The sequence below is a fragment of the Heloderma suspectum genome, chromosome 1, assembly GCF_057233095.1.
Source record: "Heloderma suspectum isolate Gila_16-S chromosome 1, 16-S_ref, whole genome shotgun sequence".
NCBI classification, from domain to species: domain Eukaryota; kingdom Metazoa; phylum Chordata; class Lepidosauria; order Squamata; family Helodermatidae; genus Heloderma; species Heloderma suspectum.
Genome location: NC_139458.1, coordinates 331,341,531 through 331,799,198, shown reverse-complemented (window position 1 = coordinate 331,799,198; position 457,668 = coordinate 331,341,531). Strand labels below are relative to the sequence as shown.

General features: G+C 44.2%; 1 protein-coding gene across 1 annotated transcript; it reads right to left on the bottom strand.

Moving 5' to 3' along the window:
- Positions 1 to 30,779: 30,779 nt before the first annotated feature.
- Positions 30,780 to 452,877, bottom strand: NKAIN2 (sodium/potassium transporting ATPase interacting 2). Its single transcript, XM_084816016.1, has 8 exons — positions 452,705 to 452,877; positions 451,330 to 451,354; positions 448,016 to 448,153; positions 391,046 to 391,126; positions 168,626 to 168,826; positions 68,706 to 68,766; positions 37,931 to 38,012; positions 30,780 to 30,818 (listed from the first exon to the last, which is right to left on the bottom strand). The coding sequence occupies exons 1-8, from the start codon at positions 452,875 to 452,877 to the stop codon at positions 30,809 to 30,811; spliced, it is 771 nt and encodes a 256-aa protein (XP_084672142.1). The 3' UTR covers positions 30,780 to 30,808.
- Between the last annotated feature and the right edge of the window lie 4,791 nt (positions 452,878 to 457,668).

The following is a 457,668-nucleotide window of genomic DNA, read 5'->3' as shown; positions in this document are numbered from 1 at the left end:
GGTATTCACCCAGCATAAATGAACATGCAGATTGAGGCTGTGATGAAATTTACGGTCCTGGACCATAAGTCCATAAAAAATGAATGAGGACATCCAGATTTAGCCTGTCATATTTCTTGGCCCAAGAGCTACACTCAAATGCAGCTGATGGTTCGGAGAGGGCAGAGAGTTCTTGAAAAGTCCCAGGAAGCTGCTGCTGCTGCTGGGAAACACTTCATCTACAGACATTTCCTAAAGTGACAAGGGAGTGGCCATGTTTCCATCTGCATAGGAGATATGGGAAGGGTCCATATCTCAGTGGTAGACCACATGCTTTGCGTACTGAATTCTCCAGGTTCAATCCCTGACCTCTCCACATAAAAAGAGAGATGCTGCCAGTCAGTGCTGACAATACTGGCTTGCATGGACACACAATCTGACCTGGTATAAGACAGCTTCCTATGCTCCACATCCGGAAATATGCCCACCCCATACCAGCATTCATCAGATACTAATAAATCTGCCTCAGCTCCTGACATCTTATCTTCACTAGCGCATCATTCCCAGAGGAAGCAGCAGGTACAACAGATAACTTGCCAGCATCGCTGCAGCGCATGCCTCAGATCCAAAGTGTGACCATTTTAATTGGGATCTGTTATTTCTCCAGGGAGGCAGAGCCAAGACCACATACATTCTTGCAGCAACATTCCAGACCCCAGTAGACTTCTGATCAGTACTGGAGCAACATTCAAGACTACCTTAGTTTAACCTGGGATGGGCGGGGGACGGGGGCAACTTGTGGCCTTCCAGTTGTTGGACTGCAACTTTAATCATATCTCGCCATTGACTATGCTGGCTAGGGGTGGTGGGAGTTGTGGTTCAGCAATATCTGGAGAGCCACAGGTTGTCCTCCCCCACCCCTGCGGTCTGGACCCAAACTTCCTTGTGATCAATCCTTGGATCTGAAGCTTTGTCTCCCCTTCCTGGGTTGTGATCCCTACTCTCCAGATTATTACCGTCTTGTTCTTGATCCTGACTCATGGAATACTTCACTCCTCAGGGTGATAATTTCCACCATCCTTCCTCAACACTGGGTGTCAACTTCCCTTGTGGGTCAGCCTTAAACAGGAAGAGGAAATAGAAATTGAAGGAAGAAATCAAAGACATGTGGTTCTAGAGTGCAGCAGCCAGCAGGGGTGTTTTTTAGTTCCAGAAGGGGGGTATTATTTTTTGAAACAACTACAACATCAGTCTGAGCACCAAAAACTTGTAATTTCAGAAGGATTATATTAAATGTCCACAGCCATTCATAACTGGCCCCAGTGCTGGTTCCCAGATGGGGGAGGCGCATGGGAAGGGAGGAAGTTATAGAATTAGGAGCCTGCTATGGGTATAGAAATGGATAACTATAGCACTACACAAAAGCTAGAATACAACTGCTCACTTCATCTCAGCTTTTCTCTTTTGTGGAATATGCTTGTTTCTTTGACTGCTCTTCCCATTAATCTTAGTTACCTTTGCTTCTATAGTAAGGCTGCTGTTTCTCCAAGTGGTGGGAAGATTTAGGAGCCTCCTGAGGACTTGGTTCTCTTTTCTGGGACAAAAAAAAATGGGGGGGGGAGAGGACTTTTCTGTTTTTCCGTAAGCCTGTTTATGTATCAATTTACAGGTTAAATAGAAAAACTTGCCAACCAAAATTCCTCTGATACATTGTCATTACAGTTAAGGATCCCATGAACATCTGCAAAGACAGAATTTCAGCTGAAGCTGATTAACATTTTGCAGTTTGGTCAATTAGATTTGCTTTGCTAACACCAGGGGCTTTGCTAGGTACTTAAAAGATCCAGGGCACAGACCTATGATATACGTTTGTGTGTGTGTGAGTGAGAGAATGAGAATGCATGCATATGCATGCAAATTTAGAATTAGAAGTTATTTACATTTCACTGTAAAGAGTGCCTCTGAGCTTATGCAGAATGCTGTTCACCACTGAGCTTATGCACAGTGCTGTTCACCACTGAATAATAACAGCCTCCCCACACACTTAATAGTGATGTTATATATCCCAACAGATTAAAGCCTCAGCATTGCCCATTTTAGAGATGACGCACTGATGACACTGTTGCAAAAAAACCACCCAGATTGCATAATTCTGTGCCTCTCCACACAACAATCTCTCTGCATTTTTCCATCCTTCAGCAACTCCAGATGCTTTGTTTTTTGCAACTCTCGTCTACCTCCTCCTCGTTATGTGTAAGCTCCCCTTATCTCCTCCATAACTTAATTTGTGCCAAGACTTCACCACGAGTCAGCCAAGGACTCTGTTTTAAATACTAGGGCTATGTTATGGAGAAAATACCACTAAGCATGCATGAAGTTCCTTTCCCTCACCACTAAAGCTAGAGTCCATGCAAAAAAGAAAAACACAGATGGTAAAACATGCATAGGATTAGGCTAAAAGGGTAGCCAAGTCAGTGGAATGGAATGGGGTTAGCAGTTTATTAAACCTGCAATACCATGCTCACAACTCAGGATTTATTTCTGAACAAACATGCAGAGGATCAGACTGCAAAACTCCCTGCAAAAATAACTAGGGCTGCAGTCCTGTCTACAATTTCCTGGCAGTAAGCCCCATTGAACACAATGGGTCTTACTTCTGAGTAGACACAGTAGGATTCTACAAGGGAGCAGCATTTATCTCCCCCCACCCCAATTAACTCCTCTTTGCATTCAAGCTTGTCATTCTATTGCTATATCATGGCAACTGACAAACAAAATAGCCCCAGATTCCTTCCTCTGCCACCATGTGAACCCACTTTTCCCAAAGAGTCGGATGAAGAGATGGTGGGGTGGTGGTGGAAATCCTCTTGTCTGCTTGTATAAAGTCAAATACAGTTCAAAATGTCTCTTACCCACCAGCCTCCCCTCTTGAGAATTCCAAAACCTTCTCTGGATGGAATAAAGAAAAGAACGAAAGACCAGGATAAGATAGGGGATGGAAGAGGAAAAGAAGAATGCAGATTGGGAATGGGGTGGGTGGGGGTGAGAGAATTCCCCAAGCCAAATAGCTCCTTTCAGAGGGGTAGCACTTCAGACGAATTAGGGGTGGTGGAGAGTGTGTGAGGGTTGTACATAGGGCACAATCCTATTGAGATAGTTGGCCGCCTCTGAACTCAGAGGCAGCCGACTATCCAATGCAGGGTGGGCAGAGCACGGAGGAGATAGTCATGTTGCTTACCTGTAACTGTGGTTCTTCGAGTGGTCATCTGTGCATTCACACATATGGGCTCTGCACCTGTGTGGAGACTCATTCAGGAAACTTCCAAGCTGAAGAGTTTTTGGTGGGGCAGCGGGAACCCCTCCCTCACGATCTCTGGTATATATAGCATGGATTCCTGCCTTCCCCTCAGTTCCTTGAGACCGCAAAGCAGTCCGGGACCAAGGAGAAAGAACACCTTAGTACCAAAAAATCATGTTGACACTGAAGTGGGGATGGTGGGAGGGTTGTGTGAATGCACAGATAACCATTAGAAGAACTACAGTTACAGGTAAGCAACCTGACTGTCTTCTTTGTGGTCTCTGTGCATCACACATATGGACGAATAACAAGCTGACTTACCAGAGGTGGGCCAGTGTCTCACTGTAGTACTGAAGAAAGCACAGCCCTGCCAAAGGCACAGTCTGCTCAGGCCTGAACATCTGTTCTGTAGCACTTTGTAAAAGTAGAAGGCTTAGACCAGGTAGCTGCCTTACACAAGTCCACTAGAGGCACACCTTTTGTAAAAGCCGTGGAAGTCGACATTCTCCTTGTCGAATGTGCTCGGATTCGAGGTGGTAAGTCTTTCCCCAAGAGGTGGTACGCCAAGCGAATAGCCTTTACTATCCAGGAGGCTAGTCTCTGAAAGGAGACTGGAGAGCCTTTATTATGTCCCCCGTAGCACAGGAACAATTGTTGCGACTTACGGAAAGACTCAGTCCATGATTTATAAAAGGCCAGGGCTAGGGATGGTGGAGAATTCCGCCACGGATTTCAGTGAGGCCTAATGCACTGGCATTTGGCCCCCCGAAACCCATGGCAGAACGGCCTCCGACCCCCCCCACCCCACGGAATCCCCCCGGAACGAAACTTACCTGGGGCAGCAGCAGCTGGTCTTTCGGCTGGCTGCTGCGGCCACCATTTGTGTCCTGCCAGGTTGCTGTGATAGGCTACATAAGTATTTATGTAGCCTATCACGGCAAAGAGCAGGGACGCAAACGGCGGCTGCTACGCTGTTTGTGCCGCTGCTCTTTCCGTGATAGGCTATGTAAGTATTTATGTAGCCTATCTCGGTAAAGGCAGCCACGCAAATGGCGGCCACTACGCCATTTGCATGGCTGCCTTTACCACGATAGGCTACGTAAATACTTACATAGCGTATCATGAAAAGAGCAGCAGCGCAAATGGCATAGCGGCCACCGTTTGCGTTCCTGCTCTTTGCCATGATAGGCTACGTAAATACTTACGTAGCCTATCACGGCAGCCTGGCAGGACGCAAATGGCGGCTGCAGCAGCCCAGCCACAGCCGGAACTCCGGCTGCGGAGAGCCCTGGCTGGCGGCTCCACGGAGCCGGCCAGGGAGGATTCTGGGGGGAGGGATGGAGTGCCTCCTGCCCACCACGAATCACACCTGTGAAAAGGTAAGTGACTTTTGTATATCCCTAGCCAGGGCTCTCCGGAAATCTAAAGTGTGCAGTCTCTTCTACAAATCGGAAGTCAGAGATGGAAAGAAAGCCAGGATTCACATGGAAGTCCGTCACCACTTTAGGGAGGAAAACTAGGTCCGGCCTGAGTACCACCTTTTCCTTGTGAAAAATGGTGTAAGGTGAGTCTATTCGTAAAGTGGAGAGCTCACTTGCTCTTCTCGAGGTCATAATCACTACCAAGAAGGTGACCTTCCAAGAAAGCAGCCTCAAGTCCACTGTAGCAAGAGGTTCAAATGGAACAGATGCCAGGCTGTTGAGCACTAGCAACAAGTCCCATTGAGGGACAAGGTCTCTCATGGGGGGAGTCAAATTTCTAAGTCCTCGCAAGAATTGTTTGCATAAGGGGTGGCTGAAGATGGAGCACCCATCTATGTTACCCCTCATCACAGAAATCGCCGAGGCATATACTCTGATGGAGGAATATTTCAGTCCTTTACTATATAAGTGTTGGAGAAAGCATAAAATATCCGTAAGAGGACAGTCATTAGGGTTACAGTTTCCGTCAGTCACAAACTTCACAAATGAAGCCCATTTAGCTGAGTATGAGCGGCACGTAGATGGCTTTCTCGCTGCATCGAGTATAGCCTGTACTGTCAGCTGGATCGGTGGGGAGCAATGTCCAGGGGCTGGATCCTTCATGCCGTGAGCTTCAGGGTGTGGAGATCAGGGCAGAGAATTTGACCTTGGTCCTGAGAAATTAAGTTGTCTATTCGTGGGAGCAGTAGGCAATGTCCCTGTGACAGGTCTCTCAGCATTTTGAACCAAAGTTGCCTGGGCCACCAAAGGGTGATTAGGATGCAGTTTGTAGGGATGTATGAAACACCTACCTGGCTCCGCGCTGGGCAATCCACGGTGGGAGGGAGGTGGTCCGTCCCTCCCCCCGGAATCCTGCCCGGCTGGCTCCGCTCCGCGGCCAAGCCGCAGAGCCACCGGCTGGCTCCGGCTGCCCGCAGCTGGACATCCGGACTCTGGGCAGCCCTGCAGGGATGCAAATGGCAGCTGTCGTAGCCGCCACCATTTGCATCCCTGTATTGAGATGTGATAGGCTACGTAAATATTTACGTAGCCTATCATGGCAGGGGGAAAAACCCCAGCGTACGCAAATGGCGGTAGCCGCCGCCATTTGTGTACGCTGGGGTTCCCCCCCCGCCGTAATAGGCTACGTAAATACTTACATAGCCTATCACGGCCTCTGCAGGGACGCAAATGGCATCCCTGTGTTAGCCATGATAGGCTACGTAAGTATTTACATAGCCTATCATGGCTATGAAGGGGAGGAAGCGAATGGCGGCCGCAGGACGGCCGCCATTCACAAAGCAGCGCGGAAGGGAGCAGGTAAGTGCTCCATTTCACGTGCCTTTCGTGGGGCGGGGGCGGTGGCAGCTTTGTTCCACGACGGATTTCGGGGGGCCGAATGCACTGGCATTCGGCCTCACCGAGATCCGTCGTGGAATTCTCTGACATCCCTAGCTGTGGCTTCCTATCTGATTTTTGAGATCACCCTTGTGAAGAGTGGGAGCAGAGGAAAGAGTTAGAATAGGCGATCCATCCATTCCAGGCAAAAGGCATCGCCTAGTGATCCTCAACCGACTCCGGCCCTGGAGCAAAATTGTCTGCAGGCTGTGTTCACTGGAGTTGCGAAGGGATCGATCTCAGGTTGACCCCATTGCCTGAAAATCAGCTGTTGTCCTGGCCAGCTGCCATTTGTGACAGCACTGGAGCAGGCAACTGAGAGAATTTGCCAAGAGATTATGTTCTCCCGCAATATGGAGAGCGGTCAGATGAATGCCGCTTGTAACTACCCAGTGGTAAATGTCCAGAGTGAGAGAAAGGAGGCGGGGGGAGTGTGTTCCCCCTTGCTTGTTTAGGTACCAAAGAACTGTGGTGTTGTCTGTGAGGATCTGGATGTGTCAATGTCGGAGGCATGGTTCGAAGGTGCAGAGGGCTTTCCAAACTGCCATCAACTCCAGGAAATTTATGTGTTAGAGTGTTTCTGTGGATGACCAAAGACCCTGTGCTTGTAGAGGTCCGCAGTGTGCTCCCCAACCCAGTAGGAAAGTGTCTGTGGTCAGGACCCTGGATGGAGGAGCAGGGAGAAATGGCATCCCTTGGGTCAGATGTTTGGGGCCATCCACCACTTCAGGCTGAGAGCAACCTCCTCCGGTACCAAAGTGTGACGAGGAGGGGGTTGCCGGTCAACTTGAAGGTTCGGATGAACAAGTTTTGCAGGGGCCTCATCCGCAGGTGGGCCCATTCCACAACCAATACTGTCGCTGCCATATGACCGAGTAGGCATTGAATGTCATGCACCTTGGCACAGTGATCGAGGAATATCGAAGTGGCATGTGCAACGAGGTTTTTGACGTGATTTGTAGGAAAGTATGCCCGGCCAGTTCTGGAGTCAAGGATGGCCCCTGTTCATTGAACTGTTTGTGTGGGGGTCAGATGGGATTTCTCCCTGTTGATCCTTAATCCCAGTGCCTGAAGGAGGTTCAGAACGACCATAATAGTGTGCAATAGGGCTTCCCAAGAGGAGTCCACTAGCAGCCAATAGCCGAGATACAGGTAGTTCTCTACTCTCTTGAGGCAGAGGTAAGCGCAAACCACAGCCATACACTTCGTGAATACGCATGGGGCTGTTGAAAGACTGAACAGCAGAACGTTGAACTGGAAGAGTTCCGCTCTGATAGCAAAGCGGAGAAATTTTATGTGTGAGTGTTCTATTGGTATGTGGAAATATGCATCGTTGAGATCGACCGTGGCGAACCATGAACCCTTTTGGAGGAGTGGGAGAATTGTGGCTAGGGTTGTCATTCTGAATCTCTTGGGAGCGACAAATTTGTTCAGGTCCCAAAGGTCTAGAATGGGTCGGAGGCTTCTGTCCCATTTTGGTATGGTGAAGTCCCTGGAGAAAAACCCCTCCGTAGCGTACTGAGGTTTGGTTGAATGCGCTGGGTGGCACCCTTCCTTAGGAGAGATTGTGTTTCTTCCTGAAGGACCTTCGAGGGTGGGGTGATCTGGACTGAACCCAGCGAGGGGTGTGTGTGTTGAATTCTATTTTGTATCCTCAATGGACAATAGTTAGCACCTAGTTGTCTGACTTCACTCTCATCCAGGTCGAGTAAAATTTGCTCAGGAGGTCTCCAAAGGGTGGTTTGTAATGGTTGGTATGGAGGGGAGAGAGGCTGGAGTCAAAGACAATGCTTAGAAAATCCCTAGCCCTTCGCCTTCTGCTGGAACTTGGGAAATGAATAACTTTTCCTTTGTTGCTGTTGTTGCTGTGGGTATCTCGGTGCCCGATCTCCAGGTTGCTGAGGTAGGTAGGTCTGGTGTTGTCAGTACCAGTGACATTGACGATAAGGGATGTAGTGTTGCTGGTGCTGGACTTGGCCGATGCCCATCTTACGAGCAGTCATTCTTGCTTTCCGCACAGAGTCCATTTGCTCTTCTGTTTTTGCATTGAATAAACCGTCGAAGGGTAGATCCTCTATCCTAGAGTGAGCTTTGGAAGTTAGGCCTGCAGAACTAGGGATGTCAGAGAATTCCGCCACAGATCTCAGTGAGGCTGAATGCCAGTGCATTCAGCCCCCCGAATTCTGTGGCGGAATGGCCTGCCCCCCCACGGATCCCTCCCAGGATGAGACTTACCTGGGGTGGATGTTCTGGGTGGTGGCGGCTGCAGCAGCAGCTTCGGCTGTGGCGGTTGGTCTTCCGACAAGCTGCCGCCGCCGTCATTTGCAGTCTGGACGGTTGGGTTGTTGTTGTTTTTTTTTTACAGAGACATGATGGGCTACGTAAAGATTTACGTAGCCTATCACGGCTGGTTTTAAAAAAAAAAAAGTGTACGCAAATGGCGGCGGCTATGGCCGCCGCCATTTGTGTTCCTTATTTTTCGCCGTCTTAGTCTACGTAAATATTTACATAGACTATTATGGCGAAAATAAAGGGGAACGCAAATAGCATACCAGGCGCTATTTGCGTCCCTTTTTGATTAGCCGTTTTAGCCTATGTAAATATTTACGTAGGCTAAAACAGCGAATCAAAAAGGGACGCAAATAGTGCCCGCTACGCTATTTGCGTTCCCCTTTATTTTCGCCATAATAGTCTATGTAAATATTTACGTAGACTAAGATGGCGAAAAATAAGGAATGTAAATGATGGCGGCCATAGCCACTGCCATTTGCGTATGCGTTTTTTTTTTACCCAGAGTACTCTGCGGCTGGAAATCCGGCTGCGGACGGCTCTGGCCTGGGCCTGGCTGGCTGCTCCATGGAGCCGCCATGGAGCACAGCCAGCCGTCGAAGATTCCGGGGGGAGGAACGGATCGCCTCCCCGCTGTCGAGGATTCTGGGAGGAGGGATGGAACGCCTCCCCCCCACCATGAACATAATCCACGGAAAGGTAAGTGACTTTCGTACATCCCTATGCAGAACAGAGCCAGGCATGTCGCCTTAGGGCAATGGAGCCCATCATCCCCCTGGCATTGCAGTCCACCTGATGACGGACGGTATTGATCTGCTGATGGGATAGTTTGGATGCCTCCGTGTGGAACATTCTGGCTAAGTCGTGTTGATCCTCAGGAAGGTACGCGATGAGAGAAACCATTTTTTCCCAAAGGAACAATTGGTACCTGGCCATCATTGCCTGGTAGTTTGAAATCCTAAGCCCCAATGCTGCTGAAGAATAGAGGTGGCGTCCGACGAGATCAAGTTTATGGCCCTCCTTACAGGTGAGGCATGCATTTTTTGAGAGCAGCCTTGAGCAGAGTCTACTATTATTGAGTTTGGTTTTGGATGTGCAAAGAGGAAAGAAGCGTCCGTCTCTTGAACCCTGTATATCGATTCTAGCCTCTTGGACGTCAGGGTCAAGAATGAAGGCATTTTCCATGTCTGTTGCATTGCACTCAGCAGAGCTGGAAGAAAGGGAATGGCCACCAGGGTGGACATGTCTGCTGTGACGGCATCGAATACCAGATCATGGAGTTGTTGTGGGGGTTGTTGTGCCTCGATGCCCCACAACTGTGCCATTCTAAGCACTTGCTCAGAAAAGTGCCACATATCCTCGGAAGGCAAGGCTCTATCTCGTGTCCCAACATCATCTGGGGATGAGATTGAGGGGGGGACCAAAGAATAGGAGGAGGATTCGGATTGATAGTCCTCACCGGATTCCTGTGAGGGGGCTAGGGATGTTGGAGAATTCCACCACGGACTCCAGTGAGGCTGGATTCTTTAGAATCCAGCCCCCTGGAGTCTGTGGCAGAACGGACTATCCCCCCGCCATCCCCCGAAATCCCCCCTGGAATGGACTTACCTGGTGGTGGCGGCGGGTCCTGGTCGTCTTCCAGCTGCTGCTGGGTTGCTGCGGCCACAAATGGTGGCCGTCATAGCGGCCGCCATTTGCATCCCTGCCAAGCCGTGATAGGCTATGTAAGTATCTATGTAGCCTATCACGGCAAAAGGCAGGGTCGCAAATGGCGGCCGCTACACCATTTGTGTCCCTGTCTTTTGCTGTGATAGGCTACATAAGTATCTATAGTGGCTTATAGTGGCTGCCATTTGCGGCCACAGCCCAGCTGCGGCCGGAAGTCCAGCTGCAGCTGGCCCCGGCCGGTGGCTCTGTGGCCTTGCCACGGAGCAGAGCCGGCTGGAGAGGATTCCGGGGGGGAGGGAGGGATTGCCTCCCCCCTCCCGCGGACTCCAGCAGACGGAGGTAAGTGGGGTTTCATACACCCCTAGAGGGGGCAGGTTGCTGTGCCACATCAGTCATACCGTGAGGTGGAATTGGAGGCATCGGGGCTTTATGGTCCCGGCTGGATTGGTGTAGCGTTAGAGATGTAGAACATTTTGGTACTGGGGGATAGGGATGGCAGAGGATACTGCCACGGATCCCAGTGAAGCCAAATGCCAGCACATTCGGCCCACTGGAATCCGTGGAGGAGCAAAGCTCCCCCCCCCGCGAAACATGCACGAAACGGAGCCTACCTGGCTGCAGCTCCAGCTCCAGTACCACGGCCTCTGTGGCCGCAAATGGCTGTCTTAGCAGCTGCCATTTGTGTCCCTACGCCGGCCCATGGTAGCCTACATATATATTTACGTAGCCTATCATGGCTAAAGCAGGGACGCAAATGGCGTAGGGGATCTGCTTTAGCTGTGATAGGCTATGTAAATATTTACGTAGCCTATCATGGGCTTGCGTAGGGATGCAGATGGAGGCCTCGCTGCAGGTTGGCCTGGCCGTGGAGCGGAGCCAGCCGGTCAGGATTCCCCCCGTCGAGGATTCTGGGGGAGGAACGGATCGCCTCCCTCCACCTGCGGAACCAGGTAAGCAGGGTTTCGTACACCCCTACTGGGGGAGGAGGACAGAAAGTATCGTGTATTTCAAACCGCGGTCGTTGTCTGGGTTGAAATGGAGTATGTGACGGAGGAGTAGCTCCCAAATAACGAGAGCGATGCAGGAAAATGTTGCAATCCCTCCTGAGTCTCCAATCTGCATCACGTTGCTGTCCATGGGGAGAAGTTGACGAGGCCTAAAAGCAATCCCAATCATGGGATGGAGAGCGAGAGCGATCATGGTTGTATTGTCCCTGCCAATGATCCGTACAGTATCAATCTGGAGATCGGTATCGAGGAGGCTGCTGAGAAGAGAGTGTCGGCTAATACTGAGGTGATAATGTGATTGGATATCATAACAGTGTGGTGTTGGAGACCTGGATCTCTGTTCTGGAGCAGTTTGAGCTGGACTGGGTGGTGGGGTTGGCATATCTCTCAACTCACCCTCTGAGACTGTGGAGGCCAGATCCAAAGTCACAACCTGTGTGGGGGGAACCACAACACGGATGGGAGAATCAAGTAGAGGAGGGGGAGGTGGGACGTCCCGCTGCTTCTCCTGCTGAAAAGAGGTTTTCTTTCTCCTCTTTTTCTCTGGTGTGTCCACCACCAGTTTAGGGTGTTTTGCCTTTTTTGAAAGTTTTTAGCTACCAAGATAGTCAGGTTTCTTCCCAGAGTAGGTGGGTCTACTCGAACTGGCTCTGCAGTTAACAGAGGGGAAGATTGAGCCACTCCCCTTGCACTTGTGGAAGGAGCAACAGTGGGCTGTTCTCGAGATGTTTGAGCCTTAGGCATATCGACTGCTTGAAGGGCCCGTTGCCAAAGGATCGCCTTTAGTTCATGTGCTCTATTCTTGCGAGTCTGCTTCGATAGCGATTGGCAGTGGTGGCAAGATTCAACTTTATGGGATTCTCCCAAGCAGATTAGGCATAAAGAGTGATTGTCCGAAGAAGGCACCTTACTGCCACAAGCCGTGCACTTTCTGAACGGAGGCTTTTGGGTCATAAGCTGGAGGAGAAAAGATGCATCACCACTGAGTCAAATGACGCTCTCCAAATGGTCTCCTTCTGTCCCTCCCTCCCTCTCTCTCTCTCTCTCTCTGTTTCTCAGTGTTTAGGTAAAGAAGAAAAAGATAAAGGAAGAAAAAGAGGCAAGGAAGATAAGATAAAGATAGAAAACACAGCTTGACAGAATGTTGAAGAAGTTCCCCATGAAGTAACGCTAAGGTGGTTGAAAAGGAACCGAGGGGAAGGCAAGAACCCTCACTATATATACCAGAGAAAGTGTGTGTGTGGGGGAGGGGTTCCTGCCAAAAACTCTTCAGCTTGGAAGTTTCCCAAACGAGTCCCCGTGCAGGCGTAGAGCCCATATGTGTGACACACAGACACCATGAAGAAGAACCTCTCTTCCAAGCTCCAGCCACCCTGCATTTGTGGCTAGATAGCCAATTTTGGCAGTCTAGCTGGGGACTTCAGAGGGGGGGAGGGGGAGAGGCCGCATGGCACATAGGAAGGGGGCAAGGAGGTGCTTTCTGGAAACCGAGCTTGGAGCCCTGGCTCCAAGCTCAGTTCTCAGAAACTGAAAAATCCTATGACCATCTAGACACTGTCTAGCTGTCATAGGATTGCTCTCCCCATTAACTTTGTGAGTTGAAGTGACTGAGGGCTTTTTCTTGCTTTCTTTTTTTAAATACTTTTTATTCTATTTTTTATCTTTATAAATGAAATAAACAGTACCAACAACCTAATCATTATCTACAGTTTCCCAACAATACAGTATTCTTAGGAGGACACAGCAATAACGAGAGAGAGAGAGAGAGAGAGAGAGAGAGGAAGAAGAAAACAGAAGGAGGAGAAGAAGAAAGCAAGAAAGAAAATGAAAAAATATTAAAAAGTTACTTAAAAGGATTAAATTTAAACTTCAAATACCATTCTACTGCATTAATAGAAGTATAGCTTCCAAATCACATGAACTACTAGTTCCCCTCTATTCCGCACTGGTTAGGCCTCATCTTGAATACTGTGTCCAGTTCTAGGTGCCATACTTTAAGAAGGATGCAGACAAGCTGGAGAGGGTTCAGAGGAGGGCAACAAAGATGATCAGGGGACTGGAAACAAAACCCTATGAGGAGAGACTGAAGGAACTGGGCATGTTCAGCCTTGAGAAGGGAAGACTGAGGAAAGGTATGATAGCACTCTTCAAGTACTTGAAGGTTGTCACAGAGAGGAAGGCCAGGATCTCTTCTCGATCATCCCAGAGTACAGGACACAGAATAATGGGCTCAAGTTACAGGAAGCCAAATTCCAGCTGAACATCAGGAAAAACTTCCTGACTGCTAGAGCAACACAACAGTGGAACCAATTACCTAGGGAGGTAGTGGGCTCTCCCACTCTGGAGGCATTCAAGATAAAGCTGGACAGTCATCTGTCAGGGATGCTTTGACTTAGATTCCTGTAGGCCCCTTCCAACCCTACTATTCTATGATTATATGATTCTAAGAATGGAAAAGTAGGGAGAGAAAAAATGAGGAAACTGTAAGGAAAGGTGGTAGTGCCTCCTATAATTCTAAAGGTCCTCATACTACATTCCCTATTGGTCCTATAGTTTAAAAGGCTCCTATAGTTCAAAAGGCCTTCATACTACACCACCTATTGGTCTGCCGAAGGGAGTGAGTCCTAAAGTCACCTGGTCACTGCAAGGCTACTGAGCTTAGTGGGAAGAGGCAGGCTTGTATGAAGGCAAACAATGTAATTGGGGATCTCAAAAGATCCAGGGCACAGCTCAGAAGATCCAGGGCACATGCAGTGGTATGCATTATAAACAACACCCATGGCTGACATCAGTTAGGGCCAGTAGGGATATGCAAGGTTTTTTGTTCATTTCATAAGTACATTTTTTATTTAAAGCCTCATTTGTTTCATTACTCACTCACTCTGTCTGTCTGTCTCTGTCTCTCTATGTAGTATATCCAGTTCTTTACACATTCATTAAAATTATGTTCATTTCATTACTTACATTTATTTTTGTTCCATCTGTTTCTTTTCCCAACTCTTTTACTAATTTTATTTTTGCCATTTTTTGTGGCAGCTGTCATTCCCCACCCCATCCCAGAATGTATGAGAACAAAGCATCATGTGGAGTGTTTAGAAAATAACATGGCAGTCACTAGGAGGTGGCTGTTAAAATCAGCACCAATGCCACCAGAGAAGGTATGGCCCCCCCAGCCCCAAGAGAGTGATGAATGGGTACAAATGGAGTAATGAAAATGAACCCTATTTGTATCAATTTGTTATAGAGAGCATTAACTAAATTACAAATGAAAACTGAACTGAATGGGGCCCATCTGTTTCAATTTTTCATTCATTATGAAACAAATACACAATGCTAGAAGCAAGCAAATTGTCCCCATGTCCCTTGCTCCTTTCCTACCTGAGCAAGACCATAACAATGGCTTTCTGGTCACAGACTAAAAAAAAAACACTTTTCAGAATTCAAGATCTTCTGTATACAATGATGCATTTTTTATACAATGTGTTGAAGTGCCATTAAACTGGACATGGGACTGCCACTGCAAATGGTAGTCCTGCACCAAGGCCCTCATTCTCTGTGTTGCATTTTGGCATATTTTAATAATGTTGCAATGTCATCACATCACGATTTCCTGCCCCTGCTCTGCATCATTAGCTACCTGGCAGAAATGGAGAAATGCTACATATCAGAATATCCAGATGCTACAGAGAGAGGGTAGAAGAACTTGAGATGGGAATGTTATTTTTGGCAGCAGCCTTGCATCCAGTGTAATGTCTAGTTTTGCTGCAAGTTGGAAAGAAACCTCACTGAACTCAATGGAACTTACTTCCAAATAAATATGCATAGAATAAATTTGTAAGCTGATTGTATAACTCTTTGCTAACAAAAATTTGGAAGGACTCATTCATCCTTCTTCTTGTCCTCTTACTCTATGCCTTCAACTTCTATACCAGCATAAGAATCAAATAATATTAGGGCGCAATCCTATCGGGGTAGGTGACCACCTCCGAACTCAGAGGCAACTGCCTATCCAAAGCAGGGCAGGAGAAGTGCGGAGGGAATCATGCATTTACATCTGTTGTTGTTTATTCGGTCAGTCGCTTCCGACTCTTCGTGACTTCATGGACCAGCCCATGCCAGAGCTTCCTGTCGGCCGTCGCCACCCCCAGCTCCCCCAAGGTCAAGTCCGTCACCTCCAGAATATCATCCATCCATCTTGCCCTTGGTCGGCCCCTCTTCCTTTTGCCTTCCACTTTCCCTAGCATCAGCATCTTCTCCAGGGTATCCTGTCTTCTCATGATGTGGCCAAAGTACTTCAGTTTTGCCTTTACTATCATTCCCTCAAGTGAGCAGTCTGGCTTTATTTCCTGGAGTATAGACTGGTTAGATCTTCTTGCAGTCCAAGGCACTCTCAGAATTTTCCTCCAGCACCACAGTTCAGAAGCATCTATCTTCCTTCGCTCAGCCTTCCTTATGGTCCAGTTCTCGCTGCCATAGGTTACTACGGGAAATACCATTGCTTGAACTATGCAGACCTTTGTTGTCAGGGTGATGTCTCTGCTTTTAACTATTTTATCAAGATTTGTAATTGCTCTCCTCCCAATAAGTAAACGTCTTCTGATTTCCTGGCTGCAGTCAGCATCTGCAGTAATCCTTGCGCCTAGAAAGACAAAGTCTGTCACTGCCTCCACGTTTTCTCCCTCTATTTGCCAGTTATCAATCAAGCTGGTTGCCATAATCTTGGTTTTTTTGAGGTTTAACTGCAACCCAGCTTTTGCACTTTCCTCTTTCACCTTCATCATGAGGCATTTACGTCTAGACAGCAGATTTCTAGCCATGGGACCTCGGAGTGCGGGAAGCAGCAGCCGGACGACACGTAGGATGTGTCGTACCAGCATTTCTGACTTCCCCAACATGCTCCCAGGAACACCCTTTTTGCTGGTCCATGCTTCTCTTCTGAGCATGGAGCACGGGGCTGTTCTGCACTGTCTATGAGGAAGCACAGGAGGGGGTAGAGGTCAGTTCTCAGGGAACTAACCTATTCTATGGCCGTCTAGCCACTGAATAGCAGCCATAGGATTGCTCCCTCCATCAGTTATTGTAAAATCCAAAAGGTCATAACAATATTACTATAAAAATATAACGTATCATATAATTTCATAGTATACCAGTAGTTTACATTTGGATATGCTGCTATGCCCCCTTTTTTTTGCGTGTGCCATTTTCCCTGCTGGATTTATTTTCTTGTCAGATGGTTTTAGTCTTCTCAAACAAGGCTTATGTAGTATGTTTATTGTTTCTATGCTATTTTGTAATATTGTTTTGAACAGCGGGAGAGACAGGGAATACATTTTAAAAATAAATAATCAAATGAATGAATAAATAACACCAAGGCTGCAATCTTATGCACACTTACTCAAAGCAAGACCTATATTGAGCACAGTGGGAATTACTTCTGCGTAAACATGTATAGCATTGTGCTATAATTTTATATTGCCTTCATGCTGCTTAAATGGTACAGTCTCAGTACATCTGCAGTCCTCTTGCAAATAACAGAGTACATGAAATGAAAGTCCTGGCTTCCTTGAGTAGTCTGCATAACCATCATATAGCAATAACCATACAAAGTTTTCATTCTCTCGTTTTTGAAAGAACTGGGAATTGTTCTGGATTTCCTTGGGGTCTAAGTGGACATTATAATATTTTCTCCATTGTATATGATGAGGGATTAGTTTTACACTCAGTCCCCAAGTAAAAAACTTGAATGAACTGGGAATAGTTTCTTCTTCCATTGTCTAAACCTTTCACTTGCTCTAAATATGTCAAAAACCCTGTCAGCAGCAGCATTATTATCCCAAGGTGAATGTGCCTGCAACTAGACAGCTGCTAGTCCATGTCATGTTTCCTATGTGCCCCCCTCTGTATTTCAGAAATACATTTATGTGTTTTGATACAAAGCTACAGATTCTGTAAGCTTGAAATTGATTATGGCCTGCTGTAAAAGTCCGTCCTTCCTTCCTTCCTTCCTTCCTTCCTTCCTTGCTGATGACAGCTGTCTTGTCAGTGTACCTACCCTGTGTTCTTTAAGATTCATGAATTAATGTTATTAATTCAGTTTTTTTTTAGTGTTCCAGATTTACCTCCAGACTTGGAGCCTCACAAGGAGAAGAATGGCTGGAGAGAAGGGGCTGTGAGATGGAAGCACAGGCAAAGCTCAACAGCCTCTCCTGCCTGCCCATGTTATTCTTTATATTACCTTATCGCTCCACTTTATCAGGAAGTCAGCAGCTGTCTAACACATGGGTCAGCCAAACTAGATGACAGATCTGTGACTGGGCTATCCTGATATCTTTTTTGTTTAATTCAAAGTAGCTGCAGGGCTGCTAATATGACTGGGCAAATAGTTTACCTCAAATGGGCAGAGGGTTTATCTCTTTCCTGTGGCACCCTTTCCCCAGTCAAAATTCTCCACCGAAGCTGCTTGTATGTGTGTAGAAGGGAGAAGTACCTGTGTTGTACTGTCTACCCAAGCCCAAAGTGGGGCTCACAGCAGCTTCCATTGAGATTTTGATTGGCCAAACAGTATGTGTGCGCGTGCGCATGAGTGTGTGTGTATGTCACCCTGAGAGCTTTGGCTACAGGGTGACTCATAAATTGATTGAATGAATAAATACATTTATCCCCCCTGCTACAACACTGCCCCAATCAAATTAGCAGCTCTCCAGAGTTGCTCTGAAGTAAAGAAAAAAACACCAAGAGATCTCATCTCATCTTGAAGTCTAATGTAAAAATGTTGAGGCTACGCAACACTCATGTGGGAGAATGACACAAGGGTGATGGGGTCTCCCTCACTGGATATTGTCAAACTAAGGCTGGATAGTCAACTGTTGGGGATATTCTGGCTCTGAATTCCCTGCACTGAATAGCTAGACTGGATGGCCTAAGGGCCCCTTCCAGCCCTCATGATTTAGGTAATAGGTTCACGGTGCAATCCTCTGCATGTTTAGACAGAAAAAAGTCCTACGACTCCCAGCATGCCTCAGCCAGCATGGCTGGCTGGGGCATGATGGGAGTCGTAGGACTTTTTTTTCTGTCTAAACATGCAGAGGATTGCACCCTTATTTTCACAAATGTTGATTAGAGTTCATTTTTTGAGTCACTAGATTAATGGCCTCTGACATACAAAGAGCACTGGAACATGAATTCCCTGTGGCTCTGATTCCTCATATGGTATCTTTATTCAAATAAATAAAGCTTGTTTTCTGACGTTATATTGATTATATTGCCAGATGCATTTTGTATGAGCCAAAAACTATTTCAGATACCCTGAACTCCAATCCTCCAATCTGCTAGTCACAGAACAATTTCTGCCATGTAATAAGTGTCTATTCATGTATTAGCCTACATTTTTAGTAATCTAATCATATTTTAGTACTGAAACAAGGAATAATAAAAATGCTAAGTAATTATGTATGGGGCAAGATGATATAGTCAAATACCTAGGGGAGATTTGTATAGATTCATGAATATAGGTAGTTGTTAAATTTGTACCAAGCTATAAATTACAACACTAAAATACTTTCACAGATGCATCTTTAATGTAAAAGGTTTGATGCATCATTTCTATTATTTGAAACTTCCTAGATTCGATGAAGATACATCCCCCATGAGACTAAACTTAGGTTGATGGAACTTATATTTTGTCATGCCTCTATTGGAAAGGCAGATTGTATTGCAGGTCTTGACATGTGGCAGTTTCTAGCTATCAATGAGAGTGGGCGCAAGTGTATGTTCCTATATCTGTGTGTGCGTGTGTGTGTTTAAATACAGCATTGCCTAGATTTACAGAAGCTTGTACTCTATGGGTTGAATCGCGACTTGCACACAGCGGAGTTATTCTGGCGCTGGAGGAAGGGTGTTTGATGGCAATGTTCTATGATTCCCCTCTGGAACCTCTGGAATAGCTTGGGGGGAGGCATTAGGTCAGATCTCCCCCTCCAAGGGTGGACTTCTCTCTCTACCCTCAGATGGGGATGAAATGATCTATGATCCCTGGGACATCCTGGTCATTCCCAAACGAATGGAATATTGCCATGAAGTACCCTTCTCTATAGCAGCACCCACCATCTAGAAAACCCTCCCTTGTTTAGTTCTGGAGGCAGAAAATGTAACATCTTTTAAATGCCTCCTGAAAACACACCTGTTCACCCAGGCTGTAAATTAATTATGCCACTTAATTTTACTGCTCCTCAATTTTTCTTTTAACTGTAGTTGGTAGTGTTTTTAATGCTGTGTTTGAATGCTGTGTTTGAATGCTGTGTTTTTAGTACTGAATTTTAATATTGTGAAATGCTGAGAGATTTTTATATTCAGCAGTATATAAATGCCACAAATAAATAAATAAATCCTCACAGGGACCATAGGATTGTAGCGTTAGTATATTTTTGTATGTTTTCAATTTGTTTTATTGTGCTTTGAAATATTGTAATCTGCCCTGGGAATTTTACTGAAGGGCAGAATGTAAATGCCTAAAATAAAATAAAAAAATAACTGTAACTCAATATTTTGCTATGCTTGCACCAGAAAGGGAGTTTGTGTTCCAATTATAAGGTCTTGATATTCAGTTGTTTATTGAGACTAGCAAAAGCACATCTTATGTAGCTTTACTAACCTGAATGAAGTTGTGTAACTGTAGTTCAGAATGAAGTTGTGTAACTGTAGGAAATTCTGTCTTTTTGAAAGGCATGGTAAGGACATTTAGAGCCAGGTGGTTCTAGAGAAGAGTCACCAATAATAGTAAGGAAGCAGTAATAGAGAGGCAGAACCCAAGGCAGATTTGCAAAGGTTGTGGTCTGTAATCCTCCATTACCTCTACCACTAGATCATAGGGCTGGGGTGGGGAACCTCTTTCAGCTGAGGGCCAAATTCAATTTTGGAGAAACTCTTGGGGGCTGCATTGCACTAGTGGGTGGTGCCAAAGGCAAAGAGGTGGGACCAGGAATAAAAAAAAATACCAGCGTATTGTAGCTTTAAACTCTTACTGTCACAAAGACCTAGAAAAATAGAATAAAATGCTCAGAATAAAATGCATGTGGGCACTCTAAGTAGAGCTCCTGAGACTAATATTTACAAAGTGTGGATGAAGAAATAATCAGAAGTGATTCTCAAATGCAAGAATACTTTAGTTTCCTAGCATATCAGCACTGCCTGTTTGAGGGGAATGTTCAATTAAAGTGAATCTGACTTAGATTGCACATAAACTAAATTAGACTAGACTAGACTAACTGCTTGTTTCACATAAAGCTAAATTTTGAAGTGAGTTTGGAGGTTCCTGCTCAGACAAAACATCCAAAGAATTTTGAGAGAAGTAAAAAGTTTTTTTTGATAAATGTGTAATTTTTTTTTTTTTTTTAAGAAATGGGGTCCACACAACCCTAAGGTTTGCTAAAGTGAAATTTTAGGAGAAAATTTGGTAGATTCCTTCTTGGGTGAACCATCAGAAGAGTTTCAAGAGAAGCAAAGAAAAAGTTCCAGCAGGCTAGCAAAATTTATCAAGGCAGTGCTGCACATCTGTAGGGTAACCTAAAAAAGTAGGGACTCTATCACTGGAGAAGTTGTAACCAGTTGTAATCTGGTTACCCTAGATTAACCAGATTAATCTGGTTAAATTATCCCTCTTTAAAATATCTGAGAGTAATAAAATCATTATTTCCAAACAAAATATAAAATGGAAAGGCAAAATTACAAATTAATAAATGTGAGCAGATTTACCCATGTCTATCCTCGGAGAAAAGAATGTTTTCCAAATGTTTGTGAATGAAACTGTAAGAATAATGAAGACAAATTACAGAATGCAAACACTTGAAGAGAGTCTAAGCAGTATATGGCTTTAGTGAGTAACTCCCTGAAGAACTCTTAAAATGACTTACTGGTTAATTGAATCAGTCCATCATCTTTTGGTGACAGCAATTTGCAGACTTTTTGGTGTGCGGGCTCGATCAGAGTTAGAACTATAAAAGCACATCAGTGTAAACTGAAGTATGGAATGTATTTATCTAAGAGTACACAGGTGCATAATTTCTTTTATACTGGATAGTATGTGATTCAATTACTTAACTGATATAGTACTGTTGGCTACACAACCCCTCTGCAGTTCTTACTGTCTAGGATTCTGAAGTGAGCTGACAGAAGGAAATACACTCCTGGGGTTAAGGGTCTCAAATCTGGCTGCCAACATTTTTTCCCTGTGTCCTAACAGGCTGAAATATAGCAGGACAAGCCTTTCCTTTTATGAAGATGCAGTAATGGAAGAAGTTTGATCTGTCGAGCCTATCTGACAACCCAGGCTTAGGGTTTATTTTGCTTCCTAGATTTCCCAGGGTTCTTAATCGTGTGGAGAGTCTCCATGAATACAAAAGGCTCTCCTGTTTAGACTGTTGCTCTCCACGCGTACAGGGTGACAGATGAGATAGCCTTGTGCCAAAAATTTATCCCATATTTTTTTTTTACCATTCTCATTCAATTTGATAGAAATTACTTTTGAAAAGAAATTCAATGGTGAAGAAATTTCAGAGAAATTCTCATGGGTTTCTTGGGCTTACCTTACTTAGCAGGTGGCTGAGAAGTGTGTGTGATTGTCCTGTTTTTCATTATACAATATTTGGCAGCCTGTAGCCTCCTCAGCGTCCTACACTTCAATTAAAGCCCAGTGGAAAACAGCATGAGATAATTCCTCCCACAGGGCTTTTTCAGATCAGGATGTGCAGGCAGCCTAGGAGGCTAGCTGTGATTAGGTAAGCTCAAAAACGCCACAAAAATAAAGCACCCTAAGAAAGAGGCAGAACAATGAAAGCCTCTTTCCTGGGGGGAGAAAACTTTCAGGAAATAACTTCACCTCATCCCTGAAGCAGTACACAAAACTGCCTCACATCTGCATTGCCTGGGAAGCAAAATGCGGCCAGCCTGCCAAGACAGTTGATGCTGTTGCAGCACAAAACCCCCCAAAACCCTTACCAAAAAAGAAGCAGCTTTTCTGCTACAAGCTCTGCCAATGGGGAGCTCTCCCTAGGAGAAAATGTTGAGAATGTCTCCTTCCCCTGGAGACATCTGGTGAAATTGTATCCCAAATTTCTCTGCCAACAAACAAGGTGGAGAATTTTCAGACGCATTTGCGCACAGGTCTAAGATGAGACAACGGAGAGGCTGTGGCTGGAGTGCTCAACACAGTAAGCAGAATTCATGAAGAGGGCTCTTATGGTTTCCCAGTGCAGACGTTAAGGCCTAGTTCTTACTGATGTGATAAACCTGTGGCTGGTCAGTACCACTTCAGACTGAAGGGGAGGGTTCACTTGGTTAAATGTTCCTTCATACAGAATAAAGAAATGAATAATCCTTGCACATCAAAAACTAGATATCAGGGAGGCGAGGCTAGCATCCTTCACTACCTATCACTCTTATATCTACCACACCTACGAGCAATATACAGCTTCGCTTGGCTGTGGTTCCCCTGTGAGTTTTTCTTCTATACCCACCTCTTCACTGGCCCTCCTTTCCTCGACTCCCTATCTTCTTCCCTTTCCCTGTATTTTCCTTAAGTCTCTGCTGAAGGTCACTGCCTTAGGGCCAAATTATTAAACCAGCATACTTTTATTCTAATGAAAGCAGCTGCAGGTCCCGATCCAGAACGTGATCCTATTTTGGATTGGGGCCCTGTGGCATTTTGCTGCTGAAAAGTCCCACCCACTCCATTTGTCCCTGAAGGTGCTATCTAGTGCTAACAGGGGCAAATCACAGCCGGGGTGGTGGTGGTGGTGAATAATGTCTCATGTCATTTGGTCATCATATTCCTGTTTCTCAGCAATAGGAACCTGAGGTTCACTACCTCTTCAGCCTACTTCCTGGAACACCCTGTCTCTGGATCCCCCCTTTAGTTTCCCTGTTTCAGCCTGCCCCATATAGTTCCCCTTGTCCATAAGACTTGTGTGATCTTCAATTCAAGACAAATGTATTTACCACATTCCTTGCTGAAGACTGTTTATGAACATTCTGTATTACTGAACAGTCTACCAGTCATGTGGCCTATGAGGTGCTTGACAGCTGCTCTATTTTTGCCATCCTGGGCAGTAGCACAAATTGGGTTGGAACCATGATTTGCCTTCCATTGATTGAAGGGCTCCACTCACAGAAAGTGTCATTGCCCAATTTGAGGGGATCACCTGTTCCCCTGCACCACAGTTCATCCCATTTAGCAGGGTCACCTGACCCTCTGTTTAGCATTTTCAGGAGGCTGGAAAGGCTGCCATGGGGAGGAGTGCATGGGGAGATCTGCTTCCGCCAGCACAGTTGCATGTGCCTAAATCTGGATACAACCCACTGGTTTATCAAGCTCTTAGAATGCCACCAATCATGACAGGTGAGCAGCACTCAGCTTGAAGAGTCACATGTTGACCCAGTTTGCATGATCACTGCTGTCCACCATAGCTTATTTAAGCCAAGGTGGGTTGCGGTGTGTGCTGGTGCATGCTGGGCAGCTTTTGAATATTCAAACCATGACCATGGCTTGTTGTGGCATCTGAACCCAGCAAGGGTGGGCTGCTGACGTACTTAACAAACCACCCAGAACCCATGAGCTTTTTTAGGGTTGTGGGTGGTTTGTTAACCATGCCAACAAAGCACCCTCATAGGGTTTGGACGACATGATAAGCCAAGGTCATGGCTTAAATATTTAAAATGTTTGCCTGCACACACCACAGCCAGGCCCATTGTGTAAGGACTGAGTTAGGCATGAAATTCAAGACATCAAACCATGCTAGAAGCTTCATTGCCAGTTTGATAATGTCCATAGTGCATTAAACTATAGATTTTTCATTTACATTTTGCATTCACTTCTTGACTGCTTTACTATATGTAGATCAGCACCAGGGCTGTGCACCGCTTCAGTCCAAATCCTTAATTTTGAAACAAATTGGGGCGATTCGGACCACTTTGGTTTGAATCCGAAGCAGGTCTGGCGCGGTCTGAAGCAGGTTGGAGAGATCCGAAGCGCTTTGGACAATTCTGAAGCCCAGACAGCCTGTCTGAACAAATGTAACAACTTGCTAGAGAAGGGAGGGGGAGAGGAGGAGTTGGGAGGGGGGAACTGAGCCTTGGAAAGTGGCATCTCTAGGTGCTAATAGGGCTGAACTTTTAACCCAGCAGTTGTTTCCTTGCTTTGTGCTGTTTGTTCTTTGGCTCCTAACCATTCTCAATTACTATTCCTCCCCTTTCCACTTTTGAACTCTCCATATTCTTATAAAAAACAAAGAATACAAAAAAGCCCTTTTTTGTTAGGTTTTAGTATTATTTCTCTTCCCCTCACCCCTTAGCTTGTAGGTAGTTTTTTCTTTCTCTATCTGCTTTTCTTTTGGTCTTGTGTGTGTGTGCTGTGCGAGTGCACCATCCACATTATTGTGCACAAGCAAACAGTGTGGGGCCAAATACACAGTCCAATATATACTGTGGGGCAAAGCACTACACAATACACATAATATGAAGCATAATCACTTTTGCTGATTTTCCAAAACACTTTGCTTGTTGCTTGTTTTCCCATGTGTACATCAAATGACCATAAGAAGAATACGATCAGGCTAGGCTATATGTATAATATTTACTTCATCTTGGCCTTCCTGGGGAAAAGAGCTGCCAGAATGATCAGGGGGCTGGAACAACTCCCCTATAAAAGGCATTAATGTTTGTGCTATATAATTTAGAAGAAAGGCAAATAAGGGGGGGAGATTTATAAAATTATATGGAGTAGAGAAAGCGCAGCAGTGCAATTAATAAATAAGTCCCACTCAGTGGGACTCTTTCTTCCCTTAATGAGAGCCTTAGGTCAGTGGCAGATTCAGGACAGGCAAAAGAAAAGTACTTTTGCACTTAAAAAACAAAACAAAAACCTAACCAGAGATTAGGGATAGTGACTTCCTAATTGTCACCTTAAATACCTTCTGATTAGGATCTCTAGTCCCCTGTGTGGCTGACAGTTTTTAACCTTTTGTTTTAGTTTCTGAGAAAAGGAAATTTTATGCATGGCTAGCATAAAAACTACTGGGCCATGCCATACTGTCTGAAATCTGGCAGGTTCAGTCACCTCCAGTGGGGCTGCTAGGTGCCCAAATTTCATGCACTTCTGTGGAAGCACTGAAGAATTATAGCTCTTTGCTTTGAGAGATTTCCTTGAAAAAAAGCAGACTTTGCCTGCACTGAACACAAAAACTAATAGGCCAAACTGTCTGAAGTTTGGCAGGTTCAGTCACTTCCATTGGGGCTGCCAGGTGCCCATATTTCATGAATTTATAATAAAAACTGAAAAAGTTATGGTGAATGTAAAATCCGAAAAATTTGATTCTGAATCGAGATTCGGATTCAACTCTGAAGTGAATTGGATCTAGTCTGAATTGGTCCAAAGCAAATCAGGGCTGATTCAGAAGAACCTCCAAAGAAAATGGGGTCGTCTGTGCACAAACCTAGTCAGCACTGCCTATGGGAAAACTTGGTCTGGAGTTCTGCTTCATTGTAGATGTTAATATTAGGTTGATTTTCTGTCATTTTCATTAAACTATTACAAGCCCATTGGGAGATTTAAAAACAGGATTTTCAGATTTAGTGGTTAGATCCCGTTTGTATTCACTGGATATTAACACAGTTGCATATATTCAAGCGTAGACCAGGAACTCCCAGCCAGTTCACAAACTCAAACTAACTCAAACTTAATCAGTTCATGCTGTTGATTTTCTTTTTTATCACCTGTGAAATAATTAGATTATAACTAACAGGTTAATGATAATAATAATAATAATAATAGTAATTGTAATTTCAGTTCAATTGTGTCCTTTTCTTTCTCAGCTTTATTTATTTGAGCTCAAATGACGCAAACACTATAATGGACAAAATTCCTGCAGAGTTTACATATTGAGTCAAATTTTGTGGTTTCAATAATCTCAACGCATATTTCAAGAGCTCTCCTTGCAGTCTTGAATTCCTGTAGGACAATCGTTTAGTACACTAGCTATGAGCATGTTCACTGAGGACTTCCCACATTCCTGGTTCATTGTCTTGGGGCTGATTCTGAAATGCACATATACCACTTGTTGATTAACAGATTAACATCTGTTCTCAGTGTAGTTTGAGGTCTCAGCAGGAGCTCCTCCAGCATAGGAAAAGGTTGAGACCTGACTATTATTCACAGCATCAGATGTTCAAAACTTGATTCCAGGCTTGAAAAGCCCTTGGATTGTGTAATAAACAATTCCTTTGGATGCAGTTCTAAAGCAGATGTAGCATCGCTCCAGTTTAACAGGGATTACTTAATGCTTTGTTGGCTAATGTAAACTTATCACAGACTTAAATTCACTGATGAGAGGACAAAATAAAAAAGGCACATTTTAATCGTTGAGAGTCTGTTACAGTCAGCCTTGTAAAAGAAGCCTTTTAGTGTCAGTAGATAATGAAAATACCAGTTACCTATGACTGAGTTAAAATGATGTCATGACCTGGCAATTTCTATTCAGTGCTGACACATCCGTGTGGAGCATAGCTCAAGATTGCCTTCATGTAAATATAATAGGATTGTTCTTTTTTCCTTTTTCTTTTTGTATTTTTGCTCTTCTGAGAATTGCAGTCCATGAAATTTGTGAAACGCAGCAGGGGTTCACAAAAAGCTTGGAAACCTCTATTTTTTTCCATTTATTTTTTTAATGCAAATTACACTAGTCAAAAAAAATCACCTTTTGTTAAAAATACATTCATAATTAACAAATGACTATAAGAACAAAAAAAAAGACATTTGGATTGTTAACACTTGCTTTCTGAATATTTGGATTTATAACAACAAAAAGCCCAGTCTAGAAAAATAACATTCTTCACTGGATTTTGAGGAGGATACAGCTGTACAATTCAACAACAGTTTTTCAGATATTCTCACACTACTGTGCTCTAAAATTCTTTCTATAGCAGATGTGCCCATTAATTTATTCACTGTAGTAGTCAACAGTCCTGAAATTCTTTTGTTGATAGTGATTTAGCTCCAATATAAGCAAGTACGAAGGCCTAATATTAGACATGTGTTTTTCTTTGTACATGGCATTCTTGCCAGATAATCAGTGTAGAATTATCATCTGAATGCCTCAAAATTCTCTCTCACAAGCACTCTTGTAGTGGGATGGAAGGACTCTCCCTAGCCTCCCTTTGCACCCCACTCTTCTTTTGCTCACAATACAACTATAAGCCATTTCCCCTTGAAAAACTGCTTTGGAGAAGGAGAGATGCCATGTTTTTCAGTGACCTCAGGCAGCAGCAACCCCAGGCATCTGGTGTCCCTCAGAGTTTAAAGGTCGGTAAAATTCTCCCTTCTCTGATCTCTTGCAAAAACAACAACAAAAAACAACCTCTCAGCTTTTCGACTCAACTTCCCCAGTGGCACTACTAGAGGCAAGCAGCCTGCAATTCGCACTTAGATAAACTGAGGGAAAGAAGCCCTTATCCAGCAATCTGCTACTGTGGCTATAGGTGCTGTTGAAAGAGAATGAGAAGTTGCACAGTTGGAAGTCACTTTTGCAACTGGAACCATCCCTGGTTGGAATAACAGCCACACTCAAGCAGAAAAATTTTCTTCCCTTTCCGCCATCCATTCCCTTTCCTGCCATCTGCTTATGCTTCTTCTTGAGGCTCACCAGCCATGCTAAGAATGGCTACTGTGCTACACTCTGAAAAACAGTTGGCACTCAAAGCTAGTGCTATGTAAGCAAGCCTGGGTTCTTGTATGCTTGGGTATAAGTGTGCAAAAGTTCCCATACCATTTATGGTGGTACTTGATTCTTGTATGGATATCGGATTTCTCACAGGCTTGGCAATAGTGATGCATGCACATAAAACCCACGGAAAAGATGGGCCATACTTCCCTCTTCTCACTCAGGTATGTCCCATACTGGATAGAATTGTTGTTCTAATACATGGGCATATTTGCAGGGCGTGTATGTACATTCTAGGAAAGATCCCTATGTGCCTTTTACAATTTGCAGCAACAGCAGGATGGCTGTTTCCTAGTAGATATCAGTAAAGGCATGGGATGCAAAGGTAGCAGAGTGCCTTAGTCCTAAAATGGGTAGCAAAGCATGGACTGATGAAATGCCACTGGTTAGTCAGCTCATATTTGACAATTCTGAATTGGACCACAAACCTCACAAACATTTGCTGATAGGGAGTGAGAACAAGACTCCCTTGTATATATGATTATATAAACTGAAATATGTACACATTTTAAAAAGAAATAATTAGGGTTATACAGTATTTAGCAAGAGTGAACCAGTATATAGGTCAAATGATGGATCCTTAAAAAAAACACCCTGTGTACTATCCCCCTTTAATAGTCCAGGAATCTGAGATATGTAATGGCCAACATTTCAAGGCATCTAAAGCACAGACCCAGAAATCTACAGGATCACTGATTTTGTAACGTGCTTTGCCCTTTTCCCTGATGGGGGACAGAATGTCATTGAGAGATCACTTAACCAATCCAGCTGCTTCACTGGTCAAAATGCAAACTTAAATATGGGTTGTGTGACCCTTAAGCCACCCACTGTAGAGTTATTCCATTGGTTTTCTTAGTTTAAAATTCTGGATTAAAACCCCAAACAAGTGACATTAAGTACAGCCAATGTGAAAAACAAGGTTAAGGATACAAATGTCATGCATTGTATTCCAGATTAATTCCACTGGCAGTAAGTAAATTTCAGGTTTACAGAAGCAGTGCCTTCTGGCCTTCGCCTAAAATGGTGAAGTGGCAAAGAAGTATTATAATGAAACATCTTTAAAAGCTACACTGGTGTTACATCATTAATGATGATGTCTTGCCAGTACTAGTACAAATACAGTGATGCAAATGCTCATGATTAGGGTGCTTGCTCTTACAGGTGTTACAATTTTAGAGTTTACTTGTGCTGTCCACTATGGACCCAATGTGAATTTCCTCATTATTGTAATCCACCTAACACCATTGTATCAATGCTAGAACTGGACATATACTTTTGTTCTATAATGAATGTCTGTTCTGTTGTTATCTGGATTTATTCTTTGTGACATATTACATCCATGCAAAGACACCAAAGTGTGGGGGGACAGGGGAGGTGGAATGACTGATCTCTATAGGAACAGACATTGAGAGTTATCATGGGAGATGATGGATTTTATAGGCCACACAAAATTCAAATGTTTGGCAAGCGTAGAGAAAAGTTGCTTGAAGAAGACTCAGCAGGCAATTTGCTCGTGCCAAGAAGAACCTATGCCCATCAAGTGCCTGAGGCTGGTTTATCTATGTAGGTTTTAAATAAAGAAGCAAGAGCAATTCAAGTTTCAAGAAAGCCTGAGCAAAATATCTCTTCCCAATGAAAAGCCACTGAAGTGGTTGAATATACAGCTCAAATTCAGAACAAACGGACGCTTCTAGGAGTCAAGAGTATTTCATAAAGACATTGACCTACTAGTAAAGTTTCCAAAGGCATCTTGTTGCCAACTACATAACAGCACAGGGTTTTTTTTTTCAGCCACAATAATACAGGAAGATAAGATTCACATTCTAACACACAACAGATCCCCCAAATACCACAAAAAAGGTCTTCAAAAATGTCACCAACGCAACTACTCCCACCCCAACTAAAAAACAGAACAAAACCCAGAAAGAAAGATCTTATATGCTGCAGGTTTTCCTTTAAAAAAAGCTCACTTACATAGGATTTTCAACTGGAATTAGTTATAAAAGAGTAAACATCGTTAAATACATATTCAGTTGGCCTCTGTTGATAGAAATATGCAGACATTTCTGTCATTAGTAAAAGACACAGAGTCATTTATAAAAGCACCTACAGTGCAGTAAATAAAACAGTGGGGTTAGGCAGCACTGTTTTTGCTGTTTCTTTACAGTTATTAGTTTAGTAAGAGTTCCCTTTTCTGGCATTTTCCAACTCCCCAAAGAGCCTGGTTCTTCTAGAAATATTTTAAAGTGTTTGCATCCCAGCCATTTTGGAGGCTTCATGGTAAAGCACCTTTTCTCTGACAGCGGAGGATTTTCTTACACAGCCGACTCTGGAACGTCTGGGGAGCAGAGTCTGTTACTTGACACAGCCTTCGAAATCTTTTAGAATTAATGAACAGCATGGTTGAGCCTAAAGGAAGATACTTCAGAAAGCCCACACCGAATTTCTTTGATGTGCAACTTAGGATGGGTTAAGGCAAGTATGTATTATACAGCCTTTAGGGCAAACAACTTGCTGTCTATTGACTTCTGTTTCAAGGTCATGGTGGTATCTATAGTGTTTATTGACTAAGAAGACACTCTGTCTGGCTCCAGACAGAGTACAAAAGAGCCTCAGAAAGAGCCAAAATGGATGAGATTGTTTCTTAATTCAGAGGGAGAAGCAAAGGGGGAGGAAGGAAGGCAGTGGCCAGAAGATGGCACCACAGCTTCTCCTTTTGAACCTTCTTTATGATTTGGAAAATCCAAGATGGGAGAGAAGGGATCTTGTGCATTGCTATCCATACTTGTTAGAAAGTGAGGACTCTGTTTCTGAGTATTCTTGTTCTATTTTATACTGAAATGAAAAGTTAGGACCTCTTTCATTCTTTTGCAACCCACAGGAGGCCATGTCAGAATAAGCTCTTTGACTGGTCCTTCAGCCCAACCAGAGACTTTGCTTTGTCTACTTTGACCTAAAAGAGAAAGACATAAAAAAGAAAAAAAAGATATGTTATCATCGCAAATATAGTTTGTACCCCCACACTATGAACATCTCTCCATCTAAGTATGCTTAAATATCCGTTTCCAAAATTACCTTCAATCTGTTTCTACATGTAGTGCAAAATGTATATTTAATTTAGTATGAAGATAAACAAATATGGTTAGCATCTTTTAGAGTACATTTATCGTCAAAGAATTAGAAGATACACACTTCTGGAACAATTCTAGATTAGTTATAGGTGTTAACCAATTCTTTCAGGCTGAACTTGTAGTCCAGATGCCTTTTACAAAAGAAACACTTGATATCTTGGAGCAAACACTTAAAAATGAACATAAATGTTCATTTATTTATTTATTTTTAACATTTTTATCCCGCCCTATATCATTAAGATCTCAGGGTGGCATACAGATAAAATCAATGTAAACAGTATAAAACAATAAATAATTTAAACACCTAAAAACATATTAAACTATTAAACAAGCTAAAACCAGTTAAAATCTAAAACAGTTAAAACAGTGTGCTAGGGAATGCATTTAGCCCTCAAAGGCGTTAGTAAAAAGCCATGTTTTTACTTGGCGCAGAAACGATACCACTATCTGTGCCAATTGGGCCTCCAAGGGGAGGGCATTCCACAACCGGGGTGCCACAGAAGAGAAGGCCCTCTCCCATGTCCCACCATAGTGTATGTCTCGTACTGGGGGACGCAGAGGAAGGCCCCTCCAACAGATCTCAATTCTCAGGCAGGCATATATAGGGAGAGGCGCTCCCTCAAATATCGAGGCCCCAAGCCACTTAAGGCTTGAAATGTCATCACCAAAACCTTGAATTCCGACCAGAAACATATTGGCAGCCAGTGCAATTCCTTTAAAACCGTTGTTATATATTTTTTATGGGGTGTTCTGGTCAGCAGTTTAGCTGCTGCATTTTGCACTAGCTGCATCTTCTGAGTCGTCTTCAAGGGCAGCCCCACGTAAAGTACATTGCAATAGTCTAATCGGGAAGTTACTAGCGCATGTACTACTGTGGCTAGGTTATCCCTGTCCAGGAAAGGCTGTAGCTGGTGGATCAGCCGAAGCTGCCCCCAAGTACTCCGGGCCATGGAGTCCACCTGGGGCTCCAGTGACAGGGATAGATCTACGCACCTGCTCCTTCAGGGGGAGTGCAACCTCATCCAGGACAGGTTCATGACCATCCATGCTCAAAGTACAGTTCTTAATCTTGCTCTGACAGTGGCATGAACAGTGCTAATGACAGGTGAAATGAATGCAGAGAGGTTTCCTAGTCTGAGCATGGATTCCCCTTTCCCCTTACCTACACTCTTACGTAACAAGGGATTGGCATTTGCTTTATGAAGGATTCACCTTCATAAAGCAAATTGCATGCAATCAGCCCCCTGGCACCATGCCATGCCATGGCTGAAAGATCTCAGAGAATTGTAGGGAAATTCTTCTATAAAGGTGAGCTGTTTTTGAGCAATTTTTTCAATACACTAGGCATCTGGTAGGACATAGGGTCATCCCCTCTCTTTTTGACAACCCCAAGCCCCCTCCGCACTACAGCATCTTCCAACCTTTCAGAGTGATCAGTGCAGAGGGGCAAGAGTTGCCTCAGGTTCCCCATTTCACCTAGGCACCTGTTGCCTGGATCAGGTTAAATATCAATTTCCTTTTTGCAAAATGGCTAAGACCTGCCTTGTAGGTCAGTGAGGGTTGTATGTGATAATATTGGATGATAATATTGTGAATCTTAGGGACACAGTCGGTTATAAATAAAACAGCAGCATAGCACTATAGCGTTCTTCTCTGAAGTCCTTGGAAGAAGAGTGAAATGCAAACATAATAAATAATCATGCAAACATGCAAAGTTGGTAGGGTGCCCAGCCCTGCAGCAGACCTCAAAAGTACAGCAATTTTTCTTTAGTCATATGTGAAACAAAAAAAACAAGCTGAACAATAGAGTTAATATGATTGTCCAAACCCTAGCAAATGAAGCAGGGGATGACCTTAATGAGTGAATCCTAATGAGTTCCAATCAGGTTACAGGATTTAAACCTCCCTAGTCTCAAGGATTACCCTTCATAAAGCAAATTGCATGCAATCAGCCCCCTGGCACCACATAGATGGCAGATCATGCCATGGCTGAAAGGTGTCAGAGAACTGACAGGGAAAATTCATCTATAAAGGTGAGCTGTTTTTGAGCAATTTTTCCAATACATTAGGCATCTGGAAGTACATATGGTCATCTCCTCTGTTCTCTGCTGTCTATCTGAATGTCCCTCTCTTTCAAATGATTTTCTCTACTAGAAATGAGACCTATGCAGTGTATTTGCTTATTCTAAAATTCAAATATTATTATTTGACATTCATATTTATTTATTTATTTATTTATTGCATTTATACCCCGCTTTTTTCCTCTTGCAAGGAACCCAAGGCGGCTTACATTATCCTCCTCCTCTCCATTTTCTAATAATCCTATGTTGCAAAGTTACAGCTGGGGCTCAGTTACCAACCATTTGCACTAGTAATTCCATATTTTTGTTCTCTCCGTGACATGCCAGAAACATCACAATGCAACTGGATGTAAATAGGTGATATATCACAGCAAAATATCATGGAGCAATGCATTGGGCCATCAGCACAGACAGAATTTTGCTTGACATTTCACTGATCATGACCAGCTGGTGCAGAATCCTCAGAATCCCTGAAAAGGGTGGAAAAAACAGCTTCCAGGCCCTTCAGAATAATACGCTTCAAAAATGCATGCAATATTCCAGAGATCTCCCACCTCCCTGCTGCCCAGTTCTTTCTCCTTCCACTCAGCAGATGATTGGATGAAAGCAGAAATGTGGTGGTGGTGACAGGCTTCATGAGTTCAAAAGGGGCCAAACAACTGGTGCTGCATTTGTGGATTTCTAGACTGGGAGGAAAACTATCTGCACTGGTCTCCTGCAGCCCACCCAGAAAGCTGGGGAGAATTTACAGGGCCAGCACAGGAACAAATCCATTCCCCAACCCCAGTCCTGTTTCCTCTGCTAAAATGCCAAGCAATGTGTAGTTGTTCCTCCTTCAGCTTGTTTCCCCAACAAGGTTCTGAGAAACAAGAAGTGCTGACACATCCGAAAAAATTCAAGTGATCACAAGTATAAAGGTTATATAGAACTTTGGTCAGAAAATTTATAGGATGAATGATGCCAAGTTGGGACTGATGTACACATTCTGGAAAAGGACATGGAACAACCTTCCCATACCTGAACTTCAGAATAAAGGGAATGGGGAAGGTTGAGGACAGACAGACAGACAGACAGACGGGGGGTGGGGGGGTATAGAACAGTGTTTAGTTGTGTAATTCCCCCACCTACATTCTGAAGTAGTGCAGTATCAGTTGGGTTGTACTGTGTGCTTCTTCTCAGTGTAAATTAGGTCTTAAGAGCTCACTACAATATGACAATGTGTCTTTTGTTCCTTTACGAGAATTATCAACCTACAGAGCGGCTTCATTGTCTTCGGTATATGCTGAAATCTCCCACATGTCAGTGAGAAAGCAGTGTAGAAGCAAAATAGAAGCAAAACAGCACAGAGTTTGAAATGTTAGTTGTTCTCAGCTATAAGCTCCAAAATTTATATTGACTTCTTTTGCCCTACAGCTTCTGCTTTCTTCTCTGCCAGTGTTAGTAAGCTCTGTAAATGCAATCAGCTACTCTCAAAGCAGAGAACATAAAAAGAATGGGACAATATCTCAGCTAGAAGGCTCCATATGTTGATAGCAAGGTATACTATATGAAGGAAGAAATGGGATTAGAATTGCTCTGAGTACCTAGGAGCCACAAGAGATGAGTGGAAGAAATAACATTTTGCAAGTGTACAACACACTGATAACAGTGAAAAACATTTCTTTGGGCACAGATGAGAAACTGTATTTTCAAAAAAGTCACCATGTTTCACAAACAGTCTGATACCTGAGCCATAATCATAGCATCATGTCTTCCTGTTGGTGGCTTTCACTCCAAAGTAAGTTGGGGCTGATTCAAATGTATGGTCATCAACCCAGAAGCCTCTGGGAGGGAAATATTTCAAATGTATAATCATTTGAAGGTAGCTGTGGATGGCCCATTCTGTGATGGAATCTCCATGCTAGCACTGCATATTCCTGGCAGTTGCTGGAAACGGCAGAGAGATGTTTCATGCACTTGGGCCAATCCGTATGGTAAAATAAATGAAAACCTGAGATTCCCTAACTGTACAACATGCCCCACTACAATGTAAGTGATACAGACTTAACATATGCACTTTTAATGGATGTTATTGTCCAGTCCTTATAAAATGTTAATGTTTAATTATTTTCTGTTATTAAGCTAATGATTCAAAAGAAATTCATGGCCCCTTGCAATCTTTCCTTCACTGGTTGAAAGCTATCATTAGTTCTGTGTGCAGCCTTTTATAGATAAGGATTAGAAGTACAACCTGCTATAGACAGGATTATACCAGGGGTATAGAACTGTTTAGGAGTGTGTGTGTGGGGTGAATTATCCCTCACTAAGCCCATTGCAGGCCAGATGATGTCAGGCATGGGGCCCCACCCCTGACTTCATGTCAGGATGTGTGGCCCTGCCCCCTGGTGTCACCTGCCCCCATTTTTCTTTTTTCTCCATGCTCTTGCCAACATGGAGAAAGGGACCCAGGCCTGGCTGCACCGTATCCCCATTTCAATCTTTGATCTGAGATGGGAGATAGAGCAGGGATGAGGAGCTGCAAAAGTGTGTAATGAGGGGGGGAATGGGGGGCAGTGGGAACGTTTAATCGTTATTCACTCTCTCTGAACAATAAGGTTTGTAGCATGGGTTGGTGCACTGTGAACAGATGCTGGAGGCTTTTGGAGGCTCAGGTGGCAGCAGTGACAAGGAATGCCTTTTATCAGCTTTGGCTGGTTTGCCAGCTGCAGCCTTTTCTGGATAAGTTGGACCTCACATTCACACACTGGTTATTTTACTTTTGGCTACTGTAATATGCTCAGTGTGGGGTTGCCAATGAAATGTGTCTAAAAACTTCAGTTGTGTATAGAATGCTGCTCAGGGCTGCTGGAAGGTCAGAGCACATTACTCTGACATTATTTATCAGCAATGTTTGCTTCCAGGTTTAATTGACAGCACTGGTTTTAACCTATTAATCTCTAAATGGCTTGGGAACTGGGTACCTCTGAGGCTAGATCTACACTACTGCTTTATAGCAGTATTGAAATGTTGGGGTACATTACACATTACACATTCCATATACCTTTATCGTAGTGTTATTTCCTGCTTTTTATTCCACATTATCCAAAATACTGCAACAAATGTCATTGTGTGTCCTACGTGGTATAAATGTGCAAGAGGAATATAGCGTTACCATGATGGAATCGTAATGATATGACACAAGGTGTAGATCTGGCCTGAGACAGTTTTATCTCCTATATACCACCCTTTGCACTTTGTTCAACATCAGAAGCCTTGCTGAGGGTTCCTCCAGCAAATTAGACTTGGTAGATGTCTGCTAGGGACAAGGCCTTTTCAGTCATGGTGCCAATATTATGGAATGTTCAGGGAGGCCTGCCAGGCCTAGATGATAAGCAGTTTCAGGCAGCAGCTAAAAACCTGGCAGTTTTGTAAGGCTTTGGGGCTGAAAGCTGGTTTCCTTTGGCTTCTGCTTTTGGTTGTTTCATACTGCTGGTTTATATTCCTTCTGCTTTTGCTGTTTGTGCTGCATTTCATTTGTTTTGATTTGTTCTTATATTATTTTAATATTAGGTATTGTTAGCTGCCTTGCATTGTCTTCTGACAAGAAGGGCAGGATTCACATTTTTAAATAAATAAAATAATAAACTTTAAAGAAATGCCTAAACCCAAAAATGTAGTTTCCTAGGAACATAGGAAGCTGCCTTATACTGAGTCAGAGCATCTAGCTCCAGGGTAGGGGTGTAGGAGAAATTCACAACTGAATCAAATGGGTTCGGATTTCTATGAACCTGACCCACATATTCCACAGTGAGCTGGTTTTTCACATGGATTCCACAGACTTGTGGACCAGTTTTTTTATTTTCAAATTTTATGCAAATTTAGTTGTAGAAAAATATGTAAAATAAAAACAAAAAACAAAACACCAGCTGAAAGTGAGCATTTCCTCCATAGGCTAAAGCATGAAAATGCACATTTTGGGGTTTTTTGGGCCTTTGGGGAATTCGTAAATTTGCACAAATGTGAATTTGTGCAAATTCAGGAAACTGGAAAAAAAATCAGGTTCTGTCAATGAGCGGATGAAGGAATGAAAGGCACCTGACAACTCACAAAATGCAGACGGAACAGATTTGAACAGAACAGATGAACAGAAATCTGTACATCCCTACTCCAGGGTTTCAGACTTGAGTCTTTCCCAGCTCTAGCTTTAGATGCCACTGAGATTTCATTTATTTATTTATTTATTTATTTCTATACCACCCAATAGCCGAAGCTCTCTACAGATAGATACAGAGATACAGCCCCTCCACTTCCTGCTGTCTGCAATAAAGCCAACCCAGCACTTTAACCTAGGGCCCTGTGTGCAATGTCAGATGCACATGATTTTCTCCACTTACAGGGAAATGTGCATGCATATATGCTTCATCCACTGAATGGCAGAGCTCCAGAAGGGGAGCCGAGAAGGAAGGGAGAAAGATCCACACATGCATTCAAGCCCGCACAATTCATTTCCATATCAAGACAATGACTCAAAAGTAAGCCTAGTCTATTTCAGTAGAACTCCCATATTAAGGTGTTTAAGATCACAGATATTAGCAATATTTTTACTTGGTCAAGGTTGAAGCAGATTCCCCCTGACTGCAACTAAAGTAGTAGCCTAACATGTCTGTCACATAAAGGCCTACATTTCAGTCCCATTAAGCCAAACATTACACATGACATCAATTTTGTGGAAGAGAAAGGTAACATTTAGAACACAGCTTGAATGAGGACGACCCATAAACTCTGGCTATCTCAAGTGACACCATCATTCACTTTAACAATCTTCTAATGTGCCTCTGGCAGTCCATAGAATATCTTGGAAGTTAGATACTCACATATACATGGGCTGTAGCTGTAAATGAGATGTCTTCTGTGGGCCTTGATAGCCGTAAGAATCAAATCCACCTATGAAATCAACTGAAAAGGAAGAAATTGCTTTCATTGCTGACATCATTCTCAGAAGAGATAATTATTATCATTCAAAAACAAGCTTCCACACAGATTACTTTGGTCAACCCGCCCCCTCCTTAATAGTGTATTAAAATGGAAGTGATTGATTGTGGCGAATGCAAGCAAAGTGCAGCATCTACAGGGTAATGACTAAATCGAGAGCAGGTTTTCAGCAGAGTGCCCGTCACAGATTTATAGCCATTTATCTATACACCAGAAAGAATTCTACATTGCTCTTGTTGTCTATGAGCAGCCCACCTGACTGGAGTGTATAAATTACACATTTGTTGGGGGCTGTAAATGCTACAGAACCATTAATTTGCAGCCTCCAAGTTTATGTGGTTGTGATTATTGTGTCATACATGTGCAGCCACACTGTGGTTCTGTGAGCAAGCGAAGAAAGAAAAAGGATCTCTGCTCTTTGAAAAAATGACCACAGGCTTTTCAAGGAACCCACAAGTTTTGATGAGTAGTGTCTGGGGGTGGGATGGGGAGTGGGTACCTGTGGTCCTCCAGATATTGTTGGGTGACAACTCCCACCAACTCTGACCATCAACCATGCCGGCTGGGCCTGATGGAGTCCAACAATATCTGGAGGGCTACAGGTTCCCTACTCCTAGACTCTAGACCAGGGTAGTCCAACCTGGTGCTTTCCAGATGTTTTGGATGTCAGCTCCCATCAGCCCCAGCCAGTATGCCAATGGTCAGGAATGTTGGGAGTTGTAGCTGACTCTGGAGAGCCACAGATTTCCCAGCTCTAGACTCTAGACTGATATGGCTGATCCTCATAAGAACAGAAGAGTCGCCATGCTGGTTCAATGCCACTTATAGCACAGTGCCAGTGGTGTAGTGGAGCCCAGACTGGCAGAGATGCAATGCTGGCACTTTTTATTAACAGGGACTCTGCTATCATTTGCCACCCCCGTCAGGCTTTCCTGCTCCCTCTGAGTTTAGCTGCAACCTTTACAGTAGCTGGGGAAAAACGGATTTTCCCAGCAACAATATATTCTTCCCTGTTGTAAAATAAAGTATTTTGGGGAGGCTTGGTTTTGAATGGGCAATTAAGAGCCATTAGCTTTATATAAGACCTATTCCTGGTAGAGATGAAAACTGCTAGAACTGGTTTGTTGAAATGGATCAACACAGCTGCCTGCATTTTTGGATTCTCCTTGGGGTCATGGCTATGCAGACTGTCATGATGAGTGCCTGCACTTCAAAATTTACCACTGCACAGTCCTATACTCAGAAGTAAGTCCCACTGAGTAAGTCCCACGTGGCTCACTCCTAGGTAAGTGTATATACTATTGCAGCCTTATACTACTGGTCATTTTAAGTTGTGGCAGTGAATTCCATAGGTAAAATTTGCACTGCATAAAGAAGCATTTCCTTTGGCTTGTCCTGAACTTGTTTCTGGGCGACTTCTTTGGATGACCCTAAGTACTAGTGCATCAGATTGGTTCAGGTTTGTGGGAGAGGTGCCAGGACGATTGTGTTCAATGTCTGCAAACTGTAGTATAATAAAACTGTCCTCTGCCCTTTCTTGGCAGACTCTTACTTGGCTTTGCAGAATCGGTAGTACCCAGATTGAGCTAAATATGTGTGGTTTTCTTTCCAGTACTCCCAACCTCCCTGCCAATTGCTGCCCTTTCTGCTGGGCATTTTATCCTGGCAGCACCTAAACGATCACTAAAAGCGTCATGCGGCTTCTAAGTTCTGGTGGCATTGGCATGGGATGAATAAATAAGTCTCATTGGCTGAATGACTACAGATGCTCTAAATCCTAAACAGAAGAATCAAATGCACTTAGATTCGCTTTTTATCTTGTAAGATCCTTCTTCTCCGCCACCTCCACTGTTGGGCCCCTAATTATGTTTCTTCAGGAACATATCTCACATAATTCTTCGGGAACAAATCTAAAAGTGCAGAGACATAATCCCACTGATGTGAAATTTTAAGGTGCTTACAGAACTTTATATTGAATTTTACTGTTGTATGTCATAAGCTGCCTTGGGAAGACCACAGTCTTGAATGGCAGCTAAGAAATATAATAAATAATAAATCAATAAGGACAAATTATCTTAAATCTCATGAAGCCCTATCATATGCAAGGGGGAAGGGCTGTGGAAGAGGGAAGAGCTGTGGCTCAGTGGTAGAGCCCCTGCTTTGCATGCAGAAGGTCCCAGGTTCAATCCCTGGCATCTCCAGGTAGGGCTGGAAAAACTCCTGCCTGAAACCCTGGACAGCTGCTGCCAGTCAGTGTCGACAATACTGGGCTAGATGGACCAACGCTCTGTTGAAGTACAAGGCATCTTCCTATGTTCATATATGTATGCTTATCCATGAGTAAGTCCCATTGATGATTTCAATGAAACTTCTCTTTTCACTAGATTGCACCCTTCACTTATCAGGAAAAACATTGTTTATTCAGGAATGCTAGTGCCCAGATACATAACTTGCCTATAACTATATCTATACTCATTCCTCCTGCACTAGATGGCCAGTGGTCAGAGTGCCTGCTCCGCTGCCCCACATGTCTTTCTCAAACACAAGGTTGGAGACAGAATGGGATGGCAAGTACCTTGCCTACTCTAGTCTTCTAGCAGGGGGAGAGATATTTAACATCTCTTCCTTCCAAATGAAATGAATATTATTTGATTGCAGTGGTAATTTATTTGTTGCAATAAATATTAATGCATCTGCAGTATCTTTAGAGAAACGAAAAAAAAAAGAATGCGAAGAAAGAATTCATTTCATTATAATTCTGGATATTTGGAAAGATAATAATGATAAATGGTGACGATTATGAAAATAAGAATGGAATTGAAAGGACTTGGTTGTTTTTGAGATGTACCCATAAATGTCAGAAATAACTGTGTCTTATGGCTTATTTTGGATATTTACCAAAATGTGTCTTGGTTAATGCTGTCATTTACCACTAAAGGAAGGAAATAAAGATGAAATTGTGTCATCTGTTGAAAGGGCTTTGTTGTTCTTTATATATACTTTGCAATAGGCAATACATTACTACTTTAGCAATGAGGAACTCTTTCTTGTCTTGATTGGAGACAAGGATGAATTCACACAACCAGTTTACACAATGATTATGTCACATAATAAATGTAGCATCTGCAATCTTCCCATTTAATGAATACTGCCTAGATGTGATGAAAGGCTTGGTAGCTAAACCATGATACGTGATCACTGTGATCACCACATTAAGAACATAGTTGCACAAATCTAATGTAATATTTTGTTGGGCATAAAGAAAAGGCTAAAATAGAACTGTAGATCATAATTCTGTAACTGTTTTTTTTAAGTGTCTTATAAATCCAAATAATACAAGTGATTTTTGCCCCTTAATGCAGCCACTCCTGCTCATTTTCAAAGCTCCTGCACACACTGAGCAGAAAGAAAAGCCGTATTTCCTATGCAAAAAACGGATCCACACTGATATTTTTCCTGTACTAGCTTCCTCCCAGAAAACCAAAAGCTATCCTTTAATTTTTGGGAAGTTTAAGGAATACTATGTAGTGGCAGCAGCTGCTGGACAACACGCTCCTCCCCCCAGTAAAGGTGTGGATCTGGTCTATACAGCATCAATACAACATGCCCTAAGGTGGATTTTACTATTCCATTTTACATCTATAGAAATGTTGGAAAATATTTTTCTCTCTCACACAAGGAATGGCAACTACCCTGAACAGAAGGGACTCCATTGGCATGGGTATAGTTGTGGGACTTGGGAGGCTTCACAAAGGCCAGCGGAATATTAGCTGAAAAACGCAGATGGGCAAATAGGAAGGAAATAATATGGTGTAAAGTAGCACAGTTATCCATCTCATCCTCAGTCAGGAAACAATATGGTAGCAAATGTTAACAGAACAGAACAAAATCAACAGAGTAGATTCCTACATTACCTGCATGGAGACTGCTTCCGTGAGACAGCACCCCACATGGCGGGATACGTTTATATTGGGCTTAATGTGTGAATACCCCCAAGTGGTATGGAACATCTCTATTTCAACGGCAACCATCACCACCACCATGGACATGCAGCATTTCTGTACCTTGCTGACTGATGTGGTAAGGTCAATACAAATATGATGTTTTGCATTGCAGAGGCCACCAAGTGGAACATTTTTTTCATCAGCATCCACACTGAGTTAGTAACATATGAATTGGCTTTAAATACCTGGCTCTACAAAATAACATAGTTACTTAACAAGCTTAAAATATGTTATAGAGAGAGGCAAAAATGTACAATAAAGATCATTATAGGAATAGTCACATAAATGATTTTCCAGTAAAACTTAGATATGTCTAATAGACTGTGACTGCGGGAAGTTTCACCTAATTTGCCTTCAGATCAATACAATGTAAATAAAATAACATCTATATTTAAAGGAAAGGCATCATCATCATCATCATTATTATCATTATTATTATTATTATTATTATTATTATTTTAGAGATTTCCCTGAACTCTGGCCTACTCCCAAGCTGGTGACATATACAATACTGCTAGATAAATCTATGTAAGCTACAGCCCTACAGAAAACAGCCACCCATTTGTCTCACCCATTTCCCTTCACATATCAAAGGTGAACACACACACACACACTTAGCGTGGAGGTGGAGACCAACTGCAGGCCTATTTCACAGATCCAACTCATTTTGGAGTCTTCCTTCCATATTCACACAGAGACCTGAAGTCAGTCTTCAGACACATCTTTGAAACAGATGGACTTTCTGAGAACCAAACTATTTTCCCAGCATTTTAAGATCCAAAAATTATTTCAAGAGTATCAGAGAGCTGGAAGGGGCCATTTAGGCCATCGAGTCCAGCCCCCTGCACAGTGAAGGAATCCAGTTTAAAGCATCTCTGACGGATGGCTGAATTCTTCTTCAAGTGTGGTGTCCAGAACTGGACACAGTAATAGAGGTGATGTCTGATCAGTACAGAGTAGAGTGGAAGTATTACCTCCCATGATTGTGAAACTGTGCTTCTATTGATGCAGCTTGAAATTACATTTGCCTTTTTTGCAGCCACATCACACTGCTGACTTATAGTTTGTGATTGACTACAACTCCAAGATCCTTTTTCACATATATTATTGCCAAGCCAGGTATCCCCCATCTTATACCTGTGCATGTGATTTCTCTTTCCTAAATGAAGAACTCTGCAGCTGTCTCTGTTAAATTTCATTGTTATTTTCTGCCCAGTCTTCTAACCTCCCAAGATCATTTCGAATTTTGTTTCTGTCTAACGTATTAGCTGCCACACCCAATTTTGTGTCATCCGAAGACTTGATAAGCATTCCCCTCACTTCTTCCTCCAAGTCATTCATAAAAATGTTGGAGTACAGGGCCGAGGACTGAGCCCTGTGATACCCCACTCGAGACCTCTCTCCAGTTTGATGAGGAATCATTGATGTGCATTCTTTGAGTATGGTTCTCCAGCCAGCTGTGGATCCACCAAGTAGTAGGACCATCCAGCGCACCCTTAACTAGCTTCCTATCAGAATATCATAGAATCATAAGAATAGTAGGGTTGGAAGGGGCCTATAAGACCATCAAGTCCAACCCCCTGCTCAATGCAGGAATCTAAGTCAAAGCATCAATTATCATGGGACACTTCATCAAATGCCTTGCTGAAGTCAAGATATATGATGTCTATAGCATTTCCACAATCTACTAAGGAAGTTACCTGATCAAAAATTGAAATAAGATTAATCTGGCACGACTTGTTCTTGATAAATCCATGCTGGTTTCCAGTGATCACTCCATTAATATCAAGGTGCCTACAGAAGGAGTGCTTTATAATCTGCTCTAGAATCTTCCCAGGTATTGATGTCAGACTTACTCATCTATAATTCCCCGGATCTTCCTTTTTGCCCCTTTTGAAAATAGGGATAACATTTGCCCTCTTCTGGTCCTCCAGTACTTCACCTATTCTCCAGGATTTCGCAAAGATAATAGACAGAGGTTCCGAGAGTGTGTCCACTGGTTACTTCAGCGCCCTAGGATGCAATTCATCTGAACCTGGGGACTTGAACTTATTTAAGGTGCTTAGGTATTTCCTGACCATCACTTTGTCAATCTCAAGCTGCACTCCTACTACCCCTTCAGCCTGTTTGTCACATATGCCAGATGGGACATAGATCCTCTTTTGAGAGGAGACTGGCCCCAAATGGGAGTTGAGCAGCTCTACCTTTTCTTTGTCAGCTGTCAGCATTTTGCCATCTTTGCTGAGCAGCTGGTCTACCATTACTTTTGTCCTTTTTTAACTTTGAACATACCTGAAGATGTTTTTGTTATTCTTCGCATCCCTCACCAACCTCAGCTTATTAGCCTTTAGCCTTCCTGACACCATCTCTGCAATCCCGGGCTATCTGCCTATACATTTCCTTAGTGACCTGTCCTTCTTTATCATCTCCTGTATGTGTCCTTTTTGATTTTCAGATCATTGCTAAGTTTTTTGTGTAGCCACATTAGCTTCTTCTGTAGTCTTCTATCTCCCCCCACCCCATTTGGGATTATTTCTGATTGTGTGTTTAATATCTCCTTTTTAATTATTTATTTAAAGGAACTCCCACTCCTCATAAACTCCTCTTCCTGTCAGGTTTTCCTGCCATAGAATCATACTTACCATTGCTCTTTTATTAAAATCTGTTTTCTTGAAGGCCACGGTACATGTTTGACTACACTCAGCTTTGGACACATAGGCATATATTCACACATATGGGAGTGTCCTAATGGAAATCTGTTTGCATAATCTAGGAGCAACTCCTTCCTGCCTTGTGGAATATGGCAATATAAAACAGGTGTCCCCAACCTTTTTGGACACATGGGCATATTTGGGAATTTGAGAAACCTCTGTGGGAACCACCACAAAATGCCTAATCAGTGGATTGCTGCTTTGGCATCTACCTGTCAAGGCTATGGAGCTTAGGCAGTATCTAATCCAGCCCAAACTTTTGTTTCATGTCTGTTGGACACCACAACATCTGAGAGATTGTCTAATTTGGCTAATTGCTGGTGGTGCAGTACAGCTAGTGCTTCTTTTAAACATATGTTTTGGCAATGACCAGTGGTTGCTTCTTTTTGGGAGGGGGTTATTATATGGATACATTTTGTACTGGAACAGTCTTGTTTACCTGCTTCATGGAAATTAACAAATGGTCAGCATAAATGAATCTATGTGCCCTTTTGACAGCTAAATGACAGATATTGCAACACTGGAAGGATAAATACTCACCTCGTATAATGCAATGGATTGAGAACTTCACAATACTTTCAATATTTGAATGGATGGCATATAGACATAGACACCACCCTCCAATGGAATACTTATTTGGATATTTTGTCCACTTTTGTTGAAGCCTATGTATAATTGCTAGAATGAAGTACACATTTCATGTATATACATTGCTATGGATATATACAAATCCATGTGTGTATATTAGAAAAACGGGAATTAAAATAAATAAAAGGATTTGCGGGTGCCCATGGATACTACATTGGGCACCCCTAGTATAAACCATTCTCAAAAATAAAAGAGAAGTTCACGGAAGCAAGCTCCTGCTATTAATATTATTTTTTTTCATCTTAGACATTTCTAAAGCCATACAAAAGGGATTGATTGGTTGACTGATTTAATTTCTTAGTTGCCCATCTGGCCACTCTGGCCGATGTACAGCAATGCAACAGTTTTAAAACAATAAAATTCTACTTTAAAACATCGTATTTCTAAAAATACCCTAACCTACCCCAAATGCCTGCCTGAACCACGTTTCTAATGCGGGGCGGAAGCTCATTAAAGAGGGGGCATGGCAGAGTTCCCTAGGGAGGGAGTTCCACAGAGTGGGGGCCACCACAGAGAAGGCCCTCTCCCTTGTCCTCACCAGCCTAGCTGTCCTGGCTGATGGGACAGAGAGGAGGCCATCCGAGGCTGATCTTGTTAAGCGGCCTGTCTGGTGTTCCTGGAGGCACTCCTTGAGATAGGCTGGGCCATATAGGGTTTTAAAGGTCAAAACCAACACCTTGAATTTGGCCCAGAAAACAACTGCTAGCCAGCGCAACTCCTTCAGCACCGGAGAGATGTGATCATGCCGGTGGCTGCCTTTAATCAGGCAAGCTGCTGCGTTCTGTAGCAGCTGCAGCTTCCGAACCGTCTTCAAGGGTAACCCTACATAGAGCACATTACAGTAGTCGAGAGGAGACCAGGGCATGTACTACTGATGGGAGCAGATGGTCAGGAAGGTAGGGGCACAGCCGCCGTATCAGATGGAGTTGGTATAGCGCTGTCTGGCTCACAGCTGACACCTGAGCCTCCATGGACAGCTGGGAGTCTAAAATGACCCCCAGGCTGCGGACCTGGTCTTTCAAGGGTAGCCGTACCCCATTCAATGGTATCAAATGGTATCAAAAGCCGCTGAGAGGTCAAGGAGAACAAGGAGCATTTGCTAGGGGTGTATGGACCCCACCCACCTGGGTCCGCTGGGGAGTCCGTGGGGGGGCGGCAATCTGGTTCTTCCCCCCGGAATCCTCCCTGCCCAGCTCTGCTCCGTGGCGAGTCCGTGGAGCCACCGGCCGGGGCTGGCTGCTGCCGGACTTCCAGCCGCAGCTGGTCTATGGACGCAAATGGCGTCTGTCATAGCGGACACCATTTGTGTGCCTCCCTATGGCCATGATAGGCTATGTAAAGATTTATGTAGCCTATCACAGCAAAAAAGGAAGGACGCAAATGGCGTCCACTCTGCCGGACGCCATTTTGCATCCGCACGGAGCAGTGGACGGACCCAGCTGGAGCCGGCAGTGCCAGCCTGCCAGGTAGTATCCGGCTGGGTTGGACTTCGCGGGGTGGTGGGGTGGGGTGGTCCATTCCGCCATGGACTCCAGGGGGGCCGGATTCTAAGAATCCGGCCTCGCTTGAGTCCATGGAGGAATTCTTCGTCATCCTTAGCATCTGCCCCTATCCAAAGCCCTCCTCATATCATCCACCAAGGCAACCAAGGCCGTTTCTGTTCCATGCCCAGGACTGAAGCCTGATTGAAATGGATCTAGATAATCGGCTTCTTCTAAGTGTGCCTTCAACTGCATCGCCACCACCCGCTCAATCACCTTGCCCCAAAATGGCAGATTCAAAACTGGGCAAAAGTTGTTCAAAACTTGGAGATCCAAGGAAGGCTTCTTTAAGAGCGGTCTTATCACTGCCTCCTTGAGATCTGATGGCATCACTCCCTCCTCAAGGGTGGCATTCACCACCACTCTGATCCCCTCACCCAGCCTCTCTCTGCAGCTCATAATGAGCCAAGATGGGCAAGGATCAAGTAAGCAGGTGGTCGGCCTTACAGATGAAAGCACCTTGTCCACTTCATCAGAAGGAAGAAGCTGGAACTGATCCCACAAAACCGGTTTGCCCCAGACCACCTCTTGCTCAATAACTGCATGGTGCACGGAATAAGACTCCTAATTTAAAACCACATTTGGCCATTATGTCACAAACTGTTTCCTACAATGAAAAGACATTATGTGCTGCTCTTCCTCACCCTGACTATTTTTTTAAGGAGTTCTATATGTATACCCTGCACGTGATGGTGAGAGAGATGGAGATGATGATGATGATTCATTTAGATGTTCAGCCTTAAAGGCTCCAGGTAGACAATAAGACACATCCCACTCTTGAAATGGGATGAAGCAGGTTAAGAGAGCTGATGCTGTGATAAGGTGCTGGAGGACTCCTTAGCTCCAATTCAAAGTGGGTAGTCCATGTGTGTGTCCACTGCTGGATCAGGAACTGTGTGTGGGCTAAAGGGTGCTGTGCATGTGGTTCCTGCCCGTCGGTAACCACACTCAGCACCTGCACCTAGGCAGTGAGATAATGAACTGTGTGTGTGGCACTGGTGAGATGATCAGCTTTGTTAGCCCTGATTACCTCTTCTGAGGAGATGGTGGGACTGAATGCAGCTGAATGTCAGACACAGCAGCACCAGCCACTGGACTGGAGGTTAGCTGCAGGCAAGTACTTTTTTGTTTGCTTGCTTTATTTTGATGCCACTTTCCAGACAATGATTGTCTCCCAAAGTGGAGTCAGAGGGGAGAAACAGGGTAGGGAAAGGTGGAATGTGCCATGCATCTTCTGCTTTTCTCCTCTACCCAGAGCAAAAACAAATAAAATTACACACACACACACACACACACACACACACCTCCAACATGATGGAGCAGTCATTTTGTGTCCCCGCAGTAATGCATTTTTGCAAAATGAGCAGTACGTATCAGATCAAGCTCTCGGTCTTCTTTTAAACAGAGAGAGGCTTCCTTCACGCTCCAGTTGGAGTTTGGCCATGTCATTTCATATTTGTGAAATAGCTGCTGGCATGCTGAGAACCATGCCAGATCCCCTGCCACCTTTTCAGCCAACTGTTGTGACCAGTTCTCTACTACTCCAAGCAACTCCAAGTTTTGGATGAAACTGATTATTTAGATCCATTCCAATCAGGTTTCAGGCCTGGTTATGGGACAGAAACAGCCTTGGTCACTCTGGTTGATGACTTACACCAGGGAATGGATGGAGGGAGTGCTACCCTATTGGTTCTTCTGGACCTCTCAGCAGCTTTTGATACCATCGACCATGGTATCCTTCTGGATCATTTATCTGGATCGGGCTTGGGAGACACAGTTTTAAAGTGGTTCTGGTCCTTTCTGGAGGAACGGTCTCAGAAGGTGGTGCTGGGGGACTTCTGTTCCACCCCATGGCCATTAGCCTGTGGGGTGCCACAAGGTTCTATCTTATCCCCCATGCTTTTTAACATCTACATGAAACCGCTGGGGGAAGTCATCAGGAGGTTTGGGCTGAAATGTCATCAGTATGCGGATGATACTCAGCTCTATCTCTCATTTCCATCTGCACATCCCAGGGAGGCTGTGGAACTCTTGACCCAGTGTCTGGAGGCTGTTTTGGGATGGATGAGGGTGAGCAAGCTGAAAATTAATCCAGACAAGACAGAGGTACTGTGGGTTGGGAAACCAGCTACTTTGGATGGAGGTTTACAACTGGTCTTAGATGGGGTTGTACTCCCCCTGAAAGACCAAGTGCACAGTTTGGGAGCCCTCCTGGTCTCTGAGCTAACTGGGGAAGCTCAGGTGCCTGCAGTGTCCAGGAGTGCTTTATACCACCTTAGGCTGGTATGCCCTATCTGGAGGGGATGGACCTTGCCTCAGTTATCCACATACTAGTCACATCCAGGCTGGTCTACTGTAATGCACTGTACATGGGGCTGCCTTTGAAGATGGTTCAGAAACTCCAGCTTGTACAGAATGCGGCCACCTGAGTATTGGTGGGGGCGATTCGATTCGCTCACATAATGCCTATACTGTGCCAGCTGCACTGCTTACCGAGGCATTTCGGATCCCAATTCAAAGTGCTGTTTTTGACCTTTAAAGACTTAAGCAGTTTGGGACCAAGTTACTTCAAGGACCACCTATACCCATATCAGCCTGCCCGCACTTAAAGATCAGAGAGAGAGGCCCTTCTGATTTGCCCACCCATGAGAGCAGTCAGGTGGGTGAACACACGTGAGAGGGCCTTCTCTGCAGTGGCCCCTCACCTTTGGAACAAGCTGCCATTGGAGGTCTGCCATGCTCCATCATTGCAGACTTTTAAGAAGGCCTTGAAAACATATTATTTTACCTTGGCCTTCTATTGATATGACTGCTACTGCTGCTGCTGTTAACATCATTGTTGGTTTTAATTGTTGTTTTAATTGTTTTTAACACTTTTAATATTTTAACTGTTTTTATGTATTTTATTGTTGTAAGCCACCTTGGGAGGGCTTCTGCCCTGAAAGGTGGGCAAAAAATATTTTAAATAAATAAATAAATAAGTCATGTCCTCAAACTCATGACATCTGAAAACATCTTAACTGTGGTGACTTTTCAACAGACCTTTCTGGATGACAAAAATCAATCAAACCAAAAAGAAAGCTGTTTAAAAAGCTATACTACTATTAGTGCCTATCAAGTGTCAGTGACAGGGGGTAGTCTTGCAGCAGGAGAAACACCATGCTGAATTCACCACTTTAAATCAAAACAAAACAGAGGAGAAATATGCTTGGGCACTAGAGGGGGGAGCACATAGTCCAGATCTAAAATGTTAATAAGTTGGGGATTCACAAAACGGTGGACTATTGCTGCAGGAGAAGGGGAAGCTTTGCTTCTCATTGCTAGTCTGTAATATATATATATACTAGCAAATGGACCTGGCTTCACACGGGTGGGAATAGCCCTTAGGCTGATACACCGAAGCCTTCAAACAAACTTACACAGCTGTCAGAGTTGGACTGATTGTGCCCACCCCATCTGAGTGAAGCCACACCCCTAGGCACAGCCCCTACCATGGTGTACCCCTAAAGCCCCCTGAGGTAGCGGGGGGTCTGCTGTTCCACAGCAGGAGGAATGTCAGGGGTAAAACTGTAATCATATAGGTAATCATATGGTTAAAATGTATGGTTAAAATTTGCTTGCTGCAGTGCTGAATCAACATGCCAAGTTTGGTTGAAATCGATCAAATGGTATTGAAACTGTAAATTTTTAAAAATTTTGATTGGCCACCATTTTGTTTCAAGATGGCAGGCAAAATGTTCACTATGCCTAAAACGATCCCAGTTAGAGGTGCAACAACTCCTTAAAGTTTTGCAACAATCAGGTGTATGATTTTCTAGTACATTGAGAACATACAAACAAACACTTCCATTTATATATATAATAAATAAATATAAGAAAGATAGAAAGACTAACAACAAAGTATAAAAATATATTTTAAGCTAAACGTTTTGGCTTCTGCCCTCATCATTAGCTGTACTGTTAACATAACAAATTATATATATATATATATATATATACACACATATATATATATATACACACACACACACATACATACACACACACACACACACACACACACATATATATATATACACACACACACACACACACACACACATACATATATATGGCTATAATCCTATACCCACTTACCTGGGAGTAAACACCACCGAACTTACATCTAATTAGACATGTATAGGATTGCTCTCTTAAAAGGCTCCACTGGAGTGGAAGGGAAGTTGCATTGCTTGCCATGCACCTATGACTTCTGTGCCAGGCAATTAATGTGGTAAATGCAGGGGAATCCCATTTCACCCTCAATATTGTTATTTAAGTGAAGGGAAAAATGCAGTTTCCTGGCTATAAACGTGTTACCTATTTCCAACAAATGCACACAATGTATTTGCAATAGCTGCACATTTTACTGTGTGAATAAAGCAATTGTCTGGAAAGTCATAAAATCATAATATTGGAAGGGATCTTAAAGATCATCTAGATGTGTTCTTGAACTTTTCCGGGTACTGCTATCAAGGTGACTGGTTGGTAATTGTCTAGGTCCTCTTTCCTTCCTTTTTGAAGATGGAGATATTTACCTGCCTCCAGTCTCACAGCATTTCTCCCATTCTCCAGGGATTTTCAAAAAGTATAGACAGAGGCTCTGAGATTACAACTTCAAGTTCCTTTAGTATCTTAGGATACAATTCATCTAGTCCTGAAGACTTGAACTCATTTAGAGTGACTAGGCGCTCCCATATCACCTCTTTACCTACCTTGGGCTGCAATTCCTTTCCTCCATTGTTTGATCTATTTTTGCCAGGCCAAACAGTTTCCCTTCTGGGAGAAGACTGAAGCAAAGAAGGGGTTGAGCAGTTATGCCTTCTCTCTATCACCCGCTAACAATTTTCCATCTTCCCCAGGCAGCAGACCTACCATATCTTTGGTTTTCCTCTTGCTCCAAACATAGCCAAAGAAACCTTTTCTGCTATTTTTACTATCTTGCACAAGCCTAAGTTTATTCTGAGCCTTAGCTCTTCTGTCACATCTATCTGTCTGTCTGTCTGTCTGTCTGTCTGTCTGTCTATCTATCTATCTATCTATCACATCCATCCATCCATCCATCCATCCCTCTCTCCCTCCCTCCCTATGAGGTTTAGCTCTTGTTTGTACTCATCCCTGGTGGCTCCTTTAAATCTGAGCTCATCAGAAAGCTCCTCATGCAGCCACCCCAGTTTATTTAGATGCCTCCCATTTTTCTTCCTCATTGGAATTGCTTGAGATTGCGACTTCAATATCTTAGTTTTATATGTTGTTCTCCTTGAGTATTTTTACCAATGGAATCTGATCCTGTATTTCCTTAAACATGTTGAAATCAGGTTTCTAAAGTTCAGAGTTCAGGTTTGATTATCCTATGTCACTTAAGTTTTGCCTTAGAGATACACCAGCCTAGCACTTATTTGAGGGATCAGATGCAGCACATCCAGATGCCATAGGCTGATTGTTCCTTGACCTCGGACTTCACTGGCTCCCATTTGCATGTAGCAAACAATGCCTTTTTGGATTTTAGTTTTCCAGAGCTACATCAGTGTTGCCCATGTCTTCAGAAATTTTCACCATCACACAACTGCAGAATCTACTGGCCTGTGAACATGGAATATTGATGAACCTGAAAATACTGTCAGCAGCGTCTAATGGATGCCTAAAGGCCTCAGAGAGAACGCGTTAAACATGTAAAAATTTACTCTCCTCCCTTTGTATATTAACTTTTTAGTTGAGCCAGAATATTTCTAGGATCATTTCCATGCTAATCTGCCATTTTACGCATGGGGCATTCTAAAACTGTCCCTGAAGGATTTTCAAATTGACAAAATGCTTCAACAAGCTGGAAAAAACTTCAGGTACTGCCCAATCAGGGCCAGTTAGAGAAAATGCAAGCAAGGTAGGATCATTGTGTCCCTAATGAAATAAGCTGTTAGCTGGAGATTGTTGTAGGCTAGTTTATTACGATAGGAGCATAGGGATAAAATTGGTACAAATTAAGGAAAGCTCCAGCAAGAAGAAGAGATTTCTGAAGGCTGAAAGTGAGAAAGAGCCTACAGCAATCATTTTCAAACTCACTACCTTTAGGAAACCCTTTTGCTATTGACTTCGCTGTACATGGGCCACTGAGCACAGAACTGCTGTGTGCTGCGGAGGATGCTGAGGCATACTCTAGAGTGCACACTCAATTCAGGGAAAGCATTGATAAGTCCCCTTGGACATCACTGTTGTCCACATCAACTACAAGTATTCTAGAATGCACCAAACATTCCCTTAAAGCAAGGGTGCAGAACCTCTTGCCTGCCTGGGGTCCCTCCCATTTGCCCAGATGGCAACATCCCCTTCCCTGGCCCCACCCCTTTCCACCAACTGTCTAAAAGGTTGAAGTGCCTCTCCTAAGGGTTAGTTACTGCCAGTAAGAGCTTTAAGCTAAATGATCCTGGTATGTTTGGTATTTTGAACCTGCCCCTTTGGCCTCACCCAGTTTTACTTTTGGCCCAGCCCACCACTAGAATGCATCTCCCAAGAGTTTCTCTGAAAATGAACTTGGCTCCCAGGCTGACAGGTTCAACATCCCTGCCCTAAAGTTTCAGATTACAGTAGAAGAAGATCAGTTGTGAGTAGAGCAAGTTGTCTTTCAGGGAAGCTTGTCCACCATTAATGACTTCACTGTGGAACCTGATGCACATTCAAGAAGCTCCAGGGTTCCCTGGACCACAATTTGAAAAGCATTGGTTTAAAAAATAAGGCTTCTGCTCAACAAATAGAATCATAATTAAAACCAAATATAACATAACACTTCAAGAGATTATGGTCAAAAGGGTATTTATGTTCGTAGCTGGTGATCCTGTAACAAAATTAAGCAATTGGCCATTGATTTTAGCACAAATCACTGTAGTATTATAAACACCTGAGAAGTTTTTCATTGCTCTCCTGAATTCAAAGATACATCTATTCTGGTCCAGTCCTGAGACAGACCTTGTGGTTTGTCTGCTTATGGTAGTTAAAGCTGCAATAACATCAATGGACTGTCTATGAACCTGATGCACATTCAAGAAGCTCCAGGGTTCCCTGGACCACAATTTGAAAAGCATTGGTTTAAAAAATAAGGCTTCTGCTCAACAAATAGAATCATAATTAAAACCAAATATAACATAACACTTCAAGAGATTATGGTCAAAAGGGTATTTATGTTCGTAGCTGGTGATCCTGTAACAAAATTAAGCAATTGGCCATTGATTTTAGCACAAATCACTGTAGTATTATAAACACCTGAGAAGTTTTTCATTGCTCTCCTGAATTCAAAGATACATCTATTCTGGTCCAGTCCTGAGACAGACCTTGTGGTTTGTCTGCTTATGGTAGTTAAAGCTGCAATAACATCAATGGACTGTCTATGAACCTAAGAACATAAGAATCATGCTGGATCAGACCAAGGGTCCATCTAGTCCAGCATTCTGTTGACACACTGGCCAACCAGCTGTCTACAAACCCAAAGGCAGGACATGAGTGTAACAGCACCCTCCCGCCCATGTTCCCTAGCAACTGGGGTACATAGGCATACTGCCCCTGGTACTAGAGGCAGCATATAGCCATCAGGACTAGGGATGGCGGAAAATTCTGCCATGGACTCCAATGAGGCCGGATTCTAAAGAATCCGCCCCCCTGGAGTCCGTGGCAGAACACTTACTTCCACCTCCCCGCGGAATCCTCTTCGGCCGGATCCTCTGGCTCCGGATTGCCAGAGATACTGCTGTCATGCCATATCACTGGCTGAAGGGGACTGACTGCGGACGCCATTTGAGGCCGTAAAGGATTTAGTTTAAGATAAATGCAGCCATTTATGGCTGCATTTACCTCAAACTAAGACCTTTACAGATGCAAATGGTGTCCGCAGTCAGTCCCCTTCAGCCAGCGATACGGCATGGTGGCCGTATCGCTGGCACTTCATAGCTGGCTGGAGGCTCCACGGAATTGCTGTGGAGTGGAACCGGCCAAAGAGGATTCTGGAGGGAGGAATGGATCGCCTCCCCCCACGGGCAGACTCCCCACGGACTGGCAGGTAGGGAATCTGCTAGTAGCCATTGATAGCCTTCTCCTCCATGAATTTGTCTAACTCCTCTTAAAGTCATCCAACTACTGACAAAACCCAGTGGCTAGTTAACATTTGGCAAGTCATCAGTGGGAACCCCCCCAGCATGTTATTATTTATTTTATTTGTACCCTGCCTTTCTACCAAAAATGGCACTCAAAACAGCATGTCAGAGACTGGTTCCCTTGAGAAAGAAGAAACCAGAGGACATTTGTGTAATCTAGTTCACTTTTGCAGAAGTAACAGTGGGATTCCTCTAGGGGGGATTCTTCCAGGTGATGGGGCTTAGAGGCCAAGTCTTGCTCCCTAGAGGAAACCAAGGAGGCTCCACAGGCCAGATGTGGAAGCCTGCAGGCTTGATTAGGTCGGTGGGCCAGAGGTCTCACAATCCTGGTCTAGTGAATTCACATAGGTTGTGTGGGGGTCTTTCAACCACAAGCCAACTTCCCCTACCCAATGCATTCATTGTATGCACAATGATAATCTGTAATGTGTTCATGCTGAAAGAGTTCCCACACCTCAACACTAACATGAATGAAGCTTGAGGCAAGGCAACATGCCTGTTACTGCAGATATTTGTTTGTTTTTTAAACTTTTAAAAATTCAATTATTGTGCATAGTACAATAAGCTTATAGTCAACAAATACAATAATGGTCAGCTATTCAAACAAAATAAAAAGAAACTCTGTTCCCATTCCTATTTAAGTTATATTAATAGTAGAATGTTCTTAGAGCACCCCTCATTTAATTGGATCCATCCAAAATGATGGTTGGGGTATCAGAAGCTTATAGGCCACCATCCCTTTGTTGACAAACGCAGTGAAGGGAAGCCAGATTTCCATGAAGTGGTCATGTTTGGCCACCCCTCTCAGAACTCTGCCATGGTGGGTTGGTCTCTCTAAAAGTACAATTTTCCAGATATTGGTGAACCAGCCCTGCATAGTGCACCTGGCACCTGTTTTCCAGTGCTGTACTATTTCTAGGCATGCAGCTAGCAACAAAAACAGGACTACCTCACAGTGTGGCAAATGGCATCTCTTACATTATCTGTTAGAGATGAACCCTTCCCTGTCTCCACTTTGCTGGAGGGGATGTGACAGTGTTGGCACGCTGGTCCATATGTGGTGGGACTGTCCCCAGGTTCAACACTTCTGGTCTGGACTTTTTGGGGTGACTGCAAATATTTGTTTTCTTGTATAGTGTGGAAAATAGAGAATGAGAGGTCTTGTGGGCAGGGGCATAGACTAATGCCTCTCTGTAACTTTTAAAAAACATTAGTCACTATATATATATATGCAAACTTTTCTCCAGCTCTGTCTACCAAAATGCTTAGTCACTATATATATATATATATATATATATATATATGCAAACTTTTCTCCAGCTCTGTCTACCAAAATGCTCAATAGATTATATAAAGGCAACAAAACAGCATCAAATACAATTAACACAGTCCAACATTAAAAACCAGAGAACATCATATCCCTTCAAAAGCACTCTGGACAAGAATGTCTTACAGTGCATGTGAAGTACTAGAAAAGTCAGATGGAGGCAAATCTCAGAGGTAAGCTTATTTCACCGGTTAAGAGACATCACAGAAAAGATGCTGCAAGGGTTCCCGCCAACCAAAGGAGACTCTAAGCAAAACATTCAAAAGGGATACATACTCTGGTTTGCTCCAGGGAGCCAGTAGGCCAATCTTCCTCCCGGCACCGGGTATTCAGCTGTAAATTTTAGCAGGTCAAAACTCAGATAAGAGTTTGAGAAAATAGAGAGGTGATTTTCTTCACTAGGTAATATATTTTTAAAGAAATAAATTAATAAAGAACTGGATGCTACTTTAACTGCTGCTAAACAGTATTAGCCTGTTAAGTTGTCAAAAGCTGTTTGTGGGGTGGATGAAGGGTGTGAGAAATAAGGCAGCATGCAGTGGGTAGATGCATAACTCTTGTGGCCATTGGAATGTGGGCTTATGTATCCCATTCAATGTGAGAATCCCCATGACCCATTCCACATTGCTAAACCATGGCTAGCATTTGGTTTGCATCACATTACAGCAGCTCTCAGCGGCATAACTAGGATTCCTTTCCCCACATCACTCTCCTCTTGCACGTGAGTTCTCTCTGTGTCCCTCCACCCTGATCTACCATTACATCTGACCTAGGCTAACCGTGACTAACAGAGCAATCCCATGCATGTGTCAGCTCAGAAGGACTGCAGCTTAAAGGGCTTCTAATCCTCAGTTCAGACACCTCGACTCACTTCCAGTCTTTAAACCGCAGCTAGCATTTCGTTAGGGTTATGTCTGTACCAGCTCAAGAAGCAATGAGAGGAAGAGCAGCAGAATTGAATGAGGCACATTAGCCTAACATCTCCTGGTTACTACAATCACTTTCCAAAGCCAAATATTCTGTGCTTAGCTGAATGTACATTTTTGGTTTTCATACAATTTAGTTATGAAATTTACTTCTAAAAGGGGGATTCTAACTGCTTGTGTCATTTGCAGCTATTTAATGCTGTAGTGTATTTGGGTACCCTACGATCAAAATTAATGTGGTCTTTTAATTGAACATCTTTATTTTAAACATTCTTATATGTAATAAGACTATATGAGAGGTGCAGAAGAAAACAAAATAGCAAAATTGTTTGCTATGATCAGGCACTACTTTTCTTAAACAGTATTCTACAACGATGAAACGCCAGAATGGCAACATTACTTCCATCAAAGCACTATGATTATTTAGACATATTTGAAATGCAAGCTTGACAGTTCCCTTAGGAGACTGTGATGGATGTTCAGGGAGGGATGGGCCAGGTAGTAAAGGAGAAGGTAAATTAACATATAGGAAGCCAGTGACAGCACTGCTTTCAGTCTGTGATTATATTTATTAATATTTTTTTCATAGCACAAATATGTCTCTTAGGGATTTCCTTAACATCAACTTCATTAGTTAGGAAGGCAGCAATCCATAACCAATTTTCTTTTCATGTTGTGCTTGTTTGCGTATAAACCTGGCCCTTTTGTTAAAAACATTTGCAATTAATCCCTCAAACAAAAGAAATGCAAATCTTACAGTCTCCCCTAACCAAAATCATCTAACTCAGGGCCCTGATCACCATCTATTATACACTAAAATGAATTGAAATTCCCACTTCGAGCCTAACCTAATTTTCTACTGATAATAGGCATGGATTCCCAGAAGCACTCCATGCATCTTGATAGTAACATCCTAATTTCCTTTCCTGGTAAATGTTTTAAATAAGATTTTAGCACCAAAGGAAATTAACCTTTAAATTAATTGTAATTATAAAATGCCACCACTGATTTTGTCTTCAGCCTAATTGCTTGCTATTATTTAAACCAGCTGCACCTCAGCTGAGCTTTAAGTTTAGGTTTCTCACAGTTACATAGTGCCAACTGATCAAGGTGTCTGCACCAGTCTGTCATCAGGCTGGCCTGTTTGCGGTTCCACAAATGTCATAAAAAGCTGTTCAATTCACATGACAAACAAATTTGGGATTGGAATCATTCAGGGTTGTGTTGAAAACCTGTCATTTCAATTCAATAGATATTTCTGCCTTCTTGCCCAATGGTGCTGCATGTTCAGGATGCTTATTATCTACAGATATTATTATCTTCTTTTTTGCAATGCAGATCCAAATCTTTGTTGCCAATTGTATGTGTGTCATTATCCGCAATTAGCTTAAATGTGGATCATGTTCCCCAAAGAAAAACACAAACATCTCTCAAAGCAGGCATAGCACAACTGAACCATGCAGTATCTTTCATCCACAAGTTGAGAAACTGATTTTGAGGTGGTGGTGGGGAAATAGCTGGAAGGGAAAGGGTTATGCCATAGGACCCTTCCCCATTCATCTGTTTAAATAACAGCCTTCCAGGGCTGCCATCTGTCTGTTTGTCTGTCTATATATGGAGATTATTGCACACATCTCGTGTGCAACATTAGTTCTGCCCTTGAAGTTAAAGCTGTAAAAGACAGGTGAGCACAAAAGTTTCTAGCTAAGCACTTTCGATGTTTGAATCATGACTGGGATCCACGAAGTTAACGTGTGCAGCTATGCCCAGGGGGATTGTCTTTTTTCTTTGAGCCACCCTCATGCCATAGTGCAACTTGCCCTGTATTTCAAAAGCCCTTTGCCATGTGAAGTAGCAACAAGCTTCTTGTTTGTGAAACACTTGTTCAAACCCCTTTGGTTGCCTACGAGTCATGCTGTCCTTCAGCTCCTGGACCATATAAAAAGTGTATAAATATGATGGATACACCTCAGTCCTATTCAGACAAGCTGAGGAAGTAGAACCTTGACAACTTTGTAGTTCACAACACAAAATGATAATAATAGCAATACTTAGCATTTGTATGGCACTTTCAAGAGTTCAAACTGTTCCACATGCATTATCTTGTAAACCTTACCCCAACCCTGTAAGGTGGGGAGCCTTTCTTCTGTCAAGGGCCACATTCCATCTGTCGGGGGCCACATTTCAATGATGGGTGGGACCTGAGCCAGCAGTGTGTGGGGTCAGAGTCAAATGTGGGTGGCACCACGCCTCTCTCTCTCTCTCTCTCTCTCTCTCTGACATACCCTCCTCTCACCCCACTCCCTGTTCCTCCTCACACAGCAGGCTGCTGAAAGAAGGCCAGATTGCTTTTGCTAGAGGGCTGAACTGATTGCCTGAAGGAAGTTTTTGATATTAGCCCAAGGGCTCCATAAAGTCCTAAGGCTGCAGGTTGTTCAGCCCTGCTGTAAGGTGGATATTATTATCCACCCCATTGCAGAGGGGGCTGAGGCTGAGAGGGAGTGGCTTGCCTAAGGCCATCTAGTGAAATCACAACAAGGGTGAAATTCAAAAGCCAGGGACTTCTAGTTTGTAGTTCAGTTTCTTTGTCACTATGCAAGTCTAAAAAGTACTTCCACAGATAGAGAGCTGAAATGTAGTACAAAAGCAGCTGAAGTAATTCTGATTATTGGAAAAAAATTCAGAATACCAACTTTTTATGTATCTCACTCATGGGGACATAAGCGGCTCCACACATGGATAAGGTACTTTTACAACAGATAGAAATTAGCCAAGATTTGGTACACAACATAATTCAAGGCACCTGATCTACCAGGAAAGTCCAGACAATGGGATATTTTTTACCTCTCATTCAAAACTTGAGGCATGCAGTTTTGACCTCATAATGGGGACCACCAGTCCAGATTCAATGGAAGCCCTGCACTATGCTGACAGAAAGGGCCCTACCATGATGTGGCCTGATGTGCCCACATCAAGTGGCAGAGTGGGAGGATTGTCAAATTGCGTCGCTCCCCCCCAGAAAGACACCCCGCACACACCAACAGAATGGCTAAGATGAGTCAGAGTCATGGGTGGGAGAGGACACACTTACACCGTATCCTGTATCCCTTCAAACCATGGCCACACACCCTTGTTGATGGCACAAATTTACACCAATCCCAGACCAGCATGAAGAATTTTCCTCCCATTGACTTCAATGGCGGCGGCGGCGGGATTATAATATAGCTGTCTCTGTATCGACGACCATCCCACTCACATCACCACAGCAGAGCATAGGATATGGTGTGATCAACATCCAACCACAGAATATCACCACCACCTCCCCACAAAGGGAGACCAGACCACAACTCAGATGACAGGGAGTGCAGCATGGAGCGATAGCTCTCTGTCCTCAGGTTGAGCACATTTAGAACTCAGAAGGGTGAACTTCGGTGATTGGAAACCATGGGAAAAGGGCACTTGCAAAAAATCAAAAGAAAAAATGGAGCACTTTACACGAAACAGTCTGGTCTCAAAATATAGTACCTGGGAACTCAAGGACATTGCTAACACTTCTCTGTGTAGAATTCTTACAGGTACCTCATCTTGGGATGCCAGACATAAACAAGCAACATCCCTCCACTCCAACAACTGGAGGTGCCAGGTCAGAGCACAGCACACAGCTGAACAAGGGTAGGGGAACATTTGCTGCAAAGTAGAATGGCTGCAGCTGTTTCTCATACCTCCCCCACCCCCATTGCCATATGCGAATGCCATCTCTTGTCTGAACTGTCTCACTCTAACACTCCTCCCCACAGCAGCAGGGAGCAGTGTCTCCCACACACAGTGTAGGCATTCATCCTCACATGCATGTAGGCTAGGGTTGTCTGTTGCATGGAAATCCAGCCCTTTTGGGGCCCAGTGTATCCCTGTGATGGACCTGGCTCAGCTTTGCATTTCCCCAAACTGGTAACTTTGCTGGGAGGGGGTGCACAAAACTGCGGGCCAATTTGCTCAAAATGGCGTCCATGAACAGCGCAATTTGTGTAAAATGGAGGCTGTAAATCATCTAATTTGCATAAACTAGACCATTTATGGTGGCCATTTTGCACAAATTGCGCTATTCCCAACTGCCATTTTGTGCAAATCATGATTTGCACAAAAAACCCAACCCGGAAAATTGGCGACTTGGCCCAATTCATTGCACTCCAAGTCAGGCCAATTCGTAGATGATTGGGCCGGGGTCTAGGGAGCTAAACTGGCAAAAACTCGCTGAACTCCACCCCCCGACTGGATACCTCCAACATCCCTAAGGTAAGCTCTATGGACTCAGCCAAGGGAGTTTGCTGCTGCCCGTGTGTATCTGTGACTGGCCTTGTGGTATGTCCTCCTGGCCCCTCCTCTTGGCTACTTGTCTTTCCCTCCTTTGATGGGTCTTGAACTCTTGTCCCAGGAGCAGCTGTGAGCTAAACTACACGTTACTCCAGAGATAAGGAACCTCAGGTCCGGGGGCCAAATCCTGCCCTCCTGGGGTCCCAATCCAGCCCTCCGGGGTCCCAATCCAGCCCTCCAGGGTCCCCCAGAGGGCCACAGCTGCTTTCCCCCAGCCATCAAGTTCTTGGTGGTTTCCAAGCCTTTGTGCAGTTTTTCCCCCCTATTCTAAAAGTTTGAAATGCCTTTTGAGAGGCTTAGCTACTGGCAGTAAGAGCCTTAAGCTAAAATAGGATGTTTTGGTCCCACCCCTTTTGCCTTTGGCTCCACCCCCTTTGCCTTTGGCCCCACCCACCACTGGCAGTCGGCCCCTAAAACCTTCTGAAATTGCATTTAGCCCTCAGGCTGAAAAAGGCTCAACACAACTGTGTTAGGCTAATTGCGTAGTGTGTACCTGAGGCTAGTCTAATTTTTTACTCTTGTATAAGCATGCGCAGCCCCAATTTGGATCGGGTCCACAGCACTCTGGGAGCAGAAGGTTAACCCTCCCCCACACTTCTCCCCTGAAATCTTCCCCTGCTTGTGTGTGTGTCTGTGTGTGTATTAAAAAATGGGGCACGGGGAGCCTCTATTGACTCTAATGGAGACTGTTTTTCTTTTGAGGAGTTAATGCAGGCTTCTTTTCTTTGTTTAACCCTCTCCCTGAGGGTGTGGGTGGAATTTCAGGAAAAATGGTGTGTGTGTGTGTGGGGGGGGAGTTTAACCCTGAGTGCCATGGATGCGATCCGAATTGGGACTCCCCACACTTAGACAAGAATGAAAATTAAGAAGCTCCATGCTATGTAATTAGCATAACATGTAGTTTGGCCCAGTGTGTGCTTTCTGCAGGTGTCCTCAGGAAGCTATGTGGGTGCTCTGTTGTGTGTCCTCTCTTTCCTGCCCTCTGTGGGTGTTGTGCTTATAAAAAAAGTGGTTGTGAGAAGCATATGAGGATTGCTGCTTGTAAGAATGCCTGGCAGTGGCAGAGTCTTTGCTGGCTGAGCCCTGTGGGCTGAAGGAGCGGGGCACGCTGGCATCATTTGGCATGTGTAGTGATGAAGGATGTGTGGTGGGAGTGTCTCCCTGTTGTCATAAGCTCATGTCTTGGTAGCATGTGGGCATTGTCACTGGCACAATCCCTGATTGGTGGGTTTTGGCAGCATTTCCAGGAACGCGGGGGGCATGTTTCCTTGATTTTACACCATGTTTGTATTTTCTAGTTGTATATTTTTTTCCCTCCTGGGCTGATCATACACTGAATATGGCAGCTGTACTACTAGTTTATCTCCAGTCCTGAAATAATGCGTATTTAGGATTGCTCTGTTATTTTACCTACATGGCCATTTCCTATCAAAGGCTTACTGAACTGCTGAGGAGAAGCTTCACATGTCAGAAGTTTTTGAATTTGTACTAGAACTTTAATATATACATGCATATGTTTGCTTTGGTTTTTCTATGCTTTTTACTGCCTCAAGGAACCATTTAAAATACCAAAATAATGTAAGCAATAGTCATCTGATACCATTCCAGTTGTTAGACTGCACATTTTGCATGATCTTGAATTATTCTGGCCACATCAAAAGATCCCTGATGGTATGAAAGCTGTATACAAAACAGAAACATGGATCCAAATAACAAACTACTCCCTGACAATTAAATGCTTGCTATTTTGATATCTCTTTTTTGCATCCTAGTTTTCCAGATTTTTATTTTTAACATTTAAAGAGCCCTACAGCCAAGTATTTATTTTCAACAATCTCTTATTGACTGACTGACTGTGTAGAGAACTAGCACTGCCAATGAATACCATCTATGGAATGGATCAAAGTCTCACAACTACAAGTGCCACAACTATGAGATCTGCAATAAGCAACAAATATGCGATAGATCATGATGCCACATATGCAAGGTCACAGGTTTATAATGTGCATTAATCTGAAATAATGGCCACTCCTGGATCTGCACGTGCAACCACTACTGTGATTAAAATGCTCATAAGCAGTCACAAGCTTAGATTGACAGGCTCGAAGAAATTCACATTCAAATCTCATTTTAACAGAGTATAATTGTACAACAGTATGAATATGAACAGTATGAAACTTTATAAAGTGTATTAAGTAGAAACCTAAGAAATGGTGATTATTCACATTAAGAAATCTTGGCATTTGGGGTCCTGGAATTTCTTCAGCAATAAATTAATAAAAAAATTAGTATGGTATGAACAAAACAAATTAGATAATTTATAAATGTATGCTTTTCTGATTGATCATCTGCATCTTTATTCCAAAGAACAGCCCACTGCATTTAATGGGGCATACTCTTGTGTAAGTGAATTTAGGATTGCAGCCTTCAGCCTGATCTTTTCACCCTTTCTCAGAAGAAAGATCTATTGACCTGGTTCACACATAATGCTAACCCATGGTTTATTTAATCCATGGTTTGTTGAATTCCGGGTTGCCGTGAAGTGTGAACCACAAACAACCCAGAAAAAGAACCCATGGTTTGTTGTTGAATTCTGAACTGTGGATTGTTTAAACCATGGATTGTCATTGTGTGTGAACCCAAAACTGTGGGTTGTTCATGGGTTGTTTTGCCAGGCTACAGACGTGGCAGGCAAGAGTGGTAAAAACATACAGACACTCCACAAGCCAGTACTACAGCACAGCAAATGTATTTGGGGTACAGGGAGGGAGTGGGCAAAGGAGGAGGGAAACAAACACCCAGGGATTGAGAAAACAAACCACAGTTTGTTCGATCATCTGCCAGGCAAATCCTTTGTAGGGCAACAAACCATGGGTTGACCATGTGTTAAATAAATCATGGGTTAGTGTTATGTATTAACCAGGCTTGGGTTCAATGAGATGTATTCCCAGCAAAGTTTATACAGCAGTCCCTATGCTGCAATCCTGTACTCACATATATTTGGGAGCTGGTCCCATTGAACTCAGTGGAACTTATGAGTAGGCATGCAAAGGATTGCACTGTTAGAGAAGTATTCCTCAAGACTTGATTTTTCAATACAGAAAGGGAACAGAGCATAGAACAGCTTTCCCAAACCTGCTGCCCTCCAAATGTGATGCAATACAACTCCCATTATCATCAGCCAGCATGGGCAATGGCCATGTTGGCTGGAGATGATCAGAGTTGTAGTTTAACACATCTGGAAGGCACCAGGTTGGGAATAGTGGCATAAATTATAGGTTCATGGATTGTGACATTAATTGATTAACTTTTATTTTTCCTCCAGATAAAACAAAAGGGAAGAAAATGAAGGAAGTGATATAGAATCATAGAATAGTAGGGTTGGAAGGGGCCTACAAGGCCATTGTGATATAGAACCACAGGAGGTAATACAATACACTGAGATGCAATAAAAACTGTATTGGAAGGAAGTGATATAGAACCACAGGAGGTGATACAATACACTGAGATGCAATAAAAACTGTACTGGATTTTTAAAATCTTTTGGACAAATATTGCTGCTTGGGAGAAATGGGTGGGTTCACCCAAAGATGGACTCATGACAACTGAAACAGGATACTGCTCTTGTGAACCCATATAATGTTTCCCTGGCCAATCCCACTGTCCTTCCTTAGACAGTCATGACTATGCTGTTTGGAACATGCAGGTTTACTCATCTTTCTTCCTAGGATAATGTAGTGCCAGGAGGGAAAGAATTCAGTGAAATAGCGAGCCTCTTCTTTTAATTTCATGTAATCTACAAATCCCACCAGGCTGTTGTTTTATTGATGGCACTCTAGAGCTTTTCACTGCGTAACTAAATATTTAATGATGTTTTCAACAAACATATTGAATTGTTGGATTTTCTTGACATAAAGCTTGTACTAGAGGAGTCAAATTGCTAGAGAGACTTTAAATTGATTAAATGAATATTTCAAAGTAATAAAATTAACTGTGCAGTTTTAAGAAAATGTAGCTCTAATAAGATTTCTGAAAAACAAACAAGATGCTTGGGTAAGATTATATCCCACCAAGGAAAGATAAGTGTTGACGTTTTAGTAGTTTTAAATTGCTGCTGCTAATAATCCCAGTGACGTGAGAATTACAACTGCTTTATGATATCAACATCAGCAGAGAGTGATGCAGAGTGAAAGGGAGGGCAACATAGACCTTGTGGTTCCCCTTCCCTTCATGGGTCTCTATCCCATTATACTTTCACAGAATTTCTCTTTGAAATTTATGTCCTGTTTTAGCACTTTAGCTCCCTTTTCCAATTTCCTTCCTTCTGCCCACCTGCCCACCAACAGTCCAGTTGCTGCAGCACTTTCCACTTTTGCCTTTTGTAGCCATTGTTCTGTCCAACACTCACCCAAGACTCCCAAAGACTCACCCAAGATGTATGCTTCCCAAGAGAATGCTGGGGATGGATAGGGAAGATAGTACCTTAAATGGTAATTTCAATGCCAGAATAGCATCACAATGTTTCAAATCTCATAATTATCTGGTTCAGAATATGACTTTGTCTAGTTTGCAATGTAATACAAAGAAAACATTATTCCCCCCAGAAGATCTTCTACAGCATGGAATGTAAAATGAGGTTCTGTGCAAGTGCAGACCATAGTTCATAACATGGTCTTTCCTCCACCCCCTCCTTTTTTTGTCCAAGTCTTGGTCACCAGTTTCTACATTTGCACCATCTAGTTATTATAGGGAAATGAAGATAACCAGGAGCATCCAGTCTGCTTACATCATTCTCAGGGCAGACATGCAGGATGGTGCATATGTGCCCAGGCAAGTCTCACACTTGATCAGAAGATCTACTGGAATATAATCCCCATGGATAGAGATAATTGTAAACATGTTGGTTACCTGCCCTGAGCCTTTAGGATGGGTCAAGACATAAACTGAAACAGACAAACAAATCAATTCATATTCCGCAGTCTCTGATCATTACAACATGATGTTTTATATTGGACTCTGAACTACTATTGAGTGAATTTCTTCATAATAAACCCTAGGCTGCATGTAAAAATGTGTGAGAGGAAAAGAATGGCCTTAAGGTATTAATGTATCTGGCATCCAGATATCATGCCTTTCCCTTTATGCTACTATTAATGACAACCAGGATATAATTTTGGTTAGATAATGAGGAAACCACATGGGGTCCAATCCAACCCAAGTCAACACAATGGGTAAATTTCTCCCCCAGTTGGATCTGGCAATATCCACCCACTGCTGGAAGGGCTCCTTCTGTCAGCAGGAGGCTTTTGATCCAGTGAAGCGTCTCTGCTGGCTGAACAGGGGAAGAGCTAATCTTTGTACATTCCCCCTCTACTTGCTGTTTCCTCTCCCCCAGAAAATATGCTCTGGAATGTTGGGGGACCCTCAGGAACTGTGGGGGAGGTGGTGCTGTAGCTGAAGAGGGAGAATTGGTGAAAACAGTCCCCCCCCCTTTGCCAGCAGGATTCTGGTTGGGAATGCTCCTGCTGGTAAAATAAAAACCTCTGGATCCAGTCCAGGGTAATATCCTATTGTGCCTGTGTGCTCACGGAAGCGACCACTTGTATAATGGGGCTTTCCTGCTTCTAAAACAACCCAAAATGAGTGGAACCACTCATTTCTGGAATGGGGTAGGTCAGCAGAACTCACAAATTCCACAGTTATTTTTAGAAGTGCGGAAGCCCTGGTGTGCAAGTGCTCACTCCCATTAATGCAACAGAACCAGCAGCGGTAGAGTGGCCACAGTGTTTAACTGTGCACTTTATTGCTGAAATATTCTATCACAGATTTTATATATGCAGGGCAGAACTAGATGTTGTGCTCAACATGGGACTACTGCTGAAAATGGCAGTCCCATGTTAACCCCCCGCTCCCCACACACACACCAATAATGTTTAGGCTTACTTATCTGTATCATGCCACCATTACATTGTGCTCCACATAAATGGCTACTGCTGGCAAGGGTTAGGGAACAATAAAGATAAGTGTACCTAAACATTACTAGGATAGGAGTGGGTGGGAGAACTCAACATGGAGTTTCCTTTTTCTTGACCCCTGTGTGAGACATAATACTTTTGTCTTCAGTAATAGGTTTGCTAGAATGGTTATAAGAAAAGAGTAGGAACGTTATTAAGAGGAAGTGTAAGTTTTATTTCTATGGTGTTTATGCTTTTGTATGGTTATAATACTTAAATTATTTATCGTATTTGTCTATGGTTTTGATGAGTGTTCTTTTTGTAATATGGGGGAAACTGGTCAATGAAAGTGTAAAGATTGATTGACTGATTGATATTGGTGACAAGCTGAGCCAAAAGAATAGAGGTGACTATGTACTAAAAAGCAAGATTTAAAGAAGGCAAATTAAAGCCAATTGCATCTATGTAGTTCATTCTACTCAACTGGGCTTATTGACACAACAAACCAGGAGAAACCCAAACATATTAACCCTCCTCCTTAAATAACATATTCTTCCTGGCTTCACCTCTCTGCAATGGAACTATTGGAATAACTGGTGCTGTATCAGTTCCAGCCCAAAGTGCTGCAACAAATCTCATAGTCAGTTTACAAGAACTTTACCTACAGGATAAAGCATTAGTAGGACAATAGTATCAGTCATAGTAAGAAGCACTAAGAGTTGTACTTGTGAAGAATTTTTGAGGGACAGAGTTGTTTTGTATTGTTTTATTTCAGAAAAAGGTAATTGTTTCTAAAGCTGTATTTTACCACTCCCTCCATTTGCTCCAAGCTTTTGTGCTCTTTTAAGGATCTAGTATGCTAGGCACCCCCACCCCAACCTATTCCCAATTTTACAGTATGACAAAGTATTCAGAATGATATCAAAGTGGGATGGATGAGCGTGATGGATGATATAAATATGGTTTCAACTGGTATGTAATAAACCTTTAGTACTTACAGCTGTCCTCTTCTTCGGTGATACATTTCACAACATAACAGGCGTAGATGAATCCTGCCAGCTTAAACAAAATGGAACAATATTAGATACACAGGAAAAAGTGGCTAGAATCCTCAGCAATGGTGTGTGCTTGGGTGAGGGCTGATAAGACAAACATAACCTTCCCTGTATTTTGCTATGAGAATTGCCATTCTTTAACATAATTATATATTTGCAGCAATAACCATCCTCCCAGGATAAATATCCATAATGGCTATATGGGTCTACTGCAATGATGTAGAATTCTATTTTAAATTCACTCATTTCTTCCTGTCACCCAGAAATGAGACCCATGTAAGCCCTATTCAGGGGTTCCTAAACTGGGGAGACTAAACATGTGAGGAGTGGGAGCACATAGCCCCACCCTCTCTGTTGTCACATTCGCCACCCCCTACTCATGGAGGGTGACGTTCTGAAGATGAGTTTCCTGTATCTGTGGAGGTTTTGAACACTATAGAAAATTAGTATACAAATATACCTCCATTTCAGTGAGGGCCTTTCCACAGAATCAAAGTGCACCCTGAATGAATATTACTGTTTCCACAATATTCCTACAAGCCCCCATCCAGAAACATTAGCACAATATATCTACTTTCATATAATGAATGGGTGAATACACCATGGATGTATTCCTGGGATGGGCAGACTTCAAGCTTCTGGGATATACTTTATTTTTTACTAGAACTCTGAAGTCCACCAACCGGAGCCAGATACAAAATAGTGGCACACGCAGGCAGACACACACTAGGAATTAAGGAACAGGGTGTCTCTGGGTATGTGCACATTCCAAAAATTTGGGATTAGTACAAGGATCCAGCTCACAAGTCCTTTCACACAAAATGCTGCTCCTGGGTGTCCCCCAGGCTTTCTTTCCAGCAACCTAATTTAGAGGGGGGAAAGCTTTTGCTGTTGTTGAAAATTTGGTGTCATAAACACCTTCTGATCTACTGCAAATCACCCAGAGCTCTACCGGTAGATCCAAATCTACTTTATGCCCACCCCTGGTGCATTCTGCTCCATCTCTTTATAAAAATCTGTCTGGGTGTGCATTCCAGAAAAGGAGAGGAGGAGAGAGAGAGAGAGAGCGAGTGCAGTCTCCAAAGAATCTTATATGAATAACTCAAATAATTAACACAATGGCAGATGAGTCTCTTTCCTCACCAACTCACCAGTTTCAGACTCTCTGCTGCCTGTAATATGAGGATAATAATAATGACACACCCACACCCACACGTTTATTGTAAGGATTGCTTCAGTAATGCATGTGAATTGCTTTGAATTGCTTTGATTGCTTTGAATTGCTTCAGTAATGCATGTGAATTGCTTTGAGAGCCAGTGTGGTGTAGTGGCAAGAGTGTTGGACTAGGAGCTGGGAGATCCGGGTTCTAGTCCCCACTCGGCCATGGAAGCTCACTGGGTGACTTTGGGCCAGTCACAGACTCTCAGCCCAACCCACCTCACAGGGTTGTTGTTGTAAGGATAAAATGGAGAGGAGGAGGATAATGTAAGTCGCCTTGGGTTCCTTACAAGAGGAAAAAAGGCAGGGTATAAATGCAACAAATAAATAAATAAATTGAACACTTGAAAATATCCAGATAAACATTACTATAACATTGGGTTCTATAGTGGAGAAGGACATGCCCACTGAAGAACTAAAAAACCAAAATTCCCCATATCATAGAATCATAGATTAGTAGGGTTGGAAGAGGCCTATAAGACCATCGAGTCCAACCCCCTGCTCAGTGTAGTGAAGGCATACAGTTGGATCTGTATTGCTCATCCCTAATAGTATCACAGTAAGAGCCTGTGACAGTCGCACCACCACATTGCCCATGGCAATCACTACCGCAATGGATACAGTGTGTGGTAGAGAGATATTCCGTATTTTCCCAGATGAAAAATTCTATCTGTGGTCTGGTTTAGACATCACCCCAGCATGTAGGTTATTTACGCAGGGGAGCTGGAGTACAACCTTCAGGTTTGCAACCCCCTCCCCAATGAATAGAAGACATAATGGCAACTGGGTATACACTAGGGATGTCTGTTGCTGCCTGGGAAATCTGGTTCTTTTTTGACTTGATGGAGTTCTGCAAGCATGTACAGCTTGATTTGCATTTGTGAGCCAAGCTGTGGGCTTTTCTTTGAACTCATAGAATCATAGAATAGTAGGGTTATTAGTAGGGTTATTAGCTCCTATTAATAGTAGGGTTATTAACTCCGAGAACTTTTTTTTTTTGCACATTTTTTTCACAGGTTCTGCAATTTGCCCAAGTTTCTGAGCAATTTGTGCAATTTATAGCCAAATGTGTGGAAACTCAACTGTAATTTCCACAAATTGCTCAGAAATGTGTGTGACCTGCTCAGAAATAGGCCCAAATTGCAGAACCTGCCCCCCCCCCCCAAATGTGCAAAATGCCAGGAAATTCCACAAACTGGCCTGACTCGTTGCACACTGTGTCAGGTACCACAGCAGGAAATGGAACAAAGTGTGGGCAGCCAAACCTAGGAAAACTCATAAATTCCACCCCCCAAACAGATTTTTCTGATATCCTTAGTGTACACAAACACACCCTGATTGTAATTTATGTAAAATCCCTCTGTTCCTATTGTAGGTTAGACACATGGTGCAGAAGGATGCACTACCATGAGGTTTACTCTTAAGTCCCCTGTATGGATGCATAATCTACTTGCTAAAGCTGTGTGTGAACTATCCCCAAGTTCTAGGAAAACACAATAAATAATTGCAAGGAAAGTTACCAAGTCATCTCTAAATTGTTGTTCCACCATAGTGAGATAATTAAATCATTGTGCTAACTCATTTAATTTTTCATCGTGCATTTGGCAAGCAAAGCCATTCCTTCACCTTTCCCCTGAGTTACATGCATAACATAACCAGAAATGGAAACAGTATTTGAAGCAGTTCTGTGTGCTTATGCCAGAAAGGCACAAGATTTTAATCCACCATGGAGAACATTGGAGCTTGGCATCTACAGAAAAAAGATTGATATCACATATATAGCAGGCAAAAACAAATTGGAAATTTTCCCAGATTTTATTTGCAGCCATTAAGAAAAGAAAAGAAAAGAAAAAGCAGTCAGCAAAACTTGGCAGAATAGTACATGGACTATAAGGTTTTGCTTCACATATTACAAGGGAGACTGGTGTTCCTTGTGGATGAAAAGTTGTGCTGACTTCTGGTATTGACTGAGATCAGAACACATAGAGTAGGAAGTTATTTGACTCTAGGTGCCCAGATTCTTTGTACTAAAAAAGGCAACCTGGGTTATGTTTCCATGAGCAGCTTATGATGTGTGCATACTGACAATGACTCAAAGCTCCATACATCTTGAATGGTCCAGTGGAAGTCTGGACAAGCAGGTGTTCTCCTGTTCTTCTGATGTTGGGAAGGCTTCACATGAACAAGAAGGTTGTGTGTGTTCTCAGCTTTCCTTCATATCAGGTTGGGGGCATACCTGGTCTTCTGGAGCTCCACGTGTATATCAGAGCTGCTGGATCAGTCTGATCATTTCAAGGGTGTATGATAGGAAAGCTGTATTTTCTTCATAGGCTGCATCACCAGCTGAGTTTTGTAGAACAGCAGTTCCCAAGCAGCATATGGAGGCTCACTGCTGTGTCTCGGCACAGCTTGTCAAGCCTGTCTCAAAACAGAGCCAATTATAATTGCTCACTGAAGCATCCCCTTCATTGGCTTTTCTCAGCTGGTGATCAGCTCTGGATGGGGGTCTGGAGGCTGGTTGTAGAGCAATGGTGGTTTCTGACCTTTTGGCCATTGTGGAGAAAATGTTCACATCTTTCTGCTCTCTCTAACATCGCCATTGGCAAGAGTGGCAAATTAGCACAGATGAGCAGTGAAAAGTGGTGGATGAAATCCCTGAGCTAACTAGGTTGAAAAAAGTGAGAAACTCTGTTGTACACTTTTAGGAATTGTTTATTTTCATTATGCTGCCTAGCGCCAGCTAACACAAAGCTGAGGCTACATGGCATGCACTTAGCTGTCCTGAAATTCACCACTATCCTTAGCCTGAACACCATGTGAATGTAAATGTGTCAAAAGTGTAGGATCACATCTGAGAGCTAAACATATCAAACAACAGTAGGAGAAAGAAAGAATTCAGAAGTGCTATAATATTTATTTATTTATTTATTTCTCTACCGCCCAATAGCTGAAGCTCTCTATAATAAAATATGATAATAATATGAGTCATTGAACAGGATTGCCAGTGAGACAAATGTGTTTTATTGAACACAAGTATATTTATTTAGTCATTTTATTTATTACATTTATATTCCACCTTTTTTCCAAGGAGCTCAAGGTAACATACATGGTCAGCTCCCCAATTTATTATCACAGTGACCCTGTGAGGTAGGTAAAGTTGAGAATTGACCCAAGGTCACCCAGTGAGCTTCATGCCTGTGTAGGGACTTGAACCACGTTCTTCCCAGTCCTAGTCCAACAGTCTAACCCAACCTTCTCCAATCTGGAGCCCTCCAGATGTTTTGACCTACAACGTCCAGCATTCCTATTGGCTATACTATCTGGGTCTGATGGGAGTTGAAGTCCAAAACATTTGGAGGGCACCAGGTTGAGGAAGGATGCTGTAACCACTACACCACAAATTGCATATCTCTGTTAATTAATATCCAAAGAGTATACAACTTTAATACAATGTGCATATAAATATGGAGAGGGAATGCACCAGGTATCCACCTGCCTCTTATGCTACTATCCAAAGTGGCGGGCATGAATAATTTATTCCAGCTGTGGGATGATGTCATTGTTGATTCCATCACTTTCGAGGCATGAAATGCAATGGCCCATTTGTGGCACAGGAGGCTGTCTTGCTAAGATGAAACCTCCCTTCAGGGATCCTTTCCTGCCAACCTGATTACAGACTCAATGTTGCTGTTTAGTAATTATTGCTCACTATCAAGATGCCTACCAGATGGTGGCAAGAGGAATGGAAATGTGGCTTTTGAGATGGGCTGAAACTGAAGGCAAAACAATGTGGAATGGCAGCAGACCCATTTGTCTGTCCAAACCAGGCCTGTCCCATCTTGTATAAATCAGGGAATGTGGGCTCAGATTTTGAGGGCAAAGGGGGCACATGTGGGTGAGTGCTAAGCTCCTTGTAGTCTGTCCCCTCCAATGCTGTTTCCTTAGCTGAGCTTTGATACAAGTCGTAAGCTCAGCTGGAGAAAAAAGTACTTTGGGGACAGCCTACAGGAGTTACGTGACAAGTGTTGAGAAGGTTCTGCTCTACATACTCATATGCCCTAAGAATTAGACACCCTTCTCCCTCTGCTGACACTGTTTTCTATGTCATCAGGGCAGACCGGGGCTTGTATCCAATGTCAGTCTAACTTAAGTCCCATTCACTTCAATGGGTCTAGTCTAAGAAAGACTTACACTGGATACAACTTCTGCATTTAAACAAACACGACTGCTGCTATCATGACGACTTTGGCCCTGGGAGGGTGGACAGGTACCAGCCCCAACTTCTCAGCTGTCTTTTCTTGCTCTTCATTCCCTTCACTCCTGCTTTCTCTCTCATCCCCTAGGGACTACTGTCTCACCTGCCTCCTTCTCCTCTTCCCTTTATAGAGCTGTAGCCTATCTCTGTGTCCATGTAAGAGAAATGCCCTCCAGCTCCTCAAAACCTGGACGTATGCATTCCTGCTTCACAAAGCCTTGCACTGTTACTTAGGCCTGGTCTACACATGTAGCAGAATGAGGAGGTAAGCTTCTGAGGCAGGTTGGTCAGTTATGAACAGCAAAAAATAAAAGACAACGAAAAAGGCTGTTTGCATAAAATTTGCATGCACAAATGTATATGTATAGATACAAATTTAGAAATATGTATTATAATGTAAATAGAAATACAGTACTTCTCGCCATAGTATAGAGAACTGGATGACCTGTGTGCCCTCCTTTTCAGTCTGCTGTCCTGGTGCTAATTGGTGGCAGGCAACAGTTCTTATGCTTCTAGCTTTAAGCTTGAATTGTACAAGACAGCCTTTCAAACATATCACATAGAGGATGGTCCTCTGATAGCCCTTCAAACAGAGGACTGTCTTCTGTAAAAGAGGACATGTGGCCACCCTATTCTGAGGTGGGAGAATGGACTGTACCACTTGGGTTGATCATATTTTTGAATGCTCCCTTGCAATAAATAAATTAGAAAAAAACACCATGCAGGTAGAAAATTAATACAGCATGGAATGAGTAAGATTCTTTATCTCCCTGATGTGCTCGTTTGTACTTTCAGACAGTATATTACATGGGGAAACATTCACAAAGGACATGTCCCATGTATAAGCTATAGTCCACTTTACCACCTCAGAATTCTACCACTTCGTTCTTCTGGTTGTTGCTTACCATTTGTCAGGGTTCCTTTTATAATCTGGACCCCCTGAGCAACTCCTTAAGGATCTCTTGCCTCCTTACGAGTCCCACCTTCCTTCTTCTAAACTTCCCCTTTTCAGTAATGTGGGGATTAGGCCGTAGATGTGGGGTGATGGACACTTCAGACACTTGGGTGTTAACCACAACAGTTTACTGATAAAGCAACCAAATTACAACTACAGGTATTTACAGAGTAGAGCTGAGTGATACAAAAGGCATTAAGAGAAAACAAAGTTTGCAAAAAATGCAAGTTCCTCTACCCTAGCTGCACTTAGACTTCTCCAGGCTGCTTCCTGCTCTCTTTGCAGGCTCTGGTCTTCTTCTTTCTGGTCTCCCTTCTCTGGTCTCCCTCCCACTGGCTCTCTCTCCCTGTACATCCCCTCCTTCCCCCAAACCAAAAGTACTGTTTCAAACCTGGATAAATGCAACCTAACTCGGGATAATGAAACTTAACTGGGTAAATGAAACTACTCCTCTCAGATATACCCCTTCCCCACCCAAACCCCAGACCTCTAGGCCTGATCTTTTTACATTGCCTCTGTAAGCCATTCTATGACCACATTCATTCTCAACTCTTTGGTTCCAGGCCTGTAAAGCACAGCAATATTTGCCCCTTTCCTCAGGGCCAAATGACCTGTTAGAATGGAGATGTGTGAATTCATCTTCATCTCCTTAAATTTTCCCCCAAATAGCAGCTGTAGGGCCTCCAAATGGGATCAAGATGACAGTGCAGCTTCTTAAAAACCCTTTCCCTCCATGCTGTTTTCCCAGTGAAAACCATCCTTCCCTCCATGCATAAGCCATGGAGAGGATATCATAGAGGCACAGCTTTGAATCTCCCTGGCCCCAATCCAACCCCCTTCCCTACCTGCAGATGCTTTTTGAAAAGGAAATAGCTACAGGGAGTTTCAATCATGGAACCCATGGAATCTAGTTTGGCCTTTGTTAGTTGCTAGGCATGTAAATAGGCCTGAGATGAGATTGAAGGTTTATTGAATGGTTGCTGATGACACAAAGGCCCCAATGAGTCCCTTAAGCAAAGAAACAGCGTTGCATCCCATGCAGAAATGAGCATTTTGGGGACTAGCTCTCAGGTGAAAAGTTGCATGTTTCCCAAATACAGACTTTCCTTGCTTTCAGATAGTACTTCTCTCACATATAGGTACAGTTGTTAAACAAGACAGAGTGACAGACTTCCTGAGGTGTGGGACATAGACAATAATATATTTTTGTTTATATCTTGATCAGCAGGGCATAAGCATCTTTTTAAAATCAGAGCTAAATCACACTGTTTTTCAGAGCTGCTATGTGGCTCTGCTGAAAGACTTTCACACTTAGCAGGCATGAGAATTCTCTGCAGGAGCTAACGTACATGGTAGCAAAGGACAATTGTATCTTGTGTTATTGTCAGCAGGTCATCTCTGCCTTATCAAAGTATTATTTTGTTCACTTACATGGCTAAAAAATGGAGAGCTGTTTGATCTATGTATGTGCAAGCATTGGCTCTTTGGTTTGGGTGTTTTGTTTTGTTTTTGGAAATCACACTTCATATTCAATCATCCCAAAAAAGGTCTAAAATTACAGTAATGAGGATATTCTTATTAATAGAGCTTGTGACACTCCTACTTATTTTCTAAAATGTCAGAAGTTAATATCTTATTAACTAACCTTTTCTCACACAGCACAGCAAACATTATACATACCGCTGATATTTTAATTGTGTTTAGTTTCATCCTCTTAACTGTCATGGGAACTCATTTGATATATTTTACAGCATTTCAGTAGGTAATCTCATTGATTAAAGGCATGCCTTTAAAACAGAAAATGGTCTTCTCTAAACATTAGGGCTGAGATAAAATGGGAGGGATATTTCGCAAAAAATGTTATTCCCTCAGAAATACACAGTTGTTTGGGGGGGCCTGCAAAATGGAGTGAAAATGTTTGCCCATTCATAATGTCTTCATATATTCAAATCTGGCTGAAGAGGCTTCCTGATGACAGCACAGAATGAGGACAATGCTTCTAGTTCTCATTGTGATTTGGCTCGGTCACATTGTGGCTGTTAGCATGTAATAACAACCTGCAGCACACCTGCCTCTTCCACTTTACTCTACAACCCATGATCAGCTCAGCAACCCAAGATTGGCTCCTACTGAGTGTGATGTCTGAACCCAGACTGCTAGGTTTTTTAGGGGCCAAACAACCCAGCAGTTAGCCCAAGAACAAACTCATGGGTTAACAGCTGGGTTGTTTAGCCTTAAACAACCCAGCCATCTGGGTTCAGACATCACTCTTAGCAGAAGCTGATTACAGGGTGCTAAGTAAAAGTGGAAGTGGTGCTCCCATGCTCTCCCACTTGTGTATGACAACCCATCTGTTTTTAAACTGATGGATTATTGTTACTTGCAAATCAGGTCTCAGTCACATAGCCAAATACAATTGGTATTATCATGGTGCTGATGTTTTTTTCCTGATGAGCTGGGATTGCTTTAAAAAGAGTCTCCTGTTTAAACAGAAATGGTGCTAATGCTGCAGATCAGGGCAGAAAGCTCCAGGCAGGTTCTGAACAGCAATGGTAAGATCGAGGGAGGAGGGAGTCAAGAGAAAAGTAATACACATGGACACTAATTTCTGTTGGGATAATCAGGAATCACAAAACAAACCTCCCCTGTCCAGTATTTATTTTATCTGATGCTTGGATCAACTTTTGGTTAATATTCACCTTTACAACTATTTTCTCTAATAATAAGTTATTAGTTCAGGCATAGTGATGGACACTCAGATGCTTTTTCCAGGGGGTTCTTGGAAAGCAGGAACACTGATGGGTCAGTACAGAGTGTATATTTGAAATATCTACATCTACAATATTTACACCGAGAAAGTATATTTCAGCAAAGCAGACCTCTCTCTCTCTCTCTCTCTCTCTCTGTCTCTGGGTATATTATGTTACAAGCCTTGAGTTACCTTTCAGACGTTCAGTCTGATAGAAAAAATGGCACCATTAGAAAGGAGATAATGAGTCTTTCGGGGACAGTGGAGAGAAGGACCCTTTCTCTGCCTTAGAGAATTACCCTAAAGGTAGAAATGCTGCCATGGAAACACTTCTTATTTTGAGAGCTTTCCTGAAACCTCTGCTCCTCTTGTAGAGAAAGTAATGATTAGAAGAATGGAGTAAGGCATACTGCCTAGATTCAATCCATATCTCCACAGCTTTGAGGGTATCCAGACTTTACTGAGATAAAATAAAAACAAGACTTGTTTAGTTATATCTGGCCCAGAGAAGGGGGACCTACTAATTCCATTCAGATGCACCAAACAACTTCACCTCTCTGTCTCCCCCCCACTTACATGTGTATGACATATCCTTGCAAACTCATTGTTGCCTCACTCATACATTACATTTATACCTAGAATTTAGATGCACACCTAAAATGCAATGCGTGTTAAGCTTTTGTAGGGGGTTCAAAATCCGGATGCATGAGACATGTCTTTGGGCATACATTTCCATAAAAACAATTGAGGCTAAGAGGTGAGGTGCATGCCATGGGGATGCCACTGACAATGGCCTCCCAATGGTAAGTCATCCTTGTTTGTACTGCTACATCTCAAAATACTCAACAGACATTCAAAGGATAGATGATTTAGTCTAGCCTTCCCAAACCTGGGGCCCTTCATATATTTTGGACTTCAGCTCCCATCATCCCCAGCCTACATGGTCATGCTGAGAGTTGTAGTCCAAAACATCTGAAGGCACCAGGTTGGGGAAGACTGATTTAGTCTGGCAGTAAAAACAACAAAGAGATTTGTGGCACCTTAAAGATGAACAGTTTTAGTATGGTATATGCTCACATGGACTACACTTTGTACACTACGCATGGATCAGAGCCACCATGTTGTGAATCTCCATGCTTCCCCCTTGGCTGCCACTGATGACAGCCATCTAAATGGACAGTATTCCTATGAGAAGGAGTTGCTATGTGTATGTCACTGTCTGTATCATCCCTATAATGATGGTAATGCCTGCTTCAACGTTTTGGCCCAGCTAAATGTGTCTGGAAATTAAGGTGTAGCTGAAGTGTTGCAGACTGCCTCGTCTGTGACAAATGGTGTCCAACAAGAAGCTGCTTCATACTGTAGAAAGTAGGAAACCTGTCCTTACTACGTATGCATGCAATAAGCGAGTGTTGCCAATCTTGGTTCCCTGGGATATATACTGCAGGGTTGCAGAAACTCAGGACTGGGGGCCACATATGGCCCCCCAGGCTTCCCCAGAAGCCTTTCACACCCTTCTCCCCCAACTTCCAATCATTTGGTGGTTTCCAGCTTTTGCACGTTCTAAAAGCCTGAACTGCCTCTCCCAAGGCTTAGTTACTGGCAGTAACAGCTTTACGCTACAATAGGCTGGTATTTTGGCCCTCCACTTTTGCCCTTGGCCCTGCCCACCACTGGAATGCGGCCCCTGAGAGCTTCTCCAAAATGGAATTCAGCCCTCGTAGACTTCTTATCCACATTTTAACAGATTGGTTACGCATTTATGCAGTATAGTGTGACAGTCAGTTGCCTATATACAGTACAATTGTTTCAATGTATTAGCTTTCCAGGATAACGTCCAAGTCATATCTAGTAGATGGAGGCAAAACATCAATAGGTGTAGTTATTTCAGCATACAGATGCCAGAAGGAAAATATGTCACCTGTTTGATTTCTATCTACCATACAGTTGTTTAAGGCACTGGGAGAAAATAAGATGACAGCTGCAAGCAGATAAATCAAATCAAGTGAATAAGCAAATGACAGAAACAGCAGGTGACCTCCTGTTCCTAGCTTTGCCAAATCCAAACCCTGACAGGACTCCAACAGGTGCGGCTTATCCTTATTTCCACTATGATAGGAAAATCTTGCCCTGGTGAACTTCTGCCTTCTAGCAAACTTATAAAGTCCCAGAAGCCCTCTCAGACATTGAAAGTGGCAATTCTAGTTTCTCTAGATCACAAAAGACCTATTCAGTTGTTCATTCCATACAATTGTAGGGTTCCCAGGGGAAGGCTATGTATGTACAGCAGCACACTTCCCCCTTACAGATGTTTCCTAGATCCATTTCAATCCAGCTTTAGGCCCCATTTTGGGACAGAAACTGCCTTGGTAACCCTGTGGATGACCTTTTCTGAGAGAGACAGACAGAGGGACTATGACCATGTTGGTTCTCTTCTATCTCTCAGCAGCTTTTTATACCATCAACCAAGTTATCCTTCTGGAGTGGCTGTACGGGTTGGGAATTGAGGTCACTGTTTAACAGTGGTTCCATTTCTACTTGGATGGTCATTTCCAGAAGGTGGTGCTTGGGTATTACAGCTGTGTTCCATGGTAATTATGTCACAGGGTTCTGCAGAGCTCAGTTTTATCCCCCATGCTATTCAAAATCTGCATGAAAGTGCTGGGGAAGGTTGTGGGCTGAGGTGCAATCAATATGCCAGTGACACCCAGCTCTACCTTTTCTTTTCATCTAACCAAGCTGAGGCAGTGGAAATCCTGAATCAGTGCCACAACAGTGTAATGGACTGGATAACAGCCAGAAAACTGAAACTCTATCCAGACAAGGTGGAGATATGGTTAGCAGGTGGCCCATCTGCCCGGCTGAGCAGTGTTAAACCTGTTCTGGAGGGGGCTGCACTCCCCCTGAAAGATCAGGTACACAGCTTGGGTATGCTCCTGGTTCCATCATCATCACTTGAAGCACAGGTGACCTTGGTGGCTAGGACAGCCTTTTATCAATTTAGTCTAATATACCACCTGCAACCCTATCTGGCAACAGTTATCCATGTTCTCCTAACCTGCTGGTTGGATTATAACCATGTGTTGTACATGAGACTACCCTTGAAGATGGTTCAGAAACTTCAGTTTGATCAAAATAGAACTGCTAGGCTATTAACTGGGACTGGTCAATACAATCATGTGACACCAATGCTTCATCAGCTGCACTGGCTTCCAGTCTGTTTTCAAGCCCAATTCAATGTGTTGGTGTTGACTTTTAAAGCCCTAAATGGCATGGGACCAGACTATCTAAAGGAATGTCTCCTCTTTTAGGTTATCCCTACTCTTAGGTTATCTTCGGAGGCCCTCCTCCGGGTGCTCCTACCAAAGGAAGTTAGGTGGGTGGCAAGAAGATACTGGGCCTTCTCAGCTGAGGCGCCCCATTGATGGATTGCCCTCCCCAAGGAGGGTTTCCTGGCAACTACACTGTTATCTTTCTGGCACCAGGTGAAGACCTTTCTTTTCTCTCAAGTATTTTAGAGCCTTGTTTTTAGATTCTATGGCTGTTATCACATATGCTGTGCTGGTTGTTATTTTGTATTGTATTGCATTGCATTGCATTGCATTGCATTCTTTTAATAATTTGTATTGCATTTTATTCTTTTTACCTTTTGTAACCCCAGAGAACATTTGTTACTGAGCAGTTTAAAAATACAATAATAAACAAATAAATAAATGTATGGACAGTTCCCTCCAATGTATGGACAGTCCTTTTCCCCCTTCCATGTGATTACAATTGTGCAGAAGGAATGCTAAAACTGGGCTGAAGAAAGAAGCAAATAAAACTACTGGAAATTGAGGCTTTGTTTAGCTACAACTCAGCCACATAAACCTTACACAGAATGTAAAAAATTATAGGGATGTCAGAGAATCCCACAACGGATCTCGGTGAGGCTGAATGCCAGTGCATTCGGCCACCGAAATCCGTCGCGGAATGAAGCCCCCACCCCCCAACCCACAAAAGGCGTGCGGGATGAAGTCCCCACCACCCCCACCCCATGAAATGCGCGTGAAATGGAGCACTTACCTGCTCCCGTCCGTGCTGCTTTGCGAATGGCGGCCGTCCTGGCCGCCATTCACTTCCTCCTCTTCCTAGCCATGATAGGCTATGTAAATACTTATGTAGCCTATCACGGCTAATGCAGGGACACAATTTGTGTCCCTGTGGAGGCCGTGATAGGCTACGTAAGTATTTACGTAGCCTATCATGGCAGCGGGGGGAATACAGGGATGCAAATGGCAGCCGCTATTTTACCGCAGAGCCGGTAAGGATTCGTACATCCCTAAAAAATTACTATGAAAATCTGAAATAATATTTCCTATACATACAATCTTACAGTGTTTTAGAAGCCAAAAGTTTTCTTGAATCTAGTGTTGAGTATACTTCTGGAGTTACCAAGGTCATCAAGTGGTGTGATCACACAAAAACAAAATCAGTATTTATCAAAATAGTGTCCTGCTACTTCCCTTAACCCTCTTTATGGAGACAAATTGTTTTCATACACTGAAAACCGTCAGATATAAGAAAAGGCTCTATATGAAAGCACATAATTCTTATATATGCTTTTATTTCCTTTTAATTCTCAAACTCTAGATTGATCATCAAAAGGAAGTAACTTTATTAAGCGAGACAGTCAAGCCAAAGTATTGAGACAAAGAAGAAAAGAGAAGCTGAACAAATCGAGGTTAGATGAAGGAGGTGAGGAAGAGGAAGCTGTGAAAATGAAGATGAATGGCTTAGATAATCTGGAAGCAGAAATGGGCCTTACTTTCTGTGAAGATGAATAATGTTTATCTCCTTTAATAACTGTTCTTTGATGCCATTTCAAAAAAGAAAAAGAAAACTGGACCAGCCAAAAAGTAAAATAAAAATAAAACACCAAATTGCAACTCCATAAAACTGTTCTATGGCTTTGTATTAAGGCATTCAGTAATATAGAGGGCATAGTGGTGGATTATTTTCTGTTCCTCATCATGTAGTCAAGCAAAAGAAAAACAACATTAATTTGTTACAATTGTGAGTGTGCGGCAATCCCAGCAAATAAGAAATCCAAAATTGTGGGAACAAAATCATACTTTAACTTTACCTTCTAATCAGATTTAACTAACCTCTTCTAGTGCAGCTAGAGGAATTCTATTACCCTTTAACACTCCCTTCCCCATCTGGCAAATCAGTTTTGTGAGCAACCTGTAAATCCACGCCTATTATGAATGTGTTTCCACGCTGGGGGCAGTATCCAATACTGCCACTCCACTTATGCCATTGACATAGCAACCTCTATCACAGTGCCAATGGTGCATGCTGGTGTGATGGGTTTCCCTGGAAAACACATCACGTCAGCATATACTATTGGTGTTATGCTACAGGTAATTTATGCTACCGCTACATCAATTGCATATGCAGAGCAGCAGTGTTGGATACTGCCCTGGATATTTACTCTGGAGTTGCCAGCCATTCACTCACTTTTTATGGGGTAGCTATACGATGTCATCATCAAACAAATGCTCTCCTGCTTTTTCCCAGTTCTTCTTCTGTTTCTTTTGAAAGCTCACAAGATTGGACTTATTTAGGAAAAGCGGAAGAGCATCACAATATCCATAAGTATTGATTGTCTTAGTGCTATTCTTCCATCTGTTTTAAGAGGTGTGGTTTTGACATGTACAGTAATGTTTCTAGCAGGTGAACCCTATCACCATGCCTTTTCATTTCGACACACCTTCATTATTAGCATTCAGGTGGGGTGCCATTTGAGGAGCACATGTTTAAAAATTGATTTTAATTAGTGCTTAAACACTTTCACACCTACACACACACACACACACGCATGCACATTTGTGCAATGATATTTTTTTAGCAAAAAAGAATTTTAGCACACATTTAAAATTGATTTAAAAAAAACACACTGCTTAAAAGGTATACTTAGGTACATTGCCCCTCTCTCACCTGCAACACTACGTTCCATCCACTAGTATGGATGGAACATAAAGGGATGTACAGACAGAGCAAGCACTATACCTGTTGAAATATGGAAAGTCAATTGCAATGTTAGCAGAAAAAAAACCCTGGGTACTACTATGTTCAGCATGTAACTCCTTTGCTGAGGGGATTGCACTGGCTGTCTATTTGCTACTGGGCTGGGTTTAAGGTATTAGTACTAGTGTACAAAGCCCTAAACAACTTGGGACAAGGATACCTGAGACAGCACATTCTTCCTTACCAACCTGCCCAGTCACTGAGGTCATCAGAGGGCATGTCCCTGGTGGTTCCACATGGACCCATGGTCCAGCTGGAGTCCATCAGGAAAACAGTCTTCAGTGTGGTGGCCCCCTTCCTCTGGAACTCCCTACCTTTGGAGATCAGGCAGGCACCAATGCAGTGTTGCTTCTGGCGCCTGACTGAAGACATTGTTATTTCGAGAGGCCTTCCTTGAGTGAGCAGCCATGGTTTATTAAATTCAGAATTTATTTCTTTTAAAATGTTTTAATTGTTTTAACATGGTGTTTTATTCTTTTATCTCTGCTGTTCACTGTTCACATCTTTTGATGTGGAGCAGTATATAAATCAAATAAATAAGTAAGTAAGTAAGTAAGTCTGTAGTGTGGAGGCACCCTAAGTCTGAGAGTGCAGAATATTATTGGGGCTATCAGCAGTCTATCTTTTAATTTGTTGAGAAAGATAGGAAACCAGGGAAACTGGATCAGGTGCTGATACTGAACTTATGACTAGTGGTTAGGAGCCTGTGGAACACCACAAAGGACTCTTCCTCCAAGCCCAGTGCAGGTGAGAGAGGAACAATGTACCTAAGTATGCCTTTTTAGCAGGGTGGTTTTTTAATATCAGTTTTAAATGTTTGCTAAAATGCTTTTTTGTTAAAATGTGGACACCTTCTTCCAAGCCCAGTTTGCCTGAATAGTCAAGTACCTCCTGCTCAGCAGAATGGAGGACAAACGATCACCTTCAAGTGATGGGATTGGGCCCCTTAAGCATACTCTTCTGGCAGGGGTGGGGTGTGAAGGTAGGGATAGGTAGGCTGGATGAAAGGATGCATAAGGCCTCAGTTCACTTCCCAACTTGGTTGCAACAAGTTGCTCACTTGGAGCTTTCTATGGTGCTTCAACTACTAGCCAGGGTGGTGCAGCACTCATGTCCTGCTTGTGGGTTTCCTGTGGGCAGCTGGTTGACCACTGTGTGAACAGAATGATGGACTTGGTCTGATCCAGCATGGCTCTTATGTTCTTATGTTCAGGTTAGCTTTGTGAGTACTTGGCTACTGATGAATCAGAACAGCAGGGCTGGGGTGTGTGTGTTTCACACAATGTCAAGGGTGGGACCAGCTCCCTCTTGACATGTTCAATGCTACATATGGATGGCAACATCTGAAGAGGGCTCCTCTTTCCTCCACATCCTCACAAACTGCTGCTGGGCCTGGCACTGGCTAAGTGCTGGGATTAATGCTGCTGCTGTGATTAGAGTGAAGAGGGAGCTTAGCTACTGCCATTCCTTCCCTTTCCTTCCCACATTTCTCTCTTGTACTCTCCGCCCCAGCCCTGGCCACTTTCCTATGACCAGGGCTGAGTGTGGGAGCTACCGATGCCCTATTACACATTCCCACCCGGCCATATTCACTGGGCTGATTAGAGCAGGCAGGTGCTGTCCACCAGTTTGGATGGCTTTAAAAGGGGATTAGACAAATTCCTGGAGGAAAAGGCTATAAATGGCTACTAGTCTTGATAGCTATGTGCTACAGCCAGTACCAGAGGCAGTATGCTTATGTACACCAGTTGCTGGGCAACATGGGTGAGAAGGTGCTGTTGCGCTCATGCCCTGCTTGTGGGTTGGTCACTGTGTGAACAGAATGCTGGACTAGATGGACCCTTGGTCCGATCCAGCAGGGCTCTTCTTATGTTCTTATTGCTATGTAGCTCTGCTGCCACTATACCGACCCCATACTTCTCCAAACAAGACAGAAATACTGCAGAAGAAAGCTTGAAAATATAGATTGTGCTTCTCCCTCCTTCCCTCCCTTCTTTAGACACAGGGCAGAATATCAAGGCAGGGAGAATAGCGTTGGTCTTTGTCAGTTCTTCTCTGGTGGTTTTAGAGAAGTAACCATTCATAACTCCCTTCCCCCAGCTGGGGTCTTTGGGAATGTTACAGGATGGTTTAATCATCCGACTTTGGTATCTGACTGCCTTGGGCAGCTTGAGCTTTTCTTATCGTTGTGTCTCACTGTGTGTCACCTTTTCCAGTCAGCTATAGGATTAGGATAAGAAAAATCGGTTCTTTATGCTGTTGCAGACCTGACAAAACCACCTACTGCTCACAGCCCTCCAAATAAATACCTAGCATTAGAAAAAAACAAAAAACACCCAACCACCTGGATTAGATGAAACTGATGATTATAAATGCTAGGCACTTACTTGAGGGCCTGTGGATATAGAACATCTGCCTATTCTGAGGACAGTGAAGACTGTTTGCAGAGATATAGTTTTGATGGCAGCAAAGAAAACCCAAAGCTTTCTGGTAAACAAAGACAAGCTTTGACAGGCTCATCACTGCTGAGCACAAACTCCTTCACAAGCAGGAAACTCATATGGTGGGAGATTTGCATATGAATGATGGGTGCTTGGATGTAAGCATTCTTTCTAAAGATCACAGCAGCCTGGCATTGTGACCATAGGAGGAGGTGGAAGGAAGGACAGTTTACACAACGGACCGGTTTGCACTGCTGCGCCCCACCACGGCTTATTTAAGCCATGGTGGGTTGCGGTGTCTTGAATATTCAAACTCCAGTGGGTGGGTGCTGTGGCTTCTCGTGTTGTGTGAACTCTTTTAGCATCTCTGAAAGTATCCTCAGTAAGCATTACAGAAAATGGTAGTACTGCAATGTTCTTCATCATTACTCTCCACTATATTCTTGCAACAATTTTTAAAAATATTGAACGTATGACTTTTGATTCAGTGGATTTACATAGGCTAAAGTGAATTATTCAGTAGCGTTCTGATGGTGACTTCATGTGTCTCAAAAGAGTTTCAGGAGAAGGGCTTGAGGCATATACTTGTGGTTTGGCATGGTCTGAAATATTTAAAAACAAATTCAATAGATAAAAGCAAATTAAGGATACAACACATGTCTATTTTCACTGAGAAAAATAATCACATGAATCTGTTACATGTTTGTCTTTAATGTGGTGTTACGTTCAGTGTATGCCTGTAGTACTTGCATTTTTCAAAACATTTGTTCATCTGGATTAAAATTCCTGGTGTGTGAAGTGCCTCTTCCTTGCTTTCTCCAAGGAGGCAATTCACATGTAATCCCTGTGAACAATGACATAATCTATTTTTGATTGCCCAGTAGATATCTGCGGGGGCTGCTTACATGGAGGCAACTTGTGGACATATTCAGTAGGTGCCAGTGCCGCCACTCCAACTGGCACAGGAATTCCCTGGTCCACTGTCACCCCCCGCACCTTCAAACAATGAATGTAAGCTGGAAAGTCCCATCCCAAAGTTCAATAAACTTTCCTGAGATGGACTCTGGAGAATTGTCTGAGGAGGAACGTTTTCAGGGCAAAAAGTGCTCTTTGGGGAGTGAGAAAAATCCTTTCTCTCTGCTCTAAAAACAACAACCCTACTTTTGTGACCTTTCCCATTTGTAGTTTTTGTTTCCTTTCCTTGACTCCAATCTGCTGCTGTTCAGGGTTATTTATTTATTTATTTATTTCACTTCTATACCGCCCAATAGCTGAAGCTCTCTGTTAATTTGTTAGGGCTCCCTTTGTTTTCAATATGTGATCCTGGCCAATCACAGATCATGTAGTGAATGTAATGATGTCACAGCACGACATAGCTAATCAGATTTGCCTATGTATTAATGTCACTGAGGGAAAAAAAACCCCAGCTGCATTGACCTCACTCTGAATGCCTATAAACTGAGTCATTAGGTGTGTTTGCTCAGCACATATAAAGACTCATTTAAGATCTGCCTCCCACCCCACCCTCCAAATAAAAGAGAATAAGGCTGTCATGAGGATGCAGCCTGAAGATAATGTAGAAATCAACCAAGGCCTAGATCAGCTGACCCAGTGACTACAGTCCAGGATGAAACTCTGTCCACTGCAGGATTTGGAAATGTATTCCCCCCCCCCTTTTTTTTAAGAAAGAGAAAAAAATCAATCTTTTTGATGCCAATTTACTGCAGTGCATCACTCAGAGCTGTCCAGATCTTTCAGTTCTTACTGCTGTCCATGGTACCTACCACCCTGGATACTAGTTAACTTGCTAGCTATATTGCCTTGCTGCCAATCTAAACAGCATCCTTTACCTATTATCTGTAGCCTCTGCTCCAGGTGACCACTGCTGACACCTATGGACCTCTGCCCACTTGGTACATAATAGCTGGGTGAGCTCACAGCTGTGGTAAAGAGCTGCATGCTTGGACAAGAGGAGGGAATGGGCAGCATGTTGACTGTCCCTCTCAACATAGGAGCTTGGCAAAGGCTAGCAGTATGTTTGACTTTGGTTGGGAAATGAGTGGACAGCAGGCCTCTTCTTCCTTGGCTGCTTCTAGCTGTTGTACACGCCCACTTTCTTGACTGCTGAGAGAGTCCTAGTATTTTGAGATTAGTGTGCATTTGCTAGTTACAGAATGTTTCAAAGGGGGAGGGAGGATTGTTCCCCTACCAACCATATTTTTAATTTTATTTTAGCAAAACAAAGCTACAGTCTATACCAATGGTAGAGACCCTAGCCTGCCCTGCAGACCACTTAAAAAGTAGGGATCAAGCAGATGTGTTAAGCTTGCTCCTGTCTAGCTTCCCATTTTTCCATTGCCAAGTTCATTCTGGTGTGGTTCCATATGGTGTTTTTTTTTCCTTGCACAGAAACCCATAATTATTTGTGCATGCATTTATAAAATACACTTTTGTATACATGCACCCATTGACTAGAGTATGTTTGTGTGCATTTTGGAAATGTATGCAGTTTTCTTTGCACATTTTTCCAATGTGTGCATGTTAACAGACACTTTTCTTTGTTTTGCAGAATGCATTGTAAGCTCAGAAATGTATGGATTTTGTACCGCAAATTGCAGTTGGGTCCATATTCAGTTCTGGGAGGTGCAAATCAGTTAAATCCATTTAAAAAACCTCAAAAGAACTAATTTCTCAACCATCTCTATTAAAAAGCCTTCTTGGATATCCATGTGTTGAACCTCATGGTTGGCTGAATAAATGTGATCAAATAAACACTATTATCCTAAGATACGAGATGAGGTGAAAAAGACTTTTTTTGCAATGACCAATTCCTTTACTGATTCCTTTTTAGTCTGATGAAAAGCATTGCACTTCAAGGCTCTGATGACAGTTAATGGCATTCAGAAACTTGGAGCTGCATGACAGCCTTAGCATTAAACTAGCTTCATGGTGGGTGGCCATGGTATAAGAACCTAATGTGATTCTAATAAGAGTGATGCTGTGATTGGCTTGTGATGGCTGTTATGACAAGGCCAAGTGATATACTGTATATGAAGGGCTCCGCTGAGATCAAGTGCTCTTCAGCAAGCTCATTATACTTTCTCCCTTACACCCATATACCTCCCCCCGCCCACATGCATACAATAAAACTCCCATTCAGATTTAACAATACTGAGCATATGTTAAAGGTGTACACATTTCAGAAATGCTGGATTTCATCTACATTACATATCCATAAATGGTTATTTATACATTCTAGTTATGGATGGGTGAGCAATTTGTTTCAGTTCATTTTTAATTCTCACCTCCCACAGCCAAATGTGGACTCAATTCCAAGTTGTGGTCTACCATCTAGGTATTTCTGAGCTTGCAATTCATGCAACAACAAAAATGTGTTTTGAAAATGCACACAAACACATTTTAGTCAATGGAAGAAACATGCATTAAAAATGTGCAAAACTGATGTGGAAAAATCCATACAAAAATATGCACAAATTTTCATGCAACCCCCTCCACAAATCTTGCAATCTGATACAGAGTCAGAACAAACTTTGAGCTGGACATTGAGGAGCTTTGATAGGCTCAAGTCTGATGAGTTGCATATCCTTAGTTCAAGAATATCAGGGCCAGTTCCAAGTTTGAGCATGCCTTCATTGAAGTGCCCTTGGGCAAAGTGCCTTCCAACATCAATGGGTCTAACAGACTTACCAGGTGGAGGCAAGTGCAATCAGTCCCAGATTGGAGCTGTCACTTTAATTTCCCACAATGACCCCAATGTAGCAACACTCTAGAGCACTGTGGGAAGTAAAATGGCAGTTCTCAGGCCCAGCCACCCAGAACAGGGATTCCAGGGCAGGCATCAGTGCAGTAGTAGGCCTTTGGGCTCAGCAGCTGCCCAAGGATGCCACATGCTGATGTCAAGCTTAAAATATATGCTACAACACAAAATGCCATAAAGCCATCAGCTTATAATACTCCACCAAGCCTCCCATTGGCAGATACTGATCTGTGACAACTGTTGCAAGATCTTAGATAAAGCAGGCTATCACAATTATGTATATACAAACATACATTGTAATCATGCACAATTGAGTGAATGTTAGTGGCGGGTACCACTTAGTGGTTGAAAGAGTGGAGAATGAGCTTTTTATTATTATTTTATGTTTAAAAGGTGAAAAACAGGATTACTGATTCTTATTTCCCCCCCCTACACTTGTTCCATTAGCAGCTGCAATTCCAGCTGTGGCCACCACTGCTGCTTTCAGTGGTGCTCTGCCTATGGGGAGAGAGAGAGAACTAAGGGAACTTGTGATTTGTTTTCAGGTAGGGGAAACACTTGTCCTTTAGGAGGGTAATGGTATATGTAAGCAGAACTAACTTACATCTTTGCATGGAAAACAAGAAGCAGATGAATTCAAACTTATAAAAAAGTCAGAATCCACAGAAACAGTATATAGTATTTATCTTAGTCAAGGAGAGTCAGGAATATATCATTTTAAATTGTAAGAGTTAAGTGGACAGTGTCCACAAAATCTTACACCAGAATAAATTCGTTAGTCTTAAGATGCCAGTAGACCCCTTGTGGTTTTTGCTGTAACAGATTAACATGGCTACCTTTCTGGGAATTTATTCCTCAGTTATTCTGTACCTGGCCAATATTCCTCTATTTCTAAAGGGCAAAGTTGTATGAGCTGTCATTTGCTCATCTTTGTTTCACTCCAGACACTGAATATGCAATGGTAGGACGAACTCAGACTCATCCCGACAAGCAAGATGCTTGTCTTGCTATGTGTCCTATACAAAGAGCCATTCCTAAACCAAGTTATGCACTTGCTTCAATTTCACATCCAATTCTCCTATGAAGATATGACAAAGTCTTTTGTTAAGGGTCTTCTATCTGGAATTAGCAGAAGTTAATTGATTCCATGCTACATCCTCTGCTCAGAGGGTAGAGAGGGAAACTTTTGATTTCTGACTCAAAAGTAATGCCTTCTGCTATGGATCTTCTGTAGCAGTATAAAATATAATCTATCTGCCAATTATATAAGATAGGGTAAGTATATGAAACTAGAACCATTGCACTCTTTATATTTTCTTGACTGGATTTCATGCTTCTCTGTGTTGATGAACCTAGCTTTTTGGTTAGGTAGGCCTATGTGCTTCCATCTGGCAAGAGGGAGGTTTCTAAGCTTATTCTGCTTCACATTGGTGTCTTTCTCCTTTTGACAGGGCCAAAAGAGATATTACTTTAAGCCTGTGTCTAGCAGCTATGTCTTTTTTTCTAGGTTTATGCTAGAGTAGGTTCAGGGTCCCCAATCTGGATCTTAAAAGCCCACCTACCCCCATGCTAGTTCCACCTCAGATTGGGTGCCCAATGCTTACTCTGGAGTAAAACTGAAAGAAAAAAATGCTGCTACTAGACACATATTTAAAATAATGTCTGTTTTGGTTCCTAGCAACTTCATAAAAAGAACATAAGAAGTGCTTTCCTGGAGGCCTATATAACCCAGCATTCTCAAAGTAGCCAAACCAGATGCCCAAATGGAAAGTCCACTGTTATCTATCAGGGGGTGGGAGTACGGTAACTTAGTTGTTGTTGTTTTTTAAACACAGGAGTTGCTCAAGTTCTTAAGTGGGTCTAGCTGACTGCTCTCCAGTTAGCTGGGTAAATGGAGTCACAGTCCTTGTTGCCTGCATAGCTCTCGGAATTCCATCTTTATTGCCGCAAAATGTTGTATAGGTATAGGGAATGACTGTAAGAATCAGCAGGCCTCAAACACAACTGTTCTTTATTTATCACACACAGATGTGAAGAACTTAGCAGAAGCTCCACCCACCCACTGTTGCTACTCCCAACTCTACAGGAGCTGCCAAGGTTCAAAACAATAACTAAGCCACAGTACCCCCCCCAAAAAAAAAACGTAAGATCCACAAAGTCCACAAACAGCACATGAATGCAACAGCACCCTTCCAAAGTGTGAATTGACCCTTCAAGGGAGTTGAGTAGTTAAACATTAGAGGCTGGCAGAGTTCCACTTAAGACCTATGTTAGATGTACTCTAAAAACAGGCCTCTAAGTGTGCCTTACCATATTGCTATTTTTACTACTTCATTGCTTCCTGCATTCTTCCATACATGGACAATAAAGGTGTGAGATGTCCTTTCTGTGGAAGGCTATTTCACAATCTGGGCACCAAAACCAAAAAGGCCCTACAGCTTATGAATATGCACCAAACTCCTCATGATTGGGAGGATGGGGGGCAGAAAGAAGGGCTTCAAAAGTAAAGTGAAGTTCTTTGGCAGGTTTATACATAAGAAGGTGATTCCTGAGATACTCTGGGGTGAGACCATTTCACACCTTGAAAGTTCAAACTAGTGCATTGAGCCTGAAAAGAAATTGGCAGCCAGTTAACTTGATCGAGGATCAGTATAATACAATCTGATCTACTGGCCCTGGACAAAACCTTAGCCCATTATTAAAAATAATGGATTAAGAAATTTAGTTATACTTTAATGCTAATGCTAATACTAATGCTAATTTAATGCTAATATTGTGACTAAGAAGGAAAATTCTACTCTGGGACAATATTCATACCATCTGTGCTATGCTTTGCATTGGTCTCAAAGTGTTTTCCTCAGATTTTCTCTGCAATATCAGATTCTGGAGTCTGCATCTTGGTCTGCATGTTGTTTAATGGGCACCCCTAACACATGTATAGACACAAGCTACTGCTTCAGTGGCTTGTGTTACTGGAGATGGGCCTTCGAACTGGAAAGAAGCATTTAAGTGTAAGCACTGGCACTGGAAACAGGCTGGAAGCAGGCCTGTCACAACTGTACACAAAAACGCAGGACTTGACTCCCTATTTAGATGATGCGGAGTGGCTAAATACATAGTTTGAGCTCACAGGTGGGGAGGAGAGAGATGTTGGGGGCAGGAGTGATTTTTAAGAGAAAGAGTAGGCAGGGGAAGGGTTAAGCACCTCTCCCCCTCCATTCTCTGCTCACAATATGCCTCTGCCAAAGCTGTTTTTCTTGTAGGAAAAAAGGGTGTGTGTGTTTGTGTGTAATATGTAGTTAGACCCTCTGGGAAAGGGCTGTTTTAGAAATCTGCACCTTCTGACACTTATAAAGACATACTGAAGAATCATAATTGTACCTACTATACCTGACAGGAGAGTAATTTGTTTGTCATGAAATATAATGTGGAATTGTTCTGTTGGAGGGCATCGTCCTCACAGTCTGGTGTGAGAGGACACCCTAAGGGCAAATGGTTGAAAGAGGCTATAGTCTCCTGAGAAATTAATGTGGCAAAGACTTTTACCTCAGGAATCCAGCAACACTATATTACTGTCTGTGGGGATGACAAATTAGAAAGACAGACAATTCTCGGAAAGGCCATGTCCTTAAAATCTGCATCATTCCAGCCAGTTAAGTGGACAAGTTATTTCTGACAGTTTATGAGCCTTGTTAATATAATGTGATATCTGGGAAGGTGCCAGCTAGGAGGATCCAGGGCAGTCAAAATTAGATCCCTACCTGTCAGGCATCACAGAACCATTTAACACCAAGTGCTTCAGCTGAGACAGTCTCTGCTGCTGCTGTCCAAATCAGCAATATTGAACTTGAAGCTCTCGGGCTTCCTATATCTCTCAATAGCCCTGTATGCACAATTATCTGTGGGCCTAAACTGCCTGGAGGGGAAATCATAGGAACATAGGAAGCTGCCTTAAACTGTTTCATATCATTGGTCTATCTAGCTCAGTTTTGTTTACACTGACTGACTGGCCTGAAGCCCTCCAGGGTTTCAGATAGTCACTTTCAGCCCTATCTAAAGACACCAAGGATTAAACCTGGGATTTTCTACTAGGGATGAGGGAGAAATTCATTCATTTTCATGCACGTTTTGAAAAAAACCCTCAAATTCTGGGATGAGCCAAACTTAAGACTGGAGAAATTCTCAGTGTTCAAGCCAAACCAAACCTAAGACTGGAAAATAAGAAACTGAGAGAAACCAAAATTGACAGATTCAACAGATTCATCCATCCCTACTTTCTACATGCAAAGCATGTGCTCTGGAATACCTTGCAACATACATCATGTATCCATCTTTCCCGGTTGCAAATAGCTCACTTTCCATAGTTCGCTTCAGTGATCTTGAAGAGAGCAGTGAATAAATGGGAGGATGAGAACCCAGGTGAAGTGATGTCCCCTCTCTGAATTTTGTACAGATTGTGAGGCAGACCACAGCAGATCTCTCCGTGTCTGGGGAAAGAAAATAACGCTATGGGCCTAACAATAGTGCCCGATGCTTCTTTTGGAGTAAATTCATCTGTTCAGCTTCTAGCAGATGAGCTGAGGATAGAGTAGGGGGGGAAATCCTGGAGAATAGCCATGATACTCTGTTATAGCAAAAGCAACAAAGACTTTTGTGGCACCTTAAAAGCCAACATATTTATTATGACATGAACTTTTATAGGCTGGGATCTCATTCATCAGACACATGAACAGGTCTGCCAAAGCTGCTTCATCAATCTTTAAGAAGCCACAGAAAATTTTTTTGTTTTAATGGAAAGACACACTTGCTCCAAGAAGAGCTGTAATCAGAAGTAAAGGGAGTAGACATTTTATAAGCCCTACTAAAAGACTCTCTTGCTCTTCACTATCCTTTATGTCCTGCTTGTGAGCTTCCCATAGGCATCTAGGTGACCACTGTGGCAAACAAGACGCTGGACTAGACAGGCCTTTGGTCTGATCCAGCAGGGCTCTTCCTATGTCTTTAGGCCCATCTTGTTAAGTTCTGTTGTGTTTCATGATGGAGGTGATATTTCAAGGTTGGGATATCCTATAAGTTGGAAGGTTGAGGACAGACTTGGCAATTTTTATTACTTTTTTAATACAACAAACATTTTTTACTACTTTGAACAAATCAAAGCTTGCAAAAGGAGCCTGCAAAGGTTTACAAGTAAGGTGTCAGTCATGACCCATCTCAGTTTCACAACCAAATTGTCTTGGGATACTGCTGTCATACCTTAAGTCAGTAAGCAATAGGGACTCTGATGTCTTCTGGTCCTCAGTTTGGAATATATTCTCACCCACTATTTATCTTTGTTCATCCTTCCTGATCTTTAAAAAGACATATTCACCAAAGCTGCAGCTGGTTGTGTTACGCTGAACTGAATGGGACTCAGGCTTGCCTAACTGGTTGCAACCCCAGTGCTTTGAGTGACTCCACTCTTGAGGCAGTATCCAGTACTGCCATTGTTCCTCTGCAGATTCTGTTGCACTTCTGGGAGCCACCATGAGCACAAGAGGAACTAGCGCTTCTTAAAGGAACCCCAGAAATGAATGGAAATGCTTCTTTCTGGAATGGAACATGTCTGCAGAGCTCTCTTCTGTGAGCTCCACTGGACTGTGCCATTCTGGAAATGAGCATTTCTGCTTATTTCCAATTGCTTCAGGAACCACTAGGAACCACAGGAATACACAAAACAGATAAGGGGTTAGCTATGTATGGAGGTCTCTCCCTGAACATATTCATGGTGACACTTGGGCCTGTAGCCAGGGGTGGGTTGGGGAGGCTGCCCCTCTAAATTTTCTCTACCCCCACAATTTTTTTAAACAACAATAATTAAAAACGGTTTACAATTTTGTCTTTAAAAGGCCTGCAAACCAGATGAACTGCCCCCTTACTTTGTTGGTAGTCCCTGCAGAACATTTAGGCTGGCTACAGGCCTTGTGCCACTTCTCTCACCTTCTCTAAATATACCTCAAAACCTATTTTTCCAAGAGGGTTTTGGCTTGAGCCCTTAATATTCATTTCTAGTATATAAATGTTACAGGAGGGTGTGGAGAAATGGAGACATTGGGTGTGTTAGCCAGGTAATAAGCCTAGTCAGACTTGTTGATCTTTTCTATTTAATGCTTTGATACTATGGAATATGCTGTAGCTTCTGGAGGTGACTGAGCATGCTCAATCTTCATGGGGCTATTGTTTGCCTCCTTTGGAGTTGATTATTATTATTATTATTATTATTATTGTTGTTGTTGTTGTTGTTGTTATTTATTATTGCATACTTCCAGGGTTTACCCAAGCATGCAGATACATCCCTCTTGTTTCTCAGGCATCCCATTTTAGTTCCAAACCTGGTGGCACTCAACTAATCAAGTTTGCTATTAGAGAGGGACTGATAATAACAGAACATCTTAAGACACGGGAGCTATTGTTCTATTATCCTGAATGTTTTCTTAGGAGGAAAGTAGCTAGCACAAATGGATCTCAGATTAAAGCAACTCAAAATAACTTCTAATAATCTCAAATACCTTTACATATATTAATTACTCTGCAATTATTCTCTCAATAATTGCTAAGAGGGTTGTGTGCAAAAAATCAACAACAAATCTTAAAATGGCTGACTGTACTGAGCTGTAATGAGCTTTCCTTAGAGCTGAAGAATGCACCTGAAACACTTTGGGCTGCAATTTTCTACCTACTTACCTGGGAATAAGGCCCACTGAACTCAGTGGGGCTTTTCTGAGCAGACATGCTACGAATTGGACTGTTAGAGAGGAAGGGGTATGTGTATTTAAAAATATGTAGTCTGATCTAAACTAGAATGTAAGGTTAACTTTGAAAAGCAACTGAAAAGAGCTAAACCACTAATGTAGTGGAAATCATTGTCCTTTTTGTTTACAGATTATGGCTCAATCCTATCAGCCTCTATGCTGAGGTAGAAACTCATATGATGTTGAAAGGGTATCCTACTGCAATGTGCATCTGTGCACCACTAGTTACTCCTGCCCTTGACATCTCGGAGCTGTGCTGCACCTGGCCCATTGCACTGAGCTGAGCCACCCGGCAGAACATAAAACAGTGTAATATGACACTTCACAGTAGGGTCCAAGTCATGTAGCCATTTTTGAGGACTGATGATCTGTGCAGCTGCATGATAAGTCTAAATGCAAAGCAAAGCTAAGCTGTAAAGCTACTCATGAGACTTGGTTCTCAACTTATTTTTACATAGACAGTGGGGGAAAGACCTATGAATCGGTTTCTAAAAGGTAGCAGGAAGATAGTTTAATGCAACAATTGAATTAAATTGCATGGAAAGAGAAAAAGTCATTGTTACTAGCCTGTTGTCATCTTGCTTACAATCTTGAGAGCCTTAAATAGGAAAAAACACATTATGGATTTAGCTGAAGTTGAACTTTAGCCAGAAATTCAATTTACAGCTGTATGTACTAAAAAGCTTTAGAAGACAGTTGCTTACCCTGAATAAATTTCTGTAGCCATTTACTAGTATATCTTGGTTCATCTGAAATGGGAGAACTTGCATGGTGGCTACAGGTGTACTCTCTAACCTACAATTCTCTCACCATCCACCAGCTTTTCAGAGGCCACAAAAGAACAGGGCTGTAGTCCATTCAGAAACAAAGCTTTTTGTCACTCTGAATGTTTAATGATATCTTAATTGGCAGGAGGACTTTACCATGTGCTTTTTTCCCTGAATGTTGAATCAGCTCTGATATCCAGTTCACACATAACCAGCAACAAGAATTTTTCCATCCTAGTTTGAACTTTGCATATCCACTTTGTATATATCCAGAATCCTAGACTAAATCATGCCATCAGCTTATTTGAATACTTCCCATGGGCATAAGTCACTATTTGACATGTTGCCATGGTTTGGGGGTTTGGGGGTTTGCCATGGTTTGGGGGACATGTTGCCCCCAAACCATGCCCCCCCCCATTTTGCTATCTTATGCTAAACAACACATTAAGCTTGCAACAAACAAATGTATGCTTGCTGTATAGGGATGTACGAAAGGTACTTACCTTTCGCGGATTATGCTGATGGTGGGGGGGGAGGCGTTCCGACCCTCCCCCTGGAATCCTGGCTGGGGGGGGAGGCGCTCCGTTCCTCCCCCCCCAGAATCCTGGCCTGCTGGCTGTGCTCCACAGCGATTCTGCGGAGCCGCCGGCCGGCTCCGCCAGCAGCCGGACATCCGGCCGCTGGCTAGCAGGGACGCAAATGGCGGCGGCCATAGCTGCCGCCATTTGCGTCCCTGCAGTCAGCCGTGATAGGCTGCATAAATGTTTACATAGCCTATCATGGCTGATTAAAAAACAAAAACAAAAATGCGTGTACGCAAATGGCAGCGCCCATGGGCGCCACCATTTGCATTCCTTATTTTGGCACGTCTTAGTCTATGTAAATGTTTACGTAGACTAAGACAGCGAAAATAAGGGGAACACAAATAGCATAGATGCTACGCAATTTGTGTTCCCCTTATTTTCGCCGTCTTAGTCTATGTAAACATTTACACAAATAGCGTAGCGTCTACGCTATTTGCGTTCCCCTTATTTTTGCCATCTTAGTATATGTAAACATTTACATAGACTAAGATGTGCCAAAATAAGGAATGCAAATGGTGGCGCCCATGGGCACTGCCATTTGCGTACGCGCGATTTTTTTTTTTTTAGTCAGCTGTGATAGGCTACGTAAAGATTTACGCAGCCTATCACGGTGTTTTTTTTTAAATCTAGCCATGATAGGCTAAGTAAATCTTTACATAGCCTATCACTTTTTTTTTTTTAACCCGGGAAATGGCGGCGGTGGCAGCTGGTCGGAAGACCGGCCACCACAGCCGCCGCCGCCGCCGCACTGCCGCTGGAGCCGCCGCTGCCAGGAAGATCCGCCCCAGGTAAGTCTCATCCTGGGGGGGGGGGCAGACCATTCCACCACCGATTTCAGGGGGCCGAATGCTCTGGCATTCGGCTTCCCCGAGATCCGTGGCGGAATTCTCTGACATCCCTATTGCTGTATGGGTTTGAGGAATGGCAATAGAAATTTCCTTTGAAAATAAACATTTTGAAAGATGTCATGGAATCATAGAGTTGCACGTGTCCTCAAAGGTCATATTCATCTTTCTCCTACAGCATTAGTGGTCCATCATAACATTACTTCATATCAACTTGGAAGGATATATAAAAGTCATGCAGGATTACACCAAGGGTCCATCGCATATAGCATCCTGCTTCCAAGGGCAACTAGCCAGGTGTCTCTGAGAAGCTCAGATGTAGAGCATGAAGGCAAGAGCCTTCCCTTGTTGTTTCTAACCAGCAATTGTTACTCAGTGATGTATTTATTTATTTAAAATATTTCTTGGCTGCCTTTCAGGGCAGAAGCCTTCCCAAGGTGGCATACAGAAATAAAACACATAAATCTTGCATGATATTAGGTGTGATAAAAACACAAAACACAATAAAAACAGTAATAAAAACAACAATAATAACAGCAATAAAAACAGAAACAAAGCTCCTGTATGCCCCTGAATACGTCCATTTAGATAACATGGTTGAGGACCAAACTAAATGTTTGGCTAATCATGCACAGTAGAACTATCACAGCTGTGTGTGATTGTTTTTCTTGCTCTTCTGTAAGTGTGTGCAGCCTCAATTCAGATTGGGACCCTGGAGCTCTGGAAGGGACCACCACCACCCATTTTTTCCAGAAATCCCCCCGCCCCCCGGTGAGGTTAAAAAAGGAAAAAAAAAAAAAAGCCTCCATTGACTCTAATGGAGGCTTCCCCACACTTTTTAACACCCCTATGGTGTGGTGGTAGAATTTCTGGAAAAAGAGCTGGAGGGAATGTTTAACCCCCGCCCTGTCCAGGAGCACCATGGTCCCAATCAAGCACATACATGCTTACAGGAGTGTAAGAAAAACAATCACACACTGCTCCGCTACACATGCTTAGCTGAACATTTGGTTTGGCCCTAATAATACAATGAGAAAGGGAGAACAATATCTCTATCTGGGTTCCCCACACAAATCATTTTATAAAGCTCTATCATGTCCACCCCCTCAATAATCTTTTGTTCTAAATAAGAGCACCCTCCCCAGATTTAGCCTTTCCTCATATGGAAGGTGCTCCAACTTCTTGATCCTTTTTGTTGCCCCTTTCTGTTCCCCTTTCAGCTCTACAATATTCATTTTGAGAGGAGAGCAACAAGAATTGTTCACAGTATTCCAAATGTGGGTGCACCATAAATTTTTATAAGGGCATTATGATACTGGTCATTTTATTTTCAATCATTTTCTACATCCCTAATGTGGATTTTGCCATTTTCACTGCACCATGCATTGAGATGTTTTCATTGACTGACACCAAGATATCTGAGCATTGCCAGTTCAGATTCCAGTAGTGTATAAATGAATTTGGGATTTTGCCCCAATGTCCATGATTTTATATTTACAGTGAATCTCATTTTCTGTATCAACATTATGTTTTTGAATTTATCTAGGCAGCTTTGATATTAAAGGCACACATGAATCCAACCGAGTGAAAATTCCCCTGTATTCACAACTATAGAGCCTATACCTTTTTTTGTAAACCTACAAGAAAGATCAATGGTACATCAGCTTTACATCAGCCATGTTATGCTTCTAAACACATTTCAGGTAGTTCAGTACTAAAATGATCCCATCATCGTCCATAAATCTCCTGCATTTATTTGGTGGTATTGCAAGGTTTTAAAATTGGGCTGTTAAGCTGTCATGTGCAGTATTTTGAGGAACATAGCCTATATACGATTGAGAAATCAATAGAATTTTGACTTCCGCGGTATTGATGCCATTCTGAAAATGGGCACAAGGACTGCATCTCCAGCCAGTTGAGCTGGCATTACCATGATTGATAATGTACTGATAATGTACATTCATGTCATGCTTTGGTTATGAATCATGTCCATTATCCTATTCAGAAAATGGATGGTAATTAAATCTATTTTTATTTTGATCGTAACGCTTCCAAGTTGTTATGTGCTAGCTAATAGGCATTTCAGATGCACCACTACAGGGACATAAGCATGGCGTTAAGTTTGGCACAGCAGGCATGGTTCTTCAACACTGCAGGTAGTTGTACCAACACAATTACTGGCCTTGGATATTAGTAGCCTTAATCTGTGCCAGGGTACATCAGAGCTCAGCCCTAGCACCTATTTTTTAATGACATGGCTCAACCCTGAGTAACAGGGTGAATTTTGCTCGCCACTGAACCCTGAGTAACAGCAGAGTGAATTTTACTCACCACTGTGAAACTATAGGGACTCCACACATAAGGGTATTGATGGGAGGGATTCTAGATGTATCAGAGAATAGCTCTTTCCCCCACTGCTTTCCAGCTAATGAGCTATTCTGCAGGTAAAAGTGGGAGTTGCACCAGGAGCATCCTAGGGCTGCATGGGGCCCATGGGTGAAAGGTTGTGCATTCCTATACTAAAGAATGGCATAACCCACAAGGATTCCTTTAGTGCATCTGTCCACAGTCATACAAGTAGGGTGGCTGCCCACACATTGCCAAAAAAGAGGAACTCTGTACCCTAAAAAAGAGGGCATCAATTTGCATATGCCAAGTTATATGTATAGACATACAGTCAGGGCCAGAAATATTGAAACAAGGATAACTGTTTTGGCAGTTGGTACACCACCACATTGAAGTTGAAACACACCCAGATGGGAGCGAAATCAGGACTTTCAGCTGTAATTCAAGGGGTGTGACAAAAGTGGGGCATTAACCATTCAGGAAGTACAGCCAGTGGCATACACATACCTATCATTGGTGGCTCATAAGTAATGGAACAAACCAACATCATCTCAAACGTAAGGATCGCCTTTAATACCTGGATGAAAATCCTTTGCAGTCAATGACTGCCTGAAGTCTGGAACCCATGGACATAACCAAATGCTGAGTTTCCTCCTCAAGATGCTTTGCCAGGCCTTCACTGCAGCTGCCTTCAGCTGCTGCTTGTTTGTGGGTCTTTCTGCCTTCAGTCTTGTCTTCAGTAAGTGAGAAGCATGCTCTATTGGGTGGAGATCAGGTGACTGACTTGGCCATTGAAGAACATCCCACTTCTTTGCCTGGAGAAACTCTTGGGTAGCTTTTGCTGTATGTTTTGGGTCATTATCCATCTGCAATATGAAGCGGTGTCCTATCAGTTTGGCAACATTCGGCTGAATCTGAGCAGAAAGTATACGCCTATACACTTCAGAATTCACCCTGCTGCTTTTATCAGCAGTCAGGTCATCAATAAACACCAGTGACCCGGCTCCATTGACAGCCATACATGCCCATGCCATAACAGTGCCTCCACTATGTTTGACAGATGATGTGGTTTGCTTTGGATCATGAGCTGTTCCTTTCCTTCTCCATACTTTTCTCTTCCCATTATTCTAGCACAAGTTAATCTTGGTTTCATCAGTCCAAAGAATTTTATTCCAGAACTGGGAAGGCTTTTTTAGGTGTTTGCTGGCAAAGGCTAATCTGGCCTGTCTGTTCTTGAGAGTTACCAGTGGTTTGCACCTTGTTGCGAAGCCTCTGTATTTACATTCATACAGCTGTCTCTTGACTGTAGATGTTGACAATGACATGCCTACCTCCGCAAGAGCATTCTTGACCTGGCTAGATGTTGTGAAAGGGTTCCTCTTCACCATGAGTAGCATTCTGTGGTCATCCACTTAGTTGTCTTCCATGGTCTTCCAGGCCTTTTGCTGTTGCTGAGCTTGCCAGTTAAGTCCTTCTTTTTCAGGATGTTCCAGACTGTTTTATTGGCCTCTCCCACTGCTTTTGCTATCTCTCTGATGGGTTTATGTTGTTTCCTCAGCCTACTGATGACCTCCTTCACTCACATGGACACCTCTTTGGACCTCATGTTGGGAGTTCCAGTGAACAGCTACCAAATGCAAATGTAACACTCAGAACCACCTCCAGGCCTGTTATCTGCTTGACCTTTGTGACTGCTCAGTCTGCTGTCCAGGGGCTATCAATAGGCACGTTCAAGGTCCCTCTTTCCCTTCTTATGGTTCTCAGTCTTTAAATGGAACTTGGATGGGACAGTCATTCAAATAGAGAAGTTCAAATACAACAGGGCTGGGGAACCATTTTGGCCCAGAGCTAAAACTGGGCCCAGGACAGGATGTCAGGGGCTGCATGTATGCAGTGGGCAGGATCACTGCTCTCAAGCATCCCCCACCTCCATTTTTACACAGACACATTCATTCACACACATACGCCCTTCCCAGCCCTAGGTCCTCAGCTGATCTACATGAGGGGAAGAATTTTCCCTGCCCAGCACTGAAAGAGCCCCTCTTTCTCAGTGCTAAGCAGGGAAAAGAGCTTCTCTCCAATCTGCAGCAGATCAGACACAAGCCCTTTCCCCTCTCTCAATGCAGAGGTGGAGGGAGGGGACGGAAGAGCTTATATCCAGTTTGCTGCTGATTAGAGATGTCCTTTTCAGCAGGTGGGCAAATTTCCCCCCTGCCTAGTGTGGGAAAAGGCTCATCAGAGATGTGCCCTTTTCCTTGCCTCCACACAGAGAGATAGGCTCTCTCAGTGCTGGGCAGGGGAAAGGGATTTTCTCCTATCTGCTCCTGATTGGAGATTAGATCTTTGGCCTGGGAGAGTGGCAGAGCCTGGGAAAGAAGCTGGTGGGCCAGATGGGGAACCCCCATGGGCTGTGTCCAGCCTGTGGAATAGAGGTTCCCCACAGCTGAGAAAGAGGTCTGTCCTCTGTAAACTAGGAGAGCCACCCTCCCTTCAAGCATGTTGATTGTTAGCGATAATGTAGGAGATGCTACTGCTTTTTATGGTACCAACAACATTGTTCAGCTTATAATATTTTAATACCTGCCAGCAATCCTTTTAAAAAAAAATCACAATCCATAACATTGATCAAATTAGAGGTAGAAATTCTCCATTTTAATGTATAACATCAATAGCACCGTAATGGTTTCTTGGGCTCCTTTCCCACTTCTTGTCTTTCATTATATAGTACTCTGAGAACCAAAAACAAAACAACGACGTTAGCCTCATGTAAGTCTGTCCCAAGCCAATGTTAATATGTTGGTAAAGTAGAAACACAGACAAGGGTATGTAAAGACACAGTATGGCCTGCACAATACCTGATGAGTTGACTGTAGGAGCCAATCTCTCATCCCCTGTCGCTGTTATCTGCAACATGGAGGTAATAATACTGCCTACCTTACTATTGTAAGGCAGGGAGCACAGCTTGTAACACACCAAGTTAAACATTGCTTGCTTGCTGCCAGGCCTGTATTGTGGCCTTCCAAATGCTTTATAACCTTCTCTTTTTCCTGTGCAAAACAGGAGGTCCCACGAGCTCCCATACATGGCAGAAAGCTGTATTCAGCTGGGTGGGTCACACATTGTTACTGAGTCCTGTTTTTTTTTATTGTCATTGTTTTTAGCTGTTTTAAATTTTTGTATGTTAAAGCTGTATAATTATGTTTTATCATGCTATATTTCAGGGTTTTAATGTTTGTGAACTGCCAGTAGCTTTGGCTATTGGGCAGTATAATAATGTAAATGAATAAATGAAATGAAATCATGCAGACCTTTTGAAAGGGCTATTGATTATTGAAGGATTATTGCATGCAAAATGCTTTGAATCCTCTAATGAATTACTACTACTACCACCACCACCACCACTAATCCTCTGCTTAGTTGATTGGGTCATGTATAGCTGGGATTGCTACTAATATATGCTGGACTGTCAATATGGAACATGCTAACCCTAAAAATGACCAACCCAGCATGGACAAAATTAAGTCCTAGTATCATAAAGTCTTGCTGGTAATGATGGTGAAATTTATTCCACCATGAACACAAATCTCTGTGTGGCCAGCACATGTCCTTCTGTGCCAGGTGTTCGATGTGTCTGATCCAATTTCCCTCTATTGTAAAACAGCTTTCATTGGTTTAAGTGTTGATGTGATTAGTTGATCTGCTTCCTTGCTTGGCAGCTGTGTTCACAGGCTGTTGTCCGGCTATATTTCCTCCTAAACCATTTTTCCTAGCAATAGAAATTGCACTGTCATTAAATAACTGTAAGTATAACAGTGTTATTTTGACTTTAAGTTCCTACCATTCATGTGCATTATAGTTCTAGCAATTTGAATGACAAGACAAATTATAGTTGGGCTGTTAAAAAATAAGCTTTCAGTAGGTCATGATTTGAACTGCATTTGAACTGGGGTAGATGTTCTTGCTAAACATCCCTTTTGCCTATGAGAAGCAGACAGAAGTCCATTTATACATAGACACAGTAATAATTGACCCTATGCCCGAACAAATAGAAAAGAGAGAAAGTAACCTTGTATAATGGGGAACAGGAGACAGTGTGGGTGATAATGATATGTTTGAAGCATCAAATAATGAAACTGTGACAAAGGATTTACAGAAAGTTACAAACACTGGTTGTGTCCAATTGTTATCTTAGGATGACTCTCAACCAAACATAGGGCAGTACCCAATGGAGTTCTGTGCCCCCGACGATTCTGTTCTGCAAGCAAGATCCACCAATTGCACAATGGAGATTTAGTGTTTCTGGGAGCAACTGGAAATGAGTGAAAACGCTCATTCTGGAACACGGCAGGTCAGCGGAAGTCACATAAGAGAGGTTCGCCAACCTGTCCCAATCCAGAAATGAGTGTTTCCACTTGTTTGGGGGCTTCCTCTAGTAAGCATTAAATCTCTGCTGCCCAAGCAGTGAATTTTGCTTGTGCAGCAGAACTGATGGGAGGGGCTGCTTGCAGAACCGAATTGGCAGGGGTGCAGCACCCCATTGGATACTGCCCATACTTTTGAAATTAAAGAGGTCACTGAGTCAATTTAAGGGTAATTGTATCCAAGGGTTTCATGTATCTATGAAGGGCATTTTGAAGTTGCATAATGTCATGATTAGATCTCCACCACCGGACTTCATCCATGTTCCCCCATCCTCTGAGGAAGGGCAGGTGGTCATACCTGACAGGGCCTTAACAGTGATTGACCCATGCTATAGAATTTCCTCCCATATCTTCTTCCCCTTTGGCCTTTCAGCAGATGGCAAAGACCTTCTAATTTTGGAGAGCATTTGGAAATACAGCAGTTTCGCCTGCATATTTAATATGGCTGCTGCTGCTATGGACTTTTTTCAAATGTTCTGATTTTGAATTATTTACGTTTTGTTAATGCATTTATATACATTATATCAATTTATATAATGATTATTATTTTTTTCTGAAAATATTTTCAATAAATATTTTTAATAAATAATAAAAGGGTATTAAAGCATAAACATTTATGATAACAGCAGGTGTGGAAAATGAAGTTTCAATATAGATATGGTGATGCTTACAGCCCAACACCTTTACCACTGATTCAGTAGCTCAGGGCCAAAACAGACATTACTTCAAAATGATGCCTAACAGCTGCGTCTCCCTCCATTTTTACTCAAGACTAGGTGCAGGGCCCCAATCTGGATCAGGCCCCTAGTGTGTGTGGAGGTAGGGGGGCTTTTAACATCTGGATGCAAACAGCCTAATTGGGTACTTCCAGGAAACTCAGATTCTGCAGGTATCTCTGTGGGGGGCTGCAGATCTGACTTTGATCCTGCAAAAATCAGCTCCAACAGTTCCTTCCAACTTGTGCTGTTCTCTGCAATATCTCCAGTTTCAAAATCTGTAAGAGGCACAATCTCGAAACTGGACTGTATTTAACCAGGTAGTTTTTAGTGAATAAAGAATGCAACCCTTCAATAAACATGAAACAGCTTATTGTTCCGGAAGATTACTAGAAATATTACCCCAGTAACCTGGCTGGATTGCATGACATCTGAAAAAGTGGCCTATTGATTGTTCTTTTGTGTGTGTGCGGGAGGATGCAGGTAGTAAATATTGTCACTAATTAGCAACACTTTCTTAAAGATCTGCAGATGATATGGACATTAAATCTTGACCCGTGTGCTTTATACCCTGATTTACTTATCTTTTTCTTAGCATTCAAAACAATACATCATTTTTTTCCTGTCAGAAAATCTTAATGAGTCATTTTAAAACCAGCTACAGCACCTGCCTCTGTGCCCTTCTACCAGAGCAGAACACATACAGGAAAGGAAGTATGTTTAAACTGAAACAAAAGGAAAGCACTCTCTGTGGTTCACTCCATATCTGCTGGGTTCCATGGTTCAGTAATTTTTTACCAATGCGGTGAAAAACTTCATCACAAAAGTGGTTTATGCCATTTTCAGAGCTACAAATGAAAAGTAATTGAGTTCATATGCTGTAGTAACGCAAATCAAAAAACCATAACATTTGTATTAATTGCAGCTAGCAAGGAAAGCTTAGGCTAAAAAGAAGAGGGTGAAAATACAATAAATCTTAAAGTTGGAATTTGGAAACAAGCCCAGTTCCCTGCCTGTTAAAAGTCTGATCATATACACTTTTAAAAGTAATTTAATTTAAGCAAAATCAGCCTCAGCCATGTATCTGATATCTTAATCTGAAGTAGGGATGTTGGAGAAATCTGCAATGGATTCAGATGAGATCAGATTTCTGTGAATCTGACCTGCGGATTGCACAGTGGAATGTTTTTTTCCAAGGTGTGCAGATTCTGCAGACTGTTTTTTTAACTTGGGGGGGTACACAAAGGCGCATTTGTGCAAGTGCACATTAGCACTAATGTGTATTAGTGCAAGTGTGCACCAATGTACATGTGCACAAGTGCTAATGCGTATTAGTACAAACGTGCATTTGCAAATGAATGAAATACTTATATGAAGGATCCAATTCCATCTGTGAGTGGACAATAGAATGAAAAGTGCTTGACAATCTATGAAACACAGACAGAATGGATTTTAACAAAATCCATACATTCCTAATCTGAAGTGGTTACTTCCCAGATCTTGTTAACTGAAGCTCTGACACTAAGTACAATTTCACTTACTCATTAAAGATACTTGGTTCCCCCTCACCCCCATATCTACTGTCAAATCTTCTTCCACGTTGTTACTTAAAAGTTAGTAAAATGTAGTACTGGTTAAGTTCCACAGAGATGGTAATGTCAGAGAAAAGTTCCACTGACTTCCTTAGGAAGGCTGCTTATTTGCTTTGGAAAATCTAATTTCTCCTGAGACCTTTTTCACTGAGAATAGACGTGAAAATATGCCTTCTTCCCCCAATTTTTCTCACACTTCACCATAAATCAATAGTTTCAAAAGCACTAATTATTCTAAAAGACTCTGAAAGTGCCATTAAATAAACATAAAGGAATTAAAATGCACTCTCTTTTTAATTGCTTAACGGAGATAAAAGAGAAAAAAATATTACAGCGCTGAAGCATTTAGTGGAATTTGTAAGGCATACTATCTTTATTATGTGTGGCATATTCAGAAAGACTATGAATATCTGCTCAATTGGTCTGTGACTATTCTGTACTTTATTCAGAGCACAGTCCTACAGGATGGACTCTTGATAGATGGAGGGTTCCAATCTTGAAGCGCTCTGTCTATCCTAAGCCCTTCTGGAAAGAGCTGGGTAGGGTGAGAGAAACAACAGAGGCATTTTTGCCTCCCATTCTTACTTTATGCTATTTAGATCGTGTTGACGTCTGAGCACATCTAGCTTGCTTGCCTTCCTGGGCACAGGGACAGGAAGAGAGAGGCTTGTGAATCCAGCAGATCCATGACCTCTCCCGCTGGCCCTTCTTCCCTCCCCATCCTCTTCCGAGATCACAGTAGCAACCTCAGGTGAAGAAGCCGCTGTGGAGCTTTCCATGAGAGCTGGGAGGACTGGGTGGTGGGAGAGCAACCACTCTCAACATACTCTTAGGTATGAAATAAACAGGACATCAGTTATAAGTGGAAGAGTCCCATGAGATCGGGCCATGTGACATACATTACACTACTGTTTCTGAAGTCTGACTCGAGTGACTACATTTTTCACAACAGAGAGGAATAAAAAAAAAACAGCTGTAGAAAATGTCAGGAATAAAATAAGACATCTGGACAAATAGAATTTGTTCCAATGTTTCAAGGAAAGTATATAATTTTATTTATTTATTTTATTAAATTTCTTAATCGCCCATCTGGCTGGTCACCCAGCTACTCTGGGTGATGTACAATAATACAAACAGTTTTAAAACAATAAAATTACACATTAAAACATCATTTTCTAAAATTTCCCTGACCCACCTCAAATGCCTGCCAGAACAACCATGTTTTTAATGCATGGCAGAAGCTCATTAAAGGAGGGGGCATGGTGGAGTTCCCTAGGGAGGGAGTTCCACAAAGTGGGGCCACCACAGAGAAGGCCCTCTCCTTTGTCTTCACCAGCCTAGCTGTTCTGGCTGATGGGACAGGGAGAAGGCCATCCGAGGCTGATCTCGTTGAGCAGCCTGACTGATGTTGCTGGACGCACTCCTTGAGATAGGCTAGGCTGGAACCATACAGGGTTTTAAAGGTCAAAACCAACACCTTGAAATTGGCCCGGAAAACAACTGTTAGCCAGTGCAACTCCTTCAGCACCGGAGGGATGTGATCACACCGATGGCTGCCTTTAATCTGGCAAGCCGCTGCATTCTGCACCAGCTGCAGCTTCCGAACCGTCTTCAAGGGTAACCCCACGTACAGCGCATTACAGTAGTCAAGATGAGAGGAGACCAGGGCATGTAATACCGATGGGAGCAGATGGTCGGGAAAGTAGGGGCATAGCCGCTGTATCAGATGGAGTTGGTACAGCGCTGTCCAGCTCACAGCTGACACCTGAGCCTCCATGGACAGCTGAGAGCCTAAAATGACCCCCAGGCTGCAGATATGGTCTTTCAAGGGTAGCCATACCCCATTCAACACCAGGTCAACATCCCCCAACCTTCTCTTGTCTCCCACCAAAAGTACCTTGGTCTTGTCAGGGTTAAGCTTCAGCTTATTTCTCCCCATCCAGCCACTCACTGTCTCCAGACATTTGGACAGGGATTCTATGGCCAACCTTGGTGAAGATTTGAATGAAAGGTAGAGCTGCATGTCATCCACATATTGATGACACCGCACCCCAAACCTCCTGATGATAGCCCCCAGCGGCTTCACAATATCAGTGTAATACTTCTTAATAAAACTGCTCAGAGCAATTTTTCTCTTCCTGCTTAGGTTCCAAGATATTTTTCCTATTGAGCTCAGCAAGAGAGAAGGGAAGATACAAGTCTAGAAGGCTTCAGGATTGTAGTAGCTGGGTAGAATCCTGAAGAAATACACAGTGTTGGAACGCAGCATTCAATGCGATGAATATGCATCCCATAAAACAATTCTTTCTTCCAGAGAGGTCTACCTAGTCCAATCCCCTGTTTGGAGACATGAAATTTAGCCATAAAGCATTTCTGAAGGGTGCTTCACCAGCCTTTGCTTGAAAACCTGCAAGAAAGGAGATTCCAGAGTTTCTCTAGATGGCTTATTTCACTGGTGACCTACATCTAAAAATTATCTGGCTTTGGTGGTATGATATTTTGCATGGATGGTGCGAGGTGGTATGATAGTTTGCAAGGATAAAAGGACCTAGAAGGAATGACATGAAAACAAGGTAGGAGTTTTCTGGGTTTTCTGTTTTGGCCTCAGCACTTTCTACTGCTAAGGAGACAAGCTTGTTTTAAAAGCAGCCAACCTCTCCAGCAATAGGAATTGCTTTGACAAAAACAGCAAGGCAAGCTCCAGCTATGTGTTCACTTACCACCTGAAGCTTCAAATCCCTGTTTTGGATCCCAGCATTCATCTGTAATGAAAATGTCACTCCTCACCCCCAACCATTTAAAACAAGAACTGGACTGCATGATAAACTGAGCATATAGCTTTGCATATTATCTTTCTCAAGGAAAGTAGAACATGCTGGGAGACAACAACTGAGCTCATTCTCTGCAGTTTTTTTTTCATTATTTCTCTTCATTCCCTTTCTTCTTTTTCCAACCTTTGTCCTCTTTCTTACTTCTTTTCCCACTTGCTGAGCACACTAGGAAATTTAACCAACAGAGTAAGTCAGCCAGCCTACAGAAACTTTCAAGGGATACATTTGCAAGACAAAGAAAAACAAAAACCTGGAGCTCATAGGATGCATCTAAAGATGCTTCTAGATGTGGCTTTTATTCTGCAATTGCCATGCCTCATGCATGAAATTTTACAGCCCAGAATGATTATCTGTAGACCCCTCCACCCCTATTCCATCTTGGGACTCTGAACATGCAGAAAGTGTGACTTCACCATTGTCAGCTTTCCCCCCTCTCCTATTACCCTTCCTCCCAAACAGGCTTTTTTAACATCTTGACTCAGGAAGATATCTTGGAAGCTTGCAGATTTTTTATGATCTTTTGGCAGTACATTAATATGGATTTTGGAATTTTATTTATGTCAACACAGCTGCCTTTGATTTTTGTGGAATTTAACAGGGGGTCCAGATGATGGCATCTTCCTTTTGCAGCCCTCCTGTGTTTCCACACCACTTCTGTCTTTTTTCTTATCCAAAAAGATATGGTTACAGAGCACAGGATGGAATAGCTGCATAGGAACCCTCCATCTGGAGGCATGCAAGGTCAGCCTCTGGCATATATTTAGCATCCCATTAGTTTCTGATTGAGAAAAGACTACAAACTGAAAAAATGGGGGCTGGAAAACAGGGGCCTGCTCATATCATGGAACATTCACGAACAATCATCTGCATATACTTACACCATATCCCTTCTGGCTGTGCTTTCTCTGAGTCAAGTGGAATGACTCTTCATATAAACTGATCTTAATCGGAGCTAAATTAGTGATGAATCAATCTGGTAACAGAAATTGAACTTTAGTCACAAACTTCTAAGCTTCCAAATGGAGCTTCAGCGATCTGGTTGCCCCATAGAAAGATCCATCGTCATACATGACCTGCAAATACTTCGATTGCACACTGTTCCATTTATTTATTTTAAAAGCTTCTATTTTCTGAAAAAGCTAACATTTTCTTTGATCTTCCTTAGGAAGCAACACACACAATTGCAGCGTAGATGGACAGACTGGCAGATCGTTCCGAAGCTTTTGAAATCCTCTCTGACACACAGCTTAGAAATATGCAAGAAGAAACAATTCAAACATTCTGAGGGAGCTTTGAAGAAACCAGCCCTCCAGGATATCTAACAGAAGATGTATGTGCTTTTCAGCCTAATTCACTTTCATCACTTTGGCTGTAGCTAAATTTGAATGGCTCTCTAGGCCATATCAAAAATGGAAAGGAAGACCAACTGACTGTCACTCTCTATATAAAGAGAGATGCTAACTTGTCAAATGCTAGATCAGGTAAGATCTCCCTGATGAGCATACTGTATCAGAGTTAGAAAGACAAGCACTCATTTTCCGTGTTTTTCACAGAGATAAGGCAAAGGTTTCCTTTTGCTGTCTTGTTTTATGGCAGCATCTGACATATGGTTCTGGTGTTGCTCAATTACACATTTCTCTTCCACCTCACTTAGCTTTTTTCATTTATTTGCCATCTGCAGGCTTTTAGCTCAAATTATGTTTCATTCATCTTCTCACAACCTCTTGTATTATTAATCTTTATCTTGAGGGCTGGGGGGTGGGGAACAAGTTGGAAGGGGGTGAGGAGTGTTTATTCTATTATTTGTAAGGCAAGAATATTTAAACAGTACAAGTCCAAGATATAGTTGTGTTTTATTTCTAATGGCAGAATTGCTGCCTTCATTACTCTATCGAGCCCTGAAAAAGTTTCTTGAGATACCAGCAGTTTGATTCATTTGTCAGGGCTGGCGAACTCAATTATACATTCAAATTATGACACTGAACTGGTGTAATTTTTAAAAAGTGATAAATGAAGCACATCAAGGAAGAAACCCCAAAGAACTTGATATCAGACATCCAAAGAGTGATTGGTAAAGGTTGTATTAATTAGGCCTTGACGCACACAAGCATATCTTTCTTTTTCACATGATCAGTATTATCGCAGTAAAATGGCACATAGCCTAGCTGTCTGTGTCTGAGAAAAAGCATGAGAAAATCATTGTCCACAGGCTTTCAGTCTGGTAGCTCCTGACCTGTTGCTGGCTTAAGGCTAATTGAAACCACCATGGTCATGATGGCAGAAGGCACTAAATACCTTCTGACCATATGTAACTCACATTACGATATATAATACTTGCCCTTTTGATACTGTGCTCACTGCTTTCATATTTCTTGACAATCTAACTGCCTCCACAAGATAGGTTAGTAACCCCTACATGGTTAGTGAAGACCTGTGATATGAGCAAACCACAATGGCAGCTACAAGAGAGCAGCACCTGCCTCTAGTTGCTTCTCCTTTCATGGTGTTGCATCCCTAGAGGCAGCAGCTTTTGCTAGAAAGGATATCCAATTCAGTTTTTAAATCACCATCTTTATTTCTGGGATAAAGGAGTGTGTGAATTTCACTGCAGGTTGAAGAGGTGGTGCCAACAGGCAGGTTCAACATTAAAAAGGGTTCATGGATGGCTTACTGAAATGTGTATAAACTTGAGGATAGGGAGAATATATTATTTGATCAAGATAACATGATCAGTTAGGGAAAGATGCCATGATCCCCAAGTCCATCTTTGATTCTAGACAAAGCTTTTATACAACCATTATCATTCCTCATTCATGGCATTTTATCTGGGAGTGGGGCTGGAGGCACAGGTGTCATCAACTTCCATTTGTAGCATAAATGTTGTCATCTTCTACTTGCAGGCCTTTTTTCATACAGTGGAAAATATGTTAAGTAAGAAAGATGGAATGGTTGCGCAATGCCTTCTGTTTATTAGTGCTTAGATCCCTTTGTCTGGAAGCACTCCAAGGCCTGGTTCACATGTAACGATAACACAGAATATGGGTTGAGTATGAGTTGTTGTCGAATCATGGGTTGTTGTTACATGTGAACCGTACATTATGGTTTAATTATGGGTTGTTAAACATAAACAACCCAGGAAGCGAACCCATGGTTTGTTGTTGGGTTGTGAACTCTGGGTTGTTCATGGTTAAAAACCATAGTGCAGGGTTCGCACATAATGACAACCCACAATTCAATGACAACCCATACTCAGCCCATACTCTGGGTTGTCATTATGTGTGAATCAGGTGCATGTCTGTCTCTTTACCTCTTATGGCATTCTTCTTTCCAGATCATGGTGTTGCATCACTATAGGCAGCAGCTTGTAGAAAGGATATCCAACTCAATTTTTCAATCACCATCTTTATTACTTATTAAAATTATTTATATTTCATGTTTATATTCTGCCTTTCTGAAAGAAAAATCCAGGTTGACTAATGTAAGATAATATAACTTGATTTTAGCCATCGAATAGAATGTGTCCCACCATCTCCTGCAGGCAAAAGATGCTGGCTGATGATAAACCCTGGGAGTGAGAGACTGAGAATGGCTCCTCCTCCTTTTTTGGCCATTCTTAATTCTCTTCTGAAGGCCTAAGGGCGCAATCCTATGGCTGCTAGTCAGCGGCTACATGGCCATAGGATAAGACGGTTCCCGGGAACTGACCTCGGAGTTTGTGCTCCGACCTCCACCCCCTCCTGTGCTGCCTTGCAGGCAGTGTGGATTGGCCCTGCACTCCACACTCATAAAAGGAGAGCAGAGCAGCAAAAATGGGGTGTTCCTGGGGGAGGACCAGGGTAGGGAGGGCAGACATGCCTTTCTGATGCTTCCTATGCATCCAGCATCTGCTCCCCCACTCTGACTTCCTGTGGCTAGACAGCTGAAATTGGCTGTCTAGCCACGAATGCAGGGTGGCTGAAGCATGGAGGGGAAGATCCCCTCTGCGCTGCTCCTGCCCTGCATTGGCTAGGCAGTCGGCTCTGAGTTTGGAGGCAGCTTCTATCCGGATAGGATTGTGCCCTTAGAAGGTTATAGAAATGCAGGTTTGCTTATTGAAGACATGAGCCGTTTTCTGGAGATCCATCCATGTCTGAAGATGTGAAAAAGTAACATTACAACACGGAAGTTTATCTTTGCTTTCTGTATATGGCAAGACATTGAGCAGTGCTGTTCTTGATATATAAGCACTGAAGAGAGTGTTCAGGGATTAAGATCTGCCTGATGAAGGAAATGAAAAGCTCTTGCCCAGCAAAAAATAAAAAGTCCCACCCTGATTTAAAACCCAGTGGTAGTTTTATGTCTAGATTGGTTACCACCACCTGTTTTGGGGGTTTGCAAGCTTTGCCCCAGCGAGCGTCTCTAAATCAAGAGCAAGTTGTCCAAGCCATTCCAAGATTAATGAAGATGAAAAATAAAGATGGGCAGTTAAGGTGAGGGGGAAAAAATCCAATGAAAAATAGTAAGTTGGCTCAATTGCCCCCAGCCACTATCATCAATCAACACTACAAACAGAGGTCAAAAAGCTTGCACCTTCCCCCCCCCCCAAAAAAACAGGGTTATTTACACATTTAGCTTATTCATTATATTCCAGGGGCTTCTAAGACAAACAAAAGCACAATAGACAAGACACATTAAAAGATAAAATGCTGTATATTATCATAATGAAAAGTATCCTACACTGGATCAACCAAACAACAAGGAACTGCAGAACTAAGACACTCAGGTCTACATCTTGGCGACCCATTGGGATGATGGAATCCCATGGGCCAGCCACCAAAGAAAGCCTCGCTCTTGCTATACAGAGTTAGCACACAGACAATTTTTTCCAAGGATGGCAATGCCTGTTGAATCCAATGGACTACAAGAAATAAGGTGGTCCTGAAGGTATCTAGAGCACAAGCCATTTGAGGATTTATAGGCTAAAACTGGATATTACTTAGAAGAGAACAGGGAATTGGAGCACCCGGCCTCTCACTTTGAAACAGTAGAAGGTTTCTAAAACTTACTGGGGCAGCCCTCCTTAAAGCACACTTCAGGACTCTAGCTTTGAAGTAACAAAGGCATGAATGACAGTTACCAGGTCCACCTAGATAGTGTTGTCAAAAACATCCTGGCTACTGCCACAGCCTTTGTGGTGAGAGGAGACTGATAATCGGGGCCAGCCCTACCATTAGGCAGGGTGAGGCAGCTGACTCTGGAGGCAGATTCTAGGGAGCAGGAAGGAGCAGCAAGGCGATGGCAGACAGGGCTGTGTGTTCCATGTGGCCTGGCCTGCACCCCTACGCTATCCTGCTTCCCTCAAGTGCAGCAGAGGATGATGCCTAGGTGCCAATGTTGAAGTCAAATTCAAGTGCCAGTCTCAGTGGCTTCTGTATGAGGAAGGGCCACCTTCTCCTCTGCCTCAGGCAGCAAAAGGTCTTGGGCCAGCCCTGCTGATCATCACCATTTATTTATTTTAAATTATTGTTAGGCTGCCTTTAAGTGTGGAACCCTCTCAAGGGCAGAACACCTTCAAGCTTCCCAGTCTTTCTCCAACAGTCACACAATCAGCTGCAGTATGTCAACAGTGTCTGGATTCGGTTTCAATAAATTCACATGAATCAGGGCACTAGTGGCTCCCAGAGGTCTCACATGCAATAAGCAACCATCCATCACCACCTTCTAGAAAGCCTTCCCCAACCTTGTGCCCTCCAGACGTTTTGGACTACAACTCCCAGCATTCCTGACCACTGGCTATGCTGGCTGGGGCTCATGAAAGTCGAAGTTCAAAATAGTTAGAGGGCAACAGGGTGGGGAAGGCTGCTCTAGAACAGCCCCCCACCGCTTTGAAATGAAGAACTACTCAACAGCAGTGAAAGAAATGCTTATGGAGTCCTATAAATGCAGCATCAGCAGCATCACATAGTCAGCAGCATGACTGGCCCAGTAACATTAGTGACATGTGAGTAACTTTTTCGAGGGGTGGGACCACTTTGAAATGCCGATGACAAGGAAGGAAGAGGATATAACAATTACAGAGTGCTACCAATGGAAACATTTTCAAATTTTTGGGGTGAACGGCATGGAAATCTACTGCCGAATGTTATCAGCCATCAGAATCTGTGCTGGGATATATTGGGTTGGATTCAGAATACAGAATTCACCTCAGGGTTGGTTCTTTGTGTGTGCTTGCTTTGGGAAGGGATAGGAAAGGACTAGAAAAGAGTAATTTAGTACAGAAACAGCAGAAGTGTAGATATGCCTACATAGTGCCGTCTCTTATTCTAGAAAACTGCAAAAGCAAATAAACACAAACCGTTCCCAGAACATAGCTGAGGGTGTTACACAGGGTTAAACAATACAGCACTCACAAGACAACCTGCAAATTATATATTAGGAAGGGGAGTAGGGAAAATGTGAAAGATGGGACAGGTGGAAACCTGACAATGAATACTGCCTGCTGTCATCTCATCAGCGTCCTTGACTCTCCCAGTTTAAAAGCGAGGGCCTCCCAGTACTCATTCAGGCATCTCTGCTTCCTGCTTCAGAGACTCCATCTCCGGGAAATAGCCTGTCAGTTCCCATCTGTTTTTTCTTTTGTGAAGTTGCCAACCTCCTGAGAATGGGTCCTCCATTCCCATCTCCTCGCTGATGCTGGAAAACCAAAGGGGAATAACCCCTCCAATCTGCCAGAAATTGGTTTTCTGATATCAAGGACTTTGCCTCAGGGAGCAGAAATCTAGAGTACTTAGATGAAAATTAGATTTGTAAGTACAGTACAGTGCTTTCTTGCAAAAGCCTCCATGTTTGCCTGTTTCTTGCTGTGTGGGTTGAAAGAGATTCAAGTGAAATAAACCATTAATAAGCAAAACCCTGAACATAAACATGTATTATGACAGCTGGTGTGATACAAAGAAAACAAGGCAAAACCCTTCCCCAACTCAAATGAAAACTTTTTCTTTTCTTCAAGGACTGAGCAAGTTTTGGGTACCATAATTAGTCGCTATTATATTTGTCAGAACCCAGGAGACCATTTAGCATCTGTCCTATTAGATATGGCATAGTCATTAATCACACAAAGCTTTTCTTCTGATTGATTTATCAATCAAACAACTGAGCCTTTACCCCAAGTTTAACCCATTTCTCTAGCGTCATTTATTTATTTATTTATTTATTTATTTATTTATTTAACTAACTAACTAACTAACTAACTAACTAACTAAAATAGTGAAGAGCAGAGACATCACACTGACAACAAAGGTCCACATAGTTAAAGCAATGGTATTCCCTGTAGTACCCTATGGCTGCGAGAGCTGGACCATAAGGAAGGCTGAGCGAAGGAAGATAGATGATTTTGAACTGTGGTGCTGGAGGAAAATTCTGAGAGTGCCTTGGACTGCAAGAAGATCTAACCAGTCCATACTCCAGGAAATAAAGCCAGACTGCTTACTTGAGGGGATGATAGTAATAGGGATGTCAGAGAATTTCGCCACGAATCTCGGGGAGGCCGAATGCCAGCGCATTCGGCCCCCCGAAATTGGTGGCGGAACAGTCTGCCCCCCCGCCCCCCCTGGGATGGGGCTTACCTTCGGTGAATCTTCCTGGCAGTGGCAGCTGCGGCGGCGGTTCGGCGGCGGTTTGGTGGCTGCGGCTGCAGCGGCCGGTCTTCTGACTGGCTGCCGCCGCCGCCATTTCCAGTTAAAAAACCCAAAAAACAAAAAAACGTGATAGGCTACGTAAACATTTAAGTAGCCTATCACAGCCAGATTTTTAAAAAACACCGTGATAGGCTACCTAAATGTTTACGTAGCCTATCACGGCTGATTGAAAAGAAAAAAAACCCGCGCGTACGCAAATGGCGGCGCCCATGGGCGCCGCCATTTGCATTCCTTATTTTGGCACGTCTTAGTCTACGTAAACATTTACGTAGACTAAGACGGTGAAAATAAGGGGAACGCAAATAGTGTAGTGTCTACGCTATTTGCATTCCCCTTATTTTCGCCGTCTTAGTCTACGTAAATGTTTACGTAGACTAAGACGTACCAAAATAAGGAAAGCAAATGGCGGCGCCCATGGGCGCCGCCATTTGCGTACGTGCATGTGTTTTTTTCTTTTCAATCAGCTGTGATAGGCTACGTAAACATTTACGTAGCCTATCACGGCTGACTGCAGGGACGCAAACGGCGGCGGCTATGGCCGCCGCCATTTGCGGAGCCGGCCGGCCAGAATTCGGGGGGGAGGGACGGAGCGCCTCCCCCCGCCCAGAATTTTGGGGGGGAGGGACGGTGCACCTCCCGCCCCGGCCAGAATTTCGGGGGGAGGGACGGAGCGCCTCCCCCCCACCGTGATGTCACCCTTCGAAAAGGTAAGTGACTTTCGTACATCCCTAGATAGTAAAGGCAAAACTGAAGTACTTTGGCCACATAATGAGAAGACAGGATACCCTGGAGAAGATGCTGATGCTAGGGAAAGTGGAAGGCAAAAGGAAGAGGGGCCGACCAAGGGCAAGATGGATAGATGAATATTCTGGAGGTGACAGACTCGACCTTGGGGGAGCTGGGGGTGGTGACAGCTGACAGGAAGCTCTGCCGTGGGCTGGTCGATGAAGTCACGAAGAGTCAGAAGCGACTGACCGAATAAACAACAACAACTAGTGTCATGCCTCTACACTGTACTTTAAAAGGTTAGGGGTGGCATCCTAATTGGCTGATTCAGCTTTGGGTTGCCCAGGTTCCTCATTAGGCCCTAGACCTTCATCATCTAGGCAGGGATGAGAAACTTGTAGGCTAAAACATCTGGAGAGCAGGGATGGCAGAGAATTTCTCCATGAATCTTCGGGAGGCCGAGTGCCGACGCATTCGGCCCCCCGAAAGTGTTGGGGAAATTCTCCGCCGGCCCCCCGGCCCCCCCGGGATGGGACTTACCTTCGGCGAATGTCCCTCTCGGCGGCGGGTCCCGGCGGCGGTTCGGCGGTGTTTTGGCGGGGGCGGGGACGGCGGCCGGTCTCCCGACCGGCTGCCGCCGCCGCCATTACAAAATAAAAAAGTACAGTAAAAACAAACAAACACACACCCGTGATAGGCTATGTGACGATTTACGTAGCCTATCATGGCTAGATTTCCAAAGTCAGCCGTGATAGGCTACGTAAATCGTCACGTAGCCTATCACGGGTGACTTTGGAAAAAAAACAAACAAACGCGCGTACGCAAATGGCGTTTGTCTTCCTTATTTGGACGGGGTAGTCTACGTAAAGATTTACATAGACTACGGCAAAAATAAGGGCATGCTATAAGGGAACGCAAAATAAGGAACGCAAATGGCGGCGCCCATGGGGTGCCGCCATTTGCGTACGCGCTTTTTTTTCCCCCCAAAGTCAGCCGTGATAGGCTACGTGACGATTTACGTAGCCTATCATGGCTGACTTTGGAAATCTAGCAGTGATAGGCTACGCAAATCGTTACGTACCCTATCACGGGTGTGTGTGTGTTTTTTTACTTTTTTTTTCGCAGCCGGGGAGACGGGGCACTCCTCCCTGGCCTGAATTTCGCCGGCGAGGGATGGGGCGCCTCCCCCCCCGGCCTGAATTTCGGCCGGGCGAGGTGGGGCGCCTCCCCCCCTCACCTGAACTTTGGGGGGAGAACCGAAGCGCCTCCCCCCCACTGCGAAGCAAGCTGCGGGACAAGGTAAGTCCCTTTCGTCCATCCCTACTGGACAGCCACAACTCCCATCTGCTCTAGGCAGCATAGCCAATGCTGAGCATTCAAGGGAGTTGTAGGCCAAAACATCTGGCAGGCCACATGTTGCTCACTCCTGCTCTACAAGGCAGTGCCAGTCCTGGCCACATCCTGTTATGCTGGCTGACTGCTTGGCCTCCTCCAGCCATTTCCTACTGCCCCCTGCCTTCAGCTTTACAGTGTTGCAGATCACCACCATTCTTGGGCATTTGCAGCTAATCTCAGCCATCCTCAATAAAGTAGTAGTATTTAAAAAAAAGGTAAAGGTGTCCCCAACCAGTCGTGTCCGACTCTAGGGTGCGGTGCTCATCCCCGTTTCTAAGCCGAAGAGCCAGCACTGTCCGAAGACGCTTCCGTGGTCATGTGGCCGGCATGACTGAACACCGAGGTGCACGGAACGCTGTTACCTTTCCTGCCAAGGCGGTACCTATTTATCTACTTGCAATTTCTTGCTTTCGAACTGCTAGGTTGGGAGAAGCTGGGACTGAAGATGGGAGCTCACTCCGTCATGCAGCACTTGGGTCTTGAACTGCTGACCTGCCGACCTTCCAGTCTGCAGTTCAGCATCTTAACCACTAAGCCACGTAAAAGATATATTCTAAGAAGAGCTCTTCTGGATCAGACCAGAGGCTTATGTGGCCCAGCATTCTGTTCCCACAGTTGCCAACCAGATGCCTCTGGGAAGTCCGCAAGCAAGATATGAATGGAATAGCTTGGCAAAAGATCCCAACTTCAAGCATAACCTAATGGGATCTGAGCTGGTGGTGACCGACCAAGAAAGAGATCTTGGGGTTGTGGTGGACAGCTCAATGAAAATGTCACCTCAGTGTGTGGCCACTTGAAAAAAGGCAAACTTCATGTTAGGCATAATTTAAAAAGGAATTGAGAATAAAACTGCCAATATCATACTGCCTTTATATAATTCTGTGGTGCAGCCACACTTGGAATACTGTGGACAGTTCTGGTCACCACACCTAAAAAAAGACATTGTAGAGCTGGAAAAAGGGCAGAAAAGGGCAGCTAAAATGATCAAGGGGCTGGAGCATGTCCCCTAGGAGAGAAGGTTACAATAGCTGGGATTGTTTAGCTTGGACAAAAGGAGGGTAAGGGGAGACATGATAGAGGTGTACAAAAATATGCATGGTGTGGAGAATGTGGCCAGGGAGACATTTTTTCTCCTCTCTCAAAATCCTAGAACCTGGGGTCATCCCATGAAGCTGATTGGTGGGAGATTCAGGACAGAGAAAAGGAAGTACTTCTTCACACAACATATAGTTAAACTATGGAATTTGCTACCACAGAATGTAGTGATGGCCACGGATGGGGTTAGACAAATTCCTGGAAGAAAAGACTATCAATGGCTACTAGTCTTGATGGCTATGTGCTATCTCCAATATCAGAGGCTGTGAGCCTATGTACACCAGTTGCTGGGGAACATGGGTGGGAGGGTAGTGTTGTGCTTGTGTCCTACTTGTGGGTTCCTGGTTGACAGCTGGTTGGCCACTGTGTGAACAGAATGCTGGAATAGATGGACCATTGGGCTGATCCAGCGTGGCTCTTGTTTTGTTCTTATGTTCCCTAGCAACTGGTATTCAGAGGCATACAATCTAAAGCTACCTAAGAGCCGAACTACATGTCATGCTAATCATGTAGCTTGTAGCTGAGGTTTGTCTTTGTTTTTCTGTAGTGTAAGCCTGTGTGATTCTGATTTGGATCAGGACCACCATACTCAGGGAGGGGAGGATTAAACCTTCCCCTGCACCATTTCCTTCCTGAAATTCCCACCACCACCACCACCCTGGGAAGGGGCAGGGTTGAAGAAAAGAAATCTCCAGTGTGGTGGTCCTGATCCAAATTGGGACTGCATGTACTTACACTACAGTAAAACAAAAGCTGTGTGTCAAGCTACTAGGGATGGCCATGAATTTCTCCACGAATCTCGGGGAGGCCGAATGCCAACGCATTCGGCCCCCCAAAATTGTTGGTGAAATTCTCCGCCACCCCCCGCCCTCCCCGGGATGGGACTTACCTCATGCGAATGTCCCTCTCGGCGGCGGGTCCCAGCGGCATTTCGGTGGCGTTTTATCGGGGGCAGGGGCGGCGGCCGGTCTTCCAACTGGCTGCCACTGCCGCCATTACAAAATAAAGTAAAAAAAACACAAACACCCGTGATAGGCTACGTAACGATTAACGTAGCCTATGACGGCTAGATTTCCAAAGTCAGCCGTGATAGGCTACGTTAATCGTTACGTAGCCTATCACGGGTGTTTTATTTTTTTTCCCCATTCACTTTTTATTTCGCGGCCGGGGAGACGGGGCGCTTCTCCCCGGCCTGAATTTCGGCCGGATGAGGCGAGGCGAGGCGCCTCCCCCCCGGCCTGAACTTCGGGGGGAGAAGCGAAGCACCTCCCCCCCACCGCGAAGCAAGCTGCGGGACCAGGTAAGTGACTTTCGTACATCACTACAAGCTACATGATTAATAGGGCTGTGCGCTGCCTCGTTATGAAGCCTGACTAAAGAGGCGAAGCAGGCTGTTTTGGAGTGAAAGCCTCCTGATACGAGGCGGTTCAGAGCAGTACCTACGTAGGTGCCCCAGGGTGAAGCGTCTCCCCCACAAAGCGCCTCCTCTGCATTGTATATTCGGAGGTTTACTGAATGCCTCAGCAGTCCAGACAGGCTGTTTCCAAAATGTATCAACTTCTCAGCGCTCTCGTGGAGGGGCATGATGCAAGTCAATGGGAAAACGCCAAAACCACGCAAGCCAGATATCCGAATCTCAATTCGGATCCGAGTTGGATCGGAGGGGGTCTGAAGGGGTCTGAGGTGGATCGGGGTTGCTTCGGATGATCGAACTGGCATCCAAAGCAGATTAGGGGGTCCGTGCACAGCCCTAATGGTTAATGCAACATGTAGTTTGGCTCTAAGCTAGTGGGCATAACTAAATCTTGTGGCAATGTCTTCTATAGTTAACTATACACTGTGTTAACAAGTACTTTTTTTTGTCTGTCCTGAATCTAGGGATGTACGAATCCCTTACCTCATTCCAGGTGGGGGCGTCCACAGTGGGGGGGAGACGATCCGTCCCTCCCCCTAGAATCCTCCCTGGCCGGCTCCGCTCTGCGGCGAGTCTGAGAAGCCATTGGCCGGGGCCAGCCGCTGCCTGACTTCTGGCCGCAGCCAGTCTTCGGACACAAATGGCGTCCGGCGTAGCGGAAGGGAAATGGAGTGGCCAGCCGTAACAAGCTCCATTTTGATGAGTCAGATTTTAGATGTTATGATGATGTAAACCTCACATCCTTCCAAAAACTAAATAAATCTCAGGTCCTTCCAGTTTATTCATATTTTAGTGGCAAATTCATGTTTTGATGATTAAATGGGTTTGGGCCGTAACCTTTGTGAAATGAACCTGGACCATGCAGCAGGCTTCAAAATCCAGCATTTAAAAAAGGAACATTGAATATTATAATAGGACTAGTAATCATGCAAATTTAAAGAAGGCTACCAGGGCTGTTCTTGGAGAAATAAAATGGAGGGACAGCTCAGCTGGGCCAGTACATTTCGGGACCCAGTTCAAAATACTGGTGTAGACTTTTAAAGCCTTAAATGGCTTGGGTCCAGGTTATTTGAAGGATCGTCTACACCGGTATGAACCTGACCATGCTTTAAGAGAGGGGTGAGCAGAAAGTAGATCTTTCTACATTTGCGGCCCTGCAGTCATCCGTGATAGGCTACGTAAATGTTTACGTAGCCTATCACGGCTGAGTGAAAAAACAAAACAAAACACCGCGCGTATGCAAATGGCGGCGCCCATGGGCGCCACCATTTGCATACACACGTTTTTTTTCCCCACTCAGCCGTGATAGGCTACGTAAACATTTACATAGCCTATCACGGTATTTTTTTAAAATCTAGCCATGATAGGCTATGTAAATGTTTACGTAGCCTATCATGTTTTTTTGGTGTTTTTTTTTTACTGGAAATGGTGGTGGCGGTGGCAGCCGGTCGGAAGACCGGCTGCCGCCGCCGCACTGCCACCACACCGCTGCCGGAGCCGCCGCCTCCTCCTCCAGGGACATTCGCACAAGGTAAGTCCCGTCCCGGGGGGGTGGCAGACCGTTTCGCCACCGATCTCGTGGGGCTGAATGCGCTGGCATTTGGCCTGCCCGAGATTCATGGTGAAATTCTCTGACATCCCTAGAGGCACGGGGGTGGGGGTAGGGAATCGTTCCCTCCATGCCTCTCCTGCCCTGCTATTTTCCGCTAGATAGCCATTTTCGGCTGTCTAGCCGCAGGGGGGCTGACTGGGAGAGGAGGCTGCTGTATGACACATTGGATGTGTCATACATGCAGCTCCACAATGCCCGCCCAAGAACGCCCCACGGAATGCCCCCTTTCAGTTGCTCTGAGCTCCTCTTCCGAGCTTCTCTGTGCAGCCTCCAAGGCGGCGCGGACATGGGGGGATATCAGTTTTCTAGGAACTGACCTCGGAGCACAGCCTCCGAGGTCGGTTCCCAGGGAGCAGCATATCCTATGGCCCCCTAGACAGTGTCTAGTGGTCATAGGATTGCTCCCTAAATATATGGAGTAAAATCCAACATAAGCCCTACTTAGAGTAGACCCATTGAAATGAATGGGACCTAAGTTAGTCATGACTAATTTCAGTACCTTTATTTATTTCAGTGTGTCTTTTCTAAGTAGGACTTGCATTGGATTTTACCCATGATGTCTGTCTTGTGTAGGGCATCACAATTATTTTGGATATTTTGCAGGAAGGTGGAAGATTGCCTGAAGTAAGTACTTCATTACAAACCCTGGGAGGGAAATTAATAACATTTCTATGTTGTTGTTGTTCAGTTGTTCAGTCGTGTCCGACCCTTCATGACCCCATGGACCATAGCACGCCAGGCCTTCCTGTCCTCCGCTCTCTCCCGGAGCGTGCTCAGGTTCATTAGCCTTCATCCAGGTACCAATCTGTACTGGAAGAGTTGGCATTTTTGAAATACATGCAGGGCAACCGTCTGCAAGTTTAGTCCTTTTGTGTTTGATTCCTGACTCCTGTGCTAGATCTACCTTACTGCTTTATGGCAGTATTGAAGTTCACTGATAACTGTTGGGACACATTACACATTCTGTATACCGTTATTGCAGTGTTATTTCCTGCTTTTTCTACATTATCCAAAATACCACAACAAATGTCATTATGTGTCCTGTGAGGTATAAATGCAAAAGAAGGATATAGTGCTGGGATCGTAATGATATGACACAAGGTGTAGATCTGGCCCTGCGTGCCTTAATTATCCATTTGTCTTCTTTGGAGTAATATTGGACTTCATTCTTCTTCATGTTCTGTCATTTTTGCAATGCAGATTTTGAATGGAAGATTTTATAATAGAATATAGAACTCTACTGCCCTTAAGCCCTGACAGCCAGTGTGGTATAGTGGCTAGAGTGCTGGACTGGGGGTCATGAGATCCGGGTTCTAGTCCCCACTCGGCCATGAAAACTCACTGGGTGACTTTGGGCCAGTCACACACTCTCAGCCTGACTTACCTCACAGGGTTGTTGCTGTGAGGATAAAATGGAGAGGAGGAGGATTATGTACTCCACCTTGGGTTCCTTAAGGAGGAAAAAGGGTGGGATATACATGTAATAAATAAATAATAAATGTTCAGATAACAAGGCTTGTATTCTGCATATAGAATGAAAAGCAGGGTCCCCTGAGCATGTGGAATACTGCCAATGTAGGCACATTACAAGCATGCATTTAAACATGCGTACAGTATAGGATGGAGCCTGTTGCCTCCTGCTGCATGTACTTTCATTGAACAAAGCAAGCAGGGCTTTAAGAAATCTGAGATGATAAAACTAATCTATGTTAGCTGTGTTGGGAGTTGCTAGTGTGCAACACTGGGCAGCTAAAGCTAGAATAGGCCTGCACAGTCTTTGGCCCATTCAGTCAAATGCAGCCCACCAGTTCAGCCCACCAGCCATGTGTGGTGGATTTCCTGGGACTTGATCAGTTTCCTGGTTTTTGCTGCTGCCAAGGCTTGGAGATGCTGAGCATGTGGTCACAATCAATAGTTTGTGGGTTGCATTTGGTTTGGTAGCCTGACACATAGACCTGTGCACAAGTCATCTTCTTTTAACACCGTGGTCAACCAAACACAGCCCATGCACATTCCCCACTATAGACTAGAACTTTGGGCAATGTACACTTTGGGCTGTGTAGAACTTTGGGCAATACTTTGCTCTTGGTGTAGTCTCTTGCATCCTCTCCTCATATCATTTGGTAATAGTTTTGCATTAGATAGTTTTATATTAGAAATTAGAAACGGGGAAATGCAAAGGTAAGAATGAGGCAGAGTGGTGCAAACACTCCCTCCTTTTAAGTGTTGCTCAGATTGCATTAAATCCAAAGTGCTACTCCTGGCCCATTTAGTTAAACTGGAGGATTAATTGGGAGCATCTAAATACAGGCATCATTTCTGAGTTCTGCTAGCTGAGCTGTATCATTGCATGTCTAACACCTTGCAAATGAACACCTCACTCTACTTTCACTCCACCTGCAATAATATTTGCAATACTTGTGTTGATACAGCAGAGTCTGACACTTTTAGAGGAAGTTTCTGTTCATCCAGGCATGAAAATCACACACCCTTTCCCACCTGAGGTATAGTGTTGTTTCCCGTCTGAGACTTCCAGGTCTCCCTTGCTTCCTGGGGTATGGCATGGTGATAACCTCGTAGTTTCTTCTTGTTGGCTGTCCAAGGTTTGGTCGTATTTTGGGTAGGTCCAGAATATGTTCTAGCTCAGGGTCTTTCTCGAGCCTGTATTTGAAATCTGAATTTTGTGAGCATCTTGCACCCCTCTGTTTAATGCTTGCTTGCCCTGACTTTTAATTTCTGGTCAGAGTAACACTTAACAATGTACATTGGCTTTTTCTAAGTGCTTTGACTACCATTGGAAAGTCATCCATGTTTCCTCAAAGGGATTCTCCTCTGTAGGTTTTCCCCCCTCAGCTCAGGGCAGAATGATGTTCACACTTCCAATTCACCACCAAGCAAAGAAGAGAAGGGGTGAGAATTCTCACCATCCTCCTTGCCTTGCTCCTTGCCGAGGATACAGCTAGCAAGAACAAGCCTTTCGTCTTGTTCGCATTTATTGACTTCTGGCTTACATGAGACCCCTTTTTTGCTTTTAATGTAGCTGCATAAACTATTGTTTGGATTGTCAACAATAAATCAACAGGGACAGAAATATTACTGTTGTACAGTTCTATTGATTTTACTCATGCTAGATTTGAACTGGTGGCCTAGATACAAAATATTCCATGTGGTCATTCTTCTGTCACGGAGATATTTATGCCATAATTTTCCCTTTCACATATTAAAATGCTCTACTAGACACATGTTTTTATTTTCAAGTGCAACAATATTCTAAATGGAAAAAAAACGCCACCACACAGAACAATTCAACTGCTCTTCATTAAGCCTTCCCATCTGTTCACTATTGCCACAAAGAAATGCAAAGACATGTCACCTTGATTTGGAAGGGATTAAGGTGCATCCTCACAGACAAATATTACTGCTGTCAAGTACTACAGTGGCCTAAATCCTGTCCCAAAATTGAATTGTTTCTGAATTGTTTTTTTAAGAGGTAACAATAGAGGTGTCTGAGAAATTGGCAACAGAACCAAATGAGTTCAGATTTTTGTGACCCCAATCTGCAGATTCCTCAGCAGAGCAGCTTTCCCACTTGTTGGGCAGATTCCACAGACTTGCGGACCAATTTTTCTAACTTTTCTGAATTTTGTGCAAATTCATCATAGAAAAATAAGCAAAATAAAAAAACAGCCACAAATGCACATTTTCTCCATAAGCTAAAGCATGAAAATGTGAAGTTTGGGAGAATTTGTGCATTTGCACATGTGTGTATTTGGACAAATTTGGAAACAAAAAAATCTGATTCTGCAGATGGGCGGATGATGGAATGGAAGGTGCTTAACAATCCATGGAACAATCCATGGATTTTGCACAATTCACACATCCCTAGGTAACAATCACTTCCCACCCCAAAAGGCTTAAAAATGAACCAAGAGGTTCCTTCTTCAGACAGTGAGTATGTCAGTCATTGCTATAACTTCATCCATTGGCTAAAAACACTGAAAGGCAGAAGTGGGATATTTTTGCTTACAAAATGTATGGGCAGAATAGTGGCTGCACATTTTGCCTCATAACCTGGGTTCTACAAATGTTAGAGACTTACTTTTAAAAAGCAAAGCAAGGAATCGGGATTGTGACTCATCTGCTAGGGATGGGGGTGGGGAACTGCCCCCCCCTTGCTCCCATGTCAGGACAGCCATGCAGCTGTCCTAATATGCATCTGCTTCCCCTAGTCATACTAATATTATGAATGGATTGAATGATGGAAGGGATCCAGAGCTAGTAAAGAGAATCAACACATCACCTTGCAGAAGACATATGTTTAACTTCAGCAGATTCCTTCTGCAAGCAGGTACCTGCTCTGGATCCCTTCCACCCTTTAGTCCACCTCTATGTGAGTGCACCATCTATCTAAGAGATACTTTGCGCAGGCTGTGGCATGAGATGCATGTTTTAATTGTCTCTACATGAAGCAGGAAGGCACAGCCAATTCCGGGCTTTCTCACATATGTATCTCATTGTAGTTGAAAACAGGCATTTGGTGCATGCATACATTAGCAGTTCCACATTAAAAATGGAATGTGTGAAGTTGCCCTATAATACATGAACGCATCTCTGTCACAATTTCTAGTTTGGCCCTCAGTAACTTGTGATGTCTGAAAGGCAGGTGGAAAAATACTTTTGGACATTTGAAAAAGTCACCTGGGATTGCCAGGATTCACATCTGAATGTCTGGTGGCGTAGAAACCAGTGTGGCTGGTGACTCCAGTTCTGGAGGGGCAGTAATTCCATTCTGGGTTTTAGTTACCACCAGCCAAAACTAAATCTGTTGTCCAAGGGGCTGAACCTTAGCCAGAAATGGGTTTAGAACATTGGATAGCACCTTTAGAGCTTTGGCTGGTTGTAAGTAAAACCCAGAATGGAATCACCAGCCGCCACTGGTAGAAACACTACAGGACCAATGCACCTCACAGGCTTCTTAAATATGTTCAATCAAATGGAATAAGCTTGCTTTGCATTTTGGTCCTATTGTGTTTCCATATCAGTAACAGTGATACCATTGGGAAACCATCCATACAAAAGGGCCTGTACACTTGGAATGACACTGACATACAACTCAACCTTCATGTGCCACCCATACCACATGGAACTGTTTTTCAGTGCCTGCCACATGACTGCTGATATAAACAGAGAACAGCTGTATGCAGGTGTTCAGCCTAATAGGTGAAGATGGAATTGTGTAGGGGGGCCATGCTGCAAAGTCCCCGTTCTCTCCTGTCCTGACCTTCCTGTATTGATATGGGAGGTGTGAAGGGAGCTTCTATGCATGTTTAGTGGAATGCACTTAGATGCTCCCTATGATTAGGAACTCTGAGTTCAAGTGTCATCCCCCCCCCCCAGCCACTTCACATCAGGTCAGGGCTGGACAGGGCAGGGACATTGGAGGCAGGGCCAGCCTGTGCGCTGTTGTGCTCCCTACATAATTACACCCTCAAGCGTTAGGCTGAATGTCTGCATGGGGCTGCTATCATTCAAAGGCCACCAAGCAAGTGTGTGTGTACTATGATGATGGTGGTAGTAGAGGGAGTTTCTGAGCAACATGGAAAAAATACTGCAAACCTCTTATGCATAGCTTGACTACATGTTATATATATAACGGATGCCATTACATTACTTAATTACATCAGTTATTGAAACATTAAGTCTGCAATACCACATGCTTGGTATTCATAATAATGGGGGTAAAGCTGTAGCACCACCTCAGGCTGTATCTTTAATAAATTCTACATGTGCTGTCAGGTCCCCCCCCCCCCCCGCCTTTTCAGGCTGTATCTTTTTATATGTGCTAAGTCTTTTAGCAGAGGATCTTCGACATAAAAAATTAAAAAGGTCAATTTTATGATGAAGCACACAGACCTGGATATTCTAAATGGCACCCTAGACTAAAGGAGCTAATTGCTTTTTTCACAGCACAGCTCTCTTAAGTGCTCACAATGCAAATGAGGGGCGGGGGGAGTGAATGCATCTATCTTCTCCTTCCAAGCCCATCGGGACTTATTTGAGCTGATTGACGCTATAAAGAAATAGAAATCACCTGGAGCCTGTGAAAATTATAATCTAGGAAAGGAGGGGGGAAACCCACAATTATGACAGTTTTAATCCATCTGTCTCCATGTATCCACTCCAATTCCAATCAGCTGCAGTGGCCACAGGTGTATTATTGTGGGGCAGAAGATGAAAAATTCCTTACTGAACAAACATTCCAAATAGCAAGATACCAATATATCTCAGCTTGCTTATCTCTACAGCTTTAGAGGCATTTATTTGTCAGTAAACAAAATAAATTAAGGTCATATATTGCCATGTAGCACATCTCCAATTCTGCATTGTGTGGGGAACTTGCTGAATGATATCTCGTTTTGCTTCCAGGAGCCAATTTTGCATTATGCATCACATTTTAAATAAAGGTAATGCAACAATGCAAGCCTGCAGTTTGTTAATTAGCTTCTGGGGGAAGCATTAGTTTGCAGTAAATAGCATAACACATCAATATGCAATAATACAGACAGCATATTTTCCTGTCTGAAAAAGTGATTTTACCATTGCTAGTAAAGCAATTTGCAATTTTTACAAAAACCCTTTAATTTCTCTTTGGTTTATATTTCAATTTGTCAAACTGGGATAAATCATTTAATGACATGGTAAAATTATGCAGATAATAAATAAAAGATTTAAGCACTGAAATGGTGTGTACATATGTTTGGCGTAATGAATATTAACTACTGAAAATGGATAAAACTGCCTAGTAATGAAAGCAGGTGACTAGTCTGCATTCACAGACACAAAGGCTGAATCCCTTTAAAGATGCAACTTGCAATTTGACTGAAAATGCTTTAGGGCCAAACCAGGATGGGAAAACAGCTTTGGCACCAATTTTGATCAGAAAAACTATCAGCGTATAAATGGTTAAACACCTCTTCCTCCATCACTTCCTCAGGTAAATTTGGAGTCTCCCTTTTCAGGGAATTAAAACGCAGTCAAAAAAAGATACATGCATCTGGGTGTAATGTCCACGTTGGCCTTCTTTTTGAAGAGCTAAGGGCTTCCTTCAATCAAATGTCAACCTCATATACCCATTGTTTGCTAGTTCTGTCATAAGAGGGATATTAGACTTTCGACATTATGCACTGAGATTTCTCTAGGGTCGAACTGAAAAGCACCACTGCTCTCAGCTTTTTCAGAAGGGACCTAAAAAGCAGAGGGAGCAGGGAAAATATTCACAGGAGTGTTCCCATGCGCAAGGCCTCTGGGCCAACACACTGCCTGAGTTCACATGATCAGTGGGGGAAACAACACAGTATGAATTGTTTCCCCGGTGCGTGCTGGTCACAAACCAGCATTTCCCTAATTACCTGGGCCATGTCGCAGGGTGTCTTCTTACCCACCCTACAACCCATGGCGTGCAGGAGGAGTTGTGGGGTGGGCAAGAAGCTATCCCTGCCGTGCTGTGCACTGGGTTCGGACAACATGGCAACCTGGGACACGGCACAGGTAATTAGGGAAATGCCAGTCGTGTGACCAGCACATGTGGGGGTGAGCGAAACAACCCATACTGCATTGTTTCCTCTGTGATCGTCCAAACGAGGCCACTCTGTCTTGCCAGCATGGTGCCTCGTCACTGGAAATGGTCTTTCCAAACATCATTTCAGAGCTAGGGCAAAGCAATGCAGCCTGACTGTTTTGCTAATGGGGATGTTCTTCCCCACCCCACCCTCAGTGCCAATTTAGAGTGAAGGCAAAACATTGTCTTTGCTTGCCTGCAGTGACATTGTCATGTGGTCAAATCATGTGGTCATGATTTCATCATGTTCATTATGTAATTCCTGATTTGCTGGGATCACTCAGAGAAGAACAACGTCTAAGAAACGGTATTGAAGCACCATTAGTGGGGACAGGCAGAAGTTAACCACTGCGAACAGCAGTGGGAAAAGGTACTGTTGAGAGGATTGGGAAGGAACATTTCATGTGTCAGGGTGGACACTGAGCCCATAGAATCCCAGAGTAGTTCTGATTCGGAGGAAGAGCAGTCGCTCCTGGGAGAGGAGCGCGCCCCTTTTTCCCAGGGCCCGCAGCTGACAGAGATTCCTCCCACCAACATTCCTAAATTAGAAAGCAGTCCAGGGAGTGACCCAGCACCGATAACAGACTGGTTGGATGCGCGGCGCAGACGCAGAGAGCGGCACCAAATAGAGAGCGCGGAAAGGAGGCGTAGCGCCCGGTTGGCGCTCAAAGAACGGTTGCGCCCAGAGGATCCAAGGGAAAAGGGGAGAGATTCTCCCTAGTCCTTATATTCAGGGGTCTGCCAGTAATTGCCTTTCAAACGGGGACCAACTGTTCCAACTTAGGGCATAGGGATGCTGCTGCTCAGATCTAGTTGCTATCTATAAAGTTGTTAAGTTATAAAAGAAAAATAAAGCTTTAAAAAGAATCTCTTTGTCTTTATCTGGACTTGGCTACTAGATTAGACTGAGAGAGCCCTCCAAGGAGCCCTTGACATCATGTTCCTTGAATGTTCACCTATTCAATTGTCCTGGGAATGTGGTGGGCAAAAATTCAGCACAGTCCTAAAACACAATTGGAGGTGCCAAAGCATACAACTTTTTTTCTGCTCCCATTTTCTTCATTGGAAAAAGTTTCAAATAGCAGGTCTCATTCAGCATATGCTGTAATTTGTGGTAGGCCAGTCTATCACTACCACCACTACTTTACTCCAGTGTTCCATTCTGTTCCTCCCCTGGCATCTTTATTCTGTCTTTTGGCTCTTGTTTCATACTACATCTCTATTGGGATTCTTTTGTCATATTAACCCACTATGGTTTTCAATTTCCTCAACAGATGTATTTTTTTCTAGAGCTCCACATTTAACCTATTACTGGTTAGATTAATTTTGCTAAAAAAAAAATTCATTGACTAAAAGTGTGCCCCCAATTAATTGGGAAGCACATGAAAATAAATACATCTTTAATACAAGTAGTTATAAAAAAAAACTGCAGATGACAAGTGCCATCTTAAGAAATTCCTTTAAGCCTGCAATCCTATATATAGTTACTTCACCTGGGACCAGTGAAGGTTCCGGCTTTCAGTCAGAACTCTACAGGAGCTATCCAAGGTGTGGTTCTGACTGAAACCCAGAGTGGAGTCACCACCCCACTGACACAGGAGCCACCATCTTCCAGTGCCTGGGGCTGAGCCCTACTGAACGCATCGAGTCTTACTTGAAAATAAACATACATAGGACTGGGCTGTAAAACCCACACTTTGCTTCTCCATGGATTCTAGCTCTGATTCCTCCCCCTCTGTCAGCAGCTTGTCTGTGCCTCATGAGCCCCACCCCTTTCTGTGAGTGCAATATTTTCTGGTTAGGGCAGAGACTCTAGCATAATGTCTCAAATAAGTTGTTGCAGCATCTGCTGAGGTCTAACAGATAAAATCTAACTGATTTATTAGTTCAAATCAAGTACCACTTGCCTAATTGGTATGATTTGCATACGGTTATTCTGCTTGTGATGAACTTGTAGCATTTGCTTTCTGAGGTTTCAGAATGTTGGTTTTCTGTGATGTGCCACATCTCATCCTTCAATCTCTGGTGGCATTTTCTAAACTCAACTCTTGTCTTGCTTATGTTTGCAGAACTGTGTAATTAATCCAACGTATATACAACCGCGTTTATTCAATTCATTCAACCGCATTTAACATCATTCATCCTTGTCTTCCCCTTCATGTTGTTATATCTGTCGTCGCTCACTCTAGAAGACTGTTTTTTCTCTTCCATATTCTATTGCCATGCCATTCCGGAGATACTAGCTTCTTCATTAAGATAACGAGGATGCTCCACAGTGCATCCTTTTGGTTAAACATTGCTCTGCACACAGTAGTAGTTCAAAGAATGCCAGTAATACCTGATTTCAGTTTCAATAAGCTTTGGGCCAAGCTAGACGTGATGTTTGTCACATAGTTTGCCCTCGTGTGCAAGATTTTTCTTTCCAATGCGTGTGTGTGTGTGTGTGTGTATGTGTGTGGACTCAGCTGGATCAGGAGTGGGCCTTTAACCCCAATGACATTAGTAGAAGCTATTTTCCTATTGAGAATTGTGGTGGTGGTTGATCTGGCTTCTAGACTACATAACAATGGATACATTGTTCATACATTTGATGAAAGAGCTTATCTCAAGTAGGAATTCTGAAACTTCTGAAAGGATAACTTCCAACTAGAGATGGGTGAGAATTTCATTTCAGATCTTTTTTTTCTCTCCCCCCCCACCCCAAATTCACTAATTTTGTCATGGAGAGAGATAAAATATCAAATGTAGGAGAAACCCACATGACAGATTTGTCCATCCAGGTCCAGGACATTGTGTGCTTAGCTCTTAAAGTCTGGATTAGAATCCCTGTGTATTCAACCAGGCTTCTCATCTTTAACAGCTATATGGCAGGCAGCTGCAACACGGCCATCTCCATGCTAAGAACAGCTGTATCCATTGAATTTGGCAGGCATAGATGGGTGTTTCACTTCATTTTTTATAGGGATTTAACAGAATTTGCAAATTTCTTCATATTTGGGAAGGAAGGAACTTGAGATTTAAAAAATTCTAATGCAGAAAAAAGCAAAACTGACATTTCCAGCTACATAATCTGACTTCAAAAGTTCTGTTGAATCATAAGACTATTTCAGCTAAGAGTTGAAATTGTTTCCAACACTCCAGTCCAGTCCTGTTCTTAGTAGGTAATCACAAAGGACACTGAGATCAAATTAGACCTTTTGTTCCCAAGCATTCTGAACCTGGTGGTGGACCTGTTGATTTACCTCCAGTTGTAATTTTGCAGTCCAATGAAATTGGTGGCCATGGTTGCAATAATTCCAACAACTTCAAGTACTGTGATATCTGTACTGAACAGACTAAAGGGCTGCTTTCTATCTTACATTTTACTTAGGATGCCTCCTATATTCACTCAAGATATTTACTTGGATTTGCAGACATTGGATTTATTTCTGTGCCTTTAAAATTACATGCATTATTTTGTTCTAGGATTTAATTCTTGCACAGCAAAAAGGTAGGAATAACTGTGCTACGTAAAAGCACTTACTCTTTTGAGAAATTCTTGATATGCTATTGCAGACATCTAAGCCCAGCTTCTTGGGGCAGGATTTTTGTACAAAATCTAAGGGCGAAAACAGACATTATTTAAATGTGTGTCTAGCAGCTACATCTCCTGCCCCTCAATTTTTTTTTTACTCTAGAGTAGGAGCAGGGCCCCCAATCCAGATATGGAGGCTTTTAGGATCTCGATTACCCCCTCTGAGCCTACTTACAGCAAATATGAAAAAAGACATAGCTGATAGACACACATTTAAAGTAATGTCTGTTTCGGGTCTGAAACAAAAGGCTGGCAAAGGAGAATAGGAGTGGGAAAAGATTATATGCTCTATGCTAGCAAAATCTGCCAAATCTGGTATAAAATGGAATAAGGCTACAGATATAGAAAATTTAGCATTTATGCCACCAACCATATGTCTAGTGGATGGAAAAAAGTCTGGCAAAGGAGAATGGGAGTGAGAAAATACACTGCCTTGTTGTGGTGAAGGGGCTTGCGTAACTCAGTGAAGCCATAAGCTATGCCGTGCAGGGCCACCTAAGACGGACAGGTCATGGCAGGGAGTTCTGACAAAATGTGGTCCACTGGAGAAGGAAATGGCAACCCACTCCAGTATTCTTGCCAAGAAAACCCCATGGAACGTATCACAAGGCTAAAAGAGATGACGCCGGAAGATGAGCCCCTCAGGTCGGAAGGTGTCCAATATGCTACTGGGGAAGAGCAGAGGGTATTTCCAAGTAGCGCCAGAAAGAGTGAAGCGGCTGGGCCAAACCCGAAAGGACACTCAGCTGTGGATGTGTCTGGCGGTGAAAAGAAAATCCGATGCTGTAAAGAACAATATTGTTTAGGAACCTGGAATGTCAGATCAATGAATCAAGGTAAGCTGGAGGTGGTCAAACATGAGATGGCAAGATTGAACATCGACATCTTGGGAGTCAGCGAACTCAAATGGACAGGCATGGGCGAATTTAATTCAGGTGACCATCATATCTACTATTGTGGGCAAGAATCCCTTAGAAGAAATGGAGTAGCACTCATAGTCAACAAAAGGGTGGGAAAAGCAGTACTGGGGTACAATCTTAAAAATGATAGAATGATCTCAGTACGAATCCAAGGCAAACCATTCAGCATCACAGTAATTCAAGTCTATGCCCCAACCACTGAGGCTGAAGAAGCTGAGGTTGATCGGTTCTATGAAGACCTACAACACCTTCTAGAACTAACACCAAAAAAAGATGTCCTCTTCATCATATGGGATTGGAATGCTAAAGTAGGAAGTCAAGAAATCACCGGGATAACAGGCAGGCATGGCCTTGGTGTACAAAATGAAGCAGGACAAAAGCTAATAGAGTTTTGCCAAGAGAACATGCTGATCATAGCAAACACTCTTTTCCAACAGCACAAGAGGCGACTCTACACATGGACGTCACCAGATGGTCAATATCGAAATCAGATTGATTATGTCCTTTGCAGCCAAAGATGGAGAAGCTCCATACAGTCAGTAAAAACAAGACCTGGAGCTGACTGTGGCTCAGATCATGAGCTGCTTCTTGCAAAATTTCGGCTTAAATTGAAGAACGTAGGGAAAGCCACTAAACCTTTCAGGTATGACCTAAATCATATCCCTGATGAATATACAGTGGAGGTGAGGAATAGATTTCAGGGATTAGACCTGATAGACAGAGTGCCTGAGGAACTATGGACGGAGGTCCGTAACATTGTTCAGGAGGCAGCAACGAAATCCGTCCCAAAGAAAAAGAAATGCAAGAAAGCCAAGTGGCTGTCTGATGAGGCTTTACAAGTAGCTCACGAAAGAAGGGAAGCGAAAAGTAAGGGAGAAAGGGGAAGATATACCCAACTGAATGCAGAGTTCCAGAGAATAGCAAGGAGAGACAAGAAGGCCTTCTTAAATGAACAATGCAAAGAAATTGAGGAAAACAACAGAATGGGAAAGACTAGAGATCTCTTCAAGAAAATTGGAGATCTCAAGGGAACGTTTTGTGCAAAGACGGGCATGATAAAGGACCAAGAAGGCAGGGACCTAACAGAAGCAGATGAGATTAAGAAGAGGTGGCAAGAATACACAGAAGAACTATACAGGAAAGTTTTGAATGTCCCTGATAGCCATGATAGTGCGGTCACTGAACTTGAGCCGGACATCCTAGAGAGTGAAGTCAAGTGGGCCTTAGGAAGCATTAGTAACAACAAAGCTAGCGGAGATGACAGTATTCCAGCTGAGCTATTTAAAATCCTAAAAGATGATGCTGTTAAAGTGCTGCATTCAATATGCCAACAAATCTGGAACACTCAACAATGGCCACAAGACTGGAAAAGGTCAGTTTACATTCCAATTCCAAAGAAGGGCAATGCCAAAGAGTGTTCAAACTACCGCACCATTGCGCTCATTTCACATGCCAGCAAGGTGATGCTCAAAATCCTACAAGCTAGGCTTCAGCAGTATGCGAACCGAGAACTACCGGAAGTACAAGCTGGGTTTAGAAGAGGCAGAGGAACTAGAGATCAAATCGCCAACATTCGCTGCATCATGGAGAAAGCAAGAGAATTCCAGAAAAACGTCTATTTCTGCTTCATTGACTACGCTAAAGCCTTTGATTGTGTGGATCACAACAAACTGTGGCAAATTCTTAAAGTGATGGGAGTACCAGACCACCTTACCTGTCTCCTGAGAAACCTGTACGAGGGTCAAGAAGCAACAGTAAGAACCAGACATGGAACAACCGAGTGGTTCAAAATTGGGAAAGGAGTACGACAAGGCTGCATATTGTCACCCTGCTTATTTAACTTATATGCAGAGTACATCATGAGAAATGCCAGGTTGGATGAATCAGAGATCGGAATTAAGATTGCCGGGAGAATTATCAACAACCTCCGATATGCAGACGATACCACCCTAATGGCAGAAAGCGAAGAGGATCTCAAGAGCCTCTTGTTGAGGGTGAAAGAGGAGAGTGCAAAAGCTGGTTTGAAACTCAACATTAAAACAACTAAGATCATGGCATCTGGCCCTATCACTTCCTGGCATATAGAAGGGGAAGAAATGGAAGCAGTGACAGATTTTACTTTCTTGGGCTCCAAGATCACCGCAGACGGTGACTGTAGCCATGAAATTAAAAGACGCTTGCTCCTTGGGAGGAAAGCTATGGCAAACCTAGACAGCATAGTAAGAAGCAGAGACATCACCTTGCCGACAAAGGTCCGTCTAATCAAAGCTATGGTTTTCCCAGTAGTAATGTATGGCTGTGAGAGCTGGACTATAAGGAAGGCTGAGCGCCGAAGAATTGATGCTTTCGAACTGTGGTGCTGGAGAAGACTCTTACGAGTCCCCTGGACTGCAAGGAGGTCAAATCAGTCCATCCTAAAGGAAATCAACCCTGACTGCTCTTTGGAAGGACAGATAATGAAGCTGAAGCTCCAATATTTTGGTCACCTAATGCGAAGAGAAAACTCCCTGGAAAAGACCCTGATGCTGGGAAAGACTGAAGGCAAAAGGAGAAGGGGACGGCAGAGGATGAGATGGCTAGATAGCATCACGGATGCAATGAATATGAACTTGAGCATGCTCCGGGAGAGAGCGCAGGACAGGAAGGCCTGGCGTGCTGTGGTCCATGGGGTCACGAAGAGTCGGACGCGACTGAACGACTGAACAACAACAACAACTAGAAAAATCTGTTTAATCTGGTGTAAAGTGGAATAGGAGCATAGAAACAGAAATTTAGGATTTATACCACCCAACAACATGTCTAGTGACTTGTTTTTTTTAATATATATATATATATATATATATATATATATATGAAAAAGACACACCAATATATGTTTTTTTCATACACACAGCAAATATACATACATTTCAGATTAAAACCTAATCACTCTAGAATAAGAAGAGAATGAACTACAGCAAAATCCTCTTTTTAAGGTCTCTTGATTTAGGATAGGTCTTTATAGAATACAGAACATCCCAACTGAAGCTGAAACCCTTTGTAGTCACTGAACTTTACCTAGCTGATCTATGTTATTGTCACTATCTGGCTGTGCAGCTAAATTCATTCTAATGGACATTCAGGTGCTTATCTTCTGCAAATTACATTAGCCCACCAGCTAATATTGAAAATATTAAATGTTCTTTAAGCATTAGAATTAACACCCAGATTTAAACCAAAAAAAAAAAAAAATCATCCTGTCTACATCTAAATCTTCAGGAGACGAAGTTATTTCCTGAAGCACACATGGAGGGAGAGTGCAGCTTATTAATAAAGTTTGACAGACCACAAGGCATTATATACATAGATGAGTACTTTGTATGCAAGGGCAATAAATCCTACTAATCCATTCAAAGTCAAATAAAGAGATTTTTTAAAAAATGAAATAGCTAGTACATACATTGTTAAAAGGACACTGAACTGGCATCTGTGACTGGTATCATCCACTTGATAGGGGATCCAAATGCCCTTTCAATTAGGTACTCACAGGCTTTCTTCACATGAAGCTTTTATCCTGTGATTGAGATTGCTCCCTCATCGAAGTTTGTGGGCTGTTTACATGACGCCGTGAACCTCCAGGGCGTCTCCTGCACTAAATGCCCTTTTCCATTTTTAAATAGATCGCAGATAATGAGCTATCAAATTACCCCCATTGTGTTCCACTTGAGTTCCCTCCGTGAAAAGAGGAAAAGCAGCAAGAAGAGGAGCAAGGTCAATGAAAGATAATGGAAGACTTGAATATGGGGAGAAGGAGGGGGGAAGGGGAGAGGGGAAGCGGGTGTAAAAGTGACTAATCGTGATCCTGTATTTAAAATGGAATCAGAAAACCCTGTTTTAAATGCAGGATTTTAGGCTGGTGTAGAGATGTCCACAGAATGGCCCTAGGCAGGTCCTATGACTCTTAGAAGAACATAAGGTGGTTCTCCCTGAAAACAGGCATAAACTCCCCAACTCTTCCCAGCCCAGTTATTGTATGTGGAACAGCACCAATCTACTTCATAGCTTCCTGTCTCCACTGGTTGAATTTGCTATACCAAAGTTGCTGCATGAAAGAAACTGTGTGAAAAATGCAAATGCTCTTATCTCAGACTAATTAATGTGGAGGAAAATGGAAATCAATTATTTTTTACTTGCTGTTGCTGTTGTTCAATGAGTAAAAATAACTTTTCTGTGACAAGGTGTTTGAGACACTGTCTAATGAATAGAAGTTTGGACTTAGACCAGGGTAAACTGGGTTCAAATCCTGATAAATTATGGTTGAGTCACTCTCTCTCAGACTAACCAGCCTCACAGGGTTGATATGAAGATAGACTGGACCCCAGAAGCGTAGCATACACATAAACACACACAAAACAAGATGCTGAATATGAGAGTATCTGCACTAGTCACTATGAGCTCTCTGCCTTTAAAATAAAAACATTAATGATAAGGAATTGCTCCTATAACAGAAATGTTGTAAGAATGAATGAACAAAATATTACCAATCTTCTAGAATTTTAATTACTTATATTATGAGTGTCAAAGAAAGTTAAATGAATGACCTGCATAGGACAATATTTATATGTCCGTCAGCATATTCCTATTCTCTGTTCATGTCCTTCAGATATCTATATCTATATAAAACACCTACTAGCTTGTTCAACTGATTTGTTCCCTCTTCTGTCAATAGATGCATATATATGCTAATTTTCTGGAATTAAAAAATAATCAATTCAGTACTACCAGGAATATTGTTAGAATGCTTACTTTCCACTATAGCACTCTCTGGCACATTTCCTCGTCTGAAAACATATGGCATTATATGCATAAAGACTACTCTGGAGATTTACTGTAATTATGTCATGATGTGCTTATTGTTATGGATTCAACAACAGCCTTTACCTGCTTTGTCTGAGAGCAGCTGCTCACTTCAAGCTGCCTGCCACTGCCTCTTTCTAGCAGTAGAAGCAGAATGAAAGATTGCTTGAGAAAGAGGACACAGCAACAAAAGAAGAGAGGCACTCCAATACAATGACAGAGATTGAATAAAAATCTAATAACCAGTTGATAATTTACTGATGCTGGTAGCATTGTTTTTTAAAGACAGGTCTTGATGGCAATGGACTGATGGAAGTATGAATGCTCTCATATACATTAGCTGGTCTCACCTAGGGTAAAATCCAACACAATTCCTACTTAGAGTAGACCCATTAAAGTGAAGGTGACACCAGTTAGTCATGACTAACTGAAGTCCCATTTATTTCAGTGTGTCTACTGTAAGTAGGAATTATGTTGGACTTTACCCCTATTTCTACCTTTGTTGGCCCTCATGGAAAGTCATCATGATGCTCCTTTGGAGAATGGTTCTCCAAACCTCCAGAAAATGCTGCAGGGCAGAGGAGAGCATGGGAAAGTCCCATTGCCTGAGCTTCCTTCAGCTTGTGCTACTTATTAGCCAAATTAATGAGCTGGTACATAGGACACAGAGGATATCACATCATGCTGTACTGCAGGGTTTTGAATCTCAGGGTTGCGGGCCAAATCCGGCCCAGATTACCATGCTCCCTTCATCTAGTCCCGCTACCCGCTCCTCAACTGCCAATCATTTGGAGTTTTCCTGGCTTTTTCACATTTTTCCCCAGTCTAAAAGGTTGAAATTCGTCTCCTAAGGCTTAGCTGTGGCAAGGCAGCTTGTTTCCTCCCAGATGTTTTGGTCTACTGCTCCAATCAGCCCTTGCCAGCATAGCCAATGCTGAGGGATGATGGCCAACACATTTGGAGGGCCACAAGTTGTCCGCCCCTGTCTTCGTTGCTGGCAGTAAGGGCTTTAAACTAAAACATGTTGCTATTTTGGTCCCACCCATTTTGCTTTCAACTCCACCCCTCACTAGAATGTGTCCCCCCCCCCCAGATTTTCTACAAAATTGAATTTGGCCCTTAGGCTGAAAGAGGTTTGGCACCCTTGCCTTACTGCCATGATTTTGATTGTATTTCTTATTTATTTATTACATTTATATTCCACCTTTCTTCCATCATGGAATTCAAGGTAGCTACATATGGTTCCCAGGTGGTCTCCCCTCCAAGCACTGACCAGACCCCTGCTTAGCTTCAGCACAGTGGCTGCCTCATGTGCCTTCAGACTATGCCCTTTTTATGTATCTTGGAAGTATGAAAAACAGTAACACAGGTGGGCACCACCTTACAACGCTGATGAGTTCTGCCATAATATCTAAGAATGGTCACCACATGAAACAGCATCAGCATGTCAGGCCGTACCCCGTTCCTCATGGTTGGGAAGGGTTCACCAATCCTGCAGAAAGGCTTTGGGGGTGGGGGTGCAGAGGAAAGAGGGGACAGGAAAGTCCCCTTGTGTGAGCTTTCTTCCACTCCTGCTACTTGCAATGACCCTGTAAGCTGGATAAGGCTGAGAGATTGTGAATGACTCAAAGTCATCCCATGAACTTCCATCTTCAGAGTCCAACAACCTATCCCCACACAACCCTGGTTCCTTTTGTACCTATACATATCTATTAAGTGGCCAGAATTATTCGGTAAGATGTCAGAAGAGAAAGCAAAAGCTGTGGGATGTTTGTATTTAATACTTCCACAAGGTATTTCATTATAGCTGCAGGCTCCAGCTTTGCAATACTTATCTCCACTTACACTGCAATCCTGAAACCACATACTCAGTCAGGAGTCCATTATTTACTCTCACCATTATCAAATTGTCTTATTGTGGAATGCCACTAGGACTGGTCCCTAGTAAGTGGTTTCCTAATTGCATCTTAACTTTCCACAATTTTTAATCCATTGGCTGCTATCCACAAAATCTGCACTTGGGTTTAATAAAGGACTCTCCTGGAGAAAGTAATATGAGAAGCATAATTATTCCTGCTATCCGTCATCCATATTCCTCCCTCCTCTTGCCGAGTATATCATACATGCAGTGTTTTCATTAGCAGGAGAGATAAGAGGCAATTTGCACACTGACACTATGCAGGAAGTGTGCAAAATGGATATACTAGTGTCTTGTGCACCAGTTCAGGGGACTTTCCTAATAATGGGTACATGGGGAACTAGTGTGTGGCTTCACTACTCACATATTATCCAAGAGGCAGATACATGTCACTGGCATATCCAGTGTTTTTACGTAGCCTATCACGGCTATAATGAGGAAGCGAATGGCGGCTGCAGACACGGCCGCCATTCGCAAAGCAGGGCTAACGGCAGTAGGTAAGTGCTCTGTTTTGTGCGCCTTTCATGGTGGGGGCGGGGGGCTTTGTTCTGCCACGGATTTTGGGGGGCCGAATGCACTGGCATTTGGCCTCACCGAGATCCGTGGCGGAATTCTCTGACATCCCTAACTGACATAGAGAAGAAGTGAAAGCTTTTAACTTTGGCTGGATGCAGATTGCAAATATGTAACCCATATTTGTTGTCTTTGTTGTCTCTGCCACTTGTTCAGATTCAAATGGTAATCTCTTCTGGGTTCCAACTAGAGACTTGTTTCTTGCTTTAGCTCGGTAAACAGCAATGCATACAGATAGCAATGTTCCGTTCATTTCATTTCAAATGTACTGTTTCAGCCATTAGTTCTAACAATACAGTAATGCTATACAAAAGGTTCTGTTCATTTGCCTGCATGTACATGCACATTACATGCACCCCGTTGTTGTAATAAGGGCAAAATTGGTCCACTGCCCCCAAAATTTGGTGAACCAGCCTGAGTCCTTGCAGGTGGGTACAAGGCACCATACTGCACTCTTCCAGGAGTCCTGGGGCATTATCCAATGCTGTTGCAATGCTAGAACTAATTAATGATGTTGCAGTAGTGTAAACAAATGCTAGTGCAACATCATTAGTGATTACTAACTGAAAGGAAAGAGCAGTGACCTGCCACCAAATTTCAGTGACTGCAATTTTGCTGCTGAAATTCTATGGCAAGTTGCCAGTTTTCCTTTTGCCTAGGCATCATTTCGCTAATGATGTTGCCCTAGCACTATGACTGCATTGCATACTGTCCCTTGCAATAATATATAATCTCCTCCCTCCAAATATAGCCAACCCATCATTAGGAAAGGCATTTTGCAAGTAGATTATAATAATGATAATAATGATAAACGGCAAGATGAAATCATAATAGTCCAAGATTTGTCTTCTGAGCCCTAGGCATGGGAATTCACTGCAAAGCTGACAAAAGTGTTGAATAATTCTGCACGGTTCCCATCAAATCCAATTTCAAATAGAAACTCCTTTGTGAAAGATCAAAGACAGATTTTATATATGACATTTCCTTTAAAGAGCAGGAGTTTGTAGTGACTGAGTAAATCAGACCTGATAAACAATACATTAACATGGCTAGGTAAAATGAAGTTTCTTTTTCAGTACTTCCACCACTAATGATGTGTTCCTTGATATTACTGTTGAGCAGAGTCTCAGCAATATACTGTGCTCTGAGGCAATATCACAGCAGCCTAAAGCTGAAGTCATTTCTGTGCTAATAAGACATGATGGTGTTATTACATTATCAGTGTGTTGTGGCTTGCTCATACCCTTCTTCCATTGTACTAATTTCACTTGTTCCTAACTGAAGGACCAGTCTTTCCCCAATACTTATCTATATGAGTTAGAATCAATTGTTGTTTTTTTAAAACAACAACAACAACAACACATAGAATTGTATTGACCTAGCAAGGAGCTCCATCTTAATCAAATAAGGTTCTTTTTCTCCACTATGCCCAGTGAGCCCAAACATGATTACAAAAGATCTTGGTTCATTTAACTTGACAAATTATTACCAGTCTGTTGATTCACAGAAAACCTTGGTGGATTCTCTTCAACACCGTAAGGAAATTCTCCAGATAAACTTCCACTCATAAGCAGCAGATTTGTAATATGTACATTTCTCTTTTCAAAGTCAACATGAACACTACTCATTTCAGCAGGGTTTGCCTGGGATATATAGAGGGCACCTGTTGTTTTAAAACTGCCAGCTGTATTTGATTGACAGAGGTATAATGAAAATTCCTTCTAGCAAAACAGAATTCTACAATCACATTCTCTGCTCTCATCTTTGCTGCCTGGATGCTGCAGTTTTTACCCTGTTCTGAGCAGGGTTAACAGAAAGTGGCAGTATAATGACATTCAACAGAAACTTGATTTTAAGTGGTTCAGGTGCTGGAGCTGAAGTCCTGACAGATCTGACTTTATTCTCACCTACATACAGTGACAGTCAAGAATGACACCCTCCCCCCAACAAAAGACAGAATGCAATACAGTGAAACAGGAGCAATACCCATAGAACCAAGGGTGTAAAAGTCTACGCACCAACAGTGATTACAAACTTGGCCCTGATAACTGGTGTCTGGGTTGCTGGAGAGGGAAGGAAGCAGGTTTCTCCTCCTGCCTTATGCACAGTTGTATGTGGGCCCTGATTACCTTCACTCATTCCTTAGTCCCTAACCCCAGCTAGAGATTGGAAGAAAGGCCTCCGAGTAAAAGGTTGGGATATCTGAGCCCTGGCACCTCTCATTTAATCACTGTCTAAAAAAAAGAGGAGGTGGGGAGGGGAAGAGACACATGAACAAGAACAGAATTCCTTGTCTCACTAGGAAGCGCTGGTCACTGTTACTGTACTGATTTGAGCTGTGAGCTCTGAAGATGAGCTGTGATATAGCTGGGTTTGCAGGGTTCTGGTAGGGTTCAGATCTTGAGCAGGGATCAGGCTGGGTAAGGTTTCTCCATAACTGAGGCAGAAAGAGATCAGCACCACAGAACACTCCAAGTGGAGCTGGAAGCCAGACAGGATTGCCTGCATGTTGCTCCAACAAAGATAAGCGCAAGAGTGGGCCTTAAATAGGAAGTTACTAGCCTTGAGGCTGGTTATCTCTGCCTCTACTCTGCTGAGCGTTGACCCCTCTGTTTTAGCAGCCTCAGGCTGCAGCCAGCAATGTGAAAGTGTTTGTGGCTGGCTAGTGGTTGTGGCATGCTCAAGTCCTCAGAGTCTGAGAACAGTAATGGAGCCTCTTCTAGGGATGTCAGAGAATTTCTCCACGAATCTCGGGGAGGCCGAATGCCAGCGCATTCGGCCCCCCAAAACTGGTGGAGAAACGGTCTGCCCCCCCCGTCCCCCCGGGACGGAACTTACCTTGCTTGAATGTCCCTGGCGGCGGCGGCTCTGGTGGCGGTGCGGCGGCGGCCGCTCTTCCGACTGGCTGCCGCCACCACCACCGCCATTTCCAAGTAAAAACAAACAAACAAACAAACGTGATAGGCTATGTAAAGATTTACGTAGCCTATCACAGCTAGATTTTTAAAAAACACCGTGATAGGCTACGTAAATGTTTACGTAGCCTATCACGGCTGACTTAAAAAAAAAAAAAAAGCATGTATGCAAATGGCGGCGCCCATGGGTACCGCCATTTGCGTTCCTTATTTTGGCACGTCTAGTCTACGTAAACATTTTCGTAGACTACGGCGAAAATAAGGGCAACGCAAATAGCGTTGCCCTTATTTTCGCCGTAGTCTACGTAAATGTTTACGTAGACTACACGTGCCAAAATAAGGAACGCAAATGGCGGCGCCCATGGGCGCCACCATTTGCGTACGCACTTTTTTTTTTTAAAGTCAGCCATGATAGGCTACGTAAACGTTTACGTAGCCTATCACGGCTGACTGCAGGGACGCAAGCGGCGGCGGCTACGGCTGCTGCCATTTGCGTCCCGGCAGGAGACGAGGCTTCGCAGCTGGAGGGACGGGGCGCCTCCCCCCCGGCCAGAATTTCGGCGGGGAGGGACGGGGCGCCTCCCCCCCAGCCAGAATTTCCGGGGGAGGGACGGAGCGCCTCCCCCCCACCGCGAAGCAAGCTTCGGGATCAGGTAAGGGACTTTCATCCATCCCTAGTTCTGAATACAGGGGATCCGCCCCCTGGGGTTCCTCTGGGAACTGGGTCCTGGGGAGACATAAGTCTCAAATGCCTTTCTGTGGCTGAGTCTTCTCCTACTCACACTGGAACCTCTTCTGAGGATGAGGGGTCAGAATCCTCTGAGGATGATGGTTCAGGATGAAGGTACAGGACTCTATCTCTCCCTCTTCCTATGTTGGCTCTAGAAAACCTGGTTGTTTCCTTCAGTGCCAGCTCTAAGTTTTTGAGGATCCTTGGGCAAGACACCCTCAATGGCTCCTGTCCCTCAGTGCATCCACATTCCATTGCTCCTCCCCCTCCCCTTTCTCATCATGGCTACCACTTGCTTGCTTCATGGGCAGATAACCAGTGAGCAAGTGGCACCTACTGCACCCTACTGTCTGGGCTGGTGGCGAGAGGCAGGTGAACAAGCAGGTTGCAATGGTGAAGAGGAGGGGCAATACCAGGAGGCTCTTGTCAGTGGCCCCTGCTGGGGTGTAGGCTCTTGGCAGGTGCGCGTTCATGCCTGCCTTTGACGCAGGCCCTGCTTAGTTTGGCCAAAATCAAACCAATAAGCTACTGCTTAAAATGGTGGCAATAGTTTTTACTCTGTCACCAGTAGTATAAGTCATAGAATCATAAAGCTGGAAGGGACCTAAATCTAAATAGGAACCCACCACCACAAGGAAACACTGTCCCACCCCACTATTTAGCCCACAACTGATCAATCAATCCATGCTATGATGCCTATACATCTGTCTCCATTCGGGGTCTCCATTCGGGGTATTTCATTTGTTAGAATAATTTCTAACAGTTTGTTGCTAGATTCACATTTGACTTCAGGTCAGTTAAAACTGACTTGCTTCTGAATTCTGGACTTGTGTAAAGTGTGTGATTCCAAAAATATAAAAGTTATGTGCAAAATGCTTAGGATAACCTGTGTCTCCTTCTTTGGAGATGGGCCCACTTGATTAACCTGCTTTTTATCTTACCACTTGCCGTGTCTCTCTGTTTGTATATGTTTGTACAAGGGGAAAACCCTGAGAGGCTGGAAATGGCAGCCTGAGAACATAGGCCAAGAGAGCAAGTCAAAAACTCTTGACATGTAAGATGGAAGGCAAATATCTCCAGATGAGTTCAACAGGTGGGGTCAAATGCACCCTGAGAGTGAGAGGGAAAAATCATAAAGCTTTTGTGTCAGTCTTTCTTCAGTTCCATGCTTCAGGTATTTGTCAAACATAATGAGTTGTGAATTGCCAGGTAGTGTTTCAGCCCTGCTCTAAATCTAGAGTTGTAAAATAGATGCTGCAACTTTTGGGGTCAGTTCTAGCCCTATTGAAATGAGCAGAAAAACTTAAAAAGCCATGCACGTAAGATGGTAGGAGTCACACAAAATGTTGTTTAAATTCCTTAATCCTTCTTGTCTACAGATGCTTAGCCTATAACCAGTTCTTTCAATTTCTTATGAGAAAAAAATCATAGAAAGGAGCATGAAAAATTATATTTTCTGTATTTTCACATGATTTATTGTCCTTAATATCATTGCAAATAGTATTAGGGATCAATACCACCCCACAGGTTTACAATATTCCTCTACAAACCTGATTTTTTAAAATGCTTTTTTCCCACTTATAACCTTTAATCTGACCCAACAAAAGTGGTGTTGTTTTAATCATGTCATATTTGCAGAGTTCATTTGGAGCAAGACTTACTCTGATGTCAGGGTGGGGGAAGAAGATTGGGGGCTTGGAATGGGTGGACAAGATTCCTGTCACCAGTGCCACCCACAACAAGGGTATGGCTGGGCGGGAGCAATGGGAGGGAAATTATTTAAGAAACAACTACAGAGGAAAGGCAGGAAACGACGATCCTGTCTCCCTAGCACGTCCCAGTCAGCTGCTGCTTTGGCACCATTTTTTTGTTTGAAAGTTTTCCTAGTTGTGGTGATGTCATCACATAGCCAATCAGATTTCGCTCCATATTGATATAATTGAAGGCAAACAAAGCTAATTCAGAATGAGGGCAAACCATGGTTCCAAAAGCTGGGGCTTTGAACAGCAGGAAACTGCTGTGAAAATGTAAATTTTTGCAGGACTTAAGAGGAAGCATTTCAGGCCTCATTGTCACTCAAAATTGGTAGCTTCCAAATACTCAGGTCAGGCCTAAAATAAACTAATTATGCAGTGCTGAATAGGAGGCATTTACTGTAAAGATCTAGAATTGCTAACCAGATTACCGGAGTTGTTTTTTAAACACAAAGGAAGGTTGGTAATGTATCATGGTAATTCTTGTAACATATTAGTTAAGTTTCAATGCAAGAGAAGCAAAATTGCAGTCAATACATAGCACGGAAGGAACTCACAGGATCAATATGAAAATGGCCAACCTTTATATAAATTAATTTTGACGGTTGTATTTAAGTTATTAGTGATGGTGTATTCACAATATATGGAGAAACCGTTTCTTGTCAACTGTTTTTTCCCCCTGGAATAATGTTGTTGAATAATGCTTAGTAGTATGCATAACACATTTACATTCATAGAAGAAGGAGCATCTGAAGAGCAGGGAATACATCATAAACATGTTTCCTTGGTTCAACTCAAACAACTCAAGACTCTGCTCCTCTCAAATAACTTCACTAGTGTACAACATAAAACCTTATATCCCTAAACATCACCTTCAGCAGCTACATGATTTTTTTTCATTTTTACTCTGCTGAAGGTGCTGGGCCCCCTATCTGGATCAGAACCCTAGTGGAGGGAGTAAAGGGCCTTTTAAAATCTGGATCAGCCCCCCTGTGCCTAATCAAGAGTAAAAAGGGGGGGAATATGTAGCTGCTAGATACAGATTTAAAGTAATGTCTGTTTTGGCCCTCAGCCTTTGTGGAGGGTGTGAGCACACTGGATGCTTAGCATGGCAGAAAGCTGTAGCAGAGAAAGGGACCCTGTGCTTACATTGCACAGAGACTAGTTGCCTCTCCAACGATTGCTGGGGCTGCTCAGTTATCCACTTCTTTCCTTTAGTCTAGAAGAATGAACATTAACCTGGATGTAGTCCTACCCCACCACCAAGTTTTATTTTCCTACAAAGGCTACATACAAAATATAGCAATATATTGCAACCCTCTTTCTCTTCCCATTTGAGTCCGCGCAAGTACTCCCTTGTAATGGGAGGCTCTTTGTTACTGTAACCTTGTATATGTTATTTTAAGAGAAAATAAAACACTTAGGGCAGAGAATACAAAATTCTACATTGTGTTACCAATGCCGATCTGTAACAGACCTTTCTAATTCATCTGACCAAAGCACTAACATTTCACATTGTAGCAGGCTGCATTCCCAACCATGGATAAATGTTCCTGTTGTTTGCCCCAGAGATTCCGATAAAGATGTGGACTATGACACTAATGGCATCGTTCCTGCAACAAGCACATGAAAAGGGGACAAAGTGCATGAACTTTTTAATACTCTCCCTGCTCATCCTATGACTATAGCATTTCATTTCATTTTCATTTATTTCACTTCTATGGGCAGAATCCAATGGGGCACTTATGCCTCCACCGATTCTCTTACACCTCATCAGTTCCATTGTGCAAGCAGCCCCCACCGCTTGCTCAACAGTGCTTTAGCAGTTCTGGGGCAACCCAAAACGGGTGGAAACACTTGTTTCTGGAAGGAGGCAGGTCAGCAGAGCTGGCATAAGGGAGCTCCGCCAACTTGTTTCCTTCCAGAAAAGAGTGTTTCTGTCCATTTCAGGGCTTCCCCTAGGAAACGCTAAATCTCCCTTGTGTAAGAAGTGGGTCCCGCTTGTGCAACGGAATTGGTCACCCCACAACTTGCAAAAGGGAATGGCGTGGCATAAAGGAATCGGTGGGGGTGTAAGCACCCCATTGGATTCTGCCCTATACCTCCCAATAGCCAACCTCTGGGCAGTTCACAAAAATGCACAAAAAAGTATGCCATCATAAAGACATGGGAACTGGGTTGATGGATCGGACCAAGGGCTAACTAGCCCAGCATTCTGTTTGCATCAGCAGTCAACTGGATGCCTCTAAGAAGGTGATGGCCATCGCCTGTTTGTTCCTAGCATATGGTATACTGCCTCTGTACATGGAGGTTCTCTTTATATGTCATGTCTAATAGCCATTGATAGATCTATCCTGCATGAAGATTCTGTTTACAAAAACAATAATAAAATCTAAAGCAATATTAATTTTTTGGAATCCTTTTGCCATTATCATTATCTAATGGTGATGATCATTATACCAGCCTTCAGTTTCAGAGATAGCACTATTTCTTGCCAGTTTATTACAGACAGCGAGAAAAGGCTGAAATCAGCAGTCATCCCTGTCTGAACCTATTAATTTTGCTGTGCCATTGTCACAGGTGGCAAAACAAGAAAGGATTAATGGCGGCAGGTTTCCATTCAAAAAAGATTAAATAGTGAAAGAGATAAGGGACTCTTGGTCAGTTCTATATTTATCTATGAGTTATCCATACGATTATGCATTTGTACTGCTGCTGCTAAATCAGTATTCTGTTTTTATTGATTTGCTAGTTTTATTAAGTTTTGAAAATGTTAGCTGATTTTATCTACGGCTTTTATTGTTGTGAGCTGCAACAACCTTGAGAATCTTGAGAGGATGTATAAGGAGACAGTTGTATTTAAATGAATGAATAAATATAAAATAATAAATATAAACTTAGATTTTATTGTGGCCATTTATGAACATTAGAAATCCTAAGTTATTAAAAAAAAACCCTATAAAAATGTGAAAGGCTTGACTCCCCAGCAGATTTATAGCACAATTAATGTTTTTCATTAAAATCATATTAACAAATCTCCCATCCTTTATTTGCATGCTAGCTTTGCCCTTTATTTTGGATATGATACACAGTAGATTGTATTATATGACAAGCAGAATAAGTGCAAGTTTAATTCCATTTGTTAAATGTGTGTGAGGTGCAGCAATTTAGGGCATGTATTTGCTGAATGCTCCAAAACTGCTCTAGGTGAAATGTAGGAGATGGATTTGTAATAACTATTTCATGGAATATTTATCGGTACAAACAGGTGTTCACTGTGTTGTACACTACAGTTGAGTTGAGAGTAGTCTTATCTCGGGATTTCCAAATGTTATTTATTTATTAATTACATTTCTATACTGCCCAACAGCCAAAGCTCTCTTGGCAGTTCACAACATGGAAAGATGAGTGACAGGAAAGCTCAATCATCTCCTTCCAAGTCAAGCAGATGACAAGGAGGAGGAGAACCCAGTTATGAACCCTGATGTGGCCTATGCAAAGAAAAAAACCCATTTGCAAATGGTGGCTAGAGGTTCCTTCTTCTTTATGGTCGTGTTGTTCCCTCTGGGATACACAGAATCATAGCAACTGAAGGTACCTCAAAGGTAAGCTAGACAGCATAGAAAATATTAGAGTCATTCAGGGCTGGTGGTAATCCCTCCTCAAATATGTAACAAAAACTATGGGTGCTTCCAGATGGAGGGTTCTTAGTTATTCTGTTTTTTTCTCCTTGATGTATTTTCTGTGGTAAGAAAAAAGACAGAAGAAGTGGTTGGCAAATGCCTGTAAAATTCTATGTGAAACAGAGCAATGGTGTGATAAAAGTCTTGTCTGGCAGCACCCTAAGAGTATGGATTGCACCAGATTAAAGACATCTTTTGCTAAGAAATATTGAGAATCTGACTATTTGACTTTAATTACAAAAAGAACAGTAGTCATTAAACTGCTACAGGCAGAATCCAATGAAAGCTGGGACTATAGCTGCAGTCCTAACCACAACAAAAAGCCTTGTGCCACAACAAAGAGTCTTGCAGCACTTTAAAGACTAAGGACATCTCTACACCAGCCTAAAATCCTGCATTTAAAATGGGGCTTTCTGCTTCCATTTTAAATGCAGGATCACAATGACTCCCTTTTTCACGTGCTTCCTTTCCCCCCACCCCCTTCCCCCTCCTTCTCCCTGTATCTGAGTCTTCCATTATCTTTCATTGATCTCACTCCATTTCTTGCCACTTTGACTCTTTTGACGGAGTGAACTGAAGTGGAACACAATGGGGTAATTTGATAGCTCATTATCTGAGATTTATTTAAAAATGGAACAAAGGGTGCAGGAGATGCCCTGCCCCTGGAGCATCACGGCATCATGTAAAGAGCCCACAAACTTCCGGGAAGGAGCAATCTCAGTCGCAGGATAAAAGCTCTGTGTGAAGGAGCCCAAACAAATTTATTCTGGCATAAATTTTTGTGGACAGTGTCTATGAAAGCTTATAACAGAATAAATATGTTAGACTTCAAGGTGCCACAAGAATCCTTGTTCTTTTTGCTGAAACAAACTAGCACGGCTGCACCTCTGGAAATCCTAAACACATTTACAAGGGAGTATATCCCCACTTAATTCTATGGGACTTTCATCTGAGTAACCATGCTTAGGATCACACTGCAAGTCCCATTCAGATTTATAGGACTTAAGGAGCAATCCTAAGCATGTTTAGACAGAAAAAAGTCCTACAATTCCCAGCATTCCTCAGCCAGTTATAGGTCTTTTTCTGTCAAAACATGCATAGGATTGTGTCCTTAAGCATTTGAGGAACACTTTAGTACAGTGATTCAATGATAAACTTTTGCTGAACTATTTTGCTGTGCAGTGATTTTTAAAATTCATTTTTGTGTTGCTTACATTGTACCAGGTTATTGTTAAAAGACTTGAAGTGTGCTTCAACTAAGATTTTATTTTGATGGAATTGTATTTATGCCTGTTAACTCAGGGGGATTTGAAAATGAAATGGTGACTTTGAAACAGAGGAACAAAATCAATAGCCATTAAGTGAATGAGAACATTTTAAGGTATGGAACAACGTGAATTAAGATACTTTTATCACCAAACCAGCTGAAACCTCAGACATTTGTTTTGGTCAAACAGAGGAGCCCAAGAAAGACAGAAGAATTCATCATTTTGCACCATGTTAAGTGACCACAAAACCAAGAATGATTCCTGGTCAAAAGAAGCTAAATCAAACAAAGTAACTGGGGGACAATCTGATATGTTAAAACTGAAAAACCCATATGAAGATCCCTTCATTTATCTCCTGTTTGTAGAAGCAGAGATAGTAGAGACACTAGATACAAATGAAAGGGACCAGGAATGAGACCAGGAATGCTCTTCAATATATTATGTCTAATATAAGACCATAACGCTTCCCCCTATGGACAGATTGGGTGCAGATAAGATCCTTATTGGACTCTAGGATAGCACTCCCTTCCCTTGTCATGCTGCCACACCACTGCTGGGCATGCCACTGCTATGCATGTTGCAATATGCCAGGTCATTTGCAAGGTGGTGAAGGCATCAATGGCATTCTTCTCCCCAGGCCCCTAGGACAGAGGCCACTTGGACCAGGAATGGTGCTGTGTGTGAAAAGGCTGCCAGATGGTCTCAGCTTGCTGAAAATTGCCTGGCACATTTTACAGCTGTGTAGCACAGCTGTAGCAGACTGGTGCAAGGGCAGAAAAGCAAGGGCAAGGAGGCGTATTATATTGCAACGCTATGAAGAGCTCTCCCATACCCTGCTCTCTATGGGCAGCAGAAGCAGGTTCACTCCCCAAGTATATACACCAATCTTCCTATTGTATATTATTTGCATTCTGTTTGGAGCTTACCTTATTTTATTCAATTTATACTCAGTGGCTTAAGCAAAAACCACCTCTAGGCCAGATCTGAGAAAACATGTTCAGTGTATGAAATAAGGTTGCACAGGGAACCATCATTCCCTCCAACAGTGAACGCAGGTGGTCAGTGCTGACAGGATTAGGGTTAAAATGGGGGCATTGAGAAACAAAAGGGAGCTATTAGTATGCTGGGGGGGCGGCGGGGGGTATTCACATACATACAAAATTGGTTTGTTTTTAAAAAACAAACCTTAGGTGACACCTCCTCAAAAAAGCAGACCAAGGCATGCTCAGTTGACATGGAATATTTAAGTGTCAGTTGGAGAAGAAAAATGGAAAACCGAGGCAAGGAAGTAGAATGCCATGGTTTGTGGGAATGGCTGGCTGCAACCCTGAACAGGAACATTCTGGTTAGGAGGGAAGATACACTCCAACATTTTGTTGTGGGTCCCAACGTGTTATTTTGTAATAGTGAAATGCTGCAGAATGTAGCATTCTACAGGCATGTTGCATGTAATTATGCAGTTAACACTTGACATTTGGGTTAAGGGTTTTTCCTGACTTCTTCCAGTGCACAACAGAAGTCATGGGGCGGGGAGGGGGAAGAAGTAGAGAAATTAAGGTACCACGTTTCTAGTAAATTAAGCTTCCAGGTTTCCATGTTACTAGCTAAGTGTGTGGGATGGTTTCATTAAAATTTCTCCATTACTTCCTGCATCAGACTTCAAGGTTTCCTATTGTACAGAACAAGTAGCACCTTCCTTTCTGCTCGTGCTTAGTACAGCTGCATACTGCAGATGGTACACTACATAATATGTATTTGTTTTGTCACACTGCAAAGCTATACCTAAAAAATAATGATGGCTCTTTAACAAAAATATATGTTGAGAACTATAACAGAAAAGGGTAGGAGGGATAGAACTTAAATTAAGTAAACTTGTTTACATAATCCTGAGATGAGAAGCCTTTAATTTGCTTCAGCCTTTAACTGAGCAAAAGAGCTCCTAGAGAGCAACATTTGGTTTACCCTGTTTTGATATAAATGACTCCCCCCCCCATACAATATCAGGGTAATTGTCTTGGGTCAATGGAGCTCAGCATTGGCTGCAATCACAGTGAGCTGAGGACATCTTGAAAACTAGTCCCTATGTCTAAATTGATATTGTAGCTATGCAGAGGCCTAAGCTGGCCTTCTAAGCTGATGGCCTCATCTACCCTATTGTTATATGCTTCTAATCAGGAGCAAAATTTCAGTGGACACATTCACATGTAACAATAAGCCAGGAATCCTGGCTTAATAAACTACAAGGACCATTCATTTCCCCTTTGTTCCTCCCTTTGTACAAGTGCATAAACAAACCCGGAAGGGTAAAGCTTCACATGACATCCAAACCCAGGATTATGATTAAGTGTGCCTGAACAAGCCAGGATTCATAAGCCAACAAGAAGCCCTGGTTTACAATCCTGGCTTATTTGGGCACACTTAACCATAACACATGTTCAGACATCACACTCTACTTGTAGGTTCTCTACTTTCTGGTTTGTTTACCCACTCATGCAGAGGGAGGAACAAATGGGCCGCTTGCACCAGCATACAGCACATTCACATTGTGGTTTATTAAGCCAGGATTCTTGGCTTATTGTTATATGTGAGCACATCCTGCACTATCTGAACTGCCCCTTCCTTGGCAGCTGCTTGGCAATGATACAGTGTGTACCCCTGTACCAGTGTTACTAATCAAAGGAAAGCTGTGATATATCTTGATATCACAACACTGAAAAGATTTTAAAGCATTATTTGTGGTTGACATTTTTTCAAATGTACCAGTGCTATGTAAAGTTGTTCTTCTCTCCACCCTACTCCCATCACATTTATCATAATCATGACTTGGTCTGCAGTTTCTGTTAATGAAATTACAGAAATTACATGTATAATAAGAATTCTTAAAGCCATTCATAAGAAAACATATAAATAATGTTTTATAATTATAATATATAATTATATAATTATTTCTACTATCCAATTTGATGCTTTGAAAAACTGATGCCTATAGTTTCTTTATCCATCCCTGTACAGACTAAATGGACAAAAGAACTACAGCCTGCCAATAATAATATTTTTAAGTAATCTAGCCATGGTTGGCTAACCTTTAAGATTTTGAGATTAGAAACTCATAGCTGTGCGGGTTTTCTGGTTTGGGTTCTGCTGAACAATAATGTAGTTGCCCACAGCTGAGATAGCTGAAGCATATTCATGTGCTTACTTGGATGCAGCCGGTGCAATGAATTCATTTTCTATCATCTGTTAATTCATTATTTTCCATAGAAGAGTATTGTATCCAATTCAAAGTATCTTAAAATAAATTTTAGAGAGTACCTAGGCTGAAAAAACCTTAGCTGCAATCTACTGAGTCTCTAACAGTCAGTGACACACATACAAGACTGCACCCACACAGTCAGCGTTTTTCAGCTCAGCTTTAAAGAAAGCCTGGAACCCCCTTCCCAGGTTCACACACAGAAAGAAAAAAACACATTTTCCTCAAGGTTTGGTGCTTGGAAGGGGGCTTTGAGGGAAAACAACCCCCAAATATGCTTATCATATACTCATCATATTCCAGCATGTCTCCCCTTGGCAGATCCAACAGGATTCTTCACATGATAAGAAGCTGCTCTGTGATAACTGTCACAAAAGCTTAGAGAAGGGTAGCTATTGCAATGCTGTACATTCAACCGTCCAATGTAATCATACACAGTAAGCTGCACATTAGTGGTGGGTGCCATTTAAGATCGTATGTATGTATGTATGTATGTATGTATTTACAATATATCTAAATCTAAAGATATATCTATATCTAAAACAGATTTCAGAGCAGTGAACACAAAAGATAAAAACATTAAAAAAATAAAAAGATTAAAACACCACATTACAATTATGCTTTTTCGAAAACAGAATACCAATAGAAATCGTGACTCGCCATTTAAGGAATGCTTCCTGGAAGAGTGCTGTTTTCAGGAGGTGCTGGAAACAATACAGTATTGGTGCCTGCCTGACCTCCAGGGGCAGGGAGTTCCAAAGAAAGGGGGCCACCACACCGAAGGCTCTTCTCCTGGTTGACTCCAGTTGGGCCATAGGTCCATGTGGAACCACTAGGAGGAAGCCCTCCGATCACACACACACACACACACACACACATATATATAAAATGTATTAATCGCCCGCCTGGCTGGTCACCCAGCCACTCTGGGCAATGTACAGAATATATAATGAAACAGTTTAAAACAATAAAATTCTACAATAAAAACATTTTCTACAATACCGTAACCCACCCCAAATGCCTGCCTGAACAACCACGTTTTTAATGCACGGCGGAAGCTCATTAAAGAGGGGGCATGACGGAGTTCCCTAGGGAGGGAGTTCCACAGAATGGGGGCCACCACAGAAAAGGCCCTCTCCCTCATCCCCACCAGTCTAGCTGTCCTGGCTGATGGGACAGGGAGAAGGCCATCCGAGGCTGATATTGTTAAGTGGCCTGTCTGGTGTTGCTGGAGGCACTCCGTAAGATAGGCTGGGCCGGAACCATACAGGGTTTTAAAGGTCAAAACCAACAACTTGAATTTGGCCCGGAAAACAACTGGAAACCAGTGCAACTCCTTCAGCACTGGAGTGATGTGATCTTGCCGGCAGCTGCCTTTAATCAGGCGAGCCACCGCGTTCTGTACCAGCTGCAGCTTCCGAACTGTCTTCAAGGGTAACCCCACGTAGAGTGCATTACAGTAGTCTAAACGAGAGGAGACCAGGGCATGTACTACCGATTGGAGTGGATGATCGGGAAGGAAGGGGCGCAGCCGCCATATCAGATGGAGTTGATACAGCGCTGTCCAGTTCACGGCTGACATCTGAGCCTCCATGGACAGCTGGGAGTCCAAAATGACCCCCAGGCTGTGGACCTGGTCTTTCAAGGGTAGCTGTACCCCATTCAACACCAGGTCAACATCCCCCAGCCTCCTCTTGTCGCCAACCAAAAGTACCTTGGTCTTGTCAGGGTTCAGCTTAGGGATGTCAGAGAATTTCTCCACGAATCTCGGGGAGGCCGAATGCTAGTGCATTCGGCCCCTGAAATTGGTGGAGAAATGGTCTGCCCCCCCGCCCCCCCCGGGATGGGATTTACCTTGTGCGAATGTCCCTGGCGGCGGCGGCGGAGGCTCCGGCGGCAGTTCAGCGGCGGTTCGGCGGCGGTGGCTGCGGTGGCCGGTCTTCCGACTGGCTACCGCTGCCACCATTTCCAAGTTAAAAAAAAAAAAAAAGTGATAGGCTACGTAAATGTTTACGTAGCCTATCACGGCTGAGTGAAAAACAAAACAAAACACCGCACGTACGCAAATGGCGGCGCCCATGGGATAGGCTACGTAAACATTTACGTAGCCTATCATGGTATTTTTTGAAAATCTAGCTGTGATAGCCTACATAAATCTTTATGTAGCCTATCACTTTTTTTTTTTTTACTGGAAATGGCAGCGGCGGCAGCCGGTTGGAAGACCGGCTGCCGCAGCTGCCGCAGCTGCCGCCGAACCGCCGCCGGAGCCGCCGCCGCCAGGGAGATTCGCCAAAGGTAAGTCCTGTCCCGGGGGTGGCGGGGGGGTGGCAGACCGTTTCGCCACCGATTTCGGGGGGCCGAATGCACTGGCATTCAGCCTCCCCGAGATTCGTGGCGAAATTCTCTGACATCCCTAGTTCAGCTTCAGCTTATTCCTCCCCATCCAGCCACTCACCGTCTCCAGACATTTGGACAGGGATTCTATGGCCAACCTTGGTGAAGATTTGAACGAGAGGTAGAGCTGCATGTCATCCGCATATTGATGACACCGCACCCCAAACCTCCTGATGATTGCCCCCAGCGGCTTCACATAGATGTTAAATAGCATCGGGGAGAAGATGGAACCCTGTGGCACCCCACAAGGGAGCGGCCACGGGCCTGAAACCTCCTCTCCTAGTGCTACCCTCTGGTAACTGCCGGAGAAGAAGGACCGGAACCATCGCAATATGGTGTCTCCAATGCCCAACCCCTCCAGGCGGTCCAGGAGGATACCGTGGTCAATGGTATCAAAAGCCGCCAAGAGGTTGAGGAGAACAAGGAAGGAGCATTCACCCCTATCCAGAGCCCTCCTCATATCATCCACCAAGGTGACGAAGGCTGTTTCTGTCCCATGCCCAAGCCTGAAGCCTGAAGCCTGACTGAAATGGGTCTAGATAATTGGTTTCTTCCAAGTGTGCCTTCAACTGCATTGCCACCACCCGCTCAATCACCTTGCCCAAAAATGGCAGATTTGAAACTGGGCGAAAGTTGTTCAGAACTTGGGGATCCAAGGAGGGCTTCTTTAAGAGCGGTCTTAAAAATGCCTCCTTGAGATCTGATGGCATCACTCCCTCCTCAAGGGAGGCGTTCACCACCACCCTGAACCCCTCACCCATTCTCTCTCTGCAGCCCATAATGAGCCAAGATGGGCATGGATCAAGTAAGCAGGTGGTCGGCCGTACAGATGAAAGCACCTTGTCCACTTCATCAGGAGGAAGAAGCTGGAACCGATCCCACAAAACCGGTTTGCCACAGGCCACCTCTTGCTCACTAACTGTATCCACAGTGTGTGGAGTAACACACCTAATCTGATCAATTTTATCTGCAAAGTGCCTTGCCAAGGCCTCACAGGAGGCCTTAGAATGCTCCAGTGGTTCCTAGGGATGTATGAAAGTCACTTACCTTTCCATGGATTATGTTGATGGTGGGGGGGGGAGGCGTTCTGTCCCTCCCCCCAGAATCCTAGACGGGGGGGGAGGCAATCCGTTCCTCCCCCCCGGAATCCTCCATGGCCGGCTGTGCTCCGCGGCAGCACCGTGGAGCAGCTGGCCAGGCCCAGCCAGGCCAGAGCCGTCTGCAGCCAGATTTCTGGCCACGGAGGGCTTGGGGGGGGGGGGAAGAAAAACACCATGTACGCAAATGGTGGTGGCTATGGCCGCCGCCATTTGCGTTCCTTATTTTTGGCCGTCTTAATGTACGTAAATATTTACGTAGACTATGACGGCGAAAATCAAGGGGAACGCAAATAGCGTAGCGGGCGCTATTTGCGTCCCTTTTTGATTCCCCATTTTAGCCGACGTAAATATTTACGTCGGCTAAAACGGTGAATCAAAAAGGGACACAAATAGCGTAAATATTTACGTAGGCTAAAACGGGGAATCAAAAAGGGACGCAAATAGCGCCCGCTACGCTATTTGCGTTCCCCTTTATTTTCGCCATCATAGTCTACGTAAATATTTACATAGACTAAGACGGCCAAAAATAAGGAACGCAAATGGCGGTGGCCGTAGCCGCCGCCATTTGCGTACGCGGGTTTTGTGTTTTTTTTAACTCAGCACTCATAGGCTACGTAAATCTTTACATAGCCTATCACGTCGTTTTTTTTTTTTTAAACCCAGCCGTGATAGGCTACGTAAATCTTTATGTAGCCTATCACGTCTTTTTTTTGGTTTTTTTTTTTACAACACTGCAAATGGCGGTGGCAGCAGCCAGTCGGAAGACCAGCCGCCGCAGCCATCGCCGCCGAAGCTGCCGCCGTCACTGCCGCCACCCGGAAGATCCACCCCAGGTAAGTCTCATCCCGGGGGGGATCTGTGGGGGGGCGGGGGCAGGCCGTTTTGCCATGGAGTTTGGGGGGCCGAATGCACTGGCATTCAGCCTCACCGAGATCCGTGGTGGAATTCTCTGACATCCCTAGTGGTTCCGGAGCCACTGGACCGACCAGGCTCCAGACCATTTGGAACAACCTCCTGGGACAGCACTCTGCAGATGTGATTGAGGCAGCATAATATTACTTTTTTGCTGCCTTCACCGCCACGTGATAGGCTGAAGATACAACTCTAGCCCGTGTCTGATCATCTTTGGAGCGAGACTTCCGCCACCGGCACTCTAGCCGTCTCACCTCCTGTTTCAGAGCTCGTAACTGTGGATTGAACCGAGCCCTGTTAAGGTGGAGAGGGTATTTCAGAGCCACCCAATCTAATGCCCCAGTGATTGCAGCATTCCAGCTACCCACCAGGGTCTCGACTGAGTGGCTGTTAGCGTACTCCAGAGAGTCCCCAAGGGCATTCAGGAATCCATTCGGATCCATAAAATGCCTGGGGCAGACCATTTTAATGGGTCCTCCACCCCTGTGGAGGGGTTGTGGAACCAATAAGGGGGTGGTGGATATACCCCCAACTTCCAGATCACTCCCTGCTTCTCCAGAAACAAACACAAGGTCTAGCGCATGACCAGCTACATGGGTGGGCCCAGTTATTGCGTCCCTTATTTTGGCACGTCTTAGTCTACGTAAACATTTACGTAGACTAAGACGGCGAAAATAAGGGGAATGCAAATAGCGTAGCGTCTACGTTATTTGCGTTCCCCTTATTTTCACCGTCTTAGTCTACGTAAATGTTTATGTAGACTAAGACGTGCCGAAGTAAGGAACGTAAATGGCGGCGGCCATGGCTGCTGCCATTTGCGTATGCGCGGGTTTTTTTGTTTTTTGTTTTAGTCAGCCATGATCGGCTACGTAAAGATTTACGTAGCCTATCACGATGTTTTTTTAAAATCTAGCTGTGATAGGCTATGTAAATCTTTATGTAGCCTATCACTTTTCTTTTCTTTTTTTTAACCTGGAAATGGCGGCGGTGGCAGCTGGTCGGAAGACCAGCCGCCGCAGCCACCACCGCCAGGAAGATCCGCCCCAGGTAAGTCCCGTCCCGGGGGGTTGGCGGGGGGTGGCGGGCCGTTCCGCCACCGATTTTAGGGGGCCAAATGCGCTGGGATTCGCCTCCCCCGAGATCTGTGGCAGAACTTTTGTACATCCCTAGCAGCAGGGTGGACGGTACACGAGCAGAATCCCCAGACTGCCCTTCGGGCCCAACCTCCAGTACATGCACTCAGCAACCATGGTCTCCCGGAGAGGGGGTCTGGTGAAGACCAAGGACTCTCGGTAGATAACAGCCACTTCTCCTCCCTGATCCCCAGCCCTCAGCTGCTGTATGTATGAAAATCCAGCTGGACACATGGCCACCAGAGTTGGAGCAGCGGCCTCAGCCAGCCAGGTCTCTGTAATACATGCCAGGTCTGCACCCTCATCCAGGATCATGTCGTGAATGAGGGATGTTTTCTGGGTAACAGACCTGGCATTGCAGAGCAGCAAATGAAGGCCCGAAGATGGAGTCACGTCTCCCCCAGCCATCCTTTGGCTCTGGACAGGCCCGGAACAGTGGACAGATATTAGACATCTTCCCCTTGTTCCTCTTACCTGGCATGGCCTGCCCCTAGTGCTCCGCCAGTGCCTGCCACCCAGCCTCGGTATGTTCTGGCCCCCAACACTCCCCCCACTTCCTCCATCAGGTGGACACATGCCCCCTCACTCCCGCCTATCAGGCAGGCTACCCACCCCGAAAAACACAACAGAATCCCCCAGAAATTAATTAATTAAAAAAAAAATCCCCTTAAAAATAATGCCAGGCAGGAGTCCACGGTGGTGGTGGTGGTGGTGGTGGTGGCGGCGGCGGCGGCACGGCGGCACAGCAGCAGCAGGCCTCTTCCCCAGTGGTGGCAGCTTCTCCTACAGGCCCTTGCTCTCCCAGGCCACCTAAGCCAGCCAGCTTATGTAGCCCCTCCAGGAAGGGGCAGGTGGAAACAGCACAGCTGGCTCGGTACCTGGGGGCCTAGTCCTGCAGGGACTGGCGGTCTGCCAGGCAGAAGTCCGCAGGGAAGGCCTGGTGTTGGTGGCAGCAGCAGCTACAGCAGGCCCATCTACAGCAGGCATGCCTCTTCCCCGGTGGTGGCAGCTTCTCCCGCCTCTTCTCCTGCACCTCAGTGATCAGGCAGGTTGGTAAGGGAGAAGGTGCTCTCTCAGGTATCCTGGTTCCAAGTTGTTTAGGGCTTTGTACACTAGTTCTAAAACCTTAAACCTGGCCCGGTAGTGGACAGGCAGCCAGTGCAGTTCCCTCAGCAAAGGAGTTACATGCTGAAAAGGGGCAGCTCCCGACAACAGATGAACTGCTGCATTCCGCACTAGCTCCAGCTTCTGGAGCAGCCTTAAGAGCAGCCCCATTAGGAATGGCGGAGAATTTCTCCCCGAATCTTTGGGGGGCCGAGTGCCAACGCATTCGGCTCCCTGAAATTGGCGGTGAAATTCTCCGCCCCCCGCCCCCCCCGGGATGGGACTTACCTTTGGCGAATGTCCCTCCCGGCAGCGGGTCCCGGCGGCAGTTTGGCGGCCTTTCGTTGGGGGCGGGGGCGGCAGCCGGTCTTCTGACCAGCTGCTGCCACCGCCATTACAAAGTAAAGGCTACGTAACGATTAACGTAGCCTATCACGGCTAGATTTCCAAAGTCAGCCGTGATAGGCTATGTAAATCATTACGTAGCCTATCACGGGTGACTTTGGGGGGGGAAAAAAAAAGTGTGTATGCAAATGGCGGCGCCCATAGGGCGCCGCCATTTGCATTCCTTATTTGGTCCTGGTAGTTTACATAAAGATTTACGTAGTCTACGTCATAGTCTACGTTAATCGTTACGTAGCCTATCACAGGTTTTTTTTTTACTTTTTGTTTCGCGGCCGGGGAGACAGGGCGCTTCTCTCTGGCCTGAATTTTGGCCGGGCGAGGCGGGGCGCCTCCCCCCCCCGGCCTGAATTTCAACCGGGTGAAGCGGGACGCCTCCCCCCCCTCGCCTGAACTTCGGGGGGAGAAGCGAAGTGCCTCCCCCCCACCGCGAAGCACCCCTGCAAAAAGGTAAGTGACTTTCATACATCCCTAAGCCCCACATAGAGTGCATTGCAGTTATCCAGTCTCGGGGTTACCAGTGCCTGTACCACCGTGGTCAAGCTATCCCTGTCCAGGAAAGGCTGTAGTTGGTGAACCAGCCGAAGCTGGCAAAAGGCACTCTGAGCTGCCATAGCCACTTGGGCCTCCACCAACAGTGGTGGATCTAGGAGTAGCCCCAGGCTACAAACCAGATCTTTCAGAGGGAGTGCAACCCCATCCAGAACACGCAATGAGCCTCTCACAGGGACTTGGGAACCACTCACCCACTTTAGTGGTGAAAAGAGTAGGGAATGAGCTGCCACTTTCACCAAAGTTTATGTTTTGAAATCTTTTATGTTTAAAAATGTGAAGATCAAAAATATTTATTTTGTTTATGACCCACATGTCAGGGTTGGATAGGAGCCCACAGAGCCCCAAAGCAGTTCTGACTCTGAGGAAGAGACAGAAACCGTGGGAGAGGAACCCACGCGCTGTTCAGAGGCGTAGCCGGAGGGAGAGCCCCTCCCTGCTCACATTCCTGAGAGTGACAGTGACCTTGGCAGGGAGAGGGAGGGAAAACTGGAGCTTCTGGATGCTAGGCGCTGGTGCAGGGACAAGCGGGAGATGGCAGGCGCCGAGAGGAGGCGCTCAGCCCGCTTGGCGTGACGACAACAGCTGCGCCTTGATGCCCAACAGGAAAGGGGTGGACTCTCTCCTCCTAGCCCTTAGGTTCAGAGGCTTCCTGCCCTTTCTCTCCAAATGGAGACCAACTGATTCTCTATGGCTAGATTCCCCTGGTAGGCTGCTCTCTTAAGTTTTCCTCTTAGGCTCAGGCAATTAGCATGAGATGGCTAGATAGCATCACTGATGCAATGAACATGAATTTGAGCACACTCCGGGAGAGGGCGGAGGACAGGAAGGCCTGGCGTGCTATGGTCCATGGGGTCACGAAGAGTCGGACACGACTTAACGACTCAACAACAACAACAACAGCACCACCACCAACAACAACAAGCATCATTAGGTTGAATGGAAATAAAGCCTTGGAAAAGAGCCCTATTGTCTGCGTGTTGATTCTGGCTACTTGAGGATTTCAGAAGGCAGCAAGGGTGCTCCTGACACCACAAGCAGTTGCCATTCCAGCTGGGTCCACCACTACTGCTTTCAGTGGTGATCTGCCTACAGAGAGAGAAAGGGAAGGGCTTTAGCTCAGTGGTAGAGCACCTGCTTTGCATGCATAAGGTCTCAGGTTCAATCCATGGCATCTCTAGGTAGGGCTGGAAAGAACCCTGTCTGAAACCTGGAGAGCCACTGCCAGTATTACATCATGCATTGTTTTCCCAACAACTCCAATACTATGAAATGATGACCTCTTGGGAACAGGGACTGTCATTGTTTTGCTTGTTAATTTTGTAAAGAGAACATTCACAAGTTTGTTTACTTAGGACAGTATTCTTTAGAACACCTTAATTGTTCTGATGCCCATATTCTCAATGGGATGCTTTTTATAGTGAGTGTTTACAACACTTGAGTGGTGATTCTAATCAGCATTAGGCAGAGTCAGGTAACCACCTGAGGCAGCTGATTAGGAGTGTCATGAAAGGGCAGCAAGTTGTTATTTATTTAATTATTGTTATTATTTAATTGTTATATGTTTAATTCTAGGGAAGGGAATTCTGGGATTTTCTGCTTCAGATGCCAAGAGAATTAGATGCTACCATTGTAGCGCTCAAAGAAGAATTGTGTGTGAAAGCACAGAGTCTTTGGGCATGTGCACCAGACCTGTGGGTGTACCTTGCTATCAAAAAGTCTAGGTTCTAGTTCTAGAACGTTCTGCAGATTGTGCAGGCTTTCTCACATGTGTGGCTGCACAGAGACCGCAAAGTGATTCTAACAGAAAACTTCTCTGAAATGGAATTCAGACCTAAAACAGAATAATTAATTCACAATAAAATAGAGTGACTTTATGGATAGTTGGACCTCCCTCAGTTCCTACAATATCTACCAAACATGTAGTATTAAGCAGTGTTTATGGTCTGTTCACCTCTTAGAGACAATAATTTCCTTCTTCTCTGAGAGAAGTTTCACAATACACGGAGAAATGCCAGTTTAATAGTCAGTGATTCTTTCTGTAGTCGGTGATTGATGTATTTATATATGAATTATCCATTCATGTACTGATGCTTTTCAATTGACAGTATTCAGTGGCATAAGTAAAGTGACTCAGTAAAGTTTTGGGGAAAGAAGAACACATTGGGAAAAACATTCATGTGACTGAGGAGCACTGTAGCTTGCCTCTTAGGCTCCAGTCCTACACACCAGGGGCGCAGAACTGCAGACCCAAATCTGGCCTTCCTGGGCTCCCAACCCAGCACTTCAAAGTTCTCCAAATGGCCACACCTCCCTCCTCTGGTCCCACCTCATTTTCCCCAACCACCTCTTGTTTGGCCGTTTCCCAGCTTTTGTGCAGTTTTCCCACCATGCTAAAAAGGTGAAATGCCTGTCCTAAGGTGTAGTTACTCAAATATGCTGGCATTTTTAGCCCTGCCCCTTTTACCTTCAGCCCTACCCAACACTGGAATGCAGCCCCTGAAAACTTCTCTGAAATGGAATTTGACCCTTGGTCTGAAAGAGATTCTGCATTCCTGCTATACACAGTTACTAGGGGGTAAGTTGCACCGAATTCAAAGGGACGCCTGAGTAAATAAATACACATAGCATTGTACTATTACTACTATTAGACATGCATAGACTGCAACACTGGGGGGCTTGTCAACTCAGTAAATGGCTGGATGGATGCGTTCAGGTTCCTTAGGCACAGTCTTTGCAGTTATACATAAACGTTGCATGCAATGTATACTTAGCACCCCAATACCTACATTCCAAACTACAGCTAATTGTTATTCTGCAGAACATTGCTCTAATGTGTACTCTACCCTCTAATAGTATTGTAATTTAGTCTTTACAAAAATATTCTGTGGTCCCATAATGAAAGCAGATTCTTAAAACATGCTGAAAGAGGAGATAATTGAATACTTACTGCAAGAAAGATCTGTAGAGAACTGTGAGCCACTTCTATATATTGGTAATCGAGAACACACCCTGAGACAGTGATGTAGCGATGGTCTTCTGGTGCCCAGTCTGGGGCTGGGGTCACAGATGTCACTGTGCAGCCTGGCCCATTCTCCATCCACCAGGAACGGTGCATCGAGATATTGAACGTCAGAATAAGATCTGTTTCCTGTCAAAAGGAGAAAGAAAAAGAATCATAGACCAAGGTTCGCTTTGCTGGTATGATGAGATAACACGGGTACTTAGATCCATACATCTTATTGAATCTGAATTTGTAAGTCAGGTGTCAATATTTCAATTGTCATGATACCGTTTAGCTTCAAAACAGGATGACACATTGATAAAACATATAATATGTATACGGCATCATAGTCACTCCCAGTGTTCATTTTCCCTTCTGCTTCTCAAAAATGTTTATATGTACCCTGTTCTATGATTTCCCAATCTCTTCCCAAGGTAGTGAGCTTATTGCCGAAAGCCATTTCCCAAGGCACTGTGGCTGTCTCCTGTATTTTCACTGACAACAAAGTCTGACAACAGCGGACACATCAGTAGAAAGCAGTAGCTAGAAAAAGGGAATCAGCACATGCGCTCAGTCATGCATAGGGGGAAAAAAAAGCCCTCTTGTCAGAAATGGCCTCTCTCGACCCAATCATTCCCGCATATTGTTCAGACTATCCTACTAATATTTAGCGAACGAATGACGATTTTGAAGTGAAAGGTGCTGATCAAGGGAACTTCAAGGCACCTCTGTTGTTGCCTCTGTGACACCCCTACTTCCATTGATCACTGGTTACGCAGGGGAAGGGAGGCAAAGGAAGTAACTGAACCCAACTCTCCACAACAGATAAAGAGCAGTTGCTGCTGTCAATTCTAAAAGTACCGATCACATTGAAGGAAGTGTATCCATGGTGCAGCCACAGCATAAGCTCTGCTTATTAGTGGCAAAAGAAAAAAGCTGGCACTAAAGTACTAAAAGCAATGGATCCATTTATTATCGTTCATATCTATTACTTTGAAGCATCAATAATCTTTCAAGACAAAACACCTATATTGGTTACACACAGCTGTGCATATCACTGACTGAATGCATTTAGTGGACTAAAAAATGCCTACAGTAACAACAAGGGACTGCTCTTTCCCTCCTTTCCTTGAGTAGCTGCCGTATGTTTTCTGTTTAACATCTGTGATTCAAAGACTGCTCAGAGAAACAGCTGCCTTGAAGCTGTAGAACTTAACAGGAAGTGTTGATACATGTTGGGCATGTCAGTATTGTATTCTTCCCAGCGTCCATGTTGAGGATGAATTTATAATCCCAATTCAACAAAACAGTTGCTTCCTCTTTGGACACAGAGCTACATCTGTGCATGTTTTATTGCCTATGAACACAGGGAATATTCTGTGATTCCTGGTGATATTTGAGAGCACTGTTAATAAAAAAAAAAATAGTGTATTGAAGTAGATGTAGCATATGGCTCAAGAGTGAGAAATGGGGAGAAGAGTGGGATAAGCCAAAATGCATATTTCTTTGCATTCTTATGGTGACAAAAGTTGATTTAGGATGACTTAGGTATGGGTTTTCTCCAGAAGAAAGGTACGAAGTTGACTTCTCATAAAAATTGTTTGCTCAGGCAGCTTTACATTCATCCTCATAGAATCATAGAATAGTAGGGTTGGAAGGGGCTTATAAGACCATCCAGTCCAACCCCCTGCTCAGTGCAAGACTCCAAGTCAGAGCATCCCTGACAGATGGCTGTCCAGCCTCGTCTTGAATGCCTCCAGTGTGGGAGAGCCCACCACCTCCCTAGGTAATCGGTTCCATTGTCGTATTGCTCTAACAGTCAGGAAGTTTTTCCTGATGTTCAGCTGGAATCTGGCTCCTGCAACATGAGCCCATTATTCCATGTCCTGCATTCTGGGATGATCAAGAAGAGATCCTGGCCTTCCTCTCTGTGACAACCTTTCGAGTACTTGAAGAGCGCCATCATATCTCCCCTCAGTCTTCTCTTCTCAAGGCTAAACATGCCCAGTTCTTTCAGTCTCTCTTCATAGGGCTTTGTTTCCAGTCCCCTGATCATCATTGTTGCCCTCCTCTGAACCCTCTCCAGCTTGTCTGCATCCTTCTTAAAGTGTGGTGCCCACAACTGCACACAGTACTCCAGATGAGGCCTAACCAGTGCTGAGTAGAGGGGAACTAGTACTTCCTGGGATTTGGAAGCCATGCTTCTATTAATGCAGCCCAAAATAGCATTTGCTTTTTTTGCAGCCACATCACATTGTTGGCTCATATTCAGCTTGTGATCGACAACAATTCCAAGATCCTTCTTGCTTGTAGTGTTGCTGAGCCACGTATCCCCCATCTTGTAACTGTGCATTTGGTTTCTTTTTCCTAGGTGCAGAACTTGGCATTTATCCCTATTAAATGTCATTCTGTTGTTTTCAGCCCAGCACTCCAGTCTATCAGATCACTTTGAATGTTGTTTCTGTCTTCCAGGATATTAGCTACCCCGCCCAATTTTGTGTCATCTGCAAATTTGATCAGCGTTCCCTGCACCTCCTCCTCCTCCAAGTCATTCATAAAAATGTTGAAGATCACTGGGCCCAGGACTGAGCCCCGAAGTACCCCGCTCGTTATCTTCCCCCAGTTTGAGAAGATTCCACTGATAAGCACTCTTTGAGTCCAGTTCTGTAGCCAACTGTGGATCCACCTGATCATTGTTTCATGGAGCCCACTTTGAGCTAGTTTGCTCATCAGGATATCATGGGGCACTTTGTCGAAAGCTTTGCTGAAGTCGAGGTATATTATGTCCACAGCATTCCCACAGTCCACAAGGGAGGTGACTTGATCAAAAATGAGATCAGATTCATCTGGCAGGATTTGTTCTTGATAAATCTATGTTGGCATTCTTTTCAAGGTGCTTACAGACTGATTGGTTTATCATCTGCTCCAGAATTTTCCCAGGGATTGATGTCAGACTGACTGGTCTGTAGTTCTCAGGTTCCTCCTTTTTACCCTTTTTGCAGATAGGGACAACATAAGCCCTTCTCCAATCATCTGGCACTTCACCCATCCTCCATGATTTCTCAAAGAGAATAGACAGTGGTTCTGAGAGTTCTTCTGCCAGCTCCTTTATTACTCTAGGATGCAGTTCATCTGGCCCTGGAGATTTGAACTCATTCAAAGGAATTAGGTGTTCCTTGACCATATGCCTAGCGAACTCAAGCTGCAATCCTGCCCCTTCAGGCTGTTCTTCGCCTTTGCCAGGGGGGTCATAGACCCTCTTTTGGGAGAAGACTGAGCCAAAGTAGTAATTGAACACTTCTGCCTTTTCTTTGTCATCTGTTATTGTTTTGCTATCCTTATTTAATAGCTGAACCACCATTTCTTTTCTCTGTCTTTTAGGATGCACGTAGCTGAAGAAAGCCTTTTTGTTTCTTTTAGCATCCCTTGCTAGCCTCAGCTCGTTCTCAGCTTTAGCCTTCCTGATGCCATCCCTGCAATTCTGTGCTACCTGCCTGTTGCTTGGCCTTCCTTCTACTTCCTATATGTGTGTTTTTTTTGTTTGTTTTCAGGTCATCTCTAAGCTTTTTGTGAAGCCGCATTGGCTTCTTCTGTTGTCTTCCAGCTTTTTTTCTTGTTGGAATTGTTTGTTATTGTGCCTTGAGAATTTCCTTTTTTAAAAACTCCCACCCATCTTGGACTCCTTTTCTCGTTAGAGTCGCTTGCCATGGGCCCTTACTTATCATTGTTCTGAGTTTATTAAAATTGGCTTCACTAAAATCCAGGGTATGTGTTTGGCTACACTTGGCTTTTTCTTCCTTTAGAACCAAGAACTCAAGTATAACATGGTCACTTTCCCCCAGAGTTTCCGTAACTGCTACTTCATCCACTAAGTCATCTCTGTTGGTTAGGATCAAATCAAGGATAGATGATCCTCTAGTTCCTTCCTTTTTCTGTAGGAGGAAGTTATCCGCCACACATGTCAGGAATTTCCTGGAGGGGTCATGTTTTGCAGAATTTGTCTCCCAACAAATATCAGGGAAATTGAAGTCCCCCATTACTACTAAATCATGCTTCCTTGAAACATTGGCTATTTGCCTTTCAAAAGTTTCATCCTCATCTTCTCCTTGATTGGGTGGCCAGTAGTAGACTCCAACAATCATGTTCCTTTTATTCTTTGCTCCATTTATTTTAACCCAGATGCCCTCGATGGGGCTACCAAGCTTATCCTCCTGCATTTCTGTGCAGAGATATGTGTTTTTAACATACAGTGCAACCCCACCTCCCTTTCTGTTCCTCCTGTTCTTTTTGAACAAGTTATATCCTTCAATTGCTGTATTCCAGTCATGAGAGTCATCCCACCAAGTCTCAGTTACACCTATCAAGTCATAATTTCCCTCCTGTATTAAGAGTTCAGGTTCGTTCTGTTTGTTTCCCATACTCTGGGCATTAGTATATAGACATCGAAGACCATGTGCTTCATAGTCTGGCTTTCTTCCTACATGTTTGTGAAGACTACTATTGGGCGCTATTAGAGCTGTTCTTTCCGTTGCAGTGCATGAGCCTTCGTCCATTGTTACCCCCAACTTTACATCTCCCTTCCCCATAGGATTCAGTTCAAAGCCCTCCTGATGACATTCTTCATGCTGTGGCCAAACACATTCTTCCCAGCCTTTGTAGGTGCAACCCATCCCTTGCCAACATCTTCCAGGAAGTATAGCCCATGGTCCCAGAATCCAAATCTCTCGCAGTAGCACCACCTTTGTAGCCAGTCATTCACCCAGCATATTTTTCTTTCCCTTTCTATCCGTCTTTTAACTACTGGAAGAATGGATGAGAAAACTATCTGGGCCCCAAAGTTCTTGTCTTTCCTTCCCAAAGCTTCAAAGTCAGATGTGATTTCTTCGTAGTTCCTCTTGGAAGTATCATTTGTTCCCACATGGATGAGAAGAAAGGGGTACCTGTCAGTGGGCTTTATGAGTGCAGGCAACCCTTCAGTCATGTCTCTAATTCATCTTCCTGGGAGACAGCATGCGTGGCGAATCCATGGGTCTTCGCGACATACTTGGGTCTCAATCCCACGCAGCAAGGCGTCTCCCACTACTACTACTCTTCTCTTCTTGTTGTTGTAGGCCTTAGTTTCATCGCCTCTGCTTGACTGACCTTCAGCCTCTTGCTCACTCTCATGCAGTTTCCCCTGTAATCCTTCCTCTGCAGGCTGTCCTCCAGTCTCATCCTCAAGTACCTGAAAATAGTTCCATAGTTCCAATGTTTCCACTGGCTTCTAGTTCTTCTGCTCCTAACTGTCACCCTTTTCCAAGGAGTATCCTCTACTGCATTTTTCCTCACCTCAGCATTTCCCTCTTCTGTCTCAGCTTGCTGTTGCTCTTCAAGCTTCTGTTCTTCACTTTGCTGCTGTAGTTCCACCGTTCTGTCCAAGAACTCTTCATGTTCTCTTATTCCCTGGAGGGTCGACAGTCGCCACTCCAGTCCTCTTACTTTTTCTTCCAGCAATGTGATCAACTTGCACTTGTTGCAGGTGTAGGCCATGTTGTTCTCAGGCAAGAAAACAAACATTGCATACACCTTGCAGGTCACCACCACCGGGCAGTGTCCTTCCATAGCCTTTTTTTCCTTTTTCCAAAGAGAGCTTCCAAAGAGAGCTTCAGCTATTGGGTGGTATAGAAATGAAATGAAATGAATGAATGAGTGAATGAATGAATGAATAAATAAATAAATAAATAAAAATACTTTTGTGTCTAGCTTTCTGATTGTTCTAGAGTAGCCTGTGCCTGGTCCTCTACTCACTGGAGGTTAAAAACAGAGTCCCACTGGTATGGAAGTATGTGTTAGAAGAAAAATAAAGTAAAAAGATGTTTGTTTTTTAAATGTTAGGGGCCTCCCCTTGACCTCCCCTGCTGAACTGCCCTAGCCAACTCCTGTTTGCTGTCCCTGTCTGCTCGCTGTGATCTCTCACTCTCTGGGAGCTTGCTTGCTTCTATAGTCCCTAGACCAGCTGGAGCAGCTTCCTCCGCTCTGCTCTGCTCTGCTCAGCTGGGAGGCGGGAAACAGACATCCTGTCCTTAAGAATGCAGCTGAAAGAATTCTGATTGCCTCTATATCCTCAAGATACTCAAATGGCAGGAAGAATTGTAGTTAAAGCTGATTCTTTACAAAACCAAATGGTAGCTTATAATATCTTCAAATTTACAACAGTAAATGGGAACAGTGAAAGATAGGCAATTTAGCTATATATCCTTCTTCTGATGCATTCTAACGAAGTAACTATCATTTTAAAAGTCTGTGAACAACCTGAACATTTTTGGAAGGTGATATATATATAGCAATAGTGACTATGGCTGTCCATAACAAATACTGGGTTTGGGCAGGACAGCACAGAGCCTTTGACAATAGTCTTGTTAAAAAATACTGTGGAGGTGACACCTTATCCTGCCCTCCCTGTCCCCCCACCCCACCCCACCCCAGTCCCAAAGCAAGCGACAATACACAGAATTCACTGAACAGCTGAGATGAGGGCATGTAAGTCTAGAGCATAATCTTTTAGAGTTCTTTGAGAGTGTCAATAAGCATGTAGATTGAGGTGATCTGGTAGACATTGTACAGTTAGACCTTCAAAAAGCTTTTGACAAAGTCCCTCATCAGAAGCTCCGGAGTAAATGTAGCAGTCTTGTGGTAAATGGTCCTCTATCAATTGGTAGTTGGTTAAAGAACAGGAAACAGAGAGAGTTGGCGTAAATGGACAGTTCTCATAATGGAGGGATATCAGAAGTGAGATCCCCTAAAGATCTGCATTGGGACTGATGCTTTTTAAGTTGTTTATGAATGATCTGGAGTTTGGTGACCAGTGAGTTTGCTGATGACACCAAATTATTCAGGACTGTGAAAACCCAAGCAGAGCAGACTGTGAAGAGCTCTGAAAGGATCTGGGTGAATGGGCAATAAAATGGCAAATGCAGTTCAATGTATAGGTAAGTGCAAAGAGATGTACATTGTGAGGAAAAATTCTAACCAGTTATACACTGATGGAGTCTGAGCTGGCAGTGACTGATGAGGAAATGGATCTTGGAGTTATGGTGGATAGTTTTGGTGTTTACTCCAACGGGAGAAAATGCACTGCCCAGGAGTGTGGGAGCGCACCCATATGCCTGTATGTTTTCTCCAAACTTCCATAGAGAAAATAAAAGCATCAGGGGAAACAGGGCAGGGGGAAACAATTAAAACTTGCTTTTCCCAGCACCAATGTTCTGATCATGTTCACTTCCCTGCTGCCACAGCTGCTGGCTGTGAATGATTGGAAGTTGCAGTCCAACACATCTGAGGGCACCAGGTTGGAAGAGGCTGCTTAGAGCCTTAAAAATTGGTCTTCTGGGCTTCCAGCAAAAATAGATTACATTTCAGGGAGCAGTTGAAATCACACTGAAAAATGGATGTGCTTTTCAAGGATAATAGCAACAGTGAAACTGTTTCCGTTCAGCTCTAATTTTCAACCATGATATGCCAAACTCATTTCACTGTAGATGCCATAATTAATTTAACAACATGAACCCTGCTCTTCCATTCAAGACTAGATTAACCATTTGGCAGTACATGCTCTAGAGTACCGGCTGAGCCAGACTGGGACATGGCTTGTTATGTCATTATTGAGAACGTCTCTTAGTAGAGAGAATCTCTATTGCTGCCTTGTGCTGATTTCCCTTAAAACCCATGAACAGTAGAGAACATGGCGGCTGGTCCCTTATTATGGGATAGGAGACCAGCAGTCATGATCTCTTCATTAAAGAAGATCATGACTTTAACATAAAACATAAAATACAGGTTGACTGCTCAGCAAGGAACTGCCATATTTCCCATACTATAACAGGTCTCAGAGGTGGAGTTGTGCGCAAATGGCCTCTCAAAATTCTCCACCCTATTTGTGGGCAGAGAAATTGGAGGGACAATTTCACCAAATTTCTCCTAGGGGAGGACAAACTCTCCAACAGTTTCACACAGATAGGGCTTACTACTGGCAGGGGTTGTAGCACAGCTTCTTGCTTTTTTCCTAAGGGTTTTTGGTTTATTGCACTGCTCCTGCAAGTGGCAACAGCATCAACTACGTTGAGGCTTCCACTTTTCTGAGACAGAATTTTGAATTTCTTTGTTTTTGCACTTACCTAATCACTGCGAGGTAGCTGAGGGTGCTGTGTGTTTGCTCTCTATTACACATCTTTCTATTGCTCTGCAGCCTCCCAGGCCACTTGCTCTTTCTGAACTGAAAAAGCCCCATGGGAGGAATTGCCTCATGGTGTCTTCCTCATGATGGCTTTAATTAAAGCTGAGGAGGCTACAGGCTGCTACAGAGATTATTGTATGATGATAGACAGGACACTCATGCACACTCCTCAGCCACCTCATAGGTAATGTAAGCACAAGAACCCCAAACCCAAACCAATAGAATTTCTCCGAAATGTCTTCTCTTCTGAATTCCTTTTCAAAAGCAATTTCTTTCCTAACAAACTGAATGAGAATGGTCAAAAAATGTGGGAGAAATTTACAGCACTAATCAGGATTAGCAGGACAGGGCCCTTGCCTCTACTTGCATTTGTCAATACAGGTAAAAGAAATATGATATTTGGGCATAAGAGAGATGAGGTCACCAAAATACAGTATAAGGCCCATCCATATACAATTTAATAACACTCAGGCATTAATCTATGCTGTGGTGCATAGATTTGTAATGGTCTTACAATGCAATCCTATACATGTCTACTCAGAATTAAGTCCCATTGAACTCAATGGGGTTACTCCCAGGTAAGTTGGTACAGAATAGCAGGCTACATTTTCTTATAGGCATTATGGTTTGCCAACAAGCCAAGCAAATAAAATGAGATATAAACAAATATTCAGCTATTATGCGGCCGGGTATTATTATTTTTAACATGTGTGTATTGGTTGCATGGCTCCATTCACTTGACATTTGCTTCAGTTAATATGTGAAGCATTGTAACAACAGCCAAGATGGCAAATTGCTTTGTGGCTAGGTTCCTTTTTATAAATATTTTATGAAGAATTAATAAATAATTGATAGAGGTTACAAGTATATTAAAGATAAAAATGTGTGCTATAGAATGCTCTAGCAGTGCACGTGTTCTCAAACTCTGACTTAAAAGCTCATACCTGGGTGGGTGAGAAGCAAGTGCATAAAGGTAAAGGTCCCAGAAAACCTTAATAAAAATAGGAGGTTATTTTACTGGCCACTAGAATTTCTGCTATGACATTAGCTCAGGAAGAAAGTCACAGTAGGAGGAACTGATTGTAAGGTCAGTGGGAATTTAACACATTACCCTCACCCCAATTAGAAATCTAAATGAGGGTTGTATGCTTTATAACAAGTAACTGCATACACGGGAAAAATCTTCCCAGTTTGAGGATGGTTGTTAGGTTGTCCTACAACTCCTGGGGAATGCTGGGAATTGTACGACTTATTTCTGTCTAAATATGTATAGGTTTGTGTCCTAAGTCATTATATGCTGCCCATGTCTAAGAGCAGATAGCTGGTACATCGAATGTTGTGAGCACAAGATTCAAGTGATTTATTTATTAATAGCTAAACTGGGAGATTCTAGGCCTTAAGCTTGCCCTACAGAAGAACACTGTCTTTTGTGCAGTAGTAAAGCTGAATTGTAATTGCTCACTCCAGACACTTGGTTAGCACACATTAAACATTGTCACTGAAAACAGCCAGATCCTATTGAGTCCTGGCTTCTGAATCCTGTCTTAAAAGCTGTACATACCTTGTGGTTATTTATAGCCAGATATGTTGGCGAGGAATTAATTTCCACTGCCATACAGGAGTGCCATCTCTGCTGAAACTGAACTGTCACACACACCAGCGCATTACAGGGTAGCCAGGATTCAGTCCACAGGACTGGTAAGTAATTGGCGGGCTGCTTCCTGCTTTCACTTCCTGTGGGGTTGAAAGCAGTCTGTGGCTTCACACAGGAACCAGCTTCCGAGTAATTCTAGCCTTGAATTCTCCCCTTAGTCAGTAGGGGGTTTGACCCCAGGGAGGGTGGCCACTTATGAATCACCAAAGAAGTGAACAGCGATTTCCATAACAATTGCATATACTATTTTACAGATCTAGATGCAAATTTAGCAATAATGGTTATTATTTAAATAGAAATATAGTACTGTGGAAGACTGCAACCAGGTGACCTGCATGCCTACCTGTTCAGTCTTCTGTCCAGGGGCTAACTGTTGAAAGACAGTATTTCTTATGGTTCCTTATCTTTTAAACCAGAATTGGACAGAACAGCCCTTCAAATACAGGACACCTTCAGACAAAGGACAGTACTCTGGCAGTCCCCTTCAAACAGAAGGCTTTCCTCTGTAAAAGAGGACACATGGCCACCCTAGGGCCTGAGGCCAACAAAAGAGAAGGAACGGGTTATGTCCTAAAGGAAAACAGAAATGACCAAAGCAAACAAAGCCCCACCTTCACTTTTGTCTGATGGGAAGGCCTTAGATTTACCAAGGCAACAAGACAGCTGACCTTTGTTCAGGGTTTCAGGGACCTTCTCGATGGTGTTGCTAAAGGGGGCAGGGGCTTCACACTGCCGTTCCCACCTCAGCCTGCTTGCATGTGGGTTGTAGGGTGTTAAGAGAGGGGCAGGAGGCATTTGAATTCTGATTATCTCCTTTGGCACCAGTCTCACTGCTTGGGAGCCAGAGGCTGCTGCTGCCCAAAGGTAGCTCAGTTTTTGCCCTTCTTCTGCTCTCCAGGGTTGGGCCATCAAAGGTGTCTTTGATGACACAGAGGACAGCCTGTTCTTGGAGAGGGAAGCCCTGTCTGTTCGTCTTCTTGTTCTCACTCTGTCCAAGCCATCTGGGTCTCTGCAGCCGACTCTGGCCCCACTGAATGCAAGGGGGGGGGGCGTTGGCTGCATTAAGCCTGAAAGCCCTGCCTCTGGGAGGGGTTGATGGGGGATTCTCTAGCCCTGTAGAGGCCATGATCCCAGATGTTGAGGGGAAAGAGTGTGGTACCCTCCCACTGTGTATACTGCATGAAGTAGTACCCAACTAACTGGTGGTGGTTTTTTCTTAAACCTTAACTTTCTCTTTCTATCCATGATTTGCTAGTTATACACAGAAGCTATGTTTCAAAAATAAGGGACTGGTAATTCTTCCTGTCCTCCAGGCACTGCCCAAGCAGACTGAAGAAATATTGCAATTACTGTGGAAAATAAAAGGTCAATGAAGGCTTAAAAAATGCAGCACCAAAATGCTAACACTGTGAACATGTCATAATCAACTTCCATGCTGCTGCTGAGGAATGACAAAAACCAGCTAAATATTTATGGCCATTTAAGAAAAATAATAATATTGAGCTTCCACTGCATATGATAAATTCAAGGGCAGGGAGAAAGAATACAATGATTTAAAATTTAAATGTGTCATTAAAATTAAAAGGATGCATTCAAATGTGTCACATTTCCAAATGTAGCCCTACATGGTGTATATTTTCATTTATGCAAATGGAAAGACGGATCCTCCTAAACATTCAGAGAAACAGAAGTTTGGATAAACATGATGGTTAATGTAGGGCAGGGGTGGGCAACTTGTGGCCCTCCAGATGCTTTGGCCTACAACTGCCATTACCCCTTACCATTGGCTATGCTGGCTAGGACTGATGGGAGTTGTAGGCTAAAACATCTGAGGGCCACAAGTTGCCCACCCCTGATGTAGGGTATGTATTGACTTCAAATAACTGGCCCTGATCCACAGATCCTCATATGTGCAGTCAGTGCTGTCAGCTTTGGCAGTGGAAAATATTGGAGAGAGAAGACATGGCTTGGAATCAGTTCCCCTACTCCAGGGTGGGGTGGGGTGGGGTGGGGTGTGTGAACTGGCTTCAGTTAAGCATGGCCAACTTTAAAAAAACAACAATCTAGAATCACCGTGATATATCAATGTGTTTTGTATTTACAAAGGGAAATTGCATACTTAGGGCGGATCTACATTGTGCCTGCCATCGCAACGAAGTCGGGGTCCTGTAGGGTTAAACGCACTCACATTAAAACGTGATTATCCACACTCACACATTTTCCTGTAGCGGTGCTTCATCGAATATGTAGGGATGGCGGAAAATTTCTCCATGAATCTTCGGGAGGCCGAGCGCCGAGGCATTCGGCCCCCTGAAAGTGTTGGGGAAATTCTCCGCCAGCCCCCCGCCCCCCCCCCGGAATGGGACTTACCGTGGCCGAATGTCCCTCCCGGCGGCAGGTCCTGGCGGCGTTTCGGCGGTGTTTCGTCGGGGGCGGGGGCGGCGGCCGGTCTCCTGACCGGCTGCCGCCACCACCATTACAAAATAAAAAAGTAAAAAACAAAACAAAACACACACACCCCTGACAGGCTACATGACGATTTCCGTAGCCTAGCATGGCTAGATTTCCAAAGTCATCCGTGAGAGGCTACATTAATTGTCATGTAGCCTATCATGGGTGACTTTGGAAAAAAAAAAAAAGTGCGTACGCAAATGGCAGCAGCCCATGGGCGCCGCCATTTGTGTTCCTTATTTTGGCACGTCTAGTCTACGTAAAGATTTACGTAGACTACGGCAAAAATAAGGGCAACGCAAATAGCGTTCCCTTATTTTCGCCGTAGTCTACGTAAATGTTTACGTAGACGAGACGTGCCAAAATAAGGAACGCAAATGGCAGCGCCCATGGGCTGCCGCCATTTGCGTACACGCTTTTTTTTTCCCCCCCAAAGTCACCTGTGATAGGCTACGTGACGATTAATGTAGCCTATCACGGCTGACTTTGGAAATCTAGCCGTGATAGGCTACGTTAATCGTTACGTAGCCTATCACGTTTTTTTTTTTCACTTTTTCTTTCACGGCCGGGGAGACGGTGTGCTTCTCCCCGGCCTGAATTTCGGCCGGGCGAGGAGGGGCACCTCCCCCCCCTCGCCTGAACTTCGGGGGGAGAAGCAAAGCACCTCCCCCCCACCGCGAAGCAAGCTGCGGGACAAGGTAAGTCCCTTTCGTACATCCCTACCAATACGTGAGCTCGGTTCGCACTCTGTTTTCCGGCTCTTAAAGACGGTGGCTCTCATTGGAGGAGCAGAAACTCTCTCTGTTTCTGTTGACTCCCTGCCCACTGTCCCTCTCTTCCTCTATCCCTGTGTGTGTGTGTGTGCAGGGATGGTGCGGGCATCCTGTTAGGGCTCGAAGCCCGGTGAGAGCTTGTCCCTTGCTGCCGCCACTGTAGGAGGTGGGGGTGGAGGGAAGAAGGAGGCACCTATCCCCTTCTCTCCCCCCCCCCCCGCTGGAGGCCAGGGCAAGAGGCTGGGGGTGTCTGCCGATGCCCTTTGCAGCCAGTGGGAGGAAGAGGGGCAGCAGTGAGGGCACCCAGCACCCGCTTTTAGCGGGGGCTGCCCACTTCTTCGAAGCTTCGAAGAGGACCATGAGATTACATTGCATAGGTTCCTTAGCAGGGGAAGTTTTATTGCCAACCAGCAGAGGGCTAGAGGTGTTGGCTCTTGCCTGATCTGGGAAGCTAAGCTGGGTTAGTCCTAGTCAGAATTTTGGATAGGAAACCGCAAGGGAATCAGGCTTCCTGCCCTGAGCAGGGGATTGTTCGCTCCCTTTTTTAAAAACAAAATTAAGGATCGCACTCACAACTGAGTGCCCGACCGTACACACCTTTCCCCCCATTCCAGCTTAACTGGTGCTGTAATGTTTTCTTGTGGCCCCAATCCTGGGCACTCACTTACCCGGGAGTAAGCCACATTGAACTCAATGGAACATACTACTGAGTAGACATAAGATCACCCTGTAGGTCTGCAAGCCTCGAGTAAGCCCCATTGAGCCCCATAGGGTGCTCTGGAACAAAAGAGGACATTGCTTGTGAGCTTGGTGGGGTGGGGGATCAGAGGTGTCTCCCTTCATTGCAGGGAGGCATTTTACCCTCTGCTTCCTCCGATTAAGAAATGCAGAGGCAGGAGATGCTCAGGTGGTGGTGGTGGGGCTGCTTGCATCTTTGAAGACTGCCCAGTAAAGAAATTGATGCTTGTGTGTGGGGAAATCAGGCTGGGGAAAGGCTATTCTTCGAAGATTTGAAGATATAAAAAATCGAAGTTAATGCCTTAATTAAAAAAAAAATCACATACAGGGTGATAGTATGTCTACTCAGTAGTAAGTTCCATTGAATTCAATGTGGCTTACTCCCAAGTAAGTGAGTGCCCAGGATTGGGGCCACAAGAAAACATTACTGCACCAGTTAAGCTGGGATGGGGGGAAAAGGTGTGTACGGGCACTCAGTTGTGATCCTTAATTTTGTTTTTTAAAAAGGGAGAGAACAAGCCCCTGCTCAGTGCAAGAAGCCTGATTCCCTTGAGGTTCACCATCCAAAATTCTGACCCAGGCTGACCCAGGTTAGCTTCCCAGATCAGACAAGAGCCAGCACCTCTGGCCCTCTGCTGTTTGGTGATAAAACTTCCAGTGCTTCCAGTACCTATGCTATAAGTAGCCGGAAGACCAGATGGGGGTTTCTACAGCTGTGATCGGACAGGAGGGAAATACAAACACTGCAGTATAAGGACAGGCATGGGAGGGGACTACGACCTTATAAGGTAATGAACACAGAAGAGCAGAGCAAACGAATGGGAAATACCGGGATATCAGGGTATTGAAAGCAGGAGCACGGAAGTGGGAAATTCCGGTCCCAGTTCGAGGCAGGTCCTGCGTAGTATGAAAGACGAGTGGTGAAACCTTATTGGAAGCGGAAAAAAACATAAGTGTAGATCGGCCCTCAGAATCTCTTAACAGTTACTAATCTGTATTAAGTGATGCTGAGTATGTACAGGATCATCTTAAGAATAAGAACATAGAACAACAATCAGACCAAGACTCATCTGGTCTATCATTCTTTGCAAGAATCCCAGGAACCAGCAAGCAGTAGGGGATCCACAATCTATCTTCTGCCCACCTCTCCCTTACTTGTACACTGTCCAGGTCTAACCACCTGTTCTACATGCATGATCCCAATCATACAAGAACCATGGACAAAGCCTCAGGTGCTGGATGTAAGAGAACATGGAGCACTCCTCTTTATTTATTGATTACATCTTTTCCTGAGTCTTCCTCTGAAGGAAATTAGAGTGGTGTACAGTGTGTGTGTGTGTGTGTGTGTGTGTGAGAGAGAGAGAGAGAGAGAGAGAGAGAAAGTGCCCATTTTATTCACATAACAACTGTGTGAGGTAGGTTAGACTAAAAGAGACCCTGAGTGTCCCATGGTGATCCAGTAAACTTCATGGATGAGCAGGGGTTTGAATCCAGGTCTCCTTGGGCCAAGTCCAAAACAACATTGGGTATTGTGGCAGGGCGGGTGGAGTAAGGGGAGACATCACATCAGAAGTTCTCAATTTGTTGAAACCTGTTTCCACAGAGATATATCACCATTACTAGATTGGGATGATTGGCTCTGAAATAAGTAACTGCAAATTTTATTATTTCACTAACACCTGGAATTAAGCAGTATTTAATGCAAACTCTAGCTCTGTTGAAGTTACATTAATTGAAATGATTCTGACTGAGACTGAGATCTTCCAGCATTACCAGGCTTTGGTCAATCCAGTGATTTGTTCAATCCAGTGCTAGGGCTGATGGGAATTGTAGGCTAAAACATCTGAAGGGCCACAAGTTGCCCACCCCCGACGTAGGGTATGTATTGAATTCAAATAACTGGCCCTGATCTTACTGACAGAGGAGCTCTGGTGCTCACTCAAGCGTTACACCATCTATTTCAACAGAGGAAGCAGATACACATTCCATGTGCAGAAAAAGGCCACAGTAGGCAGTGGAAATACAGTAGAAACAAGTCTCTTAAGTAAAGACAAAACATGAACAATCTTGGTCCACAGCATGATCCCAGGCCAAGATCTTGATCGAACGCCTTGTTGTTGTTGTTCAGTCGTTCAGTCGTGTCTGACTCTTCGTGACCCCATGGACCATAGCACGCCAGGCCTTCCTGTCCTGCGCTCTCTCCCAGAGCGTGCTCAAGTCCATATTCATTGCATCAGTGATGCTATCTAGCCATCTCATCCTCTGCCATCCCCTTCTCCTTTTGCCTTCAGTCTTTCCCAGCATCAGGGTCTTTTCCAGAGAGTTTTCTCTTCGCATTAGGTGGCCAAAATATTTGAGCTTCAGCTTCAGTATCTGTCCTTCCAAAGAGCACTCAGGGTTGATTTCCTTTAGGATGGACTGATTTGACCTCCTTGCAGTCCAGGGGACTCCTAAGAGTCTTCTCCAGCACCACAGTTCAAAAGCATCAATTCTTTGGTGCTCAGCCTTCCTTATAGTCCAGCTCTCACAGCCATATGTGGTAAAACCATAGCTTTGATTAGACGGACCTTTGTCGGCAAGGTGATGTCTCTGCTTCTTACTATGCTGTCTAGGTTTGCCATAGCTTTCCTCCCAAGGAGATATATCTTCCCCTTTCTCCCTTGCTTTTCGCTTCCCTTCTTTCCTCAGCTACTTGTAAAGCCTCATCAGACAGCCATTTGGCTTTCTTGCATTTCTTTTTCTTTGGGATGGATTGAGTTGTTGCCTCCTGAACAATGTTACAGACCTCCGTCCATAGTTCCTCAGGCACTCTGTCTATCAGGTCTAATCCCTGAAATCTATTCCTCACCTCCACTGTATATTCATAAGGGATATAATTTAGGTCATACCTGAACGGTTTAGTGGTTTTCCCTACGTTCTTCAATTTAAGCCGAAATTTTGCAACAAGAAGCTCATGATCACAGTCAGCTCCGGGTCTTGTTTTTACTGGCTGTATAGAGCTTCTCCATCTTTGGCTGCAAAGGACATAATCAATCTGATTTCGATATTGACCATCTGGTGATGTCCATGTGTAGAGTTGCCTCTTGTGCTGTTGGAAAAGAGTGTTTGCTATGATCAGCGTGTTCTCTTGGCAAAACTCTATTAGCCTTTGTCCTGCTTCATTTTGTATACCAAGGCCATGCTTGCATGTTATCCTGGTGATTTCTTGACTTCCTACTTTAGCATTCCAAACCCCTATGATGAAGAGGACATCTTTTTTTGGTGCGAGTTCTAGAAGGTGTTGTAGGTCTTCATAGAACCAATGAACCTCAGCTTCTTCGGCATCAGTGGTTGGGGCATAGACTTGAATTACTGTGATGTTGAATGGTTTGCCTTGGATTCGTACTGAGATCATTCTATCGTTTTTGCGATTGTACCCTAGTACTGCTTTTCCCACCCTTTTGTTGACTATGAGTGCTACTCCATTTCTTCTAAGGGATTCTTGCCCACAGTAGTAGATATGATGGTCACCTGAATTAAATTCGCCCATGCTTGTCCATTTTAGTTTGCTGATTCCCAAGATGTCGATGTTCAATCTTGCCATCTCATGTATGACCACCTCCAGCTTACCTTGTTTCATTGATCTTACATTCCAGGTTCCTAAACAATATTGTTCTTTACAGCATTGGATTTTCTTTTCACCACCAGACATATCCACAGCTGAGTGTCCTTTCGGCTTTGGCCCAGCCGCTTCACTCTTTCTGGCGCTACTTGGAAATACCCTCTGCTCTTCCCCAGTAGTATATTGGACACCTTCCGACCTGAGGGGCTCATCTTCCGGCGTCATCTCTTTTAGCCTTGTGATATGTTCCATGGGGTTTTCTTGGCAAGAATACTGGAGTGGGCTGCCATTTCCTTCTCCAGTGGACCACATTTTGTCAGAACTCTCTGCCATGACCTGTCCATCTTGGGTGGCTCCACACGGCATAGCTTAAGGCTTCACTGAGTTACGCAAGCCCCTTCGCCACAACAAGGCAGTGATCCATGAAGGGGTCGAACGCCTTAGCACCACTATAATTGTCGTGATACGCAACTGGTGGGCACTTAGAAGCCTCTTGATGTGTCCCGATATTAAACTCTCCCTGGAAATATAGTAGGCCTTTGTCTATAGTGCTTGGACCCGCCTTCATTCTGTTTCTACTTTACAAATGTCTTGGTATGGTTCACACATGCACGTTCATCATTTGTTGTCTGCTATATCTATTGGAGTCTTGTGTGCATGGATCATCACAGATCTACTGCCACAGACAGGTTGTTGTTGTTGCATTTATATCCCAACCCTTTTTTTCTTGCAAGGAAACCAAGGTGGCTTACATGGTCCTCCTCCTCTTCATTTTATCCTCACAACAACCCTGTGAGGTAGGTTAGGCTGAGAGTCAGTAACTGGCCCAAAGTCACCCAGTGGACTTCATGGCCTGGGTGGGGACTAGAACCCAGATCTCCCGAGACCTAGTCCAACACTCTGATAACTACACTACACCATGCTGGCTATCTCCCTTCACTCCAAGCCTGGTGCTGGATCGATGGATCTAGTTCACACAACCTGCTGCCACTGAGTCACCATGTACACTAATCAGATATAGAGAAATCAAGCAATATACATGCATGTGTTAATGAACCAGACCCATGTCTCTCAGTTCCTTTGCTCAGTCCCCTGTTTGTTGTTACAAAATAGAGACAGGAGTACAAAATGCTGGTGCTGTTTTGAAGGAAACAAACAACTTCCAATTCCTTGATAATCCTGAGATCTGAAGAGAAATTTGTTCTCTGAACTGCCAGCCAATAGGTACTGATAAGGACCAGGCAACTGCTCCTGTACGCAGTGGGAATGACGTAGCTCTACAGTCACGCCACCGGCCTGGCTTGTTCTACCTCTTTATGTGTTACTACTTGGAAATTCTCCCCTGAGACGATTCAAAAAGAGAAGTGCACCCCAGTTCACAACCATGTTAGTAAAGGGTGGGGCAATGAACCTTCTCTGTCTCCTCTGTCCATGAAGCACAACAGCCAGAGACTGGTCTAGAAAGGGGTTGGCTAGGGGCGGCTGGGCTCAGCTGCCATGCAGCTTATGGCAGCCTTCCCCGGCCGGGTGGGTGCCCTCCAGATACTTTGGATGACAACTCCCAGGATTCCTGATCATTGGCCATGCTGGCTGGGGCTGATGGAAGTTGAGGCCACCGGGCTGGGGAAGGGTGGCTTATGGAAAGTGTATGGAAAAGACCTCTCCCCTTCCCTGCTCCGCTGCCTCAGCAGTCTCTCCATAGCTTCCCTCCCCAAATGGTATGCCCCGTTGCACAGAAGGGTTTCCATTATCTTTATCATGTAGTTTCTCAGGAAACACTGTTTGTATGCCAGCTTTTAATTGACTTGAGTCCATAAAGGGGGGGGGGGAAACACCTATTCAGTCACCAGCTCTGACTCCCCAAAGTCCTTCCAGATACCTTTCAACACTAAAAGCAATGAACTTTAATAAGAATGACTTGTTGGGAGATAGCTGCAAACAGAACTCTGTTTCTGAAGGCTGAATCAGTGATTGAAAACTTTATTTAAGAATGTGGCAGATGGCAGATTTACCATTCTAACTGTGGTGTCTGTGTCAGCTTCTTAAATTAAGTTTTCAATAGCTGATTTGGCCCTGGGAAACGCAGAAATGGGGTTGAATTGTCTCCTGGGGCTTCTTATACTAATTTTTTTGTTTGTGTTTACTGCTAATGCAGAATTAGAGGGACTACTGTGTCAGAGAGCTTGAAGATCGATGCTTTTATTACTTTGAATTGGAAAGCTGGTATACTCAATAGGGCTCTGGCTGGGGAAAATGCTAGCAAGATCTTTTCTCCCTCCCTTTCTTCGTGGGGTTCAGAACATTGTGAAACATTAGGAAATGTGAACTCAAAGTAGCAGAATTAATCCTATATTTCTGGTAATGTAGCAAAATGTGGTGAAATATAGATTTCATGAAAAGAATATATATTTCTCCAATGAAGGAAATATATCACCCCCAATAAGCAATGCACAAGTATCATATCTATTAAATTGCCAAGAATAAATGATAAACTCGCTTTCCGACACTGAATTGTATCCAGTAATATAGCTAATAAATTATCTCCTGCAGTGATGTGCGCTTGAGACTTTTTACATTAACACCATTTTTATTTTATTTTAAAACAAGCCAGGCATCCAGCCCAGAGCCCCACACAGGTTCTGATGTGCCTATGGAACTCTTGCCTGATTCGGCCATTCTCCTCACTTGCTTGGAGAGGGCAGTTCCACTTATGCCAACGTTCTTATAGGCTGGGGAGCTCCAAATGTTCCAATGATCAGTGTAATTGTACTGTGTATAATATACTTATTTTAAAAACATTATAAGGTAAGATATAGCATATCTCTCCCATTGCAAGAAATATATAGTACACACCACTCCTCAGCTGGAAAGACTTTCAGAGCAGCCTACAGAGTAATAAAAACAAGACATTCCATGCCCTCAGACTTGCCATCTAAAAAGACATGACACAAAAGGAGAAGGGGAGAGAAAAGGAAAACAAGGAAGCTGTGATAACTAGATGCTTGAAGTTATATGGATCGTATCATGACCATCTGTGATACAGAGACAATGCAGGGGTGGACATTACCATGGCCTGCTATGGAGCCCTAAAAGGCTCAAATTTAGCTTGCAAATGAGCTGAAGTTGATCCTTTTGGTCCTCCATAGTGATATGGACACCATTTTTTACCTTTAATGTTTGGGTCACCCAGCAGACTGCGGGGGAGGGGGAAGACCTCCCAAAGTTGTCACCTCTGATGTAATACTATAATGCAGGCATGGGCAACCTCTGACCCACGGGCCTGATATGACCTACTGAGGTTCCCCACCTAGCCCACCAGCTTCTTTCCCAGGCCTTGCCCCACTCCCAACATGGGAAAGGTCTTATCTCCAATCAGCAGCTGATCGGAAACATGAGCTTTCCCCTGCTGAGCACTGAAAAAGACACCTTTTCTCAGTGTTCAGCAATGAAAAGCTCTTCTTTCTGATCAGCTGCTGATCAGAGATACAAGCTTTTCTCGGCTGGGGAGAGGGGACAAAGTTGCTGAGTGACAGAGTCCTGCTTATTTTTGAGGCCTCTCCTGCTTATTTGAGTAAATATGGAGAGGCTTGTCCTGCTTACTTGTGACTAGACATGCTGGCCATGCTTATTGCTGAATCTCAAGCACAGGCTTGAGATTTGGGATATTATTTAAAAGTGCTGCTGAGTGATTCAGTCTTGCTTACTTCTGTAGACATGCCAAGTCTCATCATGCTTACTTCTGAGTAGGCATAAAATCAGCAAGAAACACATTTTGTCCCTGTCCACTATGCCTTTACCCCCACACACTCTGGCTTTGGCCTTGCCCACAGATACAGTATGATCCCTGAGACCTTTCCCGGAGTGGAATTTGGCTCTTGGACTGAAAAACATTCCACACCCTGCTATAATGGCTGCAATTCAGCCAGAAGTTGTTGGTCTTCATATTCTGACCACCTGGAATGGAAATAGTTCAAAGAGAGAAGAAGCCAAAAATTGCTGGTCTCTTGGCTAAGCCAACGAAGTTGCCCTGCTTTCTCTGTCTCACCATCTGCTACAGCCTAGAAATAACTCTAAAGCAGTTCTGTGACTGACAAACAAATAGCCCACATTTGTCACTCACAGAGCTGATCGGGGGTATTTATTGATTTATTTATTCATTCATTCATTCATTCATTCATTTCATTTCTATATCACCCAATAGCCGAAGCTCTCTGGGCGGTTCACAAGAATTAAAACCTAAGAGCACACAATAAAACAATACAAAATATATAAAACATTAAACCCACAGTAAACAATACAACCAGAATAAAACCAGAATAAAACCTAGCAGCACTGCAGGGATTTAAAATACAGATTTAAAACAGCAAAGCTAAAAGTCTGAAGAGCTAAAATTATAAAATGCCTGGGAAAATAAAAAGGTCTTCACCTGGCGCCGAAAGGAATACAATGTAGGTGCTAGGCGAACCTCACTAGGGAGCTCATTCCACAGCCGGGGTGCCACAGCAGAAAAAGCCCTCCTCCTAGTAGCCACCTGCCTCACGTCCTTTGGCAGGGGCTCACGGAGAAGGGCTGCTGAGGATGATCTTAAGGTCTGGGCAGGCACATATGGGAGGAGGCGATCCTTCAGATAATCTGGCCCCAAGCCGTTAAGGGCTTTGAATGTTAATACCAGCACTTTGAATCGGACCTGGAAATGGACTGGCAGCCAGTGCAGCTGGAAAAGTACTGGCGTAATATGAGCTAGTTGGCCAGTCCCAGTTAACAGTGTTGCTGCCCTAGTTTGGACCAGCTGAAGTTTCCGGACCATTTTCAAAGGCAGCCCCACGTATAACGCAGTGCAGTAAACCAGACGAGAAGTTATCAGAGCATGGATAACTGTATCTAGACTATCTCTGTCCAGATAAGGGCATAGTTGATATACCAGCCTAAGCTGATAAAAAGTGCTCCGTGCCACTGAGTTCACCTGTGCCTCAAGTGACAGTTCTGGGTCCAAGAGAACCCCCAAACTATGAACCTGATCCTTTAGGGGAAGTGCAACCCCCTCCAGAACAGGTTGAATATCACCTGGCTAGGCAGATGAACCACCCACTAACAGTACCTCCATCTTGTCTGGATTGAGTTTCAGTTTATTGGCCCTCATCCAGTCCATTACCGTGCCCAGGCCCTGATTCAGAACAGCCACTGCCTCACCTGGGTTTGATGAGAAAGAGTGGTAGAGCTGGGTGTCATCCGCATATTGATGGCATCTCAGCCCACACCTCCAGATAACCTCCCCCAGCGGTTTCATGTAGATGTTAAACAGCATGGGGGATAAAATCAACCCCTGTGGAACCCCATGGCATAATTGCCATGACACAGAGCAGTAATCCCCCAGCACCACCTTCTGGAGTCGGCCATCCAAGTAGGAGCAGAACCACTGCAGTGCAGTGCCTCCAACTCCCAACCCAGGCAACCTATCCAGAAGGATACCATGGTCGATGGTATTGAAAGCCGCTGAGAGGTCCAGGAGAATCAACAGGGTCGCACTCCCCCTGTCCCTCTCCTGGCAGAGGTCATCCCACAGGGCGACAAAGGCAGTCTATGTTCCAAAACCAGGCCTGAAGCCCGAATGAAATGAATCTAGATAATCCGTTTCATTCAAGAGCGCCTGGAGCTGTCCTGCAACCACCCGCTCAAGCACCTTGCCCAGGAAGGGGATGTTGGCCACTGGCCTATAATTGTTAACATCCTCCGGGTCCAGGTTTGGCTTTTTCAGGAGTGGTCTGATTACCACCTCTTTTAAAGCAGCCGGCACCACTACCTCTCTCAAGGAGGAATTTACAACCTCCTGGACCCAGCTGGACATTCCCTTTGATTTAATAAGCCATGAAGGGCAAGGGTCAAGCACATAAGTGGTCGATCGGACTTGGCCAAGCACCTTGTCCGCATCCTCAGGCCTCAATAACTGAAACTCATCCAATAGAACTGGATCAGCCGGTGCTCTGAATGCCTCTACCAATGGAACTGCATTAATCGTGGTGTCCAATTCATGGCGAATCTGAGCAACGTTATCTTCAAAGTGCTGTGCACGTCACAGCATGCAACCAAGGGTTCCACAGTCTCTCTCCCTGGCCCAGAATGTAACAAGCCGTGAACCACTCAGAAAAGCTCCACTGGATGACACTGAGATGCAGTGCTGGTGGAAAAGAACTGTCTCTTTGCCATGAAACCATGGCTCACTGCCACAGAGTAGGCTCGATATGAGCTCTTACCTGTGTTCAGTCAGACTCAGCACGAGTTTTCCTCCACCTGCGTTCTAGCCATCTCCCCTCTTGCTTCATTGCCCTCAGCTCAGGTGTATACCAAGGAGCTGGCCAGGCTCTGCTCAGAGGGACAGGGCGCTTGGGTGTGATCGTGTCAACTGCCCGCGTCATCTCTGCATTCCACAGAGTGACCTGGGCTTTGACAGGAGCACCAGTCATACCAGCAGGAAAATCCCCCAGAGCCCTCTGGAATCCATCGGAATCCATTAGCCTCTGGGGGCAGACCATTTTAATAGGTCCTCCACCCTTGCAGAGGGGGAAGGCTGCCAAGAGTCTAAACCTCAACAGGAAGTGATCTGACCATGACAAAGGGACAGATGTTAATTCCTCCACTTTCAGATCGCCATCCTCCTGCCCAGTCGAGAAAACCAGATCAAGCGTGTGTCCTTTTACATGTGTTGGGCCGATGACATGTTGGGACAGCCCCATGGCTTCATGGCAGCCATGAAGTCCTGAGCTGCCCTGGATACAGCAGCCTTGGCATGGAAGTTGAGATCCCCCAGGACCATCATCCTAGGGGTCCTCAGCACCAAGTCCAAGACCACCTCCATCAGCTCAGGCAGGGGCAGCGGGGTGAGTGGTACACCAACAGAATCCCTAATCTGTCCCAGGTACCCAACACAAGGTACAAGCACTCAAGAAGATATGCACTCGAATGAGCAGGAAGCCTGGAGAGAGGGACTGAATTCCTATAGACCATGGCAACCCCCCCTCCCCAACCCTCGAGTCGGTGTTGGTGCTGCACTGAGTACCCAGGAGGGTACTTTATTTGATTCGTACCCCACCATTTTATCCAGAGAAATGGTACTCAAGGCAGCTTACACACAAGTCTAGTAGTAGCTTGGCTACCATTCTCATTGGCACCTACATTAGAACTAACAGTATTCCTGTCACTGAAACTAACACAAGCCTTATTTAATGTCCTGTTTTCACCTGATAGTGCTGTGGCCAGTCTTGGACTGTGCTGCAGTTCCTTCATGAACACAAGAACAGACCAGCCAGAAGGACTGTTCCCTTTTGTGGGCATCATGCATAGTGCAGGCTGGGGTGGTGGGCTTGGCAGATGGACCTACATGAGAACTGCCCTTCTCACATCTGCTTCTTAGTGAAATAAAGGGACATAGTCAACAGCAGGACTTAATTTGTTTTTTGACACTGAAGAAGAGGTCTGAAACAGTGGAGAGATGAGTGGCAGCCTCACTGGAAGATTCAGAGTTGCCAAAAAAAGAGCTGAAGCAGCCATAGCCCTTCTAGCTGGTTAGCCACCTTTCTCCTCACTAAGTCTTAGGAAAGACTGCCTACGAAGGGGACATCACCATGCAAAAGTGAGGATCTGTGACCCTGCAGTAACAAATAAGAACAAGAAGGATCCCCGGCCAGTCCTTGTAGCAAAAATTCCGACATGTGCAAGGCTATGGAACTATAGGTACCACCCAAAGTCTTTCAAGGGGAAGGGAGGCTCTGGAAAAATGCATATGGAAGAGAGAAGCCAATGCAGTGCCATCAAGATGACTCCTGCTCCAAGTGGTCATGGGGAACATCCAAGCAGGCTAAAAAGGCAGGTGGAGGGTTCCACCTACAAGAACCTAGAATCATCAGACTCTTCAGACAGTTCAGGAGATGAGAGGTCATCTCAGGAGGGGTCTCCAGGGTGAGAGTACCAGAGGAATGAGGCACACATCTAGGCTCCCTTTCTGCACCTTGAAGTGTCAGGAAGGGACATTGTGCCCAGAGGACAACCCCAATGGGCCCTTGGTGTTTGTGTAGGATGCAAGATACAGCATACAATCAAGCTTCCATGCATATGCTGATGCTCCTCCAGGGGTATATGTTTCTGAAAGTGTGAGAGATACCATCCTTAAGGGGAAGTATGTGGGGATATTCTCCTAAGAAGAGAAGGAAAAGGCAAGGTAATGATAGTAATTTTATTATATTTTTATGGTAGATGTTTTTATTATATATGATGCATTTGTTGTTTTGGCTTGTTTTAAATTGTATTTTATTGTAACTACTTCTTTCTTAGATTTGTTTAAAATTAATTGATATTGAATTGCATATTTTATATTGTAAACTGCCCTGGGAAGACTGCAGTTTTGAAAACTAGCTAAGAATTGCATATAATAAAATACATAGTAATAATAAATAAATAGTAAGGCCCTTAAGAAGAGGAAGCCATAAATATGAACTGAAAAAACTATTTATTGGTTTTCACCATTAATCTGGGAGTAGCAGCTTTAGCATACCTGGATAAGGCATGCTACCTTGTAAAGTACCTGGAAATTTACTGAAGGTTATATAATGTATTGAATAGCCAGGTATTCCTAAATTATGATGATACATTTTGACTGAGGACAGTGCAAACTGCAAACTCTACTTTAAGAGCAGACCAGAAACATGGGGAATTGTGGTATGACACCACTGTTCAGAAGCATGGCTCCTAGGCAGGGAATTATATGCTTCTCTACAGATTCCTGCTCTTCCGCCAACCTCTTTTGTTCTATTTTCTGGGGATTTTTTTAACCAAAGGAAATGTTTATGCACCCATTGCAAATCCATGCATTCCTGGTCCTCAGCCAGGTATTTCATGCTAAAACAGCAGGGGAAGCAGTCCTCCACAAGGAGAGTGGGAAAAGTAGGTAAAGGTGGACAGCAGTAAGGCTCATTTCCCAGTCTGTGCTGGCACCTTAAAGGAGCTAGGCCCAAGGAGGGATACTCGGCGGACCTGATGGAAATGGCTACTTCTGTAATTGGTTTGGATTGCTTCACATCACAAATTTATCTTTCTGATGGTTCTGATGTTGTGCATTCCTTTCTATTGCTGGCATCTTCAAATTCCTGAATCGTCTTGGATGCTTCAAGTCCTGCCACCATTCAGTGCCTCAGTGATGAAGATTTATCTGACAGCTCCACTACACTTGCATCTCCTTTCACTATGCCCAATTGACCTGTTCATGGGCCTTATTTAGTGTCATGGCAGAAAATGGATACTTTGTATTGCATACCACAAACTGTGAAAAGCAGAACTTTTGATAATCATTTGTGTCTGTGGCAAACAATACATATCTCCCATATAAACTAAAAGCCACTGGGCATAGTGGACATGATCAAGGCTAAACAACCATGCACTTAGTTGCGCATGCAATTCCAGGTATTTTGTTAGCTTGTCCCATTGATCCCCTGCCTCCCCAAGGTCTCAGGACGCCATCTTCTCTGATCCACACTCAGGACTCTCTCCAATCTCCAACCCTTTCTGCAACTCCCTCAGCAACCAAGCACCTCCAAATTACTCAAACTAGATCCAAAGAAGCACTCACCACAATCCCATATCATCCCCCAATTTTGCCTCAGTGTGGAGAGCACAAGAGGCATGGGGGTGGGTGGGGGGGTAGGTGGGATTTGGTGCTGATGAGAACATAGGATCTTGAAAGGAATGGTGGGGAGTCCTTACCAGGCTGGAGGCTGGTAAGGACCAAGCTGGAGGCTGCAATATGAAGATAGCAGCAGCCCCTGCATGCTAGGCGGTATCACTGCAGGCTCCCTGAACCACAAAGTCTGTGATCATAATCTTATATTATTATGCAGTGTTTGGGGTTTGTATTGGACCCCAACCTCATAGCACCCTTATGTCAGTCATGCTTCTGGCAGTACCCATAGCTGCTATACTCAAGTTACAGCACTGAAGCTTGCTTCATTTAAGATATATAGATAGAACAAGCACAGCACATTAAAATGAGAGATCTGTCTATTTCACTTCATACAACTTCTGAATTTTTGAAGCACAAGTTCATTCTGTCCTCTTTGCGATTTTTTAGGTTAAAAGTCTGCACAAATATTCATATGCATTTTCTTATACATTTCTTCTAATATATGTATATTTGTATGCAATTTTACCTTCTTGTATGTAATGTTCTCTAAAGTAAATGTTTGTGTGCATGTTTTAATCTGAGAACTATATTGCAAAATTTGGAGAAGTGCAAAAAACCATAGTGTTTCATTTCAGACATTAGTTTGGGAAGTGTGAATTAGGTTAGTTCAAATTAAAGTATGAACCAAACAAATTTCTCTCCCACCTCTATTTAAAACAGAAGTATACATTTGGTACTGTCCTGCCCACCGGGGGGCATTTCTTATGGGGACCCAAATATAATTGTTTAATATGGGTCAGTGTATAAGTGTGACAAGTTTCATACTTCTAACTGCACAATTTTAGATTTATTTAACTACCCCTCCTGTCTAGGGAAAATATTTTTTTTTTAATAAAGGACATTGAAAAAGTTATTCTTACTAATACACTGCCTTAGCTGAGATCTTGAAGTCTCTCTCTCTCTCTCTCTGTATGTGTGTTTATATATACATGTCACAAAAATATAGATATCTCTACTTGATTGGAATTTGATCAGAAATTTGAAAGGCTTCCATATAGCAAATAAAAGGAAACCATGTTTTTTTTTAATATGTCATAATACGTCATAATATGTTTTTTTTTATTAGAATTCTTTGCTTGCTGCACTTGCTGAGTAAGTTTGTACATAATCATAGAGCATCCCTACATGAGGCATTTATCGTGCATTTGTGATTGTTCACTCACGGAAGTTCACGGGTCCTTTTCATGCCGTCATCATCTTGCATGGTTTTCAAGGGATAATCTACCATTTTAAAAGTCACCTTAAATGTGGTAATAAACCTAAATCATGCAATAAAACAGTGCCATGTACTGGCAGTATCAATGAAACATATGGGAGGGAACCAGCAAAAGAGGGTGGAGGGGGGCACATGCATTTTGCTGATCATTAAATCCATGAAGACTCCAGAAGACAAAGCTCTGGTAAGGCTGCATGATTTTCACTAAATGTGGAGAAGCCCATAATATCCCAAATTTTATCAAACTACTGCTTTTTAATTGGTTGGTTTGACCTCCAATTACATGCCATACTTGACTTTGCCACTATACAGTAATAAGAAGGTATTTATGCAGGATCATTAGGTTAAAAATGATGAAGCATAGCTTTAGGGCACGGGTAGTAACTTTGGAGGGTCTGCATCAATGCAGCTTTTTTTCTCTTACTGTTGCACAATGCTGAAATTCAGTGGCAATTCAGCAGTGCAGTGGTGATTTGGGGGGTAGCAGCAGCAGCTGCAAAAATGGGTGGGGGTGGGCAAATGCAGGCCACAGGTCAAATGTAGCCCATCCCTGCAGGGGTTACCAGTGGTCTAATATGGAGAAAATCCTGACAGTAGTCAGCAACCACGTTCCAAAACTCCCACACTGTTGAATATTCCCACCAAAGATGAAAGTGTAAACCCAGCCTTCCCCAACCTGCTGCCCTCCAGGTGTTTTGGACAACTCCCAGCATTCTTGACTATTGTCCATGCCAGCTGGGGCTGATGAGAGCTGAAGTCCAAAACATCTGGAGGGTACCAGGTTAGGGAAGGCTGGTGTAAACCAATTTGTCCACAACCCACTCAGTGATACAGATTATAGATCGTGTGTATTAGATAAAGCCTTCTAGGGATAATGTATCCCTACTGAGAACTTTGCATTGTGCTTCCTTTATATTCAGTTCGACTGATAAAGATACACTGCCAATCATCTTCCAAAGACTCACCTAAGTCACTCTTCCATGCTCATACATAGGATGGCCTGTCCTCCAATAACAGCATTTGGAGGACGTTACAAATAGATAACATCAGACCTACTGTATCAGTTGAAGGAACAGCAGCTTCTAGAAAGGATTCCAGAGAAGTGAGTGGGTGCTTGGCTGCCTGCTTGATATTAGTCTGGCTAAGGAAATGACATATGTAGTTGCAAGTACTGATTTTTTTAAAAAAGCAGTGTGATCGATACAGTTTCTTTTTCAAGACATCTGCATAGCAGAGAGGTTCTCCTTTATTCAATGTATCATACAATCTATGAACTTCCACTACTATCCAAGTGCAAAAGCTTTGGGGATTGTTGTGTGCTGCAAATTCTGGGTGATGTAGCATTGACATTAGCGGAGACTGACCAGGGGCCTTCTTTGACAGAATAACACCATGTAGTTCATCTCTACTGTGTTTAAACTGGCCTAATATCCTTTGATCCCTCTGCCGATCTACTTCTAGAGGATTTTCTTCTTCAGGATTTTAAACTAGAGCTTTCCAGCTTTAAGAGGTTACACTTCTATACAGTACATAAAGCTTTCTGAGCTTTTGAGCCAGTTATTTCATTAGATATGAATAAATTTGAATTGACCATACACAATGCTAAAAGGCTTAGCATGCTACAACCTCGCCCTGCTAACCTTGTCATCTAAACCATTAAGCTTTTATTTGGAAAGGCTGATAATACCCCATCAGTATTCAGCTCAGAACTTAATGGAATAGTTGTTTTTTGAGGCTCAGTTCTATAAAACATGTGAAATTAATCAGAGATAATGGATCTCACAGAGGAGAGAGGGAAAGATCTGTTCCCCTTTGTTATTGAACATTATTCAAAAAACAGGAGGTGGCCAATAAGACACCAAATGGGTTTTCCCTCTGTTCACCCTTTAATGTTTCTCAGTGTTTGCTGCTCTCAGGCATAATAATTCAGCTCAAAAAGGTGGATGCAGGATGAGGAACTGTGACTCCTTTATAACATTAATCATTTATTTTTGTGATTCATTCATAAAGCATTGTAAGTTTTGATGTCGCCATGCTGATTTCATCTCTAATGCACTTTGTTCTAATGGTTTCTAGAGACAACCAAATATTCTTTTTATCACTGGTATGATTAAACAAGTTGTCCTGAACTTCCAGAGCTATGTTCTAAAAAATAAGATAGTATTCAATTATATTTGATCATTTACCTCTTACAAATTCTAAAATTATGGATCTAGCATGTGCATGCACATAAGTGAAAGGCAAACTACAAGGAAAGGATTTATTAACCCACACAACTTGCTTGAGTCGTGCCTGTTACTTTGCCCTAGGGAGAATGCAAGTGCAACTCTAAATATCTTTGCCCTGTTTTGTATATTCCAGAAATATGAGTTTCAGCGTTCATGACATATTGCCAACAAGGTCATAATTTGGCTATATATCTGAATCATTACCTGTGTTTTAAACAACAAATATGGGAATATGGCTCAAATCTTTGTGGAAATTATTCACTGTTCCTGTTTACTGTTGTATTCATATATAATTCCTTGGTTCTTAATCTTATCATATGGCATCCTGTTTAATTGCTCATTATTCTTTTAAAATTTATTACAACAGATTAATTATTTTGCTTAGTGTTTTGATAATAACAGCACTTAGCTTTTTGAATTAATTGCTGCCTTGAGCTATGAAATGCTATTAGTAAGCACTGGAAACCCCATTTTTACAGATGGGAACATTAAGAGAAGCTGATAAGAGTTCTTGATGGCCACCACTGTATATCCATACTACAAAGACCTCAGGATTTTCAATACTCTCCTTTTCTGCTGAAATCATTAAATATTATTTTTTTTCTAGCTCATGCTGACTACTGAAGGAACCACACACTCCGCTGACTCCATCCATGCATGCTTTTGGTTAGGGAATATTTCTTTTGTCAGACAAAAATGGCAACCTTTTGCATAGGTAATGTAAATCAGAAAAGGCTAGTACCCATTCACACTATCAACCTCTGCATGCTTACTATGTGAGGAATACATTCAGTATCTGCATACATTTAACTTGTCTTATTTTACTTGAAAAATAACAGCTATAATCCAGATTGGGACTGCAGCATTAGGGTGGCCGTGTCTCCTACTTTACAGAGCACAGTCCTCAATTTGAATACCCTCTCTATTTGAAAGGGCTGACTGATCCAAGTCCAATTTAAAGATAAAGAATCATAAGAAGGGAGATCAGGAGTGCTGAAGTTGCCCATCAGTGCTTAGGACCTTGACAACACACTTCCCCACTATGGTAAGATGCATCTTACCATAAATTCCAGTGTTTCTAAATTTGCATCTCTACCTTTAAATTAATATATGTGCATATTATGCAAGTCTGTTTCCTTTCCCCTCTCCTTTTTTGGTGATGCATTTCCTCTTTTTTGGGGTAATGCATAAGCGGCCATACTTTGTAATGTATGGAGAATGAGCTGTTCTCCCTGTGCCACAGTCCTGGTGATAATTACCACATACACCCCTCAAAAAGATTAATTTCCCTGGGAAGGGAACTGCAACTGCAGCAATGCTGACAGCAGCGGTTTCAAAGGTTTAGGTTGGTTCATAAGGGCTATGTGTGCTTGGGTTTGTATTTAAGCCCCATCTTAAGCAGCATCACTACCATTTTGTAGGGTCATACTCCACCATAGCCAGGTTTTGGATTTTTCTGCAGGTTCTTTGAAATGTTTGTTCTAACTAACAACTTGCTTTTAATAATGAGGGCAGATATTTCAACCAAACCTAGGATTAAAAACTAAATAATTATTTAGTTGGAATAATGTGATAGTCTGCATTTTGCATGTGTATCCTCTGAGGGTTCATAATCAAGTACTCAGGTAAATATCACTTTAAATATGACTTTAAAAACAGGAAAATAGCAGGGTGTCACCTTCTATTGCTCTGAAACATTAATCAAGGATGAAGGTCAGAATAGGGTTCAAAGTTCGATGGCAGCTATCTTTAGCAGGGAATGAAAATGACTGCCTCATGGGTTGACAAAGTCCTGATCCACAGGATAGTCATTCTTGTTTCATAATGCATATGCTTTAAATATTCTGTTTTATTGTGTGGCAGGTAGAAAAACAGAAAAGTGTTTCAAAATAAAATGTGTATTTGTAATGCTACTGTTGTAATGCTATGGCTGCTCATAAGACCAACTGAAATCAATAGCCTTGTTTATGTATTTGGTGCCTGTAGCTACTAAACACATGAAGGGGCTTTCAAGAATATGAGGGCTACCCCTGCTCCCTAGACATGTGCATGCTGGCAATGGTTGATACCAGTCTGAAAGGTGCATATGTGTCTACTGATAAAGCATGTAGAGTTGCTGTTCCTGTGGATAGATACTTATGTTGTAGGGACCATTAAGCCTGATGTTGATCACGCATCATGCAGGGGGCATAGGGACCATTAAGACTGATGCTAATCATGCATCATGCAGGGGGCATGGCTGGCAAGTGCATTGATGTTTACGGGATGGGTCTAGTATAGGTCCTGGGGGGAGCAATCCTACCGGCATAGGTGGCCGCCTCTGAACTTGGAGGTGACTGCCTATCCAATGCAGGGCAGGAGAAGCACAGAGGGTAGGGATGTAAGAACTCTCCCTAGCTCGGTTTCTCCAGGCACTCACCGAAGCAGCGCCCCTGCTCGCACCCCCCCGGACCCGTGCTCAGCAAGTTCCCCGGGCTCACTGAGATCCTGTTTGGTGAGCACCCGCCATTTTTGTGCCTTTGATTTCTACGTAAAATGAGAAGTTAAAAAAAACTGGGAAGTTAAAACGGTGTAAGCCCTCTAATATTGCACTTATTTAGCTTTCCCAGCTCCAAACTGTGCATATTTAAATATGAGCATTTTTTAAACTTCCTGTTTTACGTAGAAATCAAAGGCACGAAAATGGTGGGTGCTCGCTGAATGGGATCGTGGTGAGTCCTGGAGAGCGCGAGTGGGCACGAGAAGGGGGCGAATAAGGAGATTCTCGGCGAGCGCAGTCTGGGGGTTGCGAGCAGGGGGAGCCTGATGAATTCCCGGATCCAGTCGGGCACTTGCAACATCCCTAGCAGAGGGGGTCGTCCCCTCTGCGGCGGGAAGTCAGAGCGTGGGAAGTGGTGGCTGGACGACAAGTTGGATGTGTCATACTGGATTTCTGACTTCCCCACCCTGGTCTGCCCCCAGGAATGCCCCATTTTCACCACTCCGCACCGCTCTTCCGAGCGTGGAGTGTGAGGCCATTCTGTGCTGCCTACAAGGCAGCGTGGGAGAGGCTGGAGGTCGGTTTTCAGAACTGACCTCGGAGCACAGGCTCCTAGGTCCGTTCCCAGGAATTGACCTATCCTATGGCCATCTAGCCGCTCACTAGAGGCCGTAGGATTGCGCCCTAAGAGCCCCTTCATGCATTCAGTACATGCATAGGGCTTAATGAGATACAATACACAGACTAGCAAATCCAGAATTGTGGTCCAATCTAGAGGCCTACATGGACTTCAGTGTGGTAGCAAAATATGTACAGATTGGTTTCCTATTCAAGTTAGTGGCGGAGCATATTCCCATGTTTACAGGAATGTGAGGAGATGGGTCTCTCTATAGTTATTACTGGATAATGTGTAAAAGGGAAATTTAAAGTATACATTTTGAGAGGGTTGCTGTATACTTCAAACATATTTTTGAACAAACAATTTCTTACTGTTTTAAATTTTTACTTTGCTAATATAAGTAAGGATTGGCAAAGAAAGTTACATGAATTTAAACATGAGTTTCATTTAAGAATATATATTATCTATGATTGGGGATGACTGAGTTAGAATCAGACACTTCCTTTTTTTCTTATATGCTTCTACATGTGTTTAGTGGTTTCACACTAAGCTATGCACCATACTGTTCTCAACATGCCCTACTCTTTGTAGACTGACAAGAGGCTCTGGTTCCTACAATATGTTAATAAACTGCTCTCTCTTGGATTGCTTCAGTCAGATTGACAATTATATCAAATTTCACGAGACTCTACCCAAAGACAAGGCATTGTTCTCAAAGAAGCCAGGACATCAAACTCAATTCATTGACAGCTATGTTTTGTTTCAAAGCAGGTTTTTGGAGTTTAAAGCGATTGCCAGAGTCCTCTGAAGCCAATCAATAAATACAACAAATTTCTTGAATTGCAGTTTAATGCTTCAAAGGAAAAAACATGCGTACCACATGACAGATGGGGATGGAGCATTTTTATTATCAGGATTGCTATTAGTAATTACCTGTCTAATTGCCCCCTGTGACTTTTTAATGCATTCACTTCCACTTAGGACACAGTCTTTCAAAGAATGTCAAACAAAAGAAGAATGTAGCAAAAGAAGACTGTGATTTGCAAGCAGAAAAGGATATAAATATGACCCTGAATACATTTAGGCTAGAAATCAGATTATTTTTACTCATCAGAACAGTGAAATTCTACAAGAAAGAATGCTAAGATCATTTGCTAGGACAAAGAATATGATTACGCTAATGAGAAAGTCACAGAGAGAGGGAATCAAATTTAATAAATTTGAGAGGTTATATATAATGAAGTTTTAATTGGATACTTGAATGATCACATGTTCAAAACTTGAAGGATGTGTTTTTCTAGGAAAGGTGTTTGGGGATTTGTTTCCTCTTTCATAAATACCAGAGATAGGTCACAACTGGTAAAAAGACTATGCACTCTGTGCACTCTGTGCACTCTGTGAACTATGTTAACTATGTTAACTCTGTTAACTATGCACTCTGTGAAGAAGTACTTCCTTTTATCTGTCCCGAATCTCCTGCCATTTAACTTCATAGGATGACCACGCATTCTAAGAACATAAGAAGAGCCATGCTGGATCAGACCAAGGGTCCATCTAGTCCAGCATTCTGTTCACACAGTGGCCAACCAGCTGCCCACAGGAAACCCACAAGCAGGACATTAGCGCAACAGCACCCTCCCACCCATGTTCCCCAGCAACTGGTATACATAGGCTCACTGCTTCTGGTACTGGAGGTAGCACATAGCCATCAAGACTAGTAGCCATTGATAGCCTTTTCCTCCAGGAAGTTGTCTAACCCCCTTTTAAAGCCATTCAAATTGGTGGCCATCACTACATCCTGTGGTAGTGAATTCCATAGCTTAACTATGCACTGTGTGAAGAAGTATTTCCTTTTTGTATTCTAATATTATGGGAGAAGGGAAAACCCTTTTCCTACCCACTTTCTCCACACTGTGCATGATTTTTGACACCTCTATCATGTCTTCCAGTACTCGCCTTTTTTCTAAGCTAAACTAACCTCCTTCACAGGCAAGTTGCTCCAGCCCCTCGATAATTTTGGTTGCCCTTTTCTGTACCTTTTCCAACTCTTTTTGTTGTTGTTGTTGTTGTTCAGTCGTTCAGCCGTGTCCAACTCTTCATGACCCCATGGACCATAGCACGCCAGGCCTTCCTGTCCTCCTTTTTTAGGTGCGGTGACTAGAACTGTACACTCCGTTGGAGAGTGTGCAAAGTATGTGATGTACTGACCTGTATGTGAAAAGCTTCTGGCAATGTATATTTGGAGTTATATCAAATATATAGCAAGAGAATTTAGTATTATTCACTATTAGCCCTCCTGTCAATTTTCAAGGATCTCCAGGATCAATTTTTACACAAAGAGATTATTTTATTACTAAAATGGCAGCTAAGATGGAAATGGCCGAACACTGGAAAATATCTATAGGATATATGATTCAGGGTTGCTTCTCAAGTAACTGGCAAAAAACCTAAGCAGAAAAATTAATTGACCGTAGTAGACAGTTTAGAGGTATAACAAACTGTTTATTGAAACATGGCACCCATTTTTTCATATATAAACACAGGTGTCTCTGGATTTTATCTTCCTGTCATGCAATCTCTTTTTGGAAAAACACACACCCTATCTTACATTATTTGCAACAATAACCATATTAACTTTGCCCTCCACCTGCATGTCTGATTTCTTAATCGGTTCTTGTTTTGACCCATATTTTCTGATTTCAAATAACCACAGCTCAGCATTACATCCGAACCTTAAACTGTGGTTAATCTCAATTAGGAGTTATGGAAACAAGCCAACTTCATAAACCATAGTTTGAAGTTAGCTTGTTTCTGTTAACCATAGTTAAGTCTAACACTAGTTTGTCCAGGTTTGGATATAATGCCTAACTGTAGTTAGTTAAAAACAGAAGTGAAAACTTCCCATCTCTTCTTCATCGCTATACTGGAAGAAAACAATAGGAAAGCACAAGCCCAAGGCTCACATAGGGTCATTATCTTAATAAAGCCCAATATAAGGCAGCTTCATATAGAATCATAGAATAGTAGGGTTGGAAGGGGCCTAAGACCATTGAGTCCAACCCCCTGCTCAATGCAGGAATCCAAGTCAGAGCATCCCTGAGAGATGGCTGTCCAGCCTGGTCTTGAATGCCTCCAGTGTGGGACAGCCCACTAGGGAGAAGACTAAACAGGTATTCCCCTTTTCCTGACAAAGTATTGTATCACAAGAAATGTTTTTTTACATGGAGACGCATCAGGAGCCCCCCCATCCCACCCCTGAAGTCTGTAGTAGTACAGCAAGCTGTTTCTGTTATGGGGGTTAGTTGGTTGTTAGAGAAACAAATGTTAAATCACAAATATATTGCCTAATTTTTTTTGACAGTTTAGGAATATTATCTAACAAGCTCTGTTTCTAACACATGCAACTTCGCAAAATCCACACCAATTAATGCAGCTAAAGCATATTCCACAAACAATTATCCTATAATCCAAAAGATTTTTAAACTCTAGAAAATGTGTGGCTAACTTGATTTCACATTAATAAAAATGAATCCTTTCTTCTCAAAGACTAGCAATTCTTGTTCTTCCTGTACTTCTGATTAATATCTAGCAATCAAATCGGTATTGTCATAACGACGTACCTTTGTGTAGTCGAATGCTTTCGTTAGAATACTGAGAAGTGACTGCCTCTATCTTTCTCCAACTTCTATAGTTGTTATAACTATAAGTGTGAAAGTATGATGGTGGAATTCTAGAAAGGCACAGAATGAGTAAGACAAAGAACCTACAAATGTCACAATATGTAAGGTGTCTTATGGTTTTGATAAGCACTCTTTTGATTTCTGATGTTCACGATTGGTGGTTCTAGGAGTTTTTCTCACTTCAGGAGGATGGATGGGGGCTTAAGATCTCTGTCTAGAAACACCTGGGCTCTGTTGATCAGTTATGTGAGTCATTAAAGTCCTTATCCATTATTTAAACACAAGATAACTGTCCAACCAAATGGATACAACTACTAAGTAAAATCACAACTGCACGCTGAAAGATGTGAGATGAAGTAATTAATATTCATGACTGCACAGGCATGCCTAAGTTCCTCTCTCTCTCTCTCTCTCATTTTTCCACCTACCTGCCTTTCAATTTACCACAGTCTAAACCATGAAATGAGTTAATCACATGCACAAGTCCATCATTAACATACTTAAGGGCATGCTTGAACTTTTAGGCATGTGCTTAAATCTTTAATGCTTATGTTCCTTTCTGAACTGAGGCAGTCCTAATTACTAAATTTGCCAAGGAAATGAACTTAGGTGGAGCAGGGTCAGAAATTCCAGTAAATTTCTTTTCCACTACGATCCTTTGTTATTGTTAAGGTTAGACTTGTTGGAAAGTCTGGTATGACTTACAGCAGAGTCGCGTTATACAGAGAAAGTGTGGCAACACAGCATTTAGTACTGAAGGCAATGAACACAGGCTAGAGCCAATTTAGAAGAAGTTCAAATCATCTTACTTTATTAGTGCTTTTATACACATTGTCAGAGAAAGTTATCTAACACTGTTTAACTACAAGCACCCCTAAGGCTGTGTGTGTGACTGTAAGTTAGCAAAGGCATGAAATAAGGTTACTTGTTTCCTCTCTGGAGAGACCACATTGCACTTGCTGGCTGCTGCACAGGCAAGAGGAAGAGAAAGGAAAAAGGAAGAGAAAGGGGAGGGAGCAGGAAATAGGAAATGATCAAGCTACAGGACATTCTCTATTGCCCCCTAGTGTCTGGAAGCATGTGGAGTTGTTCCTATTATCAAACAAGACTAACCGTTATTGCATATGCAAGAGAAAAGCAGCTTGATTCTGTCCTTAAATTCAGGTGGGAAATCCCATCAGTCTCTTCCTAAAATAAAGCATCTCTGCCATTCTGCTACAAAAGGAAAACATGCCTGGATCTGTTAAAATTGTGGTGGTGGGGAAGAAACCTAGGAATTATACTGTGCAATGGATGTCTTGTGGGTACACAGTAGTTGTGCTGTATCCATACATCCCACCCACCCAAATGGGTAATTATGTTTCCTTCCCCAGATTTATGCCACCCTGCGGGTACACAGTAGTTGTGCTGTATCCATACATCCCACCCACCCAAATGGGTAATTATGTTTCCTTCCCCAGATTTATGCCACCCTGCACAAGATTTTCCATCCCAAATAGTGCTTGTGGTTGCATGACTGGGTGCTTCCAGACAGCCATTTAATTTTTTTTTAAAATTAGTTGGTTGTTGTTGCTTATAATATATACTATACTGACACTAGCCCTGTCCTGTGGCAGTTATATGCTACATGTTAATACTTTTTCTGTTGTTGTTGTTGTTGTTAGTTTATTTATAATACTTCTATACCATGGGGAGAGCAATCCTAGGGACCCTAGACAGCATCTGGGGGGCCATAGAATAGTTCAGATTCCTGGATCCGAGGTTGGAGACAGCACTCTGACCTCAGACCCAAGAGTCTGAGCTCCCTACCCCTCCCTCTCCTTCTCATAGCCGCATGGAGAGAACTGCACCGGCTGCCTCTCCGAGGTCACAAAGGTGACTCGGAGAGTAGGGAAAGGGGGTGGTTCTGTGGGCGGGGAGGGGAGAGGACTGGGGAGGTCAGCTTATGAAGAATCCTCTGGCTTCCCCAGCTTCCCTCCCTCCTGCTCCACAGAGCTCCAGCTAGACAGGCGAAAAAGCAGAGCAGGAGGAACGTGGAGGCAAAGGTCACCTCTACACTTCTCCCACTCTGCATAGGATGCCAATCAGCCTCCGAGTTTGGAGGCTGACAGGGATCCCGATAGGATTGCACCCTAAATATATTAAGGTCCCTAAGCAGTTTATATTAAAATACAATATAAAAATATAAAAACAAGACGATAACACTAAATAATTAAAACATTAAAAACATTTTAAAACATTACAGTACCAGATCCTGGGATTATTTCATTATTGATGGTTAAAATTATTTTAGCTATATGTATGTGTGTGTGTATGTACATGTGTGTGAGTACTGTCTGTTTATATGTTGTATGTAAATGGTTTTTATAATATGTACAATACTGTATTTTTACTGTTTTAATCTTTATAAACCCCAGAGAAAGTTGGCTATTGGGTGGTATATAAATAATAATAAATGAAATCAAATGACAATAAAACAGTATGGTATCACAGACTAGTCCCTCACAGGCCAGGGAAAGCCCAGGTGAACAGGGCTGGCAGTGTTGGCATGGGAAGTAACCACATCTCTTGCCTGATCAGCATTGTTTACAGACAGTTGCAAAATGCTGTGGAATCAGGACACAGAAGCGGCTCCCATGCTACAATGATGTATACATTGGGCTTGGGGCTAAGAGCCAGCGTGGTGTAGTGGCTAGAGTGTTGGACTGGGAGCTGGGAGATCCGGGTTCTAGGCCCCACTTGGCCATGGAAGCTCACTGGGTGACTTTGGGCCAGTCACAGACTCTCAGCCCAACCTACCTCACAGGGTTGTTGTGAGGATAAAATGGAGAGGAGGAAGAGGAGAATGTAAGCTGCCTTGGGTTCCTTGCAAGAAGAAAAAAGGCGGGATATAAATGTAATAAATAAATAAGCATCAGATCCCTGTAAGCCTACACAGTCCTTTAAAGTAATTGGGGAATGAGATTCAAGGGAAGGAAAAAGACTGTTCTGTTTCTCGTTCGCCCCGGAAATCAACACGAAGTGATGTGCCATTTTAGTGTGACAGAAGAGCACAGAATGGACATTGATTGGAGGTGCAGAACAGTGGGCTGACAATATGCTTTTGGGGGCCAATTTAAAGCATCCATGTGGAAGGGCTAGGGAGGAACTGACCCTTCTCCTGGGAAAGGTTTGCACCTGGAAAGCTGTCAAACAGGATGAAAACCACTGCGGTATAGTTAATATTAACTATTTTAGGGAGCAATCCTATGGCCACTAGACAGTGGCTAGATGGCCACAGGATGTGCTGTCTTCCAGGAACTGACTTCGGAGCCTGTTCTCCAAGGTTGGTTCCTGGAGAACTGACCTCCCCCCACTTCCATGCTGCTTCGGAGGCAGCGTGGAACAGCCCCATCCTCCATGCTTGCAAAAGGAGTGTGGAGGGGCCGGAAAGGGCCATGGCTGGGGGCGTTCTGGGGTGGAGGGATCGTAGCTGCCTGTACGACACATCCAGTGTGTTGTACAGCAGCCTCCTTCCCCGCTCCGTGCTCCTGAGGCTAGACAGCCGCAATCGCCTGTCTAGCAGAAAAAGCAGGGCAGGAGAAGCGCAAAGGGAACGATCCCCTCTGTGCTTCTCCTGCCCTGCTTTGGATAGGTCACCTCCAAGTTCAGAGGCGGCTGCCTATCTAGAAAGGATTGCGCCCTAAGTAGTCCACTTTTCTAGGCCAATAGCACATCCTTTTCTGTTTCCTTGCTCAAAAATAAATCAAAACATTGAAGCTTTCAGCCTTGAAGAGCAAAGAAACAAGTTATAGAACTTATAACAAGAAGGCTTTTAGAAGCCACTTAATGTGCAATGTACTATTTAACATAACAGTAATTTTTTTTTTAATAAGGAACCCACTTATTGTAGCAGAAGATTTTTTTTCCTGAGGTTGATAAGCCCTGTCGGATGCTTCTCTCAAGAAAGGAAATGTTTTTACAGTGGTTGCACAAACAGAATAAACCAGAGAAATAACATCATTTCAGATAAATGATCAATCTCTCCATAGTCCTTGACACTCATTTCAAAGAAGATTTCTGCTGGGGTACACTAGGAAGTCTGTCATGCATGTAATAGAATCAAAGAGGTCCATTATAGTCCCAAATTGGCATGATCTCTATTTATTTCTGAACTAACTTTCTCTAGCAGCAGGTCTAGGTGCAAAGTCCCCAGTACCTTTTACAACCTGTCAAAAACTGGTTTAAGGCACTACTGAGATCCCCCCCGCCCCCGTAAACCCTTTACCCCAGGTGGGCCTTTACTCTGTAAACCTTAAAAATGCTAGAATTTCATTAGATACAACAATACTAAAGATGAAATCAATTTTGATTCTGACCTTTATGACATTTCCTCTCGCTACATTTTTGTTAAATCTACCACTTTCCCAGCCTCAAGCCAATCTAATGGCAGTAGAAACTGGACACAGTTTTATTTGAGACTATTTAAATATTTGTCTTGTTAAAACTGAAGATAGTACATAGATGTTGCAGTGTTATATGGCACAGTCAAAACAAAACATATTGGATAATGATGTACTATGACTGTAAATTTGTAAGGTCAAATCAGTCAGTCCTAAAGGAAATCAACCCTGAGTGCTCATTGGAAGGACAGATACCGAAGCTGAAGCTCAAATATTTTGGCCACCTAATGCAAAGAGAAAACTCAATGGAAAAGACCCTGATGCTGGGAAAGACTGAAGGCAAAAGGAGAAGGGGATGGCAGAGGATGAGATGGCTAGATAGCATCACCGATGCAATTAATATGAACTTGAGCACGCTCCGGGAGAGAGCGCAGGACAGGAAGGCCTGGTGTGCTATCGTCCATGGGGTCACGAAGAGTCGGACACGACTGAACGACTGAACAACAACGACAATTGACTGTAAATTGCCCAAGGGCATTTGCCCATTGAGAGGTATACAAATCTAATAAATACATACATACATACATACATACTACATGGTGAAACAAGAGACATCTTTAAAGGCATCCTTGGATTCAAACAAACAACAGTGGGAAATGTGCCTGGGGAGGGAGGGTTGGTGCATGATGACCATTCATGTGAAAGCACCACTCTGATCTATCAGAGACCAAACATTGTAACTTACTACCCAGGACATATCAGCACATTCACACTACACATAAAATAGAACCTGGCATGGCTTCATAATCTCAAATGATCATTAGAGTTCCAATGGCTTTTTCACACATTACAGTCCTCATGCAGAGGCTGCTAAAAATAATTTCTGCAGAGTTATGGTCCATGTAGCAGTGGGAATGTTTGAAAACGAGGACTTTCAGAGCTAGTTTCCGAGATAGTTGTGTGGTGGCAGGCTTCTGCTGTTCAAAGACAAAAATGCAAATCTTTCTGTGCAGAAGCAATCTCTTGGATGCACCAGAAGTCTTTCTCTAGTTTATGGCCCTTGCATTTTACGATTCTACAAAACCCTGTGTAGAGTCACAGGACAGAACAAAAACTTCTGCAAACTTCAAATAGGACCACAGACATCACAAGATATATAATTTCCTGTAAATCTTTGATTCAGAACAACCTGCCATTCATGCTTAAAAAAACAAAAACAGAACGTGATCAGGATTCCCAGCAATCATACTTGTTTGAATTAGCTCAGCATGGATTTGTATTGTGAAAGATTTTTCATAGAGAGTGCAATTTTCACATATGGGTGCATTCAAATGACTCACTTTCCCATGTGAAAATTAAGTGGCACAGTCTCCACATGAGGACTGTACTGAATCAGTCAATTAACCATTTTAAATCCACTCTCATGGAAACACAGAAAAGCAATATGCCTTGGTCTGTTCTAGGTGGCATCTGAAGATCTGAGACAATCAGTCAACTGACCATTGCCTTGGGCTTTCAAACTAGACTGTCCAAGAGCAAACTGCCAAGTTATTATACTACTGTGTATATATTGTACTGGTCACTGTTCATCCACTGGTCAGTCTTTTGCCATCTTTTTCATCGAGTGCCTTGTCTCAGGTGCCATCACTGTGTCAGACAAGAGCTACCTCCCCAATGAGGAGTCTGTTCCTCAAATTCAGCCCAGAAACCAGATATCCTTACTAAACTTTTATTTGCATCGATAGCATTTTTTGTTTTCAGTTTATCATTTGCGATAGTACACTGTTATGTGGAATACATGCATTCAGTTTTATGTCAGTTGCTGAAGAATGTGTGTTTTTAAAAGGAGATGTTTCTGAAGAAGAGAATTGCCCTTGGACACAGCAAATCCATAGTCTGACTAGGTGGCTTTCAAGAAATAACCCTTGATAATATGGAAATTGTTGTAGCCTGGCCCCCGCATGCGTAATAAGGCTAAATAAGATAATAATACTATGCTGTTCCCTTAATACTAAATATATTATATAACAAAGGAGCTCTATCTACCCACCTATCCATCCATCCATCCATCCATCCAGTCCTATACTCATTTACCTGTGAGTAAGGCCTATTGAACCCAATGACACTTACTTTTGAGTAAACATACATAGGCTTGCACTGTAAATTGATCTCTGTGTTTGTCCTTCCAAAAGCAGAAACTTCACTAAGATTGTGTGATGATGGCTTAGATGGAAGAAAGTACTTGGGAAGCTGCTGTCTCCAGGCTTTGCTCTAAACAACATGATCAAGGACTCAATTTTACAAATTGCAAGGTTCCTGAAAGTGGAGAGGGAAGCTGATATTAATTCAATTTCAGAAACAGGCTTTCATCTACAACACTGCCAATTCATACCTAACCATCAATGAAGCAGTAGATAACACAGCAGAAGCAGCAAGACAGACCTGAGAGCCGAGGAGACCATGATTCTACTGAGTGGAATTCTATACACACCTCAAAGCTATGTTTCGTTGTTGTTGTTTTTGAGAGCTTTGAAGCACTGTCATAGCAAACCATGCTATCAAAAGTGCCATTTTAGAAAGAAAAACCCTCCAATGAAGCACAAGTCAATGCCATATCCAGGCCTGTTCCTCCACTGATTCTATACTATCTTACCATGCTAGGATTACTTCCCATTTATAAACTGCAGTGCTAAAGACTACATATTAAAAAAGTGAAACAAAACAAAAACAACAACCTTTGGAAGAAACCATTTATAAACTGCAATGCTTAAGACTACATATTCAAAAAACGAAACAAAACAAAAACAACAACCTTTGGAAGAAACCTTTGGACTTCAATGGGATCTCAGTGAGAATACTCTACAGTAAACAGGTCATTCTGAACACTCATTCTCAGAGGGATCCTCAAAGGGCACTGTTTCTTCCCCACCCCACCTCTATATGTAACCTGATCAGCATGGAGAAGGGGGGCTAGATGGAGATGTGGGGCACACACAGACCTCCTGATTCTGGTAATCTCCTGGTGTACTGTTTCCACATCCACCCATGTGCACATGCCAACAGGGCCGGTGGCAAGGGCAGGCATGGTTGGGCACCTGCTGAGGGCCCAGACAAGAGGCTCCTGGAGTTACTCCTCCTTACCACTGCAACCCGCTTGTTTACCCATCTCTTGTTCTGACTAAGACAATGGAGGTGGTGAGAAGGGGAGCAAGTACACGAGTGGTAGAAATAATGAAAAAGAGGAAGAGGAACAAGAGCAGCTGGTGACAATGGTGGTGAGAAGGTAGACTCACTGCGGGAGCGAGCCCACTGAGGTAAGGATGTCAGAGAATTCCGCCACGGATTCCAGTGAGGCAGGATTCCTTAGAATCCGGCCCCCGGAATCCATGGTGGAATGGCCTCCCCCCCCCGCAGAATCCCCCCGGGATGGAACTTACATGGGGCGGATGCAGTGGTGGTGGCAGCTCCGGCGGTGGCTGGTCTCCTGGCCAGCCGCAGCTGGGCTGCTGCGTCCTTGCAAGCAGCTGTGATAGGCTACGTAAGTATTAGGCTACGTAAGGAGGCACTCCGTCCCTCGCCCCGGAATCCTCCCCGGATGGCTCCACGGAGCCGCTGGCCGGGGCCGGCTGCAGCCGGAGTTCCAGCCGCAGCCGGGCTGCTGTGGCCACAAATGGTGGCCATCGTAGCGGCCGCCATTTGTGTCCCTGCTCTTTGCCATGATAGGCTACGTAAATACTTACATAGCCTATCATGGCTGCTTGCAAAGATGCAAATGGCAGCTGCTACGATGGCCACCATTTGTGGCCGCAGCAGCCTGGCTGTGGCCGGAACTCCGGCTGCGGCCGGCCCCGGGCAGCGGCTCCGCGGAGCCATCCAGGGAGGATTCTGGGGCGAGGGACAGAGCGCCTCCCCCCCCCCGACGCGGAGCCAGGTAAAGGATTCGTACATCCCTACACTGAGGGTGCCTTAGCTAATGGCCCTCAGAAACCTGGAGCCAGCGTGCATGCCGAGGTGCAAGAAGGGAAGAAACGTTGCTCTAATGTGCTATATGTGCAAGTGGAAGAATTATGCCCACACTCACATAAAAGATAAAGCACATTCTGGCAGTTGTTTTACATGCATAATTGTTGAAAAATTAACCTCTCTCAGTTTTTGCATTGACTAGCAGTCGTTGTCTGGTATCAGCTAGTGTTACTTGATATGGAATTGCAAAGAATAAAGTACTATAACAGGATCAAGGATATACAAAGAAAGTCTTTTAGGTCATCACTGTATGAATGCTTGAATAGTCTACATTTATAATCTACCATTGCCTTCCTGCTAGAAGCAGTATTTTAGATTTCAGTAGTCAAAGAGAGGATGGCAGGGGTTGCAACAGAAGAACCCACTCTTGAGTATATTCAAGACTAAATTATGAAAAGCAACTTATTTTAATAGCATTTATTGTAGCAATTTATTTAATTTATTTATTTATTTATTAAATTTATTAATCGCCCATCTGACTGGTCACCCAGCCACTCTGGGCGATGTACAACCCACCATAAAACAATTTAAAACAATAAAATTTTACCATATTTTTTTTTTTAAAATACCCTAACCCACCCCAAATGCCTGCCTGAACAACCACGTTTTTAATGCACGACGGAAGCTCATTAAAGAGGGGGCATGACGGAGTTCCCTAGGGAGGGAGTTCCACAGAGTGAGGGCCACCACAGAGAAGGCCCTCTCCCTCGTCCCCACCAGTCTAGCTGTCCTGGCTGATGGGACAGAGAGAAGGCCATCCGAGGCTGATCTTGTTAAGCGGCCTGTCTGGTGTTGCTGGAGGCGCTCCTTAAGATAGGCTGGGCCGGAACCATATAGGGTTTTAAAGGTCAAAACCAACACCTTGAATTTGGCCCGGAAAACAACTGGTAACCAGTGCAACTTCTTCAGCACTGGAGTGATGTGATCTCGCCGGCGGCTGCCTTTAATCAGGCGAGCCGCCGCGTTCTGTACCAGCTGCAGCTTCCGAACCGTCTTCAAGGGTAACCCCACGTAGAGCGCATTACAGTAGTCTAAACGAGAGGAGACCAGGGCATGTACTACCGATGGGAGCAGATGGTCGGGAAGGAAGGGGCGCAGCCGCCGTATCATATGGAGTTGATACAGCGCTGTCCGGCTCACAGCTGACACCTGAGCTTCCATGGACAGCTGGGAGTCCAAAATGACCCCCAGGCTGCGGACCTGGTCTTTCAAGGGTAGCCGTACCCCATTCAACACCAGGTCAACATCCCCCAGCCTCCTCTTGTCTCCCACCAAAAGTACCTCGGTCTTGTCAGGGTTCAGCTTCAGCTTATTCCTCCCCATCCAGCCACTCACCGTCTCCAGACATTTGGACAGGGATTCTACGGCCAACCTTGGTGAAGATTTGAATGAGAGGTAGAGCTACGTGTCATCTGCATATTGATGACACTGCACCCCAAACCTCCTGATGATAGCCCCCAGAGGCTTCACATAGATGTTAAATAGCATCGGGGAGAGGATGGAACCCTGTGGCACCCCACAAGTAAGTGGCCACGGGTCCGAAACCTCCTCTCCCAGTGCTACCCTCTGGTACCTGCCGGAGAGGAAGGACCGGAACCACCGCAATACAGTGTCTCCAATGCCCAACCCCTCCAGGCGGTCCAGGAGGATACCATGGTCAACGGTATCAAAAGCCGCTGAGAGGTCGAGGAGAACAAGGAAGGAGCATTCACCCCTATCCAGAGCCCTCCTCATATCATCCACCAAGGCAACCAAGGCCGTTTCTGTCCCATGCCCAGGCCTGAAGCCCGACTGAAATGGGTCTAGATAATCAGTTTCTTCCAAGTGTGCCTTTAACTGCACCGCCACCACCCGCTCAATCACCTTGCCCCAAAATGGCAGATTTGAGACTGGGCGAAAGTTGTTCAGAACTTGAGGATCCAAGGGGGGCTTCTTTAAGAGCGGTCTTATCACTGCCTCCTTGAGGGCTGATGGCATCACTCCCTCCTCAAGGGAGGCATTCACCACCGCCTTGATCCCCTCACCCAGTCTCTCTCTGCAGCTCATAATGATCCACGATGAGCAAGGATCAAGTAAGCAGGTGGTCGGCCTTACAGATGAAAGCACCTTGTCCACTTCATCAGGAGGAAGAAGCTGGAACCGATCCCACAAAACCGGTTTGCCACAGGCCGCCTCTTGCTCACTAACTGTATCCACAGTGTGCAGAGTAACACACCTAATCTGATCAATTTTATCTGCAAAGTGCCTTGCCAAGTCCTCACAGGAGGCCTTAGAATGCTCCAGTGGTTCCGGAGCCACAGGACCGACCAGGCTCCGGACCACTTGGAACAGCCTCCTGGGGCAGCACTCTGCAGACGCGATGGAGGCAGCAATATTTTATACCTTGGCAAAACCATAGCAATATTATCAACACAGGTTATATAATGATTTTTTTTTTTTTTAAACTATGAATGTTGCAAGGACTACTAAGGCACATTCCTATGCATGTTTAGACAGAAAACGGTCCTACGACTCCCAGCATTCCCCAGGATTCCCATTTGCGGCCCTAGCAGCCAGGAAGCGGCCGGCCGGGAGACCAGCCAGAGCCGCTGCCACCAGAGCTGCTGCCACTGCCACATCCACTGCCAGGTAAGCTCTGTCCCGGGTGGATTCCGTGGGGTGGCGGGGGGGGGGGAGGCCGTTCTGCCATGGATTCCAGGGGACCAGATTCTAAAGAATCTGGCCTCACTGGAATCCGTGGCAGAATTCTCTGACATCCCTAGTACACGTCATTGACAAATGTGGAGTTAATGGCTGCTCCTATCAATAAGGAAAAACATATTCCTATCAATAAGGAAAAACACGCTGCCATTTGCGTCCGCTGTTGTTGTTTTTTTTGCCATGATAGGCTACGTAAATATTTACATAGCCTATCACAGCAAAATACAGGGATGCAAATGGCGGCGGCTATGGCCGCCACCATTTGCATCCCTGCATGCTGTCCAGCGGCTGGATGTCTGGCTGCAGGCGGCCCTGGACGGCAGCTCCGCAGAATCTCCATGGAGCAAAGCTGTCTGGAGAGTATTTCGGGAGGAGGGAAGGAGCGCCTTCCCCCCACCGTGAATGTCACCCTTCGAAAAGGTAAGTGACTTTCCTACATCCCTATTAAAATGGGGGCTGGTTTCTGTCTTTGTGTTTACTGCTCTCTTTCCCAGCACAAGCATATCAGTGTCTACTCAGATTGTGGTTAATGTGTCTACCCATTGTGGTCTACCCATTGTGGTCAATGACGCTTGCTCCTGAAATGCAGGTGCATCTGGACTTTCAAGGAAAAGGAGAAAGGGGGGAGGGGGAAGGCTCTCTTATTGGTTGAGCAGCCCCTGCCAGTCAAATGATGTTCACTCCAACCCCCACTCCCACCAGGATTTATGTTCTGTGAAGCGATTTTTACTGCTCCAGAGAACCTGCTTGTGGAGCCCTGCATGGACCACATTGCAGCAAAGCTGATTCCTTTGGAAAAAATCCAGTACTCCTCCATTAGCTTCTCCTTCTGTATTCATGGAAACATGGCCAGACAGCTGAGCAGGCAGGAGGAAGAGGTGGTGCAAGGATGAGAGGTATAGCTTTGAGAGTTTTGGTGGAAAAATCAAATTTCTGCTGCACCTAGCACAAAAAGTACTGGGCCAAACGGTCTGAAATTTTGCAGTTGAGATCCCCTCCATGTTGGCAGAGAGGCCGCCAAGTTTCATGTATTTATCATGAAAACTGAAAAAGTTATGGCAATTTGTGTTTTCCCATGCAAGTCCGCAGGAAAACAACCAAAAAGAGTGATCTAGTTATCCCAATCTCACTTCGGATCCAGAACCCAGTTGAAGTGGAGGGGTTCTGAATCAGTCTGAGTAGAAGCAGAGCTGATTTGGAAGGTCTGAAGTGGCATCCGAAGCAAGTGGGGGGCCATGCACAGCCCTACATTACACATATACCCACAGTTCTGGCTACAGGCTTTTCTCTGTACAACATGCTTTGTATGGCAAGATCTGAGAGCATAAACCTCGTTCTGCTAGCAAACATCTTTATGTATGTGGAGCTGAGTGCTCCCGAACCATGAAGGGTTTCAAAGGTCAAAACCAGCACTTTGAAATGAGCCTGGAAACAAACTCCGAGCCAGTGCAGTTGGGTGAAGCAGAAGAATAATGTGATTATAAAGCCCATTTTTATAAGACTGTAAAGGAATGCAATTTTTTCAAAATCATTTTGTATAGTATTACTAATGTATATGTTGCTGGCTCTAATTTATCCAAACCAAATATAAAAATCTTGGTTCTGGAAGTAGCTTATTATACTTTCTGGTGGCATTATTAATGTTTCTCTTCTGCATAGAATATATTATTCTCCCTTCTTCAAGATGGGCATAAATCTGATTTTTGCCACACATATTTGGATTTCTACAGATAACTCTGTGTGTGTGTGTGTGTGTGTGTGTGTGTGTATCAGATTCTCTGTAACAGTGGAGAAGAATTTTAGAAAATCTCTCTGAACAGAAGTTATAGAGTTACATACAGAAAATGCTGCCAAAAGAGCCAGTTTAATTATATCTGTCTGTCTGTCTGTCTCAATTTCAACTATTGCTTGAGAGCATAGGAGGAGAAAGTAAACATATGCTTTTTTCCTTCCTAGCATCTAATAATTTTTTAATGTTAACAAACTTAGAAAGCCAGTATTCTCTAGTCCAAATGTGGATGGGATTTTGGTCTCAGTCTTGGAGATATGGGTTCAAATCTCACAACTGAGAATTGAGAGGGATTAGTCAAGTCATTACTTCTCAGTCTCTGTCCCTGACAGGTAAAATAGAAATTATAGTGACCTACCTCACAGGATTGTTGGGAGATAAGGGAATACCATTACATTTAGATGGTGGGCTATAAACTAATCAGAAATGTTTTATAAATGGATGCAGTCCAGAGAAAGTAAAGCATGCAGCATGCAGCATGCCTAAGCCTGGGTAAATCAGTTCCCTAATCACATAGCAAATGTGCATCTTGATGATGATGATGAATTTAGCACCATCAGTGTACATGGCACTGTACAGAATAAAACAATAAAACAACAAAACTCTGCCACAGAAGCTTAAATTCTAATAAACCACCAGTGTTTATTATACTTTGAATTATAGATGCCCAGTTCTAGTATGTCCTATAGGGCGCAATCCTATGGCAATAATTGGCCACCTCCAAACTCGGAGGTGACTGACTAACCTGTGCGGGGCAGGCGGAGCAAGGAGGGGATTTTCTCCTCTGTGCTTCGGCCGCCCTGCATTTGCAGCTAGATGGCCGATTTCAGCTGTCTAGCTGAGGGACCTCAGAGTGGGGAGGGAGGCCAGACAGCGCATAGGAAGCTTCTGCTGTCCCCTTCCCTCCCCACCCCTAAGAACACCCTCTTTCCCCCCACTCCATGCTGCTCTCCTGCACATGGAGCTGGGATGATCTGTGCCGCCTATGATGCAGCGGGGACAGGGAGGCGGTTTTCTGGCGGTTTTTTTAAATGTGACCCTTTCTAAGTCATATTTAGCTGTGCTGTTTCACATTTGACTGTTCTGTTTCATAGCAATAATACTAGTTCGTTTGCAAGATATGGGAGAATTGACAACAACAACAAACAGTTTACAAGTTTGTTGAAACAAAAGCAGTTTTGGTCACAAACCCTAACATGATGAATCAACTAGTATCATTAAATTGCCCAAAAATTTATGACTGAGGCTGCAATCCTATACACATTTACCTGGGAGTAAGTCCCATTGAGCTCCATGGGACTTATGACCCAATAGACTACCCATAGGATTGTACTGTAAATCTCTTTCCCAACCCATACCTATGCCTGGTTAGGAATGCGCTACAGACACGCTAATATAAGATCTTAAAATAATTCACCTCTAAGTTTGTAATTTTTTAAAATCGGACACACACCTTTGTTTGCAACATAAATGAGTAAACTGCATCTGCTATAATTATATCAGATCCTTTCTTCCATTTCATCTGAAACTTTCCTACATGAGGTAGTTATTGTGTGCTTGTTATTCCCTACTCACAGTTTATGCGTTCTTGAGATTATGTCATGATCCTCCAGTTTTGCTTCTGTTTTTAAACAGCATTTTTGGCAAGTTTTTTTAGAGGAGGGAAATTGTGGCATTATTTGTGAAACCAAAGAAAACCCCTTTTCCAGCTGTGTAATTGTGCTACTCCACTTCACCACAGTGCCACCTAGAGGTTATGTAGTGGAAAAGCAGGAAAGGAAACACTCTTTGTGTAGTGCTCAGATCTCAGTTCTATGATGAAACTGAAAGTAGATACAGCTGATGAACAGCCTCATGTAGAAAAGCTCTTTCTCTCTGTTCCATCTTCTCTCTCTCTCCCACTTCTCTCTCTCCCTTCTTTCCCACACTTCTCTCCTGCCTTCCCTCCCTAGCTGTTTCTCCCCCCACTCCCCACAGCATTTAGGCTTTAAAAAATCCCATCTGCACCAATGCTACGTGCTGTGGGGCATGAGGCCAAGGAGGAGAAACAGGAGGCTTAAAAAACCTAAGTGCTGCATAAGGGGATCACAGCACACAGGGAGGGGATGGTTAGCCTTTCCCTGGCTAGCAGGGACCCCTCGAAAATGCCCCCCTACACATTGTAATTAGGGGTTTTAAAAACCTCCATTATCACCATTGGCTAAGGAGGGAGGCCACATGCCAGACAGGGAAACTCAACATGCAGCCTACAAGGCCAGTTATTCCTCACCTCTGCTCTATGTCCCCTCTCCCAGAATTAGATGGCAAGGAGATATTAAGATGATCTGTCCCAGTGGTTGCATGTAGATGTTACACAGCGATTGATTGATTGATTTGTGCCCCTCCAAAGGAAAAAAACATAGCACACATAGCGCAGGATCCAACCGTGTCATTCTGTTAGCGCAAACGGCATTAAGCTAGCAGAAAGTAGGTTCGGAACTATGCGCAAGAGAAGATTCCAGCTAAAGTCACATTTGTGCAAGCATGGTTGCACGAGTGGTCTTGCTTAACTCTTGTGGAAGGCATTATGAAATGTGCTGTGCAACCCTTTGTGCATTCCTGTTGTGCAACTGGTCACATAACTGGTTGCACCCGTTGTGCAACCGGCTGCGCAACTGCTTTGCAGCTGGTTGCGCGTTTCGCGTGTGTAACCAGTTATGCAACTACTCACACCTGTTGCGCAATATGTTGTCCAATGTGTTGTGCAGCTGGGTGCACAACTGCTCACACAACCAGTTGCGCAAACATAATGGGCAACCTCGTGCATAACGAAAAGATTCAGTGGAGCTCCACTAGCGCTAATTGAGTTTGCAGAATGTCACCTCTGGATACTGCCCAAGGAGGATAAAACCAAGATTAAAATAAACTTCGCTAAACCAATAATAAGAAACAAACATATAACAAACACAATAAAAAACACAACAACAAAAAAAGAATAAATAAAAGATATGGAATAAAATTGGACTCTCTGGGCTGCTAAAGGCCAAGAGGTCAAGCAAGAGTTACCCAGCACCTAAGTTCTGACCACTTTATTGTATCAGCTGCACTGGCTGCCAATTAATTTCTGAGTAAAATTCAAGGTCCTGGTATTACCTTTAAAGCTGTGGATGGCTTGGGAGAGATCTGACTGAAGGGCCATCTCCTCCCATGTGAATCTGCCCATGAATATCAGCTGATGTGGATCTCTTGATGCTGTTGCCACTTACACAAGCAGTGCAGTAAACCAAAAATCCTTAGAAAAAAATCAAGAAGCTGTGCTACAACCCCTGCCAATAGTGAGAAACTGCTGGAGAATTTCTCCTCCCTAGGAGAAATTCGGTGAAATTGTTCCCCCAATTTGTCTGCCCACAAATAGGCTGGAGAATTTTGAGAGGCATTTGTGCGCAGCTCTAATTTTTAATCTATTGATTTGTTTAAATGACTGGGTTATTGATTGTTGTTGCTGTTGCTGTTTTTAAAATGTTTTAGCTGCTCTAAAATATTCCCCTGGAGGGGACAAGCAGGATAGAAATTTTATTATAAATAAATAAATAAATTAAAATAATGAAAAAATGCTGCTGAAGAATTAATGTTGTTTATATGTTAGTTGATTGTTGTTGTTTTGTGTGTGTGGTGAGAACAGTGTGCAGCACTCCTAAGACAGCATCTACTAACAGAAAAGCTTAAGTCAAGCTTCCAAATCATAAGTACATCAAAAGCAAATAGAATCCCATTTGTCCTGGCAGCCCCACAGTAACCTAATGGCATGACGGATCCATCCAGAGGGAACTTGAAAGAGGTTGACACAAGTGTGATGGAGTCTCCTAGGGAACAGACGACACTGTTGGAAAATAGCTTTTATGTCTAGAATTTGGAGTTCCTGTGATTGCTGTCCAAAGCAAAGATAATGTAGGCACTGAAAAAATAATAACACAATCCTGTGCTATTATTTTGAAGGAAAATTATTTTAGGAAAATATTTACATTTGAAACATTATTTTAAAAAATACCAATATTGTTCTGAGAATTTTCTTTAAAAAATGATTACATTCTCTTGAAGGAAAACATTTAAATTTTCAGCCAATTTCTATAGAAGGGTCATTATTTAATTTTATACAAGAGGCATCTCTAAAGAATATTCTGCAACCAGAGACAATATGATTTACCGCTCGGGTGTTTTATTAATTAATTAATTACATTTCTATACTGTCTAATAGCTGAAGCTTTCTGGGCGGCTCACAAAAATTAAAAACAGAAGTACAGCATAAAAACAATATAAAATATAAAACCTTAAAACTACAGTATAAAAGTACAACAAGAATAAAAACTAGCAGCAATGCACAGATTTAAAAGTATACATTTAAAACAGCAGAGCTGAAATACTAGAATGCTAAAATTCCTGGCAAAATAAAAAGGTCTTCACCTGGTGCCTGAAAGAGTACAATGTGAGTGTCAGGTGAAGCTCTCTAGGTAGTTTGTTCCATAACTGGGGTGCCACAGCAGAAAAGGCCCTCTTCCTGGTAGCCACCTGCCTCACTTCCTTTGGCAGGAGCTCCTGGAAAAGGGCCGCTGAAGATGATCTTAGGATCCAGACAGGTATGTATGGGATGAGGCAATCCTTCGGATAACCTGGCCCCAAGCCATTTAGGGTTTTAAATGTTAATACCAGCACTTTGAATTGGGCCCGGACATGGACTGGCAGCCAGTGCAGCTGGAAAAGTACTGGCATAATATGATCATGTTGTCCAGTCCCCGTTAACAGTCTTGCGGCCCTGTTTTGGACCACCTGAAGTTTCTGGACCATTTTCAAAGGCAGCTCAATATACTGCAATAATCCAGATGAGAGGTTATCAGAGCATGGATAACTGTAGCTGGGCCATCTCTGTCCCAATAAAGGCATAGTTGGTATATCAGCCTAGGCTGATAAAATGAAGCATTGAGCTTGCAAATAAATGTTTAAGACTGGTACACTTACACAATGTCATGATCCAGAGGGTTACATCAGTATTACAGGATACCATCAGCACAAAAGCTTGGCACTGCCATGGCAGGAACAGTTGCAATTTCCAGAAGCAGCATAAGTACAATTGGGTGCAAAACTGGGCAGAAAAATGATGTGGTAAGGGTATGACTGGTGAAATTCATCTGTATCCTAAGGTATTTTGGCCATGCTATGTGTTATGCTATGTGTTATAGCAGCATATGAATTATGCTATGTGGGAAGACAAGGGCTATAGCTTCTGAAAACCACATGTGTACATACCAAAAGTATGTAAGGTGTATATAATCCAACGGATTCCTAGCTCAGCTCCCTCCAGTTTAGCTTTCATGATCCAAGCCCTTATTAATGATAAGGGCTCACCTAAAATCACATGTATTTATTTATGATTATTTTTAGGCTACTTTTAATGACAACACCTTAATTAGGTTATTTAAAGCTTTCTTGGAAAATCGTTGGGGTGAGTGTGTGTGTGTGTGTATGTGTGTGTATGTATGTGGAGGGGGAACCCTTGAATTTTAACAAAGCTAAAAGAAGAGACGAACAGCAAACCTCCTTTCCCAAGCAAAAAGCCCTTACCTTTGAGACAGGGACTGGGGTAACTGAGGTGGGGGGCGCATTGCTAGAGACAGGAGCAGTCTTACTGACCTCATTAAAGCAGGGCCTCACTTGTAAGTTGCCTTCCCCCAATACTGAATTTTCCTCCAATCCCTGGCCTTTCTAGGTTAGCTCAGGGACTGCCCAGTTGCCTTATCTTGAGAGGCTCTCAGGTCATAGTCCTTGACACACACAAAACAGACTGGAGGTGGGGGGAGATCCTCTGTACATGTTATCTACCAAATCAGCTGAAGTTCTGCTTTGTCTGAACTTCAAGACTTGCAGCAAAAATAGAAATTCAGGAACATATGGAAAACCTATCAGCAGCACCAGGCCAGGAGCCAGGCCCAGCATTACAAGATGCAGACTTTGGCATTTGCTGGTGTTCCAGGGCTTCTGGATGGGCCACCACTAAATCCAAACATGCTCCATCCCATGTATAGCACCTGTAGTTTTCTCTAGAAAGACAGCTACAAACCCCGTGATTCCAGATGGAAATGATGTACCATGGCATGATCGCACGAGTCATTTTTTTCCAGCTTTGAATCAGACAGGCAGGTGTCTGTCTCTGAGAGCTCCCCACAACTGGTTACCCTTCCACAGAGGTAAGGTGTGTGTGCTGGCAGGAGAGGGGGCTGTGCAAAACCGTTTTTGGTTTTTCAAGTTTATTTCTTCAAATATTAAGAAAATCCCTCAAGGTTTTTTGAGAATTTCAAGGGAATATATGAAAGGCCCAAACGTTTTCTGAGGCAAGCTTGGGATGGTGGTTATTTCACATAGCATAAGCTGAAGCAAGAGAGGGCAACCTTTGGCCCGCAGGGCTATTCCGGCCCACGCTGAGGTCAAATTCAGCCCACAGAAAATTGACCAATTATGTCACAGGACGGAGTGGGCCTTCAGGGACAGAGCCCCCACCCCTTGATGTCATCTAGCTGCCATACTTGGTCGGGGAGGCAATTTGGACCAAAAGAGCCCCCCCCCCGAGTGCCTTTTATGGGGATTCCATTATCTGAATGAAGAGGCTGGGTCCAGGGAAACGGGCAGGCTTAGTAGCAGAATGGCAATGACAATGTGGACAGTGAAGCACATTGCAAATATTTCTTACATTTTGGTTTTTAAAAAAACTTCTTTTCCCCCTACACTATAAAACAGATATTATACCTAATCTCCAGCAGCAATGAACAGGCTTGAATAAATTTTCCATGTTTACCAACACAGGATGCAACCAGTTACTCCATGAACTGTCACTGCTCTATTTTAGTAATCAGAAATAATACGTTTTAATTATGCGATGTGGCTTTCATTTGGCTTTTTTGGAGATGCTTTGGCAGGCCAGGAACACTTAATAAGCTTGGCAATTGATTATCGTGGCTCTAGCATTGCCTCATTTAAGCTATCAGTCTGCCTTCTGCAGATTGCTGCCCCTTGCAAACAAAACTTGTACGTGATCATAAAGCAGCTTCCAGTGCCAGCACCAGATTTTTGAGGATCCTTGTGCAAGACACAAGGGCTCCCTCCCTCAGTGATTCTACCTTTACACTGCCATGGTCAGCAGCTGCTATTCCTCCTCCTCCTCCTTTCTCAGCATCCCTTCCACTTGCTTGCTTGACAGGCAGAGAGCCAGTGAGCAAGTTGGCAGTGGCATCTGTTGTTCCTCCTCCTTCTCACCACCACCATTATCTGGGCCAGAGTGACAGGCAGGTGGACAAGGAGGCTGCAGTGGTGAAGAGGAGCAGCAACTCCAGGTTGTTCTTGTCGGCAGGGCCCTGCTGGGGGTGGGGGGCCTCAGCAGGTGCTTCACCATGCTGTGGAGTTCCATGCCTCTCTCTGCATGGAAAGCAGGTCAGCTGTCCCCTAAGTGTTTCCTTCCCACCCTGCTCACGTTCCAAACAGGATGTGAGTGGGGCGGGAAGGACTCAGCCGGGGCTTGCAAGAGCTGGCTCATGCAGGTGCTGGCTGAGTTCCTTCCTGCCCCACTTGCGCCCCACACAGGATGTGAGTGGGGCAGGAAAGAGCCATTAGACTTGGCCCCTGCTTGCAGGAGCTCAACCATGCCTACCCTTGACACTGGCTGTGGCAACATCCATTGCATATGTACTGCTATCACTATTTTTGTAGGACAAAAACCCTGGAATATACATTTATTTAGGAAAGTCAAATCCTTTTTTCAAAGCAAAACAACACAACACAATCTAGCGGTAGTAGGTGTTCAGCGGAAAGCATGACCCTGATAATTTTAGTGCTGGGTTAAAGAACACAATGATGTTCTTTAACATGATGTTCAATGATACATATTTTGAGGTATCTCATACTTTTTAGCCACATGTCACACATTGTCCTCTGCCTGCACCCAAATACTTACAAGGAATCTGTCTCTAAAAATTGGACAGGGGGGTAGCTAAATGGATACACTGCACATTTATTGAGGGAATATCTTTGTAATAATGGATTTTGCCTGCACCCAATCAAACACTTACATGGTTTCTAAAATTTGGGTAATGTAGTGGGAGTGGTAAAGTGATATACTATTCACTTATTAAAAGAATACTATTGTCCCATAATGGATTTTCTGCATTTGAAATAGGATTGTGAAAGCTCACTATAATTAGCGGACCATTAGTTGGTCCTTTCAAAACTCCTTTGTGGAACACAACCTATGCAACAACCCCTGAAGTTGTTTTTGCAACCATTTACACCTCATCTGCAATTTCTTTTTCGAAGGCTTTAAGTGGTAATCCTAGAAGAGAGCCTATAAAAATTCTGCACTCTGTAGCTTCATATAAAGAGCATTGAATGTATCCAGAGTTAAGGGACTGGGCTCACACGATAACTACAGCTCACTGCAGATTGCAGTGCGTGCCACCCATCCTTTTGAATATTCAAGCCGTGGCAGGCAGTTGCTGTGGCTTATCGTGTTGTGCAAACCTGGTGAGGGTATGTGACCAGTAAACAACCCTAAACCAGCCTATGGGTTATGCAAGTGTTGTTTAACCCTCGTATAAGACACCCTCGCCAGGTTCACAGGACACAATAAGCCACAATGACTGCCTGCTGTGGCTAGAGTATTCCAAAGGGCAGCAGGCATGCGCTGCAACCCACTGTGGCTTAAATAAACCATGGCAGGCTGCGGTGATCATGCAAACTGGCCCAGTGTGGTGTGATGGTTTGAGTTTCAGTCTAGAATCAGCAAGACCCAGGTTAAAATCCTCATAGAGATTTTGGAGAACTTCGGCTATGGGCGGTATAGAAATGTAATGAATAAATAGGCCATTGGGTGTCCTTGGGCCACCCACTCTCTCAGCTTAAACTACATCGCAAGATTGTTGCAAGGGTAAGATAGGGAGTGGCAAACCATACTATGCCAACTTTAGCTCCTTGGGATATAAATGTAACCAACTAAATAATAGTTCATAGGATTAGAACACTGTCGCTCTGATTAAATAAATCTTCCCAATTTATTTTCTGACTCTGGGCTTTTCTTGTTACCACCACTAGCTCATTGGGGCAAGCCCAATAGTGCTAAAATAGAGCCTATTTTCAGACGCAACAATTGAATGCAGTTTTTGACAGCAATGTTCAGGTGTATGTTCACCTCTTGCTCATAAATGGCTGACTTATATTGTGCTGATGATTCCCTGAAAATAGCTACCTTCAAATTGAAGGAGAAGAGGTAAAATGATATAGAGACCTCTGGAGCATTCTGTCATTCTTTTCCAGGGTGGGGTGACTTCCAGGTTCTTCACCCTAGGAAATGGGGGCCTTACTGACCAAGCTGCTTAGAGGGATGAGATGATGGGATATGCTTTGGCTCCTTAAGCAGCTTGGCTACTGTGGGAATCTGCCAGCATCCCCCCATCCCCATTACCTACCATTACCATTTAACACATTGTAAGCACTTGGTTTTATTTTTCTCTCACAGTGATTGTGTACATGGGCACTTGGCTGTGTGGAGAAACATTATTGTAAACCAGATGGTAGGATACGGTGGCTGGATTTAGGCAACATGATACCCCATACTCAAGGCTTGAGTATGGGTTGAGTGTGGGTTATCGTTGAATCATGGGCTGTTGTTGAAACATGGGTTATCACTGACTGAACCCAGCCATGATAACAAACCATGGTTTGTTAACCACAAACAACCCACAGTTCACAACCCAACAACAAACCATGGGTTCTCTTCATGGGTTGTTTGTGATTAACAAATCCTGGTTTGTTCGTGTGGCTGGGTTCACACAGTGATAACCCACATTTCAACAACAACCTACAGTTGAATGACAACCCACACTCAACCTATACTCAGTCCTCGTTGTCGGAAGCCTCTCAGTGACGGGGTTTGGATGATCGCAATGGGAAAGAAGCCATCATGGCTTCTACCTCTGGCCCCACACGTGTCACACATGCAACTGCCATTTATATAATCCCCCATGATGCAGCATAGGCTGGCATGTCATCCAAACATGCTCAGTATGTGGTGTGTTGGGGGTGGCTTGTATCCATCCTACAACCCACAACCTGCAGTAGCGGTTGTAGGTGGGTACAATGCCATCCTTGCCCTGCACTGGATTCGGATGACAAACCAACCTGCACTGCATCATGGGGGATTATGCAAATGGTGGTCGCGTGCGTGGTGGGAGAAACGACAATGGCTTCTTTCCCTGTCATGATCACCCAACCACCCCCAGTGAGACATGATAAAAATAAGCCACTGTGGCTTATTTAAACTACAGTTGCTTATCTAACCCATAGTGGTTTATTGAAATTGCAGGGCCTATGGGTCATTGGAGGGTTGTTTCCCCCTCCAACAAGTCATGCCGGCCCGGGTTCAGATGATGAGACAAGCCACCCCTGGGTGGTAATTATGGAAATCGTGCCTGGCATGCACCACAATTTAAATAAGTCACTGTGGCTTAAATAAGTGGCTTATTTTGATTGGTGGCTTATTTTGATTGTGCGAACCAGGTCACTGTGTTTGTGGTGGTTGGGGAAAGTCTCTCAGAAACTACTGTGGCTGTCCCTGTGTATTCTTACTCTCTGCACTGCAGTAGTGCAACTAGACTTATGTACACAAGGAAGAATGACCACTCATATGTGAAATGGCCCTCTGTTCCTATTGCAATCAATAGAACTAAAGTACCAAATTAAATATGCATGTCCCATTTAGTCATGATTTCTCTGGATTTTGCCCAATCTTCTATTAGCAGTCATTAGGCAAGATCGTATAAATGACTTCTTTGATATAAGTGGGATAGTATTCTTGCAGTTATTTACAATTATTACTTTGGTACCAACCAGTAAATTAGGAACTTGCTTTACTCTTCCATTACAATTGATGGAACTCAGTAGTGTAAACTTGAGCTGGATTGTGCCCTACACAAAAGTATTACCTAAATAAAAGTAAATGAAGGTTTCTTACGATCCGTATGATTGCTAATACATCTTGCCAGTATTTTGGAACTTTGTTCCATGCTTGGCTATTATAGAGTTTTTTGCTTATTATTATTTAATGGATATTTATGTAACGCCTTTCTGCCAATACTTTGGTGCAGTCTGCAATTTAAAATTCATGATACCACAGGTAAAAAAGAAACACAGAAGGATGAGGGAGAACAAGTGAATTTGGGTACCAATGCTTACATTAAAAGGTTTTCCTTTTCAGTCCTGTGTTCATCATTCTTCAAAATGTTATTTATGTGCCATGCAATCAACCTTCTCCCCTAAGCAAAATTTTTGGCAAGATCAGGATTTGCTCTTGATTTTCAATTTGCCGTCACAAAGAAAATGAAGACATCCCAGCAATCATGGAGAGATATCTATAGCTATTTTAAGGAAGTGCAGACTGTTTTTCAAGAAGTTACCTGAAATTCATTTTACAAAACTTTTAAGCATCAATGTAATTTGTTTCAGTGGATTTTTACAGACAACCTGCACTATAATGTTGTATGCTTTCTTATGCTGTTTCCTCAGAAATCAAAACTTACAATCCAATATTCCTTCTGTAATACAAACTGCTGTGCATATTTAATGAGGCAACATTTTAAAACCTCACAGTGTAAACAGCATCCTTAAGGTTGATTAGAATATGATTTAAGTGCATTTTATGGCAATTCAGCTTAATTCCTCCTCTAGAAGTGGTGTAATCATTAAATAGATTCATGTGGAATTTCATAAAACTAATTTACCAGGCTTCCAGTTCTAGCACAGGCAAGCAGGGCATTTTTTCTTTTTCCAAAACAAAGCTGGAAAATATTTTGTGCTATCTGATAGTAAAGGACGTGACTGCTATCCGATTCCAGATGTTCTGGTCTGTATACCCTGAAGCAAATGCCAAATAAGATGGCAGGGTTTGCTTGACATCTTTAGTGCAATCATCCTTCATAAGTGATTGAGCTGGGCGAGTTCTCCTCCCACCTGGCTTGCATCATATTGGCTCAGGAATAAGCAAAGCTACTTCCCAACAAATCAGGAAACAGCTCTGCTTATTTCCGAGCCAAGTTGAATTTGCCGTACCACTCCCTTCACCCTCAGCCTAAGATCCCTCCTTCCTCATCCCATAGACCTCACTCACCTGGCTGGTGCTGCTGCTGGCAGTGATCTGGCAGCCTTTGGGAGAGGGAAGAAGGGAAGTTTATCCCTCCCTTCCCACTTCAGTGCTTGGCATGCCAGGACCTAAGGCCTTGATGCCCTTGGGAAATGTAGTTTTCCCCACAGCTGCTGGGATGTTAGCAGCCTTGTGAAAAACTACATTTTCCAAGTTGAGTCTTGAATCTTCCTGGTGCATTGCTGTGCAATATGCCAGGAACCAGAGAGGGCAGAGAAGGAAATACTGCTTTCCTTCCCTCTTCTCTCCCTGTGGCTGCTTACCTCCAGAAGCCCAGCCAATCAGGTAAGGGAAGGGGGCAGTTGGGCAGATGGAGGGAGCAGAGAGGAATTTAAATCTGTGATGAAGAGTATTAGGGACCTAATAATTATTTTCATCTTTTCTTTTTAACCTCTATGCCAAAATGATCATGAGGAAGTTAGAGCTTGAAGAAACAGAAATCGGGGTAAAGGTTGGCGGAAGGATTATAAATAATCTTCGTTATGCTGATGACACAACTCTCCTCTCAGAAACCAAAGAAGGTCTGGAATATATGATCAAGAAAATCAAAGAAGAGAGTGAAAAGTTTGGCCTCTCCTTAAACACCAAAAAGACCAAGCTCATGTCCACTGTGAAGAATGGAAATATCAGCATAGTAGTTGATGGTGAAGAGTTTGAATGTGTAGAAGAATTTATTTTCTTAGGATCGCAGATCAATCATAGCAGTGAATGCAGCCCAGAAATAAAACGTCGAATTGTGATGGGTCACGCAACAACGATGAGCATGAACCGAATATGGAAAAACAAGGACATCAGCTTGACAACTAAATGCAGATTAGTTTGTACCACCGTGTTTCCCATAGTTACTTATGGATGCGAAAGTTGGACAATGAAGAAACAAGACAGAAAGAGAATTGATGTATTTGAGCTGTGGTGTTGGAGAAGGCTCCTGCACATTCCTTGGACAGCTAAGATAACAAACAAGCAAGTACTGGAATGTAAAAACCCAGACAAGTCATTGGATGGAAAAATCATGAAATTCGATTGACTTATTTGGGCCATGTTATGTGGAGGAACTCACTAGAAAAACCAATTATGCTCGGATTGGTTAGTGGAAAAAGGAAATCTGGCCGCCAAAGAACAAGATGGCTAGATACCATCAAAATTGATACCAACCAGAGCATGGAACAGCTCAAAGAAATAGTACAAGATCGGAATACGTGGAGAGAGATGATCCATTGAATCGCCAAAAGTCGGACACGACTGAATGGATAATATCATCATCATCATCATCAATACTTGCTTTGAACATGACACAAATATTGCAGACCTGACAGTTGTATTTCCAGGCCTGGAAGTAGGAGCTCACAACATCTCTACATGAGATAGATGTTAAGTATTTTCCCTGGAAATAGCCTTCCCAAGAATATTATGTATCACACACACACACAATCAGAAAACAAAGGTCTCCCCTGGGTACAGGAGATGAGCACTTTTTTGTAGTCAAACAGGGACTTAATGAGCCTTCTGATGCATTAATGGATTTCAGTAACTGTTCCCAATTTCCAGGAAACACTTATAAGCTCAATGAGTCATTAGTGCAAAATAAAATCAGGTTATTTATGAGGCATATATAAGCACAAGGCTGACGATTGCAGTCGGAAGCTGCTTTTTGGAGGGGCTTCTTTCTTACAGGCACGCATGGGGGCAGGGGGCGTTTTGATCCAGTCCCATGGCTTCAGGTAAAATGCAACTATTCACAGTTGATCAGAAAAAATGCTTTTTACTTTCTACTTGCCTTCTAAATCTGGGCCACACAATCGAGAGAACAAGCTCCGTTTGTGTAGCAGGGCTTTGGACATGTGGTTCTTGAACAGGCTCTCCCCTCTCTGGTCATGCATTGATGAATCTTGATGGAGTTTCAAGGGCAACATGATATGGGGAATGGGGAGGGTCTGCTTTTCTAAGACAACAAACTCTTACTTGGTTGGCTTCAAATAAGAGCTTAAAACTAGAGAACCTTTGGCTTGCAGTGGAGATGATGCAACCCCCCCCCCCTCACGATTTTGGGTGCATGTGTTCATCTTTGAAAGGTTCAGGAACTTACGATTGGCAGCGGCAGCAGCACATTGGAATTCACTTGTTAAAAACATGATTTGAATGCCACTCCTACAGCCTTTCGCCACGCAGACTATCCCAGATGCAAGATAATTACAGGGCATTGGGAGGAGGGTGGGGGGAGAGGAAATAGTTGGTAGCATCCAATTGTGCCCCAACACTAGCACTAGCATAAACCAACACTCGTGCAATGTAACTAGTGGTTGTTAGGGCAATGGGGAAAGCAGGGATTGCTAGCTACGTTGCGCAAGCGTTGGCTCATGCCAGCGCGATGAGCCCAGTTGAATATCACCCGCTGTCTGCCATTTTCCCCAGGAAGGCCATGGAACAACAGGAGCCACCAAAAGGACCTCTGCCACGGCTGCTGCTACAGGTGGTGGCACTAAAATAAACGTTTTGAAAAAGGATAAGATTGCTGCCACCACCAACTGTAAGTCCCCAAACGTTTCAACAAATGTTCTCTCCCCCCCCCCCCACCCACACACATGGAAAGTGAATGTGGGGAGGAGCGTTTTCATTCAGCTTTATTTAGAATGGATTGTGGTCCTAAGAGGAAAAGAATGCTGGTTTTTTGGCTCTATATGGCCATTTATTCAATTAAAGAGAATGCTTTGGGCAACGATTTACTGAAATACAAGTACTGTAATGATAATATACTGCTTATTTGACCCAAGGTTTATTTTCCAGGTAGAACACTACTTATTTTTAAAATATGCAAAGTAGATATAGGAAAAGAGCCATTTGTCTGAGCTATTTTCTTTTTAATGCAAAGAACCTATAGTGATGTTCTGGCATGCCTACTATAAATGTTTTCCCATTATCTCTGCCTGCAGTGCTAATGTAAAGTTACAACAAAGCTGATGTAACATTACGGTTTGGGATGTTTCACTGGTGTCATTCTTGGCGTGCTGCATCCTAAGCATTTATTTTGCTGGTGCAGCAAACCATGGGCGAGGTTTCTTGTCCATGCTAGTCTTGCTTTAGAAAATGAGTTTGCTTTTACAATAATCAATTTACCATGCTTTAGGAATTTGAAATATGTTTAAAGTTTCTGAAAATGTGTATGGGAAAAATGACGATATTTCCCAGCAAGGTTCTGATATTAGAATCAATGCTCTTTATTTAGGAGCCCCTGACTGTGCGGTCCAATTTATTAATTTCTGAAAGGTAGGAAGCTTAATGTGGGGGAAGTCTGTTTGGAGTTTGGTCCAGCAAGTAGCTGGGAACTGTTGTGCAATAGTTGAATGGTAAACTGGAATTTACTATATTCCAGACAGGATCAGCCCATGAGCCACATGGCTCATGGGGTGGATCAAGATGGGCAGCAGACCCCCCCCCCCAACCCACTGCCTCTAGGGCTGCCCATTGTTGCTGCCTGCCACCATCATCAGCACTGTGCCCCTAGTTGCTGCCATCACCCCTCCCCAGCCAGCTGTGGAGTGCAAGTGACACCACTTTTGCTGCTGCAGCAAATAATGTTTAACCTCAAACAGTATTTGCTCCTTTAGGAAAATGGCTGGTGGGACTTTTACAGGGCTCTCTGGAGCACCCATGTCTCACTCTGAGACACTGTCGGGGAGGCAGCCCAGAGGCTGCTCATGATGCCACCTTGGCCATAATGCCACATTCTGAGGAAGGACCTGCAATGAGAGGTGAGATGGTTCCAGAAATGCTAGGATCACCCATGCTGCCCCCGCCGCTGCTAATGCAGCAGCAAAAACCATTCAAAAGAACAAGCTTGAAGGACAGTGCAGAAGGGGGTGGAGGAGGAGATGGTGTCAGCTGGTCCAACTCAGGCGGTGCAATGTCTTGCACCAGCCCTGATTCTAGAGAAACTCTGCTATGAACAGTCCAGCTAGGCATTAAATGAACCAGCCGAAGGGGAGTAGCTAATGAGGTTTATGTAGGAGTAGGGATGTCAGAGAATTCCGCCACGGATCTTGGTGAGGCCGAATGCCAGTGCATTCAGCCCCCCAAACTCCGTGGCGGAACGGCTTGCCACCCCCTTGCCCCCCGCGGATCCCCCCGGGATGAGACTTACCTGGGGCGGATGTTCCGGACGGCGGTGGCTCCAGCGGTGGCTTCGGTGGCGGCTGGTCTTCCAACCGGCTGCTGCCGCCGCCATTTGCAGTCTTTCCCCCCCCATTCGTGATAGGCTACGTAAAGACTTATGTAGCCTATCACGTCTGGGTTAAAAAAAAAAGCGTACACAAATGGCGGCTACGGCCACCCCCATTTGCGTTCCCTATTTTTGGTTGTCTTAGTCTACGTAAATATTTACGTAGACTAAGACGGTGAAAATAAAGGGGAATGCAAATAGCGTCCGCTACGCTATTTGCGTTCCCCCTTAGTTTAGCCATCTTAGTCTACGTAAATATTTATGTAGACTAAGACAACCAAAAATAAAGAACGCAAATGGCGGCGGCCGTAGCTGCCGCCATTTGCGTACACTTTTTTTTTTTTTTAACCCAGACGTGATAGGCTACGTAAGTCTTTACGTAGCCTATCACGGCTGAATACAGGGATACAAATGGCGGCAGCTACGCCCGCCGCCATTTGCGTCCCTGCTAGCCAGCGGCCGGATGTCTGGCTGCTGGCGGAGCCGGCCGGCGGCTCTGCAGAATCCCTGCGGAGCGGAGCTGGCCGGCCAGGATTCTAGGGGGAGGGATGGAGTGCCTCCCCCCCCCAGCGGAACCCGGCGGAGCCAGGTAAGGGGGGTTTCGTACATCCCTATGTAGGAGGGCCATAGCTCAGTGGTAGAGTACCTCCCCTGCGTGCAAAAGGCTCCAGATTCAATTCCTAGTATTTCCAGGTAAGCCTGGGAAAGACTGCCGTTTGAAACCTACTGCAGACCTGGTGTCTCTAAGATGGTGTCCATGGTAGATCAACGGAAGAGTACTCACTAATTCCTGTATGATTGCTTGTACCTGTCTTACATTCTCTTGAGTATAAGAGAGGAGGGGCAGGCAGCACTACCACTCAGCCATCATTAAGCTTCCCCCACCAACTGCTGTCATCCTTGAAGAAAACCTGTTCATCATGTGCTCCAGCTGTACCAGGTCACAAGGTGGTGGCACAAATGAACAAATAGCTGTAAGTAGTGAAGACAAGTTAATTCTAATACAGATAAGGCAGTTGATGTTCTGAACAAGTGCTTGAGCAGGGTAATGGACAGGAGGAGGGGAAATGAACTGAGCATCAGTCCAGACAAGATGGAGATTTGCTGGTGGGTCATTTGTTCAGTTAAGTGGTGATCACCCTGCTATGGAGGGGGGCTGCATTCCCCTGAATGGATCAGGCTCATAGTGTGAGGGTGCTCATTGCCCCTAAAGGTACAGTTGGCCATGGTGGTTTGGAGTGATTTTTATCACCCAGTTGCCAATGTACAACTGTGACCGCATCTGGACAGAGATAGCCTTGTCACAGTGAGTCGCTCTCTGGAAACCTCCTGCTTGGATCATTGCAATACATGTGAAGTGGAGCTACTTTGGGAAATGTTCCAGAAACTTCAGTTAGTCCAAAACAGGGTGACCAGACTGTGAACAGGGACTGGTTGATACGATCATATTATGCCAGGACCTTGCCTTCCCCTCCGGCTGCCGGACCATTTTCAGGCTCAATTCACAGTGCTGGTTTTACCCATTTAAAGCCCTAAAACTACAGCTTCGAGCCAGCTTACCTGAAGAAGGAACCTGTCTACTCCCATATTTAGACACCAGGACCCTGAAGTGATTGTCCAAGAACCTCTTGAAGGCACTCCCTGCAAATGGCTAGGTGAGGCAAGTGGCTGCAAGGAAAGGGCTTTTTAGTGGTGAAACCCCGATTGTGGTGGAATGTGCTTTCCAGGGAGGCTTGCCTGGCGTGATGGTCTTTTCAACTCCAGGTGAAAACCTTCTTACTCTCCCAGCCATTTTAAGAATGGCTTCAGCTGTGATGGTTGTTGCTCTGTGTTATTTTTGCTTCCAGTTTTACTTTGGTTTTATTATGGGCTGCATTGTTTATACCTCTTGCTGATCGTTTTATCCAGGTTTTATTACAAGCTGTTTTTATTTTCATTGTTTTATAGCTTTGGATTTTATGTTTTTAATTTACCTGTGCACCGCCCAGACAACTTCGGTTATTAGGCAGTCTAAAATTGTGATAAACCAATAAATAAATAGAATACATAGCAAGGCCGTGGTGTTTCTTTTATTGTACACATGAACAGTGGTGAATAATAATTTCCTTTCAGTACAGATTGCCGATTCATGCTTTCAAGGATGCAACAAAGCCACACAACGCATATGGGATTTCACCACTGTGTTTCTGCTGCATTTCCCCTTCCTTACTCTAACCCAATTTAAACCACCTTTGAGGCAGCTATGATTGAAGCCATAGCTGCTGCGGGCATCTGTTGGCAAGAAAATTAACTTTCAGCCAAAGCTTATTTAAATGGCAATTATCTCAAACCAATGGTGTTATTACTAGTCTTTTCTCCGTAGGCAGAAAAAACCCCAAAGTGACAGTCCACTACTTCAAGGCACGCCATTATTACTGTAATCCTACATTCAGCCTGTTATTATATACAGAGTGAGAGCTTTATTTGAGTCAGGGCTCATCAGGAGTAAGCCCTACCGTATATTTTCAAGGGCTCATCTCTCTTGTATTGTTAGCAGGTGCAGGAAAGATAAGGCTGTGGCAGTTCCTGGAAAACATTGCCGAAGAAGAAGTGGATCTTAAGAAGAGATTTTGAGAAGACAGAGGAGGCTTGATGGATATGGAAGAAGAGGCTGTTTTATCATAGCAGGACAGGTAACCATAATGGATGGAGTGAAAGAGCTATTGTAATGAGCTAGAAGGTGAGGCAGTGCAGTGAAAGTAGATATTATTTTATGAAAAGCATTATTTTCCCATTTGTTTTATATACCTAAATGAAATGCCACAATATAGAAAAAGCTATATAAGACATGCTTTCCTGCTGCACACTAGACAAAAATAACAATAGCTTGAGAGCCAAAATGATGCATGATTGGCACAATAATGGAACTCCAATTGATAAGGCTGAAAAGCCCAATCCTGAAGCTGCTTTTGCATCTATAAGAGTTGCCTAAAAAGGAAAGACCTCCAGATGTGTATGTGGGGGTGTTTCTTGCTAATTCAGGAATTACTATCATGGAAAACCTGCATCGAGCAACACTTCCCCCTCTATGTAAGTCTTAAAAGTTATGTAGGTCATTGATGATAGAACAATCCCTGGACTCCAAAGTTAGGGCTGGGAAAGATGCAACACACTTGCTAGTTTCTTTTGAGGCAAACAGGGTTTTTTTTTTAATTGAGCTCACAGAGTGAGCTCACAATAAGCAACACAACTATAGCAGTTCAAGTGTCCAGCTGTTTCTCCACCTGTCAATTTTTCCTATACTCAACCCCAGACTATACCATTCCAACCACTACAGCAGGGGTGACAATGGAGCATACCATTCTACAGCTCTCCCTCTACATTACATCCTCTGTCAAACATTTAATTAATTTATATCCCACCTTTCCACTAAAAACAGTGCTCATATAAATGTTGTCCCAACATCTAGTACAACAAGTACATATACAAATGTTCATAATACAACTTAAAAGGAAAATATATGAAAATGCAAATCTAGAATGGAAAGACCACCTTTTAACAACTTTTAAGAACATAACCAAATGCAATATTTTAATTGATTTGAGCAGCCCTACTTTTACGAGACTGTGAGGGGAGGGATAACTTTTCCTCCTGGTGGGCCCTTTCTTTATGTGGGTTTCTGAGGAAAATATTTTTTAATAGGCTGCCACACACCCTAGTCTGTGCTTATGGTTTTTAAGCCCTATTGCCAAGGACTCCTCCCTTCAGCCCAACTTTTAGAGAAAAAGAAAGGTACTTTAGACATTCTTTCCCAAAGCCCAGAAACAGAGAGCTTACCAAAACCCTTAAAAAACTCTTAAAATATAAGTGGTAGCTTTGTAGCCATGCGGTTTTTCATGCGGGGAAGAGTTCAGTGAGAAATCCCTTTTAATAAAGCACAGCCACGTGTCCAATATAAAAAGGAGTTTATTGGGAGGGGGGAGATAAGGGGGAACAATCCCAGAGCAGGCAACAATCACACACATACACAGAATTCCAAATAAAAATTAAAAAGTCAGTTTAACTTATCTAGTCACATTACCTACTTGAGTACAGTCTTGGGTCCTAGAGCTTATGCTGAGTTTATTCCAGAGAGGATGGTCTGAGGGAGAGACAGCATCTGGCTTCCAGTTAAATGATATATAGGAAAGCTCTAGAAGGGCTAAGGGAATCTTTTTTATGGGGATCTCTGCTCAGTAAAATGCAGCCCCTTAGCAATGACTGATGGATGGTCTGTCCGATAACTTGATAGCCTTCATTTCTGATGTCAGTGGTCTAGCCAGAAAATCAGAAAATTACAGTTGTTAAGAAGGTGGACCCACCTTCTTAACAACTGTAACTTACATCTCAAAAGCCCAAGGCAGTTGGAGCCAGTCAGCTTATTCAGCAAAAGGAATTAAGGTTTTGTTCACATTTTTGGAGGACAGAGAGGTGAGATAAGGCTAGATAAGTGTCAACTGAACAGATGATCTAGGGGACACTGTGAATCTATATTAGAAGTAGGGGTCACACCTACAATGATATTTAGGAGTTCCACAGTGATCATCAGTTAACATTTTTGGACTATGTTTCATTCTGTTAGATTGTCAGAAGTTACCTTTGGTTTGCCTAGGTACAAGCAGAAGTTTTTGCGCGCTATGACTGCTGACATTGTCATTTGTTTCTGCTGCTGCAAGCAAAGTTTCTTCTAGACTAAGTACACATGTATTAAGTACTTACATTCCATAGGAGTAGTAACTCTCAGTATCAGGGTTAAGTGATCACAAAGATGTGTTCAAATCAACAGTGGATTGGATATCATATTGCTGCTGAAGGCAATGAAATTCATCTAAGTTCTCCTCATCAGAACTATCCTTTATATGTGTAGACTGGTGAGTTCTCAATTACCTACCTCTGGTATGTTGCATTTAACTTAGCTGAGGTAATAATATATGCTATTGGTTCATTGTTTTCTACAAATACCATAAATGATGATGCATTATATACATTGTCCTTAAATTGTTAATTCCCAGGTTGAATGACAACCACTTTGGTAGTGCTCCCCATTCCCTGACTGGAAACAATGGTTGATAATATATCTTCGATCTTCCAGTTGACATGGAGTGCATCTTCACAATTCTTTTGGGATTGTGTTGGCCTGTTCTCTAGCTCTTCATATCCACTCCCTTAAGGGTGGATTTTTTAAAAAAGTGTCTGTGTGTTTGCTTGTTTTTTAAAACCTGATACACTGATCTCACAATAAAACAACATAACTAAAACACTTAAAACTGTCTCCAGCAGTTTGCTCAACTGTCAAGGTTTTCTTTACTCAAACCCACAACTATTCCACTCCAACCACCACAGAGCCACTGCCGGTTAGTGTAGAGGAGACAGTACTGACCTGGCTGGACCAATGGTCCAAACTGGTATCAGGCAACTTCCTCTGTTTCTAACCCTCAGACACTGCAAGTCTGTCCATAAGCTAGCATTTGCCAGCATGCATTTCAGTGCCAGGGCTCAATCTCAAAATCTATGAAATGGAATGTTAATGTATCTGCTTTGATAGGACAAATGCTAGGACTCTGGCTATTATCATTCCTACTGGCACTGCTTCTGCTGTTATACAGGGATAGATTCCCAGTACCCTACAAGTAATTCTTCATGCCAGGGGAATGAAACATGTTCCTTCCAGCTAGTTTTATGTAGACATGTAACTGTCCCAACTGGAACAATACAAAACCCAGTTTCCATGCTTTTGTTTAACTAGAGTGTACCAATATCAATGATGGTGAATTTTCTCACACGTTGTATTAAACTAAGCCACCTGTGTATCTTTGGATTGTGATTATCTGAAATTCGTTTGGCAGCTGAAGAGGAGTGGCCCCATGAGCAAGTGCAGAGAGCCTGGCCTCAAGCAGGCTTGCAGTGCACAGTGCAATTTTAAAGTGGGCACAATTGCTCTTTCTTTCTTTCTTTCTTTCTTTCTTTCTTTCTTTCTTTCTTTCTTTCTTTCTTGTTTCCCTGAAGTGTTTTTATGCTGCTCCTCAACATCTAGAGTTGTTTACAAATAATCATTTAAACAAGACCATTCCTGCCCACAGGCTTACAGTCCAAAAAGACACACCATGCAAGGAAAAAGTAATGGGGAGGGAAGGGAAATTCAGACAGGAGGAAGAGGAAAGGTATGTGAATATTGTATAAAAAAACACCAAGAAAAACATTGAAATAAACTATTAATTTTTAAAAAGTAGGCACAGTTCAGAGGAAGTCATGCACTTTCAGTGCATCACTTTCACTGATTTCAATGGGAAAAAGTTAACACAACTTTAACTCTCTCGTTGAAACCAGTGGGACTTAAAATGCTTCATTCTGGCTGAATTTCTACCCTGTGTTAGAGCTACAGGCTTCCTGCTTGATTTCATACAATGCCATTTTAGATTGCATCTTAGCACAAGTAGTTTTTTTCTAGTTGTTTTAAAATGTATATCAGTACATATACGGATAACATAAGTGCATACAATACTCACGTTGAGTTGTGGTTAGGCAATAACACACTGTCAAGCCTTTAGTCAAGCCAGAAACACGAGTATAAAAACGACTCAATTACAGGTCTACAATCAAAATAAAGGATTTTACAATATTACAAATATTGCTTTTGCTGGTGTGCAGGAGGCTATGAAAAGAAAATGGTACTTCTGTTTATAATTTGAAATAACAGTTATTGTCCTTCAGGATAATTCCACATTTTTCTCCTAATAATGTAGTTGCTGAGAAGCTGCCATGATATTGATGGATTATAATCCATCCAGATCAATAGAGCATGATCTGGCATCTGTGTCATTATATTCAGTTACTCCATTAAAGAAATGACAAAACTTTAAAAAAGCGAAGTTTTCATGAAAAGAACAACAAATCTATTATCACTGTGCTAATTGCAGTGACTACAACATTCTATTATAAAAACTATCACAATGTATATTCTTGGCTAACACATGTTGCAATGTTCTTTAGCTTGATAATTATTTATGGAACTGAAGCATCTAACAAGTACATATCCCAGAATGATAACTCTGTCCCAAAATACAATTGATGCAATACAGGAGAAGGTGCAAAGTTATCCCTTCTGTCTTTATATATGTTCCTGGGTGTTAGTGAGTATATCTGCTTCCTTTGTACATATGTTCTCTGATTTTCTACTACCCCTTGGTCTCAAATATCTGTGGAAAATCCACAGATGGACTTTCCACACATGGTGGAAAGTCTTACATATCCTTGCTTCTAAGAGACACTGGCATAAATCAGATGTGCATTGGAATGAGCAATGCAAACATTGCCACTGTTTAGCTATCCCATTGCTTTCAATAGGATATTCATTTGGATACAACTTACTGCACAAGGAATGAATGAATTGGTCAATTTTGGTTTCTCTCAGTTTCTCATTTTTCCAAACATAAGTTTGGTTCGTCTCAAACTTTAATGATTCTCCAGTTGTAAGTTCGGTTCATCTCGAATGTTGAGAATTTTTTTTTAAAAAAACCCCATTTGCATGAAAATTCATAAGCATTTTTGTGCACTTTTCTCCTAATGTATGTTTTCCCCCCTAATATACACACTTTTTGCATGCAGTCTTCCTAGTACAATGCAGTTTGAAAGTTATTTTACCTAATACACAACTGTATGCATTTGTTGATTGGAGAACTCCATTGTAAAATTAGAAGTGCAAAGTTTGAGGATAACTGAGTTTTGGTTCACATAATGGTTCAACAGCACAAAATCAGGTAAATTCACATTATGCGAACTGAACGAATTTCTCCCCCATCCCTGACTAGCTTGTGCAAGTGTTTCCACATCTTGTCTGACTAACATACAAAACATGCAGCCACTGATAGTTTCTTTCCTGCTGGAAAGTAAATAGGACATAACTAGACAAAGGGAGGATTTGATATAATTATCTGCACCACTGGAATTACAATATCTAGGCTGGAAATCTAACCTGTTGGATTATCACAGGATAGTATATGTACGTGTGCACGAGCATCTGTGTGTGTGCACGCGTGCGCGTGTGTTTAAAAGGAAATCTTTATACTTAAAGACATAACTGATATGGTTATCACTCAGAGACACTGAAACATCTAATTTTTGTATGCATATCGGAACTCCTAATTAATTGTAAAACATTGTTGATCTTTTGTATGCAGTTCACCCAATGATTGATTATTATTGATTGTATGTCTATAATGGATGAATATGTAATTGTATCACACTTGTAAGAAAATCAATAAAAATATTTGAGGAAAACAAGACAGCAAGCAACTATAAGAAAATAAAGAAACTCAATGAAAAACTGAAACAAATTGGGAGATATGAGAGTTCTTCTGCTGTCTTTTTATTCAGTGTTGCAAACAAAAGGTAACTTAAATCTTCTGTGGGGAGACGAGACAAAACCATTGGAGAAGACTTGGGAGAAGGTCAGCAGTACTGACAGGGTGGAGAAATGAAGATAGTGAAGAACAGGGTGTGTCTTGTGACTCTAGGCTCAAACCTATGTCTGGGAAGAACAAGTAAGCAAGTAACTTTGAATTATGAAGCTATAATTTTATTTTGGTATTCTGGATATAGCATAAATCAAGTGTGCTGAATTTTCATGGTTTATTTTATCACCTGAACCCCTAGATAGAAATGCAGCTCCATAAATCAGTTACCTGCTGTTTATTCTGTACCATATTTATATTACTAGGGAGCGTTTGTTCATGTCCTATATGCCTTAAATTAAGTCACATTTGAACTCCTTGCCTCTGAAGATGAAAAGGCTGAATCAATAACCTACAGTTCTGCCAAGACTGCCGAAGTGTGGCTTTTTTTAAGGGAGCAGTTTATTAATGTAGGAGGCAATGCAAACCCACTTTCAATGACATGCAGACACAACCTCCATCAAAATCAGTAGGAGATGTTTGGCAACATTCCATGCAACACTCTGAAATTTGAGGGAGAAGGCCTTTAGCCATTATATGCAATGAAATTTAGTTTGAAACCTTAATGCGTGACGGAAAATAGCATTTGGGACATTGCATTTGCATAGCCCACTTCTACTGCAGGTGTCTAATCGGTAGTGATACAGGTTTCATTAGAATACACAGCAGGCTGCGAAACTAGCTAACATGCCATAGAAGATAAATGCATTTTGTTATCACCAAAGGTAATGGCATGCTTTGGGAACTTTCAGCTGAAATATACTGCAGGGAACCCCACTATAGAACATAGCAAAAGACAGATAGAAAGAAGGTGAGGAAAAGTTCCAGAAATATAAAAGGACAGAATAGGTTAAATATGCCAGCTTGCTTTCACTGCTGAGAGACAAGGGGAAATAGACATCTTGAATAGAGTCAGGCTTTAAGGTGGCCACGGTATGCATCTGCTACACTTAACTCCCACCTTGCCCCCTCCATACTTCCATCTCCAACCCTTATGTTCACCCATTTTCTATTCTTTCATGCCCTTCCCCCTTTCTGCTCTCCAATAAAACAATAACTGGTTGAAAACACTCTTAAAAAAATCTAGACATGTCTTTTGCAAGAATGACAGTGTTCTTCCTTGTTTCATGTTAAGATTTTGATACTTTATGGATCTTTGCCCCAATGCAGAAATAAATTATGTATTATTTATTTATTTAAGATATTTTTAGGCTGCAAGGTGGCATGTGCAACCAAAACAGGATACATTAAAATATATCAATCACCAAATCATATTTTTTTTTTAAATGGTAAGACAACAGCATAGAGACATAGGCAGTGCTGCATAGAGTGACCATGTATCCTCTTTTACAGAGGACAGTCCTCTATTTGAAGGGCTGCCAGAGGACTGTCCTCTATTTTGAAGACATCCTTTATTTGAAGGACTAGTTCAAGTTCAGAATAAAGGTTGGGTTAAAGACAAAGAAGCATCAGAAGGAAGAGCTGGGCCTTGAAGTTGCCCATCAACAGCACCTGGACAGCAGACTGTGCAAGGCAGACAGGTCACTTGGTCACCGTCTTCCACAGTTATGGTGAGCTGTACTGTATATCTATTTAACTATAATTATTTTTAATTTGAATCCTTACATATAAATTAGCGTATGCCAATCAGTGTCCTCTTTTTTGGTGATTCACAGTTGGTCACCCTATCCATGCAGTATTCAGTTGGGAGGGATTTTCATAAACATGCTGCCACCACTGAGAAGGTCCTATGCCTCATGTCTGCCAACCTAGCTAAGCTTACTGAAATTATTTGAATGATGAATTATAATGACAACTAAAGTTTATTGCTGAAATTAGGACATCTCAATTGCTCCTTTCTTTGGGGTTTGGATCATGGTATAAGGCAGGCAAGGGGAACCTGTTTTGTCCTTAGACCACATTCACACCAGGCTGGGCTGTTGGGGACTGCATGCCAACAGTGGGTGTGGCCATAGTCCAAAGTGGGTGGGTCACAACCACTCTCACTCTTCTTCCTATACGCACACACTCTGCTTACACTGCCCCATTCTCTCTCTCTCTCTCTCTCTCTCACACACACACACACACACACACACACCCATTTGCACACATACATCCCATAGCCCATTCATACTATTTAGATGATCAATACACACAACATCAATTCACACATACACCCATGCACTCACACACACACAGTCAAAGCTGGAAAGGTGGGGGGCATGTAGAGTCTCTGAGAACCACTGCTTTGAGATGCTGCTGGCCCCCCAAAGTGGTGGCTACCAAGAGAGCTGGCTGTGCAGACCCCTTCACCTTTCCTGATGAGGGAAGGTGAGGTGCATGCAGAGCAACCTTGTGTAGGGCTTGAGGGAGGGGCCTCTGTGGAGTCCTCTACGGGCCAGATGGGGAGAGCTCCATGGGCCTAACCTGGCTGATGGTCCAGGAGTTCCTCACCCATGTTATAAGACAGCCTTCACCAACCTAGTGCCCTCCAGATGTTTTGGACCACAATTCCCATCAGCTCCAGCCAGCATGGTCGATGGTCAGGGATGATGGTTGTTACGGTCCAAAACTTCTAGAGGGTACCAGGTTGGGAAAGTCTGCTAGAAGGAGTGTGCTAGATGGAGCCAAGAGGCCATAGGAGCAATAAAACAATGCAGCTATGGAAAAAGAAAAAAAATCCCCATTAAATAAAAACATATTTTAAAACTATGAAATAAGTAGAAAAATCTTGTGGGTTAAAAACCTCAAGTTCTCATACACATGTACCTAATACATAAAGTGATTATACATACACACAGAGACAAAACTCACAGGGAGAAAGAGTTGTTATTAACCTTAGATTTCATATCTTTTTTCCTGTCCAGAAGTTCTGGAATTTCAGGAATTCATTCAGTCTTACTAGCACAACCTTTTCCAAGGGAGAATAGTGCTGCAGCTATATTGCCTGCCACAATATGATTCTCCCCACCCTCCCCAAACAGACAAATGACATCGATGGATGGATGTCAGCTGCTCTCTCGGTATTTTATGTATCTACTGGCAGACATTTCCATTTGTCAGAAGCAACCTCTTTCCATATCGCTAGGGAATTCACTTACATTTCCAATAAACTAGTGTGCTGGATGCTTTGCAGGAACTGTCCAGCCATTTACAAAGGTGAGACATGGAGGCTCTTCAATGACTTTTTCAGAGAAGGGAATGAAGAAACTGACAATGACCCAATCTGATTCAATTCACTACCAAGCACTGTGATTGCTTTGATCCATCTTGTGTTTCAAAGTAGTCGATCCAGGGTGGGAAAATAAATAAAACTAAAACCAAGCATTTCATCAGTTCTAGTTTTTAGGATTAAAAGCCAGTTTCCTATACTGCAAGCTTTTCCTTGTGTTTTTCATAAAGATAATCTGCTTGCCCACTGAATCATGCCATACAGTCATCATTGTTCCTTTACCTGGACATATATTAATGCCTGAGCTGGTGATAATGTGAGATTAAGGATAATTTCAAGTCTTGGGGATAAGCATGGATTTACTTTAGTAACAATGCTGGACTATTGACCATAATAAAAAAGATGATAGCAGCATTTTAATATATGCTTAATACTTCTATCCTTTAAGTATTCTAAGCCACACTGTGCGAATACAATAGAACAAAAATATATTTAAACTATAGTAATAACTCACAAATAATGCATTAATAGAACAATAGTTGTCAATAATTTTATTGACAACACTGTCAGAAATGTTGTTACTATATTAAAAACATGTGAACAGACCAGGTTGTAACCAGATCTCACACTGCTGTATGGACAGAGAAGCATATAGGGCAGGATTGGCCACAACAGCCAGATGTAATTGATTAATCATGAGTTTTGGACAATTCATTCTTTAATCCATTATGTCTGCATATAGGTAAAAACAATATTTCTGAAGCAAGAAGCACACTCGATTTTTAGATGATGCACACGTCTCATAATGGGCTGAGGTTAGCGAGCGATGCTAAAAGCAACAAAAAGGCTTTCTTCAGCTACGTGTATAGTGAAATACAGAGAAAAGAAATGGTGGTTCAGCTATTAAATAAGGAAGGCAAAATGATAACAGATGACAAAGAAAAGGCAGAGGTGCTCAATTCCTGCTTTGGCTCAGTCTTCTCCCAAAAGAAGGTCTATGACCTGGGCTGAAGTACAGGCTGAAGGGGCAGGATTGCAGCTTGAGATTGCTAGGCATATGGTCAAGGAACACCTAATTACTTTGAATGAGTTAAATCTCCAGGGCCAGATGAACTGCAAAAGGAACAGGCAGAAGAACTCTCAGAACCACTGTCTATTATCTTGAGAAATCATGGAGGCTGGGTGAAGTGCCAGATGACTGGAGGAGGACTAATGTTGTCCCTATCTTCAAGAAGGGAAAAAAGGAATAACCTGGGAACTACAGATTAGTCAGTCTGACATCAATCCCTGGGAAAATTCTAGAGCACATTACAAAGCAATCAGTCTGTAAGCACCTTGAAAACAATGCAGTGATTACATGAACCTAACATGGATCTGTCAAGAACAAATCCTGCCAGACTAATCTGATCTCATTTTTGATCAGGTCACCTCCCTTGTGGACTGTGGGAATGCTGTGGACAAAAGCTTTCGACAAAGTGCCCCATGATATCCTGATGAGCAAACTAGCTCAAAGTGGGCTACATGAAATAATGATCTGGTGGATCCACAGTTGGCTACAGAATCGGACTCAAAGAGTGTTTATCAATGGGATCTTCTCAAACTGGGGAGAGGTAACGAATGGGGTACCGCAGGGCTCAGTCCTGGGCCCAGTGCTCTTCAACATTTTTATTAATGACTTGGAGGAGGAGGAGGTGCAGGGAATGCTGATCAAATTTGCAGATGACACAAAATTGGGTGGGGTATCTAATACTTTGGAAGACAGAAACAAAATTCAAAGTGATCTTGGTAGACTGGAACGCTGGGCAGAAAGCAACAGAATTACATTTAATAGGGATAAATGCCAAGTTCTGCACCTAGGAAAAAGAAACCAAATGCACAGTTACAAGATGGGGGATCCGTGGCTCAGCACACTACAAGCGAGAAGGATCTTGGAATTGTTGTCGATCACAAGCTGAATATGAGCCAACAATGTCATGTGGTTGCAAAAAAGGCAAATGCTATTTTGGGCTGCATTAATAGAAGCATAGCTTCCAGATCCCGGGAAGTACTAGTTCCCCTCTACTCAGCACTGGTTAGGCCTCATCTGGAGTACTGTGTCCAGTTCTGGGCACCACATTTTAAGAAGGATGCAGACAAACTGGAGGGGGTTGAGAGTGTTAATCTGGTACTGAAAAGGGTTAACAAAGAGTAAAGACAGCTGATTTAATCTGGGAGAGGCCTACAAGAAGAGTTCCTAGAAGACCCTAGACTCATAACCAGCTTTATATTCCAGTTCTGAGGTTAAACAGGAACGAATTTACAGAGAGGAGGCAACAAAGATGATCAGGGGACTGTAAACAAAGCCCTATGAAGAGAGACTGAAAGAACTGGGCATGTTTAGCCTTGAGAAGAGAAGACTGAGGGGAGATATGATAGCGCTCTTCAAGTACTTGAAAGGTTGTCACAGAGAGGAAGGCCAGCATCTCTTCTCGATCATCCCAGAGTGCAGGACAGGACATGGAATAATGGGTTCAAGTTACAGGAAGCCACATTCCTGCTGAATGTCAGGAAGAACTTCCTGACAGTTAGAGCAATACGACAATGGAACCAATTACCTAGGGAGGTGGTGGGCTCTCCCACATTGGAGGCATTCAAGACGAGGCTGGACAGCCATCTGTCAGGGATGCTCTCACCTGGATTCCTGCATTGAGCAGGGGCTTGGACTTGATGGCCTTGTAGGCCCCTTCCAACCCTACTATTCTATGATTCTATGATTTCATGGACTAGAGTCCACTTCGTCAGATGCGTATCTTCATCTTTATCAGATGTAACCTTGTTAGTCAATTGCAATCTTCCATGTTTGAAGACTGATTGGCAGTTTCAGCTTTTGTATGTAACAGATTCGTTCTAGGGTAGGGTTGGAGTGTCTGAAACACACTACAGTGGTGCTTCACTGTCTCATTTTCTATGGCCTCCCAACATTTGGTGCTGTTAGTTTAAATTATAGTTGTAAACAGCTTGGCCGTACATTACTTGATTGAACATTTTGTATTTAACCGACTTTGTTGATCTAGTGATCCATGACAGAAAATAGGGAAGAAGAGATCACTAAGGTTTATATAAAGTTAGAAATCTTCCTTCCTGACCTATCAGCTTTCTGTAGGGGTAGGGGTGTACAAAACCCACTTACCAGTCTGCTGAAGGGGTCCGCGGGGGGGGGGGGAGGCGATCCGTCCCTCCATCCGGAATCCTCCCCGGCTGGCTCCGCTCTGCGCTGAGTCCGTGGAGCTGCCGACTGGGCCCGTCCGCAGCCAGACTTCCGTCCGCTGCCACGCAAATGGCGTCCTGTGTAGCAGATGCCATTTGCATCCCTGCCTTGGCTGTGATAGGCTACGTAAATATTTACATAGCCTATCATGGCCAAGGACAGGGACGCAAATGGTGTCCACTACACCGGACGCCATTTGCGTCCGCAGCACGGCAGTGGATGGCTGCGGACCGAAGACAACGGACCTGGACCGGCTGGCGCCAGGTAGGGTCCGTCCCCACTGGACTTTGTGGGGTGGGGTGGGGGTGGAGCAGTCTGTTCCGCCACGGACTCCAGGGGGTCCAGATTCTAAAGAATCCGGCCTCATTGGAGTCCATGGCAGATTTCTCTGCCATCCCTATGTAGGGGGAGAATTTTGATGTGAAAGAGCATTCACACATGTAGTTACCCACTAGCATTCTGAAGAGGTACAGTTTCACAATATCTTTTTTTCTGAATTTACAGATTGGCTGTTTTTATGGACTTGCACCCATTACTTGGGTTAACAATTGATTACAATTGGCATATCCTCTATTCCTTTATGATATCCAAAGAGCAATAATATTGGTATTGAGAGCTATAAAATAAACATGCACATACCTGGAAATGTACAATTATCATGCCTGGAAATGAAAATGCTGAGGATGCAAATCTCCATGCTCTATAAAATGTCAAGTTCAATGCCTTGCTGTGAACTAGATTGCTTAAAGTAGTGGGCCTTTTAGTGCTACGAAAACCCCTTACTGCATAAAGGACAGTATAATTGCAAACTGTATAATTTTATTAAAATCAAGCTCCCAACATTTGTGATGAAATGCATATTTGAAGTTTTATGTTAGCATCCCTTTTATCAATTAAATGCAAGTGAAAATGTCACAAAGCAGAAATGTCTGCTGTGCTAAAGGTCTCAGATCAAAGATTAAGAATCAGGATTCTTTATACTCAAAGAGATCAAAACATTTTTTAAATGAAAAGATGCCTTATTAATATATTCATTTTCTCCCCCTCTTTCTGATTGTTTCTCCCTTCTCAAGCCCAGTAAGCATTTCTAGTTAACACAGGAGAAAAGCAGTTTTTTTTTACTCCACATTCAGGTCCAGCTATGCCACTGTTAACTGTTATAACCAATGAGGCATCTTGATCTCTAATAATTTTTTACAACATCTGGAGTAGGGGTATGTGGGACAGTATTTCAACTAGAGCTGGATATTTGCCATCTTTAATCATTATCACACCAAAAAATACTGGCAAATTATTTTATTTATTTATTTCATTTCTATACCGCCCAACAGCCGAAGCTCTCTGGGCTGTTTATTTTTGCCAAATATCAGAATCCCCTTGCGGAAAATTCAAATTTAGTTCAGTCAGTTTTTGAGCATTGTCAGTACAGCATTTCCCATAGGTTTTCCTTTCTGCAAAGACATCATGTGTCCTTGATTTGCAAGAGTTCATTTTCAAGAATTAACCACAGTCTATAAAATAAGACATTGGTAAATGGCATAATGTATCTCTATGGATAGAAACATTGCTTATTATACAATGGACCATTTTATCATTGCATAAGTAAGCATCAGCAGACAAATCCGAGAAACATCAGCTGAAATGAGATAGCGAATGGTATGCCATGTTGACACCAGCATGTCATGATATCATGATGTCAGTGTTATCTGTGTGCTTCTCAAACTCCACCAAACATTTCAGATTAGTAGACTGTGGATTTGGGTTTATATGTACTTGCCATTTATTAATTCCTTTATCAGTAAAGTGAGATGTCCCTAAATTGGAGAGGAACACTTGTATGTACAAAAGTAGCAGGAGGTTGGAAGGACCCACTCTCCACCTCCCTCCAAGTACCTCCGCATAGTGATCGGGGACCAATGGTTTTGCAGGTGTGCTGCTCTGATGCTGCCAAGGAATATCTCTATCAGCAGACAGCAGTGCACAGGCTTCAGACAGTCAGGCCTGGGAGAAGGATCTTCCCACCAGACAACAGTCTTTCACTGCTGAAATGATGGAGGGTAGACTAGGAGAATACACCCCTGCCAAGCCCAATTTTCCTAACCAAGAATCTTCTGGCTAATCTTCTAACCAAGAATTCAGTGAGGGGGGCTGTCCTTTTTCTGCATAAAGGATCATGGTTGGAAGAGATTAGACTCTGAGGATGTACTTCCTAGGGTGGTCATGTGTCCTCTTTTACAGAGGACAGTCTTCTATTTGAAGGGTTGTCTGCTCAAGTCCAGATTAAAGATATCAGAAGGAAGAGCTGGACCTTGAAGTTGCCCATCAACAGCACCTGGACAGCAGACTGAACAAGGCACACAGGTCACCTGGTCACAGTCTTCTACACTGTGGCGAGTTATAACAATTCTTTTAAAATTTGCATCTATATAGATACATCTTCTTTTTTGGCAATGCATTTCCTCTTTTCTGGCAATTCACAAGGGGCCAACCTAACTTCCTCTGAGTCCAGTTTCCTCCTTTCCCTTTGTAGGTTTGTATCCTTTCATAAGGAGGAAACCTGGGGGTGGGTTTGATGTCAGGCAGCTTGGGCATCCTAGGTCAGGAGAACCATCATACTTTTTGACAGGGTTAAAAATCCCCCAAACAACCATCCATTTTTGACAGTGGAAAATACTAATTGCAACCTGGGTGAGTACTTTCAGCTCAGCTCAGCTCAGCTCAGATTTCCCCAGAGCAATGTAATCTTGCATCTGAATTCTAAGCATATATGCCAGTATACCAGAGGCATCAGAACTGGAGAAAAATCCATGCATTCACATAAAGTAATATGGGTGACCTTGGGCTAGCCCCACACTTGCTCAGGGTGATGGCCTTGTCTTCACTGCCCTGAGTTTCTTGGATGAATGGTTGGATGTGAGTAATATTAAAAAAGAGACACCAAATGTAATGACACCGTGCTTTGCCTTGCTGTGCTGTGTGGATCCCAGGGGCAGCCCGAGACATTTTGCTGCTGGATGGAAAGAGTAAGATATTGCCACCGATTCCACATATATAGAAGCCATCCAGTCTGGCAACTGAATCTTATTTCGCCGGTGGCAAAGGACAGCATCCCCCTTCACACCTGAAGGCAGTAGGCTAGCTTGGGGAGCACAGAGCAGTCTGCATGGTACACACAGCTCTGTCCTCCAACACCTTGTCACTGTTTATGAGGTGGCACTCCACCCGGCAGTGCTCACTTCGCATTCAAAACCTGCTTCAATGCAGAATTGGTGAAGAACTTCAGCTATTGCATTGTATAGAAATGAAATAAATAAATTAATTAATTAACAGACAAACAAACAAACAAATAAATAAGGCATCATATGAGCAAAGCATGCATGATGCCTGCGGAAGTGAATGGCTTGGGCAGGTTGACTCTTTGCCTGCTCACTCAAATCAGGGGACTTTCCAATGGTGCTATCTATGATTTTCTGGGAGATGGTGCCTTGGTGAGATAGCTAGCCCAGGCCAGCAACAAATAAGCATTGCTACTGCTGAAGTACCAGTTCAGGAGCATGAGAACAGCAGCTGAGGACGGTGGTGGTGGTGATCCACAGTAATATCTGGAGGGATGCTGCCCCCTTCCTTCTACCATCTGCCTAATGGTAGGGCTGGCCCTTGACAGGACCATCCTATGTTCTCCTGCCCAATATAGCATTTCTTGTGTTTTATTGTGTGTGGCCACTATGGATTTATTTCTATTTTACATGTCTATTAATTCTTTCACCTGCTTCCTTTATTGTTGTGGAGTGAGAGCTTACTCTATGAGTTGCCCCATGGAAATAAAAGGCTCAAAGCCATCTTGCCTTCATATCAGTTACATCTTACATGGTTACCACAAAGGCCAAACACACTTTCCTGTGTGTGAGAGGAAACAAACACACAGGAACTTTCGTCTGTCCTCTCATTTGTGCTAAGGATAGCTTTATAAACATAATTATTGCGATAAAACAACCTTGCTTCCAAAGTCCTAGGTTACTGGAGATGATTGGGTTTACATATGTAAATGTAATTATTTCCTGTTTGAGCAGAAAGATGGCCACAAACCCAGACTCAGTGTATATGTGCTGAGCTTTTTATTCACAACTTTATTATACTGTGAGATTTCTAAAAATATCACCAATACTCAAACTAGTACTAATAGTTCAAGGGTTTACTAGCACAAGGACATCTAGACCATAAAGAGTTCACTGCCAGACAAGTGGAAAGGAAAGGTTCCTCCTGTGCAAGCACCGAGTCATTGCTGACCCCTAGAGGGACGCCACTTGTGCTGGCGTTTTCATGGCAGACTGTAGCGGGGTGGTTTGCCATTGCCTTCCCCAGTCATGACTACCTTTCTCCCAGCAAGCTGGGTACTCATTTTACCGACGTTGGAAGGATGGAAGGCTGAGTCGACCTGAGCCAGTTACCTGGGACCCAGCTTCCGCTGGGATGGAACTCAGGTCGTGGGGAGAGTTTCGGTTGCAATACTGCCACCTACCACTCTGTGCCACACAAGGCTCTTCCCAGACAAGTGGCCTTCCCTGCAAATGTTTCTGTTAGCCTAGATAGAAAAAGTCACTTGTTTAATGCGTCTGTATTTCATTCTCTCTAATAGTGTATTCAGGTGGTTGAGTGCTTATCAGTTTGGAAGTGAAATGGGGCCACCCAAAAACAAAAGGGTGATTTCTACATACTCAGGGGACTCCTTAGGAATACAGAAGTATAAAGGCCTGTGAATTAAAAGGAAAAGAACACCCCCCCCCCAATGGCTTGTCCAGGAACTGTGAACTTTCAGGGCTGAGGCAATAGAGATTCCCCACCCCCACTCAACTAGAGAAATTCTTCTCATTATCTGGAGAGGGACCTGGCAGTGGCACCCAACCTTAAATCTGAGCCCTTTAGCTCTATCTAGTACAGCACCAAAAACTATTTTATTTTATTTTATTATTTTGCTGTATTTATTTCTACACTGCCTTTTAGGGCAAGGCCGCACAAAGTGGGGAAATACTCAGAAAGATGGGAAAGAAAAAAGGTCTATTCTCTTTCCCCATTATATTTCAGTCCTGTTCCAGGCTGCCTAACACCGCAAGCAAGAGGATCCCCAGGGGCTGCTGGTCTCACTTCTTCAATAAACTTTTGAAAGTTATTTTCTGTAAATTTGCATTTTTAAATAATGACACTGGGCTAACGATATACTAAATACATTACCCTACTAATGCCAGGGCATTTATTATGAAGATTGCTATGCAAAAATGTATAGGTTTTCACATTCCTCTATCCTGTTCTGTTTCTCTCTTGTCCTTCTCAGAAAGCTCTGGGTAAGATGACACATTACATTAATTCTGTAGCATTAATTATGTAGTCCTTTCTTGTTTATCTGTACTCTAAAGTAAGCATGCATAGCCCTGTTCTGAATCAGGATGACCACATGCAGAGAAGGGTGGGTGGGTTAATTCTTCCTTCCCTCACTAGCTCCTTCCTTTCTTTAATTTGCCCCTCTCCCTGGCATGGCAGTTAAAGAAATAAAGGCCCCCAATGGTACTACCATTAGTGGCCTTCTCACTGAGGAAACCCTGGACTCGTGGGAACACATTTTGGTAACAAGAGCTTTATTAGTTATGGGCAAATGCTCCTATTTGACTTCTGATACATATTTGGAATGCCATGAGAATGTGTTGCATTTTAAACGAGGCTTAGAATTGCATGCTCTTGTATGTGTAGAGAACCATAAAAGCGAAAAGCTTTGCCCAAAGGTACGTGCCTTTTATTTTTACTGTGATCCAACAGGTGATAGAAGCCTGTTATCTTAAAAGGGTGGAATGCTACATCTCCACTGAACACAGTTGCATAAATATTTCAAGAACACTATAAACGTTTTGCCTGAATGCTTCTGCACATGATGGTTTTAGCTTCTAAGCACATACATATAATTTGTATTTGAGCTATGGGAAAGAATTTATGTGTCCGCTGGGGAACAGAGCATGGGGGAGATTCAGCAGGATAAGTAAATGATAATTATTTAACAAGTGACCAGCTCAGTGCTCCAGCTAATTTTGAACTCTCTTGTTTAAGTCCCTCAAGGGCATGCTTTGGCATTCAGTCTTGAGAAGCATTAGTAGAGACTCTTATTATTTCTGTCGGCAAGCATGTCCTGTCCAGAGTCACTGAGGTAATCAATGTCAATTTATACTAGAGAGGAGTTGCACAAGCTGGGAAAACAGTTACGGAACCTGCTTTCAGAGAACAAAATTACTCTTAATTCAGAGCAAGGTATATAAGCAATCTCTTTTTGTACCAAAATAGTTGTGTTTTCAACAGGCTCTTTTAAAAAAGGGGGGAAAGAAAAAGAAAAAGTAAAGATCTATTTATAGGTTACTTTCTAGGGGCTTTTTTGTAAGGTGGCTCCTACATATACTCTTATAAGTTCAGGAGAAAAATATGGTACAGAAGAACAATGCCTTAATTCTAGAAATGTATCAGATTTTTAGGGTCAAGATGGAAAGGCTGCCTTTGAATCACCTGATACTGTGGGCTGGTTCAGACATAATGAGAAATGCCATGGTCTGGGAGTTAGACCCTCTATTAACCGAGGAGGGGTTTGATGGTACAGAAAGTGGGGAAGACAGACTGTGGACAGGAAACAGCCCCAGAAAGAAACCCAGAAGGTCCAACCCCCCTAGCAACTCCTATGGCAGAAGAGCTTCAGGAGCTTGCAAATCCTTTGGCTGCACAGGATTCCCTGCATTCCACCTCTGACTCCAAGGGATGAGTGCAATATTTGTTTTAGCTCATTTTTGACCAGAATTTATCCCATACACGTCTCCTAGACTCAACCACAATCTGCAGTCTGAAACCCATACATTTCTGAGCTTGCAATGTGATCTGTTCAACCCCTGCCCCCCCAAAAAATGTGTTTGAAAAATGTGTACATTTGGAAAATGCACAAGAAAAATGTGTACATATAACATATGTACAGGAACATGCAATAGTCAATGGGAGAAAAATGTGTACATTTCAAAAATGCACATAATTGATGTGTACGTTTGGGAAAATGTATATGAAAATCCACAAATGTTCAACGTGTTCACAATCTGACATGAACAAAAGGTGGAATGAGTTGAAGGTATCTTTAATAATACCTTCAACCAATTTACCCAGAACAGACCTTAAGTTAACTGGTCTGTAATTTCCAAGATCCCCCCACTTATCCATTTTTGAAAATTGGTGTTACATTGGCCATCTTCCAGTCTTCTGGTATAGAGGCTGATCTTAGGGACATGTTACATATTTTGGTTAGAAGATCAACATTTTCATATTTGAGTTCTTTGACAACTCTAGGATGGATATCACCTGGGCTTGGTGATATATTTGCTTTCAATATATCAATAAGGTTGAGAACTTCATTTTTGTTGCTACTATTAGCCTCAGTTCCTCAGACTCTCTTCCTGAAAATATTGGTTCAGGGCACAGGTATCTGTCCTATATCTTCTGCAGTGAACACAGATGGAAAGAATTCATTCAGCTTCTCTGCCATCTCCTTGTCCTCCTTCCGTACTCCTTTAACTCCATTGTCATCCAATGGTCCAACTGCCTCCCTAGCGGGTTTTCTGATATATTTAAAGAATTCTTTATTGTTGGTCTTGATGTTGTTAGTAATATGCTCTTCAAAACTGGGTGGTGTTTTTTTTTGCCATGTCTTATTGTCTGCTTGCATCGCCTTTGTGCAAGCTTGCGCTGCCTTTTGTTTTCCTCACTTGGGCAAGACTTCCATTTTCTGAAGGAAGCTGTCTTTTCTCTAATAACTCCCTTAACCTTGCTTGTTAACCATGCCAGTGGCCTCTTGCACTTGGTGCTACCCTTCCTAATCTGTGGTATATATTTTAGTTGGGCTTCTATTATTGTGGTTTTGAGTAATCTCCAAGCATTCTGAAGGGAATGCTTTTAACTTTAATGCTTTTAACTTTAACACCTTTTAACTTCCTTTTCATCAGTTCCCTCATTTCAGAGAAGTTTCCTCTGCTGAAGTCAGATGTGACTGTGTTGGACAAGCCTACTGTGTGCCTTCCGTACAGTGATCCAAAAACTCAGTGCTCCCTCTCCTCCCCAGAGCCACAGATGGCACGTTCTTCCTGCCCAAGCAGTGGTTCCTGTGGGGGGATGGATCATGCCCTTAATAAAGTCTGCTATTATTTATAAAACCTATGTGTTGGCAGCCCCCCTGTTTGGCTTTGAGCATTCTCCAACCCTCCAGAGCAGGGTGCAAGTGGCTGCAGAGGGAATCATGTTGTTTGTCTGTTACATTTATATTCTGCTTTTTCCTCCAAGGAGCCTCAAGGTCCCCCTCCTCTCCATTTTATCCTCACAACAACCCTGTGAGGTAGGTTAGGCTGGGTCAGTGACTGGCTCAAAGTCACCCAGTGAGCTTCATCGCCAAGTGGAGACTAGAACCTGGATTTCCTGAGTCCCGGTCCAACACTCTAACCACTACACCACGCATACAAATGACACAGACATGGGATGTCATTGCTCCCTGCAAAGCATCACTTCACTCCATCTACCTCTCAACCTCCTTCCACCTGATCCATCAGAAACGCCTTCTGTCATTATTTTTTCTAAGAATACTTTGTATAAACATAAATAAAATTATGACTGACAAGGAATGGGATGTACACATGTGTGAGAGTCAGAATGGTGTGTGTGAGAAGGATCTACCTGCTACCCACTTTTAAGATTATATTGTCCTGCATTCAGTGTTAATGATGCCCACATAACCGATATGCATGCACTGGAAGACTTAATAATCTAACAACGAATATTGTTAGTATGGGAGGGTGATTAACAGATACAAAGTCAATACACATGGGGGAAATGTTTGTGATCTAGTTCCCGAGTTAGACAGCCCTACGTTGTTTGTATAATTATATGCTTATCTAGAAAATAAATTCTTAAGTGAGTTGTTTTAAGAAGGGTAGTGGACTAAGACACACAAGGGCTTTTTGCTTGTATCCAATGTCGGTCTAATGCAAGTCCCATTCATTTCAATATGTCTACTCTACATGAGACTAACATTGGATAAAACCCTTTGCTTCTGAAGAAGATTCTTAGAGCTTTTCTGTCATAGGCATTTGACACAACCAAGGTATTATGTGATAGTTACAATTATCATATCATAACATGATGACATGGACTAGTCATGAAACTTTGTTTTACTGAGGAGAAAAAATAGCAGCATCTCAGTGATTTTGATACTCTTCAAAACTAGTTTTTTGTGCCATCAAATATAGTCAGAATATAACATCCTTGTTCAAGGCCTTCCAGCAGCAATTCTACATCTGCTCTGCTGAGGAACAATCCTTTTTTTCCCTTTTCATTTCCAATATCACCAAATGGCCAATATCAATCTGTGATGATGACATAAAAAACAACTGAAAGGCAAAATCTCGAGGTTGTTAGGAACATTTATGTCAACAATGTTGTTAATGTACCTCCCCCCAACCCTTTGAAAGCTGGAAGTTCAACCTTCACTATACATATGTCTCTGGGGACAGGTTTAAATGTATGGGTCTGATAGTAATAGCTTCATGTAGAGAAAGAAAGGAATAGTTGAAGATGGTTAGAAAACATTATTTGATTTTTTTATTGGCCCACCATTCTCATATTAGTATAAGATAGCTGGAGCAGAATGAGATAACCTTACAGGAAAATAACATGTTCCATTTTACTGTCATTCATCTTTTTCCTGATTAGAAAATTGTACAATAGCATAACTAATGGCCCTAAAAACCACTGCACAGAGATCTCAGCCCAGTCAAACATGCCAGCACAGCAGCCATGGTCTGTTTCCTTAAGGTTCTGCTTCTTGATAGTGGATGAGAAAAGTTAACAACAATGCCTGTTAAATGACTTCAAGTCATTTTTAAAAGTGGGTGCATCTCTGTTCATAAACACATGGAGGGTGCTTCCAGGCAGATCAAAAGGCATTGTGCAGCAATTCTGTCTTTCCCTCCTTAATGGATTTTTTCTGGTAAGAACAAAGACAGAAGCTGTGGGAAAATGGGGGGGGGGTTATACATGGAAAATGGTGACATCGGGACACCCCCCCCCCATAACATTCCATGAATGTGGCAGGGTGATAACATAATAAAAGTTTTGACTTGAAGCCGCCACAGTGGATCTTCCATTTGGCTAGCCATAGTAGTGAGCCAAGTGGTTAATCATTTATGTGGTCTTTTGTCTTCCTTGTGCCTTATAATACTGCTCTGCAATCCTAAAAGTGATGTGGAAACATTAGCCTCTGATCACCTGGTAGGTTTAGAAATATTTTATCAGCTTTCCCCCCACCCCTCAAAATGGCTGGTCACTGCACTAACAATAGAATAATCAGGATGCTTCCAGATGGAACGCTCCTAGCGCTATTAATTAGAATGCATTGTGCAGCTTTTTCACACACCCCAACAATTTTTCAGCAGTAAAAGAAAAATGGGAAGAAGTGGTGTGAAATCTGGAGATATGACTATTATGCTGGTGTTTTTAATTTAGTTTAATGTGCTGAATTTCTTTTTTCTTTGCTGCTGGTTTTATCTTGGTTTTATTTTGCACTCCTTCTAGTCTTCCCTTTAATGTTTATATTTTATGTTTTTAATGTATTATACATCACCTACAGCACTTTCGTTATTGGGTGGTTTAAAAATATAGTAAATAAATGAAATGAAATGAAATACATAGGAATGCAACATTGTGTACACTCCCTATAAAATTCTATGAATGAGGCAGGGTGATTGCACGATAAAAGCCTTGTCTCTGGAAGCACCCACAGAGTGCCTAGAAGACTGCTGGAGAACAACCTTAACTTTTAAATATATGATAGGCTTTCAAGTCTATAGGCATTGAGGAGATTTTTTTTATTACCTAATTTCATATAATAGGCTATGCCTAAATCACTTACCATTCCTCTATAAAATAAACAACATGATTATGGAAAGAAAGTTGAAAGATCCATATTGTCTAGTTAAGGTTATTGTTCAACTTAACAATGGTAATGTATGAATTCATTGCATATTCTTCATTGCATATACTTGTTAAAAGAGAAAGAAGTGGAAACAAGAAGACAGTGTAGTAGTCTTTTGGCTGACAGAGTGGCGATAATGGCTTAAATAAAATAAATTTAATTTTCATCATTAAATTTTAGGAGTCTATCACTGCTTGCCTTATTATTATTCAAAATACTGCATTTACAATTTCTCTACCTCAAGCTTGGGAACTCAGGAGAGATTTTAGTTTGATGTGCAGTGCATGGCATAATTTTCTATAAACACAAGTGATAAACAACATAAGCTCTGTGCCAGCAATTTTATTTTAGGAAAATACTTTACTGCCTTTCCTTCTAATTAACTGGATAACATGAATATATGTATCATCACTACTTGGGAGGGGCTCTCACAATTCAAAAGGAGTGGGAGAGGGGTGAGATACATTTTGAAGGCAGACAAAAATATTTTTATTTTCCTTTCAAAATCTTCCAGGAGTGCTATAGTAGAGAATTAAGGAGTTACAGTGTTCTAAATCCATACAGAAAAATACGACACTAGAGTTATGAAGCATACAAACGAGAAATTATGGCATTGTTTCTCAATATATAGCAAAAACATATTGAGGGCAAGTATAATACTATCTTGGGCCAGTGAAAGTCAGTGTGGTGTAGTGGGTAGAGGAGTGTTGGACTGGGACTCAGGATACTTGGGTTAAAGTCCCCACTTGGCCATGAAGCTCGCTGGGTCACTTTGAGCCAGTCACTGACTCTCAGCCTAACCAGCTCACAGGATTGTTGAGAGGATAAAATGAAGAGAAGGGGGACCATGAACTCCTTGGACTCCTTGGAGGAGAAAGCAGGATATAAATGTAACAAACAAACAACATGATTCCCTCTGCATCCCCTTTCACCCTGCTCTGGAGGGTTGGAGAATGCTCAAGACCAAATATGGGGGGGGGGCGGCTTCAGAAGGAGGGGTTATCAGAAAAAATCCCCTCTCTCGCTAGTGGGATCCCTGCACTGGATCAAAAGTGCTATGTGGGCAGAAGGAGCACATCTGTTCTTGGATGGCTAAGTTTGGATCCAACACAGACGTTTTGTAAGCAATGACCTTTTCAAGGGCATGATCCTTATTAATGGCATGATCCTCCCACAGGGGTCACTACTTGGGGAGGAGGAAGATGCCATCTGGGACCCTGCAGCGGAGAGGGAGCACTGAGATTTGGATCACTGCACGGAAGGCACACACTAGCCTTGTACTGTGGTTGATGACTGACACTGGCACACTGTGATCCACATGCAGAGTATAAATAATACAACAAAAAGAGCAACAAATGTACACATATACAATTGTATATACTTTCTGTACAATGTAACATACTCTGTGACAAACCTCTACTTCTGATATAGATCCACAGTGCCCCCTAGAGCTTCTGGTCAGTTGGCATCCTGCTGGGCAACCTGAATAGTTTTATCTAGCCTTATCTCACTTCTCTGGCTTCCAAAAAGTGAGCAATACCTTAATCCCTAATAGGCTGACTGGCTCCAACCCCCTTGGGCTTTTGAGATGTAAGTTACAGTCATTAAGAAGGTGGGACCAGTAGGGATGTACGAAAGTCATTTACCTTTTTGCAGGGGTGATTTGCGGTGGGGGGTGGCGTGTGGACCCTGCAGATGCAAATGGCGGCTGTGGCGGCCGCCACTTGCATTCCTGTTTTTGGCCATGATAGGCTACGTAAATATTTACATAGCCTATCACGGTGAAAGACAGGGGTGCAAATGGTGGCTGCTACGGCAGCCGCCATTTGCGTTCCCTTTTTTTGCTGTGATAGGCTACGTAAGTTTACGTAGCCTATCATTAATATGTATGTAAATATTTACGTAGCCTATCATAAATATTAATATATATGTAAATATTTATGTTGCCTATTACTAAAAAGTGACGGTCTCCTTCATCTTATTCTCCTGGAGTCCATCCCTCCCCTGCCCTCTCCTCTCGGTTTTTGTGTGCTACTAGGGTGTGCATTATGGGGCCGCGGTGCCTTAGTGGTTAAGACGCTGAACTGCAGACTGGAAGGTCGGCAGGTCAGCAGTTCGAGACCCGAGTGCTGCGTGACGGAGCGAGCTCCCGTCTTCAGTCCCAGCTTCTGCCAACCTACCAGTTTGAAAGCAAGAAATTGCAAGTAGATAAATAGGTACCGCCTTGGCGGGAGGGGTAACAGCATTCCGTGCACCTCGGTGTTCAGTCATGCCCGCCACATGACCACGGAAGCGTCTTCGGACAGCGCTGGCTCTTCGGCTTAGAAACGGGGATGAGCACCGCACCCTAGAGTCGGACACGACTGGTTGGGGAAACCTTTACCTTTTTTTTTTAGGGTGTGCATTGGCTGCCTCATCCTCTGGAGACAAGCTTTTGTGTAGGTTGTTGACATGGAAATGGGTGGGTGGGTTTGGCAATGGTCTTTTTAACCACAACATTTATGCTGTGGTCTTCTGTTAATCTAACTTAATGTTCTATCCTGTAACAACTGGCTTGCTGTAGGTGGGGAGAGTGGGATCGACCCACCTGCTGAGCTTTGATTGTTTTCTCTTGGCTTCTGTTTCTGCACTGCATCTGGGCTTGCATCTATGGCCATCTGTGACTCTTCTCCCACTTTACATTTTACAGGTTCTAGTCCCCACTTGGCCGTAAAGCTCACTGGGTGACTTTGGGCCAGTCACTGACTCTCAGCCTAACCTGCCTCACAGGGCTGTTGTGGGGATAATATGGAGAGGAGGAGGACAATGTAAGCTGCCTTGGGTTCCTTGCAAGAGGAAAAAAAGGCAGGATATAAATGTAATAATAAATATATAAATACCAAATAAACAGAGTCTACAAGTGATTATTATGTTCTCATTATGATGATGGTCTCCCAAAAAGGATGTGATCCCAAACATTTCTAGTGATTTCTTAATTAGGCAAATGGTGTGTCTGGTAGAATAGTGAGCTTTTGAGTTGCACAGAGCTGTTCTTTATGCAGGAACAATAAGTTTCTCTTGTCTGAAGGAGGACTGTGCAAGTCTAGCAACACCGTTGGTGCAGTAGAATAGATAATCTAAACTATTTTGAATTCTGTCCTGTTCAACATGTTGAGCATTTTTCTGTCAGATTAAGGTTTAACATAGGCAAACCTCCCCCCCCCTTCATGACCCTGGTAATCTGCTTTGTGTCTGACATGACTGCTTTTAATGGAAGGCATCATACTGCTGTCCCCCATCTTAACTTTTTAGGAGAGTTAACTGCTTCCCCTTTGCCTACTTCTATATATGTGCTCACAGTTGTGGATGACCTCTCGATTTTAGTGAAACTTGAAGGAATGTGAACTCCCTATGGATGGCCAGGATTAGAAAGAATTAAACATATTTACACTTTTAAGTTTTGGTAAAGACACTCAACCATTCGCCTTATGGCTAAAGAGAATTTATAGCTGCTTAATTTTTAAATGCTTAATTTTTATTTTTAAAGAGCCAGTGTGGTGTAGTGGCTAGAGTGTTGGACTGGGAGTCGGGAGATCCGGGTTCTAGTCCCCACTTGGCCATGGAAGCTCACTGTGCGACTTTGGGCCAGTCACAGACTCTCAGCCCAACCTACCTCACAGGATTGTTATTGTGAGGATAAAATGGAGAGGAGGACGACGATTATGTACACTGCCTTGGGTTCCTTAAGGAGGAAAAAAGGCAGGATATAAATGTAATGAACAAACAAACAAATATCTTTTGAGCATGTAGATCCAATATAGCAACTGAATACAAAACAAATGATGAATTTAGCAACATGTTTAGAACATTTGCCCATTTGGGACACTATGTGCTTAACTGTTTAAGAATTGGGGGAACCCATTTTTCTCTGAATTCCTCATATGAACTGTATTATATCTATGGAATATTAAAACACCTACTTTGTTTAAATGCCATGATGTTTGGTGGTTTTTTTAAACTTTGCAGCAGCATTTTGTCCTACTAACCCAAAATTACAGGTGACATATAAAACAATTTTATCTGGCTGACATGTTTGCATGTCAAAATTACTTGTTTACATTCAAACTCAAAATTCAGTGCAATTGTGAAGTGACATTCTATAATGGTGGGAGATAAAAGGAAGCTGGGGGATGCTGACCTGGTGTTGAATGGGGTACAGCTACCCTTGAAAGACCAGGTCCTCAGCCTGGGGGTCATTTTAGACTCCTAGCTGTCCATGGAGGCTCAGGTGTCAGCTGTGAGCCGGACAGCATTGTACCAACTCCATCTGATATGGCGGCTGTGCCCCTACCTTCCCAACCATCTGCTCCCATTGGTAGTACATGCCCTAGTCTCCTCTCATCTAGGCTACTGTAATGCACCCTACGTGGGGTTACCCTTGAAGACAGTTCGGAAGCTGCAGCTGGTGCAGAACGTGGCGGCTTGCCTGATTAAAGGCAGCCACCGGTGTGTTCACATCACTCCGGTGCTGAAGGAGTTGCACTGGCTACCAGTTGTTTTCCAGGCCAAATTCAAGGTGTTGGTTTTGATCTTTAAAACCCTATACGGTTCCAGCCCAGCCTATCTCAAGGAGCGCCTCCAGCAACACCAGACAGGCCGCTCAGCAAGATCAGCCTTGGATGGCCTTCTCTCTGTCCCATCAGCCAGGACAGTTAGGCTGGTGAGGATGAGGGAGAGGACCTTCTCTATGGTGGCCCCCACTCTGTGGAACTCTGTCCCTAGTGAACTCCACCATGCCTCCTCTTTAATGAGCTTCCGCCATGCATTAAAAACGTGGTTGTTCAGGCACGCATTTGGGGTGGGTTAGGGTATTTTTGAAATATGGTGTTTTAATGTGTAATTTTATTGTTTTAAACTGTTGTATTATTGTACATTGCCCAGAGTGCCTGGGTGACTGGCCAGATGGGCAATTAAGAAATTTAATTAATTAATTAATAAAAAAACCCCAAGTATATTTACATGGGACACTGCATTATAGATCTACTGTTCTGGAGACTGAATACGAATAGACATTTGCTTTCAATTCTTCACTGTGTGTGTGAATTGATTCACCTTCATTCATAACTCTAAGTACATCTGTACTCTTTAATTTTTGGACTCAACATTTTGGACATTTTAAAAAATCTGCATTCAACAAATACATTTTTGGCTATCCATTTGATAATAAGTTTTAACTTGAGATAAACCATTTCTGAAGCATTAACAAATTTCTGCAATATCCTATGGTTTTATTTTATTTAAGGATTGTCCACAGGAGATGAAGACATGATTTGAAAAACAGAAAGATAGATAATTGACAGATTATTCTGACAAATAATTATTCAAAGAGCAACACAACATGTCAAAACAAAAAGTTCATCGAGTTCAGTATTGTATAAGCTGGATTCCAGAGCTTTATAATTGGCATGGAGTTACTACATGATCTTATTAGGAGTTATTGCACTTGATTTTTGGTCACCAAGAGGAGTTTCTCTTGGTACAGCTTACTGGCAGCTGCAAAGGAAGAGGTTACTCTAGCAGAGTCTTTAGTAAACCGCTTACAACTGGAACCCCCTACAACTAGTAGCAACCTCTCAGTGACCAGGAATAAAATACAGGTATACTAGCATATGGGGCATCAGGCTTACAGCTACCTACATTGAATGCCTGCAGTATTTAGTATAAGCAGTTAAGGGTGCAGTCCTATGAAGATAGTTGGCAGCCTCCGAACTCAGAGGCTGCCGAGATCCAGTGCAGGGCGGCTGGAGCACAAAGGCGATTTTCACCTCCTCTCTTCAGCCACCCTGCATTTCTGCTAGATGGGCATTTTCACCCACCTAGCAGTGGGGCCTTTGGGGAGGGTGAAGAGGCGGGGATGGCCGTAGGAAATGTCATATATCTGCCTTCGCAGTCTCCTCCCCTCCCCACCCACAGAAACACCCCTTTTCCTGTCTCTGCACTCTTTCCAAGCATGGAGATGTAGCCATAACCATGCTGGCTATGAGGGGGCAGGAAGCGGGGTTTCTGGACTCAGAGCCCAGAAACCAAACAATCCTATGTCCCCCCCAGGCACTGTCTTGTGGGGGACATAGGATTGCTTCCTAGTAGACTGATCAGTTAAAACAGGAGTAGGCAATAGTCCCATGAGCCATATATGGCTCACCAAAAATGATCTCTTGATTTCCACGGTGTGTGGCAACACAGCCACTAGCCATTTGCTCCAAGAGCGCAAAAAGTCTTAGTAGGAATGATGCAGCCAACAGACCTTAAGTAGAGAGAGAGAAAAGAAGAAGAAGCAGTTCTCGGATGAGTCACACAACCACATGTAATGGCACTGCAAAATCTAATCGCCCCCACAATAATGTAGAGTGAGATCCATGTGGAAATAGAGGGGAACTATGACATACTGGATTTGATACTGAAAACTTCAAGCCTCCAATGTGTGAATTTGATGTACTCCTGCTATTCCAATAACACTATTCTAGTGTTGCAGAATAAGCTATGCCAGCCTGTAAAACTACCTAGTACTTTCTTCTGATTAGGAAATTACTGCATTTCACAGTTTTATTTAGACAACAATCCCACAATCTCTGGGACGGTGCACCGGGGCCATACGATGGAGTGGATTTCCCTTCCTGCCCATGGAGAATGAAGACCATGGGTGGAGATGGAGATCTGCCCTTGTCTGCCTCCTGGTAGCGGGCATGGAAAACTCTACTTCTGGTGTTTCAACAGTGTTCACAGCAAAAGGGGGGCATGTCATGAGTGGATCCAGGGAGGGCTGTGGATTCAAAGCCCTCCCATTTTACTGACATGTCCCCAGAATTGGTGAGGGGGAAAGTGTGCCAGCTCTGGAGTGACATACCTACTTTCCCTCCAGTTCCCACAGCCAGGCACTGTTTTCGAATTTGGGGTTCTTCCGCCACAGATTTCCCTGCCCTGCTTTTGTTGGATTATTATTCTGATAAATCATTAAGACAATTGTACAGGCCCAACTAGATCTACCCTATTCACAGTATCATCAGCATGAATTATAATTTTGACTACAGCAAACTAGAACCAAATTTACATTGGCTGAAATCAGGGCTTTCACCTGATTCAAGTATTCAAGTGTATGAGTTTTAGGATTTATACACATTTACCTGAAAGTACGTCCTGTTGTACTCAGCAGGACTCTATTCTTAGTAGACAGTTGAGTGGTTAATCTATTGGTTCGTGGTTTGTACATTTTCTATGTTTCCTGGCTGGGGTACATCAAAGCCACCCTCATCCAAAAGATTCATTTGTCACACAACAGCAGCAGACGCCTAATATAAATGTTAATTATCCTTCTCCAGTTACATCACCAGACTAGGAATGTACAGGCAATTCAGGTAAATCAGCTCTGGTGTAGCACACAGGGGCTTAAATGTTTTCAAAATAACTGCACCTTCATGGTAGAGAGCCCCATTTTGGACCTCCTCAAAGGTCTACAGGTAAGTCAGTGGATTCCTTTTGAGAATACAAGGTTAGTTCTTTCTCAGAGAGTTCTCCGTTGTGCTTCTCCTGAAGCAGCCACCCCAATCCCAGACTGCCATTGCCTCCAGTCTCTTTGAGCCGAGATCATGGGAGCCTCTTCCTGGACCTCTGATGCAAAAGAAAATTAATCCAGGGTTTGCTTGGCCTGCTCTTTTCACCCTCAGATCAGGTAAGTAGGCTGATCCACAATCACAGCAAAGAGCTCCTCAGCATGGGCAACCGCCAGTGTTGGAGTCCTGCTTTCCTCTGTCCAAGGTCTATCTGTCCATTCTGTCCTTGCAGTTGTAGAAAGCACCATCCTTACCAGCTGAAGTGAACTTGATTATCTGATTCCCTCAGAGATGCTACAAAAGCTCAATTGAATATTCAGGAATCCTCTCCAAGGTTTACCCAGCTTTATCAGAAGTTTGTCCTCTCTCTTGCTCTCTTTCTCTCCCCCTCTTCTCTCCCTCTCCTTCTCTCTCCATCTGACCCCCACTATCCTGTCCCTTGCACTTCTGCTTCTTCCTTATTCTCTCTCTCACTTCCCACCTCATCTCTCTCTCTGTCCACTCCCTCTCTGGTGTTCATGGGCCATTTAAAGGGCTCATTACCCTCGGTGTCCTCCACCCCTTCCCCTTGTCTGGCCACTGTTGTGTTTGGTTAGGGGTTCAAGCTGGCAAGCATGTGTGTGGCTCTCCCCTATGCTATCCTATCAGGGCAGAGCTGCCCACTGCCATCCCACCTTGACCTTAGCAGCTTAAAGAGGAAGCGCCTCGATGTGGCAAGCCCACATGGTCCCTTACAGAATAAAACATTAGTTCTGATGTAAGATGTATACTTCCTTTGTTTTTAGATAATGCATGTATAGTAGCAGGCAGGTCTTAGAAGATGACATGAGAAAAACAGCTCTTTTAAGATAGTGCTTGTCATCTACAGTTTCCATAAGTTGCTTATATTAAAAATATTATATGTCTTTGTCTGTCTGTCTGTCTGTCTGTCTGTCTGTCTGTCTGTCAGTCATCTACCTATTCTGTCTGCTTAATTGGTTGGTATCATTTTAGTTGACTAAGGGTGTGATCCTATGCATTAGAAAGAAAAAAGTCTTGAAACTCTCAGCATGCTGGCTGAGGAATGCTGGGAGTTGTAGGTCTTTTTTCTGTCTAAACTTGCATAAGATTGTGCCATACATGTTTGCAAATGGATTAATTTAACTGATTAATAGATTAAATGCTGCAATCCTAGTTAAAATACAAGAAACATCTGGTCCATTAGAATTCTTCACATTTGACTGTCCAGCATAACGAGCATTATTTTTTTTTACAGAGCTGTATGAGGTTTTGCTCTACAAAATGTGTGTATAGTAAATTGTGGTTGCCGGTTATCTACTTGGTCCCTAAATATTGTAAATTCCGAAATGAAATGCCTCTCAATATATACAGCAACATGAAAATATCTCTTTTAGACTTGATAGGTGCATAACAAGGTATGAACAACTTCTATGAATTATAATGAAATAGAGCAAGTGACCTTAGAAGATGCTGCCAAAATTTTGAATTGTGTCCAAAATAAGGATACGTTTTCCTCTGCAATCTGTGTAATGCAGAATGTATTAGTAGCACAGCTCTGCCAGCTGTGTTTCTCTAACAAGGGAAGATAAAGCTGGCTTTCAGATTTTTAATTTTTGTTTCAATAAATGTTTCTAATTGGATTTGATACCTTTAGCTGTATTCAAGCTGCTACTTATTTATTTTAAATAACGTCATTCTGGTATCATTTTATACATGCCCCAATGGCACTACTAATATAAGAACAGATCAAATTCCACATCAAATACCAGCTGCAGTGTTGTCCTCTGTGTGTGTGTGTGTGGAGAGAGAGAGAGAGAGAGAGAATGAATCATGAGAAAACTTGATCTTCCCTGACTTATCATACAGTTCTACAAACCCTTCAGGGCAAGTGACTTTCTAAATTGTTAAACACTCTCTTCCAGTACTGCTCATGGTGTACTCCAGTCTCATGCTATCATCTCACCAAGTCTACAGCTTTTGCCATCACATATTGCAATATAATGGCTTTCTACAAATGAACGTTGTACCAGTTACGGGATGCTTATTCCCAGTTTACTGGATTTCCTAGTAAACCTATTTTAGCTAGCTCAGGATTTGATAACAGATGACAAAGAAAAGGCAGAAGTGTTCAATTCCTACTTTGGCTCAGTCTTCTCCCTAAAGAGAATCTATGACCCCCCTGGCAAAGGCGAAGTACAGGCTGAAGGGGCAGGAATGCAGCTTGAGATCGATAGGCATATGGTTAAGGAACACCTAATTACTTTGAATGAGTTCAAATCTCCAGGGCCAGATGAACTGCACCCTACAGTAATAAAGGAACTGGCAGAAGAACTCTTAGAACCACTGTCTATTCTCTTGGAGCAATCATGGAGGACTGCTGAAGTGCCAGTAGGCATGGCGAAGAATTCCGCCACGGATCTTGGTGAGCCCGAATGCCACTGCATTTGGCCCTCCAAAATCCGTGGTGGAACAAAGCCCCCCACCCCGCGAAATGGGCCCGGAGCGGAGCACCTACCTGCTGCCGTCCGCGCTGCATAGTGAATGGAGGCCACGTCTACAGCCGCCATTCGCTTCGTCCATATAGCTGTGATAGGCTATGTAAATACTTACGTAGCCTATCACGGTTAACGCAGGAACGCCATTTGTGTCCCTGCGGAAGCCGTGATAGGCTACGTAAGTATTTACGTAGCCTATCACGGAAAGAGCAGCGGCGCAAACGGTGTAGCGGCCGCCGTTTGCGCCCCTGCTCTTTGCCGTGATAGGCTACGTAAATAATTATGTAGCCTATCATGGCAGCCTGGCAGGATGCAAATGGCGGCCGCTACGGCGGTCACCATTTGCGTCTGCAACAGCCGGCCGAGCGGAGCCGCCGCCGGAGGTGCTGCCGCTGGAACATCCACCCCAGGTAAGCTTCGTCCCAGGGGGGATTCCGCAGGGGGGTGGGAGGCCATTCCGCCACGGGTTTCGGGGGGCCGAATGCACTGGCATTCGGCCTCACTGAAATCCGTGGCAGAATTCTCTGGCAACCCTAGTTCCCTTAATTTTGCCGTGATAGGCTACGTAAATACTTATGTAGCCTATCACGGTGGAAAAAAAAGGGAACACAAATGGTGGCCACCATGGCTGCCGCCATTTGCATTTGCTGTTTTTTTTTGTGATAGGCTACGTAAATATTTACGTAGCCTATCATGGACCAGCATAGGGACGCAAATGGCGTCCCCTACACAGGACGCCATTTGCATCCGCACCAGCCCGGCAGCGGCTGGAGGCCCCGCTGTGGGTTGGTCCAGGTGGCGGCTCGGCGGCCTGGCCGCAGAGTGGAACCAGCCAGGCAGTATTCCGGGGGGAGGAATGGATCGCCTCCCCCCACCTGTGGAAGCCGGCGGAGCCAGGTAAGGGGGGTTTCGTACACCCCTAAGTGCCAGATGACTGGAGGAGGGCTAATGTTTTTCCTATCTTCAAATGGGTAAAAAAGAGGAACCTGGGAACTACAGACCAGTCAGTCTGACATCAATCCCTGGGAAAATTCCGGAGCAGATGATAAAGCAATCCATCTGTAAGCACCTTGAAAACAATGCAGTGATTACTGGAAGCCAACATGGATTTGTCAAGAACATATCCTGCCAGACGAATCTGATCTTATTTTTTGATCAGGTCACCTCCCTTGTGGACTGTGGGAATGCTGTGGACATCATATACCTCGACTTCAGCAAAGCTTTCGACAAAGTGCCCCATGATACCCTGATTAGCAAACTAGCTCAAAGTGGGCTAGATGAAACAATGATCCGGTGGATCCACAGTTGGCTACAGAATCGGACTCAAAGAGCGCTTATCAATGGGACCTTCTCCAACTGGGGAGAGGCAACGAGAGGGGTACCACAGGGTTCAGTCCTGGGCCCATTGCTCTTCAACATTTTTATTAATGACTTGGAGGAGGAGGTGCAGGGAATGATGATCAAATGTGCAGATGACACAAAATTGGGTGAGATAGCTAATACCTCGGAAGACAGAAACAAAATTCAAAGTGATCTTGATAGACTAGAGCGCTGGGCAGAAAACAGCAGAATGAAATTTAATAGGGATAAATGCCAAGTTCTGCACCTAGGAAAAAGAAGCCAAATGCACAGTTACAAGATGGGGGATACGTGGCTCAGCAACACTACAAGCAAGAAGGATCTTGGAATTGTTGTCAATCACAAGCTGAATATGAGTCAACAATGTGATGTGGCTGCAAAAAAGGCAAATGCTATTTTGGGCTGCATTAACAGAAGCATAGCTTCCAAATCCCGGGAAGTACTAGTCCCCCTCTACTCAGCACTGGCTAGGCCTCATCTGGAGTACTACGTCCAGTTCTGGGCACCGCACTTTAAGAAGGATGCAGACAAACTGGAGAGGGTTCAGAGGAGGGCAACAAAGATGATCAGGGGACTGGAAACAAAGCCCTATGAAGAGAGACTGAAAGAACTGGGCATGTTTAGCCTTGAGAAGAGAAGATGGAGGGGAGATATGATAGCGCTCTTCAAGTACTTGAAAGGTTGTCACAGACAGGAAGGCCAGGATCTCTTCTCGATCATTCCAGAATGCAGGACACGGAATAACGGGCTCAAGTTACAGGAAGCCAGATTCTGACTGAACATCAGGAAAAACGTCTTGACTGTTAGAGCAATATGACAATGGAACCAATTACCTATGGAGGTAGTGGGCTCTCCCATACTGGAGGCATTCAAGATGAAGCTGGACAGCCATCTGTCGGGGATGCTCTGACTTGGATTCCTGCATTGAGCAGGGGGTTAGACTTGATGGTCTTGTAGGTCCCTTCCAACCTTACTATTCTATGATTCTATGGGACCTTGTTGATTAACCTGCATCTACTGTCAGTGGGTTCATAATCTCAACCTATACTGTCGAGGTTCACATGAATGCCCCCACACATCAAATGAATACATGGGAGGACCTGTAGGGCAGTACAGGCAATCCCAGTTCTCTGCTGCAGCCAGCCAGGAAAGGATTCCATGCATATTGATGTACACCATGGGTGCAGAAACCCAGGCCTGGCACCCAAATCCAGCCCACCTGGGCTCCTAATCTGGCCCTCCAGCGTTCCCCGGCTACACCCCCTTTCTCAATGACTGGTCATTTGGCTAGCCTTCAGCTTCTCCGTCCACTGGAATGCAGCCCTGGGAGCTTCTCAAAATGGAATTTGACCCTCAGGTTGAAAGGGGTTCAGCACCCCAATGTACATGTTTAGAGCTTCGATATACAAGGAGGAATTCTAGCCCAAACAGCTTCCCTCCTCATATGTATGTACATCAGTGTGTGTGGAAAGCCCTTTCCCATACTACCCAGACATACAGATGGCAGGGAAGTGTTTTGGCTGTGAGGGATGGCAGCAGTGGGGAGGGGGGCTAGCCCATGTGGCCCTACAAGCCTCCTCACACATTCTTTCAATGGGTGTATGGAGAAGGTTTCATAGAATCATAGAATAGTAGGGTTGGAAGGGGCCTACAAGGCCATCGAGTCCGACCCCCTGCTCAATGGGAACTTCCCTACTGTCTAACTGTGCAATTCTACACACGTTTACTCAGTAGCAAGCCCCACTGTGCTAAAATGGAGCTTCCTGCCAAGTAAGAATGTTTAGAACTACAGCCTAAATTGCTTTTAGGGATGCTTATGAAATTCTTCTCTCCGCCTCTGAAACGTTTTTCTCAGATTTGGGGGTTCCACATGACCAAATCCTCTTTTCAGAGCAGCACGGAAGTGTTAGTGATTTCACATGCTTCACTTTTTGATTTCTGGACTTTGTTCAGGCTGTTGGCTGTTGCACAGTTTTCAGTCGGTATATTTTTTTTCTCAGAGGTTACTGATATGCATCTGTGCATATGCACACTGATTTACATCACAGCACATAATAGAATCATGATGTTTATTTCACGATTGCACAAAGATTTCTTTTTGTATGTTGGCTTAATTCATGCATATGACCACATGGGCACCCATGGGCTATGACTAAATCACAGTGCAAAAAGGAATCCTACTGATTGGGCAGTCACATCAACATTCTGTGCGCTATGATTAATTAATGTGCAAGTGTTCTGGTGTGCACAGTAAAGTATTAGAAAAGAAAAGATGCAGAGAGAACTGTGGCAGACCACATGAGTGCCAATTCAAAAATCAGTTTTAGAAATTATCTAAGTTAAACTGGAAAGCAGGTGAAACAGAAGGCAAGACAAACCAAATCCACAAAACAATAACGGAAAATGGAATGGGAAAAATCCACTCAAACCTATAATAATATTTTTCATGTATATGACTCTGCATCAAAATAATGCTATAAAGAGCTTCGTTCAGAAAAAAGCATGAGTCACAATGTTAACTTCAAATTGCAACCATCCATCCTGTGCTTAAAATATTCTAATATGGACTAGTGTTAAGGCCATGTCGCCATGGGTGCTAAAAGTCTGTGAATAATTGGATGAAAAGTAGGGATGTCAGAGAATTTCGCCACAAATCTCGGGGAGGCCGAATACCAATGCATTCAGCCCCCCGAAAATGGTGGTGAAACGGTCTGCCCCCCCCCGCCCCCCCTGGGATGGGACTTACCTTGGGCGAATCCTCCTGGCGGCGGCGGCTGCGGTGGCAGTTCGGCGGCTGCGGTGGCCGGTCTTCCGACTGGCTGCCACCGCCGCTATTTCCAGTAAAACAACAACAACAACAACAAAAGTGATAGGCTACGTAAAGATTTACGTAGCCTATCACGGCTAGATTTTTAAAAAATACCGTGATAGGCTACGTAAATGTTTACGTAGCCTATCACGGCTGAGTGAAAAAAAAAACCTGCGCGTACGCAAATGGCAGCGCCCATGGGCGCCGCCATTTGCGTTCCTTATTTTGGCACATCTAGTCTACGTAAACATTTACGTAGACTACGGCGAAAATAAGGGGAATGCAAATAGCGTAACATCTATGCTATTTGCGTTCCCCTTATTTTCGCCGTAGTCTACGTAAATGTTTACGTGGACTAGATGTGCCAAAATAAGGAACGCAAATGGCGGCGCCCATGGGCGCTGCCATTTGCGTACGCGCAGGTTTTTTTTTTTCACTCAGCCGTGATAGGCTACGTAAACATTTACGTTGGCTATCACGGCTGACTGCAGGGACACAAATGGCGGCGGCTAAGGCCGCCGCCATTTGCAGCCCGGCTGGCCAGGATTCGGGGGTGGAGGGATGGAGCGCCTCCCTCCCGGCCAGAATTTCAGGGGGAGGGACGGAGCGCCTCCCCCCCACCGCGAATCAAATTTTGCTCACGGTAAATGACTTTCGTACATCCCTAAAAAAGTGCACTGCCAAAAATTTCGATTCTTCAATTTTTGGCATTTCGGGGGGGGGGGAGTTAAAACTCTGGCAAAAGAGGCTGGGGCGGTGAGAATTTTAAGAAACTTTCTCCTTGGGGAAGAGGATAGGATTTCCCCTCACCTTTTAAAATGTAGATAGTGGCTGTGGATCTTCTATTTTGTATTAGTTTTACTTTAAAAATGCCCCCACCTAGGGATGGCGGAGAATTTCTCCATGAATCTCTGGGAGGCCGAATGCCAATGCATTCGGCCCCCCGAAATTGGTGGTGAAATTCTCCGCCGGCCCCCCGCCCCCCCCCCAGGATGGGACTTACCTCGTGTGAATGTCCCTCTTGGCGGCGGGTCCCGGCGGTGTTTCGGCGGCGTTTCGGCGGGGGCGGTGGTGGAGGCCAGTCTTCTGACCAGCTGCCGCCACCGCCATTGCAAAATAAAAAAGGAAAGTAAAAAAAACTTTACTTTTTTACCCCCACGCACTTGCAGCTGCCCAGGAGTCTTTAGAGAAAAGCTTCTCCAGACGGGCGGCTCTTTCTGAACTCCCATGAGACCACGTGACGGCCCCTCTCCTATAGCCATTCGGGAAGGGCTCCAGGGCAGCAGAAGCTCTGCAACGCAAGAACAAATGGGGCTTTTAGAGCTTTAGAAAAATTCTCTTCTTCCTTGTGGCAACATAAACCAAACAAGATAAGATTTTTTTTCTAAAGCTCTCAAAGTCCCATTTGTTCTGGTTTGCAACAGCCCGGGACTCTTTGCAAAGCTGATGCAGCCCAGGAATTCTTCCTCAATGCCTATAGGAGAGGGCAAGGTCATGTGGTCTCATGGGAGTTCTAGAAGTCCTGCTGTATATATATATAAATGGGCATATGCAAATGTTATGCAAATTGGTGATGCATTTCCGTTTGATGATGCATTTCCTCTTTTGTGGCAATACATATGTGTCCACCCAAATCTGGGTGCTTTTTAAAAAAAATTTTAAGCAGAGTAAGGGTAGGAACCATTGCTCTCCGTCTTACTTGACTTCACAACAAGCGCTTCCATTTCCAGGACCACAAAACAGGCAGCAGTGAAAACAGGGCGTCAGGGCAGTTTTGTGAACTCCTCCCAAATCTAAAAGAATTTTAGACTCTGCCCTACTCATAAATGGGCTACTTCAGAAAGAGTCACATGATCTCACATATACATTTTAGATTGAATGTCAGTTCTAAGCAAGGGATGATACGTTGCTACCCTTTTCAAAGTGTATAAAGGGCTTCAGATGACCACTTCAAGGTTCATCTCTCAAATGCCAAATACTGCATCACAATCAGAACTATACCACAAAGGTTATACATTCCCAGATGTCCAAAATGTTTAGCTGGACATCTTGAAGGCAAGCCAAAAATTGTGGTTAGCCATTCAAGTTAAGTGCCAAAAAATCCCCAGCCTCCCTCCTAACTTTGGAGCTGGGGAGAGAGCAGAGATCCCCACTCAGTTTCCCAGACAATCTCTGGGCTTTGAAAATTAGTGCTGTGCTGAAATTTTCAATTCTTCCATTTCCAGCATTTGGAGGGGTGGAGGGAACAAAAACTCTGACAAAAGAGGCTGGGGAGGTGAGAATGTCAAGTTATTTTCTCCTTGGGGAAGAGTACAGGATTTCCCCTTACCTTTTTAAATGTAGGTGGTGGCTGAGGATCTTCTTTCTATTTTGTATTTGTTTTACTTTAAAAATGCCCCCCCCCCCCCACACACACACTTGCAGCTGCCCAGGAGTCTTTAGAGAGAAGCCTCTCCAGCCTCGCAACTCTTTCTCAACTCCCATGTGACTGCACACTCTCCTATAGGCATTCAGAAAAGAAGTTCTGCAAAGCACAAATAACAGGGCTTTTAGAGCTTTCAAAAATAATCTTCTTCGTTGCAGTAACAAAGAACAAGCAAGATAAGAGGGTTTTTTCCTTTTCTTTTCCGGAGCTCCCAAAGTCCCATTTGTTCTTTTTTGCAACAGCCCAGGACTCTTAGCAAAGCTTCTGCAGCACGGGAATTCTCCCTGAATGCTATACGAGAGGGCAAGGTCATGTGGTCTCATGGGAGTTCAAGAAGTGCTGCTGGGCTGGAGAAGAGCAATAGCTCACTGTTTGTCATGGAGCCAAGAAACATACACTTTTGCTATTAATGCTTGTGTTTGGAACTTTTTTGCAATTTCAAAATTTTCTGCACATTTACACTGCTCAAGCTTCAGTTTAAAACAAAATGAGGAAAATTGGTCCGGTAGATCTCAAGAAATAAGCCTTACACTGCCATATTTGTGCAGCCTGAGGATGTGGACAGGATCCTTGGAGCAGTGAGAGCCACCACATGTATGCTGGATCCTTGCCCCTCCTGGCTTATTAAAGAGGCCAGAGGAGGACTGGCTAGTGGATAGCGGGAGTAGTTAATGCCTCTTTGGAACAAGGTATTGTTCCATTATAAGATATGGATTTGCCAGTCAGCTACCACCCAATTTCCATCTATATCTTTTACATGAAGGTTGTTGAGCAAGGAGTTGTCCAGAAGCTTTCAGAATTCCTGAACCATTAGCTTCTTCAGCCCCCTTCATGAGTTGTATATGTGAAGTAGTTCCATATGATTAATAGAAAGTGACACTGTGTAGCTGGCTCTAGCCCAGATGACACATGTCACTGTCCATGCACTACTAGGTGAACGCATGTTGACATCTATGCTCAGCTCATGAATATCAGAGGTGTAGGACCAGGCCTTTACCTATCAACATCGACTACTGCACCCCACTGAAACAATTTGATTCTTATCCTGCTTCTGATGTTGCTGATCATGAGGTGTTCATGACATGACTGCAGGATAGATCAGACTGGTCTTGAGAAGTGCCTCTTCTCAAATAGTCCAGACACTGGTGATGGAAAACTGCTCATCATCTCCTCAGGACCTTACCTACTGTTTCCTGTAGGGCTCAGTTCAAATAGATATACAAGGATGTCACAGTTGTATTTCTCATTCTCATCCAAAGCAGTTCTTGAAACATTAGTGCTTACTAATTGTCTTCTGCTCCTTCACGTGCCCAGCATGATCTGCAATATCAGGAAAGCCTCCCAGACTCACAGCTGACATCACTTCGATGCTATTTATTTGTGTCCCAGTATCATGGCTCTAATACTGGCACAACCTGAAATCCACTGCCAAATTTTGCTTATTGAAAGGAATCCTGAAGTATCGCTCATCACTGGAAAGTGATTAGTTGATGTTTGCCTGTTTGTTCGTTGGGCTAGAGCATCTGTATTCCAGCTTTTAGCATTTCACTCACAAGACAGCTTCCAACATATAACAATAAAACCAAAACAAACAATAACACTGATAAAATCACATACAATAATAGTGGCAACAACAAACAGATAGCAGCATAAGAAGCAGCATCGTTGAGATAAAAACCTTAACAGATGAGTGGAAACCAAAACTCATAAAATAAATTATCCTTCAATGCTCAGACAAACAGCAGGATTGTTTTGATGTGGAACCTGAAAATAGGAAATAGCCTGGAATAAAAGCTTCCTGGTGAGGCTTTTTTTGTGAAATCACCTTGTCTTGTTCACCTAATTTTATAGGGGGTCCAGGCATCATTATCTTCAAATTGTGACCCTTCCATGCTTTCCTAGTGCTTACCAGAAAAAAAATCTATTACGGAGAAGAAGATGGAATAGGTGCAGAATGCCTTTTGATTGGTAGCACTAGGAGCCCATGTCTAGGGGGGATATAAAAAAAGGTTCTTTCCCTGGTTGCCACTGGCCCAGTCTTCAAAGAAGAATGTCCAAAGATGTGTGAGCAGAATCCTTCAAATACCCTGGTCTATCTATCTAATCTATTTAAAATTGCTTCTAGGCTACCTTTAAGGGCACAACCCTCTCAAGGTGGTGTACAAGATAAAAAGCGAATGAAGTGGATACAATAAAAATCAATAAAACATATTCAATAAAAACCCACTAAAAATAGAGATTGCTGGTCCCAGGCCACTGAAGTCAGAACTAGCATGTTGAATTGTGCCCCCAAACAAATAGGAAGAAGGCCATGAAAAGCCTTTCGATCAGATATCACTGCTGCAATATGTTCAGTTTTACTGGTCCAGTTAATACCCTTGCTGGCTTATTCTGCACCAACTGAAGTTTCCAAACAGTCTCCAAAGGCAGCCCTGCATAGAACACACTGCAGTAATCCAAACTTTATGTCATAGGCTCCAGTAATAGTACAGACAGCACTCTCTTTTTTATGATCCTTATGGCTGTTTGCCTTTTGACACACACTTCTAGTAGTGACTTATGTCCTGCCATCACCTCAACTGATAAATCACAGTGTCAACATCCATTTACCATCTGCCAGTCATAGATTGGTATTCCTTACTCTCTTGGATTTGTTGCTATTTTTCCTGCAACAGGCTGAAACCAATACATTTAACATGATAGATGTTGACTTTCTTAAAACAAAAGCACAAGACATGGTGAATTCATTAAAAAAGAGACTGGGGCGGGGGGCTTTAAATGTACTAATTGCACACCTGGAGTATTTGTGGGGGAAACCCTGAATATAATTTTTCTATAGCTGATATTAATAGATACATTATCTTAGCAGGGATGTTTTTGTTTAAATCTTCCTAAGGAACAGGGACTAGTATTTCCAGTGAAAATAATAAGACATGCAGAGGATTCTCCTAGAGTCTAGCCACCACTCTCCCCGCCAGCCTTGTATGTGTGCATATCTAGCTGAAGGGCAACAAATAGTCAGTCAGTCAGTCAGTCAGACATTCCAATGCCCTCCACACACCATTTGTGCATACCTGGGTGGAGAAAGAATCTGTAAATGTGAAGCATTCTTTAAACAAATCCCAGAAACAGACCCAAAGGAAATCAGTCCTATTTACTTAAGCTCTTTTGAGGAAAAAAAAGAGTATTCTATAATTAATAGAAATTGGTTGAAAAATGAAAAGGAAATATAGGATATGCCCTCACTCCCCAGTTAAAATCACCTGATTCAAGTGAGTGGTGGGTGGCGGTGCTTACGCCTATACTGGAAATTTCATTGACAATCATTTTCATACAAAAAACCAGATACCTGTACGTGTAATAACGATTGGAGAAGCCTCTTTTTCATAGTCATGTATAGCTATTTCATAGTGTATGTGTATTGTGTGTGTTTCAAAAAGCACCTCATCAGTGTATGCATGCTACAAATATATTTCTTTTGCATTTTTGTTCAGTCCCATATTGTAAGAAAGTGTACCAAAAGAAAGCTTTGAGTTGTAAACACAGTTTCCTATCATCTGGTTAAAATTATCTTTAACCTTAGCTGTCATTAAAGCTGGAACAGGAGAGCGAAATATCTTTAGCCTATCTACACAGTTGCAAAATAAAAAAGTATTGTGTTACACTTGGGAGGAATTCAAAAATCGGAAGTTATGTAAAACCTTATATTTGAAAGAGGTGAATGGAAGATTTATCAGCATTTTGTACACTCAGTTATTAGGTAGGGAATTTTTTTGAAACTTCCACCTTACTTTTACTTATGTTTTATTATATCTTACCCCTTAAAGGAGCTCAAAATGGCACATTTGGGATCTCCAGAAAGTTTTCTGAAAATTCCGAGAGGCCATTCTCTGCACCCCAGCAAGCCTTTGGAAAATAATAGGCAAGCTTTATTTATTCTTTTATTTATACCCTGCCTTTCTGCCAAGTGGTACTCAGGGTGGCTAACAATTATAAAATACAGGTTATAAACATAATTTTAATTAAAATATAACATAAAAACAAAACACAACAACAAAACAATAGACAGCATCCAGCCAGTTAAAAAACCCTTCAGCAACAGACCAGCTTACACACAAAAAGTGTGCCTGAATAAAAATGTCTCTGCTTGTCAGCAGAAGGACAACAGAAAAGGAGCCCTGCTCTCTCAGCAGGGAGTTCCAGAGCTTGGGAGCAGCCTCCAAGAAGGTCCTCTCTCATGTCCCACCAGACACGCCTTTGATGGTGGTGGGACTGAGAGAAGGGCCTCCCCTGAATAGGGATGTCAGAGAATTCCACACAAATGGGATCGAATTCTGACAAATCCGGTCTGCGGAATCCTCCTCGGACCGGAGTGGCCCGGTCGACCTGGACCGGAGTACATGTGGACCCTTTTTTTTTGTCCACTGAACGGCAGATTTTACTAAAATAATTACAAAAAGAAATCCATAAATCAGAAATGGAGGAAGAAGAACGTGAGCGACTTTACCCTTTTTACGAGGCATTTTCCCTGTGACTCGAGGCTTCCTTTCGCTGGGGCTGAGTCTTGAACTCCATGGAAATCCTCCATCTTTTCTGTTTATTGTCTATGGAGGTGAGGTCAGGTGAGGTCAGGTCAGGACAGGTCCAGTGAGGTCAGATGAGGTGAGGTCAGGACAGTTCCGGTGAGGTCAGGTGAGTAGGGATGTCAGAGAATTCCGCCACAGATTCAAGTAACTTCTAAAGAATCTGGCCCCCCAGAATCCGTGGTGGAACAGCCTCCCACCCCCTGCCACTGTGAAATCCCCCCACAACGGAACTTACCTGGGGCGGCGGCAGCTGGTCTCCCGGCCGGCCACGGCTGGGCTGCTGCAGCCGCCATTTGTGTCCTTGCAGCCGTGATAGGCTAGGTAAGTATTTACGTAGCCTATCACAGCAAAGTGCAGGGGTGCAAATGATGTAGCGGCCGCCATTTGCGTCCCTGCTCTTTGCTGTGATTTTTGTTGTTGTTTATTCGGTCAGTCGCTTCCGACTCTTCATGACTTCATGGACCAGCCCATGCCAGAGCGTCCTGTCGGCCGTCGCCACCCCCAGCTCTCCCAAGGTCGAGTCCGTCACCTCCAAAATATCATCCATCCATCTTGCCCTTGGTCGGCCCCTCTTCCTTTTGCCTTCCACTTTCCCTAGCATCAGCATCTTCTCCAGGGTATTCTGTCTTCTCATGATGTGGCCAAAGTACTTCAGTTTTGCCTTTAATATCATTCCCTCAAGTGAGCAGTCTGACTTTATTTCCTGGAGGATGGACTGGTTTGATCTTCTTGTAGTCCAAGGCACTCTCAGAATTTTCCTCCAGCACCACAGTTCAAAAGCATCTATCTTCCTTCGCTCAGCCTTCCTTATGGTCCAGCTCTCGCAGCCATAGGTTACTACGGGGAATACTATTGCTTTAACTGTGCGGACCTTTGTTGTCAGTGTGATGTCTCTGCTCTTAACTATTTTATCAAGATTTGTCATTGCTCTCCTCCCAAGAAGTAAACGTCTTCTGATTCCCTGGCTGCAGTCAGCGTCTGCAGTAATCTTTGGGCCTAGAAATACAAAGTCTGTCACTGCCTCCATGTTTTCTCCCCCTATTTGCCAGTTATCAATCAAGCTGGTTGCCATAATCTTGGTTTTTTTGAGGTTTAACTTACATAGCCTATCACAGCTGCTTGCAAGGACGCACATGGCGGCTGCTACGATGGCCACCATTTGTGGCTGCAGCAGCCCAGCCGCGGCCGGAACATAGATTTCGGGGGGAGGAACGGAGCGCCTCCCCCCCACCGCGGATGCCCTTGCGTGGAGCCAGGTAAGGAATTCGTACATCCCTACAGGTGAGGTGAAGTCAGGACAGGTCCGGTGAGGTCAGGTGACCGGAAGTTACATGGGGAATCCCTGCGAAGGGCTTTACCCTTTTTATGAAAATAAATATGCATTTTCCCTATGACCCGACACTTAGGGAGACTGATGGCTGGTGTGTGGAAAGGATTTTTTGGTGGTACTTATGGAGTTATTTACGTAAGTTTGGGGAGCCAAAAAAACCCTGGCAGAATCCGGGGCATGTGGACCACGGAACAAGGCGGCCCTCGGCTCTGCAGAATCCTCACGGAGCAGAACCGCTCTGCGCAGATTCTGGGGGGGAGGAACAAATCGCCTCCCCCTCCCATGGATTCCCCACTGGAATGGATGGTGCGGAATCCATACATCCCTACCCCTGAAGATCTTAAAAGCCAGGAAGCCTCAAATGTAGGAATGTACGAATCCCACTCACCCGTCCGTTCCAGAGCATTGGCGGTGGGGGAAAGGGGCTCTGTCCCTCCCCCTGGAATCCCCCCTGGCTGGCTGTGCTCCATGGCGACTCCACAGAGCCGCTTGCCGGGGCTGGCTGAAGCTGGAATTCTGGCCACTGCCGGGCTGCTGCGGCCATAAACGGCAGCTGCTATGCTGGCCGCCATTTGCGTGGCTGCCAACCCATGATAGGCTACGTAAGTATTTACGTAGCCTATCACGACAAAAGGCAGCTACGCAAATGGTGGCCACTACGCCATTTGCGTGGCTGCCTTTTGCCGTGATAGGCTACGTAAATACTTATGTAGCCTATTACGGCAAACAGCAGGGGCATAAATGGCGTAGCGGCTGCCATTTGCACCCCTGCTATTTGCCGTGATAGGCTACGTCAGTATTCACATAGCGTATCATGGCAAAGGCAGCCACGCAAATGGCGGCCGCTGCCACGGCTGCCCTTTGTGGCCACAGCAGCCCGGCGCATCTGCTGCCAGGTAAGATCCGTCCCGGGGGGACTCTGTGGGTTGATGGGGGGGAGGCCGTTCCGCCACGGATTCTGGGGGGCTGGATTCTAAAGATCTAATCAAAGGCCTCATTGGAGTCTGTGGCGGAATTCTCTGACATCCCTACTCATATGGGAGGAAGGCAGTCTTTCAGGTTGCCTAGTACCAAGCCATATGGGGCTTTATAGTGCATAACCAGCACTTTGAATTGTGTCTGGAAACAGACTGATAGCCAGCAAAGCTGTTCTAACAAGCGAGGCACATACTCCCTGTAACTGGGAGCCTTGCAACTAAGTCCACATCCCATACTAATGTGTGGATCACAGCACAGTTACCCTATAGATTTTGCACTTCTCCAAATTTTGCAAAGCAATTCTTGGCTCAAAAGAAGTATACAAATGCGTATTTCAGCATAAAACACATTTAAAAATGTGCACTTTGAGAGAAAACACATTTAGAAATTTGATTGCAACAATGCAATTGTTGAACCCTCATTTTTTAATGATAAAATCCAGATTTTATCCAGATCTGTTATTAACACCTGCAAAACTGAAACAGACCAACAATAGACTGGTCCGCCCATCCCTAGGGCTCATGATATGCACATGGAGGGAGTAAGGGATAAACCCTTCTATTTAATGTCATGGAAAGCTTAATTAATACAGAGAGACTGTGCATGTGGAGGACTGCTCACCACTGAACAGTGGCAATCTAATTGCATATTGGAGTGCATGCAGAGTAAAGCCAAGGAAACACGGTTACCATCTCTGAGAATATGCAATAGGGATGGCGGAGAATTGCACCACGGATTTCAGTGAGGCCGAGTGCACTGGCATTTGGCCCCCTGAAATCCGTGGCGGAACAGCCTGCCACCCCCCTGTGCCCCCGCGGATTCCCCCTGGGACAAGACTTACCTGGGGCGGATGTTCCGGATGGCGGCGGCTCCAGCGGCGGCTTCGGCGGCTGGTTTTTTGACCGGCTGCCACGGCCGCCATTTGCATTCTGGTCTTTGCCGTGATAGGCTACGTAAGTCTTTACGTAGCCTATCACAGCAAGCCAATCCCCCCCACAAAAAACGGCATACGTCAATGGCGGCAGCTACGGCTAAATATTTACGTAGGCTAAAACAGCGAATAAAAAAGGAATGCAAATAGCGCCCACTACGCTATTCGCGTTCCTTCCCCCCCCCGCCGTAATAGTCTACGTAAATATTTACGTAGACTAAAATGGCAAAAAATAAGGAGCGCAAATGGCGGCCGCCATAGCCGCCATTTGCATACGCTGTTTTTTTTTTTTTTTTACCCAGCTGTGATAGGCTACGTAAAGACTTACATAGCCTATCACGGCTCCCTGGCTGGACGCAAATGGTGGCTGCTACGGTGGCCGTGATTTGCGTCCACACCAGCCAATCCACAGCCGGAAATCCGGCTGCAGATGGCCCTGGCTGGCTGCTCCGCGGAGCCACTGCGAGCAGAGCCGGCCATTGAGGATTCCAGGGGGGAGGACCGGATCACCTCCCCCCCCATCGAGGATTCTGGGGGGAGGGATGGAGCGCCTCCCCCCCACAAACACAATCCACGAAAGGTAAGTGACTTTCGTACATCCCTAATATGCAAAGAAGAAATCCAATAAAAAATACAAAGGCTACTTGAATAATGAGATTTCACCATGATGACACAAGAAATTAGCTGCTTAATGCAGGGCTTCACAATTATTCTTGGATGGACAGTTTTAAAAATTGTGCATTTCCAGCCTATCATGGTTTCAATAAAGGTTTTCATCCAGTTGAATAATAAATGCAGTGAAGGCAGCAGATTCAGTTTTGCTATCTGTGGATCCATATAATCACTCTGCTGGCATTTCTTTCCCTATCAGACAGGCTTCAGTCACCTTCATTTTCTCACATTTCTGGCTCAAAGCTTCAGGAGGAAGCTGTGCATGCCACTGTTAAAGACATTGTTCAAGACTTCATCCATAAATTTCTCTTACAGAGCAGATCTCATCCTTGGAGGAAACCGTTCTTTAAAAAAGGAAACAACAAAGTACTAGCTGTATACAGTAGTTTAATGCTGATGCTTGAAGTTATTCATATTTAAAAGTAATTGCTACAGTAACCGGTACAACAATCCCCCCCCCAATAAAAACAAATCAAGGTAAGAAAGCTGTATATTTCAAGTGCTTAAGAATAAATCTGTGGGGAAGAAATGAAAGAAAAGGAATCTGATCGTCACACTGAAGACACACACACAGGCATACCATTTCAAATAAAGCTTTAACTTTTTAAAAAATGGATACTGACCACAAGTCCACAACTAGAATGAATCACACAGTCTTCAATATTTCACAGATAAAAATAGGGACACATCTACGCATGAGGCTAAGGATAGGTAGGGGTGTCAGAGAATTTCTCGCCGACACTTCGGGGGGCCGAGTGCCAATGTATTTGGACCCCTGAAGTAGTTTCGGGGAGAAATTCTCCCCCCTGCCCCCCGCTCCCCCCCGGGATGGGACTTACTTTTCCCGAATGTCGCTCCCAGTGGCGGGTCGCAGTGGCGGTTCAGCAGGGCTTTGACAGGGGCGGGGGCGGCAGCCGGTCTTTTGACCGGCTGCCGCCGCCGCCATTCCAAGAAAAGTAAAAAAAAAAAAAAATGACCCCGTGATAGGCTACGTGATGATTAACGTAGCCTATCACGGCTAGATTTGCAAAGTCAGCCGTGATAGGCTATGATAATCGTCACGTAGTCAATCATGGCTGACTTAAAAAAAAAAAAAGCGCGTACGGCTAATGGCGGCCCCCATAGGGAGCGGCCATTCGCGTTCCTTATTTGGTCGTTGTAGTCTACGTAAAGATTAAGTAGACTACGGCGAAAATAAGGGCAACGCTATTTGCATTGCCCTTATTTTCGCCGTAGTCTACGTAAATCTTTACGTAGACTACAGCGACCAAATAAGGAAGGCGAATGGCAGCTCCCTATGGGGGCCACCATTTGTGTACGCGCTTTTTTTTTTAAAGTCACCCGTGATAGGCTACGTGACGATTAACGTAGCCTATCATGGCTGACTTTGCAGATCTAGCCGTGATAGGCTACATAAATCGTTACGTAGCCTATCACAGGGGCGTTTTTTTTTCTTTTGAAGTTCGCGGCTGGGGAGACGGGGCGCTTCTCCCCGGCCTGAATTTCGGCCGGGTGAGGCAGGAAGCCTCCCCCCTGGCCTGAATTTCGGCCGGGCGAGGCGGGAAGCCTCCCCCCCCGGCCTGAACTTCGGGGGGAGCAGCGAAGTGCCTCCCCCCCACCGCGAAGCAAGCTGCGAGACCAGGTAAGTGACTTTCGTACATCCCTAAATAGGATGCAGACTCACGGTCTGATGGACAACAGTGGGTCCAACATAATCTAGACTCAAATATGCTGCATGCAGTGAGACAAGCTCCAAGTTACAAGGCAAGTAGAATGAATATAATAGCTTGGATCCATGTCATATGCAAATGGAAAGACCCTTACACAAGGCAGCCCTGCCAAATTCTCCCAATTTCTCCATCCTTCTGCAGCTTCCTGTAGCCATCAGATACTGTTCCAGTGGATCTCTTGAACCTCAGGAATGGCTTTTGGTGGGGTGCCCGTGGTGGGGAGAAAGGAAAGCCCCACTGTAAAAAATGAGTCCCACTCATCTATTTCTGGATCCAACCCAATATACATATTCTCCCACTTGCATTTAGACCATGCTGTGTTCATGAAAAAATAAAATCAAAGATATTGTCAGCTACCTAACTTTCTGATGCTCAATTTTTTCTACTCCACAGCAATCCCATTATTTTCAACAGAATTTGCAGCAGTACAACACTTCAAAGATTGGCCTTAGTTCAATCCTGTAGTGTTGGCTGTTCTTTCTGTTCATTACCATGTTTATTTATTCATTTACCATTCAGTCCACAAGAATGTCAGTATATTTTAATGCCAATAAGTACACACAGAGACTTTTGGAAGATTGCTATACACCATTCCATATGCTAAGGATGGGGAAGAAACCTGTTTGGTTTGCATTTTAATGCAAACATGGCTAATTTACACTTCCTGAATCAAAACGAAGAAATGTAGTTCATATATCTCTGAATTTTTCAGTGCAGTTCTTCAATTAAAAAATGCATCTAAAATTCTATATATTGGATGACAATGTACACATACATGTATTAGAGAAAATTACACAAATGCATTATATCAGGGAAAATAATGTGCAGAAAGATGTATATTAGGAGAAATTGCATGAAAGTGCATAAACATATCACATGAACTTTTAAAAAATGGCAAACTAATATGGAAATGGGACAAAACAAATTTAAGATTGGACATATAAGAAACTGAGAGAAACCAAAACTGACAGACTTGTCCATCTCTATCAAATAGAGGAAGGCCAGGATCTCTTCTTGATCATCCCAGAATGCAGGACACGGAATAATGGGCTCAAGTTACAGGAAGCCAGATTTTGGGTGAACATCAGGAAAAACTTCCTGACTGTTAGAGCAATATGACAATGGAACCAGTTACGTAGGGAGGTAGTGGGCTCTCCCTAGGGATGTCAGAGAATTCCGCCACGGATGTCGGGGAGGCCGAATGCCAGCGCATTCGGCCCCCCGAAATCGGTGGCAGAACGGTCTGCCACCCCAACGCCACCCCCTGGGACGAGACTTACCTGGGGCGGATCTTCCTGGCGGCGGCGGCTCCGGCGGTGGCTCGGTGGAGGCGGCGGCGGCAGCCGGTCTTCCGACCGGCTGCCGCCGCCGCCATTTCCCAGTTTAAAAAACCAAAAAAACGTGATAGGCTATGTAAAGATTTACATAGCCTATCATGGCTAGATTTTTTAAAAAAACCATGATAGGCTATGTAAATGTTTATGTAGCCTATCTCGGCTGAGTAAAACAACAACAACAACAAAACGCGCGTACGCAAATGGCGGCGCCCATGGGCGCCGCTATTTGCGTTCCTTATTTTGGCACGTCCTAGTCTACGTAAATGTTTATGTAGACTAAGATGGCAAAAATAAGGGGAACGCTAATAGCGTAGACATTCGAAGAGGCAGAGGAACTAGAGATCAAATCGCCAACGTTTGCTGGATCATGGAGAAAGCAAGAGAATTCCAGAAAAACGTCTATTTCTTCTTCATTGACTACGCTAAAGCCTTTGATTGTGTGGATCACAACAAACTGTGGCAAATTCTTAAAGTGATGGGAGTACCAGACCACCTTACCTGTCTCCTGAGAAACCTGTACGAGGGTCAAGAAGCAACAGTAAGAACCAGACATGGAACAACCGAGTGGTTCAAAATTGGGAAAGGAGTACGACAAGGCTGCATATTGTCACCCTGCTTATTTAACTTATATGCAGAGTACATCATGAGAAACGCCGGGTTGGATGAATCACAGGTCGGAAGTAAGATTGCCGGGAGAATTATCAACAACCTCCGATATGCAGACAATACCACCCTAATGGCAGAAAGCGAAGAGGATCTCAAGAGCCTCTTGTTGAGGGTGAAAGAGGAGAGTGCAAAAGCTGGTTTGAAACTCAACATTAAAACAACTAAGATCATGGCATCTGGCCCCATCACTTCCTGGCATATAGAAGGGGAAGAAATGGAAGCAGTGACAGATTTTACTTTCTTGGGCTCCAAGATCACCACAGACGGTGACTGTAGCCATGAAATTAAAAGACGCTTGCTCCTTGAGAGGAAAGCTATGGCAAACCTAGACAGCATAGTAAGAAGCAGAGACATCACCTTGCCGACAAAGGTCTGTCTAATCAAAGCTATGGTTTTCCCAGTAGTAATGTATGGCTGTGAGAGCTGGACTATAAGGAAGGCTGAGCGCCAAAGAATTGATGCTTTCAAACTGTGGTGCTGGAGAAGACTCTTACGAGTCCCCTGAACTGCAAGGAGGTCAAATCAGTCCATCCTAAAGGAAATCAACCCTGAATGCTCATTGGAAGGACAGATACTGAAGCTGAAGCTCAAATATTTTGGCCACCTAATGCGAAGAGAAAACTCTCTGGAAAAGACTCTGATGCTGGGAAAGACTGAAGGCAAAAGGAGAAGGGGACGATAGAGGATGAGATGGCTAGATAGCATCACCGATGCAATGAATATGAACTTGAGCACACTCCGGGAGAGAACGCAGGACAGGAAGGCCTGGCGTGCTATGGTCCATGGGGTTACGAAAAGTCGGACACGACTGAATGACTGAACAACAACAACAAGATTGATCAATGACTTTAGAACACAATCAACTAAAAACATCCTGTATAGTAGCTCTTACATTTTGGACACAAACACTATTTTTCCAGTTTCGGGCCACGATCTCTAAAGAACGTTTTAATTGCTAGCTAAAAGGGAAGTGATTATGTTTCTTGAACAGTACATACACCCCTCATGCTTCATGGCAAATCTCTTTTCAAATAGAGTGGAGTTTCAAAAGCAATATAAATAGCTGTGTGCATACCTAAGGAGCTCTTTGGATCCAGGCCTACAATCTATAATTAAAGATGATTAACCTATTACATAAAGCAGGGTGGGCAATATGTACATGGCCCTGCTGCCCCCAGTCTGGTCCTGCCACCCCCACTACCCCTGCATCCCCCCAAAAGTTTTTAAAGAAAATTTAACTAAAAAGAAGGCATCCAGCAAACTATGAAGTGCTAACAAGGTACAGCTATAAAAGCCCAAAGGGGTCAAATTTAGCTTGCAAACAAACTAGATTTGACTTTTTGGTACTTCATAGTGCTCCAAATAACATTTTTTCACAAATTCCTTTAAAAAAATAGATATATTTTTCAGGTTGCTTGACAGATAACGTCACTGGCAATGTCAGATCACCAAATTTGGATCTGAAACAGGCTCTTTATTGACTATGTAGCATTTTTAACTGCTTTGGAAAAAGAGATTTATTTTTTTTAAATTTTGTTGAATAGTGGAGAAATGCTACTAAAATTATATAGTTGGAAGGGATCTCAAAGGTCATCAAGCCCAACCCCCTGCCAATGCAGAAACTCTACTTCCACAGCATCCCTGATAGATGGCCATCCAGCCTCTGCTCAAAAATCTCTAATGAAGGAGACTCCACAATCCTCCAAGAAAGTCTATTCCATTGTAGAACATACCAGTACTGTCCAGAAATTCTGCCTAATATTTAGTTGAAATCCACTTTTTGTCATTTGAACTGGTTTGGGTTGTACTCCCTGGAGCAGCAGAAAACAAATGTGGTCCATCATCTCTGTGATAACACTTCAAATATTTTAAGATGGCTCTGACATTACTTCTTAATCATCTCTTCACCTTTTCCTCATAAGATTTAATCTTCAGGTAGGGATGTCAGAGAATTCCGCCACAGATCTCGGTGAGGCCGAATGCCAGTGCATTTGGCCCCCCGAACTCCGTGGCGGAATGGCCTGCCGCCACCCCACGGATCCTCCCTGGGACAAGACTTACCTGGGGCGGATCTTCCGGGCGGTGGCAGCGGTGGCTGCGGTGGCTGCGACGGCTGCGATGGCTGCGGCGGCTGATCTTCCAACCGGCTGCCGCCACCGCCATTTGCAGTCTTGTAAAAACAACAACAACATCAACTTGATAGGCTGCGTAAAGATTTATGTAGCCTATCATGGCTGGGTTTAAAAAAAAAACACAACCCCCCCCGAAGTGATAGGCTACATAAAGATTTACGTTGCCTATCATGGCTGGGTTTAAAAAAAACAAAACAAAAAACGACGTGATAGGCTACGTAAAGATTTACGTAGGCTATCATAGCTGGGTTTGAAAAAAAAAACACAGCGTATGCAAATGGCGGCGACTATGGCCGCCGCCATTTGCGTTCCTTATTTTTGTCCGTCTTAATCTACGTAAATATTTACGTAGACTATGACGGCGAAAATCAATGGGAACGCAAATAGCGTAGCGGGCACTATTTGCGTCCCTTTTTGATTCGCCGTTTTAGCCTATGTAAATATTTACGTAGACTAAAACAGTGAATCAAAAAGGGACACAAATAGTGCCTGCTACGCTATTTGCGTTCCCCTTTATTTTCGCCGTCATAGTCTACGTAAATATTTACGTAGATTAAGACAGCCAAAAATAAGGAACGCAAATGGCAGCGGCCATAGCCGCCACCATTTGCATACGCGGGTTTCCCCCCCCCAAGCCCTCCGCGGCCGGAAATCCGGCTGCGGAAGGCTCTGGTCTGGCTGGGCCTGGCCGGCTGCTCTGCAGAGATGCTGCGGAGCACAGCCGGCTGTGGAGGATTCGTGGAACGGATCACCTCCCCCCCTGTTGAGGATTCCGGGGGGAGGGACGGGATGCCTCCCCCCTCACCATCAACATAATCCGCGGAAAGGTAAGTGACTTTCTTACATCCCTGTCTTCAGGTCCATCATCTTCCCTATAACTTTCCCCTTTATAAACCATCCTGACACAACAGAAAAGATTCATGCCAAATTAGATGATTAAAATGTGGCTGTGACTGAAAACCACCACCACAGGTCTAGTTCCCCTGTCCTCTCTGTAATGTTCAGTAGAACCTATCTCAAGTCAATGATGTAGCATGGAAGCAGGGAAACATCACTACACAAAGTGTAGTGTAATCTTCAGAGTAGGTATCATGGAGTGGGAGCTAGACATATTTTATTTATTTATTTATTTATTTATTTATTTATTTCATTTCATTTCTATACTGCCCAATAGCCGAAGCTCTCTGGGCGGTTCACAAAAATTAAATCCAAACAACACAAAATAAAACAATTTAAAATACACAGAACATTAAAACCACAATATAACAATACAACCACAATAAAACTTAGCAGCAGTGCAGGAGTTTAAAATACAGATTTAAAACAGCAAAGATAAAAATTTAGAAAGCTAAAAGGCTAAAATGCCTGGGAAAATAAAAAGGTCTTCATCTGGCGCTGAAAGGAATACAATGTAGGCACCAGGCGAATCTCACTAGGGAGGTCATTCCAGAGCCGGAGTGCCACAACAGAAAAAGCCCTCCTCCCAGTAGCCACCCGCCTCACTTCCTTTGGCAGGGGCTCACGGAGAAGGGCCGCTGATGATTATCTTAAGGTCCGGGCAGGCACATATGGGAGGAGGCGATCGTTCAGGTAACCTGACCCCAAGCCGTTAAGGGCTTTGAATGTTAACACCAGCACTTTGAATTGGGCCCGGAAATGGACTGGCAGCCAGTGCAGCTGGAAAAGTACTGGCGTAATATGAGCTCGCAGGCCAGTCCCTGTTAACAATCTTGCTGCCCTATTTTGGACCAGCTGAAGTTTCCGGACCGTTTTCAAAGGCAGCCCCACATATAACGCATTGCAGTAATCCAGACGAGAAGTTATCAGAGCATGGATAACTGTAGCAAGGCTATCTCTGTCCAGATAAGGGCGTAGTTGGTATACCAGCCTAAGCTGATAAAAAGTGCTCTGTGCCATTTTCATCAGCAGCCGCACCTTTACCGTTACATCCAGTTGGATCCCCACACTGGAACAACAATAGATTTACTTTAGGAGTGCATGAAAGCCACTTACCTGGTCTCGCAGCTTGTTCGCGGTAGGAGGGAGGCACTTCACTGCTCTCCCCCCGAGGTTCAGGCCGGGGGGGGGAGGCTTCCCGCCTTGCCTGGCCGAAATTCAGGCCGGGGGGGAGGCTTCCCGCCTCGCCCGGCCGAAATTCAGGCCGGGGAGGAGGCGCCTCGCCTCGCCGTGAAATTAAAAGTTAAAAAAAAAAAATGACCCCGTGATAGGCTACGTGACGATTAATGTAGCCTATCACGGCTAGATCTGCAAAGTCAGCCGTGATAGGGTACGTAAATCGTCACGTAGTCTATCACGGGTGACTTTAAAAAAAAAAAGCGCGTACCAAATGGCGGCCCCCATAGGGAGCCGCCATTCGCTTTCCTTATTTGGTCGCTGTAGTCTACGTAAATCTTTACGTAGACTACAGCGACCAAATAAGGGCAACGCAAATAGCGTTGCCCTTATTTTCGCCGTAGTCTACGTAATCTTTACATAGACTACAGCGACCAAATAAGGAACGTGAATGGCGGCTCCCTATGGGGGCCGCCATTAGCCGTACGCGCTTTTTTTTTTTTTAAAGTCACCCGTGATAGGCTACGTGATGATTTACGTAGCCTATCACGGCTGACTTTGCAAATCTAGCCGTGATAGGCTACGTTAATCATTACGTAGCCTATCACGGGGGCGTTTTTTTTTTTTTTACTTTTATTGGAATGGCGGCAGTGGCAGCCAGTTGAAAGACTGGCTGCCGCCCCCGCCCCTGACGAAGACCTGCCGAACCGCCGCCGGGACCCGCCGCCAGGAGGGACATTCGGGAAAGGTAAGTCCCGTCCCGGGGGGGGGGTGCGGGGGGGGTGCGGAGAATTTCTCCCCGAAACGTCTTCGGGGGTCCGAACACGTTGGCACTCGGCCCCCCGAAGTTTCGGGGAGAAATTCTCCGCCATCCCTAATTTACTTTCAACCAACAGAAAGCAAAACAGACAGATTGAAAAAAGAATCCACATTCAAGATTTTAGATCAGTGTGACTGTAAAGCCCATCTTTTGATGCTGGAATAATGAGAAGGGTCACCACTTGAAGTCATAACTTCAATGACAGGAATTCACAATAGACTCATCTATGCACTCCTAGATTAGCTCAACACTATTCCTGCTTTAATGTTATGTATCCACAACAAAAATTTGTTATATGTTCCAACCTAAATCATTCACTGGTAATATCTTCACAAAGCATCTGTGCAAATTTATTTATTTATTTATTTATTTTATTGTTAGTCTACCCAACTACTAAAAGCTCTCTCAGTAGATACATATGATGATAGCGGTTGTGCTCTTTAACAAACACATTAACAACATACCGTATGACCTACTAAGTAATTAATACCCCAAAGGAAGCTTTAGGATTACCTTCAGGTGTAAGATTAGGGGGAAAAAAAGAACATGTAAAGATTATGTTATATGATAAATTCATATTCCAGTACCTTTAGCTGTTATCTGTTGATGTATTTTGAAACTGATTCATAATTTTGAAAAGCATGGAAAAAGAAACATTAAACTCCTCCATTTTTAGTAGTAAAGTTAGATTCTCACAGTATCTTTCATTGATCTTTGCAGTGGCCAAAGGGGAAAATCACCTTCTAGGATTTTGAGATGATTGTCATTGCTGAAGAGAGACTGAGAAGGCCAATTAACCGTAATTGCAATAGATTATGAGCTGCTTGTTAATTCTAATGGGCTCCTGCAGCCCATCAGGTAATAACCCCAAAGCGCTGATCTAATTGTGGTTAAAACTTCAGGTGAGATGTAAAGTGACCCTAGGTATGATAGGTTTGTGCTCCTTCCATTGCACCTTTATTAAAGCACTCAAATTTACATACACAATTAATTTTGCAGCAGTGTATTAATATTAATATAGCTAACAAGGCTTGTCCTTTGGCTGTATTATCAATTTTAATCCTAGCTGGGCTATTCACCCCCGCCCCCCGATGTCCAGTAGTCCTCTGTACATACCGGAAATATCTGAAGTATGTGCACTAATATTGTCCCTCTGAATAAAACTGAATATAGGCAGCAATATCCGTTAGTTCCTGATTAACAGGGCCATTGATTATTTGACAAATACTCTTATACAACTGGGGTTTCTTCCTATTCCATTTTGCTAATTGCATTTTTCTTCTCAATATCCCAGTGAGCCAGGATAACCCTATTCTAGCTATTTTGCTAAAGGAAAACGGAGGCATAAAAAACCCAAAATTCACAGAGGATATCAGGTCCCTGTTCAGATGCTAGTCCCCCTGGAACTTGTATTTGCAGCAAGCATTCTCCCCCCCATTCACTGCTTTCAATGTAGAATATGATTGAGAAATCCCAGGTTCTAATAAACATGGTACCTCTCTGACCCTATGATCCTAACCCTACTTTCAAACCTAGAATATCTAGGACCTACGCCTGGTGAGGAGGTTGGGAGAAGAGGTATGGAAGTTGTAGTGCTTTTCACTACAAGCACAGGTAAATATTGGCTTGGTTCAGACACAATGCTAAACCAATTTAGCGCTATGTAAATAAGCTTGCTTGAGCTTTGCTTCCCTCTTCCCCTCTCCTTCTTTGGAATGAGACAGAAGAGCAGATTGGAAACCAGGGCAAATTGTGGTTAGTTTAAACTTTAAACCTAGATCAAGCCATGCCTAGATCAAGCAATCCTGGCTTGTTCCAATAAAACATAGTTTAAACGAACTGCAGTTTCTGGTTCAGATGCAACTGCAAACTGTGGTTAGTTTAAACGGGGAAGTGGATGCTTCCAATCACCTTCTCTTGCTTGCACCTAAGGTTGCTATATTTCATTTCCCCAAATCCAAACAGCCTCACTTGCATATTATGCAGATCATTTGCTAATTATGTACATCGTGTTGTGGGTTGGGAGTTAGCCAACCCCCAGCCCCTGCTAATTTGCCACTCCATATTACCTCCTTTAAAACTGCTCAAACTGCACATGACTGTTTTGGTTTTTTTTTTAAAAGGAAATGCAGGCAGGGGGAAAACTGATTGCAAAGGCAGCACTGGGAGGCAGTGATTAACACTTCAGCTCAGGCTATTTTTATGAATAAAATCCACCCATTCCCAAGAGTTCCTCCATGAGTTGAAAAGCGAATAAGCACTTCCCGTGCACTGCTTCTACAATCAGTTTCACAGCTCCCACCCGACTACATTTCCCTAAAACAACAACAACGAGAAACCAATTTGACAGCAGACTGGATAACACCACTGGACTATAATGCAGGGTTGCCATACACTATTTTTCAGCTCCCCTCCCAGCAATATTAAGCTCAACACTGGGCTACTTTACAGGGATGAAGTAACCCATGCTCTCTCAGTTACAGTGCCACCTACCCCGCCAAAAGCCCACAATGTGGGTATAATAACAGTGGGCTTTCTTTGAATTGGCAGGATAATATTTAGAAAAGTTTACAACTCAGGAAAAAAAAATCCCCATGAAATAAGTCCCTAACTAGAAAAGCTATGAAATCCTTCCTGTCTTTGTTGGTACTTTTTTTTTTTGGAGTGGATACATTACTTTCCAATCACAACTACACTAAAAGTAGGGATGGCACGGGTGTCTGGTTAGGTCTTGAAACTCAGCAATTTCTCGCCGGTTTGGCCCCCTGAACACCAGTCTGCAGATCCCCTTGCTTGCCTGACTTGGGATGTGTTGAGTTGGGCAAGCATGCAGCCATCTGCTCCCTTGCCAAGCCACCATTTTGTGTAAAATTGCAGCTCAGGTTTTTTTTGGGGTAAATAACCACTTACGCAAAAGGTGGTCCAGTGTGTGGTGCGGGGGGTGGGGAATGGTGAGTTCGCCCATCCCTAACTAAAAGTCTACATTTTTCAACTGATTGCTATTGGCAGCAATCACTTTTCCACCTGGGAAGACCAAAAAAAAAAAAAAAAGAACAAGAAAAAAAGCATTCAAAAACCAGGAAGTTCCTTCTGCAAACAATGGGTGTGTCACTCTACTTTTAAAATCTCTATGGTCCCTTTGATGTTTTAACTGGGGGTGGACGAAAGTCCCTTACCTTTCGCTGAAGCTTGTTCGCGGTGGGGGGAGGCGCTTCGCTGCTCCCCCCGCGAAGTTCAGGCCGGGGGGGGAGGCTTCCCGCCTCGCCCCGGCCGAAATTCAGGCCGGGGGGGAGGCTTCCCGCCTCACCCCGGCTGAAATTCAGGCCGGGGAGGAGGCTTCCCGCCTCGCCCGGCCGCGAACGCGAAAGTTTAAATAAAAACCAAAAACGCCCCCTGATAGGCTACGTGACGATTAACGTAGCCTATCATGGCTAGATTTGCAAAGTCAGCCATGATAGGCTATGTCAATCGTCACGTAGCCTATCACGGGTGACTTAAAAAAAAAAAAAAGCGCGTACGCTAATGGCGGCCCCCATAGGGAGCCACCATTCGCGTTCCTTATTTGGTCGCTGTAGTCTATGTAAATCTTTACGTAGACTATGGCGAAAATTAGGGCAACGCAAATAGCGTTGCCCTTATAGAGGATTCCGGGGGGAGGGATGTCCCTGCAGGGCTGCCCAGCAGCCCAGCGCCTACCCACCAGTCGAGGATTCCGGGGGGAGGGACGGAGCGCCTCCCCCCCACCGCGGATTGCCCAACGTGGAGCCAAGTAGGTGTTTCGTACATCCCTACCCTGAAGAAGATGCCTCATTGGGCTGGCTTGCTTTGCCACACAGTGGAGTATTACTGGAATAATTAGTTAATAATTGATATAAAATAGTATGTGCGTGGTGCTTTGCCCACTGTATTGAATTGTGGATGTATTGCTTCCTTGACCAGAGCACAAGCACACACACAGACACAGCAAAAGAAAAGCAAATACAGAACTACCTAAGCAAAGAAAATGTTTTTTTATTTGTTATTTTATATTTAATTTTCTTTTAAGGAAATCAAGTTCAAGACATACAGGATAGCGGAGGAGGAGAGACAGTAAGCCCAGAGCAACCAAAGAACAGAAAAAAACATGTTTTTTGAGGATCTTGCCAGAAAAGCCACAGACAGTTCTGTTCTGAACTGGGAGGAGCGGGAGTCAAAAAATAAGGGAAAGCACAGGCAGGCTGCTATATTTCCTTATTTTAGAATTTAGAAAGAAAGGAAAAACTGAATGGTTGAATAATTAAAGGTGTGGGGGGGAAATGGAGGAACAAGTCCAGAGGTAAATATGTGTTGTTGTTTTTAAAGTTTTGCCCTGACTTCAGCTTGTTCTATTATTCCTTCCTCCTCTACTCTTTCTTTCCTAGACTTTTAAAAACAACCACAGCCCTCTCCAGAGTCCCCAATGGATGCTGATGGAATGGCCGGGGGGCGGGGGAAGCAAAGGAACGAGAAAAAAAACAAGCGAGCTAATAATAATTGCTAACTGTTTGTTTTTAACAATCAAGGAAAGACAGACTTAGATCGAGATAGATACAGAATGAATGAGCTGGAATAGAACAAGCAGCTGCAGCAACTGCCAAACTTAGAACACAAATACACGCAGCCCTCACCCAAGTCTGAACTAACCAACGCAAGCAATGGAACGGTGTGAGTGTGTGTGTGTGTGTGTGTGTGTGAGCGAAGAACAAGCAAGTTAACTAATAATTGCTACGGTTTGTAGTTTGTAACAAACACAGAGCTCAATGAAGAAAGAAGCTGCAATGAGTGCACACGCACAAACCTCAGATCAAAGCAGACAAACACAGTCCTCTCCCAACCAACTACCTCATGCAATAAAGAAACACAGCCATTTGCCAAAGTATATATACCCCCCTCCTCCACCACTCTCTCTGATTGGAGACTGCTGGCGTCGGTTCTGCCTGAGAGTTCCTATTCACCAAAGCACACTCCCTCCTCCTCCTCCTGTGCTCACCTTCCCACCTCCCCCCGCCTCCCATGCCCACTTGCCTTCCCCCTCCTTCCTCCTCCTCCTCCTCCCCCTACCCATCCGCATGATCTTTGAGAAGTTGATACATTTTGGAGACAGCCTCTCTTGACTGCTCCAAAGGTGTAAGAAGAACTCCGAATATATGAGGCAGATGAGGCACCTCATGGAGGGGGCGCTTCGCTTCGTGGTGCCTCAGTGCTGGGCTGATCTACTCTGTATCATGCTGAGGAACCTCTAAAACAGCCCACTTCGCCTCATTATTCGGGCTTCATACTGAAGTGGTGTACAGCCCTAGTTGATAAGAGCTGTGATTTCAAGCATTGGCTAAAAACTCTGAAAGACAGATTTCTCACAAAAAGATTGGGAAATATAGTGCCTGTACATTATGCCTTGTGTCTAGAACGGTTAGAGATTTACTTAAAAAATAACAATCTGGGAATCCAGATCAGCCAATGCTGCAAACAGGCATTGGGTGGCTAGAATCCAGGTAAACCCCAACCAGCTGAGCAATATGACAATCTCACTCATGCCAAAGGAGATGGGAAGAGAAAACACCCAATGCCAAGGCTCAAGAGGCTAATTCAGATACCTCAGTGAGACTTCCAAAGTGAGGCATTGGCTGAACTGATTGCAGTTCAGTATGTTCACTTCAGCCCTGTTCAGGAGAACATGTGAGGTCTTAAAGCATATAGAGGGCCAGGGCTGTGACAGCCCCACCCCTATGTCTCCTGGCTCGATGGCCCAGCCCCCCTAGTTCAGACCTTGCTGTGTTGAATTGGTGAAGTCTGAGAGGGAGCTCTACCTATGATCACTTGAACACAAGGGAACACGGGTAGAACTCCCTTTCAGACTTTGCCAATTCCACATGGCAAGGTCTGAACTGAGGTGGGCGGGGCTGGCATGCACAGCCCTGACACTCTATATATTTTAAGCCATCACATGTTCACCTCAATGTCTGATCAGGGCTCAGATCAGCTAATTAACTGAGGGAAGAAAATCCACCTGTACTTAAGTGCATTTAGGAATGTGACCATTTTCTACACAAGAGATTAACAGGCTGGTCAGTGTTAATACATTAAAGGAACGGGCTTTGCTGACAACTGAGCATGGGGGATCATCATACTACTTATATTGACTGGCAAAATAAGGATTTTGAAGACACCCACAAAATTTGAGAACTTTGGACAGGGAGAATATAAGTCTAGTGAGGTCATATTGTTAATCAATGGCAAATCAGGAAACAGACTTTAGCTCTGCAAGGCCAATAACTTTGGTGCTGAATTTGTGAGGAAGGTATGTTAATAGAAAGATTTTCTGATATATTAGAGCTAAGATTTTAAACCATCTGGGTGCTACTTATGGGCTGCTGGATATCCCTTCTATGAATGCAGATAAGTGATTCATCGAGAGGGGTCTTGTGCAATCATGCTTAAATTGCTATGGAGAGAAGCCGAAGTTGCATACAGGAGGTGCTATTATTTTAACTTCAGCTTCCTTTTTTTTACTGATGCATATTATGTCAGCTATTCTGCTGCACAGTTGGGCAAAGTCTATATTTTATGCATCATTACTGACTCTTCTATTGTCTTCCTAGGTGGCAGATTTACAAGCCTTGAGCAATTTGAAACACGTATGGCTGAAATTCTCAAACTCAGTGACCCAGAGAAGCAGAAAAGCAATATAATGCAGATAACAAAGGGTCACTGAAAGCGTGCGTAGATTTTGATTAAAAATCTAGGGTAAGGCTGACATCTGTATTCTTACTTGGGAGTAAGGCTTGTGGAACTCAGTGGCACTTAGTTCAGAAAAAGCATGGATAAAGTTGAGATGATAATGAATGAAAAATAGTCAAGACCCTTTAGGGATGTATGAGAATTTTGTATCAGTTCACAAATCACTCAAAAATGCCCTGTTTGCAAACATGAACAGAAGCACATGCTCTGCAAAGTTTCACAGTTGACTCTGTGTTTCACATATGCCTGAAGGACTGCATAAGAGTCACTTCTCTGTGGTATGGTGTCACATGGCTATTGTAGGAGTATGAATACCAGGATCACACATCTGAGGCCACACCAAGGTGGGTGTCAAGGTGGCGACACCCACCTTGATGTGGTAACATAATCCAGCAACCTTTCTCAACCTGGTGGCCCCCACATATTTTGGACCACAACCACCATTAGCTCCATGAGCACAGGCAATGGTCAAGCATGATGGGAGTCCAAAGCATCTGGAGGGCATGAAGTTGGTGAAGGCTGTACTGCAGGAAAGCACTTTTCACACTGCTGCAGGCTCAATTAGCCACTGGGAAGATTTACAAAATGCAACACCAGAATTATTTACATGGTTACAAAGTTGCCATTTTCCCATTTTTTTATACTATTTGATTATTGTAAATAAGCACATATTATTTCATTTTATTTTATTTTTAAAAAGCCTACATGTATTGCTTCTGAAAAGGATACTTTCTTAAAACAGCCTGTTTTGGATTCTGTTACCTGCAGCACAACTGGAACTGTTAATGAAGAGCCTAATAATAATTCCATACACAGAAAGCCACACAAATAATGGCAGAGGCAGAGGCTGTATGGCAAAAAACAGAAGTTAGACAAGAAAGTCAAGTTTATGTGTACTTTTCCAGGCTTTGTACTATAAGGGATGTGCAAATCCAGGAGCCCCAGGGCTTGTTCAGCAGTCAATATAGCATAGACCTCTGTCTGACAGCTGTGAAGCTGAAGGATCTGGTGGGGCAAAGAAGGAGAGGCCCCAGAGCCCCATTACCCTCATTCTTGGAAAGTTGAAGAACTTTTCAAGGTTTGTAATGGGATGTTGCTTTGAATGAAGCAAGGCAAAGCCCTATTTGTGCTATTGCAGGTAAAGGAAGCCCTCTGGATTCAAAGATTTGCTATGGAAACAAGTCTGTCAATATGATTTTATTCTGATCCCTCTTTTTTCCCTATTCTAGAAGATTTATTTACTGGATTTGGAAAATGCAAGTGGGAAGAAACATCAAAGGTAGGCCTGGTTTATAGGTGTATATTTTCCATGGTTATATCAAGTGAAAACATTTGCTAGTTCAAAATAGTAGCATATATTGCTAATGAGTGGTGAAATCAACCAATAAAACCTGGGGGAGAATGAAATGTGAAAGGATTTTTTTGTATTAATAAAACTGAGCACCATCCAACCAATGTACTTTTAAGTCTCATTACTGATTTCTGAGGAAGCGAGTTATACACAATTATACAACTGAAATCAATGGAAGAAATGGAAATCAAATGGAAAAAAGTCCTTAATTTTGAGTAGGTAGTGTCCACTGTTTTTAAAGCCTTGTAACTCTTAATTAGTAAAATATGGGACTGGTCCAATAATGTCAAGGCTAGTATATTTTTTTTAAAGTAGAGCTGTTTTATTTTTCCTTTTTTGAGAAGTTAAATGCATGTTTATTATATCAGAATCACTGATACACACTTTTCTTTAGTTTGCAGGGTCCTCAAATGCATTTCATGCTGCTAGTAAAAAAACACAGACACACATTAATATTGAGTTTTATAAGGCAGAAGTCTGAAAATTGACCTTGGGCTTTAATTTTTTAAAAATGCAAAAAATAAAAAATAAAAAAGACCATATACTCAGGAAAGAGATTTGAAGATTAGAACAGGATACTCATGCAGTTATAATTTAATCGGCAACCTTGATGGGAGAGTATTTGGGTTATTAAAAACCTATAAAAGACCTGATTCATATCGATGATTTTCTTTTCCCTTAAGGAATGCTGAGTGATAATTTGAAAGCTTTTTATGATCTTGAATTGCATTATACTATGATGGCATCAAAAGAAACTGCATACATGCCTATAAAGATGCTTTAACATTAGAAGTGAGCTCCTGCTTTCCTTGTGTAGGGTTCGTTAGATGCAAGTAACTCACTCAACACTAATGTTGTACATATTCAGTTCAGCTTAGTACTCAACAGAATTAAATGTGGGAAGGGACAGAAGTTTTGCTTCAGAAGGGGCTGAAGATTTGCGTTGCCCTTATTTTCGCCGTAGTCTACGTAAATCTTTACGTAGACTACCCGGGCCCAAATAAGGAATGCAAATGGCGGCACCCATGGGTGCCGCCATTTGCGTACGCGCTTTCCCCCCCCCCAAAGTCACCCGTGATAGGCTACGTAACGATTTACGTAGCCTATCACAGCTGACTTTGGAAATCTAGCTGTGATAGGCTACGTAAATCATTACGTAGCCTATCACGTGTGTGTGTGTTTTTTACATTCACTTTTTTATTTCGCGGCCGGGGAGACAGGGCGCTTTTCCCCGGCCTGAATTTCAGCCGGGCAAGGCGCCTCCCCCCCCAGCCTGAATTTCGGCCGGGCGAGGCGGGGCGCCTCCCCCCCCCGGCCTGAACTTCGGGGGGAGAACCGAAGCGCCTCCCCCCCACCGCGAAGCAAGCTGCGGGACCAGGTAAGTGACTTTCGAACATCCCTAACCACAATGCAATGACAATTCTGACCCTCTTCCCCCCAAAGAGAAAATGTAACCCTAGTTGTAGTAGAAAGCCTTGTCTTGTAAACAAGTGGTTTCTCAGAGGAACCCTAAACTGAAGAACTAAAAAATTACCACTACGGGCTGAAACAGACTCCTAAACCCCTGTTTTCATGTTTCTGTAACCAAGTTTATACCCGGAGGGTGCAATCCTATCTTGTGCTCCGTCTGCCCTGCATTTTCCCTAGATGGGTGATTTTGCCTGTCAGGGCGCAGCTTCGGGGAAGTAAGGAGGCTGGGGCATGCATAGGAAGCTGCACAAAGCAGCTTCCACAGTCTCCTCCCCTCCCTGCCCCTGGGACTGCCCGCTTTTTGCCATCTCTGCACTCCATTTCTGAGCACAGAGATGTAGCCAGCACGGAGAGAACAGTGGCGGCTATGAGGGGGATGGGGACGAGAGCGTGGTTTCTGGACTCCAAGGTCAGAGCCCTGGTTCCAACCTCAGATACCAGAAACCAAATTATCCTGTGTCTCCCAGATGCTGTCTAGGGGACATAGGATTGCGCCCTAAGAGAAATGTATAAGGATTAAGGAAGACCTCATTTATCTTGAAAACGTTAGTGATACTTTAACACAGGAACCAGTGCTGAACGAGATGGGGATTTCAATTAAGAAAACCCAATACTGCAGAGGTGCAAACAAACAAACAAACAAACCTACAAAGACAATACACTATATTCTCCAAAAGAAGACTATGGTTAGATCAGCTGTAATTGAAAACTGAGGCAATGTTAAAGTCATTAGATAATGCTGATTACCTTTAACAGGATAAAGAGGATATTTAATTTCTGACCATAGCCTTTCCTTGAGCAAGCAGTACATTTTAAACATGAGTATTAAGGTTAGCAAAGTCTATTTACTTTGGGAACACGGGTGGCTGCATTGCTATATGCATAATGTTACCACGTGAAAAGGATAATGACAAATGTATTGGGTAAAAGAAAAAAAAATCCAGCAGATTGAAGATTCTTTTGTTTCATTTCATGAGAGCTATAAATAAGAAGCATGCCACAAATGCACCGACAAACAAACCAAGCAAAAAGTAAAAACATCAGAGAAAGCTTTGTGGTTTACAAATGGCCTTTTCCAAGAGATTCAAGCTGACACAAAGGGAGCATTTCTCAGCAAATGAGAGAACACTTGCACTGTGTTCTTTCTGGGAAGAAGGTTATATCAAATATTCATGGTAGCCTCTTGTCTATACAAGTCTGGTTTGATGGAGTAATAGTGTCGGACTCACCTGGCACCAAAACTCAGCCGTTTTTCGCTTTCCCCCAGACAATAAATTTGTGACTGTCAGGGTATAGGAGCTGATGGGAAATGATAGCCTTATTGAGCTGCCTTACGAACTGTGACTCATTTGTTCTAAAGACCCAGACTGACAGCCCTCACATTTCTCCCTTCCAGCAAAATTGAGCATAAATCCCTTTATCATTTTTCTTTGTGACAGTTTATCAGAATTCTGGAATTTTATATGAAGTCATGGAGGGTGGCAACAAAGAAGATGACTTACATGCAATCCTGTATTCCAAGAGTTCTGCCCCTGCCCATAAAACCTTGAGAAACATCATAAACTACTCTCTACCATATGTTTATGTGTGTATGCACAAGCAAAGCCACAGAAGGCACACCGCCCTTTAAGTTCCAGTAACCAATATTTTTTTTCTTGGCTCTTTTATCCCACCTATTTTTGTGGCATGTGGCTTGCATTATTAGGCAATAATTTATTTCCTGTTCTGACAATCCACAGGATGGTATGTGTTGGGAAAAAAACTTGGCAGTTATCAGAGAGTTGGGAAAGCAGCATGCTACAAATCATACACCTCTCTTTCTTTAGGTCTGTGATTATTCTTAATGCTCATGAAACTTTGTAGGATGACTGATAATGTGTGCGTGTGCATACATGCGTACATGCATGCACATGTGTGACAAAAATGCCTGAAGATATCCCAAAGGTTATTTACCATGGTGTTCCTCTAGCTAGTGTCCAGCCAGAATAGGCCTGTATAAGAAAACATAATGATGCATTTGCTTTTGAAACAGTAACCATGAACATCTTTGAAGTATTTCCCAAACATACAGTTATAACAATACAATTTGCAGACACAACAATAGTAGCAACAGAAGTAATAAATAACTTGAAAGGGTAAAAAGAGAGCTATTCCTGTTCAACATATGAAAAATGTATTATATACTACAGAATTCTTCAAACACAGAATATCATTAGGTAATAGATTCAGGGCTCAATTAACTATCAAACATATTCAAAGCTGGGACCCAAACATTTAGTAATTATCCAAGAGAGCCTGAGGTAAAGAGAGTGCCTCTTTTGTATCAAAGCATTCACAGAGTGCAAGAGCTAGCACAAAAACACAGATGTTGACAAGGTTCTTGCCTACAGGGTTTACAATCTAAGACTGGCAGAACAAAGGTGAAGGGAAGGATGTAGGGCTTGACTATGGAATAGTCAGGACTGGACAGAGCAGGGTTAACATGTTACACAAAAGGCAAGGCTCTAGAAGTCCAGCAGAGGCTTTGAAAAACACTTTGTAGCCCATACTAACTAACCTAATGGCTAAGAATGGATTGCATGCTATTTACAATTTTATATTAGAAAATTAAAGGGGATGGAGCTTTCTCCCCAAAGGGTTCACAATCTAATTGTAATGCTTATAATATAATTGTGAAACATTCTATTACCATAATCCATTTATGGGTTTCAGAGTCTTATATTGGGGGATGGAGATTTGTGCAATATTGCAGCTGTTAAAAAGTAGATGATAGTGTGGTCCCCTTTGATCTTGAACTCTGTAAAATCTCTGATGGCAATTTTTTTTGCTAATAGAAGATGAAGGGGGCATGTACATCATCACCCTATGAAATGCGAGGCACTAAATACGACAGAATCTTGGTAGTATTTTCCTTAACATATAAAATAGGCTATGAGCTGCTAAACTAGCAGCAATGAAAATAAAGAGTTTTGGAAGAGAGGTTACAATAAACACTTAAAGGAAATAATAATATGGGATACAGCTGGTATGCAAATGAAAATACAGATTCAAATTGACTTCCTCTTTTACTACATGCATTGTTAGGAGTTTGTCATATTATTAAAGCAAAATAATATGCTTATGCCAGTTTTATACACAAGCATAGAGATAATACATCTGCTATAAAAATGTTATTAAAAAGCCAACTCTGATAGAGTATCATTGTATTTTCAAAGGGGTCTTTGGCTTTTATGTTATTTCAGACATGCTGATATTGCACCATACCCCTATCCAGAGAGCCAGTGGCCATAGAGACACTCTGTCCTGGAGCTTACACTCAAGAGCTTACTGAGGTTATGGAGACTCCAAAGGACTGTTGAACCCAAAAGGAATCCCAGCCAAGTAACTTAAGTGTCACACATTTTCCACTGGGCTTCAGGGCAGACTTTCAGAGCCATGTATCTTCCTATATCCTGACTTCCATGGATTATTAAAGTGGGATTTTATATAATGAAAGTGGTAGCAAATTATGACAAATGTCCATTTGCAACCTAGTTGTGCGTAGACAAGCTAATTGCTGTGGTTTTGCAAAGTAAAATGGAATAATGATTGCAATGGGAATCAGCTGGCAGCCATAACTTGGTTAAAGATAAAACATCTGTTTTTTAGAAATGTGGGAATGGGAATATTCTGAATCAACCCCCCAGCCCCACCAACCAATAACCTATGTTAAACTAAATTCTGCATTCTTATTGTGTAATTATTTATTTGGAATTATACCATTCTTATTTAGCCAGGAACGTGAGTTAGTGAAAGCAGGAACTATGAGTTGGTGTAATGTATGTGTGTATATCTATATCGATGTATATGGGATGGTCACTATAAAGATATCAAGCAAAGATATTTGCCCTTGGAGGATTGCCAGACTGCAACCCAGAAAACAAACATTTACATTTATATGTACCGACGATGACGCAGGCTACCCGCATAGACAGCCACAGATACCGAGTCTTCTGTATGATTGGTGCATTATGGTAAATACTCTCTTGCAGCCTGGAAATCCTCTTCCCTGCAAATGCAATGTTTACAAGCTCTAACCATATAATATGGGATAATCAAGTTGTATGTACCCCCATTCCCGTTTCATATCAATGTTGGACCCTGAGAGGGGAAACAGTCTTGGTAATGTGATGATGTGCCATCACATGATAAGAGACAATAAGCACTGTGGGGTTGGATCCAGACTTCACATTCCATGAAGGAAGGAATCCTTCCCTACGTGAAAGGCATTTGATTCAGTGGAGGGTTCCTGCTGGCAGGAGGTGGGGAGGCTACTCTTTCTTATTCTCTCCACCCCATTGTAGCTGCTTCCCCCCCCCCCAATCAGCTCTGGAGGGTTCCCCAGCCCTCCATATTTTTTGGAGGACTGCAGGCAGATGGGGGAATCAGAAAAATGTCACTCAAGGGATGTTCCCACTTGTGCAAACAATGCCTGTATCCAATGTCTGTAATATATAGCCCCACTCTAAGCATGCGTCATATCCCCTGGTTCTGAGGTTTTTGGCAAATCCTTCTATACCAGTATGGCCTGAAGACAAAGCTCTCCCATCATCTGACTCTGAGGACGACTGCCCTGCAGCTTCAACTGTCCCTCAGCCACACAGGAGCATGAGACTGCAGAAACAGACCCTGGGCTTTTGAGAATGCAGTCAGCATCCAGCAGGGGTGGAGCCACTGAAAGACCAGTTGACTGCAGTCCTCTGCTGAGACAACATCTTCTTATGGGAAAATACTTCAGCCACCACTTCCTGCAGTGTGCATATCCAAGGTCCTGGCATGACTCTTGCCTTGCCAGATGTGACAGAGAACGAACAGTGAGAATTGTGTTGCAGTCTGCTTCCCCTGGGCCTCATGCCTAGTCAGGACAGAATGGGCATTATGGGATCACAATCTAATAAATTGTGTAGGGATTGGTCAAGCTAGAGATCTAAATAAAGTAAGAAAGATTAGGGTCTGTGTCACATATTGCATACAAACAGCCTTGTCTCTGAAACAGAAGGAAGGGCTTCCCCTGGGAAAAGGTAAATATACGCTGCTAAACGTATTTATTGGATATAAAATACCTCTCCCTCCTCCACTCTTTCTCACACAGTGTTCACCCTGCAGTGTGCAATGAGGCAAACAGAATTATATTTCTAGTCATAACGAAACCAGGCTGATTTTCTACTGTTCCTTTTATCTCTGTTTTTGATAGAAGTGTGAAAGCAGTTAGTGTAGTTCCACTGCTAGTGAAAAGGAGACCCCAAAGGCCGAAAGAGATATCATAAAGAAGATGACAGCTGAATGGGATCAAGGCAGAGCTTGTTTTTGTAGCTTGTAGATGTACTGTTGGTGCTTTGTGAGTCTCACAGATTATGATCAATGAAGTTGAATATAAAGTATCTGTATCAAAATACTGAAATTCTATTGCAGGTGGAAAGCAGCTTGATGATGAAGAAAAGACTGACATATGTGAAGAGGAAAATAATATATTTCAAAGAAAGTGAAGCTTCTGACCTGTCTTGAAATGTAGGAATAAAATCAAGGTTCCTGGTGCTTGGGATGCCACTGTTGCACCATTCTAAGTGAGTAAGCCACAAGAAGGTTGTGGGCTGTTTAGAGTGGGTATTTAGTAAATGGGGAAAAGGTAAAACAAATGGTATGCTAAGCTGCACCAGCAAATTGAAAACTAAACAATTTATTTATTTATGACATTTCTATCCCACCCTATATCATTAAGGTCTCAAGAGGACATAGTAAAATCAATTTAAACAGTATAAAAAAATAAATAATTTAAACACCTAAAAACTAGGGATGTACGAAAGGGACTTACCTTGTCCCGCAGCTTGCTTCGTGGTGGGGGGGAGGCGCTGCGCTTCTCCCCCCGAAGTTCAGGCGAGAGGGGGAGGCGCCCCGCCTCGCCCGGCCAAAATTCAGGCCGGGGAGAAGCGCCCCGTCTCCCCAGCCGCGAAAGAAAAAGTGGAAAAAAACAACAACCCCGTGATAGGCTACGTGACGATTAACGTAGCCTATCATGGCTAGATTTCCAAAGTCAGCCGTGATAGGCTACGTTAATCGTCATGTAGCCTATCACGGCTGACTTTTGAAAAAAAAAAAGCGCATACACAAATGGCGGCGGCCCACGGGCGCCGCCATTTGCGTTCCTTATTTTGGCACGTCGTCTACGTAAAGATTTACATAGACTATGGCGAAAATAAGGGAACGCTATTTGCGTTGCCCTTATTTTCGCCATAGTCTACGTAAATCTTTACGTAGACTAGATGTGCCAAACTAAGGAATGCAAATGGTGGCGCCCCATGGGCGCCGCCATTTGCGTACGTGCTTTTCCCCCCCCTAAGTCACCCGTGATAGGCTACGTGACGATTTACGTAGCCTATCACGGCTGACTTTGGAAATCTAGCCGTGATAGGCTACATAAATCGTCACGTACCCTATCACGTGTGTGTGTGTGTGTGTGTTTTACTTTTTTATTTTGCAATGGCGGTGGTGGCAGCCGGTCGGGAGACCGGCCGCCGCCCCCGCCCCCGATGAACCGCCACCGGGACCCGCCACCGAGAGGGACATTCGCACGAGGTAAGTCCCATCCCAGGGGGGGGGCAGGGGGCTGGCGGAGGATTTCCCTAACACTTTCGGGGGGCCGAATGCCTCGGTGCTCGGCCTCTCGAAGATTTGTGGAGAAATTCTCCGCCATCCCTACACATATTAAACTATTAAACAAGCTAAAACCAGTTAAAATCTAAAACAATACAAGAGTTAAAACAATGTGCCAGGGAATGCATTTAGTCCTCAAGTGCTTTGTAAAAAGCCATGTTTTTACTTGGCGCTGAAATGAGACCAATGTCTGCACCAATCAGGCCTCCAAGGGGAGGGCATTCCATAACCGGGGTGCCACAGCAGAGAAGGTCTCTCCCACGTCCCACTATTGTGGGACGTCCCAACAACCCCTCCATACCATACGTATCTTGACAGGGAGTAATTTCCTGAATTGTATCTATGGGGACTAGGATGCTTCCTAAAGCAACCCCAGGAATGAGCAGAATTGCTCATTTCCACACTGGGACAGGTCAGCAGAGCTCCCTTCTGCGAGCTCCACTGACCTGCCCCATTCTGGAAATGCATGTTTCTGCTTTTTTCCTCTTGCTTCAAGAACTGCTAGCTCCCTATTGGGTTTGCAGCAGGTCACACTGGTGCACAGGCAGCACTGGATACTGCCCTAGGGCTGAAGTCTTGAACTGATCTAATAGGTGGACCAATCAGCTAAAAGTGCAGTCTTATGCATGCTTCCTTAGGCATAAGGTTACTTCTGAGTAACCATGCATATGTTTACACTTTAAATATCTGGATAATTGTTAGTGTCCAACTTTAATTTGTGAGGTCAAATTTTAATCAGAAGGGATGTGAATTAAGGGGACACTTGTTTAATTTGTAATGCTATTTTGGTTCAACTGTGTTACTCTAATACAGTTTTGAAAATCCCTATTTTTAAAGCACATCCTGTGTAAAGGTGGGGAACTACTTCTGAGTGGGTGGACTGGATGACCTCTACCCATACCCTTGCAGACTGAATGACATCATTGGGTGCATGGCCAAAGTGCTGACTCAAGCTTTTCCAGCTGGCCAGCTTTGCGGTGAAGGAAGAGCGAAACACACTTGACTGGCTTTGCTCCTGCTTCTTGTTCCTGGTGTGGAACTCCTGCAAGCACCAGCTAAATGCACAGCACTGAGCATGCCAGTTCCTCTCCCAATTTTTTTTGGGGGGCGGGGCGAGGTGGCATGCTAAGTAAGGTAAGGACCTTTGCTCTGCTCACCCTCCATTGGGAGGCGAGTGGTGAACAGGGGAATCCCCTGTGACGGGAGGAATCAAGGGGATTCCACTCCTGGCCCCCTCACTAAGCCTCCGGAAGCCTCCAAGCCAGGAGTGAGGCTTGCAGATGGGTTGGGGCTTGGAGAGCAAGTGATGCCTGCGGAGCCTAAGCCTCCACAGGCCGGATGGGACCTCTGCATGCTGGAGGTTCGCCATCTCTGCCACTGAATAATGACTGATAGCTTTGGCATTCGCTATCACGAAAAAGATACTGCGGTATATCTTAATATCCATCAGTGTCATTCAGCAAACTCAAGTAGTACTGGCAGAACTCTGCCGAATCTCTCTATTGCACAAGTGGTGGCGCATTATGCTTGCACTAGGGATGTTAGAGAATTCCGTGATGGATCCCAGAGAGGCCGAATTCCAGTGAATTCGGCCCCCTGGAATCTGTGGCGGAACGGGGCAACCCACCCCACCACCCCGCGAAAGCCCCTCAAAAGCCCCGCGAAATGCAGCCTACCTGGCGGTGGCTCCGATGGCGGCAGCTCTGGCGGCTCCAGCCGCTGCTGACCTGCGACCGCAAATGGCAGCTGCTACACCGGCCGCCATTTGCGTCCCTGGCAAGCTGTGATAGGCTACGTAAGTATCTACGTAGCCTATCACGGCTCAGGGCAGGGACGCAAATGGCGTAGCCGCCATTTATATCCGTGTCTTTTGCCGTGATAGGCTACGTAGCCTATCACAAATATATATGTAGCCTATCACGGCAATAGGAAGGAACGCAAATGGCGGCCGCTGTAGCCGCTGCCATTTGCGTCCGTGTCTTTAGCCATGATAGGCTATGTATATATTTACTTAGCCTATCATGGCTAAAGACATGGACACAAATGGTGGTGGCTACGGCGGCCGCCATTTGCGTCCCTGTGCAGCCCAGCGGCCAGATGTCCGGCTGTGGGCGGCCCTGGCCGGTGGCTCTGCAGAGTCGCCGCGGAGCGGAGCCCGCCAAGGAGGATTCCGGGGGGAGGGACGCAGCACCTCCAAACCGCGGATTGCCCGGTCTGGAGCCAGGTAAGAGTTTTGTACATCCCTACCTTGCGCAAGCATAATGTGCAACCAGTTGCACATCCGTGCTTGCGCAGACATAACTTTAGTTGTATTCTCCTCTTGCGCATCATCCGGAACCTAGTGTCAAGGGCTCCTTGGAGGCCTCTCTCAGTCTAATCCAGTAGCCAAGTCCAGACACAGACAAAGGGATTCCTTTCAAAGCTTTATTCTTCTTTTACAACTTAACAACTCTACAGGTAGCATCTAGATCCGAGCAGCAGAGTACCTATGCCCTAAGTTGAAACAGTTGGTCCCCATTTGAAAGGGAATTACTGGCAGACCCCTGAACTTAAGGACTAGGGAGAGTCCCTCCCCTTTTCCCTTGGATCCTCGGGGCGCAGCCGTTGTTTGCGCGCCAACCGGGCACTGCTCCTCTTTTCCGCGCCCTCCATCTGGCGCCGCTCTCTGCATCTGCGTCGCGCATCCACCAAGTCTGCTATCTGTGCTCGGTCACTCCCTAGACTGCTTTCTAATCTAGTAATGCTGGTGGGAGGAATCTCCGTCAGCTGTGGGCCTCTCCCAGGAGCTCCTCTCCCAGGAGCGACTGCTCTTCCTCAGAATCAGAACTACTCTGGGATTCTATGGGCTCAGTGTCTACCCTGACATCTAGTTTCTGCTAGCACAACTTCATTTGCACTAGCAGAGTGACAAAGTTGGATACCGCCCTAAGATTTTAGTACTGTACAGATGTATTATACAGTTGATTTACAGGTTAAAAGGCAAATGATCAGTTAACTAAAAATGTTTTCATCAGCTGAAGCTTTACAAGGGGCAAAAAAGCTTTACAAAAATTGTCTTTATTTTTTTTCAGATCTATGTAACAAAAAAGAGTTAATATCTGTGCCTATCTTGCTATTTCATAATAATGCTGGAGACAGAAGTGGAAAGGGCACGGTGCTTGCGTCTTCCCTTCCCTACACAATTAACAGTATGCAAATCAGATTACTGAAAAAGGTCAATAGCACTGGGGCACTAATCTAGACTAGTCACTCAGTGCCAATGGAATATAAATATGCAAATAATAATAAAGTAGGGGCAATGTTGGGGGCACATCTACAAAGCCAGGACCATGAAGCAAAAAGTAAAAAGACAGACAAAAAAGTAATTTAAAGAGGAATGACTAGGTGAGGTTTTTAAACCCATAAAGTCACGCAATGAATTGGCAAATAAGGGGGAAAAAACATACTAACTATGCTGAATAGCAGATGGCAATTTGAATTATTAAGCACTATTCCAAATATATTAAATCTGTATCTGAATAAGCTATCATTGTTATGCATTGGGTTCTTTATAAGTGAATGTTTTATCAGATAACATGTATTTTTGCCCTTTAGGAAAGTGGCAAAGATGAACCCTGTTAATACACTGGGTAAAATAAAAAAAAACAGCATGGGATTTAGGCTGCAATCATATGCTTTCTTACGTGGGAGAAAGTTCCATTGAACTAGGAAGACCTTACTTCTGAGCAGATACATATAGGATTGTTGTTGTTGTTCAGTCGTTCAGTTGTGTCTGACTCTTCGTGACCCCATGGACCATAGCATGCCAGGCCTTCCTGTCCTGCGCTCTCTCCCGGAGCGTGCTCAAGTTAGGGGTGCACGAAAGACCTGGTCTCGCAGCTTTTCGCGGTGGGGGGGAGGTGCTTTGCTGCTCTCCCCCTGAAGTTCAGGCCGGGGGGGGAGGCTTCCTGCCTCGCCCGGCTGAAATTCAGGCCGGGGGGGAGGCTTCCCGCCTCGGCCGGGCGAGGCGGGAATTGATCAATCTTGTTGTTGTTGTTCAGTCATTCAGTCGTGTCCGACTTTTCGAGACCCCATGGACCATAGCACGCCAGGCCTTCCTGTCCTGCGCTCTCTCCCGGAGTGTGCTCAAGTTCATATTCATTGCATCGGTGAGGCTATCTAGCCATCTCATCCTCTGTCGTCCCCTTCTCCTTTTGCCTTCAGTCTTTCCCAGCATCAGGGTCTTTTCCAGAGAGTTTTCTCTTCGCATTAGCTGGCCAAAATATTTGAGCTTCAGCTTCAGTATCTGTCCTTCCAATGAGCACTCAGGGTTGATTTCCTTTAGGATGGACTGATTTGACCTCCTTGCAGTTCAGGGGACTCGTAAGAGTCTTCTCCAGCACCACAGTTCGAAAGCATCAATTCTTCGGCGCTCAGCCTTCCTTATAGTCCAGCTCTCACAGCCATACATTACTACTGGGAAAACCATAGCTTTGATTAGACAGACCTTTGTCGGCAAGGTGATGTCTCTGCTTCTTACTATGCTGTCTAGGTTTGCCATAGCTTTCCTCTCAAGGAGCAAGCGTCTTTTAATTTCATGGCTACAGTCACCGTCTGTGGTGATCTTGGAGCCCAAGAAAGTAAAATCTGTCACTGCTTCCATTTCTTCCCCTTCTATATGCCAGGAAGTGATGGGGCCAGATGCCGTGATCTTAGTTGTTTTAATGTTGAGTTTCAAACCAGCTTTTGCACTCTCCTCTTTCACCCTCAACAAGAGGCTCTTGAGATCCTCTTCGCTTTCTGCCATTAGGGTGGTATTGTCTGCATATCGGAGGTTGTTGATAATTCTCCCAGCAATCTTAATTCTGACCTGTGATTCATCCAACCCGGCGTTTCTCATGATGTACTCTGCATATAGGTTAAATAAGCAGGGTGACAATATGCAGCCTTGTCGTACTCCTTTCCCAATTTTGAACCACTCGGTTGTTCCATGTCTGGTTCTTACTGTTGCTTCTTGACCCTCGTACAGGTTTCTCAGGAGACAGGTAAGGTGGTCTGGTACTCCCATCACTTTAAGAATTTGCCACAGTTTGTTGTGATCCACACAATCAAAGGCTTTAGCGTAGTCAATGAAGCAGAAATAGACGTTTTTCTGGAATTCTCTTGCTTTCTCCATGATGCAGCGAATGTTGGCGATTTGATCTCTAGTTCCTCTGCCTCTTCGAAACCCAGCTTGTACTTCCGGTAGTTCTTGGTTCACATACTGCTGAAGCCTAGCTTGTAGGATTTTGAGCATCACCTTGCTGGCATGTGAAATGAGCGCAATTGTGCGGTAGTTTGAACACTCTTTGGCGTTGCCCTTCTTTGGAATTGGAATGTAAACTGACCTTTTCCAGTCTCGCGGCCATTGCTGAGTGTTCCAAATTTGTTGGCATATTGAATGCAGCACTTTAACAGCATCATCTTTTAGGATTTTAAATGGCTCAGCTGGAATACTGTCATCTCCGCTAGCTTTGTTGTTACTAATGCTTCCTAAGGCCCACTTGACTTCACTCTCTAGGATGTCCAGCTCAAGTTCAGTGACCGCACTATCATGGCTATCAGGGACATTCAGAGCTTTCCTGTATAGTTCTTCTGTGTATTCTTTCCACCTCTTCTTAATCTCATCTGCATCTGTTAGGTCCCTGCCTTCTTTGTCCTTGATCATGCCCATCTTTGCACAAAACGTTCCCTTGAGATCTCCGATTTTCTTGAAGAGATCTCTAGTCTTTCCCATTCTGTTGTTTTCCATGATTTCTTTGCATTGTTCATTTAAGAAGGCCTTCTTGTCTCTCCTTGCTATTCTCTGGAACTCTGCATTCATTTGGATATATCTTCCCCTTTCTCTCTTGCTTTTCGTTTCCCTTCTTTCCTCAGCTACGTGTAAAGCCTCATCAGACAGCCACTTGGCTTTCTTGCATTTCTTTTTCTTTGGGATGGATTGAGTTGCTGCCTCCTGAACAATGTTACGGACCTCATATAGGATTGCACTATCCTATTGCACAATCCTATTGCAACATATAGGATTGCACTATTACAATTCCCAAAACATGCAATGATGTTATCACAATTATTAACGAATCACACAATTAATTCAAAGAGTTTAAAAGTTTAAATTGCAGAATGTAAAAAATAAAATAAAATAAAATAACATACTTACATCCCATCAATGTATTTAAAAGAAATATCTCACACCTTTTTGAAGGCTAATAATTGGAACTGTGACAAGCCAGGCTGGGAGAAGTACCAAAGATATACAAGCTTTAAAAAGGCATTGGGTGTAAAGTATGGACACTTGTGGTGAAGTCCACATGTGAGAAAGACCAGAATAGTATCTAGTATAGGCTAAAAAATGCTTGTTACCTCATATCTAGTATAGGCCACCTACTGGTCGTTACCTGTAAGCCCCTCCCTTGCCTACTGTTCAGCCATTGACTGAACTGCTTTCATGAAATATGAGAAAGGGTCAGGCATAAAAGGATGGAATTCAGCACAGCTTTTCTTAGAAAGGTCAGATTGGCTGTGGGGAGGGGGAACAAACCCTCATAGGACTGGTAGACAGGAGAGCTTGTGCGCTGCTACTGGCAGAAATGATGGGCAGAGAACGAGGGGTGCTAGGAATCCATAAATGCAGAGTGAAGCTGAATGGGAAGAGGGCCCAGAAGACCAGATTTATGTGAACCCTGGAGACATGGTGAGTAAAGGAGCTCAGGAGATACAATGAGACAAAGGAAGAAAGGACAACACAGGCATTGAGCTAAGAAACAGATGGAAGAGCCAGTGGGTTGGGGAGATGGGGGAGTACAGTAAGGAAGAGGCAGAAAGTTGAGGGTCGGATGAGGTTGGGATCTTAGTGATACAAGAGACAGAGTGCTGTAGATTGTAAAAGAAGAAGAAAAGATGGGTATATCTGAGGGGAAAGGGAGCCAGGGGCTAAATCTTTCATGTTGTGTAGTCATATGTAAATAGGCACCGTTGGCAGGTCTCAGGTCTTTGAACTTATCTAGAAAATGAACAGCTTGCCACAGCTGTACTGGGAACTGAGAAACAGGCTTAGACCTAAATACATCCTATGCCAAAACACCGTGGCAAAAGGTAAAGAAAGAATTAAATTCTTCACTCCTGTTTCTCCCCTGCTAACCAACCAGCATGTCCAGTGCCTTGCCCAGATTGGTTCTTTTTAGCCAGTTAGGAGAACTGATGACTGTAGGCTTTTCCTAGTTAAGTCTCTTTAGGAACATTTTTGTGGGAATATATAAATAAGTTTTGTCTCTGAATTTAAAATGGCACTTTAAAGAATGCAGCAAAGTACATTTGACTGTTACATGGAGAAAGGTCACTGTAGCTGAGAGAGGGCTTCAGAAATCCACACGTTTTTAAATTCTTAACAATAGCTGTTTGTTAAATGTCATTTCTACAAATGCTTTTAGGACTTCAGCCAATTACAAATTGTGTAAATCATTAAAAATGTGTTGATGAGGAATCTACTCATAGAGACAAAACATGCTGGTCTATTTTACTGTTCAAAGGACTTGAAAAATGTAACACTAGTTTGATTTGGCCTTGAAAGAATTAAAAATTCTACCAGCACTTACTAAGGCCAAGGTTTTCCACATTAGTCATAAAGAAATACACTATGGCGCTAATCTTCCCTAATACCTTTAGTAACCAAGCAATTTCTATGGATATAAATACCTTAGAGCCCATCTACCCCTGCAACCATCACCCAACAATTCTGTTTAATCAAGTCCCCATTTCAGATCATCATTATATACAATACGAAGAATTGTCAGTAGAAGTGGGTAGGATGGGTGAATCTACCAAGCTGTTTCACTCAGGTTCTCATTTTTTTTCCATTGCTAATTTCATTCCAGTTCCTCACTGGTTTGTGAATTGTTTTTAAGTCTGCATGAAGATATATATGCGTTTTCAAGCACATTTATCAAAAAATCCCCATATTTTTTACAACCTTTCCCTCAAATGTACATATCTTTTTCTGCACACTACTGAATGAATTTCTCACCCATCCCTAGAACCAGGGTTCTTCTTTCTCTTAGGAAGATTGTAAAATACAGCTTTGCTGTTTGTTAACCCACCAAGGATGTTGTTAACTGTTGTATATAGTTAGTAAGTTAGTTAGGGTTTTGAAAGTATTTTTATTGGTGGTTTTATATTAGTGTTGTTATATTTAGTAGATGCTTTGAACTTTTTGGGGAGCGGGGAAAGCAGCCTATGGAACATAAAATAAATCTCTAAAATGTGGCCTGAGATATAAACACTGGTGTGTGCATAGAACTCTTGCATATATAGAGGCCCCAATCCCTACCGCTTTCATTTCAATTGAAGGAGCTGATCCACATGTAGACTGATATGTGCACATGGATCAGCTGCTTCAGTTTAAATGAATCAGAAAATTGTTCTGTGTAGGAGTCTATAAGGATAGCTGAGCTTATAAGGATAGCTGTGTTCAAAAACAAATAAATAACTGGTTTGAAGTAGTGGTCAAAATATATGGATGTTTAAATGTATCTTTGGGCTTTTCATATTCATATTGTTAAATGGAGGATAAATTAAATCTAATATGTACTATAGCATATGTAGGATCTACATTCATTTTTCAGACTGCAATAAATCAAAGCTGATATAGAGCATTTCTACACCAGGTAACAATACTGCACCCTTACCAGGGCTTCTGCTTCTGGATTCCTTGCGGGATTAAGATCGGCTCCTTTTCACATGGTTTTATCTGTTTTTTTCCCCCCTTTCTGGGCAAGTTCTATATGTTTCATTACACAGCCACTAGATGGTGCTACAATATAGCGTGACTCCAGAAGCAACTTTCAGCAGAATGTTATTGTGCTTTGAAGTCTCTTATTGTGTTTTCCTGGTACATAATTAAGCCGCTATAATGACTAGAAGGGACGGGAGGGGCCCTGGAGGTTGACAGTGTTGTGTAAAGGGCCTGCAAAAAAAGTGAGTGACCAATCATGAGGGCACAATAAAAGCCTCATGTAGAAAAGTGAAGATGTACTATATATGTACAACTGCTGTCCATGAAACATTTGTTTATATTGTTTATAAACTGTTTCTTTAATGCAGTATTTCCATGGAAGGAATCTAATTGATAGTTCATTTTGTTAATTCATTTATCCACCATTCCTTCAGTCACACACCCCTTTCACTGGTTTTACAAGAGACCACTTCTTACACCCAAGGGATTCCTCTATCTGTTTTCACTCTAGATACTTAATATTTTATCTGAGGTTTATTTATATCTATTGGGTCTGAGAACTGCTTAAGCCAAACCTGTTAACAGTTGAATCTAGACACAGTGATTATGGTAGTAAGAGATTGATTTCACATTCAGCTTCATTGCATGATCCTGGGTTCTAGTATTATGAGAGGGGGAGAAAAACTACCCCCTATCCACATCCTCCACATAATACATAATTCTATGTACCTATATCATGTCCCCCTTTCCTCAACCTTTCTCTGAGCTAAAAAGCCCCATTGCAACCTTTGCTCTTGGGGAGCTGCTAGAGCCATGAGATAATTTTGGTTTCTTTTTTCTTAGTGGTTAAGACGCTGAACTGCAGACTGGAAGGTCGGCAGGTTAGCAGTTCGAGACCCGAGTGCTGCGTGACGGAGTGAGCTCCCGTCTTCAGTCCCAGCTTCTGCCAACCTAGCAGTTCGAAAGCAAGAAATTGCAAGTAGATAAATAGGTACCGCCTTGGCGGGAAAGGTAACAGCATTCCGTGCACCTCGGTGTTCAGTCATGCCGGCCACATGGCCACGGAAGCGTCTTCGGACAGCGCTGGCTCTTCGGCTTAGAAACGGGGATGAGCACCGCACCCTAGAGTCGGACACGACTGGTTGGGGACACCTTTACCTTTTACTTTTTTTTTTTCTGCAGCTTTTCCAGTGCTATAAAATTCTTTTGAGATGTGACCAGCACTGTATACAGTATTCCAACGGTAGTTGCCACACAAATTTTTATTAACACATCATGATATTGGCAGTTTTATTTTCAATTCCTTTCCGAATGATCCCCAACATGGCATTTGCCTTTTTCAAAGCTGCTGCACAGTGCGTCAATGTTGTAATCAAGATATCCACCACAAACCCAAGATCCCTTTCCTGGTCAGTCATCACTACCTTATTGCTCACCCCTAACTCCAGATCATTTATGAACAAGATAAAAAGTACCAGTCCCAATTAGGAATGTCAGAGAATTCTGCAACAGATCTCGGTGAGGCCGAATGCCAGAGCAGTCGGCCCCCTGAAATCCATGGCGGAACGGCCTGCCCCCCCACCCCCCATGGATCCCCCCCCGGGATGAGACTTACCTGGGGTGGATGTTTCGGACGGCAGCGGCTCCAGCAGCAGCTTCGGCAGCGGCTGCTGGTCTTCCGACCGGCTGCCGCTGCCACCATTTGCAGTCTGTGTTGTTTTTGTTTTTTTTCCCCCCATAGACGTGATAGGCTACGTAAAGACTTACATAGCCTATCACGTCTGGGGGGGGGGAAACGCGTATGCAAATGGCGGCAGCTACAGCCGCCGACATTTGCGTTCCTTATTTGCCTAGTACGCTATTTGCGTTCCCCTTTCTTTTCTTCGTCTTAGTCTACGTAAATATTTACATAGACTAAGATGAAGAAAAATAAGGAATGAAAATGGTGGCGGCCGTAGCTGCCACCATTTGTGTACACATTTTCTTTTTTGTTTTAACCCAGAGCCCTCCGTGGCCGGAAATCCGGCTGTGGACGGCCCTGGCCTGGAGCACAGCCGGCCGTTGAGGATTCTGGGGGGGAGGACAGGATCACCTCCCCCCCCGTCAAGGATTCTGGGGGAAGGGACGGAACGCCTCCCCCCCACCATGAACAGAATCCACGGAAAGGGAAGTGACTTTCGTACATCCCTAGTCCCAATACAGATCATTGTGGGACCCTGCTGTTTACAACTCTCCATTGGGAGAATTTACCACTTATTCCTACTCTCTGCTTTCTGTTTGTTAATCAGTTACTGATCCTACTTTGCGGACAGGGTTCAGCACCTTGGATAGCTCCTTTAGAGTTCTGGCTGGTTCTGACTGAAACTCAGAATGGGTTCACAGCTAGGGATGCACGAAAGTCACTTACTTGGTCTCGCAGCTTGCTTCGCGGTGGGGGGGAGGCGCTTCGCTGCTCCCCCCGAAGTTCAGGCCGGGAGAAAGCTTCCCTCCTCGCCCAGCCGAAATTCAGGCTGGGGAGAAGTGCCCCGTCTCCCCGGCCGTGAACTTCAAAAGAAGAAAAAAAAAAAACAGCCCTGTGATAGGCTACGTAACGATTAATGTAGCCTATCACGGCTAGATTTGCAAAGTCAGCCGTGATAGGCTACGTTAATCGTCACGTAGCCTATCACGGGTGACTTAAAAAAAAAAAAGCGCGTACGCAAATGGTGGCCCCCATAGGGAGCCGCCATTCACATTCCTTATTTGGTCCCTGTAGTCTACGTAAAGATTTACGTAGACTACGGCGAAAATAAGGACAACGCTATTTGCATTGTCCTTATTTTTGCCGTACTCTACGTAAATCTTTACGTAGACTACAGGGACCAAATAAGGAATGTGAATGGCGGCTCCCTATGGGGGCCGCCATTAACCGTACATGCTTTTTTTTTTTTAAGTCACCCGTGATAGGCTATGTGACGATTAACGTAGCCTATCACTGCTGACTTTGCAAATCTAGCTGTGATAGGCTACGTTAATCGTTATGTAGCCTATCACAGGGGTGTTTTTTTTTTTTTTTACTTTTTTTGTAATGGCGGTGGCGGCAGCCGGTTGAAAGACCGGCTGCCGCCCCCGCCCCTGACGAAGACCTGCCGAACCGCCGCCGGGACCCGCCGCCGGGAGGGACATTCGTGAAAGGTAAGTCCCATCCCGGGGGGGGGCGGGGGAGGGGGGGGCGGAGAATTTCTCCCCGAACAACCTTCGGAGGACCAAATGCGTTGGCACTCGGCCCCCCGAAGTTTCGGGGAGAAATTCTCCCCCATCCCTATCAGACCCACCGAAATGGCATCCACTGCTCTCCTTTCATCCAATGTTTGCAAAGTTTGCCAAAGAGTCTTTGGTGAGGGGCTTTGTCAAAAGGCCTTTTAAAGTCAAAGTAAACAATGTCTACTGGACACTGCAATAATTTTCAAAGATATCCGGCTGTGACAATTTCAGGTATTTTTTGAAAAAGATAATATTGAATTATTTAAAGTGCAGCCACTTCAGGACTTAGGGGAGGTGGCTGCATGTTTCAATGCTCTTCCTCTTCCACATTAATAAACATGTTTGCAAGCAGAAAGCTCAGACACTGGGGGAAGGTTCAACTGTAGCTTTCTCCCCGATATGCTCAGTCAGTTTCCATTTCATGTGAACTCTCTCTCAGTGTAGAGAATTTTGAATGGCAATGGCATTCAAATGTGATACCCACCTGCATCCTGAAGTGGTACAGTTATGGAATGTCTTATGGTTACGGTTGTTTGTTTTTGAGATTGTTTGAAGTTGTTTTAGATACATGTTTCTTTTGTGTATATTGTCTCTTCATGGGTTTTTATGTAAATGGTTTTTAATCTCTGTATATTGTATTTTAATGTTTTTAATCTTTGTAAACCACCCAGAGAGCTCTGGCTATTGGGCAGTATAGAAATGTAATAACAACAACAACAATACAGTTCCAGAAGGATTATACTGTTTTTCTGACTGAAAGAGCTCTTGATAGGCCAGAATATGATCCAGATAGTGCATATAACAGAAGGAAAGGGACAGTTAATTTAAACTGTTAGGGTGAGGAGTTTCTCTGAAAGTCCCTTCCCCTGCGTCTAGCTTGCTTGGTCATGGGGAGGATTTTGTGGGGTGGGGGGATGGGCAGAGACGGATGAATGCCATTGGCATTCGAGGGTGGCACCACCAGGTAGGGATGGGCGGAGGGCTTACCTCTGGGCCCGAGGGGGGTTTCCATGGGGGGAGGAGGCGATCTGGAATCCTAGCCGGCTGGCTCCGCTCTGCAGCGATTCCACGGAGCCACCAGCTGCCTCCAGAGCGCCAGCGATATGGCCACCATTGATTGCCGTATCGCTGGCTGGGTGGATTGACTGCAGATGCAAATGGCTTCCGCTACACCATTTGCGGCCATAAAGGCCGCAAATTTGCAGCTGTAAATGGCTGCATTTAGCTTAAACTAAGATCTTTACGGCCGCAACTGGCATAGTGGACGCCATTTGCATTTGTGCTTTTTCACACAATAGGCTACAGCCGTATCGCAGGCACTCCAGAGCCGGCTGGCGAGGAGGATCCGGCTGGCGAGGATTCCTCCTAGAGGCGGAGGTAAGTCTTCTGATTCTCCGGCGGAGAAACCCGGCAGCGTTTCGGCGGGGGCAGCGGCCGGTCTCCCGACTGGCTGCTGCCGCCGCCATTACAAAATAAAAAAGTACAAAAAAACAAAAAAACACACACCCGTGATAGGCTACGTGATGATTTACGTAGCCTATCACAGCTAGATTTCCAAAGTCAGCCGTGATAGGCTACGTAAATCGTCACGTAGCCTATCACGGGTGACTTTGGGAAAAAAAAAAAAAAGCGCGTACGCAAATGGCGGCAGTGCATGGGTGCTGCCATTTGCGTTCCTTATTTTGGCACGTTTAGTCTACGTAAAGTTTTACGTAGACTACGGCGAAAATAAGGGCAACGCAAATAGTGTTCCGCTGCCGCCATTTGCGTACGCGCTTCCCCCCCCCCAAGTCACCCGTGATAGGCTACGTGACAATTTACGTAGCCTATCATGGCTGACTTTGGAAATCTAGCCGTGATAGGCTACATTAATTGTTACGTAGCCTATCATGGTTTTTTTTTTGTTTACTTTTTCTTTTGCAGCCGGGGAGACTGAATTCCAGCCGGGCGAGGCGGGACGCCTCCCCCCCCTCGCCTGAACTTCGGGGGGAGAAGCAAAGCGCCTACCCCCCACCGCGAAAAAGCTGCAGGACAAGGTAAGTCCCTTTCGTACATCCCTAATTTCAGGTGGCTTTGGTCTGATTTAAATACTTAGGTGATTTTGTCACATTTTGTAAATAGGCAGGTCTGTGCAGGCACCTTGGGTGGGGAATTGGGTTGGTGAGCATTCGAAGGCACTGTTTCTGGTGACTGGCAATGCCTGAGGCTTCCAGCTCAGGGTTTTGTGGCCCCTGCTGAATGATAAGGATTTCCTTTGAGGCCAACTCTCCTCACCCCCTCAGAGTTTTGTGGCTCAAGAGGGGGGTGATAGAGGAAGGCCTCCTGCCCCAAGAATTGGGTAGTCCTGCAGGGTGGCGATCAAGGACGCCACACTACAAGCATCAAATGTCTCGCATGATATAATGCCAGGTAGTCACTGGCTTTGAGAAGTTGCCGGCTTAGGTTTCCCTTCACAGATCTGATCAATTTTAATGAATGTGGCCTGTGTTTTATACCAACTACTTCTGTCTCATCTCTTTATCTGCCCCTTTCACCTGCAATTTACTAGACATGGCGGAGAATTCCGCAACAGATTTCAGTGAGGCTGAATGCACTGGCATTCGGCCCCCCCAAACCCGTGGCGGAACGGCCTCCCACCCCCTGCCCATTTGTGTCTGCAGCAGCTGGCCGTGGCCGGAACTCCAGCTGTGGATGGCCTGGCCGGCGGCTCCACGGAGCCAACGCGGCACAGAGCTGGCCCAGGGAGGATTCTGGGGGGAGGGACGGAGCACCTCCCCCCCACTGCAAATCCAACCTGCGAAAAGGTAAGTGACTTTCGTACATCCCTACAATTTACAATATTAATATTCAGACAATTGTAGCTGAAAATGAACTAATAGCACTGCACTCAGTATTTGGACATGATAGTGTGGACTGGTCAGATATCACACATATTGAAAAGAAAGTTAAAGATTATCTCTTTCTCAGCTCTTAAAAACAACTAATTTATAAAAACTAGGGATGGTGGAGAAATCTGCCATGGACTCCAATGAGGCCGTTCTTTAGAATCTGGCCCCCCGGAGTCCATGGCAGAATGGACTGCTCTCCCGCCGCCACCCCCCGAAATTCTCCCCAGATGGACCCTAACTGCTGCCGGCCTGTCCGGGTCCATCCACTGCCATCGGTCCACTGCCCCGGACTGTGGATGCAAATGGCGTCCGGTGTAGCCAACAACATTTGTGTCCCTGCTCTTTGCCGTGATAGGGTATTTATGTAGCCTATCACTAAAAAGAGCAGGGATGCAAAAGTAGGGATGTCAGAGAATTCCACCACGGATCTTGGTGAGGCCGAATGCCAGTGCATTCGGCCCCCCGAAATCTGTGGCGGAACGGCCTGCCCCCCCGCCCCCCTTGGACGAGACTTAACTGGGGCGGATGTTCCGGGCGGCGGCGGCTCTGGTGGCGGTGGCGGCTTCGGCGGCTGGTCTTCCGACGGGCTGCCGCTGCCACCATTTGCAGTCTGGTGTTCGTTTGTTTGTTTTTACAAGATGTGATAGGCTACGTAAAGACTTATTTAGCCTATCACATCCCGGTTAAAAATAAAACAAAAATGCGTACGTCGATGGCGGCCGCTATGGACGCCGTCATTTGCGTTCCTTATTTTTCACCGTCTTAGTCTATGTAAATATTTACGTACACTATTATGGCGAAAATAAAGGGGAACGCAAATAGTGTAGTGGGCGCTACTTGCGTCCCTTTTTGATTCACCGTTTTAGCATACGTAAATATTTATGTAGACTAAGACGGCAAAAAATAAGGAACACAAATGGCGGCGGCCGTAGCTGCCGCCATTTGCGTACGCCTTTTTTTTAAAAACCCAGCAGCCACCGCAGCCGGAAATCCGGCTGCAGATAGCCCTGGCCTAGCCGGCTGCTCCGAGGATTCCGGGGGGAAGGACGGAACGCCTCCCCCCCCCACGAACAGAATCCGCAGAAAGGTAAGTGACTTTCGTACATCCCTACGCAAATGGCGTCAGCTACGCCAGACGCCATTTGTGTCCGCAGCCTGGCAGCGGACGGAAGTCCAGCTGCGGATAGGTCCATACGGAGTCTCTGCGAACTTGCTGTGGAGCGGAGCTGGCCAGGGAGGATTCCGGGGTAGGGACGGATCGCCTCCCCCCACCCTGAGGACGCCCAAACCAGAATGGGGTGAGTATTTCGTACACCTCTAATAAAAACAAAAACATGCATTTTAACTAAGGATGTACAAAATCCCCCTTACCTGGCTCCGCCGGGTTCCGCTGGGGGGGGGGAGGCGCTCCGTCCCTCCCCCTGGAATCCTTGCTGGGGGGGAGTGGTCCACACCTCCCCCCTGGAATCCTGGCCGGCCGGCTCCGCTCTGCGGGGATTCCGCGGTGCCACCGGCTGGCTCCGTCAGCAGCCGGACATCCAGCTGCTGGCTAGCAGGGACGCAAATGGCAGCGGCCATAGCTGCCGCCGTTTGCATCCCTGTATTCAGCTGTGATAGGCTACGTAAAGACTTACGTAGCCTATCACGTCTGGGTTAAAAAACACACACAAAAAACACGTACGCAAATGGCGGCGGCTACGGACACCGCCATTTACGTTCCCTATTTTTGGCTGTCTTAGTCTACGTAAATATTTGGTTGTCTTAGTCTACGTAAATATGTCTGCTACACTATTTGCGTTTCCCCTTAGTTTTGCCGTCTTAGTCTACGTAAACATTTACGTAGACTAAGACAACCAAAAATAGGGAACGCAAATGGCGGCGTCCGTAGCCGCCGCCATTAGCGTACGTGTTTTTTTTTAATCCAGATGTGATAGGCTATGTAAGTCTTTACCTAGCCTATCATGAATGGGGGGGGAAGACTGCAATTGGTGGCTATGGTGGTGGCGGCGGCGGCGGAAGCCGGACGGAAGACCAGCCGCTGCCGCCGCTGAAGCCGCCGCTGGAGCCGCTGTTGTCCGGAACATCCGCCCCAGGTAAGTCTCATCCCGGGGGGGATCCGCGGGGGCCGGGGGAGTGGCAGGCTGTTCCGCCACAGAGTTCAGGGGCCCGAATGCACTGGCATTCAGCCTCACCGAGATCCGTGGTGGAATTCTCTGACATCCCTAGTTTTAAACAATTTAGATCTTTAATGTAGAAAGCACTCTCAGATAAAAAGTAATACTCTTAATAATAAAAAGTAAAACTCCATAACTATGTACACAAAAATATATCCTATTGAATAATAAGATAAGTTCTAATAATAAGTTTGCAAGTGTAAGCCTTTAACTTTCTGTGAAAGCTGCCAGAATGGTAGATACAACAAAGATCAGAGATGACTCTCTCTCTCTGTCTCTGTCTCTCTCTCTCGTTTTATACTTGAGCTTCTGGCCATATATCAGCTGACAATTTATAATAAATTTCAGCTAGTCTAGAGCAATTTCTACAGGGAAAGAAAATTATAGGTTATGTTATGAGTGCTCTCAAGTAGAGATCAATCCAACTAAATAGTTTTGATAACTAGTATGAATGTATACCTAGCTTCCACAGACAAGTGGAGAGATAATGCTGAAGAAGATGCTTAATTTCAAAATGAAGCTTAGACAAAATCAGTTGGACAGACTGAACTGTATGGAATGGAATATGACTTCATGGGAAAAAAACACCATGCAATGTTTTATGCTGCTTAAAAAGAACTCCCTAAAGGGGCAATTGTATAGTCAAGATGCGCTGACTGATGACATTAGGATTTTGTAGCAGGCCCACTACTCTGGTGGAACGCTGCTGTCACCAAAACAAAATACATTGGTGGAATACTCCAGATATGCCAGCAGAATACTCCACCATGAATTTGTCTAGGTTCCTTTTAAAGCCATCTAAGCTAGTGGGCATCATCAGCTTTTGCAGTGGTGGATTCCATAAATGAATTATGTGAAGTAATATGCGGACAGGAAGATGTGAGTCTCATGCATATGTTTAGCAAAGCAGTTGTACGGAACTTCGCCAACTGTATGTCTGATGTGCATTTGACCATTTGCTTCCCCCCAGAAATATCTCTAGAACACAAGTAGGAGAGAATGTGGAGAACATCCCTGAGTGACTGGGAATCTTTATAGATCTTATGTTTCTCTAGACTTCCCTCTGTGCCATCATTCCTCCACATGCATGTGCACACATGCACATACATGCATGTCAGCACTCTGCTTTTTCTGTATCACGTGAAAATGTATCTACATAAATAGACACACCCCTATAAAGATTTTAATCGGTCTAGATAAAATGTGAATTCTTACACCTAATGAATGGAATTTTACACTGAACTATGGGCCTCAACTTTATTATATTGTTAGATGTTGCATGTTAGATTTTCAGCTTAACAACTAGTTAAAGGAAACTTTCACCACTTCAGTGTGGATATACTCACTTCCAAGATGAGAGCTAGGAAATTCTTCTGCTCACTTGTAACAGGCCACCAGCTCCAACTCTGGGTTGGTAATATAACTGGTATAGTGATGGGGGAGAATTTTGTTTGATTTGCACATCCCAAATCATTATGTGAAACAGAATGCAGTTATCCATTGGTATTCACTCTGCTCAGAATCTTGCGATGCAGTTCTCGGAACAAAAAATGCAAACATTCATGGGAAAATGTACACAAATAACATTATATAAGGATAAAATGTTTGCAAAAAATGTGTGTAATAGTCAAAAGTGCATACAGGAATGAATATATTATGGGAAATATAATTGGAGAAATGCATATGAATTTTGTGCGAATATTTTAAAGTCACAAACTGATGCAGAAATGGGATAAAATGAACTTAAGACTGGAAAAATGAGAGACCAAGAGAAACTGAAATGGGAAGATTCATCTATTCCTAATAACTGGTGTATACTCCTCTCTGAGGAGACTGCTGGCAGTAGGAACCCTGAACTGATGCATGCTGGGATTCATGAGGTCATTGGGCCATTGGGATGTCTCTCTGCCCCAGGGCCCCTCAACATAGTAAAACCTGACAGACTGGTTTGGATAAGCTTCTCTTTATTCTGATGCTGATACTTATACCCACGATTGTCACTTTTCCTCTAAGCTGCAATGAACATACCATGAACTTACCACTTGTGACTTATTTTTGCAGGGAAAGATTTAAGACTGCATGCAACCAATTACTGTACCTATACTAACCAAAAGAGCAGAAAGCCTTCCGTCCCACAGCTAGGGATGTCAGATAATTTCGCCACGAATCTCGGGGAGGCCAAATGCCAGCGCATTTGGCCCCCCGAAATCGGTGGCAAAACGGTCTGCCCCCCCCGGGACAGGACTTACCTTTGGCGAATCTCCCTGGCGGCAGCAGCTCCGGCGGCGGTTCGGCGGCGGTTCAGCGGCAGCGGCTGCGGCCAGTCTTCTGACCGGCTGCCACCACCGCCATTTCCAGTAAAAAAAACCCCAAACCAAAAAAACGTGATAGGCTACGTAAAGATTTACGTAGCCTATCATGGCTAGATTTTTAAAAAATACCATGATAGGCTACGTAAATGTTTACGTAGCCTATCACGGCTGAGTAAAAAAAACAAAAAAAACCACGCATACACAAATGGTGGCGCCCATGGGCGCCGCCATTTGCATTCCTTATTTTGGCACGGCTAGTCTATGTAAACATTTACGTAGACTACGGCGAAAATAAGGGGAACGCAAATAGCGTAGACGCTACGCTATTTACGTTCCCCTTATTTTCGCCGTAGTCTACGTAAATTTTACGTAGACTAGACGTGCCAAAATAAGGAACGCAAATGGCGGCGCCCATGGGCGCCGCCATTTGCATACGCACATTTTTTTTTTTTACTCAGCCATGATAGGTTACATAAACATTTACGTAGCCTATCACGGCTGACTGCAGGGACGCAAACAGCGGTGGCTACGGCCGCCGCCATCTGCGTTCCCGGCTGGCCAAGATTCGCGGCGGGAGGGACGGGGCGCCTCCCCCCGGCCAGAATTTTTTTGGGGGGATGGGGCACCTCCCCCCCGGCCAGAATTTTGGGGGGAGGGACGGAGCGCCTTCCCCCCCCCACGAATCAAATTTTGTTACAGGTAAGTGACTTTCGTACATCCCTACGCCACAGCCCAGAACCAAAACATCCCAACTCATATCCATTGCTGACCAGGTAATTCTGCCTTGTAGGAAGACAAATGGGTCTTCTTACATTGGTTGCCAGAAACTGCACGGCCACATTAAATCAGTGCAGCAATGTTCGGCCCTAATTGGCTGGGCTGTACCAGGCAGTGCAAATGGCCCAGCTTTCTTGTCATACTTGCATCCTTTTAAGAGCTGGAGGCAAAATTCCTCCCCGCACCCCCAGGTGACCTGGAGAGTACAATTACAAACATATGAAATTTGGTGTGTGTGTGTGTGTGTGTGTGTACATGTGTGTGAGAGGGTCTGATTACAGTGACAAAATTGTGACAGGATGGGTGGAGTTAAATGCTTTAAGAAAGCTGAAAGACTTGCCTTCTCCCATATGAGCCTACCCAGGTTTTAAGATCTTTGGAGGAGGGCCTTCGCCCAGTCCTGCTGTCTTCAGAGGCATGTTTGGTGGAGATGTGAGAGAGGACCTTCTCCATGGCTACTCCCAGGATCTGGAACTCCCTGCTGAGGGAGGCTAGGTTGGTGTCCCTGTTGTCCTTCCACCAGCAAACAAATACGTTTTGATTTCAGACAGACCTTTGGCATATAAGCTGGTCTATTTCTGAAGGAAGACTTAATTGGTTGGGTGTTTGTCATTTGGCATTGATCTGGTTTCTGTTAATTTTCAAGACAAATACTTGCAAAAATAAAGTATTTCAAAGTATAGTAGGGTGCACGTTTTAATGTGATACCTTCAGCACTATTGGATGGGAGAGTCAGTGGGATACCTCATTCCAACGGATTACATTCTTGTGCTTCAGAAGAAATTAAAACAGTAAGCCACGTTTTTCTTTTCTGTAATTTTTACTGAGAGCTCCATAATGAGTTAAGTTCCTATGGGTTGTGACCCACTAGATGGAAGCCTCTGAGCTTGGAGGTTTCTGCGTATCCAATGCCTTGCCAGGCTGCTGTAAGGGCAGGAGGAGTGATGGAGGTGATTTTCAGCTTTCAGTCCTCCTGTGGTTTCTTTTTCCTCTAGATGGGCTTCTGAGCCTATCTAGAGGAGGCACACTGATGGGGCTGGGGCTGGGGAGGCCACTGATTCTTTGGAACAAAATCAATGTTTGTTCCTTTCCCTACCGACTGATATGTCCCCTTTCACATCTCTATGAAGTCCTCCAAGGCTGCTTTTGGGACCTCGGAAAACAGGTGCTGTGGTTCTTTCTGTGACAGCTGTGAGGATGAGGGTAGAGATTGGATTTTGGAGTCCTCCCAAAGTCATAGCAATGTCTCCATCTTCAGGAAGGGGACTCGAAAAACTACTCTGGTCCTTGGAACACTCTCCAGGGACCATAGGATTGCTGTCTCCGTCCATTAATCTCTTAGTATCCTGGAAGATCATCTGACTACTATGTTCTTGTTTTCCTTTCTGATACAAAAGAGTCTGTTACAGAAATTGTAGGTAAATTTTTGCTAAGAGCAATATGCTACAATATAATCTAATTAGAGTAATCTTGGTTGTTTTTATGAATAGAGATATCTATACCTGACCTATGTTCCTGGACTTTACTTCTGTAAATTAGTGATGTTTTTGAATTTTATTTCTGCATGTTGATTGATGTACAAGTCTTATTGTGAGCTCTGTTGACTGGATCAATAAATTGATTGATTGGGTGGGTGCTGTTTATTTGTTTTATTGTGCATTTTTAATTGTGGTTTTAGTTTATTTTTATCCCATGTTTTATTAAATAAGATTTTGGTTTTAATTTGTATTTTATTGCAAGCAGCCTTGAGTACCATTTTTCAGTGGAAGGCAGGATATAAATTAAAGAAAGAAAGAAAGAAAGAAAGAATAAGTGTGATCTGTTTTATAGACAGTCCTTTCTGAAGATAAAGCTATCCATTATACTAGGTGTGTTGTAGCAAAAGAACTATTAATTGGAAGATGGATTCCAGTATTCATACCAAGGTAATTTTTGTCCTTCCTTTCTTCAAAGTCCAAATAATTAGCACCTTGATAAAACTCAATTTTATCTTATTCCTTCCACATCTAGGATGCTGTCCAAAAATATTTAATTTAGGCTACAATCCTATACACACCAACCTGGGAATAAGTACCATTGAATTTAATGGGGCCTATGTCTAAGTATACATGCATAGGATTGCACTGTTACCTGGCTACCTGTTCTATAGGATCACTTTCCTTGTGATTCATGTTGACAAGACCTGCAAAGGAAAATACTTTATGGGAGACTGCCAAAAGTGAGATGTCATCAATACAACTTACTATGAATCAGATAGTTCTAATTTGTACTGACTCAGGAAAAAAAATAAAAGGAGATGTCATTTTTATATATCTGCTATTCATCACATGAAAGACCATGTTTATGACTTCACTGAGTGTATCCTGAAGGTGTCACAGAGAGGAAAACAAGCATGAAAAAAACCTAAAGCTATTTGTTAATTTTCCTTTTGTTGTTATTGTTTTATTTACTTCACAGGCATTCGGTATAAATTCCACCTCTTTACATTCATCTGCAGCAAGTTGGAAGCTGTCCAGATGCAGAGCAAATACTAAACTTTAAGAAAGTAGTAACATTTAGGATAATGCCATGTAATTACTGAAGCTCTTTCTCTTACATTAAAATCAGGCACATTAATGTAAACTTTAAGAGGGAGGGACTCATTGCTAACTAAATAAGAAGCGGTAAATTGAGGCAATAGATTTCTCTATTGTTACAACAGAAACCATTTCGATAATATATTGTGAAACCTCACAGAAGTTAGAATGACCGAGAGATTTATTTTGAAGATTTGTTCAGAGTATTTGCTACAAACATAGATTTTGCTTTGGGAATTCACAATTCTACTTGAGGAAGAACATAACCTCACACTAGTGATGTCCCCTCCACCAGGGTTGGGCACCTAACTGGCTCAGAAAACACGGACTCAGAATAAACTAAGCTATTTTCTAATTACAAAGCCAAATTGGACCTCACCATGGCCCTGGGAGCACAATAACATCCATTCCCATTGCTAATCTCCTACTGAGTCTCCAAACTGTGACACTTACTCCCCTGCAAGACTCCTTCTCCTTTCCACTCATTGAGCCTCCAAACACCCTCCTCCATTTCTTTCCACCTACCCCTTCCATCTGCATACATGGATACTTGTTGATGGTCAGGGTAGTAGTAGATCTGTCCCTCCTCCCTCCTTTTACACCTTGTGCACTACTATGCAATGCATGAGGTGTAAGTACACACAGAATATAATTTTCCACAAGGGCTACTGATGGTATCAACCAATCTTGGGAAAATTACATTTCTCAGGTCTACATGAGACCTGAGAAGGCTGGGATTCAGTTGCCAGATGAGTAGGTAGGATGGAAGCTGGTAAAATGTGTAGGGAACTTAGAGGATCGTGCATAGGCAGCAGAGAGAACCTTAGGGGCTGGATTGAATTGAATTATTGTCCAGCTCAGATTAAAATCTGTTCTAGAAAAAAAATCATCTTGTATTTGAGATAAGCATTATGAGCTCCCAGGAGTTATATTCCTAAATCAGGGAATATGAATTTGGCAAGATCACTACTTTGCATTCAGCTACATCTTTTTATCATCAACTTCCAACTTCCCCACTCATGAATAGGCTTAAATCCTCCTGATTTCTTCCAAGGCTAGGGCATAACTTTTTTAAAAATCTGTATCCTTGAAAAACCGTAAAGTACTTTTCCTGTGTGATATCAAATATCTCCAAGACTGAATGTCATCTAAGAACAAATGGACTATTTCTGAGATGGTGTGAAGGTTATTCTGCAATATAGTTCTGTTTCATGATTTCACCATGAAGAATAGTAATATCTATGAACAAGCAATGCAAGCTTGCAATGAGAATATTTTGACTAGATGAGTTGTGGTATTATTATACTACACTATTATTCTACTAACAATCACAGCAACAATGGGTTGGATCCAGAGATAGAAGAGCGGAACTTTGCTTGCACAATAGAGTGTTCTGGGCTTCTACCTGCCCCTATAGCTCACTGAAAAGCCACTCCTGAGTGTTGAGATACGTAGGGATGTCAGAGAATTCCGCAACGGAACTCGGTGAGGCCAAATGCCAGTGCATTCGGCCCCCCAAAATCCATCGCGGAACGGCCTGCCACCCCCCTGGCCCCGCGGATCCCCCCCTGGGACGAGACTTACCTGGGGTGGGTGTTCTGGATGGCGGCGGCTCCAGCAGTGGCAGTGGCAGCGGTGGCAGCTGGTCTTCTGAATGGCTGCCGCCGCCGCCATTTGCAGTCTGTGTCTTTTCTTTTCTTCCGCATAGATGTGATAGGCTACATAAAGACTTACATACATAGCCTTTAGCCTATCACGTCTGAGTTTTAAAAAAAACAACAACGTATGCAAATGGCGGCGGCTACGGCTGCCGCCATTTGCATTCCTTATTTTTCGCCATCTTAGTCTACGACAATATTTACGTAGACTAAGACGAAGAAAAGAAAGGGGAACGCAAATAGCGCCCACTGTGCTATTTGCGTTCCTCTTTCTTTTCTTTGTCTTAGTCTACGTAAATATTGACATAGACTAAGATGGCGAAAAATAAGGAACACAAATGGCGGCGGCCATAGCCGCCGCCATTTGCGTATGCATTTTTTTGTTTTTTGTTTTGTTACCCAGATCCCTCCGCAGCTGGAAATCCAGCTGCGGACGGCCCTGGCCTGGGCCTGGCCAGCTGCTCTGTGGAGCCTCCACGGAGCACAGCTGGCCGTCGAGGATTCCGGGGGGGGAGGACCGGATTGCCTCCCCCCCGTTGAGGATACTGGGGGGAGGGACGGAACGCCTCCCCCCCACCATGAACAGAATCCATGAAAAGGTAAGTCACTTTCGTACATCCCTAGAGATACGGCACAGAGAGCTGCAGCAGGACAGAAACACTGGGAGAATTTGGTGGGGCTGCCTTAAGCAAGTGGCAGTGCCATCTCCTTGTGCAAGACATCTCCAGCACCAAGCCAATAGCAATGACAATATTCATAGCCACAAACCTGTGTGCATGTATGGCATACATATACAGTCAGGGCCAGAAATATTGGAACAGGAATAACTGTTTTGACAGTTGGCCTCTGTACACCACCACATTGAAGTTGAAAGGAAACACACCCAGATGGGAGTGAAGTCAGGACTTTCAGCTGTAATTTGAGGGGTTTGACAAAAGTGGGGCACTATCCATTCAGGAAGGACAGCCAGTGGCATACACGCACACCTGATGTTGGTGGCTCATAAGTAATGGAACAAACCAACATCATTTCAAACTTAAGGATCGCCTTTAATACCTGGATGAAAATCCTTTGCAGTCAATGGCTGCCTGAAGTCTGGAACCCATGGACATGACCAAATGCTGCGTTTCCTCCCTCAAGATGCTTTGCCAGGCCTTTACTGCAGCTGCCTTCAGCTGCTGCTTGTTTGTGGGTCTTTCTGCCTTCAGTCTTGTCTTCAGTAAGTGAAAAGCATGCTCTATTGGGTGGAGATCAGGTGACTGACTTGGCCATTGAAGAACATCCCACTTCTTGGCCTTCAGGAACTCTTGGGTAGGTTTTGCTGCATGTTTTGGGTCATTATCCATCTGCAATATGAAGCGGCATCCTATCAGTTTGGCAGCATTCAGCTGAATCTGAGCAGAAAGTATAGGCCTATACACTTCAGAATTCATCCTGCTGCTTTTATCAGCAGTCAGGTCCTCAATAAACACCAGTGACCCAGTTCCATTGGCAGCAATGCATGCCCATGCCATAACACTGCCTCCACCATGTTTGACAGATGATGTGGTCTGCTTTGGATCATGAGCTGTTCCTTTCCTTCGCCATACTTTTTTCTTCCCATCATTCTGGTACAAGTTAATTTTGGTTTCATCAGTCCAAAGAATCTTATTCCAGAACTGGGCAGGCTTTTTTAGGTGTTTGCTGGCAAAGGCTAATCTGACCTGTCTGTTCTTGAGCATTACCAGTGGTTTGCACCTTGTTGTGAAGCCTCTGTATTTACATTCATAAAGCCATCTCTTGATTTGATGGTAGATGTTGACAATGACATGCCTACCTCCTCAAGAGCGTTCTTGACCTGGCTAAATGTTGTGAAAGGGTTCCTCTTCACCATGAGCAGAATTCTGCAGTCATCCACTTTAGTTGTCTTCCGTGGTCTTCCAGGCCTTTTGCTGTTGCTGAGCTTGCCAGTTAATGCCTTCTTTTTCAGGATGTTCCAAACTGTTGTGTTGGCTGCTCCCCATGTTTTTGCTCTCTCTCTGATGGGTTTATGTTCTTTCCTCAGCCTAATGATGGCCTCCTTCACTCGCATGGACACCTCTTTGGACCTCATGTTGGGAGTTCCAGTGAACAGCTACCAAATGCAAATGGAACACTCAGAGCCACCTCCAGGCCTTTTATCTGCTTGATTGGTCATGGGGTACCCAGGAAACAGGCCACACCTGGCCATGCAGCTGCCTGTTAGCCATTCGTTCCATTACTTATGAACCACCAACGATGGGGGGGGGGTGTATGCCACTGGCTGTCCTTCCTGAATGGTTAGTGCCCTACTTTTGTCAAATCCCTTGAATTACAGCTGAAAGTCCTGACTTCGCTCCCATCTGGGTGTGTTTCCTTTCAACTTCAATGTGGTGGTGTACAGAGGCCAACTGCCAAAACAGTTATCCTTGTTCCAATATTTCTGGCCCTGACTGTGGTTGAATCAAATTTAATGCTTCTGCAAATGGAAGGAGTCTTTCCATTCACAGAAGAATCTTTGATCTAGCAGAGGCCTCCGCTAATGGAGGGGGAGAGAAGATAATTTTCATTGATTCCCCTCCCCACTGTGGTCTCCATGTCATCTTCCAAACTGTTTTGGAATGTGTCCCAACTCTCTAGAGCAGATTTTCAATGGGAACATCAATGGATTCAATTCACTGAATTTCAAGTTCAGAATGTCAGTATTTATTACAAAGATGCATGCAAACTATACCAAAAATCTCCCTGTCTTGCATTCTGCAAAATATAGACATATTTTTCTTTGCTACTTGGAATCGCTCTTCCCCAGTCTGAAAAATGATAAACTATGTGGAAGGGCAAATGCTGGTCTCATTTTCAGAGTTATGACCCTAGCTGCCAGTTCCTTAATCTGAGTCTGCTTCAAGGAGATTTCACAGCCACAGGCTAACACGTTTTCCATCTCTGCTCTGCTTTGCCTTCCTCTGTGATGGACTTCTGGTTGGTGTGTCATGGACTTCATGCATATCACATTTCCACATTCCACCTACTGCAAAAGTATTTGGACAGTTTTGATGCTCCTGATCACCTCAGCAAGTGAGTCTGTTGAAATTGTGATTGATGTTTGGACTGGAGAAATGGCCTGGGCGGTTGACACATCACTCCTGCACATCCTCTCCCACGGAGTGGAGCCAAACAAGCTCCCTGGTTATCCAGGGCACTGCAGGAAGTGAAACAAGTGGAACACTGACTAACGAGGCATTGGCAGAAAAAATGGAATGGGTCAGAACTGATATGGGCTAGAGTAGAGCTCATTTGAAGTAGGGATATTAGAGAATTCCGCCACAGACTCCAGTGAGGCCAAATTCTAAAGAATTAGAAGTGAGGCTGGATTCCCCCCGTAGTCCGTGGTGGAATGGAGCAATCCCCCCCGCCACCCCACGAAATTGTCCCAGAATGGACCCTACCTGGTGTCAGCCGTCCCGTCTGTCTGTTGCCCCTGGTCTGCGAATGGCTGCCCCGGTCTGCGGCCGCCATTTGCGTCCCTGCCTTTTGCCATGATAGGCTACGTAAATATATACATAGCCTATCACGGCTAACGCAGGGACACAAATGGTGGCCGCCATGGTGGACTTGCAGTGGGCAGGCCCAGCCGGCGGCTCCGTGGACTTGCTGAGGAGCGGAGCTGGCCGGGGAGGATTCCGGGGGGAGGGACGGATCGCCTCTCCCCCTCCATGGATGCCACAGACTGGAATGGCATAAGTAATTCGAACACCCCTAATTTGAAGGCCTGAAAAGGAAAGGAAAGGTTCCTCCTGTGCAAGCACCGGGTCAGTACTGACCCCTAGAGGGACTCCTGCTTACGCTGGTGTTTTCATGGCAGACTGTAGCGGGGTGGTTTGCCATTGCCTTCCCCAGTCGTGACTACCTTTCCCCCAGCAAGCTGGGTACTCATTTTACTGACCACAGAAGGATGGAAGGCTGAGTCGACCTGAGCCGGTTACCCGAGACCCGGCTTCTGCTGGGATCGAACTCAGGTCACGGGGAGAGTTTCAGTTGCAATACTGCCGCCTACCACTCTGCGCCACACGAGGCTCTTAATTTGAAGGCCTACTCCATGGCAATGAGGGTGGTGAAGAAACTGTACTTTGCCGCTGCCATTACATTCAATCAGATCCACCCAGTGGAGCTTTTTTGGGTGGTCAGAGGACTGTTATGCTTTGGCCCATAAGAAGAAGAGATGAACCACTCAATAGCCCACTAAGAATGGGCAAACACACTACAGTCTACCCCACAACCCACTCGGTGGATCCTTGCCCACTGCCCGCCCCTGCTCACACTGGGACCTGAGCCAGCTGGTGGTTCGCAGGAGCCTGGCGAGCACTACTGCTGACACTGCTGAGAGCAACTGCATCCCTCTCTGCTGAGCACTGGCAGAGAGGGGCACAGTTGTTCTCATTGGCAGCGGTGGAGGCAGCAGGATGGGAACCGAGAGGGAAGCATCATGGCGCTTCCCTCTTGGCTCTCATCCTGTCAACACTGCCACTGAGAGCAACACTCAGGCAAGAAGCAGGGGCCACCGAGTCGGGCAAGAGCAGCCAGTCATGGACTGGCATCTGGGGGGCCGAAATGGTGGGAACCCACTGAGCTCGAGCCCCCAAACAGATGCTTGCAACATCCCTATAGACCACTGTGACCAATTTGTGTGGCACTTTGCAGATAAAACTGATCGTATCTGTTCCAACTTGTATGCCACCGTTGATATAGGTTCAGTTGATATAACGTTGCCTCCTGCTTGTCCAGTTATTAGGGGTGTACGGATTCACCACCATCTGTTCTGGTGGGGAATCTGTGACGGGGGAAGGCTATCCGTTCCTCCCCCCCCCCCGGAATCCTCCAGAGTGGTTCTGCTCCGCTCGGATTCCGGGGAGGGGGAACTGGCTTTGGGGGTGCTTACCTTCCCTCCTGCCAGCCATAGCCGTTCACCTCCTCCCTGTCCCTGCCGATTGCCATGTCTTTAAAAAAACAACAACACATGGCGATCGGGAGGATGTGCCCAATAGACTTACGGCAGGGACAGGGAGGAGGCGAATGGCTCTGGCTGGCAAGAAGCAGCCTTTGGGGATAGATAATCTGGACCTGTGAGAATATGATAGATGGGTAGTATTGTTTATGTTGTTGTTGTCTTTTAAAATTTTGATATTTTATAAAATTTTAATATATTGATGATTTAATTATACATTTAATTTTTCTATATTCCTATTTATATGTTTTAACTGTACAAGTTTTAATGTGAGAGCCAGTGTGGTGTAGTGGCTAGAGTGTTGGACTGGGAGTCAGGAGATCTGGGTTCTAGTCCCCACTCGGCCATGGAAGCTCACTGGGTTCTTTTGGGCCAGTCACAGTCTCTCAGCCCAGCTTACCTCACAGAGTTGTTGTTGTGAGGATAAAATGGATAGGAGAAGGGCTATGTACGCTGCCTTGGGTTCCTTAAGGAGGAAAAAAGGTGGGATATAAATGAAATAAACAACAACAACAAACAATGTTGTAAAGCCACCTTGAGTCCTAGTATTGGGAAAAAGGCGGGATATAAATACAGCAGCAGCAGCAGCAGCATCTGTGGTGTCCCTTAGGGTTCCATCTTATCCCCCATACTATTTTACATATATCTAAACCATTCGAAAAGATTGTCCAGAGCTTTGGGATTGGTGTGCTCAGTATGTTGATGACACACCCAACTCTATCTCTCCTTTCCACCTAAATCCAAGGAAGTTGTTCCAGTTCTAAATAGGGATGTCAGAGAATTCTGTGATGGATCTTGGTGAGGCCGAATGCCAGTGCATTTGGCCACCTGAAATCCATCGCGGAATGAAGCCCCTGCCCCCCCCACGAAAGGCGCACGGGATGAAGTCCCCGCTACCCCCACCCCACGAAAGGCACGTGAAACGGAGCACTTACCTGTTCCCGTCCACGCTGCTTTGCGAATGGCGGCTGTCCTGGCTGCCATTTGCTTCCTCCTCTTCCTAGCCATGATAGGCTATGTAAATACTTACATAGCCTATCACGGCTAATGCAGGGACGCTATTTGCATCCCTGCGGAGGCCGTGATAGGCTATGTAAGTATTTACGTAGCCTATGACAGCGGGGGGGGGGGAACCCCAGCGTATGCAAATGGCGGCGGCTACCACCATTTGCGTACGCTGGGTTTCCCCCCCCCCCCGCTGTGATAGGCTACGTAAATATTTACGTAGCCTATCACGGCTCAATAAAGGGACGCAAATGGCGGCGGCTACAACAGCCGCCATTTGTGTCCCTGCAGGGCTGCTCAGTGGCCGGATGTCCGGCTGCGGGCGGCTGGAGCCAGCGGGCGGCTGGAGCCAGCTGGCGGCTCCGTGGCTTGGCCACGGAGCGGAGCCGGCCGGGCAGGATTCCAGGGGGAGGGATGGAGCGCCTCCCCCCCACCGCGGATGCCCCTGCGTGGAGCCAGGTAAGGGATTCATACATCCCTAGTTTTAAATCACTGCCTGATGTTGGTAATGGAGTGGATGAGAGCAAACAAATTGAAGCTTAATCCAGACAAGACAGAGGTGCTTTTGGTCAGTTAAAAGGCAGATCAGGGAATAGGTATTCAACCTGTGCTGTACAGAGTTGCACTCCCCCTGAAGACTCAGGCTCACAGTTTGGGTGTACTCTTGGACTCGGCCTGAACATGGATGCCCAGGTCTCACTGGTGGCCTTGAGTGTGTTTGCGCAACTGAGACTAGTGTGCCAACTGCACCTGGTCCTAGTCTGATCTGGCCATGGACAGACATGCCTCAGATACATCCTGTTTGGACTACCTTAACGCGCTCTATATGGAGCTGCCTTTGAAAACTGTTCAGAAACATCAGCTGGTCCAGAACGCTCCGGCCACACTGTTGACCAGGACCAGTTACAAGGAGCACATGACTCAATTGTTACAGCAGCTATACTGACTACCAGTCTGTTTCTGGGCAGAATTCAAAGTGCTGTTTATGACCTATAAAACCCTTTACAGCTTGAGACTAGGCTACCTGAAAGACTACCTTGTCCCATACAAGCCTGCCTGGTCCTTAGGGATGGCGGAGAAATCCGCCGCGGACCCCAATGAGGCCGGATTGAAAGGAATAGGATAGACTAGCATATCGCATGAAAAACCACAGACACAAGTGGCGTAGTGGACACCATTTGCGGCCGTAAAGCACTTAGTTTAAGCTAAATGCAGCCATTTATGGCTGCATTTAGGTTAATCTAAGGGCTTTACAGCTGCAAATAGCAGCTGTAATGCCATTTGCGTCTGGATTCCTTCCTCCTCAGCGATACGGCATAGCAATGGTGGCCGTATCACTGGCTACACAGAGCCGGCTGGTGGCTCCGCAGAATTGCTGCAGAGCAGAGCCGGCCCACGAGGATTCTGGGGGGAGGAACAGATCACCTCCCCCGCCACGGACCCCTGCGGAACAGAAGGTAGGGGTTTCGTACATCCCTACCGGTCCTTAATATCTTCTGAAGAGGTTCTTCTTTTGAGACTGCTACGTTCAGAGTCACGTTTGGTGGTGACCCAAGAGAGGGCCTTTTTGGTGGCCATTCCCAGATTGTGATGCTCCCTCCCACAGGAAGCTAGGTTCGCTTTCTCTCTGCTGTCCTTCCTCTGGCAAGCAAAGACTGCTTTATTCAAGAAGGCCTTTGCCCTGCAAGTAGGTCTGTTGGGGTGGATGCTGCTTTCATTTCTTAATTTTTCCCTGTTTGTTATGTTTTTATTGTTTTTATTGTATTTATTGTATTGTTTTATTGTTTTAATCAATTTTAATTGGGTAGGCTGTCTTGAGTGCCATTTTTTTGGTAAGAAGGCAGGAAACAAACAAAATAAATGAGTGAATCAGTGAGGCCCACTTTTCACATGTGTTTATGGTTAACAAGAGTGATTTCGATAGGGATGGCGGAGAATTTCTCCCCGAAACTTCGGGGGGCTGAGCGCCAAAGTGTTCGGCCCCCCGAACAAGTTTCGGGGAGAAATCCTCCGCCCCCCCCGCCCCCCACCCCCCCCCGGGACGGGACTTACCTTCCCTGAATGTCCCTCCCGGCGGCGGGTCCGGCTGGCGGTTCGTCCGGTGATCGAGCGGGGCGGGAGCGGCAGCCGGTCTTTCGACCGGCTGCCGCCCCCGCCATTGCAATGAAAGAAAAAAAAAAAAGTCCCCTGATAGGCTACGTGACGATTCACGTAGCCTATCACGGCAAGATTTGCAAAGTCAGCCGTGATAGGCTACGTGAATCGTCACGTAGCCTATCACGGGTGACTTAAAAAAAAAAAAAAGTGTGTACGGATAATGGCGGCCCCCATAGGGAGCCGCCATTCCCCTTCCTTATTTGGTCGCTGTAGTCTACGTCAATGTTTACATAGACTACGGCGAAAATAAGGGCAACGCTATTTGCGTTGCCCTTATTTTCGCCGTAGTCTACGTAAACATTGACGTAGACTACAGCAACTAAATAAGGAACGTGAATGGCGGCTCCCTATGGGGGCCGCCATTCGCGTACGCGCTTTTTTTTTTTTTTAAGTCACCCGTGATAGGCTACGTGACGATTCACGTAGCCTATCATGGCTGACTTTCCAGATCTAGCCGTGATAGGCTATGTGAATCGTCACGTAGCCTATCAGGGGACGTTGTTTTTTTTTTTTTTTTACTTTCGTGTTCGCGGCCGGGCGAGGTGGGAAGCCTCCTCCCCGGCCTGAATTTCGGCCGGGCGAGGCGGGAAGCCTCCCCCCCCGGCCTGAATTTCGGCTGGGCGAGGCGGGAAGCCTCCCCCCCCAGCCTGAACTTCGTGGGGGGAGCAGCGAAGCGCTCCCCCCCACCGCGAAAAAGCTGCGAGAAAAGGTAAGTGACTTTCGTTCACCCCTAGATTTCGAATAGGACATTTTATTACTGAAAAATGGGTTTAGCTTTGTTGTTGATATATTTATTGACCTCAGCAGCATATTATTTATGCAAGCATCAATACAAATGTAGCTTTTGAGAATGAAATTTCATTACTCTTGGCAAATCTGATTGCTCTTGGCAAATCTGCATTTGAAAATTTGGTTGCAAAATTGTTGTGGAAGTTTCAGGGTAGCCTGAATTTATATACAAAGAATACCTACCAAATCCCCTGCTTCAAGGAAGTGAAAATTAGATGCTGCCACCTCCACCTAAAATAAATGGTGTGAAATATGCCTTGCATTTTCTTTTAAATTGGATAATCCCTTATCTCACACATGTCCACGCCACTCATTTTCCAGGGGGTGGGGGAAGGGAAGCATATTAGATTGAAAACAAAGAAAAAGGAAAATATATACGGGCTTGGAACAACAATAGGCAGATATGGATTATTATAAGAACAACAAATAAATACATTCAGGATATCATAGGATGGTTAATACCACTGAAAAGAATAATGCAATGTCAAATATGAGGATCAAATGTAATCCATATCCAACTGAAATTAAAGGCAACACTTCCAATGATTTTAATGGAATAGAATTGCAGCCTAATTATAGGCAATGTTTTAAAATACAGTGTATTATACAGTATATCCTTCACATCTAGTTTGTACTGATATAAAGCTGAGTTATTTCCGTATACATTATACATTTATTGTGCAATCCTATACACATTAACTCAGAAGTAAGCTCCTTTGAGTGGGAGCTGCTCCCATCTAAGTATATATAGCAGGGGTGGACAACACATGACCCACAGGCCAGATGTAATCCCTGCTGCCACCATACTGCTGAAATTCACAGAAGTGAAAACATTGTCCATTTACTGCGATGGAGCCTCTATGGAGTGGTAAAGAGGTCAAATTTAGCTTGAGAACAAACTAAATCTGACCCATTTGCTGCTTTGTACTGGTAAATGAATGGGGTGGTAGTTGTGACCACACTGAAGAATCTTGTGGGATGATGATGGCAGGAGTGTAGTCTGTGGATGGTCTGGGGTGGTGAGCAAAATGGCCCCTGCCCCCCCCCCCAAGTTACCCAGCTGTGATATATAGGATTGCAGCTTTGTGTAGTGTCTTTTGCACATAACCAATTTTAGTTACAGCAGTATGCCTGTGAAGAAACGGACTTATTGTGAAGTAAACATTTAACGGTTATATTTTGTTTGAATGACTGAAGTGGTTAATAGTGCAAGAGAAGAATGCACGTCTTTTACTCAAGGCCTGAGCCTGAGGAGACATACAATGTAAATATGGTGTGCTGGTGGAGTGGCAGTTATTGTTACCCTTGAGATGGGGCCAGGTTTCAGTGTTATACACAGGAAGGTTGCATCGACATTAGTGCCATCTGATTGGAGAATAACTGAATATTTTAAATAAATATGCCTATTGATAGCCCTAAGCAGAGGTGGTGTGATGGAACGTTGGCCACACAAAAGCTGATTGGCTGGAGGGTTCTGGCTGAAGCAAATATAAGGAGCTGTTGAGAGGCTGGGGGAGTCTTTCAGTTTGTCTGGAGAATTTGCCTGAGGGAGAATTTTGCCTGAGGGAGAGTCATCAGGAGGTGTCTTCATGAGAGGTTGGGAGCCTGAGGAAGACCTCAGCCAGGAAGAAAAGCAGCTGTAAGACCGGGAAGCCAATCTGAGAGCTGGGAGCATGTGAGGTAGATGCTGAAAGTCTGCAAATGAGGAGAGACTTTTGGAGCTGCCTTTGGAGGAAATTGCTGAAACCAGAGTGTCAGCTGCTGCTGCTGCTGCTGCTGCTGCTGGTGGTGGTGGTCTGAAGACTGAGGCAGCTGCTGGACCAAACTGAAGACTTCAGGGGAAGCCTAGTGAACGGCCTTAAAGGTTCCAGGAGGAAGTCAAATCCTACCAGAGAGAAGACTGCCTTTCAAGCCCTCATAGTTAGGCCTGTGAATTAACAGGGGTGGAGCTCAACAGGGGAAGTGGCTTAAGTTCAATTAGGGTTAGGAACTGGGGCTTCTAACACCTGATCTGTGGTTACAGTAACAATACAGAAGCTCTGTTTTTAAAGTAACCATATAGAAACATTGTATGTAAAGTAATGGTAACCTTAAATAATAAGCATTCTTGTTTTATTTCTTTTTAATAAAATACTATATATCTTTGTTTACTTTCCTTATACCTCTGATCTGTTTGGCTAATGCTTAATGACCAACTACCTTAGGAAAAATGTATATATTAATAAAGGGGCATAGATTTATGGTGTCAGCAGAAGTGAAGGAAGGATTGCTCAGTAGTGAGGGCTGCTCCTACACAAGTGCTAGCTATAGCCGTTAGGACTGCCCCTGTAAGAAGAGGCATTCCTCTACATTTGGTATTAGCAGTGGATTGCCCTAGAGTAGAGGGTCCCACCTAGGGCCACTTTACAATGACCAATACATCATGTATTAAAAAACACTGTTCCTTTATTATTTCTAAAACATACTATGAGAGTTTCTTTGAGTAGATTTTACAAGTATGGCATGTAACTTAAGAAATAATTATTTGTGCATATGACGGAACTAGAAACCTAGTCATTCTGTGTTCATTGCTAAGGCAGGAAGAAACATTAGGAAAACTGTTTAAATATAAATATTTCTCCAGGTATGCATAGGGATGTACAGAATTGCCCTTACCTGGCTCCGCCGGGTTCCGCTGGGGGAGGGGAGGCGCTCCGTCCCTCCCCCCGGAATCCTGGCCAGCCGGCTCCGCTCCGCGGGGATTCTGCGGGATCCGGGATTCCGGACATCCAGCCGCTGGCTAGCAGGGATGCAAATGGCGGCGGCCGTAGCCGCCGCCGTTTGCGTCCCTGTAGTCAGCCATGATAGGCTACGTAAATCTTTACGTAGCCTATCACGTCTGACTTTAAAAAAACCCACAAAAATGCGTGTAAGCAAATGGTGGCGGCTATGGCCGCTGCCATTTGCGTTCCTTATTTTGGGCTGTCTTAGTCTACATAAATATTTACATAGACTAAGACGGCGAAAATCAGGGGAATGCAAATAGTGTAGTGGACGCTATTTGCATTCCCCCATATTTTCGCCGTCTTAGTCTATGTAAATATTTACGTAGACTAAGACGTGCCAAAATAAGGAACGCAAATGGCGGCGGCCGTAGCCACTGCCATTTGCGTACGCACGTTTGTTTTTTAAAGTCACACGTGATAGGCTACGTAAAGATTTACGTAGCCTATCATGTCGTTTTTTTTTTCCCCCAACACTGGAAATGGCGGCGGTGGCAGCCAGTCGGAAGACCAGCCGCTGGAGCTGCTGCCGCCCAGAAGATCTGCCCCAGGTAAGTCTCGTCCCGAGGGGGATCTGCGGGGGGGCGGGGGGGCAGGCCGTTCCACCACGGAGTTCGGGGGGCCAAATGCACTGGCATTCGGTCTCACCGAGATCCATGGCGGAATTCTCTGCCATCCCTAGGTATGCACAGGCAGCCTGTCTTTTGTGAAGGAACACAGCCTTTTGAAACAAATCTATTCTTTCTATTTTCTTCAGTGCAGGTATTCCTGGAGAAAAAAGATATATTGCTTGTTATAATCAATGGAAGATGGTATATTATTTGCTACCTTTTACTGAAGGTAAAGGGACTTCAGGGGTGGTTAAAAAAAGATTTGTATGGGAAGCTATATTTAAATGTAATAAATTTTAAAGTAAACAAAAAGCAATATAGGTAAGATTTAAATAGGATGTGCAATCTTTTTTAATGGCCATTCGCTCTATATTTCATATAGTTCAGGCTGACATATGAAGGATCTATTAAATATTCAGCAGATTTGGCAATTTTTTTTCCCAATGAGGGCTGAGAATTTGTAATAATATTGTGTGAATGGCTAGGAAACCAGTCTCTAGCAAATGCGGAGGAAGAAGCCTGGAGAAAAATACCCTTTCCCCATTAGTTATCCTCTATGAAATAACTGAATTAAAATTATTATGGGGACCCTGAAGGCATTTGAAAGTTGTTGATTAGAATACAGGCCCAACTATGGGATATTATTATCCTCAGTAAAAGTTTCACTGCACTTCTCAAAGTGCTAAACTCTGAGTGAAAAGTCACATAACCTTTCATCTACATGGAAATGTATTCAGGAACTGAGCAGTAATGGACTTCTGTATTGCTATGCATTTTCTAGTACCGTGTGCATTATTTCTTATACAAAAGGGACTTCCATGCCATTAAAAAAAGAAAAGAGATTCACTGCAGATGCTTTATTCTTCTTTTGCATGTGTCAACTAGATTTCAAGCCTTCCAACAAATTACCAGCAATTATAGCCAAGAAGCTGGCATTTCTTCCAGACGCAGCAGTCTTAAAATGTTGTAAATCTGTACAGAAGGTGCCATTTTATTTCTACTATTTCTTTATACTGAGTTCAATGGGACTTACTCCTATGTAAGTGTGTTTAGGGCTGCAGCCTAAATATGTTTTGTACTGTCAAGCCAGAGCAAAGCCACAGAATAACATATACTAAGCAAGGTGTCAAAAATATAGCCTTATAGCATCAAAATAAACTAAATCAAAATGTTCTCGCCATACATTCCAATGCTAATTATTCACCATTCTTTAATGGAGTGTTGCTTTCTTTTTGTGACAGTAATTGCAATTAATTAAACTCTCCCTTCAGTGAGAGTCCCTTCATTTTTCATAAGTTGTATTTTGACCGGCAAGTCTGTACATGCAAAATGTCTATAGAGATAATTTTCAAGAATAAGAGGGTCCTCCTAGAGTCCTCGCCCTTCTGCCACACCAATCTAGCATTATATCAGCCATTTCCCCTTCTAATAAATGACTATTACAATGTATTGTACATGGGTTTGCCTTTGAAGCCATTCTGGAAGCTTCAGCTAGCACAAAATATGGTGGCAGGGGTACTGACAGAAACTGAGCATTATGATCATTATTAGGCCAGTATCGTATATCTTCACTGGCACTTGGTTTGTTTCTGGACCCAGTTCAAAGTGCTGGCTTTAATGCAGCCCTAGTACTAAATTGTACATCAAAATCTTCCATTTACAGAGATGAGTCACCCTTAGGGCTATTTAGTAGTGCATGGGCTATCTGTTCATTTCCAAATGGACTCTCTGGATGAACAATGGAGACTTTGGGTTGAAGCCAGAGTTCAGTAGAGGCTGGTGGCTCCATTATTAGTTGTGTGATGAAATCATTCCAGGTGTGAAGTACCTTGGATGGGTCCTTTAGAGTTCTGACTGGTTCTGACTGAAACCCAGAGAGGATTCACAGCCCTACTAACATTGGAGCCATCAGCTTCCACTGCCAGAGTTGCTTCTTCATGCATGGAAAGATTCCTTTCATTGACAGAGGAAACCAGGATCCAGAGAAAGCTCCTGCTGGTGGAAAAGTGGGGAGGAGTGATTCCTCCTTCTTCCTGTAGCTCCCAGAGCCACATCATACACTGTTCTGGAGAGTGCCCCAACCCTCCAGAGAGGATTTTGGGGTCCAAAGTGGGATCCACTGGAAAGAGGGAAATTAACAAAAATAATTTTTAAAAATAATTGAACAAAAATAATTTGCAAGTCTGAATCCAACCCTTCATCTATAAAAGAAAAAAAAGTAGAAAAATAAATCTGAATTGTCCATAATTTAGTTTTCTCCACTGACTTTTTGATTACATTAAGTGCAAAGTATCAAATAACTGTACAGCAAGAGCACTTCTGTCTTTCCATGGCATTTTCTAAATCACATATTGATTTGGAGGAGAACTAGAGCAAGACATTTTGAGTGGACTGGGAAAGAGCTAGGCAAACTACCTTAGATCATAAAACCAGTGAGTTGGAAGGAGAAAAAGAGTAAGTTATAAATAATTAAAGCGATCTGCAATCATCCACAATTGCTTCTAATTGCATGCATGCCATTTTAATCACATTATGTTGAGTCAGGTAAATAAAGAGGTAGAATTCCTTAGTATTCAGAAATTGTACTGCCATTTTTGTCACATTACATAAAATGAATGACTTTCTTTGTTCAGTGTTGCCATTACAACATTCGACGGGAAAGCTGTCTGTCATGGAACACACAGATGAGAAGGGTAACTGTCTGCTTTTTAGTTAAATGCAAATTTTCAGGAAATTTTGAAACTATAGAAAAAAACATTTTTTCCAGTTTTTTTTAAAAATAATGTAATGTAGCCTTTATGTTCCTAACAGTGCAATCCTATTGGGATAGTCAGTTGCCTCTGAACTTGGAAGTGGTCGACTATCCAATGCAGGGCAGGCAGAGCATGGAGGGGATCCTCACCTCTGCCCTCCAGCTGCCCTGCATTTGTGGTTAGACAGCCAATTTTGGGTGTCTAGCTGGGGACATTGGAGCAGGAGTGTGGGGGAGGATGGCACATAGGAAGCATCTCAATGATGCTTCCACAGTCTCCTCCACTCTCTGGGGAACACCCCCTTTTCGTCCACTCCGCACTGCGGCTATGAGTATGGAGACAGAGAAGAACATGCTGGCTATGAGGTGGCAGGGGAGGAGGTGGGGAGTGCGGTTTCTGGGAACCAAGCTCGGAGTCCTGGCTCCGACCTCAGTTTCTAGAAATCAAAAAATGATATGGCCATCTAGACACTGTCTAGCGGCCATAGAATTGCTCCCTAAAGTTATGTTATGCATAACATGGTTTCCTCATTAAATTATCATTATATTTGAAAACTTTAAAAAGTGAACTCAGTAAATTTGTAATTGTTGTCTGAATAAACTATACTTAAAAAATTTAAGATACCAAACATGACTAATTTTATGAACAAACCAAGTTATACATAACATATTTTAGATTCCTAGTTTATGTCTGACCAGAGGGAACTTCAGCAAGTAGACCCTTGAACGTGTGAATCATCCTAGAAGCCAGAAGAAGTAGGAAGAAATGGAGGCAGAAGTCAACAAGTCAAGAAACACAGGATTCTGTAGAACAAAACCCAAACTGTCAAGAATGTACATTTCCTTCCATATTGTGATATGGTGACTCTATTCACATGTTGGGAAACTGGGCATGACTTGGAGCATCCCAAAATGTTTATCAGTAAAAGATACATTGGATCAATAATTTTAATAAGAAATGGAAGAAGTAACTATGTTGGGAATCTTACAGAGAGGATTAAAAAACGTTTTCCCCCATGGCTTCATTATTTCCAGACATTTTACACCTCTAGTCTTTCTATAAAAGGCTTCTTATTACATAGTTTTTAGAAACCATTTTGGGGGGAGTGAAGGCTTGGCAACAATACCTAAACACCTTGTCTTAAATTCTAAAAGAAAATATTTCATAGTCCAAAGCTATTGAATTTTTCCAATTTTTCAGGGGAAAAAATGTTCCTGCGGGAAAAAAAACACCATAACTCAGGTTTTTTTCTGAATGCTTCCGGATTTTTTCTGGGTCTTCAAATCTCTATGTTTAACCCATATACCACACAATCTTCTTCTTCTTCTTCTTCTTCTTCTTCTTCTTCTTCTTCTTCTTCTTCTTCTTCTTCACCACCACCACCACTACTACCACCACCACCACCACCACCACCACCACACAGTGCTAGTCTATATAACATTAGTCCCCAATGTTATTTAACATCTATATGAAGCTGCTGGGTGCAGTCATTAGGGGATCTGGAGCCAAGTGCTATCAGTACGCTGATGACATAAAGCTCTATGCTCCTGTGACATCTGAATCAGGAGAGGCTGTGCAAGTACTGGACCAGTGCCTGAACTCAGTAATGGGCTTGATGAAGGCCAATAAACTGAAGCTGAATCCTGGCAAGATGGAAGCCTTGTGGGTGAGTGGTCCCCGAGCCTGGGAGATAGGCTCATTGCCTGTTCTGGATGGGGTTGCACTCCCTCTGAAAGATCAGTTCCATAGGCTGGAGATACTCCTAGATCCATCATTGTTGCTGGAGGCCCAAGTGGCCATGGCAGCTCAAAGTGCCTTTGATCAGCTTCGGCTGGTTTGCCAGCTACAGCCTCTCCTGGACAGGGACAGCTTGGCCACAGTGGTCCAGGACCTAGTAACCTCAAGACTGGATTACTGCAGCACACTCTATGTGGGGCTGCCTTTAAGGCTGCTCCGGAAGCTGGAGCTAGTGCCAAACACAGCAGCTCAGCTGTTGTCAGAAGCTGCCCCTATTCATCATGTAACTCCTTTGCTGAGGGAACTGCACTGGCTGCCTATTTACTACCGGGCCAGGTTTAAGGTATTAGTACTAGTGTACAAAGCCCTAAATAACTTGGGACCAGGATACCTGAGAGAGCGCCTTCTCCCTTACCAACCTGCCCGGTCACTGAGGTCATGTTCCTGGTGACTCCACATGGGCCTATGGGCCGACTAGCGTCCACCAGGAGAAGAGCCTTCAGTGTGGTGGCCCCTTTCTTAGGAATTCCCTGTCCCTGGAGGTCAGGCAGGCACCAACACTGCATTGTTTCCAGTGCCTCCTGAAAACAGCACTGTTCCAGGAGGCATTCCTTAACTGCAATTCCCTAGGATCCTACTTTGTGTTTACTTTGTTAGAAAACTCACACATTTCATGTTTTTCTTCCATAAAATTATGAATATGGCAAAATACCAAACTTATTAAAAATTGAGCAGACAGCTACACAAGGTACCACTGTACCTAAAAACAGAACACAGGGTGAGAAAAAAATTCACACAGCAGATTTTTAAGAACATTGCAGAATATCTACTTTCAACAACTAATACAGCAACCACAAATCTTATTACTCAAAATAATGGATTGTTTACTGATTGCTATGGATCTAGTTCCCCAAATTGATCCAATAGTTTAAAAGGGCCATGGGAAGATGTGGTGGTCACCATATTTTCACAACAACACATGCATGTTCTGGGCCATGCACAATTGCCATGGCATACATGAATTCATCCAGTAATATTAGAGCTGACCTTTGCTGGTAAAGTTGGCACAGCTTTTATATCAGAGTATCCTTGGCAAAATAACGTATATTACAAGAAGCCCAATCCTCAGTCCAACTAAGCTAATAGACTCTGCTTTAAGGTGATTCATTGCCTGACCTTAAGACTTGCTGCAGGCATAATTAGAGTAACTGCCAATGTTATGTCATATTTACATAGGAATTTCAAGCCTGTTACGATAACGTTGCAGGTAAGATGTTGCAGCAAACACTTGGGTTAATGTATTGAAGCAGTGACCCATTTAACATTCCAATACTGAATACATTCGCTGGAGGAAAGTCCCACTGAAATCAGTTTCCAAATAGATGAAATTAAAGGTATTTTGGTTTTGGACATCTAATATTTTATTCCTGCTTTGTTGAGCATTAGATTGCTATTCAGTGTTTCAGAAGAAGCAGCTATGATTAAATATCCCAATATGAACAAAGTCCATCTCACAGTCAAGCTTTTTAATAATAGTTTAGCAAAATCCAAACACAGGTGCAAAAACTGTACGAGAACTTGAACTATTAACTACAGTTCTAATTATTTGTCAATGACATATGAATATGTAATTGGCTTGTAAACACTTCTAAAGCTCTAATTAAAGCTGACTCAAATTGTCTGCTCAAGCTAGCACTATGTTGCTTTATGTCTGTAGTAGTCCAGAAGGAAGTTCTCAACAATCATGAAACATTTTCCTTGAAATGCAGAATAAAACACAATTGTCAAAATTCTCACATTTCCCTCCTCCTGCTAAACTTTGTTCCACGTATCCATTAGTTCCACTAACGGATAAGTAAAATATATTTCTGAGGAAATAGAAGAGGTGAATGAACCATCTTTGAGTATTCACCTGTGGAAAGGCTGGGTGGGAAGACCAAAGAGTGGAGAGACCAAAGTGTGAGATGAGATTGGGATTCACTTTTGTGTTGAATGGCCCAATCCAAATTTTTACTGCAGTATAATTGAGAGTGGCTGTATCCTGGAACTGCTCAAAACACATGCCAAAGGAGTAGGGGCTGTGTTTTCAGGGTTTTTGTATGAGTACTGGAAGTCTGCCAGTATCAGGAGGCTTCTCTCTCTCTCTCTCTCTCTCTCTCTCTCTCACGTAGTAATTTTAAACAGTGGGATTCAACTGTCTTGGAAAGGGTGCAAGACTGTTCATGTAGAAGAGAAAGTGTGGCATTGAGGTTGTGTTCTGTTCCAAGCAATGGCCACAGCAAAGCGGCAAGAATTCATGGCAAGAGTTCAGGTTCCAGCAAGGCAAAGTTCAGACTGCAGTAAGGCAAAGTCATGCAAAGGAAATTGTTGGAGGGGGACATCCAAGTTCCAGGTAGCACCCTGGATAGTTCCATTTCAAACTCAGACTGGAGAGTCATAGACGCAGTCTTGACTGTTGCTTCAACAACAAGAAAAGAGAAAACCCAGACTAAGCCTTAAATAACCTGCAGCTCAATCTGTGTGGCTAGCTCCACTACTGGTGAGAGAAGTCTCTTTAAGTGCCTGCATCAATAGCAGTTTACTCTGATGAAATGGGGGGAGGGTAAATTCTGCTGAGTCCAAGGATTGCAATGCAAACTCCTCAGGCCCTGCCTTCCAGTTTTAACTGGAATCCCCTCTGATAGAGAGGGGTCATGACAGAGAGTTGAGCGCGTCCAGGATGCTGAAAGAATATTGAATTAACTTGAATACAATAAAATGTCCACCATGTTTTAAACAGGTGCTGAGATGTTATTTACTTTCCACATGAATGGAAATGCAGCAGAATAATCACATAGCATGAGAACTACAAAGAGTCTTCTGGCACAATAAAGACTAACCACTTTATTGTGGCATGAGCTTTTTTTAGGCAAGAACCTCCTTTATCACATACAAGATAAACAGTGTGATACAGTTTAGAGATACAGGCCACTTTGTAAATGTCACTAATGGTACAGCCATCTGCTTTTCTTATTTCTTATTATGAATTACAAGTTCCAGCCTAACTCTGCACCTTTGCCCAAATCTCATCCTGTCCTATTCCATTGCTTTTGGATATATGTGTGTGTGTATGAATGATTGCCCTGTGAATCTCTCTTATTGAAAGCAATGGGATTTACAAGAGCTTAACTTTGGCTGGATTGTGTGCCCCAGGTTAAAAACGCTGAATTGCTGGTAATTTCCACCTTTAATTCATTATAGACAGATTCTCACCTATATATTTTTTAAACCCTTGCCCTGAACACTGTCAAACTATTTGCTCTTTACTTAACAACTTGATCTGTTATATATCAGGGAATTTAAACTTCATGGAAATGCAGGTGAAAAAACACTTCCCATTAAATGTGAATAGCAACACCTTTTATCAGTAATTGTTAAAAATTACGTTACCTGTGTTTAAAGTACTCAACATTGCTCACCGCTTTTTCTTATTTAATACAGCAAATAATGAATATCAATACTGTATATTTAATTCAGTGAAGCCAGGGATATTTTATTTTTATGTTTACTTAGAATATCTTGTTTTATAGTTTAAATACCGGTCTGCTACACAACGCCATGAGATGTATTCACTTGCTAAGAAATAGGCATCTCTCCTGAAATGTCCTAGGTACAACTGTTCTATAAATCCTTCGTGAGCACTTCATACACAAATGACCTCAAATGGAAGGGCATTTGAAGAGAGACTATACCAAAGTTTTCTTCAGTAAGACACCATGTGAAAGTTTCGGATCAAAAGGAGAGTTAGAATTCTGATTCCGTAACAAATTTCATAGTTATGCCAGCTTTTGCCATACTGTGTGGATGAGCTTTCATATCTGAACTACAGAGAGATATGCTGTTATAGCATATGAGTGTTAAGCTCCATAAATAAATTGTCACAAATAAAATGAAGAGTACATGCTGACCTCTTCCAGAAGCAAGTGGGTTTAAATTGCAGGGAGAGACAGTGGATATTAGAAAAAGCTAACTACAGGAACAGCTGGCTGATTTATTGGATGCCTATAAAAACTGTGGAGTCACTTTCTTTACAAACTTGTAAAGGTTAGATAGCCAGGTGAAAGATGTAGTCTAGGTACATCCTGCTGCAGAAGATTTGACTAAATTTGACTTCATATCTCTTCCATCTCTAGAAACCGAAGATCCTTTAAACCAGTGGTATTCACTGTGCAATTTGAAAAACACTTCAAGCACAACCCAATGAGTGAGAATATCTCTTGTGGAAGCTGCCCCCACCCCACAGACAGACAAGGAATAGGAGTTGGATATCCCTTTGTGCTCTTTTAAAACTCCCATGTATTTCAAAAGAGTTTGCATTGGAGAATGTCCCAGTGGATTGTGTTCTTGATTCTTAAAAGTAAATATAAAATTAAAGTTATATTTCAACTAGGGCCGTGCACAGACCCCCGCTTCACTTTGGATGCCACTTCAGACCTTCCGAAGCAGCCCTGCTTCACTTTGGACTGATTCAGACCCAATCTGCTTTGCTTCAGATTTGAATCCGAAGCGAGATTCGGATATCCAAATCATTCAGATTTGACCTTTTCCCATTGACTTCCTTTGAAAACAGAAATGGCCATAACTTTTTTAGTTTTCATGATAAATATATGAAATTTGGGGACCTGTCAGCACCCATGGACAAGATTCCATCTGCCAACTGTCAGGCATTTTGGCCCAGAAATTTTTGTGCTAGGAGCAGGTGAAATTTGATTTTTTTTTAACAAAAACTCTCAAAGCAAAGAGTTATAACTTTTCACTGTTTCCACAGAAATGCATGTAATTTGGGGACGTATCAGCCCCCATGGAGGGGATTCCACCTGCCAAAGTTCACACAGTTTGGCCCAGTAGTTTTTGTGCTAGGCACAGATAAAATGTGCTGTTCTCAGAAACTGAAACTAAAGGTCATAAAGGGATAATCAGAGAAGTTAGGTGTTGAAACAGTGATTAGGAGGAGGTCACTACCTAATCTCTGCTATAGGTTTCTTTGAAGTGCATATAACCTCTCTCCCCTTTCCTATTCAGCAAACTCTCAAAGCAAAGGGTTCACTGGTTGCACAGAAGTGCATGAAATCTGGGCAATGGGCAGCCCCAATTCCAAGACCCCAAAGATGCCTCATATTGGGCTTGCATTGCCACACAGTGTAGTATTATTTAAATAGATATTATGTGTATAGTGCTTTGCCCACTGTATTTTGAAATGTGGACGTGCATAGTGCTTGGCTTGACCACAACACAAGCACTCACAAAGAAACACAGAGACACAAAAGGGCAAAAGAGAAGCAAATACAGAAATACCTGCAAGCAAAGAAAAGGGTTTTTTAATTTGTTTTGTTTTAGGAAAAAAGACATAGATTTCAAAAATGGGAAGGAAAGGAATACAGGAATTGAGAGGGGTGGGGGGAGGGCGGAGAGCCAAGAACAAGGAAAGTATATATATATATATATGTGTGTGTGTGTGTGTTTTGTTTTTTAAAGGATCTTGCAAGAAAGACAGGGAAACTTCAAAGAAATTGTTGAATTGAGAATGGTGGGGGCGGGGCGGGGGGAGAGCCAAAGAACTAGGCGAGGCAAGGAAACTAAAACTGCTTCTTAATATATTTTTTAAAGAATCTAGAAAGAAAGAAAGAACTAATATGTATTGTTGAATAATTCAGAAGGGCGCATGTGTGTGGGGTGCAACCAAAGAACAAGGCAAGGAAAGGAGGAAATTAATGCTTTTGTTTTTAAAAATAAATTATCTAGAAAAGAAAGAAAGGGAATGGTTGAACTGAAAAGGGCTGGGTGGGAAAGAATATGAACAAAGCTGCAGTACAACACACACACACACACACACACACACACACACACACACACACCAGATCTACCCAAGTAACTGACATAGCTATTGCTAACTGTAACTACCAGCTCTCTCTTACACAATGAAACAAATGCAGGCTGATCTCCAAAATCCCCCCCACACTCCACCACCGTCACTGATTGGAGACTGCTGGGTTACTAGGGATGTCAGAGAATTCTGCCACGGACTCCAGTGAGGCCAGATTCTTTAGTATCCGCCCCCCCCGGAATCTATGGCGGAACAGCCTCCCCTCCCGCCCCCCCCATGGAATCCCCTTGGGACGGAGCTCATCTGGGGCGGATGCGGCAGCGGCTCCGGCTGGTCTCCTGGCCGGCCGCTGCCAGGCTGCTGCAGCCGCAAATGGCGTCCGTTGTAGCAGCTGCCATTTGCATCCTTGCAGGCAGCCATGATAGGCTACGTAAGTATTTACGTAGGCTACGTATGATAGGCTACGTAAGTATTTACGTAGCCTATCATGGCAAAGAGCAGGGACGCAAATGGACTTACGTAGCCTATCACGGCTGCCTGCAAGGACGCAAATGGCGGCCGCTATGACGGGCGCCATTTGCAGCCACAGCAGCCCAGCCGCAGCTGGCCCTGACGGGCGGCTCCACAGAGCCACTATGGAGCGGATCTGGCTGGGGAGGATTCCGGGGGGAGGGATGAAGTGCCTCCCCCCCACCGTGGATGCCCCGGTGAGGAATAAGGTAAGTGTTTCGTACATCCCTATGGGCTACTTTCTGCCCTAATTTGGCAACTAGAGTTGCCATTCACCAAAGCTCCCTCCCTCCTCCTCCTCCTCCTCTCCCCCTCCCCGATCTTTCTCAAGTTGATACATTTTGGACATAGGCTGTCTGGGCTTCAGAAGGCATCAGAAGACCTCCGAATCTCCAAGGCGGACCGAGGCACTTCAGCAGTGACCTGCTTCACTTCAGAGCACCTTGGTGCTGGTCTGATTTGCTTCAGTTCACACCGAGTCACCCCCAAAATGCCCCAAATCGCTTCGGGATTCCTATTCTGCACTGAAGCAATGCACAGCCCTAATTTCAGTAGCCTGGAAAGAGCCTAGGGTTATAGCCAATGTTATGCTAGTGGAAAAACTACAAGAGTTGGCATCGTTTTGCTAGTGGTCACACAACTGCTATCAGAACCAGCACAACTAATGCAAGCAACACCTGGTCTAATGAAGTCATAATGAGCTGTCCAATGTCTTGTGCAATGATGTGCAACACCTTGTACAATGGCTTGCACAATAACGTGAACAATGGCTTGCAGAAGTAGAATTAAAGTATCAGATTTGATACTTGTGCAAGGCTAAAAGTGGGGTTTCTGCAAGCGGCAGAAGCTTTTTGCTAGTGGAATGACATCACTGGATACACACTTTAGTTTAGATATGTGAGAAGGAAACATTTCTTGTAATAGATCCCAATTACTTCAGTTTCATACCTCAGGGTATTTCAGAGTGCAAAACCCAAGAGTCATGCAATTATCATTAAGTTCTTATTCCTGTAACAGGTTATATGTGCTAATGAAGAAAAACTAATTACATAGCATCATAATCAGTTACCTAGCAAGTCTTTTCCCAAACCTCCCTTCCAAACAAATGCCTGATTACACCAGAGCCCATCAAATTTCCCCTTTATTAAAATAAGAAAAGCTGGAGTTTTACATACCATCAAGAACTGATCCTTATTGATTGGCTCAGCAGTTTCACTCAGCTCTCTACCTTTACTTTCATCAGACTACTTAATGTGTACTCTTCTTGCATAAGAAAGAGCAATGTCATAAAACATTTGGCAAGCAAAGCATATGCACACACCATCATGGTTATTTTAGGGAAAGCAGGGGGGATCAGCTGAGCATTGGGAAGTTGCTCAGCTGTGCATGTGTGTCCCTTGTGGCAAGCCCAATGGCAAAGACTATTTGCAGGCAATTGAGGACATTTCTTCCTTCACATCAGCATCATATTGACAAGCTTTAAGTCAGTGAAATCTATATGTAAATATAAATTTCATTTTTGCTTGACTGCCCACTTTATGGGAGGAGCTCAGAAAGAGGAAAAGGACAGCTTGGCTGCTTGCAAATTCCACTACCTTGGGCTATTAAAGGTGGTGGAATTTGCAAACAGCCAAGCTATCCTTTTCCTCTTTCAGAGCTAGGGGTGTACGAAAGTTCTGCTACGGATCTCAGGGAGGCCGAATGCCAGCACATTCGGCCCCCTGAAATCGGTGGTGGAATGGCCTGCCCCCCCGCCCCCTCCGGGACGGGACTTACCTGGGGCGGATCTTCCTGGCAGCGGCGGCTCCAGCGGCGGCTCGGCGGCAGCGGCAGCCGGTCTTCCGACCGGCTGCCGCCGCCGCCATTTCCAAGTTTAAAAAACAAAACAAAACAAAAAAAGTGATAGGCTACGTAAAGATTTACGTAGCCTATCTGGGCTAAATTTTAAAAAACACCGTGATAGGCTATGTAAATGTTTACGTAGCCTATCACAGCTGATTAAAAAAAAAAAATGTGCGTACGAAAATGGCGGCGCCCATGGGCGCCGCCATTTGTGTTCCTTATTTTGGCACGTCTTAGTTTATGTAAACTTTTACGTAGACTACGGCGAAAATAAGGGGAACACAAATAACGTAGTGTCTACGCTATTTGCGTTCCCCTTATTTTCGCCGCAGTCTATGTAAATGTTTACGTAGACTAGGGATGGCGGAGAATTTCTCCCTGAAATTTCGGGGGGCCGAGCGCCAACGTGTTCGGCCCCCCGAACAAGTTTCAGGGAAAAATCCTCCGCCCCCCTGCCCCCCGCCCCCCCCCGGGACGGGACTTACCTTCCCTGAATGTCCCTCCCGGCGGCGGGTCCGGCTGGCGGTTCGTCAGGTGTTCGAGCGGGGCGGGAGCGGCAGCCGGTCGTTCGACCAGCTGCCGCCCCCGCCATTGCAATAAAAGGAAAAAAAAAAAAACGTCCCCTGATAGGCTACGTGACGATTCACGTAGCCTATCACGGCTAGATTTGCAAAGTCAGCTGTGATAGGCTATGTCAATCGTCACGTAGCCTATCATGGGTGACTTAAAAAAAAAAAAAGTGTGTACGGATAATGGCGGCCCCCATAGGGAGCCGCCATTCCCGTTCCTTATTTGGTTGCTGTAGTCTACGTAAATGTTTACGTAGACTACGGCGAAAATAAGGGCAACGCTATTTGCGTTGCCCTTATTTTCGCCATAGTCTACGTAAACATTTACGTAGACTACAGCAACTAAATAAGGAACGCGAATGGCGGCTCCCTATGGGGGCCGCCATTCGCGTACGCGCTTTTTTTAAAAAGTCACCTGTGATAGGCTACGTGACGATTCACGTAGCCTATCATGGCTGACTTTGCAGATCTAGCTGTGATAGGCTACGTGAATCGTCACGTAGCCTATCAGGGGACGTTTGTTTGTTTTTTTCTTTTATTGCAATGGCGGGGGCGGCAGCCGGTCGAAAGACCGGCTGCCGCTCCCGCCCCGCTCGAACACCTGACAAACCGCCATCAGGGGGCGTTTTTTTTTTTTTTTTAACTTTCGCATTCGCGGCCGGGCGAGGCGGCAAGCCTCCTCCCCGGCCTGAATTTCGCGGGGGGAGCAGCGAAGCGCTCCCCCCCACCGCGAACAAGCTGCGAGAAAAGGTAAGTGACTTTCGTCCACCCCTAACGTAGACTAAGACGTGTCAAAATAAGGAACGCAAATGGCAGCGCCCATGGGCACCGCCATTTGCGTACGTGCGTTTTTTGTTTTTGTTTTTTTACTCAGCCGTGATAGGCTACGTAAACATTTACGTAGCCTATCACGGCTGACTGCAGGGACGCAAACGGCGGCGGCTATAGCCGCAGCCATTTGCATCCCTGCTAGCCAGCGGCCGGATGTCCGGCGGCTCCGCAGAATCCCTGTGGAGCGGAGCCGGCCGGCCAGGATTCGGGGGGGGGAGGGACGGAGCGCCTCCCTCCCCGGCCAGAATTTCAGGGGGAGGGACGGAGCGCCTCCCCCCCAGCACCAGCATAATCCGCGAACAGGTAAGTGACTTCTGTACATCCCTATTCAGAGCCCCTCCCATGAAGTGGGAAGATAAGCACAATTTGGAGCATCCTTCCTCAACCTGGTGCCCTATAAAAATTTTTGACTGCAACTCTGATCAGGCCCAGCCAGCGTGGGCAATGGTCAGGAATTCTGGGAGTTGTAGTCCAAAACATCTGGAGAGCACCAGGTTGAGGAAGCCTCATCTGCAGAAATAACAGCCATGGGAAAGTTAAGCACCTCTGTCCCACAGCCTGCATTGTACAAATTTGTTCATTAGGACAGGACTCAGCAGCATGTGAACACATTTACCACTGAGAACAGTCAGGTGCATAAAGTTACTGAGCTCCTAGGAATTTCTGAACTAGTCAACTATTTTAGGACAAAAAGGCTGTGTTATACTGTAGCTGGTTAAAGAGCAAGCTCTTAGTGTGGAACCAACAATCAAGTGCACTTCTGTTCAATTCATAAGGTTACTTAATCAGTCAAGCCCTACCCTCAAAACGCAGGACCCAATTTCTTTCCAAATAGGTGTTTGTGGTAGCTTGATAAGTGGAATATAATGCTATACTACTGCAATCAACTCCTGAATAGATAGCATGCACCTGAAATTAATCCCATTGAAATCGCAGCTTCAGATTTTGAAAGGAGCAGCGTTAGGTTTGGCCTGGGCTCTAGAACTGAATTCACAAAGGTACGATGGATGGAATAAGGCATATCTGCCTGACGTCTGCCTGGCAGACCGCCAATCCCTGCAGGACCAGGCCCCCAGGTACCAAGTCAGCTGTGCTGCTCCACCTGCCCTCCCTGGAGGGGCTACATAAGCTGGCTGGCTGAGGTGGCCTGGGAGAGCCAGGGCCTGCAGGAGAGGCCACCACCATCACTGGGGAAGAGGCGCGCCTGCTACTGCTGGGCCGGTGGCCGCCGCCGCCGCCGCCACCACCACCACCACCACCACCACCACCACCACCTGGCCTTCCCTGTGGACTCCGGCCTGGCATTATTTTTAAGGGGATTTTTAATTGTTTTGTGTGTGTGTGTGTGTTTTCTTTTTCCTGGGGGATTTTGTTGTGGTTTTAGGGGTGGGTAGCCTGCCTGATAGGGAGGAGAGAGGGGGCATGTGTCCACCTGATGGAGGCAGTGGGGGGAGTGTTGGGGGCCAGAAGATACCGAGGCTGGGTGGCAGGCGCTGGTGGAGTGCTAGGGGCAGGCCATGCCAGGGAAGGTGAACAAGGGAGAGATGTGTAGTATCTGTCCCCTGCTCCGGGCCTGTCCAGAGCCAAAGGATGGCTGGGGGAGGTGTGACCCCATCTTCTGGCCTTCGTTTGCTGCTCTGCAATGCCAGGTCTGTTACCCAGAAAACCTCCCTCATCCATGACATGATCCTGGATGAGGGTGCAGACCTGGCATGTATTACGGAGACCTGGCTGGCCGAGGCTGCTGCTCCAACCCTTGCAGCCATGTGTCCAGCTGGATTTTTGTATGCACAGCAGCTGAGGGCTGGGGATCGGGGAGGGGGAGTGGCTTTTATCTACCGGGAGTCCTTGGTCTTCACCAGACCCCCTCTCCGGGAGACCAAGGTTGCTGAGTGCATGTACTAGGAATGGCGGAGAATTTCTCCCCGAAACTTCGGGGGGCCAAGCGCCAACGTGTTCGGCCCCCCGAACAAGTTTCGGGGAGAAATTCTCCGCCCCCCCGCCCCCCGCAGGGTTTGCGTTGCCCTTATTTTCACCGTAGTCTGCGTAAAGATTTACGTAGACTACAGCGACCAAATAAGGAAAGCAAATGGCGGCTCCCTATGGGGGCCGCCATTTGCGTACGCGCTTTTTTTTTTTTTTTTAAGTCACGCGTGATAGGCTACGTGGTGATTTACATAGCCTATCACGGCTGACTTTGCAGATCTAGCCATGATAGGCTACGTTAATCATCACGTAGCCTATCACGGGGGCATTTTTTTTTAACTGTTTAGTTCGTGGCCAGGCGAGGCAGGAAGCCTCCCCCCCGGCCTGAATTTCGCAGGGGGAGCAACGAAGCACCTCCCCCCCACCGCGGGAAATCTTCGAGGACAGGTAAGTGACTTTCGTCTAGGGGTGGACGAAAGTCACTTACCTTTCGTCGAAGGTTGTTCGCGGTGGGGGGGAGGCGCTTCGCTGCCCCCCCCGCGAAGTTCAGGCCGGGGGAGAGGCTTCCCGCCTTGCCCCGGCCAAAATTCAGGCCGGGGGGGAGGCTTCCCGCCTCGCCCCGGCTGAAATTCAGACCAGGGAGGAGGCTTCCTGCCTCGCCCAGCCGCGAACTCGAAAGTTAAAAAAAAAACAAAAAACGCCCCCGTGATAGGCTACGTGACGATTTACGTAGCCTATCACGGCTGACTTTGCAAATCTAGCCATGATAGGCTACGTTAATCGTCACGTAGCCTATCACGGGGGAGTTTGTTTTTTTCTTTCTTTCATTGGAATGGCGGCGGCGGCAGCCGGTCGAAAGACTGGCTGCCGCTCCCGCCCCGCTCAAACACCTGCCGAACCGCTGGCCGGACCTGCCGCCGGAAGGGACATTCGGCGAAGGTAAGTCCCGTCCCGGGTGTGTGTGCGGGGGGCGGGGGGGCGTACGGAGGATTTCTCCCCGAAACTTGTTTGGGGGGCCGAACACGTTGGCGCTCGGCCCCCCGAAGTTTCGGGGAGAAATTCTCCGCCATCCCTACTTTCGTCCACCCCTAGCATGTACTGGAGGTTGGGCCCGAAGGGCAGTCTGGGGATTCTGCTCGTGTACCGTCCACCCTGCTGCATGACTGACTCCCTGGCTGAGGTGCTTGAGGTGGTCTCTGATGTGCATGTACAGTCCCCTAACTTACTGGTGTTGGGGGACTTCAACGTACATTCGGAGGCCATCCTCACAGGAGCACCTTGGGACTTCATGGAGACCATGGCCTCCTGGGAGCTGCACCATATTCTAAATGGGCACACCCATGTAGCCCGTCATGCACTAGACCTTGTGTTTGTTTCTGGAGAAGTGGGGAGTGATCTGGAAGTCGGGGTTATATCCACACCCCCTTCTCATGGTCAGATCACTATATGGTGACGTTGGACTTCTCGGTTCCACAACCCCTCTGCAGGGGTGGAGGACCCATTAAAATGGTCCGCCCCAGGGGTCTTATGGATCCAAATGGATTCCTGAACGTGCTTGGGGATTCTCTGGGGGACGCCAACGGCCACTCGGTCGAGACCCTGGTGGGTGGCTGGAATGCCGCAATCACTGGGGCATTAGATCAGCTGGCTCCGAAACGCCCTCTCCCCCTGAACAGGGCTCGGACTGCACCATGGTTCAATCCGCGGTTACGAGCTCTGAAACAGGAGGTGAGATGGCTAGAGCGCCGGTGGCAGAAGTCTCGCTCCAAAGAGGATCAGACACGGGCTAGAGCTGTATCTTCAGCCTATCACGTGGCGGTGAAGGCAGCAAAAAAGGAATATTATGCTGCCTCCATCGCGTCTGCAGAGTGCTGTCCCAGGAGGCTGTTCCAAGTGGTCCGGAGCCTGGTCGGTCCTGTGGCTCCGGAACCACTGGAGCATTCTAAGGCCTCCTGTGAGGACTTGGCAAGGCACTTTGCAGATAAAATTGATCAGATTAGGTGAGTTACTCTGCATGCTGTGGATACAGTTAGTGAGCAAGAGGTGGTCTGTGGCAAACCGGTTTTGTGGGATCGGTTCCAGCTTCTTCCTCCTGATGAAGTGGATAAGGTGCTTTCATCGGTACGGCCGACCACCTGCTTACTTGATCCTTGCCCATCTTGGCTCATTATGAGCTGCAGAGAGAGACTGGGTGAGGGGATCAAGGCGGTGGTGAACTCCTCCCTTGAGGAGGGAGTGATGCCATCAGCCCTCAAGGAGGCAGTGATAAGACCGCTCTTAAAGAAGCCCTCCTTGGATCCTCAAGTTTTGAACAACTTTCGCCCAGTCTCAAATCTGCCATTTTTGGGCAAGGTGATTGAGCGGGTGGTGGCGGTGCAGTTGAAGGCACACTTGGAAGAAACTGATTATCTAGACCCATTTCAGTCGGGCTTCAGGCCTGGGCATGGGACAGAAACGGCCTTTGTCGCCTTGGTGGATGATATGAGGAGGGCTCTGGATAGGGGTGAATGCTCCTTCCTTGTTCTCCTCGACCTCTCAGTGGCTTTCGATACCGTTGACCACGGTATCCTCCTGGACCGCCTGGAGGGGCTGGGCATTGAGGATACCGTATTGCAGTGGTTCCAGTCCTTCCTCTCTGGCAGGTACCAGAGGGTAGCACTGGGAGAGGAGGTTTCAGACCCGTGGCCGCTCCCTTGTGGGGTGCCACAGGGTTCCATCCTCTCCCCGATGCTATTTAACATCTATGTGAAGCCGCTGGGGGCTATCATCAGGAGGTTTAGGGTGCAGTGTCATCAATATGCGGATGACACGCAGCTCTACCTCTCATTCAAATCTTCACCAAGGTTGGCCGTAGAATCCCTGTCCAAATGTCTGGAGACGGTGAGTGGCTGGATGGGGAGGAATAGGCTGAAGCTGAACCCTGACAAGACCGAGGTACTTTTGGTGGGAGACAAGAGGAGGCTGGGGGATGTTGACCTGGTGTTGAATGGGGTACGGCTACCCTTGAAAGACCAGGTCTGCAGCCTGGGGGTCATTTTGGACTCCCAGCTGTCCAAGGAGGCTCAGGTGTCAGCTGTGAGCCAGACAGCGCTGTGTCAACTCCAACTAATACGGCGGCTGCGCCCCTTCCTTCCCGACCATCTGCTCCCATCGGTAGTACATGCCCTGGTCTCCTCTCGTTTTTACTACTGTAATGCGCTCTACGTGGGGTTACCCTTGAAGATGGTTCGGAAGCTGCAGCTGGTACAGAACGCGGCGCCTCGCCTGATTAAAGGCAGCCGCCAGCGAGATCACATCACTCCAGTGCTGAAGGAGTTGGACTGGTTACCAGTTGTTTTCCGGGCCAAATTCAAGGTGTTGGTTTTGACCTTTAAAACCCTATATGGTTCCGGCCCAGCCTATCTTAAGGAGCGCCTCCAGCAGCACCAGACAGGCCGCTTAACAAGATCAGCCTCGGATGGCCTTCTGTCTGTCCCATCAGCCAGGACAGCTAGACTGGTGGGGACAAGGGTGAGGGCCTTTTCTGTGGTGGCCCCCACTCAGTGGAACTCCCTTAGGGATGGCGGAGAATTTCTCCCCGAAACTTTGGGGGGCCGAGCGCCAACGTGTTCAGCCCCCTGAACAAGTTTCAGGGAGAAATTCTCCGCACCCCCCTGCCCCCCACACCCCCCCCGGGACGGGACTTACCTGTGCCGAATGTCCCTCCCGGCGGCGGGTCCGGCCGGCGGTTCGGCGGGTGTTCGTGCGGGGCGGGAGTGGCAGCCGGTCTTTTGACCGGCTGCCGCCGCCGCCATTACAATAAAAGAAAAAAAAAACAAAAACGCCCCCGTGATAGGCTATGTGACGATTAACGTAGCCTATCATGGCTAGATCTGCAAAGTCAGCTGTGATAGGCTACGTAAATCGTCACGTAGCCTATCACGGGGGCGTTTTTGTTTTTTTAAAAAAACTTTGGCGTTCGCGGCCGGGCGAGGTGGGAAGCCTCCTCCCCGGCCTGAATTTCGGCCGGGCGAGTCAGGAAGCCTCCCCCCGACCTGAATTTCGGCCGGGTGAGGCGGGAAGCCTCCCCCCCCGGCCTGAACTTCGCGGGGGGAGCAGCGAAGCGCCTCCCCCCCACCGCGAACAAGCTTCGACGACAGGTAAGTGACTTTCGTCCACCCCTAAACTCCCTCCCTAGGGAACTCCGTCATGCTCCCTCTTTAATGAGCTTCCGTCATGCATTAAAAACGTTGTTGTTCAGGCAGGCATTTAGGGTGGGTTAGGGTATTTTAGAAAATGTTTTTATTGTAGAATTTTATTGTTTTAAACTGTTTTTATTGTATGTTGTACATCGCCCAGAGTGGCTGGGTGACCAGCCAGATGGGCGATTAATAAATTTAATAATAAATAAATAAATAAATAAATAAATATCTTAGCTGATCTTCCATCATAATGTAACAAAGAGACGTGGGGAAAAGTGTGCCCTAGCATGGTTCACCAAAATTATGCAAGGAATTTGTTCATTATTTCTTCTTGGCCAGCACGCAGCAACACACATGTTCTTTGGCAATTCTGGAAGTTTAAAGGAATTAACAATGGAATCATATGCATGTTTACTCAGAAGTAAACTCCACTGAGTTCAATAAGGCTTACTACCAGGTAAGTAAGTATAGGATTACAGCCTTAGCCACCCACAAATATACCATAAACTACCATTAAAAAGCACATTACAATAAATTTAGTGTATGGTATAGATATGTCATACAAATTTACATAGGTCGAGCAGAGCAAGCTCTGGCATGTATGTGATACATTTTATCCCTGAATGCTGAGATTTGCTGGTGTCAGGGGTGCTCTGCAGAATGCTGCTACTTTAACACTGCTGCATAACTGCATGTGAACTTCACCAGGATTGCCAAAATGACACCTCTTTTACAACAATATGTGATATATTACGTGATAGTTTTAATTCTGTTCTTGAAATATTCGAGTGCCATTTTTCTATTTTGCAAGGTATATTAACACATCGTCATTCTGGGGTGTCTCCTGAAAACCCAACCATAAAAATGCACATTTTTCAAATCTGTCTGAATGACCTGTATGTCTGTCATTCTCAAAACTGCTCCAGATGATTTTTAAAATGGATGAACAAGACTAAGCTAAATTCAAGATACTTTGCACTAATCAATCATTTTTACTTATATCCAGAGAGATGGAAGTTTTTGAAATTCTAACAACCAGGAGTCAAACCGATGTGTGTGATGAATGGAAGTGGGTGAGCTCTCTCAAGCTCACTTCAGATTAACTCAGAAATGATCCAAGTTCTTAAAAAAGAAAAGTAAAGAAAGGCCTGGTGCAGTTTATGCACAATTTTTACAGGTAACTGATGGCTTTCCAACTATGTATTTTCTCTCTTCCCAAATACACACACAGAGATATTTCGAGATGTCAGATATAGATAAAAGTTTCTACTAACTGGGTCAAAACAAAGAATAAGGAAAACTAAAACAAGGTATATTTATAAAAACAGAGAAGAAATTCAGGCATCTAACAACATTTTTAAAGCATTATATTTAGTATGTAGTGTTATTAGATTTATATACTTGGACTATTATTATTAAATGCCATCACCTAGGACAAAATACTTTAGACCTTTGAATTACTAGATCAGAACTTCTACGAAGCAATTGCTTGTCTCTATGTCCATGGGTGCCTGTGATATGGAGGTATATGCAGCAAGTAAAATCAATCAGGCATGCCAAACAGATAAATAACCTGTTAGCAAACTTGCCTTATTATTCAGAGGTGGGATGCCACTGATGTATCATATGTCATGTTTGCATGTGAGGCAAAACTAATCACTTGCAATCTGCTTAAAGTGTTCCATCAAACAATGAATTAGCATGAAGATTATACAGAGGGAAGGCAGGAAAAGAACTGATGAACCAAGTCTGAAACTTTATAGGTCATGTAGCAATCATTTTCAATGACTGTTTTACAAGCATGAAACACTGTCTCTTGGAGACTTCCCAAAGTCCAGGTGTAAGCATATGTCAGGCCAGGGACCTGGGCGGCAGTCTGAGGTGAACTGAGAACAAGGAAACATGGGACAAGCCAGTAGTTAGGGCCATAGGATAAGTGAGAGCGAAAAGACAACCAGAAGGCAGGATCAAGGATCAAGCCAGAAATCAGGACTGAAGAATAGCCACATATGCAGGAACACACCATACCTTGGCACTTGAGCAAGGCTCAGCTGGATCTAGAAGCACTTTATACTCCTTCCCGCACAAAAGGATTCAGTGGTAAGCTGGGTAGGCAGAATAAAAGCATTTCTACACCAGGCTAAAATCCCACAACTTTACTGGGGCTTTCTGTTTCCGTTTTAAATGCAGGATCATGATGGGCTTCCTTTACACGTGCTTCCCTTCCTCCACCTTCCCCCCGTTATCTCCATTGTTCTATATGTTTCATTATACAGCCACTAGATGGTGCTGTGGTCTAGCGCCTCTTATTGCGGATTTCCTCTTTTCCTTTGGAACTCAAAGTGCTGTAATTTGATAGCTCATTATCTCTGATCTTTTAAAAAATGGGATAAGGGTCATTTAGCACAGAAGACACCCTGGGGGTTGATGACGTCATGTGAAGGACCTGTAAACTTCCATTAGTAACCAATCTCAATTGTACGATAAAAGCCCCATGTGAGCTGCACGAAGGTCCAGAAAGAAACTCCTGATCTGATATTTTTAAAGTGTTCCAAAACCATTTTTAATATCTCAGATAAAATTTAGGAGCACTGGTTAAATTGGATTGGACATTTTAGCAACTGATGTGTTCTTGGTTTTATTGCTAGCCTCCTTAAGATTTCAAGCTCAGGCATCTATACATTTGAATAAGTAAAATAAAATCTAGCCCAGATCCTCAAATGCAGTCTGCCATGTACCCAACCATTTTTAACAGACCATGAATACAATTTCCCCTCTATTCTATCACCTTTAACTTCTCATTACCATATGAATTATTAGTTGAGAGTAGAAAAAATGAAAGTGTTCATGAAAGCTTGCCCAAATGCTATATCTACAGTAATAGGGAATTTAATTTTGTAATCAGCTCCATTCTAACTGGTAGAGATGCTGAGGTTAAAAAAACGCTGCAAACCAATTTATCTGGAACCACAAGCATGCTTAATAGTATCTACCCATGAAACTACCTTCAATATAACCCTACCCTGTTGGATGCCAGCACTATTTTCAATTTTCATTTGTTAGATATATGATCAACCATGTCAAATCTGCCCTGAGTAATAGAAATTGGAAAAATAAAATGAAGTCGTTTACTTAAAACATTTTGATAGCTATTTGTCAAAAAAAAAAAAAAAAAAAATCCTGGTCAGATTTCGTGCTCAAAGGCATTTACCTACAAAGTTAACCGGATGCTTTGAGAAGAAAACTAATTTAATTTCTCTGTTATCTTCACTGAACATCTGTTAAACCAATATCCAAGGAAGGTAGTGTGTTCAAAATTAAATATCCTGCAGGTAGCCTTATTAGAATACACGCAACACTGAAATTTAACTGCTAACCACTCCATTATAAATGTGAAACCACAACAATTTCATTATTTCTCTGATGGATATAAAGTAATAAGGGGCCAATACATCTCTAGTGCCAAACTACTCTTGTAGCTAATATGGAAGGATTAGTACAATGAACAAATCACTGCATTGTCATGTTAAAGAATTAATTCCTTACCTTTTACACATTATAAAACACTTATTATTTTAACTGGTGTGTTAAACATCCTTTTCAAATGTCACATTTAACTGACTCATTACTGAAAATTTAATACCAGGTAGCCGGAAGTGCTATCTAAGCATTTGTACAGTCCATGTAGGGATGTTGGAGAAATCTGCAATGGATTCAAATGAGTTCAAATTTCTATGAATCTAACCTGTCGATTCTATAGTGAACTGGCTTTTTCTGAGTCATATGGATTCCATGGACTTGTGGACTGTTTTTTAAATGCGGGGGGGGGGTGTATGCAAATGTGCATTTGTGCACATTTGCAGATAGGAATGAAATTATTGTATATCCCTGAAAAAGAAAACTGATTCCAGTAATGAGCAGACGATGGAACAAAAGATGCCTGACAATTCGTGAAACACGGGTGGAATGGATTTAACAAAATCCATACATCCCTACCCTGAACACGTGATGGCTACATATGAGAATCTAAAAGGTGAATTATAATTTCCCCTTTGCAGCTGAGTAACTGGCACCATGTGTGTAGTAACAACTAGTACTTGAAAGTATGTCCCATGGACATCAATAACATCTCCAAGTGTGCAGGATTTTAACAGGGCAGCCCAATCATACACACACACACACACACACACACACACAGAGAGAGAGAGAGAGAGAGAGAGAAAGAGAGAGGGAAAACCAATCAATATATAAGCATTATACCAAGCATTTCATAAGCATTATATGACTGTTTTTTTCCTAAGGAACTTTAATCTCCAGGCATTCCAAACTGCCACTCCTGATATCCATTTAACAGCACCATTACTGTTGAGGGTGGAAGCCAACACGTTTAGCTTAAAATATATTTGTTGAATACTCTGTTGTTAGTCCTTCTATCTTTCTCTCATAAACACCCTGCCACTGAAGCGAAAGTGTACCCATACCCAGTGCTCAGAAAATAGGACAGGAAGCAGTTAACTTAAATCCAGTTAATGTGATCTAATAGAGCATACTGAATACATGAAAGCTAGAGCACAATCATATAAGCTCTGTAAAGAAAAGAGGCCAGGGAGAGGCTGCCACCATGATCACTGCCACCCACCCTGTGGCTTCAACATGTTCAGTATCCTGGATGATCATGTGGAAAGAGATTTAGAAATTACTAATCGAAAGGGCAAATTACATTTTTTTTAAATGAAAAGCATCCACTACACTTGTAAATATGCAGTTGGACCGCCACCACCTATGGGAGGAGACAGTTGGGGGTGGGGGGATTTTGAGCAGAAAATGGCTGATGGGGAAAGGGTTAAGTATCCCGGCCTCCACTACTCCTTTGGTAAAAATCACAGCCTACCACAGTGGTTTTCCATTTTAAGGCATGCAGTTTCTCCCTACGTTCCCCTGATTTCAATAGAATTCGGGCACAACTAACTTCCTAATTTAGAGGACACAAGGGGGACCAGCAATGAAATGCTGCAGTGGAGTATCCTTGCTCAAGATTCCAACCAGACTACCATGTCCTCTCCCAGGATTCCATTGGTTTTCTGGTTTTCCCTCCAACAGTCAGTCAGTGTTCTTTACCCACTGAAGATGCTTAGTCCTCACTGAGCTGTTGGGGTTCCTGACTCCTTGTGTTTTCTCCTACAGATTTTTTGTACTTCTGCAAACTTCGGGCTCCTTCCAAGCCTGCTGATACCTCCCTTTGTATGGTACCATTTTGGATACATAAAGATTCACACTTGGAGAATGAATTTGCTATTGGTATCTAGAATGATGGAAGACAGTGGAGTGTAGGGATGTCAGAGAATCTGTCCAGTGGGTCAAGTCTGTCTGCCAACCTTTTAGCAGCTTGGCCCCCTGGAGTACAGCTCACTTGTCCATGAGCTGTCCCAACTCAATCTGTGGCAAGCTGGGCCAGCTCACTGATGTTTCCAGGCTTTTTTTTCCTGTAAAAAACATCATTTACACAAGTTGCAGCTAGAAGCTGCATAAGTGGCACAATTTTAGTCCGGAATTTGTGTAACTTGTGCAAATTGTGGCCATAAATATGCCTAATTTGTGAAAATTGCGGCCAGAAGTTGTGCACAAGTTAGGCATATTTACAGCCACAATTTGTGCAAGTTACACAAATTCCAGAATAAAATTGTGTAACTTCTGCAACTTGTGGCTACAACTTGTGTAAATGAAATTTTTTACAGGGAACCCCCCACCCCCACCCTAAGTCCCTTGAAACAGGCTCTCCCAGTCCCAGCTTGGCTTGCAAATATTTTTTTGTACTTCTGCAAATGTTGGTGTCCCCTCAAATCTGGCAAAGAAAAAAAAAAAAAAGGCTGTGGGCACATAGACTTATATGCAAAAAGCTCTGTGAAATGAATTGCCCATATACTCTAGATTCATGATGTTATTTTGCGTATAAGTAGGGATGTACGGAACCCCTACCTTTCTTTCCGGGGGGGGGGGAACGGCTTCCACGGGGGGAGCGGATCCTCTGGAGCGTAGCCATTTATGGCTCTATTTACATAAAACTTAGGGCTCTATGGCTACAAGTGGGATCCACTATGCCATTTGTGGCTGTCTTTCTCCAAGCAAAATGGTAATGGCGGTTGCCATTGCTGTATTGGCTGAGTATCCAGAGCAGGTGTGCCGGTCCATGGGGGATCCTTGGGAGGCAGAGGTGAGTGATGCCATTCCACCGCAGATTCCATAGGCCGTATTCCAAAGAATCCGGCTGTCAGGAGGTGCCCTAGAGGCCTCTTCCAGTAGACTCCAATAGCCAACTCAAGACACAGACAAAAGGATTCTTTTCAAGGCTTTATTCCTTTTACAACTTAATGACTCTTTCAGATGCTAATCACCAGTGACTAAGCAAGGAACAGCAGAGTGGCCTATGTGCCGAGTAGGCAGTTGATCCCCGTTTGAAGGAGAGTCACTTGAAGACCCTGAACTTCTGAGCTACGGAGAGATCCTCCCTCTTTCCCTTGGGTCCATGGGAGGCAGCCATTGCTTGTGCGCCAAACGGGCGCTACGCCTCCTTTCCACGCCCTCCATCGCTCGTCGCTCCCTGCATCTGTGTCGAGCATCTAGCAAGCCCCATTCCCGCACTTTCTCACTGCTAGGATAACTATCTATCTCAGGAATGCCAGCGGGAGGAATCTCTGCCAGCTGCTGTGCCTGTGAGGGATGAGCTGGCTCCTCTCCCATGGATTGCTGATCCTCCTCAGAATCAGAACTGCTCTGGGGTTCTATCGGCTCAGTTTCCACCCTGACATCGGCCTCATTTGAGCCCGCAGCGGAATTCTCCACCATCTCAATATATAAGTCTATGGGCATGATTTTTAAAACATGGCAATTGGGACAGAGGCAGACAGGTCTGGGTAAGCAGGCTACTTGCTGAGCATGGTGATGGTGGGGGCTCGAGTGCAGCCGGGGGGGGGGCGGTGAGTGGGGGCAGGTCCAGGGCAGGTACCTGGAGAACCCGGATGGGGGGGTGCCCATCCATCCCTACTGATACCATCATTACATGAACTCTGGGAGCAGACCACTAAATCCTAGGACTGGGTGGCACATGGGATCTTCTGCCCCCCCCCCACAATGACCTTAGAGCCAGGCATTTTGACCTGGCCAGCTCTCTGAAGAACTGCACCAGCCACTTTTTCTGGCCAATGCAGCTCTTCAGGAGGTGCCCATGCCTGCCTACCTGCCCTTTGAGCCAGAGGCCAGGAGGTGGAGTGGTAGGGGGTTACATGGCAGAGTGTGGCAATGCAGTGAGCATGGCATGGTGGTGGCATGTTTGTGCTCTCCCACCTCAGGTGCCAGAAGAGCTTATGCAGCCCTGAGGATGCTGATGACATTGAGCTCTATTTCTGATACATCTGAGTCAGGAGATGCTGTGCATGTGTTAAACTGGTATCTGGATACAATGGTGGGCTGGATGAGGGCCAATAAACTGAAACAGAATCCTGAAAAGATAGAGAGCTTGTGTGTGAGTGGTTCATAGGGATGGTGGAGAATTCTGCCATGGACTCAAATGAGGCTGGATTCTAAGAATCCGGCCACCCGGAGTCCGCGGCAGAACGGAAGACTCACCTCCACCACCCGGGGGAATCCGTGCAGGGCCAGATCCTACCTGCTGCCGTCCATCCGCTGCCGTCCGCTCCTGCCTGTCTTCGGATGCAAATGGCGTCCGGTGTAGCAGACACCATTTGCGTCCCTGCCATTTGTCATGATAGGCTATGTAAATCCTTACATAGCCTATCACAGCAAAGAGCAGGGACACAAATGGTGTCCGCTACGCCAGATGCCATTTGCGTCTGAAGACTGGCAGTCCAGCAGCGGATGGACCCGCCTGGCGGCTCTGCGGACTTGCTGCGGAGCAGAGCCAGCCAGGGAGGATTCTGGGGGGAAGAATGGATTGCCTCCCCCCCCCCCCGTGGACCCCCCGGTGAACCTAGTGGTTAACAGCTCCAGGATTTGAGGAGTTTTCCTGTTTTGGGTGGGGTTGATCTCCCGCTGAAGCAACCAGTATGCAGTTTGTGCATGCTCCTAGACTCATCATTGTCCATGGAGGCTCAAGTAACCTCCATGGCAAGGAGTGCCTATCATCAACTTTGATTAGTACACCAACTGCATCCAGGGATAGCTTGGCCACTGTGACTCATTCACTGGTAATCTCATGATTGGATTACTATAATGTGCTCTATGTGGGGCTGCCCTTGAGTCTGATTCAGAAGTTGCAGCTGATGCAGAATGCTGTTGCCTGGGTGGTAAGTGGGATGCATTATCAGGTGCGTATTACTGCTGCATGAACTGCACCGGCTGCCTATTAGCTACCAAGCCATGTTCAGGATTTTGTTATTATTATAACATAGAAAGCCCTGGACCAGGTTATCTGAAAGACTGCCTTCCCCTTTGAAGGCCCATAAGGCCATTAAAGTAATCTGATGAGACCTTGCTCGTGCTACCATAGCCCATTGGCTATTACATGGCAGTGAAACAGAAGCAAACTTTTTTTATCATAGAGCCTGCACTTTGGAATGCTCTCCCTGCTGTCAAATGGAAATGGGAGGCATCATGCCTTATATGCCTTCAGAAGATGCACATTTGCTCAGGCTTCTTCTGGATTTTATATTTCTTAGATGCTGTTTATTGTTTTTTAATTTTATTGGTCTTTTATCAGTGTACGCTGCTCAGACCAGGGAGTCACAAATGCAGGCTCGAAGGACCTTGGAGTGGTCGGTAAGGTGGTGTTCTGGTGGGCGGTGAGGGAAGGGGAGAAGAGAGGCCAGATTACGAAGAATTCTTTTCAAAACAGATACATACATAAATTTAGGGATGTACGAAAGTCACTTACCTTTCGCGGATTATGATGGTGGGGGGGAGGCGCACCATCCCTCCCACCGGAATCCTAGACGGTGGGGGAGGCGCTCTGTTCCTCCCCACTGGAATCCTGGCTGGCTGGCTGTGCTCCGCAGGGATTCTGCGGAGCCGCCGGCCGGGTCCACCAGCAGCCGGACATCCGGCCGCTGGCTAGCAGGGACGCAAATGGCAGCGGCTGTAGCCGCCGCCGTTTGTGTCCCTGCCGTCAGCCGTGATAGGCTATGCAAATGTTTACGTAGCCTATCATGTCTGACACATCTGACTTAAAAACAACAACAACAACGTGCGTATGCAAATGGCGGCGGCCGTGGCCGCCGCCATTTGTGTACGCATGGTTTTTTGTTTTTTTTAAAGTCAGACGTGATAGGCTATGTAAAGATTTACGTAGCCTATCATGTTTTTTTTTTAAAACCTAGCCGTGATAGGCTACATAAATCTTTACGTAGCCTATCACGTGTTTTTTTTTTTTTTAAACTGGAAATGGCGGCGGTGGCAGCCGGTTGGAAGACTGGCCGCTGCAGCCACCGCCGCCGAACCGCTGCCGGAGCTGCTGCTGGAGCCGCCGCCACCAGGAAGATCCGCTCCAGTTAAGTCTTGTCCCGGGGGGGTGGGGGGCTGGCAGACTGTTCCGCCACCGATTTTGGGGGACCGAATGCGCTGGCATTCGGCCTCCCCGAGATCCATGGAGGAATTCTCTGACATCCCTACATAAATTTGAATATATCCATAGCAATGCATACATATGAAATGCATATATGTGAAAATACAATTACTAGACATTATACTAGGGATGGCGGAGAATTTCTCCCCGAAACTTAGGGGGGCCAAGCGCCAACGTGTTCGGCCCCCTGAACAAGTTTCGGGGAGAAATCCTCTGCACCCCACCGCCCCCCGCACCCCCCCCGGGACGGGACTTACCTTCCCTGAATGTCCCTCCCGGCGGCGGGTCCGGCCGGCGGTTCGGCGGGTGTTCGAGCGGGGCGAGAGCGGCAGCTGGTCTTTCGACTGGCTGCCGCCCCCGCCATTGCAATAAAAGAAAAAAAAAAAGTCCCCTGATAGGCTACGTGACGATTCACGTAGCCTATCACGGCTAGATTTGCAAAGTCAGCCGTGATAGGCTACGTGAATCGTCACGTAGCCTATCATGGGTGACTTAAAAAAAAAACAAAAAAAAAGTGTGTACGGATAATGGCGGCCCCCATAGGGAGCCGCCATTCCCATTCCTTATTTGGTCGCTGTAGTCTACGTCAATGTTTACATAGACTACGGCGAAAATAAGGGCAACGCTATTTGCATTGCCCTTATTTTCGCCGTAGTCTACGTAAACATTGACATAGACTACAGCAACTAAATAAGGAACGCGAATGGAGGCTCCCTATGGGGGCCGCCATTCGCGTACGCGCTTTTTTTTTTTTTTTTAAAGTCACCCGTGATAGGCTACATGACGATTCACGTAGCCTATCACAGCTGACTTTGCAGATCTAGCTGTGGTAGGCTACGTGAATCGTCACGTAGCCTATCAGGGGGCTTTTTTTTTTTTACTTCCGCGTTCGCGGCCGGGCGAGGCGAGGCGCCTCCTCCCCGGCCTGAATTTCGGCCGGGTGAGGCGGGAAGCCTCCCCCCCCAGCCTGAACTTCGCGGGGGGAGCAGCGAAGCGCTCCCCCCCCCGCGAACAAGCTGCGAGAAAAGGTAAGTGACTTTCGTCCACCCCTACATTATACATAGGCTTCAAAAAAAGTCAATTATATATCCAAATAAGTATCCACTTACAGGTGGATTCATTATTCCACCTGCTTATTCTTATTCAATTACTACTTATTCAAATGTTGAAAGCATTATAAAGTCCTCATTCCATTGCATTATGGGAGGCGAATGTTTATCCTTCCAATTTTGTAATATCAGTCTTTTAGCTGACAAAGAGGGTGCGAAGAATCCATTTGTTCTGACCATTTGTCAATTTCTATGAAGGAGGTAAATAATTTAAAAGGGCATGTACCTCAGTGAATATTTAAGACTGTTCCGGTACAAAATTTATCCATATAATAACCTCCTCCCCAAAACAAACTACTGGACACTGCCAAAACATGTTTAAAAGACGCATTACCTGCATTGCAATTACTCAAGTTAGACAATCCCTTATTAAAGAGACATTGCAGTGTCCAATAGACACAATTTTTTTTTTTTTTTGCGGAATAAGACACAGCCTAAGATCCATAGACACGATAGGTACAAACGCCAAAGCAGCCATCCACTGATTAGGCAGAACTTATTCCAATTCCCTGTTCAATTCCTGTTTAAAGCCCTGTATATCATATTTATTCACTAAATAACAAGTATTTATAGACATGGATTGGGGGTCGCTTTGCCTGACCAGCCTCAATAAGTGCTTCCAGTAATGACAGAGACTCTGATGCTATAAAAGCAGTCAGGCCAAGCCCAGATGCTAACAAATGCTACAGTTGCAAGTACTGCCATTCAGCCATAGCTGGGAAGACATATTTGGCATGCAGGATAGAAAATGACAAGAACAAATCATCAGCACCCATCAGTTGATCGAAAGTAAAAGATTGCCTTATCTGTCTATGTCCATCACCAAAACATTTTCTTACCAGTTTTTAGATCTGGATTCCCCCACAAAGTCAGTTTAGCATGAGAAAATGGATCAAAGTGTAATTGACATGACATTATATGCCACACATCTGTAACTGTACAAAAGCTGGGAGGAACCTTATGTGTTCTTGTATGTTTAGAACCTGATGCCATCCATTTAGAGAGAGGAACCAGACAAGAAGATTCCCAAACTGCCCAAGACAGAAGATCCGATGCAAACGGGAAAGACCAAAATTCAGTAAGAGTCAGCAGATAAGCCCAATGATATAAGGCAAGATCGGGAAAACCAAATCCACCTTCCTTATTTGGAAGTTGCATCCTTTTCAGAGATAATCTTGGCAGAGAGGAACCCCTCCAAATTTACAAAACAAAGCACTGATTTTCTGAAAATATTTGCCAGGTATAGACCAAAAACCAAAACACTTGACTAGTTGCAAAAGTTTTCCTAAAGAGTTTTAGAGAACAATCCTTTCTCCCAGGGACCACAGGATTCTTCAGAGTCTCCCCTCCAAGGCCAGAGACAGTGGTATGACCTCAGAAGGGAGACTCTGAATCCGATCCCTCCCCCCTCCCCCACCCTCTTGCTGCCTGCTTTCCAAGGTAGCAAATGTGGCCTCAGAAGACCGTGGAGTGGTCTGCAAGGGGGTGTTCCAGTGGGTAGTGAGGGAAGGGGAGGGGAGAGGGGAAGCCACATTATGGAGGATCCTATGGCCTCTACAGCCCCAGCCTCAGCTCCACTAGCATGCCTCCTTTATATGGGCTCAGGGGCCTGACTAGAGGGAAAACGAAATAGCTGGAACATGGAGAGGTGAAAATCACCTCTATTGCTTCTCCGACTCCCGCACTACTGACAGCCCAGCAGGGCACTGGATACACAGAAGCCTCCACATTTGGAGGCTTCCATCTAATTAGAGTGTAACCCATAGGACTGTGTCCTTAACCTGGTACAGCTGAATGAAAATAAGCTCCAAAAAATGTTCCAACCCACATGCGGGTGGTGAAAGTGGCAGCCAGTAAGCCAAATATTCACAAAGGGGGGTTGGAATCCTCCAACAGTTTGAGTGTGGGGTGGGGGAAGCAGAGTGTGGAAAAGAAAATTCTCTTCTGAGAAATTTTGGCTCAGTTAATACTGAATGAAACTATATTGTTAGTTCATACTGGTGGTTGAAAGAAGCAACGGGCTAAGAGAACAGGATTTCCTGTCTGATAGTAGAATAAATGCGCAAACCATGAGCCTCTGCTATATAAATAAGGACAGAGGAGAATTTCGTTTGGCCTGCTGTTTTAAGCGAATCACCTTAATCTGCACTTCCTGGACTAACTTGAGGATCAGAACACAGTTATACTTCAGATTGTGCACTTTTGACTTTTCCAACCTTTGCAATGATTTCTCGGCTCAAAAATTGCAAATGAAATGTGTATGCTAGGAAAGGTTGCATAAAAATGCTTATATTACGAAAAGTTGCATACAAAAATGCATTAATTAGGGGGAACCGCATACAAAATATGTATGTTAAGGGGAATTATTTTGTGTGGTTTAAATAAAAAATGTAGACTGATGGAGAAATTGGACAGAATGGACCTATGACTGAATATACTAGGGATGTACGAAAGTCACTTACCTTTTGACGAAATGTGATTCAAGGTGAGGGGGAGGCGCCCCGTCCCTCCCCCCAAAATTCTGGCCGGGGGGGAGGCGCCCCATCCCTCCCACCACGAATCCTGGCCGGCCGGGTCTGCAAATGGCGGCGGCCATAGCCGCCGCCATTTGCGTCCATGCAGTCAGCCATGATAGGCTACGTAAATGTTTACGTAGCCTATCACAGCTGAGTAAAAAAAACAAAACAAAATCGCGCGTATGCAAATGGCGGCGCCCATGGGCGCCGCCATTTGCATTCCTTATTTTGGCACGTCTAGTCTACGTAAACATTTACGTAGACTACGGTGAAAATAAGGGGAACGCAAATAGCGTAGCCGTAGTCTACATAAATGTTTACGTAGACTAGACGTGCCAAAATAAGGAACGTAAATGACGGCGCCCATGGGCGCCGCCATATGCGTACGCACGGTTTTTGTGTTTTTTTTTTTTACTCAGCCGTGATAGGCTATGTAAACATTTACGTAGCCTATCACGGTATTTTTTAAAAATCTAGCTGTGATAGGCTACGTAAATCTTTACGTAGCCTATCACGTTTTTTTTTTTTTACTGGAAATGGCGGCGGCAGCAGCCGGTCGGAAGACCGGCCGCCAGAGCCACCACCACCAGGGAGATTCGCCCAAGGTAAGTCCCGTCCTGGGGGGGGCAGGGGGGCAGACCGTTTCGCCAACGATTTCGGGGGGCCAAATGCACTGGCATTTGGCCTCCCCGAGATTCGTGGCGAAATTCTCTGACATCCCTAGAATATACGCAAAACTGACACAGACTGGAAATAGACTGATTCATTGATCTAAAGATATGACACTGAACACTTAGAGGCTGGAATCCTATTCCTACTTACCTCGGAGCAACCTGAGTAGATTTTACAGGATATACTACCTCCAGTATCAAAGGCAGTATGCCTGTGTAAACCAGTTGCTGGGGAACATGGGCAGGACGGTGCTGTTGCACTTGTGTCTTGCTTGTGGGTTTCCCATGGGCAGCTGGTTGGCCACTGTGTGTGTGAACAGAATGCTGGATAGATGGACCCTTGGTCTGATCCACCATGACTCTTATGTTCTTAAGATTACACTATGAAGAATTTACCTTCCGTCTTAGGATCTCTTGGACCGAAGAGTCTGCTTAGCTCTGTGTATGTGTTTTCATCCAGTATTGTTCTTGATACTAATGTAAGGTTTACTTTGAAAGTTGAAGTATTTTATTTAACCTTGTGTTCCAATGTAACATTGCTAACTCTTCTTTCTGCGGTAATATTTCCAAGTCACCTTCTTTAAAGGTGATAATTGAAAAATTAAATTTTCATGCAGACATCCTATGCTGCTTTGTGGTTCTTTGAAGCAAGGGCACCAGATGTACCTCCAGTGACCCAAGAGTTTGTGAATTAGAAGTAAATTCTATCTTAGAAAAAACAGAACATAGATCTGTTTCTGCTAGGTAGGGCAAAGATATACAGTCAGGGCCAGCAGAAATATTGGAGCAAGGATAACTGTTTTGGCAGTTGGCCTCTGTACACCACCACATTGAAGTTGAAAGGAAACACACCCAGATGGGAGTGAAGTCAGGACTTGCAGCTGTAATTCAAGGGGTTTGACAAAAGTGGGGCACTACCCAGTCAGGAAGTACAGCCAGTGGCATACACACACCCCATCGTTGGTGGCTCATAAGTAATGGAACGAATAGCTGACAAGCAGCTGCATGGCCAGGTAGAGGCCATTACGCCATTTGTGTGGCTGCCTTAACCGTGATAGGCTACGTAAATACTTACGTAGCCTATCACGGAAAGAGCAGTGGCACAAACGGCGTAGCAGCCGCCGTTTGCGTCCCTGCTCTTTGCCGTGATAGGCTACGTAAATACTTACATAGCCTATCATGGCTGCCTGGCCAGACACAAATGGCGGCCGCTATGACGGCCGCCATTTGCGTCTGCAGCAGCCCGGTTGCAGCCGGAACTCCAGCTGTGGACGGCCCTGGCCAGCGGCTCTGCGGAGCTGCTGCGGAGCGGAGCTGGTCAGGAAGGATTCCGGGGGAAGGGACGGACCGCCTCCCCCCACACCACGAATCACACCAGCGAAAAGGTAAGTGACTTTCGTACATCCCTAGGCCAGATTAGCCTTTGCCAGCAAACACCTAAAAAAGCCTGCCCAGTTCTGGAATAAGATTCTTTGGACTGATGAAACCAAGATTAACTTGTACCAGAATGATGAGAAGAGAAAAGTATGGCAAAGGAAAGGAACAGCTCATGATCCAAAGCAGACCACATCATCTGTCAAACATGGTGGAGCCAGTGTTATGGCATGGACATGTATGGCTGCCAATGGAACCGGGTCACTGGTGTTTATCGATGACCTGACTGCTGATAAAAGCAGCAGGATAAATTCTGAAGCGTATAGGGCTATACTTTCTGCTCAGATTCAGCTGAATGCTGCCAAACTGATACGATGCTGCTTCATATTGCAGATGGACAATGACCCAAAACATATAGTAAAAGCTACCCAAGAGTTCCTGAAGGCAAAGAAGTGGGATGTTCTTCAATGGCCAAGTCAGTCACCTGATCTCAACCCAATAGAGCATGCTTTTCACTTATTGAAGGCAAGACTGAAGGCAGAAAGACCCACAAACAAGCAGCAGCTGAAGGCAGCTGCAGTAAAGGCCTGGCAAAGCATCTCGAGGGTGGAAACTCAGCATTTGGTCATGTCCACAGGTTCCAGACTTCAGGCAGTCATTGACTGCAAAGGATTTTCATCCAGGTATTAAAGGCGATCCTTAGGTTTGAAATGATGTTGGTTTGTTCCATTACTTATGAACCACCAAGGATTGGTGTGTGTGTATGCCACTGGCTGTACTTCCTGACTGGGTAGTGCCCCACTTTTGTCAAACCCCTTGAATTACAGTTGGAAGTCCTGATTTCGCTCCCATCTGAGTGTGTTTCCTTTCAACTTCAGTGTGATGATGTACAGAGGCCAACTGCCAAAACAGTTATCCTTGTTCCAATATTTCTGGCCCTGACTGTACATGGTGACCAGCATAACATTACTTAAAATTGTCTGTGTAACAGGATAGGATCTGTGTAAAATGCATTCTTGACAGCAAACACTATGTGCATAGGGCAGCTTTCTAAAGCCCACCTTTTGTCCTTCTTTTTGTAACCAGGCAACATGCTCATAATAATTTTGACAGGCTCTTAAAGCCATAGTGTCATGGGGAAGACATTAACAGTGACAAAATGACATGAAATGTTCTGAGTCCACTGTCAAACTTTAAACTGTGTATCTGTCCCAGACTGTAATGTGGTTGGCTTTTCACTGGCAGCACTTTAGCTGCTTCAATCTTATGAGGAGGTGGTAATCTCACCGTTCTGAATACACCCATTATCGTTATCAGGCCTCTTTCACTTCAATAAAGAGCAGCTGTAAAAATGTCACGACCTCTGTGGCAAGGGGAGGAAAACAGCCATTAGTAAACTTTCTCACTGAAGATATGGCAGCAGCTTCAAATATGTTGGCATCTTGATATTACAGAGTAATGACAGAAAACCAGTTGTACATAGGCAAGAGAAGACATGAGCCTCAAAACTCCCCTTCCCTATGATTTTTTTTTTTAAAAAAAAACATGTGTTCTAAAGCTATATATTATACACATAGACAACAATGTATACCCAGTTGGGCAATTATTAGGCTATAATTTTAATTTAGCAATTCCTAAGACCATCTTGTGCAATATTATCTCTCATGGGTTACAACCTCAACTGTGTCCCTGGTGTAAGATTGAACTTAGACCTCTGATTCCCTAAAGGTTACTTTTTATTCGCTATTTAGAGCTAATTCAATGCACTATTTTTTTTAGAGATTCAATATTCCCTTTTTAGCAGGAGGAAATACTCAAAAGTGCCATTACACACTTGCTGTCATATTTATTCTCAGCTGAAAATTCAAGTTCAAGTAATGCAAAGAATTCATTGTGAGAGCTTCAAGACAATTTAACAGATGCTGGTCTAGATGAAATTCACAGCTTAATCTTGTTACTAGCCTGACTTTATTTATAATCTATGCACAAACATTTCATGGCCAAGATGGTTTCTGGTCTGCAGCTAGGTCAAAGTATTTTCTGGAGTTTTAGATTTCCATCACCATCTTACATTAACTTTCGGATTGCTGCAAATCTGTGATGGATTGGTGCTACCCATTAGGAACAGGTCAGCATCAAGTGATGCAGTTATTGCCAGAAAGTTTCAGAAATATCTGTAGAAGTGGTAAAAGAGAAGACATTGAACCCAGCAACTAGAGCAGAAGCTAGCCCTCCAATTGTTTCCCACGGATCCCACAAATGGTGGGCATCTTAATAGACAATAGTGATGAGCAAGCAGAAGCTCCTAGGGGCCGCAGTGGCTTAGTGGTTAAGACGCTGAACTGCAGACTGGAAGGTCGACAGGTCAGCAGTTCGAGACCTGAGTGCTGCGTGACGGAGCAAGCTCCCATCTTCAGTTCCAGCTTCTGCCAACCTAGCAGTTCGAAAGCAAGAAATTGCAAGTAGATAAATAGGTACCGCCTCGGCGGGAAAGGTAACAGCGTTCCGTGCACCTCGGTGTTCAGTCATGCCGGCCACATGGCCACGGATGCGTCTTCGGACAGCACTGGCTCTTCGGCTTAGAAACGGGGATGAGCACCGCACCCTAGAGTCAGACACGACTGGTTGGGGACACCTTACCTTACCTTACCTTACCTTACCTTAAGCAGAAGCTCCACAAGTCCAGACAGATGGACTAGAAATGAGCAGATCATTGGGATGTGTGAATCCACCCCATCCAGGTTCTCTGGACACCCACCCAGCCCCTGCCCCTGCCTGCCGGTCCCCAGACCGTGCTCGAGCCCCTCCTGCACTCGGTGAGCAGCCCACACTCACCCCAGCAGCCTCATAGCTCTGCGATCACCATTTTAACAAAAATAAAATGGTGATAGCAAAAATGTGCACATTTGCGTATGCAAAACACACATTTTCGTGAATGCCCATATTTGCATATGCGTAAAATGCATATTTTTTAATATGCACATCCACAAAAATGTGCATTTCCACGCATAAGCAAATATGCACATTTTTGTGATTGCCATTTTATTTTTCAAAAAATGGCAAATGCGGAGCTTGATGAGGCCACCAGGGTGAGTGCAAGCCACTCGCCGAGCGTGGCCAGGGGGGTTGCGGGGCTCAGGGGTGCAGTTAGGGGGTTCCACCGGATTCCCAGATGGAATTGGGCACCCGCGCCATCCCTAGCAAAACATATCATAATTCAGAGAATGGGAAAGGCTCTATTTCATATCTATGAACTCAAAAATGTCAGCTGGGTTTGGTCATACTAGAAAGGATTTTTTTTAAATGCACCTGAAGGGCTGTAGTTTTGGACAGATTTCTTTCTGCTATGCTTGTAAATGTTTACTTTATGTTAATTGTTTGGAATAATTCTGTGCACCTTCCAGGGATGCACCTGAATGAGGAATGTAAACACCTCTCCAGTAATCAGGTGAAAATTTAGGGGAGTTGAACTGGAGGCTTGTAGCAAGCCACTTTCTACAAGATGAGACCAAACAACAGGGCATGACTCCTGAGTAGCTCTGGAGCAATCTACATAGCATTTCCCAAGTGGAGGTAGGCAAATCAGTCAATTTCTGATCTGTGTCACTTCCACATGTGTTCACCCATATGTCTGTTCCATCCCATTTTTGCACTATGTTATTTTTTTTAAAACCACACAAGAATGTGAATGTCAATATTCATTCATTCATTCATTCATTCATTCATTTCACAGCATTTCTATACTGCTTTCCATTTTAAGCCCCACAGTGGTGTACAAGATAAAATTATGATAAAATAGAATAAAACCAATAATTAGAACAATAAAACAGTGATAAAATAATAACATCTCATTCAGATCATCAGGGAGAGTTGACTATGCTAGTAGTTAGGGAACGCCTAGGCAAACAGATGTATTTTAAGTTGTTGTTGGAAATACTCTATATGGGGAGCCTGCTGGATCTCAATGGGGAGATCATTCCACATGGTGGGTGCAACAAGCCCCCCCCCCCTGCACCATGGCCAAAGTAACCTCAGCAGGCTGGAGTATGGTAAGTCAGGCCTCCTTCTCAGAATGTAGAGACCAGGAGAGCTTATACGGGAGAAGGCAGTCTCTCGGATAATGTCAAGGAGTCTAAGACCTCCCACAGAACAGAGAAGCAATGAGACTCGCTGTGCAGTCTACAAGGTCTTTATTCGGCTAACACACCTCTTCACACCTGTAGCATCTGTGAAAGCTAAGAGCTGCCCTCTAAGCTTAATTAGCTAAACAGAACAAGGCAGTTGCCTGTCAATTAAATGGATGCTTTCCCGCTGTGCTGGACAGACTATTACTGGGCTCCTCCTTCAGTGAGGGTCTTTCTGATCCAAATTCTGATGTGCAGTCAGTCTGGTGGACCTCTTCTCACCTCTTCTCAACGCTGCCCACTTAACCCTCTGGTGGACTATGGGATCTGTCAATTCCGGTGCTCCCTCCCCCTCTAACAAAGACTGAGTTCCTATGCGGGGCTGGGATGGTCTCTGAACCTTGGCCTCCTTTTTGATAAGCTCTTGGGAAGATACCTCCATGCCTCTTGGAGAGTCTTGGGGAATTTCCTCTCTCACTCTCTGACTTGACTGAGCTTCTTCTAGTGCTTCTTTTGACTCTGAAACCAAAACCCTTCTTGACAGATAACCTGGTCCTGAGCTGTTTAGGCCTTAAGCCAGGAGCAACACCTTGACCATTCTCAGTAGCTAATTGGCAACCAGTGCTGCAGGGCTTTTAGCACAGGGGTTATATGTGAATAGTAAGAAGCTCCACTGAGCAACCCAGCCACTGCATTCTGCAGTAGCTGAAGCTTCCAAAATATGTATACATTTCTAAATATATTTTCTAACTACACATTTATATGTATTTTCTCTCAAAATATTATTTATTCTTATTATTTATTTGACAGATTTCTAAACTACCTTTCTGGACTTAAAGCCCTCACAAAGCATTGTACAAACAATAAATAGAACATAATAATACTAACATAAAATCATCATTCTTAAAATATATGTACAAACAGCTCTAAAATGAGCAGCACTATTGCATTTTCATAACTTTTGTTTTTTGAGCTGAGAACTTGAGCATCCGGGAAGTGCAAATCTTGGTGAATAATTCCAACCCACACATTAGTTGAGGAGGTGAAGTTCATATCTGCATTCTCAAATTCTTCAAACATCCTCTATACCCAAGAGGCAATGGATGCACTAAGTGTACATTGTTTTTGAGAGATAGATAGCAAAATGCACTGAAGTCATGGGAATTCAGATTTAGACCCAATGGTTTCAAATGTAGTTTGTAGAACACAGCAGTTACTATGTATGTACAATGCTCAGAAACATGTCTGTTTTATTTCCCCTTGCTTCAACTTTCTACCGCAGGGGTGGGCAATTTCAAGAAGTCCAGGGGCCATTTTTATTCCCCAGGTTCCCCCTGCAGGCCATGGTCTGTGGGGCACACCCCCACCCCAGGAATGAAATTCAGTGACAAATCACGCCATAGCACTACGAAGCAGTACTATGGTTAAACATAACTTGTTTACAAGCTAAATGTAACCCTTTGGTCACTCTGTAGCTGTTGCCAAGTGCCAAATAGATGATGTTTAGCTTGCAAACAAACTAAATTTGCCCATTTGGGGGCTCTGGAGCTGCTACAAATGCCTTTTTTGGGGGGGGGAGTAATAAAGCCAAAATTAGTGGGGGGGGGGAAGCAGAAGATTGTAGTGGCTGCAGTTGCCCAACCCTGTTCTACAGCATCCAGAGCAGATTTGGAGGGTGCATGGAGGGGGCTGCAGGGCGAAGAGGGGATGGGAAATGCAGTTCTGGAATGGTCCCCTTCCACTGGTGGAATGACAGTTTTAGATCCAACCTCATATCTTTTGGTATGTTTTCACTATATTTATATTGTACTATGGAACAAGTCAATTAGATAGGAATGGAACATTCTGAGTGGCAGATGAGCCCACTCAATTTGACTGAATTCAACAGTGACTAGGGATGGATAGACTCAACTCCGTCCGTCCTCACTGGGCACTTGCCAAATGACTGCCACAGCCCTCCACCACTCACTGTGCTTGCTGCTGGATGGCGTGGTGAGTGCTAAGCAAGTGCCCAGCAGCCGCCCATCCCATTAGTGAGCCACCATTCAGTGTAAAATTGGAGGCTCTGGGTTTTATGGAAATGCAATGTTGCATAAATGCAGGCCATAAAAGGGCCATTTATGCAACATTAAATTTCCAGAAAAACCCTGAGCCTCTGCTTTTATGCAAAATAGTGACTTGCTAAGGGGATGGGTGGCCTCCAGGCTCTTGTGTAATACACGGTGCTTGGTAAATGGGCCTGGTAAGTGCACAGCAGCTCAGCGAGAGGGTCTGGGAGGCCGAGAGGGAGGTGGTGGAGTCTGTCAGACGCCACCCCCTCTCAGACACCTGCGACAGCCCTAGAAGTGACTGGGGATCACTCTATATAGAGTTCATTATAGTTTATTCTGTCTAAACAGTGTATCTAATCCCAATCGTATGCAGTTAAATTCATTGGAAAACATAATTAAAATGTCCATCTTAGAAGTTTTTGTTACTTCATTTTATCGATCTATCTATATGTGAAGTTATTTGACCACCTCATTTTGTCAAAATCAAAAATTATGATGGAGCAGTTATGACAGATGTAGTAAGGAGACAAGACATTGATTTTATTTAAAAAGGTACAACTTGCCTTCTCCATTAAAACTCAAGGCAGAGGATCACTAAAAAATGACAGGTCTTTCCCAGCCTTGCACAACCAAGTAGTGTGTTCCATGTATGTGAAAGCAAGTCCACTGAAAATCATATACAACATAAGACTTGCGCCTATAGAAATCCTTTCTAACACAATCTGACCATAATATCACAAAACTCATCACAAAGGGGGTGGGGATTAGAAAACATAATACTGTCTTGCCTTAGTTTACTCTCTCATTAATTAGTTAAACTACTTCATATATATTTTTAACACTGGATTCACAACTGTCAAATGGAACTATAAAAGCAGTAAGCTACACAATATTAAATGCTGATATTTTTGCCCTTTAGCTAACTATCAGCTATGATATTCAGATGTATGAAGTTTCCATTATATAAACTAGAAAGTCTACTGAAGTTTCTCTTTTTATAACACTATCACAATTAAAATAATCTTCCTCCTAATAAACAGTTATTTTACACCTACACTATTTTTCTAATAATTTAGGATATGCACAGTTAAGGCACACGGTATATTCATAATTCACATGCTGATTTCTTCATTTTAGCAATGTCAGAAGTAGATACGAGAAGACATTTTCAGAATTGGGGTGTGTTAACATCAAATGGCTTAGAGATATCAGATGGCAAATTACCTTTGATAGGTCCCCAGCCTCCAAGTAGAAGCAGATAACAAATACGTTCCATGAAACCCAGAGGACTAACCAGACGGCATACTGGAGAAAAGGAAGAGGGAATAATACATTATTAATTCTGACATTAGCTGTGTTTAAATAAAGTTTAAACAGTAAATCTGAAACTAAAATGCAACACAACAGCCATTGTCAATACACTGAGACATGTGAAGGAATTTTGTTCACAAAAGAAATAGAAAAAAAGGTCTAGTTCCACTAGGAACAGACCTAGTTATAGCCACTGGTTTTAGCAAACTTGCAGGGTTACACAAAAAGACAGCATCTGGCAAACTATATGTCACAGAATGGGGAGAAATTTGTTCACTTTGCATTTTAATGTGAACTTCATTAATTTCCCCTTCCCAAACCAATACACAACGTGGAATGCTATGTATTGTGAATAACGTCGAGTGTTCGCATTTCTCCAAATTTTGTGATGCAGTTCTCCAGTTAAAAAATGTATACAAAAATGCATATATTAGGGAGAAGTGTGCACAAAATGCATATGTTGGTGAGAATAACATATAAAAAGTGTACTATATTAGGGGAAATTGCTTGCAAAAATGCATACGTTTGGAGAAGTGTGCACAAAAATGCATAAATATTTAGTGTAGACTTTAAACAATATCACAAACTAATCCAGAAATGGGATGAAACAAACTTGTTGAGACTGGGAAAATGAGAAATTAAAACGGACAGATTCTTTAATCCCTAGTATATGGTAGTGTAGATATAATGCTGAGGATCTCAGTATTTGTGTCAAAGAGGTTTAGAATTTCTAGCTGTCTTGGCTGTAGATAAACTCTAAAAATCCAAATGGTGCCCGACACAGGTGCAGAAACTAAGTCAACAGCATTTCCAATGGTGTGAGGAAGTCAGAAGGAAATAATATATAATTTATATTAATTCGATTTTGTTTAGCACAGCTTGCTGTGCTTCTTGTTGCTTTTCCTCCCCACCATTGCATCCATATTGTATCTCCTACGTACATAATCTCCTCTGTATCTTTCTCTATTCCTTTGCCTGAGTACTTGCCAAACCAAAACAAAAAATCCCTTCTACAAAAAAAAATGAAGAAAAATAACTTTATGCTAACCTTCCTCATTTTCATTATAATTAAATTGATTATGCAGGCCCATTATATCACTTATGTAGAAAATTATTTTCTACAGCCATAAGGCTATGTTTCCTCATTTTATCATTTTGTAAATGTTCTTTGTTGTTTTATTCATGTTAAACACTGATGATCTCTTTTAGTTATTCAAAGTTATCATATTCCATTGTGCAATATTAAGTCCATTCACATGTAACGTTGTTTCTTGATATTATCTATGTATTCCCAAATACTAATATATTTCTTTTGCATGTTCAGAAAATGGAGGAATCTTAAAAGAGGGAGAAGCAAGAGAAATCAGAGGCTGTGAACAGGTTTGGACATCACAATAAATCATGCTTTATAATGACAAGAAGAAGCTGTAGTAAGCAGATTCATGCATTTGCCCTTCTCCTTTCTTCTCCCAGTGGCTGCAAGCAGGAGATCGGAATCTTTCATTTCTGTTTTTAATTTACTGCAGCTTGTTGTTTTGTCTGAACAAAAAAAATGTAGTTAACTATGGTTTGTTTGAAACAAACCAACTTCAAAACATGGCTTATGAACCTGGCTTGTTTCAACAAACCATAGTTAAGATTAACAACAGTGTAGTGTTTGGAATTTGGATGTAATGCTAAACTGTGTTTAATTAAAAAAAAAAACAGAGTAAAAGGTTCCAATTTTCTCCTTGTGTCTGTGCTGGAGGAGAGAGGAGAGAAGGCTAGCTGGAGCATATTCCTGTCATGAGAAGCCACGGTTTAACATGACATCTGAACTGATCCAGTATTACACAAAAGCTACACTGCCATGTTGCAGGACCAATATGCATGGCATTCATCATAGACTGAACTCAGAAACAAAAGCTTGTGTTCGTTAAACTGCAACATTTGCAAGTATTTTTCCAACACCAAGTGTAGTTCCCCCAAATTTCCAATTTTTCCCTCTTGGGCTTCCAGGGGTGGGGGATCTGAATTTTCCCTACACCTTCACATTTTTAATCCTGTGTAAATAAGAAACAGCATGTGATTTAGTATTGGTAGATGCGAACACTAATTAAGTTGAGTAATTAATTAATGCCTGGATCAGGTGTGCAAAGGTGTTTTGTTTTAAGAAAGGAGTAATTAAAACGGTTCTTAAACTTGGAAGGTTACTCCTCTACCCCTCCTCATACCACCCTTTCCTGTAAGGCAAACTAATATTATTATCATCATCATATTACAGATGTAAGACTTAGGCTGAGAGACAGTGACTCACCTAAGACCATCTAATAAATTCATTGTTGAGGCAACATTTGAACCAAAGTTGTCCTGGTTCACAACCACTAACATGCATAACCACTACATGATACCAGCTCCAATTTTCTACCTTATCTTCTGTGGTTATTGGATTATAATTATCTCAAAAACAAAGACAGTCTCATCACAAATTCTCACTGTAGATGTTTCAAATTTGGCATATCTCCGATCTCTGGATTAAAGCCATTTAAATGCCTCTTCGGCTTCATGCTTGAACTAATCATTCTGGAAACTCAACAATGAAGATCTGTGGCAAGACAATGAACAAATCCCACAGATACCTCCTATTTCTAATTAGAGCTCTTTTATGAGAGCTCTTCAAAGTGTTAGCTCCCCCTATCCCTTTTCTGGGAATACTAGAGAACTGCATTATCTAACAGCAACCACCACATAAATTACAAGACACACAAATCAATAAGGTCTTTATGACAATAGAGAATTAGGGTTGCCAGTCCCACTCCCCAAGCATCCTGTTCCTTTCAGAGATATGCAGAAGGGATAAGTTCAACAGGTGCACAGACGAAGTGAAGGGAGAAACAGAATTTGCCCTTCTATTCAATTATTAAAGGCACATGAGCCCTCTTAAAGTCTGGACCAGGTAACCCTATAAATAATACTTTTCTGGGTGCAGAATGCTTGTAGAACATACACCCATGAGAAAGTCACCTCTATGCTACTGAAGTGGTTGGTACCACTTTGCCAGCTGCCTGATACTTTGATATTGCTGTATATACATTAGCAGAATATACAGCAGGAAATTCAGTGGGATACTTTTGTGAGGATCAAAAAATAGTCTATCAAAATGTAGTGAAAACACAGTGATATCAGTCTACAGAAAAGAAAGAATATGTAACCACAAGGAACATGTAAGACTCAATGTTTAAATAATAATTCATGACTATTAACTTTTACATGTATTTACGTGTATACATCCCAGAGAACTTTGGTTATTGGACAATCTGAAGTGTGATAAATACATATATACATAAATACTTTTAAGGAGAAAACTGTCTTTAATTCACGCATTAGTGAGAGAATAGCAATTGCATCTCACCCACACTCCCCCTCCCCATCTCTGTTTCCTCAAACCTTGCACAGCCACCATCAGGATGAGCTCCAGTTTCAGACCAACTCATATTTTACTGATGAAAAAAATAAGGTCAGTGTTGTGTACTTGGAACACCCTCTTCCTCACACTGAGGATCACTACCTGAGCTCCCTTGACACATTGCTGAAGGCTCTTCTCTGTTTCCTGTATGCTAAACCTGCTATAATAATTTTTAAAACCTTTAAAATGTTTAATAGGATGTTTAATCTGAAAAGATAACAAATTGCACTTGCTATAGAATAGGTATAACTTAAACACATTCAGCAACATTTACTATCTCTGAGGGCCAACTAAAGAGAGCTAGCTTTCTCTACTCTCGTGTAAGCACATGAGGCCCCAATTCAAATCAGGACCATGATGCTCAGGAGAGGAGGATTTAAGCTCTCTCTCACCCATTTTTTCCTGCAAAATTCTACCACCCCCATGGGAGGCTTTAAAAAAAGGAAAAATGTCTCCACTGGAGTCAATTGAGGCTTCTCCACCCTTTTTTAACCCCTTTCCCCCCATGGGGTGTAAGTTTAAAGAACAACAACAACACTGGGTGGGGGAAAACTTAAACCTTTGTTTTCCAGAGCACCATGGTCCTGATCCAAATCAGGGCTATGTGCGCTTACAGGAAAGTAGAGAATGCTAGCACATGTAGCTCTATTATACGTCTTTTAATGAACATTTAGTTTGGTCCTGAATAGGCAGCCATGGTGGGCAAAGGAGAGGATGGAAGGGAAGCAGTTCAATGGGTTCACATTTCCAAGTATGTGCGCTGGAGCCTAGATACCTCTGCCCCCACTCAGAGATTTCATTTAACTAGATACATGGAGGTGAGCTGAAACCTGAAGCCATAATGGGGCGGTATTTTACCAGGGACCAGATAACAGAAATTGTCATGGTAAATAAAGGTAGTTGGAGCAGATCATACTCATTGTGTGATAGTGATAGCTATGCTCTGTAAAGCTTATAGTCACTATTATGGCTCTCATTCTTGGGCAAAGAATTTAATAGGAAACCACAATGCATTGGTGACTGACTGTCTCACAACGAATAATAGTTTGTTTACGCATGCAAGTTATCATGAGGTAACACCAATTATGTGAATAATGTCACCAACAAATGTTCTTGAGTCTGCCTGTAGTTTGAAAATGTTCAGGTTAAGAACATTATGCTTAAGTGACAACTGGCTGCATTAGACAGAAGTGCTTTAGATGCCTGAAAAGATTGGTTTCTTAAATGTGAACACTTATACAATTCCAAATCCCTTCAATCAGGACGAAAACATGCAAAAGCCATTGCAGGTCATATGGCTGCATGCCAAGTGATTGCCATAATCCAGTACACCTTTTTTGTCCCCTGTTTCTTTTTACTGTTTTATCAGCTCAGCTACTCAGTGCTAGATCCTTATAAATAGAATTCTCAAGCCCAATACTCAAGAGTGTCAGGCAGGGAAAGATGTAAGAGCTGTTGTGCCAATTGAAAGCAGTGACCACAGTACTATCGAATTCAACATGTAGCATATATGCAAGAGGACAATTGCTCAAAAAATCCAATGCCGTGATATTGAAATTCAAAAGAAATGAGAGGACTGGTTAAAAGGAAGCTTGGAGGTATTAGGACTCGGTGCCACGGAGGGTCCTGAGCCTGGGGGAGATTCAGTGGCTGTGCTAACACTACACTTAGTCATAAAGGGCAAGATTGAGCCAGCCTTACAAGAAGGCTGATGAACCTCAGTGCATCAGCAAAGTTTGTGTTAAAACACCTGACTCGTTTATAAAACCTTCTGGCACAGGCAGGGCACAGCCATACTGTCACCGCCAGCAGCCATTCCAGCAGGCTGAGGCTGCAACAGAAGGAGTTGCAATTCTACCAGCCCTGCTGAAAGACTGCTTGCTTTTTTCCTCTTCCTTCCCCATTCCCTTTTCCTTTTGTGTCATGACCTCTTCTTAGACTGTAAGCCTGCAGCAAGGACTGCCATGGTTTTTTAGTTGATGTAAGCCACTCCTTTTTGACTGAGGATAAAAATGCTTTAAATAAACAAACAAACAAATAAATAAATAAATAGGCTTTTTTTTGGAGACCAGCACAAAAGTATAACATGCCCTCCCCCCCCACACACACACCATGATCCCATTCCATTAATATAATTTCATGAATCATGAAAGTAAAGTTTCTATTTTAATTTTGAAATTACATTTTCTACATTTCTGAAAGTGCACCATGCCCCACACTAGGGCACTGCCATCTTATCCCTACCCCACTTTTTACTATTTTTGTTTAATATAACATTCAGCCTGTCATACCTAGCAGGTTGTAAAGTATTCTCAGGGAATTGGTGGCAGTGGAAAAGGGTCAGCTTGTGGAACTCTTGAGTTATAGTGGCAGAGAGTTCTTTAAATGCAGAAATATAATCATTTGCTAAAAATAAGAAACCCCATAGGTGGGATTGCCCAGTGAAGGAGCAGTTCCCCCATAGGTGGTGGCAGTACTGGAGAGAAAAACCCCATAGACTGCATCAGCCCTAGCCATCATAGCTAATTATGAAGGAAGATGGGAGTTCCAGTCCAGCAATATATTTAGGGGCACACATGCCTCATCCCTGCTTTATTCAATGCATACATTTCAAAATGCATACATTTCAAAAATGTGCACCAAAAATGTGTACAGTTAGACAAATGTGCATGAAATATGTATGAATACATATGAATGATGCCAGTGTAATTAAATAACACAGTCAAAGCAGCAGAGGCTATAAAAGGCATGAAGATTTGCCCAAGTGAAAAAAAGAGAAAAATGACTACGAACTCTGTACATTAATGCAATAATGCAATGGAAAGCTAAAAAGAAATTTGAAGAGTTAAATATATAAAAATGAATATATAAAACTACTTTACAAGCAGGAAACAAGTCAACTGGAGTTAGGCTGGCAACTGCTGGGAGAATGCTGGATGTAATGAGATAGCAAGGCAGTTCTTATGTTATCTAAAATGTGGAGGACAAAAATACAAACTAATTATTGTTCATTAAGAACTGACATTATTTCCCTTGGTTTTATGTTGATAAATATCTCAATAATGTGTGCCTGGCATATAGGTACCATATGGAATAGGGCAATGAAATATACATACTTCTTGTCCCAAGCCTGTAACTTGTTGTTAATTGTAATTTTGGCTATGATAAAAGCTAACCCTTTTTCAAATTCTTAATTTGCTTCTTGGTCCCAGTCTCAAAAATAATTTACTGTACTTCCTCAAGAAGCATGCAGGGCTTTTCTTACATCTTCAGCCCATAAGCCACCATACTGACAAAAGATGTATAGCATATGAGCAGCTAAGCCCAAACAGCACTGGTGCTTCCCTTCTGTTTTGTCTGCAGTAGAGCTGTTTTATGAACAAATCTTATGAAGCTCTGATGGAGTAAGGCTTATTGTGCTGAATCCTAGCGACATTTTTAGGCTCATAGGAAGCCCAGGGAGCGATGCAAACATGAGCTGCCTGCCAGCTCCAGGTTTTTGAGCATTTCTGAGCAAGGCAGCCTCAATGGACAGCTTCCCTCAGTCAGTCTGCCCTTTCACCGCCATTGTCACCAGCTGCCATTGCGCCTCATCTTTTCTCATCATTGCTACTACTTGCTTGCTTGATAGGCAGTGAACCAGTGAAGAAGTTGGCAGTGGCATCTACTGCTCCTCCTTCTCACCACCGTGATCGTCTGGGCCAGAGAGGCAGGTGAATAAGCAGGTTGCAGTGGTGAAGAAGAGCAAGTCCAGGGGGTTCTTGTCAGTGGACCCTGTTGGAGTGTGGGCCTCAGCAGGTGTCCAACCATGCCTACCCTTGACACCACCCCTGCAACCATGCACTACTGAAAGCTGGTAGTACTGAAGATCTTGAGTCAGCTGTTTCTGCAGTGCTTGCCAGTGTCCTGTGCCTATTTCTGGCACAAACAAATCCTGGCAAGCTAACACAAACACGAGTAGGGATGTCAGAGAATTTCGCCATGAATCTCAGGGAGGCCGAATGCCAGCGCATTCGGCCCCCTGAAATCGGTGGCGAAACGGTCTGCCCCCCCCTGCCCCCCCGGGACGGGACTTACGTTGGGCGAATCTTCCTGGCAGCAGTGGCTGCGGTGGCAGCGGCTGTGGCAGCCGGTCTTCTGACAGGCTGCCGCCGCCGCCATTTCCAGTAAACAAAAAACGTGATAGGCTACGTAAAAATTTACGTAGCCTATCACAGCTGGATTTTTAAAAAATACTGTGATAGGCTACGTAAATGTTTACGTAGCCTATCATGGCTGATTTAAAGGAAAAAAAAACACGCGCGTACACAAATGGCGGTGCCCATGGGCGCCGCCATTTGCGTTCCTTATTTTGACACGTCTTAGTCTACGTAAACATTTACGTAGACTAAGACAGGGAAAATAAGGGGAATGCAAATAGCGTAGACGCTATGCTATTTGCGTTCCCCTTATTTTCGCCATCTTAGTCTACGTAAATGTTTACGAAGACTAAGACTTGTCAAAATAAGGAACACAAATGGCGGCGCCCATGGGCACCACCTAGAGATGTCAGAGAATTTCGCCACGAATCTCGGGGAGGCCGAATGCCAGCGCATTCTGCCCCCCGAAATTGGTGGCGAAACGGTCTGCCCCCCCGCCCCCCTGGGACGGGACTTACCTTGGGCGAATCCTCCTGGCGGTGGCGGCTCCGGTTCGGCGATGGTTCAGCGGCGGCTGCCGCCATTTCCAGTAAAAAACAACAACAACAAAAAACATGATAGGGTACGTAAAGATTTACATAGCCTATCACAGCTAGATTTTAAAAAAATACCGTGATAGGCTACGTAAATGTTTACGTAGCCTATCACGGCTGAGTAAAAAAACAAACAAACAACCGCGCGTACGCAAATGGCAGCGCCCATGGGGCCCCGCCATTTGTGTTCCTTATTTTGGCACGTCTAGTCTACATAAACATTTACGTAGACTACGGCGAAAATAAGAGGAACGCAAATAGCGTAGCGTCTACTACGTACGCGCAGGTTTTTTTAATTTTTTACTCAGCCGTGATAGGCTACGTAAACATTTACGTAGCCTATCACAGCTGACTGCAGGGACGCAAACAGCTGCGGCTATGGCCGCCGCCACTTGCGGCCCGGCCGGCCGGCCAGGATTTGGGGGTGGAGGTATGGAGCGCCTCCCCCCCACTGCGAATCACCCCCTTCGAAAAGGTAAGTGACTTTTGTACATCCCTAGTGCCGCCATTTGCGTACTCGCGTTTTTTTTCTTTTAAATCAGCCATGATAGGCTACGTAAACATTTACGTAGCCTATCACGGCTGACTACAGGGACGTAAACGGCGGCTGCTACAGCCGCCGCCATTTGCAGACCCAGCCAGCCAGGATTCGGGGGGGGGAGGGACGGAGCGCCTCCCCCCCGGCCAGAATTTTTTGGGGGAGGGATGGAGCGCCTCCCCCCCGGCCAGAATTTCGGGGGGAGGGACGGAGCACCTCCCCCCACCGCGAATCACCCCCTTCAAAAAGGTAAGTGACTTTTGTACATCCCTAGCGCCGCCATTTGCGTACGCGCATTTTTTTCTTTTAAATCAGCGTAGCAGACACTATTTGCGTTCCCCTTATTTTCGCCGTCTTAGTCTACGTAATTATTTATGAAGACTAAGATGGCCCAAAATAAGGAACGCAAATGGCGGCGGCTGTAGCCGCCGCCATTTGTGTACACTTTTTTTTTTTTTTACCCAGACGTTTTAGGCTACGTAAAAACCTATGTAGCCTATCACGTGGGTGTAACCCCCCCCCCAAAACGTGCAAATGGCGGCGGTGGCAGCTGGTCGGAAGACCAGGCGCCGGAGCCGCTGCCGCCGAAGCTGCTGCCGCCCGGAACATCCGCCCCAGGTAAGTCTCGTCCCGGGGGGATCCGCGGGGGGGGGTGGTGGCGGAGGGGTGGCAGGCCGTTCCGCCACAGATTTCGGGGGGCCGAATTCACTGGCATTCGGCCTCCCCGAGATCCGTGGCGGAATTCTCTGCCATCCCTAATGCAGACATTTAGTTTAACCTTGAAATTTTTGTTGGTACCTCCGCACTACATAGGTCAAGGCCTATCAAATCCAAGTGTCAAAACACAGGTTCAAGGGTAAGTCCAAAATAAATGCACATGCAGATATTTTGATGAATATAGCTTCCACTTTGGTATCCCTATGCTATATGGGTCAAGGCATAGAAAAATCCAAGAGTCACGATCAGTCCAAGCCAGCAGGCACTCTGGGATATCAAAGACCAAGATACACAATCCATAGCAAATGAGAATTCAAGGTTTATAAGAAGTATAGAAATAACTTCCATGGTAGGTTCTTACTGATTCACAATTCAACAAAGTTTCAAGTTTCAAGGAAAGACATTGCAGGTAGGGATGCACCAAAGTCGCTTACCTTTTCAACAGGGTGATTCGCAGTGTGGGGGGTGGCGCTCCACACCTCCCCCCAAATCCTAACCCAGCCGGCTCCGCTCTGCGGAGATTCCATGGAGCTGCCTGCTGGGGCCGCCCGCAGCAAAAAACAACAACAGCGTACGCAAATGGCAGTGGCTACGGCGGCCGCCATTTGCATTCCCTTTTTTTCGCTGTTTTAGCCTACGTAAATATTTATGCAAGCCATTACGGCCTCCCCAAAAAGGAACGCAAATAGCGCCCACTACGCTATTTGCATTCCCCTTTTTTTCGCTGTAATAGCTTACGTAAATATTTACGTAGGCTAAAACAGCGAAAAAAAGGGAACGCAAATGGTGGCCGCCATAGCCGCCATTTGCGTATTCTGTTTTTTTTTTATAGCTTGCCGTGATAGGCTATGTAAATACTTACGTAGCCTATCATGGCCTCTGCAGGGACGCAAATGGTGTCCCTGCATTAGCCGTGATAGACTATGTAATTATTTACGTAGCCTATTTACGTAGCCTATCACAGCTATGATGAGGAAGCATTTGCAAGTCAGTGTGGATGGCAGCAGGTAAGTGCTCCGTTTTGCGCGCCTTTTGTGGGGTGGGGGGGTGGGGGCTTCATTCCGCCACGGATTTCGGGGGGCTGAATGCACTGGCATTCGGCCTCACCGAGATCCGTGGCGGAATTCTCTGACATCCCTAACTGCAGGTGAAACAGTCCAGTTGAGAAGTGTTTCCCACAGTTCAGATGGAGGGAAGTCCCAAACATGCAAGGTTACAAGCAGTAAACGATGGATGATAAAAAGATCGATATTAAAGATGGTGTTCATAGCAAAGGCTCCCAGCCTGGGTATCTGCTTAAAAGCAAGGGTGGGGCTCCAATAATACACCTCCCAATGATTTAATTGACAAGGGATTTTAGCCCATAAACAAGCCCTATGCAAAACAGGGCATTTCTATTCTTGAATTGGTGTATCAACCTGTGTGACACCTCTGAAAACCTCTGTCCCTTCTTCTAGTTTTTCATGGACAGGCTGTTAGCTATCTTAACTAAAGGCATCACATTCAAGGTTTACAACTAACAGCTGGACAGGAGTGATTCATTCCCCCCTGCTTTCCTCTAAAAAACTGACAGAGATAAGGTCACATTTATTCTGACATTCCACAGGCTGATTAGGCCCAAACCACCACCCCTTCCTCTTGACATTATATGAATAACTAGGCATAGCCAAACTCTTAGGCCCTAGGCTTCTCATTACTGACTTGGGCTCCAAACACTTCCAGACCCCTTCTGATTAAATTCTGACTGTAAACTATAGAGCTCACTGCTGTACTGGGGCTGGGCTCCAACTGCCAGAAAGAGGGTCATGTGTCAGTTGCAGTGGCCCAAGTTATGTTCATCTTTGTTCATGTCAAGGTACGCTACTGCAATTTACGCAGATCCATAAGATCAGGATAGCAATAATAAAACAAGAACTAGTTTCTAGTTTTCATTCTTAATCTGAGACAAAATGTGTGAAAATCCAGATTTTGTAATAGGATCTGGCTAGGCCATTTTACTTCTCAAAGGTTTCTTTTTTAGACATGAATGATTTTTTTGTAATGGTTGCAAAGCCTTTTGGCTGGCAGCTCTGATATGAGAGGAGGTCAGCTTGATTGAAAATAACCTGCTCGAAATAAAGCCTGCATTCCATCCCCCATGACAACAGAGAACAGTCTACCTGTGGTTTTGCAAAATGCGAATGTCCATTGTTAAAAGGCCTCTGCCTTGAAAAATACTTTAAAGCCGACAGTCTGCAAAGCCAGCCAGAAAAAAATCTCCACTGTGCTATGAAGATGAGGCAGCCAGACCCAATGAGCTTCTGTATACCAGGGATTTGGCATATCAACACTGCTCAGTAGGAAGCTTAAAAAGATTTTAAGACTAGGCTCAGTCAATTATTCAGTCAATTTACTATTGATTGAATAATATTCAGTCAATAGTAATTCTGGTTGCAGTTCAACCTGGGGAAGTGTCTCTCAGAGAATTTATCAGATGAGATTCACAAAGTTAATCCTTTTTCTCTGTTTTTAGTTCATTCCCCAGGTCTATTGTAAAACACATCCTCCACCAGCCTGCATTTCTTTGAATTGTTTAAAAATTTAATCCAGAGCTAGGCTGGCATTCCTGTAACTACAGATGCATAAGCTTAGACACTGGCTGGGAAACCTGCCATCAGCATTTACACTTGATGCACATACATTTTTGGCGCTCACACCCATGTCCATCTGCTTTGATGGCCTGGTGCCCACCTATCAGTTAGTTGGAGTGTTTTACTGGGTCTTAGTGCCAAGTAATGGCCTTTGACAGGCAGCATCCATAAGCTTGCCAGCTCTTTTTCAGGAAGTAGCTTTTATCTGACAAGCCTGAAACACTGGTGCACCACAATTCTCTGCATTTCTCAACAACTACCGTAATAAATGTATGCACCAATTTATTTTAGCACAGGAAAATAAAGATCCGACTGAGGAAAAGAAGAATATAACCTGGTGATCCCAGGCATCTATTAGTAATAGAAGGAATGAAGATGAGGCAAAGCTAAGACAACAACAACAACATAATAGAATAAGAACTTATAAATAGGGTGTGGGAAAGGATAGCAAAGCCATGTTTGATGCTGTCATGTGCTACAATATTATGGCTACAAATCCTATGTCACTTACACTGGAATGAGCACAATTCAATTCAAGGACAATTAAGTACAAATAAAAAGCATAGGATTGGGCGATGTGTTAAATATCCCATGTCTCTGCTGAGGTTGTCACCATTCATCATTCTATCATCTTGACTGGGCTTTTACAGATGCACATGACTCCCTCTAACAAAGAAGCTGCTCAGTGATAGAGGTTTAACCACTGGTTCAAATGAGACACTCAGTAGCAGTAGAAGCCATGGTAAAGGACAAAACAGGCTTCTGCTGCTTATGCAAGCATGTAAAGTAAAATGAGGTGCACAATGCATGGCAATTATGTCTTTTATGGTGGGTTTTATTGCTTTGTTTAATTGTTTTAATTGATGGATTGTTTTTAACTGAATCTGTAAACCACATTGGGAGCAGGATAGTAAATAATGCTGGCTGTTTAAATAGCCTACCATTTTCACCAGTCGCAAATTCTACACCTGAAAAAGGATGTATCCAAATATTAGAGAGATTCTGGAAAGCTTTTGCAAGAATACAGAAATGAAGCAATCTGAGACTCAAATTCATCAGGCAGGATATACTGATGAATGGATATTGTTCATATCAACAGCACAGGATATTATATGGAGTCAAACAAATGAAAGGAAGATTCTAAAAATAAGTTCAGGATAGCTAGGTTTATGTTTTTAACAACCCATTTACAAACACTGCCCCATTCTGATACTACATTGCAGTGGTCATTAATATTTGTCTTCTTTCTGTTAGTGCTGTGCTAAACCCTGTCCCCTATTTTTGGGAATTTTTATCTCTCTGCGAAAGAGGCATTGTTTTTTCTGCCTCTTTCACAGGGAAGGGGAGAATTTCAAATAATTTTCTTCTTGGGAACGAGAACAGGGTATCCACATACCTTTCTAAGTTTAGGAGGTAGCTGAGAGATCTTCTATTTTTTAATTTTTTAAAATTTATTTTACTTTCAAAATGGCTCCTGCATTTGCAGCAGCACCAGACTCTTTATGGAGAGATTTCTCCAACCCAGCAGCTATTCCTGATCTCCCACGAGACCACAGGATGTCACCCTCTCTCGTAGGCATTTAGAAAATGCTCCTGGGCTGTGGAAGCCTCTCTGGAAAGCGTCCCAGGCTGCTGCAAATGGGACTTTTAGAGCTTTAGAAAAACTGTTCTTGGTTGTAGCAGGACAGAGCTCTTTTCAGAGAAGCATGCAGCCCAGCAGGTGTTCCTGAATGCTTCTCTGCAGAAAATATCTCTGCAAAGAGCTCTGTGCTGCTGCAAGCAAGAACAGAGTTTTTCTAAAGCTCCACCCCCCCCCCCCAATTTGTTCTTGCTTTACAGAGAGACTTCTGCAGCCCCTGGGAACACTTCCTGAATGCCTATGAGAGAGGGTGAGGTCATGTGGTTTCATGGGAGTTCAGGAAGAGCTGCCAGGCAGGAAAAGCCTTTCTGTAAAGAGTCCTGGGCTGCAGAGGGTGCAGGGGCGTTTTAAAAGTAAAAACAAAGAAAGAAGATCCCTCAGACTTTGCCTCCCATATTGCTCCTAGGATCTGCATATAAGGTTGTCAACTCTGTTAAGAGATGATTCTGGGCAGGGTGTGTGGGAGCAGATCATATCCGTAGACAAAGTCAGAGTGCAGCACCCAGCAGTTTTAGGGAAGTTTAGTGCATAGAGTTCCATTCAAAAGCTGTCTTTTCATCTCATGTGCGTAGTTTAAAACAACAACACTGGGGTGAAAAATGGCCTTGGCACTTGCTTTTCTCGCAACTGGCTGAAAAGTGAATCCCTCCACAACCCCTATAATCCAAGTAGGCCATTTTTTTTCTGTCAGCTGACAATCCTAATTCCTAACATATATGCAAGGGACCATCACAGGATGAAGATGGGCACAATTATGGCCACATGCACCTACGGGCCACATGCAGTCCTCTAGCCTCCACTGTGGCCCCCAAAGCCCCTGCACCAGCACAACTGCTGCAGTGCCAGTAAAAAACAGAAAGAAATGGGAGGACTGGCACCCTGGACACCCGCCCCCAAAGTTGCTCACCCTAACATTCCTTAGATGCTAATCACCAGTTGTTGTTGTTGTTGTTCAGTCGTGTCCGACTCTTCGTGACCCCATGGACCATAGCACGCCAGGCCTTCCTGTCCTGCGCTCTCTCCCGGAGCGTGCTCAAGTTCATATTCATTGCATCCGTGATGCTATCTAGCCATCTCATCCTCTGCCGTCCCCTTCTCCTTTTGCCTTCAGTCTTTCCCAGCATCAGGGTCTTTTCCAGGGAGTTTTCTCTTCGCATTAGGTGGCCAAAATATTGGAGCTTCAGCTTCATTATCTGTCCTTCCAATGAGCACTCAGGGTTGATTTCCTTTAGGATGGACTGATTTGACCTCCTTGCAGTCCAGGGGACTCGTAAGAGTCTTCTCCAGCACCACAGTTCGAAAGCATCAATTCTTCGGCGCTCAGCCTTCCTTATAGTCCAGCTCTCACAGCCATACATTACTACTGGGTGCACAACTACACACAGATTCTACAGGGAAGAATTGCTTTCATGAAAGAAAGAGTCATCTCCTGACTAGGAAATCAAGGTCCCATTTTTAGAAAGGAGAACAGCACATCCTATCAAGATCTAGCAGGCTGGCTTTAGTCACAATTTGCTATAAAGCCGTTTGTAGGTGTTAGAAAAAAGGAGACTCCATAACCGTTGGCGTCTCAAGTTACGTAAGAGCCCAAGTGGCGGGAAAATATAGGCGGAGCAAAAAGGGAATCATACTGACGCGCTCATGACTAACAGCTTGGTAAGCTGATAGTGACTGTTTATTGGATATTGACTTAGTGAGCCGATGTACTAACTGTTTCATTGGTTACTGGTAAGAACAATAGAAGCGATATGATATAAAGGGCTTTTGCACACGTGTCTCGGGGTCCAGACTGCTCTGCACCCGTTTTGCAAAACGTTCAATAAAATAGTGTTGGATCCACTGCTGCCTGCCTGGCATCCTTTTCTTCTAAACCGAAAGCAAGGACTTTTTATCTAACATAGGCCAGCAATGCCCATCAGAACAGAAGCTGCAAATCGTCACTTTTTAAAGCAAAGCCTTTGCCATTGAAGGCCCATCCATTTCACTCTTCATTACCAGTAGCTCATTATTGTAAGCAGGAGCTTGAAAAAGTAACCTCTTCCTGTTGGATTTTACTTATGCTTAATTTTTAAAATATGAGTACATTCAAAACTGCTGTCCAGATTATAACTTAAATTTTTTCTCCTTTCCCTGAACAAACTACAGTGACAGCACTTACATCCTTTGTAGCTTCCATCTGCTCTAGAAATAGTTTTACACATTATCTGTGTATGGCATTATAGAAGTTTCATGGCAGGAAATGATTACACGGCTGATGAGGGGGCCGGATGAGAGAAATCAGGTAAGCATCCTTTATTTTCTCTTGCTCATACTGTAAACTCCTTCTTCATTAAAAAAAAAAAAGATCTGATTTTTTTCCCCTGTAATGTCCTTTTGAAAGAAAAATCTATAGCCTTATCTTTAAACTCCCCTTGCTTTGTGGCCAAATGCCTGAGCAGTTTTGATGGCTTTATTGATTCATTTGCAAGCAGCACAATCATATAAAGAGGTAAGATCCCCCCCCCATTTTTTCCACAGCAATTTAGAAACACAAATTAGTGGTTGCCTTGTCAAAATTCTTACCAGAGCTTGCAAGGATTCCCCTTGAGACTTCACAGTTTTCTCAGTTGAGGGTTTGTGGTTTTGTTTTTGGCACTTTGTTTCTTTGGAAGAATGTTAATTGCTACTGTTCTTCTAATGAACACCATTGGTGGATGCTTAATGATACCAAATAAGCACAGGATTTCAACATATAATTGTCTCTTCTTTGTCAAATAGAACAGTCTAGTCTAAAAGCTCAGACTCAGTTTAGAAAAACAATCATAGATCTCACAGAGAAGCAACCTTCCCCCACCTTGATCTCTGGGTGGCCCCATTTGCAGCCTGCACAGGACAACAGTAGTCCTTACCTGCCCAGTAGCATGGCCAGTGGAACAAGGTGCTATGCAGCTGACTAGGAAACTCCTTGGGGGCAGGACCTCTGGAGGCACACCTGGGAGGGGACATTCCCTCTCTGGTCCACTTCTGGGGCATAAAAGGAGCCACACACTTAGCAACAGCCATTGCTATTGTTGACTTTCCCCACCCACCTTCCGCAAGAGTAATAAAAGGTTTGTTGCTATGGACTTTAGTTGGCGGCTGGTTGATGGGGCTGGAAAGGAATTTTTACCTATCTGTACAAGTGGGCTTTCTGCACTGGAGTTTTAGGGCTCCTTCACATGGGGCCTTTATCCTGCTATTGGGATTGTTCACTCACAGAAGTTTTCAGGTTCTTTAGATGATGTCATGAGGTATTTCCTGGTTATTTCATCTCAAATATATCTGGAACTAATGAACTATCTTTTAAACTTGTAATGTTACACAATTAAAACAGCCACTAGATGGCGCTGTTTCTTTGAGTTCTATGGAACCTTGAAAATTAAAAGCTTCCCGTCTCAGCAATCACATCATTGCTGTCTGAAAGCCCGCTGTAAATGCAGAAAGGCTCCAGAACAGGAGGACTGCAGGGGTTTTCTTTAGTGTAAAGGCAGCCTTAGCCTTCCTCATAGCAATAGGTGTATCCCTTCCATCATATGTTGGTTATTTCTGACACAACCTTACCAGTTTGGGGTTGTACTTGTAGGTTCCATCTTGGGAGGAGCAGGGTATTTGAGACCCTGCTTCCTAAAAGGGTCTCCTGGGCTGGGATCCTGGGCTGGGGCTACAAGGCTCCAGGCCAGCTTGGGGGCTAAATGCCTGCCCCACACCAGCTGGTGGGGATGGGCCCATGTGATTGGTGCACACTGTGGTGGGCCTAATACTCTCATCACTCCCAACATTGCCCAAGCAGTCAGACAGGGAGTAGGGAGAATTGGTCAGCGATTGGGCTGACCTATGACTGGATCCAGGCCCTATGCCATGTGATAGGTGTAATCAATAAAGATTATGGCCTATTTTACCTCAAATACCTGACTATGTGTTGTCACTGCCTCCTCTACTCCAACCCCATTGGTGCTGTGAATGCAAATATGGCACTTAAACACACACACAGAGATCTCACCGAGTCAATAAATTCACGCAGGTAAGACTTACGCTTGCTTATGCTTACCAGTGTGGTGAACTGCAATTCACCTGACTTGTGTACATTTCTTTAAATAATTAACACGGGGAGTATTTTGGTATTACAACTCCCATTGCAGTACTGAAAAGACATATAGGAATGTAGCCAAAAACTGGCCACAGGTTTGCATCTCTATAATATGTCAGGTAATAATCTGAGAGTCATTTTCCACAGTCCGTAAGGCTCTCACTTCTTGCTCATGCACAGAACGTGGAAGCAACCAACTCAAAACAGACGGCTTCTTCCTTTTTGTACACTGGAATGCTGCAAGGTACTGAGGTGCATGTGCACTTATAGGCATTGATAAAACATTGGGGAAAGGCAAAGTTGATGTAATTATGCATAGAGCTGTATCAAGATTCTTTGCATGTCAGTTTAGTGCAATATATTCAGTCTTCAAAAGTCTGATTGCAATGCATAACACCTCTCATTTAGACTGAACCCAAAAACAATGTGTTATTTTAGCATACTATACTATACTATACTATACTATACCAAAATACCATAATTACAATAACCTATGTCACACATTATGTGAAATATTGTCTATTTATTAAAACAACTATTATACAGGGGGGAAATGTTTGAGTGGTTCATCCAGTATTGTAACCTCCACAATGCATTTTAGTAATGGCCAGCTATCCAGAAAGAACACCTCATCTACAATATTTGTGCTGGAAATAAAAAGGCAACAATAAGAAAGAGAGGTAACAGAAAAAAAATACATAAAATGAATACAATTGGCAATATAACGGATGTGGTTGCAAAAAGGAAGATGTTGTTATAAGCCAAATCACTTTCACATTTTGCTGACTTAGAATTTTATAAGGCACTTTATGCCAGTGTAATGAGTTCTGTAGCAGAAACCACTGTGATTAGATTGGATGTGGCAGACAGGCCAAAGATTGAAATATTTGGTCATGGAGAGTTTGCATAAATGAACACTGGGAAGGGAATCTGAACTCGTGTGTCTACTCACTTGCCAAAGTTTTGATACATATGTTGGAGACCAAGAGGGGTGGGAGCATACTGTGCTAATACATCAATGATTCATTTTCTAATGCTCCCAAGCTGGCTTCTTTCATGAAAACTAATTTCACTTGAAGGAAACAGCAAATGCGTTTATCACATCAGTTCTACACTCACAGTGTCACACAATCCTAGGAAGCCAGTAATTGGATGCTGGATAAACAAACACTAGTTGTACTTTAGACACCATTTATTCATACATGCGATGTCAAACTCATATTTCTGTGGCCTACTTTAAAACTGAGATGAATTTTGCAATGTAACACCAAAATCTTAAACGTGTGCTGCTGTTATGTGTACATATATAATATGGTAAAAATCTAGGATGAAGTATAAATTGAACACAACTGTATTAAATTCATTGGTGCTGTGCATATTTACAGTAGTCTGTGTTGTATCTTTTGCTGTTGCAAGAAAGGACAGTTGCATCCATCATTATGACTAACATATAGTTGCATTCTTGGAGTGTTGAGAAGAATTCCTGCTATCTGGAAATAAGATTGATGTTAGAAACTGTGTATTTTTATAAATACAAGCAGAACCTAAAAAGCTTACCAAGGCCGATCCCTTTGAAGTAAAGTGAGGGAGCATAGACACAGCATTTTATGTATACTATAGACACAGATACTTTCCTCCTTAATGGGCAGTATGTCATTAGAGACTTGGATGTCCATTGTGAAGACAAGCTGTTTGGTGCAAGAGCATGCACAGACCACCCCATCTGGGAGTGTTTGCTTGAAGAAACAGCCAAGAATGGAGTAAGTCAAGGCTCCATAGGATCTTGCTCCACTGAAATCACCCTAAGCCATGGAACCGAGAGTTCTGTCTGAGCCTTGCCAGACCTCTTCTACCAGAGCTTGCCCTCTGGTTGCTGGTCCCTGCCCTAGCTGAAGAGTTGCCCTAGTTTCCTGTGCACCACAACCTTCAGCTTAGCTGCTGAGAGGATGTTTTAGCTAGTTTCCCCACCACTTGAAAACAGTATGTATAATATATTGTTCGTTTTGGCTTTTGCTAAGTTTGCCTAATCTGCCTAGGTGTGTTTGTAATTAATGAACCTATTGAGTCCATTCTAGAGTTCATGTAGTTCCTTTCGCCAACCAGCCAGTTCCAAGAGTAATCACTGTGTATATATTGATTATTTTGCATTCAGTAAAATTCCTCCTGTTTTCCAAGAAACCTGTGTATGTATCATTGAGTCACCTCTGCCAAGATGTGCTACAACCAAAATTCAAAAGTCCCTTAGAAGGGTATGCCTCTGAGTGTGTGTGCACTTGAATACATGTCCAGAGAGGACATTTGGCAACAACTGTCAGGGAGATGGGAGGAGTTTTTGAGTGTGCAGGGGCAGGGAACAAACTTCAACGACAATAGTGTCATTGAAGTTTGTTCCCTGCCCCTGCACACTCAAAAGTGAACAGCAGCATGCTCAGAGGCATTGTAACTGACCCCACAATGAAAAAAGAAGATGTGACAATCATGTTCATTCCTGGGCAAGCTTCTACTCTCTTATTTCCGATAATCACAGCAACATCTTCAGATAGAGCTCTCGTCAGACTGAGTGGCAGAATGGAGGCTAGCAATATCTTTTCAGAGGCAACAGCAGACCTTTAGAACCTCCTGTCCACTGGAGTATAACCAAGACAATTCATTGAATCAATAGGCACTGGAAACTGCAATATATGTATTTATTTATTAGTAATACTTGTATACCTTTAATACTTCGATACTTGTATTAATAAATACAGTATCCAAGTAATACTTGTATACCGTATTTACTACAGATAGTAACATTTCTAAGCAGTTCACATACAAAAATATGGATGGATGGATAATGGATGCTCAGGCCCATGCATCCATCCTCAGGCCCATGCATCCATCCATCCTGTAATGGATGCTCAGGCCCATGCTCAGAGGCATCTGAGACTTAAGGATTTGCCTTGTAATTAGCTCATTCTTCCCAAGTTCTTGAACCTAGAAAGAAGCAGTAATGCATTTTTGCTTTAAAAAAAAGTAATTGTTCTCTAAGGTAAAAATGAACAAACAAAAAACCATCAAGCAACCATGAGTTCTTTTTCTAGAGTTTTCCAAGACAGCTAGGAAAGAATGAGCTAATTGTGAACACAAGTAGGGAGGAGCTTGCCCATCTCTACATATAACTATGGTAAATCTAGGTACTGAGCAAGGTTAGGAGAAAACATAGACTTCTTTCTACTAATGCAAACAGTTTGTGGAATGCAATGGAGGAGAGTTCAGGATAGAAATCTGAGTTCAGGATATAAAGCTGACTTTATAGCGATACTTGAAAGCTGGAGCCATATCTGGAATGTATACACTGACAGGTAGAAAGATACAGTGCGGGTGGAGGGGGGGAGGGAGAGGAGAGAAATAATGGTAAGGAGTGAGAGGTAAATACAGCTATAATGGATTTAAAAGAATCAGTTTTACCAAATATAATGTTGGTATAATGGTCAATATCGAAATCAGATTGATTATGTCCTTTGCAGCCAAAGATGGAGAAGCTCCATACAGTCAGTAAAAACAAGACCTGGAGCTGACTGTGGCTCAGATCATGAGCTGCTTCTTGCAAAATTTCGGCTTAAATTGAAGAACATCGGGAAAACCACTAAACCGTTCAGGTATGACCTAAATCATATCCCTTATGAATATACAGTGGAGGTGAGGAATAGATTTCAGGGATTAGACCTGATAGACACAGTGCCTGAGGAACTATGGACGGAGGTCCGTAACATTGTTCAGGAGGCAGCAACGAAATCCATCCCAAAGAAAAAGAAATGCAAGAAAGCCAAGTGGCTGTCTGATGAGGCTTTACAAGTAGCTCACGAAAGAAGGGCAGCAAAAAGCAAGGGAGAAAGGGGAAGATATACCCAACTGAATGCAGAGTTCCAGAGAATAGCAAGGAGAGACAAGAAGGCCTTCTTAAATGAACAATGCAAAGAAATCGAGGAAAACAACAGAATGGGAAAGACTAGAGATCTCTTCAAGAAAATTGGAGATCTCAAGGGAACGTTTTGTGCAAAGATGGGCATGATAAAGGACAAAGAAGGCAGGGACCTAACAGAAGCAGATGAGATTAAGAAGAGGTGGAAAGAATACACAGAAGAACTATACAGGAAAGATCTGAATGTCCCTGATAGCCATGATAGTACAGTCACTGAACTTGAGCCGGACATCCTAGAGAGTGAAGTCAAGTGGGCCTTAGGAAGCATTAGTAACAACAAAGCTAGCGGAGATGACAGTATTCCAGCTGAGCTCTTTAAAATCCTAAAAGATGATGCTGTTAAAGTGCTGCATTCAATATGCCAACAAATCTGGAACACTCAACAGTGGCCACAAGACTGGAAAAGGTCAGTTTACATTCCAATTCCAAAGAAGGGCAACGCCAAAGAGTGTTCAAACTACCGCACAGTTGCGCTCATTTCACATGCCAGCAAGGTGATGCTCAAAATCCTACAAGCTAGGCTTCAGCAGTATGCGAACCGAGAACTACCGGAAGTACAAGCTGGGTTTCGAAGAGGCAGAGGAACTAGAGATCAAATCACCAACATTCGCTGCATCATGGAGAAAGCAAGAGAATTCCAGAAAAACGTCTATTTCTGCTTCATTGACTACGCTAAAGCCTTTGATTGTGTGGATCACAACAAACTCTGGCAAATTCTTAAAGTGATGGGAGTACCAGACCACCTTACCTGTCTCCTGAGAAACCTGTAAGAGGGTCAAGAAGCAACAGTAAGAACCAGAGATGGAACAACCGATTGGTTCAAAATTGGGAAAGGAGTACGACAAGGCTGCATATTGTCACCTGCTTATTTAACTTATATGCAGAGTACATCATGAGAAATGCCGGGTTGGATGAATCAGAGGTCGGAATTAAGATTGCTGGGAGAATTACCAACAACCTCTGATATGCAGACGATGCCACCCTAATGGCAGAAAGTGAAGAGGATCTAAAGAGCCTCTTGTTGAGGGTGAAAGAGGAGAGCGCAAAAGCTGGTTTGAAACTCAACATTCAAAAAACTAAGATCATGGCATCTGGCCCTATCACTTCCTGGCATATAGAAGGGGAAGAAATGGAAGCAGTGACAGATTTTACTTTCTTGGGCTCCAAGATCACCGCAGACAGTGACTGTAGCCATGAAATTAAAAGACGCTTGCTCCTTGGGAGGAAAGCTATGGCCAACCTAGACAGCATAGTAAGAAGCAGAGACATCACCTTGCCGACAAAGGTCCGTTTAATCAAAGCTATGGTTTTCCCAGTAGTAATGTATGGCTGTGAGAGCTGGACTATAAGGAAGGCTGAGCGCCGAAGAATTGATGCTTTCGAACTGTGGTGCTGGAGAAGACTCTTACGAGTCCCCTGGACTGCACGGAGGTCAAATCAGTCCATCCTAAAGGAAATCAACCCTGACTGCTCATTGGAAGGACAGATACTGAAGCTGAAGCTCCAATATTTTGGCTAGCTAATGCGAAGAGAAAACTCCCTGGAAAAGACCCTGATGCTGGGAAAAACTGAAGGCAAAAGGAGAAGGGGACGGCAGAGGATGAGATGGCTAGATAGCATCACTGATGCAATGAATATGAACTTGAGCATGCTCCGGGAGAGAGCGCAGGACAGGAAGGCCTGGCGTGCTATGGTTCATGGGGTCACGAAGAGTCAGACACGACTGAACGACTGAACAACAACAACCATAATGGATTAATAGTAGGAGTTGCTTTTATACTTTCAGACTCAATTTTTCTGGGAGAGCCAGGACCGGCAGGAGAAGCTGCCACCATTGGGAAGAGGCGTGCCTGCTGCTGCCGCCGCCGCCACCAACACCAGGCCTTCCCTGTGGACTTCTGCCTGGCAGACCGCCAGTCCCTGCAGGACCAGGCCCCCAGGTACCGAGCCAGGTGTGATGCTTCCACCTGCCCCTTCCTGGAGGGGCTACATAAGCTGGCTGGCTGAGGTGGCCTGGGAGAGCCAGGGCCTGCAGGAGAAGCTGCCACCATTGGGAAGAGGCGTGCCTGCTGCTGCTGCTGCCGCCGCCGCCACCACCACCAGGCCTTCCCTGTGGACTCCTGCCTGGCATTATTTTTAAGGGGATTTTTAATTTTTTTTTAATTGTTTTTAATATTTTTTAATATTTTTAATTGTTTTTAATTGTTTTTAATTGTTTTGTTGTTGTTTTGTTTTTTTTAATTTCTGGGGGATTTTGTTGTGTTTTTAGGGGTGGGTAGCCTGCCTGATAGGCGGGAGCGAGGGGGCATGTGTCCACCTGATGGAGGCAGTGGGGGGAGTGTTGGGGGGCAGAACATACCGAGGCTAGGCGGCAGGCGCTGGCGGAGCGCTAGGGGCAGGCCATGCCAGGTAAGGGGAACAAGGGAGAGATGTGTAGTATCTGTCCCTAGGGTTGGCGGAGAATTTCTCCCCAAAACTTCGGGGGACCGAGTGCCAACGTGTTCGGCCCCCCGAACAAGTTTCGGGGAGAAATCCTCCGAACCCCCCCGCCCCCCGCCCCCCCCCCCAGGACGGGACTTACCTTCACCGAATGTTCCTCCCGGTGGCTGGTCCGGCCGGCGGTTCGGCGGGTGTTCGAGCAAGGCGGGACCGGCTGCCGCCGCCGCCATTGCAATGAAAGAAAAAAAAAAGCCCCCTGATAGGCTATGTGACGATTCACGTAGCCTATCACGGCTAGATTTGCAAAGTCTAAGATTTACGTAGACTACGATTTACGTAGATTTACGTAGACTACGATTTACGTAGACTACGGCGAAAATAAGGGCAACGCTATTTGCGATGCCCTTATTTTCGCCGTAGTCTACGTAAACATTTACGTAGACTACAGCGACTAAATAAGGAACGCGAATGGCGGCTCCCTATGGGGGCCGCCATTAGCGTACGCGCTTTTTTTTTTTTTAAAGTCACCCGTGATAGGCTACGTGACGATCCACGTAGCCTATCACGGCTGACTTTGCAGATCTAGCCGTGATAGGCTACGTGAATCGTCACGTAGCCTATCAGGGGGCGTGTTTGTTTGTTTTTAACTTTCGCGTTCGCGGCCGGGCGAGGCGGGAAGCCTCCTCCCCGGCCTGAATTTCGGCCGGGGCGAGGCGGGAAGCCTCCCCCCCGGCCTGAATTTCGGCTGGGGCGAGGCGGGAAGCCTCCCCCCCCGGCCTGAACTTCGCGGGGGGACCAGCGAAGTGCCTCCCCCCCACCTCGAACGTCCTTCGACGACAGGTGACTTTCGTCCACCCCTAACTGTCCCCTGCTCTGGGCCTGTCCAGAGCCAAAGGATGGCTGGGGGAGGCGTGACTCCATCTTTTGGCCTTTGTTTGCTGCTCTGCAATGCCAGGTCTGTTACCCAGAAAACTTCCATCATCCACGACATGATCCTGGATAACGGTGCAGACATGACATGTATTACGGAAACCTGGCTGGCCGAGGCTGCTGCTCCAACCCTTGCAGCCATGTGTCCAGCCGGATTTTCGTATGCACAGCAGCTGAGGGCTGGGGATCGGGGAGGGGGAGTAGCTGTTATCTACCGAGAGTCCTTGGTCTTCACCAGACCCCCTCTCCAGGAGACCATGGTTGCTGAGTGCATGTACTGGAGGTTGGGCCTGAAGGGCAGTCAGGGGATTCTGCTCGTGTACCGTCCACCCCGCTGCTAGGGTTGTACAAAAGTTCCGCCACAGATGTCGGGGGGGGGAAATCCCAGCGCATTCGGCCCCCCGAAATCAGTGGCGGAACGGCCCGCCCCCCCCGCCGCCCCCCCGTGACGGGACTTACCTGGGGCGGATCTTCCTGGCGGTGGTGACTGCGGCGGCCGGTCCTCCGACCAGCTGCTGCTGCCGCCGCCGCCATTTCCAGGTTAAAAAAAAGAAAAGAAAAGTGATAGGCTACGTAAAGATTTACGTAGCCTATCACGGCTAGATTTTAAAAAAAACATCGTGATAGGCTACGTAAATCTTTATGTAGCCGATCACGGCTGACTAAAACAAAAAACAAAAAAACCCGCGTGTACGCAAATGGCAGCGGCCAAGGGCGCCGCCATTTGCCATTTCCAGGCAAATGGACTAAGACGGCGAAAATAAGGGGAACGCAAATAGCGTAGACGCTACGCTATTTGCATTCCCCTTATTTTTGCTGTCTTAGTGCACATAAATGTTTACGTAGACTAAGACGTGCCAAAATAAGGGACGCAAATGGCGGCGGCTATGGCCGCCGGAATTTGCGTATGCGCGTTCTTTTTTTTTAATCAGCCGTGATAGGCTACATAAAGATTTACGTAGCCTATCACGATGTTTTTTTTTAAATCTAGCTGTGATAGGCTATGTAAATCTTTACGTAGCCTATCACTTTTCTTTTTTTTAACCTGGAAATGGCGGCGGCGGCAGCCGGTCGGAGGATAATCACAGTAATCACGCCCCAGGTAATCACGGCTGACTGCAGGGACGCAAACGGCGGTGGCTACGGCCGCTGCCATTTGCGTCCCTGCTAGCCAGTGGCCGGATGTCCGGCTGCTGGCGGAGCCGGCCGGCGGCTCCGCAGAATCTCTGCAGAGCACAGCCGGCTGGCCAGGATTCCGGGGCAGGAGGAATGGAGCGCCTCCCCCCCCGGCGAGGATTCCGGGGGGAGGGACGGAATGCCTCCCCCCGCACCATCAGCATAATCCCCAAAAGGTAAGTACCTTTCGTACATCCCTACCTGCTGCACGACTGACTCCCTGGCCGAGGTGCTTGAAGTGGTCTCTGATGTGCGTGTACAGTCCCGTAATTTATTGGTCTTGGGGGACTTCAACGTACATTCGGAGGCCATCCTCATAGGAACACCTCGGGATTCATGGAGACCATGGCTTCCTGGGAGCTGCACCATATTCTAACTGGGCCCACCCATTTAGCTGGTCATGCACTAGACCTTGTGTTTGTTTCTGGAGAAGTGGGGAGTGATCTGGAAGTTGGGGGTATATCCACCACCCCCTTATCATTGTCAGATCACTATCTGGTGACGTTGGACTTCTCAGTTCCACAACCCCTCCGCAGGGGTGGAGGACCCATTAAAATGGTCTGCCCCAGGCGTCTTATGGATCGAAATGGATTCCTGAATGCGCTTGGGGGTTCTCTGGGGCACGCCAACGGCCACTCAGTCAAGACCCTGGTAGGTGGCTGGAATGCTGCAGTCACTGGGGCATTAGATCAGGTGGCTCCGAAATGCCTTCTCCCCCTGAACAGGGCTCGGACTGCACCATGGTTCAATCCGCGGTTAAGAGCTCTGAAACAGGAGGTGAGACGGCTAGAGCGCCGGTGGCAGAATTCTCGCTCCAAAGATCAGACATGGGCTAGAGTGACATCTTCAGCCTATCACGTGGTGGTAAAGGCAGCAAAAAAGGAATATTATGCTGCCTCTATCGCATCTGCAGAGTGCTGTCCCAGGAGGTTGTTCCATGTGGTCCGGAGCCTGGTCGGTCCTGTGGCTCCTGAACCACTGGAGCATTCTAAGGCCTCCTGTGAGGCTTTGGCAAGGCACTTTGCAGATAAAATTGATCAGATTAGGTGTGTTACTCTGCACACTGTGGATACAGTTAGTGAGCAAGAGGCGGCCTGTGGCAAACCGGTTTTGTGGGATCGGTTCCAGCTTCTTCCTCCTGATGAAGTGGACAAGGTGCTTTCATCTGTAAGGCCAACCACCTGCTTACTTGATCCTTGCCCATCTTGGCTCATTATGGGCTGCAGAGAGAGACTGGGTGAGGGGATCAGGGCAGTGGTGAATGCCTCCCTTGATGCCATCAGCCCTCAAGGAGGCAGTGATAAGACTGCTCTTAAAGAAGCCCTCCTTGGATCCTCAAGTTCTGAACAACTTTCGCCCAGTCTCAAATCTGCCATTTTTGGGCAAGGTGATTGAGCAGTTGGTGGCGATGCAGTTGAAGGCACACTTGGAAGAAACTGATTATCTAGACCCATTTCAGTCGGGCTTCAGGCTTGGGCATGGGACAGAAACGACCTTGGTCGCCTTGGTAGATGATATGAGGAGGGCTCTGGATAGGGGTGAATGCTCCTTCCTTGTTCTCCTCGACTTCTCAGCAGCTTTCGATACCGTTGACCACGGTATCCTCCTGGACCGCCTGGAGGGGTTGGGCATTGGAGACACTGTATTGCGGTGGTTTCGGTCCTTCCTCTCCAGCAGGTACCAGAGGGTAGCACTGGGAGAGGAGGTTTCAGACCCATGGCCGCTCACTTGTGGGGTGCCACAGGGTTCCATCCTCTCCCCGATGCTATTTAACATCTATGTGAAGCCTCTGGGGGCTATCATCAGGAGGTTTGGGGTGTGGTGTCATCAATATGAGGATGACACGCAGCTCTACCTCTCGTTCAAATCTTCACCAAGGTTGGCCGTAGAATCCCTGTCCAAATGTCTGGAGACGGTGAGTGGCTGAATGGGGAGGAATAAGCTGAAGCTGAACCTGACAAGTAGGGATGGCGGAGAATTTCTCCCCGAAACTTCGGGGGGCCGAGCGCCAACGTGTTCGGCCACCCGAACAAGTTTCGGGGAGAAATCCTCCGCCCCCCCTGCCCCCCCCCGGGACGGGACTTACCTTCCCTGAATGTCCCTCCCAGCGGCGGGTCCGGCTGGCGGTTCGTCCGGTGTTCGAGCGGGGCGGGAGCGGCAGCCGGTCTTTCGACCGGCTGCCGCCCCTGCCATTGCAATGAAAGAAAAAAAAAACAAAACATCCCCTGATAGGCTACGTGACGATTCACGTAGCCTATCACGGCAAGATTTGCAAAGTTAGCCGTGATAGGCTACGTGAATCGTCACGTAGCCTATCACAGGTGACTTTAAAAAAAAAAAAAAAGTGCGTACGGATAATGGCGGCCCCCATAGGGAGCCGCCATTCGCGTTCCTTATTTGGTCGCTGTAGTCTACGTCAATGTTTACGTAGACTACGGCGAAAATAAGGGCAACGCTATTTGCGTTGCCCTTATTTTCGCCGTAGTCTACGTAAACATTGACGTAGACTACAGCAACTAAATAAGGAACGCGAATGGCGGCTCCCTATGGGGGCCGCCATTCGCGTACGCGCTTTTTTTTTTTTTTTTAAAGTCACCCGTGATAGGCTACGTGACGATTCACGTAGCCTATCACGGCTGACTTTCCAGATCTAGCCGTGATAGGCTACGTGAATCGTCACGTAGCCTATCAGGGGACGTTTTTGTTTGTTTTTTTTTACTTTCGTGTTCGCGGCCGGGCGAGGCGGGAAGCCTCCTACCCGGCCTGAATTTCGGCTGGGCGAGGCGGGAAGCCTCCCCCCCCGGCCTGAATTTCGGCCAGGCGAGGCGGGAAGCCTCCCCCCCCGGCCTGAACTTCGCGGGGGGAGCAGCGAAGCGCTCCCCCCCACCGCGAAAAAGCTGCGAGAACAGGTAAGTGACTTTCGTTCACCCCTACTGACAAGACCGAGTTACTTCTGGTGGGAGACAAGTGGAGGCTGGGGGATGTTGACCTGGTGTTGAATGGGGTACGGCTACCCTTGAAAGACCAGGTCCACAGCCTGGGGGTCATTTTGGACTCCAAGCTGTCCATGGAGGCTCAGGTGTCAGCTGTGAGCCGGACAGCACTGTATCAACTCCATCTGATACGGCGGCTGCACCCCTTCCTTCCCGATCATCCGCTCCCATCAGTAGTACATGCCCTGGTCTCCTCTTTTTTAGACTACTGTAATGCGCTCTACGTGGGGTTACCCTTGAAGATGGTTCGGAAGCTGCAGCTGGTACAGAACGCGGCAGCTCGCCTGATTAAAGGCAGCCACCGGCAAGATCACATCACTCCAGTGCTGAAGGAGTTGCACTGGTTACCAGTTGTTTTCCGGGCCAAATTCAAGGTGTTGGTTTTGACCTTTAAAACCCTATATGGTTCCGGCCCAGCCTATCTTAAGGAGCGCCTCCAGCAGCACCAGACAGGCCGCTTAACAAGATCAGCCTCGGATGGCCTTCTCTCTATCCCATCAGCCAGGACAGCTAGACTGATGGGGACGAGGGAGAGGGCCTTTTCTGTGGTGGCTCCCACTCTGTGGAACTCCCTCCCTAGGGAACTCCACCATGCCCCCTCTTTAATGAGCCAGCCAGATGGGCGATTAATAAATTTAATAATAAATAAATAAATAACATGTACACAGACTTTTTAAATGATGATTTAAAAAAAATGGTCTGGGTACTGGAAAATTGCAATTTCTCTGAAATAGATTGGAAAATAAATGCAAACAACAACTGCAAGACCCAGCCGTTCCTGGATAGGTCAGATGACGAATTTCTAAATCTGAGTCAGATCTATTCAGTTCTGGTTTCCTTGTCACTGAAAAATGTCTTCAGTTTCCTGGGTGTTTTCAATTGTCTTCTTAAACTTTCCTCTATTTTCCCCTGAGGTCCTGACTCCTGAGCATTAAAATTAACTGGGCAGACGTCCACAAGCCTGATTGTTAAGGCTCCAGGGAATTGTAAAATGTCTCAACTATTGCCCCACGGGACACTGCTCAGGGAAGATCCTGAGCCTTGGAAACAAGGAACTGGCGTAATCTTGAGACTGTCTGACCAAACTTCCAAATGAGCCAAAGCAGGCTATATATCATGTAGGCCATTCTTCCCCAACCTGGTGCCTCCCGGTGTGTTAGATTCCAATTCCCATCCAATATGGCCATGGCTATGGGTCTACACCAGGCCAGGTGGCTAGTGAGAGCTTCACTATGGTCCTGTCTACGTTTCATGGGATGGCTTATACAGGGTGCACAAAGAGACTCTGACTACGCTTCAGCTCAGTCTGGTCATTGGTCCCATAAGAGTGTAACAACAGCCCTGCTGGATAAGACCAAAAGTCCATCTAGTCCAAAATCTTACTTCCCATGGTACCAAACAGATGGATAGTCTACAAGTAGCCCTCACTCACTGTTAATCCCAAATGGTTTTGGATCTCCACAGCTCCCTTGCTCCCAAGGTCCAGAGCTTCACTGCACTATGCCCTGTGGGCTCATTCATGGATTGCAGTGACTGCATAGTTCACTGGAGCCTTAACGATGAGCCCCTGAGGACTTCTGCACATTTCTGTCTGAGCTGCATGTAGTTCCCAGGACATGGATGAAAAACAGATAATCACTTTTTGATTAGTATTATTATTTTTATTATTTATTTATTTATTGCATTTATATCCCGCCTTTTTTCCTCTTGCAAGGAACCCAAGGAGGCATACATTACCATTCTTGTCTCCATTATCCTCATAACAACAACTCCATGAGGTAGGCTGGGCAGAGAGTCAGTGACTGGCCCAAAGTCACCCAGTGAGCTTCCATGGCCAAGTGGGGAATAGAACCTGGATCTCCCAGTTCCCAGTCCAACACTCTCACCACTACACCATGCTGGCTCTCTTTTTGTCATTTGGTTAGCTAAGAACATAAGAAGGCCAATGCTGGATCAGACCAAGGGTCCATCTAGTCCAGCATTCTGTTCACACACTGGCCAACCAGCTTTCGACCAGGAACCTACAAACAGGGCATGAACACAACAGCACCCTCCCACCCATGTTCCTGAGCAACTGGTGTACATAGGCTCACTGCCTCTGGTACTGGAGGCAGCACATAGCCATCAAGACTAGTAGCCATTGATAGCCTTTTCCTCCAGGAATTTGTCCAACCTCCTTTTAAAACCATCCAAATTGGTGGCCATCACTAGGGATGGATGAAAGTCCCTTACCTGGTCCCACAGCTTGCTTCACGGTGGGGGGGAGGTGCTTCGGTTCTCCCCCCAAAGTTCAGGCCGGGGGGGAGGCGCCCTGCCTTGCCCGGCCAAAATTCAGGCTGGGGAGAAGCGCCCCATCTCCCTGGCCGCGAAATAAAAAAGTAAATGTAAAAAAACAGCAACAACACACACGTGATAGGCTACGTAACGATTTACGTAGCCTATCACGGCTAGATTTCCAAAGTCAGCCATGATAGGCTATGTAAATCGTTACGTAGCCTATCACGGGTGATTTTGGAAAAAAAAAAAGCGCGTACGCAAATGGCGGCGCCCATGGCCGTTGCCCTTATTTTTGCTGTAGTCTACGTAAATCTTTATGTAGACTACCCGGGCGCCGCCATTTGCGTACGCGCTTTTTTTTTTTTCAAAGTCACCCGTGATAGGCTACGTAACGATTTACATAGCCTATCATGGCTGACGTAACAATTTACGTAGCCTATCATGGCTGACTTTGGAAATCTAGCCGTGATAGGCTACGTAAATCGTTACGTAGCCTATCACGTGTGTGTGTGTTTTGTTTTACATTTACTTCGTAATGGTGGTGGCGGCAGCTGGTCGGAAGACCGGCCGCCGCCCCCACTGAACCGCCGCCGAACCGCCGCCGGGACCCGCCGCCGAGAGGGACATTCACATGAGGTAAGTCCCATCCCGGGGGGGTGGCAGGGGGTGGCGGAGAATTTCACCGCCAATTTCGGGGGGCCAAATGCGTTGTCATTCAGCCTCCCTGAGATTCGCAGAGAAATTCTCCGCCATCCCTAGCCATCACTACATCCTGTGGCAGCAAATTCCATAGTTTAACTATGCACTGTGTGAAGAAGTACTTCCTTTTATCTGTCCTGAACCTCCCACCAATCAGCTTCATGAGATGACCCCGGGTTCTAATATTTTGAGAGAGGGAGAAAAATTTCTCCCTGCCCACATTCTCCACCCCATGCATAATTTTGTACACCTCCATCTTGTCTCCCCTTACCCACCCTTTTTCCATGCTAAACGATCCCAGCTATTGTAACTTTCTCTCATAGGGGAGATGCAGTAGCCCCTTGATCATTTTAGTTACCCTTTTCTGCACTAGCTGTTTGATGAAAGGTTCTTCCTCATTCAGCATGCATATGTTGAGACAAAAATTGAAACTTGCAGACATTTGGCTCAGTCCTACACATTTCTTCATCAAGTTGTTTTTCAAAACAGAAAGTCCTATGTGGGATTAGTTCCTGGCAAGAACAAGAGATGTTCAGCAAAATTGTTCTGAGAATAAACTTGGATCAACTAATCATGAGTTAGTCCAATTAGATTTAATTGGAAGGGCAGCTGGAACTAGAACTACAACTCAGGCAATTTATTTTATAAAAAGTGCCAGCAGGGTGCCAGTGATGGAAAGGTTTTGCCACGGGGCTGGGGCTTGATTCTGTAGAACTTGTACATCTTCCCAACACTAAGATCTTTTCTTTTTACATAACCGATGGACTATCCCAGAGTAGTGCCAGCCAACAGTCATTTAAAATATGAATTGCTATCAGGGAGATATTTCAGTTAAGCATGCAGGAAGCAAGCACTTCATTGCAGTTAAAAGGTGTGAAATTAGCCTGCAATTCTCCAAATGGTGTCCGTATGTGTAATTTATCACCTACTTGTAGAGGTGACAGTGTTGAAAAAAAAATCATATGCAAATTATACAAATACTGGAACCAAGTTTTAAAACTAGGCCTTCATTCTCAAATGTGAACATCCATTTAAACAAACAAAGAACAACATATTTATTTATTACATTTATATCCTGCCTTTTCCCCTCCTTAAGAAACCCAAGGCAACATACATAATCCTCCTCTCCAGTTTATCCTCCCAGCAATAACCCCGTGAGATAGGTTGGTTTGAGAGTCTGGCTGGGACTGGTCCAAAGTCAACAACAACCACTACCAAAAAAGTCAAAGGTATGCCAGTATTTCCACAACTTCAATGTAATGTAATAAAATATTGAGCACAAAATTTATTTAAACTATGGATACAATCCCCAATTATTTAAAAAAGCACAACACAAAAATCAAAGTAAAAAAAAAAAGTAACATGTTCTTATAGAGCCCAGCACAGGCTACATAGGAATGAAAAAAATCAAGATAGCTCACTTTGATATTTTGCTTGCTACATTGGTAGTGCCAGCTTTGTCAATTGCAATTATTTTAGTTACTCTTGTATTTGTTACATTCTGACAATGTAATCACAGAAAAAGCTTCAAACCCTCATATAACCACCATGCTATTTTTCTTAATTTTTGTAACTTTCTGAAAAAAGCATTTAATGGATTTCAACGTACTTTTGAGCCTGTGGTGATGTTTGCCTGTTTGGGCTTAGCTTGGTTATCTGCTGGGGTGTCTCTAACCCAATTAGTATAGGTTCTGAAGTTAAACAAGACCAAATTAACACTGCCTGGGTATTGAGATTGCAGGAGAAAGAGAAACCCTTGGGAGGGTGCCATGACCCACAGAGGCAAATGTGCTGTACACGCTTCGAGGGGCTTTCTCCTATGTTGCCCCCAAACTATGGAATGCACTTCCTCAAGAACTCTGATTGGTACCCATTCTCTTGGCCTTTACAATGGATATGAAGATGCAAATTTTCATAGATGAATATAGCCTTTCAAAATGTGTAGTTTTAATGTTATTAATGTTCTTGTTTTTTATGGTTTTAAGATTTTATTGTTGTATACCACCATGATGGCTGTTAAGCTGATAAGGTGGTATATAAATAATCAATCAATACAAATAAAATCACTGCTTTTTGTTCAAGAAGATGGGTGGAATCCCCGCCCCCCAAAGCTAGTTACTTCATGGCCTTTGTACACAGAGAAGGTACACTCATGGCAGCTGATCACATGGCAGGTTCACATGCTCATATTCAATGCATGCAGGTAAAGAAAGGTAAGCAGAGCATTATAGACACCAGTCTGTTGTGATATGATTAGATCCTGAAACTTGGTAATTTAACAATAATCTCCCAACCATAGCCAATTTTTTTCTTGTTTGGTGCAAGGTTATGTGCATTTCCAAAAAGAAATATAGCATCAGATAAATTGACAAGACTTGAAACTGAAATCTGATGAATGTTTTTAAGCAGATCATAAGGTGTCTCTTTTTGCACATCTACTGTTATAATTATAGTTTCTTCTGTTCTATCTATTGCAAATGTTAACATTTTAAATAGAAATGACTTCTACTTTCCTCACTGACAGTCCCAAGGCTGTTAGTAGTAGGCTATTTTGGGCAGATAGAATAACAGAACTTTCTAATATGTGTGTGCGCGCGTGCGTGTCTGTATGTATCTGTACCTTATTAACGGTTAAAATATTATGAATATCCTGGTGAACTCTCATATCATCCTCCTGTTTCCTGTGCCAAGGTAATAAGCTTGTAGAAATGAGAAAAGATCTGTTCGCAATATACAATATGCTCTTTCATGCATTGCATTTTTAAGTGTACTTCTAAAATGTAAGGTGTAAATACAACAATTACAGATTTGCAACTGTGGACCAGGACCACACAGGTGCACTTGTCAGAAAGCCATCATTTGCTGGAGCTCCCTGCCATCTACACACTTCTGAAAAGCCCAATTTGCATGAAACAGGCTTGACATACAGTGCAACGGGAGGGACCATAGTGTCAGGAATGAATCTGAGAGTGTAGAGATGTTTAGTAGCTCCAGTTCAGAATGGCAACAGCCAGAACAGGGGGAGGCTCCCTCCCTAATGAGCTCAGATATAGCAAGACCTTCTTTCCATGACCGTGACTCATAGATGTTTCAGCCCGAATGCCCCCCCCCCTTTCCTCCTCTATGAGAGCCCAGGTTTGGGGGGAGGAGGAGAGTGAGGGAAGTGACTTAAGGGATGCTAGGGTCCATCGCAGAGCAAAGTGGGAAAAGTGAGAGGCGGAGCTCAGATGCTCCACTAAGTTGGCTATTGGTGAAAGCCTACATAGAAGGGAGCCACCGTAAGGGAGGGGCATCCCTCCTAAGCTAGTCTGGCTGAGAATTTCTTGTTCAGACTGCTGGCAACTTCTCTAACTTCCACTTCGGCTCCTCTGTTGGTATTCGTAATTGTGTGGAGTAGCTGTTTTCATTGTAGTCTGGGAGTTTCCTAGAATTTGCATTTGTAAGGAAGCTAGTCGTTAAGTAATAAAGTAGTGAGCCTGAAGCCTGGTATCCTAGAATGTATTGACTGCTAAGGGGGAGGACGAAGGAACATGACACATAGCTCTGAGGTAATGCTTTACATGCAGAAGGTCCCGGATTCAATCCTGGCATCTCCAGGTAAAATGATCAAGTAGCAGGTGTCTAGCTGCAGGATGACAGAGCGGGGAAGGAGCCTGCTGTACGACACATTGGACATGCCATGCAGGCAGCTACGATCTTCCTGCCCTGGAACGTCCCCAGCCACGCCCCTTTCTGGATCTTCTTGAGAGAATGGGGCTGTTCCGTGCTGCCTCCGAGGCAGCGTGGAAGTGGGGGGAGGTTGGTTTTCTGGGAACTGACCTCAGAGCGCAGGCTCCAAGGTCGGTTCCTGGAAAACAGCATATCCTATGGCCATCTAGCCACTATCTAGCGGCCATAGGATTGCTCCCTAACTAAATGGAAGGATGCTGGGAAGAAGAAACAGGAGATAGCAGGACAAGGAACGACCCGCCTGCTGTTTATGGTGGGAACCTGAATTAGTGATGGGCTTAGCATTTCAAATATTCCACGACCTCACTGCAGTAGCCGTGAGAAGACAACTGCTCATTGTGGCCCATCCTACTACATCCAAAATGGCCTGGTATGGTTCTCCAAGTATAAGAAAACATGAAACAGTAATCAAAACTGGATAGCAAGCAATAGGATTTTTTATGTGACCAATATATTATATGATCCATATTGCAGAAGATCCCCAGTGAGAAAAAGCAAAGCTCAAAACTGGCTTTTTTCATTAAAAGCAGAGCAGGCACTGTAGTATTGATGAAATGAGAATTTACTTGTACAGATTATGTCTGGTGCTTGTAACCTCCCGAGACCCATTCAGGCCCTTTCTCCTTTCTTTAGATTGATTTAATCTCCATTATGTCATTTCTTATATTATTATAGGCTAGTAATAATAGTAGTAGCAGCAACAGCATTATTAACTGTAATGAAATGTGTGCCCAATACCCAATGGCCTTCCAGGCACATGTACATAATTAAAATAAAGATAATGTTCAATTAAGTCAAAACTAAAGAAATAAAAGAGATTAAAACAGGGGGGGAAATCACAAACGCAGAGTCCTGGAAAGTACATATTAACACAAATTTGTGCCATTAAATCAGAACTCTGCTGGACCAGAACAAACTAGAATTTCCAAAGATTTGTGACAATTTTGTTCCAGGCCCAGCCAGAGATTCTTTCAGTTGACTTGAATGAAGCCTCAGAATGGAGCATGCACCAATCCAAATCATTGTACCGCCTAGCCATAGGATGGAGCCTTTATAATTCTGACAAATGTTTACAGTATTTCAGTACTGAAGCTCTCACTCTGGACTACTACCATTCCAACTGAGCTTAGCAGTGCCTTAACAATGAAACAGTGCCATGGCTCATAAATATAATAACTGTTACAGAATTCACTGTACGTTGAGCCGAGCAGCCAAAGCTTCCGACTTGATCCACAGAGGACTCAGGGCATCTCTGGCAAAATGTATAACAGGGGTGCAGAATCTCAGGCCCAGGAGTGAAATCCAGCCCTCTGGAGCTCCCAAGATGGTCAAGCCCCTTCCCCCTGGCCCCACCTCCTTTACTCCAACTAGCAATCAGTTAGTTCAGTGCTTTCTCAGCTTCTGTACAGTTTTTCCCCTGTTCTAAAAGGTTGAAATGCTTCTCATCAGGCTTAGTGACTGGCAGCAACAGCTTGAAACTGAAACAGGCTGGTATTTTGGGGGTTTGCCCTTGCCCCCACCCCCTTTGCCTTCAGCCCTGCCCAGCACTGGAATGTGGCCCCCAAGAGGTTCTCTGAAATGGGATTCAGCCCTCAGGCTGAAAGAGGTTGAGCAGCCCTGATATATAGTATTCAAAGAAAAAAGTGTTTTTGTGTTTTTTTTCCCCTCAACTAGCCTATACTGGTTCACTTTGAAATACTTCCTTACCTGATCTGAGCTGTAAATGGGGACCAGTTGAGGAGACATGTTTATTATCTTGGGAGTCATGTGAAACTGAAGCTAACTTAATAGTGTTACAATTAGTGCTGTGCTGAAACCCTACCTTCCCTTTCGGAACCTCTTTGTTTCCCTGAGAAAGAGGAAGTTGTTTTTCTTCCTCCTTCACTGGGATGCTGAGAACTTCAGAGAAATTTCTCAGAGTGCAGGGCTTCAGTGCTTACCTTACTGGAAGGAGGTGGCTGAAGGGTTCATATGTGCTCTTTCTTTTACCATTCCCCCACCCCCCTGTTCTGTCCTTGCAGCCTCTCTGCTCGGAAAGCCTCCTAGAGGACTTAGTTAAGACTTTCCTGCTTGGCGCTTTCCCAGGCTGATGCCTGCTAAGTGCTTGAAAGCTGAGCAAGGCATTTTTGGTTTTGTTTCGTTGTTATTAAAAGTCCTTTTAACAACAACAACAACAACAACAACAACAACAACAACTCCTTGCTCAACGTTCAGGCCCTCTGCAGACAGCAGCACTTGACAGACAGACAGCCCCAAGGGAGGAAGTCCTGGTTAAGTCCTCTAGGTGACTTTCCAAGAAGCTCAAGCAGCAGGAGAGGTTGCAAGGCCAGAAAGGGGGGGGGGACATGGTAAAAGAAAGAGCCCCTTTGCCATCTCCTTCCAGTAAGGTAAGCACTGAAGCCCTGCAGCCTGTGAAATTTCTCTGAAATTCTCGCCCCTTCTCGCAATTTTTGGATGCAGTTTCTCCCCCGCCCCGTAAAAAATAAATAGATTGAAAAATTCAGCACCATGCTAGTTACAATCTTGTTGCCTTTGCAGTTAATGCCTGCTTTTTCTTCCAGTCCTTTTAGAGATAGGAGCTTTGTCTGTCCCTAATTTTGTTGTTATCTGGGCTAGGGATGGAGACTGGAGCCCTGGCACAGCAAGTCCCTTGCTATTATAGCCTACATTCTCCTCTTTGCTTTTAATGTGTTTGATTGTATTAAGAGGCAACCTAGTTGTGAGATAGCCATAGCTTAAAACACGCACATGTTGCCTGTGGGCAGGAATACGGTGCACCACACGGCTCATTTAGCACATGTACAACTACAGCATGGCCTCCCGATTGCTATTTTCTCTCCATCTGCTGCTCACTATCTGTGGCCACTGCATTCAGGAAGAAAAAAGGCTGGCATTGGTCTGGAGGAAAATTTGGCCATAACTTTATTTATTTCCAGGCTTTGAATTTGAAGACACGTGAAGGAGCAGGGCTGAAATCCATTCTCCCTACCATGCTTGTCTGCCCAAGGAACTGGCCTGGATGCCCATGCCATATTTCATTCCTTGGGGAGTCAGCTTGTGCCTATTGCTTTTGTGAAGTGCTATGCTGAGCTTTCATTAGGACTCAGCCTGGTCCCCATTTCCAGGGGTTGCCCAAATCTGCCCACATTTACAGGTAGGAATGGTGCGGGCACCCAGTTGGCGCTTGAAGCCCAGCAAGAAATCTCCGGCTTGGCCCCGCGAATGTCAGTCCATGGACCCAGTACTTGCCAGGGTTGGCACACACCAAGCTGGGCAAGCACTCAGGCATCCACTCCCTCATTGAGCACCATTTTTCATGCAAATGGCTGCTCGTTCTTTTCTGTAAGTATCCCATCTACACAAATGTCCCATCTTCATTTATGCCTGTAATGTTGTGGACATTGCCCCTTTAAGACCCCTATTTGCATAGATAGGATACTTAGGTAAAAGAACAAGCAGCCATTTGAGCAGAAAGTGGTGCCCGATGAAGGAGCAGATGTGTGCGTGCCACTGCTGAGCGCACCACAAACTGCTCCGCAGCTCACCTGGGTTGGGTAAGTGCTGGGGGTTCAGCAAACACTGTCACGGTGAGCGCAGGGTGGTCCGTCCATCCCTAATTACAGGCACATTTTATTTCCTTTTCTCTGTACCTTCCTCCCCCACTTTTCATTTCTACCAGCCCAACTTGTGACATTTATACACTGTATGTTAATGATGTACAAATCTCTAATGTGCTACCACAGGGAGGGTAAAACACATACCCAACCTCAGCCACTCTGAAGGGCATGAAAAAAAATCCTTCTCAGCCTACCCAATGGAGCAGATCATCCTGGGGTAACCTTGAACCCTGATGGTGGCTGGCCCAGCTGGGTTCTGCCTGCTCAAACGAACTGACAGTGAGTCACATGGGGTGAGGCCTCACCAATGTCTCACCTCCAAGTCCTGCAAGACATGGTAGTTCTATAATGAATTTTCCCTTTTCCAGCTGTCATAATGGCTAGGCATTGCAGTCACTGAAAGAGCTCACATCTAGTGGTGCCTGGGAAGCCTCCTGGGTTAAGGATGCTGTTGTGGCAAGAACGGGTGTCTGGGAAGCCATTCTGGCATCCGTTCTTGCCAGAAGAGCATCCAGAGGCTTCATGGAAGCCAGCAATGATGTCCCCTCTTCCTCACTGAAATCAGCCCATTCCTTTGGACAAGGTGTGGGGAGAGAGCGTTTTTCACAGCTGCTCCCCCTTTTCCTGACCTGTCAGTGGGTAATCTGTGCACAATTTGACACTGATTGCTCAGGAAAAGGGGACCACATCGCCCACTTAGCAACCTGAACCTCAGGTTTTGAAGTGTTGAACTGACACTTGGGGATACCCCACTTCCACTGCACACTTGCCCGAGTCTCAAGCAAGTGCTTTTAACATAGATGTAGTCTCCATCTCCTTTTCCGAGCTCCCATTTGCAGTAACCATGGCAGCAGTTCCAAAGTGAAGGGGGGAAGACTGAAGAAATATTTGACAAGTAGGGAATATCAGGAATATGGCTCTGCTGGGCTAAATGAAATAATGTGTGGAGAGGATGAAACTGATAAGGATATTGACAAGAGGGGAATATGCCTGTGCAGGGCTACATAGCAGGCAGGAGGACCTGCGATCATGCACAGGTGCGCAAGAGTGGCAATACATTTTTTGAAAAAATGTTACAGCAACACTTGCGCACATTTCAAGATCCCCCAAACTAAAAAATATTGTGCAAATCACAATTTGCGCAAATGGCAGAACCTAGTTTTTTTTTTAAAAAATGCAGGAACTGCAACCATTAAAAAAAAACCCTGGAACTTTCCATGGAATAAAAAAAATAAATCTGATGCAGTCTGCCCCAGCTTACTGGACCAGAAACGCTGTGGAAAACCATTAGGCTTGAACAGAACAGATTTCCCAGCATCGCACATCCCTACAACCATTAAACAAGCTTGACATTTGTCTTTAGTAAGTGACCCAATTTCCTCCAGATTTCCACTGCAATAAACTTATCAAGATATGCTGAGAAATGTCCAGAATTAGGGAGGGAGGGGGAAATAATTTTTCACCAATTTTCTACATATATTTTCTTTAAAGAATTTTGTAGATATACTATTTAAACTCCTCATTCCAACAAACTAATGGCTATAAACAATCATTGGAATAAATAATACTTTATTTTGCTATACATTCATTTCACTATTTGGTCAGAAGGAACTGATTCAATCTAAAACTGCCCTCTCCTTTGACAAATTTTAAGAGTTTAGTCTAAGTAATCTCTGTAGCTAACTCATCATCACAGCTTATGCACTAGGGATGTACGAATCCCTTACCTGGCTCCGTGCAGGGGCATCCACGGTGGGGGGGAGGCGCTCCGTCCCTCCCCCCGGAATCCTGCCTGGCCGGCTCCACTCCGTGGCCAAGCCGCAGAGCTGCCGGCCGGCTCCGGCCGCCTGCAGCCAGACATCCGGCCACTGGGCAGCCCTGCAGGGACGCAAATGGTGGCTGTTGTAGCCACCGCCATTTGCGTCCCTGTATTGAGCCGTGATAGGCTACGTAAATATGTATGTAGCCATCACGGCAGGGGGAAAAACCCCAGCATACGGAAATGGCAGTAGCCGCCGCCATTTGCGTACGCTGGGTTCCCCCCCCGCCGTGATAGGCTACGTAAATACTTACGTAGCCTATCACGGCCTCCGCAGGGACGCAAATGGCATCCCTGCGTTAGCCGTGATAGGCTACATAACTATTTACGTAGCCTATCACAGCTATGAAGAGGAGGAAGCGAATGGTGGTCGCAGGACGGCCGCCATTCACAAAGCAGCGCGGATGGGAGCAGGTAACTGCTCCATTTCGCGCACCTTTCATGGGGTGGGGGCAGCGGGGACTTCGTCCCACGTGCCTTTCGTGGGTTGGGGGGTGGGGGCTTCATTCTGCAATGGATTTCGGGGGGCCGAATGCACTGGCATTCGGCCTCAATGAGATCCGTCGTGGAATTCTCTGACATCCCCATTATGCACTGAAATTTAAGGACAAACAATATGCTCTAATTTTGTTCCAGAACAGACATTGATTCCTTAAACAACATATATTGAGGAAGGTTGAAATTGCATAGCTCTGTATTCAAACAAAGGAAATGATGAACGATGCAATGGGTGCAAACTGCTATGAAGCCTTTTGAGATACATAATTGGTTGATTTTCACCATATCTAATATCTAAACTAAGGAGTGACAAGAACCAATCTTAGCAGTAGTCACTCTTTTTCTCTGCAAGGTAGTTATTATTATTTTATTTTATCATGAAATGCACAAAGAAAAAAATGCTATAGTAAAGATGTTTAGGGGGAAATTATGCTTATATGAAGGAGTGCATAAAGTGCCTTGTTGGTAGGCATTTATAAAGCATGCAATATCTGCTGAATTGACAGAACATAAGATGCTGCTTCACTGAGATCCTTATTACTTTAAGTTTGAGATTTATTTATTATCTGCAGTTGAGCTTACCTGACAAGAATGTGTATAGCCTTATCATCTGGGCCTGTGCGTAGACAATAACCCATAAAACAAATATCCAAATAAATAGCACAATTGACAGGTAAACTATGGAAATGGTGAGAAATTGGAATTTTGGAACATCTTTACTGCTGCATTTTACAACCATGCATGTTGTTTATCTTGCTTTTCAGTGTCAAGCTGTAAAATGTTTCTTTCTTGGTAACAGCACTCATGACAACAAGGATGGTTTGAAAAAGTAATTCGCTGTTTTCCTGCAGACCACCAGGAAGGCAAACAACTTGCTGAAACAATAAGCACTGAAGGGGATCATAACAACAAGATTTACAGGGAACATGGTGCATAAGTTCATGGAGAGAAGACAGCACAAAACAACCCTTAGAGCAAAGTGAAAGCAAGCCTGCAGGCCAATGTTTTTCTGCACCCAACAGCCCTATTCAGCTCTTATTAAAAATAGGATTCCTCACCATGCAAGCAAGAATGGGCCTGGGGCAGCACCAAGCAGCCATGCCTCCAGATCACATCACCATGTAGCTCCGCTAAAGGCGTCCATGCCTACAGCGTGAATGCATGCAATGGGGAGGCCTTCACATGTATAATGTATGCATGGAGGCTTCTGCAAATTTGGAACTTGATCACACAGTGCTCTGAATTGTGTGGGAGCCTACATGTGTATATTCGCGGTACACGCGAAGGCCTCCCCTTTGCAGACATTCATGGTGTACACATGGATGCTTTTGGGCAGGGCAACATGGTGCTCTGATATTGGGAGGTGTGGTTGCTTGTCACAGCCCTGCTCCTGCTCGTGTGGTGAGTAATACTAGTTTTCATAGCACCTGAATAGGGCTAATATTGTGGTGGCAAGCCAAAGATACAGTGAGTGCCATATGTGTAAGTCAGAGCTAGGCATGCGTAGGGATGTATGAATCCCTTATCTCCGGGTCCGGCAGGGGGGTCCGCAGGGGAGGGAGGTGATCCATCCCTCCCCCCCCCAGAAACCATGCGGGCTGGCTCCACTCTGCGGCAATCCTGCAGAGCTGGCTGCCGGCTCCGCTTCGCTGGCAATACAGCCGGCCGCCATTGCCGTGCTATATCACTGGGGTAGGGTAAGTGAGTCTCCAGATGCAAATGGCATAGTGGGTGCCATTTGCAGCCGTAAAGCTGGTAGGTTAGCCTAAATGCAGCTGTAAATGGCTGCATTTAGGCTAATCTACCAGCTTTACGGCCGCAAATGGCGCCCACTACGCCATTTGCATCCAGAGACTCACTTACCCTACCCGACCGGCTCTGCAGGAACAACGCTACGATGGAGCCAACCCACACGGATTCTGGGGGGAGGCAGAGGTGAGTGCTCCGTTCTGCCATGGGCCCCAATGGGGACCGATTCTTGGAATCCGGCCTCACTGGGGTCCATGGCGGTATTCTCCCCCATCCCTAGGCATGGGTGAGAAAGTCATTTGGTTTTGTTTTTTGATAAGAAATTTCCAAAATTTGCAAATTTCCTCATAAACAGTACAGAAAGAACTTGAGATCATTTAACAAACAAACAAACCTCAAATGTGGGAGAAACTGAAACTGACTGAATCGTGCATCCAGGCCCAGGGTTCTGAGTACTCAGCAGTCAGCACTTAAAATTCTGAGTTTAAATCCCTCTGCATTCATTCATCTTTGTGGTGCTGAATTAGGGTCTTTTTTTCTGACAGTCTTCTCACTTTAACAGGAATGAACATATGACAGGAAAATACAACATGGCCCTCTCCATGCTGCGAGTAACTGTACCTATTGAATTTGGCCAGTACAGATAGGTGAGAATTTTGTTTCAGTTCATAGTTCATATTTTTTTTAAATCAAAATCCACACATTCCTTCATATTCAGGATAGAAATAACTTGAGGACTTAAAAACTTTAAATGCAGGAGAAAGCGAAACTGACAGATTCACTCATTCCTACTCCAAGCATGATATCAGGACAACGACTGAACTGTCTGTGCCCAATATAAAGCCATATAATATTATGAAGAAAAGTGCTGTTCACACAAAGGGATCAGGGATGTTTTGCAATGTCGTAGCTAGGGACTGTCAATACTTTAGACTTCCGGTCCATGCCACTTTCATATGTGTTCATGCATAAGTTTGTTTTCTCTAGTTTCCACATTAATTTATAACATTCTTAATTCCCATGAAAAAATGCGAGCCAGTGTGCTGTAGTGGTGAGAGTGCTGGACTGGGAGCCGGGAGATCCAGGTTCTAGTCCCCACTCGGGCATGGAAGCTCACTGGGTGACTTTGGGCCAGTCACAGACTCTCAGCCCAGCCTACCTCACAGGGTTGTTGTTGTGAGGATTAAATGGAGAGGAGGAGGATCATGTAAGCTGCCTTGGGTTCCTTGCAAGAGGGAAAAAGGTGGGATATAAATGCAATGCAATAAATAACTTTCACGTTTAAATGCATATTTTGTGAATGTATTTTTCTCAAAATATGCTTTTTTTAGATGTGCTTTGATAAATTTTTGATCCCCAAAACTGTCACAATAGTTTGTGAAGTGCAAAATCCAGTTGATAGCTCTGTTCTGATATGCAGAGTAGCCTGGGAGTTGCAGACCAAGTCATGCCATACCAGAATTCACAAACATCAAATTTCTTGAGCATCTCTACTTGTGACTACAGTCATATTAACAATATTATTGCTCTCTGCCACACACGCAACCCAGAATAATCTGCAGTGCAAACTGTGGACCTGTGGAGGGGAAATGCCATGGGTTGTGTGCGGTATTCCTTAGTAAGGCCTATAATAAGATATACACCAATAGGTGAATCCTTCACAATGTTCCATTATGATGCAAGAGGGGAGTCCCTTTGTATCTTAAAAGATTCTTGGGGTGAGGGAGAAAAAGGAAAAGGTAGGAAGGAAAGTCCTTTTAGCACTGTGCCATGCTGGCTGAGGATAGTTGCCATGATGGCTGAGGATGATGGGAATTGTATAGTCCAACACATCTGGAGGGCAGCAGGCCAGGAAAGGCTGCCTTAAAGTGTGAGATGGCAGTCTCCCTCACATGTGAAGGATCCTATGCAGGGTGTGAATCCTCTGAACCAATTTTTTTCTACTACTCAGGGAATCCTAGGGATGCATATCTTTCCCCAATGCAACTAATTGTCTTTCCACAACTGCACCTAAGTGTTCATAGCCTCTAAGGCCAATTTCCTCACCACAATCAGGTTTCCTTCCTGTCAGCCTTTCTGACAGCCTGTATCCTTCTTTAAGTTGCCAACATTTATTGGCAGCATGAGGGTATGAGTCTGGGGGAACATGTTGTTTTAAGCATTTTTTTTTTAAGCAAGCCTTCTTTCTGGGAATCCCCCTCTTGTCCTCTACATGTCCTCAGCATCTGCACACCCATTTTACTAACTGTACAATTTCAGGCTGTGATGTGGCTTCGGTTGCAGATGGATCTGCTATGGATCACATCTAGAGCAGGAGTAAGGTTAGGTTAAATTAGATTAGGTCAGGTCTCTCAGAAAGCAAGACAAAAACAGACCAGCACCATGGAAAGCTCTGGTGGTTGGGCTGGAAGCTAGACAAGGGTTGTCTGTATTTTCCTCCAACAAGGATCAGAGCAAGACTGAGGCTTAAATAGAAGTGTTGCTGAATTTAGGCTGGTTGGCCCTGCCTCTATGCTGACTGAGGCTTTGTCTCTTAAAGAGGCCTAGCCTAGCCCGTCTTGTCAATCTCAGACTGAGATGTCTGGGACTGGCTGTGGCATGCTAGTTTCCTCATGGCCTCACTCCTCAGTAGGGATGGGCGGATTTCCTACCTGCTGATCTGGCCAGGAATCAGCCCTTGTGGGGAGGCTATTCGTTCCTCCCCCCAGAATCCTCTTTGGCTGGATCCACTCTGCGGCAATTCCGCAGAGCTGCCAGCCGGCTCCGAAGTGCCAGCGATACGGCCGCCATGGCCGTATTGCTGGCTGAGGGGGATTGACTGCAGACGCAAATGGTGTCTAGGACACCATTTGCGTCCATAAAGGTCTTAGTCTGTGGTAAATGCAGCCGTAAATGGATGCATTTATGTTAAACTAAGACCTTTGCAGCCGCGAACGGTGTCCTGGACGCCATTTGTGTCCCTGCTTCTTTTTCTCACGATAGGCTACACTAAGGGTGTACAAACCCCACTCACCATTCTGGTTTGGGGTGTCTGCGGTGGGGGGGAAATGATCCCTCCCTCCCCCCGGAATCCTCCCCGGCCGGCTCTGCTCCACGGCGAGTACATGGAGCTGCCGGCCGAGCCTGTCCGCAGCCGGACTTCCGTCCGCTGCTGGTCTGCGGCCGCAAATGGTGTCTCGCATAGCGGATGCCATTTGCGTCCCTGCTTTAGCCGTGATAGGCTATGTAAATATTTACATAGCCTATCACGGCAAAGAGCAGGGACGCATTTGTGGCCGCAGACCGGGGCAGCGGACAGACCGGACCAGCCGGCAGCAGGTAGGGTCCGTCCAGGAAGAATTTTGCGGGGTGGCGGAAGGTAGTGGTCTGTTCCGCCATAGACTCATTGGAGTCCATGGCAGAATTCACAACCATCCCTTGGCTACGCAAATATTTGCGTAGCCTATAGGGTTGGTGGAGAATTTTTCCCCGAAACTTCGGGGGGCCGAGCGCCAACATGTTCGGCCCCTCGAACAAGTTTCGGGAAGAAATCCTCCGAACCCCCCGCACCCCGCACCCCTCCTGGGACGGGACTTACCTTCGCCGAATGTCCCTCCCGGCGGCGGGTCCGGCCGGTGGTTCGGCGGGTGTTCGAGCGGGGCGGGAGCGGCAGCCGGTCTTTCAACCGGCTGCCGCCGCCGCCATTGCAATAAAAGAAAAAAAAAAGCCCCCTGATAGGCTACGTGACGATTAATGTAGCCTATCACGGCTAGATTTGCAAAGTCAGCCGTGATAGGCTACGTCAATCGTCACGTAGCCTATCACGGGTGACTTAAAAAAACAAAAACAAAACGCGTACGGATAAAGATTTACGTAGCCTACAGCGACCAAATAAGGAACGCAAATGGCGGCTCCCTATGGGGGCCGCCATTAGCGTATGCGCTTTATTTTTTTAAAGTCACTCGTGATAGGCTACGTGACGATTGACGTAGCCTATCACGGCTGACTTTGCAGATCTAGCCATGATAGGCTACGTTAATCGTCACGTAGCCTATCAGGGGGCGTTGTTTTTTTTTTTAACTTTCGCGTTCGCGGCCGGGCGAGGCGGGAAGCGTCCTCCCCGGCCTGAATTTCGGCCGGGGCGAGGCGGGAAGCCTCCCCCCCCGGCCTGAACTTCGTGGGGGGACCAGCAAAGTGCCTCCCCCCCACCGTGAACGTCCTTCGAAGACAGGGAAGTGACTTTCGTCCACCCCTAGTGTCCGGTGGTGAAAAGAAAGTCCGATGCTGTAAAGAACAATATTGTTTAGGAACTGGAATGTCAGATCAATGAATCAAGGTAAGCTGGGGGTGGTCAAACATGAGATGGCAAGATTGAACATTGACATCTTGGGAATCAGCGAACTAAAATGGACAGGCATGGGCAAATTTAATTCAGGTGACCATCATATCTACTACTGTGGGCAAGAATCCCTTAGAAGAAATGGAGTAGCGCTCATAGTCAACAAAAGGGTGGGAAAAGCAGTACTGGGGTACAATCTCAAAAATGATAGAATGATCTCAGTATGAATCCAAGGCAAATCGCATTCGCGGCCGGGTGAGGCAGAAAGCCTGAATTTCGGCCGGGGCGAGGCGGGAAGCCTCCCCCCCTGCCTGAATTTCAGCCGGGGCAAGGCAGGAAGCCTCCCCCCCCGGCCCGAACTTTGCGGGGGGAGCAGCGAAGCGCCTCCCCCCCACCGCGAACGTCCTTCGAGGACAGGTAAGGGACTTTCGTCCACCCCTAGTAGCCTATCATGTGAAAAAACAGGGCCGCAAATGGCATAGTGGACGCCATTTGTGGCCCTGTTTTTTCATGCCATTTGTGTCCACAGTCAATCCCCCTCATCCAGTGATATGGCATGGCGGTATCGCTGGTGCTCCGGAGGATCCAGCTGTGGATCCTGTAAGAATTCCACAGGGAGGCACAGATGAGTGTTACATTCTGCCACAGACTCTGGGGGGTCGGATTCCAGCCTCATTCGGGTCCGTGGTGGAATTCTCTGCCATCTCTAGTCCTCAGGGACTGAGGATAGTAATGGAACCTCTTCTGGCAGTTGGCCCCTGAGATATTTCCAGAGAACTGGATCCCAGGGAGGTGGAAGCACAATGACGCCATTCTGTAGCTGAGTCTTCTCCCTGAACCATTAACTCTGGAGCATCTTCCTCTGATGACCAGGGGTAGGAATTCTCTGAGGATGAGGGCTTGGAGTCCTGATCCATGGCACTAATGAGGGGAGAAGCAATCACCAAACATTCTCTGTCTTTGTCACACTTGTTTGGACAATACTCCACGGTCCTTCTCTTTTCTGTGAACAATCAGATTGGGAGTAGCCTTAAGTTTGTTTGCTTCCTGATTCATCCACCAGGCTTTCCCCCACTTTCCCTCACTCCATGCAGAATGTCCCATCCAGGAATATTTTAAACAATATATTTAATATAAAAAACAAGTAACAGCAAAAACAAGTAACATGATCTAGTGGAAATTCAACACATATAAATCGACAGATTTCAAAAGGAGAGGAAAGCATGTGTTTTTCCTCTCCCTCACCGAAATAAAGATGGAATTAAAAGTAGTAAGCTTTAGCTGGATTGTGCCCTTTCTCCCATCTCATGCTCTGTTGGCTTCAGGGACATCCCCCCCCCCACCATTTCAAATGCCAGTTAGTTATACAACGTAAGCCAGATAACTGTAATGAATACATTTATGAATTCATTCAGATGAATACAATCCAGAAGTAGAGTGTAACAACCTAGTTTATGTCAGCTACCCACGAGAAGATTAATGGATTAAAAAAAAAATAACTGGCCAATAAAGATGAAGCAAAATATAAATTTATATAATTAAATCAAGAATAATAAACTGGTTTAAAGTCTGAAAGAAAAAGTAGCAAGATATACTGAAAATAGTCTAAGAAATAAAACCCACAAAATGAAAAACAACAACAACCCATACTAAAATGTTTACTTGGAAATAAATCCCATTGATCTCAGCAAATTTTACTTCCAAGTATGTGTGTTTTGGATTGCAGCTTAAAGGTAATTATGACAACTTACAATCCTACAAATCCACATTAGCTACTGAAACTCAAGCAGCGATTGCATAGCAGTATTTAAGGCACCATCTTACATTTTATTAAGTGGAAAGGTAGACTAGTTTAACTACTAATCTCCAGTTGAAGGCTGAGGATTTATTTGCTTACTTTTCTCATCTAAGAGGCTTGAAAAAAGCTTCCACAACTAAAGGTTACCTGCAGTAACAAAGCTCTTTGAGTCATAACTAATGTTAATAGGATAAAGTGTAGGAGCCAGTGTAGTGTAGTGGTGAGAGTGACGGACTGGGAGCCGGGAGATCCGGGTTCTAGTCCCCACTTGGCCATGGAAGCTTACTGGGTGACTTTGGGCCAGTCACAGACTCTCAGCCCAACCTACCTCACAGGGTTGTTGTTGTGAGGATACAATGGTGAGGAGGAGGATAATGTAAGCTGCCTTGAGTTCCTTGCAAGAGGGAGAAAGGCGGGGTATAAATGCAATAAATAAATAAATAAATAAAGAGGCTCTGCTTTTACATTACCAAACATATTCCTATTTAAAAGGGGGGGGGAATTGCTTCAGTGAAGGAATGTAGAGTCATGAGAAGTTCAAGAAGTGCTGCTCAAGTATCTTTGCACAGAAGTCAAGCATCCCAGCATATCTGTTTCAGTACCCAATGAAAGGATCCTTTACTGGTATTGAAAGGAAAGGTCATATAAACAACTGTTCTTAGAACTATGTCTTGTGTGGCTAGGGATGGCATGGATGCCTGATTCCACCTGGGAATCGGGCGGAACCACCCCTGCCTGCACCCCCGAGCCCCGCTCAGCAAGCCCCTGCTGGCCCCCTGCCCACACTTGGTGAACGGCTTGCACTCATCCCGGTGGCCTTGTCGAGCTTCGCAGTCACCATTTTTTGAGAAATAAAATGGCAATCGCAAAAATGCACATATTTGCTTATGTGCAAAATGTGCATTTCTGAAAAATGCGCATTTTTGCACATATACAAATATTCTCATTTGCAAAAATGTGCATTTTTGCACATACACAAATATGCACATTTTGCGATTACCATTTTATTTTTCAAAAAATGGCAACTGCAGAGCTTGACGAGGCAGCCGGGGTGAGTGTGGGCTGCTCACCGAGTGTGGGAGGGGCTTGAGTGTGGGCTGAGGACAGTGGCTGGGTGGGCGCCCAGAGAACCCAGATGGTGGTGGGTTCGCACATCCCTAGTTGTGGAACCAGACTGTAAATGACTTGAAGTTCTGTTCTCACAAGTATCTGCCAATTAGTTTGACCATTTCAAAGTATCAGATTTATTTTTGTTGTTACATTTTCAGGGCTTAGGAAGAGAAGAGTTTGAACTTTCTGGAACTCACTTCAAATCAGTGCTACCATACTCCTTTACCAGGTAAAAGGCTTTGAGTGGGATTTATGCCAGACAGAGGAAGGGTTGCAGGGAGAAAATGTGCATTGCCAATTTATTACCTAAAGTTAGTAGGGAGTAGGGATGTCAGAGGACTCCATCTGGGGGGTGGAGTTTGCCGAGCTTTCAGCAGTTCGGCCCCTCAGGCTTCGGCTCGCTTACCCAGTCTGCATCAAGATGGGCCAGCTCATGGATCTTCCCACTGTTTTTCCTTGACAATAGAACGCTGCGCAAATTGTGGCAACAATTTGTGTAATCTTCACAAATTCTGGTTGTAATCTGTGCAAATCACACAAATTCTGGAGGTAATTCACACATATTACACAAATTGCACCTGCAATTTCTATTGACAAGAAAAAAATGCAAAATGTTCCCGAATGTCGGGAAAAGCACGCAGTTCAGCTCATGAACGCAAGCCAAGCTGCCAGTAGTGGGGATCTGTTGGGCCCCAAAAGGGCCAGATTTTCAAAGGACAGACATCCCTAGCAGGGAGCTAGTGTCATGTCTACTCCAAGAAAAGCACTAGCTCCCTGTATTATGGGGGGCCTCATTTTTGGGGAGTGCAGTCAGGGCAAAGACTGGCATTTAGCTGCGCGGAGGTCTGGTTGGCTTTGAGGGGGCAGGGCTTCAGGGGTAGACCTCCTTCTAGTCCACCTGTGGTCTATATATTCAGGGATAACTTCTCCTCCGTCCCTCCCTCCCTCCCTTGACTATGGAGTTAACCTCACCTTGCTGTGGACAGGAGTTAGCCATCAGTTGACTGAGCTGGGAAGGAGTTTTACTTTTACTTGCATATTTAACAGGCATGGCAATGTAGGGCTATCACCTTCCTCACAGCAATATTATGTTAAAGGCACAGTTTATCCCTTCAATTGCATGTTGCTGAAAAAGTTCCATAGTGCTATTTTATGTCACAACTTTACTGGGCAGATATTTAAGGCACTGGGCTGGACCCATTCTGAAGGGGAGCTAGATTGAGCTCCCGGCTGCCCAGGGTGGGGATACCCGTAAGGCAGGGTTACCATGCAGCCCCTGCCAACTTTCTGACATTTGGGGGACCAAATAAAAACTTATTTTTTTGTTTTTATGTTTTGTGGACAAGTTAGTATTCAGAGCTGCTATAGAGTCCAAAAAGGCACTCCATAGCACCTGTGGATCCCATTTTGTCTCTTTTTAAAAAATATTTTTCTTCATTTTTTCCTCCATTTTTTGATCCCATGGGGGGGGGTGGCCCATGGGGGCCCCTACAGGGGCAAAAATGGCCTACAGATCACCAAAACTTGCCCACCCCTGCCTTAAGGGATCCTGGGAGGGAGGCTTCAAGGTCCAGGCTAGCATGGGGACTGGCAGCCTACCACACCCCCAGGGTGCAGGAAGAGGCTCACGAACGCAGATTATGCTGTGGTGGGTCCAGTTCCTGCTTACCCCCACATGCGCACCCGGCACACAAGCTGGGATAGTAGATCAGCCAGAAGACAGGCTTTCCAGTTATTAGATCCTTCACTCATGCCCCTGGCAAAATCTATTTGACCTGTAACTAGATTTTGCCCAGTTTTTAATACATTCATGTCTGGGTGTCCTTCTTGTTGCTGTCCTCCTCCTTCCTTTCCCCCATAACCCATCTCAAGCTGCCTTCACAATAAACTTTTTCAGATGTTCATATTAATTTGCAGGGGAAAGTGACATTGCAGCAGTTGGGCCTACCCCCATGATAACTTCTGGAGCAATTGGCGCCACGCATACACCTGAAGGCTCTCCACAGAAATGTCCTAATGCATGTGTGTAGGTTAGAGGTGGAGCCCGCTACTGCAATGCCACACCCCCATTTGTGTTAAGTTTACTCCACATGAACATCTGAAGAGGGCTACTGTATTTCAGACTAGGGTGTGGTGTGAGGAATCTGCAGCTATGAACCGAAAGACTGAAAACATTCAAGGATCAATATGAAAAATTAAGAGGACTAGACTTGTTGCACTAAGAATAGGAGCCTTCTTTTTGCTGCATTGGTTAAGGGAAGAACAGAACACCACATAGAGGCCCTTCTAGGCTAGCAGAATGCTTTATTCTTGAGTGACAATGACTGTAATCTGTGAATCACCGACATAGTTCATTGACCTGTGCTTTATCCAGTACAAAGTGCTATATATTTAGTACAGAAGGAGATTGCTTGTAAAAATGTCAAGAACTGACAAATTACTGTGATGTTATTTCATAGGAATTATTCTAAGGAAGGAAGGACCTTCATTGATGTTAGGGGGACCTCCATCCAGCTTGAATCTGGGGGGCAAAACCATCATGAATTCTGTTTTGCAGTAACCCTTGTAATCCAGAATGGTTCTGGACAATGAAGAAAGTAATAAGGCTTTGGGGTGATAGGGGAAGGATTTGGGTTTCTTTTTAAATTTAGATTTCAAGATAGGAGTCTATGAGATATTCTTCAGTACAAATGCTAATAGAGGACACAAGTCCTGCAGTAATAAGCATGAAAATGGCCACTTGGGATGGTCACCAAACAGAAAAACTAGGGGAAATTCTATTGTGTTGCCAGGGATGTCATTGGTGACACTGCCACAAGATATATTTTAGCTAAGCAGTGTACTATATACTGCAGTTAAATAAGCTGGTTTGAAAACTTACTTTGTGAAATAGGACAATGGGATTACACCCTCCCACCTTGCTGTCAAGAGCATCCCTGTCTATGGGCCCAAAGGCCAACGGCACATAACATAATGTTTGCCTAGGATCTATGCATGAAGCCCTAAAAGAGGTTGTTCATTCCCAGAATCTATATGGAAAGCTGATTCCATGATTTGGGCCTACACATGTTGGATTTACGCATGTAGATTCTCTGCAAACATGGTACCCACAAGTGTATGCTTGATGGGCCACGAGGCAGGGCAGGGGCTCCCACACTGGTGTGCAGGATCCCACTGGTCTTCCATATGTAGCTCTGAGCCAGCGTTGAAACACTCCTTATTTATTTATTTATTCATTAATTTAATTTCATTTCTATACCGCCCAATAGCCGAAGCTCTCTGGGCGGTTCACAAAAATTAAAACCAAACAACACACAATAAAACAATTTAAAATATATAGAACATTAAAACCTCAATATAACAATACAACCACAATAAAACCTAGCAGCAGTACAGGAGTTTAAAATACAGATTTAAAACAGCAAAGATAAAAATTTAGAAAGCTAAAATGCCTGGGAAAATAAAAAGGTCTTCACCTGGCGCCGAAAGGAGTACAATGCAGGCGCGAGGCGAACCTCACTAGGGAGCTTATTCCAGAGCCGGGGTGCCACAGCAGAAAAAGCCCTCCTCCTAGTAGCCACCCGCCTCACTTCCTTTGGCAGGGGCTCACGGAGAAGGGCCGCTGATGATGATCTTAAGGTCCGGGCAGGCACATATGGGAGGAGGCGATCCTTCAGGTAACCTGGCCCCAAGCTGTTAAGGGCTTTGAATGTTAACACCAGCACTTTGAATCGGGCCCGGAAATGGACTGGCAGCCGGTGCAGCTGGAAAAGTACTGGCGTAATATGAGCTCGCAGGCCAGTCCCTGTTAACAATCTTGCTGCCCTATTTTGGACCAGCTGAAGTTTCCGGACCGTTTTCAAAGGCAGCCCCACGTATAACGCTTTGCAGTAATCCAGACAAGAAGTTATCAGAGCATGGATAACTGTAGCTAGGCTATCTCTGTCCAGATAAGGGTGTAGTTGGTATACCAGCCTAAGCTGATAAAAAGTGCTCCGTGCCACTGAGTTCACCTGTGCCTCAAGTGACAGTTCTGGATCCAAGAGCACCCCCAAACTACGAACCTGATCCTTTAGGGGGAGTGCAACCCCCTCCAGAACAGGTTGAATATCACCTAGCCGGGCAGACGAACCACCCACTAACAGTACCTCCGTCTTGTCTGGATTGAGTTTCAGTTTATTGGCCCTCATCCAGTCCATTACCGTGCCCAGGCACTGGTTCAGAACAGCCACTGCCTCACCTGGGTTTGATGAGAAAGAGAGGTAGAGCTGGGTGTCATCCGCATATTGATGGCACCTCAGCCCACACCTCCGGATAACCTCCCCCAGCGGTTTCATGTAGATGTTAAACAGCATGGGGGATAAAATAGAGCCCTGTGGAACTCCATGGCACAATTGCCATGGCACAGAGCAATAATCTCCCAGCACCACCTTCTGGAATCTGCCATCCAAGTAGGAGCGGAACCACTGTAGTGCAGTGCCTCCAACTCCCAACCCAGACAACCTATCCAGAAGGATACCATGGTCGATGGTATCGAAAGCCGCTGAGAGGTCCAGGAGAATCAACAGGGTCGCACTCCCCTTGTCCTTCTCCCGGCAGAGGTCATCCCACAGGGCGACCAAGGCAGTTTCCGTTCCAAAACCAGGCCTGAAGTCCGATTGAAATGGATCTAGATAATCCATTTCATTCAAGAGTGCCTGGAGCTGTCCTACAACCACCCGCTCAAGCACCTTGCCCAGGAAGGGGATGTTGGCCACTGGCCTATAATTGTTAACATCCTCTGGGTCCAGGTTAGGCTTTTTCAGGAGTGGTCTAATTACTGCCTCTTTTAAAGCAGCAGGCACCACTCCCTCTCTCAAGGAGGAATTTACAACCTCCTGGACCCAGCCGGACAACCCCTCCTTGTTTGATTTAATAAGCCATGAAGGGCAAGGGTCAAGGGTTCTTGACCCGAGGGCTTGCAATTTATACTAAAGACACAGGTCAAGCATTGGGAAAGAGGTCAGGGATTGATAAGGAGTTTGCAAGGTGAAGGAGGGACTGTGGGAAAGCCAAGTCCTCCTGCATTCTATAGCTGCATTCTTATAGAAGACAGCCGTCATAATATCTTTGCCTCGTTAAAATTCCTGGTATAGCTGAAATGGCAATTGCAGCATTCTAGCATGGAGCCATATCCACCACAAGTCTTTATAGATAAACTAAGCCCTTGAGAAGATGCTGGCCAGCCAAAAGAAGCTATCATGTTTGATTAGGTAAGCAGCAAGTGGCTAAAATCTGATCATCACCTAATGAAATATGTCTGGCTTTTGTTGTCCAGTCATTGTGTATTATTCTTAAATCGCTGACTTGGATTTGCCACTAGCATACAATTCTAATGCTGGAATGCCACACAGTTTCTTGGGAGGAATTCCCGCTGCATTCAGTGGAACTTACTACTAAGTAAACAAGCACAGGATCAGGCCCAAAGTATCTTTTTCTCTGTGTGCTATCTAGCCCAGCCTGGCCTCCAAGATTTACTGTGGCTGGGTTCTGCAACACTGCTTGGCTGTTTTGTGGTTTTTATTTTTAATCCCTTCTGGAAGCTAAAGGAAGAGAGCCAAGCTTTGTTCCTGCTTCTTCTATACATAAAATACACAAATAATTTGACTTTTCAGATACGTAGCAGTACAGTAAAGTTAAAATATTTCTACATGACACAGTTTAGAACCTGACACCATCCTTTCAAAAGAAAGAAAGAAAAGCACTGTAAATTTAACTGTGTGCTTAAAACAGTTTACTGGGTTTATCTTAAACAGTGTGTGTGTGTGTGTGTGTGTGTGTCAAATCCCAAAAGAAAACTGTTACATCTATAGACACCTCCTCAACCCCACATTCTGAGTTTTAAGTTTATTTATTTGTTTGTTTAATTTTTACCATACATGGCAAAATACACAGTGTTAAGGATACAAGGTTAATGGTACTTACTCCTGTTATGTAGCGAGGTCTATACTGGATGGTTCCAAATAAGCCAAGTATGACTATAATAATGTGTACAAAATTTGCCAGGATTGGTGCCCACTGATAACCAAGGAAATCAAATATTTGTCTCTCCAGCACACACACCTAGGATTAAACAGCAACAATGATTTGATTAGAATAGCTCAAGAAAGGAGAGAGACGAGAGAGACAGAGAGAGAGACAGAGAGAAAGAGAGAGAAGAGCAGGTGGGCTTTGAAGAGTAGTTTCCCCCTCCCCCCCCTTCAGTACCACCACTAGAAACTTGGCTATAAGAACTTCAGGAAGTAAAAAAAAGAAAAAGAAAGGGAAAAAAGAGGAATGACTTTTCAACAGCCCACTCCTTTGTTTAACAGAAAACAGAAACTCTTTTATAGTGACAGTCCACTGAGTTATTCTCAACTAAAATAGTAGCGGGGCCCGTTTTGCCAAGATATGAATCTCTGTTCAGGGTAATTCTGTAGCTGAAGAAGGCATCACCCTAACAACTTAGTTACTTATAGCTGGTAAAATTCTACATTAGGGTAGATGGCTAGTTTAGGAGTCCAAGGCAGGCTATGGTCATACTGAGCCCTATTTTTTCTCCTTCAAATACAACTCCTTTTATGTGGGCTCCTTTTTTCCTTTACTCCAGATGCATTCCTTAGGAAATTCCCTGTGGGACAATTTATATGTAGGCAACACTTAATAGGACTGCCGGTGCAATGAAATGCAACAGGTAACCGAAAAAGACAAAGGTGGTTTCATAATTCTAATTTACACATATGCAGACTCAGGACCAGACTAGAGATGATGCCATTCACCCCATTAGCAATGGTGGGAATGGCCCTTCAAAAGTAAATCATGCAAGCAAAGGGGGTTGAGATCCACATGGGGAGCCTGGTATGGTGGGAGAGGGGGTTTAAACCTTTGCCCCCACTACTGCCTTGATGCAGTTTAGCTCCCAAAGCCTGCTATTTGAGGGGGTTTAAACACAGATCCACATGGGTTTAAACATGGGTTTAAACACAGATTAATGGGTTTAAACATGGGTTTAAACACAGATCCACATGGGTTTAAACACATGGGTTTAAACACAGGGTTTAAACAGATATTTAAGATTAAACAGATTAAACACATGGGTTTAAATTAAACACATGGGATTAAACACAGATTAAACACATGGATTAAACACAGATTAAACACATGGGTTTAAACACAGATTAATGGGTTTAAACATGGGTTTAAACACAGATCCACATGGATTTAAACACATGGGTTTAAACACAGATCCACATGGGGAGCCTGGTATGGTGGGAGAGGGGGTTTAAACCTTTGCCCCCACTATTGCCTTGATACAGATTAGCTCCCAACACCTTCTATTTGCATGGTGTGTGTGTGGGTGGGGGAGCTCGCATTGCAGCAAATAGTATATTTTCCCACAATTCAAATAGCAGGCGTGAAGGCCTGATCTAGATCCAAACGATAGCATAGGGTTAAAGCCCTCTACCCCCCCAATGCCAAGATCTCAATCCAAATTGGGGGTGGGGGGCATAAATTCGATTTACTTTGAAAAACGTTGTTCACACCATTGCTAATAGTGTGAATGGTATCTCATCAAGTATGCCGTCACTCTCTTTCAGAGCTACTTTCCATCATTACTTTTTACCCACCCGGGTTTTAAAAGTGTGTATGAAAACAACCAAAAAATGGCAGAAGCGGTGCGTGCGTGTTTTAATGACAAAAGAAAGGGTCAGTCCCATGAATGACACACAGGAAATCAAGATTGGCCCAAGACCGCTAAGCCGCACAATTGGGTGTGTGAGCCCAAGCATCGTTTACAACACTGAAAGAGATTCTGGTATCTGGGTGTACTTCACAGATTGCATTCCGCTTCACTGCCCACAGCGACAACATGCACATTCCCAAGATTTCTTCTCTGCGTGGGAAGTTTTCGCCTGTGTAATATACTGTCAGATGAACACTTTGCTCGTACAATCAGTTCAGAGACGAGGGGCTCCTTCACATGGAGCTTCTATCCTGCTATTGATATTGCTCACTCATGGATGTTTGTGGGTCCTTTTAATGACGTCGCTAATCTCCAGGGCACATCCAGAAGTATTTCCTGGTTATTTCACCCCCCCCAAAAGATCCGGAAGTAATGAACTATTTTTTAAAGTCAGATTGTTATGCTATTAACACAGCAACTAGATGGCACTATTTAATTGAGTTCTATGGAACCAAATTAAAAGCTTCCCCTCTCAGCAATCAGGTGGTCACTGTCTGGGAGCCCACAATAAATGCAGAAAGGCTCCAGAACAGGAGGACTGTGGGGGGTTTTCTTTAGTGTAAAGGCAGCCAAGATCATCAATGGAGGTAGAAATGACATTTGTCTTTGAAAATGCACCAAGCTCTACCAGAGCCAACCCAGAGCCTACTTTTCATAGGAATGGCAAGCAAGGTAGGATGGAATCAATGGATTCTAGCTGTTTGCCACATATCAAAATTGAACATCTGAGCTCCATATCCTTGATGGACAGTATCAGTCACCAGCCCTGGTAGTTTCTCCATTGCCAATTGAAGCTGCAGTTGAACCATGAATAGCCATCAAAATGGGCTAAATTATAGCCCATTTTTAATTATTCTTTCATTATTTCTTAAATTAAACTCTTAGCCTAACTTACCTCACAGTTTGCTGTGAGGATGAAATGGAGAGGAAGACTACGTAAACTGCCTTGGGTTCCTTGCAAAAAGAAAAAAAGGTGGGATATAAATGTAATAATAAAATTAAAAAAATAAATTCACCACCACTCTCCCATCAGGTCCAGGTCCTGGGGGTTATGGCCCTGTCATGAAATGGGATGACAGGCACTCCAGTAGCAATGCTGAAGATACAAAACTGAAGAACAATGGAGGAACCCTAATTCCGTTAAGTTGAAGTGACTGAGTGGGAGAAATTAAGGCACCCTGCCCAAGAAAGGGTGAAGGCACTGCTAGCGTGTCCCTTCCCTGGGCAAGGCATCTTGCTGCTTTCTGATGCTCTGCATGGAAAGAGCCCCTCCTTTATGCTGAGCAGCAGGAAACAAAGGGGGGGGGTGTCAGTGGAGGCTGGTGGCTCCGATGTCAGTGGGGCTCCGTGCCTTGGACAGCCCCTTTAGAATTCTGATGGAACCCTGGAGCAGATTCACTGCTCCCCTGACATCGGAGCCAGCAGCCTCCACTGGTGGGGGTGGGTTCATGGTGAAAAGCCTGCTAAGGTGAGCCATGCTTCTTGTAAAAAAAGAAAAGAATCTAATGAAGCAAGCGAGCTCTAATCCACAAAAGCTTATTCTACCATAAAAATGTGTCCCTCTTTAAAGTGCCACAAGACTCTTTGTTGGTTTTGCTGCAACGGACTAACATGGCTACCCTTCTTCAACTTGCCAGAGTTTGCTATAAGCCTGATTCGATTTAAGGCCTCTCCAACATTCCATCCACTATATATTACTTGTTTTCAATTCCTTTTTTAGTTGGATTTTCAAGAACCTTGGGAGAAAGAACCTTTTTCAAAGGCTCTTAGGAAAATTGAGTAGTAAGGTGAACATTGTTTCAGTGATAAATACTTGCTTTACGATTATGGAGAAAGGTAACAATAGGATCAATCTCATTGATGCCATGTTTCTGCATTGCTTTTGAATGGGAAAGGGTTAATCGGGGGCTGGGGGTGGTGCAGATAACTGTGAACAGCACCTAGAAAAATTGAGGTATGTCATACTTATTCAAATGGTATAATAATGACCCATATGGGAACTGGTTTACAATGGATTTTTTTTTAAAAAAATCAGTTTTAAACAGGACCCTCCACATTACTTTTATTCAGTAAACATGTTAAAATACCTCTGCAAGTAATGTAAAGCAACCTTACCTAGTATAGGACTTACAGTAGCATAGATAATTTCATAGACTGCAGTACAGTAGGTGTTGCTAATATATGGAAAGGAGGAAACTATGCAGTGTTGTGTTAGCAAAATAAGATAGATGGAAACAGTAGCACTATACACTACTGTTCCCACTTACAAATGGAAAACCAGATATAATAGACTTCAACATGCCCAGGCCTTTCAAAATGTTTAAGTAAAGAAATGCAGCTGAAAGCTTGCTTCATCAGGCTAACTTCAGACCAGGAGTCTGAGTGGCATTTCAGTTTTCAGGAGGAGTGGAAATTTTAGTTGGGGAAGCAAGATTCTTATCAAGGGAATAAGGGATGATTCTTGGAGATATTCAATATTACATTGCACATTAGCAGTCATGGCTGGTGGCCACTGGTGCTGGTGAGGTGGAGAGACAGGGTCATCAGAGGCAGAACCAAGGTGGTCTCCATCAGTGACAACAACATCAAGGAGGTGAAACCGTCTTTTGAATCCCCAGCTGCCCATAGCATGGAAAGGAGAAACTGAAGCACAGCAACTTTAAGCTCCTGCGTGCAAAGCAAGTTGGGGAGGGAGGTCCACACAGCCACAGAAAGCACTCTTTTGGACCCACATTCTCCTGTTCCAGCAACAACTCCCATTGCACAGAGAATCAAGTGACTGTAAGATCATGAGTGCAAAACAGTGGGGAGGAGAGAATCCACACAGTCACACACAATAATAATAATAATAATAATAATAATAATAATAATTCCATTGCAAAAGGGAATACAGAGCATGTCTGCAAAACCCAGTATGCACAGGGTAGGATATATCTATATCATCATCATCATCTTCATCATCGCCACACAGATAGACAAAGTCTGGAACCCAGCAGCAAGTTCTGAGAGCATCCACCGCTTTGCATGTCCACCACAACACTTCCCCCAAACTACCCCTCTGCATGTCTACTCAAAAGCAAGAAAGATTGGATTACTCAGGAGTACACATGAAAGAGCATACATCCAAAGCTGAGTTGGTGGGGGGGGGGATAATAATAAAGGTTTTTGGTGTAGATTTAACAAAGAAAATTGCCAAAACACAAAATAGAGGTGTGCTTTTTAAGACAAAACGAGTCCAAAAAGAGTTTACAAATACATTAAAATTACCCCCCCTCCCCAGTCACCAAAAATATCCAGAAAAGAAGTGGACAAAAAAAGTGTGGCTCACTGTTGCTGCACTCTCTGGTTTATTGGATTAAGACCTGGAAGAGACTGCAGCAGATGGGGGAAGATGGGAGGCGGGAAGCAGGCCTCCTCAATATCAGAACATTTTTGTCCATAAGCAGTGTGTATTCTAAGACACATTTTTGTAGTTACAAGTCATAGTACTTACTGAAATGTCATCAATACACAGCAATCACTATTTTTAAGTAAACAATGTGAGCTTTTGGCATTGGTACCTGGTACACTGGTCCATTTTAAAAATACATATTTTTATTAATTTTTCAAAATACAACAATACAAACTAACATTGTGGAACAGTTATTTGTTTACACATACATTTGAGGTGATTTATAAGGTGAATTGGGGCCGCGGTGGCTTAGTGGTTAAGACGCTGAACTGCAGACTGGAAGGTCGGCAGGTCAGCAGTTCGAGACCCGAGTGCCGCGTGACAGAGTGAGCTCCCGTCTTCAGTCCCAGATTCTGCCAACCTAGCAGTTCGAAAGCAAGAAATTGCAAGTAGATAAATAGGTACCGCCTCGGCGGGAAAGGTAGCAGCGTTCCGTGCACCTCGGTGTTTAGTCATGCCGGCCACATGACCACGGAAGCGTCTTCGGACAGCGCTGGCTCTTCGGCTTAGAAACGGGGATGAGCACCGCATGCTAGAGTCGGACACGACTGGTTGGGGACACCTTTACCTTTACCTTTATAAGGTGAATTACTTCAATAAATGCCCCTAATCATTACATTTTTTATTCAGTTATCCTAATAAATCACCCCATAGTACTCCATTAATTTTAAAGTTGTTCCATATATGCTGTAAAAATGTCTCTAACTATCATTCCTATAGCTTTTCCATAACGAGTACTGACCACAGTCTATTTCTCCACTGTTGAATGGTTGGGACTAGGGGTTAAATCCAACATTCTGCTAGCACAAATCTGCTCCCACAATGGGACTTTCTCCCCCTCCCCCTCCCCAGTCCTCTGTGCAAACAACTGCACTGGAAGGTTTCCCAGTCCTCTGGAGCAGATGTTGAGGGCACAAGGAGGGTTACAAGGAAATTGCCCCTGTCAGTGGAATGACACCCATTCAATCTGTTCAAATCATTGTGTGCAGATTCTGTGAGTTCACCTGATATGCGGATGTTCTTGAGGAATAGTCACACTATTCTTGAGTAAATACAGGAAGCTGCCTTATAGTGAGTCAGATCATTGGCCCATCTAGCCCAGTACTGTCAACACTGACGGGCAGTGGCTGTCCAGGATTTCAGGCAGGGTTCTTTCCTTGCTCTACCTGGAGAAGCCGGGGATTGAACCTGGGGCCTTCTACATGCAAAGCAGGTGATCTATCACACTGAGCTATGGCCCCTACAGATGAAAAATGCATACTCCCTGCTCAAGCAAAAAGTACTTCATATGATCCTTGTTTACTTTGGTCCTACTCCAGAGTACAGAATACACACAAGCAGCTCCTTTCCTGAGCAGCACATATGAGAATGCACTGTGGCTTTTGAGTGCAAGATATATTTGAGCAGCAGCCTGGTAAGGATCAGGCCCCTCAGGGGGGTTCTATTGGCTATGTCCTTGAAATCCTTTCTAAATGAAAACAAAACCAGTAAACAAAATTAATTATTCTGGTGATACTTAATCTCAGGCACGGATATTAGCTTTTAAATTAACTAAGGTGCATGCATGACATAAACACCTAATTCAATTGATCCATTGTCTCTTATGAGCAGAGTAAATATTCAGAGTATTTCTGAGCAGAATTTTACATTTAAACAGAAACAGCTTTCCATCCTCCCACTTCTTTCTTTGATTTTTTTTCTCCGCTCTGAATTTATAGCCAACCAACACATTCGGCAATTCCGCTTGACGTTGGTTGCTGCTCAGCTATACCACTTCAGACTTGAGGTGTACTATCAAACGTTTGAAGGCCTTCCATATATTAGGTAAACTTCCAGCATATACAAAACTCACATGGCAATGAGAAGAGCCTTATCCAAACTGTGTCCCTAAAACATTATTTATTTATTTATTATTAAATTTATTAATCGCCCATCTGGCTGGTCACCCAGCCACTCTGGGCAATGTACAACATACCATAAAACAATTTAAAACAATAAAATTCTACCATAATTTTTTTTTAAAAATACCCTAACCCACCCCAAATGCCTGCCTGAACAACCACGTTTTTAATGCACTATGGAAGCTCATTAAAGAGAGGGCATGACGGAGTTCCCTAGGGAGGGAGTTCCACAGAGTGGGGGCCACCACAGAAAAGGCCCTCTCCCTCATCCCCACCAGTCTAGCTGTCCTGGCTGATGGGACAGAGAGAAGGCCATCCGAGGCTGATCTTGTTAAGCGGCCTGTCTGGTGTTGCTGGAGAGGCTCCTTAAGATAGGCTGGGCCGGAACCATATAGGGTTTTAAACATTAAACATTTAAAACATTAGTTCTACATGTGAAAGAAATTTACAACTTTCCACCTGCAGTCCGAACTTGTGTAGTCTAGCAGTGGATTCATCTTGTGAGCTTTCTGATCATGTGCTTCCTGTCTTAAAGACATCATTGCATAATAAAATTAGAGGGACCACAGATGAAAATGTTTATATTTTTATTCAACATTCCCATACCAGGCATTTATTTTAGTGCCGGCATTCTTTAAGAGTGCAAACTTATGCAGAGTGCTCCCGACAGATGATGGGCTGCTAGACTGGAGTGCTCCATCTATCCTACATCCTGCCAGCAAGAGCCAAGCAGGGCAGGCAGAGGACAGAGAGCCAATGTGGTGCAGTGGTTAGTGTGTTGGACTGGGACTCCAGAGATCTAGGTTCTAGTCCCCACTCGGCCATGAAGCTCACTGGGTGAGTTTGGGCTGGTCACTGACTCTCAGCCTAGCCTACCTCACAGGTATGTTCTGAGGATAAAAACAGAGAGGACGAGGAGGACCATGTAAGCCACCTTGGGTTCCTTGCATGAGGGAAAAATGCAGTGTGATAACAATAACAATAATTATTATAACAATAATTATATAATTATTCACCTCTAGTTCATCATCCTCAAAAAATAAAATAAAATAAAAATCACTAGTTGGGCCTCTGAGCATATCTAGCTCACTTACTGGTGGTGGGTGGGGCCAGGTGCCCGAGAGGCCATAGGATCCTGTGGATCCTGACCTCTCCTTTCCCTGTCCACAATAACACACCCTCTGTGACCTCTCTGAGGTCATCCAAGATCATTGTTTTGAACTCAGAAAGAAACCGCTGGGGTTCTTTCCACACTGGTTGCAAGCGAGATGGGGAGGAAAAAGGATCCACACTCCGAGGGACCATAAGATTGCTCTAAAAGGTTTATAATAGTGAGCTTAGAGAACTGCTTATTTAAACAGTATGATATGACATGGGCAGAGAAATAAATCTAACACAACTGGTTTGCTGAAAATGAGCAGAACGTGGCACCTTATTCGCTTTCTCTGCACTAGCCACAACACATCTCTTTCTCTACCCTCTTACTCCCAAAGATACCTCTTTTTTTAAGCTGAAAAGCTCCAAATATCATACGTTAGCAGCACCTCCTTCCAATAAATATTTTTCATTTTTCTAAACACTGTTATGGTCCTTGTATGTATCTTTCCTGGTTCAACTATATCCTTCTAAAATAGTATGATTTTTGAAATAGGATAATCAGAATTGAAAACAGTGTTCCAGGTATTATTGAATGACATGGCACCCAGCATTTTCTACATTGTTTTTCCCCTCTTCCTTTTAAAGTGAAGTCTAAAATTATGTATGTTGGGTTTTGTTTTTTTGTAAAAACACCCTGCACTGGTAAAGAGCAGTCGGCCTGGCCATAGTGACCAGTGGGTCATTGCTCAGATCTCTGTGCAAAAACCTGAATTGGTTTTTCAGTTTGCATGTTTCTTTTACACACACACACACACACACACACACCCCTACCGTTTATAGACCAGTCATGTATATATTTTATTACTAGGATTGTGTGGTAGAAACCTGATTGAAAAATGAGATGGGTAGTACATAATGCATTAAGTTATATAAATTGTATCCATTGTGTCTCTATAACAGACATGAGCTGGCAAGAAGACAATTCCATAAGATTATACTAGCTAGAACAATAATATGGTACATTAAAATAAACGTGTTCAAAGGAAACTTCCACAATGTGCAATATTAGGGGTGTTATGCCTCTAATATTGCACATATTAAGCTTCCCAGGCCCCAAACTATGCGTATTCAAATATGCACATTTTTTAAGCTTCCTTTTTTTGTAGTGGCAAGAGTGTTGGACTAGGAGCTGGGAGATCTGGGTTCTAGTCCCCACTCGGCCATGGAAGCTCACTGGGTGACTTTGGGCCAGTCACAGACTCTCAGCCCAACCCACCTCACAGGGTTGTTGTTGTGAGGATAAAATGGAGAGGAGGAGGATAATGTAAGCCGCCTTGGGTTCCTTGCAAGAGGAAAAAAGGCGAGGTATAAATGCAATAAATAAATAAATAAAATAAAACAACAA

Excerpts from the sequence above, each read along its gene's own strand:
- NKAIN2 (XM_084816016.1), bottom strand. The coding sequence starts at position 452,877 with ATGCAGAGGGGTAGTTTGGGGGAAGTGTTGTGGTGGACATGCAAAGCG. Across the intron at positions 448,154-451,329 it reads GCTTTTGTGGATTAGAGCTC|GTGTGTGTGCTGGAGAGACA; the intron begins GCTTGCTTCATT and ends GTTTAATCCTAG. Across the intron at positions 168,827-391,045 it reads AGGCTGGGGACCTATCAAAG|GAAACAGATCTTATTCTGAC; the intron begins GTAATTTGCCAT and ends TCCTTTTGACAG.